Source organism: Dasypus novemcinctus, chromosome 17 (genome assembly GCF_030445035.2).
Source record: "Dasypus novemcinctus isolate mDasNov1 chromosome 17, mDasNov1.1.hap2, whole genome shotgun sequence".
Classification (NCBI taxonomy): Eukaryota; Metazoa; Chordata; class Mammalia; order Cingulata; family Dasypodidae; genus Dasypus; species Dasypus novemcinctus.
In genome coordinates, this window is record NC_080689.1 from 50,092,419 (window position 1) to 50,669,134 (window position 576,716).

At 37.9% G+C, this 576,716-nt stretch overlaps 5 protein-coding genes, 2 long non-coding RNA genes, 3 other non-coding genes and 3 pseudogenes across 34 annotated transcripts; 8 read left to right on the plus strand and 5 right to left on the minus strand.

Moving 5' to 3' along the window:
* The first annotated feature begins 14,074 nt into the window (after nucleotides 1-14,074).
* Nucleotides 14,075-107,799, plus strand: SANBR (SANT and BTB domain regulator of CSR). Of its 16 annotated transcripts, none has more exons than XM_058278617.1 (22): nucleotides 14,078-14,202; nucleotides 16,835-16,970; nucleotides 25,024-25,182; nucleotides 37,203-37,389; nucleotides 38,682-38,775; nucleotides 50,796-51,034; nucleotides 53,873-53,931; nucleotides 55,313-55,473; nucleotides 61,267-61,353; nucleotides 61,466-61,576; nucleotides 65,269-65,392; nucleotides 66,153-66,305; nucleotides 79,441-79,586; nucleotides 80,771-80,870; nucleotides 81,825-81,857; nucleotides 83,467-83,566; nucleotides 100,400-100,491; nucleotides 101,478-101,506; nucleotides 101,590-101,663; nucleotides 102,137-102,225; nucleotides 105,043-105,134; nucleotides 106,079-107,799. In XM_058278617.1, exons 3-22 carry the CDS (start codon nucleotides 25,033-25,035, stop codon nucleotides 106,113-106,115), a joined length of 2,157 nt encoding a protein of 718 aa, XP_058134600.1. In that variant the 5' UTR covers nucleotides 14,078-14,202; nucleotides 16,835-16,970; nucleotides 25,024-25,032; the 3' UTR covers nucleotides 106,116-107,799. The 16 variants fall into 16 exon arrangements, 15 of the variants coding, with proteins under 15 accessions (XP_058134599.1, XP_058134600.1, XP_058134605.1 ...); XR_011646110.1 differs by having other exon boundaries at nucleotides 14,091-14,202; nucleotides 83,467-83,804; XM_058278619.1 differs by having other exon boundaries at nucleotides 14,121-14,242.
* Nucleotides 48,047-48,151, plus strand: LOC111767061 (U2 spliceosomal RNA; annotated as a pseudogene).
* LOC101437081 (large ribosomal subunit protein eL21-like) lies at nucleotides 104,006-104,552 on the plus strand. The gene has a single exon (XM_058278634.2). The coding sequence runs from the start codon at nucleotides 104,021-104,023 to the stop codon at nucleotides 104,501-104,503; it is 483 nt and encodes a 160-aa protein (XP_058134617.1). The 5' UTR covers nucleotides 104,006-104,020; the 3' UTR covers nucleotides 104,504-104,552.
* Nucleotides 107,800-125,871: 18,072 nt separating the features above from the next.
* Nucleotides 125,872-126,001, plus strand: LOC111767063 (small nucleolar RNA U89). The gene has a single exon (XR_002798963.1). It is a non-coding gene; the product is annotated as a small nucleolar RNA U89 (small nucleolar RNA).
* A 1,591-nt stretch (nucleotides 126,002-127,592) lies between these two features.
* Nucleotides 127,593-127,699, minus strand: LOC111767066 (U6 spliceosomal RNA). The gene has a single exon (XR_002798966.1). It is a non-coding gene; the product is annotated as a U6 spliceosomal RNA (small nuclear RNA).
* A 10,299-nt stretch (nucleotides 127,700-137,998) lies between these two features.
* Nucleotides 137,999-140,928, plus strand: C17H2orf74 (chromosome 17 C2orf74 homolog). The gene is made up of 5 exons (XM_058278006.1): nucleotides 137,999-138,126; nucleotides 138,225-138,414; nucleotides 139,052-139,165; nucleotides 139,266-139,449; nucleotides 140,455-140,928. The coding sequence occupies exons 2-5, from the start codon at nucleotides 138,320-138,322 to the stop codon at nucleotides 140,617-140,619; spliced, it is 558 nt and encodes a 185-aa protein (XP_058133989.1). The 5' UTR covers nucleotides 137,999-138,126; nucleotides 138,225-138,319; the 3' UTR covers nucleotides 140,620-140,928.
* Nucleotides 140,205-145,999, minus strand: LOC131273861 (uncharacterized). 2 transcript variants are annotated; one of them, XR_009181028.2, is made up of 3 exons: nucleotides 145,728-145,999; nucleotides 144,466-144,567; nucleotides 140,205-140,463 (listed from the first exon to the last, which is right to left on the minus strand). It is a non-coding gene; the product is annotated as an uncharacterized lncRNA (long non-coding RNA). The 2 variants fall into 2 exon arrangements; XR_009181027.1 differs by lacking the exon at nucleotides 145,728-145,999 and adding an exon at nucleotides 144,776-145,168.
* Nucleotides 146,000-180,755: 34,756 nt separating this feature from the next.
* Nucleotides 180,756-466,329, minus strand: USP34 (ubiquitin specific peptidase 34). Of its 4 annotated transcripts, none has more exons than XM_058278638.2 (81): nucleotides 466,220-466,329; nucleotides 419,874-419,961; nucleotides 386,967-387,387; nucleotides 379,836-379,886; nucleotides 379,507-379,656; nucleotides 369,310-369,377; nucleotides 366,337-366,529; nucleotides 364,306-364,367; nucleotides 354,424-354,505; nucleotides 354,242-354,334; nucleotides 345,181-345,306; nucleotides 344,849-344,978; nucleotides 344,124-344,159; nucleotides 343,625-343,755; nucleotides 342,714-343,327; nucleotides 335,194-335,408; nucleotides 332,381-332,496; nucleotides 332,139-332,266; nucleotides 318,676-318,765; nucleotides 316,396-316,491; nucleotides 314,940-315,022; nucleotides 311,834-311,988; nucleotides 310,560-310,673; nucleotides 308,976-309,075; nucleotides 308,695-308,854; nucleotides 305,779-305,905; nucleotides 305,534-305,681; nucleotides 301,201-301,301; nucleotides 300,779-300,988; nucleotides 296,458-296,583; nucleotides 282,936-283,058; nucleotides 282,736-282,819; nucleotides 282,156-282,242; nucleotides 274,348-274,548; nucleotides 271,748-271,830; nucleotides 268,296-268,336; nucleotides 268,033-268,157; nucleotides 266,648-266,800; nucleotides 265,287-265,391; nucleotides 263,738-263,793; nucleotides 263,517-263,637; nucleotides 256,572-256,755; nucleotides 255,967-256,127; nucleotides 253,244-253,309; nucleotides 251,788-251,934; nucleotides 251,647-251,703; nucleotides 251,472-251,549; nucleotides 250,980-251,074; nucleotides 242,515-242,687; nucleotides 238,887-239,040; nucleotides 237,653-237,731; nucleotides 234,272-234,325; nucleotides 234,059-234,154; nucleotides 230,588-230,652; nucleotides 230,418-230,493; nucleotides 230,286-230,333; nucleotides 230,122-230,187; nucleotides 228,624-228,704; nucleotides 218,172-218,257; nucleotides 217,623-217,791; nucleotides 217,445-217,519; nucleotides 216,056-216,207; nucleotides 213,061-213,109; nucleotides 212,871-212,975; nucleotides 212,750-212,794; nucleotides 211,989-212,093; nucleotides 210,370-210,517; nucleotides 206,273-206,907; nucleotides 204,206-204,363; nucleotides 202,310-202,388; nucleotides 201,463-201,558; nucleotides 200,675-200,801; nucleotides 199,901-200,008; nucleotides 198,660-198,764; nucleotides 198,419-198,543; nucleotides 197,305-197,428; nucleotides 186,002-186,081; nucleotides 183,462-183,602; nucleotides 183,221-183,364; nucleotides 182,216-182,375; nucleotides 180,756-182,021 (listed from the first exon to the last, which is right to left on the minus strand). In XM_058278638.2, the coding sequence occupies exons 4-81, from the start codon at nucleotides 379,839-379,841 to the stop codon at nucleotides 181,390-181,392; spliced, it is 10,167 nt and encodes a 3,388-aa protein (XP_058134621.1). In that variant the 5' UTR covers nucleotides 379,842-379,886; nucleotides 386,967-387,387; nucleotides 419,874-419,961; nucleotides 466,220-466,329; the 3' UTR covers nucleotides 180,756-181,389. The 4 variants fall into 4 exon arrangements, with proteins under 4 accessions (XP_058134621.1, XP_058134618.1, XP_058134620.1 ...); XM_058278635.1 differs by having other exon boundaries at nucleotides 465,684-466,239; XM_058278637.1 differs by lacking the exon at nucleotides 201,463-201,558 and having other exon boundaries at nucleotides 465,684-466,239.
* LOC139436798 (serine/threonine-protein phosphatase 4 regulatory subunit 2 pseudogene) lies at nucleotides 249,001-249,994 on the minus strand (annotated as a pseudogene).
* Nucleotides 466,330-496,842: 30,513 nt separating the features above from the next.
* On the minus strand, nucleotides 496,843-542,917 carry XPO1 (exportin 1). Of its 6 annotated transcripts, none has more exons than XM_058278642.2 (26): nucleotides 542,097-542,895; nucleotides 538,652-538,783; nucleotides 532,519-533,574; nucleotides 532,298-532,361; nucleotides 529,895-529,967; nucleotides 513,347-513,408; nucleotides 513,066-513,110; nucleotides 511,730-511,911; nucleotides 510,812-510,860; nucleotides 510,607-510,726; nucleotides 508,811-508,939; nucleotides 507,158-507,316; nucleotides 505,743-505,940; nucleotides 505,245-505,383; nucleotides 504,874-505,055; nucleotides 504,636-504,792; nucleotides 504,390-504,553; nucleotides 503,993-504,127; nucleotides 503,506-503,689; nucleotides 503,086-503,192; nucleotides 500,982-501,176; nucleotides 499,979-500,147; nucleotides 499,155-499,289; nucleotides 498,913-499,072; nucleotides 498,729-498,825; nucleotides 496,843-497,881 (listed from the first exon to the last, which is right to left on the minus strand). In XM_058278642.2, exons 7-26 carry the CDS (start codon nucleotides 513,078-513,080, stop codon nucleotides 497,735-497,737), a joined length of 2,823 nt encoding a protein of 940 aa, XP_058134625.1. In that variant the 5' UTR covers nucleotides 513,081-513,110; nucleotides 513,347-513,408; nucleotides 529,895-529,967; nucleotides 532,298-532,361; nucleotides 532,519-533,574; nucleotides 538,652-538,783; nucleotides 542,097-542,895; the 3' UTR covers nucleotides 496,843-497,734. The 6 variants fall into 6 exon arrangements, with proteins under 6 accessions (XP_058134625.1, XP_071064959.1, XP_071064960.1 ...); XM_071208858.1 differs by having other exon boundaries at nucleotides 533,473-533,574; nucleotides 542,097-542,892; XM_071208859.1 differs by lacking the exon at nucleotides 542,097-542,895 and adding an exon at nucleotides 540,692-541,985 and having other exon boundaries at nucleotides 533,473-533,574.
* Nucleotides 542,918-543,338: 421 nt separating this feature from the next.
* On the plus strand, nucleotides 543,339-558,497 carry LOC131273967 (uncharacterized). The gene is made up of 2 exons (XR_009181152.2): nucleotides 543,339-543,525; nucleotides 557,623-558,497. It is a non-coding gene; the product is annotated as an uncharacterized lncRNA (long non-coding RNA).
* LOC101439527 (homeobox protein NANOG pseudogene) lies at nucleotides 547,844-549,432 on the plus strand (annotated as a pseudogene).
* On the plus strand, nucleotides 556,642-556,749 carry LOC131274117 (U6 spliceosomal RNA). Its single transcript, XR_009181330.1, has one exon. It is a non-coding gene; the product is annotated as a U6 spliceosomal RNA (small nuclear RNA).
* Nucleotides 558,498-576,716: the final 18,219 nt, after the last annotated feature.

Sequence of the window (576,716 nt, forward strand, 5' to 3'; positions counted from 1 at the left end):
GTTGCATCATCTTGCTGCGCCAGTTCCCCATGTTGGCCGGCACTCCTGAATGGGATGGCACTACTGTGTGAGGTGGCACTCCCATATCGGTCAGCACTCCTACATGTGCCAGGGCTCAACTTGGGCCAGCTCCCCTTTACAGGTCAGCTTGCCTTCACCAGGAGGCCCTGGGCATCGAACCCTGGACCTTCTGTATGGTAAATGGGAGCCCAACTGCTTGAGCCACATCTGTTTCTGATATTATCTTATCTGTAACAAATGTTCAACCACAGTGTGGTGTGTTAATAGGGGGTGTTGTTCAGGAATTCTGCACATGTGCATGATTGTTTTATAAGTTTACAACTTTTGTCATAAAAAGCATAGTTAAAAAATAATAATAGGTTGGGTTAGTGGGAAAATATACCAAATGCAAGATAAGGACTATAATTAGTAAGATTTTGACAACATTCTTTCATAATTTGGAACAATGTCTCATGACAATGCAAGGTGTTGGTGGAGGGTTGAAGTGTGGAACCCCTGTATGATATTATGCATGTTGGCTTTGTAAGGTCACAACTTTTACTATGCACTTAATTGTTTATGTATGTTCATATATAAATGATATAAAGATAATAATAATAGTAGGGTGAGTTGGGGGAAAATACCTTGGTTAGTAGTAATATTTTGACAATGCTCTTTAATCATTAGTTAAAAATGTTTAACAACACTGCAAGGTATTTGTGGTAGGGTGAGTTATGAGAATCCTTTATGATGTTATATATGTTTGTTTTATAAGTTCACAACTATTACTATACACTTATTGTTTATGTTTATATATATTTATGTATTAGTGATTGCGACGGTTTGCTCGGTCGGTAGAGGTGGGGTCTGGCTGCGGACGAGGGGTCGGTCCCGCTTGGGATGAGGGGTCGGTCCCCTTGGGACGAGGGGTCAGTCCGGCAGCAGACGAGGGGTCGGTCTCACAGGGGTTGCGCGGTTCGGCTGATGGGGTCGCCCGGCGAAGCCGGCGACGAAGGGGTCGCCCGGCGAAGCCAGCGACGAACTGGGGACAAGGGAGGCCAGGCCCTTGTCGGGGGCTCTCAGGACTGGAGGGCGCACGGCAGAAGAACTACCGCCGAGACAAGGTAAACACGCAAGTCCAACTTTATTGAGGGAGAGGCAACAGTTTTATGGGGGCTGGGGAAGGCTGATTGGTCGAAGCCACGCCCTGTTCTGATTGGTTGCCGGAGAAAGGTCAGTGGGAGGTACTGGATGGGGGAGGGGTGGTGATTAGGGATTGGCTGTTGCTGTTGCTGGGGGAAGTGGCAGGGTTTAGTGATTGGTGGCTGCTGTTGCTGGGGTAAAGGGCAGACTTGAGTTTCCCGCCCACGCCTGGCTGTTGCTGCTGTCGGGGGGAGGGAAAAGGGCAGACTGGATTTTTCCACCCTGCGCCTGCGCAGGGAGAAAGAAGAAGAAGGGTGCTGCCCCACAAGGCATCTTGTGGTGCCATCCGGGAGGAGGGGCGGCCGCGGAAGCATGGCTGCCGAGAAGGGGAGACCCGAGGGCACTCTGCGCCCATGCCGAGCTTCCTTCAGGGGTGGCGGTGGGCCCGACCAACCACCCTATTATGGGGGCAGCGGTTTGGAATAGGCCTACCGCGGCCGCCGCCCCTCGCCAGGCCAGCAAACCACACTTCAGCCCGAGGGGTGACCGCAAGTGATTATACTTTAAGAAATTAAAAAATACATTAGAGACATACAACAGCGGACTTGAAATGGTAGAAGAAAGAATAAATGATGCAGAAGACAAAACAGCTGAAATTGAAGAGACAAAAGAACAGAGGAAAAGAATGGAAAAATTTGAGCAGGGCCTCAAGAAGTTGAATGATAATACAAAACACAACAACATACATGTCATGGGAGGTTACAGAAGAAGAGAAGGGAAAAGGGGCAGAAAGAGTATTTGAGGAAATAATAGATGAAAATTTCCCATCTCTCATGAAAGAAATGAATTTACTTGTCCAAGAAACATAATGTACCCCAATCAGAAGACCTATTCCAAGATAGATACTTCTCAGAATGTCAAACACCAAAGATAGAAAATTCTGAGAGCAGCAAGAAAGAAGCAAACCGTCACATACAAGGGATACCCAGTGAGAGTTAGTGTGGATTTCTCATCAGGAACCGTGGAGGCAATATGGCAGTGGTATGATACAATTAGGGTGTCAGAAGAGAAAAGCTGCCAGCCCAATTTTGGCAGCAAAGTTGTCCTTCAAATATGAAGGTGAAGGAAGCAGATTTGGCTCAACTGATATAGTGTCTGGCTACCATATGAGAGGTCCAGGGTTCAAACCCAGGGCCTCCTAACTGGTGTGGTGAGCTGGCCCATGTGCAGTGCTGATGTGCACAAGGAGTGCCATGCCACGCAGGGGTGTCCCCCGCATAGGGGAGCCCCATGCTCAAGGAGTGTGCCCCACAAGGAGAGCCGCCCTGCGCAATAAAAGTGCAGCCTTCCCAGGAGTGGCAACACACACACAGAGAACAGATGCAGCAAGATGACACAACAAAAAGAGACAGATTCCTGGTGCCACTGACAAGAATGCAAGCAGACACAGAGAGCAGACAATGGGGGGCGAGGGGAAGGGGAGAGAAATAAATGAAAAATAAATCTTTAAAAAATATATATATATATAAAAAATATATGAAGGTGAGTTTATAATATTCACAAACAAACAGAAATTAAGGGAGTTGGTGAAAAAGAATCCACCTTTGCAGGAAATATTTAAGGGAGCCTTAGAATTGGAAAGAAACAGACAGGAAAGAGATGTTTAGAGGAGACTATAGAGGAAAGAATAGCAGAAATGGTAACCAAAAGAATAAAGAGACAGTTGGAAATAAAATATAACATACAAAAACCAAAGAATAAAATTGTGGAAGTAAATAATGCATTTACAGTAATATCATTGAATATGAATGAATTAAAGTCCCCAATCTAAAGATACAGACTGACAAAATGGATTAAAAAAAACAACCAAGAGCCATTCTTATGCTACCAACAAGAGACTCTTTTCAGACCCAGGGTTAAAAGCAGGCTGAAAGTGAAAGTCTGGAGTGAAATACTCCATGCAAACAGTGATCAAAAAATAGCAGGAGTCGCAATACTAATATTGGACATAATAGACTTTAAATGCAAAAAGTCATAAGAGATACAGAAGATCATAATATATTAATAAAAGGGACAATATACCAGGAGGAAATAACAGTCATAAATATATAAGCACCTAACTAGGGTGCCCCAAAATCCATGAGGCAAACTCTGGCAAAACTGAAGGCAGAAATAGACATCTCTACAATAACTATTGGAGACTTCAACACACCACTCACATTGTTAAATAGAACTAGACAGAAGATCAACAAGGAAACAGAACTTGAACAATATGATAAATGAGCTAGACCTAAAAGACATATGCAGGATGTTGCACCCAAACTCAGCAGGTTATACATTCTTCTCAAGTTCTCATGGATCTTTCTCCAAGATAGATGACATATTAGGTCACAATGCATGACTCAATAAATATTGAAATTATACAAAGCACCTTTTTAGATCGTAATAGAATGAAACTGGAAATCAGTGATAGGAATGAGATAAATTCACAAATGCATGGAGGCTGAACAGAACACTCCTAAACAATCAGTTGGTTAAAGAAGAAATTGCCAGTGAAATCAGTAAATATATTGAGATGAATGAAAATGAGAACACAACTTACCAAAACTTATGGGATAAAGGAAAAACCGTCTTGAGTGGGAAATTCAAAGCCCTACATGCCTGTATTTTTAAAAGAGAGAGCTAAAATCAAAGATCTAACTGAACTGAAGAAACTATAAAAAGAACAGTAAAACAATCCCAAAGCAAGCAGAAGAAAAGAAGTAATAAATAATAAAGATTAGAGCAGAAATAAATTAAGAAAAAAAGACGGAAAATCAACAAAACCAAAACCTGGTTCTTTGAGAAGGTAAGTGCAATTGGCCAACCCCTAGCTCGACTAACAAAGCAAAAAAGAAGATGCAAATAAAATCAGACTGAATTCAGACAAAAATAAAATGGATCATAATAGGATATAATGAGAAACTGTATGCCAACAAACTAGACAACCTAGATGAAATGGACAAATTCCTACAAAATGGACAAACAACCTACATTGATGCCACAAGAAATATAAGAATTTAAACCAATCACATTTATTTATTTATTTTTAAAAAGATTTATTTATTTAATTCCCCCGCTCCCCCGGTTGTCTGTTCTCTGTGTCTATTTGCTGCGTCTTGTTTCTTTGTCCACTTCTGTTTTCGTCAGGCTTCTGTTGTCCTCAGCAGCACGGGAAATGTGGGTGGCGCCATTCCTGGACAGGCTGCACTTTCTTTCTCGCTGGGCTGTTCTCCTTATGGGTGCACTCCTTGCGCGCGGGGCTCCCCTACACGCCCATGCGTGGGGCGGCACTCCTTGCGCACATCAGCACTGCGCATGGCCAGCTCCACACGGGTCAGGGAGGCCCGGGGTTTGAACCGCGGACCTCCCATGTGGTAGACGGATGCCCTAACCACTGGGCCAAGTCCGTTTCCCCCAATCACGTTTAAAGAGATGAATCCATCATCAAAAATCTCCCAACTAAGAAAAGTCCAGGTCTAGATGCCTTCACAGATGAAATCTACCAAGCATTTTGAGAAGAATTAAGATCAATCCTATTTAAACTGTTCCAAGAAATAAAAGAGTAGGGAAAAGTACCCAACACATTTTATGAAGCCAACATTACCCTAAGACCAAAGCCAGGTAGAGACACTACAAGAAAGGAAAATCACAGACCAATTTCTTTAATTAATCTATGTATAAAAATTCTAAGCAAAGTACTTACAAATATAATCCAACAGCATATCAAGAAACTTATTCTTCATGAGCAAGTGAGCTTTATTCCTGGTATGCAAAGCTGGTTCAATATAAGAAAATCAACTAACGTAATATACCACATTAATAAATTTAAGGAAAAAATCCTCATTATCATCACAATGGATAGAGAAAGGCATTTGAGAAAATCCAGCATCCTTTCTTGATCAAAACATTTCAAAAGCTAGGAATAGAAGGAAAATCCTCAGTATGATAAAAGCAAATATGAAAATTCCATAGCCAACATCATACTCAATGGGGAAAGGTTAAAAGCTTTCCATCTAGGACCAGGAACAAGACAAGGATGCCCACTGTCACCATTGTTATCCAACAGTATGCTAGAGGTTCCACTTAGAAGAATTAGACGAGAAAAATAAATGGCATCCAAATAGGAAAAGAAGAAGTAAAACTCACTATTTGTGGATGACATGGTCCTATGTTTAGAAAAAACTGAAATGTTTATGAGAAAGCTACTTGAGCTAATAAATGAGTTCAGCAAAGTAGCAGGAAACAAGATCAACAGGCAAAAGTCAGTAACATACCTGTACACTAGCATTGAACAACCTGAGAAGGAAATCATGGGGGAAAAATCCATTTACAATAGCAACAAAAGGACTCATACATATGAATCAATTTAACCAAAGAAGTATAGGGCCTATATACAGAAAATTACAAAGCAATGTTTAAAGAAATTTTAAAAAATAAACAAAACAAAGAATTAAACAAGTGGAAAGATGTTCATGGATTGGAAGACTAAGTATCATGAGATATCAATCCTACCCAAACTGATTTATAGATTCAATGCAATATCAATCAAAATTCCAACAGCCTACTTTACAGAAATAGAAAAGGCAATTACCAAATTCATTTGGAAGAGAAAGTGCCCCCAAATAACCAAAAGCATTCTAAAGAAGACAAACATGGGAGGAATTTCACTGCCTTACCTTGAACCATATTACAAAACTACATTGGTCAAAACAGCATGTATTGGGAAGCGGATTTGGCTCAACTGATAGAGTGTCTGCCTACCACATGGGAGGTCCAGGGTTCAAACCCATGACCTCCTGACCTGTGTGGTGAGCTGGCCCATGTGCAGTGCTGATGTGCACAAGGAGTGCTGTGTCACTCAGGGGTGTCCCCCACATAAGGGAGCTCTATGCGCAAGAAGTACACCCCATAAGGAGGGCCACCCCATGCGAAAAAAGTGCAGCCTGCCCAGGAGTGGCACTGCACACACAGAGAGCTGACACAGCAAGATGATGCAACAAAGAGACACAGATTCCGGATGCCACTGACAAGAATCCAAGCAGACAGAAGAACACACAGCGAATGGACACAGAGAGCAGACAACTGGGGGAGGGGGGGAGAGAAATAAATTTTAAAAATAAATAAATCTTTAAAAAAAATCCAACAGACTTCTGATACTTTGCATCAGCAGCCCCTTGGCTGACTGATACACTACCAAAGCTGTGTTAATGGGACAAAACAGTCTCTTCAATGACCAGGGCAGGAAGAACTGGATATCCATAGCCAAAAGAATGAAAGAGAACCCCTATCTTACTCCCTTTACAAGAAATAACTCAAAATTGATCAGAGACCTAAAAGTAAAAGCCAGAACCATAAAACTACTAGAAGAAAATGTAGGGAAATATCTTAAAGACCTTTGTGGTAGGTGGTGGTTTCTTGGACCAAAATATGAAGAATAAAAGACAAAATAGATAAGTGAGACCTCCTCAAAATTAAACACACTTGTACCTCAAAGGACTTTGTCAAAAGGGTGAAAAGGTAGCCAGCTCAGTGGGAGAAAATATTTGGAAATCACATATCTGATTAGAGTTTAATATCCATGATATATAGGGAGATGCCATGTGATAGTTTGATATTATTTATGAATTCCCAAAAAAGAGAAGGATTATGTTTGTAAACTAACCTGTTCCTCTGGGTATTGCCTCCTTTGATTGTATTAGATTCACCTGAGAAGTCTTGATTAAATTACCTGTTAAATTATGGTTCTCAGCCCAGAGTGGGCTGATACAAACAGACACTCACTCAAGAAGACACATGGGAGAAGAGATAGCTCTGTCATGTTTGATCCTGGAGCTCCAGGGATAGATGAGCCATTTGCCTGATAGTTTGCAGCTGAAGAGAACAGAGCAGCTTATAAGGCCTAGAAAGAAACGAGCCCAATGCCAGACTGATGTAGGAAGCCCTGAGAGATGAGCCATATACTAGCTTACAGCTGAGATCGGAAGACACTGGGCCCACGGAGACTTAAGAGGAAGAAGGCCGGAGAGATCAGGCAGAGATCCCCTGCCATCTTGCTTCAACGCTTGGCAACAGACTTTTGTGACAGAGTAACCTTGAGTTGTACTCTCTAAGGCCTTACTGTAAGCTTTTACCCCAAATACATACCCTTTTTAAAGCCAACAGATGTCTAGTACTTTGCATTAGTACCCCTACGGCTGACTAATACATCCTACAACTCAACAATAAAAAGACAAACGACCTGATTAAAAATTGGGCAGAAGACTTGAATAGACATTTTTCCAAAGAAGAAATAAATGATGAAAAAACAAATGAAAAAGTGTTTAACATTACTAGCGATTAGGGAAATGAAAGTCAAAACTACAATGAGATACCATTTCACACCAATTAGAATGGCCGCTATTAAAAAGAGAACTACAGGTGTTGGAAATGATGTGGAGAGATTAACAATCATTCACTGTTGGGAATGTAGAAAGGTATGGCCACAGTGGAGGACTGTTTGGCAGTTCCTATGGAAGTTGAATATAGATTTGTATTATGACCTGGCAATACCACTATTAGGTATATACCCAGAAGAACTGAGAGCAGAGATATGAACAGGCATCTGTACACTGATATTCATAGCAGCATTATTCATGATTGCCAAAAAAAAAAAAAAAAGGAAACAACCCAGGTGTCGATCAACTGATAAATGGATAAACAAATTGTGGTGTGTACACACAATGGAATATTATGCACCTGCAAGAAGATATGAAGTCGTAAAGCATATGACAACCTGGATGAACCTGAAGGACATTATGTTGAGCAAAGCAAACCAGACACAAAAGGACCAGTACTATATGATTGTGCTATGAACTAAATATATTGTGTAATCTCATGGAGTTAATAACATTGACTATGGGTCACTAGAAAATAAAATGAGGTTAGAGAATGGAAAGCTGAGGGTTAACTTGTGCAGAACTGGAAAAAAGGACGTGTGTTCATCTTTGAAAATGAATAGAAACGGTAAAAACCCAATATAATGTCTATAACTAGCAATACTATTATGTGGGTGTGAAAGTGGTTTAAAGGGAAAGTCTAAAGTCATATATATTACTAAAAGGAAAGATAAAAAATGTAACATGGAACTGTATAGCATAGTAAAACCATATGTGAAATATAAAATGGGTAAAATTTGCATATATAAGATTTTTTCTTTGTAACTGAACAAATATATGTTAATGCTACAAGATGTTAATATCAGACCAAATATATATATATATACTAAGTGAAAGAAACCAGACACAAAGTACTACATATTACATTTATATAAAATGTAAATATAAATAAATTTACAAAGATGAAGTTAGGGAAGCAGACTTGGTCCAGTGGTTAGGGAGTCCATCTACCACATGGGAGGTCTGCGGTTCAAACCCCGGGCCTCCTTGACCCGTGTGGAGCTGGCCCATGTGCAGTGCTGATGCACACAAGGAGTGCCCTGCCACGCAGGGGTGTCCCCAGCGTAGGGGAACCCCACGCACAAGGAGTGTACCCCATAAGGAGAGCTGCCCAGCATGAAAGAAAGTGCAGCCTGCCCAGAAAGGGCACCGCACACACGGAGAGCTGACACAACAAGATGACGCAACAAAAAGAAACACAAATTCCCATGCCGCTGACAACAGAAGCGGACAAAGAAGACGCAGGAAATAGACACAGAGAACAGACAACCGGGATAGGGTGTGGGGGAAGGGGAGAGAAATAAATCTAAAAAAAAAAAAAGATGAAGTTAGACTAGTGGTTGTGTAGGGTTGGGCAATGACTGCCTAGGGCTGTGGAGTTTTTCTTTTGTGAGTAATGAAATTGTTCTAAAATTTTTTGTGGTGATGAATGTGCTACATTGTGATTATACTAAAAGTCATTGATTACACTTTGGGTAGATCATATGGTATATGAATATATCATAAAACTGCTTAAGAAGTAAATAATTGTGCAAGAATAGTCAGAAATAGCAGCTATTTATATCAGGGGAAACATAGCAAGATCGAGGGGTGAAGAATTTTCTTGTTTTTTTGAGTGTATGGTATGAATGCCTGGTAAACTAATGAAGATTCTTGTGAACACCAAATTAAGGGGTCTTTGTGTATTTTCCTTATCTCTGACAGCCAACATTTTCAAAGAGACGATTTTACTTCTTATAACCTTAAATGTGGGGTCAAACCTGGGTTTGAATCTGTGTGCCACTTTTGAGCAAATTTCCTTGGGCTAAATTAACCTCTGTGCTCATTTGCCTGATCTATGAAATGGGGATAATCATACCTACTTAACTGAGTTAAGAGGAAAAAAGGATACTGCAGATTAAGCTTTTAACATAGCCCCTGGCAAGTATGGGCTCAGTATGTTAGCCCTTGTTGCTGAAGGTTATAAATGCTTGTTAACCATCTTAACAGTATGCAGTTTAGAATCAGGAGCTATCTCTAAAGATTACCTGCTAAGGGGGTCAAGTGGAACAGTAGTACCCTTTACGAATAGGGATATTCCTGAGTAGCAATCTGTATCAATCTTGGTTCACCAGAGAAATATAAATATGCTACACATTATTATTATAAGGATTACTTTATACCACTGTAGTAGCAAGTTCAAACTCTGTAGGGCCAGCCGCAGGCTCTGGTAAAGTTGATGTAAAAGTCCTGAGTCCAAATTCCACAGGGAAAGCTGCACGACTAAAACTTCTGCCAAGAGTTGATGTTGAACTCTTCTTTTTTTTAAAGATTTATTTTTTATTTTTTTTTATTTCTCTCCCCTTCCCTCCTCCCAGTTGTCTGCTCTCTGTGTCCATTCGCTGTGTGTGTTCTTCTGTGTCCGCTTGTATTCTTGTCAGCGGCACCCAGAATCGGTGTCTCTTTTTGTTGCATCATCTTGCTGTGTCAGTTCTCCATGTGTGCAGCGCCACTCCTGGCCAGGCTGTACTTTTTTCACGCAGAGTGGCTCTCCTTACGGGATGCATTCCTTGCGTGCAGAGCTCCCCTACGCAGGGGACACCCCTGCGTGGCACAGCACTCCTTGCGCGCATCAGCACTGTGCATGGACCAGCTCACCACATGGGTCAGGAGGCCCTGGGTTTGAACCCTGGACCTCCCATGTGGTAGGCAGATGCTCTATCAGTTGAGCCAAATCTGCTTCCCAATGTTGAATTCTTGAGGCAAAAAGTCTCTTGACCTCTGGAACGCTAAGTTCTTTTAAGATCTCCAACTGACTGGATGAGGCCTACCCACTTGATTGAGGGCAGTCGATTGACTGTAGATGCCAATCCTATAAAATACCTCCACTGTAACTAACTAGGCCAGTATTTGACCAAACAATGGAAATCATAATCTAGCCAAGTTGATGCATAAAATTAGTCATCACACAGTCCATTACAAGAGTGGGAAATTATCTTTGCCTATTTCTAGCATAGGTACTGAGGGACAAGAGAAGGTGATATTGTTCAGCAGTAAGCAGGTAAGATTTGACAATGTGGGTAGAGAACTGCCAGACACATTTACACATGTGATGATACCATGTAGGACTTGCATCTCAACCTGAGGGAGGATTGTAAAAAAAGCTCTCCACTGGGGCACAGTGACTATCAGAGCCACTTTAGGGAAAGAACATCGCCAACACACACATCATCTTAATGTCTACAGACCTTAAAACAGATGAAGGAAATGTACTTAGTGATACCTTTTACTTTCCTACATTAACTTCTGTACAAACCTTTGCCTTGCCATGGAGTAAAAGTTATGTTTAACTTTAAATGTCGTCCAGTAATGTTTGGTAGTACCTGAATCTCAAGAGCATTTGCATTGTAATGCCTTTTATCCATAAACATTTTTCTGTGTATATATTTTGTGGTATCAATTGGGTTCTTATATAGTCTCACGTTTCACTGTAAGTTAAAAATGTTTTGAAAATGACTTATTCTATTGAAATCAATAATAAGGTTTCATATAATCCTTGAAATTAGACTGTTGTATAGAGATAGCTAGGTGACCACCAATATTCACTCTCCTTTTCTTTCTTTATTTTTTAAAGATTTATTTATTTATTTAATTCCGCCCCTCCCCCGGTTGTCTGTTCTCGGTGTCTATTTGCTGCGTCTTGTTTCTTTGTCCGCTTCTGTGGTCGTCAGCAGCACGGGAAGTGTGGGCGGCGCCATTCCTGGGCAGGCTGCACTTTCTTTTTCACGCTGGGCGGCTCTCCTTACGGGTGCACTCCTTGCGTGTGGGGCTCCCCTACGCGGGGGACACCCCTGCGTGGCACTGCACTCCTTGCATGCATCAACACTGCGCATGGGCCAGCTCCACACGGGTCAAGGAGGCCCGGGGTTTGAACCGTGGACCTCCCATGTGGTAGACGGACGCCCTAACCACTGGGCCAAGTCCGTTTCCCCTCCTTTTCTTAATTTAAAGGCCGAACTCCCACATTTTGATTTCCTACCCTCTTCGTGGTTAAGTTTTAGTCAGTGGGATGTAAGATAGAATGATGCATTTGACTTCTGGATCATGCCCTTAAAAGTACTAAGTGTATGTTTTTCTTGCCCTGCCTCCCCTTCTTTCAATGGGGTATAGAAGTAAGAGTGAGAATTCTGCAGCCACTTCAGACACCGAGGTGGAAGTTGTGTGTTAAGGATAGCAAAGCAGTCCTACCAACCTGGACCACTCACCTCTACTATTATTTAAGAGAAAGGTAAATTGTTGTCATGTTTAAGCCACAGTGTTTTGGATCTCCTTGTTAAAACTTAGACTGTACTACAACTAATACAGGTATAGATGTGCCTATCAACACAGATGGTTAGATTTAGTGAGGAGAAGGGGGAAGTGGATTAAAGGTGAAATTCCCCATTCTGCATAAAGGGCCTTCAGAAGGAAACTTTGTACCATGCTGAAGAAAAATTCTTCCTTGAATAAAGGTTGTTGAACCTAATGAGTTGGCCATTTGATATTGAGCTACAAAATGAAAGTTTGGAGATCTCTCAATGACCCTTTCTAGCTCTGTCATTTTATAAATGTATGTTATTCTAGAAAAGACTGGTGAGTGATGAGGAAAAGCACGAGACAGTATTACTTGAACTGATCCCTCAGAGATGCAGAGCAGTGTGTGGTGCAACAGCAGGAGAGGATGTCATGGATGGGGTCTAGTAGTAGAGCTTTATTCTCTTTGAGCTGTGCTTGCAAACTGGTTAGTTCAACTGACATCTTTTTGTTGAACTTTGATAAAAGCAAGGAGTGGCAGCCAACACAAATTCTGCCTTCCAAATTAACACAGGTGACACTTACCCAAATGTTTTGCTGTTGCACAAAAAGGGTCACCAGGCTTCCAGCCTGCAGTGTTTTACCTGCCAGCCAATGACAAACATGTCTTACATCTTTCTTATTGTGGCACACCACTTTCAGGTACCAACTTTCTCTTTTAAAGAAAATATCAGCTGATGTAAGAAAGAGTAAAAAATACAGTAGCTAAAGCAAGAGAAACATTTTTCTCTCAAGTAACAGCTAAGAGTAGGCAGGCAGTTTAGGGCCTTTTAGGCAGCTCTTCTTCACGAAGTACTTCAGGGCCCAGGTTTCTTTTTTTTTTTCTCCCCTCTTCCCCCCACCCTGCTCTATATTTTTTTCTGTCTGTGTCCATTCACTGCATGATCTTCTGTGTCTATTTCTCTTTTTGTCTTCTCATTTTCTCCTCTAGGATTCACCAGGATTCGACCCTGGGGACTTCCAATGTGGAGAGAGGTTTCCTGTCCCTTGCGTCACTTCAGTTCCTGCTTTCTGCTGCGGCTCTCCCCTTCGTCTCTCTTTCTGTTGCATCATCATCTTGCTGCCCGCACGCCTTTACCAGGAGGTCCCAGGGATTGAACCTGAGTCCTCCCATATGGTAGACAGAAGCCCAGTCACTTGAGCCACATCTGCATCCCCCAGGTTTCTTATATGTTATTGCTCTGCAGTCCTGCAGCCCTTGTGGATTGTTCTCGTTCTTGAGGTTTAAACTGGCTCACCATCACCACTGAGTTCTAGTCTATATGAAAGGAGAAAGAGAGGAAGTAAAGGACAAACAGCGGCTCTTTGAGAATTTGCTTAACCATGTTTGTGGTACAAAGCTGACTAACTTTAATAGCTTTGTAGAACAAAAAATATTAAGATATGTAGAAAGCCACAAGTGATCCAACTGGGAAAAAAACTGACGTTCTATACAGTGAGCCACTTAACCCCTACTTAATCACCAGATCTCATTATAATAACTATTCGTTTGGAGTGACATTCTACTCGTTCTGTCCTTTCTGATCCTAACATTTAGTTTTGGTTCTCAAAATACTCACATCCCAAGTGGAAACTGAAACTGCTGACATGTAGCATTTATCCTTCAAGTTTGAGCCTTTATATCTTTCTAGGTTCCCAGCAATTGTATTCACAATAAAGCAAACGTACTGTACCAATTAATAAATGAAAATCAGAGCTCTGTGTTTTTATTAGTAAGGAGATGTCTCCTAGAATAGACGTTTGATGTCCCTCAAATCGTACAATTTTCCCGTCCTATCTGAGTAGTTATAGCAAAGTGAACTGCACCGCAAATCCTTTCATCCATTCTTTTTCTGTTTTTTGTTTTTTTAATCTCTCGTATATTCCGCATTCTTCCGGACCCTGGGTGGTTATCTAAGATCAGGCTCTGAGGGCCTGGTTGCTAAGCGATGAGACGTCGAGAAGGTGGAGACGCTGCACTGCGACAAGCCGGGGAGTGGATTCAAGAGCCTGGAAGGAGGTGGGCAAGGCGCGGCAGCCGCTCGTCGGGCTCCACCGGTCCGCCCGGCAGGAGCTCGTCGCTCATTGGCTCGGCCGCCGCGGCGCCGGCCTGCGATTGGCCCGGCGGCGTTGGGCTGCGCTCCCCCGCCCCTGCGCGCTGGTCCCCGGCTGAGCCGGCGGGCGGGGCGCGGGGCGCGGGCCCAGCGGCCGGGGTTGCGGTCGGGCCGCGCGCGCTTCCTGGCGCGAGTGCGGGCGGTGTCAGCCGCTGCAGGTGAGCCAGGCGCAGCGAGGCCCGCCGCGGCCCTGAGGGGGTGAGCGAGACGCCTCGGGGCTCGGGTGCCGGCCGCGGGGCGGGAAGGGCGGCGAGGGCGGTGGTACCGCTCGCAGCGCCCCGGTGCCCGCCGCGGCCCCCGCCCGCAGCGGGGTGGGCTGGGCCGGGGTCCGCCTCACCGCAGCGCCTCCCACACAGCCCCCTGCCCGGCGCGCCCAGCGCCGCCCGCTGACCCCGCTCCCGCAGCCCGCGGGCCGGCCCAGCCTACTCGGCAGCCGCGCCGCTGGTCCCGCCCGCGCCGCCGCCCGGGGAGGGGGCGGGGGCGGCCGCGCCCCGGGCCTCCGCCGGCTGCGCCCCAGCCTCGCCCGGCTGTCCGGCGCCTTTGTCCCCTCCGCGCCCCGAGAGTTTCTGCCCCTGCGCGGGGCGGGGTCCGCGAACGTCCTGGGGTGCCCGGAGACGCGCTGCGCCGTGAGCCTCTGGGCGGAAGGTCTGAGGGGTTTGGGGTCTGTCATCCAGGGTTTTGGGTGTGATTTTACTTTCTCCTTCGCGATCGAAGCCAACTGACTGTTCTCATTTGTGGCCTGGAAGCGGGGCCGCAAGGCTTCTCCCCTGGTCCAGGACTCGGGTATCTTCAAAACTGTTATGTCAAAGGCCCTTGGCCTGTGCCACTGGCCTCCCTCTCTTCCCATCTTGCCGCCCTCTGACTGGGGAAGAAGTCTCTGTTTACAAAAACCATGTTCTATTTGAAAAGAAAAAGAAAGAGAAATTATCAGATAGATGCCAGTCATAAACCTTTTTGGTGTGGATGTGACTTAGATTGGTATAATTAATAATACACACGTATAAACCAAGTTTATGGGAATGGGAGAGGGGACCTCATAAAAAGTGTCCATTAACGAATAGGACTTTTTCTGGTAAATAACATTTCATTTTAAATATTAATAAATTTGATATTTTATCATAAATGGGTGTGGATTTAGTTGTAGCATAATCTGAGTTTGGACTTTTTCTTGTCACAGTTTCTTGAAAAGTCTGTATTTTTTTTCCTCCAGAATGTGGTGCACTATGACAGCTATTTAGAGAGAACATATGTTTTATTAAGGATAATCCCATCAGTCCTCTTTCCCTTTCAGACTTACTTTGAGAATCTGAAGGATGCTTTCTTGAGTGTTCATTTAACTGGAATTCATACTGAGTAGTCTTCCCCTTTTAGTATAATTCAGTTGTGTGAAGAAAATGTTAACAAATTTTTTTTTACATGTACAGGCTCTAAATTATTCTTAAACATGTATTCATAAATGAGTATCATTTCAGATAATAAGTACTTGAATTGACCCTTCAGAAATGCATAGCAGTATGTGGAGCAGCAGCGGGAGAGGAAGACGTGAATGGGGCCCAGTATTTCAGATACACATACCAAGTTTTAAGTGTTTGATATGGGCAGTATTTTTGATTCGCTAACATGTGTCTGCAGATGCACATTTTTGGAAGTGCTGAAACAGCAACACCCAGAATCCTTGCCCCAAATTCCATTTTAGACCCTTTTCTAAAGAAATTATAATAAAATATCCAAGAAATTATAATAAAGAAACCCAAAGAAATTATAATAAAATATCCCATATTCTAACATTCATCCCAAACTGGTGTGATATGAAAAGAGATGAATGTACTAAGCAAGCAAGTCTTGAGAGAACAATTCCTTGTTCACTGATGAGAAACCAGGTCCTTCAGGAATATGACTGTTGTAGATTCAAAGCTAAATTGATTAATAACAGCAGATCATGGTCCTGTTTACCTTGCACAAAGTAGGTGTTTAATATTTAAATGCCTCATGGATCCTCTGTGTAGGGAGGATCCCAAAGAATACATCAACTCTTAAGATTTGTGGCTTTCTCATTAATTCAGCAAACATTTGTGGCATTTTCTAATATGCTGGGCACTCTTCTGGGGATTCAGAGATCGAAGTTCCAGCTCATCAGGGAGCTCCCAGTCCAGTGGATTAGAGAGAAAAATGTACAGAAATTTCTCAGAACCTTTCCAAGGTTAACCAAACCTGCTTTCCCAGGGTTTGCATCAAACTCAGTGAGGGACAGGGCATTGCTTTGGAATTTACTCCATTTACACCTGTTTTCAAAATGACCAATTCTTTAAAAAAGGAATGAAGAAAATCCATTTTCTTCTGGACTCAAGGTGGTGTTTATGGCTATTAAACTAATTCTTAGAAAATTTTCATGCCAAAAATGACCAAAGTCAAAAAGGGAAAAAATAGTAATAAATTATTTATTGAGCACCTTTTATGTGCCTGAGAGTGTGTTGGGTGCTTTATATATTTATTATTTAATCCTCATAACTACTCCATAAGGGAGGTATTATTTTCCTTATTTTATAGCTGACACCATTGAATTAGGATCTAGATCTGACTCGTTTTGTTGGCAGCATACTTCATTGGAATGCTGTTGTCTCTCTTTTTATCTGCCACATTTGTCTTTATGAATCTGTTTAGTGTGAGAATCTCTGGATGGTAACGTCACTACTAGAAACAGTGTATAAACCTCTCTGTGTTCCAGGTAGCACTTTTCTTATATCTTCAAAGTCATATGTGCTAGCTACTATTATTGTCTTTGTTTTACAGATGAGGAAATCAAGACACAGATTAAGTAACCTGAACCAAATAATACAGTGAGTTTTAGAATTGAGATTCAAGCCCGGGCAGGCTGTCTCCAGAGTCTGCACTCTTAACTGCTACACTATACTGGCCCCTCAACAAGGTATATCAGTTGTTACTAGGACACTCTGGTTTTAGAGTGCTTAAATTTTTTCTTTGTTTCTTTATATGTATGTGTATTTGTGTGTGTATGTGTGTGGTACCAGGGATTGAACCCAGGACTTCGTACATGGGAAGTAGGCACTCCACCACTGAGCTGCTTCTGCTCCTTTCTTTATTTCTTTTTAATATTCATGCAAAAACTTTAGTTTTATGGTGTCTACTATCTGATGTCCTATGCCAGTGTCTTATTTTTTTTCTTTCCTTCCCCCCACCATGCTCTTTTGCTGTCTGTGTCCATTTGCTGTGTGATCTTCTGTGTCCGTTTTTGTTTGTTTGTTTGTTTGTTTTCTTCTCGTTTTCTGCTCTAGGCTTCACTGGGATTCAATCCTGGGGACCTCCAATGTGAGAGAGAGGTTCCCTGTCAGTTGTGCCAACCCAGTTCCTGGTTTCTGTTGTGTCTCGCCTTGACTCTCCCCTGCGTCTCTCTTTTGTTGCGGTATCATCTTGCTGTGTCACTTGCCATGCAGGTCTGGCTCACTGCTCGGGCCTGGCTCACCACATGGGCACACCTTTACCAGGAGGCCCCAGGTATCGAACCTGGGTCCTCCCATATGGTAGACGGAAGCCCACTTGCTTGATCCACATCCGCTTCCCACCAGCATCTTATGTAAGCAATTATATAGTACAAATCATAGTTAACATGTTTTGAGAGCTTACTACATTCCAATACCTGTGCTAAGTGTTTGAAATCTCTCATAATCCTCAGAACAATCCTAGGTGGTAGATACTGTTATTTTATGTTGCATCACATTTGTAAAGTGCTTTTGTTGCCTTCAGAGTGCTTCCACAGAATAATTCCTTTAATCATCTCCATGCTGTCAGAGGTTACTATCACCTGATTTAGCTGTCAGAGGTTACTATCACCTGATTTAACTGATGCAGTTCTGCAAGGCTTAGATGATTTGCCTTGGCTAGCATGTGATAGAACTAAATCTCACACCTGAGCTTTAGAGTCTTGTGTGCACTGCTTTCACCAGCATGATTTGTCAATGTGTCTTTGCTTTGTACTTCATCCTAGAATAGGCTATTTATTTTTTTCCTTAGTAATAGCTTGTATTTGGAGGTTCCCAGAATTCATTGTCAGTTAAATCATAGATAAGACTAGCCATAAACCTTTGTCAGTGTTTCCATCTATAAATCTATGTTTCAACTTCATATACAGTGCCTGGCACATCTTGTGGGCTCAGTAAATGGTTGAATAAAATAAAACATGTTTCTTCTACATGGATATAAAAATATGTTCCTAACATTCTTTCAGTTTGAACTGGTAGTTTCTTTTTGTCTTTGATACCACAGCCTTCCCCCAAAACCCCCACCTCACAAAGAGAAGCTTTCAAAATTATTTCACTGAGTGATAACTAATTTCAAACCATATTAGACTCTCTCTCTATCCTGAGCCATCATTTCCAGCCTATCTCCCACATACTATGTCCATTGTATATAAAGGGAGGAACATGGATTTGGGAGTCAGTTTTACCAAGGTTTGAATCCTTGCTCTGCCGTGTTCTTGTACAAGTTCCTTAATTTCTCTGAACCTCAGTTTCCTCATCTTTTAAAATGGGAAAGAGTACCTATCTTACAGGGTTATGGTGAGAATTAAATGAACTAACTTGTGTAAAAGTCCTAGCATGGTGCCAGGCTCTTAGTAAGTACACCGTAAATAACAGGTATTATGCATTCCTTTTCTGTCCCTCCATGGCTCTTGACTGCTTTGGCTCTTGGCATATTATATTTTCTTTTGCCAGCGTCCTTCAACAAGACCATAAACTCCTCGAGGGCAGGGACCATGCCATATATATTTTTTTAGCTCTAGTGCTTGGAACAAACATGGTTGGGACTCACTAAATGTTTTCCAAATGCATTTAGAAACCCATCTAGAGCCTTTTTTCCCTTCATGATCCTATTGCCTGGACAGCCTTGATAAAGATGAGGGTCGCTGGATATGTTGCTCAACTCTAGAGTTGAACTAGAGGATGGATGGGAGGAGAGATGGATGGCGAATCAGGTCAGGAAGCACAGGGAGCCCTCACTCTGCAGGGATGAGCTTGGTGGGGAGGGGAATGGTGTGCAGGATCCAGGGTAGGTTCAATGCCTTGGCTTTGGGGATAGGGTAGAAAAGTCAATTTATTGATGTGTCATGATTCACCATTCCCAGACATATTAATCACAGAGCACGTAGGTAATTAAGAGTTTCCTTTCCAGAAATTGGAAGTAGGAATAAAAGTCACTATGACAGTACAAAACCATTGTACATTTTTTTTGGTGTTTTCCCCTTCAATATTTCAATAAACATGATTTCTTCTGGTATGTATTTAATTTTTCTTCCCTTTATTATTATAATTGCAGCCATCATAAAACCATAACCTTGTGTTTCTAAAGAAAGCACTTTTTGAAATACAAAATTCTCTCATAAATTTGGAGGTATATTTGTGACTTCAGTGCTTTAGTTGTAGGCACAACTTGCATATGTTTATTGCTGATGTGCAGCCATTGTCCTTGGATTGATTTCATTTCAAAATCAGTCTTGCAGAAGATCACCATGGAGAGTAAGACTGTAGAGAAGACTATTTGTAGTTCTTGCCTTGGCATAGACTATACAATGCCTTGACCTTAGAGTGCCACTGGGTTCAACAATTCTACCTATGAAGGATTGAATTGTGACCCCTCCAAAAGATATATTAAAGTTGTTACCCCTGCTGTCTGTGTATGTGACCTTATTTGGAAATAGGGTCTTTGTAGAGGTAATTAATTTAAGATGAGGTCTTACTGAATTAGAGTGAGCCCTAACCTAATATGACTGGTGTCCTTATAAGAAGAGGAGAAGAGAAAAAGACACAGAAGGCAGATGGCCGTGTGAAGACTGAAGCAGAGATTGGAGCTATGCCATCACAAGCCAAGGACACCTGAGGCTACCAGAAAGAAGCTCAAAAAGGGAAAGAAGTATCCTCTAGAAGTTCAGAAGGGAGCATGGCCTTCTCAACACCTTGATTTCCAACTTCTGGCCTCAAACTGTGAGACAGTAGCTTTCTGTTGTTTAAAGCCACCTGTTTGTGGTCTTTTGTTACAACAACTCCAGGAAATGAATATAGCACTCTGGTATTTTCTCCTCTAACATTCTTACATTTAAGGAGCCAAGTCTAAGATTTCCAAAACTTGATGTTTGTTAACTTTGGGTAGGTTATAACTGGTTTGCTAAAATCTCTGTAAATGAAGTATCTTGGCTTTTTTTTAAAAAGATTTATTTATTTATTTTTCTCCCCTTACCTCCCCCCTCCTGCCAGTTGTCTGCTCTCTGTGTCCACTCGCTGTGCGTTCTTCTGTGACCACCTCTGTCCTTATCAGCGGCACCAGGAATCTGTGTTTCTTTTTGTTGCATCATCTTGTTGTGTCAGCTCTCCTTGTGTGCGGCGCCATTCTTGGGCAGGCTGCACTTTCTTTTGTGCTGGGTGGCTCTCCTTACGGGGTGCACTCCTTGCGCTTGGGGCTCCCCTACACAGGGGACACCCCTGCGTGGCACGGCACTCCTTGAATGCATCAGCACTGCACATGGGCCAGCTCCACATGGGTCAAGGAGGCCCGGGGTTTGAACCGTGGACCTTCCATGTGGTAGGTGGACGCCCTATCCATTGGGCCAAGTCCGCTTCCCTGGCTTTTTTTTTTTTAATCTATTTTTTATTGAAGTATATCATTCATACATGAACATACATCCATTAAGTATATAATAAAAATTTGTGAACTTACAAAATAAATATGCATAACATCATCCAGGGGTCCATATATCACCCTTCCACCAACACCTTGCATTGTTGTGAAACATTTGTGACAAACTATGCAAGAGCATTGTCAAAATATTACTAATAACTATAGTCCATATCTTATATTTGGTGTATTTTTCCGCAACCCACCCTATTATTTTTTAAAAATATGTATTTATTACTGAGGTTGTAAACTGACAGAATCATCATGGACCTGTAGAATTCCCATGCAACACCCCTTCACCAACACACCACATCATGGTAGAATATTTGTTACGGATTATGAGATAATATCATCAGACTGTTACCACCAACCATGGTCTATAGCATACATTTGGCACACTTTTTCCATACTCCCCCTTATCAACACAGTACATCTTTGGCAGTGATGCAAGAATATTACAGTATTGCTGTTAACCACAGTCCATAGCTCACACCTATTTTATTTTTCCCACGCTTCTTCACATTCCCATCACCCTGCAATAGTGATGTACATCCGCTCTAGCTCACAGGACACTCTTGCATCTGTACCATCAACCACAATTCTCATCCAACTCTGGTTCATTGTGTTATTCAGTCCCTAGATATTCTCTAGCTTTCTTTCAATTGACATTTATATCCATAGTCTATTCTTTTCAGCCACAGTCCCATTTATAAACCAGCTACTACTCACTATAATGTGTTACCATCAACTCTATTTCCATACTTTTACAATGAAGTTAACAAAAACTTATATTAAGCATCAGTAGTTCTTCTCAACTCTCTTCTTACCTCCTAGTTACCTGTACTCTAGGTTTAACTCCATGCATTTATTCTTTATATTTAGTTCATATTAATGAGACCATGCAGTATTTGTTCTTTGGTGTCTGGCTTACCTCACTTAGCATAATGTCTTCAAGATTCATCCATGTTATCACATGTGTCCCAATTACATTTCTTCTTATTGCAGCATAGTATTCCATTGTATGTAAATACCACATTTTGTTTATCCATTCATTGGTCGATGGACACTGGGATTGTTTCCATCTTTTGGCAATAGTGAATAATGCCACTATGAACATCAGTGTGTTGATGTGTGTCCCTGTCATGGTTTTTAGTTCTTCTGGATATATTCCTGGTAGAGGGATTGCTGGATCATATGGCAGTTCTATATTTAGCTTCCTGAGGAACTGCCCAACTGTCTTCCACAGAGGCTGCACCATTTTATAATCCCACCAACAGTGAAGGAGTGTTCCTATTTCTCCACATCCTCTCCAGCACTTACTGTTTTCTGTTTTTTAAATCCTGGCCATTTTATGTGGTGTGAGATGATAACTCATTGTAAGTTCGACTTGCATTTCCCTAATAGCTGGTGATATGGAACCTTTTTCATGTACTTTTTGGTCATTTTTATTTCTTCTATGGAGAAATGGCTATTTAAATCTTTTGCCCAGTTTTTAATTGGATTGCTTGCTCTTTTATTGTTGAGTTGTATGATCTCTTTATAAAGAATGGAAATCAAGCCCTTATTGGATATGTGCCTTTTTTGCCTTCTTGACATAGTCCTTTGAATCACAAAAATGTTTAATTTTGAGGAGGTTCCATTTATCTATGTTTTCTTTAGTTGCTTGTGCTTTCATTGTAAGGTTTCAGAATGTACCAACCACCACCAGGTCTTGAAGATATTTTTCTACATTTTCTTCTAGGAGCTTTATGGTTCTAACCCTTACGTTTTGTCTTTGATCTATTTTAAGTTAGTTTTTGTGTAAGGTGTGAAATAGGGGTCCTCTTTCTTTCTTTTGGTTATGGATATCCAGTTCTCTCAGCACCATTTGTTGAATGGACTGTTCTGTCTAAGTTGGGTGGCTTTGACAGGCTTGTCAAAAATCACGTGACCATAGAATTGAGGGTCTGTTTCTGAACCATCACTTTGGTTCCATTGGTCTTTGTGTCTATCTTTATGCTAAAACCATGCTGTTTTTACCACTATAGATAGGTAATGAAGCAGGCTAGATAAGGAATCAATGGACCAATCTGGAACCTGGCAAAAAGTCCATGTGGACATCAATACCCCCAAGATGGATGCTGGAAGACCCTTGCAAGATTCTCACATTCAGAAGGAGATTTCCTCCGGAAGCCAGGAGAGACCCTGGATATTCCCAGGACCTTATCATTGGGCCCTACCTGGGGATTGATGGGTGGGGTAATCAATCAAAACAGCAAACAACTGGAACTCCTCCACTACCATTAGCAAAGGGGTGGAATAATTAATGGTTTAAAAAGCAAGTACTAAGGCCTTTTGATCTCTCTTTTCTTCACCCTGTCCTGCTGACTGTTCATGCCTTATTCTGACCCTACCTGGATCAATACACAAGTAAATCTGGGGATTTATAGTCTGTCATGGAGAACTGTATTCTGTGAATCAGCCCTCTTTATCACTCTTCAGCCCCTTCCTCTCTACTTGGGACCCATAATCTGTTATTTTCTCCCATTTCTTTCCCTCCATTCCTTAGTGAATTACTGGCCTAATCAATGTGGCTTGCTCCTGAAATTCATTTCTTGCAGTTTAGTCAAGAACCTAGACAAAATCTGGTAATAGTAATATGATTTAAAGTCCGGAGGTGAGAGTCCTCCAACTTTTTTCCTTTTTAAGATGTTTCTGGCTATTTGGGGCCCTTTACCCTTCCAAATAAATTTGGTAATTGTGTTTTCCATTTGTTTAAAAAATGTCAGTGAAATTTTTATTGGGATTGCATTGAATCTATATATCAATTTGAACAGAATTGACATCTTAATGATATTTAATTTTCCAATCCATGAGCATGGAATGTTCTTCCAATTATTTAGGTCTTTAAATTTCTTTTAGCAATTATTGTAGTTTTCTGAATACAAGTGCTTCACATCTTTGGTTAAGTTTTCTTCTAAGTATTTGGTTCTTTCAATTGTTATTGTACATGGAATTTTTCCCTGATTTCTTCCTCAGATTGCTCATTACAGTTGTATAGAAACACCACTGATTTTTGTGTATTGATCTTGTTTCCTGACACTGTACTGAAATTGTTTGTTAGCTCTAGCAGCTTTGTGGTAGATGTGCCTTGGCTTTTTATATATGAGTGTCAGTGTATGTGTAAGAATTAAAACTGGTTATCATAACACCTGCCACCTTATTTCTGAAGACATGGAAGACAAATAGAATCTTACAAAGAAAATGTATTTCAAACACCTAAAAATAACACTAATTACAGTGGTTGTTGATAGAACCTGCCTCTCCCCTGTTTATAACTAATTATCACATGGCACAATAGCAATTATTGTATTTATCCTAAAATGTCAAATTAACTTAATTTTACATTTCGTTTGATTACATCAGTAAAAATTCAGTATGATCAGCTTTCATTGTTTGTAGCATGGACATTCACAGAAAAGCAAAAGGAACATTGCTTAAATTTGAAAGAAGTTAGAATTCTTTTTAATATTCCATGATGTTTACCTATTGAGAAATAGGAGAGCAGGACCTTGCAAGAGACTATCTAATGGACCACACCTGCCATCTGCTTCTGTAATTCCCTTGCAAAAAACTATCTAATTGAAAACTCTTGCTTTTTGCTTCTGTAACCCCACTCATATATTACAGTAGAAAATTTGCCTCCCAGCGCAGCAATGCATTAGCCAATAAGTGAGAGCCATGCTAATTCTACATAAAACCCTATGTAAACCTGTAAAAACTGTAAGACAGGGCTCAGAATTCAGAGATTGATTCTCCTCAGGGCCCATGTGTAATCAAATTGTTCCTCCACCTCTCTGAGTGCTGTTTGGGTTTATCTGCCGCTCATCTGGGTTTGCTGCAACATCTCTTTTAACAGATTAATGCCACTATCCATGAATTGCTGGCTTCTTTTTTTTCTAAGTTTTTTTCAATGTTTTATTATGAAAATTTTTGAACATGTAGAAAAATTGAAAGAATTTTATAGTGAATACACATTTATCCACCACCTAGATTCTACTACATGTATTTTATTGTATTTTATCACATATTTACCATTTGATCATCCTTGTATTCATCTATCCATCAATCCATAATATTCAAGTGTTTTTATATTTGAAGAGATTTGGAATATATTTTCTGTGTTCATTTTTGGTCAAATTTATTTTTCCTTTATGTAGAATCAAATAATTCTTAGTGTGTAGTTGATCTGTAATGTTCTGGAAAACATTTGGATTTCACATATAAATAAGGCTCTTTGTCTTTCTTATCTCTAGCTCCAAAAGATGAGTGGTGGATATTCAGAAAACAACAATTTCCTGAACAATAACAACCAAATGGTACTGGACATGATCCTTTATCCACTGATCGGAATCCCTCAGACCATCAACTGGGAATCTGTGGCAAGGCTAATGCCTGGATTAACACCCAAAGAGGTAAATAACAGTCACCCTGATATTACCTGAAAAAAAATCAAGAAAAATGATTAAAGAAACAACTAAGAGAGAGAAAAATATTTCTTTTACATATTCATATATAAACATTCATATTTGTACATACCTATACGATTTGACTAGCTGTAAATGATAGGTTTTACACACACATACACATTATGTAATTTATAGATTAACCTACTTGTTTGTTTTAAATTCAACTTCATCTTATATATGTATAACTGAAAATGCACTTATAATTTAAGCAGTAGAAGAATTCCTGTCTTGCCATTTTTCTGTCCTTAACTCTTGTGAAATCTGAAATTTCACCAGGATATCACTTGCATTCAGTTGCATCTCTCCTGTACCAAGTCCCTTCCCTACCTTTGTCCTTTTTTTATTAACTTTGAACAATTAAAATAATATTTCTTGGTACCCATTTAATTGTAAAAGCAAATGGGCACTGAAACATTCTGTCATCCAGATGTTCTAAATGATTTTATTAATCTTATTGTAGAATCAAAACTTTTTTTAAAGATTTATTTATTTCTTTCTCCCTGTCCCCACTCATTATTTGCACTTGCTCTCTGCTCTTTGTATCCATTCACTGTGTGTTTTCTGTGTCTGCTCGTGTTCTCATTATGAGGCACTGGGAACTGAACCTGGGACCTCCCATGTGGGAGAGAAGTGCTTAATCACTTGAATCATCTCTGCTCCCTGTTTCTTGTGTCTCTCATTGTGTTTCCTCTTTGTGCCTCTTTGTTGTGTCATCTTGTTGCATCAGTTTGCCATGCCAACCCTTGATCTAAACAATTTTTTCTCTGTTTCAGCCTCTAAAGTTATTAAAGACAATCTGTTGTGCAAAAATAAAAAAATTTGTGTTAAAATCTTGGGATCTTTTACTTTGATGTTTGCCTTTGTTGTCATGTTTAGAAAATCCTTCTAATCTCAAGCTGATGTATATAACACATATTAACTTATATTTTCCTGATTACTTTTATTTTTTGCATTTAAATCAAGAATTTATTTTGTCACTTTTTTCCTAATGACTAATTACCCAACATTAATTAAATATTTAATTTTTTGTTACTGATTTCAGGCTCTACCTTTAGATCTATTTCTTATTCTTCTTGCCCAGTAAAAGTAAAAGAATAAAAAAATCAGGGAAAATTTTATCTTTATTCAATTCTATTGACAGTTTCATACTGACTTACTTATTTCAATAGTTGTATTGAATTGAACCCTTTGTTTTTTTTTTCATTTGTTTCTTGGCTGTTCTCATATTTAATTTCCTGGATTACATACATTTTTTCCATTTCAAAGATACCCTGTTGATATTTTGATATGGAGAAAGACAGAATTATTTAAATTTTTAAAGATAAATCATTAATGTAACTGAAACAATGTATCTCATTTCTCCAAAGTGGCCATACCATTTTACATTCTTACCAGCAGTGAATGAAAGTTCCAATTTCTCCACATGTTTCTCAGCACTTGTTATCTGTCATTTTTATTGTAGCCATTCTGGTGAGTGGAAGTGACATCTCATTGTGGTTTTAATTTCTATTTCCCTGATAGACAATAATGTTGAGCATCTTTTCATGTGCTTATTTGAAATGGAAAAATATCTGTTCAGACCCTTTGCTCATTTAAAATAATTAACAGACCTTACTTTTTAGAGAAGTTTTAGGTTTACAGAAAAATTGAGCAGAAATTAAAATTCCCATATACCTGCCACACACACACACACAATTTCCCGTTATTAACATCTTGCATTAGTGTGGTACATTTGATGAACCAATATTGATATATTATTAACTAAAGTCCATAGTTTGTTAGGTGTCGCTCTTTGCGTTGAACCCTTTATGAGGTTTGACAAATGCACAATGCCATGTATCCACCATTACAGTGTCATGCAAAATGGTTTCACTGCCCTAAAAATCCCGTCCTCCACCAGTTCATTCCTACCTCTCCTCCCCCAAACCCCTAGTAACCTCTGATCTTTTTGATGTCTCTCTAGTTTTGTTTTTTCCAGGCTGTTTATATAGTTGGATATATACAGTATGTAGCCTTTTCAGAATGGCTTCTTTCACTTAGTAATCTGGATTTCAGATTCTTCCATGTCTTTTTGTGGCTTTATAGGTCATTTCCTTTTATCATTGAATAATATTCCATTGAAGGGTGGACCACAGTTTATCTAGTTACCTATTGAGGGGCATACTTGTCGCTTCCAATTTTAATATTTCTGAGTAAAGTTGTTATTAACAGTTATATGCAGGTTTTTCTGTGGACATAAGTTTTCAGTGCATTTGGGTAAATACCTAGGAGCATGATTACTAGATCACGTGGTAAGACTGTGTAACTTTGCAAGAAACTGCCAACTGTCTTCCAAAGTAGCTGTACCATTTTGTATTCCCATCAACAGTCCATGAGAGTTCTTGTTGGGTGTTAATCATTGTTTTGGATTTTAGCCAGTCTAATAGATATATAGTCGTATCCCCTTTTTTAAAAATTTGCAATACCTAGTGACATGTTGAGTATCTTTTCATATGCATATTTGCCATCTGCATATCTCTTCCTTGGTGAGGTATCTGTTGAGATTTTTTTTTTTGCCCAATTTTAACTTGAGTTGTTTATTTTTTTATTGTTGAGTTTTAAGAGTGCTTTGTAGTTTTTGGATACAAATCCTTTATCAGGTATGTGGATATATCTTTAAACATGAGAAAATTTCTAACAATAATTAAAAGTATTTACATTTAATATGTTTATTTTTTAGGCAATCATTAATTCCACATATTCATAAATTCCCTTTATTATTTATTAAAATGGCTCTAAATCCAAAATATAACTAATCTGTTGACTCAGAAGTAGTTTTAGATTTCTACCTATTTCATTTATAGTTTTTTGAGTTACCTTCCTTAAAGAAGATATATCTACATTAAGTTTCCAATATAGCTATAAACTTTACCCAAAAGATGTTAAAAAGAAACCAATATTTTAAAAGCCTATCTGCCACTTTCTCTGTGTTGCAAGGAGTATTCATTTTGTAGGAAAAATGGATTCAGTAAACCATTTATATTCTTCATCCTGTATATGTATGTGTGAACCTCTACATTTTTCTAATTATGCTATAGCATTTTTTCCTTTCTTTACCCAGAATGTCATTACTACCTCTTTTAGTCCTCATACAAAAAGGGGTTTCTTTCATCATTTTAAGTATTTTAATTTAGTTTTTTTTAATACTTTTTGGTTAAAAAATTTTTTTATTAGAGAAGTTGTAGGCTTATAGACAATAGTGCATAAAATATAGGATTCCCATATACCACCGTATTATTAACACCTTGCATTAGTATGGTACATTTTTTACAATTGATGAAGCACATTTTTATAGTTGTACTATTATCTGTAGTCCATGTCTTAACTTAGGGTTCACTCTTCGTGTTGTGCAGTTCCATGGATTTTTTAAAAGAAGTTTTATTCTATTACCGTATGTACAACCTAACGTTTCCCCTTTTAAACACTTTGAGATATGTATTTCAGTTGTTGTTAATTATGTTCACAATATTGTGACCATTTATTACCAAAATGTTTTCATTATTCCAGATAAAAATCCTATACATTTTAAGCCTGAGCTTCACATTCCCTATCCCCACTCCACCTCTTGGTAACCTATATTCTATATTCTGATTCTTTGAGTTTGCTTATTCTAATTGCTCCAAACAAGTGAGATCGTACAATATTTGTCCTTTTGTGCCTGACTTTTTTCATTCAGCATGATGTCGTCAAGGTTCACCATGTTGTTGGATGTATTAGGATTTCATTCCTTTTTACGACTGAGTAACATTTCATTGTGTGTACATACCACCTTTTGTTTATGCATTCATTGATTGTTGACACAGGTTGCTTCCATATTTTGGCATTTGGGAATAATGTTACTATGAACATCAGTGTGAAAATAGCTGTTTGAATCTCTGCTTTCAGTTCTTTTGGGTATATACCTAGTAGGGATTTCCAGGTTGTATGATAATGCAGTTCTGAGGAACTGCCAAAGTGTCTTCCACAGTGACTATACATCTTGTATTCCCATGAGCAATGAATGAATGTTCCTATTTCTCCACATCCTCTCCAATACTTGTACATTTTGCAGTTTTAAAATATCAGCCATTTGAATGCGTGTGAAATGGTATCTCTTTTTACTTTTTTTCCCAAAGATTTAATTTATTTCTGCCTGCCCCCCTTCATTGTTTGCGCTCGCTGTCTGCTTTGTATCCATTCGTTTTGTGCTCTCCGTGCCTGCTTGTGCTCTCTTTAGGAGGCACTGGGAACCAAACCTGGGACCTCCCATGTGGGAGAGAGGCGCTCAATTGCTTGAGCCACCACTACTCCCTGCTTCGTTGTGTCTCATTGTGTTTTCTCTTTGTGTCTCCTCTTTACATCATCTTGTTGCATCATCTTGTTGTGTCAGGTTGCCATGCCAGCCTGTCGTGCCATCTCATTGTGTCAGCTTTTTGTTTTGCTTATCTTCTCTAGGAGGCACTGGGAACCAAACCCAGGACCTCCCATGTGGTAGGTGGGCGCCCAAATACTTGAGCCACATCCACTTTCCAAATGGTATCTCATTGTGATTTTGATTTGCATTTCCCTAATAGCTAAAGATGCTGAGCATCTTTTCATATGTTTTTTGGCTGTTTGTATATCTTCTTTCTGAGAAATGTCTAGTCAAGTCTTTTGCCCATTTTTTAATTGGGTTGTCTTTTTGTTGCGGAGTTGAGGGATTTCTTGATATATTCTGGATATTAATCCTTAATCGGATATGTGGTTTCCAAATAGTTTCTCCCCATGTGTAGGTTGTCATTTTACTTTCATGATAAAGTCCTTTGAGGAACAAAAGTTTTTCACTTTGATGAGGTTTCATTTATTTTTTCTTTTGTTGCTTGTGTTTTGGGTATAAAGTCCTAAAACAAGATCCTAAAGATGTTTCCCTACATTTTATTCTAGGATTTTGATAGTTCTGGCTCCTTTATTTGAGTATTTGATCCATTTTGAGTTGATTTTTGTATATGGTGTTTTGTGACCTAAGAAATGGTCTTTCTTATAGAATGATCTATGTGCCCTCCAGAAGAATGTGTATTCTATTGTTGCTGAATGAAATTTTCTGTTTATGTCTGTTAGGTCTTGTTGGTTTAGAATATTGTTCAAGTCTTATATTCCTTATTGATCCTCTGTCTAACTGTTCTAGCCATTATTGAAAGTGGTGTATTAAAGTACCCTACTATTCACGTAGAACTGTCCATTTCTCCCTTCAAATCTCAGTATTTGCATCATATATTTTTGGGCTCTGCTCTTAGGTGCATATGTATTTATAATTGTTACATTTTCTTGTTGAAATGGCCCCTTTATCAGTATGTAGTTATAATCTTTGTCCCTCATAACTTTTTTTTTTTTTAAGGTACTGGGGGCTGGGGATTGAACCTGAGAGCTTGTATGTGGGAAGCTGGCACTCAACCACTGAGCTACATTGGCTTCCCTGAGTTGGCCTTTTTTTTGTTTTGTTTTGTTTTTTGTTTTTTAGGAGGCATCTGGAACCAAACCAGGGACCTCCTATGTGGGAAGTGGGCACTCAACTGCTTCAGCCACATCTGTGCCCAACTTTCATATTACCCCAGATGTCTTTTGGTTACTACTTGCATGGTATATGCAATACAAGTGCATATTTTCATCATTGGTTAAGTTTATTCCTATTTGAGTTTTATCTGTCATATTTTCTTTTCACCACTCTTTCAACACTTTCAGTTACTTTTATTGATATAATCTTCATTTCTAGACTCTCTTCCAGACCTCTCTCCTGTCTTTTCTTTTCAGGCTCTAGCACACCCTTTAGTATTTCCTGAAAATGTGGTCTCTTGCTTAGAAATTCTCTCAGTTTCTGTTTATCTGTGGATATTTTAATTTCGCCCTCATTTTTGAAAGACAGTCTTCTTGGATATAAGATTCTTGCCTGGAAGTTTTTCTCTTGTAGTATCTTAAATATATCAGACCACTGTCTTCTTGCCTCCATGGTTTCTGGTGAGAAATCAGCACTTAATCTTATTGGATATCCGTTATATGTTATGCATTGCTTTTCTCTTGCTGCTCTCAGAATTCTTTGTCTTTGGTCTCTGACATTCTGATGAGTAAGTATGTGTCTTGGAGTTGGTCTATTTGGATTTTTTTGGATGGAAGTGTGTTGTGCTTCTTTTTTTAAAAAATTAATTAATTAATTAATTAATTTTAAAAATTGATTTTGTAAAAATATTACATTAAAAAAAATATATGAGGTCCCATTCAACCCCACCACCCCCACCCCACCACTCCCCACCCATCAACATTCACTCCCATCATCATGACACATCCATTGCATTTGGTAAGTACATCTCTGGGCATCTCTGCACCTCATGGTCAGTGGTCCACATCACGGCCCATACTCTCCCCCATTCCATCCAGTGGGCCCTGGGAGGATTTACAATGTCCGGTGATTGCCCCTGAAGCACCGTCCAGGGCAACTCCAAGTCCCAAAGGCACCTCCACATCTCATCTCTTCCTGCCATTTCCCCATACCCATCAGCCACCATGTCCACTTTTCCCACTCCAATGCCACCTTTTCTCTGTGGACCTTGGATTGTGTGTTGTGCTTCTTGGACAGGGATATATCTATGTCCTTCAATAGGGTTGGGAAATTTTCTACCATTATGTCTTTAAATATTCCTTCTGCCTCTTTTCCCTTCTCTTCTCCTTCTGGGACACCCATAATATGTATGTTTCCACGCCTTTTGCTGTCATTTAGTTCCCTGAGACCTTGTTCAATTTTTTCCATTCTTTATCTGTTCTTTTTTATGTTCACTTTCAGAGGCCATTTCTTCAAGCTCACCAATCCTTTCTTCTGCCTCCTCAAATCTGCTATTATAGGATTCTAATGTTTTTTTAATTTCATTGATTGCACCTCTTATTCCCATAAGATCTGCTATTTTTCTATGTATGCTTTCACATTCTTCTTTGTGCTCATCCAATATATACTTAATATCCTTAATCTCTTTAGCCATCTCATTGAATTTATTAAGGAGATTTGTGTAAACATCTATAATTAGTTGTCCCAGCTCCTTTATGTCATCTGGAGGCTTATCTTGTTCCTTTAACTGGGCCATCGCTTCCTGTTTCTTGGTGTGGATTGTAATTTTTTTAGTGTCTTGGCATCTGGCTTACTAGAGTATTTATTCTGGGTGCGGTTTTTCTCTTTAGTTTAGGGCTTCTTGCCCTTTCTCTCTTGCTGGTTAAGCAGTGGGAGCCAAGCATGTAGTTGGTGCTATAAGCTGTGGAGGCTCAAGCTTCCCTCATTGCACCAGGGACCAATGAAGCTTCTTCCAACTTTCTCCTTTGCCAGGGGTAGGGACAGAGTCACAGCTATGTGAAATAATCCATGTGAAGGCCTAGATTGTAGTTGCCCAGAGAGACAACTACATGGGGTGAAGCTTCACATCCCTTTCTCCCCTACCTGGGGTGGGGATGGAGCTGCAGGTATGGGCAGCAATCTATGCAGTGTGGGCCCAAGATGACCACAGTTGCCCTGGTAGACTTCTGATTTTCAGTCTATGCCAGCCGTAGTTCCCTGCAATTACCTATACAGGCTGATGCAGGGCTCCTCAGCCTCCTCCCCACCAGAGGCGGGGCTGAAGCCTAGGCTAGGACTGCAGGCCGATCTGCGTGAAGAAACTGGTTCCTGCCGACACTGAGCGTTTCAGTCAGCCTGGCATCCCCTCAGGCTGGGGGCGGAGTCAGAATGGCAGCTACTGGCCTCTTTCTGACTTGGGCTGGTTCTGACCTCAGCTATTCCCAGGATTATCTCTTAGCCAAGTCTCCCATTCAGTAGCTGAAATTGGCAGCCAACCATCTCCTCCTCCCCTGTTTCTGGGAAATGGAGTTTCCAATTCCCGTCACAGAACAGCTTCTGGGGCGGCTTGTGCCGCCAGAGTATGATGATCACCGGCCTCCACGGCTTGGCCGGTAATTTCCCAGAGAGGTTGACGCAGGTCCCTGCAGCTTCTTCCCTGCTGGAGGTGGCTCTGGGGCCCAGGCTAGACCTGCAATATGATCTAGATGGGAAAAAGCCAGTTCCCACCAGCACTGGGATTTTCAGTCTGCCCCACTTCCCCTTGTGCCAGATGCGCAGTTAAGATGGCGGCTCCCAGCCTCTTTCTGACTTGAATAGGCTCAAACCTTAGCTGTTCTCAGGATCATATGTAGCCCACTGAATTTCCTCATCATAGCTGTAATTGGTACCCAACCATCTCTTCCTTCCCCATTTTGGAAAGTGGAGTTTTCAATTCCAGCTGCGGAACAGCTCCCGAGGCGACTTGTGCCTCCAGTGGAGGATGGGCACCGGCTTCCACGGAGTGGCATGCTCTGCTTACAAGTTTTCTCTGCAAATGGGCAGTCTTCTCCTTCCACTCCTTCAAGGGCGTTCCAGGATGCTCTTCTGGTCTCCTGGAGCCCCCAAACAGGTGCTTCAGCTAGTTCAGGAAGCTCTGGGTGTGTGCTAACTGCCCTGTAGCAGGAGCTGACTCTAGGAGCTCCTTACTCTGCCGCCATTTTGCTGGTTCTTGTTTGGTTCTTTTTTAAGAAGTTCTGTCTCTTCGTTGAGATTCTCATGTTCATTCGTTTGTTTTCCTTAACTCCTTTAGTTTCTTCACTTTATTTTCCTTCATCTACATGCACATATTGAAGATCCTTTTTTAAGTCTTTGTCTGTATGCCCATAGTCTTGTCTTCGTTGATGTTTCCTTTTTTTTTTTAAAGATTTATTTATTTCTCTTCCCTTCCCCCTCTCCCCGCCCCAGTTGTCTGTTGTCTGTGTCTATTTGCTGTGTCGTCTTCTTTGTCTGCTTCTGTTGTCAGCAGCACGGGAATCTGTGTCTCTTTTTGTTGCGTCATCTTGTTGTGTCAGCTCTCTGTGTGGGTGGTGCCATTCTTAGGCAGGCTGCACTTTCTTTTGCGCTGGACGACTCTCCTTATGGGGCGCACTCCTTGCGTGTGGGCTACCCTACTTGGGGGACACCTTTGTGTGACACAGCACTACTTGAGCGCATCAGCACTGCACATGGGCCAGCTCCACACGGGACCTCCCATGTGGTAGACAGACGCCCTAACCACTGGGCCAAGTCCGCTTTCCCGTTGATGTTTGCTTGATTATAATCCTCTTCCTTTGGATGGGTTGTCATTTCCTGTTTCTCTCTTTGTCTTGTAATCTTTTGTTGCACACTGTACATTTTAATATTTTAAAATGTTAACAGTGGGATTTATTCCCTGAGATGTAAATCTCTTGAGTTTGTAACCAGCTAGTAATATGACAGAAATTTTCTTGAGTGTCAGCCTTCCCATCAGGAAGGACCACCCAGGGAGAATGAAAAGTGTAGGACTCTCCCTGTCTTTTATGTCATATCCTGGTTTTACTTTTGGTAGTAGTTCCCTTTTATAGGAGTTTGCTCCCTCTACTTCCCAGGAGACTCACCTTCTCCCTCTTCTGGGTGTGTTGCTTTGTTTTTTACACTACTTTCATTGTCTTAAGTTGCTTTTGCCTGTAGGGCAAATCCTGGGACTTTCCCAAGTCATTGTTTCCTAGCCAGATCTAGGCCAGGGGCCCACAAAAGGAACACTGGCTGGCTCCAAACAATTCTAGGGCCCTGGACTCTAGAAGTTCCCCAGAGCTTTGCTTTCATAACCTTCCTAGCAAATGCAACCCTTAAATCTGTTCTCTGCAACTCTGAGGAAGCACAGTGTCTTTAAGTCTTCTCTGCCACCCCTGTCTGGACCTGATTGGGACAAAGGCTGCCCAGCAATTCAAAGTTGTTAATCAAAAGCTGTGATAGCCATTGGTTCCTGTCTACCCCAAGATCTTGGGGAAGTAGATTTTTATCTTTACCATAATTTACCAGCCTCTTCTTTTCCTTGATGCTGTACAGTGTTCTGATGAACTCCAGAGTTTCAAAATAGTTGATTCAGACCGTTCTTGCCTGTTCAGTAGTTGTTCTGGTGAAGATACTGATCCTGGAACTTCCTACTCTACCATATTCCCACAATCCTCACTCATTTTATTTTATTTTTATTTTATTTTGCTGTTATGTATATATTGTTGAAGTGAATCATTCATGCATGAACAAACATAAACAGTAAGTGTGTAATAAAGGTTGTGAACTTACAAAATAAACATGTATAATCATACAGGGGTCCCATACATCACTCCTCTGTTGCTAGCTTTTCTTTAGGTTCTTGACTATGTTACAAAAAAGAATTTAAGTACATGTCAGTTTAGTTAGGCCAGTAGTTTATTAAGAAAATGAGAGAAGAGAAAGAAAATAACAGATTATGGGTCCCAGATATATCTGTGGGCTGGTCCAGGCAGAGAGGAAAAAGGGCAAAGATAAAAGGCCAGAAAGGGTCAATTTAGTCTCTGTGCTGGCTTTTTAAACCATTCATTATTCCTCGCACTTGCTGATTTCCGGAAGAGGTCCCAGTTGTTTGTGGTTTTGTGGTTTTGCGGTTTTGATTGATTGCCCCACCTGTCAATCCCCTGGGGGGGGGGCAATGTTAAAGCCTCTTGGGAATATCCTGGGCTTTTCCTTGATTCAGGACTTCAAGAAAAATTCTCACGGGTTCTTCCAGCCACTTTTCTGGTGTGTGTGGGGGGAGACTTTCTCTCAGAGGATTTCCAGGTGGGACTCCATAGCCACATTTTTCACAGACATGGTTTTCTGCCAGGTCCCAGATTCTCCTTTTTATTTTCTAAACTAGCCTGTCTCACCCTCACCTACACCTTGCATTGTTGTGAAACACTTGTAACCAATTATGCAAGAGATTGTCAAAATATTACTACTAACTATAGTCCATACCTTACATTTGGTGTATTTTCTCCCCAACCCATTCTGTTATTTTTTAATATATATTTTTATTAGAGAGGTTGTGAATTTACAAAACAATCGTGCACATATTTAGAATTCCCATACAACACCCCTTCACCAACATACCACACACACACCCTGGTAGAATATTTATTACAGATTACAGGATAATATCATCAGGCTATTACCATCAATCTAGTCTATAGCATATGCCACTTATTCTGTTGCCAAATGCATGGCCCTGAAATGTTATTTTAACAAGCTTTGTGCTTATTTGCTATTACTGAAAACAAAACTCTCATAATTTTAATAAAGAGAGTCTAGTGTCACAAACCAGAAGCTATTTAGATTGCTTTCCATAGAAAGTTAGAATTTGGTCTTATTCCTGATGGAAACTCTGTTAATCTTAGAATAAATGCCAATTTTTAAACTGACTTATTAAAACTGTTAACATGTAGTATGTGCTGACCATAAGAAAATATGGTTGATGATGATTCTTTTCATTTTTCTACAAGAGCATAAATACATTATGCCTTTGGATTAAAGAGAATAAGAAAAATTCTACTCTGTATTATTGAAAGAATCAGGGGATTCTTTGTTTTGAAGTATGTGTTAATTTGCTAAATGCTACCCAAACAGAATAATGTTCATTTACAAATGATTATTAAGAAGTATATCCAAATAGAAAGCAGGAAAGTGTCTTCTAATTTTTTCTTTAAAATGCCCACCATGGGGAGCAGATGGGGCTCAGTGATTGAGTGCCTGCTTCGCATGTATGAGGTCCCAGGTTCAATCCCAGGTGCCTCCTTAAAAGAAACAAAAAAGGGGAGCAAATGTGGCTCAAGCGGTTAAGCACCTGCTTCCCACATGGGAGGTCCCAGGTTTGGTTCCTGGTGCCTCCTAAAACCAAAACAAACAAATGAAAAAACCAAGTCAGGGGAGCCAGTGTGGCTCAGTGGTTGAGTGCTGGCTTCCTACAGATACACTCCTGGGTTCAATCCCTGGCCCCAGTACCTCAAAATAAAATAAAAATGAAAAAAATTCTTTTAAAAAGCCCAACAAAGACGTCCATTTCTTTTTTTATATACCATGATAGTGTGCAAAAAGGTTTGAAGAACTGAAAAGCAGTGGAACCTCACCTGTTGACAACCAGTATAATCCCATCATGGCTACTGGAGAGAGTCATGTTGAAACTTTAGCCACGTATATCAAATCCTCACTACTTGACACTCAGGGAGAATTTCAGGAGGCTTCAGTTGGTCAAGATGCAGTTTCCAAAACAGGTAAGGCTTTAAACAGAATTCATTCCTTGCTCTTAACGATAATTCTGCAAAATAGCACACATTCGAATCAACTTTTCTTACTGTGTTTAGACTAATAAAAAACAGTAATAAAATAAATCTATTTGTATTTATATCTTCCTGAGGCTTAAAAATTATAATCCGTGTTTGCTGTATTTTTTAATTTTAGTTTTAATATATAGGTCAAATAGTGTTTCCAAAAAAAAACTATTGTAGCGAAATTTCACACTCTAGTCTCTTCGCCTAGTTATTTCAAATATTATTTACTATGAGTATTTTTTTACTTTATTTTAAAGGAGTTTGTCTTATACCATTTGCTTTTTTTAGTGGGAGTTATCTTGTTTCTCTGTTCTATAATCTTTTTTACAGCTACTCTTTACTGCTGTCAACAATAGCTTCAAATGACACAGTGGCAAGGGTAGAAGAGACATTTTCTGCAGTTACACTAGAAATAATAACTGGTTTTAGGAATCTTCAGAGCATAGTGGGTTATTTTAATCTCAGCAGCAATTAGAGTATTGATAAAAATTTTGCATCAGGAAGAGAGAATTATGCTGGCTTTTGAACATTTGGACCTTCCTTGTACACAGATTTTGAAATCTTCAGTTTGTAACATTAGCAGTTTTTGATCCTTTTTCTGACTTTCTTATATATACCGTTAGAAATATTTAGGGAGAGAAGTGGACTTGGCCCAGTGGATAGGGCGTCCGTCTACCACATGGGAGGTCCGTGGTTCAAACCCCGGGCCTCCTTGACCCATGTGGAGCTGGCTCACGCACAGTGCTGATGCGCGCAAGGAGTGCTGTGCCAAGTAGGGGTGTCCCCCGCATAGGGGAGCCCCATGAGCAAGGAGTACACCCCGTAAGGAGAGCTGCCCAGCGTGAAAGAAAGTGCAGCCTGCCCAGGAATGGCACCGCACACACAGAGAGCTGACACACAAGATGACGCAACAAAAAGAAGCACAGATTCCCGTGCCGCTGTCAACAATAGAAGGGGACAAAGAAGAACACACAGCAAATGGGCACAGAGAGCAGACAACGGGGGGGGGGGGGGTTAGGGAGGAAGGGGAGAGAAATAAATAAAAATAAATAAATCTTTTTTTAAAAAAAGAAATATTTAGGGAAAATGCCACACGACAAGTACTTTAGTCTTGGAAATCATGAATTTACAGTGTTACCAATCAAAAAATGAAAATTCACTCTTAGCTAGAAATGCTAACTCCTCTTCTTCTTTTTTTTTCTTTTTTTTCGTATGTGTTTGTTTCTGCATTTAAGGAAGACATAGTATAGCTTCCACAAGGAATTGTTCTTCAGAAAGTGAAAATTGTACTACTCGTAATGGTGGAGAAAAGACTGAAGAATCTGAAGGGTAGGAGGCTGGTTGTTTGCTAGATAAAATTAAATATTGATATCAACTTTAAATTATAAAATATATTTTTGGTAGTTATATACATAATTTATCATAATTCAGGAATTTTACATTACATAATTGCTGAATCAGTTGGAATCAACTTAGTTCATGTGTTGAGCTATAAACAATTGCTTGATACCTAACATATGGCTTATTCATGTTGCTATAAATTTGACTTTGTTTTCCATTTTAAAAAATTCATTTTCATATTTGTAAATTCTAGAAATAACATCTATTAATATAAAACTTTGAAAGTAAGTTTTAAAACCCCAAGATAATCTATGCTATTGGTTCTCCTACTTTATTCAAAAAACTGGATATTTATTTTAGAACTACTTGATAAACATATATACCATGTAACTATCATCCAAATCAAGATATCGGACATTTTCATTCATCATCCCTGAAAGTTTCTTTGTATACCTTTAATTTTGATGGATTTCTTTAACAGCTTTATTAAGATATAATTCACATGCCACAAAATCACCTCTTTACAGTCTATAGTTCAATGGTTTTTCGCATAGGATTTTTTTAACAAATCAATTTTATTGATACATATTAATAAAGCATAAATCCATCCAAAGTGTACAATCAGTGGTATTCAATGTAATCACATATTTGTGCATTCATTACATCAGTCATTCTTAGAGCACATTTGTTATTCCAATAATAATAATAATAAAAATCAAATCTCATTACCTCTCAATCGCTCTATGCTTCCCGTCGTACCTAGCTGCTATTCTTTTTCCTTCTCTCTAGTATATTTTTATTTATAATTTTTAAAAACAGTCTTATATGTGCAGTATCACCCAAATTCATATTTTACGTGAGGTTTTGCTACCTTATTCAGTCCCATGTTACAGTTTTTAGCTTTCCTTCTAGTAATATACATGACCTTAGACTTTCCCTTTCAACCACTGTCACAGCGATACAATAGCACTGCTATTTACAAACACCATGATATACTTTAACCATTTCTAGTCATTTCCAAAGATATACAACCAACCTTTTTACCAATTTTGCATAGTAATGGTCAACTTTCCATTCTCTACCCTCCTTCTGTTTCCTTGTGACCTGTATTCTAATTATTAACCTCATGAGTTTATGCAATATATTTAGTTCATAATAGTGCTATCATACAGTATTTGTCCTTTTATATCTGGCTTGCTTCACTCAACATAATGCCCTCCAGGTTCATCCATGTTGTTATATGCTTCACGACTTCATTTCTTCTTACTGCTGCATGATATTCCATTATGTATTTACACCATTATTTGTTCATTCATCAGTTGATGGAAACCTGGGTTGTTTCCAGCTTTTGGCAATCATGAATAATGTCGCCATGAATATCAGTGTGCAGATGTCTGTTCGCGTTTCTGTTCTCAGTTCATCTGGGCATATACCTAGTAAAGATATTTCTGAGTGACATGGCAGGTCTATATTCAACTTCTTAGGAAATGCCAAACAGTCCTCCATGGTGGCTGTGCCATTCTACATTCCCATCAACGGTGAATAAGCATTCCTCTCTCTCTACATCTTCTCCAACATTTATAGTTTTCTGACTTTTTAATAGCGATCAGTCTAATAGGTGTGAAATGATATCTCATTGTAGTTTTGATTTGCATTTCTCTAATCACTAGTGATGTTGAAAATTTTTTCGTGTGTTTCTTCACCATTTGTGTTCCTTCTTTGGACAATTGTCTTTTCAAGTCTTTTACCCATTTTTAATTGAGTAGTTTGTCCTTTTATTGTTGAGTTATATGATCTCTTTGTATATCTTGGATATTAAACCCCTATTGGATATGTGATTGCTAAATTTTTCTGCCGTTGAGTTGGCTGACTTTTTACCCTTTTGACACAGTCCTGTGAGGTGCAGAAGTGTTTAATTTTGAGGTGTTCCCATTTACCTATTTTTCCTTTTGTTTCTTGTGCTTTGGGTGTAAGGTTTAAGAAACTACTGCCTACCACAAGATCTTGAAGATGTTTTCCTACCTTTTCTTCTAGGAGTTTTATGGTTATTGCTTTTATATTTAGGTCCTTGATCCATTTGCAGTTAATTTTTACATAAGGTGTAAGATAGGGGTCTTCTTTCTTTCTTTTGGATATGGCACTCCAGCCTCCCAGCACTGTTTGTTGAATAGACTGTTCTGGCCCTGCTGGGAGAGCTTGACTACATTGTCAAAAATCACTCGACTGTAGATGTGAGGTCTATTTTCTGAGTTCTTGATTTGGTTCCATTGGCAATGTGTCTGTCTTTATGCCAGTACCATGCTGTTTTTACCACTGTAGCTAAGTAATACAATTTAAAGTCTGGAAGTGAGAGTCCTCCAACTTTGTTCTCCTTTTTAAGATCCTTTTGGCTATTTGGGACCCCTTACCCTTCCAAATAAACTTGATAATTGGTTTTTCTACTTTGCAAAAAAGGCTGTTCTGATATTTATTGGGGTTGTGTTGAATCTGTAAATCAGTTAGAGTAGAATTGACTTTTTTTTTTTTTTTTTTTGAGGTACCTGAGCTGGGATTGAACCCAGGACCTATGTGGGAAACTGGCTCTCAATCACTGAGCCACATTTGTTTTCCTGGGTTGGTTTTTTTTTTGATTGTTTGTTTGCTTGTTGTTTGCTTTTTGTTTTTAGGAGGCACTAGGGATCAAACCTGGGATTTCCCAGGTAGGAAGCAGGCACTCAACTGCTTGAGCCATGTTTGCTCCCATAGAATTGACACCTGGATTTAGTCTTCCAATCCATGAACAAGGAATGTCCTTCTGTTTAAGTCTTCAGTTTCTTTTAGTAATGTTTTGTAGTTTTCTGAATTCAGGTCCTTTTAGTCCCTGGTTAACTTTATTCCTAAATACTTAATTGTTTTAGTTGCTATTATAATTAGAATTTTTTTTTCCTGATTTCCTCCTTAGATTGCACATCAGTAGGGTATAGAAACATTGATTTCTGTGTATTAATATTGTATCCCACCTCTTTGCTAAACTTGTCTCTTAGTTCTGGTAGTTTTCTTGTGGATTTTTCAGAAGATTCTAGATACAGGATCATATCATCAGCAAATAGTGAAAGTTTTATTTCTTCCTTTCTTACTCGGGTGTCTTTTATTTCTTTATCTAGCCTGGTTGCTCTAGCTAGAACCTCTAGCGCAATACTGAATAACAGTGGTGACTGTGGGCATCCTTGTCTTGTTCCTGACAAGGAATTTTTCCTGCTTTCTGAAAGCAGGAAAGCTTTCAGTCTTTAGTCACTGAATACAATGCTAGCTATAGATTTTTCATATTTGCACTTTACCTTATTGAGAAAGCTTCCTTTTATTCCTATCTTTTGGAAATTTTTTTTTTTTCATCAAGAAAGGATAGGGAAATGGATGTGGCTCAAGCATTTGGACTCCTTTCTGCCATATGGGAGGCCCTGGGTTCAATTCTTGGGGACTCCTTGGCTCAAGCTGGCCTGTGCTGTGGAGAGCTGGCACAGCAAGATGATGCAACAAAGGGAGATGCAGAGAAGAGACAGTGAGAGACGCAGCAGACCAGGGAGAAGAGATGGCTCGAGCAACTGAGTGCCTCTCCCCTGCATCGTAGGTCCCAGTGCCTCCTAAAGAGAAAGATGAAAAGAAAAAGAACAAGCAGACACAGAAAAACACACAGTGAATGGACACAGAGAAAAGACAGCGAGTGCAAACAATAACAAGGGTGGGAGGAATAAAATATTTTTTTTAAAAAAGAAAGGTTGCTGTATTTTGTCAAATGCCATTTCTGTGTCAGTTGAAAGGATCATGTGATTTTTCTTTTTCAATTTATCAATGTGGTTTATTACACTAATTGATTTTCTTGTGTTGAATCACCCTTGAATACCTGGAATAAAACCCACCTGATTATGGTGTTTAATTCTTTTAATGTGCTTTTGGATTTGGTATGCAAGTATTTTCTTGAGGATTTCTGCATCTATATTCATTAGAGATATTGGTATGTAATTTTGTTTTTTCATGGTATCTTTATCTGGTTTTGGTATTGGGGGATATTAGCTTCATAGAATGAGTTTGGTAGCATTCTTTCCTATTCAGTGTTTTGGAAGAGCTTAAGGAAGATTGATATTAGATCATATTTGAATGATTGGTAAAATTCCCCTGTGAAGCCATTTGGGAGGTTTTTCATGACTGTTTCAGTGCCTTTGCTTGTGATTGGTTCATTGGAGTCATCTGTTTCTTCTAGGGTCAGTGTAGGTAGTCTGTGTGTTTCTAGGAATTTTTCCATCTCATCTATATTGTCTAGTTTTTTGGCAAACAGTTGTTCATAGTATCCTCTTATGATGTCTCCTTTTTCTGTGGCATCAGTGGTAATGTCTTCCGTCTCTTTTCTGATTTTATTTGCATCTTCTCTCTTTTTTTGTCAGTCTAGCTAAGGGTTTGTCAAAGAACCAACTTTTGTTTTTTTTTGTTTTCATTTATTTCTGCTCTGATCTTTACTATTTCCTTCTGCTTCCTTTGGGATTAGTTGGCTCTTCTTTTTCTAGTTCTTCCAGGTGTGCAGTTAATTTTAGCTCTTTCTTCTTTTTTACTGTAAGCGTTGAGGACTGTAAAACCCTCTCAGCACTGCCTTTGAGGTATCCCAAAGGTTTTGGTAGGTTGTGTTCTCATTTTCATTTGTCTCAAGATATTTGCTGAATCCTCTTGCAATTTCTTCTTTTGACCCACTGGTTATTTAAGAGAATGCTGTTTACTCTCCATATATTTCTGAATTTTCCCTTTTGTCATCCATTATTGATTTCCAGCTTCATTCTGTTATGATCAGAGAAAGTGTTTTTTTATAATTTCAATCTTTTTAAATTTATCAAGGCTTGTCTTGTGACCCAACATATGGTCTGTCTTGGAGAAGAATCCATGAGCTCTTGAAAAAGAAAGTATATCCTGCTGTTTTGGGGTACAGTGCTCCATAGATGTCTGTTAGGTCTAGGTCACTTATTATATCATTCCAGTTCTGTTTCTTTCTTTATCCTCTGTACAGATGTTCTTTCCAATACTGAGAGTGGTATATTAAAGACTCCAACTATTATTGTAGAGAGACATCTATTTCTCCCTTCAGTTTTGCCATTCTATCAGTCTGTGTCTTTTGGTTGGGAAGTTTAACCCATTAACATTCCATGTTATTACTGTAAAGGAATTACTTACTTTATCCATTTTGTCCATCAGTTCTCTGTTGTCTTATTCTACCATCTGTCTTCTTTTCCTTTAGTTTACCCTTCCTAATCATCTTCATTTCTAAACTCTTCTCCAAATAGCTCATCTTTGTTTTTTCCTTTCAGGCTGCAGCACTTCCTTTAGCATCTCTTGTAATTCTAGTCTTTTGGTAACATAATATCAGTTTTTATTTGTCTGTGAAGACTTCGAACTGACCCTCATTTTTGAAGGACAGTTTTGCTAGATAAAGAATTCTTGGTTGGCAGTTTTTTTTCTTTCAGTACCTTAAATACATCATATCACTGTCTTCTCTTCTCCATGGTTTCTCATGAGAGATCGGCACTTAATCTTGAGTTTCCCTTGTATGTGATGGTTCGCTTTTCTCTTGTTGCTTTCAGAATCCTCTCTTTATCTCTGATATTTGTCATTCTGAATAGTAGGTGTCTTTGGGTAGGTCTGTTTGGATTTATTCTGTTTGGGGTGCATTGTCCTTCTTGAATATTGATATTTATGTCTTTAATAAATGTTGGGAAGTTTTTGGTCATTATTTCCTCAGATATTTTTTCTGCCCCTTTTTCATTCTCTTCTCCTTCTGGGACACCAATAACGTGAATGTTTGTCTGTTTTGCATTGTCATTCAATTCCCTGAGACTCTGTTCCACTTTTCTTTCTTTTCTGTCTTTTCCAGTTCAGATATTCTGTCTTCAAAATCACTAATTCTGTCTTCAAGCAATTCAGATCTACCTCTAATGGTTTTTTAATTGTTGTTTGTTTGGGGTTTTTTGAGGTACCAAGGCTGGGAATTAAATCTAGGATCTCACATGGGGTAAGCTGGCATTCAACCACTGAGTCACATCAGCTTCCCTTAGCTGATTTTTTCATTTATTTTGTTTGTTGTTTGTTTTTGTTTCTTCAGGATGCACTGGGAACCGAACATGGGACCTTCTGTGTGGGAGGTGGGAGCTCAACAGCTTGAGCCACATATGCTTCTCTAATGTATTTTTAAATTTCATCCATCACGCCTTTCATTGCCATAAGTTCTGTTACTTTTCATTGCAGTCTTTCAAACTGTTTTTTATGCTTACCCAGTGTCTTCTTAATATCCCTTATTTCTTTAGTCATATTTTCTTTAAATTCTTTGAGGTGATTTAGGAGAGTTGTGTGATTATTACTGATTAATTGTCTTAAATCCTGTATCTCTCCAGGATATTTTGTTAGTTCCTCTGGCTGAACCATTTCTTTCTGTGTCCTAGTATGGCTTGCTATTTTTTGCTGATGTCTACACATTTAAATTGGTGAATTTACTCTGAAGGCCAATTTCTCTCTCTCGCCTATTATTATTCTTTTTCCACAGCTCTCCTTTGATATTTGGTTCAACTTATTCTAACTCTTTAAAACTGCTTGGCTTAAGTTATCAAAATATGGCCAGAGACTCACTAGCGAGGTGCAGATTTTCTCCCAGAGGTAAGGATGCAGAGATAACCAAGAACAGTTTTTGTCCATGCAATTTCCAGACCCTCCAGCAGATGGCGCTTGTCAGCACACCTTTCCAGGAAGATGTTTCAGTCTTGGCTTTCCTGTGTTCCAGAGCAGAGATTCAAAGCAGACTCCACTGGCCGAATTTACTGAGAAAAAGCCCTCCTGTCCCCGCAACTCCTTCTCCCTTTTCCCTTGAAACAGGTTACAGGGAGGAAGATGTCTCTTCCCCTCTCAGTCAGCTACAGTGAGCCAGGGGCTTTACTCAAGCTTAATATCTTGGGGGTGGGGGAGTGGACCCTTTCCAGGCCACTTTTGGGGCTTGGTATTCACGTTTGTTGTTTCCACTTCTTCATCTCTCTGTCCCTCACTCTCCTGGGAGTTGTATAGCACTGTCGCAGTCTGCTGACCCCAAGCCAGTCCCTCGGACAGCTTTTGGCACTTTGTTGTTTCTGTGAGCGCATTAAGTTCTGTCTGTTAGTCCGACACCATCTTCCTGTCCCCTTCTCTCACTGATTTATTTATTTATTTATTTTTAAATTATTTATTTTTTTCTCTCCCCTTCCCTCCATACCTCCCCCGCCCCCCCCCCACAGTTGTCTGCTCTCTGTGTCCTTTCACTGTGTGTTCTTCTGTGTCCACTTGTATTCTTGTCAGCTGCACTGGGAATCTGTGTCTCTTTTGGTTGCATCATCTTGCTGCATCAGTTCTCCATGTGTGCGGCACCACTCCTAGGCAGGCTGCACTTTTTTTTTTCCCACAGGGCGGCTCTCCTTAGGGGGTGCACTCCTTGTGCATGGGGCTTCCCTACATGGGGACACCCCTGCATGGCACGACACTCTTTGCACACATCAGCACTGCACGTGGTCCAGCTCATCACACGGGTCAGGAGGCCCTGGGTTTGAAACCTGGACATCTCATGTGGTAGGTGGATGCCCTATCAGTTGAGCCAAATCCGCTTCCCTCTTATTGGTTTTTAAATGATAGATTTCTTAGTGTGACACAAAAATTTGACAGATGGTTTTTTACTGGAATAAATTAATATCTCATGCTGTAGTCCAAACAGCCACAGAAACTTGTACGTTTTATTATGTCTATTACCTGTTTATATTTTACTATAATTTCTTTAGAAGAACAATTTGTTAACAGTTCTTTAAATTCCTTTGATTTGGACAGGGTATTGATTATAAACCTTTTTCTGATAGTCCAATTTTATTTCAAATGTAAATTTTTTATATTAGAATTTTATGAATTTCAATTAAGCACAGTAAGTTCATATTGTAAGACAGTATATCTCTTCCTGTTTATTCTTTTCTTTTTGTAATGACATGAAGGCAGACCTGGATCATACTGATGTATCTTTTTGAAGTGATATAATCTCAAAGGATGGTTAATTTAAGGGGTATATAATTTTTTTTTTTAAGATTTATTTTTATTTATTTCTCTCCTGTTCCCCCGTCCCCTCCCCAGTTGTCTGTTGTCTGTGTCCATTTGTATTCTTGTCAGCAGTACTGGGAACGTGTGTCTCTTTTTGTTGCATCATCTTGCTGTGTCAGCTCTCTGTGTGTGTGGTACCACTCCTGGCCAAGCTGAACTTTCTTTCGCTCTGGGTGGTTCTCCTTATGGGGTGCACTCCTTGCGCGTGGGGCTCCCCTATGCGGGGGACACCCCTGCGTGGCACGACACTGCTTGCATGCATCAGCACTGCACGTGGGCCAACTCCACATGGGACAAGGAGGCCCTGGGTTTGAATCATGGACCTCCCATGTGGTAGACAGACACTCTATCCATTGAGCCAAGTCCGCTTCCCATTGAAGTATTTTTTCTGACTTATCACTAAATGTGTTCTTTTACTTTTTGGATTTAAAAAAATATATTTTATAATACTTTCAAATTTATTTACAAAATTAATACAAACTCCATGCAGAAAACTCCAACATACCCATAATTTCTTCCCCCAGTACCCACATCCTCCAATTTTAACATTTTGTCACATTTCCCAAATCATTCTATCAACTGATTTCTGAACACTTGATTGTAGGTTGCATACATCATGCTCCTTGAACATTTAATACGGCCATGTACATTTCCCAAGGGCAAGGATATTCGCTTAAGAACAGTTATCAAGTTCAAGAAATTGAACATTTATATAAAAACTTGCAGTCTATATTCCAATTTTTTCATATGTCCCAGCAATGTCCTTTTGAGCCTTTTCTTCTCCCTTGCTAAATCTCATCCAGGATTATGTATTGCATTTAATTGTCATTGTCTTTTTATTTAATTGCTTTTTTTTTAAATTGTGGGAACATATATACAATATAAACTTTCCCATCTCACCCACTCCCAAGCATACCACTCATTGGGATTAATCACATTCACAATATTGTGGTACCCTCACCCCCTTCCATTACTAAAACTTTACCCTCTCCCCAAACAGAAACCATACACCAGTTATGCATTAGCTCCTCATTCCATCTGCTCTGTGCCCCTAGTAACCTGTATTTTGAGATCTATCTCTATGAACTTGCATATGCTCCAGTATTTTCTTTGTAGTTACCGTGGGCTTAAATTTAACATCTTAATTGCTTCTCGGCCTTTTGGCAAAGATCAAGTGTAGTATCTGTTCTTATTAGCTTAAATCTAACATCCTAAATCTATAGCAATCTTGGTTAGTTTGTTACCAGCTTAGCTTCAATAGTATATACAAACTATGTTCCCATACTCTTCTGTCTCCCTGCCTTTATGTAGTTCTTATCATATATTACATCTTTATATACAATGAGTCCCAAATCATGCATTTATCATTATACTTTATACATTTGCCTTTTAGATCTTGTAGAAAGTAAAAAGTGGAGTCACAAACCAAAAATGCAACAGTATTGGCATTTATATTTATCTATGCCATTACTCTCACCAGAGATCTTTATTTCTTCATGAGGCTTCAATCTATTGTCTATTCTCCTTTCTTGTCAACCTTCAGAACTCTCTTTAGTATCTCCTGTAGGGCCAGTCTAGTGATGATAAACTCCCTCAGCTTTTGTTTATCTGAGAGTGTCTTAATCTCTTCCTCATTTTTAGAATACAGTTTTGCTAGCTGTAGAACTCTTGATTGGCAAATTTTTTTTTTTCTTTTAGCAAAACATCATACCACAGCCTTCTTGCCTCCATTTCCTATGAAAAATCAGCACTTAACTTTACTGAAGCTCCCTTGTACATGACATGTTTCTCTCTTGTGGCTTTCAGAATTCTCTATCATTGATATTTGACAATTTGATTACTGTATGTCTCAGTGTGAGTGTATTTGGACCTATCCTTTTAGAGTTCGTTTCGTGTCTTTGATGAGTACATTCATGTCTTTGTTTACATTTGGCAAGTTTTCAGGCATTATTTATTTGAATATATTTTCTGCCTCTTTCTATTTTCTTCTCTTCCTGGGACTTCCACAATGTGTACACTTGATGGTGTCACACAGTTTTTTCAGGCTCTGTTCACTTTTCTTTGTTCTTTTCTTCTGCTTCTCAAACTGGATGATTTCAATTGTCTTATCTTTAAGTTCTCTAATTCTTTCTTCTGCTGACTCTGACTCTAACATGCTATTGAACCCCTCTGGGGAATTTTAAATTTCTGTTACTGACATCTTCAGCTTTTGATTCCTTTTCATAATCTCTCTATTGAAAGTCTCTCTGTTTATCTGTCTTTTTCCTGATTTTGTTTAGTTCTTTGTCCATATTTTCCTTTAGCTCTTTAAGCATATTTTAAAGTTTTTGTCTGGTATGTCTTGGGTCTGGTCCTCCTCATTGATGATTTCTAATGCTTTAATCTTCTCCTTTGCCTGGGCCATCACTTCCTATTTCTTTTTTTTTAAACCTGGACATCTTGATATTTAATGTGTTATCACTGTAATTTAGACTCTGAAACATCTGCTTCTTCATCTTGTATCCAGCTAGTACTATGACAGAACTTTCCTTGAATGCTAGGAGGTTTAAAAAAAATTGAAAGGAAAGGCAAAAAAGAAAACTCTTTCCCCAATCTTTGCAGATTGACCTATGCCAGCATTCTCCTTTAGAGCTTATCTGTACAATGAGTTTAGAGAATAGCTCCAGACCAAAGCATAGCGGCTTCCCTGATCCATTCTCCTTATCTTAGTCTTGTTCATTTGGCCCTAGGAATTCCCTCCTTAACACGGCTTCTAATGTCCCATCTTCCCTTGCAAACAGTTTCCTCTGATCCTGGGTACTATCCTGTGTGTCCTACAGGCAGCAATCCTTTGCCCAAGGCAGCACAGCTAGACCGATTTCCCATAGCATTCTGTAGGAGAACTATGTGAGCTGCTGTCTACACACAGGTCAAGTTAGGAGGAGGGAGTTCCTCAGGCCACCACCAGACAGATTGGGTCAGACATACCTGCTCACAGTGTGTGCACAAGGGTTACTTTGCATCCTTTAGAACTGGGACTACGGATTCACACTGGGAGTTCAGGCCATCTTCACTCTGAGCTGAGAAGGGATGAGGGAGGGACAGGTCAGTGTGCCAGGATATCCTTCTCCTTTTAAGTGCTTTTTTTTCTTGATTTGGCACTCTCACTGTTACTGTAGTCTTTTAACTGTTTTCTGGAACCTTGAGAAAGATGTACCTGTCAACTCTTGTGGGTTGTTCAAAGCTTTTGTGAAGGATGGAGCCCTTAAGCATCTCACTCTACCATGTTGATTGGGGTGGGGTCTACCAAATTTAAATGATTTTTTAAATATATGAATAAGCACAGTATAGTCTTAATAATCCATTTAACTCATTTACTAATTTATATTTAATGAATGCCTAGGAGCAGCCTAACTTGTTAAAAATAGCTAAGTAACCCACGCTAGTTTTTATGTATATTCTTTAATGAATAATTTTAGCTGTTTTTCCATTTTTTAACAATAAGAAAAATTAATATTTAATATTTTTTTCTTCTCACACCCATAATCATATAAGGAAGCTGTTTTATGTTTCTCATAAGAATTAGGATGCATTACTTAGTTTTTCTTTTTGAATTGGTATTATTTTTATAAACCTTGTAATTTATAACTTTAAAAATTGAATTTTAATCCATGTAAATTATTAGTCCTTTATAAAAAGATACTTTGTTTTATTCAATCAATAATGTACTAAAATTAGTCATTATATAAAATACCATTAGGTTAGCATGACACTTGAATAATTCACAAAATCCTATAAACTGATCAATGATCAAAACCTTCAAAAACTTCTCCTACTTCCAATGAATGTCAATATTCTTGACTCTTCTTCTAAAACTCTAATGATTTCATTTCTGTGTAACATTTTTTATGAAGGCCAAATATGGTGATCCATGTATGTGATGAAGCAAAAAACTTGAAAGAAGATTTTATTTGCCCACGAGATCTTTTGATATCAGAAATGAAGTACTTTGCTGAATATTTATCTATGGATGCCCAGCGCTGGGAAGAGGTGGACATTTCAGTTCATTGTGACGTTCACATCTTCAACTGGTTGATAAAATATGTTAAAAGGAACACTAAGGAGAATAAAGATTGTGAGATCCCCACTTTAGGTAAAAGACAATCTATTCCTTATTTTGTAGTGGAATTTGTGTGTCACCTCATAGTTGCTTCCAGCCAAAAGTGAAAATTATTCTGACATTAGTATTTATGCTCAAATTGGAGAAACAATAGCTCATCCTTTTCTAGTAAATTATAATGAATTATGGCAAATGCACAGGTCTCTAGATGAGGCATTCTCAAAATGTGGTACATGGACCCCAAGGGCCCTGGAGACCCTTTAAAAAGGGAGTCCACGAGGTCATAACAATTTTCATAATAATGCTAAGATATTGTCTTTTTCACTGGTTGACATGTACTCAGATAATGTGAAAGCAATGGAGCAATAGTATGACTCAAGGCAGGATATCAAACTGTACTAGAAGTCATTATATTCTTCAACACTGTGGACTTGGTTAAGAAGGAAAAAAAAAACCAGTTTCACTTAAGAATGTCTTTGATAAAACTGTAAAAATTACTAATTTTATTAAGTCATAACCCTTGAGTGTACATCTTTTTTAATAGTTTATGTGAGGAAATGGGAAATACGCTTCTGGTCTACACCAAGGTATGATAATTGTCCTGAGGCAAAACACTTGTGTGGTTGTTTGAGTTGTAAACTAAAATAGCTGCTTTTTTAAAAATAGAAAATCATTTTACTTGAAAGAACAACTGACAGGCAAACTGTGGTTATTTGGCAGACGTTTTCTTGAAAATGAACAAAGTGACGTGGAAAACAACTGATGATATTTGTTGCCAGTGATAAAATTCAAGCATTCAAGAGATAATTTGAATTTTGGAACACTCTATCTACTTCCTGAGCTTGATAGCTGCTTGACAGTTAAAGATTTTTCTGATAAGATTAAGGGTCAAATTATAGAATGTGATTTTTGTTTATTGTAGCATGAAATGTTTCAACATATTTGGAATATCTGCATAACTTGATAAACTAATATTTTCCAAATGACCAAGGCATGTTGTTAAAAAAATCTTATATAGGTCAAAGAGACATTCAAAGTTGAAGATAAACCAGTGGATTTTGATGTAACAGAGTAGGAGAAGTCCATTGGTACAGTATCAGATTTTATGTTTCTACTAACTTTTAAGAAACTACTTTTTGTAATATTTTAGTGAATTATAAAAGTAGGCTACCCACAAACTGACTTATTAAGAAGGCAGTTGGATTCTCAGACACTGTAGAGATTTGCAAAAAAATGTAAAACAGTGTTATTCTTCTCACTAAATGTTCTTTTTGCTTTGGAAAATATAGTTATTTTTTATAAGATTATGTTATTTGTTTATGTTAACATGTAATGGTTTGTTTTTTTAATGAATTAATAAATATTTTTAAATATTTAAATATTTCTGTTTTAACTGCTAAAATGGTACATGCTGGTAGCTATAAGCCAGGTAAGGAAAAGCTTTTTATGATTCTCAACTTACTAAATTTTAAGGGGGTCCCGAGACCAAATATTTGAGAATCAATGCTCTAGATGATAAGAAGAATTTACTAAGTAATCTTTCAGTGTGCATAGATCTGTATAGGAAATAACACTTGTGGTTTAATAAAAGTCTTTCCTTGCACTAGAATTGCTATTTACAGCAGTACCAACATATTTTTAAACTTTTATTAGTAAATAAATCTATACTGACTGTATAAAAATCTTCTGAGGAAGTTTGTAATTTATTATATTTTAGTGATTAGATTCATGGGTAAGTTTTCCAGTAGTCCTTAAATAAAAATTATAAGATTGCTGAATCAAATTTTAACCAGTCAGAATCCAGAGATTCCAGACCAGCTGGATATGAGTGTAGGAAATAAAAATCAAAACGTGAAGAGAGAAAAAATTATTTTTGTTTGATCCAACATATTTCTGTGTGTAGTAAAGGTAAAAGAAGTAGAGCAAAACTTGTTACTCTGTTACCTTTGACTTTAAATCAGTAACTACAAATGTAAAGTGTTACAAAAGTAATTTTTAAACTAACCAGGAAAACCTCCAAATGCTTAATTAAATTTCTTGTAATCCCAGATACTGGTTCATAACTTGGACAGGGTATATTATAGTTACCTGAGTTTTTGTTTTTTAACCAACTCTTTCCTCCCTTCACCTGTAATCTAGAATTTAAAAGTTGATAACTGCTCATCTAGAAATATTATTTAGAGACATATTGGGATTACTTATTTTAATAATTATCTGCTTGGTTCTTTATTTAGAAGAATTATCTTAGTACTGTAATGGTGAGAAATCACAGGTTTTTCTTCTTAAATATGCTGTGTGGGAGATAATTTAGGTTTTCTAAAAATGATAGTACCAGCTGGCATCCACCTTTTCCCTCTCTCTACACCTCTGCAGGATCATGTAATCTGCCTTTGGAAGTAGCCTCAGCACCTCTGCAGTAGTAAATGTTTTATTGCCTTTCAGAATCTTTTATAATTATTTGTTCTTAGTAAGCATGGACTCCTTTTGAAATAACATCTTTAATAACAAGTGCTTTCATTAATGATTTAAAATTTTTCTCAGTATTTTTTTATATGATGAATTATATTCTTTTATTTGATTTTCTTCTTTCCCTCCCTTAAGATGATGTTTTCATATGCCATATCTTTAGCTGGAGGCTTTTTGCTTGATATGAAACTAATTCCAGGACAAATTTTACTGCACATATCCTCTGTACCCTAAGTTTTAATGCTTCATTTTCTTTCTTTGATGTATCTAAGCCGTATGATAGAGTAAGATTATATTAAATTGTTCTGGTTAAAGTAACATCCTCTTTTAAAGTGAGAAGGAGCCTATTCTCAGGAGATATGTTACAAATCATAACAAAAAATTAAATTTTTTCTTCCCTTTTAGAGCCAGGAAATGTCATTTCGATTCTTATATCTTCAGAGTTCTTGAAGATGGATTCATTGGTAAGTCTTAATAAAAGATTCCAGTTATTTTATTCACCTATGCTTATTTAACAGGTATGCTTTGGTTTTTCCTTCACATGCCTGGAAAACTGTAAGATCTCTTACTAAAATAGTTGTTAATTCAAGAGTATGCTTCCATTAGAATAAACTGTTTGTTTGGAGGGGTTCTGTTGGGGAGGGGTTAGGCCTCCCGATGTCATTTGCACTTGATGTCTAGAAAGCACACAGCGTATCCCCAAGGAGGAGCCCACTGTTGTGTTAGATGAAGCACAAGAGAATTTACTTTATCCCAAATGGGATTTTACTCTAAAACCAAATTAAATGAAAATCAATTAGAAAATATTTGTAATTTCTTTAAGCATTTTTTGCTTATTTATATTTTTCATTTATAGTTCAGGGACTAAAGAACAAATACTCAACTATTAATATCATTTCATTAGTGTTTATCACATATGCTCACATCTATTGCTTAAGAGTAGCTGATGAAAAATAAGAGCATAATACAAACATAATTTCAAGCTCTAACATTAAATATATATGTATTTTTTTATTAGATTTATCATTCAAATTTTAAAAAATTTTGTTGTTCCTTTAAATAAATATTTGTTTTTAGTCCCTGGTAAAACTATAAAGGAGAGGCTATGCCTTTGTTATATTAAGAGATGTGTAGTTTGTTTATTTGATTGTTTGGGGTTTTTTATTAGTTCCGTGGATTTTTTCTACTCCTTATCCCTTTTTCTTTGTCAGCTGGTATTGTTTCAAAAAAGGATTACAGAAAAAAAAGCAAAGACTGAAAGAGTCCTTAACTTTTGTGTTTTGAAATCTAAGCCCAAAGGATCATTTTTATTTCATAAATAGCACATTTAGAAGAATGCACAGTTAGTCAGAGCTAATTTCTCAGTTTCCCCCTAAACCCACAGCCACCTCAAAAAGTCTCTCAAGTTGGAGAGAGGGGAAGAAAACCTTATACAACTGAGGAAACCCTGAATTGATGGAACTTTTGTCTCTGCTACCCAGAGAAAGGGAGTCTTAAAATTGCAACCATTTAGTTGTAGGAAATCATATATTTTGTACACTTGAGTTTGTGCACTAAAATTTATACCTGCCACATCTATGATGGGTGTACAGTGCATTGATGTTTGCAATATTCTAAAGTGTTGCAAATGAATTTTCTAGGCATATGCATCTGTTTTTACAAATTTTATCTGCTGGATCACTTTGAAACAGTATAGATTAACCGAAATGGAGAAAACCCACTTTGTGCCTAGCAATGCATGGATTAGGCTTTTAATGATTTTTTTCCTTTGATAAAGCTATTGATATGACATCATCCTTCATGCTACTATCTTGAACATTTGTTTTCTCTTCTATACTTTTTTAGGTTGAACAGTGTATTCAGTATTGCCACAAGAATATGAATGCCATTGTAGCTACTCCATGCAACATGAACTGTATTAACGCAAATCTTCTTACACGTATAACTGATCTGTTTACACATGGTGAAGTTGATGATTTAAAGGACAAGAAAGATAAGTTTAGGAGGTAATTTTTTAATTTGAATTTTATACCTAATGTTCCTGTTAGAATAAATTGATTTCTATTGCATTTCAGTGTATTTTAAATGAAGTGGAATTTATCCAGAGCCAATGGCTTAAGGGAAAAAATTAGGAATTAAATTAATTATTTTATGTAATATACATATGATTACATTCTGGTAATGAATTATGTTTAAAAATTATTAAGACATGCCTCGGTATAATGGGGAGGATTGGTTTGAAAGGAGGTAAGCAGTAACCATCTCATTTAGGGTCTGTTTAGGCCATGGCAAGGAGGATATACTTTATTCTAAGTGCGTTTGGAAACAGAGTAGTTACATGATCTGATTTTTTTTACCCCCACATTGTGTGCGGGGTGACCTCTTAAAGCTTTTTCCTTCCCCACGGTGTGTAGCCATAAGGTATTACATTAGTGGACAAATGTTGGATCTTCCTCCTCAAGTGACCTGTGGGGTTGGCTAGTATAGGAGATGAGCCTCCTGCCCTCTCTACATTCTAGGACCCCTGCCTTGAAGAATGGTTCTTTCTTATTACTTTTGATAATTTCACAGGGCTCTCTCTTTTCTCTCACTTGTACTTTTCTCTCCTTTCCTAAGGGTTAAGCCCTAGGACCACAGCCCTCAGAAAGGAAAAACCCTGAAAATGATTTATCTCTATAAATCACATACCACAGAAACCATAGACTGCAGAAAGCCATAAACATGGTTGGGGGTAAGGGGAGTCAAAGAGCACTGGGTTCATAACCTTCCACATTGTCTGAGCCTTGGTTTCTTCATCTGTAAAATGGGAAAATGGGTGCCTCAGTCTCAGGATTGCCATGAGAATTAGAAAAGATAATATAAATCAAGAACCCAGCATGGTGTCTGGTAACTAATATTAGTCTCTATAAATCATTGCTATTCTCGTCATAACAGTTATCATTCTTATGGAATGATAATTGCTCAGTTCTAATGCTGACTGACACTTGGGTAATTAAGAAAACATTAAATACTCCTTTAATTTAGAGTCGGTTAAATCAAATTAGGCAGTTAAATTATTTCAGTTAAATAAAGGAATGTTGTTTTAAGTGTAAGAAACACAGGTAGAAAATCGATGCCCTGTTTTCAAGAGAGCAGGGAACAAACATGAGGTGAATGCAAATTATACCCCAGACAAAAGACACCTCAGGTCTTTTCCTCATTGACACACAACTTTGTGAGGTCCATGTCTCATGTCCTCTTGATTTTTGTTTTTTACCATCCCCCTCCCCCGAGATGGCTCCCTCATCTGTATGCATGTTGTTTGTGCTCGTTGTCTGCTTGTTGATAGTGCTTGCTGTCTGCTCATTGTTTGTTTGTCTTCTTTTTTTTTTTTTTTTTTTTTTTTTTTTTTTTTTTAAAGATTTATTTATTTATTTAATCCCCCCCCCCTCCCCTGGTTGTCTGTTCTTGGTGTCTATTTTCTGCGTCTTGTTTCTTTGTCCGCTTCTGTTGTCAGCGGCACGGGAAGTGTGGGCGGCGCCATTCCTGGGCAGGCTGCTCTTTCTTTTCACGCTGGGCGGCTCTCCTCACGGGCGCACTCCTTGCGCGTGGGGCTCCCCCACGCGGGGGACACCCTTGCGTGGCACAGCACTCCTTGCGCGCATGAGCACTGCGCATGGCCAGCTCCACACGGATCAAGGAGGCCCGGGGTTTGAACCGCGGACCTCCCATATGGTAGACGGACGCCCTAACCACTGGGCCAAAGTCCGTTTCCCGTGTTTGTCTTCTTTATGAGGCACCATGACCTCCCGTGTGGGAGGCAGGCACTCTACTACTTGAGCCACATTTGCTCCCCCTCTGATTTTTTTTGTTAAGGTTTATTTTTATTTCTTTCTCTGCCCACCCCCCTCGTTGTTTTGTGCTTGCTGTCTGCTCTCTGTATCTGTTCATTGTGTGCTTGTCTTCTTTTTAGTAACCACCAGGAACCAAACCCGGGACTCCCATTTGAGAGGGAAGCAACCAATGCCTTGAGCCAACTCTGATCCCTCTGATTTGTTTTAAAAGATGATTCTGGTTGCTATGTGGAGAATAGATTGTGGGGTATTAGAGTAGAAGCAAGAAGAACAGTTAGGAGTCTGGTAAGAGATGACCAAGTTTAGACAGTGGTAGAAGGAATGGAGCTGGAAGGAAATAAGATGGATTCAGGGCAGATTTGTGAATGGAATGATGCGGGAAGAGAGACAAAAAGTGGATCTAAAGATAATTATTAGGTTCAGAGCTTGAGCATCTAAATGGATCATGATGCCGTTAATGAAGAGGGGAACTTGGGGTGAGGGGAACCAAGAGATGAATTTGGGTCTTGTTTAGATTATTTCATATACTTATTGGGCATCCAGGTGAGGGGGGAAGGTAGACAGTTTGAGATGCAAATCTAGAGTTTAGGTCAGAGGTCAGGACTTAAAATAGAAATTTAAAAATAGGTGAAGTTTGAAGCCATGGAACTGGATGAGATTTCCTAGCAAGAGTCCATTATTAATAATTTTTTGTGTGTCATGTTCAAGAATTCTTGAACTGTCTAAAGGTGGTAATATATTCTCCTGTGGTTTTCCTATTACTCATCTTGAATTAATTTTTGTGTATGGATGAAGTAGGGGTCAAGGTTCATTTTTTCCCAAATAGGTATCTAGTTGACATAGCATCATGTATTGATCATTCTTTCCCCATCAAATCACAGCAGCACCTTTACTCTGTAAATCAGGTGACTACATGTGAAGTCTGTTTCTGAATTCTCCATTTTGCTCTGTTGATTTTTTTGTCTGTTCTCGTGGCAGTATCACACTGTCTTAATTATAGTAGCTTAGAATAATTTTTGGTGTCTAGTTATCTAAATTCCCCAGCATTTCCTGTCAAGATTGTTCCTTGGTTATTTTAGGTTATTTACTTTTATGTATAAATTTTATAATCTGCTTGCTAATTTTTTCTTTCTCACACACACATGCATTCCCACATGCATGCAACACATACAGATCTGCTGGAATTTGGGGATGATTGAATCTGTAGATGAATATGGAAGATCTGACATCTCAACAATGTTGAGTCTTCCAGTCCATAAACAGAGTATCCCATTTACTTAGGTCTTCTTTAATTCATTTCAGAAAGGTGTTAGAGATTTTGGTGTAGAGATGTTTTCCTTTTTCATTAGATTTACTCCTAGGTATTTGATTTTTTTGGTGCTCTTGTAAATATTATTTTTATTTCATTTTCTAATTGTTAGCAAGAGAGTATCAACAGTAACAACCCAATATTTAGGGGTTCAACAGAGGAGGTATAGCCAGTGAGGGGCCTAAGGAGGAGGAACCAGTGAACTAGCAGGGATGACAGCAGAAAAGAGGGTTTCAAGAAGGAAGTGATTAAGTGACCAACTGTGTGGAAAGCTGCTACAGTGTAAAGCAAGATAAGGACAAAATGAGATAAATTGGATTTAGCCAACGTTTTTCCAAAAATTTGCTCTGATTGGGAGCTAAAAAATTTAGCAGAACCTATAGGAATAGGCTCAAGGGAGGATATTTTAAAGAAGGGAGATAAAAGAGTATGTTTATATGCTTATCAGTATGATCCATTAGACAGTGAGAAATTGATAATATAGGGGATTATCCAAGAGTTAAGTCCTTGTGGGGAATTATCCAAGAGGTAAATACTTGAAAAAGGAAATGGAGTTAGCTTTTAACAACAGGCATTCCATGAGAGAAAATGGAGAAGTAGGGTCCTGACAGCCAGGATGTACTTTGGGAATTAATGACGCACTTAGAAGACTATGCATATTCATATTATGCATAATAATGAGTAGTTAATATTTAGTGAATGCTTCACAATGCTGGCACTATGCTCAACTCTTTAAAAACATTGTGTATCATAGAAATGTGTTAAAGTGTTCATAGGCATTGTCACAGTGGGTGGAGATTCACACAAAAGCTGAAAGAATATCCAATTTCCATCCTGGGGAACTCTGCCACATTCTCTAATGGGGCAGCAAGAATCCCCCAAGTACAGGGACAGTGACTAGAAGATGAATGGACCGTTTATGGGCCCTTGATATTGATGACTGTACTTATAAACCTTTTCTTTTGAAATTGAAACTTAGCCTAGTATTATAGTTGCCAAAGAGTTACCTTGAGAGCCTCCTGTTGCTCAAATGTGGCCTCTCTCTAAGGTAAACTCATCATATAAATGCATTACCTTCTCAGTGGTATGGGTCATGACTCCTGGGGATGAGCCTCCCTGGCACTGAGAGATTACTACCAAGCAATGCAACTGGAAAACGACCTGGACCAAAAGGGGAAAGGAGAAACACAAATGAGTTTATATGGCTAAGAGACTTCAAAGTGAGTCGGAAGGTCATTCCAGAGATTACGTTTATGCACATCTCAGCAGAATCTCATTGACTGCCAAAGTAAATATCACCTTAAATAGCAGCGCTCCTGAGGACTCTGGAGACATCCAGACACTATGGGCAGGGCAGACAGCTCAAGAATTTGATGCCTTGCCAGAGGGCCCTACTTTGGAATTTATGCTCCCCAGTATGACAAAGTTGGATGCAGTTATGGTTTCCCTACACATGGCTCTTCTGCCCCTTCTATTCATACCTATAGTAAGTACTAGAGTTGATAGGTGTACATCCAAGAGACTTAAATCCTTGGGCTGTCCATGTGCCAGTTGGGCCCTGAATCTCAACAGAGTTGCAATACTTACTGTTCAATTCATTGGACTTACCCAGGACAACTAACAAGGTGGTGTGATGATGATGAACAACATCCATCCCAAGGAACAGAGAGAGTCTACAACTGCAAGCAAGATAGTCCCATCCATCTGCCCAATGGGATCTAAGCCCCATCTTAGTTAGAGGTGGAGTGGGCATCACCATCCCAGAATCCTCAGGATTGAGAATGAATAATGGACTAGAATAGACTTACTGTTATTCTACTATAGGCTTATTGTGATTCTATCAATGAAAGAACTTTTATCATTGATGTGGAAGCAGTGGCCACTGGAGGTTCTGAGGGGAGGGAGAGGGAAAAAATAGGTGTAATATAGGGACATTTTCGGGACTTGGGGATTGTACTGAATGACATTGCAATAACAGATACAGGACATTATATATCTTGTCATAACTTACAAAATTGTGCGGGAGAGAGTGTAAACTACAATATAAACTGTAATCCACACTTAGTGGCAATGCTCCACAATGTGTTCATCAATTATAACAAATGTACCACACTAATGAAGGATGTGTTAATGTGGGAAAATATGGGAAGTGTGGGGATGAGGGCATATGGGAACCCCCTATATTTTTAATGTAACATTTATGTAATCTAAGTATCTTTTTTAAAAAATGTGTATTTTAAAATCAATAACAAAAACATTGTATCATTTTACTCTTATAAAACCTTGTGAGTTTGGATGATTAATCTCATTTTATAGATGAAAAAACAAGAGGTTCAGAGAGACTGAGTTGCCAGAGAACACATATCTAGTTATTGGTAAACCCAGGATTGTTTAATTCCCAAAAAGAGAGGTAGATATCTATCAGTTTTGTTTTTCTTGAGAAAACAGATCCTTGATCACAAACAGTTCTCATTAATAGGTCAGTTTACTTAGTAGAAGACCAAAGAGTACTATAGACTCTCAAAGAGGGGCTAAGAATTTATTCATCTTATTTCCTACACGTACAAATAGATATAGTGCTTATTTTCATGACTATCAAGTAACTTTAGTAAAGTACAGTACAGAAAATTAATTTGTTGGTCATTTGTTGTTAATAGTAAACTGTTTTGTAAGAAGATTGAGCGACTGTTTGATCCTGAGTACGTGAATCCAGATTCTCGGAGTAGTGCAGCAACATTATATAGGTATGCTAGTATGTTATTGATTAGGTGCCATATATTACAGCTAAATTCTTTTTCCTTTTACTTCATTTAAAATAGTCTTCTTGGATGTTCTTATGTCATCTTTGTATTTTAGGTGCTATTTGTGTAAGAAACTTTTAACAAAAGAAACAGAAAGAAGAATTCCTTGCATTCCTGGAAAAATCAATGTGGATCAACATGGAAATATTATTTATATTCACATAAGGTGTAGTGAAAATAAATATAACTTTTTACATGTTTTTATGTTCTTTTGAATTTTACAATAGATCCAGATATGTTTTCATGTGAGTTTTGGCATATGAGGAAGATTGTCTTTAAAATTCAATTTTCCGGGAAACGGACTTTGGCCCAGTGGTAAGGGCGTCCGTCTACCACATAGGAGGTCCGCGGTTCAAGCCCCGGGCTCCTTGACCCGTGTGGAGCTGGCCCATGCGCAGTGCTGATGCGCGCAAGGAGTGCCGTGCCACACAGGGGTGTCCCCCGCGTAGGGGAGCCCCACGCGCAAGGAGTACACCCATAAGGAGAGCCGCCCAGCGCGAAGGAGGGAGCAGCCTGCAGAGGAATAGCGCCGCCCACACTTCCCGTGCCGCTGACGACAACAGAAGCGGACAAAGAAACAAGACGCAGCAAAAAGACACAGAAAACAGACAACCGGGGGAGGGGAGGGGAATTAAATAAAATAAATCTTTAAAAAAAAAAAAAGAGTATGCAGATGAAAATCCAGGCAAATATATATGTTAGAGGTGTTGTCAGGCAACTAATAAATTAAAAAAAAAAAAAAAAGTAAAATTAAAAAAAAATAAAATAAAATAAAATTCAATTTTCCATCATCCATTTATTTGTTCATCATACTTTTTTTGTATTCCTTTAATGCATAGCTCTTTTTTCCCTTTAAGTTCAAAATAAGCCCTCATTCTGAGTTTTGGGGGGAGCTGTTATAACATCTCAAGAAAGGAGAAACATTACCATGTTTGTGTTCTTTAACAACATCCTACTGCTTGCAGTTTATCCAAAGAGGTAACATTGTGTTTAAAAAGCATTTTAACCAGAAGGGCATTTATTGCTATTCCCCTGTATCCCCAAGATGGCCTCCTCATCTGTTTGCTCATTGTTTTTGCTCATTTGTGCTCGTTATCTGTTCATCGTTGTTGTTGTTTTTTTTTCTTTTTGTCTGCTTGTTATCTGTTTTTTGTTTTTTTTCTTTAGGAGGCACTGGGAACCTCAATTGGGACCTCCCAGGTGGGAGACAGGCACTCATCTGCTTTAGCCACATCTGCTCCCTGCTAACTTGTTTTTGCTCATGGTTTCCTCATTGTCTTGCTTGTTGTTTTTGTTCCATGTGTGCTTATTGTCTGCTCATTGTTTGTTTGTCTTCTTTAGGAGGCACTGGGAACCAAACCCAGGACCTCTAATTGTGGGCGGACACTCATTGCTTGATGCACATCCACTCCCCATATTGCTATTTTTTAAGGAGCAAAAAAATATGGAACACCCAAAAGATTAAACAAACTAAAATGTATCTGTGTCATAGTATAGCTTTATAAAGCACATCTAATCAGTTATTAATATGCAGCTTTTAAGAATAATCTAAATGAATATATACTTATATATTAAGTTGTTAGTGGTAAATTATGGGCAAAAAAAAAAAAGTTTAAAGAAAACTGGAAACATGTTCACTAAAATGTTAAAACTGTAGTTTTACCTTTAATACTTTTATGAATGGTTTTAATTTTCTTTTTGCTCATTTTCTTTTCTACAGTAACAATGCACTTTTATTAAATAAAAAACCTATACGTGTTAAATTTTATGTTTTAAAAATTAAAATAGAAATACGGGGAAACATGTAACATTCGACCCTAGTATTTTTTTTTTTTTTTAAAGATTTATTTATTTATTTTAATTTCCCCCCCTCCCCTGGTTGTCTGTTCTCGGTGTCTATTTGCTGCGTCTTGTTTCTTTGTCCGCTTCTGTTGTCGTCAGCGGCATGGGAAGTGTGGGCGGCGCCATTCCTGGGCAGGCTGCTCTTTCTTTTCACGCTGGGCGGGCGGCTTTCCTCACGGGCGCACTCCTTGCACGTGGGGCTCCCCCCACGCGGGGGACACCCTTGCGTGGCAGGGCACTCCTTGCGCGCATCAGCGCTGCGCATGGCCAGCTCCACACGGGTCAAGGAGGCCCGGGGTTTGAACCGCGGACCTCCCATATGGTAGACGGACGCCCTAACCACTGGGCCAAAGTCTGTTTCCCGTCGACCCTAGTATTAATAGCACAGTCAACTTTTTTTTTTTAAGATTTATTTTATTTATTTATTCACCCTCACCTCATTGTTTATGTTTGCTGTCTACTCCTTGTATCCATTCACTGTGTGCATTCATCTCTTTAGGAAGCACCGGGAACTGAACCTGGGACTTCCCATGTGGGAGAGAGGTGCTCAGTTATTTAAGCTACCTCGGCTCCCTGCTTTGTCATGTCTCTCATTGTCTTTCCTCTTTGTGTCGCCTTGTTGCATCATATTGTTGCATCAGCTTGCCACACCTGCCTGTCATGCCAACTCGCTGGCTTGCTCATCTTTTCCAGGAGACACCAGGAATTGAACCTGGGACTTTCCGTGTGGTAGGCGGGAGCCCAATCACTTGAGCCACATCCACTTCCCCGCAGTCAATTTAAATGTTTTGTTTTCTCTCAGTACAGGGAATCTTCAGTAATTTTATCAAGCCCCTGAAATATTTTAGTGTTTCGGTCTTGAGATTTGATTCACCTTTTGAAAATGACTTCCCTTCTGACAGCAGTACTTATTAATTGTGAAAAAAGTAATTGATAATACCTAAGAATTGTCTTTAAATAACCTTTTAAAACAAATTGCGCCTATGTAATTTGTAACAGCATGATGGCATTGTGGTATTTCTTGGGCTAAGGACAAAAATAGCAAAAACTAGTAAAGATTAAAATAGGGACTTGGATAAAAATAGGAATTTGAGTTACACATAACCATAGCAAATGTGGTTTTAAGTCTTTGCCTTTTTTTTTTTTAAGATTTATTTTATTTATTTCTCTTTCCTCCCCCAACCCGTTGTCTGCTCTCTGTGTCCAGTCACTGCGTGTTCTGTGTCTGCTTATACCCTCAGCGACACTGGGCAACTACGTCTCTTTTTTGTTGTGCCATCTTGCTGCATCAGCTCTCCGTGTGTGTGGCACCACTCCTGAGTGGGCTCCGCTTTTTTTTTTCATGCAGGGTGGCTCTCCTTGCAGGAAGTACTCCTTGTGCATTGGGCACCCCCACATAGGGGCGCCCCTGCATGGCACGGCACTCCTTGCATGCAGCAGCTCTGTGCATGGGCCAGCTCATCACATGGGTCAGGAGGCCCTGGGTATTGAATCCTGGACCCTCCCATATAGTAGGTGGACACTATCACTTGAGCCACGTCCGCTTCCCTTTGCTATTCTTTAACTTCATATTATTTAATTACAAAATGGAAATTGCCTAGATGTGATTGTATGTAACGAACTATAATGCTCATTTATTAGAAATGGCTTTTGAAATTAATATACAGAACGAATACATTGATGAAATGTTGAGAATCACAATGTCTTGTTTTACAACATGTGCAATTACATTAAAGGTTCCACTTAACAACATATACCTAAGTCCCAGGTTTTGGCCTGCTTCAAACTGTATTTAATTTGTAACTCTTTGTACAGCTTAGCAAAATAATTTGGCAGTGAACCTTTCATACATTTTTTTAGTTCTCTACAGAATAAATAAACTTCCTCATGAAATATCTGCCTTTCACTGTGGCCCACATCACACCGATTACTTAGGCATGTAAAGCCAAAAATTTTAAAAATCTGTTTAAAATAAATTGTTTGTTTGTAAAATAATATAACAATTATTTTCCCCAGAGAAAAGACTTGGGATGTTCATGAGTATTTGAACAGTCTTTTTGAAGAATTAAAGTCTTGGAGAGATGTATATTGGCGATTATGGGGAACAGTCAACTGGCTAACTTGTTCTAGATGTTATCAGGTGAGAAATTTTTTTTCTTATATATCCTGCTCTGTAAACATTGAGAACAAGCCTCTTTTAATATATGCTATTTAATAAGTATGCTTGAGTGTATTTAGACAATATCTGATATATTTAAAGAAACTCTTGGTAAAAATAATAGTGCTATTAAACCTTGCTTGCAGGTAGCTTCATTTCTCTTGGCATATTTCTTCTTCCTCTTTTTTATTTTCATTGCTGAAACAATCAATGACTTGCTGAATTCTTAGAAAGCCAACAGGTTTTAAATGAGCAAACCCAGATAACTCAATAGACATAAAATACAGTATCTTCATTGCCTTTATTTCCAGTCAGTCAAAACAGTTTCTTCATTGGCCCATAAGTTTCTTTAGAGATTCACAAGCACCTTTGCAGTCAGGTACATTGATATGTGTCCTTTTTATTCTAATAATTGTGTTCCCCAAAAGTTTTGTCCTTTTTTAAATAAATGAAGTCATATGATAGAAGCACAAGCAAGCTTGCTATTTGAAAGAACCTGTAGTGAATCCACTTCTAAAATAAAGAAGTCATAGTCATTCCTAATTCCTAATTAATCTTATACATAAATTCAGAGTTTTCTGCATAAAACTTTACATGAGAAGTAAATCCCTAAAGTCTCCCTCCTTGTGTTGCTTTTCCTCTCTCACTTGGGTTATGATTTTCAACAGAGGGCAGAAGAGCAACTTTAAAAAAGATGTATAATTTCACTGTGAGAATAATTGATTTTATATTTTTTATTCAGGCTTTTCTCTGTATTGAATTTTCACATTGTCAGTATCATTCAGAAGCAGTGGTTTATCCTACTGCAGCAGATGCATTGAATACTGTTGGCACTGGAATTTATCCTTGCTGTAATCAAAAGGTTCTTCGATTTGATCCCACTCAGCTTACAAAGGTAAATCTTGAATGTTGCCCTTTTGTAGTTATACTAACACTTTTTATTTAAACCCTTTTATTGTTTGTAAAGTATAAAAGTAACACAATTGTGTAGAAAGGACTTCAATCAATACGATATGTATAGCAAAATGTAGAATTGCCTCTCCATACCATTCCATTATTCTGCACCTCTTATTAGGGGTAATCACTGTTAAAAAGTTTCCTTTTAGACTTTGTTTTCTATATTTCAGACACAAATTGTATGTAATTTGTTTGTGTTAGAAATGGGGCCATACTCATATTATTCTGTTATTTGCTTTTTATTTACTTATTTTTTTAAAAAAGATTTATTTATTTATTTATTTCTCTCCCCTTTTCCCCCCACCCCAGTTGTCTGTTCTCTGTGTCTATTTGCTGCATCTTCTTTGTCCATTCTTTTGTCGTCAGCGGCACGGGAATCTGTGTTTCTTCTTGTTGCGTCATCTTGTTGTGTCACCTCTCCGTGTGTGCGGTGCCATTCCTGGGCAGGCTGCACTTTGTTTTGCGCTGGGCGGCTCTCCTTACAGGGCGCACTCCTTGTGCGCGGGGCTCCCCTACGAGGGGTGACACCCCTATGCGGGGGGCACACCCCTGCGTGGCAGGGCACTCCTTGTGCGCATCAGCACTGCGCATGGGCCAGCTCCACACGAATCAAGGAGGCCCAGGGTTTGAACCGCGGACCTCCCATGTTGTAGACAGATGCCCTAACCACTGGGCCAAGTCCGCCACCTCTGTTTACTTATTGATATACCAAGGTCATCCTTCTATGTCATTTTATTTATCTGCAGTGTAGTAATCCAAGCTGTGCATATATCACCATTTATTTAACCATTCTCCTACTGATGAACATTTAGGTTGTTTCCAGGTTGATGGTATTACAGTATTGCAATGAACATCCTTACACCTATATGTTGGTGTAATATGTGAGCATTGCTATAGGTTAGATTTGTTGATCACTCACACTTGAAAATATTAGGTAATTAAATTTCATGAGAGGATGAAAAGAACTTAAAGCTCTTCTGTGTCATGTCATCTGGACAACAAATATTTATAAAGCACCAAAGATGTGCCACACACTGGACAAGGCAGAGAATAGTGCTTAAAATTAGACAAGTTTCTGCTTTCATGAAGCTTACAGTTCAGGCATTAATACCAAAAAGGAAAAAAAAAACTGACAAGGAAATGTAAAATCGCACCTGTGACAAGTTTGAAGAAGTACGAAGGGCCATAAATTTTTGTAATTCCTATAGTGACCTGCCCACTGAATTCAAGGAAGGTCTCCTTACAGAGTTGTAATTTAGTTGAGAGCTGAAGGATGGGTAAGAGTATACGAGGCGAAGAGGAAAGTAAAGAGCATTTTGGTCAAAACAGCAAGGCCAAAAGGAACATAGTCAAGTAGAAGAGACTGAAAGAAGGCTGCTGTAGCTATTATAGAAAGTATGCATAGCTCTAGACAAGTTTGGAAAGATAGGCAGGGGTCATGCCATGCAGAGCAGGGCACTGTGGGCCATGTTAGAGTTTTTTTTTCTCCCAAATTTTGAAAATATCACTTTTATTGAGGAATATGGTTTGGGTGTGATCAGTGGGTTCAGCTGTAAGAAGATATTATCATAGTAATCTTAGAGTTGATGGAACCTTGGACTAGGGTTGTGGAAATTAAAAGAAGTAGATAAATTTCATATTTAGGAGGTAAAACTGAATTGACTTAAATGGACTGTGTCATAGGGAGAGGGAGGAGTCAAGGATAACTTGCTTTTTTGCTTGTGCCTCCAGTTGGATGTTGGTGCTATTCACTAAGAAATAAACAGCAGAGGAGAATCAGGTTTGGAGAATAGGTCATGAATTCCATTTTGGACATTTAGAGTTTGAAGTGCTTTATGTGATAAACAGGTAGAGGCATACATACAAAGATAACCGGGCATAGATGGCAACAAGTTACCATGAATGGGAACAGCAGAAACAGACCACAGGAACTACGTATACTGGAATTAGTGATACAGACTATAAATAAATAGTTAGTAGTTTAAGTTAATAAAAGCTAAGCTTGTAGGAAGTGGATGTGGCTCAAGCAGTTGCGTGCCTGCTGCCCACATGGGAGGTCCTGGGTTTGGTCCCTGGTGCCTTCTAAAAACAAAAACAAAAGCTGATGTGACTCAGTGGTTGAGCTCTGGCTTCCCACATACAAGGTTTTGGCCTCATTCTCCTGCCCCAGTACCATTTAAAAAAAAAAAGCCAAGCTTGTAAAATAATCACAAATGGCTAGTTCACCAAGAATTGATTGTACCTAATAACTTGGCTTTAAAATATATAAAGCAAAAATATTGATGATTTGCAAAAAGTAGAAAAATTTACAATGATAGCATATTTTAACACACTTCTCTTAGCATAATTGATAGATCAAACAAATAAAAAAATCAGTAAGGATGTTGAAGATCGAACAATGAGTTGTATTTATCTATTAGACCAAGTTTGTCTAGTAAACAAACAGCTGCAGAATATGTTTTTAAAAAACATATATATATATTTTTAAGCATATATTGAACAGTTACAAAAATTAATCATATGTTGGACCATAAAAAAGTTTCAACAACTTTCAAAATATTGGGCCATGATGAATATATATTATGTTCACATGATGGAAATGGTAGAGAAATAACTAGAAAATACCTATATTTATTAAACTTAAGAAATAACACTTTTTAAAAACAGATTTTAAAAAAATTATTTCTCCCTCTCCACCACCACTCATTGTTTGTGCTTGCTGTCTGCTCTCTGTGTCTGTTTGTCTTCTTTTTAGGAGGTGCTGGGAACCAAACTTGGGCCCTCCCATGTTGGAGGGAGGCACTCAATCACTTGAGCCACCTCTGCTCCCTGCTTGTTTTGTGTCTCTCATTGTTTCCTGTTTTGTCTCTTTGTTGTGTCATCTCGTTGCATCATCTCTTTGCATCATCTCATTGCATCAACTCACTGTACCACCTTGTCACAACAGCTCACTGTCTGTTCATCTTCTTTAGAAGGCACCAGGAACCGAACCTGGAACCTCCCATGTGGTAGGTGGGTGCCCAACTGCTTGAACCACATCTGCATCCCAAGAAAAACACTTTTAAAAACCTGATCAGGAAAGAAATCACAAGAGAAATTAGAAAATATTTTTAACTAAATGAGTTTTAAGAAGACATACATTGGAGGATTGTGGGAAGATGGAATTGGTCCCTCTGCGCAAACAACTATTGAACTGGCTAACTCTACTATTTTGGAATTCTGAAGTCTAGCAAGACATTTGTAGCACTGAGAGACAAGGCGAATACAGAGGCTGGTAAATTTTGGTGAATTTCACTTTCCATGTAGTGGCTACCACTCCAACCTACCAGCTGTGTGACAGGCAGCTGGGGACTGCAACCCACATCTCTGGTACAGTTTACTGGTGTCAGGGTGGACAGTAAGGATCTTTGTTCTCCAAAAACTGTGTGGGGTGTGGTCTGATTGCTGGGGGAATAGCCTGGAAAGTGGACATTATTTCAGCCCCCACAGACTGAAGCAGCAGAAGACACTTAAAGAAACAGCACTTCTTTTTTCTTTCCTTTCTCCATTTGGGAGGAAAAATAATTTGGACAAGTTACAAACATAGCTCTAGACTTCAACAAGTGAAAAAAACAGCAATCCCAGAAAAATGGGAGTATTTCCAGAATTATCACATCCTAATATTCAAAATGTCCAGTTCTTACAAAAAATTACAAAACATTTTGAAAAATAAAAATGCAAGGATTATTCATAGGGAAAAAGAATTTGACAGAAACCATCACTAAGAAAGCACATACATTGCTACTGTTAGTCAAAGATGTTAAATCAGCTGTCTTAAATATGTTCCTTGAGCTAAAGGAAACCATGGATAAAAAACTAAAGGAAAATAGGAAACTATCTGAACAAAATAAAGTTAGAAATTATAAAAAGGAACTAAAGAAATGCCAGTGCAGAAAAGTACAATAATTGAAATGAAAAAGTGCCTAGAAGCATTCAGTGGCAACAGCAAATCTGAGTAGGCAGAGAGAAAGGACCAGGGAAATAGAAGATCAGACAGTTGAAACCCATTCTGAAAAGCAGAAAGGAAAAATAATGAGGAAAACTGAGCAAAGTCTGAACTATCTGTAGGATACCATGAAGTATACCAACATATGCATCACAGGAGTCCCAAAGGACAAGAGAGAGAAAAGGGGGCAGAAGTAGTATTTGAAGAAATAGTGGCTGGAACTTCCCCAATCTCATGAAAGATGAAGCTCAGTGAACTTCAAGCAGGATAAACTCAGAGTTCCTTCCACATTGAAACACATTCCAGTCAAATTAACAAAACCCAAAGACAGGGGGAATTTTGGAAACAATGAAAAACAACTCATCAAGTACAAGGAATCCTCAAAAAGCTGTTTAACATTATCAGCAGAAATCATGGAGACTAGAGGCAATGGAATGACATTTAAAGTCCTTAAAGGGAAAAAACTGTTTACCAATAAATCTATATTTGGCAAAATTATCCTCCAAGAATGAAAGGAGAATTAAGACACTTATAGATAAACAGAAGCTGAAGGAGTTAATTTCCAGGAGGTCTGACCTACATGAAATGCTAAAGGGAGTCCTTCAGGCTAAAATAAAATAAAATACTGTCATTAGACAGTAAGTCAGAGCCACAAGGAGAAATAAAGAGCACTGATAGAGGTAACTATATGTGAATATAAAAGCCTGTGTTACTGTGCTTTTGATTTTTAACTGCTTTTTTTCATACACCTTAAAAGGCAAATGTGTAAAACCATTAATGGATACGCAATGTATGAAGACATAATCTGAAACAGTTACATTATAAAGAGGGAAGGACAGAGAGGTATGCAGTATAATTTGTGTATGAGTGAAACTAAGTTTGTATTATTCAAACTAGATTGTTATAAGTTTAAGATACTAATTGTAATCATAAAGATAACCAATAAAAATGACAGAAAATACAGAAAAGGCAAGAATGGGGAATCAAAATGATACATTACAAAAAATTAACAAAATACAAAAGGTGGTAATGTAGTGCTTGAGGAACAAAAAAATAGTTAAATGGCAGAAGTAAATTCTCTTTTATTAGTACTTAAATATAAGTGGATTAAACTATTGAAAGAGATTTGCAGGTTGGGTTTTTAAAATAATCCATCTATCTGCTGTCTGTATGAAACTCATTTTAGACATAGGTCAAAGAAGTTGAAAGTAAAAGGTTGGAAAAAGATGTTCCATGCAAATTGTAACCAAAAGAGAGTCAGGGTGACTATACTAATGTCAGACAAAATATACTTTAAGTCAGAAGAGATTATAAGAGATAAAGAGAGCATTACGTATTGACGAAGGGTTCAATCCTATAAGAAGTTTTAATAGTCTATTTTTTGTTTCATATATTCACACCTAACACAAAATATATGAGCAAAAAATAGAATTGAAGGGAGAAATATACAGTTTTAAATTATAAGTAGGAGAAATCGATACACCGTATTCAATAATAGATAGAATACGCAGAAGAGGATCATTAAAGATATAGAAGACGTGAACGCTATAAACCAACTAGATTCAACAGACATCTATAGAACACTCCACCCAAAAACAGAATACAATTTCTTTTCAAGTGTACATGGATCATTCTCTAGGATAAACTGTATGTTGGGACACGAATCAAATCTTAATAAATTTATGAAAGTGGAAATAATCTCTCACCACAAAGGAATAGAACTAAAAAACAATAACATAAGTAAAACTGGCAATTTTACAAATATGTGGAAATTAAACAACACTCTCAACACTCAGTGAGTCTAAGAAGAAATCACAAGAGAAATTAGAAAATGCTTAGAAGGAAGCAGATTTGGCTCAGCAGATAGAGCATCCGCCTACCACATGGAAGGTCCAGGGTTCAAACCCAGGGCCTCCTGACAGTGCTGATGCACGCATGGAGTGCCGTGCCGTGCAGAGGTGTCCCCTGCGTAGGGGAGCCCCACGCGCAAGGAGTGCATCCTGTAAGGAGAGCTGTCCAATGCGAAAAGAGTGCAACCTGCCCAGGAGTGGTGCTGCACACACGGAGAGCTGATGCAGCAAGATGACGCAACAAAAGGAGGCACAGATTCCCGGTGCTGCTGACAGGAATACAAGTGGACACAGAAGAACATACAGCGAATGGACACAGAGAGCAGACAGCTGGGGAGGGAGCGGGGAAGGGGAGAGAAATAAATGAATCTTTAAAAAAAGAAAAAAAAAGGGAAACGGACTTTGGCCCAGTGGTTAGGGCGTCCGTCTACCACATGGGAGGTCCGCGGTTCAAACCCCGGGCCTCCTTGACCCGTGTGGAGCTGGCCCATGCGCAGTGCTGATGCACGCAAGGAGTGCTGCACCACGCAGGGGTGTCCCCCGCGTAGGGGAGCCCCACGCGCAAGAAGTGTACCCATAAGGAGAGCCGCCCAGTGCGAAGGAGGGAGCAGCCTGCCCAGGAATGGCACCGCCCACACTTCCCGTGCCGCTGACAACAACAGAAGCGGACAAAGAAACAAGATGCAGCAAAAAGACACAGAAAACAGACAACCGGGGGAGGGGAGGGAAATTAAATAAATAAAAATAAATCTTAAAAAAAAAAAAAGAAAAAAAATACTTAGAGATGAATGAAAATGAGACACAACAAACCAAAGCTTATGGGATACAGCAAAGGCAGTTCTCAGAGGGAAATTTTTATCTGTAATATTCCTACATTAAAAAAGAAACAAGATAACAAATCAATAATCTAACTTCACACCTAGAGGAATTAGGAAAAGAAGAGCAAACTAAACCTAAAATTAGCAGAAGAAAGGAAATAAATATTAGAGCAGAGATAAATGAAATAGTGAATAGAAAAAAAATAGAATCATTGAATCCAAAAGTTCGATGCTAAGTGAAATAAGACACAAAAGGATAAATACTTTATGAATCTACTTATTTGAGAATATGTAGAATATGCAAAATCATAGAGCCAGGAAGCATAATAGTGGTTATTAGGGGTTGGAGGGAGGGTAAAAGGGGAAGTTATTCCTTAACGGATACAGAGTTTCTGTTTGGGATGGTAAAAATATTCTGGAACTAGATACTGGTTGAAGTTCTACAAATTGTCAGTGTACTTAATATCACTGATTCGTACACTTGGAAATGGTTAAAATGGGGAAACAGATGTGGCTCAAGCAATTGGACTCCTGTTTACCAGATGGGAGGTCCCAAGTTCAGTTCCCTGGGCCTCCTGGTGAAGGCAAGCTGGCTTGCTTGAAGAACAGGCCTGTACGGAGAGCTGGTCTGTGAGGAGAGCTGGCCTGCACAGCAAACTGATGCAACAAGATGACATAACAAATAAGAGATACAGAGGAAAGACAGTGAGAGACACAACAAACCAGGGAGCTGAAGTGGCTCAAGCAGTTGAGTACATCTCCCACATTGGAAGGCCCTGGAATCAGTTCCCTGGGCCTCCTAAAGAGAAGACAAGCAGACACAGAAGAGATGCAGTGAATGGACCCAAAGAGTAGACAGCAAGCGCAAGCAGCGGGGTGGGGTATTGGAATAAACAACTAAAAAATAAATAAATGGTTAAATGGGTTTATGTTATGTGTGTTTTGTAATAAATAAGTGTGTAAATAAATAATAAATAAAACAAATAGTTAAATGTTTAAAAAACCACACATCAGTATATATGGGATATAGCTAAAGCTTATGGCATATTTCAGGAAAAGAAAGTTTGAAAATTAGTGAGTTCAGGATCCATCCCTAGAAGCAAGAGAAAAAGTTTTAGTTTGCTAAGTGGCTGAAAACAAATACTATAAAATGCGATGGTGATAATTATGGGCGTTTATTAGCTTACAATAAACTGAAGCCATGAAAATGTCCAAATCCAAATCAAGTCATCATTGAGACAATACTTTCTTGTTGAAGACTGGCAGCCAGCGATCCTGGATTCCTCTGTCACATGGCAAGGCACATGGCAGCATCTGCTGGTCTCTTCCTTCCCTTCCGGGTTCATTGCTTTCAGCCTCTTGCTTCTGTGGCTTTCTCTGTCTAAGATTCATTCTCTTACAAAAGATTACAAAAGAAGGATTAAGACCCACCTGAATGAGGTGGGTCACATCTTAGGTTAAGATCCTACTTGCCAAAAGATCCTACTTACAGTGGGTCCACACCCACAAGAATGGATTAACTTTAAGAACATACTTTCCTAGGGTATATATATATACTTCAAAACCCTGCAAAAAGCAATAAAAGAAAATAGAAGGAAATAAATAAAGAGATATAAATTAAACTAACTAAATTCATGAACCTCCTTTATTTGTTTGACCAGTTAAGAAAAAAGAGAGGGAAGACATAACCAACATCAAGATTATGAACAGGAAAATTTCTACAGATCATATAAACATTAAAAGAGGAGAATAAGATATTGTGAACAACAGTATGCCAATATGTTTGAAAATATAGGTGATTTGGACAATTCCTGGATAAATAACATCTTACCAAAACTGATACAAGAAGAAATAAAAAGTCTAAGTGGCCCTCTAACTCTTAAAGAAATTGAAACAGTAAAAAATATTTTTTGAACTTTTAAAAAAATTTTTTATTTTTATTTTTTAGATTTATTTATTTATGTCTCTCCCCTTGCCCCCCACCCCGGTTGTCTGTTCTCTGTGTCTATTTTGCTGCATCTTCTTTGTCTGCTTCTGTTGTTGTCAGTGGCACTGGAATCTGTGTTTCTTTTTGTTGCGTCATCTTGTTGTGTCAGCTCTCCGTGTGTGTGGTGCCATTCCTGGGCAGGCTGCACTTTCTTTCACTCTGGGCAGCTCTCCTTACGGGGCGCACTCCTTGCGCGTGGGGACACCCTACACGGCACTCCTTGTGCGTATCAGCACTTCGCATGGGCCAGCTCCACATGGATCAAGGAGGCCCGGGATTTGAACCGCGGGCCTCCCATGTGGTAGACGGACCCCCTAACCACTGGGCCAAGTCAGCTTCCCTAAAAAATATTTTAAACAAAGAAAACTCCAGGTCCAGATTCCTGAACCAGCATATTCTGTCAACTGTTTTACAGAAGCAATAATGCCAATCTTAGACACACTTTTCCAGGGAATAAAAAAGTACACTTCCCAAATTATTCTGAGACAAGTGTAAGTTTGATATGAAAACCTGGTGAGAATATGGATCAGGAAAATTATAGGACATGTTCATTCACAAATATAAATGCAAAAACTGTAAACAAAATAGGCATCTAAATCTAGCAGTACATAAAAATGGTACTTATGACCAAGTTGAGTTCATTTCTAGGGATGTAATGTTAGTTTAACATGAGACAATCCTTCCATGTAATTTGCTGCAATAACAGATTAAAGGAGAAAATCATCCCCAAAGATGAAAAAAAAAAATGTGTACTTTAAAATATCACCATCTTTTTACTGGTTAAAAACCACAAAAAACTTCTTTCCTAATTCAGGAATAAAAGGAAAATAATTTAATCCAATAAAGGGTAGCTAATAAAAAAATCCAAAAAACAAAATACACACATAGTAGTGAAACATCCTAAGATCAGGAACACAGTAGGGATGCCATTGTCACCACACTTCTATGCAAATTGAACTGGAGTTCCTGGAAAGTATATTAATATAATAAGAAATTAAAGATATAAGGATTAAAAAAGAAGAAACAAAACTCATAATTTGCAGATAGTACTATATACATAGAAAACCATAAAGTATCTACAGATAAATTATTAGAATTAAGAATTTAGGCAAGTTGCTTTATTAAAAATCAATTTACAAAAATCAGTTGTATTTCTTTATACCAACAGGGTTAGAAATTTAAATTTATAAAAAGAAGCCATTTATAATATCAAGTACTTAAGAATAAACCTAACAAAATGTGTGCAAGATCTCTATATAGATCATATTAAACATTTGAGAGAAAATAAAGATGACTAGATAATGGAGTATTGCACCGTTTTCACAGATTTAGATCTAGACAAACTGATTTGTCTAGATTGATGCAATCTCAATAAAAAATCCAAACAGTTAAGTTAGGCTGATTGTAAAATTTATATGGAAACACAGAGAACCAAGAATAGCCAAGAGGGAAGCGGACTTGGACCAGTGGATAGGGCGTCCGTCTACCATATGGGAGGTCCGCGGTTCAAACCCCGGGCCTCCTTGACCCGTGTGGAGCTGGCCATGCGCAGTGCTGATGCACGCAAGGAGTGCCCTGCCACGCAGGGGTGTCCCCCACATAGGGGAGCCCCACACACAAGGATTGTGCCCCATAAGGAGAGCCACCGAGCACGAAAGAAAGTGCAGCCTGCCCAGGAATGGCGCCACACACACGGAGAGCTGACACAAGATGACACAACAAAAAGAAACACAGATTCCCAATCCACTGACAACAACAGAAGTGGACAAGAACACGCAGCAAATGGACACAGAGAACAGACAACTGGGGGAGTAAGGGGAGAGAAATAAAATAAATCTTTAAAAAAAAAAAAAAAAGAATAGCCAAGATACTTTCAAAGAAGACAAAGGTAGATATGTTTGCTTCCTGATACTGAGATTTATTATAAAATGTGGTTATTAAGATAGGATAATAATAACAAAGAGTAGATATAAGTAGAAAAAGTGATACTGGACTTCTTTACTATTCACACACAAAGGCTGTGTGTAAAAGGAAAACTAATAAGCAATTAAAAGGTAATGCCACAGGGAAGCGGATTTGGCTCAATGGATAGAGCATCCACCTACCACATGGGAGGTCCAGGGTTCAAACTCAGGGCCTCTTGACCTGCGTGGTGGGCTGGTCCACCACATAGGGGAGGGAGTTGCATCCCGCAAGGAAAGCCGCCCAGCACGGAAAAAGCATGGCCTGCCCAGGAGTGGCGCTGCACGCGCGGAGAGCTGATGCAGCAAGATGATGCAACAAAGAGAGACACAGATTCCCGGTGCTGCTGACAAAAATACAAGTGGACACAGAAGAACACATAGTGAATGGACATAGAGAGCAGACAACTGGGGGGTGGGGGGGCAGAGAAGGGGCAAGAAATAAAAAATAAATCTTAAAAAAAAAAGATGCCACAAAAGAAGAGGGTAGTAACTTCAAGTACATTAATTACATAAATAAATTGAGGCTGAGAAGATAAACGCACATGTTGAAAGGGTTATTAGAAACACATATCCATAAAAGGTTCATATTAAGAATATATTTGTACAGCTCCAAGCAGGAGAATCGTGTCCATCAACCATGTGGGTTTAAGCCCTCGATATAGAGGTGGAGTGGACATCACCATCCCAGGGTCCACAGGATGGAGGAATAAAATATGAATTAGAGTGGACTTTTTTTTTTAAGATTTATTTTTTATTTATTTCTCTCCCCTTTCCCCCTGCCCCCATTGTCTGCTCTCTCTGTCCATTCACTGTGTGTTATTCTGTGTCTGCTCGCATTCTTGTCAGCAGCATCAGGGAGCTGTGTCTCTTTGTGTTGCGTCATTTTGCTGCATCAGCTCTCTGTGTGTACAGTGCCACTCCTGGGCAGGCTGTGCTTTTTTTGGACAGGGCAGCTCTCCTTATGGGGTGCCCTCCTTGCACATGGGACTCCCCTATGCGGGGGACACCCTGCGTGCCACAGCACTCCTTGCGTGCATCAGCACTGGGTGTTGGGCCAGCTCACCACACGGGTCAGGAGGACCTGGGTTTGAACCCTGGACCTCCTATATGGTAGGCAGATGCTCTGTCAATTGAGCCAAATCCACTTATTGAAAGTGGACTTAATTTTATTCTACTATAGAACTATTGTGACTAGTAATAGAAGAAACTGTAGTGTTGATTATGGAGAAAGTGGCCACGGAGGTTGCTGGGGGCAGGGAAAGGGAAGAAGAGATGTAATGTGGAGGCATTTTTGGAACTTGGAGTTGTCTTAAATGATATTGCAGGTACAGATGCTGGACATTATATATCCTGCCATAACCCACTGAATGGACTGAGGAGAATGTAAACTACAATGTAAACTATAATCCATGTGGTGTAGCAGTGCTCCAAAATGTGTTCACGAAATGCAATGAATGTGCTACAATGATGAAAGAGTTTGTTGATGTGGGAGGTGGAGTGTGGGATATGCGGGAACATTTTATATTTTTTAATGTAACATTTTCGTGATCTATGTATCTTCCAAAAAATACAATAAAAAAATAAAGACACTGAAAATTTTAAAAAATTTTAAAAATAAAAAACATCCAAATTGGAAAGGAAAAAAAAAAGAACATATTTGTTAAAAACTGCGGCTCAATAAGAAAAAGACAAACAATAGGCACTTGGCATATGAAAATATAAAATTGTTGTTAAATATGAAAAGGAGCTCAATCTCATTTATAATTGGGGGAATGCAAATTAAAGCCACAATGAGATGCTGCTGCGCACTCACCTTAATGGCTAAAGTTAAAATGTCTGACCATGTGTTAGCGAGGACGGGGAGTAAGAAGGAACCCCGCTGTGCGCTGGTGGCAGTGTGATTTGGAACAATGTATACTTGTGCACCAGGGAACATGTGAAAGAATGTTCACAGGAATAGTATTTGTAATAGCCCCAAACTGGAAACAACCCACCCATCAACAGCAGAATAGATCAACAAATTGTGTGTCTTCCTTCATTGGAATACTATCCATGAAAGCAAATGTTATTGCTAACATGGAATACCATGATTGGATTATAATAATTTGAACAAAGTAAGTGTTTAGGGATACTCCTGAGGTGATAAAAGTATAAAGAAAAGGAAGGAACTGAGATCTCCATAAAAGCTGGAATAAAGGGAGGAAGTTATGATTGGGAATTTGCACCTGAGCCTCCCCAAGTGTTGGCGATGTTCTGTCTCTTAATGGGTAGAGCGATGGGTATTCTTGGGATTTGTTAAGCTGTACATTTATTGTCTTGTTCTTTTCTGTATGAACATGATTTTTCCCCAACAAAAATTTGTAAGATTGTTTATATGGCTAAGCATTAAAGAACAAAAACATGCAGTGATCTTCAAAGGTATGTTTCACTAATGAACCAACCTCTCTAATATAGTGTCTTACCTGACAGGGGTGTAAAGTGAGGGAACATCTGGTTGCTCTTTGTGATCAAGGTGAAGGTGGGAATTTGCTGTCCTGTCCAACTACTAGAATCCTGGATGATCTCCTCAAGCACAGAGATGTCATTATCGTGCCTTTTTCTAAAGACACAGTTAGGTGAGAAACAAAAACAAAACCACCGTACCGCAGCTTTATTTAGTGGCTCCTATTTTAGAATCTCCTGTCTCCTATTTGAATGTCAATCCTCAGATATTTTGCATTATTTCTGAAAGCTTAAATGAAGCTGTATGTTAACTCACAATAAGAGAAAACAGGTGTTTTTGCTAGGCAAAACACTTTAAAGTATTGAAGGTACAAGGGGAGGAAAAATTAATGAAAGTGGTCCTTGGTTATTAAAAGGGTTGGGACTTTCAATCCAACTCTTTTTTTTTCATAAAGTACTTTTTAATTTTTCTAATTTATTTTTTGTTTTTTAAAGATTTATTTATTTCTCTCCCCTCACTCCCCTCCCCCAGTTGTCTGCTCCCTGTGTCCATTCGCTGTATGTTCTTCTGTGTCTGCTTGCATTTTTGTCAGTGGCACCAGGAATCTGTTGCTTTTTGTTGCATCATCTTGCTCCTTCAGCTCTCCATGTGTGCCGCGCCATTCCTGGGCAAGCTGCGCTTTTTTCACTCGGGGTGGCTCCTTATGGGGTGCACTCCTTGCACGTGGGGCTCCCCTACATGGGGGGACAACCCCTACGTGGCAGGACACTCCTTGTGCACATCAGCACTGTGCATGGGCCGGCTCACTACACGGGTCAGGAGGCCCTAGGTTTGAACCCTGGACCTCCCATGTGGTAGGTGGATGACCTATCAGTTGAGCCACATCCGCTTCCCTTAATCCAACTTTGTTTTTTTTCCTCCAAGTGACTTCAGCTCTTCTTAAGAACTTGATTGATACAGGCAGAAGGGAAAAAAAGTTGGTGGTTGAGATTTTTTCATAACTTTGAAGCCTTTGAATTCATTAATTTCTGAAGTCACTTCCATAGCTTTGTCATTGTAGCAGGCTGTTGTGTTGGGGGTTGGCAGGACCCTTTAATAGAGGCTGTTCCCGGAGCAGTACAGTTACGACAACCCGTTTCATCAGCTGACAAGTGTGGTCCTTGTGCTGTGGCACTCTCCCGTATGGAGTGACTTCTGTTAGATGAATCGTCAGATGAATTAAGAAATGTAAATGTTGCAGTGGCATGCCCAGTACTTAGGAACTATGTTTCTTTCCAAGAAGCAATTTATAAAATATTAACAATAAAAGAGATATCATTCATGTTTAAATTTTTAAGAATGTCTTTTTCTTTCAAGTGAGTCTGGGGTTGGCCCCTGTGATGAAAAGAGTTTAGACTGTGATGTTTTACTGGAGCCAAACACACCTTGGGGCCCGAAAACTGGGGAGCTCAATGCTGTGAGTAAACTGTTTCATTTATTCTTTATTGATATAAACAATGATGACATTTAATACTTTGAGAGGAACCTGATCAGTTTAAATTAAAATTGAAAATTTAATCAAGAATTTACTCACTATCTAGTCTAGTATTAGTATCTAAATACTAAGGTACGCTGAGTTAATAGAACTGTAAGGGTAATCGAACATTCCTTACTCTCAATTAATATATTTAAGTTTTGGAAAAAATAATATGCTCTTCAGGAATTTTATTATGGACAAGTAATGTTTGAGGAATGAAGATAGTATAAATAGGATATTTTGGCCCCTGCTAGTTCTAGAAATGATTTCCTATATGAAATTCCATTTTAAAAATTGTAACCAAGACTGCATTTAATTTTTTCAAAGTCTTCAAAACTGAATTTATATTTTTATGTGGCTGGAAAGCTTTGATTCCTTTGACTCCTATTACTAAAGATCAGGGAATCTCTATCTGTGAACTTCCTGCCCTTGTGTTGGTTGGAGTAGCTTGACATGAGAAAGTGAAATATTCCACGAAAAGTGCTTTATACATTCCAGAGGACAGTCATTAATATGTATTAATTATATATAGAATAACAAATTAGAGTTCTTGAATGTCCGTCTATAATCTGGTTCCTTAATTTGTGAAAAACATAAATATTAAAATATGATTGAAAATTGTATTATCTCTACATGTGATTTACTTGTCCTTTGAACGTGGCACTGGAAAACATTGTTTTTTCTTTTTTTTAACATCCGCATATTCCTTTAGACGGGGATTTTAAATACTATATTAATACATCAGTTATAGCCTGAGTTTTAAATTATGTTTCAATCTTGAAAATTTGTCACTGTTTTCAACTCTTCTACAATATCCATATGAAAATAATAAAAGAATCACAATCTGGATAAATGCAGATTTATTAATCTCTTATTCTTCTGTCTTTTTTATAGTTCTTGTCATTGAAAAACTGGACTCTGCAACTGGTAAATGAATAATTCAGCTTTCATCTCTTTTTTCCTAAATTAAACATTTGAAAGAATGGTTTTAGTATTTTAATTTATAAAAGTTCAGCTTTCATAATTTTGCTCTTACAAAACATACCATTAAGTTGTTTAAGACAGATAGTTGTCGTCTGGCTGTATAATCCATATGTCAAGCTAAGTGACATGTTTTTAGTCACTTTAAATTTTTAGTCACTTTAAATCACACTTGGGGCATTGAACAAACCAACACTCTATTAAGTTCCAGTTGTTCAATTTGATTGATTGGTTGATTAATCAATTAAAACTTAAAAAAAAATTTTAATATACTTAGATTACATAAATGTTACATAAAAAATATAGGGATTCCATATGCCCCATTCCCTACCCCTCCCACACTTTCCCACATTAACAACATCTTTCATTAGTGTGGTACATTTGTTATAATTGATGAACACATTTTGGAACATTGCCACTAAGTATGGATTGTAGTTTACATTGTAGTTTATACTCTCTCCTGCACAGTTTTGTAAGTTATGACAAGATATATAATGGCCTTTATCTGTCACTGTGATATCATTCAGGACAATTCCCAAGTCCCAAAAATGTCCCCATATTACACCTATTTTCCTTCTCCCTTCCCTCACAACCTCCAGTGGCCATTGTCTCTACATCAATGATAAAAGTTTTTCCATTACTAGAATCACAATAAGTGTACAGTAGAATGACAATAAGTCTATTCTAGTCCATCGCTCATTTCCCGATCCTGAGGATTCTGGGGTGGTGGTGCCCACTCCACCTCTAATTGAGAGGGGGCTTGGATCCCATTGGGCAGAAGGATGGAACTATTTTGCTTGCAGTTGCAGACTCCCTCTGTTCCATGGGATGGTTGTTGTCTGTCATCATCTCCTTGTTTGTTGTCCTGGGTGAACAACAAACAGTTGTTCCAATGAACTGGAAAGCTGGTGTTGCAACTCTGTTGAGCTTCAGGGCCCAACTAGCACATGGACAGCCCAAAGATTTAAGACTCTTTGACATAACACCTATCAACTCTAGTACTAACTATAGCTTCGAATAAGGGGCAGAAGAGTCATATGTAGGGAAACCACAACTGAGTCCAAATCTGTCACATTGGGGAGTGATTTTTTTTTTCACCTGTTTTCCGTTGCTATGCCACATGAATCCAGTACCATCAGAATGAAATACGAATTTGGGTCAGTGATGACAGAGAGGAGAGAGGATAAGTGCAGGAATCTATTGTGGATATGGTTGAGTGATTAGATTTAATTTTAATATCAACAGATATACATTCTGTTGAGTGATAGCACTGCAATTCCACAAATATTATCTAAGTAGCTATTATGTACCTATCACTCTGCTCAGTTGTGTGAAGAAAATACAACAAAAGTATCTGATGTGATATGATCGTATTCTAAATGTAGATTTTCTTTTATCCATTTTTTGTCGGTTGTGCTAGACCAGTGGTCATTTTATCAGCTCTTGTTTGGTTTATACATTTAAAATAAATTTAGATAAGTGTTTTTGAAAGAAAGAGAAATGTGGTAATACTCCATTTGTAATAGCATGTGTTTTGTTTTTTTTTTCAATTCAGAAACAACAGTCATTATTTTCAGAAGAAGAAGAATATACCACTGGATCTGAGGTCACTGAAGATGAAGTTGGAGATGAAGAAGAAGTATCCAAGAAACAAAGTATTAATTTCTAAATTAAAATCAGGTCTCACAATTTATGTAGGGATTGGATTCTGAATGCTTTAATGCAAGGAATGAAGAGTTGGCTTTAAAAGTCTACTTGGTGGGTTACAACATGGAAAAAAGAAAGAAAGGTTCCATCCAGATTCTCTCCCCCTGCCACCAACACAGACTATGCAGAAAGTTATAAAGAAAAGTGCAGTGAACTGAGAAACAGTCCTCCAAATTTTCACTTCAGGTATAACCTAATTTGGGGTTATTAAAATATGCGACTCACCTCAGTATACATGAGATAATTTGGAGTGGCACTGAAATGAGGCATTACATAATATCAAAGTTTTTAAAAATATTAAAAACATGACTATTATACAAATATAGAATGAATTTGTGTCAAAAATTTATTCAATTCCTTAAAGAAGGAAATAGCAAGTAAGTTAGTTCAAAGAGCATTAAAGACGTGGGTATTTATAGGCATTTGGAAACAGTGTTAAAATAAGATTGGAAGTTAGAGAACTGATTAATGTCTACAAGGCAATAAGCCCATAACATTTGGGGTTCTCTTTTCTACTAGATAGAAATCATTTGCAGCTCAATTAGATATAAAAATCTGCTGGTTACCCTGTAACTTCTCAGTGTTTAGGCCTTCAGACAATAGTAGAGAGCAAAGTCAAACATGGGGATATTCTCTTAGTGGATTAATTCTTAGGCAGCTCTTTTAAATAGTGCTCTATTGTGGCACTGAAAGGACATACTTCCTTTGTTTTATCTTCTTTCCAAGTTTTGCATATTTTTCCTAACACATTGACTCCCAAGGTGAAAAAAACTATTTATTTCATAATTATTTTTCATTCACAATTAGTCAAGGATAAAGTGTTATGATATTTTTAAAAATTTGATTGAGATATAATTTATATGTAATTAAACTTGCCAATTTTAAATGTACAGTCTGATGAATTTTGGAACACAGATGTGAAACCACCACTAAATCAAGTTATAAAAAATCACCTCAAAAAGTTCCTTCCTGGCCCTTTACACTCAATTCCCTTTCTTTATCCTCACCTCAAGGCATCCATTAATCTTCTTTTTGTCCCTGTAGTTTGCCTTTCTAGCATTTCATATAAATGGAATCATTAGAGATTTTTTGTATCTGGCTTCTTTTACTTAGTATGATGTTTTGAGATTCATCCATATTGGTACATGTATCAGTAGTTTGTTCCTCTTTATTGCTGCTACTATTTTTTATGGATATACCATAATTTCCTTATCCATTCACCATTTCATGGGTGTTTTGGTTGTTTTCCATTCATGGGTATGAACAATGCTGCTATGATCATTTGTATACAAGTCTTGTGTGGACATATGTTTTCATTTTTCTTGGGTAGATACCTAGTAGTGGAATTTCTGGATCATTTTTTTATTGTTTGCTTATTATTGAATTTTAAAGATTCTTTATGTATTTTAAATACAAGTCCTTTGTAACTTTTCTCCTAGTCTGTGGTTTGCTTTTCAATTTCTTAATGATGTCTTTTGAAGAACAAATTTTCATTGACTCCAGTTTTTTTAAACTTTATTTTGTACATTTAGTAATTGAAAATATAAACAAAAAGAAAAAGAAAACACTGTTGAATAAAAACATGCATTTCTCAATTAAATGTACTAGGTATCTATAATTTTTTTTTAATCATACAATATGTTACACAATATATTTGGTTCATAGTAATGCAGTCATATAGTATTTTTCCTTTGTGTCTGGCTTTGCTCAGCATAATGTCCTCCAGGTTCATCCATGCTGTCATATGCTTTACAACTTCATTTCTTCTTACAGCTGCGTTATTCCATTGTGTGAATAGACCACAGTTTGTTTATCCATTCATCTGTTGATGGACACCTGGGTTGTTTCCAGCTTCTGGCAGTCATGAATAATGTTGCTATGAACATCAGTGTGCAGATATCTGTTTGTGTCACTGCTCTCAGTTCTTCTGGGTATAACCCAGTAGTCGTATTCAGGGTCATGTGGCAACTCTATATTCAACTTCTTTAGTAACTGCCAAAGAGTCCTCCACAGTGGCTGTACCATTCTACATTCCCATGAACAGTAAATAAGTGTTACTATCTCTCCACATCCTCTCCAACAGTTGTAGATCTCTGTCTTTTTAATAGTGGCCATTCTTATAAGTGTGAAATGATATCTCATTGTAGTTTTGATTTGCATTTCCATAATCATTAGTGATGCTAAGCATTTCATGTGCTTTTTTGCCATTTGTGTTTCTTTATTGGACATCTGTCTATTCAAATCTTTTGTCCATTTTTCAGTTGGGTCCTTTGTCTTTTTATTTTTGACTTGTAACTTCTCTTTGTATATCCTGGATATTAAACCCTTACTGGATATGTGAATTCCAAAAATTTTTTCCCATTGATTTGGCTGCCTTTCCACCCTTTTGACAAAGTCCTGTGAGGTGCAAAAGTGTTTAATTTTGAGGAGGTCTCGTTTATCTAGTTTTTCTTCTGTTGCATGTGCTTTGGGTATAAGGTCCAAGAAACCACCACCTACTACAGTGTATTAAAAATATTTCCCTACATTTCCTTCTAGTAATTTTATGGTCCTGGCTTTTATATTTAGGTCTTTGATCCATTTTGAGTTGATTATTTTATAAGGAGTGATATAGGGGTCCTGTTTCATTCTTTTGGTTATAGATATCCAGTTGTCCCAGCGTCATTCATTAAAAAGACTGTTTTGTCCTGTTAACATTAACTTGGCAGTTTCGTCAAAAACCAGTTGACTGTATAGGTGAGGGTTTATTTCTGGGTTCTCAATTCTCTTCCACTGATTGATGTGTCTATCTTTATGCCAGTACCATGCTGTTTAGACCATTATAGCTTTGTAATATGTTTCAAGGTCAGGGAGTGAAATTCCTCCCACATTGCTCTTATTTTTTAGAATGCTTTTGGCTATTCGGGTGCTCTTTCACTTCCAGATGAAAACTGGTAATTGCTGTTTCTCATTCTGTAAAGTAAGCTGTTGGGATTTGGATTGGTATTGCACTGAATCTATAAATCAGTTTGGGTAAGATTGACATCTTCACAATATTTTTCCATTCCCTGAACACTGAATGTCTTTCCATTTGTTCAGGTCTTTTAAAATTTCTTTTAGCATTGTTTTGTAGTTTTCTGCATATAGGTCCTGTACTTCTTTGGTTAAATTTATCCCTAGGTATTTGAGTCTTTTTGTTGCTATTGAAAATGGAATTTCCCCCCCTGATATTGTCCTCAGATTGCTCAGTACTAGTGTCCAAAAACATTCCTGATTTTTGCGTGTTGATCTTGTATCCTGTCACTTTGATGAACTCATTTATTAGCTCAAGTAGCTTTGTCATGGATACATCAGGATTTTCTAAGAACAGGTTTATATCATCAGTGAGAGTTTTACTTCCTCTTTTCCTATTTGGATGTCTTTAATTTTTTTTTTCCTTGTCTAATTGCTCCGCTAGAACTTCTAGTACAATATTCAATAACAGTGGTGACAGTGGGCACCCTTGTCTTGTTCCCAATCTTAGAGGGAAAGCTTTCAACCTTTCCTCATTGAGTATGATGTTGGCTATGGGTTTTTCATATATACCTTTTATCATATTGAGGAATTTTCCTTCTATTCCTATCTTTCGGAGTGTTTTATTTTTAAAAAGGATGCTGGAATTTGTTGAATGCCTTTTCTGCATCAAATGAGATGAAAGTGGGTTTTTTTCCTTCAATTTGTTAATATGGTGTGTTATGTTGATTGATTTTCTTAGGTTGACCCAGCCTTGCATACCAGGAATAAATCCCACTTGGTCGTGATGGATAAGTCTTTTGATATGCTGTTGGATTTGATTTGCATGTATTTTGTTGAGAATTTTTGCATCTATGTTCATTAGAGAGTGATCTGTAGTTTTCTTTTCTTGTAGTATTTTTATCTGGCTTTGGTATTATATTGATGTTGACTTCATAAAATGTGTTGAGTAATTTTCCCTCCTCTTCAATTTTTTGGAAGACTTTAAACAGGATTGGTGTTAATTTTTTTCAAAATGCTTGGTAGAATTCACCTGTGAAGCTATCTGGTCCTGGACATTTCTTTGTTGGGAGATTTTTGATGACGGATTCATTCTCCTTAAATGTGTTTGGTTTGTTAAGTTCTTGTATTTCTTATATTGTCAGTGTAGGTTGGTTGTGCATTTCTAGAAATTTGCCGATTTCATCTAGGTTGTCTAGTTTGTTGGCACACAGTTTCTCATAATATCCTTTTATGATTATTTTTATTTCTGTGAGATCAGTTGTAATTTCCCCCCTTATGTTGATATTCTCTTTTTTTTTCATTCTCAATTTCATTTATTTCTGCTCTAATCTTTATTATTTCTTTCCTCCTGCTTGCTTCAGGATTGGTTTGCTGTTCTTTTTCTAGTTTTTCTTGTTGTTCAGTTAAATCTTTGAGTTTAGTTCTTTTTTCTTTTTTAATGTAGGCATTTAGGGCTATAAATTTCTCTCTCAAGACTGCCTTTGCTGTGTCCCATAAGTTTTGATACATTGTGTTCTCATTTTCATTTGCAATTTCTTCTTTGACTCAGTGATTATTTAGTAGTGTGTTCAGCCTCCACGTATTTTGCGAATTTACTTTTTTCTCGGCTATTACTGATTTCTAGTTTCATTCCATTGTGATCTGAGAAGGTGCTATATGTAATTTCAGTCCTTTTATATTTATAAAGAGCTGTATTGTGCCCTAACATGTTGTCCATCCTGGAGAAAGATCCATGGGCACTTGAGAAGAATGCATAACCCGCTGCAGTTGGATGCAGTGTTCTGAATATGTCTGTTAGGTCTAACTTGTTTATCATATTGTTCAGGTTCTCTGTTTCCTTGTTGATCTTCTTTCTAGTTGTTCTGTCTAATGATGTGAGTGGGGTGTTAAAATCTCCAACAATTATTGTAAAGATGTCTTTTTCTCCCTTCAGTTTTGCCAGAGTTTGTCTCATATATTTTGGGGCACCCTGGTTAGGTGCAAAGATATTTATGACTGTTATATCTTCCTGGTGGATTGTTCCTTTTATTAATATATAATGGCCTTCTGTATCTCTTATAAATTTTTTGCATTTAAAGTCTGTTTTGTCTATTAGTGTAGCTACTGCTACTCTTTTCTGGTTAATATTTGCATAGAGTATCTTTTCCCAACCTTTTATTTTCAGCTGGTTTGTATCCCTGAGTCTAAGGTGAGTTTCTTGTAAGCAGCATAGGGATGCCTCATGTTTTTTTAATCCATTCTGTCTCAGCCTGTATCTTTTGATTAGGGAGTTTAATCCATTCATATTCAGTGATATTACTGTAAATGCACTATTTACTTCCTCCATTTTATTCTTTGGTTTTCATACGTCATATCTTATTTTTGTCTGCTTTTTATTTTTTTGGGAATCCTTACTGCTGTTCTTTCTTCTATATTCTCCTCCAAACCTGTCTTCCCTGTCTTTTTCTTTCAGTTCTAAGGCTTCCTTTACTATTCCCTGCAAAGGTGGATTAATTTTTGCAAACTCTCTTTGTTTCTGTTTGTTTGTGAATATTTTATACTCATCTTCATATTTGAAGGACAGTTTTGCTGGATAAAGAATTCTCGGCTGGCAGTTTTTTTCTTTCTTTCAGTATCCTAATTCTATCATATCACTGTCATATTGCCTCCATGGTTTCTAAAGAGAAAGCTGCACTAAGTCTTACTGGATGTCCCTTGTATGCAATGGTTTACTTCTCCCTTGCTGCTCTGAGAATTTTCTCTTTCTCTTTGACATTTGACATTCTGAGAGGTATGTGTCTTGGAGTAGGTCTGTTTGGATTTATTCTGATTGGGGTACAGTGTGCTTCTTGGACATGTAAGTTATTTCTTTCATGAGAATTGGGAAATTTTCAGCTTTGATTTCCTCAAATACTCTTTCTGCCCCTTTTCCTTCTCTTCTTCTTCTGGAACTCCCATGACACCTATGTTGTTGCATTTTGTGTTATCATTCAACTCTCTGAGCCCCTGCTTAATTTTTTCCATTCATTTCTCCCTCGGTTCTTTTTCCTCTTCAATTTTAGCTATTCTGTCTTTGATATCACTTATTCTTTCTTCTATAATTTTGAGTTTACCTGTTGTATGTGTCAAATGTGTTTTTGATCTCACCTATTATATCTTTCATTCCCATGAGCTCTGTTACTTGTCTTTTCAGTATTTCAAATTCTTCTTTGTGCTCACTCGATGTCTTCTTGATGTCATTTATCTCTTTAACCATATTGTCTTTCAACTCATTAATTTGATTTTGGAAATTTGTGTGCATCTCACCAATTAGTTCTCTCAAATTCTGCATGTCTGCTTTGATATATTCCTTTCCTTGGGCCATGTCTTCTATTTTCTTAGTATGGCTCATAATTTTTTGCTGATATCTAGGCATCTGATTAGGATGTAGTTTACTCAGATCTTCAATTTCTTTTTCTATTGTAGGGATTTAGTGGCAGGAGGCTGTGTGTTACCACTGCTCTTTGATTCTTGGCGCATCTTGGATTGTTAGGATTGTCCTGCTGGTTGCTCAAAACTGAGCACTGAACCCAGTAATTGCATGTAGCCTTGCTTCCTAGGGCCTTGGGGAGGGAGGCAATAGAGGCCAGAAAAAAGCCTCTCACTTATTTTTAATTTTCTTGCATTCACTTTCTTGGACTGCCAGCAGATGGTGCTCTTCGGTAGCTCTCAGGTTAATGCCTGGTCAGAGTGTATTTGTGATAGAGCTTCCTGTCTTGAGGCTATGAGCCTTGTAATTCAAACTTTCTCTCAGACAGTTCTCCAGCCTTCTCTAGCAGGCCCCTCCCTTTTCCCAGGTTGGAAATATTTCCACTTCTCTTGGAGTCCTCAATCATCAGTCCCCATTAGTAGAGGAGGAGGTGGGAGGTTGTACATCTTTAGCCTCTCGCCTACTCCAAGACAGATGAGGGTGCAGCCCCACCCAGCCCGGAAGATCTCCTGGACTGCAGCAGACCATATTTGTGAGTCAAAAGCGAGTCAGCCTAGGCTGTGTCCCTCTCTCTCCCCTTTCTTGGGGCATCATCAACAATTAGTCCCACCTGGAAGAGAGGGAGGTTGCAAGGTTCACATTTCTCCAGTCCTTCCCTGGTTCCCAGGGCAAACCAGTGTGTGGTCCCACCTGGCCTAGAAAGGCTTGTAGGACACTGCAGACCAAATTTGTGGGTCAGCCTTAGGCTGTGTCCCTCTCTCTCCCCTTTCCTGGGGTGGTAGATCCCTGGAGCCCTCTTTGTCTGTAGTCACAGGCCCAGAAGCCAAGAAATCTAAAGTGTCTTTAGTGAGAGGGATGGTGCCAGCAGCAGGAGCTGCTGGTTTCAACTCTCAGTTCTGTTGTCGTGATTTCCCTCCTTTGTTCCTCTCTCCTCTGGGCAGTGTCCAGCCTTCGCCTGGTGTCCTAAATGGTAGAAGATCTTTTTCTAGGCTGTTTCAGCCTGTCCTCTAGCTATTTTTCTGGAGGAGAAGAGAGCCCTGTGTCATTCTAGTTCGCCATCTTCCTGGAAATCTCACAAATCTCTAATTTTTTAGTTTTTCCTTACAGTTCATGCTTTAATAGCTATGAACTCTAGCCCCCAGGTCACAAAGTTTTTGCATATTTTCTAGAAGTTGTCTGATTTCAGATTTTTTATTTAAATCTTTGATCCCTTCTAGGTTTATTTTTGAGTATGGTATGAGTTAAAGTTTAAGGTTCCTTCTTTTTTCTGTGGGGATAGCCAATTGTTCCAGCACAATTTATTTTTATCAAAAAGATGGGTCTTTCCCTATTGAATTATCTTGGCACATTTGTTTAAAATCAATTCACCATTTACATGTTGGGGCTATTTTTGGACTTTCCAGGTTGAGAATCTTTTTAAAAATTTGTTCCCAAGTATTTTTAAGCTCTTATAAATGGATTTTTTGCATTTTCCGGTTGTCATTGCTGGTATATTTAAATACACTTTGATCTTTGTATTTTGACTTTGTATCCTATGACCTTGCTAAATTCACTTATTAGTTCTTCACATATTAGATTCTTTTCCAATCTGTATGCCTTTTGTTTCTTTGACTTGCCTTTTTGCTCTTGCTAGGACCTCATGTTGAATAGTAGTGGTGAGAACAGACATCTTTGCCTTTTTCCTGAACTTAGGGGTTAAACATTCAGTCTTTCAACATTAAGCAAGTAATATTATTGTTGGTTTCTCATAAGTACCCTTCATAAGGTTGAGGAAGTTCCTATCTATTTCTAGTTTGCTGAGTTTTTATAGTAAAAGAGTGTTGAATTTTGTCAAATGCTTTTTCTCCATCTATTGAGATAATCATATCTCAATATGGTTTTCTCCTTGATCTTTTATTATATCAACATGATAAAGTACATTGTTGTTTTTTTTTTTTAAAGATTTATTTATTTATTTAATCCCCCCCCCCCCCCCCCCCCCCGGTTATCTGTTCTCTGTGTCTATTTGCTGCGTCATTTCTTTTGTCCGCTTCTGTTGTCATCAGTGGCACAGGAAGTGTGGGCAGCGCCATTCCTGGCAGGCTGCACTTTCTTTCGCGCTGGGCAGCTCTCCTTACGGGGCGCACTCCTTGCGCGTGGGGCTCCCCTACGCGGGGGACACCCCTGCGTGGCAGGGCACTCCTTGGGTGCAACAGCACTGAGCATGGGCTAGCACCACATGGGTCAAGGAGGTCCAGGGTTTGAACCGCGGACCTCCCATGTGGTAGACGGACGCCCTAACCACTGGGCCGAGTCCGTTTCCCTGTTTTTGAATATTATACCAGTCTTCTGGAATAAACTCCACTTGGTTCTGATATATTATTCTTTTTATATCTTGGTGGCTCTAACTTGCTCATATTTTATTAAGGGGTTTTTGTGTTTTTGTTTATGATCATGAGGGATATTTTTCAGTAGTTTCCTTGCGATGTCTTTTTCAAGTTTTGCTATCAGTGTAATACTGATCTCATAAAATTAGCTTGAAAGTATTCCTTTCCTTTATTTTTCCTGAAAGAATTTGTTTAGAATTCATATGATTTCTCCCTTAAATGTATGATAAAATACAGCAGTGAAGCTATGTAGGTCTGAAGTTTTCTTTATGAAAGGAATTTAAATTAAAAATTCAATTCCTTTAATATCGGGCTATTTAAGTTTTCTATTTCTTCTTGAATCTGTTTTGATGATGTATCTTTCAAGGAATTTTCCCATTTAATATAAATTGTCAAATTTATTGGCATAAAATTGCTCATATTATTTTCTTATTATCCTTTTCTGTCTGAAGGATCTGGAGTGATGTCCCCTTTTTCATTCCTTACATTGATAATATTCGTCTTATCTTTTTCTTCTTTTTTTAAAAAAAAGATTTATTTTTTTCTCTCCCCCTTCCCTGCCCCTCCCACCCTCCAGTTGTCTGCTCTCTATGTCCATTCGCTTTGTGTTCTTCTGTGTCTGCATCTGTGTCTCTTTTTGTTGCATCATCTTGCTGTGCCAGCTCTCGGCGTGTGCCGCGCCATTCCTGGGCAGGCTGTACTTTTTCACACTGGGCAGCTCTCCTTATGGGGCACACTCCTTGCGCATGGGGCTCCCCTGCACAGGGGACACCCCTGCATGGCATGGCACTCCTTGTGTGCATCAGCACTGCGCATGGGCCAGCTCATCACACTGGTCAGGAAGCCCTGGGTTTGAACCCTGGACCTCCCATGTGGTAGGTGAATGCTCTATCTGTTGAGCCAAATCCGCTTCCCTCTTTTTCTTCTTGATCAGCCTGGTTAGAGGTCTATCAGTTTTTTTGCTCTTTTCAAATAAGTAGCTTTCAGTTTCATTGATTTCCGCCCCCACAGTTTATTAGTTTTCTATTTCATTTACTTTCATTCTTAAACTGTTTTCTTCCTTGTACTTACATTAGGCTTAATTTCTTATTCTAGCTTCTTAAAGGTAAAAGCATAGATAATTGATTTTTTAATCTTCTTTTCTAATATAAGGATTTAAATTTATAAATTTCCCTCTAAGCACTGCTTTAATTATTTCCTGCAGATTTTGACTTACCTTCTTTTAATTTATATTCAATGCAAAATATTTTCTAATTCCCCTTATGAATTCTTCTTTAATCCATATGTTGTTTAGATGTGTTCTTTAATTTTCAAAAATTTGCAAATCTTCCTGATGCCTCTCAGTTATAGATTTCTAATTTAATTATGATCAGAAAAGTGCTGTATATTGTTTCATCCATTAAAAATTAAGACATGTTTTAAGACCCAGCATATGGTTTGTCTTGGTGAATGTTCCATATACTCTTTTTTTTTTTAATAGAATTTTAAAAATATTTTTATTGTACATATGAACTTACAAAATAATCGTGAACATGTATGGAATTCCCATGCAACACCCCGACACCAACATGCTACATTGTTTTGGAACATTTCATACAGATTATGAGATAATATCCATATACTCTTAAAAGGAATGTGAATTTGGCTGTTGGTGGAGTGGTCTATCAGATCAGGTTAGTTTCATCATCTGGTAGAAACCTTCTATAACCTTGCTTATTTTCTGACTACTTGTTCTATCAATTACTTAAAGAGGAATATTGATATGTCCCACTGTAATTGTTTAATTTATCTATTTTTTTCTTTCATGTCTGTCAGTTTTGCTTTGTGTATGTTGGAGCTTTGTGACCAGGCATATAGACATATATGTAGTCCATTGACTTTTATCATTATAAAATATCTTTTCTGTAGTAAAACTTCTTTTCTTGAAGTTGTTTTTGTCTGATATTAATTAAGCCACTCTAGATTTATTTTGTTTACTATTTGGACGGCATATCTTTTTCTGTCATTTTGTTTTAAATCTTTATGTGTTTTCTAATTTAAAGTGCATATCTCATAGAGAGTATAATGTTGGGAATTGCTGTTTTATCCAGTTTTGACAATCTGTGCCTTTTGATAGGAGCACTTAATTCATTATATTTCATGCATTTTTATATGGTTGTATTAGGTCTACCAATTTGCTATTTGTTTTCTATTTGTCTCTAGTGTTTTTGATTCTCCATATCTCCTTTTCTGCTTTTTTTGTATAAAGAAAATATTTTTTGTATACCATTTTAATTATTGTATTGGCTTATAAGTTATATTTCTTTATATTTTTAAGTGGCTGTTCTAAAGATTACAATATGCATCTAAAGCTAATATAAATCACTTAAGGTAAAATAGAATCTTGAAATAGTATGGTTCCATTTGCCCACTCCCTTCTTGTGTGCTATTGTTATCATATGTGTTATATCTATATACATTATAAACCCAAGTGTTATAATTTTTTTGCTTTAAAGAGTTGTATGTCATTTATAGAAAGTGAGAAAACAAAAGAAAAATACATGAATTTAGTCTTTTATATTTACTGTTTTCCCTTTCTCAATTAACATCTTTTGTTTTTCTTTTGTTCTGAAAAACTTCCTCCATTATTTTTTGTAGTGCAGACCTGCTTATGATGAATTTTCTCCTTTTTATTTATCTAAATATGTCTTTGTTTCACTTTTGATTTTGAAATATATTTTGTTCTATATAAAATTCTTGGTTTGCCCTTTTTTTTTCTTTCAACACTTTGAATATGTCATTCCAATGTCTTCTGACCTGCATTGTTTTTGATGAGAGTCAGCCATAAGTCATACCATTTTTCCTATATGTAATGTGCCCCTTTTATCTTGCTGCTTTCAAGATTTTTTTTCATCTTTGACTTTCAGGGCTTGACTTTGATGGTCTAGGTGTGGTTTTCTTTGTGTTTAGCTTACTTGGGGTTCATTGAACATCTTGGATCTGTAAGTTGTTTTTCACCAAATATGAGACTTTACAGTCATTATTTTTTCAAGTATTTTTTTCTGCCATTTTTCTCTCATCTTTTGGCACTCAGTTACACATTTGTTAGACCTTTTGGTTTTGTCCCATAGGTCTCTGAGGTTTTGTTTCTTTTTATTCAATCTTTTGTTCTCTTTGTTCTATGGATTGGATAATTTTTTTGCACTATCTGCACCTACAAGGATTATTTCTTCTGCTGTTTCAGATTTTCTCTTGATCCCATTTAGCAAATTTGTTAATTCAATTATTGTGTTGTATAACTCATTCTATTCCGTTTGATTCTTCTATAGTTTCTATTACTCTGTTGAGATTCCCTAAGTATTTACTTAATAATAATATTTTCCCTTTTTACATATTTACAATAGTTGCTTTTTAAACATGTCTGCTAAATCCAACATGAAGGTTTTCTCAGAATTAATTCTACTACCTGCTTATTTTCTAAGTGTGTCGCACTTTTTACTCTTTTTCTCATAACCTTTGGTTGAAAACTGGACATTGCAGATTATCCTTGTGACACCTCTGAAATCTGTCTTGTTCTTCTGAGCATTGTTGATTTTTTTGTTCCAATATTCAGTGAACTTGCTTGCACTCAAACTGCAAAACCTGTTTCTCCCATGGTGTGAAATAGGTGATGTCTCTACGTGAGTTATTTTGCTGTTTACTGCTTCCACCTTAGCATGGCCCCTGGTAATCACTGCAAGTCAGTGTAGTTTAGTGGCCACCCAAAGATTTAGACAAAATTTTTATTCAGATTTTGAAGCTTACCCACTTAGTTGTTTCCCCTAGATTTCGAGTTGCTTTTCTGGTTCTAAATTCTGTCCTCCAACACCTTAAGCCAGTAAGGTTTCTGCTGTCTACAGGACAGGCTGTGTACAAGTTGAGGAAAGCATTCAATCAAGGCACAAGAAACTATCAAATCTAACCAGGATTAGTTGTCTAGCAGAGGTAGACACCTTGCCCTGGTTTCTGCCGGCCTTATCGCTGAGCTCCTCGGGGTCTTCATTGCACTTGCATAGATTAACACTCACCTAGAATTGGGGCAGTTTATACTCAGATTTTAGATCAGGCCCTCAGTAGCTTCCAAAATTTCCTCTTTAAATTTCAAGTTTCTCTGGTGCTTTGAATTCTATTATACTCCTATAGCTCACAAGGTTGCAATTTTCCTCCCTTAGGTGAGGAGGTTGAGAAGTACTTTCACACAAGATAGCCACAAATTTCACAGTTCTAATGTCGTACATCTTTCAAATGTAAATTCTCAAGTTTGTGCCTGCCTTGGATCATTTGCTAGTACATCCAGATAGTTTTAATATTTTTGTTCTTTTTTATATTGTTGTTATCTTGGAAGGAATTGACCAACCTCTTTGCATTGCCATATCAGACATCCCTCCCTAATATGTCTTTTAGCAATTACTTCTTAATCTCCCAGTTTAACAGGTTAGGGTCTCAGAGCTTCCCAGCAACTAACTATACTATCTAGGTTATTAATATTGTTTTGTTTTTATTATAGTCAAAGTTATCTCCTATGCAACACAAACACAAATTTTTCACTCACAAAAGTAATATAAAGTTCCTTTTTAAATTATACAACAAAAATTATGTAGGTGGTATACAGACAATTGATGTTCAGAAAAGTTACCCAGTATATTATCCTTACCCTAATACCCTAATATGCTGGTTTTTTGTTTTGTTTTGTTTTGTTTATTTTTCTGTGGTACCAGGGCCAGGGAATGAGCCCAGGGGAAACTGGCACCCAACCACTGAGACACATTGGCTCCCCTGAGTTAGTTTCTTCATTTGTTTGCTTTTTGTCTGTTTCTTTGTTTTTGGAGGCACCAGTAACCGAACCTGGACCTCCCATGTGGGAAGCAGGCGCTCAGTTGCTTGAGTCACATCCGCTCCCTATCTAATATGCTAATTTTAGAGGAATACCGCTTTCTCCTTCTCCTTTTCTGCCCCTCTACTTTCTCTCCTAAGCTGTCGGCCTGAATAGTTTCAGAATATTAACTCTAACTTGATCCGAAATCAAGTTCTTTCCAAAATCATTCTTATCCTACCTCCATTATTACCATTACATCCCCATACCTCTTACCTGAACAAAAGTCTTTGAAAATGTTTTTATGAATTCCTCTTTCCAACCATTCTTAAATTGTGTTTTTCTAAGTTAAAGTTATATTTTATATAAAAATTTGATGTGACTCCACTGTTTAATTAAAATCAGAGAAATGTACATGTATATGTATATATATTAATATTTTATTGTGACATGTATACAACATAAAATTTGCCATTTTACCCACTTTAAAGTGTATAATTCAGTGGCATTAATTACAATGTTGTGTTACTTACCATTACCACCTTTCATTACTGAAAGTTTTCCATCACCCAAAACAGAAACTCTTTACCCATTAAGCAGTAACTCTCCATTTCACCACCTCCCTTAGCCCGTGGAAACCTCTTACCTATTTTCTATCTCTATGATTTTGCTTATTCTGCCTATTTCACATAAGTGGAACAATATTTGTACTTTTGTGTTTGGCCTATTTCACTTAGCATAATGTTTTAAAATTTAATGTAGCATGTATCAGAACTTCATTTCTTTTTATGGCAGAATAATATTCCATTATATGGATATATCATTTTTTCATACTTTCATTTATCAATGGATATTTGGGTTGTTTCTGTCTTTTGGCTATTGCGAGTAATAATGCTATGAAGATTGATGAACAAGTATCTTATTCAGTTCTTGCTTTCAGTTCTTTGGGGTATATGTCTGAGAGTGGAATTGCTGGGTCACATGGTAATTCTATGTTTAATTTTTTGAGGAACCTCCAAACTCTTCCACATCTACTGCCCCATTTTACGTTACCACCAGCAATGCATAAGAGTATTTTGCCACATCCGCACCAATACTTTTTATTGTCTTTTCACTTTTTAAATAATAGCCATCCTAGTGGGTGTGAAGTGGTATCTTATTGTGGTTTTGTTTTGCATTTCCCAATAGCTAATGGCAGCTTTTCATGTGCTGATGGTCCATTTATATATCTTCGTTGGAGGAATGTCTATTCAAATCCTTTGCCTATCTTTAAATTTTTTATTATTTTTTGACGTTTTGATGTTGAGTTGTAGGAGTTCTTTATATATTATGTATATTACAACCTTATCAGATAAATTATTTCATACTTTTTCCCATTTGAAGGTTGGCTTTACAGTTTCTTGATAATGTCCTGTGATACACAAAAGTTTTAAATTTTGAAGTCCGATTTATCTATTTTTTCTTGTTGCTTGTGCTTTTGGTGTCATATTTAAGAATCCGTTGCCCAATGCAATGTCCTGAAAATTCTTCCCCGTGTTTTCTTCTAAGAGTTTTATGGTTTTTGGCTCTTACATTTAGGCTTTTGATCCATTTGAGTTACTTTTTTTAATGTGGTATGTGGTAGGAGTCCAATTTCATTCTTTTTTAGTAGATTTCCAGTTTCCCAGCACGAGACTATTCTTTCCCCATTGAGTGGATTTGGCACTCTTGTCAAAAATCATTTGGGAGAACGGATGTAGCTCAGTGGTTGAGTACCTGCTTCCATGTACAAGGTCCTAGGTTCAATCCCTGGTAATGCCAAAAAAAAAAAAATCAGGGAAACAGATGTGGCTCAAGTGATTGGCTCCCATATACCATAAAAGAGGACCAGGGTTTGATTCCTGGAACCTCCTGGTAAAAGGCATGCTGGCCCATGCAGCTAGCCTGCCTGAGTGAAGTGCAAGCCCATGTGGAGTGGTGGTACACGCAGGAGTGCTGGCCCTCACAGAGAGCCTGTGCAGCAAGATGATGCAACAAAAAGAGACACAGAGGAGAGACAATAAGAGACATAGCAGACTAGGGAACTGAGGTGGCACAAAAGATTAAGCCCATCTGTCCTACTCCAAAAGGCCCCCGAATCGGTTCCCGGTGCTACCTAAAAGAGAAGACAGGGAACTGGACTTGGCCCAGTGGTTAGGGCGTCCGTCTACCACATGGGAGGTCCACGGTTCAAACCCCGGGCCTCCTTGACCCATATGGAGCTGGCTCATGCGCAGTGCTGATGCATGCAAGGAGTGCTGTGCCACGCAGGGGTGTCCCTGCATAGGGGAGCCCCACACGCAAGGAGTGCGCCCCATAAGGAGAGCCGCCCAGGGCTAAAGAAAGTGCAGCCTGCCCAGGAATGGCACTGCACACATGGAGAGCTGACACAACAAGATGATGCAACAAAAAGAAACACAGATTCCCGTGCCGCTGACAACAACAGGAGTGGACAAAGAAGAACACGCAGCAAATAGACACAGAGGCCAGACAACTGGGCTGGGGGAGCGGGGGACAGAAATAAATAAATAAATAAATCTTTAAAAAAATAAAATAGAAGACAAGCAGACACAGAAGAACACACAGAAAGCAGACAGCACAAAATGAGGAGGGGAGGGAGAAATAAATAAAATAAATCTTTTTAAAAAATCATTTGACCATGGATGTGCCAATTTATTTCTGAACTCTCACTTATCTTCTATTGGTCTATTTTTTTACCTTATGCCAATCTCATACTATTTGATTACTGTAATTTTGTAGTAAGCTTTGAAACTGAGAGGTGTAAGTATTCCAACTTTGTACTTCTTTAATACATGTAATTTTCCCCAATAATTTCCTATATTTTACTACATTGAGACTTTGAATCCATTGCTCTCACTGTTTCCCCAAAGGTTTTTACCAAATAGAAGAAAGTTAATCAAAATGAACTCCTGAAAGGCAATTGTAGTTTGGCCTCTCCATATATTTACTTTTTATCCAGTGCTAGTTTATTAGTTTTAAAAACCAATCATGTTTTTTTTTTTCAATTATTTAAAAACAACAACAGTAGTTTTGTTTGGAAGTATCAAGTACATTGGTGAACTATATGAGAATTGTATTTATAAAATTGACCCTCCATTATCAGGGAAAAAGGAGAAGCCAAAGAAGTTCACTAAGCAACCAAAGAAGCAGATGTCTTCACCCTGTGCTCAGAAGAAAGAAAAGGCATTGGAGAAGGTAACTCTAAATTATCTATTATTATGCTAAAGTTCATATCTGAAATAAGCAAGAAAGTATAGCCAGGAAAAATCCTAAAAAGAAAAAAAACAAATACCACAGTGGAATGCTCCATATAAAAATGAGGAGTTTCCCTAGAGACTAAGATCAGTGATCTCTAAGATATATTGACAGGTGAAAAAAGAGGATGTAGAACATTATATATGGTGGCATAGTATGCTGCTGTTTGTGTGAAATAGATTGTGGAATGTAGATGTAGATTTCCTTGTATATGCATAAAATATGTCTGGAAAGTGACACAAGAAATTAATCAAATTGGTTGCATTCAGGGAAAGCAGTTGGATGTCTGGGAAGAGGCTTTTGGCTATATAAGCTGTTTGTACCTTTTGAATTTCAAACCAGTATTACTTATTCAAAAAATAAATAGATTTTAATATTTAAATTTTAAAATAAATTATATTTTATGACCTTTAAAAGTAATTCTTATTTCCCATGCCATTTGAAGGAAAGGGTAAAAAGTCAAATAGGAATAAGAGAACAGTAGTAACCACAGTTGCTAAAAGAAAAACCATGGGTTCCCAAAATGTGTAAAAGGCTGGGGCTGAAAAACAAGATCCATACAATTACATTGGACAGGTTGCATATTCATCTTAGAGTTAAGTACCACAGGCACATGAATGAGTGGCCTCTAAGAGATTGTATAAGCTGGGGCTATGTGCTCAGAAAAATAAAGGTGGGTTCAAATTCTAGCTCTGTATCTCTTTGAATAAGTTTCTTAACCTCACTAAACCTGTTTTATTATGGAGATAATAATCATGTCTATCCCACACATTTGTTGTTAGGCTAAGTGAAATAATGTATATAATCCTCTTAGTACAGTGCCTTGCACAAAGGCAGTGATCAATTAGTATAAACTTTTTATTAGCAATAATAATAACAAGTAAATATGTCCTGATCAGGCCTTACTATTGTCTACTTTTTTTTAGTCAACTTCTAGAGATGCGTCTCCTTTCATGTGAGTATTACTTTTTAATTCAGTCTGATGTCCACGCTTAAAGAAGCAGAGACACTGATTTTTGTTTGATTTTTTTTTAATAGTGTAAGTATGCAGAAGAATAAGTGGGATGCCACAAGATCCTTGCGATTCAATCAGGATGCGCAAAGAGAAGATGGTAATTTTCATTATTTGAGTAACATGCAATTTGGGTAGAAATAACAATGATAGAAATACTTTCCATTTTATGAAATTTTGCTGAATGGAAGTAAAGGTTCCAGCCTGCAGTGGGACCCAGAATTTGCACTTTCCTTTGGGTATCAAACAGATTTTCATTACTAGACAATCCCAGTAGATAAGGTATTGCTTTATGGTTTAAGGTCTCTCTCAGACTGACTCTTTCCCATGACTTTCAGTCTAAAGATGACTGAATATGTTTTTGGCTGGTTTACAGTAATCTAAAAAGCAGCACAATTATCCATGTACAAATCATTTTGCCACTTGCTACCTTATATATTTCAAAGCTACAAAGATAAGTATCTATATAATAATATCAAAAGACATTTTTATAAACCCTTGATTATAGTCTTCAACAAATATAAGTTATAATCATCCTCATGAGAAGTAAGATTTACTATTTTTCACCTTCAGATCAGCGGCGGATGTCTGAAATTACAGGACACCTAATAAAAATGAGGTTGGGTGATCTGGACCGAGTCAAGTCAAAGGAAGCAAAAGAAGTGAGAATTGTTGCTGGTATTTCTTTTTTAGATATGCCTTCCCACTCTTATTTTCATCATGAGAGAGTATAAAGGTGTTTTAGGCAGAATTTTAACAGTAATTTAGATATTTTAATATTCTATAGCAGTTTAACCATTTCATTCACATAAAAGTTTTCTGCTATCTCTTATTATCCATGGTCTGTAGATCCTCTGTAACACATGTAATAAAGTACATCATCCCTGAAAGTGTTAACACCTCACTAAGAGTAGGTTAATTGTGCATTATTACCAAACTCTGGCTATCCAAAGGATGGCTTCCTGGATGTTGTTGACTTTGATCAACTCTGCATATAGTGCTTCCATGTTAACTCCATTATCAGTCAGACTTGACCAGAAAAATCTGTATTCTTGCTAAAATTATATATTGGTCATGACATTATGTATTAGTGTTAGTATTGGTATTATGTATTTGTAGTGACTCTTGCTCTTAATTCTTTTATTTAAAATTTATTTCCCTATAACACATCTAAAAGAAAATACAAGAGAAAGTTTTTGTGACCTTGGATTAGGCAAATATTTCTTATATATGACACAGAGAGCATAACCCATAAAAGAAAAAATTGACAAATTGTATTTCATCAAAATTTAAAAGTTCTCCTTTTTGAAAGGCACTATTAAGAGAATGAAAAGACAAGATAGAAACTATGAGAACATCTGTATAAAATACTAATAAAGGATTTGTATCTACAATATATGAAGAACCCTCAATTCAATAATAAATACGTCACCACAATAAAACAATTTAATCTTACAAAAACAAAGTTCAGTGAAATAAACTACCCAAATTAAAGAATGGGGGGTACAGATGTAGTTCAGTGGTTGAATGCCTGCCTCCCATGTATGAGGTCCTGGGTTCAATCCCATGTACCTCTTAAAAAAAAAATAGGGCAAAAAGATTAATCAGAAACTTCATCAAAGAATGGCAGATGGCAAATAAACACATGAAAAGATGCACGATCAGTAGTCATTATGGAAATGTAAATTAAAACCACAATGGCATACCACTATGTACCAACTATTAAAAAATAACTAAGATTTTTTAAAAAGTGACAGTGCCAAGTGTAGATGAGGCTACAGAGAAACTAGAACCTCATACGTAGCTAGTAGGCATGCAAAATGGTCACTTTGGAAAGCAGTCTGGCAGTTTCTCAAAAGTTAAACATATACTCACTATATGCAAATCAGTACACATGTTTATAGTGACTTCATTCAAAATCACCAAAAACTGGAAAAAAAAACAAATGTCCTTTATCTGGTAGATGGATAAACAAGCTATGGTGGGAAGTGGACTTGGCCCAAAGGTTAGGGCGTCTGTCTACCACATGGGAGGTCTGCGGTTCAAACCCCGAGCCTCCTTGACCCGTGTGGAGCTGGCCCATGCGCAGTGCTGATGCGCACAAGGAGTGCCCTGCCACGCAGGGGTGTCCCCGCGTAGGGGAGCCCCACGTGTAAGGAGTGCGCCCTATAAGGAGAGCTGCCCAGCATGAAAGAAAGTTCAGCCTGCCCAGGAATGGTGCCTCCCACATGGAGAGCTGACACAACAAGATGACACAACAAAGAGAAACACAGATTCCTGTGCCGCTGACAACAACAGAAGCCGACAAAGAAGAAGATGCAGCAAATAGACACAAAGAACAGACACCTGGGGCGGGGAGGGGTAGGTGAGAGAAATAAAATAAATAAATAAATCTTCAAAAAAAAAACCACAGCCTTCCTTTCGGCTGGAACCGCCATCTTGCAGTAATTTGCCAAAATGACAAACACAAAGGGAAAGAGGAGAGGGACCCGCTGTATGTTTTCTAGGCCTTTTAGAAAACATGGAGTTGTTCCTTTGGCCACATATATGCGAATATACAAGAAAGGTGATATCGTAGACATAAAGGGAATGGGCACTGTTCAAAAAGGAATGCCCCACAAATGTTACCATGGCAAAAGGGGAAGAGTCTACAATGTTACCCAGCATGCTGTTGGTATAGTGGTAAACAAACAGGTTAAGGGCAAGATTCTTGCCAAGAGAATTAATGTACACATTGAGCATATTAAGCACTCTAAGAGCCGAGATAGCTTCCTAAAACGTGTGAAGGAAAATGATCAAAAAAAGAAGGAAGCTAAAGAGAAAGGTACCTGGGTCCAACTGAAATGCCAGCCTGCTCCACCCAGGGAAGCACACTTTGTGAGAACTAATGGAAAAGAGCCTGAGCTACTGGAACCTATTCCCTATGAATTCATGGCATAAGTGATGTTAAAAAAATAAATAATAAAATATTTGTGGATTGTAAAAAAAAAAACAAACACACAAGCTATGATACGTATAAAAAGGGAAAACTGATACATGCAACAACATAGGTGACTTTCCTATGCATTATATTAAGTGAAAGAAGCCAGACTCAAAAGGCCACATACTGTATGGTTCTGTTAATATTCTGGGAAATGAAAAACTTTAGGAACAGAAAACAGATCAGTAGTTGCCAGGGATTGGTAGTGGGAGGTGGATTGATGTAAAATGCGCACAAGGAGACTTACTTGGGGTGATGGCACTTCTCTGTCTTCATTGCGGCAGTAGCTCCACCATTGTGTGCACTTGTCAAAACTTCAAACTATATACTAGAAGGGGTAAATTTTACTGTATGTAAATTATACCTCAATAAATCTGAATAATAGAAATCAAAATAAAATTACTTCTTAGCTTAAAAAGTAATTCTATTCTGGTAAAACAGAGCTTCTATTGATTCCGTAAAGGTAATAACTAAACAGGTTTGCTTCTTTACTCTGCAGTTTGCCGGGGGTATTTATTCCAGGCTTGAAGCACAAATCAAGGCCTCAGTGCCAGTCAGTGCTCGGCAAAGCAGCACAGAGAAAAACACAAGGTAAATCAACGTGAACTAATTCATAATTTGAGCTTGGTTTTATGTTTTGTTTCAGGGATTAGTTTGAAAACAAGCTAGTTACTTATTGATGAATAATTTGATTGTTGATTGATTACTTATTTTAAACTTTGAAAGAATTCTGGCCAAAGAATTTTTTTAGAAGTATAAGATCCGGGCTTATATGGAAAATGAAAACCTGCCTTTACCTGAGTTCAACAATATAAGGTCATGAGCACAAAATTTAAATGAAAGGGTAGTTTTTATTTAGAATTTTCTGTTTATTTGAGTCAGCTCACTCTGAGCCAACTGCTTATGATAAAAATATAAGCCACTGTGAATCAGCAGAATTTTTGTAGTTTGTAGATTCTATATTATTACTTTATATAAATCACTGAAGTCTTTTTTGTTCTTTCTTTTCTTATTTCATTGCTGCTACTAAAATGTACCTTGTGGGTCCTGTGTCATTTTACATCACAAATTTTCTGTTAGAGATAAATGGTTGTTGCAGTTTGAACGTTAATACTGCAGATCCAGATGCCTTATCTGCAATTCTGAAATCTGAGAAAGCTCAGGAGCCATGGGTTTTTTTCATGCATTGTGACAATTCAAACTTGAACTGAACTATTATAATGTTATTTATAGTTTTTATTTATTCCATTTAATGTAAATGTTTCTTTATTTCTCTGAGACAATGTTAATGTTTGCTTATAGGGCTCTGCTCCAGATATGAAATACCTTTTGTATACCATATCATCTCTCAAAAATCTAAGAATATCTGAATTCCAAAATACATCCTATTGTAGGGGTTTTAGAAAATGGATTTTGGAACTACATAAAGTTTCATTAAACTTCGATACTATTAAGCAAACATAATCTAAATCAACAGCATTTTCCTGTTCTTATAAAAGTAGCTCTAACCTTCTTTTCTGTTTAAAAAAATCTAGGTCTAAAAGTCGTTTTGGTCAAGGGCGTCCTGCATAAAGCACCTTATGTATAAAAAGACAGAAGATATACTCCTGGACATCTGAAATTGTTCACTTCTTGAGGATCTTGAGAACAAGGACTTCTAAAAGTTTTAAGTTATTAATTATTGTTGCAAGCCACATATGTCATAATACAAAGAGAAATAGATAGTTAGATCTTGTGGAAATCTAACTGTAAACATGAAAGTTCTTAAATCTAATTTTCTTTTGGATGCTAGTCATTGTAGAAAACAATTATTTATAAATTTGCCTAGTTAAAACTTCTAATAGTTAAGACTCCTTTATTTATTTATTTGAAAGAGAAGAGATCTAAACTCTTAAGTAGTTAAGATTTTCTTGAGACCTTAAAATGTTGGAACACAGCTGGTAGCATAAGCATGCGTGGCACTGATTGTAGTATGTCTTTTGGGCTGTAAATCTTGGGACAGCATTGAGAATGACAATTTGGATGATGAAATTTGCATGAATATAAAGGAGTGAGAGATCTCAAGATTGCATTAAATAAAATTTGAAGGTGGGGTAGTTCCCATGTCATGTACAAAAGTTAGTTAAACGGCATCATTCCTGTGGAAAACGCAAATTTAATGCAACAATTTTTCTTTTTTGATGCTTGTCAGTCATCTGAGCTAGAGTTATAGATTATTTCCTTTTTCCTCTGTGAAGCTGGTGTCATTTTGAATTTGTTAAAATAATCATTGACAGTTTTAGGATATTAAGTTATTCCACTTGTATGAGACACCCATCATACAGTTCTCAGGGCTCTAAAACTCAACCATATTTCTATAGCCATTCAGATAACCCCCTAAAACACCTAAAATTACTATTTACTTTAGAGGTGTATAGAAGGAGTGATTCCCAAGTACATTTGATGGGTGAAAAGTTGCATATGCTCAAGGAGAATCACAAATTGTATTTTATAAATCATGTTTTAATTTTTCTAACCAGACAGAAGAGTGCTCAGGGAAATTTTGTTCCAAACCATAAGCATATAATAAATTATGTGTTTGGAAATTACTTATATGTGTAGATCTCTGAAAAACTCTTAAGATGCTCTGTTTTTATTTTTTAGTCTACATTAGTCTTATAGTTGAAAGTGTCAAAATTATTTAAATTAGAGAACAGGTTTTGATAATGGCTGACAGAACAGCAGTTGCTATTGAAATGTTGAAATGTTACACTCAGTTTACATGTACAGTATTTTAAGTTTTTAAGTTAATAAATGAAACTAGATGTTATTTGATGTTATATGTTTAACTTTTTCAAGGTCTTTGACTTCTGTTTGGAAATTTTGTTCTAGTTTAAATATATTTCACTTGTTTAATGCTTTTGATATAGATTTCAACATCTTTATTTTCGAAAGAAAATGGTTTGGTAGTACATTGTATATAAGTACCTGTTAAATACCAGAGTCTTGCTGTAGTTTATCATATTCTCTGGTAAAAAGATTTGGGTTTGTACATGTAAATAGTGCTGTGACGGTCACAACTAGGTGAAAAAATATGTTCTTTTGATTTTTAACTTATGTTTAAAAAGGCAGGTTCTTCTCCCCTGCAGGGACTGTGCCCTAAATTAATTTTTGCAAAGCAGAATTTGATTCTCCTCAGAATGTGCTTTTTATTTTGTTAATGTCTACCTGTAAATACATAGCACAGGTACCATAAACATTTTAATCAAATTGTTAATAGTATTTATTTTGCCAAATACTTTGAGTTTTACCTTACATTAATTCTGAATTCACATCTCTTTTAATTGAAATAAACATTAATGACAAAAAATTATTTGAAATGCCCCTTAATTGGTATTATTCTACCATCTCAGAAAAAAATTGGATGGGCTCTAGATCTAGGGTTTTTCACAGAAAATTAATTCTGTTACAAGATGAACTTTTTAATTTTAAGATTTGTTTTAAATGATGTTATTCTGGTAATGATGCAGCAAAACATTTAAGGGATAAAATACCTCAGGAAAGATTATCCCACACATGTACAGTATTTTAAGAATTCCACCCAAGAGGATTCCACACAAGTACATCATTATATGTATTTTCCTTCTTCAGAATGGTCAGGCAGGTGTTGTGGGATATTCTAATTGCTTTGGAACTTCAAGCTGAAACTCCCCTCTAATCTGTTAATGACAAATTTTAATATAAAAACAAAAATGTAGCTTTAATCTCCAATACTTGGGATTAATTCCTCAGTATTCAATGAGTAACTATTATGAATTCCTCCTTTTCACACTTCCCAAGAAAAAGGTACTAGAATTCCTAACCTGTCCAGTTCTAATAAGCTAATTCTTCCACTCTCATCTAAAGCTGATATTGGGGAAAATAATGTGGGGATAATATTCCCTACCTATAGTGGGGGATTAAATGAGCTAATAGATCTAAAACAATTAGCACAGTAATATAGTCAGCTTATAGGAAGCTTTCAGTAGTGTTAAAAGAAATAAAATAGTGTTACTATGGCTAAGCAGGTCTCAGCCAGATACCACAAACTGCCAAAGCATGCAATGCTTCAAGCAACAATACTCCTCAAAGCCCCAAAGATATCCAGACAATAAACCAAAATACAAGATAGAGAACTCAGTTAACTATCTAAACTGAAAGGCAATTAGAGTACCCCAAGTATCCACCAAACACAAACAACTTATCTAATCATCTTCCTTTAAAAACCCTTGCCTTGGGGAGCAGATGTGGCTCAAGCGGTTGAGTGCCTGCTGCCTACATGGGAGGTCCTGGGTTCAGTTCCTGGTGCTTCCTAAAAACAAAAAAACAAGCAAACAAATGATAAAACCAACACAGGGCAGCTGATGTGGCTTAGTGGTTGAGTGCTGGCTTCCCACATTCGAGGTCCTGGGTTCAATCTCTAGCCCTAGTATCTCAAAAAAATAAAAAAATGAAAGCCTTGCCCAGAAATGCCAAGATGTGACACATTTTGCCTGCTTTCTGTCCTCCCCAAGTTGCAATTCTAAGATCCTGAATAAAAGCCTTTGTTGCCTTGCAGCTTAATTTGTTATTTCTCAGTTGATAGTAAATAAATATTATTGCTGCATTATTATTTATATTTGGAAGATAGCCTTAACTTCTCTAAGGTAAGAGTTTAATATCCTTCTTTCTATAGTTTGAGTTGTTAAAAGTGATTGTGGGAAGCGGCTGTGGCTCAATCAGTTGGGCTCCCATCTACCATATGGGAGGCCCTGGGTTCGTGTCCTGGGAACTCCTTATGAAGGCAGCCTCGCCCACACGCTGCAGAGCGCCCCCTGACCCACAGACACCGTGGAGAGCTGACTCAGCAAGGTGACACAACAAAAAAAAAGGGAGACAAGCAAAAAAAAAAACCCAACAATAACAACAGAGAGCAGACAGCAAGCAAGCTGCAAGGGGGGAAATTAAATAAATACAGGCACAGAAGATCGCACAGCAAATGGACACAGAGAGCAGACAGCATGCGGAAAGCCACAAGAGGGGGGATATAAAAAAGAGTGATTACGTGTATGTGCGCACACATGCAGGTATTTAGTGCAAGAAAGAAAAGAGGTACCTAACAGTTTTATGGCATCATTCGTGACTTTTAAAAAATCATAATAAATTCTTTACCCTATTTAGGCAGAGTAAACAGCACTTGTAGGTAAAACTAAGTTGAGAAAGCTATTTCCTGGTTAATGGTAGTTACTTAAGCTGTTTTTCCAAGAGCCTGACTGTGGTGGTAACAGGTGTCTTTCCCCTGACACATACTGAAGGAGAGAGAGTGAAGGTCTTACAGCAGCTCTTCTTCCAAGATGTCTCTTTTCTTGAAAAAGTGTAGCAAACTTGGCTCTCACTATTTGTCTGTGGTAAGACATTAGAGATGATGCCGGTCCTAGTAGCTGCTATTTGTTTTCCCTTGGATTTGCTTGAACGCTCTCCTAACGTGCCTTCTGCCTCTCGTGTCAACCTCAAGTTTATCCTCTCAGTTTTCTTCTGTCCTGGACCTTCGTAGACCCCAGGATTGTCTTGGGCCTCTTCTATCTATTTTTTCTCCTCAGGTCAGCTCATCTAGTCCCATGGCTTCAAATAATTATTTACCCTGATGATACCTAAAATCTTCATCTCCAGCCCAGCCCACTTCCTCTAGTCCCAGACTTGTTTATCTAACTGCCTACTTGACATTTATTCTTGGAATACTAGTAGGTATTTCTAACTTAACATAATCGAAACAGAACTTGTGCTGTATCTCCTCATCCACACTACAAACACCCTGCTTGTTCAAGCCCAATAGTTCCCAGTTCAGTAAATGGCATAACTTCCCACCCAGCTGCACAAGCCAAATGTCTAGGAGCTATCCCTATTCCTCTCTTTCCTTCACTCCCTACATCACTTCATCAGCAAGTCCTATACATACCCCACATCCATCCACTTCTCCATCTCCATTATCATTATCCCAGGCATTGACATCTTTTACCTGAAGTGCTGCAAATCCCTCCTAAGTGATACCCTGGCTTCAACCCCAACCTCTGTACAATTCATTATCCACAAATAAACCATAGAGATTTTTAAAATGTGAATAAGATCACATCACTCCCTTAACAATTCAATAGCACCCCACCAAACCTAGAATAAAGAGGAGTGGACTTGGCCCAATGGATAGGGCATCTGCCTACCACATGGGAGGTCCGTGGTTCAAGCCCCGGGCCTCCTTGAACCCTGTGGAGCTGGCCCATGCGCAGTGCTGATGCGTGCATGGAGTGCCCTGCCACGCAGGGGTGTCCCCCGTGTAGGGGAGCCCCACACACAAGGAGTGCGCCCCATAAGGAGAGCCGCCCAGCGTGAAAGAAAGTGCAGCCTGCCCAGGAATGGCGCCGCCCACATGGAGAGCTGATGCAGCAAGATGACGCAACAAAAAGAAACACAGATTCCTGGTGCCGCTGATAAGGATAGAAGCAGTCACAGAAGAACACACAGAGACACAGCGGACAACTGGGGGGGCGGGGTGGGGGAAGGGGAGAGAAAAAAAAAAAGAACAAATCTAGAATAAAGTCCAACCTTTTTAACTCTGGCTTTTAAAGTCCTACGTGGCCTGACCCCCCTGCCTGCCTCTCAGACCTACCTTCCCTCTTGCTTACTGCCTTCCAGTCACAGTGGCCTGTTTCTCCCATAAGTAAGCTTATTCCCATCTTTCACTTCTTTCACATTGGCTGTTCCCCCCATCTAAAGGCCCTTTCTTATAACTCATTTAGTTCTAGTTGTCAATTCCTCAAAAGAGGTCCTTCCTGCCTGTCCAATCTAAAGTAGCAATGCACGTCACTCTCATCACATCATCATAGTTTATTTCTGAGCATATCTAGCATTTTTACTCTGATATTTGTCTTTTTTTGGGTTGGTTTGCAATTTGTCTCCCATACTATAATATGAGCTCTATGAGAGCAGGGATCTGGCCTTCTTGACCACTGTTAGGTCCCCAGGGATAATGATTGGAACAGTCAGCACCAAGAAATGTTCCTCTGTAAGTTCATACCTGTGGGTAGCACTCCTGACGTCTGGACTGTCCCCAGCCTGGCATCGTTTTACTCTGCTCCGGGGAGAGCTCAGCAGATAGAGACCTCAGCACAAACCCCCTATTATTGGGTTCTAAAGGGCAGTCTGTCACCCTGAAGAAAGAATACCAGTTAACTTGATGTAGACATGAACCCTGGTGATTTCTGCTGAAATCGGAGCAGATTCAGGGTCTGAGTAGCTAAACTGCTCTCAATGTTCATCTCTCAACAAAGAAATAATGGCTGAAAACTTCTCAACTTTACATATCCAAGAAGCTCAACAAGTTCCAAGAGAATAAATTCAAAGAGACCTACAGAGCATCCTAGTAAATTGCTGAAATTCAGAGACAAGGAGAAAATAATGAAAACATCAAGAGAAAAATGAATTGTAACAAGCCCCAATAAGATGACTTAGCAGAAACAATGGAGGCCAGAAGGCAGTGGGATAACATATGCAAGGTGCTCAAAGAGAAAAACAAAAAGCCTGTCAACCAAGACTTGTATATCCAAAAAATTATTTTTCAAAAATGAAGACAAAGTAGAGAAATTCCCAGAAAAACAAAAATCTAAATAATTTGTTGCTAAAGACCTGCTTTATAAGAAATACTAAAGGAAGTTCTTCAGACTGAAAGCAAGTGATCCTAGACATTAATTAGACTCCACTGTCCCCCTACCCCCCCAAAAAAAACACAGAGTACCAGTAAAGGTAATTATGTAATTATAAAAGACAATATAAATGCGTATTTCTTTTCCTTAACTGATTTTAAAAGCAACTGAAGGAAGCGGATTTGGCTCAACTGATAGAACATGGGAGGTCCAGGGTTCAAACCCAGGGCTTCCTGACCCATGGTGAGCTGGCCCATGTGCAGTGCTGATGTGCACAAGGAGTGCTGTGCCACGCAGGGGTGTCCCTGCATAGGGGAGCCCCACGTGCAAGGAGTGCGCCCCGTAAGGAGAGCCACCCCGCACAAAAAAAGTGCAGCCTGCCCAGGAGTGGTACCACACACATGGAGAGCTGGTGTAGCAAGATGACACAGCAAAGAGACACAGATTCCCAGTCCCACTATAAGAATCCAAGCGAACACAGAAGAACACACAGCGAAGGGACACAGAGAGCAGACAATTGGGGGGGGGGGGGGGGCGGGGAGGGGAGAGAAAGAAAATAAAAATCTTTTTAAAAAAAAGCAACTGAATGAAACTATGTATTTTGGGGCCTGTAATTTAAAGAAATGTAATACATTCACCAATAACAGCACAAAGGAGGTAGGTAGGAGCAAAGCTGTATTGGCCAATAAAATGACTCCAGATGGTAACTCTAATCTATAGGAACAAATGAAGAGAGCCAGGAATGGGAATTAAGAAGGCCAATGTAACAAAAGCTATGTGTGGTACATACATACAATGGAATATTATCCAGCCATAAACAGGAAGTTCTCAGATATGTTGCAATATGGATGAACCTTGAAAACACTATGCTTAGTGAAATAAGGAAGGCACATAGGGACAAATGTTGTGTTGTGTCACTTATATATCTAAAATTAGCAAATTCACAGAGACAAAAAGTAGGTAAGAGGTTACAGGGAGATGTGGAGAAGGGAGCTTTTGCTTGGTGGGTATAGAGTGTTTATGATTTAAAATCAATTTTTTTTAAAAGTCTCCCTTTCTATGGGAAGTGGATTCGGCCCAACAGATAGAGTGTCTGCCTACCACATGGGAGGTCCAGGGTTCAAACCTAAGGCCTCCTGACCTGTGTGGTGAGCTAGCCCATGCACAGTGCTGATGCGCACAAGGAGTGCCCTGCCGTGTCATGCAGGGGTGTCCCCCGCGTAGGGGAGCCCCATGCACAAGGAGTGTGCCCCATAAGGAGAGCCGCCCTGCACAAAAAAAGTGCAGCCTGCCCGGGAGTGGTGCCTCACACATGGAGAGCTGATGCAGCAAAATTGCGCAACAAAAAGAGACACAGATTCCCAGTGCTGCTGAGAAGAATACAAGTGGACACAGAAGAACACACAGCAAATGGATGCAGAGAGCAGACAACTGGGGGGGGGGGAAGGGAAGAGAAAAATAAATAAATCTTTTTTTTAAACAGTCTCCCTTTCTTCCTTATTTCCCATCTCCCAAGTTCCCAAACCAACCCTACCTTACCCACTGTTCTTTTTTTCTTAAGTATCCCTTCTAGCACTTAATTTTTGCATAAACAGTGAAATGTAAATATCAATTTTTAGTCTTTAACATAAAAGTTAATGTATTATATAAACTTCTTTGCAACTTGCTTTTTAGCCTAATGTATCTTGGAAATCTTTCCATAAGAATATATGATACCTCCTGAGAGCTGCCTTGTTGCTCCAATGTGGCCTCTCTCTAAGCTGAACTCAGCATATAAACGCATTATCTTCCCCCCAGCATAGGACATGACTCCCAGGGATGAGACTCCCTGGTACCAAGGGATTACTACTAAGTACCAACTAGCAAAGCAACCAGACAAAGACCTTGACCAAAAGGGGTAAAGGTAAAGCAAATAAGTTATATGGCTAAGAAACTTCAGAGTGAGTCAGGAGGTCATTCCAGAGGTTACACTTATGCACATCTCAGGAGGATCTCATTGACTATCAAAATAAATATACCTCAAATAGCAGGGCTCTGGAGGACTCTGGAGACATCCAGAAACTATAGGCAGGGCAGACAGCTTAGGAGTTTGGTGCCCTGCCCATGGGCCCTACTTTGGAATTTATGCTCCCCAGTGTGACAGAGTTGGACTCAGTTGTGGTTTCCCTACACGTTACATGGTCCTTCTGCCCCTTCTATTCAAACTTATAGTTAGTACTAGAGTTGATAGGTATATATCCAAGAGGCTTAAATCTTTGGGCTGTCCATGTGCCAACTGGGCTCTGAATCTCAAGAGTTGCAACACCTACTCTCCAGTTCATTGGACTCACCCAGGACAACTAACAAGGAGATGATGATGGACAACACCCATCCCAAGGGACAGAGAGAGTCTGCAATTGCAAGAAAGATAGTGCCATCCATCTGCTTCATGGGACCAAAGCCCCCTCTTAATTAGAGGTGGAGTGGGCATCATCATCCCAAAATCCCCAAGATTGGGGAATGAACTGTGGACTAAAGTAGACTTACTGTTTTCTACTATAGACTTATCATGATTCTAGTAATGGAAGAACTTTTATCAGCTCTCCAGTGGCCACTGGAGGTTCTGAGGGGAGAGAGAAGGAAAAACAAGTATAATATGAGGGTCTTTTCAGGACTTGGAACCCGGGAGTGGTGCCTCACACATGGACATCATTGCAACCAAAGATACAGGTCATTTTATATCTTGCCATAACCTACAAAATTGTGCAGGAGAGAATGTAAACTATAATCCATGCTGTGTGGCAATACTCCAAAATGTGTTCATCAATTGTAACAAATGTACTACAATAATGAAGGATGTTGTTATTGTAGGAAAATATGGGAAGGGTAAGGATTGAGGCATATGGGAATCCCTATATTTGTTATGTAATCTAAGTATCTTTAAAAATATATATATATATTTATTTATTTTAAAGAATATAGAGAAGGGAGTGGATGTGGCTCAAGTGGTTGAGCACCTGCTTCCCACATGGGAGGTCCCAGGTTTGATCCCCAGTGCCTGCTAAGAACAAAAAACAATAGGAAACAAATGAAAAACCCTACTTAAGAGCCAGTGTGGTTCTGTGGTTGAGCACTGGCTTCCCACATACAAGGTCCAGGGGTCAATCCCCAGCCTGGGTACCTAAAAAAGAAGAAGAAGAAGTTCTTGTCTCTCCTGTAGTCTCTTCTCTCTCTCTCTCTTTTTTTTTTTTTTTTGAGATACTGGGGCCAGGGATTGAACCCTGGACCGTGTATTTGGAAACTGAGACCTGTACCTCGTATGTGAGAAGCCGGCACTCAACCACTGAGCTACATTGTGTCCTACTCATCTTTTTAAAAATTATAATACATGTAATGTTCCATGGAATGGATGTACCATAATTTATTTAACCAGTCTCCCATTGATGTACATTTGAATGGTTTCCAAACTTATGTCACAAATAAAATGCAATGAATAATTACAATATATACATCATTTTGTTCATATACAAGTATGTTTATAGGATAAATTCCTCAAAGTGAAATTGCTTGGTTAAAGGGTTGCACCTTTGATATTGTCAAATTATTCTTTGTATGTAATTCTTGTAATTTCACCAGTAATGCATTTGAGTACCTCTTTCCTCACAGCCTCATACACTTTTGGACTTTTGACAATCAAATAGGTGACAATGGTTGTGGTGGTTTGCAATTGTATATACCCAGGAAAATATGTTCTTAAATCTAATCCATTCTTGTGAAGAGCCTTTTTTTAGGAGGTACCGGGGATTGAACCCAAGACCTAGCACATGGGAAGCAGGTGCTCAACCACTGAGTTACATCTGCTCCCCCAAGAGCCTTTTGATGAGGCTACTTCAGTTAAGGGTGATCCATCTCATTTGGGATGGCTCTAAATCTTCTTAATGGAGTCCTTTATAAACGGAATGAATGCACAGAGAAAGAGAAAGCCTTGGAAGCAAAAAGTTTAACTCAAGAAAACCTGGAAGAGAAGGGATACCAGCAGATACCACCATGTGCCTTGCCATGTGACAGAGGAATCAAGGATCGGTGACAGCCAGTCTTTGGGAAGAAAGCATCACCTTGATGATGCCTTGATCTGGATATTTTTCCCAGCTTTAAAACTGTGAACTAATAAATTCCCATGTTTAAACCTGACCCATTTCATGGTATTTGCTTTAAGCAGCCTAGCAAACTAAAACAATAGTAATTCAGTATAATTTTAATTTGCATTTATTTTATTTTAAATAAGATTCAGCATCTTACATGTATTTAAGAGATATTTTTCTTTTTTTAATGAACCATCTGTCCATATCTTTTGCCTCTTTTTATATTGGATTATTGGTGTTTTCTTATCAGTTTTTAAGAACTTTTTACAAATAAGAATGCTAGCTTTTTGCCTAATATGAGTAGCAAATAATTTTCCAGTTTATCATTTGTATTTTGACTTGGTGACTGAAATTTTTGACCATCCAAAGTTTTATTTTACCCAGTCAGATTTACCAGGGATTATATTTTAGCCCACAAATTAGCTGAAGTTGGTGCCCAATTCTCTCTTCTTCCTTCATTTTTTGGGGCCACCAAAGTCTGTTTTCACGTGTTGGAGCAAGATGGCTGTTGACGTCTGTGAGGGTTCAGGCTTCCTGAGTTCCTCTGGGCTCAGCTTATCTGTTTTCTCTACAAGGTCAGCTGCAGACTATCAGGCAAATGGCTCTGTCTCTGTCCCCGGGACGCCAGCTTAAGACCAGCATCAGACTCCAACGTCAAAACTCCAACATTGAAAACCCTTAACTCTGTCCTTTGCCATGCCTTTTATCTGTGATTATTTAATCAATTATTTAATCAGGTAAACCTCTGAATCCAATATAATCTAGTATGCCCAGAGAAAAAGATCATTTTACAAACATAATCCAATATTTCTTTTTGGAATTCATCAATAATATCAAACTGCTACAACCTAGCCTCTACTCTGCTTCCCAGTATTATTTCCTTGACAAAAAATCATGATATCTCCAGCTCTGAACCCTTTGCTGTCTCCCTAGTCTATGAGATATAGTATAAACATCTTAGCATGGATAAACTGGGCCAAAACCCACACCCTACTTTCCCAGTTTGGCCACAACCCATTTCTCCAACCTTGTTTCTTGACACTCCTCACCTGTCTGTGGTGGTTTGAAGCTGTGTGCACACCAGAAGACATGTTCTTAAATCTAATCCACTCCTGTGGGTGTAAACCCATTGTAAGAAGGACTTATAACGAAGCTACATTCAGGATGGGGCTTAATCCTATTATTGGAGTCCTCTGTAGGACAGAATGCATGGATGGAGGGAGTGAGGGAAGGAGAGAAAGCCATGGAAGCAAGGAGCTGAAATCGACAAAACATGGAAGAGAAGGGAGAGACCAGCAGATGGTGCCACACGCCTTGCCCTGTGGCAGATGAGCCAAAGATTGCCAGCAGCCAGTCTTCAGGAAGAAAGCATCACCTTGATTAGGACCTCTACCCAGCCTCAAACTGCAAGCTAATAAATTCCCATTGTTTATGCCAACCCATTTCATCATATCCGCTTTCAGCCTCCCAGAAAACTAAAACATGTCCCCATCTCCCTCCTTCAATCTGGGCACATTTGCTTCTTGTCCTTCTTTCTATGCACTAGAAATTTTCAGGACTTCTCAACTTGGTGTGTGCTTTTCTTTTGCCTTGAACATCTACCCCTTCGCTTGACTTGGTAAACTCCTACTTCAGGAGGCAACTCACTTGGTACCTTTACCCTGAAGACTTTCCTGAACCCCAGGCAATGCTGACGACTCTGGCCTTTGTGTTGCATCATAACTTGTTCATTACCCTAACGTAGCACTAATCATGGTATATATGGCCGTTAGCGATGTAGTACATGTCTGTCTTCCCAATGCACTGTGAGCTCAAAGATAAGGTGTAACTACTAGCAAACATTGTCTCAGATACAAAATTTAACCACAGAAACTGTTTTATTGCACACTTCTGTGTAGAACAAGTGTATCTTCCCTCCTTTTTCGAACATGGCATCTGGATCTGAATTAAGCAAGAACAGGGTGCTTGGAGGTGGGGGGTTTGAGTGGGGGGAGTGAGTGCCATTATCTCAGGGAGGGAAGTAACTTAACCAATATATAGGAGGGTGGGTGCCTCAGGTACATTGTGTCATCGGTTCCATAGTCCTGGATGCTGTAAAAATGTTTCCACAGACCATTGGGTAGGACAGAGCTCCACTCCACAGCTGCCTTGGGTGTGTATGAAAGTACAGCTCTGGGGGCTCCAGAACAAAAACAGAACAAAAACGTCAACTTCGATTCTCCCATGTATCTCAAAACCTGTGAGGCTGCCCATCATCCTAGGTAGAGGCTATGCAACTGATTCCTGGAAATAAGGGGACTGTTTCTCTACCTGGGTGGGGCTTTCTGATGAAGAAACCCAGAAGAGGGATCCGATCTCAAGGGTAATTTTCATGGAGGGGGATTGAGGTCAGTGGGTGAAGTGGCTTAGAGGCTAGTTCCCCTCAGCCACAGATGGAGATTTCCTTCCCTGGGACTAGGCAGGCAAAAGGGTAAGGGTTCACAGTGCTGGGTCCTACCAAGGATCCCAGGATGTTTGGTGGAAAAACACTACAGCAAGTTGTGGATATTCTCACTTTATTTTCTTTTCTTTTTTTGTTTTTTTAAAAATTTATTTATTTATTTAATTTCCCCCCCTCCCCTGGTTGTCTGTTCTTGGTGTCTGTTTGCTGCGTCTTGTTTCTTTGTCCGCTTCTGTTGTCGTCAGCGGCACGGGAAGTGTGGGCGGCGCCATTCCTGGGCAGGCTGCTCTTTCTTTTCACGCTGGGCGGCTTTCCTCACGGGCGCACTCCTTGCGCGTGGGGCTCCGCCACGCGGGGGGCACCCCTGCGTGGCAGGGCACTCCTTGCGCGCATCAGCACTGTGCATGGCCAGCTCCACACGGGTCAAGGAGGCCCGGGGTTTGAACCGCGGACCTCCCATGTGGTAGACGGACGCCCTAACCACTGGGCCAAAGTCCGTTTCCCGATATTCTCACTTTAGATTCTAGACAAGTCTTGGTTATCCAACATGGCTCCTAATACATTAAAAGCACTTAAGTCATGCCTGAGAGGATGTAAAAAAAATAGATAAACTAAAACTTGGCTTCTTTCCTCTGCCCCAGGAAATCCAGTACCCTTGAGGTGGATGGAGTTACACGGTGGCTTCCTTTTTTCATTCAAATTCTAGAGGTGTCTACATTATCCAGTATTTCTCCTACTGTATTAAGAATGCCTCTAGAAAGAGCATAGTTTTTAAAAAACATATATAAATATTCCTGTCTAAAGTTTAGACAGTGGTAAAGTGAAATCCTCCTAGTGGGCAGAACTTCGAGCAGTGCACCTGGTTGTTCATTTTGCTTGGAAAGAGAAATGGCTGGAGTGCCTTTGTACACTGATCCTCGGGCTACGGCCAGTGGTTTGGCTGGATGGTCAGGAATGGGACCCTGTTTATGGAACATATCGTACCATGTTCCCCATCATCCCAAAGAAGCTTGATGGATAGAATGATGGAATGGCCTTTTGAAGACTCAATTAGGGCACCAACTGGGGGTCAATACCTGGCAAGCCTGGGGCAGTGTTCTCCAGGAGGCTGTATATGTTCTAAACCAATGTTCAATCTACAGTGCTGTTTCCCCCATAGCCAGGATTTGTGGGTTCAGAAATCAAGGTGTGGACACGGTAGTGGCACCAATCATTATTACCTCTTGTGATCACTGAAAGGTTTTTTTTGTTTGTTTGTTTCTTGTCCCTGTATCCTTAAGCTCGGGTCTCAGTTCCAAAAGGATGAGTGCTTCCATCAGGGGACACGATGCCATTGAATTGGAAGTTAAGACTGCCACCCAGCCACTTTGCCTCTGAATCAACAGGCAGAGAAGGGAGTTACTATGCCGACTTGGGAGACTGATCCTGATATGCAAGGGGAAATAAGACTGCTACTACACAGTGAAGATGAAGAGTGTGCCTAGCATACAGGAGATCCTGTAAGGCATCTCTTAATCTACCATTCCCTGTGTTAAAGTTTATCGGAAACTACAACAACCCAATTCAGGCAGGATGACTAATGGCCCAGACCCTTCAGCAATAAAGGTTTGGGTCACCCCACCAAAGAACCACAGTCAGCCAAGGTGCTTGCTGAGGGTAAAGGGAATAGGGAATGGCTAGTGGAAGAAGGTAGGTGTAAATATGAACTATGACCTTGTGACCAGTTACAGAAATGAGGATTGTAATGGGTATGAGTGTTTCTTCCTTGTTTTTTTATAAATATGTTTGTGTATATACACTAAAAAGTGTATTTGGGAGAGTGGATGTAGCTCAGTGGTTGAGCACCTGCTTCCCATGTACAAGGTTCTGGGTTCAATCCCTGGTACCTTCTTAAAAAAATACATACATACATACATACACACACACACATTATCTCCTGTGTTATTGCTTTATTTTTTTTAATCCAAGGAAAGATCATGTTCTTGAAACTAATCCATTCCTGTGGCTGTGGGACCCTTTGATTAGATTGGATTCGGTTGGGGGGCCTTTGAGTGGATTACTTAAGTGAGGCATGACCCAGGGTGGGTCTTGCTCCTCTTGCTCAAGTCCTTTATAAACAGAGGACTGAAAGCAGAGGCACATGGGGAAGAGCCACTGAGACAGAGAGAAGCCAGGAGAGACAAGTCAATGTTGCCATTATGCCCTGCCATGTGCCTGATCACCCACAGCTAAGTTTGGAGAGAATGCACCTTTAGATGACACTGCCATGTGCCTGATCACCCACAGCTAAGCTTGGAGAGAAAGCACCTTTAGATGACACTGCCATGTGCCTGATTACCCACAGCTACAACCTGATACAGCATCTCTTGATGATGCCTTGATTTGGACATAATGTAAGTTTTTAACCTAATAAATCCCTATTGTGAAAGCCAACCCATTTCTCATATATTTTGTTGGCAGCCTTTCACAAACTCAAATATTCCTTTATCATATAGCATATATTGTATTACCTTTATGTCATAGTATATAAGCTATATACTATCAAGGGTAAGTGTGAATATCATCCAAGAATTTGCATCATCTTCTGGAGATTAGTGCATTTTTGGTTGTAGGCAGGATAGTTGTATTATGTTAGGTGAAAGTATGACTATGTTATTGTTTTTATTTGGAGACTAAGTATGGTTTAAGGAGATATGTAGGGGTGCCAAGTTGTTAAAAGATACACTGTGATGATTAATTTCATGTATCAACTTGGCTAGGTTTGGCCAAGTAAGCTCTGGCCTGATTGTTAATATGAGGGTGTTTCACTGATGGATATTCATCTATAGTCCAACCTGTGGCTTCTCCTCATCAGAATTTCCAACTTGTCTCCTGCCCTATGGAATTCAGACATGCCAATTCTTATGGTTGTGTGAGCCAATATGGAAATATTAAGTGATTCAATAATGAATCATTCATCATTATGAATATTGAATTCATAATATTGAATCACTTAATATTTGCATATATATCTCATATCCTGTTGAGTCTGTTTCTCGGAGAACCCTGACTAATACAATTCCCATTCCTGAGAAACGCAAGCTCTCAAATGTGCCTTCTTAACCTTTATAATCAGAGGAGTCAGAGCCATGGAAGTCACACAGCAAGAGAATCATTCTGTTTGATGTGGAGAGGGAAAAATGGGCCAGCTGGATAAAATACTTTGTGGCAGATCAGTATCTGCTATAGACCCCTGACCGTTCTCCCCTCAACATGTTTCCTTCTTAATGTCTGTGTTAGTTTTTCTGCTTAACAAATCACCCCCAAACTTAGAAGCTTAGAGCAAACATTATCTCACAGTTTCTGTGAGTCAGGATTTTAGGAGCAGCTTAGCTGGGGGTAGCACTTCTGGCTCAGGGTCTCTCTAGAAGTTGCCATCAAGATGGCTATGGTAATCTGAAGGCTTGGTTGGGGAGGATCCACTTCCAAGCTTACTCACATGGTTATTGGCAAGAGGCCTTATTTCCTCAGGGGCTGTTGGAAGTAGGCCTCAGTTTCTCACCATGTGAGCTTCTCAGTAGGCTGCTTGAGTGTCCTCACTACATGACAAATGACTTCCTCCAGAACTGGTAATTTGAGAGTAAATGCAATGAGGAAGTCAGCATATTTTTTATGACCTAGTTTCAGAACTGACAGTCCCTCGCTTCTATTACATTCTTTGTGTTAGAAGAGATTCACAATGTCCAGTCCATGCTCAAGGGACAGGGCTCAGTATCTAAGAAAAGAACTCATTGTCAAGTTCAACATCAACTTGATCTTTACCAAGTCAGCCTAGGGACATTGTAGAAAGGCCACTCTGGCCTGGTATGCATCAGATCCAATGTCCTTTGGGGACCATGGATTTTAAACCATGAAACTTCTGTCTTAGTCAGCCAAAGGGGTACTAATGCAAAGTACCAGAACTCTGTTGACTTTTATAAAGGGTATTATTTATTTGGGGTAGAAACTTACAGTCACAAGGCCCTAAAAAGTCCAACTCTAGGTACCATAAGAGGTACCTTCTCGCCCAAAGTCTGTTGACACAAAATGGCGGGCAAAGTCTGCAAGGGTTCAGCCTTCTTTCTTCCTCTTAAGGCTCCATGGTCCCAGCTTCTTCCAATCTCTGCTGTAGGCTGGCATAAAGCTCATCCCTCTCCCTGGGGCTCATTTTTTTCTGGGCTCAGCTGCTCTGGTCTCTTCCCTGTGTATCTTCTCTGTGTGTCCACTTGTGTGCGAGAGTCTGTTTTACCAGCCCAAGGGGGCTAGAACCCAAGGCTGAGTTGAATCAAAGCCCTAGTCTTAACATAATTTAATCAGATGTCTCAGCTGAATCTAATGCAATCAAAGGGTATTACACCCAGAGAACCAGACCAGTTACACAAACATAATCAATATCTTTTTTGAAATTCATAAATAATATCAAACTGTTACAGCTTCTCTCATTTATGGATTACAGGCGTGACATGTTAAATTTAGCATTTCAGGGTTGATCAGGTTTGGAGTCTATAGAAACAGAAGTGGAGGCTGTCAAGTCTCCTGGGATGAGGTTTCCAGAATGCTGCACATTTAAGGTTAAGAGTCGGACAGGGATGGCAGGTGGGTGAGGATGTACGGGATGGGGGATGCTGCCAACTCCATGTTTGTTGAGCAGGCTCTCTCCTTGAAGCTACCCCTGTAGCCTGCCTATGCTTTTTACCAAACAAAGTTATAAAGGAAAATGTGAGTAGAAAGATAGTTTTAAATGTTTGAGTAAATCAATAATGGAATGTTAGGAGGCAAGGAAATAAAAATATATTTTCCTTTTCTTCAGAGAAAAATTGGAATAAGAAATATATGTCAGGAAACGGACTTGGCCCAGCAGTTAGGGCATCCGTCTACCACATGGGAGGTCCGCGGTTCAAGCCCCGGGCCTCCTTGACCCGTGTGGAGCTGGCCCATGCGCAGTGCTGATGCGCGCAAGGAGCGCCCTGCCACGCAGGGGTGTCCCCCGCGTAGGGGAGCCCCACGCGCAAGGAGTGCGCCCTGTAAGGAGAGCCGCCCAGCGCGAAGGAAAGTGCAGCCTGCCCAGGAATGGCGCCGCCCACACTTCCCGTGCCGCTGGGGACAACAGAAGCGGACAAAGAAACAAGACGCAGCAAATAGACACCAAGAACAGACAACCGGGGGAGGGGGGGGGGAATTAAATAAATAAATAAACCTTTAAAAAAAAAGAAATACATGTCTGTTCAAATTCGAATAGTGGGACATTCTATGAAATATCTCATCAGTACTCTTCAAATCTGTTTAGGTCGTCAAAAACAAGGGACATCTGAGAAACTGTCACAGCCAAGAGGAGCTACGGAGACGTGATGGCTAAATGTAATGCAGTGTCCTGGATGGGGCCCTGGAACAGAATAAGAATATTAGGTAAAAAAAATAATATAAATAAGGTATGGACGTTAGTTATTAATAACATATTGGCTCACTGTAACAAATGTACTACACTAATGTAAAATGTTAATAGTGGAAACTGGGTGTGGGGTATTTGGGAACTTTCTGTACTATCTTCTCAATTTTTCTGTAAATCTAAAACTGTTCTAAAAGTTAAAGTCTCTTACAATATGTATGTATGTTTTGCCCAACACCAAAACCTTATATGGAGAGGAAAACATCTCCCCAAGTGTAAGATTACTAAAGGTATACTGTGACCATTTTGGCCTTAAGCTTCAAAAGATAACAAAAATTTTAAAGCGCTTTGCCTAATCAAGTTTAGACAAGTTCCCAAGTTTAAGCAATAAAACTAAGTTGCTCAAATGGCAGATTTCTGAGATTTCTTTTAATTCAACATATTGTAATACTCTTGGGACCAAGAAAGATTTTGAAATCTGCAAGAGAAATTCCAGGCTTGAGAAAATTGCTTGGAGCCAGAAAACTTGCTTTTTTTGGAAATAGTGTTTGCTTATGAAATATATTTGTTACTATTTCACATTGCCAATGCATTTTTTTCTTTTCTGATTATTTTCTCCTTCTAAAAGAAAAAAAAAAAGCATAATAGTTGTTGGGTTCTTCAGATGACTTCTTTGGTTTACTAATTCTCTTTTGCAAGTTAATGGGGCAAATTATAAAGATATCAAAGTGTTTTTTTAAAGATCTATTAATTTTTTTTACCCCTCCTCATTGTTTGCACTCACTGTGTGATCTCTGTGTGTTTGTTGTGTGCTTTCTATGTCTGCTGGTCTTTTTTTTTTTTTTTTTCTTTTGAGGCACTGGGACCTCCCATGTGGGAAGGAGATATCCAATCGCATGAGCCACATCTGCTCCCTGCTTGTTGTGTCTCTTGTATCTCCTCATTGCAACATCTCATGTCAACTCACAGCACCAGCCCTTTGTGTCACCTTGCTATCTTGCTTGTCTTTTTTTTTTATCCCCTCCCCCCCACCCCACTGTCTGCTCTCTGTGTCCATTTGCTGTGTGTTCTTGGGTCTGCTTGCATTCTTGTCAGTGGCACTGGGAATCTGTGTCTCTTTTTGTTGCATCATCTTGCTGCATCAGCTCTCTGTGTGTGCAGCACCACTCCTGGGCAGGCTGTGCTTTTTCTGCATGGGGCAACTCTCCATGTAGGGCACACTCCTTGCACGCAGGGCTCCCCTTCATGGGGGACACCCCTGTGTGGCATGGCACTCCTTGTGCACATCAGCACCGCATGTGGGCCAGCTCACCACATGGGTCAGAAGACCCTGGGTTTGAACCCTGGACCTCCCATGTGGTAGGTGGATGCCCTATCAATTGAGTCAAATCTGCTTCCCTTGCTCGTCTTCTTTAGGAGGCACAGGGAACCAAACCTGGGACCTCCCATGTGGGAGGCAGGAGCTCAATTGCTTGCGTCACATCGACTCCCCTCAAAGTGTTTTTTTTTGTTTCTAAGTCTAAGGCATAACATTGCCTTTGCCTTAACAAAGGTTAAGAGAAGACTGAATGTAAGGAATTAGAAATTGGGTAAAAAAACATATTGAAAAAAGAGAACAAATATATGCCAAAAATAATAGATCAAAACTGGAAGCCAATCAGCTTTTTCTTAATTATAAAGGTTTTAGTTTTTACATGGGGGTACCTGAGACCTGGCTCCCCACTCTAAGGCCAGATCATAGCACTGCTGGCCTTGCCTCCATTGCTGGCTCCTGGCAGCTGCCTGCAGGGGCCCACAGGTGGGGACCAAAGTCGGGAAGGCATACGTTGAACCTTAACTCGGCCCTCGTCACCTTGGAGAAGCCCCGCAAGAACCCAGGCTACATCAAGCTGCACAGGATCCGGGCAGCCCAGAACTCCTCTAAGACAATCGCCTCATCCCAGAACCACATCTTTCTCCCTGTCACCAACCTTGTGCCAACCTTCAGGATGAAAGTTGCACCTGGGGAAGCAACAGCCTCATCAAGGGTAAGAAATATGAGCCTGGTGACCCAGAATCCACTGCCAGAGAGGACCTGGATGTGCTTCTCCCCTGGCTTCAAGAGGCCAGCTAGGGGTCCAGGGCACCCTGCCCATCTCCAGCAGCATGTGACAGCCCCTGTGCACCGGGCCTCCCACCCTCTCAGATTAATGAAGACTGACCCTTTTTCGGGGAATGACTTTCTCCCTCCCTGTGTTGGCCAGGGGTGTTGGGACAGTGTGTGATTTGTCAGTGGTTTCCTCCCTCAAGGTTGGGAGACGATAACCATCATCCTAGGAATTCTCCATACCTTTTTATTACTAAAACCTTAAAAAAAAAAAAAGCTATAGTTTTAAAGAAAAATCATACAGAAAATGCAGAGTTCACATATAACTTCCCTCACACACACAGTTTTCCCTATTATCGACACTTTGTATTACAGTGGTACTTTTGTTACAGTTGGTGAAAGAATGTTATTACAATTGTACTATTAGCTATCTATAGTTTACATTAGGGTTCACTGCTTATTTGTACAGTTGTATGTTTTGTTTTGTTTTTATTCTAGTAACATATTGTGGTGGTTTGGAGCTATGTACCCCAGAAAAGATGCTATTTTTATTTTTTAAAGATTATTTTATTTGTTTATTTCTCTCATTTGCACTTGCTGTGTCTGTTCATCGTCCTTGTTTCTTTAGGAGGCACTGAGAACAGAACCAGGGAACTTCCATGTGGGAGGGAGGTGCTAATCACTTGAGCCACCTCCGTTCCCTGCTTTGTTGTGTCTCTCATTATGTTTTTCTTCTTGTGTCTTGTTACATCAGCTTGCTGCACATGTCCATCATGCCAGCTCACTGTCTTCTTTAGGAGGCACTGGGAACTGAACCAGGGACCTCTCATGTGGTAGGTGGGAGTCCAATCACTTAAGCCACATCTGCTTCCCAGAAAACATGTTCTTAAATTTAATCCATGCCTGTGGGTGAGAACCCACTGTGGGGCCATTTGATAAGGTTATTTCAGTTAAGGGGTGGCCCAACTCAATCAGGATGTATCATAACCTATTACTGGAATACTTTATAAGCAGAATGAATTTCAGGCAGATAGAAAGCCATGAGAAGAAAGAAGCTGAGGCCAGGAGAGGCCACCATGTTCACTGCTACGTAACAGAGAACCAGGAACCAAGGATCCCCAGCCAGCCCCAGAACGCCAGTCTTTGGAAGGAAGCATCACCTGGATGATGCCTTGATTTGGACTTCTCCTAGCCTCAAAATTGTGAGCCAACAAATTTCCGTTGTTTAAGCCAACTTATTGCATGGTATCTCCTTTTGCAACAAGGAAACTAAAACATGTATAGACAACCTAAAATTTTCCGTTTTAAAAAACATGGACTGCTCCATGAATTTGCATGTCATCCTTGCACAGGGGCCATGCTAATCTTCTCTATATCATTCCCATTTTAGGATACGTGCTTTTGAAGCAATCACAGCCAATAAACTTTTGAAAATAAAAGTAAAGATTAATGTTATCATTTGTACTCACATACTGATATATAAATATATCAGTATTATTTATACAAGCAGTAAGTTACCCAACAGTAAGAAAATAATTATAGTGCTCCCAGAAAATGGAAAAATGCTTTGCTATTAAAAATCATCTTTTTGAAAATTATTGAAAGACATGGGGAAAATTGTTAAGTTTAGCAAAAAATATTGCCAGTCAGAAGAGAGACACCTACTACCATCTTCAGGAGAGAAGTCTCACTGCATGGAGGGTAGCAAAGAGCACAAGGATGTGTGCCATCAGGAACAGCAGTCCTCGGGTCCCCATCCACTTCATGACTTGCAAGTGTTGAGGTCACCAGTGAAAGCACAACTCAAGAAGGCACTGATGGAATGTTTACTCCCACAGAGAAGAGACGAGCAAGGTGAGCCTCACTAGTGAGCCTCGATCGATCCCCCTGGCTAGTGGGTCTCAAACTGTGGCCGACACAGAGAGTGGGTCTCCGTACACCGTGTGCTTGCTCGCAGTGGAGGGAACAGAGAGAGCAGTGGGGGTGAACCATGGGCACAAAATTTAAATACTTTACAGCCATCCTGTCTCCAGTGGATGTTCACAATTGCTGGGGCAGGAGGAGACCCCCTGTGCCTGAGGCTCCCATCTGCTAGGAGATGGTGTTAAGGGACCTCAAGGCACTCCCAAAACGGGTCACCCATGTTCATCATTCCATGCAGAGCTGGCTAACATACTGGTCCTGAGCGCAGGGTTTATTTGTGGGCTGCACCGGGACCATCCCCTACCACAAATATAAATAATGGTTCCAGGATTTTTTTTTTCAGTTATGATATAAAAATCTGTGTTTCTTCAAAATGATAAACATAGAGTTATCATATGACCCAGACATTCCACTTTTAGGTATATGCTCAAGAAAAATGAAAATGTACATCCACCCAAAAATGCGTTCACAAATATTCAGAGCAGCATTATTCATAATAGCCGATAGTGGTTGCAGGGGGTAGGGGAAGGGGAAATGGGAAGTTGCTGCTAATAGGTACAGGTTTCTTTTGAGGGTGATAAAAATGTTCTACAATTTGGCTGTGGTGATGGCCGCACAACTATGTCAACATACAAAAAGCATTTGAATCGTACTTTAAATGGATGAATTGTGCGATGTATGAATTATTTGTTATTAAAGCCAATAAAATACATGTGTGTATAGAAGAGAGACTTAAAAGGAAATATACTGAATTTTAATAGCTTTTATCTCTAGATAAAATTACATGAGATTTAATTTTTTCCTTTTTCTGGACTGCCCAAAGGTTTTCCATTAAAAATAAATATTATTTAAAACAAATAAATCAAAGGAGGGAGTTAATCAATCAGTGCTACTCTGAATAGGAAGTGGTCTGGTGCTGGACCCTAAATAGCCACTAAAATATAGAAATTGAGAGTAAGCATTTAGCAACTTAGTTAACAATAGTATATTGTTGTGATATGTAAGTATTTGATCACTGTTATTGTATTTTACTAAAGTATTAGTCCACAGTGGATTGGGAGAAAAAATAAAAACTGAATCCTTCATCACAATAGATAGAGAAGCCCTGCCCTAGATAATCCCTATTATCTTTTCCAGAAAATATTCAGAACAAATGTTATGAGTAGAGGGAACTGAAGAAAAGGAATGAAAACTAAAACAGATCAAAATAAGATATTTGAAAACCGTAACAGTACAAATGATTAGAAGAAATTATGTTTAGAAGGAAAATCAAAATGCTTATAGATCGAACAAAATTATTAAAATGAAAAAATAAAAATCATCTTTGCTACAAGTGTAACAAATGCTGCAAAATGTAATATATTTTCCTTAATTACCTTTCTAGCGCACTTTTGTCTGTCTTATCAAAACTCTTAAGCCCCTTGCTCATTTATTCCATGAGCATCTACTCAAGTCAACACTGATATTTTTCTCTTTGCCTAAACCCAAGCCGAGGAGTGCTGCAGATAATACAAATGAATAAATAACATAATTAGCTACAGTTATTTTATAATTTAATAGTTTATATTTATATATAATTTTATAATCTATAATTTATAATAGTTATGATTTTATCATCAACTTCAGCCAGTTCAACAATAATGACCAACGATTATACTTTGTCTTTTTAATTATTTTTCTCTCTCCATCTCTGAAAATACTTCAAGCCTTTCCCAATCTTTTCTAGCTTCAGACCATGCTATGTTCCTCCTCTTTCTTAACAGGCTCAGTTCACGCTTCCTTCGTAGGGAAAACAGAAGTCAGTAAAAAGATGCCAACTCCTTAAAACTGAGCAGGTCAAGTCACCTTTTTTAGATGTACTTCCTAAACCTCGTCTCTGCTGGTGAGGGCAGTACCCCTTCTCTCCGAACTTAACTCCTCTGTGACCTGAACTCCTTCCTCTCCAGTCTCTTTAGATCATTAGCTGGTCAATTGCCTCTTCTATCAAGAATTCAGGTTTGTCTTCCCTCCTGGTTTCCTCCCAGAAGCCTATAATCACATTCTCATCCCTCACATAAAAGACAAACAAGAAAACAAAACTACGAACTTAGGGAATCCCACCACCACCGTGAGGCCAAAAAGGGTGGCCCATAGTTTAATGCTTCATTTCATATTTGTTTTTCCCACTTTTCTCAAACCACTTACCCCTCCCCACCCCCCAAATTAATAAAAGCACGGCCTCCAACTTATTCAATTTGGGTAGACAGACCGCTCAGTGTTCCTGGGTGGGCCTGGTTTCCCCTCCCTGCTGGGCTGAGTTGGGTACCCCCGTTTGGGCATGCTCTTGGTCACGGTCTGCATTCTGGTGGAGGTGGGCCCATGGACACAGGACCTGGGGAAGTTTAGCTAAGGTGTGGCCCAACCGAATCAGGTTGGGCTTTAATCCAGATTAGTAGTGTCCCTTACAAGCAGAACAAAATTCAGACATGGAGAAAAAAGCCTTGGGAAGAAGCCAGAAGTCAATAGAAGAAAGAAGACACCACCATGTGCATTGCCAAGTGAGGGAAAAGCCAAGGACTGGAAACCGCCGGCAGTCAGCCCCTGAAAGCCGAAAGCATCGCCTGGCTGATGCCGTGATTTTGGACTTCTCCCAGCCTCAAAACCATGAGCCAATAAATTCCCATTGGTTAAGTCAACCCATTGTATAGTATTTGTCTTAGCAGCTAAAAACTAAAACACCCTCTAATAGCAGTATCCCCAGATAGAGACAACGACCCCAACCTCTAAGGCTTAATCTTCTCTCTCTTTTTTTTTAAGATTTATTTATTTTTATTATTTTTTATTTGTTTCTCTCCCCTTCTTTTATTTATTTCGCCCCACCCCACCCCCAGTTGTCTGTTCTCTGTGTCCATTTGCTGTGTGTTCTTCTGTGTCTGCTTGTATTCTTGTCAGCAGCACCCAGAATCTTTTATTTATTTCGCCCCACCCCACCCCCAGTTGTCTGTTCTCTGTGTCCATTTGCTGTGTGTTCTTCTGTGTCTGCCTGTATTCTTGTCAGCAGCACCCAGAATCTGTGTCTCTTTTTGTTGCGTCATTTTGCTATGTCAGATCTCCGTGTGTATGGCGCCACTCCTGGGCAGGCTGCACTTTTTTCACACTGGGCAGCTCTCCTTATGGGGCGCACTCCTTGCACATGGGGCTCTCCTATGCAGGGGACACCCCTGCGGGGCACAGCACTCCTTGCACGCATCAGCACTGCACGTGGCCCAGCTCACCACACGGGTCAGGAGGCCCTGGGTTTGAACCTTGGACCTCCCATGTGGTAGGTGGACACCCTAGCCATTGAGCCAAATCCGCTTCCCTAAGGCTTGATCTTCTGAAATGAAACACCAAAAGAAGTCTCCATTTGCCTCTTATTAATGGTTCCCACTGCTCGTATGGAATGTGGGTTGTTATGAGGTTAGGGAAGGATGTAATGTGCAGAAGCTCAGTCTGTGCAAATTCTGGAAGAATCTTGCTCCTTTGAGGAGGGCTGGAATGGTGCATTGCCTCTTTCCTGGGTTGGAATCATGAGGTGGGGCCACCTCCAAGGAACGGGCAACCTAGATCAGCTTTCAGATATTTTCCACATTTCAGAAAAGTGTGGACCAATCTGTTTCAATGTCCTTGGAATTTGATGCTCACCCACCACAGAGCATGAGGTGAAGACAGACAATTCCCAAAATGCATGGCAAAAGCATTCTCCCCTGCCCGCCATCCAGGTATGTGTTCCCTTCTGTGTTAGTCTGCCAAAGGGGTGCTTATCCAAAGTACCAGAAATCTGTTGGCTTTCTTTGTTTTCAATTTTCTGGTTAACTTTTAAAAAGGGTATTTATTTGGGGTAGAAGCTTACAGTTACAAGGCCATAAAGTGTAAGTTATTTCCCTCACCAAAGTCTGCTGCCACATATTGGAGCAAGATGGCTGCTGGTCTCTGCGAGGATTCAACCTTCCGCTTCCTCCTAAGGCTCAGTGTTCCCAGCTCTTTCCAATCTCAGCTGTGAGCTAGCATAAGGCTTGTCTCTCTCCCCAGGGCTTGTATCTTTCCAGGCTTTCTCAGAAGTTCAGGGCTCTGGTCTCTTCAGCTGCAAACTATCAGGCAAGGGGCTCAGCTCTCTCCCTGGGGCTCTAGCGTCCAAAACTAAACTCTGTTCTCCTTCTCTGTGTATTTACTTCTCTGCCTTTTATTGCGCATCCATTTATATAGCCCACATCTGTAGGCTAGCTGTAGGTGGGGACTCAAACCAAGTCGCCCTAATGATGTGGTCAAATAAAAGCTCTAATCTTGAGTTAATAAGAGTAAAAGTGAAACCTCTGAATCTAATACAATCTAATACATCCAGAGGAACAGACCAGTCCACAAACACAACCCAATATCTATTTTTCGAATTCTTTAACAGATCCTACTGCCACACCTACATAAGCCAGAGGGTGGAATGGACTGGAGCCGCTGCAATGAAGTGACATTGACTGGACAGTGGCTGAACCCTCAGCTTGACTATTCTTCCATCCTTGCAAAGCCTGCTTGGGACAAATGGGCTTTGAAACGTGCTGTGGGCTGGGGTGTCTGTACGAGTGTTGTGGCTATCAGTATTGAAACCAGGAATGTAGTCACCTAATTCTGGGTGGTTGTCATGTAATATTAATAGTACTTCTGTTTCTGATACTTTCTCAAAGACATTTCAATCCCAGATGAATAGATGTCAGGCATAAGGGCTTACTAAATCTTTAGCAGTGAATTTGCAGGCTTTTATTCTAAACTGTGCCCTTTGTGGATTATAGTCCATCTCCTTACTGGGAGAAGGGCTCTCTTGGTGTCACTACCCCTGCCCAAGGCAGTATTTCCTATTCTACAGCTCGGTGAAATTTGTTCCAGGAGAAACGCGAGAGTTATGTATGAATTGCCTAAAAAACCTTGTCAAGATATAATGACTTCCTGAGGTTTTTATGTGCCTGCTACATGAAAAGGTTAAGTGTGAATCATAAAACAAAGACTTTTCAGTAGAATAACCTTTCTCTTATGTGGAAATTCTACTGAAATATTAGCCATTTATCTTGGTATTTGCTATAATATATATTTTTGAAATCTTTCATCTTCTAGTAATAACTGACAGGCTTTGGCCATTAATGCAGAAGAAAAAAAAACTGAATCCAAGTGCCCTGTTAAATATCACAGCTCAGCGTTGATGAGTTTCGGTAACTTTCATTTACCTGTCTGAAACCTGAAATGAAACCCGCAAGCAGCCCTGTGGTTGTGGTAGGGAGAAGGGATGACATTGTTCGATGAGAGCGCAAAGGAACCTCTGTCATTTCACCTGCCACCGAGGGCAGCAGTCAACTATTTAATGCCCAACAGTAAGTTCAGGGCATGGTCGATGGGCCTGGTGGCTCTCGTGTGAGTGGCGTGGATTGGGAATTGAGGGCACAGAAAGGGAGGCCACAGAACCCGGGTTTGGGTTACAAGAGATAAACTCCACTCAAATCAGCTAAACCAAAAAGGAAATGTCCTGGCTCACATGTCTGAAAGTTCAGCATCCAGTCTACAAGTTCCATTGGTAATTTCTCTCTCTCTTAGCCCTGCTCCACGTATGTACTACACATGGAACTACATATGTCGTTCCAGCACATGTCTTGGGACATGGAGACCAACTGAGCTGATCTGGGTCGCTTGTAGATGCCTTAACTGTGGACTGTTCTGACCGTCCAGGCCTGAGTAGCGAGTCCACCCCTGCTTTCCAGATCCAGACAGCTGTGGCCTGTGAGTCCTCTGAATGCTTCACCTTGATCCTGTAATTCAGGGATCATGTTTCCATCAGGGGATCTCACCAGGTTTCAGGGATCAAGGCCTCAGGGAGGTGGGGGGAGCACACATACCACGGACCTTTTAGAGCAGAAGTTGCTACAGACTCAGGCACTGGGAAAGTACACCTCTTGCCACCGAAGCAGAGGTGGGAGGTAGGGCAGGACTGCTCACCCCTTGAAGAGCTGAGGTGTGATGTCACGATCTCCAGAAAAGTGCCCTTGCCAAAGAGAATTCCCCATCTGCTGGCTGATGCCAGACATGCTACTTTGATTATCTTGTTTTAACTTTAAGCCCATGTTGGGAAACGGACTTGGCGCAGTGGTTAGGGCATCTGTCTACCACATGGGAGGTCCACGGTTCAAACCCCAGACGTCCTTGACCCGTGTGGAGCTGGCCATGCGCAGTGCTGATGCGCGCAAGGAGTGCCCTGCCATGCAGGGGTGTCCCCCGCGTAAGGGAACCCCACGCGCAAGGAGTGCCCCCGTAAGGAGAGCCGCCCAGCGCGAAAGAAAGTGCAGCCTGCCCAGGGATGGCGCCGCCCACACTTCCCGTGCAGCTGACGACAACAGAAGCGGACAAAGAAAGAAGACACAGCAAACAGACACAGAGAACAGACAACCGGGGGAGGGGGGAATTAAATAAATAAATCTTTTTTAAAAAAAGCCCATGTTACGATACAAATTTCCCTGAGAGTGGAAACACTAAGTTTTATCAGGTGTTCTTGGTGTGAAGGATTAGAGAGCAGGTTTTGATCACAGGAGGGAATTAAAACTTTGGGGTTCTGGGAGTGTGAGGTCAAGGAATATGTGGGGAGGGAGGTAAGAAAGACAGATTATGGAAGGCTCTGCCACCCCCCATCATGCCGGGGCCTCAGGGCCAGGCGATGGTGTCCAGTTGTTTGGTCAAGCAAGCACTTGCCTGATTGTTACTGGGGGGGACATTCTGTAAACTTAAATCATCAGTGAGTTGATTGCTCCTGTGGCTGATTAGATATTCAATCAACTGAGGAGAATGCCATTAAAGGCTTTTAAAGAAGTGGTGATTTCAGCAGTCAGAAGAATTTCCATCCCTGCTTCATGCAGCCAGCTTTTCTTGGGGAACTTTATGGGAGTTCCCAGCTTGCAGCCTGCCCTATGGAATTTGGACTTACCCATTCCTACAGTTATATGAGACAATTCTTACAAAAATCTCATAATATTTACAAATATCTCCTGTCAGTTCTGTTTCCCTAGAGAACCCTGACTAATATAATGTCAGTAATGAGGAGGAAACAGATGTAGCTCAAGTGGTTGAGCTCCTGCTTCCCATATACAAGGTCCTGGGTTTGATCCCTGGTACCGCCTAAAAAGAAAAAACAAATGAAAAAAACAACTCTTCTTGGGGAGCAGATGTAGCTCAGTGGTTGGGCACCTGCTTCCCATGCGTGAGGTCCTGGGTTCAATTCCCGGTACCTCCTAAAAAAATAATAAAATAAAATAAGAAGAAGGAAAGGAGAGTGGTCACATCAGAAGGCAGAGTCAGGGTCCAAATACCTATCTTTTGACTGAAGAAAAGGGCCCAGTCCAACAAGTCAGAAACTGAGCAGGATAAATGATCTGTCCAGAAAACCATCACATGAATGTCTGTCATTACTGTGACATAGCCGCCAAAAACCAACATAATAGAGGAACTCTTAAAAACTGTACTAATTTTTAAGAAGCACTTCTCTCTCGTGCTTCTTTGAATGTGCTTTTACCACCCCCACATTCTGTCAGAGACACACATATGCTTCTGGGAGAATTATTATTGTTATAGCATAAAATAAAAAAGAAAGTCAGTGCTCAATTTTTAATAACCAAAATAGAATTTCTGAGTTCACTGTAATGCAACAGTCTTGGAAACACAACTTGGTCAGAAAGAAAAAAGTGCTTCATATTCATAAAATTCTAAACCCTTTCTCATTTCACATCAAGGAGTAAGCCTGGTGGACTCAGACAACAGGGTTTAACTCTAAGCTATCACATAGAGAGGATGGGGTATGACATAAGGGAGCTTCAGCCAGATGAAGGAGAAGGAGAAAGAGTCCTGCAAGTACTAAGAGCAGAGAAGTCAGATAAGAGATCTCCTCCTAAGATCAAAACCCAGGAATGGAAGGGGCAGAGCCACCGAGACACCCAAAAATGGTCTGGAGGAGACCACAAGCTCAGAGGATTCCTGAAGGTGACAGGGAAAGACAACCAGCTTTGAGGTCTGACAGCATGTGGCGAGCTGCTGAGCAGAGTCCTGGGGGTGGGAACAAGTTGTCAAAGGTAGGGCTGTTAACCAGAGGTGATGGCAGCAACCAAAGTCAGCCTGTGGAAGAGGAGATGAAGGGAGGCACCACAGAGGGCGGCAAAGACTGTGGTGTGAGGCAGCATGAGACATCCGAGAGCTGGGTGGGCATTGGGGAGCAGAGAGTGGCACTGGGCAAGTGGGCTGGGGCCAGATACCAGGGCCCGGGGGGCCAAGCTAAGCCACTGTAGATGGGAGCATGTTTGGACTTTTAAAGTCTTGGTCTGACAGCAATGTGGAGTTAAGACAGGTGAGACAGACTCTGAATCTTCACCTGTCAGCCGTGGCTGGATGCTTCCAGGAATTGTGCTGACTCTGTCAGTGGCTCAGACATTCACATATACTATGAAATCAGCCTGAGCCTGAGCCCTCCAACACTCCAACAAACTCCAATGTTGCTCCCTCTCTCTCTCTCACTTACACACACACACACACTCATGCAACATTTATGGAATTGTGCAATCATGGAATTGTCCTGGGTCAGTGGAGCATCCAAAGATAAAGATGGCACATGGTGGCGGACTTGGCCCAGTGGTTAGGGCGTCCGTCTACCACATGGGAGGTCCACGGTTCAAACCCCGGGCCTCCTTGACCCATGTGGAGCTGGCCCATGGGCAGTGCTGATGCGCGCAAGGAGTGCCCTGCCATGCAGGGCTGTCCCCCATGTAAGGGAGCCCCACGTGCAGGGAGTGTGCCCCGTAAGGAGAGCTGCCCAGCGTGAAAGAAAGTGCAGCCTGCCCAGGAATGGTGCCGCCCACACCGAGAGCTGACGCAGCAAGATGATGCAAAAAAAGGGACACAGATTCCCATGCCACCGACAACAACAGAAGCAGACAAAGAAGACGCAGCAAATAGACACAGAGAACAGACAACGGGGGGGTTGGGAAGGTTAGGGGGGAGGGGAGATAAATAAATAAATCTTTAAAAAAAAAAGATGTCACAGTCCCTGCCCTTCCGAAGGCAAGCCAGTGTCCCAGCCCAAAGACCCCCAGGCTCTTCTAAAGTCTTCAGATGTGGCTGCCAGCAGGTGCCATACTCACGTTTCTTCCCTTTCTTCATAGAACACCGCAGCCCCACACACGCCTCCCAGTTCAGAGCACCCCACTCCTTGTCGTGGGCATCACTCACTCTTCTGAAGTTAGGTTGGGGTCAGGGGTTATCTTTACTCTGATCATCTTGCCCAGCTCCTGCCTCCTCAGCCATGGGCTTTAGAGCTACCAGTTTACTTCTGTGTCCAGCAAGTAGAGCCAGGGAGGTGAGGTTAGAAGGATTTAGGCTCTTTAGCCTGGAGAGGATGCGATTTGGAGATGAGCTGGTTATTGACCTTAGAACCAGAGAGGGATTTTATAGGAAAGACGTGGACCAATTGAAAGGAGCAGTAAGAGAAAGAGGCTCAGAATAAGAAAAGAAAGATGGTGTTTGGAGAAAAGGAAGATAATCCTTGTCCAAAGAATGGCCAAGATGGTGCCATACACCCCTACCCTGGACCTCTCAGAGGAGAGGACAGCAAGCAACAGAGCAGAGGAGAGTTTGGCAGTTCTCTTCCCTCCAGCTGGTGGGCTGAGCTGGTGTGCTTGCCAGCTCAACGGTTCCATGATTCTGTGATGTCACCGAAGAGAGAAGAATGGGGAGTTGGGCTCAGCTCCAGCTGCTCGATTCCTCTCTCCTCTGGATTCGGATAGTTTTTGGGGTGAGGGGAGGTGAGCTGAGTGATCACACGTATCCCAGCTCAGTCTCCCCTCTGGCCACCTCAGCCCCCACCATATATATGGAGAGAAAGTAGCCAGTGTGAGTCAACTGCACCCACACAAGCAGAGCATCTTTTATGAAACTGACCTGATCAAAGGGACAACAATGAAAACAGCCTTTTATTCTTCTGTTTCTAGAAAACTTAAAGAACAAGAGAACCACATTCAAACTGAGTTGGCAAAGACTGGACAATCTGTGATTGTGAGAGTGGACGCGTCTTCTAGCTAACCCTATGAGCACTGAAACCACAGCATTCATTTTCTTCATCCTTCTTCTATTTTGCTTCAGTTGCATCTTCCTTTTATTGGTGGCTTTTATATATAAATGGTATAAATCCATGCTGACAACTTGGGATCAGATTTCAACTCACACTAGCAAATGTGTCTAGAAATAATGCAAAGCAATTTAAAATAGCAGAACAAATAGTCATGCTGTAGCTATCTACTTTTTCTATTTCAGGGTTTTAGAAATGCTAATTTCTTGTTCAGAAGTGAAGTTCCCTCGCTAGGTCTTAAAATTAGGACCATTGTGGTGCTGCAGGGACAGTTACCGGACATCGTATGTCCTCCCATGGCCGACTGGGTGGACTGTGGGAGAGTGTGGGCTATGGTGTGGACCATTGTGGTGCTGCAGGGACAGTTACCGGACATTGTATGTCCTCCCATGGCCCACTGGGTGGACTGTGGGAGAGTGTGGGCTATGGTGTGGACCATTGACCATGAGGTGCAGCGGTGCTCAGAGATGTATTCACCAAATGCAATGAATGTGTCATGATGATGGAGGAGGTTGTTGTTACGGGGGGGGGGGGGGGGGGGGGGGGGCGGGGAGCGGGGTGAGGAGGGTGGGAGGTATATGGGGACCTCACATTTTTTTAAATGTAATATTAAAAAAATAGACAAAATAAAATAAAATAGTCACAGGAAAAAAAATTAGGACCATTCTTCCTTTTCTGCATTTTTTTCAGTTTCAATACCAAGACAGAGAGTGAGGGCGAAAAAATTTCTTATACAGATGCTAACAAAGGTGAAGAGGATCCTCCAGCTAATGGGCAGACAGACAATTCAAAAGACCAAGAAAAGTAAGGCCGTATCTTAAGACGTGAGAGAAAACCATTTTTGTGTATGAGAATGGTGACTAAGATGCATGAATTTTTTGAGCCCCGCCGATTTATTTTCCAGGGCTATCGTAGTGGAAATAATGGACGTGAATACGCCAGTGAGACCTGGCATTCTTGTCCAGAGACGGAGTAAGGAAGCACTGACCATTTCCTTCGAAAACACGGGGGGCTTGGAGGCAGAGGCAGAGGCAGAAGAGGAAGACAAAGCAGAAGTGACGCATGATGCCGAGGATGCTGGTCAAGAGGTGATGTGCTTTCCTTACGGGGCAGTTCAGGCAGAATTTAGATAAAAAAAGAAGTGACTCATTCTACTAGGTATAATGATAAGGGACGGCATTGCCTATAACTCAAGTTCATACCTGGGATGCGTCCAACGTCCACAGTCACTAAACCGTGCTCTGTGGCCTATCGGTTCATGGTATCAAATCACATGCATGTTGCAAGCCCAGAAACTTGTTCACTCTTCATTCCTTTTTTTTTTTCAGGAGGTACTGGGGATTGAACCCAGGACCCTGTACACGGGAAGCAGGTGGTCAATCACTGAACCACATCTGCTCCCCATGAGTCAGCTTTTGTTCGTTCGTTTGTTTTGTTTTTTAGGAGGCACTGGGGATGGAACCTGGGATCCCGTACGTGGGAAGCTGGTGCTCAACCACTAAGCTACATCCACTCCCCTCATCCTTCATGCTTTCATTTGTGCGTGTTTCAGATAATTCCCCTTCATTTTGCTTTTCTCGGAATCCTAGTATTTTAGAGCTGGAGAGGCATTTTAAAGCTAGGGATCCAACACTCTCAGGTGACAGGCAAGAAAATGAGTTGAATTATTAAAGGTCACTCAGTTCCATCGTGGCCTGCTCTAGTTCAAGGCTCCTTCCGAGCACTATATGGCCACCTGGCCAGGGCCTTCCTGGGCTCCCGAGGAACAACAGCTCAGGTGCCCTTCCACTGCCCGACCCGTGCTCCCTGACTGAGACACAAAAATGACCCAGGTGGCTCGCGATTTGACCAAGATGCCTTTATAATGACAGCTTTATAGAGAAATACATGCCACCAAATGTGATTGGAATATGGCCATGTGTGCTTTTATAACTGCAGGAAGAAGGACCTGTGAGTATGACAGATTAGCACTGCTTCCCTGTAGCATTCAGAGATATTTTTTCTGTTTCTCACCAACGTAATCTGCACATGACTTAGGTTTTTAACATCAGGACTTGTTGGTGATTTCTGTTGTTCATCCCATTCTCTTGCAGGGTGATGACCTGCCAAAAATAGTAAAAGATGCTCCTTTAGCTGGTGAAAACCAAAAACGACCCCTAAAAGGAGTGACATTTTCTAGAGAGGTAATTGTTGTGGATCTTGGAAAGGAATACCCTACACCTCAAAGCTATACTCGAGAACATAAAGAGAGAAAATGAAGCTCGGAAAAGGCTGAGAGTGAAAGAAACACAACCATGATCTAACAATAAAATGACTGGGGGTTCAAAATCATGTTGAAACCACAAACTAATGGGGAATTAAGCAAATGCAAAGAGTATTATACTTTTGCGCTGACAGAAGTGGGCCAGGCCTAAATTTCTGTAAGTAGAATACTCAGAGTTTAAATATGGATTTTTTTTAAAACCTCAAATCTGAGTTCAATAAATTGATTGTATTAAATATCCTTAAAACTCGTGTCTATTTAAACACTGTCATAACATGTGAATAAAGTTATTTGTGTTTGTGCAGATGTCTGTAAGGTAAATCACATTCAAGAGGGGACTTTTCAAACAGTATGTGTCCTTGATACTCGGGTCACACACATTCATGACCAAATAGTTTTTTCTATCATCATGGAAATTTTCTCAATAGCTAGATCTAGGGTCTTCTCCTATATAATCCACTTTGAGCTCAGTCTCCAAACCTTTCTTGTACTGACAACTGCTTTTTTAAAGATTGATATAAACAAACACACAAACAAATAAAAACTACCTCCACCAACAAAAACAACCTGTTTCTTTAGGCAGTCCTGGGATTATATTTGACTTTTGATTTCAGTAAAGTTTGCTCTCAGCAGGTAGAATGTGACAATAGACCAGCAGGATATCAACCAAACCACTGCATAAACACAGGTCAAATGGACATTTCTTTGGGAGGGGCTATGAGAGATATAAAAAGCAGAAAGCACAGCATTTGATTCAGGGACCCAGGCACAGTGTCATAGATATAGTATATGATCAACAAACACTTGTTGAATGAGTGGAAAGAAGTGGTAAGGTAATATAGAATGTGTAATTAAAGCTAAAGGACAGCCTTTGAGGGGAGAAGTCCCTGTGGGCAGGGACCATCCCACTGTGAGGAGGAGGAAGGATTTAATCAAAGGGAGGGATTAGATGACAAAGGCAGGGGAAGGAATGTATTGCAGCTGGGGAAAGGCAGGTGCCAAGGCAAAGAGGTGAGGTGTGTGGAGTCTGGCGGGAGGTACAGTGAAGGGCAGTGAGGAGTCTGAGGAAGGCCACTCTTGGGATACCAGGCCAGGTGTGTGGGGTGGGGAATGGATCAGACCGTTGGGACCATGGGGGCAAATAAAAGTAGATACAACCCCACGTATTGGTTCTTTTGAGGGCTAAAGAGACCCACAGGTTCTATGGTCATGGCAGATGGGGTTCACTGCCATGTCAGTTGGCCCTTCTTTGGAGCTGGTGTTTCTGCGTGATGGAGCTGGACTCAGATGGGATCTCTTTTCATAAGACTTTCATGCTACTTTACTGGAATTGTAGTTGGTGCTGGGGCTTAAGATATATCTAGAGGATTTGAATCTCTGGACTGACAATATGATAGCCAGGCCCTGAGCCTCAACAGACTTCAGCTCCTACACTCTGATTTATTGGACTTACCCCACTCAGCTAACATGGAGTTGAAGAATGTCAACCACCACACCACGGAGCCTAGAGTGCCTACAACTGAAAGCAGGAGGATTGCATCCAGTATCCATGTGGAATCTAAACCCCCTCTTGACATAGATGTGGAATGGACACAAACAAGCCAAGGTCCACAGGAAGCAGGAACACAGTAAGGATTAGAATGGACTTAATGATATTCTATTCATGAACTATTTTGGTTAATAATCGAGAAAATGTGGCATTGCTGTGGAAAAAGTGGCCATGGTGGCTGCTGGGTGCGGGGAATGGGAGGAAGAGATGAGATGTGGAGGCATTTTTGGGACTTGGAGATGTCCTGAGTGGTGCTGCAGGGACAACTGCCGGACATTGTATATCCTCCCATGGCCCACTGGATGGAACGTGGGAGAGTGTGGGCTATGGTGTGGACCACAGGCCATGGGGTGCAGTGATGCCCAGAGATGTACTCACCACATGCAATGGATGTGTCATGATGATGGGGGAGAGTGTTACTGTGGGGGGAATGGTGGGGTGGGGGCAGTGGGGGTGAATGTGGACCCTCATATTTTTTTAATGTAATATTTTTTAAAAAATGAATAAATAAATAAAAAAAGGAGTTAAGGGTGCGAGCCTACAGAAATATTCTTTTGGGGTTCATGAGGTCTCCATGAACATTTAAAATCTTGGCCTTTTATATTTAAAAACTTAACCTAATAAAGTTCACACATGTCTAAATGAACCATAGTGGGCTGTGTATTTCCATATAATCTATGGCTTCACTGCCCATATCTGCACATGTATACAGAGAACCAAGCATTGCTTCATCACAAGCTGATGAGAAAAGACAGAGGAAGAAGAAACATAGAAACGACACATCTAAGTCAAAGTGAAGGCCAATTTTCTCGTGACTGGCTATGCTAACTAAGTTCCAGCAGAAACTGGGGAAAAATGGAAAAATTGGCCATAATGGTATAGGCAAGTGGAATTCCAGAAAACCAACTGCACCACGACTGGCATGTGAGCAACAGGGCAGTCAACAGAATGGCACTTGCCACTAAATGCTCATTTGCACTTCATTGGTTGTGTGGTTTTCTCTGTCTTTGATTTGAGAATTTGTTTTGGTTTTAGAGCTGGATGAAAGCTTTAAGGATAAGGAGTTAAAATTCAGTTTTACGTCTCTACGTATTTTAAATAACACTATGACAAACAATTCCGGCCAGTAGTTGGGGAGACTCCTTCCAGAGTGTGGTCTCTGAGTGGGCACTCCCGCTCCACCTTTAGAAGGCTGTCGTGGCATTCCCAGAGGCCAGCTGCACGGCGTGTTACACACTAGGATCAGGGCGTCCCTTGGTCACAGGCCCACCCCTGCCTTCCTGTATCATGAAGCAGGTCCCCTGGTCAAATGCTCTGCTGTGTAGGAGTCCACACGGCCTGTGGACCCGGCCTTCTGTAAGGCCCTGGACAGGGGACTAACTGAGGCTTTGCAGCCAGAAAGGCAAACTCACACATGGAATGGGGTACCGAACAGCGGGAACAAACCGCCGGCTCTGCCGGGATGGAAGGGGCTCGTCGGATTTGCCACTAAGTGGCCAGTTGGTGTCCCCAAGAGCTTGTGCCACATTCAGGGCTCAGCACTGTCTCTGTCACTGACAGGGTGGACTTTTCGAAGCAGCAGGAGGTGGGTTGGCCTTGGCGAGTGGGAGTTGATGCCATGAGGGGCACGTGTCACCTTCACCTCTGCAACAGTTGCCACTCCATTCATGTGCCCATCCTGTCAGTTCCAGGGAACTTCCCCTCCAGGATTAGGTCACTGATCCTGGAAAGAAATCGAGGCGATATTGGAGACATGGTGACTGCATTTGGATGTGAAGGGTGAAGAGCTGGTGCAGGGAAGTGGCAGTTAGGAAGCAGTAAGGACATGAAAACAGAGTAGAGAACATCAATTCCTGGCTAGATATAGGAGGAATGAGAGGAGGGACACAAGGATGGGTTTGGATAACTGAAAATTTTCAGAAACAGGAAAGTCCAGAGAAGTTACTAATTTGAGGGAAAAGATTAGATTAGGTGGGTTTTAGCTCTGCTGAACTTGAAGTATTGGCCAGAAATTAACCTGAAGGTACTCAGGGAACAGGAGAAACTGCAGGACTCCCTGTTTCCATCTCCTAAGCGGTGGTTCCAGAAAAAAGTTGAGCATTTCTTTCTCAATGCCCCTTGGCATCTTTGATTAGCTGTTGACCCAGAGACTTTTTTCAAATGCCTACCCCAAACAAGACACACTACCCAAAAGCCAAAAGGGAAAAGTCTGATAAAGTGGACTCTTTTTATAAACTTCTATTTAGCATAAAATAACGTAAGTCTATACAACTGTTGCTTTTTGTAAAATACCTTGGAATGTTGTCCTCCAATAAGCAAAAGGAGTAAAATGTTCTCCATCAGTTTGTTTCTTTCCTTGATGGGCAAAGACCACAGGCAAAATCCAGGGCACCACTGTGGGTTAGAAGGGGGAAACTGGTTAAAGGAAGCGCTAATATCCATTTAATTAGCATAAAATTGCATCAAGCTGCAATGATATGCGCTCACAACACACTATGCTGTCATCTACAAACATTACTTGGATAAAATGTAAACATTTGTTACTTGGTGTTGGAAAGGTGAGAGACTTACTACGTCAAGCGGAGAACCACAGGGCACTTACCTTGCACAAACTTTCAGAAAAGACACCAAGGCGGTGTAGGGAGCGCACGTACAGCGGCGACCACGTCACAGTCAGTCACGCGCTCAGACCTCAAAAACTGGTCGCGCAAATCGCTTCTCTGCCTTTTGGCTAAGAAAAGCTGATCGCACAGCAAAACAGAGTGTTCCTATCCCTGGGCCACATCCTCAAGGGTCACATTCGCGGAATATAGTTAGCACAGCCTCAGTCAACTGCCACAGGCCCTCGTCTGCCTCCCCAGTACCACCCGCGCGCACCCCTTTACTCACTGCCCTGTTTGCTGGCAATGAAAACAGTGATTGCAACAAAAATAATAATGAATCCTTGGAAGGTGTCTCGGTCTTTCGGAGGAGGCTGACCCTCCCCATTCCCGGCCCCCGCACGGGGGATCCCCGCAGCCGGGCCTGGGTCTCACGACCCGCGCCCCGCTGCCCCGGCCCGCGCCCCTCGGCTCCCCGGCGCCGCCAGGCCTCCCGACGTGGCGGGACCTGGGCAGCTGCCCCGGCGCCCCGCAGCTGGCCGGCCGCGGCCGCACCGGGGGCGGGGGTTCCCGGCCGGTTCTGGGCGCCGCGAGCGCGCGGACCCCGAGCTCCGAGCCTGGATCGCGGGCGCGCACCGCCCGGGCCCTCGCGGGCTCCGCGCCGAGGCCGAGGCCCGGGCGGCCCGGGGCCCCGCGCGGCTGGTGGGGGAGCGCGGGGACAGGACGGACGGGAACGGCTCGCGCTGCGCGCCCCGCGGGCCCCCTCGCTCCTCCTCCCTCATCTTCCCTCCGCGACCGCCCGGGCGGGAGGGCGGAGGCCCCTCACGAGCTCCCGGCGCCCGGCGCCCGGGGACCTTGGGGCGCCTCCCGGGCCGCAGTCCTTGCGCGAGAGCCGAGGACCCGCCCAGGTGCACGCGATCCCGCCGCCGCCGCCGCAGCTGCTTAAATGCTTACGGATGCAGGGCTCTTCCTTGGCCTCGGGGCCTGGGAGCGCGTGGAGTTGGAGAGCCGGGTCTCGTCCCTTGGCCCTGCACTTCAGCTTCCTCTTGGAGAGTTGGTTTGGGCCAGAAGAATGCCTTCCGACCTACCTTTACAGCTTCGACAATGTCTGATCTTAAGGGTCTTGCCCCCGCCCCCTTGATGTGTCTGGGACGTAGAGAGGAGCTAGAAAGTGTAAGTGTGCGTGCGCCTTGGTGTGCGGTGGACAGAACGCAGGCATGCGGATCTCAACTCCGCGTCTTACTAGATGGGCTTTTAAGAGCGCTCTGCCTTCTCTGAGTTTGAACAAGTTATTCAACCCTGTTAAACCTCATCCGGAATTTGAGCAAAGCCTGTGAAGACGATGAGTGCTTGAGAAGGACTTAAGCTCTAATTCCCTAGCCATGACGCGGGCTTTTCTTTCAGCTTGTTTCCACGCCTGTAAAATGGAAATGTTACTTGGGAAGACTGCATGAGATAATATACGTGTGAAAACCCTTGATAATTTGAATTATCGTGATTAAAATCAGTTCAATTATTGTTACCTTTTCCTATGGTTTTGCTCTTCCATTTCCAACAGGTGAGATTGCTAGGTCTCCCCTCTCCCAAATCAAGCCAGTGTTTTTGTAGTGGATAGTGATATCTTCAAGAACTGAGGAGGTTTGTGGAGTGTGTTTGTAAGTCTGAGGATGGCAGTCTCTTGAGGCTGGGGAACCGGGATGACGTGGGCTGGACAGGTGGACACCAGCTGGGGCTTGTGGTCACGAGCGTGTCTGTGTGGTCCCTGGCAGGACAGAGCAGAATGCCACCAGATGGTCCAAAAGGGGGCTCCGGGAACCTCTGGTAGGCATTGTTGTGGAGGATGAGTCCAGCTCCTGGGAGATCAGTGAGCCGAGGTAGGTGAGGCAAGGCTTCCTGCAGCAGCTGCAAGGGAAAGCTGGTTTTCTTTTAAGAGTGGCACATCAGATTGGGCTGGAAAGGCAGCAGGGGCCTGGGCGAACCGCTGGTAGGGCTGGAGGCACTTGGGTTTGGAGTGGGTTCATTCATTTGGCATATATTACAGAACTCCTGGGTCTTGAGTTGGTTCGTAGTTCCAGAAATTCTTACCACTCTTCCACACTTACAGTTACTTGGCCGGAGAAACTGGGAGCATTTCCCTGGTTCCAGAAGCAGGGACTCTCCCTTTCTCTTAGCACATTTGGAGCTGCTCAGAGAGCCCCCTGCTCTCAGCTGGACCCTTTTCTGCCAGGAATTTGCAAGTACTAGAGCCTTCCTGGAGTTGCTTCCTAGAACATATACCATATAATTCACCCATTTAAATTGTTTTTAGTTTATTAAATTAAAAAGTATTTAGCATATTCACAGAGTTGTGTAATCATCACCACAGTTGATTTTAGAACATATTCACCATCTCAAAAAGAAACCCCATCCCCATTAGTGGTCTCTCCCCATCCGCCCAACCTTTCCCCCAACTCCTGGCAACCACTAATCTACTTTTTGTAGATTTACCTATCCTGGGCAGTTCGTGTAAACTGATTCCAATATGTGGCCATTGTGACTGATTTCTTTCACTTGGCATAATGTTTTCAAGGTTCATCTGTGTTGTGACATAATCAGTACTTCCTTTTCTTTTTATGGCTGAATATATTAGTCAGGGTTCTTTAGGGAAACAGAATTAACAAGGGATATCTGTCAATAGTAAGAGATTTATCACAGACTCTCACACAGCCGTGGGGATGCACAAGTCCAGGTTCTGCAGGCAAGCTGCAACCAGGAGCTCTGATGAAAGTCCAATGAAGAGTCTTGATGAGTTCTGGGAGATGCTGGCTGTCCAAAGATGAGCTGGGAAATTCTCTCTAAATGCTGGAATCACTTCCCCTTTTAAGGGATTCAACTGATTGGATTAAGCATCACTCTTGCTGATGGCAATCTCCCTGATGTAATTATAACCAGCTATCTATGATTTGCCACTGCAGTATAGTCAATGGTGACTGAAGTCCATAAATGCCCTTGTATTACAATTAGCCCAGTGCTTGCTTGACCAAACAACTGGGCACAATTACCTGGCTGAGTTGACACAATAGCCTAACCATCACACTGAATAATCTTCCATTGTATACCATGTTTTGTTTAACCATTTACCAGTTGATGGACATTTGAGTTTTTCCACTTTTTGGCTACTTAGGATGAGAATTTTTGTTGGTTTTGTTTAAAGGCTATCCAAAAAACTGCTACTGCATGAATGCTTAACCATGTGATGATACCAAATACCATTGATGTACATTATGGATGGACTTATGCTTTATTTTTCCCCTTCCCCCTCCCTCTCCCCACCTTGCTGTTTTTTGCTGTCTATGTCCATTTGCTGTGTGATCTTCTCCATCTATTTCTCTTTTTGTCTTCTCTTCCTGTTTTTCTCTTTTAGTATTCACCGGGATTTGGTCTTGGGGACCTCTGATGTGGAGAGAGATTCCCTGTCACTTGTGCCACCTCAGTTGCTGGTTTCTGTTACACATCACCTTGACTCTCCCCTTCGTCTCTCTTTTGTTGCGTTATCATCTTGCTTCATGACTCACTTGAGTGGGCACTCAGCTCGCTGTGCGGACACTCGGTTCACTGTGCAGTCACTCGGCTCACTGCACAGGCATGCTTTTTTTTTTTTACTGGGAGGACCCAGGGATCAAACCCAGGTCCTTCCATGTGGTAGGCGGAAGCCCAATCACTTGAGCCACATCCGTTTCCCTATGCTTTATTAACATGTATCTTTCTGGAGTAATGATGAATGCAAAACACTGTGATTATACTAAAAGCCATTGATTATATACTTTTGATGGATCATAGGTATGTGAATATATCTTAATAAAACTGCAATTGCAAGTAGAAAGAAGAAAGCTTCCTTAATAGTGTAATAATTGGGCAATACCAAGAAAAAGGTGGTGTTCCAAACTGTTCAGAGGGCATTAGGAATTTATAGTCCAAAAATGAAGGGAAAATTGCGGTTGTCAGGCTCTGTTCTATTGGAAACTTAAGGCAATCAGAAACTTGGTTGAAGCTGATTGGTCAGAACTTGGGTTTCTTTTCTCATCCTGTTTTGTGTAAGCTCTCAGTCTCCTTCTCCAAGCTGTGCATGCTTGAAGTTTGATTGTGTCAGCACAGGGCTTCCGCCTTGCGTACCTCCTCTGCCAGGAGCCATTTTGTAACCCAGGGCCTGAAAGTCAAATTAGAGTTCCTTTCACAAAGCCCAGATCATTTTCTGGAATGTTATGTGTTTATTGAGTGAATAAATTTCTTTCATGGTGTCTAGCTACAAGCTAGGTAGACAGTATATGCTTAATAAATAATAGCTGGGAAGTGGATGTGGCTCAACTGATAGAGCATTCGCCTACAACATGGGAGGTCCAGGGTTCAAACCCAGGGCCTCCTGACCTATGTGGGGAGCTGGCCCACGCGCAGTGCTGCCGTGCGCAAGGAGTGCCATGCCATGCAGGAGCCCCACGTGCAAGGAGTGCACCCTGCAAGGAGAGCCACCCCGTGCAAAAAAAAGCGCAGCCTTCCCAGTAGTGGCCCCGCACACACAGAGAGCTGATGCAGCATGATGCAACAAAAAGAAACACAGAGTCCTGGTAACACCGAGCATGCAAGGGGACACAGAAGAACATACAGTGAATGGACACAAGAGAGCAGACAATGGGGGGAGGGTAAGGGAAGAGAAATAAAATAAATCTTTAAAAATAAATAAATAAATATTGCTGAAATAACCAGGGATGTGGAGAGAAAAGGAGAAGAGGAGGAAGAGTGAGTGAGAGATGTGGTTCGAGAGGATTGTGTTGTGTTGAAGTTTGGGTCTCAGCCTAGGAGTTTCTCCTTTCTCAAGGGTTTATGTTGGAGAGCAGCTCAGTGAGCTGGCCTTGGGCCTCTGCCCTGGTGGCGTCTTGCCAGCTCGAGCCAGGCAGAGGCCAGGGAGGTGTTCACCCAACAACAAAAGCAGTTGATGGGGCAGCAGATGTGGCTCAAGTGATTGGGCTCCTGTCTACCACATGGGAAGTCCAGGGTTCAATTCTGGTGAAGACAAGCTGACCTGTGTGGTGACCTGGCCTGAAGGGAGAGGTGACACATGCAGAGCGCTGGCCCGGGTGGTGAGCTGGCCCGAGCTGATTGCTGGCCCATGCAGGACTGCTGGCCTGCATGATAACCTGGTCCAAGTGGAGAGCTGACATAGCAGGATTATGCAACAAAAAGAGACGTAGAGGAGACACAATAAGAGATACAGCAGACCAGGGAGCTGAGGTGGTGCAAGAGACTGAGCACCTCTCTCCCACTCTGGAAAGTCCCAGGATCAGTTCCCAGTGCTGCCTAAAAGAGAATACAAACAGATCCTGAAGAACGCTCAACGAATGTACATAGAGAGCAGACAATGGAGGGGAGAGGGATAAATGAATAAATCTTAAAAAAAACAGTTGATGGGGAAACGGATGTGGCTCAAGCAGTTGGGCGCCTGCCTACCATATGGAAGGTCCCGGGTTCAGTTCCTGGTGGTTCCAGGATGAGCAAGACACTGAGCTGGTGCAGTGAGCTGATGCAACAAGATGATGCGACAAAGAGACACTATAAGGAAACACAATGAGAGACCCAACAAGGAGGGAATGGATGTGGCTCAAGCGCCTCTCTCCCACATGGGAGGCCCTGGGTTCAGTTCTTGGTGTCTTCTGAAAAAAAAAAAAAGACAAGCAGACACAGAGAGTACACAATGAACAGACACAGAGAGCAGACAGTGTGCACAAACAACGAGGCAGGTGGGAAATAAAATAAATCTTTAAAAAGAGGCAGTTGATGTTGCAAGGACGTGCCGGTTGGGAGTTTGCCTTCAGTTGCTCTCAAAGTGGCTACCGCTGGCTGGATCAGAGCAGGGCCTGTCTCCTCACCACCCCAGACTAGTCTCTGAGGCCCTTGAGGAACCTGTGGCTTTGTGTGCCTTCCACCTCACTTGACTCACGGCAACACCCCGCCCTTCTGCAAGACAGGATCTAGCCTCTGCCAGGCGGCAGCCCTCGCACTGGTCAGCTCTAGCCGGCGGCGGGGGGTGGACAGCAGGCCGGGGAGGAGCCAGCACTCCAGTCCTAAAAGAAATCTAGCTGCGGGGAGCCTGCCTAGAACTTGCCCAAGTGCCAACCTCCCTCCCCTCACTTATTCCATTATCAGAACTCATTGTCCGCTTTCTGTCCTCCCATCCCATTTGTCACTTCTTGCATTAAAGATAACCTTTTATCTTGATTTCACCTGGCAAAGAATACGGGAGGACAAAAAAAGAAACCTATTACAGACCGACCTCCTCAGGCACATGCATCCCTAAGGACCGGCCGTGGTGTTCCGCGTCCACTTTCGCTGGGCCAGGTTCTGCCCCCCTGGCTTGCGGCTTCCCTTGATAGGGCAGGAGAGCAGGGTCAGCTTCTGTGCCTGTTTAGGGCGAAGCTTTGAGCCTGGCCTGGCGGAACGTGGAGGGAGGGTGGGCTGTTCAGCTTTGCAGGAGAGTTTTGCAGAAACCAGTTACTTTTGTGTGTGGTGTATGCGAAAAAGTCTTCATTTAAAAAAAAAAAAATGAGTTAAGTTTTGTTTACCAAAATATACCTAAAAGGAAATCACAGTATAATGTAAGGTCTAAGGCCTCACCAATTCCTACAATGTTAGTATTGCCTCAATTTTCAAAAAATTAACTTTTTTTAAGGGTTTAAACTTAATGCAGAATATTTAAAATGAAAATAAACTAAAACAAGCAAACATGAGAAATGTTTCTTTTTGAATTGGGGATCTAGTGGCATTGAGTTTTCAAAAAAAAGCGTGTCTCCCGAATGTGTTAACTATAACGTGATATAAGAGAACAACGTTTAATGAATTTGAAACTACTTTTAACTCAGACTTCGCTCTAAGTATACTACCAAAATGTTAACTGAGAAAAGCTGGAAATAAGGTACTGTTCACTCAACAGGACATGTTAAAAGAAAGTTAGCATGAGAATACACTGAAGAGGTAACTTTTAATCCAGTTTTACAAAGTCTAGAGTAATAGCTGCTCCTCACGGCTTGCTGGCTGCCTGTGAACATTTGATGGCAATAACTCAAAATATTCCTAGAAAACTAGCTGTTTCCTGCCCCTGCTGTTCTGGCCACCATCGCTGCTTCTGTAGCAGCCGCTCAGGACAGCTTCTCGAGGCCGCTGTAGGTGGACTGGCTGGACAGCCTCCGCCCTGCGTCATCCGGCCACTGGAAGCACCACTGCTGACCCTGGCCGTGGAATTCAAGAAGAATTCCAGGTATCCATGCTCAGTGTTGGCTCGGTCTTTTTGCCATCGCCACCAAAACCGCTTTGTTGGTGGCAAGTTTGACATCGGCTTTGCTGGTCACTCTCCCATCGGGGCTGATCTCGATGTGCACTCTCACGGGGGGAGTGGAGAGAAGTTGTCAATGTCATTCTCAGTGGCTTTGTTGGGCAGCCTTCTTGTGGACGCAGTGCCCAGTGGGTCTCTGGATGGCAAACTTGCTGTCCCTACACCTGTGTTCCTATATTCCCAATAAGCAAAAGGTGAGCTCTTGTCCAGTTGTTAGTTCTTAAGTGAAGAACCTGTTTTGTACATTTTAGATACAATAGTGCAAAGCACAAGGGATTGCTTGAAATCCAAACTTCTCTGAAGAAAATGGAATGGATGACACTGAGGTATCTGCTGGAGTTTTTTTTTTTTTAAACCAGGTTATGCTGTAGATGGGCATTTGAAAAACTTTAACAGATTGCATGATTTCACTGCAGTAGTTCTAGTGAGTTTTGGAGGGCTCGTTTTGCCAGTGAGTGCTTCCCTGTGGGGGTAGCACAGTGTGGTAGCCAGAGTATTGTAAAAAGAGTCAGTCCAGGGAGCCCTGGATTCCCCCTGAGCCACGTGTGGGGCCTTCACAGGTAATTTTATCTTCCAGGGTTTTATCAGATCAAACATGAAAACGGATGTGGTGTAAAATGTTCATCAGTATGCATGACTTGGTGAATGCTATTTTGTCTCCTCCCCTGCATCTTTTCTGTTTTCCTTAATAGTGAAAATTCTCAGTTTAGCTGCATTCTCCCTTGATTATGTCTCATGGTTTTTCTTAAATTTAACTCAGACTTCCAGGAAGATGACAGGGCTCAACTCTCTCACAAAAACAGTGGAGAAAGGATGAAAAGCTGCTTTGGGGGTCAGCAGATCAGGCTAGTGCTATGCAATCCCCAGGAGGGTGAGGGACGGAGAGATGAAGAACCTGAAATGAAAACCCTGAGTTCCTAATGCCCTACAGCAGCCGGGAAAAACACCCAGCCCCTACCCTCCAGCACGCAGCCTGGATAAAACCTGAGGCTCACTGCAGCCAACTGAGGGGCAAGCAGACAACTTCCTCCCTGGGAAGAGGGAGAGTGCACCAGAGAGCAGAGAGTGGTTTCTTTTCAGTGAATTTGGCTAGCAGGTACTGCTTTAAATCTTGGCTTTGGCCAGACCAGCATCATGGGTAAACCGGGATTGAAAGAGAAACTTTTGTGAAAAGGTTCACGGATGAGTGCCATCTGCTGGCCATCTGTAAACTGCAAGGAGAAAAAACTACTTTTATGTTTCTCTTAGCCCAACCCCCTGGGGAGAAAATCAGCCCTCTATCAGTGAGTCCCTGGCCCAATTTTGATGACTTAAGTTGGGCAATTTTAAAGATTCCGAAGAAGTTGAAACAAAAATCAAAGAAGAATTGTGAAAAAGAAACACACTAGGCAAGAGAGAGATTGACTGTCAGAGTAAATTCACCAACATACTCAGATACCTAGACACCAGCAAAAAATTACAAATTATGCTAAGAAACAGAGATGGCCTAGCCAAAGGGACAAACCAAGTAACTTGATGAGATACAGGTTTTAAGACAACTAATCAACAATAAAAATCTCCTAAAGCAATTCAAAGAGTTGAAGGAAAATATGACTAAAGAGATAAAGGATATTAAGAAGACACTAGTTGAGCATAAAGAACAACTTTAAAGCCTGCAAAGAAAAGTAACAGAGCTTATGGGAATGAAAGACAAAAGAGTGAGGTTAAAAAGACATTAGACCCAGTGCCTCTTAAAAAACAAAAGCAAACAACAAATGAAAAAACCACCTCAGGGGAGCCAGTGTGGCCCAGAGGTTGAGCGCTAGCTTCTTGCATACAAGGTTCTGGGTTCAATCCCTTCCCCAGTACCTCAAAACAAAACAAAACATTAGAGGTATATATAACAGCAGATTTGAATTGATCAAAGACAGAATTAGTGATACCAAGGACAGACCATCTGAACTTGAAAAGACAGGAGAACAAAGAGAGAAGAATGGAAAAAATGAACAATGTCTCAGGGAAATGAATGACATTGTAAAACACACAAACATACAAGTTATTGGTGCTCTCAGAGAAGAAGAGAACAGAAAAGGGGCAGAAAGAATATTTGAGGAAATAATGACTGAAAACTTCCCAGCCTTTATGAAAGACATATTATCAGTATCCAAGAAGGACAGTGGGCCCCAAACAGAATAAATATGAATAAACCTACTCCAAGACACCTACTATTCAGAATGACAAATATGAGAGATAAAGAGATGATTCTGAAGCAGCAAGAGAAAAGCAATGCATCACATACAAGGGAACCTCAATAAAATTAAGTGCTAACCTCTCATCAGAAACTATGGAGGTGAGAAGAAAGTAGTATGGTGCATTTAAAGCACTGAGAGAAAAACTGCCAGCCAAGAATTCTGTATCTGGCAAAAACTGTCCTTCAAAAATAAGGGTGAGTCCAAAGACTTCACAGACAAAAAAAGTGAGAGAATATATTACCAAAAGACTAGAACTATAAGAGATACTGAAGGGAGTGCTGTAGCCTGAAAGGAACGATGAGGCTGAAAGACTTGGAGAAGAATAGAAATATGATTAGGAAATTAATGAAGAGTGGAAAGAGACACAGTAGTAAGATCTGACACCAGAAAGCCAAAGGATAAAATGGTTGAAGTAAGTAACGCCTTCACAGTCATAAGAATGAATGTTAATGGCTTGAAGACATAGAATGATAGAACGGATGAAAAAAATATGAGCCATCTATATGCAGTTTACAAGAGACTCACCTCAGGCACAAGAACCTAACTGGGTTGAAGTGAAAGGTTGGAAAAGATATTATATGCAGTGGTAATCAAAAAAGATCTGGAGTAGCGATACTAATATTGGACAAAATAGATTTTAAATGCAAAACTGTTAGATGAAGAAGGTTAGATATTGCATATTAATAAAGGGGGCAGTTCATGAAGAAGAAATAACTATACTAAATATTTATGTGCCTAAGCTGGGTGACCCAGGATATGTGAGGCACACACTGGTAAAACTGAGGGAGAAATAGATGTCTCTACAATAATAGTTGGAGACTTCAATATACCACTGTCAGCATTGGATAGAACATCTGGACAGAAGATAAAGAACGGAGAACTTGAATAAATGATAAATGAATAGACCTAATAGACATTTATAGGGCATTATATCCCCCAAAACAGTAAGATATACATTCTTTTGAAGCACTCATTGAGATTGAAATTATACAAAACACTCTGATCATGATGGAATGAAGCTGGAAATCAATAACGGATGGAGAAAGGGAAAATTCACTAATATATAATGATTAAACCACATACTCTAATATCAGTGAGTTAAAGAAGAAATTGCAAGGAAATTCAGTAAATATCTTGAATGAAAATGAGAACACAACATATCAAAACCTATGGGAGGGAAGCGGATATGGTTCAACTGATAGAGTGTCCACCTACAATATAGGAGGTCCAGGGTTCAAACCCAGGATCTCCTGTCCCATGTGATGAGCTGGCCCACACACAGTGCTGCCACATGCAAGGAGTGCCATGCCACACAGGGGTGTTCCCCATGTAGGGGAGCCCCACACTCAAGGAGTGCACCCCGCAAAGAGAGCCGCCCCATGTGACAAAAGTGCAGCCTGCCCTGGAGTGGTGCCACACACACAGAAAGCTGATGCAGCAAGATGATGCAACAAAAAAAGACACAGATTCCTGGTGCCACTGAGAATGCAAGCGGACACAGAAGAACACATAGCGAATGGACACAAGAGAGCAGACAATGGATGGGGGGGCGGGGAAGGGAAGAGAATAAATAAAATACATCTTTAAAAAAACAAAAACAAAAGCTATGGGATACCTCAAAGGCAATGCTGAGAGGGAAATTTATAGCGCTCAGTGCTAACATTAAAAAAGAAGAAAGAGCTAAAATTGAAGATCTAAGTGCACATCTGGAGGAACTAGGAAAAGAACAGCAAACTAATCCCAAAGGAAGGAGTAGGAAAAAAGTAGCAAAGATCAGACCAGAAATAAATGAAATCAAGTACCAAAAAACAATAGAGATGATGCAGCAAGATGATGCAACAAAAAAGAGATGCAGATTCCCAGTGCTGCCAGATAATGCAAGCGGACACAGAGAACACACAGTGAATGGACACAGAAAGCAGACAACAGGGGAGAAAGGGAGAGAATAAATAAAAATAAATCTTAAAAAAAATCAACAATAGAGAGATCAACAAAACCAAAAGTTGTTTCTTTGAGATCACCAAAATCAACAAACTCTTAACTAGACCAAAAGAAAAAAGAGAGAAAAGGTAAATAAAATCTGAAATGGGGGGGGGGGAGTGGAATATTACCACTGTCCCCACAGAAATAAGAGATCATAAGATGATGCTATGAATAACTGTACACCAAAAACTAGACAGTGAAGATGAAATGGACAAGTTCCTAGAAACACATGAACAACCTATACTCACCTTATAAGAAATAGAAGACCTCAACAAACCAATCACAAGAAAAGAGATTGAAGCAGTCGTCACAAACCTTCCAAAGATGAAAAGCCCAGAATCAGATGGCTTCACCTGGTAGATGAATTCTACCAATCATTCAAGGATGATCTAATACCAGTCTTGTTCAAGCTCTTCCAAAAAATTGAACATGAAAGAATGTTACCAAATTCATTCTGTGAAGCCAGCATCCCCATAATACCAAAACCAGATAAAGATACTATGTAGAAAGAAAATTACAGACCAATATCTATAATGAATATAGATGCAAAAGTCCTCAACAAAATACTTGCACACCAAATCCAAAAGCATATTAAAAGAATTAATCGCCACAATCAAGTGGACTTTATCTCAAGTGTGTAAGCATTTTTCTGCACCGGATAATCAATTAGTTTAATAAACCACATTAATAAACTGAAGAAAAATCACATGATCCTCTTGATGGATGCAAAAAAGGCATTTGATAAAAACACTCCAAAAGATAGGAATAGAAGGAAGCTTTCTCATCATGGTAAAATACATATATGAAAAACCTACAGCTAGCATTGTACTAATGGTGAAAGACTGAAAGCTTTCCTACTGAAATCAGGAGCAACACAAGAATGCCAGCTGTCACCACTGTTATTAAATACTGTGCTAAAAGTTCTAGCTAGAGCAATTAGGCTAGAAAAAATAAAATGCACTCAAAAAGAAAAGGAAGAAGTGAAACTTTTGCTATTCACTGATTATGATCCTATATCTAGAAAATCCTGAAAAATCCACAACAAAGATACTAGAACTAATAGATGAGGTCAGCAAACTGGCAGAATACAAGATTAATATGCAGTAATTAGTATTTCTATGCACCACTGATGTGCAATCTGAGGAGGAAATCAGAAAAAATTCCATGTATAATAGAGAATAAAATAATCAAATATTTAGGAATAAACTTAACCAAGGACATAAAAAACCTGTATTCAGAAAACCACAAAACATTGCTAAAAGAAACTGAAGACTTAAATAAATGAAAGGACATTCCTTGTTCATGGACTGGAAGAGTCAATTATCCTTAAGATGTCAATTCTACCCAGACTGATTTACAGATTCAATAAAATCTCAATAAAATCTCAACAGCTTTTTTTGCAGAAAGGAGAAGTCAATTATCAAATTTATTTGGAAGGGTAAGGGGCCCCGAATACCAAAAATGACTTTAAAAAGTACACTGAAGTTAGAGGACTCTCACTTCCTGACTTTAAAACATTTTACCTAGCTACAGTGGTAAAAACAGCATGATACTGACATAAAGATAGATTGACAAATGGAACTGAATTAAGGACTCAGAAATAAACCCTTACATCTATGATCAAGTGATTTTTGACAAGGCTGTCAAGCCCAACCACCTGGTCCAGAACAGTCTATTCAACAGTTTCTGGGAGAACTGGAAATCCATATCCAAAAGAAAAAAAGAGGACCCGTATCTCACACCTTATAAAAAATTAACTCAGAATGGATCAAGGACTTAAATATAAAAGCTAGAACCATAAAACTCCTAGAAGAAAATGTAGGAAAACGTCTTCAACATCTTGTGGTAGGTGGTAGTTTCTTAAACCGTACATCCAAAGCACAAGCAACAAAAGAAAAAAATAGATAAATGGGACATCCTCAAAATTTAACACATTGTTCTTTAAAAGACTTTGTCAAGAAAGTAAAAAGGCAGCCTACTCAATGGGAGAAAATATTTGCAAACTACATATCCAATAAGTGTTTGGTATTCATGTTAAATAAAGAGATCATACAACTCAGTCATAAAAAGACAAGCAGCCAACTAAAAAATGGGCAAAAAACTTGAACAGACATTTCTCCAAAGAGGAAATACAAATGGCCGAAAAGCACATCAAAAAATGCTCAACATCACTAGTTATTAAGGAAATGCAGATCAAAATTACAATGAGATGCCTTTTCACACCTTATAGAATGACCAGTATTAAAACAAACAAACAAAACTACAAGTGCTGAAGAGGATGTGGAGAAACAGGAACACACCTTTACTGTTGGTGAGATTGTAGAATGTTGCAGCCTCTGTGGAAGAGAGTTCGCAGATCCTCAGGAAGCTGAGTATAGGACTGCCATATGATCCAGCAATCCCGTTACTAAGAACTGAAAACAAGCATGTGAACTGACGTTCGCACACTGGTTTCATAGCATTAGTCACAATTGCTAAAATGTGGAACCAGCCCAAGTGCCCATCAACTGATGCATGGATAAACAAAATGTGATATATACGTACAATAGAATACTGTTCAACTGTAAGAAGAAATGCAACCGGGATACATATGACAACATGGATGAACCTAGAGGATACTATGATGAGTGAAGTAGCCAGACACAAAAAGACAAATATTGTATGGCCTCACTAATATGAGCTAAATAAATCAGTAAACTTTAGAGTATAGGTTACTGGGAGATAAAATGTGGGTTGAGAATGGGAACTGATGCTTAAGATTAATTGTGAAAGTGTAGGAATGAATAGAGTTGAGAGTAACACATTATATTGAGCATAACTAACACTGCTGACTTATAAATGTGATTATGGCTGAAAAGGGTAGTTTGTGAACATAAAGGTCAATTGAAAGGAAACTAGAGAATAATCTAGGGAGTGTATAACTGGTTTTGCAGGTGGATGAAGATTGTAGTTATTAGTATAAATACAAGAATGCTTTTTTTTTTTGCAAAGTGCTAAGAATATGGTGATACACAGGAAAATTGTAAGTAATGTAACATGGACAATAGTTAACAGTGATATTTTGACAGCATTGGCAAGAAGATATTTCAACATTAAGGGACAACGGTAGGGGGCATAAGTGGGTTGGGTTTTTCCTTTTAGAGTAACGAAAACGTTCTAAAGTTGACTGAGTGATGACAGCACAACTGTGATGTCGATGAGAGCCCCTGAGTGTACGCTTTGAAAGGACTAGAGCATGGAACTGTGTAACACAGGGAGTCCAGTGGTGGGTGATGGACTGTGGTTAACAGGACAAAGATGAGAACATTTTCTCATGGAAGATAATAAATATATAATACTAAAATAAGGTGTTAATAATTGGGTGGGTTTGGGGGAAAATACACCAAACATAAGATATGGGCTATAGTTAGTAGTAATATTTTGATGATGCTCTTTCATAGTTTGTAAAAAATGTTTCACAATAATGCAAGTTGGTGGTGGGGAGAGGTATGGGAGCCTTGTGTGATGATATGCATGTTTGTTTTATAAATTCACAAATTTTAATATACATGTATTATTTATGTATGTTCATGTATGAAATATATATTTCAATAAAATTTTATTTAAAAAACCAACTAGTTCATAGGTGTTGCTCATGACTGGCTCTCCAAGTTGCCTTGGGAAATAGAGCCTTCTGTAACTTCCATGCTTCGTGTGCACTTAGCATCCTCTTTAAGCTGGAAACTCTCAGGGCAAGGCTATTTGTAGAGCAGCTGTATTTCCAAAACCAAGTTAGTCTGACAAAGGGTCTTTTTTGATTTGTGAGTGTATGTATGGCACAGCTTTCAGAGATACAAAAAATCAGTCATACTGAGCAACATGTCTTCTGAACTGCTTTTACTGACGGTTATAAAGCGCTGTGAAAGTGGGGCTGCGTTCGAAATCCTATCTTCAGGCATGTGGTTGCTGTACTCAGGGACTGTCATTTTACTTTGCTGTAGTCAGATTCATATGATCTTTGAGATTTAACTCAGCATTTCCAAACAAACTCTTTAGAGTTTATCACCAGGATACTAAATAGTCTCAAAACAACATCTCTTTTCATTCTGAGAGTCCACAGAGGCCTCTCCCGAGCACCCTGATGCTTTCCCCCCGTCACCCCACTCTGTGCTCCCCCTCTCAGTGTTCTCTTCCCCTCTTGTTTCCCAAGTCTATTTCCTGCCAAAAAAGTAGAACCCAAGGCTAGGTATCTGGGAATTTGATTTTCCTACTTATAGTAGTTTTGGGGTTCTAGACCAGTGCTGCTCAATAGAAATATAATGCAAACCACACGTGTAATTTAAATTTTTCTAGTAGCCATGTTAAAAAGGAAAAAGAAACAGGTGAAATTAATTTTTAATAATATAGTTTATGTAACCCAAATATATAAAAATACTTTAACATGCAATTAATATAAAATTATATAGTAATATTTATAATTTAGACATGTGATTAATTTAAAATTTATATTTAGCTTTAATAATTTAGAAATAAGGTACATTCTTTTGTACTAAGTCTTTGAAGCCTAATATGTATTTTATACTCAGAACATCTCAATTTGAATTAGCCTCAGGTGCTCAATCGTTGCATGTGATTGGTGGCTACCATATTGGACAGCATCTTTTTAGACCCTGATAGAGCCATGGACTACATCATCAAAATAATACATACATATAGGCACAAATTTTAAACATTTTGTAAAGCCCATTTAAGATTTGGTTCTCATCCTGGCCAGTGGACCCTCGTTTTATAAGCCCATTGTTCATCTCAAACTATATTAAGAAGCATATTGCATCTCTCTTTCATCCAAGTCTTCCCTTCTCTCCACCATCACAGTTCTGTCTCATCCATATGTCCCAATGTTGTAAGAATACAACAAATCCAATTTTTCTAAGGTTTGTATTTTTCTGATTAGTAGGTGAACATGAATAAAAAGATCAGAGATGGGGGTGTATTGAAGGATCTTTTGAAAACCACAGACACTACCAAAGTCATGGAGGCCTTTGGAGATTACCTGAAGGCACTTAAGATGGGCAAAGAAGGCAACCCTTGGGAACCAGAGGGTCCTTTTTCTATTTACCCGGGTTATCTCTGCACTGTGGTCTGGAATCCCATATTAGGCTGATATCTCAAGCTCCAGAAACAGCTCTTTATCTGCAGGATAAGTCATAGTTTGGAAGTAGAGAACTAGTCATTGTTAAGACCATAATTAATGAATGGTTTGCCTACAGAATTGTTAATAGCAATTTTCTGGAATGATCTTTATTTAAAAAGTTGTTTCTGCAATTGTTTAATGTCTGTCTTCCCCACTTATCTGTAAGCGCCGTGAAGCATGGAAGGTGTCTGTCTGCTTCACTATTGTATATCCAGTATTTAGCAAAATACTTCGTACATCGTTGGTGCTTAATAAATCTCTGCTGCATGAATGAATGAATGAACAACGTGATGCAGTTATTACAGGTGTAGTTGATATATATTCAGATAATCCCTGCATTGCATTTAAGTGAGGTTATTGCCTTCTTCCCTAAATTAGAGAAGTTACCTGCCAGGCAAGATCGCCAAACTGGCCATCAGGGCCTGCAACTTTGCTCCTAATCCTTGGACCTTACTACCTGTATCTAGGTGTTGGCATAGACGGTCTCTTCCCATGAGGCCATGCATGTGGCTTACCCATAGGCTGAAGGCTTTGAGGACAAATTTTGTGAGGTGATGGTAAAGCAATGAGAAACTTTGACAACAGGTGAACGCAGCAAAGCCATTAGTAGTGAGTCATATAAAACTTAGTATTTGGAAGAGGACATTTGAAAAAATTGCTATTTTATTGAGAACTTTGTAGAAGTGAGTCGTTTGAAATGAGAAAATAAAAGGTGTTTGTTGCTGTGGAACTCATGTTAATTATTAGGAATTTTATACATAAAAACATGAAATAGTCTTGAAATTCTCAAAATGCTATGGGAATTTTTATAAATATCAGTTCTTTTTATTTTCTTATATGCTATGTTGGGTTTTCTACTTTACTATTTATATTGAAAAGGAAAAAAGGTCTTTACTAAAACCATTTCCCACATATTCTTTGTAGCTTTTACAGTGGGAATGATTTTTTTGCCAATGAAAGCTGTGGTAATACAGCAATTAACTGTTAAAAGGAAATCGAGAATAACTTGAAGGTATAACCTTTGGTGGCCAATGTGCAAGGAGTGTGAAAAGAAAGTGCTTAGAATGCTGCAAAGCTCTGAACAGATGTCTTCTAAAACAAAACAATTTTATTGATACATATGCATAAAGGATACAGTTTATCCAAAATGTACAATCAGTATTTGGTATAATCACATAGTTGTGCATTCATCACTTCATTCATTATTCAATAATAATAATGAAAAACAAACAAGGAAATTCTTCACCTCTCAATCTCTCTGTTTCCCCTGCTGTATATAGCTGCTATTTCTGGCTATTATTGTACAATTTATTTATTAAGCAGTTTTTTTGAGATATATTCACATATCACACAATCCATCCAAAGTGTATCATCAATGGCTTTTAGTCTAATCACAATGTTGTGCATTCATCACCACAAAAAATTTTAGAACAATTTCATTTCGAAAAAGAAAAACTCCACACCCCTTAGCAGTCCTTCCACAGCCCTACATAACCACTAAACTAATTTCATCTTTATAAATGGATTTATATTTACATTTTATATAAATGGACTCATAAAATATGTAGTACTTTGTGGTTTCTTTCACTTAGCATAATGATTTTTTTTGTCTGATAATAACATCTTGTAGTAATAACATACGTTTGTTCAGTGTCAAAGAAAAATGATTTTATATATGCAATTTTACTGTAGCATATTTCACATGCAGTTTTACTGTGCTATACAGTCTCATTTTTTAGCTTTCCTTTTAGTGATATACATGACCTTAGACTTTCCCTTTAACCACTTTCAGATCCACAGTAGTACTGCTAGTTACAGACATTACGTTGGGCTCTCACCTTTTCTATTCATTTCCAAAGATTAGCACACATCCTTTTTATCAATTCTGCACATGTTAACTAACCCTAGCTTTCCATTCACTAACCTTATTCTATTTTTTAGTGACCCATATTCAATGTTATTAACTCCATGAGATTATACAGTATATTTAGTTCATAGTAATGTAATCATACAGTATTTGTCCTTTTCTGTCTGACTTGCTTCACTCAACATAATGTCCTCCAGGTTCATCCATGTTGTCATATGCTTCACGACTTCATTTCTTCTTACAGGTGTATAATGTTCCATTGTGTGCATACATTACATTTGTTTATCCATTCATTGGTTGATAGATACCTGGGTTGGCTCTAATTTTTGTCAATTGTAAATAATGCCACTGTGAACATCAGGGCGCAGATGTCTGTTTATGTCACTGCTCTCAGTTCTCCTGGTATATACCCAGTAGGGGTATTTGCTGGATCACGTGGCAAATCTATATTCAGCTTCTTTAGGAACTGCCAAACAGGCCTCACAGTGGCTGTTCCATTCTGCATTCCCACCAACAGTGAGTAAGTTTTCCTGTCTCTCTACATCCTCTTCAACACTTATAATTCTCTGTCTTTTTAATAGTGGCCGTTCTGACAGGTGTGAAATGATATCACATTGTAGTTTTGATTTGTATTTCTCTAATTGCCAGTGACATTTACTTCCTTTCATGTGCTTTTTTGCCATTTGTACTTCTTCTTTGGGCAAATGTTTATTTGTCTATTTGAGTCTTTTGCCCCTTTTGTTATTTTTTTTGAGATACTGGGGCATCTCAGATTGAACCCAGGACCTCTATATGTGGGAAGCCAGTGCTCAACCACTGAGCGACATTGGCTTCCTGGAGTTGGTTTTTCATTGTTTGCTTATTGCTTTTTTTTTTTTTTTTTTGGTTTTTGTTTTTAGGAGGCACTGGGAATCAAACCTGGGACGTCCCATGTGGGAAGCAGGTGCTCAAGTGCTTGAGCCACACTCACTCCCTTTTGCCCATTTTTTAATTGGGCCATTTGTCCTTTTATTGTTGACTTGTAGCATTTCTATATGTATCATGGATATTAAACCATTATTGGATATGTGATTTCCAGATATTTTCTCCCATTGAGTCATCTGCCTTGTCACCCTTTTGACAAAGTCTTGTAAGGTGCAAGTGTTTAATTTTGAGGAAGTGCCATTTATCTATTTTTTTTCCTTTGCTCATGCTTTCAGTGAAAGGTCCAAGAAACCACCACCTACTACAAGGTCTTTAAGATTTTCCCTACATTTTCTTCTGGTAGTTTTATGGTCCTGACTTTTAAATTTAGATCCTTAAACCACCTTGAGTTGATTTTTGTATAGGGAGTGAGGTATGAGTCTTCCTTCATTCCTTTGGTTATGGATAGCCAGTTCTCCCAGCACCATTTGATGAAGTGACTGTTTTGTCCTGTAAACATGGACTTGGTAGGTTTGTCAAAAACCAGTTGGCTGTAGAGGTGATGATTTATTTTTGGACTCTCAATTCTGTTCCTCTGATCAATGAGTCTATTGTTATGTCAATACCATGCAGTTTTGATCACTGTAGTTTTGTAATATGTTTTGAGGTCAGGCAGTGAAATTCCTCCACCACTTTTCTCTTGTAGAATGCTTTTAACTATTAGGGTGCACTTTCCCTTCCAAATGAATATGATAATTGCCTTTTCTATTTCTGTAAGTAGGCTGTTGGAATTTTAATTGGTATTGCTTTGAATCTATAAATCAGTTTGGGTAGTATTGACATCACAATATTTAGTCTTCTAATCCATGAACGTGGTATGTCTTCCCATTTCTTTAGGTTGTCCTTGATTTTCTTTTTATCATTGTTTTGTAGTTTTCTGCATGTAGGTTCTGTACTTCTTTTATTAAATTCTTAAGTCTTTTAATCTTTTTGCTGCTATTGTAAAGGAATTTTGCTGATTTGCTTTTTAATTTAAAAATTTATTTATTCCTCGCCCCTCCCCACCATGGTCTGCTCTCTGTGTCCATTTGCTGTATGTTCTTCTGTGTCCACTTGTATTCTCATCAGGTGGCACTGGGGATCTGTGTCTCTTTTTGTTGCTCTTTTTGTGTGCAGCACCACTCCTGGGCAGGCTGCAGTTTTGTGCGGGGTGGTTCTCCTTGCACAGGGGCCATTCCTTGCTCGGGGGGCACCCCTGCAAGGGCCAGCACTCCTTGCCTGCAGCAGCACTGAGCGTGGGCCAGCTCATCACACAAGCCAGGAGGCCCTGGACATCGAACCCTTGGACCTCCTATATGGTAGGTGGACTGGTAGGTGGACACTCTATCTGTTGAGCCATATCTGCTTCCCACTGATTTGCTTTTCAGATTGATCAATACTAGTGTTCAGAAATATTACTGATTTTTGCATTTTGATCTTGTATATTGACATTTTGCTTTTAGCTTAAGTAGCTTTTTTGTAGATATTTCAGAATTTTTTGAATATTGGGTCATGTCATCTGCAAATAGTGAGAGTTTTACTTCCTTTTTTCCTATTTGGATATCTTTTATTTATTTTTTGTTTCCTAATTGCTCTACCTAGAACTTCTAGTACATTGTTGAATAGCAGTGGTGACAGTAGCATCCTTGTCTCATTCATGATCTTAGAGGGACAGTTTTCAACCTTTCCCCCATTGAGTATGATGTTGGCTGTGGATTTTTTTTATATATACCCTTTATCATATTGAGGAATTTTCTAATCTTACAAGTGTTTTTATCAAGAAAGAATGCTGGATTTTGTTGAATGCCTTTTCTGCATCGATTGAGATGATCATGTAGGTTTTTTCTTTCAATTTGTTTATGTGTTTATGTTAATTAATTTTCTTATATTGAACCACCCTTGCATACCAGTAATAAATCCCACTAGTCTCTTGATATACTTTGGATTATATTTGCAAGTATTTTGTTGAGCATTTTTGAATCTATGCTCATTAGAGAGACTTGGTCTGTAATTTTCTTTCTTGTGTCTTTATCTGACTTTGGTATTAGGGTGATGTTGGCTTCATAAAATGTGTTGGGTAATTTTCTCTTCTCTTCTATTTTTTGGAAGAACTTAAACAGGATTGGTGTTAATTCTTTTCAAAATGCTTGGTAGAATTCGCCTGTGAAGCTATCTGGTCCTGGACTTTCCTAAGTTGAGAAATGTTTGATGACTGGTTCAAGCTTTTTAGATGTGATTGGTTTGTTAAGTTCTTGTATTTCTTGTAGCATCAGTGTAGCTCATTTGTGCATTTCTAGGAATTTGTCCATTTCCTCTAGGTTGTCTAGTTTGTTAGCATACAGTTTCTCATAATCTCCCCTTATGATCCTTTCTATTTCTGTGGGGTCAGTCATAACTTTGCCCCTTTCATTTCTGATTGTATTTATTTGTATTTTTTGTCTTTTTTTCCTTTGTTAGTCTAGCTAGGGGTTTGTCAATTTTACTGATCTTCTCAAAGAAACAGCTTTTGTTTTTTGTTAATTTTCTTTCTTTCTTTATTTTTGTTTTCAATTTCATTTATTTCTGCTCTAATCCTCATTATTTCTTTCCTTCTGCTTGGCTTTGGAATGGTTTGCCACTCCTTATCTAGTTTCTCTAGTTGTTCAGTTAGATCTATGATTTTAGCTTCTTCACCCTTAATAAAAGCATTGAGGGCTCTAAATTTCTCTCTCAAGACTGGCTTTGCTGTATCCCATAAGTTTTGATAAGTTGTGCTCTCATTTTTATTCGTCTCAGTATATTTACTAATTTCACTTGCAATTTCTTCTTTGACCCACTGGTTGTTTAGAAGTGTGTTGTACACTCGATGAACTTGAGAATTTACCTCTTTCTTGTCTATATTGATTTCCAGTTTCATTCCATTGTAATCTGAAAAGGTACTTTGTATAATTTCAGTCTTTTTATATTTATTGAGACCTAACATGTAGTCTATTCTGGAGAAAGATCCATGGGCACTTGAGAAGAATATGTAACTTGCTGAGTTTGGGTGCAATGTTCTGTATATGTCTGCTAGGTCTAACTCATTTATCATATTATTCAAGTGCTATGTTTCCTGTTGTGATGGTTAGGCTAATATGTCACCTCTGCCAGGTAATTGTGACCAGTTGTTTGGTCAAGCAAGCACTGGGCTAATTGTAATACAAGGACAATTATGAGCTTTAGTCATCAGTGAGTTTACTGCATAGATGACTGATTACATTTACATCGACCAGGGAAATTGTACTAAGTGATGCTTTATCCAATCAGTTGAATGCCTTAAAAAGGGAAGTAATTTCAGCATTCAGAAGAGAATTTCCTAGTTTGTCCCTCGACAGTCAACATCTCATGGAAACTCATCAAGGACCTTTATTGGACTTTTATCAGAACCCCTGGTTTGCAGCCTGCCTGCAGAACCTGGACTTGTGCATCCCCATGGTCACGTGAGAGAATCTTATAAATTTTATACTCTTTACAGATATCTCCTCTTGATTGTTTCTCTAGAGAACCCTGACTAATACAGCTTGGTACCAGGAGTGGTTCTTGAGTAACAGAATCATAAACATGGGATGTCTGAGGTGGTTCTAGGAGTTTTGCAGTTGGCTCTCTACTCTAATTGAACTCAAGAGTACTAATGACTCTTTCCAATAATGAAGAGGTTACTAACAGTCCATGGTGTGAGTTGGCAATGGAGATACCCAAAATATCATTTATTTAAAATTTTAAAAAAAAGCAAGGATCTGGGTGAAAGTGTTTTCAACACCATAACAGAGTTTTGTGGAGTCAAAAGGTCAAAAGGTAATGATGTTGGCTGGCTCCACTCTGGATACAGTTAAAAATGAAAGAGATGAGTTAAAGGCTTCAAATGTGAATGCAGCATGAATGATGTGAAAGTTTTTATGTATACTCTAAAAGAAAATCTTGTCTCCTGCAGCCACAGGCTTGAGATATCTGAGAACCAAATTCAGGCTTTCATTGTGTGAGTAGCAGAGTTCAAAGGAAACTAAAATCTCAACCCCACAGAGTATCTGCGGTTAAAGTGAAGGCATTGATTGAAAAGGAGTAGAACCCAGAGGATTTGGATGGAGACATATGGGATGATGAAAATATTGATGGGGACATTGGAACCTTAAATTCTGAGACTTTACCAGATAAGCCTGCGATGGCCTGCCCTGTGGAGACCACACTTTGTTAACCTTGTATCACCCAGTCTCCAGTCTGTCCCCAGGAGTCTGGACCTCTTTCCTGCTCTGAAGTGGGTACCAGCCAAACTGGAGCCTGTACTACCCAGCCTCTGGCCTGTCCCAGGGAATCTGGACCTCCTCCCAGCACTGAGGCAGGTACCAGACAAGCTCCAGCATGTACTGCCCAGCCTCTAGCCTGCTCTGAGGAATCTGCCTTCCAATCCCTGCCTGAACAGATGAATCCTGTCTCACCAGAAGAAAATGCAAAAGAATGCCCCAAGTTCAGTAGCTTGCAAGAAATTTCTAATCCTTCTCCTTATGCACCCACACCACCCCTTTTCTCTTTGAGACCTTTTACTAGACTAAAATCACAACAAGCCCCCAAAGGTGAAATACAAAGTATGACCCATGAGGAATTACGCTATATTCTCAAAGAAATGCATGAGTTTTCCAACTTATATTGACAGAAATCAGGGGAATATGTGGAAATGGATACTAAAGATATGGGATAATGGTGGAAGGAATATAAAGCAGAAGTTCTGGATTCAACACTAGTATGAGTGGTAGAAAGGCTTCTAAGTTTGTTTGGGTGGCTGACTGAAACATGGGCCAAAAGATGGCCTTACATGTCTGAGGTTGAGATGCCCTGATTTACCCTGGTACACAGTACAAGAGGGAATTCAAAGCCTTAGAGAGATTGGAATTCAGGAATGGATTTACCATTTAAGACCTGCCCACTCACCCCAGGAATGTCGAGAGGGCACACCTTTAGCCAGGACTGTGAAGAATAAATTTGTAAGAGTAACTCCATCTTCCCTGAAGAGCTCTGTGGTTGCTTTTCTCTACAGTCCAGATATTACTGTAGGAAGGGCTGTAATGGAATGAGAATCCTTAAACATTATGGAGATGATCTGATCTTGGTCCTGTTAATGTCAAGTATCAGCAGTTAATCACCAAAGACAAGGTGGATGTGGCTACGGCAATGAAAGGCAAATTCAAAGGAGCACTCAAAACAGTTTGAGTTGCAGAGTTATGGCATTGGCTGATAGATCATGGGGTACCTAGAAGTGAAATAGATGGGCAGTCTATTAAATTTCTTCTGGATCTGTATAAGCAGAAGAGTTCTAGGTTGAGTGAACAAAACCCTAACTGAAATTACAAATGCAGAGAATCACGGCCCTTTAATCAATTCCCAGACTTGAGAGAGTTTACAGACCCAGAGCCCCTTGAATGAGGAGAAGGCCAGGTCCCCTTGGGAAAGGATCTTGTTAAACTGCCCAAAATTTATACTGTTAATCTTCCTCCCAATTTCCCCAAGGAGACATATGGTCTTTTACCAGAGTAACTGTGCATTAGGGAAAAGGAAATGACCAGACACTTCGGGGATTATTAGACACTGGCTCAGAAATGACATTAATTCCAGGAGACCCAAAACATCACTTGGTCCACCAGTCAGAGTAAGGGCTTATGTAGATCAGGTGATTGATGGAGTTTTAGCTCAGGTCCATCTCACAGTGGGTCCAGTGGGTCCCTGGAACCATTCTGTGGTTATTTCTCCAGTTCCAGAATGCATGATTGGAATAAGGCATACTCACTAACTGGCAGAATCCCCACATTGGATCCCTGACTTGTTGAGTGAGGGCTATCATGGTTGGAAAGGCCAAATGGAAGCCACTAGAACTGCCTTTACCTAGCAAAATAGTAAATCAAAAGCAATACTGGATTCCTGGAGGATTTGCAGAGATTAGTGCCACCATCAAGGATATGAAGAATACAGAGTGGTGATTCCCACCATATCCCCATTTATGTCTCCTATTTGCCTGTGCAGAAAACAAATGGATCTTGGAGGATAACAGTAGATAATCATAAACTTAACCAGGTGGTGACTCCAATTGTAGCTACTGTGGCAGATGTGGCATCATTGCTTGAGCAAATCAACACATCCCCTGGTACCTGATATGCAGCTGTTGATCTGGCAAATGCTTTTTTTCTCAATTGCCATATTAGGGACCACCAGAAACAGTTTGCTTTCAGCTGGTAAGGCCAGCAGTATACCTTCACTGTCTTGACTCAGGGGTATATCAACTCTCCAGGCCTATGCCATAGTATTGTCTGCAGGGATCTTGATCACCTCTCCCTCCCACAAGACATCACACTGGTTCATTATATTGATGATATAATTTTGATAGGACCTAGTGGGCAAAAAGTAGCACAGACTCTAGACTTATTGGTAAGGCATTTGTGTGAGAGAGGTTGGGAGATAAATCCAACAAAAATACAGTGGCCTTTCACCTCAGTGAAATTTCTAGGTGTCCAGGGGTGTGGGGCATGTAGAGATATCCTTTCTAAAGTGAAGGATAAACTATTGTATCTGGCCCCTTCTGTAACCAAAAATGAGGTGCAACACTTAATTGGTCTCTTTGGAATTTGGTTGTGCTATTCTGGCCCATTTACTGAGTGACCAGAAAAGCTGCTGGTTTTGATTGGAGACCAGAACAAGAGGAGGCTCTGTGAGAGGTCCAGGCTGCTGTGCAAGCTTCATTACCACTTGGGCTATATGATCCAGCAGATCATATGAGATGCTGTCTGGAGACTTTGGCAGGCCTGTATAAGAGAATCACAACACAGACCCTTAGGATTTTGAAGCAATGCCCTGCCATCCTCTGCAGTTAACTACTCCCCTTCGGAGAAAGAGCTTTTGGTCTGCTACTGGGCCTTAGTGGAGACTGAATGCTTAACCATGTGCCATCAAGTTACCATGAGACCTGAGTTGCCTATCATGAACTGGTGTTGTCTGACCCACCAACCATAAAGTTGGGCATGCACAGCACACTCCATCATAAAGTAGAAGTGGTACATATGAGATAGGGCTTGAGTGGGTCTGAAGGCACAAGTAAGTTACATGAGGAAGTAGACTAAATACCCATGGTCACCACCCCTGCCATGTTACTTCTTTCCCAGCCCATAGCTTTGGACTCTTTGGAAGTCCCTTACAATCAATTGACAGAGGAAGAGAAAACTTGTGTCTGGTGTACAGATGGTTCTGCACGATATGCAGGTACCACCTGAAAGTGGACAGCTACAGCACTGCAGCCCCTTTCTGACATTCCTGAAGGATAGTGGTGATGGCAAATCCTCCCAGTGGGCAGAACTTTGAGCGGTGCATGTGGTTGTTCATTTTACTTGGAAGAAGAAATGGCCAGAGATGCTTTTGTACACTATCATGGGCTGTTGTCAATGGTTTGGCTAGATGGTTGGGGACTTGGAAGGAACATGATTGGAAAATTGGTGACAAAGAGGTCTGGGGAAGAGGTATATAGATAGATCTTTTTCTGAGTGATTAGAAAAACATGAAAATATTCGTGTCCTACATGAATGTTCACCAGAGTGTGACTTCAGCAGAGGAAGATTTTAATAATCAAGTGGATAAGATGACCCTCTCTGTGGTTAACCCCTAGCCTCTTTCCCCAATCACACCTATCATTGCCCAATGGCTAATGAACAAAGGGGTCATGGAGGTAGGGATGGAGGTTATGCATGGGCTTAGCAACATGGACTTCCCCTCACCAAGGCTGACTTGGCTGCAGCCACTGCTGAGTGCCCAATCTGCCAGTGACAGAGACCCATACTCAGCCCCTGATATGGCACCATTCCCTGGGGTGGCCAGCCTGCTATGTGGTGGCAGGTTGACTACATTCAACCACTTCCAGCATGGAAGGGGCATCTATTTGTTTTAACTGGAATAGACACATTCTCTAGATAAGGGTTTGCATTTCCTGCGTGCAATGCTTCTTCCAAAACTACCCATCTGTGGACTTACTGAATGTCTTATCTACCACCATGGCATTCCACACAGCATTGCTTCTGATCAAGGAGCCCATTTCATTGCAAGCAATGTGCGGGAATGAAACACATGCCCATGGAATTCTTACCATCTTCCCACCACCCTGAAAAGCAGCTTGATTGATAGAACAGTAGAATGTTCTTTTGAAGACTCATTACAGTGCCAACTATGTGGCAATACCTTGAAGGGCTGGAGCAATGTTCTCCAGGAGGTCATGTAAACTTTAAATCAGCATCCTCTCTATGGTGCTGTTTATCACATGGCCAGGATTCATGGGTCCAGGAATCAAGGGGTGGAAATGGGAGTGGCACACTCAGTATTTCCCCTAATGACCCACTAAGAAAATTTTTGCTTCCTGTTGCTGTAACCTTAAACGCTGCTGGTCTACAGGTCTTAGTTCCAAAAAGGGGGAATAATGCCATCAGGGAACACAACAATGAATTCTATTGAACTAGAAGTTAAAACTGCCACCTTGCCACTTTGGGCTTCTCTTACCTCTGAAACAACAGCCTAAGAAGGAACCTACTTTGGCTGAGGTGATTGGTCATGATTATCATGGGGAAATAGGACTGCATCTACATAATTGAGGGTAAAGAAGAGTTTGCCTGGAATATAGGATATCCTCTACGTTATCTCCCAGTACTGCCATGCCTTGTGATTAAAGCCAATGGAAAACTGTAAAAACCCAATCCAAGCAGCACTAACCATGGCTCAGAATCTTCAGGAATGGAAGTAATAGTCATGAATCTTTCTTCCGTGTTTCATTATGAGTATGATTGTATATGCACACAAAACGAATTTATCTTCCCCAACCCTTTCCCTTATTATATGACAAGTTGTATTAGTTTCATGTCATGATGTTTAAGGATGTCAAGTTTGAAAGTGAATATTACCCAAGGACTTGCACCCTTATTCTGTAAGGGATTCATGTATTTCCAGTTGTACACAGGAGAGTTGAACATTTTTAGTCAGAAATACACATTTGCATGTCTGTTATTATTTTTACTTAGAGACTAAGTATGGTTTAAGGTAATGTGTACGGTTTCCAAGTTGACAAGGGGTGGACTGTGATAGGCTACTGTGTCATCTCTGCCAGGTAATTGTGCCCAGTTGTTTGGTGAAGTAAGCACTGGGCTAATTGTAATATAAGAACAATTATGGGGTTTAGTCATCAGCGAGTTTACTGCATTGATGGCTGATTCCATCTGCATCCACCAGGAAGATTGCCATCGGCAATAGTGATGCTTTATCCAATCAGTTGAATGCCTTAATAGGGGAAATTATTTCAACATTCAGAGAGATTTTCCAGTTCATCTTTGGACAGCCACTGTCTCCTGGAAATTCATCTAGAATCTTCATTGGACTTTCATGGAGCCCCTAGTTTGCAGCCTTCTCAGAACCTGGACTTGTGTATCCCCACGGTCACCTGAGATAATCTTATCAACCTCATACTATTTAAAGATATCTCCTGTTGATTCTGTTTCCCTAAAGAACCCTAATACACTTGTTTATCTTTTGCCTAATTGTTCTAATGATGTGAGCGGTGTGTTGAATGATTATTATAGAGATGTCTACTTCTCCCTCAGTTTTGCCAGAGTTTGCCTCATGTATTTTGGGGACCCTGATTAAGTGCATAGATATTTATTAGTCATTTTTATTAATATATAATGGCCTTCTGTATTTTTTATAACTTTTTTGCATTTAAAATCTGTTTTGTGTGTTATTAGTATAGCTACCTCTGCCCTTTTTGGGTTACTATTTGCATGGAGTATCTTTTTCCAACTTTTAACTTTCAGGTGGTTTGTATCCCTCAGTTTAAGGTGAATCTCTTACAGGGAATATATGGATGGTTCATGGTTTATCCATTCTCTCAGCTTGTGTCTTTTAATTGGGAGTTTAATCCATCCACATCCAATGATACTACTGTAAATGAATTATATTACTTCCACCATTTTATTCTTTGGTTTTTGTATTAGTCAACCACAAGAGGTGCTGATGCAAAGTACCAGAAATCTGTTGGTTTTTATGAAGGGTATTTATTTGGGGTAGAAGCTTACAGTTACAAGACCCTGAAGAGTCGAACGCAAGGTTATGTTCTTACCAAATTCTGTTGCCACATGCTGAAGCAAGATGGTGAGCAATGTCTAAGGGTTCAATCCTCCTCTTCCCCTCTTAAGGCTCCATGGGTCCAGCTTCTTCTGATCTCAGCTGTAAGCTGGCATAGTGCTCATCTTTCTTCCCAGGGCTCATTTCTTTCCAGCCTTATCTGCTCTGGTCTTTTTACAAGTCAGCTGTAAAACTATCAGGTGACTGACTCTCTCTCTTCCTGGGGTCTCTCCGATGTCTATGGGGCTGTCTCCCTCTGTGTATCGTCTCTGAGTGTCTGCTTCTGTGTGAGTCTGTTTTATCAGCCCACCAAAGGGGCAGGGACTCAACTCTGCACACCCTAATGATGTGGTCAAATCAAAGCCCTAATCTTGATTTAATCAAGTAAATGTAAAGCCTTCGAATTTAAATCAAAGGGTATCATGCCCAGAGAAGCAGGCCAGTTTACAAACATATCTCTTTTTGGAATTCATAAATAGTATCAACTGCCACACTTTTCATATGTCATATCTTATTTTCATCTGTTCTTTTACTCATTTGGTTATTCTTTCTTCTACACTTTCTTCCAAGCCTCTCTCTCCTGTATTTTTCTTTCAGGCCGCAAGGCTCCTTTTAATATTTTCTGCAAAGATGGTTTCTTTTTTATGAACTCTCTTAATTTCTGTTTGCGAATATTTTAAACTCACCTTCATATTTGAAGGACAGTTTTGCTGGATAAAGATTTCTCTGCTGGCAGTTTCTCTCTTTCAGTATCCTAGTTGTTTCATACCACTGTCTTCTAACCTCCATGCTTCCTAATGAGAAATCCGCACTGAGTCTTACTGGGCTTTCCTTGTATGTGATGGTTTGCGTCCCCCTTGCTGCTCTCAGAATTTTCTCTTTAATGTTTGACATCCATAGTAGTATGTGGCTTGGAGTAGGTTTCTTCACATTTATTCTGGTTGGGCTATCCTGTACTTTTTGGACATGTAAGTTCATTTCTTTCATGAGAGTTGGGAAATTTTCAGCTATTATTTCCTCAAATGTTGTTTCTGCCCCTTTTCCATTCTCCTTTTCTTCTGGAACTCCCATAACACATATATTGTTGTGTTTCATGTTATCATTCAATTCCCTAAGTTCCTGCTCAATTTTTTCCATTTCTTTGTTTTTTTCTCTCTTCAATTTCAGCTGTTCTGTCCCCTGTATTACTTATTTTTTCTTCTATTATTGCAAGTCTGCTATTGTATGCCTCTGGTTTTTATTTTTTGAGGTACTGAGGCCAGGGATTGAACATGGGACCTCATATGTAGGAAGCTGGAGCTCAAACCCTGACGCTCCTGAGTTGGTTTTTCTTTCCTTCTTTTTTTTTTTTTTAAGGATTCACGAGGAACCAAACCCAGGACCTCCCATGTGGGAAGCAGGCATTCAACCACTTGAACCACATTGCACCCCTTTTCTAAAGTGTTTTTGATATCATCTATACTGCCTTTCCAATCAGATTTTGGAAATTTGTGGGCATCTCATTGATTAGTTATCTCAAATCCTTTGTCTCTTCTGGGGCTTTGATATATTCCTTTTCTTAGGACATTTGTTCCATTTTCTTTTATGGGTTGCAATTTTTTGCTGATGTCTAGGCATCTGATTAGGGTGGTGAGTTTACTGAGATGCTCGATTGCTGTCTTTTGTAGGGTTTTAGTAGCAGTTTGTTATTGCTGTTCTTTGATTCTTTTTTTTAAATATTTTTTTTAAAAAAGATTTATTTTTATTTCTCCCCTTCCCCGCCCCCCAGCCCTCCTGTTGTCTGCTCTCTGTGTCCATTTGCTGCGTGTTATTCTTTGTCCACTTCTGTTGTTGTCAGTGGCATGGGAATCTGTGTTTCTTTTTGTTGCATCATCTTGCTTTGTCAGCTCTCCGTGTGTGCACGGGCAGGCTGCACTTTCTTTCGCACTCTCCTTGCGCGTGGGGCTCCCCTATGTGGGGAACACCCCTGCGTGGCAGGGTACTCCTTGCACGCATCAGCACTGCACATGGGCCAGCTGCACATGGGTCAAGGAGGCCCGGGGTTTGAACTGTGGACCTCCCATGTGGTAGACAGACACCCTAACCACTGGGCCAAGTCCGCTTCCCTGTTCTTTGATTCTTAGTTCAACCTGTTCTGGGTCTTTAGGATTGTTCGATAGTGCTTAAACCTGGGCCCTGGGCCCAATTATGAGCTGCAGCCCTGCTTCTTAGGGCCTTGGGGAGGGAGCTGTAAAAGGCTGGAAAAGCCTCTTTTACTTTTACTTTCTTTACATGCACGTCCTTAGTCTGCCAGTAGATGGCACTCTTTGGCAGCCCTCTCAGTTCAGAGCCTGACTTGCTGCAACACAGAAGGGATTAGTGTGACGGATGTTCCTTCCTGGAGGCTAAGAGCCTTGTAATTCAAACTTTCTCAGAGGCTGTTCTTCAACCTTTGCTGGCAGTCTCCTCCTTTTTCCCAGGTAGGGAATAATCCCACTCTCCTCTGCTTCCTCAACAACCAGTGCTGGTCAGTAAAGAGGGAGACTGAGCTGGCCGGATCTCCTGAGTTCCTTGCCAGCTCCCAAGGCAAACAATGGTGCTGCCCCGCCCTGCCTGGAAGGGCTCGTGGGACACAGCAGACCAAAATGTGGGTCCAAAGCTGAGTCAGCCTTAGGCTGTGTCCCTCTTTCTCCCCTTTCCTGGGGAGTTATATCCCTGGGGTCCCCTTTGTCTGTAGGCCTGAGAATTAAAAAGTATCTATATGGTGGAGGATGGTGCTGGCATTTGCAGCTGCGACTTTCAACTCAGTTTTGCTGTTGCAATTCTTTTCCCTTGCCCCGATCTCTTCTGGGCAGTGTCCAGCCTTCCCCTGGTGTCCTAAACCTTAAAAATCCTTTTTTTCCAGGCTGTTTCCAGCCTATCCTGTAGCTATTTTTCTGGGAGAGAAGAGAATCCTGTCTCAAACAACCTTTTGATGATGGGGAACTGTGAAAGGTGAGTAGGGTCAGATAATCTACACTTGCATCCCCTTTAAGCATTTACAAGCTGCCATTCTTGATGGAAGGGGATGTATGAACAAGACTTTTTGTGGGACAAATTATGAATTTATTTCAAAACAATGTTTGCAAGACAGTGTTTTTTGGTAGGCCACAGATTAAAAACCAGGTTACTTTTGAGGTTCACTTACCACAGTGGAAGAAACTTCTCTCCTCTTCTCACTTTGGATTGGGAAGTCTTAGATCCAGCCAGATCTTGGAACCTGGGGTGTAGGGCCATTGACATCCTTTGGTCTTAAGTGCTCATGTGCTTCTCTTTGTGTCCTCCAAATTAGATTTGCAAAGTGTCCAACAAGGATAGGGGTGCTCACCCATAGCCAGTGAGTGAACATAGCTAAATAGCTTATGGGAACAAAGAGTTCTCTTTCTAAAGCATGAAGCAGGACAGTGGCGGAAAAAAAAGTCTGGAAGGGGCAGTGTGGGATTTGGGGACAGTTTGGTATTTATTAGGAGGAAGACTTAATTTTTAAATGTAAGCAGTTTTATTTCTAGGTGTGCTAATTATTCTCTGGAGTTTCTGTGCTTCAGGGCTCCTCACCCCCAGTAGCACTGGGTGTAAGGATCCCCACTGTGGCACTGCACATGACAGAGCTGCTCGACACAGCTATAGCACACCTGTACAGCATCTTCACTGAGAAAGATGTAACTTTCCAAGTTAGGATATTAAATGTTGACATTAGGGGGAAAATATGTCTAAAACAAGTGGAGTTGGTTTGCTTTTTCCCAAGGCCAGGTTTTTGTAATCGAAGGGATGGTGGTGATGTAAGTCTTGAGGGTAGCTTCTGAATAGTTTGGGGGAGGTGGAGGGGTGGGTGGACATTTTTATTGAATGTACCAATGGCAGCATTTAAGGGATATGGTGTGGGCAGCAGCGGGCCTCCGGGAAGGTCGACGCGGATGGCCCGGCGGGCTCTCCGGACGGGGGCTGCCTCACGGTCGAAGGAGAGGAGGGGGGTCGGCACGAAGCCGTTGGGCCCTCGCTCTCTCCGCTCAGGCACGGGGGACGCGCGGTGCAAGCAAGAACACCATGGAGACAAGGTCTGGGCACAAGTCTGCTTTATTGTAGAAGGGGACATGGTTTTATAGGGTCTAGGGATACGTAAAGGGACTTGATTGGTGCTGGCGGGTGCTGTTGCTTGCGTAAACGGTTACTGGACAGTAGGCGGTTACTGGACAGTAAGCTGGCTAAGGAGTTAGGAGCAAGGGAGGGGAAGGGGAAAGTGTGGGCTGTCTAGATAACGGCTAGGCGGAAGAAGGAGAAGGGGAGAAGGAGGGGCAGCGCCGGCTGCCAATACTGGGCGGGAAGGAAACGGGGACAATATGTCAATTCACTGAGATTTCTCCCCATGGAGAAAGTTTAAAAAAATTTTTATAAGTAAAAGTTATGTAGGCAAGATAGAAAACGGTAGTAATTGTTAATTTCCATTTAGATTAAAAAGGTGATAGTACACGCTCGAATAACATGTCTACTGTTTCATTAGTTGGTGGAAAAATTTTCTAAATCTTCTGCAATATTAGAAGATGAAAAGGGAGGGAAATTCTAAATGTTTGACAGGAACATCACTGCTAAATGTATAGAATTGGCAAGTAATCTCAGGAGTAAAAAGGTAAATTGGGGCTCTTTGATTACTTTCTGCTTTAACTTGCTTTGGGTTTTTAATCTGAGTTCATAGAAACTTGAGAACTTGATAATGTTGGTCATGTATCCAAGCAAAGACCTTAGTTTTTTACATTAGTCCTGTAAAATGGTTATGATTTCAGAAGAAATAATTATTACCCCATCCTCCTGCCCCTGCTGATCTCCCTTGGTCTGGAAATTTCAGGTTTTGCATACATGAAAGCTCCTTTAGTTCTGCCACCTAAATCATTAGGGTCTATGCTAGCAAATATCAGTTGCCTCATCCTTGACATCAGTTCTCTGTTCTGGTTACCATTACTATATTTCTGTCCTTGATGCTACTGCTACTGAAATGTTTTGACAATAGAGATGATGCATTATCAATGGTGGTTCCTGAAGTAGAAGATAGGGTTTTAATGAAAGGATTTGGGAAGTTTTATTTTTTTTCAAGATTTATTTCTTCCCCTCTTCATTGTTTGTACTCGCTGTCGGCACTCTGTGCCTGCTAGTTTTCATCCTGCGTAGTAGGCAGGCACCCAACTGGTTGAGCCACATCCACTTCCTGGATTTGGGAAGTTATAAAAAAATGTCTTGTGTTAATTTTCCTTTGTTTTCAGTTAATAAATAAAAAGATCATCATGAAACAGAGCTGTAGGAGCTGGCCAGAAAGTATGTTACTAGTATCCTTTGTGTTTAAAAGTCCCAAATCATTCTAAGTGTTTTTTTTGTACTACCATGAAAAGGAAGTAAATAGTATTGCATGGATAATTTTCCTTTTCAACATGCAGCAATAAGCTTTCTATTTTTATTACAGAACACTATGCAAGAGTTGACTAAATTTTGTTCCTACTCTAGCACAAACAAAATTACAGTTGGACTGTAAAGGAGTTCCAGTCTGTAAAGAAGAGAACATGAGATTGTGTTGGCAGAAGCAGCATTTTGAAGAATTAAAATGTTTACTGCAGCTGATCACTCTAAATAGATGAATTATAGTTATGTGGTTTTAGAAGAGGTATTTTTGTCAGTAGGAAAAAGTCAAGTTTATCTCTACATTTTATATTGAATGAAATTCCATTAACTAACAGAATTTAAAGCATTGTTTGCATTTTACTGTGACTAGACTCTGTATTGAGGTAAAAGCAACAAGCAGGCTGAAATTAGTTATTAATCTCATCTCCCACAGCGTTTCCCTTGAAACAAATCCAATCCCTGAACACAGATATTTTAAGTTTCCCAAGCTCAAGCTTGCCCTAGGAAGCTTACTTTCAGCTGTGGCTGTAATTCAGGAAAATAAAAAACAAATGTGATATTGATATAGATACCATTCCTTTATTTTACTTTAGGGTTTTTTAAGGCATGTATCTCTTAGGTAGTAGATCAGTGGCATGTTGCATTCAAAAGCATGTTGAAGTGAGAGCCAGTTAGCTGTTTCCTATCACCCTTGGTGGGCCCTGCAGTAGTAATGCACTTTGCGTGGAGAGGACTGCTTAGCCTGTGGAGATAAATTACTATTTGGACTGTCACCAATATCTCTATTTAAATAGAGTATAATGGGTAAGTGCTTCATTTATCATTTTCTCATTATTTTTCTTATGAGAAGACTGAAGCAAGGTATGTAAACAAATGAAAAGTCATCACAATCAGTTTAATTAAGTGCACAGAATAGCAATCAGTCATATCAATAAAAATAAAACAATTATTTTTACATCAAGTGTGCTTTATTTCCTCCACAGGTATTCTGTTAAATAAAGCACCATTTATATACTGCCAGGCCACAGCTAAAGAGGATTCTTTACAGAATCAAATTTCTTGTGGTTGTTCCGTATACAAGTAAACTTAATTTTGATAAGAACCACAGCGATCGGAGGCAATCTGCCTCTATTATAAGGTACAAAACTGGCACAGAGGACACCATATTATTTATACACAGTAAAAATGCTGTAAGTTTAAATTACATTGTACAGGGTAGGGAACCCTGCCTGTTCCTCCCACACAGCCATATTAAATGAAAGCCACTACAGTGAACTCTTAATTACATAAAACATATCCATTATCTGATTGCCCTTTAGAAAGTATACTTAAGATGCAAATTTTTTCATCTGGAGTTCTGCCTGACCAAGAAGTAAGCCTATAAATCTATCTTGCCATTCAAGCAGAGAGCACTGGACAAACTGAAGCACAAAACAGAAAATAAGCAAAACTTATACAAACAGCATTGGGGGAAGGGGGACTTAAAAGTAGACATGCTACATCTAATGTCAAGAAGCTGCTTGGTTTCCTTTGCCAGATATCCTTGTGACCACATGGATCGTAGATTCAATGGTCCTACACAGGGTATCTAAAATGTCGTGTTGCTGCATGTGACTAAAGAGTCCTCTGGAATGGCCACAACTGAGTGATAAAGCAGCCTCAGGGTCCTGGGAGGACAAAACTTGACCATCACAACTTCTCAAGTCAGCTAAGTCAGACAAAACTGCCGAGAGAGAAGTAGAAGGAAACTCGGATTCTTCCTCAGCTATGTTAGAATCCTTGGAACAGTGGAGGTTAGAATCCTTGGAACAATGGAGGTCTTTAAATTCTTTACAATCTTCAAATCTACCACTGTTTGACTGTTCACTTACATGCTGTGACCTGATATTTGACATGTCTTCTGAAAACGAAGATGGAACTTCCATTCGATATTCTTTAACAGAACTATTTTCAGGGGAAGGAAGATCTTGCTCAGTTCCTGGATCAATGATTGAGGAGTCTCTGGTCTCATTGTCTGACGTGCTAGTCGGGGTCAGGACCTCCCTTGTTTCTGTTTTCACATCGCTGATGCAGCTGTCTACAGTGTGCTCCTCATCACTACTAACACGCCTTCTTTTAACAGGAGTTGCCCCTTCATCATCTGTGAAAACAAACATTCAAACTGAAATGTCTCTAAAAGGGGTCATTAAGACTGGATTGGGGTGGTTATGTGAAATTAACTTCATCTGTTGCCAGTTTATACTGTATTTAGGAGGTAAAACTGAATAAAGTTTAGTTTCATTCAGTGAGTTCACCCCCATCCCAAAGGTAATGATATTAGTCTATAAAGCTTACCTTTAGTTTTTCTTTCTTTGGCTTCTTGCTCTTGGAGTGAGTTTCTCTGTTGCAGACAAGTCCTGCATTTGCTTAAAAGCTCTTGCAAAGTTGGAATTAGAGCTGGGTTTAATTGTTTGGGAGTGTGCACTGATAGGAGCAAAGCAAGTGCCCGCAGGTCCTATAAATATAAAAACCCAGATATGAACATTTCAAATTCTAAAGCCAACATTTTGACACAGATTGTTTATAGTTAAGTGCAGAGGTTTAATTTTCCATCCTGGTTTCTCTGGCATTTTTAGAAGTGAGCCAGGCTGTTTGTGATACTACTGTATTTCAACAATCCTAAGACACTACCACCATTATTTTATCACCACATCTCTAAGTAAGTCAGACTGATGATGTAGATAGTGCTTTCTGAAAATAGAAAAAAAAAGATCAATAATAGAACTTAGGTAAGCTTCCATAGGAATTTCAAAACATACCCTAAATGATCCATGAGAAATTTAGCTTTTGGCTTTATAATCTGGAAATCCATTTTTAAAATAAGATGATTTCTCATCAATGTCCCAAAACACTTAGTTTTGTAATCTGTTCTGGCATCTAGACATCTCATTATTTGGGAGGCTGCTGCCAAATGATGACAGAATAATGGAATGATCTGGAAACGTGCTATTACACAACTATCATGGGAGAGTCTACACAGGCAACTAATTTCCTTTTTTAAAATAGTTTCATAATCATATAATCAAATCTATTGCCTATAATTCATTATAGGCAATAATGGGAATATCACAAATAATGTTTCAAAAAATGTAAACAAGTAGAGATTAAACCGTATTTTCTAAGGTAAGAGAAAATGTATGCAAGGCACTGTGAACACTTAAAAGTTCAGTCAGGTTTTTCATCATACTTGACTTTTATTAAAGTATGACTAGTGAGTTAAAAGTTATAACGATAATAAAATCATACTATAGGCCAAATAGAGTTTTGAAGCATGCAGTTATTCCCTTGTATAGTTCTTACCCCATTTAAAGAAGCACTTGCTTTGGAAATTTCAACTCGGTTGGTGAAATCAGATTGTAGGTTCTGATACTGATTTATCAAGTTTGTAATAAGGGTGCTGATCAAATTGGCACAGTTGGCTTCAGAAAACACTTGACCTTGAACCTGAAAAAGATTGGAAAAAAAAAAAAAATTCCAGAAGACTGACATAATGAATACAAATTATAACTAATTTTAAGTGAATTTCCAAAATATTACATACCTTTAGGAGAAAATGTGTCATGAATGTGTAGACAATATTGTTGTTTAGAAATGTTCTTTCATCCATTAGGATACATTTAATGTATTCTGCAAAAACAGGATCTTCACACAAAAGCTTGATGCAATTTTTTGACATAGCTGACTAAAGTGGGGGAGAAGAAGCATTGATGGTTGAGCACTGAAATAATTGGAAACTTGAAACACGTTGTTATTTTAAATCCTATTCAAAGAGCCACTTTTAAGTCAGTCTACTATGTATGTTTAACCACACCAAGTGTCTTTCCCATACATTGAAACATTATTGATTTGGACTTTGTGGGTGAGTGTTGGGGGAAGAGACTTCTAAAAAGTCTGAATGGTAAATCTGAATAAAAATGTTTTAAAAGAAGCTGCTTTAATATCTTGCACTGAGACAGTTAACAAGGACTTATTGACAAATAAGGCTAACAAAGAGTAGGATAAGAATGTTTACAGAGGATTGATTAATGGATAATTAATAGATTACCAACCCACACTTGGAGGAAAAAGATAAACCTTAAGAATTAAAATCAATTCATTCTCTAAAATGGGGTTATAAACATTTATTGAATAATTTCACTGACAATAATAATTTGTCTGGTAAACACTTATTTTTCCCCATAAATAGTGCAAAGGTAAACAGCACATCTATCTCTTCTCCCACAGAGAATCTCACAGAGAATTAGTGGGTCCCAATATATAAAACTTTCACTGAAATTTGGTTTTCCTGTTTTCAAATGGTCATGGCTCTTAAAACACAAGTAGTATGTCTTTAAACAGATCTCCTCCTTAGATTATTTATATCTGTGCTCTAACAAAATGGACTGTGAAAAAAACCTTTTAGATATGTCCACATGTGTATATGTACATATTTTATTGAAGTAGGCAACTGTGGTAGGTAAAGTATTCAAGGTTACCCAAGAAATTAGGAGTCAAATGAGATTTGGACTGACCCAGGTCTTCAGATTCCTGTGCTAGGAAAATGTCTTACTCTACCAGACACAGCCTCTGCCTGCTGCCTACGTTTCTTGCATAGGATGATTAATCCTCTAGGATTGGTGAGGGCTTTGGAAGTCTTTCTTCAGCATTATTTTAGGGGACAGTTTTGGGGAGGGGAATCCTGGGAAAAAGGGAAAGCTATGGGAATAGTAGAGCGCGGAAGTAGACCAAGAAAAAGCAAAAAGCAACTAGTTAAATCAGGAATAATGAAAAGAGCAACAGCTGGGGTTAGGGACTGAGGGAGTAATGAACTCCAATTTACTCAAAGACCACTTGGTTAAAAAAACAACCTGTAGGGAAGTGGATGTGGCTCAAGTGGTTGAGCACCTGCTTCCTGCATGGGAGGTCTCGGGTTTGGTTCCCGGTGCCTCCTAAAAAAAAAAAAGCAAATCAAACAACAACAAAAAACAACTCAAGGGGAGCCAATGTAGCTCAATGGTTGAGTGCTGGCTTCCCACATATGACGGTCCTGGGTTCGATTCACTACACCTGGTACCTTAAAAAAAAAATCAACCTGAAAGTTGTTTTCTCAATGCCTATTACAAACAAAGTCAAAGATCCATATTATAAAAAAACAACAACATTTCTTCATGACAGAGGTTAACTAAAAGAAGATCCCTGCACTAAGAAGCTCAGTTTCAGAAAAGGAGAGAAACAACCATTACAGAAAAATGTGACAAACCTCTATCAGAAGAATGTATCACAGAAGAATGTATCAGAGGACTACTGCCTGAGAGGCTGGACCAGGCTCATTTACAGTCTTTCAGATATTATAATATGGGATTACAGGTTTATGACAAAAGAAGGTGAACAGATTTCTCTCTTCTCTGCAGTTGGAGATATGCTGCACCTATCCAACTGCGAAAATCCAAAAAGGACGCAGATCCTTTATGCCTGATCTAAGGAATGAGTCATACCTTTTAGGACTAATCTGGTTTCTCCTTCCCTGCCCTTCCCCCACCACAATTTAACAAGCGTTACAGAGGTGTCCACTTTATTGAGAGGATGTTTCTTAGAGACTTAAGGTAGAAAGTGTATAATCTTTCCTGTTCTCAATGAGTTTACACAAGAAAACAAGCCCATGGGGCTCAGGAAAAACTACTCCCAGATAACAAATAAGCAAGAGTTAAAGGACAGCTGAAATGGTTTCTGCTGGAGCTTTTGGAATAGTGGAGGAGAGGGAGGCCGAGAAGAATGTGGATGTGCCTTCTTTCGCTAATATCTTCTAAAGTTTTGTATTTTTCCCACAATCATGGATAACTGACCTATAAACGAGACCTTCAATTATAAAGCGCTTATTTGAAATATCTGCTGTGATACAAATCTACAAAAAGTCAAAGGGAAACTGAATGCCCAATGTTTAATTAATAGCTAATGTTTCCATTAATCTTACTTTACCTACCCAGATTCTAAAACTTTCCCCAACTTCCAGCCAGTTTAGTATTCAATTCATTGTTTCTAAAGTTATAGACCACCTGGTCAGATGAGATAAAAGACCAAATCATCTAAAACTATTTTTTTTACCTGAGTCTGGCATAGCTCAGTCCAAAGTTTAGGGAACAGTGCAAGATGAAGTGGCAAACCTTCATAGGCAACTAGGACACCTAATATTTGAAAAGAAATTAGAATAGGTTATAATTATAAATTACACTATTGAGGTACTATACTCTGCAGGTACAATAATAGTTATTTCTGGTCAAAACTACGCATATTTTATCTTTTAGAAATATATAAAGTACTTGAAGAACTGATTCCAATGTTTAATCAGTGATATAATTTACAATGCGGTATCATGACTGAATTTATTTATATCCACACCTTAGCTCCAAAAGATCTGTGGTAGCTTAAGCTAATTCTGCTTGAGTATTAGAACTTTATCTGGGGTAATTTAAGATACTGCCGTGGTTCCAAACCTTTCTTGGTTTAAGGTATCACTCTCTATATTAGATAATTTTCATTGAATATTTAGACTGGGGATCTAAATAGGATGTAGAGAATAATAAAACATACTATTCTTTCCTATTTTACCTTGTTTCTCCGAAGATAAAAAAGAATTATTTTTGTGGCAGATATAAGTAAGCATACTGCTCTGAGTCTTTAGCAGTTTTTAGTCTTGTCCCCAAGATTTCCTGAGTGGGCCATACTTCCTGGCTTTATGTCAGAGAGTCCTACCTGGAACCTCTATGGTTTCATCTCCTCTTGACTATTCCAGATGTCATATACGTTTCTAAGAGATGTGATCCCCTATCCTCACACTCTCATACCCCTCAAGGCACAAAAAAATAAACTATCACAATCCTAAATAAATTTGCCATCCTCTACCTCCTCAAGAAAAGTAAAATCTTGGAGAAGGGAAAAATATAACACAAGCCACCTCCCTCCAGTTAAGAAAAAAACTTTTTTTTTATAAAGGAAAACTTTTCCTGTTAAGGACCATATAGTAAATATTTTAGCCTTTATAGCCATACGATCTCTGCTGCAACTAAACTCTTGTTATGGTCAAGGCAGCAGCAGACAAAAATGAATGGGAAGAGCTTTGCTTCATAAAGCTTTATTTATGAATGCTGAAATTTGAATCTTGTATTTTTACAAAGCCATGAAATATTATTCTACTTTGGTATTTTTTTTTTCCTTCAACCATTTAAAAATGTAAAAACCATTCTTAGCTATGGGTAGCTTACTGATCATACAAAAACAGGCAATGTACAGGTTGCAGCTTACCAAACACTGGGCTGAATAAAGATTTGAGAAAATCTTAGAAAGGCAAGTCAGATCAGTCACCTAACTTATGAAGGATGCCTAGGATCTCGTTTGTGGGAAAGGCTACTTACTTTCCTGTTGAGGTTGGAGGCATTTATCTACCATATCACAATACATATAAGCATATAAGGACATGCCATATAAACCAATGGCTAAAAGGAAGAGTCCCTATGTTCTGCAAGCCAAATCTAGCCCACAGTCTGTTTTCAAATAGCTTTGTGAGTTAAGAATGGCTTTTGCATTTATAAACGGCTTAAACAAACAAAATGTGACAGAAGCCATATGTGGCCCGCAAAATCTAAAATACGTACTGTCTGGCGCTTTAAAGAAGTTTGCCAACCCCTGAACTTGAGGCTGTCCTGACTATATAAACCTTCTCATGGGAAAGCAGACTTTATACTATAATTTTAAGTTTCTGTAGTCTTTATTATTTTTTCTCCAATTATTACCCAAAGTAAACAATCCTTATTCCTACTTTCCACAATCACCAAAAAAGCCCAGACCACCATGTCAACCAAAAAAAGAGAAGCATTATGTGACCAAAGATCATTTCCAAACTGTCTTCTGATATGAATATTTCCACTTTACAGAGGGCGGGGGGGGAAGACACTGGCCACCAACTATGCTAGGTATTGTCAGATAATCATTTAATTTTCTCATCAATCTTGGGAAGTATTATTTCATATATTTTTCCTCTTTTGGATGACAAAATTTGATTCAAAGAGATTATATAATCTGTTCAGGGTCATCCCCAAACCAGTAAGTAATATAGCTAAAAGCCAACCTCAGACTTATCTGATTTAAAGCTCATAATCTTCAGTAATCAGTGTTTTCCCAAACTTCAGTCATTCATGTATCATTTTCATGACTTCTTTCTCATATATGCCAACACCTGTACTATTATATACCTAATCCTTTTCTTTACAGTCTCTTAGAGAATTATAGAAGCCTTATCATAGCCAATATAACATCCAGGAAATCATGGGTTTGATGTACTAGTTACGTATTTTTGAAATAGAGTAAGATAAATATATTTACTAACATAAAAATTACTTTCCCTGGACCATCTTGTGTACTATCTCTGGAAAACATTTAACCACTCTTGCTGAGCTAGACACCTCCTTGGCAGTCCCACCTATTGCCATTCCAGAGCCACACCTTCTTTGGAAGGAAGGCAGTTTCTTCACAGCAGCAGAATACCAGCCTCTCCCTATCATTTTCACAAAGCAGCAGGATGCTCAGGAGCCCCTGGATCCCACCACTCAAGGGACAGGCCCAAGAACGGTGCCACCCTCCAACTGCACACTCCTTCTCCAATACCTTCTGGCTCCAAAGAATAGGGAAACACCATCACCAAAATTCTCAGGCACAAGTTCAAGCCTTGCCTCAACAAATAGGATGGGCAGTGTACCAAAACATCTTGGCTTCCACATCACTTTCCTCATCCTATGACTTAATGTGTCCTCAAAAAAGGTCCACACTCTGCGCAAGAGGGAACTAATATACAAAAAAAATAAAAGAACTGTTCCAAACATATTCTTTCCTCATTAGTAACACCTCATACTGCAAAAGCTGTTGGGTGTGTTATTAAAAGAAAAATCTTTTAAAAACTATTTTTGTAGTAGAATGGTATTTCAGATATTTATACTTTCATGATTGCTGTGAGGATAAAATATTCCATATGTATTCTTACTAGTTACAATTTCTCTTAACTGTTATGATTCTTTGTCTAGTTCTCCACAGGTTTATCCCATCTAAGCAATTATTATCCATGAAGAAGGGTGGCTTTAGTCAAATGGGCTTATGACTTATATTCCATTATGAGATTGAATCATCAAGACATATTAGCCTAATAGTATCACACAGCTGATTGTTATAATTCCCCTTCTTCTGACTTCATACTCACTAAGCAACCTACTACTGAATATCTGGCTCTCCATGTAAGTTCCTGTAAAAAATATGCTGGTTTTACTATAGAATATTCTGATTTCTGCACCGGTTCTTCCTATTTATAAATTATCAAACTGGAATTATAAGCAAGTCTCTTAAATGTGATTACTATGCATTCATCCAGGATAAATGGATTTGCTCTTGGTGAGATGATGCTAGCTAATGTCTGAGTTTGCAGTAAAAGTCTCCTACTGGTGTGAAATACACTCACCATATGAAGTATTTTAGGAGAGAGCCAATCAGCTGTATCCCTATTCAGTATACTACTACTATGACATCACCAAGAGTTCATGAAACATGAATCAGAGCTGTCCTTTTTATAATTTGAATTTTTGTTTTTATCAACTATCCATTTTTAATTCTAGAGATTTTATATTTAGATTGTCTACATGTTACTTGCAAAAAAATCTACTCCTTTTACTTTATTAATACATTAAGAGAACTCTCGAAAACATTAATAAAAGTGATGAGATTTTGTTTTGTCCCTGAAAATGAAAATTAATTAAATAGTGATGGAATCTAGAGATTTGTTATTTAGTTTAATTTTACTGTAGCACTGCATTATTAATTTCACATATGAAGCATGGCATCTAAAAGGATAGGATTACAGTTGTAGTACTTTCATATTACATTTAATTTTTTCCTAATTACAAAATGAATACATGATCATTACAATTAATTTAAATCTTACAGATATATATATAACACCTAAAAAAAGGAAAGCATCCCATAATTTCTTATAGTTAAGCATCATCTTCTATTTTTTTTTTTCGGGGCTTCTATGGAGTGGTTCTTTCCCCCATTTATAAAAATGGTGTTATAGTCTATACACTGGATTCTAACTTGCCTTTCCTGTGTAATCCAAGGTCAATTCCTATTTTGTTTGTTTTGAAGTCTATATCACAGAGATGAACCTAGGGATTATTTAACTAAGCTCCTATTGGAGGATTTGGGTTGTTTCCAGTTTTTACCCATTACAAATGAAGTGAAAATAAACATCTTATGATTAGAGTAGGGTGGATTCCTAGATCTGGATTGATTGGGTCAAAGGGCATGAACATTCCAAATTAATACTACCAATTACTTCCCCAAATAGACTCTGACTGACACTCTGTTATAAGACCTCTTCTTTCCCCAACCTGTAGGAAGTATGGGTATCACCTGAACTTTATATACCCATGTTTCATTTTTTTTTTTTTTTAAGAGAGATAAATCATTGTTATTTACTTTGCTTTTTATTAGGGAGACTGGGCAACTTCTCACATAGGTATCAAACATTTACTTTTTAAAGTGTATGAATTTCCTGTTCATGTCTTTTGCTCATTTTGCTTAATGTTCTTTTTTTTAAAAAGATTTATTTATTTCTCTCCCATTCCCGCCTCCCCCCCACGGTTGTCTGTTCTCTGTGTCTATTTGCTGCGTATTCTTCTTTGTCCACTTCTGTTGTTGTCAGCGGCACAGGAATCTGTTTCTTTTTGTTGCGTCATCTTGTTGTGTCAGCTCTCCATGTGTGTGGCACCATTCTTGGGCAGGCTGCACTTTCTTTCGCGCTGGGCGGCTCTCCTTATGGGGCACACTCCTTGTGCGTGGGGCTCCCCTATGCGGGGGACGCCCCTGCGTGGCACGGCACTCTTTGCGTGCATCAGCACTGCACATGTGCCAGCTCCACATGGGTCAAGGAGGCCTGGGATTTGAACTGCTTATTAATGTTCTTTACCACCTTATTCAATCTAAAAACTCTTTATACACAGGTGATGTTAGTAATTTTCCCCATTAGTCACTTGTGACATTATTTCACCATGCAGTATTTTCTATTTTAAGTGGCAGTCAAATCTCCCATTTTCTTATTTTATGGTTTCAGGCTTTGTGTCTTAAGGTAGTCTTTCATATTTCAAGGTAGTATCCATACGATTACAGGTTTTCCTTTAATATTTTCTATGATTTTATTATTCACAATTAAAGTTTTAATACTCCTGGAACTTATTTTGGCTTAAGGAGTAAAGTGGTGTTAAGACTTGTTTTCCTTCCCAGGTAGCTAGCCAATTACCTCAATGCTACCCATTCTCCAAATAATCTGATAGGTCATCTTTATTACCTACCAATTTTTTGTGTATCCTTGGTTTCTGAGTCTTTCCACTGTTTTCCTTATGTATTTCTGCACTGTACCATATGGTTTTAATCACCACGGTTTACTTTTGTGAAGATGGGGGGAGAAAAGAGAAAATATACCCACAACTTGCTGTTTTTATGGGGAAAAAAAGGATAAAAAATGGATAAAGTAGTGGATGATAGGGTTGGGTGTGATCTCTCTCTCTCTTGCTCTTTTTTTCACAGTATAGTATAGCTGATAGGACATATGCTCTAATACTTTTAAAACAAGAGCATATGATGGTACCATGAAAGAATCTCATGAGATGTGGAGGCATTTTCGGGACTTGGAGTTGTCCTGAGTGGTGCTGCAGGGACAATTGCCGGACATTGTATGTCCTCCCATGGCCCACTGGATGGAACGTGGGAGAGTGTGGGCTATGGTGTGGACCACAGGCCATGGGGTGCAGCGATGCCCAGAGATGTATTCACCACATGCAATGGATGTGTCATGATGATGGGGGAGAGTGTTACTGTGGGGGGAGTGGTGTTGTGGGGGCGGTGGGGGTGAATGGGGACCTCATATTTTTTCAATGTAATATTTTTAAAAAAATGAATAAAATAAAAAATAAATAAATAAAACTAATTGATCCTGAAAAAAAAAAAAGAATCTCAAAGCTAAAGGAGTTCAGAAGAAGGAATGATTAAAGGGAATTAGGAAGGCTTCCTGGAAATTTTATCATCAGTGATGGGTAAGTTATATTAAGTAAAGAGGATAAGAAGCATGTAACGAATAAAGGAATGAGGATGGGAAAGCACAAGAGAGTGAATCTTACAATGTACCTTTTTTTTCGATGTGTGAACTGTAAATTTATGTATGTGTTAAACAGTAAAAAAAGAGTAAATAAAAACAAACTTTAAGAAAGTATTTTAGAAATCAGTAGTGCCAGTTTCTTTTACTCCAACAATTTTTCAGAATTTTTCTAGCTAACCTCTGCTACTTTTAAATATAAAAATCGTGGTTTTTACATCATGCCCACTAGAATAACTGGTATTTTTTAAAAAGGAAAAGAAATGTTGGTGAAGATGTGGAAAAATAGGAACCTTTAAAGGTAACCACTGTGGAAACAGTTTGGTGGCTCAATAGAAAATTAAGTATAGAATTACCATTATGACCTGGCAATCCTACTTTTAGGAATATACCCAAAATAAATGAAAACAGGGACTTGAACACATGTATTTGCACTGATGTTCAGAGCAGTATAATTTACAATAGCTAAAAGGTGAAAACAAAAGACTTGAATCTCTGGGCTGTCCATGTACCACCTAGGCCCTAAACCTCAGCAGAATTGCAACACCTACTCTCCAGTTCATTGAACTCACCCAGCACAACTAACAAGGAAGTGAGGATGGTCAACCACCACATCAAGGAACCGAGAGAGTCTATAACTGCAAGTAAGAGAGTCCCATCCATTAGCTGTATGGAATTGAAGCCCCTCTCAATTAGAGGTGGAGTGGGCATCACCATCTCAGAATCCTCAGGATTGGGGAATAAAATATGGACTACAGCAGATTTACTGGTATTCTATTTTAGATTTATTATGATTCTAGCAATGGAAGAAATTATATCATTTATGTGGAGACAGTGGCCACTGGAGTTGCTGAAGGCAGGCAGAGGGAAAAATGGTATAATATGAGGGCATTTTTGGGACCTGGAATTGTCCTGAAAGACACTGCAAACACAGATATGGATATTATATATCCTGCCATAACCTACAGAATGGACTTGAAATTGTCCTGAAAGACATTGCAAAGACAGATACAGGACATTATATATCCTGCCATAACCTACAGAATGGATTGTTAACTACAATGTAAACTATAGTCCATGCTGGGTGGCAATGCTCCAAAATGTGTTCATCAATTGCAATCAATGTACCACACTAATGAAAGAACTTGTTAATATGGGAAAAGTGGGAGTTGTGGGGAGTGGGGCATATGGGAATCCCCTATATTTTTTTATGTAACATTTAATGTAATCTATGTATCTTTTAAAAATAAATATTTTAATGTTCATTGACAGATAAATGGATAAACAAAATACAGTATATATGGTGCAGTGGAATATTATACAGCCATAAAAAAGAATGAAGCTCTGAAACATGCTACAACATGGATGAACCTTAAAGACCTCATGTTGTGTTAAGTAAGTCAGATACAAAGGGATAGATATCGTTTGATTCCACTTATATGAAAAATATGCAATTCAGAGACAGAAAGTAGAGTAGAGGTTACTAGGGGCAGGTAGAAAGTGGATGGGGAGCTAATGCATAATGGGTACAGGGCTTCTGTTCAGGGTGTTGGGAAAGTTCTAGTAATGGATGGTGGTGAGAGTTGCACAACACACTGTGAATGTAGGTGGTGGACTTGGCCCAGTGGTTAGGGTGTCCGTCTACCATATGAGAGGTCTGCGGTTCAAACCCCGGGCCTCCTTGACCCGTGTGGAGCTGGCCCATGAGCAGTGCTGATGCGCGCAAGGAGTGCCCTGCCACGCAGGGGTGTCCCCTGCGTAGGGGAGCCCCACGCGCAAGGAGTGCGCCCCGTAAGGAGAGCCGCCCAGCGTGAAAGAGAGTGCAGCCTGCTCAGGAGTGGCACCACACACATGGAGAGCTGACACAACAAGATGACACAGCAAAAAGAAACACAGATTCCCGTGCCACTGACAACAGCAGAAGCGGACAAAGAGAGTGCAGTGAGTGGACACAGAGAACAGATAACCGGGGTGGGGGGGAAGGGGAGAGAAATAAATAAATACATCTTTTTAAAAAACCCAAAAAACAAACACTGTGAATGTGACTAATCCCACTGAATTGCATGCTTAAGGGTGGCTGAAATGCACAATTTTATATTTTATTTACGTTTCCACAATTGAAAGAAAAGATTAAAGAGACAATGATAAAGGCAATACATGATCCTGGTCTAGATTTAAAAATAGAGGAAAAAAGGCCCAAAAGGACATTACTTTATTACAAAATTGGAATAAAGACAATAAGCTTTACATCAGTGTTGTACTTAAGATGTTTACTTAAGTGACTATACTTGTTCTAAGGAAACATACATGGAAGTATTAAGTGTTTGAGGAACATGATATATACAACCTAATCTCACATGTTTAGAAAACAGAATGGAACAAAAAAAGTGGCAAAATGTTAAAAGTTAGTAACTATCTAGATATCTAGGTAGTGATTACACTGAAGTACTCTGTATAGATTTTGTAATATTTTTGCAACTTTCCTGATTAGGTCTAAAATTACCTAAAAATAAAAAGCAAAAGTGAAAAAAAAAAGAAATGGATAGGATAGGATAGAAAGTACTAGAATGCCTCACACCTAATAAGCCTAAGAATTTTTTTTGTGAAACACACAGACTTATCTGTGTAGCTGGTCCCACTGTAATGTGTATTTCTTACTTTGGATTTTGGTCAAAAAGTTTGAACCAGAACTCTGAAAGGTTTGAATCTAGTGTGTGAATTTGGTGGAAGATGTGATAGTTAAACCTAGACCCAAAGGAGGGTATAACCAAAAAATTTAATAATCCTGCTGAAAAATACACACACACACATATATACTGTGGTTTAAGACATCAGTAAACATCTTTGCTCATCCTACTTGAATTCTCTCTCTCCCCATTTCTTCAAGCACTCTAAGCCTCCATTTGTTTACTATTAGGTACCTATACCTCTACTCTTCTCTGCAACTCTAATCTACAATTATTACATAATTCCTTCTTATCCCCTAACAAATTTTAAAATCTTCTTTGTTACCCATACCTCGGAACTGGAAGAGACTTGCAATCCAATATAGGTCCTTGAGACAATCCCACTTATGATCATAATATTTTTGGTATTCTGACCCTTGGTCATCTAATCCTTAAGGCTCAAATGATTAAAATATAACCAATTTAAGTTTATCCTCTTCTTATTGACAAAATTTCTTAAAGAAATTAAACAAATTAAAACCTTCTATTAACTCCTTTGCTCACCACTAAGGTTATTAATGTGGGCTTTGTTTTGTCAAATCCTTTCTGGGGTGCCTCTCCCTAGAAGTAGTCATTTCAGCTATAAGAAGGAATTAACTTCAAATTCTAGTACATAATAGCCTTGGCTTTTAGCTCTTTGTCCAACATCATATTCAAGATAATGTCCAATTTTCTGCATTAACTAAGATATAACCAAGAACAATTTCTTTTTGCTAAATTTGTTAAGGTTTTAATTTATACCTAGAAATGTGCTGTTCAGTACAATAGGCACCAGCCACACTGGGATAAATTTAAATTGGTTGAAATTAAAGACTCACATTTCAAGTTTTCAATTCTGACATGTGCTTTAGTGGTGACCATACTGGATGGTGGTATAGTTTGAGAATATTTTATATCATTACAGAAAATTCTAGAGAACAGTGCTAATCTAGAGAACTAAACACTATGAGGAAACATCAGCAGTGCTTCAAGTGATGTGAGTGTGGGATTTCGTTGCCAAAGTTGATTCAGCCAGGTGGATATCCTTTCTCTTCCTCCTTCCTCTCCCCTCAATGTTTAAATTTTCTGAAAGTCTGCATTTGTGTTGATGGGACAGGCAGTCCCAAACAGGGTAGAAGATTCATTATTTGGTAAAAGCTATTCAAGTGCCCATAATGGCTCTTCACATAACTGGTGGTATAAATCATATGCACACAAATACCAAGAACTTTCCAGAAGGTTGGCATCTTACAAGTTTCCCTCCTTATCCAGGAAGGAAGGCTATGCTCCTGGATATTTTCTCATACCTTGTCATTGCCACTGCTAAGTTTAGCTTTTACCAGGTACTGTGATCCAGCTATGTAACATGGAAATGGGACACTTTGACCCTATCCTCACCCCCACAATCTTGGCACTTCATCTACAAAGAAAATCAGCAAGTGGTAATAGGTGAAAGGAACAACACCTCCAATTTGAGGATGCTCCAATAGCTTACCAATAAGATGGCTTTCCTGGAGAGGAATTAATCCCTGACAACTGTTACCTCTTCCTTCTTCTTAATCCAACTTAAAGCAGATGGACATCTTTTGCCCTACCTTGAATGGATCAAAGCCTTTTCCATAGAAGGAGGGATTGTGCTTGTAAGGGGCACAAACGGGACATACAGGGTGATGGTAATCTATTTCTTGATCTGTATGGTGGTTACATGAGCATTTCACTTCTTGCTCTCTAAAACAGAATTACTAGAGAATAAAGTGCGCCAGGCCATCCTTAATGAAGTCTGGAGAAAGGACACATGCCTGGGAACTCTGGTGGTCCTGAGAGGGGCTATCTGATGGCAGATCATATGTCTTCTAAAGACTCATCAGCTAGAAGTTGTAGCAATTTTCCTACTGCTCTTAGGCGCATCCTTAAAGATATGTAACTATTAATTTGAGCTTTTCTCCCCCTATATAATTCACTGATGGTTTTCTGTTTTCTTCTCACATCTCCCCTTCAAAATTTCCCTTCTCACTCACTTCTCTATTTTATGAGACTTACCTCCTAATTATTCATCTATGCACCTCTACTTTACCCTGGCAAGCCCACCCAGATTGCTTTTGATATTGTCATTTCCAAAGCACAGTTGGCACAACAGATTTCATCTCATCCTCAAGACCAGGGCTGGGAAAGTCCATCTCTAAGCCTGCCTCCCTAAGCAGAGCAGTTTGTTGGTTTGTTTTATAAATTCTGCTGGGCAGATGTTGGAGAACTTAGGCTTCTATGTACGAAAGTGATCAACTCTACTCCACACTCCTTTATAGACCAGCTGAAACTCTGGGCAGAACTATTCAATGGAAACCAGTAAGTTGGTGTTTTCTTAATAAAAATAAAAATGTTCCCAAGAATAATTAGTATTTTTAAACATTTACTTTATAAAAAAAGGATTGTATCTTTTTTTTTTCTTCCCCTTTCTGAATGGCTAGGGTGTTAAAATAATTAAGTGGAATTTACTGCTCATCTTTTATACTTACTCAGCTTAACTAATGTTTCAGTAAATTTTTCACAGTTGATTGCAACTCGGCATAATAGATGGATGAATTGATGATAAGAAAAGAAGTAGTCTAGCAGCATACGATCATAAACGTCATCTTTGCCCTGAAGGTTAAAGATGATAAAATGGTTGCACTTAAATTGTATAATAAATTAAAGAGCATATTTTGTGCAAATGTAATAAGTTTAACTAAAAAGCTGATTAAATATTTAAATTCTTTATAAGAACCTAGTTTTAAACGCCAAATTTCTAGTAATGTTAAGATATTAACTGTCACAGTTTATTCTCCATGTGCTCTCAGTTAGAATTACCCATTTTTTTCTATATACTTTAATAAAACAAAATTATTGTAGGATTTTTAAAATGTGACACTTTAGCTCTATAGACACATATCAAGAAGAGTGAATTAAATTTGTTTTTTTGAGATAAATTCTGAATTATTTGTGTGACTGCGACTACAGTGTTAATTATTTTAAATATTTTATAAGAACTTGTCAAGTATACTTAAGATCCAAAGATGGTGGCAGGGCAAGTATGAATGATGTGAGTGAAGAATAAGGGCAGAAACTGTTTAAAAGAAAATTAATGTTGAGACTAAGATAAATTATCCTGTGTCAAGGTACCTTTTCTCTACAATTTAAAATTAGTATTATTTTAGAATAGCCATTAGAGGACAGGAATCCAGCTACTAATGTTGATAAATCTATCTAACCATGATATTAGCCTTAGGTCAAAGGAATGTATTTTTAAGGGCAGTAACAAAGGTAAATGGTTATATGGCCAAATTGAAACAAAAAGTACCTAGCTTGACTTTTCAGATTTAGAAATATGACCCAATTATAATTTAACTCTAGTGACAAACACTAAGACTACTTTTTGAGGGGAAAAAAAAAAACTTACTACTTGTGCTTATTGTTGATTTTGCAAATATTCAACCAACATTTCAGAGCACTAAAAGGAAAAAGTCCAAATGAGTCTAATCTTAGGATCCACAAAATGGTCATTTATGTCTCATAACTTAATAACTGCCAGAGGGGAAAATTTTAAATTACTTTGTAATACATAAACATGGTTTTCCTGGCATCCCAACATACCTTACTGGTTTCCACCATTGTGGGCAAGAGGCACATATTGAGTTCAGGGCGCGGAGGCCGAATATTGCTTTTCCCTCCTATTAGCTTGATATTTTCTCGACAAGGGAAATAAGGTCCAAGAGACACTAAGACATTAAAAGTGTACAATAAGAATAAATGGAAAAAATAAATTTCCATGCTTCAGTGTGCAGAAAGATTAAATGCCAGCCATATTCAAGTATTGTGCTAGATGAATACATACTTGGTATATTACTGTGATGGTAAGTACAATGGTTGTGCTGTAGAAATGGAACCAGAGTATGAAGAAAGTCATGGGGACTCAAAAGCACAAGTTCCTTGAGGACATCTGAAAATGAAAACACAACCTGGGTATTAAAAAATTGGAGTTATGTCTACCTGCTACTTTTAAACTCACAAATCCTGTTGGGATGACTTATTGCAGTTTGGCAGCAGGGAGAAATTCTGCCTGTTTGCTCAATCAAGTCTAGATCAGCAGAACAACTAACGAAAACAGGACTGTAATTTAAGAAAAAGAAAAACACTATTTGTATTTTATTTAATAAAGAGATGCAGCATGGAGAAGGACAGTGAGGGAAATATTTAGTACATAATGATAATCTCTCCTATAGAAAATCAACCATAGCAACTCAGACAGAAACTTAAGGTTCCAAGTCCTTTGGATCTGAGGGACAATCCTACTTGTTATGCTTTATAATACCATTAATAGCTAGACTGATTCTTGTCTTGTAACCACAAAGGAATACAAGTTCATGATGAAAAGTTATTGTCAGGGTTTCTGGCAATCACAGGTGATTGCCATGCCCTCCTCTCCCCTTCTTGGAGAAGTATAAACATGAAAGCCAGTAATTACACAGGACATCAGACCAATGCTATCCAGGACTGTCTGCTCACCCATGGCAATCAGTTATTTATATCCTTTTGAGATACCCACAAACTGTTACAGTCTCTAAAGATCATAACTTTAAATGGTTTCTAAGGTAATAAAAAAGTCAGTAAAACCCTAAAATGGGTGGGTGGGTGGGTGGGTGCTTGAACAGACACAAGTGATCATTATAAAAATGCAATTAAGAAAAAGGTGAACTGTTCAGAGCATAAGGACAGCTACTGCAAAGTATTTTTAGGCAAAAGAACTCGCAGTAAAATAATCACCCAAATGTCAGTTCTATCTTTTAAAAGTTTATAGGATTATACCGTGCTTATACAGGATCACAAGACTTTAGAGCTGTAAGGGACAGAGGTAACCCAAGGACAAAGAGCCCAGATATATTAAGTCATCTACTGAAGATCACATAGGTAATTATTAGCACTGTTCTCTTAGGACCTGCTGCCAGTATGAGTTATGCATAATAAGTACAAATGTCTTCTAAACCTTACAGACCCAACCTAACATTTTACAAAAATATTCCACTAAAATTTTCTTCCCCTAGGTTTTAACACATGTATATTTTCTAAGAAACTTACCTATACAGGCATTTCTGAGTTCTGGAGGGCTATAGGAATTAAGAAGAGTTAACAGTTTATGAGCAAATTCAATTCGCTCCTGCCACTGGATTAATGCTTGTTTCACATCTGCAAATATAAAAACACACATAAATATGCCATTTGAGATCTAACTACTGCATTGTTATTTTATAAACCAAAGAATGCTAATGCTAAGAAGTTCAAATTAATTATATAAATATTTCTGGTGAAAGTGAAAAGATTCTTTTTATGAGATAGTTACTGCTGTTAAACTTGCTAAATTTCTTATAGTATATATTTTATTGATGAATATGTTCCATGCTTTAGGAATTTATCTAGAATTAATTTCTAGGAATGAATTCCACTGTCTAGAAATTGATATGAAGTTCAGAGTTTACACTATGTTACAGGGACAAGAGAGATATTTTACAGTTATTTTTTTTAAAAACTAAGCCATGGAGGTTTCCAGCTGGAGAACCTTTACAAAATACCTAAGCTGTTAGTGTGCTTGGGAATGTTTTCTAATTTCTTTAATCTTGCACTTACAGCATGCTTGCCTATTCTTTAGGCAAACATAAAGTAAATATACAAAAGCATTCTAGAGTTACAGCAGGAGGTCATGATGAACATTTCCTGATGGTTAGCTAATTTGGGCCCCATCTTCTGTGAATGAACTAGAGGTAAAGACAATTTCCCTGTGGCTTGTGGTTTTAAGGCCTTATTTTTCTTTTTTATAGTAGCACTAACAAAAATAAGAAGTAGGAATAACCAAACCTTTTCTCTGAAGATATGGGCGTGTAGACTTCAAAACCGAAAGGAATATTGACAGAAGTTCTACTAAGTCTCCAGTTACATGGCAAGCTGTAGCTTCATGATACATCATATGCAGTGTGTTGAAAGACTACAAATGATTTAAAAAAATTGAAAACTTACTTTTATATTTAATTTATGGAGACATAAAATGGTAGTGCTTATCTCTATGATAAATATTTTTAGATGAGACTGTGTGTGCACACATGTTCACAAAGTAAATGTATCCATTCATTTTATCAAAAAGCCATATTCTCCCATTCAGCTTTTTAAAAATTAAAACAGTCCTCACTTTAAGAGTTCTGATATTCTATATAAATTCTAGTTTGAAGGAAGAGTTTGTTTCATCAACTTTTTTTAGGGATGGGAAGGTGGGTACTGCTTGTTCTAAAAGCCTTAGGGATTACAAAATAGCAGGCAACAACAGGAAGAGCAGGGAGAAGAGGTTAACTGCTTTAACTTTACAGGGCCTTTGAAGAAAGATAATGATGAAATAGCTATCACCCATACTCAAAACAGCAGGTGTAAAAGAGGTAAAAGAGCCCCCAAAGGCAAGCAGGAAATTAATCCCTTTCATTGTATTGGCTTTTTAAAACTTTAGCTTTTTTTTTTTCTATTTCATTTACACTGAAACATCCTTCTCCTAATAATCTCAAATCAGTTCCCCATATTCACAATTCAAAGTTCAAAATTCTTAGCCTAGAATCTGTGGCAGTACATAATCTGAACAATGTACTTGTGCAGTATTTAACCTGTAAGCTGTGAGGACAGGAACCATGTCTGTCTTGTTCACTGCCGTATCCCCAGTGCCTAGCACAGTGCCTGGCACATAGCAGACATTCAAACATCTGTTGAATGAAAGAATGAAATTCTCACTACTCTTCTTCACAAACCTTTTGTTTTAGCCAAACAGAAATATTTGGTATTTCTCAAACATACCCAACACTTTCTTGCCTCTGTGTTCATGAAGGCCTTTATCTAAATGCTCTCCCACTTACCTTTGCAAATGCAAATTTTTCAGTGAGCAGTTTGAAACATATTCTACTCCTATTCTATATCATTAAATGAAAAATTATCCTACTCCTTAATTCTTAAGGTACTCCAGGCATGTACTCTTTTGTCTTATCTCTATTAAAGAGTACAACGCACATGTATAGTCTTAAAATCATCTTGTACTTGTGGATGTTCAATAAGCATGGGTAGAATAAATGAATGATTTTATCCACCTGTAATAGCCTCACTGGTTTCCTCTGAAAATGCTAATCTCGGCTTCTATATTCTGTCAAATTGGTCTGCTGGGGAAACCGAGTGCTTGGTTAAAGAATATGAATTTTGCCTGTTTCTATCTGTATAAATGAACAAAATTGGTCTCTCTCAATGATGGTTCAAAATTTAAAATGAAGGGAAAAGTATGGAATTATTATGAAAAAAGAAACAGCACTCTAAATATTATGATCTAAATTAGCATTTACTCTAGTCTTATATAATTAAAATCTTGCTACTGGTAGAACTGTTACCCATATATTCTAAATATCTATAAAACAAGAAGTCTTAGTGAGAGAACATTTAACTTTCAGTAAAATTTAATGAAATATTTACCTCAGTCATCAGGATCAACCCTCGATTGAAAACAACAAGAAGTCTGTCTTCATCAGATTCTAATAGTATTCTGAAGGCACTGGAGGAATACATAAAATTCAGTTTGACAACTCTGAGTCAGAACAGAACACTTAGATGATGACAAAAGTAAATAGTTATAAATTGTCACTCAAGTTCTCTATTTTCTTATAGAGAAAAAACTACTGTATCTGTTTCTTAGTAATATACTAAACAGAAATAATAAATAAGTTATGTTTTTAATATGTAGTCAAAATTCAATTATCCACAACAGTGGAAGAGAGGTGTGACGGGATTTTTAAAGTTTCAGTACAAATAATGTTTATTTTCATAAAAGGTTAATCATCTGAATTATGTTAAGTTTTAGATAATAGTAAAATAAGCTTGTATTATCAAAACGTTTATACCCTGCTGGTTATTTGGGAAAAAAATGACATGAGGGGAAGAAAGGTTAAAAATATATGGCCCTGAAAATAATTTATAATAATAAACATCAAAAGTAGTTGTATTATTGTTATTAATAGAATTTCATTATTAGGTGCTGGAAATATGCCTACTTCAATGAGATGTTCCCTTTCTTTTCAAAAAAGAACTAAGAAAGATCCACATTTTTTTTTTTTTTTTTGTGAGGAAGATAATTTGAAATGACCCAATCTTGGTTTGATTACCTTAAGATACTTCAGGGAAGTGGACTTGGCCCAATGGATAGGGTGTCCGCCTTCCACATAGGAGGTCCGCAGTTCAAACCCCGGGCCTCCTTGACCCATGTGAAGCTGGCCCATGTGCAGTGCTGATGCGTGCAAGGAGTGCCCTGCCACTCAAGGGTGTTCCCGTGTAGGGGAGCCCCACGCGCAAGGAATGCGCCCCATAAGAAGAGCCACCCAGCGTGAAAGAAAGTGCAGCCTGCCCAGGCATGGTGCCACACACACGGAGAGCTGACACAAGATGATGCAACAAAAAGAAACACAGATTCCCAGCGCTGCTGATAAGGATAGAAGTGGTCACAGAAGAACACACAGCAAATAGACACAGAGAGCAAACAACAGGGGCAGGGAGAAGGGGAGAGAAATAAATAAAAAATAAATCTTAAAAAAAAAAAAAAAGATACTTTAGTGAAGCCTCATGAAAGCACTGCAAAAAATTTTGTGCATAATAAAGGACATCATCTCCAAGTCTTAGATGTAATATATAGAAACATTTTAAGAAATTAGCCTGAAACCTGTTTTTACAAGTAAAGAGAAAAAAGCGTAAAGATTCTTTTAAAGCAGTTCATTGACCTCTGTAGCTCTGAACCATTAATTGCAAAGGTTATGTTTGGTTATTTTGGCCAAGTCCCGTAGATAAAAAAAGCCAGTCACATAGACCTGGGCTAACACAGAATGTAAAATATATAAACAGTCAGATTTATTCAAAGATGGAAAAGGCTGCTTTTAGGGGCCTATGAAACTAGGCCCCTATCCTAGTGTTAAGTCAGGATGATATGCCATAAAGTGCAAGATTCAAACTTTGAATGGAAGAATGCTTATTAAGGTTCTTCCAACTCTAAAAGTTTATGACCCTGATAAAACACACATACACAAACTAAAAAAGCAACAACAAAATACACATACAAAAAAATTCCAAATGAATGACAAAAGCAAAAAAAAAAAAAAAAAAAGGAAGCAAAACAACAGTTTATTTGCTCAACAAAAGTAGCTCGTTAACTTTAAAAAATAAATTTTTCCAACATGGCTAACTGCATAAATGCAGCCCCCAAAACCTTGAAGAAATAGAAATTTTAAGTTCTAAATCATTACATTATTCCTCTCTCAGTGTCAATGGGATTATCCCCAATCAGTCACCTGGGGGAAAAAAACAATAAAACAAACATCTTTTTACCTTATTAAAGTAGTCCAGCAGGAGCGGCCATCTAAACAACGTAAGTAACAACTAATGGTTGTTTTCTTAAACTGTTTAATATCTTCTAATTCCTCTTCTCTCATATCTGGCCTCTGAGCTATAAACAGTTGCATCAGGTTAAATAGCTCTTCAACCGCCTAAAAAAGGCAAACAAGCATTAAGGTAATTTTTTAATTCTATAAAATTTTAGAATGCTGTTTCTTATTTTTGAATGTTACGCTCATTAACCAAGACTTAAAATTACATAAATAAGTGAAACTACACTACCATTCAGGAATACTTATAAAATTTTTATAGTATTAAAAATGAATTCTATTTTTAACATTATATACTAAAAGTAATCAAAATAAACTTAAAATAGTTAAGTTCAGAAAAATAGAAAATTACAAGTAAATACAGTTTGTCTTAATATTGTTTTTTAAAGCAGTAATTTTGCAACTTCAAATGTGGGTCCCAATATGTTATCTCAACCCCCTTTAATAAATGAAGATCATTTCCTTTGTCACAAAGGTTTTAAACCCCAAAATTACACTTGAATTAATACTACTGCTTCTGAGAAAACCCTTTGTGCCAACATTTGAAGAATCTTTCTAGATTTATGGTTGGTTCAAGTTACCTGGGTAGATGAAATGTGGAAACTAATATTTTAGTAAAATCACTAGCTGTGATTTTATAAACTCATTTACTCATTGTATGTCAATGTACTCTTTAGCTGAGATTTTCAGTTTCATATTTTCATGGCAAAATTGATTTAAGCACCATTTTCATGAAAACACCAATAGATCAGTTTTCTACAATAGAGGATATTGTATTTCACTAGTGTCAAGGATAAGAAACATTATTATGAGAGGATAAACATTCCAACTCACCCAGGACTCTTTTTGTCAAAGGTTTATTTAACTATGGGTATCATATTTAGTAAATGAATCAATTGTTATTATGTGACTGTGATAAATACAAATCTACTAAGACTTAAAAAATCTTATTCCAACTCCATCTAAGTTAATCTCATTCTTTTCCTCTTGTATTCTTACAGCCTTGGCTTTGAACTTCTTTTGATATTTAATACCTTCACTTTCTTCCCTACATTTTAGTCATTTTAACACTCAACTGAAATTAGGTTTTTCTTTCTGGCTGAGAGATTCTTAACAGCTCACTATATATCATCCGTAAGGGACAGTTAAAGTAGGGTCCTGCTTTCAACAGGAAAGAGTATAGTATACACAGCTCAAGGATACCAATACTTACTTAAGCCACTCTTAATTGTACTCATTTGATTGTACTCTTAAGTTAATGTCATTGCTATGAAAAAGCATTATCCCTGTCTCCTACCACCATTTAGTAAACATATTCCCATATTAACAAGCTGTGGCCTCTGAACTGATAATAGCTTGAAAAAGAGTTCTGTACTCCCTCCTCCCCTCCCCCTGCAAGGATTTAAACTTCTGGTACAATCTAAGTTTGCTACAGAGAATAAGAGGCAACAATGAAAAGAAAATATCCAGAAATGGCAACCTTACAAGGAGGGCAAAAAGATTTTAAATGAAACCTGCAAAGAATCTGCAGCGAAAAATAAAACAGATTTAGACTGCATATATTTGTATTCTGATAGACCTCTCAAATATGTCATCACCTGAAGAGAGCTTGAGGAAAAAACTAGCTTAAGTAAAATACTGTGTAGTGCACTGCTTAGCATAACATGTAGTTCCTGATAATAAATATTTAATTTTTAAGTAGTAAAATACTTCCCTAAGACTGTACCACAAAACTGACTTTTTCATTAGGTATACATATAAGATACATTTTTATTTTATCAGATATACAATTTTAAGTTTAACCTAAGAAAAATTATCCATGCCCTCATCTATTTTATAATATAGCATTTTATGTGCATATTCAAGAAAAAGAAATAAACATCTAGTTCTGAAGAGAGAATGGTTAAAGTGAGACAATACTGTTACATTTTGTCATACACCTAACAAGGGGAAAAACAGGTATTTCCAATCAATTTGAGGATAAAGATATAAGAGTATCAATTTTACTCACTCCAGGGTATTGGCTGGCATGTGGTGTAAGATTCTTAAAGGCCCACTGGATATTCTGGTGAGAAGCCAGTTGTCGTGTGAACGCAGGAGACTGCTCACAGCAGAGCCTCAGGATGCCATAGTAGGCAGGCAGCATCCCACGGTTAAAAAGCACCACATCCTGATCATCATGGTCAGCAAGGATGTAATTGAAGGCAATGTTCTTGGTTACCACTGGGTTCTGAACAATAAGGCGGATATTCTCTGGACAGTCAGCACACACATTGTACCAAAATGAAAGCAAAGCCTGTTTATTGTGATTTGTAGCTATTGCTGGCTCAGAAAGTTTAGGCTGGAAAAGGTTCCACAAATCCATGAAATATGTGGAAAACATCAGCTTCTCAGTTTTGGAAATTAAACAGTAAGTCATAAAGCTAAAATAGGGCACTAGCTTTGTAGTGCCGTGAACAGCAGCATCAACATAAAGTTTGGCTCTTGAGAGCAAACCAAGGAGCACGTTGTAGACCTGATGTAGGACTACTGTTGTGTCTGGACTGAGTGGAAGGTCACGGGTTGGGATGTGCAAAGACCTTGTTGACCGGAACATCTGGCGGAATGAATTGCTTGGTATAAGGGACACCAGAAGATAAGCTGCAGCTATAAAACGTAAAACAAAACCGTCAGATCCTTATAAGATATAAAACAGACTGAAGAGCAGTCATAAAACACAAAGCCACTCTTTCCTTTAAAAATTAAAACGAATAAAAATTAGGGGACACGGAATACCTTTCTTAATATCATTGTTTTACCACTGACCCCACAGAAAGATCCCAAAGAGTGATGGAAACAGACACCTTCCATTCTGCCACTGTTATTTTTAGATGGCAACAATGGCATTAGCAGAAATAGTTTTTAAATCTCTTTTGTTTAACATTTCCAAGATATAGGATTTTCCCACTTATTTTATCATTTCATTCCTTTTGGAAAGCAATATGTTTAGTAGGAGGAAAACAGCAGTTGGAGTCAGAGGACCTACCAAAATGGTATTGCTATTTAATGTTTTTGGTTCTTAGTTTTCTTTCTCACTTACATAATACAGAAATATACTTAAAATAAGGTTATCAAATAGAATAAAATCTATCTAAAAGACCTTTGTCACATGTAAGATTATATATACATGCTAATTATAGAACATTAAACCTGGAAAATCTTAAGTCTTCTAGGCTAACAACCTTGTACCCAAAGACAGACTCCCCCCTTCAATATACCTGAAAAATGTTACTGACTACGCTATAATTCTGAGAAGTTAATGATGGATTAGTTGATTCTATGTGTAAAAGCAGTTATCATGTAAAAGGCACTGTGCTAGGTGCTTTATTAATATCACCTCATTGAATCCTCATGATCATTCTGGAGATAAGTGATGTTATACTGAGAAATCTAAACCTTGCAGAAGCAAAGACCAAGGTCACACAGCAAAGACAACATTAACCAGAACTGCTAATATTTATTGAAAGTTTACTACTTCACGTAATAACTACATGGAAGGCACTACACTTCAATTATATCCCTACTTGCACACAGGCAGACTATTCCCCCCCCCCCCCCCGCCCCACCCAGGTAGCACAGTAAGTAGAAGAGCTTCATTCAAAGCAGATGGTCAGACTCATAAGCCAATGCTCATGACTTCTACCATGGTGCTATTTGCTATTTTTCTTTTCTCTAAATACTCTTGGCCATTCCTTAAAATTATTTTTAGTATTTTAAAGTACTTTTTATAGCTTTTCTTCTAAACACACTATTTTCAATCTTATTCTAAGTTATATTCATTATATTCCAAAGTTTGGGCCACTTTTTCAAGCTACATTATATCAAAAACATATTATTCATATTTCTACACAGTCTTCACTACTATAATTTTAAAATGGTACTCTATAACTATTTATTTTTGACTGTTCAACATTTAGTATTTAATTTTCACTTATAAAGAATGCTGTTAGGCATCCATATACTTGATGACTTATTTATATTAGAATCCCAGAATGGTATAACTGAGTCAAAAAGGGCCTAAGGTTTTTAAGGATCTCAGTATATAATGCTTAAATGCCTTACACAGGGTTACATTAACTTACAACATCATTACTATGTACAAGAATGTCAATTTTCAACACTGTCTTGATTGTCAGGTATAACACCTCACTGAAAAACATTTTTTAAATTTTGGTGTGGTAAATTTTTATTTATTGTTTTATGGTCTGGGACAGGACATGAATGCCAACCAGCATGTGTGTTAGCTCTAACAAATATCCCATTGCTGTGGGGTCAACTAAAATTGGCAGGATAAATAAGCCTAGGAATATATTGCTGATGCCAAAGCCAATTTGTGTCTCCTCCACTCAAAGGTGTTTTCTCAAATATTTTATTTTATTTTAGAATAGACAGTGCGGAGAGTCCCCATATACTCTCACTTAGTTTCCACTATTGTTCCCTTTTATATCATTGTATTATATTACTACAGTACATTTCTCAAGCCACGAAAGCAACACTGCCACATTAATATAAACTAAACAACACTTTCAGTTTTCACTAGTTATACCCTATTGTGCTTTTTTGTTCCAGGATTCCATCTAAGATACCACATTACGTTTAGTTATGTCTCCTTAGACTTACTGTGGCTGAGACAGTTTTTCAGACTTTGTTTTTTATGAACTTGACAGTTTCGAGGAGTGCTGACTAGACACTTTGTAGAATGTCCCTCACTGTAGGCTTGTCTGTTCTCTCCTCGCCCCCCACCCCCATGATGAGACTGGGGCTATGGGAGGAAGATTATGAGGTAAACTGACCTCATAACATCATATCAAGGGTATATGCTATCAACATGATTTATCAGTGATGATGCTCCTCTCCTCAGTCACCTGGCTGAGGAAATGTTTATCAGTTTTTCCACTCTAAAGTTAATATTCTTCCCTCCCTGGCTTTAGAAGCAAGTCACTAAGTTCACTCAAGTGTTGGCGAGTTAAATGCCACATCCTTGGGTAAGGGTAGAGGGGTAGTATCTATGTAAATTATTTGGAATTCTTATATATGGGAGATTTGGCTCTTCTTTCCATATTTATTCATTCAGTTATTTATTTATATCAAAATAGACCTCATGGATATTTATTATATACTCGGGGTTATAATTCAATGACATTTTATTTTCTTGTCAATTGGTTTCAGCTTTGGCCACTGGGAATTCTTTCAGGTTGGCTTTGTAATCCTTTGATATATCCTCATTGTTTTGGGGGCTTTTTTTTTTTGCTTTTGTTTTTGAGTTCTTGTTACCTTCTGACATGTCAAGAGGCTCATCTTGTATACTCCCTGACCCAGCCTATGAATCAGCCATTTCTCCAAGGAGCTGTGATTCCTTCAATTGAAGAATAATGTGTACAAATCAAGATCCAGGAACTGGTTGTTCACTACTACTGGGGTGTCAGCGTTTCTAGGTTTTCTCAGCAAAGTTAGGAAATACATTTTTAATGAGTAAATTCACTCATTTACGAAATTTTAAAAATTACCTTTGATTCACTTTTTTGAATGCTATCAGAGCGAACATTTCCTATGTTAATTATAAGCAATTTTCTATTCTGTGAAATAGCTATTTGTAGTATTTGTCGATGTGTCTTCCAAGATCTTTGTTTTACTCTTTACCAGCCTGTATATGATAAAGGTGTTTATCTTTTACCTACAACTTTGTTATATGTTTTTATTACTCCTTTATTCTTAGCCTTTACACGAATTACCTTTAAGATAGGATTTCATCACCTTTCACTCTCTTCACTAATGCTGATCATACCTAGTCACTCTATCATGCAAGAAAATAAACAAAATGGTAGTGGTGTCACTCAAGAAATAACATTATTTTTTATAACCACAAATAACCTATATGTGGATATTTGTAAAACACTGTCACATGTTTCCACATATTATGGTCTTTAAGAACAACACCTCCAAGGGCCTTCGTGTTTTATAAAAATGGGCATGTTGTGGTCACCTTAAAATACAAACAAGCAAGCAAGCAAACAAAAAACCCTTGGAACAACAATAAATGGTGTGTTAAATTCTGAATTTTTGACTTACAAGTCCTGACTCTAGGATAATTGTGAGCCAAAAGAAACCGCTCAACCCAGTTTTCCATATTCTGTAGGACCCAGCTGTGTGCCAGTTTATTTCGGGGTGTCTGTACTGCCAACCAATCCAGACACTGAGAAGGATTGTATTCAATCACCTACAAATAAAATGAGAAGAACAGACTGTAAGGTCAATTGAATAAGTACTTTTTAGCTTACTTTTGTTAAATGCCATTAAACATTTAAAGTGAAAATGTTAAATAATTTTTGAGAATTAGAGACTAAAAGTTTAATCCATTTCCTCCACTCCCCCCACCTCCCCATTTTTAAAGCTACATTTATCAATGGAAAATGTTCAGGAGAATTCATCATTAGATTAGTTTACAAAATAAATTTAAAATAATGATTCTAACATAGGACAAATATAAGAAGCATGACTTTTATGTCTTAAGTTTATAAATTTATTTAAAAGAACTTTTAATTCTCTAGAATTTTCTTTTTTCATGCCCAATCTAATACTTATAAGAGAGAATGAAAAGTGGTCAAATGGACTGCTGTTGAAATTTTTTTCATGGGAAAGGGGAACAAGGAATCTAGAACATGGGTCAGCATATTATGGCCTATGGGCCAAATTTTGTGGCTACTTGTTTTTGTTAAGTATTACTGGAACACAGCCATATCCATTCTTCACATATTGTCTATAACTGCTTTTGTGATAAAATGGAAGAACTGATTAGCTGTAATAGAGACTGTGTGGCCTACAAAGTCTAAAATATTTATATCTGGTCCTTTACAGAAAAAGTTTTCAGACCCCTGGTTTATAGGCTGGGCTTTTCCAACACTCACTAAGGAAAAATTTTCTGACCTAAGGAGTAATTGTAGAAGAAGAATAGTATTGGTGCATCCTCAATCATTTCTGTCAACTGCAGAGGATAGTATTTGAATATCTATTTGCTATTTCCAGAGCTCCCAAACCTTAGACTGGTTAAAGGTTGTTTATAAATCCACAACAAAGTCTTTAAAATATTTGGGAGAACTCTTTACCCCACTAATCTTCAGAGCCAAAGTTCTACTTCCCTGGGACCTGTGACTTAATGAAACCATTTTCGGGTACTCAAGTAAGAAGAATGTGGCACTTGAAATGGTAGTAACTGTATTATAAAAATAAAATTCTCACAAAAATAAGTACTGAGGGAAGCCGACTTGGCCCAGTGGTTAGGGAGTCCGTCTACCACATGGGAGGTCTGCGGTTCAAACCCCAGGCTTCCTTGACCCGTGTGGAGCTGGCCCATGTGCAGTGCTGATGCGCACAAGGAGTGCCCTGCCACACGGGTGTCCCCCACATAGGGGAGCCCCACGCATAAGGAGTGCACGCCGTAAGGAGAGCCGCCCAGCGCAAAAGAAAGTGCAGCCTGCCCAAGAATGGTGCTGCACACATGGAGAGCTGACAAAGGAAGATGACACAACAAAAAGAAACAGATTCCCGTGCTGCTGACAACAGAAGAGGACAAAGAAGAACACACAGCAAATAGACAAAGAGAATAGACAACTGGGGGGTGAAGGGGAGAGAAATAAAAATAAATAAATCTTTAAAAAAAAATTACTGAAAACATCTTTTGCAAGATTTACCTCCCATATCCTCTGCAGAATGTAAGATGCAAAGGGAGGCATTCCTGGAGGCCCACCAGCAAACTCCATTAGCATAGTCAACAATTTAAAGAAAGGATTGGCTGCCTGTAAGACACATACATGACTGTGCATTTACATCATCGATTTGATCCATCTCTTTTATGGGAAAACAAACATGTACAGTCTTCTACACATATTTAAATCTCTTGTGTTAAGTTAGCAGAGACTGATACTCCTGTATATGAACCCAAAATATAATGCACAGGATCAGCTAGGGGATACAGAGTCAACTGTGTGGGAGCCACATGTGACAGAAAATACATCTTTTTCAGGATGTCAAATATATTTTTTGGGGGGGAAAAACCCCCTTGTTATGGAACAATATAAAAAAGTTTACATTAAAAGTTTCCTTTAGTGACTTTTATCCTCTGAGGGATAATTTAAATTAATATTTGACAAATTAACTCTAACATTTCTATGAAAAAAACCCCACTTCTGTACAATATTATATTTTATTTGCCACATATTTTCTCCACCTATGCAGAGTTCTGGTTAGTCTACTTTTGCTCTTGGACACAATTATGAGAAATGCTTCAAACTAACTAGTTTAAAGCTTAGCATTAGGCAACACTCTGATATATTCAACTTACATGTAAATTTATATTTAAATGAGAAAATTACATTAGTGATAAGCCACGAAGAGTTAATAAAGTTTATTTAGTTTTATGCGTTATACATTTAATTAACAAATGTCTACTTACCTCAGGAGTCAACTTTGCTATTGATGTGAAAAGCATAGATACAATCTAAAACAAAAAAGATATTTTAGAATTTTCTTTTTAAAATTACAAAATAAGGTTTAGACTGTTTCTCAGCACTTACATGTTCTGCAAGTCTATTATTGTATCGACAGAGACTGAAAATCAGATTACAAGTTTGTCTTATATTGATGCCATCACGAATATGTTGAAACAAGAAGGGAAAGCCCTGTTAAAAGCAAAGGTTGTTCATATAAGAATTGCAATATTATTTTTGTGAAGATCAAATTGTTTAATATAGGAAAAGTTACTACCTTTCCTCCTGTTAATGCTGCCATGTCAGTCTGTGATAATGTCAAATGTCTGAAAGAAAACATTGGTTGAAATAAGTTTTTCTTTCCTCTATACTACTTTCTTATTGTTTGCATCATGACATGTAACAAACTGATGCCACCATCATTAAATGACTTTTGAACCTCCTGCTTAGCTAGACTTGCCCGCTAAATGTCTTTTATGAAATTTTTCAAGATTCCAGGATATATGGAATCTCAAGTCTATTTTCTTCTAATTGACTCAGTATTTTAGTATATTAAGGTAATACTATGATAGGTCTAGCTTTTCTTAAAGAACTTTCGGTAATATGACAATCATTGAAACCAAATGGATCTATAAGAAATACTAGAGAGAATTTCACTTCACAGTTTAAAATTACTGCAACTTTTTATTATAGAAAATTTCAGACACACACAGGAAAAGAGAACAGAGGAAATATCTCATCATTCAGCTACAAATGTACTAACTGATGGCCAATCTTGTTTCATCTGTACCCCCTCTACCCACTTAATATACTCCAGGACTATTCTGAAGCAAATTCCAGACATTTTATCATTTCATCCATAAATATCTCAATATAGATCTCTAACAGATACTTTTTAAAAAATATAACCCAGCACCATTATCACAAGTGAAATAAAACAACAATTACTTACTACCATACAATAACCAATCATTGTACAAATTTCCCCTAGTTTCTTAAAAATTCCTTTTAGTTCATTTTTCTAAATCAGGATCCAAATAAGGTCCATGTGTTGCTACTGGTTATATGTTACTTAAATCTGATATATTTTTGTGTCCTCTCCCACTTTTTTTTTACTTTGTAATTTATCTATTGAAGAAAGCATACTTTTTGTCCCATATAGTTTCTCTCAATCTATATTTTGCTGACCACATCCTCGTGGTACTGTTTTAACATGTTCCTGTGGACTGTATTTCCTATAACTGGTAGTAAGTACAGAGTTACCAGATTTAAGGTCTAACTTTACTGTTTGTTTGTTCTATTAGGTTTGACTTTTTAACAAGAATAGTTTATAGGTAGTGATGTATACTTTAATCACGAGGCACACAATGAAAGGTTGTTTCTCTTTTGTAACGATATCAGCACGATATCAGCCATTGATGATCACTGCCTAGATTCGAAATTTCAGTTGTGGTTACAAAATAGTGATATTCTGATTCCAGCATTCCTTACTCATTTATTAGCTCAAATATCTCTGTGAAGAACTTCCTTGCATCCACCATTTAGTTGCCATGAGGTATAATTTTTACAGATAATATAAATGCTTTATAACATCCCTTTATCAGTTTTCAAAATGATTTGGTTCTCCAGTACCCTCCAAAGACTGCCAAAAAGTTTTTAAAATTTTTGATTTTGGACATCATGATGAATTCATGGATTTAAATATCCTTGATGTGTTTCAGCCCACTGCAATTATTTTATTATTGATGTTCAAGTTGTCTAGTCCATGATAGTGGAATCCTCCTTCAGTTGGCTCCTGAGTCCTTTTAACATGACCTCAATAGCCTTTGACAGCCTCTCCTTGCTTTCCAGAATGACAACATATTCCAGGTTTCCCTAATTCTTTTCCTTCTGCAGACCTGGAATTGGCTATTTCTCCAGAAAACCTTGAATCGTTTAGTTGGAAATGTATCCAGGGACCCATAATCAAGGGGCCATAGGAACTTCCTGATTTGGAGCTGGACAGGGTTTCTAGGTCTTCCCAGGAATCAGAGGTAGGAAATACACTTTTTTTGTTTGTTTGTTTAAGACAAAACACATGCACTTATACTGAGAGTTCCAATTCAAATTTATTTTTAAAGAAGTTACGTAAAACCCCTAAAAGTTTTATATTTATATATCTTCTAATGCCAAAACCTTCGATTCTAATGACAATATTTGTTTTTTCTATACTATACATCTAATAGTTTTAGAGTAAATATTCCAATTATATTATTAACAATGTAATTACTGAAACTGCTTAAGATAAAAGTTTACAGTTCCTTTTTGTCCTTCATGTGTATTCCACTAGGAATTCATACTTAATGTATTTTAAAGTCATTTCAAATAATACTTCCCTGGTGGCAATGCCAGTTTAATATATAATTAGATTCATTTATTTGATTCTGCTTTTGATTTTTAGGGACTGCTTTCTATTCATTTACTTGTAATTATATAAAACACATGTATCCAAAGTTAAATCCACAAAACAAAACAATATATAATACTCTAAGAAGTCAAGCTTCAGCTTCCATTCACACCTTCTCCACCCTATTCCTCTTCCTCCTCCATCCACAGGAACCATTAAAAAATAGCTTTTATTAGCCTTCTGAGTGAAAAACAACGACAACAAAAAACATAACCACATAACCAAACAACTACACACACATGTTCATAGCTTGGCTTTTCTTAAACAGATGCATAGTATGTACACTTCTCTCTACCTTGCTTTTATCATTTAGTAATATATCCTAACAATTTCTACATGGCAGTACAGATATATTACTTCCTTTTTTGAGGGGCTGGGGAAGGGGACTGTAGAGTACTCTATTGAGCACACGTCCTATTCTTTCAGTCATTTCTTTTTCAATGGGCATTTGGGCTGTGTATGTAGTCTTTTGCTATTGCAAATACTGCTTGAATGAATAGCCTTGAACTTGCATTTTTCTGTATTTATCAGTGTGTTTTTGAGATAGATGCCTAGACATGGGATTGCTATGTTAAAAGATAAATACACATATAATTTTGCTAGATATTTTACTGTGTATTTCTGCAAACTTCTAACATGACTCAGAGGCAAAGGAGAGTTTGATACAAAGAACTGAAATATTTATGCAACAAGGTGATGAAAGCAATGTTATTATTGAAAAGGAATTACATAATAAAAACTGCTGAATTAATAGTGGTAGAACAATTATGTAATAGGAACAAAAATCAAACATGCTTTAAGCATTTTGAATGTTGAAACATTTCACCTTTCTGAGCGAGACTGTTCAACCAAAAGAGCAACTAAAGCTATCATCTTTTCAAGGGCAGCTGGCCTGTATTTTTCTTCTGCTAGAGAGAGGATATCTTCTTCCTCTTCCTCTTCTTCCCCTTCTTCTTCTGACAACACTTCAACTTGTGGCTAGAGTGGAACAAAATTCAATTTCAACATAGTATTGGTTTTAACTTTAACTTCAGAGCAAATAATTAGGTTTTTTATGTTATCTATCCAGGTAGATGGTGAAAGGAGAATATATCATGAAAAAAAATACCACTGAAAGGCCTCAGCCTAATTTAAAACAGTCTAAACCACATTCAGGACAATTTTAGACTTAATGGGTAGGACTATAAAGAACAATGATTCTCAATATCGTAACTATTTAACCTTACCTAGAAGGGAAAATGTCTTAAATAATTTCTTTTATTTTTAAATAATCAAGTTTCTTAGAAAACAAATCAGGGTAAAAAATTGCATATGATAAAATATTTCCTATTTAATAAAAATGCCACTATACATGAGAAATAATTCTTATTTGCAGTTTCCATATAATCCAGATAGTAGATACTTAGGTGAGATTTGAAACTCAAGAGACTGAAATATTTTATAATCTAACAAAGCAAAAGAAAAGCAGTCTAAACTGGTAGCCATGTAGGCTGGAATTAGATAATGCCAGTCCATATTCTGAGAATCATTAGAGCCTAGTGGTTAAGAGTTTAACTCAGCTGGCTCAACTCACTATTCTCTAAAACAAGTTAACATCTTTAAGACTCAAATTCTTCAGATGTAAAATGGAGATAAAAATACCTTTTCCGAGTTATAGTAAGGATTAAATAAGATAGTGCAAACAGATCTGCAATCCAATGCTGGTTATTACAGAAAAAGCAAAAAATCATGCAATTCAATACTCTAATACTATGATTGGACCAGCTATTTCAGTTTTTGGGCAGACTCTCACAAACTTAATAGCAAAGGGTTGGAAGTGGGTACAGCTCAGTGGTTGAGGGCCTGCTTTCCCTATAGGAGGTCCCAGGTTCAATCACTGGTAACTCCTTAAAAAACAAACAAACAAAACAAAGGGCTTAAAATATTTGATGACCAAAAATGTTCAGCAAAACAACTTGCTGTTGCTTGAACTCTGAAGTAGGTAACCATTTTACCTAAGTTTATTTGCTTTGTTCCAAAGCCTACCAGTGAAATTTATTACTTTATGATTTCTATCTCCATTAAAATTACATTAAAAACATTAACCATCTTAGACCCTGAACATTATCTAATTTCAGGGTGCAGGAAGTGACCTTAAACGGTTCTAATATCTAATGACAAAAAACACTGAAAATATGGCCTACAAATCCCTGATGTGAGACTGGATTGTACTTACATTTTCAGGCCCTTTGGTTCCCATGTAAAAATGTACCATTGTAGATATGGCTTGCAGTGAAAGCAAAAACTGGCTCTAAAAATAAAAACATTGATAAAAAATATAAAATGAAAATAACTGAGTTCTAGAGATAGAATATAAGTACATATTTCAAAAAATGAATGAGATAAGGCCTTACCTCTTCTTCACCCATTTTGGCAAATTCGTAAAGAAAGGCAAAATACTCTGTAAGATGTTTACTGTGAGGTTTTACACCATGTTCCATAATTAATAACAGAGTTCTCACAAATCGAGTGACACATGAACGACCGCCAATATCTTCTACTGAGGCATCCATATCATCTGACCTTAAAACACAATTTAACATAATCTTAGGATGATATCTGGGGATAGATATTGGATGGGAGGAGAAATTTTTGAAACAGGAATTTCTCTTTTATGTTTGTAATAATGAATTCCAATTGTAATAATACAGTAGTATGTTGAATTCTAATAATTGTGACTGACTAAATCAATACAAACAAAAAGATGAAGTCATGAAGTTATGTGTAGAGGATTCTGAAGATGAACTTAATGAAAAATAAAACAAAGGCTTTCCTTTCTCACTCCTATTATTATGATTATATTTATACAAAAGAACCGTCAAAAGAATATTTCAGTGGGGATATTTAAATATAAATGTGGAAAGATCATCAGAAAGCTTAAACATTTAAAAGATAATTCTTACCCATCTTCCATTCCTGGCTGTAGATAGAGGTGTGCATGTACAGGTCTAAGTCTCTGAATCACATGGATGCACAAACGCTGAAACATCTGTAAAGGGAAAAGTATAGCAATCTAAGAACCAACTGACATCAAGTAATACAGATAATGAAAAATTAACATGACTCAAAATTCTCTGCCAACTACATATATTCTGTCCATAGATTATCTTTTGACATTCTAGAACTTTCCTGGAGCTTCATCTACAGACTGATGACATGAGGAAAAGTTAACTCAAAAACAATATTCAATTTTATAACAGGAGACAAAAACAAAAACAAACCATGGTTTCAGTAATAGGAGTTACCAAAATAAAACTTGACAAGAAATCCTGTTAACTAGGTGTGGCTGTCTGAGATTATTTTATGAACCCCCAAAAGAGAAAGTCTATGTTTGTAAACTTATCTAGTCCTCTGGACGTGATATCCTTTGACTGTATTAAATTCAAAGGATCTAAGTTTACTTGATAAAATCAATGTAGGGCTTTTGATTGGCTGATTCCCCATCCCCTTGGTGGGCTGATATAAATGGTCACTCATTCAAGAAGACAAATGGAAGAGGAGAGAACTTTGTCAGTTTTGATCCTGCAGTCCCGGGGAGAGATGAGCTTAGAGATTGTTGGGAAGAGAGCTGAGACTGATACAGAAAACCCTATGCCAGGAGAGAGAGGAAACCCTGAGAGACAAGCCTTATGCTAGCCTGCAGGTGAGATACAGGAAGCCCTGAGAAATGAGCCCTAACCAGTAGAGAGTGGACTGAAAGCCCAGAAGGAAAGCCCAGACCAAGACCATCTTGCTTCAACACGTGGCAACTAACTTTGGTGAGAAAGCAACCTTGAGCTGCATCGTCTCTTTACAGCCGCCTTGGAACAGTAAGCTTTTACTCCAAATGAACACCCTTTATAAAACCCAATAGATTCTTTTTTTTTTTTAAAAAGATTTATTTATTTATTTAATCCCCCCCCCCCCCCCCGCCCCGGTTGTCTCTTTTCTGTGTCTTTTTGCTGTGTCTTGTTTCTTTGTCCGCTTCTGTTGTCGTCAGCGGCACGGGAAGTGTGGGCGGCGCCATTCCTCGGCAGGCTGCTCCCTCCTTCGCGCTGGGCGGCTCTCCTTATGGGTGCACTCCTTGCGTGTGGGGCTCCCCTACGCGGGGGACACCCCTGCGTGGCACGGCACTCCTTGCGTGCATCAGCACTGCGCATGGGCCAGCTCCACACGGGTCAAGGAGGCGCGGGGCTTGAACCGCGGACCTCCCATGTGGTAGACGGACGCCCTAACCACTGGGCCAAAGTCCGTTTCCCGCAATAGATTCTTGATACTTTGCATCAGCACCCCTTTGGGAGACTAATACATTACGAGTCATAGAGGAAAGATTTATCTTACATCTTCATCAAAAGAGTATAGTGGGGGAAGTGGATGTGGCTCAACTGATAGAGGGTCTATCATATGGAGGGTCTAGCGTTCGATACCCAGGGCCTCCTGACCCATGTGGTAAGCTGGCCCACATGCAGTGCTGTTGCACACAAGGAGTGCTGTGCCATGGAGGGGCGCCCCCACGTAGGCAGGCCCCACGCGCAAGGAGTGCACCCCATGTGAAAAAAATGCAGCCTGCCCAGGAGTGATGCTGCACACATGGAGAGCTGACACAGCAAGACGATGCAATAAAAGAGACAGTTTCCACTGCAGTCGAGAATGCAAGCAGAAGAACACACAGAGAAGCAGGCAATGGTGGGGGAAGGGGAGAGAAATAAAATAAAAATCTATCAAAAAAAAAAAAAAGTGTGGTGGGAATGGGATTGGGCTTTAGGCATGGCAGTGGGACAGCTGTGGCTGGCATCCAGGACTGGCATGGTGGATGCATTGGTTTAGAAAGTGGCTATATCTGAAGCAAGGAGTTCCAGGACCTTATGAGTATGCACTTCTAGGAGCCAGTAGCCAACTGGGGTCTTCCCACTGTGCCATCAATGACATGAAAAAGTCTCCTGAGATTATCAGTGGTCAGAAGACACTTGCCCTCTTATTCTTTTTTTTTCCCCTAGAGATTTATTTTTTATTTCTCTCCCCTTCCCCTCCTTCTACCTCCCCCATTTGTCTGCTCTGTGTGTCCATTCTCTGTGTGCTCTTCTGTGCCCACTTGTATTCTTGTCAGTGGCACTGGCAATCTGTCTCTTTGTTGCATCATCTTGCTGTGTCAGATCTGTGTGTGTGCGGTGCTACTCCTGGGCAGGCTGCATGTTTTTTTCTCATGGGGCGGCTCTTCATAGAGGGCGCACTCCTTGCACGTGGGGCTCCTCTATGTGGGAGACACCCCTGCGTGGCACGGCACTCCTTGTGCACATCAGCACTGCGTGCGGGCCAACTCACCACACGCGCCAGGAGGCCCTGGGTTTGAATCCTGAACCTCCCATGTGGTAGGTGGACGCCCTATCAGTTGAGCCAAATCTGCTCCCCCCTCTTGTTATTTTTTGACATTCATGAGATTTGCCTATGAGGTACAACCTTGAAATTGGCTATTTGCATGCCATACAATAAATGAGGTAACCCAGCTTATTCAGGGAGGACAGCTTATCAAATACAAGATGACTAAAAAGGCATGTGCCTAACAATGGAAAATAATGATCATGCTTTTTGAAGGGACAGCATTATCACCTACTGCTACTGAGTCACAGATTCCACCATCACAAATAGTCTTGTTAAGGAAAAATATGCTGTATGCTGTTTTTACTAATCAAACTATTTTTATAGAAATAGCTGAGTGTATCTAAATCAACTCTGCTACCTTACAAAAATACTGGGTATTTTCTCTTCATAAAGAAAAGCTTAAAATATGCAATTAGTCTAATAATTTCCAATGATGGTTTTATCTGCAATAATATGCATATTATCTATCAGAATTTACTTGAAAAACTGAAGAGAACAAAATTTATGACTACTTAGCACTTAAGTACTCAGAATTTGTGACCTTTTCTTTAATGACCGCAAGACAACCAACCCTGGCCTCATGCCTAAAATCTTATTTCAAGTGTTTGAAAATTTTTATCTGTGTATTTCCATTCAGTGTGTATACTGAAATGCTGTAATTTAATGGCAATAAATTATTTTCAGTATTTGCTATAAGAGTGTAATGGGCAGAAGAGCTGTTTATCAGAGGGTCAATGTCTAGGAGAAAGAAGTATGTCAGGTTTATCCAAAAGAAATATGGATTAAAAATGGCCAGGGAATTCTCTAAAAAAGATACACAAATTAACAATAAACACATGGGAAAAAAAAAGCTCAACATCATTAGCCATTAGGAAAATGTAAATGAAAACCATGGTGAAACATCTTAGATTACTGCCCATACCCTTGGCCCTATCCCCACCCCTAGCAAGAAAGGTGGGCAAAACTCCATCAGTTTAGTTTCAGCCTTCACAGCTTAAATGACTGCCCATACCCTCTGCACCAAACCTGCCCCTGGCAGGGGAGAGAGGTGGATAGAGCTTCATCAGGTTCTGGGGCAATGCAGGCAATTTCATCCTGCATGGCTCAGATAACTGCCCATGGGAGAATAGGCAGTAATGATGAGGAAGAACTGAACAAATCTGACCGGTTAAACACTATTATAAAGTTCCAAAATAAATTGAACTTATTGTCAAAGAGGTGCTTTAGCATAAAAAAGCCAAACAACAAGAAAGCCCTAGGCTAAAGAAAGAAGTTGAGCCTGGAGTAAATATATCAAGAAAATCAGAGGCTGAGACATAAGCAAAAACTTAGAAGCCATAATTAGAAACAAGAAGACATTGCTCAGGCAAAGGGACATAATAAACCTCCAAATGACACACAGGACTTGAGATAACTAATCACAGATGTTCACACAAATCCCCTTACAAATTCAATGAGAGTACTAAAGAAGTTATGATATCATGAAGACACTCAGTAAATTTAAAGAAGAATTTGAAAGCAGGCAAAGAAATAATAATAGATCTCATGAGAATAAAAAGCACAATAAATGAAATTGAAAATACACTGGAAGCAAGATTTGAATTGGCAGAAGATAGGATCAGTGAGTTAGAAGACAGGGCCTCCAAAATTGAACCCAAGAAAAACAAGAGAAAAGAATGGAAAAAATTGAGCAGGATCTGAAGGAACTGAATGAAAACAGGAGACACTCAAACATATGTGTCATGGATGTCCCAGAAGAAGAAGTGAAGGGAAAAGGGGCAGAAGGAATATATGAGGAAATAATGGTAGAAAATTTCCCAACTCTTTTGAAGGACTTAGATATCTGTGTCCAAGAAGCACAATATACTCCAACCTGAATACACCTACTCCAAGATACACACTAACTGGAATGTCAAATGCCAAAGAGAATTCTGAAAGCATCAAGAAAAAAATGATACATCACATACAGTGGTAGCCCAATAAAATTATCAGAAAGTAAGGAGTGGTATGATACATTTAAGATACTGAAAGAGAAGAACTGCCAACCAATTCTATATCTGGCAAAAAAGTCCTTAAAAAATGAGGGTGAGTTTATTCACATATAAACAGAAGCTAAAAGGGGTTGTCACCAAGAAACTGGTCTTACAAGAAGTACTAAAGGGGGTGCTGCAGCCTGAAAAGAAAAGAGGTGAAAGAGGTTTGTTGGAGAGTTCAGAAATGAAGATTATCAGTAAAAGTATAAAAAGAGTGGTGAAAATAAGATAAGACATATTTATCAGTTTGATATGGTTATGAATTCCAAAAACATATTGGATTTTGTTTGTAATCTGATTTGTACCTGGGCCTGACTGAGTTATGATTAGGGCTTTAACTGGGCCACGCCATTAGGGCATTGAGTCCCCACCCCTTGGTGGGTGGGGATTCAAAGATAAAAGGCATGGCAAAGGACAGAGTTGTGGGTTTTCTGATGTTGGGAGTTTTGATGTAGGAATTTGATGCTGAAGACTTAAACTGGAGCCCCGGGAAGTCAGCACACAAAGGAAAGAGAAGCTAGCCCCTCCTGGGGCTGGAAGGAAACTTGAACCCAGAGAAAAGCAAGCCCCAGGAACATAGGAACCCAGGAAACCTGAACCCTTGCAGATGTTGGCAGCCATCTTGCTCCAAATAGATTTTGGTGAGGTAAGTAACTTATGCTTTATGGTCTGGTATCTGTAAGCTCCTACCCCAAATAAATACCCTTTATAAAAACCAACCAATTTCTGGTATTTTGCATCAGGACCCTTCTGGCTGAGTAATACAACATATAAAAGCCAAAGGACAAAATGGGTGAAGTACTGCCTTTATAAATGACAAAATGGGTGAAAGCATAATGTAATGGAAAGTATTATACTTACAGTAATAATGTTAATGGATTAAATTCCCCATAAGACAGACTAGAAAAATGGATAAAAAATAAAATAAAAATGAATGATTTATATGCTGTCTACAAGAGACTCATTTTAGATCCATGGATACAAAAAGGTTGAAAGTGAAAGGCTAGAAAAAGATCTTCCATGCATACAGTAAAAAAAAAATCTCTGGTAGAGATATTAATATTGGACAAAATAGACTTTAAAAGCAAAGCTGTTGTAAGAGACAAAGAAGGACATTATAGATTAATAAGAGCAGGCCAGTCAACAAGAAGAAATAACAATCAGAAATATCTATGTACCTAACCAGGGAGCCCTAAAATACATGGAGCAAATGCTGGCAAAACTGAAGGGAGAAACAGATGTCTCTAAAATACTCCACTCGCATACACAGATAGAACATGTAGGCAGAAGATGAATAAGGAAAAGAGAAATTGAAAACCTTGATAAACGGACTACACGTAACAGACATCTAGAGAATGATGCACCCCAAAACAGCTAGAGGCACATTCTTCTCAAGTACTCATGAATCATCCTCCAGGACTGATCACATGTTGGGTCACAAAACAGGTCTGAATAAATTTAAAGAGACTGAAATGATATGAAGCATTTTTTCTGATCATCATGAAATGAAGCTGGAAATTAATAGACAGAAGACTGGAAAATGCATATATGTATGGAAGTTAAACAGCACAACCAGTGAGTCAAAACTGGAAGAGAAATCAGTAAGTATAAAGAGATGAATGAAAATGAGAACACAATGCATCAAACTTGTGGGAAGTAGCAAAGGCAGTAGTAATGAGATGAAAATTTATAGCCTAACATTAAAAAGGAAGAGTTACTACTGAAGACTTTACACACCTGGAAGAGCTTGAAAAAGAACAAACTAATCCCAAAACAAGCAGAAGGAAAGAAATAATAGATATTAGAGCAAAAGAAATAAAACTGAGAACAAAAATAGAATCAACAAAACCAAAGTTGGTTCTTTGAGAACATTAACAAAATTGACAAAGTCTTAGCTAGATTGACAAAGAAAAAAAGAGACAACAGAAATAGTCAGAAATGAAAAGAGGGACATTACTACTGACCCCACAGAAGAGATCATAAGAAGATACTACGAACAACTGTACGCCAACAAACTAGACAACATAGATGAAATGGACAAATTTCTAGAAACACAACATATACCAACCTTAGAAGAAACAAAAGCCCTCAACAAACCAATCGCAAGAAACTGAAACAGTCATTAAAAACTTCCTCAGGGCAAGAAGATATGGCTCAAGTGATGGAGCTTCTGCCTACCATATGGGAGGACCTGGGTTTGATCCCTGGGGCCTCCTGGTGAAAAAGGAGAAGAGAAAGTGTGCCTGCGTGGCAAGCCAGTGCCTGTGTGAGTTAGTCATACAGCAAGATGATGACACATCAAAAGAGACGCAAGGGGAGAGTCAAGGTGAAGAGCAGCAGAAACCAGGAATGGAGGTGGCACATTGACAGGAAACCTCTCTCCACATTAGAGGTCCCCAGGATCGAATCCTGGTGAATCCTAGAGGAAAGAAAAAGAGAAAACAACACCGACAGCAAAAAACAAACAAACAAACAAACAAACAAAAAACAAAAAACAGGGTGGGAGGAGGGAAGGGGGGAAAACAAGTAAATAAATAAATCTAAAAAAAAAACCCAAAACTTCTTTAAAACCAAAAATCCCCAAAATGAAAAGCTCCCAGGACAAAGAGCTTCACGTAAGAATTCTATTTTTCAAAGAAGATTTAATACTAACTATGCTCAAACTCTTCCAAAAAACTGAACAGGAGGGAACTTTACCAAATGCATTCCATGAAGCCTACATCCCACTAATACCAAAGTCAGATAAGGATACTGTGAAAAAACAGAGCCATTTCCCTAATGAGTACAAACATAAAAATCCTCAAGAAAATACTTGCTAATTTACTTCAACAGCTTATTAAAAGGATTATACATCATGATTAAGTGCATTTTATCCCAGGCATGCCAAGATAGTCCAAACACAAGAAAATCAGTGTAGTACACCATGTTTGTAGAATTTTTAATAAGGTCGATTGCAAATGTTTAAAAATGGATAGGAGTTAGTGGTAACATGTATATAGTGAGTATAACTAACACTGCTGATTTATAAATGTGATCTTGGTTGAAAGAGATAGTCTACATAAGCAGATTTCAATAGAAAGAAAGCTAGACGAGAATACTGAGATTATATAACATAGTGATCTTGGTGGTGGATTAGGATTGTGAGTAAAAGTACAAATACAAAAATGCCCTTCTATGAACTATAACAAATACATCACTATTACAAGGAGTTAAGAGGATGGTGATACATGGGAAAAATACAAGTAATGTAACTTATAGACTATAGTTAATAGCAATTAAGTTGCATCAAGAGGCAAGGAAGGTACTGTATCAATGACAACGATCCACATCAGGGAGTATAAGAAGTATGGAATTTGTCTTTTGGAGGTAATGAAAATGTTCTTAAACTGAAGGGACAGCAGCACAATTCTGTGATGAAACTGAGAGCCACTTTGGAAGGACTATGCAAGGCATGGGGCTATATAACAGTGAACCTGAGGTGGATGACTGACTATGGTTAATAATCATGAAAATGAGAACATTCTTTCCAGAACTATAACAAATGTACAATCCTAATACATGGTGTTAACAATATGCTGGATTACACGAAAATACACCTGGAAGTGGTTGTGGCTCACCTGATAGAGCGTTTGCCTACCATATGGAGGGTCCAGGGTTCAAACCCAGGGCCTCCTGACCCGTGTGGTGAACGGCCCACACACAGTGCTGCCACGCACAAGGACTGCCATGCCATGCAGGGGTGTCCTGCACATAGGTGTGCCCCACGTGCAAGGAGTGCACCCCATAAGGAGAGCTGCCTTGTGCGAAAAAAGCACAGCCTGCCCAGGAGTGGCGCTGCACATGGAGAGCTGATGCAGCAAGATGATGCAACAAAAAAAGCAACAGTTTCCCAGTGCTGCATGCCAAGAATACAAGCGGACACAGAAGAACACACAGTGAATGGACACAGAGAGCATTCAATGGGGGAGGGGGAGGGGAAGAGAGGAGAGAAATAATCTTAAAAAAACAAAAAGAAAGAGAAAATACACCTAATATAATTTATGAACTATAGTTCATACAGTACAAGGTATGGGTGGTGGGGAAGTGTATGGGAATCCTATATGTTATGCATGATTGCTTTGCAAATTCACAATTTCTATTATAAAAACAATTACATAAGATTGTGCAACACAGTGAACCCTAATGTAAACTATATACATTGTTAATAGCACAATTATAACAATTCTTTCATTAATCGTAACAAAGGTACCATACTAATGGTTAAAAATGGGGGCAGATATATGAGAACTCTATATTTTCTGCATAATTTTTCTGTAAACCTAAAACTTCTCTAATAAAAATAAATTAAAAATGAAAAACAAAAACAAAACACATTGAGACACCACTTCACAATTAGGATGGCCACAATAAAAAAGACAGACAATAACAAGTACTGATGAGGGTGTGGAGAAATTGGAATCCTCATACATTGCTGGTGGAATGTAAAATGGTAGAGTCACTACAGAAAACAGTTTGGTAGTTTCTCAAATGTTAAACATATAGTTATCATATTAATATAACCCAGTAATTCCATCCATAGATATGAAAACATTTATCTACACAATTGGCATGTGAATGTTCATAGCAGCATAATGCATAATAACCAAAAAGTGGAAACATCCCAAATGTTCATCAACTGATGAACAGATAAACAGAATGTGGTATACAATGGAATATTATTCAGCAAATAAAAAAGAAATGAAATACCAGTCATGCTACAACATGGAAGTGGACTTGGCCCAGTGGTTAGGGCGTCCGTCTACCACATGGGAGGTCCGCGGTTCAAACCCCGGGCCTCCTTGACCCGTGTGGAGCTGGCCCATGCGCAGTGCTGATGCGCGCAAGGAGTGCCATGCCACGCAGGGGTGTTCCCCACGTAGGGGAGCCCCACGTGCAAGGAGTGCGCCCCATAAGGAGAGCCGCCCAGTGCGAAAGAAAGTTCAGCCTGCCCAGGAATGGCGCTGCACACACAGAGAGCTGATGCAACAAAAAGAAACACAGATTCCTGTGCTGCTGACAACAACAGAAGCAGATGAAGAAGAACACGCAGCAAACAGAAATAGAGAATAGACAATTGGGGCGGGGGGGAAGGGGAAGGGGAAATAAATAAAATAAATAAATCTTTAAAAAAAAAAAAAGAAAGAAAAGAAAGACCACATACTGTGTGATTCTATTTAAATGAAATGTCCAGAACAGGCAAATCCACAGAGATAGAAAGTCAATTCGTGGTTGCCAGGGGATGGAGAATAGACAAGAAAAGGGGGAATGACTGCTAATGGGTATTGGGTTTCTTTCTGGGGTGGTGAAAATGTTCTAAATTAGTGGTGATAGCTGCATAACTCCATGAATACACTAAAAACCATTAAATTTTATACTTTATAAAGGTGAATTTTAAAGTATAAGAATTATATCTTAAAATAACTGAAAAGTGGCATTATTAAGATTATGTCTTTGGTTTTGTGTCATAAGTGAATATAAAGTAATAATTAAAGTTTTCTTGTCTAATCTTTCTAATGATTTAAGGACAATAAACTGATTCCTGTGACAGTACAGATCCTGTCATAGAAATGAATTACAGTCTATTTTTCTAACTCTCAAGGCCATTTTATTATAACCTATGGTTGTTAGAATATTTAAGATTCTGGGATAAAAATTCAGTTTTAACTAATAAAGTAGACAGAGTGGTTCTGAAAGAAAAGGCTGTTTTATCACATCTTCATATAATCAGGAAACATGTTTGATTTTAATCCCTTGATTAGAGTGATAGATTTGCTAAAAGAGGCTAGTGGAAACAAAAGCACAGCCTGGATGACAGCAAGCAGATCTTTTCCAACTATTCTCAATACTGAATTAAGATATATTCACAGGCAACTTTAGAACAAATAACACAGAAGCCTTTTCTTTTTCAAACACATTTTTCCTTACCTGTCTCACAATTTGATTAGGGCACTTAATTAGTATCTGCATTGGCCACCAGTCATCATCAGCCATGCGGTCTAAAAACCACTATAAGAAAATAGAGTCTGATTTTAACATTCAATATTCAACCAATACTTGGTAGTAAAGAGAATAAAAATCACATAAGGATTTTCCTTCTAGTTGATGTTTCAAATATTTTAAGTTCTTACCAAAACTGATTCTTTAATTGTTAGAGAATCCAAATCTAAAATGTCGAGAATCATAACCAGGATCACCTCATTACACAACTCTATGGATGCTGTTTATAATCAAGGTATACAACCTGCATAGCTATTATCGTAATAAAATGGAATACCATTTTCCTCTTAGTCCTCGTAAGTGTCACATTGTGGAATTTTTTGTTCCTATTAATATATGATCTAAGTATGAGTCATTTTCTGTTTAATAAACAAATTGTGATCTAAATAATCACATATGGATCTAACAACCAGCTTTAAAAGCAAACTCTTGGGGCGTCTGAGGAACATGTTAAAATAACCCCACAAGGATGCAATCAGCCCAAGCCAGCATATGGAAAACTCTGTAGAAAAATGACACAAAAGAGCATGTAGAAAAAAATTAAAAGTAACTGTAACAGCTGAATGGAAATTTAAAACATAAATGCAAAAATATGGACCTTGCTGGAACACTAATTCAAATAATACACTGAAAATATTTTTGACACACATTGAGAAATTAGAACACAGTAGGTTTTAGATGACATTAAGGAGTTACTTCTAATTTTACTGGGAGCAAACAGAATTGCAGCTATATTTTTTTCAAGTTCTCATTTGTTAGAGACACATACTATTTAGGGATGGATGATATACTATCTGGGTATGTTTTAAAATACTTCAGCTAAAAAAAGCATGGAGGATAGGAATAGATAAAATAAGACAATATTATTTGTTGGAGCTAAATGATATGGGTACATAAGAGTTCATTTTATCTTTCGACTTTTGTGTATTTCATAGTGTTCATGATAAAATTTTAAAATGTTATGCCTTTATGTTTGAAATTTATGATCAGATAATCGTATTCCATTGCTACAAGATATAATTAGATACCTTTCCAAATAAGAAAACAAATAAAAAACAAAAATCTTCAACTACTTTCATGTATTGCACACTATGTAGCTTGCTTCCACCTCTGGAAATTATAAAAATTGAACGAACACCTAGGGAAGTTTACACTATTTTGAGAGCTATAAAAAATGATGGTATTAAAATGGTAATGTGGTTACATTGTAATTATTGTGAGTATATTATTCTCAGTGTCATGTGTCTTAAAAATGGGAGAAGATAAAATTGTAAATAAAATGATCAACTGGGGTACATCTTTTAAAATATTTTCTGGTTTACAACAGATAAAACAATCTTGCTATGACATCTGTTCAAGAATAAAAGAAAAGCAAAAAAAAGTGACTTCCAAAGCATATAATTATTTGTTGAATTATTCACCTCACCTCACAAGCAGCTTGACTATTATTAAATTGTTTGGTTAACAGTTCAATCCACTGAAGCATCGTGGGCTAAAAAAGGAAAAGAAGTCAATCAAGGCTTCTGAGCTAAAGATAGAAAACAAAAGATAAATAATATGATGCAAAAATCTACAACACAAAATACATACCTTTTCTTTTGAATGAATAAATGTCTCTAGGACAAAGGAAGTACTTAACTGTAAGAAAAGATAAATGTAAGCGAAAAGCATTTATTTTAAAACAGGCAATTTTGATAAAATTATCAGAGGTCTATAGATTACCTTTGCCGTCATTAGGGACACAGCTTTAGGATCTGGTAATGTGCTGGGAATACAACTACACAACTGCCACATAAACCTAGAATTTCAAAAAGGAACTTAAAATTCTTGCAGAATAAAATTTTTAAAAGATGTGTAGCAAAAAAGTCCATTACTAAATTTACCAAACTTACCCAAAATATGTATGTTCAAAAATGTTCTTGTCTTGAAGAAACTGCATGTTATCATGCCAAATCCACTGAAGAAAAAAAATGCTAACATCAGGTAACAGAAAACAATTTCATATTTTTTATTAGAGAGAAAAAAAGACTTGCTCTAAAAAAAACAAAAGACAAAAACTATATGCACTTAAAATTCATGTCAATTTGCTTTTAGGTATATGGAGTTAGTAGACCTACTCTGTATTCACTAAACCTTACTTGGCTAGCTCAAGCAATAGAGGTTTTTAATGTAATTATAAAGATTTTGAAAGTAAGAACTCTGAAATTCCATCTGTCAGAGAAAGAACAAATACATAAAAAAAACTAAGTCATGCTGCATTTTGATAAATGGTCATAAAAGAAAGGTTTATTTTAAAATCTGGCAAAAAAAAAAAAAAATTCAAGCTGTCTGGCCTGAATGAGAAACTATTTCTTTGTTTACTTTATAAACTCATGAAAAGTGATTATTTCCAACATTAGGCCTGCAAAGTCACCCTGATGACGTTAGTTTTTCTATTCCTTTCTCTCTCTGCAAATCATAAGCATGCTTTAACTTTTTGATAGATAGTTCAGTAAAATTATTTTCATCTGGAATCAATGTATGTTCTGATTACTGACATTACTAGCTATCTTTCTTAGCATTAGATGCTAAAGGTTACCTCCACTTGTCTCCCCAGTCTACCAGTCTAGAACCAGATCTTATAAATGCGTATTTGGGCAACTGCTCCACAATGGTATTTGTTAAATCACAGACCTAGTCACTAAATGGCCAGCTTGTGTTGTTAGTATTCTAGCCTTTCCAGGCACACCATTTTCTATAAAGCTGCTGCCCTAGGTAGAGTTGACAACTCTGTCCATCTATTTAGTGCGGTTTCAAGCCAAGACAGTTCAATTCCCAGCATCCTGCTTCCAGTCATAAGCCTGGTTCTAGACCCTATGACATAATTTTTGTTCCCTTTAGCCCAAAGAGCCCAACTCTTGACCACCTCTATTTACTTCCGGACCTAAAGCCTAGTAGAGTTCTGTGGTTTCACCATACTCAGTGCTTTTAGTTCTGTTTCATTTCTGTTCTACAGAAATGTTCATAATGTTTTCTGTGTCTTTTTGCATTTTATCTATTAATAAAATGTATTTGAAGCCAGCTGGGTGTGTTTAAGTGTGAATTTATTGTACTATGTTTGACCAGAATTGGCCCATTTTCTATATACCTGTCCAACCTCATCTTGGATCGTACTTATTTCAACTTAAATCATAGCGACAAAGGTCATCTTACAGCTCCTAAAAGATGCCAAACAAGCCCTATCCTTTCTCAAAGATTTATGCATGATGGTCTCTTTGCCTGGAACACTCTTCACATGATCAACTCCTAACTTTCAAATCTCAGATTAAGATTAATGTCAATGAAGCATTTTCTGACCACCTTCCCCCCATATCTCTACGAATTATTTTCTGAGAACTCTACTTGTTTTATTCATGACAATCTTCATAATTTGCTATCAATTTGTTTACTTGTTTAATCTATTTTCTGGTTCTACAAGTTCTTGTGTTACCTTTTGGGAAAGTCTGCTAATAGCTATGTTTTAACTGTGAAAAGTGTAAGGGACCAGATTCCAGTTTCTGGCTAAAATCTATAATAATGTTAATTTACATTTTATTTTTTATTTTAAATTTTCAGTAAAATACATATGCAGGTAATTATTTTAAATTAATACAAGTATAAAACTATGAGGAAAAAATGGATACTGTGATATAGTTCAATCTTGTTTGTTTCAGTAGAATAAAGGTCTGGGATTCCTATTTGTCATGATGTAAATCAGTGGGTCTCAGAGTGGTTCAGTGAGCTCTGGGATCCCTTGTGACCTTTCTGGGGACTCTGCAAGGTCAGAACTATTTTCTTAGCAACACTTATTGTGTCTTGTGTCTTTTGTACTCTCATTCTTTCATGACTGTGCAATAGAGTTTTCCAGGGCTACATAAAAGAGTGATATCACAGCAGACCAAATAAAGAATTTAAGCCAGACATTAGAGAGCTGCAAAACTAGGAAAACAGGGTCACTTTTATCACTGAATTGTTCTGAAAACAATTAATTTTTCATATATGTTATTTATTGTTAGCATGAACTGGATTTTTTCTTTTAAATGAATTATTTTAAATTTTGTTTTAATATCTAATATGATAAATAGGTAACCCACATTAAATAAAAAGCTGATTTTGGTAATGGATAGTGATCATGGTAACATAGTATTGTGAATATAATTAACATCAAACTGTACACACGAAAGTGGTTAAAATGAGAAACTGTGTTGTATCTATGTGACCACAATAAAAATAACTTAAAAATTAAATAATTTTTAGGAATGTATAGGAGTTCTGAGACCAGAAAGTTTGAGAATCACTAATGTAAATGAACAATGGACATCATTGGAAGGCTGTATTTAGAATTTCATTTATTTCACAAGTGGCCTAGCTGTCATTTAACAGTTGGAACCTTATGAAGAACAAGATCTGTATTTGTCTGAATATATCAGGGCATGAAGTCTTGTAGACAGGGATGATTAAATAAAGTCTATGCTGTTATGATGGTGGTTGAAATAAATTTTTGTATAAGAAGACAAGTTTAATAGATTTAAATCTAGTGAAGTCATCTATTATCAGCATCTAATTGTACTATAAATCCAATTTAAGGGGATGAGAGAAAATATGATTCTTAGCTTTGCATTGGGAAAAGGAACACATGTATAGGCAAGATACTAGTAGAAAGTATTTGTTCGGGGAATAAAACTCACTCAGTTTTAAGACTAAATCCCAAGAGCACATAAGGAAAAATCATAGGGTAAAGCTAAACGGTCTAAATGGGAGAATACATTTCTACCAGGTTTCCATCTCTGAAGATGATTTGCTTTTTATGCTTTTGTTTACTGACTCTTATAACATTGATAACACATATCTAGTTATGAGTAATTTTTAAAAAGTCTTAAGACAATGTTACATTATACCACTTACTACAGTATAACAAAAATGCCTTATCACAATAAGACATCTTTTAAAAAATATATAATACATATTTTAAATACATTTCCAATATACTGTACATTTATGTGCATTTATATCATGAAGCATAACCAAAAACCATGCAAACCCATCACCCAATCCAAGCAGAATATTACCAGTAACATTGAAGTTACTTGTGTACTTGCCCTGATTCCATCAACATTTTCACCTTTCTTATTTTACTTCATTATTTTCTAATAATTAAATTCCACTTTCTTTAATCTGATTCATTTTACTTACTCTATATTATCTCATTATTGCCAAGACTATTCGTAAATAGTCTTAAGGCCTCTTCTGGATTATAGATCGTAATTTTGTAATAGCCTTATTTTACTATAAATACTATTCCTTGAAAAACATTTTTAAACTGGTGAAGTCAGATTAACTTATACCTCTAGTAACTCTGATGAAACATCAAATTTGTAGTCTCTGCCATTTTCTTCTTCTGGTTCCATTCGTTTGTAAAACAGCATATATGCACTGTGTGTCTTTAAGAGGCCAAAAAAAAAAAGCATATTTTCATTTTGACAAGGTATAACTACAAAAATTGACAACGTAGAGGAAGAAAATAATATAAAAATATTATATATGAAATAAATGGTTACCTTTTCAAAGGAGAAATCCATAAATTTATCTGTAACAGAATCATACGTCTTGGTCTGTTTGGAAAAAAAAGTTTTCTTCTTGAAAAATAGGTGTACTCTCCTATATTTACATATAAATTACTTTATAAACAGTTACTTTCATACATTTTAGCATCTTTGTAAATAGTTTCTGAAGAGTATTGCAATCATTAAATGCCATATACTTCATAAATTTGGTCAATGTATTCTGACATTATTCTTAGTACATTTTATTCAAGTGAAAATGCAATACTCTAAAATTGAGATTGAGAAAATTTTACCATAACAAAGAAAACAGAATTAAGAAAGGTGTTGCAAGGAAATTGTCTGGGCTTAATTTTTGCAAATGTGATCAATGAAATAGAAATAAAAGCTGTATTTAAAACTATACTTTCCCAGCAACATTTTAAGTAAGGAAAGTAGATTACTGAAATAGTTCATAGGTATGAAAGTATAATTTATTGAGTCCCCAAATATTCTCTAGGAGAATCAATGCCTAGACATATACCATGTCCATATGTACCTCTATCTGCCTCCACCAAACCTCCAAAAATGATCAAATTTTGAACCGAAGAACTATAAATAACTTTTTACAGACGAAATGGATTTGTCAGTATGCATATTAAGCAACACAACTGATGGATCATGGGAAGAAGTATCAGAAGAGCTAACCATAGACCAGCACAAAAGAAATGATGGAAAACGATGAATAAAACAATGATGGGAAAGAGTGAAAAAGGGAAAAGAGACTAAGAGGGAATGGTAATCAGTAGAGATCTGAGATTAGAATAACAGAAGTAAAAATACCCATAGGACAAAGGGAAATTGTGGAAAGGATAATACAGGCACAAATGGACATGTGGAGTATGAAGTGGCTCATGTGGTGGGACTTCTGAAAACTTAAGGGCTACTTCCTAATGAGTGGGAAGATAAAAATTACTATAGGTAATTCTAGGGAACTTCAGATTATGTTGCCATAGAAGATATTAAAAAAAACAATTAAAAATAAAAGACAATTTAAAAAAAATGAGGGAAGTAGACAAGCAGTATTATAAATGATGTAGTGATAATAGGAGACAGGCTAAGAGTACTGGAAAACAAAGATGCAAAACCATTTTTTTCAGGTACTTTACCACATAATATATAAAAGTATAAAGAAAGAAAATGGGTTAGCAATTCTGGGGAAAAAAAGGTAGTGTTGTACTTCCTTTTTTTTTTTTTTTAAATATAGATTTATTTATTTAGTTATTTCTCTCCCCCACCCCCACCCCGGTTGTCTGTTCTCTGTGTCTATTTGCTGCGTCTCCTTTGTCCGCTTCTGTCATTGTCAGTGGCATGGGAATCTGTGTCTTTTTGTTGTGTCATCTTGCTGTGTCAGCTCTCCGTGTGGGCGGCACCATTCCTGGGTGGCTCTCCTTATGGAGCGCACTCCTTACACGTGGGGCTCCCGTGGGGCTCCCCTATGCGAGGACACCCCTGCGTGGCAGGGCACTCCTTGCGCGCATCAGCACTGTGCATGGGCCAGCTCCACATGGGTCAAGGAGGCCCAGGGTTTGAACCGCGGACCTCCCATGTGGTAGACGGACGCCCTAACCACTGGGCCAAGTCCGCCGCCTGTACTACTTTTGAAGAGAAGAGCTTTCTTTGCAAGGCTTATATTCTTCTTTTCTGTCTTTTGTTGTTTTTTTTTTACAGGAATACTCTAGAAAAAATATCTAGAGATGCAATCATTTGGTGATGGTTTGAACAGCAAATAATAAGTTATCTCCTTTGTAACTGCATTTCCAAATTGTTAACAATTGGTTTATTTTCCCTTTTTCATTAAGAATAGTAGGCAAGAGCACCAAGAAGCAATAAGAAAACTCTTCATTAAAACTCAGAATTTGAACATTTATTTAACAAATATGGCTATTAATGAAAAATATCTGGGCTTATCTGTGAAATGGAAATGACTAGTTACTACTTGACATGTAAGGACCAACATTTTCAAACACAATGAAGTTTTCAGAAAACTGGTACTAGGATAAACTGCCATATTATAATTCTACAACACAATTGTCTCCTCGTAGATCTCACTCCAAAGATGTTCTCTGTTTTTTTTTTAAAGATTTATTTATTTAATTTCCCCCCCTCCCCTGGTTGTCTGTTCTTGGTGTCTATTTGCTGCGTCTTGTTTCTTTGTCCGCTTCTGCGTCTTGTTTCTTTGTCCGCTTCTGTTGTCGTCAGCGGCACGGGAAGTGTGGGTGGCGCCATTCCTGGGCAGGCTGCTCTCTCTTTTCACGCTGGGCGGCTTTCCGGGAGCACTCCTTGCGCGTGGGGCTCCCCCACGTGGGGGACACCCTTGCGTGGCACGGCACTCCTTGCGCGCATCAGCGCTGCGCGTGGGCCAGCTCCACACGGGTCAAGGAGGCCCGGGGTTTGAACCACGGACCTCCCATATGGTAGACGGACGCCCTAACCACTGGGCCAAAGTCCGTTTCCCTCTCTGTCTGTCTTATAACTAGTAAATAACCAGGTTGCTGCTCCAGTTACAAAAGCACTAAAGGAGCAATTCTTTAAAGTTAGTGCAATCCAATTTCCCTATCAAAGATTTTTCAGATTAAGCTAATAAAGTGATTTCTTTTTGAGCTAATCCCACAGCATTCATAGAGTAAACCACCCATTCAATCAAAATGTCTCACAGTAGCATAACTTAATTCTTGTACTATTTAGTTTTTCCATTTGTATTAGTATTTCTTTTATTTTTCTTTTAGAAGGTTCTAGGGATTGAACCCAAGACCTTGTAAATGGGAACAGGTATTCAACCATTGAGCTACATCTGCTCCCCTCCATTTTAAAAAATATTTATCTTTTCTTTTAAAAAATATTTCTTTTAAAAAATATTTATCTCCCTGCCCCTACTCCACAAGTCTCCCTCATCTGTCTGCTCATCTTCTTTAAGAGGCACCAGGAACCAAATCCAGGACTTCCTATGTAGGAGACCAGTGCCCAACCACTTCAGCCACTTCTCCCCAATGGTTGCAGAGTCTGCTAGTCTTCTTTAAGAGGCACTGGAAACTGAACCCGGAACCTCCCATGTGAGAGGCAGGAGTCCAATCGCTTCAACATCTGCTCTCCCATTTATATTTCTAAGTCTTGTTTTCATAATCATATAGAGCTTGTTGAAGGCTGAAATAGTACTTATTTCTATTTCCCAATATCCACCAGTATACTCTGAACTTTCTAAGCTTCCAATAAATAAAAGCTGAATAAGTTTTAGATTTAATCATAGCCATTAAAGTTAAGTGACTGCTATTGGATTTATGAATGTTGCAAAGCCCTAGGAAAATTACAAATCATTAACAATTTCTGAGTAAAAATTACCGTCATTTCTCCACCAAAACATTCAGAGGCAAGTTGAGCAGAATCAAAAGGTTTCACCTCAGCATCATTAAAAAGATACCTAAAACAGAGCATATAGTATAGATCAAACACTATAATACTGAATCTCTTTATATAATGCCTGTTATATTTTTTAGTACTTGGCTTATATACCGATAGATTTGAAATATCAATAAAATAATTATTTCATGAGGTAAATTCTAACCACACTCTTGTTTGAACAACATGAACCTACTAGCAATTGGGAATATAATTTTACAACATAGTCATAACCATCTTAAAATCTGATAGGTCCATTTTCATCTAGGATTAATGAAAGAATTCATAAAAACAAGAAATGCAGGTGTAGTAGTGGTTGGGTGCCTGCTTCCCACGTACGAGGTCCTGGGTTCAATCCCGGGCACCTCAAAAAAAAGAAAAAGGACTAGAAAGATATCTTAAATATAACATATGAAACTATTGAACAAAAAGATTAAGAGAAGGAGGACTTTCAAAAATAAAGATACAATTTCAAAATTTATGATAAAAAGATTCAAAGAATACTTATAGAGAAACATTCAAATGGATATTTTAAAAAAATTAAAAGATACCACCTTGTATAGCTGAAGGAGAAACAGGTAAACAAAATCATTTGGCTACCTGTATATCAATTTAGCAAAACAGCTGTTCAAAGCTATTTTCCTAACAGTTAGAACAATGCCACACACACATATAGTGCCTATGCATGAGACTCTAACAACATACGAAGACCAAAAAAACTGCTATTAGGGACTGATTTTATGATTTCCAATCATTAACTTAACAAAAGGTGGCAAAAACAATGGGAGTGGAAAGAAGAGGAGCATGCAAGTAACTTCTACGTGGCATATTGAAGGATTTTGCGGCCATCCTACAGAAGGCATTCAGTAAATAGCTCTTGAATGAGTGAACAAATAAGTAAGATTTTGGTGGTCCAATGATGTCTATGAATCTCTTAAACTTGTATGCAAAACATTTTGTGTATTCATTTTTCTGGGGAAAACATTCATCAAATTCTCAAGCATCCAGAGATCCATAAAGAACAACTGATTCACATTGAACACTTGGTTCATATTACCTTTTGAAGGTTGCCTTCATTTAAATTTTTTTTCTTAATTTCAATGGAAAATGTTTTAAGAAAACTAAAAATAGAAAAAAATAATTTAAAAATCCAAAGACTAAAATATTTTAAACTCACCATTTATTGTTTTTATAAGCATGTGGATTGACTATATCTCTGATGAAGCTATAATAATGCCCACCATCTGCTGTTCCTGTGTGAACAGTAACTCCTATCAAGTCGTACTCATAGCTCTCTGTATCTTTTGAAAGATCACCGACTTCCTTAAAACCTGAAATGATTTACATGAAACAATGGCAATAATTTTGAAAACTGCAGCAGTATCTTAGGAATCACTTTATGTAATTAACATACTGTATATATAGAAACAGGCAAAAATACTTTATATACTACCTGGAGGACATTATGCTGAGCGAAGCAAGACAGATATAAATGGACAAATATGTATGATTGCCCCATTATGAACTAAACATATTATGTGAAATATGAACATGGGTAAAATTGCATATATAAGACTATTTTTTCTCTGAAGCTGAACAAAGGTAAGTTAATACTACAAAATGTTAATATCAGACAAAAACCAAAATATACCAAGTGAAGAACAGATACAGAGTACTAAATATTGTATGATTTCATTTATATAAAATGTAAATAGAAATCAATTTATAAAGATGAAATTAGATTAGTGGTTATGAGGAAGGAATGCTAAGGGGTATGAGTCTTTCTTTTTGGAGTAATGAAATTGTTCTAAAATTTTTTGAGATGATGAATGTACAACATTGTGATTATTCTAAAAGTCACTGAATATACACTTTGGATAGATCATATGGTATGTGAATATATTTCAATAAAACTGCTTAATAAACAAACAAATAATTGTGCAAGAATAGCCAGAAACAACAGCTATGTACAGCAGGGGAAAGAGATCAAAAGGTGAGGAATTTTCTTCTGTTTTTTTGTTTATTAGTACTGCAACAATGAAAATGCTTTAATAATGATTGAAGTGATGAATGTACAACTATGATTATACCAAATACCACTAATTGTACACTTTGGATAAACTGTATGCTTTATTAATATATATTGATAAAATGGATTTGTTTTAAAAAATACTTTAATATTAGAACAGGTACAAAACAACTCTATTTGCTAGTTATTCACCATCCATATCCTACTACTTTAAGGAACATATAATAAAAATTATTTTAAAAACAAGCATGTGGTAGAGCATAATTGTCAACATCAATATAATATATAGATATAAAACATGTTCCCTGTTTAATCTACTGAGTCCTTTTGATAAATAGTATAAAATACTTCATTCTATTTTATCTGTATTAGGATCAGGCACACAAGACATGGAAAGTCATTAACAAATTTATGCCTTTGAAAGTTTAGGAAAATCGTGTATTGTACAAATAGTAAGCTTGTACATCAATAGAAAACACTATGGATTAGGAGTTTTTTGTAGATAAAAACAAATGATACACTTCTTGTCTCAAATGATTTAAAATTTAAAGGTAACAAAAGATGCTAAGGAAAAAACTATAGAATAGTATAACTAGAAGTTCAAAGATGATGGATGATTTATGATCTGTATACCCAGTACCACATAGACAGGAAAAAAGCAGAATCAGGTCGATGAAGTGAGAGCTGATTTGGTTAATGTCAGCACACAGTCTTAAACTGGAAAGTGAAGGAACTATTTGGGTGGAGAGGAAGAAATGGCTCACAGTTTCAAAGCAGTGACTGAGGAATTTGGATGTGCTTATGTAGTAAATGCTAGGATATGATTCTGACCCAGAATCTGGGCCAACAAATTATTTTGTCTTGGTATAAATTTCTGCTACCTGCATACATGCAAGTATTAAGGAAAATATGATCAAGCGCAGCACTGAATTTTAATGGCAGTCCTATTACAGTTTTCCAAATGATCTGACAGGGGGTTAAAAACTAAGACTCATTTATACAATGCCCACTACTTCACGTATATTTTCAAACCTATAATTTCTACTGGCTCATTTCTTGCAATTTAAAAACATAATCGAATCCTAATTGAAAAAATTCCTTCCCTTATTTCTGTCCCTTATTTACAGCTGTAGTTATCCAGATTCTCTATTTTCTTCAAAAAGTATGCTCCTATCTTGAAAGAACAGCTTACACTCATTGTTTACATCTCTCAACTCTCATTTAGTGAAGTAAAACATTTCCTGGATATAGATTAAGTCCAGGCACTGGAGTATAAAGATTAAAACATACTTCTCTTTCCTGAAGCCTAGAATATGAAGCATAGTGGCTTTCAAATTTAACTTTTTATAAAAATAAAACATTACCAGGACCCTTACTGCATAAAACATAACTTCTTGACTAAAGGAGAATGGAAGAAACAAGAATTGGGCCCTATTTTCTTCTTTAACCAATTTCCATTTACTAAATATTATGGTCCTTGAAGTACTTATACATAAGTTTGAAAACCACTGGATTTATGGAAATAAACAGTAACAATTTATAAACCAAGTGCCCTCTTTAACTTGCTGCAATCTGCCTTCCTTTCACAACACCCAAATGAAATTGCTCTTATAAACAATAACCAAGACCTCCTACACACTAGGCTATTTTCAGTCCTATTCTTCAAGGAACTGCTGCTTCTCTTATTCAACACTGCTGACCACAGAAAGTTTCTTAAAGCTTTCTTGAAACAATGGCCCTGCTATTCACCCAGTTGCTCAAGCCAGGAACCTGAGTCAAGAAAGAGTCCTCCTACTAGACCTGGCCACAGACCAACTTAAATATAATCTCTGTGCAAGCAGGAACTTTATTTGTTCTTTGTTGTCACTGTATTCCCATTACTTTAAGAGTAGCAGAATATTAAACAGATTTCAATAAATTTTTATTGGATTCATTCAGTCAAGTCCTATTAACACTTCTCTCCATCCCTACTGGGGTTTACCAGAATGGTCTCCCATTGAACTTTCATGTTCTTCTAACCCGTTTCTAAAATTGCAGTCAAAAGTACGACTTCCAAATTCCCATATGGTCATGTGACTTCTCTGAATAAACCCTTCCAATGATTTCACACTGAATACAAATCACGATTATTAATACGGCCTATAAAGCAGTAAGTGATCTGGCCAATGATTTCTGCCCTTTACCTCACTCACCCTCTCTTCCCCCAGAGCTCATCTTTCCCTCTCACTTTTGCTCTTACTTGAGTATCATATCTCTACTTAAATGTCACCTTCAAATGAAAGTGCTCCCTAATTTCCCCAGATCCATGATACATTAACTGTCCTGTTAGACAACATCATGCTTGTAATTGCTTATTTAATATAAGATTGTCCCACTAGAGTTAAACTCCATAAGAGTAGTGACCATGTTTATTTTAATCACCCCTCTGTTTCAAATGTCCAGCACAGTGCCTGGAACATAGTACTAATAGATACTAAATAATTTATTGCCTAGCTGACTGAATGTGCCTTACTGTCTTTAGGAACATTCTCCTTTCTAGGATTTGATGTATTTTTGTTAAACGTTTAGTTGATATAATTCTATAACTATATCTTAAGTTTTAACTTTTTAAAATTGAAGTTTATCATTCATACATGAACATCCGTAAACAATAAGTGTACATAGAGTAAATCATAAAATTAAAGGGCTCCCATACATTATCCTACCACCAACACTTACATATGACTACCTTATTACGGAAACTTACAATAAACATAGATGAGGGAGAGAAAATTACCTTCTTTCCTATCACTCTTTCCCATAAGAAAGTCTTCTGTATAGGGTGTCATATCCAAACGTAACGGGAAGGAAAAGTGTGTGTTCACTTTCTCTTTCATCATAGTAACCATATTAAATGTATACCGCATAGTATTGAAACTCAGAATGCGAGGCAATTTCTTAAAACATGCCCTAGGGGACAAAAATACAGAAAACATTTGCTTAAAATAGTCTTAACTATACCTATTTCCATATTTAACTTACAGTAAATGAAACAGTCGCAATCTAAATCACACCCATATAAATAAATACTATATATTCCCCTTCTTAGGTGACTTTTTCCATTCTGAAAGCTTGCTAGCATTTAGGTAAGAAAAAAATGTTAATAGTAGACTGTGGTAAATCCGATGATGAAAATACATGCAGGGAGCAGGTGTAGCTCAGTGGTTGAGAGCCTACTTCAAACATACAAGGTTCTGGGTTCAATTCCCGGTACCTCCTAAAAAAAATAATAAAAAAGAAAACATATGCAAAGAGTCCCATGGAAACATGAAAAGGAGCCATATCATACTCTAAAACTAAGGAGGTCTTTGGTTCAAGGTTGTCTCCCTGCCCCCCCAAATAAATAACAGGAATTGAACTACTTACTTTTGTTAGCCAGATTGCTAGGTCTGGCTCTATTGCTCACTAGATGTATGACCCTAGGCAAGTTATTTCCTCTCTGAGCTTAATTAATGGTTTGTAAAATGGAGATTATAGTGCCTATCTCATACTAAGAACACTGCTTGACAAACAGCATTTAGTAAGTAATTCCTACTATTGCCACTATCACCACCACCACAACAAAACAAATGCTTACCCAAATCTTATGGCATAGTATATTCTTAGTTCATGTTTTTAAAAAAGCAAACTAAAAGCTTAGATTTAGAAAAACATATGAATTTCAGGGAACAATTTTTCATCGTTTATACAGATTCAAAAGGGTATTTGTTTAAATAGCTCAGTTTTATTTTTTTTTAAAGTAGGACTTTAGGGAGACAAGGAAGGGAGAAGAATGTTTGCTTTTTTTAAAAAATGTTTTTATTTATTTTTAAAGCATCCAAGAACCCCAAATTGCTTAAAGGGGTAAACCTTTTTTTAAAAAAATTAATTCCCCCCCCCCCCAGTTGTCTGTTCTATTTGCTGCGTCTTGTTTCTTTGTCCGCTTCTGTTGCTGTCTACAGCACGGGAATCTGTGTCTCTTTTTGTTGTGTCATCTTGTTGTGTCAGCTCTCCGTGTGAATGGCACCATTCCTGGGCAGGCTGAATTTTCTTTCGTGCTGGGTGGCTCTCCTTATGGGGCGTACTCCTTGCGCATGGGGCTCCCCTACGTGGGGGACACCCTTGCGTGGCATGGCACTCCTTGCACGCATCAGCATTGCGCATGGGCCAGCTCCACATGGGTCAAAGAAGCCCGGGATTTGAACCGCGGACCTCCCATGTGGTAGACAGACGCCCTAACCTCTGAGCCAAGTCCATTTCCCAAGGGAAGAATGTTATGAACAGAGGAAATAAGTTTAAAAATTCAAAATTACAGGTTATTTGGGAAACTGACAAATAATGAAGTTATAGAAATAGATAGGAGTCAAGAAATTAAAAAGGACTCTGTATGTGAAGTTAAGAATATGAACTTTATCTTGAGAGCTTTCAAGAGTCTCAAAAGGACTTGTGGTGGACAGTGGAACTACTGCCAGGGAATATAAGAGCTAAAGATATGGAGACACTGAAGTTTACGATAAAGGCCTATTCAGTCTATGACACACAAGTAAGATAGTAGGCAGAGCACAGCAAAGCATTTTGACCTAGGTAAGAAGATATGTGAATCATTGGCCTGGCAACAGGAATTTGTTATGGTGGCAGAATATATCACCCAGGAAGAATGGACAGACTGAGAAAAAGAGGTTTGCGGATAGAGGGGAATATGATCCTGTTGAGGCTTATGAATATTTTTATTTGCTTCTCCAATCCACCAATTTCTGCTGAACACTTACTATGTTATTACAGATATTTGAAAGTATGGTAAGAGCACAAAGGATTGAATAGCTACTTGGCCTGGGAGAGATAACACAGGTATCTCAGGAAAACAAGAGAATCAAATTAGCCAAAAGAAGGAAATAGTTTACAAAGTAGGGGATTATCAAGAATGACATATCTATGCACTAAATTTATTGATTCCAACTAGAAATTCTCCAAAGATCTTGACTCATCCATCTCAATTATCTTTTAACGACTCTCATTACATTCCTCCAGAGTTGCTCTATGTAAGCCCTAACTCCTATTTTAACCCAGTTCTCTTCAGATGAATCTGTCTTCTCCCAATAACTACATTTACAGCTATCCTTTCATGTGATAATGTCCACCTACAACTTTTTTCTCTTGCAGCCTACTACCCGACTGTTCCTTAAGACTGAGAAAAAGAATACCATTCCTTAAGCATTGTATGTGGCTTTTAAATCTCCGTCTTCAAAGATGCTGAGATCTCCTTCACCTAGAAAAAGCCGCTGTTTGGTTCCAAAGTACTTTCATCTTCCATCTTCCTTGCTATTTTTTTTTTTATTGCTGAATTTCTAGAATAAATGGTCTACACTTGATGCCACATCCCTAGACAATCCTACTTCTGTTCTTACAACCTAACAAATCACTAAACTACAGTCTTGAAAAACCCAGTGCTTTTACTCAGCTGCCATTCTCTTTCATCTCTGTGGTCTATTACGAATGAATACCTTTTTTTAAAATTTCTTCTCTCCAGTTTCTGGGATCACCATCTTACCCTGATTTTCTTTGCTTCTCTTCTATTTCTTTTCTTGTGGCACCTTTAGGATAGCTCAGGTTTTGATCGCTTGCAAAAGCTACGTTCTTTATCAAACAGACATTCTGATGGCTTCAATCAATTATGCAGATAACCCACCTCCAAATGTGATGCCACTGTAGGTAACCAATCTTATTTTCCATTACTGTTCAATGCAAACCCTCTACTTCAAGCAGACTGGGCTAATCCCTGGTTTCTTACACATATAAGTTTATTTCTATTTCTATGCCTTTGCTTCTAGTAACTACAAGCATAAGCTGCTCTTTAAATCCAATTTCTACTTGTCATGTAAGGTTTCACCTATGGAAGTGAAACATTTTTACCCAACTACTGTCCTAAACCTGCCACCTTATGACTTTTAAGAAAAAAGAACTTTTCACTTTAGAGATTCAGAATGTTTTCAATTCACAAGTAGATGCTTTATCATACTTCAGGAAGCACAGCAAAGGGTTGAGCAATCAGAAAGATCTTGATAAATGTTGGACGAATTAAAATGCCCTCCCCCCAAAAATCTGAAAAAATTTAGTAGTGCTTGGAAAGTATACTGGAAAACTTTTAAATAAACTTATAATTCTTTTTATATCCATAAGAATATTCTTTGAAAAAAGGACAAGTACTTCAGAATTTAGAGGAAAAAACCCAAATGAATGTGAATGTGAATCACACACAAAAAAATAAGTGATTAAAAAAAAAAGGACTGTAAAATGTATGGCATGTTAGTAAAACAAGTGAAGATAGCAAACTATTTTCTTCCAGAAATCCAACCAAAAAATCTTCGAAAGACTGAAGAAAATTTTTATAACATTAATAGTTACTGCTTTGAATGAATACTGTACTGAAAGCCCAAGCAGTTTATACATAGGAATAATACAATTATCTACTGCTTCACAAAGGCACTGAACATACTACATTCTAAAAAATCTACTTTACAGAAATTTAAACATTCTAAATATCAGAAGGTACAGCTGAAGAACATTTGGCAATCAGTAATTTTCACAGAGAAGTTTTGCAGCTTGCATTAGAATACGTGAATTTGAAAAATTGAATTTAATCAATGAGTTTTATGTGGATCTGAAAAATATAACACTGGCTGTCCAAGAAGCATGTTTAAATATATTTAATTCACTTCAAAAGGTCATACAAATTGTGCTGGTTTCTACGAACCCCTAAGGCTTCATTCATTTAGTTCAGGTACATTACTAAAACAATATATTAATTCTTGCAGTACAGTGGTGTTTCACACCATTGAGATTAAGAATAATTTAGAAAAAATATGTAATATTCACAATGTTCAGAAAAGTAAGCAAAAAGTCAAGTTGTTCTGAGATGGTCTTATGTCAGCTTCTTAAACATTCATTCTGGAAAATATTAAGCTAACGTTTGAATACAATTTCCAAGATAAAGCACATTTTTTCAAATAATGAAGTCTTTTTCTCAGGCACTTCAGAAGTATACAAAAGAATTTTAGTTTGAACATATCTCTTGGAATGTGTTCAACTTGATATTTCAATAGACTTAAGATTTCTAGGGTTTTACAAGGGTGAGATTTTATTTGATTTACTCAGAACATAAGGTAACTGTCTTCTGAAAGAAGTATATTCAAATTAGCAATAAAAAACCCCCACTGTATTCACCTCTTACAGAAACAGAAAAACATTTATTACACATATGCATATATGGCTTAAAGTTACATTATACATAGTCTAATTCCCATGTTAAAATGTTGACGCTATGACCAAAATTTGAGACTATGAGAGCTGTCAGAAAGAGACAAAACAAAATTTTGAATATGTATAAACTAAATGCAATAATTTCCAAAAGGTTTTCCAGTTTAAAAACTTAGATTCTAAAAAAAAAAAAAAAAAAAAATTCTAACAAAAAACCGTTGTTCTGACCAGACCAAAAAAAAGTACGCGGTAGGCATGACCCAGAGGAGCTGATGATATTAACAGTTCTTACATGTATAACTCTTTGAGGATTTATCCCATAAAGTACTTGGGGCAGTTTGAGATTATTTTCTGAATGCAAAAAGGGAAAGAATTGTTTGTAAACTAATCTACTCCTCTGGGTGTGAAATCTTTCGATTGCATAAAAATTCAGTTGAGGGGCCTTTGATTAGATTACTTAGTAAAATCACTTTAGGGCTTTGGATTGTGACTCAGATTGGGTTCTTGCCCACTTGCTGGGTCTGATATGAATGGACTCACAGCAACAGAGGAAAAAGAGAGCCAGGATATTTGATTCTGCAGTGGGACAGAGAGGGGACTGCTTAAGCACGAAGACACCAAGAGGCTGGGTCAGTGGAACAGCTCAAGAGGAGATCAGCCCTGCTATATGCCTAACAGCTTAAACCTGAAGTTTGGAAGAGAACAGAACAGCTGAGACTGGTATAGGAGGCCCAGAAAGAAATAAGTCCTATGCCTACTTGCTCAAAGTTGAGCTTCAAGAGAGAGTAGATTCTGGAATGGTAGGCAGAGACTGCTGCAGAGATGGGCAACCATCACCATGTGGCAGTAACTCCAGGATCCACAATAGCTGACTTTGGTGGGAAAGCACCTTTTAATGGTGCCTTGTGTTGGACTTTACATGGCCTCCGAATTGTGAGCTTTTACCCAAATAAAAGAGCTTTTACCCTTTAAAAAATCCAACACATTTTTAGTACTTTGCATTGGCAGCCCTTTGGCAAACTGAAATAGTACTTTATTTTGCAACCTGCTTCTCTTGTGAAACTAAAGGTCCACTTTAGAACGTAAGTTTTACACAGTGTAAAACCAGAACTATATGTGAAATACTGTATCTTAATGTTTCTAAGTAATCTTTTTTTTTTTAAAGATTTATTTATTTATTTGTCTCCCCTTCCCCCCCACCCCCTCACCCTGGTTGTCTATTCTCTGTCTATTTGCTGCGTTGTCTTCTTTGTCCGCTTCTGTTGTTGTTAGCGGCACGGGAATTTGTTTCTTTTTTGTTGTGTCATCTTGTGCCAGCTCTCTGTGTGGGTGGCCTCATTCTTAGGCAGGCTGCACTTTCTTTCGTGCTGGGTGGCCTTCCTTACGGGGCGCACTCCTTGCTTATGGGGCTCCCCTACACGGGGGACACCCCTGCATGGCAGGGCACTCCTTGCGCGCATCACTGCTGCGCATGGGCCAGCTCCACACAGGTCAAGGAGGCCCGGGGTTTGAACTGCGGACCTCCTATGTGGTAGATGGACACCCTAACCACTGTGCCAAGTCCGCTTCTCTCTAAGTAATCTTGTTCCATCAGTTCACCTGTGGCTTCTGTGGCCTGTCATTTTCCATGAATGATTCTGAGAATCTCTGTTTTACTGGAATTGAATCCTACTAATTCTTCTGTTTAAGGGCAGTCAGAACCACTACTTACAGGGCCTGTATTTTCACTACCTTCAGAATGTAAATCTCAACTTGAGACAGAACAGATTCCTCCATTTGAGTATTTTCCTTAAAAGTATTTTCATTCACACAGTTAAGGCATCACCAGATTCTTTTTGATCTTTTCTTTCTGGGATCATTTCTCTCTCTCTCTCTCTTTTTGAGTTAGGCCAGTAATTTATTCAGGTAGGGAAGGAAGATAAATGAGAGAAAATAAGATAGCAGGGGGCCCAGGTAGAGAGGAAGGGGCTGAAAAGTGATAAAGCGGGTTATTTACAGACTACAATTCCTCATTATAGGTTATAAATGCACAAGTTTTACTTGTGTGGCCATGTGGCAGAGGAAGAACAGCAAGAGTAGTGCACAGAGGGCAGGGTGGGTTCACAGGCAAGAGAGTGCACAAGAGAAGGGGACCATTTCTCTTGATGTCATAAAAGACTCTTCTTCTCTTCCTCTTCTGTCTGGAACAACTACTTTGTCTTTATCTAAGATGATGATGCTTCTGTTTCTTCTACTCTAACTGGAGAAATTTCACTGTAAGTTGTTTGACTGGCTGTCTCTTTTACTTCACCTTCTTTGTCAAATCTGTCTTTTTACCTCATAGCCCTCAACCTTCCACTGAATCTTCATGTGGATGTTCATTTTTCATGGGCCTCACTGAGGAACTTTATGATTGAGATGTCAGGGAGTCACTGTGATTTCTTCTCATTTTGCAATAAGTTGGACTACTGCTATCTGTGTGCTCAGGCAAAAAACATTTGTTGTCATAGGGGCAGACAAAGAAACCTTGGGTCAATTAAGCGGCCTGGGTATTCCAGGCCCATTTATATTACACCTCTCAGTATAACCTAGTCAATTTCCAGGAAACCTAACACCATTCATTTGATTCAAACCTACTGGAATTGTTTTTCTCTAAAGAGAAGAAGGATAAACACAACTAATAACCATTACATTCTTTTCTTCTCCTCTGAGAAATTTGTCTATTCCTATATAGTTTTTCCTTGGATCTATTAGCAATTCACTATTTGCTGAATAGTAAAAGGGATACCATTAAATCTAGTGACAATTTTCAGTACTTCTGCCTTCATTTCATCAAAAGGAATATATTCAACATTAGGGTTGGTAGGACCTCTTGGTTCAGGAGCTGAAGTTCTGAAAGGATCCATTACTTTCTCCAATTTGAAAATAAATTTCAATTGGGACCACTGAATCACTGTTTCTCCAGTCTTGGCTAAACGACAAAGAAACGAATCCAGGGCAGCCTCTCACTGTCCATGGCTTCCCAGAGTCCTCTGCGGCCTCCACCTCCCTCTGCGGGTCTCCTGGGGAACAGAATGCCTCCCCACACCCACCCCTCGCACTTTGGCACTCAGGTGATGGGGTGGGGGGTGTGGAAGAATACTGAAGGGAGCCGGGGAGCTCAATGAGAGAGTGACCCTGAGTCACTACCACCAGCCCTCACAAGATTTTTTCTTTATCAATATACCAAAATATAATCAATCAAAAATAAGTAACAAAAATACACAGAGTAGAAGGTAGAGAAGAAGCTTGAACTACAAAGTTTAAAGAACTCACACAAAACTTTTTATCTCAATAGCCCACTAATATCCAAATCAGACCCTGCCCCAGGGATCTTTCCACGGTCCAGATAAAACAGCCAACCGCCTGCAGGAGCTCTCCACTGGAGATGGCCCAGAGCTTACTTGAATTCAGCTGTATTATCTGTCTCCTAGAAATTTTCTTGTTTGTACTGCTTATCTCAAGAACCAACACTGGGAATGTTTCTTATTCTTCCTGTGTCTCCATTTCCTTACTCGTAAAATGAGAATAATATCCACTGCAAAGGGCAGTTATGAGAATTAATGGAATTAAATCACATAAAGCTGAGAGTACTGTTTGCCAAACAGGAAACAACAGAATGTTAGCTATTATTATTACCTAACAAATTAATGAAGCTTGACATCTGAGAGTCAATATAGATAATGATGTCAACAATCTTCACTTCTATGCTTCACCTCTAAAAATCTAGACTTTGCAATCAAGTTAAGTGATTTCCACTTCCCTTCTAGTTCCAAATATATGTTAAAATCAATTATATTTCAGTGAATAACTCAATAAAAAGCTGTTGTAGGAGACTGAGCTGATCTTGACTTAAAAACACAATTTTCATAAATCTTGAATTTATCCTTAGTTTATCTTCCTCTTCCTTTTAAGGATTTAGCAAAGGGACATTATTTTCAAATCGCATACCTTTTTTCAGCTCGTACTTTCTTTCCACAATGAGAACAAGTATACATGTTGTCACCTTCTAAAGTGTCTTTAATAGTAACTTCATCAAGAGATTCCTGTGTATAAAAACCACATGTAAAAGTTTCATATTATTCACAGCATTTACACATACAAAAGGCAGTAATTACAATTTGGACACAATGCTCAGAGGAAAAACAATTTTTAAAAAAGAAGCGAATTCTTAATTTTAGCAAAAATTGTTTTTCCTCATATTCATATGATGCTCTAACCAATCTAACTGAATTTTTTGAAAGGCCGAATATTTACATTTTTACCAAGTCATTTTTTAAAAAAAATTTTGATTAGGCAAAAATTAAATTTGTTGGACAATTCAATATTAATTCTTACTTGACGAGCAGAGCAAAATGAAAAATGGGGAGAGTTAACTCTCAAGGTCATAAAGTTGCTATACAGAAAGTTAAAAAAACATTAAAAATTATGTACATTACTCACATAAATATTCTTCATATCTGCCACTTGGCATCTCACAGTATAAAACTCTTCAGCAGTCTGACTAACATGTTCACAATCCTGATTAATCAACCAACAGTCAAAAATCAGTAATTTAATAATAAGTTAAAACAAATATTAAGAGCTCCAAAAATCAAAGAACAGGCAGAATACTTACCAAGGACACAACATTGTTTGTAATTACACCTCCAAACAAACTTTTGACTGTGTTTTTCTTTAAAATAAAACAAAATAGGTAATTAAAACATGGGAAATCTATACAAATTTCAAAGAAACCTTTGAGGATTCAGGTACTAACCAGTTCTGGAGACATCTCCTCAATTTTAGTTATCAGATCAGTAAAAAATTCTGTCATATCCTTCTGCTCCCCAGTATTCAAAGGCTGCTTATCCATGGTGTAAGTTTTACAGAAAGGTCTAGGATTATATGCTTTACATTCACTCTCCTATAAAGGAAAATAAATAAAACAATCAAATTAAAAATCTCAGTCTCAAAAATAAGAAAATTATCATAGAATTTTAAATAAAGGCAGGAACAACAACCATAAAACCAGGTAGGATTTATACAGGGAAAATTTTTAAATGCTCCCCTTCTATTTAATTTTTTGCTTGGTTTTCATGGCATTTTCAGTTGAAAGGTCTTGATGCCAGTAGCTTAAATCATATTAAGTAAAGGAATTTATATTCTTTAAGAACTTCTAGGAAGGAATTTGGAATTCAAAGGACCCATATTTGCATTGTGAAGCATAACATATAAAACTTTAAAGGCTGAATATATTTTTCTATAGTATAAACTTTCTTAAAAAAGAAAAAGAAAAAAACTACTGATTTGTCAGTTCAAATGGCATGTTCTCACTCATTTAAAAGATTAAAAATAGAATAAAGGGATAACTAGCAAATGCTTTAATTTAGTTAAAAATTCACTTATAGAATGTTTAATGATTATTAGAAGGTGAAAAAATACAGGAATAAATATGACATTCTCTATCTTTAAGATTCTAATAGGTGAAACTAGTAACTTCAATACAAGTAGTAAGAAGAACAGAGAGAGAGGGTAACTTAGAAACACCTGCTGAGTCTATAAAACTCAAGTTTTGTAAGAGGAGGTAAAACAGGTGACTCAAGTATAAAAGTAAGAAGAAAATGGAGAAGAGTACTGAGGGAAGAATGCTTCAGGCAGAAGGCACAGCATAAGAAACTGCACAAGCTATGAAGCAACAGGGTGACAGGTTTCAAAAGGCTTCTAATTACCTTAAGGCAGAGCCATGTACAGGAAGGAATAAGAGAAGAGTTGTTGAAGGGTAGGACAAGATCACAGAGAATGTGTGCTATGCTGATCATGACTACTATTCTGTTCATAATGAAAAGCCACTGAACAGTTCTATGTAGAGGCTCAATATTCTAAGATTTGCTTTCTATCATTTTAAGATTGGCCATTTTTATAGTTTTGTGGGTGGAAGTCAAGAGGGAGAAAGAGAAATTGGTCAGAAACTCTTGACATAAGGGTGGGTAACCCTGAAATAGGAAAATGATCATATTATAAGGGACTCTTTGAAAGACAAATTAAAAGAATGTAGATGACTGAGATATGATGGAAGTCTCTATGATAAAGAATACTGGTAACTGATAAAGTCAGTTGGAAAAATAAGAGTATATAGACAGGAAAAAGCTACTGCAAATGAATTCCACTTAATCACTTTAGCTTTTATCCTATGGCATATCTAATTAGTTTTCCATACATAATTTTAAACATACCATTAAATATGTGAACATTTTCTGAAGTTCAAGAAGTGTGGTCTTGTGCTTCATATCTTCTGAATACTGGAAATCAGGAAAAACATTAAATCATACTGACAGTAGCAAATTAGACATTTTAGCACAGAAATGACCAAAATATGTGTAATACTGTATCTGTTTTCATTCTTCTAGCAACACGCAGGAGAAACACGGACACATTCTATTCTTTCTTTAGATAGTAGAGCATTAAAAAATTGGAATATGTTTTTCATTATATAAACATATCTGTCATTATGTCAGGAAACAGATGGATTGTTGAAAGCAAACACTTAGGTGTACAACCCTGTATTCCCCCCCCCCCAAGTAAATCCACAGAAATAAAATATACATTTGAGATATTAATAAATATTTCAGAACCATATTCCTATCGTTACATTTTCTAAAACACCAGACCATGAACATGGAAGAGGAAAACTGGCCAAGGTTTTCTAAGACCTTTCCTAATATTCAAACACCAATAACTGAGATTTAGGATCTGGCTATACTCACCTAGAGACCTAGTGCTGAACACCAGCCTTACAGGAGACCCCCTATTTATGCTAGGCTCTTACTAGATGTATGCTCTTATTTCAGTGGTAAAATAAATCCATGAAGTAAGCATTATCCCTGCTACAAATTACTACTTGTTAGGAAGTTGTTTTTGTTTTTTGTTTTTAAAAGATTTATTTATTTATTTCTCCTCCACCCCCACTGTCGCTCTCTGTGTCCATTTGCTCTGTGTTTTTCTGTGTCTGCTTTTATTCTCATTGGGCGGCTCCAAGAACTGATCCTGGGACCTTCCAGAGTGGGAGAAAGGCGATTACTCTCTTGTGTCACCTCAGCTCCCAGTTCTGCTGGGTCTTTTTTTTTTTTTTTTTTTAAGATTTATTTATTTATTTAACTCCCCCCTCCCCCGGTTGTCTGTTCTCTGTGTCTATTTGCTGCGTCTTGTTTCTTTGTCGCTTCTGTTGTCGTGGGCGGTCCGGGAAGTGTGGGCAGCGCCATTCCTGGGCAGGCTGCACTTTCTTTCGCGCTGGGCAGCTGTCCTTACGGGGCGCAGCACTCCTTGCTGGGTCTTCTTATTTTCTTTCCTCTGTTGTCTCTTGTGGTGTCATCTTGTTGCGCCAGCTCTCTGCATCAGCTGGCACTCCTGTGCAGGTGGCATTCCCACCCAGGGCAGCACTCCCATGCAGTGCAGCGCTCCTGCACAGGGCCGCATTCCCGCATGGGCCAGCTTGCCCTTACCAGGAGGCCCTGGGCACTGAGCCCTGGACCTCCTATATAGTAGACGGGAGCCCAATTGGTTAAGGCTCACCGTTCCCTTGTTAGGAAGTTTTAAGAAACTCTGCTATCCTCGTGGAATATTAAGCCTCACATATGAACATATGAGTAGAGTACACTGTAGTTATGTCTGCCAATTTTGTTGCTATGGTAGATAATTTAGGGAGTGCAAGTAATATGGCTCTTCTGCCTAGGAGCTTATAATCAAAACTGGGAACATAAGAGCTAACATAGAGATCTGTTCAAGACAGCAAAAATAGCTACAGAATACTCCTGGCATATGGTAGGCTTAATATTCCATGAGACTTTGAGAATATTCATGAAAAATAATATTTTCCAACACAGAACTGATAGATTCAAATTATTAATTCAGAATACAAAAACACAGTACTTTCTTCATGTTTTCCTGTAAACCTACAACTTCTCATATATATATATATAGTTAGAAAAAAAGAATACTTGGAATTACAGTTTCATTATTAGAGAATAAAGCATTAATTGCCTAAAGAAGAGAAGTTAAAATTAAGCAAAATCAATGACATTTTACTTAAAGGAAGACTGAAATATTGAACAAGTGAGCAAAAATAACATGAAGCAAAGTTTATCCAACTCCAAACAAAGTCTACAATCTTATTTACTTTGTGATAAATATAAAGAAACATGCTCAGTGATTCTGGTAATATTTCCCTACTTTTTTTTAGGCACTGCTTATTTTTCTACATAATCTGTACTTATTTTTATTGAAAATACAAGAGACCTCTAAGTGTGTATATTCAACAACTGTGCTTTCCTTTGGGAAATAAATTATACTAGAGCAGTACGTGTTAAAGTTATATAATCAAATTTTATCATTTTCTATTCATACTGTTCTCAAATACTTTATGAAATAATCAAGATTAATTTTTTAAAAATAATTTGGGTTTTACAGTTTTTATGTTTTTTTTTTTTTTTAAAGTTCTGGGGCCAGGGACTGAACCTGGGGCCTCGTACCTTCTATGTGGGAAGCCGGTGTTCAACCAGTGAGCTATACTGGCTTTCCCAAGTCGGTTTTTTCATTTGTTTTTGTTTTTAGGAGGTACTGGGGATCAAATCTGGGGCCTTATACATGGGAAGCAGGTGCTCAACCACTTGAGCTACATCTGTTTCCCCACAGCTTTTTTTTTTTTTTTTTTTTTTTTTTTAGGTCCTGGGTCCAGGGACTGAACCTAGGACCTCCCAAGTGGGAAGCTGGCACTTAATAACTGAGACAAATTGGCTCCCAAATTGGTTTGTTTGTTTGCTTGTTGTTTTTTGTTCTTGTTTCTAGGAGGCACTGGGAACCAAACCTGGGACCTCCCATGTGGCAAGCAGGTGCTGAATCACTTAAAAGCCACATCTGCTCCCTCCCCTACAGTTTTAATTTTTAAAGTGAGGAAAACTACCTTAGCAGTGAAGACAGCCTGTCTTGCCTCAGGTATCATATAAAGTTGCTGAATAGTGGAAGCCAAGTAACAAGTGGCTCCAAGATTAGTCAGGCCAACAAATCTACACTCAGCGCGGACATCCTCATGAGGCCAGTAGTCCCATTTATAAGGTGCGTGAGCTGCTGAAAAAAAGAGGGAGGAAAAGACACCCCCAATCCAAAGAAACTATTAAATATATTTTGCATTTATCAATGGACAATACCTTTCTTAGTTATCTACTCAATATACATAAAAACATTTCATGATAATTTTTAATATTATGTAAGAATACATACTAAAACTAAATTGTTCCCTAAATATTCAAATGACTGTCAAAACTTGATTTTATTTGGCATTTAATTATATATCAAAGAATGCCCAAGTATTTCAAATACATATAAAAGGTACTTCCCACCTTTTTAAATAAACCAATGATCAGTTCTTAACTTCAATAACATCTTAGCAACAATATACTTTATAATGTTGAAGCGTGTGAAAATGAGTATTTTCTTTAATCAGTGCCCTCCAAAATCCCATTTCTTTGTACAAAATTATAAAGAATAAAGAAAAAGAAGCATGCTTACATTGCATATGTTGTGCCATAACCCAGTTGTGGATTAGCCTATAGTTCTCAACAGATCCCTTTACCATCTCGACTAATAAATCATAAGCAGCAGCTCTTGAAGAATGTGATTTGCACTTCGGTTGCTGTCGGTCTTTTAAACTAGGCAACAAAAACAGCAGATTGAAGATATCTCTCAAAAACTCCTGGGGGGTGGGGAGGAAAGAGACCAAGAATGTTACCTAAACTTGGATACTAATTATATCCCAAATACAATAAATAGCTTATTTAGAGAGTAAGCTGGATTCTATAACAACCAATCTACAACTTACTAAAAGAATGTTTAAAAATTTAAAGCAGTAACAAATACCATCATCTGAAAGTCTTCACAATCTTCATTTCTCTAAGGGAAAATGGAGTGGGAGGAGATCTTTTTTGTCTTTTCCCACCTCCATATCCTTACAGATTCTGCATCCACAATGTTATTTTCTACTCCATAAAGTAACCAAAATTTTTGTTAAGGCCTCATTACTCCCTACTGTCAACAAAGCCTAACTGGTACCTCTGTATTTAAGTTTCTCCTTATTTCACTCTAATAAACAGCAGTAGCAGCTGCAACTTTACTCATACTGAGCACTTACTAAGGGCCAGGAAGTGTTAAAGGCCCCAAAAGAAAAAATCAGGAAGGTTAAAAAACTTGTCCAGAATCATACAACCAGCAGCTGCCAACCAGAGCCAGGATTTAAGACACCAAGCTCTTTAGCTATATACTAGTGAAGTTCAAATTGAGGTACAAAGTTTACAATTGAGACTTTAATTGTAGGCCTCCCCATTCTAGATGTACTTTTTCCTAAATTTGATCTGCCTAAGAAAATGGTTTCTGGGTCACCTTTCCCACTTGCTCTTTCTTAACTGGTCCTTTGCAATTTCACAGGAAAAAAAAAAGTTACCTCCCTTCCTCACCCCAAATAATACTATGATATGTTGATCTAGGGTATAAAACCTCTTGAGATACTGTGAAGAACAGACAACATAGCAGGATTGAGACTATCCTTAGAAAGGCCTGCTTGCAAAGTTGGCTCTTGCCTGTCATCAGAGCTCCTGGCTGGTAAACTATTCCATACAGTGGTATAAAGCTTTCCTTAAATGATGAGAGCTCACAGTGCCTGTTTCTACAAACAATTTGGTTTATGCTCAACTCCTGCTTTCCTCTGGGATTCTGTAATTTCACTAACTATGGTGAGTTAGGAAGACACAATGTGCCTATATGACTGACCCCTATAAAAACCCTGAACCCCTATACTCAAGAGAGCTTCCTTGATAGGCAACACTTCTCACGTGCTGCTGCCACACTCACTGCTAGGGGAATTAAGTGTATCCCATGAAACTTTTGGGAGAAGATTCTTGGAAGCATGCACCTGGTTTCCTCTATATCGTAGCCCACGCGCTTTTCTATTTGTTGATTTTGCTTCAATTTTTATGCTATAATAAATCTTAGCAGAGAATATAACTATATGTGTAGCCTGGTGATTTCTGGAGGTGTTTTTGGGAACCCTTGACATAGGTACCAAAATAAAGGTCAATTTTCCATTAAAAACCTCAAATCTTATATCCACTATTGTCAAAGAAAGCATAATACATAGCTTCTGACATTGTAGAAGAACAAAGAATTTGGTTAATAAAAATGGAAAGTGAATAGGGCCTTATATCATTCACGTGAAAAACTGTTAAGACTGTATCTTACCTATCTTAAAATTCAGAGATGAAATGATTGCATGTAGAAAATAACACATTTACTTGAAATGGAAAATAAAGTCAAACTAAAAAAGAAAGTCTGAATTGGCTAATAACTAGCCTAACATTGATGAACTATATTTCCCCATTTAGAAGCATGAAATGAAAAAGCTCAATTATTCTCATTCCAAGACTGTGATAAAAATACAAAAGCCTGAGATGATAATCAATTAATCCTCATGAATAAATATACAACTAGATGGTCAATTCTTAAGAAATCAGGTCTGAACTTTAATCATCCATCTGTTCAGCAAATACTTGTTAAGATACTAGGGAAGGTACCAGAAATAAGAATGGTGATTGTATTTTTAAAGGTGGAAAAAAAGAAAAGGAAGAGGTTGAAGAGACGTACATGGAGTAAGAAATTGAGGAGACAGAGATCAGATGTCTGCAAAGCCAAAAATATTTACTATATCACCTTTGCTGAAAGTTTGCTGACCCCTGCACTGACATAAATTCTAAATGAACTTTTAAAAATCCTCAATAAAGTAAAATCAAAGAAGTATTTTTAACGCCTTAGAGATAATGAATACTTTGATTAATATTCCATAAAAATGTCAACACCACCACTTAGATATCTAATTGACATTTCAAATTTAACATGTCCAAAATACAACTCCTGATTTTGACTCTCATCACTCTCCTAATTTACTCTATCCTGAACTTTCCTTTCACTTCCTTAGTAAATGGAATTATCATCCACTTAGTTGCTCAGGCTTAAAACCTAGGTATCACTCTTGATTAATCTCTCACTTGCAAGCCACAATCAAATTCAAATATAAGTTATATGGGCTCAATCTTCAATAAAGATACCAAATCTAACCACTTTGCCCCATATAGCATGAGTTCACATTGATACAAGTAAATGAATACATTAATGTGGGAGAAGAGACAAATACCCCATACAGAAGAAGTCCAAATAATTTATGTAGATATCTAAATTAGTGCTTTGGTAAACCAAACACAAATGGAAAACTGAAGCCAATACTGAAAATAAAATGCAAGACACCTAGAAAAAAAATACTACAAAGAATAAGTGAACTTAAGATGACTGGCAACAACACTCAAAAATCCTTCTAATATATAAAACGGTGGTTAGAAAACAATTAGAGAAAAGATCTAACTTATGATATTATCAAAAAATGATAAAATTCCTAGGAATAAATTTAAGAAATGTTTAAAATTTAAATTGTTTACAAAGAAAACTTAAAATTGAAGAACACAAAAGACATCCTTGTGGAAATAAGGCATAGTCTCTTATTCCCATAAAATTCAATATTAAAGATATCAATTCTCCCACATCAATCTATAAATTTAACAATCCAATAAAAAACAACATGATAAAGAATTAGACAAGCTAGCTCTAAAGTTTATGTGGAAAAATAAACTGCCAGGAAATATCTGAAAAGGAATAATAATATCTGTAAGATAATAACAATTGTGAATCAACATCAATTAAAGTATGACAATGGTGTATGAATAGACCAATCAATGGAAAGATGCATAATGTCCTGAAAGAAATCAAACTACATATGGCAGTTTGAAATATAATAAAGGAGGCATTTCTGATCAGTTGATAAAAAATAAATTAACCAAATGAATGGCTATGTAAAAAAAAATTATCTCCTTATTTCATTCTTTTCACTTAAGTTCTTTATTATCAAACGTAAAGGCAAAAAATTAAATTATGGAAGTGTGAGAGGAAAATAAAGTTTATAAAGTATAACATAAAACCCAGAAGCTGTGAAAGATGTGTAAATCTGACTACATGGAAATGAAAAAAGAATTTTTCTGCTTTAAAATAAAGTAGCAAAACAAAAGCAAAAACTAAGGTCGAAAGATAAACAGAGGGGGGACTTCTGAGAAAATGGGAGACCAGAAAGACACGGGACTCTTTCTCCTCTCCCAGAAAAATAGCTAAAGGACAGGCAGAAATGACCTGGAATAAAATGTTCTGGGGTTTAGGGCAATAAGGAAATGGTGGACACTTCTGAGAAGAGAAAGGCACAAAAGAAAGAATGACAGCAAAACTGTTGAATTAAAGCTGCAGCTGTAGCTGCAGCCCCTCACCTTATAAACAATTTTGAATTCTCTGGCTTCAGGCCAGTAGCTACAGACAAAGTGACAACAAGGATCCACCTCCCCAGGAAACGGGACAGGAACACAGTCTTTCGGGAGAGGATGATTCAGCTTTTGGTCAACAAATTTGGTTTGCTCTGTCCCAGGAGCCCTTCCAGGTGTGTGTGTGGGTGGGCGGGGAGAGGGGCAGAGCCACTGTTTGTTTGCCTTGGAAGCCAGCACAGGACTTAAGAGAGCTGATCCTTTCAATCACCCTCACTACTGACTAGGACTGGTTGTTGAGGATGCAAAGGGAAGTGGAATTATTTCCTACTCAGGGAAAGAGAGGGGCTGCCAGCAAAAGTTGGAGAACCACCTCTGAAAAACTCTGAACCAGGAGGCTCTCGGCCTTAAGGCAGGATCCTCTATCATACTAAGTCCATGTTGCAGTGAACACACTCCAAACAGGCTTTGAATTGGGATACTTGCCAAAGAATGCCATCTGCTGGCTGGCTAAGGAAGTGCATGTGAGGGAATTATTTAAAGTAATTGAGAGGCTTTTTCCAGTCTTTACAACTTCCCTCCCAAAGGCTCATGGAAGTGGAGCTGCAACTCATTACTGTGTCCAGGGCCCAGTAACGAGCAACTAACAGGAAAATCCTAAGGACCCAGAAAAGGATGAACCAAGAATCAAAGAAAAGCTGTTTAACATTCAGCCTATCGCCATGAAATCCCTACAAAAGAGAGAAACTGAACATCAATGACCATCATAATCAGATGCCTAGACGAGCAAAAAAATTACAAGCCATATTAAGAAAATGGAAGAAATGGCCCAAGAAAAGGAATATATCAAAAACCAAAATAAGACACAGAATTTGAGACAAATAATCAATGAAATTCATACAAATTTCCAGAATCAAATCAATGAGTTGAAAGACAATATGGCTAAAGAGAGGACATCAAGAGGACACTGGGCAAACACAATGAAGAATTTGAAAACCTGAATAGAAAAATAACAAATCTCATGGGAACAAAAGATATTACAGGTGAGATAAAAAATACATTAGCGGGTGAAAAATAAATAAAAGACAAAAATAGAAACAAAAACAAAATACATTAGAGGCTAGCGGATATAGTTCAAGTGGTTGACCACCTGCTTCCCCAGTAACTCCAAAAAACAAAACAAACAAAAAACCAACTCTCATTGGGGAGTGGCTATAGCTCGAGTGACTGAGCACCTGCTTCCCATGTATGAGGTCCTGGATTCAATCCCTGGTACCTTCTAAACACACACACACACACACACACACACACACACACACACACGAGACATACAATAGCAGACTTGAAATGAAAGAAGAAAAAAAAAGTAATAAAGTAATACAAAACACAGAACAGAAAGAGAAAAGAATGAAATTGATCAGAGGCTCAGGGAGTTGAATAGTAACATGAAAAGTAACAATATATGTATCATGGAAGCTCCAGGAAGAGAAGAGAAGAGAAAAGGGGCAGAAAGAGTATTTGAGGAAATAATGGCTGAAAATTTCCCAAATTTCATGAAAGAACTGAATTTACATGTCCAAGAAGCACAGCATACTCCAGTCAGAATAAATGCAAACAGACTTACTCCAAGGCACATACTACCAGGAATGACAAATGTCAAAGACAAAGAGAAAATTCTGAGAGTAGCAAGGTCGAAGCAAGCCAACACATACAGGGGACACCCAAAAAGACCTGGTGTGGATTTCTCATTAGAAACCATGGAGGTAAGGGGACTTGGCCCAGTGGATAGAGCGCCCATCTACCACATAGGAGGTCCGCGGTTCAAACCCCGGGCTTCCATGACAAATGTGGAGCTGGCCCATGCGCAGCACTGATGCACGCAAGGAGTGCTGTGCCACGCTGGGGTGTCCCCTGCATAGAGGAGCCCCACGTGCAAGGAGTGTGCCCTGTGAGGAGAGCCGCCCAGCGTGAAAGAAAGTGCAGCCTGCCCAGGAATGGTGCCGCCCACATGGAGAGCTGACACAGCAAGATGACGCAACAAAAAGAGACACAGATTCCCATGCCGCTGACAACAACAGAAGCGGACAAAGAAGACACAGCAAATAGACACAGAGAACAGACAACCGGGGAGGGGGGTGGGAGGGGAATGGGAGGGAAATAAATAAATAAATAAATCTTTTAAAAATAAATAAATAAAAAGAAGCCATGGAGGTGAGAAGACAGTGGTATGATAATCCTCCAAAAGCAAAACTAACTTTATAGATAAAAACAATGACACAAATGTCAATATCAAGGTAAATAACAATCTAAAGTAATAGATATTTATTGGTATAGGGTAAATAAGGTATTTCAAATATTCAGATAATTTTATGTCAAATGGGCCTTTAAAACTACATTAAAATGAAGTAGATGTGACTCAAGCAATTAGCTCCTCACTACCACATAAGAGGTCTTTGTTCGGTTTGCACTGACTACTACAGAAGACGAATAAGACAGCGAGCTGATGCGATGGGCTGGTGTAGCAAGCTGATGCAACAAGATGACGCAACAAGAGACTCATGGAAGAAAACATAATGAGAGACACAACAAAGCAGGGAGCAGAGTTGGCTCAAGTGATTAGGCGCCTCCTTCCCACATGGGAGGTCCCAGGGTTGGTTCTCTGGGCCTCCTAAAAAATAAGATCAGCACACAACAGACAGACAGAGCAAGTGTAAAAACAATGGGGGTGGGGTGGGGAGAAATAAAATAAATCTTTAAAACAAAACTAAACACATTAAAAATTTTAAAAAAATATGAAACCAATAGGTACTTTATGATGACTACTAATTCCATTGCATAAATTAAGATATTAATTTTAAGTATTTAATCCTATAGAAACAGCACCATAAAAGTTACATTTCTGTATACAAAGTAATTAAATCTTTTTTTTGCATTCTAAAAATAAACACAAATTTATATTTCCAAAGATTTATTCAAAGTTCAGTTTTTCTGCAATAAAGTTCTCAAGCTTTATTTGTAAGTGTAAGAAAAGTTAACATATCCACATACCACACAAAACCAAAAAGAAGATACAATTGTATTTCATATAGATGTGGGTATTTTTAATATCTACCTGTCCTTCTCTTGAAAATTTAAAGGGTGGTTTGTGTTTAATAACACTTGTTGCAAGCCTAAGGAGTCCTGTAAGTCCATCATCTTCTATATTACCATCTTGATGATCAAGGATCTCTCTGCTACAAAATAGCAAAAACAAAAGCAAAACAAAATAGTTCACATAATTACGTCCTTTATCTCTGCTCAACAATATAACTGTCAATTTCACATCAAATTTACCTTCGAATGCAATCAGCCAAATGTCTTGCCAACGCATCTAAGTCAAGGAGCGTTGTCTTAACACAAAAGAGAAAATACAAAATTCAAATAAAGACCTTTACGTTTAGTAGTTTTTCTTTAATGACAAGCAACAAACATATCCTCTTTTAGTAGGTAATAAGAATTTGGTTCTCATAAACTCATTAATATACTAAGTAAGTTATAAACTTAATACAGCTACTCTTTACTTATTAATGACTTCAATTAATAAACTAAAGTTTTAAACATCATTGAGATTCTTACAAGGAAAAAAATCAATGGAAATTAGTATCAATGAGTTTTACTGAGAAGACACTAAGGTTGTTTTTGTTTTCATTTTCTTCTTTAACAACTTTGAGATGTAATTCACATACTGTATAATTCACTAATTAAGGCAGTTTTTAATATCACCACTAAACTAAGCTTTAAAAATAAAATTAACTCTAAAGTTAAACAATTTCAGAAAGATTTAAATTCTCATTACAATCCAGTAATCTAAAAGAACTCTCAAAGAAACAGATCTATAAGAAGCAAAGTTTGTTTAGCAAACAAGAAAGAACAGATTCCTTCATTTTAGCTTAAATGGGCAAACTTGGTTTTTAAAAAAAATTCTATTTTATCTGGCATCAATATTTTAATTAAATTTAAATGTGTTCAATAAAAGTTTTTACCATGATATCCCAAATGAAAAGTAGAGTATTTTAAGAACTCAGGTATAAGCTATTACTTAAAGGTAGAAAATACAAACACTAAAGGCAGTTTAAATGTAAAGTATATATATTACACTTTCATTGAAATACATGAAAAAAGTAACAGAAAATGTTTTCTGAATATTTAAATACAAATAATTTTCATGTGTCTTATTTCTTCTGAGATCATGCAGATGCATTTTAACCTCCTAAATTTAAGGAGGAGGAGTAACAGAAGTCTTTAATATGTGGCAAGTTTGTCTCTGAAATCTACCTGTTTTAAATATTTCTCTTTGTTTGGATGGAAATATCATTTTGGTCTAAAATAAGAAATAAGTAGATAAGCAAAAACTAGAAGTGTTTCTTCAGTTTAAAAATATTCTATTTGAATTTCAATTTTATTTTACATATTCAGAACACCAAATCCACGTACTATTACAGATAATAATACATACAGAAAGTATATTTAAATTTAAATTCTAATTTAAAATCTAAATTTTACTCTAATTTGAAATGTCAATTTCACTTTCCAAATAAGACTTTGCATCCACAAATTTTACTCAGAAGATACAAGAAATCACTTATACCAGATGATGATGACATTTCAACTAAGGTCAAAGTCACAATAAGAAAGGAATTATATAGAGCAGGAGAGAGAGACACATTTTTCTATTATAAAGAGAAAAAAATTAAGATAGTGCCAACTAACAGATTGATAAAAGTGCCCCACAGAAGGACATATTCAGTTATAAACATAAGTATGGGGGGAAATCACGTAAATTTTATAACATATACATAATTTATCTCTATTAACAAATTAATGTATAATTTTCTGAACATACCTGACTAGCATCTTTTATATGTATGTTGTCAACTAATTTGCATAACAACCAAAAATACTCTTTGCATCCAGGTTTTAACATTGGTTCTTCCTCATAATCATCTATCTATTAAAAAAAAATTTCATTTGTGAAAACATTTTTAAAAATGGAAATAACTTAAAATTACAATACATTTAAGAAACTAGACCTTTAAAATTAAATCCCTATACAAATGAAAAAGAATTCAAAATTTAACAAAAAAATGTGAACATTCCTAGTTTCTGAAAAATTAGAGTAACTATGTACATAAGTGGGCTGATATGAGAACTCTTAGAAAAACATATCTAAATTGCTTATAACCTACTTAGGAAAGATATAGCTAACAAATAATGCTTGTGGGATGATATGAATTAAGAATGCAATAAAAATGTGGAAACAGGAATGGATATAGCTTTCAAGCAGTTGACCATCCTCCTCCCACATGGGAGGTACTGGGTTCAACTTCCAGTGCCTCCTAAAGAAGATAAAACAAACCACAGCAGACATCAAGCAAAAACAAATAGCATACAATGATCAAAAACAACAAGCAGGGCATGGATGTGACTCAAGAAGCTGAGTGCCCGCCTCCCACATGGGAGGTCCTGGGTTCAGTTCCTGATGCCTCCTAAACAAAACAAAACAAAATACAACGAGGAGACAGACAATGAGCAGATGAGAGTCATCTTCAGGGGGCGGGGAGTGAAATGCGGAAATAAAAGAAACCTACATGAGTGTACGTAATTCTACCCACATGCAATGGTTTATTATAGTTTTGATATTTGAAAATCAAGATGACACACATTTCTTACATAGTAGATGGAAGATAGTTAAGTATGGGGGAAAATGATGTAAATTTTATAACATCACATTACTGGTTGAACACAAATGATTAAAGTCTCTGGATTTATTATGTGGTAGAAGGCTTTTACAAAACCTAGTATATATACTGGGGCAGGGCAGAAAATTGAAAATTTAGAATATCATTAAGATTTTAAAAACCACTGTGTGACTGAGAAGAGATCTACATTTACAATGTTTCTGTCATTCACCTCATTAACACTAAGCCCAGAACCCAGTAAAAATAAATGCTATTTATGAGACTGAATATCCATCAGAGATCCCACAGATTAAATCAAAGCACATAGATTCTTGTTCATCTGTACCATGGACATAAAGTCTCACAATGCTGTCACTTTAGAAACTATGAAACTATTTTCCTCTTAATAAACACTATATACAGTAAAAAAAATGCTCACAAATCACTGCCATGATAGAGTACTATGATAAATAAGGCAAAGGAAATTAGAGAAACAGATACCATCCCTGAGCACAGTGAATCTTACCCTGATAGGTTTGAGCGCCTGAGCATCAGGAAGAAATTTCAATAATGTTGAGGCAGCCAATAGCAGAAAAGATCGATTGATTGAGTCTCCGCCATCCAGCCCTGACAGAGATAACTTATAGAGGCCACTGCAGGATTCATGACGAACAGCAGTCTATACAAAAAAGCAAGTTCCAAAGGCAATCTAAGTTTGTATAAAAAGTTAATCCACATGTTTATGTGTTAGAAGAAATAGCAGGTGATGTTTTTAGTTAATATATTTTCAAATGCCATAATCTGATCATGTATGTGCATGTAAATAATGTCTGATCAAATAAAGTACCCCAAAGAACACAGAAATGTGTAAATATAGTATATTAGAAATTTCTAAGTATGGCTATAGAAAGAGAATCAAAACCAAATAAATATAATAACAACATACTGGCAAATACAAAAGGGACTGGGGAGAGGATAAAGAATATTTAATATATCATTTAAGTCATTTACAAGATAAGTAACAGAATAAAATATTTTCAGAACTAGAAGCAACTTATTATTACTTATATCACAACATTTTGCAGATTCTAAGAAAACTGTCTGAATGACACAATAGTTATCGGAACAGAGTCAGAACCAGAACACATATGGCAATTAATATGTAGACAGTGCTTTCTAAAAAAGGATGAAACAAACCAAAAAAGTACAACCAATTCTATCAGTAAAAGTTATGCTTCTACTATATCATTAAGATTATGATGAGTAATATCAAGATACGGCTAGTGAAAATTGATCCAATATCAACAATGGAAGCAAAAGAAAATATAATTGACCTCCTATTTTTAGTCTCTCTTGTGCCAAATGATACATTCTAAATAGAATAAGCAGAAGAAACTTCTCTAAAACATAAAATACCAAATTAAATGCTTGAGCCTTCGCACCCAATAGGGAAAAAAATATAATAAAAGATGACTCTAAACAAACATTTCAGAAAAAGACAAATCTGATTGCTAAAGACTATATACATCATTCGTATCTCCTAAGTGTCACACACTTTTCAAAACACTCTAGAGCAGGAGTTCTTAACAAGGGGTCCTTAAGCTTGAATTGATATTCAAAGAAGCATTATTCTGGTGGGGACATGTTGGTGTGGGTGTGATATAAATAACACACAGCATAGTGTGGGCTTAGTAAGGGGTCCATGGCTTTCATTTGACTGGCAAAGGGACCTGTGGAACAAAAAAGGTTAAGAACCCCTGTTCTAGACTTTTAAAGATTAAACGGTCACTTTCCAGATACTGCAACGTACTTTAGGAATTGTCCATTTATTTCCATTAGCTTTTTAAAATTATCAACACTAATAATAAAAAACATAAGCAGTAAAGTACTAATCTTCAAGCTTTATCTTACCTCAGGAATAAGGAGAGTCAGCTTCTTTAACCAATCTTGTAAATGATCACTATCAGCAAGGCTAGATTTCACTAAAGAACAGCAGTGAGCCCAGCTCACCAAGAGCCACATGGAATAATGTGAAACTAAAGAAAAATCAGAAAAGAGTACAAATATAAAGGCTGTGCTATAAACTAAGCACAATGTTCATTACTTTAGGAAAAAATATGTATCTATTTATCCAAATATTTATCTATTAAAAATTAATCTTATAAAAGACTTGCCTTCATGTCGAGACCTGTGATCAGACTGAGCTTTCAAAACTCTGTAAAGTTAAAACACACCACCACTTATTAAATTGGCAATGAATTTAAAAACATAATTCAGTTTATTACTGTATATCCTTAGAAGTTCATGTGACTTCAAAGAATAAAAAAAGATTGTATTTTAAGAAAGCTATGTATTTATTTGTTCTGTGTCTTCATCATTTATTTACAGAATCACTGGTAAAATCATATTACAGCAAAAGCCAAATGACTGTTCAGATTTAATAAACAAAATATGACTGTATACAAAATTGGATGAAATAAGTGAACCCACAAAAGGGGTTCATGATTTAGTCACTAAAGAGATGTGTCTAAGGAAGACATAGGTAATAATGGTTTAAGCATTAGATTTCTATAAAAAGTGCATACTTTGATGTAAATGTTCTTCCTTCTATTTTTATAATGCCAATTTCTATCAGGCATGGTCTAAAGCATTTAAAAAAAACAACAACAACAGAAGAAGCTAATTTAATTCTGTATTATTTCATCCTTTTTACCCCATGATACTCTCAGTAATTTCAGTGGAAAACTTACTTCATTTTGAAGAAAACTAAATATTAAATGTTTTCATTTTAACAAAATCAGTATAAATAGGAAGTAAATATGTAACAAAAGATATTTCAAAATCTCAAAAAAAACAAGATTCATTCATACTACTTATTGATAAGGTACCAAGATGTTAAAAAAACTTACCAGCTAACTATTTGGCCATGTTTAATTTTTATCACACTGGTATCATGTATTTAACTTTACCAAGAGCAATGCACCCATCTACCTTTTAAATCTGTAGCATTATTATATAACATTTTTAATGACACTGGCAAAATGTTCATTCTAGCTACATTAATTGACACTGACCTCCCAGCACTGCATGAACTGAAGGTGGAGCCCTATGAAAGATTATAGAGCAAGAACAAGATCTGAGAAATCACCAGGGAAACCTGTAGGGGCAAAGTCTTACTGCAAAGATGTGAGAGAGCTCTGTAAGAAAAGAACTTAACTGGTAGAATGAAAACAAGAATTGCTGCAGAGTAAACCAGTTTATACTGCAGTAGTTAGTCACTGCCTATTCATTTTTCATTGTGAGGGATTAACAGCCAAATGAATGTTCACTAATTCTGAAGAAATAAAGGCAGAATAAGGCAGTCCCTGAATTGCCTTACTAATTCAACATTTTGTGGTATATAGGATAGAGTGGCAGAGACACTGTGTGCTAACGGACAAAGAAGAATACTTAAGAATCACTTAACTAGAGAGTATTTGGTGGTTGGGGATAAAAAGTATTATATTGGAACAGTCAGGGCATGTTATAGTACCTTCTTCAATTTCCCAAATTACCCATTTGTAAGTTCAATAGACAATAAGATAAAGTGCATGGCACTGTAATTATTATACTCATGAGTAAAAACAGATACAATTCTTACAAAGCTTAGAGTCTAAATAGGTTAAAAAAAAATTAATCAAATATCAAATGACTATAAATTCAACTGAGAGACAGTAAAAAGATGCATTAAATGAAAATATATAATCTTAAAATAATTTTTTTAAAGATTTATTTATTTATTTAATTCCCCCCCCCCCCCCGCTCCCCGGTTGTCTGTTCTCTGTGTCCATTTGCTGCGTCTTGTTTCTTTGTCCGCTTCTGTTGTCGTCAGCGGCACGGGAACTTTGGGCGGCGCCATTCCTGGGCAGGCTGCACTCTCCCTCGTGCTGGGCGTCTCTCCCTACGGGTACACTCCTCGCGCGTGGGGCTCCCCTATGCGGGGCACACCCCTGCATGGCACAGCCCTCCCTGCGCGCATCAGCACCGTGCATGGGCCAGCTCCACACGGGTCAAGGAGGCCTGGGGTTTGAACCGTGGACCTCCCATGTGGTAGACGGATGCCCTAACCACTGGGCCAAGTCCGTTTCCCTTAAAATAATTTTGTAATCATGCTTCACTCATTGGGAAGTGTAAGCAACTAAAAACAGCTAATTAGCTGCCAGTCATAATTAAATTCAAGCTCTTTTAAAGATTTTTATATTATTATACTTTATAATTCATTTTGAGTACAACAGAAAACTAAAGCCCGACAGAACTCCAGGGAATCTTCGGAAATTAATTTCACATGAAACAAAATTTTGGTCATTATTTAATGCATATAGTCAGATCTCTAAGCATTAGTCAGTAATGACCTTACTTGAACTTCTATATTACTAAATAATCTCCAAAGTAATCCAAATAAAGAGGATCATATCACATGCTTAATCTATCCTTTCATATATATATTTTCCAGCTCTGTCCAAGGAGAGCCTAAAAGCAATGACACACAAGTAGCAGCAATGAGTACACCAAGCAGTCACATTTTGGAGGTATACCACCAAGAGGAACTAGGGCTTCTTAAAGAAATGGCTGAATCCAGGATTAAGGCAGGTAAACTACAAGGTAAACTCAGAAGATCTTGTAGTGAAAGGGAAACAAAAGGACTTTCATCCTCATAATGGGAATATGAACAAGCTTTGGCTTCTATTAATTTAATATGCTGTAAATTGAACAAAATAAATGTAAGAGTAAAGAATTATAACCTACTGAATGAAAAAAAAGTCAAGAATCCAAATTGATATTAATTACCTAAATAAACAAAAGGGAGGAAAACAAAATCTCTTCCTCATAATAAAATATCAACTAGTAAACAGAATCATTAGTGAATGCTAAAATTAATAAATGAAAGTTTGATGGAGAGCAGAAGATTTATGCAGTTGCATATATCTTCCACAGGCTACTTTATTAATTACAAAGGGAAAATCAGAGGCTGTACAGCAAAGAAACCTAGAGGAAACCAAATTAAGAAACTATCAAAATTAACATCACCAATAATAGGACAAATTAACATAACCAGGGTGTACTGGGAAAGACAGACACATTACTTATGGAATATTCCTGCTAAAAATGAATAATCTGAATCTAATAATGTGGAACAATTGGAATAACCAAAATTGAAAGATGTTCTATAAAAGAAGTGGCTTATACTTCTAAAAAAGAGTCAATATCATATAAGAAAGGCTGATAAAGTGATCCAGATGAAAGGAAACTGAAGAAATAGGACAACTAAATGCAATGCATAGTTCTGGACCAGGAAAAAAAAAGGTTATGTTATAGAGAATATTAATGGGACAATTTGGACTATATTAGATATTATTATATCATATGTGTGCATGCACACACACATACACACCCAGATTGCTTCATAGTGTGCAACAAAATATATATGACAAAATGTCAACAATTTGCGATTCTAGGTGCACAGTATATGGGAGTTCATTGTAATATTCCATTTTTCCGTAAAGTTTTAATTTTTTCAAAAAAAAATTTTAAAACTATATTCTTACTCCAAAAACATGCATAAATAAAATATATATAAAGTTCATACCTCGGAGCTAGATTATCATATGTATAAGCAACAGACATAAGTCGCTGAATCAAACTGGTTCCTTGGACAAGAACAAGAAATACCTTTAAAACAAGAACATAAAAAAAAAATCCCTTAGTTATACAGTGAAACACAAAAACTATATTTTAACCAGATTTTTATCCATAACAAGGAAAGAATGGTTACTTAAAAACACTGCAAAAATATCAAATGTTAGAAAACTGGAATTTTATAACCACATGAAGAGCAAAGATTTTTAAAAGAAAAAATTGAAAACAGAATTAGAGGCAAAACTATCTTTATATTTTACCCATTGATTCTCTGTATGTTGACCAATCAGATGAGAAAAAATATATATTACAATTATCAGTGGTTTGTTGGGGGTGGGTAAGGAATTAAACATTTTTTACTCTTGAAATAAGAAAATATAAAAAAATTAAGTGGTGGCAGACATCTCAACCAACCTGAACCATTAAAAAAAAAAAAAAAGTAATATTATATACCATGGGTACAGAGCATGTATTCTAGATTGAAAATTTTGAGGTTCAACATTTTTATATGCTAACTTTCAAGCTGCATGATCCTGATCAGACCTTAATTTCTAAGCCCTAATTCATCATCCATACAAATGAGACAGAAATAATGAACTAAGTTAATAAAGAACTATTAAATCCTTTTGATGATAGGTCAGCATTCATTCTGGGCACTTATTTCATAAAGCAATGTTCCTGCCCTAGATGTGCTGGTCCAACAACTAACAACAATTAACACCAGACATTGTTTTAAAAAACACTGTAACTCAAGTATTTACAATGTGCCAAATAAACAAAACGAAGGAACAGCTACTAAATCTGTGTTTGACAGAACTGGAAAAGATTCCAGAAAACCTATGCTTCAGCTGGAATTTGAAAGCTATTTTAAAAGGTTAAGGAGACCAAAATAAATACTGCATGATGGTAAATTCTTAATAATAAGTAGTGTTCTTACTTTACAATATACCAAAATTAGGTAACTGTCTTCAGAATTAATGAGACAAAAATTTCAATCCCCAAAGAGGTTCAATTTTCAAACTAAGTTGTAGTGTTTTTTTTGAAAATAAACTAATACAAAGGATACATAGTGTGCACCTTTCCTAAACTACAAAAATTTAGCACTGACATCTACTTGGAAAAAGCTCCAAAAAGATAACACATAATTGATGGCTATAACTTATAATAGGGTGACAGTTCACTTGTATATTGTGAATTATCTCCCAATAAGCATGTATTTGTATATATTTTAAAACGATCAAATTATTTTTAAAACTCAAGATATGTATTTATACTAATACATATCTATATTAAAGAATCTATTTATATTAAAGCAAACCATAAATAACCATAAATGTCATTGAAATTATAATTATTTAGTGAGTTGACAGAAACAAAATCAATTTGAAAAATTACCTGAAAAGTTTATTCTAGAAACAAAATAATTAAAACATTACAGCAATACAAGATTAAAGTCATTCTTCACAATATCCACATTTGCAATCTAAATATGTTCATTTAGGTTACATTCTTCTCCCAATATAATTTTAATTTTATTAGAGGTAAATGATGTAGAATACTGGCAGAGATCATTTTACCCATTTAACCCCCAAAATTCTAAAAAGGAAATATGCTTCTGGTTTCCATTTATACCAGTAGTTTCCAACCTTATATTCACCACAGTATTCCTCTGTCAGTAATAACTAATTACTCTGATGCTTCTTGGGCAGGTGAGGTGTCGTTCTTAAAAGGTTAGAGAATAAGGAAGAAATTTCACTAAAAACTCATCTTGTTCCCACCGTGCTAGCCAGTTCACTGATATACAGCACTGGAATGGTCAATGTTTGAATACAAGAACAGAATCCACTAAATTATGGTAAATAAGAATTTTATTTTATTGTTCAATGTGCTGGTTAAGCTAAACTCACCCCTCCATACCCTTGGTCTGGGACACTAGACAGAAGATTGCTTCTTTGCTTTTTCTGTCAGAATTGTACAAGAAGTACTTTACAAAGAAGAGGGAGTTGGTTTTATTCATCAGTTTCTATATAGACACTGAGCAGAATCCCTTCTACAGAGGCCTATAATTCAGTTTCAATGGGATCCCTCCAGGAAGCCTTCTAACTTTTGAAAATCCCAACTATTCCCCAAGTTCTTCAAGCCCTAAGGGTGGAGGATGGCTTCTGCATTTATTATCTCTGGTTTATCTCAGGATTCCCTTTTTGCTATTTGGTCCTTCCACTTTTACATGTAAAACCAACTCCCTATTTTAAATTCCCTCTGTTGAAATACTTAATATGCATGGTTTCTATTTTCCTGAAAGCATCATGAAATTCTCAGTACATAAACTACCAGAGTTAATTTGGAATGAATTGAAGAGCATTATTGCTTCACACTTATTACTGCTTTAAAATGATGACATCTCTTCAGCTGTTAAATTGGATCATGGCAATCTAGGATAGCATTTCTTATATGTTAGTCTATTTCTTCACTTTGCAATGCAATTTTCAAGATCTCTTAAAATGTAAATGAGATTCATTACTATAATTAATGGTAATTTCTGTATTTTACCTCTGTTAATCGTGGTATGTGAAGACCCTTGGCATGATCTCCAGCAGCTTTCCTTGATTTACCAGGCCAGGTTCTTTTCCTATGGCTTTCTGCTATACCAGACCAGGCAAAGACATCATGATAAGCTAAATCCAAATCAGATGGATCTACTGCAAACTGGCATATTAACTTCAGCAAGCAAGCAAGACAGTCTAGCTGCCACTGTGGATAAGAAGAAAATGTCATTTCCCTATTTCCATTAATTTAATATGGCTCCTCTACAATTTGAAATTAAAAGACCAGAAAATAAAATAACTAGAATGTAATCCATGTGATACAGAAATTTTCATACTCAAATATTATGTTTACTAAGGATCTAATCATATAAAAATGAAGGAAAAATAACTAGACACTGAGGGTGTATTAAAGAAATAGATGTGACACTCATTTTCTATTAAGAAAGCATCAAAAGGATGCATATAATAGAGTATTACAGGATTTTTGAAAAAATTTAAGAACATGCAATTTTTAAAAACTTCTTAAAATGCTAACAAAAATATAATTTACTCACCACTAAAAAATCTGATACAGTATATTAAGTAGCATATACTCTAATATTTGGGAGCCAAAGCAATCCTCGATAATTCTAGAAAATATTTCAACTGTAAATTTTGCACTTTACAGATAGATGCAGATTTTAAAGAAATACTTGTTTAGTAAACTCACTGAGCATTTGATATAAAAAGCAAAATTCCCAACTTTAAATTGTGCTTTAAAAAATTCAAAAATAAAACACTCTTCTTAGAGTCTCACTTATATACAAGATAAAAATTTCACAACTTTGTCTTTACCAGTTCTTGTCTTCCTGCTCTCCTGACAGGGTACCAATATACCAAACAGTATTCTTTCATCAAAAGTAATAGTATAACTGAAATATTCTCTGACAAAAGTGGCATTGAGGAAACATTATGCAGAAATCAAATTAAAACTTTCCATACATGTGTGGCCAATATCTTTTATTTCAAAAGAATGAATGAAAAGCGAAGAAAAATGGTAGGAAACAAGAATAGACAATACATGGATGCCATTTTTACCACATAGATTCACACTATACTGCAAGTCCTAATTAGAGCAAGAAAACAAAACAAAACAAAATTAAGAGGCCTACTGATTGGAAGAGAAAGAAGTAAAACTTTCATTCTCTAGTAACATTGTAACGTACATAAAATAAATTGTATGAAATTTACAAAAAAAGGTACTATGCCAATAGGTGAATTTATTAGCAAGGTTATTGGATACAAGATTGATATACCAAAAAAATTACTATATTGGCATATGCTAGCAACAAACTGGGAAATGCACTAAAAAAACAATACAATTTAAAACAGAGCTAAAAATACAAAATTTTTAGGGATAAATTTAACAGAGTATGTACAAAGCTGGTACACTGAAAACTATAAACATTAATAACAGAAAATTTAAATGACGCCAAAATAAATGGAGAGAAATACCATGTTCATGGATTGGAAGGCTCAATATCATTACCATGTTAGTTTGCATCAAATTCACCTACACTATTTGGGGTAGTATCTACTTCGGCTATCAATGTGATCCTGTCGAGATATGCGTAAGTGCTAACTCTGGGATGGCCTTCCGACTCAGTCTGAAATCTCTCAGCCATACAGACTCATTTGTCTTTAGCTTGTCCTCCTTTTAGTCAAGGTTCCCGCCCCCCTCACAGCTGCATTGTTTGTTAGTACTTAGCAGCAATCCCTCGGTGCCAAGGAGGATCATCCCTAGAAGTCATGTCCCATGCTGGGGAGAATTTCCTCAGGGATATAGAGACATCTAGGCACTATAGTCAGGGCAAATAGGTCAGGAATTTGGCCCCCTGCCAGCGGGTCCTAATCTAGTATGTATGCTCCCCAGTGTGACAGAGTTAAGACTCACTAGTGGTTTCCCTATGCATTGACTCTTTAGTTCTATTTGTATAATTAATACTAGAGTTGGTAGGTGTACATACAAGAGACGTCAATCTTTGGGCTGCCCAAATGCCAACTGAGCCCTGAATCTCAAAAGAGTTGCAACACCTACTCTAGAATTCAATGGACTCACCTAGTACAACTAACAGGGATGAGATTATGGACAAACAATATAAATAACATACCAAGGAATCAAGAGTGCCTACAACTGCAAGCAAGAGAGTTCCATCCATCGGATATATGGGATCAAAGCCCCCCTCAATGGTGGAGTGGGCATCACCATCCCAGAGTCCATAGGATTGGGAAACGATCTATGAACTAAAATAACTTATTAGGGAAGCAGATTTGGCTTAACTGTATATATATATAGCATCCGCCTACCATATGGGAGGTCCAGGGTTCAAATCCAGGGCCTCCTGACCTGTGAGGTGAACTGGCCCACTCACAGTGCTGATGTGCGCAAGAAGTGCCATGCCACACAGGGGTGGCCCCTGCATAGGGAAGCCCCACGCGCAAGGAGTACACCCTGTAAGAAGAGCCGCCCTGTGCGAAAAAAGTGCAGCCTGCCCAGGAGTGGTGCCGCACACGTCTGATGCAGAAACATGACTCAACAAACAGACACAGATTCCTGGTGTCACTGACAAGAATGCAGACACAGAAGAACACACAGCGAATGGACACAGAGAGCAGATGACGAGGGGGTGGGGGGAGGGAAATAAATAATTAAATCTTTAAAAAAAAAACTTACTAGTATTCTACTATACACTTATTGTGATTCTAGCAATGGAAGAAATACCATTGCTGTGGAGGCAGTGACCCACGGATGTTCTGGGGTTAGGGAGAGGGAAAAACAGGTTTTAATGGGGCATTTTCAGGACTTGGGAATCATCCTGAATGACATTACAATGACAGATACAGGCCACTATATATCCATAACCTACAGAGTCAAATGGGAGAGTGTGTAAACTACAGTGTAAACTGTTATTCATGCCTAGTGGCAATGCTCCAAAATGTGTTTATCAATTGCAATGAATATACCACACTGATGAAAAATGCTGCTAATGAGGGAAAATGTGGGAGGTGTCGGGCATATCGGAATCCCCTACACATTCTCTGTAACATTTATGTAATCGAAGTATCTTTTAAAAAATAAAAAAGTGAAAAAAAAATTCACCTCCAGATTTAATGCAATCCTAATAAAACCCCTGTTGACCTTTCTATATAAAATTCGAAAAGCATAAAGGGACACAGAATAGTCAAAATAATTTTGAAAGAGAAGAACAAGCTTATAAACCTTACATTATCAAGCTACAATTATCAAGACAACATGTTAATGGCCGAAAAATAGAAAAGCAAATCAATGGTTCTCTATATAGACCACTGATTTGGAAAACAGGTATCAAGATACTTCACTGACAAAAGCATAATCTTTTCAATAAATGATGCTAGAACAATACAACATGTAAAAAAATAAACCTCAACCTTACTTTACATGTACAAAAGTTAACTCAAAATGGATCATAGACCTAAACATAAAAAATAACGATAAAAGTTACAGAAGATACAGAAGAAAATCTTTGTGACCTTGGAGAAAACATTCTTATTTAGGATATAAAAAGCAAGAACCATGACCCTACTCCAAGCAAAATAGAAGAATGAGAAGCTTCAGGACTCTGTCTACCCATAGAAGCTTTGAATGACCAGTAAGAACTGGGAGAAACATTGTTCCCAACTAAAAATGCTTCGCAAAAGAAAACATATGCAAGCCCAGTAAGTAAGTACATGAAAAGCTACTCAACATCATTACTCCTCAGGTAAGGGCAAATCAAAACCACCACGAGGGGAATGGGTATATCTCTGTGGCTGAGCACCTGCTTCATTTCTATGAGGTCCTGGGTTCAATCCTAGGTACCCTCTTTAAATAAAACAAACAAAACAAAACAAAACAAAACCCCACCATGAGACAACACTACACAGCCAATTGAATGGCAGAAATTACAAGACTGACCATACGAAGTGTTGCTGAAGATGTAGAACAAATGGAACTCTTATAAGATGCATTATATACAGTGAGGCAGCTTTTTCACAAAGTTAATCTTACACCTATACTACTCAGCAATTCAATTTCCAATTCAATTAGTCAAGAGATATGAAAACATGCACATAAAAAAAGACTTGTATGTGAATGTTTCTAGCAGAATAATCCTAACAGTCCAAAAGTGAAAACAATTCAAATGTCCAAAGCATGAATGAAAAAAAAATGGTGGTATATCAAACCGATGGATATACTTAACAGCAAAAAAAAGAAACAAGTTACCTTTTAGCATTTTCAAAATTGTGTTGAATGAAAGAAGGCAGACACAAGAGAGCAGACTTTATTATTCCAACTACATGAATTCTAGAAAATTCACATCTAATTTTTGCAATAGAAAGCATATCAGAAGTTGCCAATAGCTTGTTAAGGGTGGGGATAATGACGATAAAAGGGCAAGATGGAACAAAATGGTAATGAAAATGGACCTAATGGAAATGTTCTAATCTGAGCACATTGGTGGATTACACAAGTATATGTATGTATGTATGTATATGTGTGTGTGTGTGTGTATATTCCTCCCCCCCCCCCACATCTGAAATAAGGAAGCGGATGTGGCTCAAGTGACTGGACTCCTGTCTTACCATATGGAGGGTCCCAGGTTTGATTCCTAGGGCCTCTTGGTTAAAGAGAACTGGCGTGTGCAACAAGGAGAGCTGGAGCAACAAGATGATGCAACAAAAAAGAGACACAGAGGAGAGACGCAACAAACTGGGAGACTAGGGTGGCTTGTGATTGAGTGCCCCTTTCCCATGTCAGAAGGTCCCGGGACCAGTTTCCAGTGCCTCCTGAAGAGAATATGAGAAGACAAGCAGACACAGAAGAACGTGCAGAGAATGGACACAGAGAGCAAATACAAGTGGTAGCGAGAGATGGGGAGTGGTAAATCAATCTATCTTTAAAAAAAAAAAAAAAAAAGATGCCAACAAGAAAAGAGATTTTTTTTCAAAATCTTGACCTATATATATGTGTGTTTGTATATGCATTATTTACTGCATGAAAAGTACACCTCAATCTCACAATATACAAAAATGAACTTATATGGACCAGAGACACTGTGAAAACTAAAACTATGAAACTCTTTAAAGAAAACATAGATGTACAATTTTCTGGTCTTGGATTAAACAATAGTTTCTTAGACATGACACCAAAAGCACAAGCAACAAAGAGAAAAAAAAAATTGGACTTCATCAAAATTAAAAATATTTCTCCTTCCAAGGACATTATCAAGAAAGTGAAAAGACAACCTAAAGAATGGGAGATAATATTTGAAAATCATATAATTAGTAAGAGATAAGTATCCAAAATTCATGAAGAACTCTTATTAACTCAGTATTGAAGAGACACTCCAATTAAAAATGGACAATGGGTTTTAGCTGATATTTCTCCAAATAAGATATACAAATGGCCAATAAGCACATGAAAAGATACTCAGCATCATTAGTCATAGAAAACTGCAAATCAAATGGCCAATAAGCACATGAAAAGATACTCAACATTATTAGTCATTAGGGAACCGCAAATCAAAACCAAAATGAGATACTATTTCATACCCATGAGGATAGGTATAATAAAAACTAGATAATAACAAGTCTTGGGGAGGATGTGGAGAAACTGGAACCATCACACACTACTGATGAAAATGTTTAATGGTGCAGCTGCTTTGGAAAACAGTTTGGCAGTTCCTCAAAAAGTTTAACATAGAGTTACTGTATGACCCATCAATTCCAAAACAGAAATATTCATAGCAGCGTTAAGTGGAGAGAACTCAAATTTCCAACAACTAATAAGTCTTCCCACCCTCAATTTTTCAAAGACACAACTGAATACACATTTCACCAAAAAAGATTTATAAAAGAATAACAACAATATGAACTGGTCAAGATGATGAGCATTTAGGTAAATGCAAATCAAAAACAGATTGTGATATCACTTCCTATCACCACTAGGATATAATAAAAAAGACAGACAATAAACAAGTGTTTGTAAAACAACCACTTGTAGGTATATACGGAAAAACACTGAAGGCTTATGTGTTTACAAAAACTTGGTACACAATGTTCATATAGCCAAAAAGCAGAAGTAACAAAATGTCCATCCAATGCTAAATGGATAAACAAAACAGATACTAATACAATGGAATATTATTCAGCCATTAAAAGGTTTCAATATATGTGAATTATTACGTCTCAGACCTGGTTTGCATCACATGCATCCTTCAGGCACTCTAAGGCTATGTATGTCACAAATGGCAGTAAAACTAAATTACACACACAAAGGCATCCATAAATCCAAAGAAAAAAAAGGACAGAAACACTTCCATGTACACTTTATTCACAACTAAACTCAAAGAAGTTTGTAAACAAAATTCCTATAGATGACACATGGCTACTAACTTAAAATTTTAAATTCCCCAACTTTAAGAACTAAAAGGCACCTCAGCATTCAGAGAGTTTAAAAGAACAACAAAGACATAACAAAACACAACCAACAGAAATTTTAAAAATGACACAGAGGACTACAATAATTAATGATTATATTAGAGGCAAGTATTCAAAGGGAAGTATCTGAAGAAAGATTTTTAAAATAAAACACTGAAAAAGAAATAATGAAACTATTAGTAAGATTAACAAAAACTTGGTAGATAGTAGTATGCTTTCTAAATGAAGATTCTCTCATTAACATTTTGTTTATAGTAACATGTGATATCAAATCAAGAACACCTGACTCCTAGGTTCCAAGGGAATTCTAAAGTATAGGTACTAAGAAATTCATATTTGAACAATTTCTGATAATGCTAATCTGCTTTGATGGCCAGGAAATAGCGTCCTTTCCATTTGTTGGAAGACAAAATTCTTCAGAGCTTTGTGTAGTATTATGAAATAATTTTTTTTTTTTTTTTTTAGTTAGGCCAGTAATTTATTCAGGTAGGGAGGGAAGAGAAATGGGAGAAAATAACAGATCAGGAGTTCCAGGCAGAAAGGAAGGGGTTGAAAAGTGATAAAGAGGGCTGATTTACAGGCTACAATTTCCCATTATAGGTTGTAAATGCCCAGGTTTACTTGCATAGTGATCCAAGCCGGGGAGAAGGCAGCCAGAACGGGTCCAGAGGAAAAAGAGTGCAGGGCTGAAATAATTTTTAATACCCTATTTTTGTAAGAGTACTTCTTCAAATTAAGTGTTTGAGCACCACTGTTAAAATTTCCATTTTGTTGAGGACCAAGACTTTTGTAAAATACTACAAAATATATTGCAGAAATGTCCAATTGCTATAAAGATTTCTAAAAGCTCACTTGTTTTCTATACCTATCTCCCAGCAAGACTGTTCACAAGTGATTTGGAGACACCTTTTCCAGTAGTACTGCTCGAAAGGAAGAAATAAAGCAAAATGAAACAATGAGAAAAGAATGCTTCAAAAAATTTAAGATCAAACCAAATCTTACAAAAGAAACCAAGGTTTTTTAAGACTATAGAATTATCATAAAATTTTATTAACCTAAAGGAAAAAAGGATATGAATTATTCATAAATTAGTCATTATTTCTAGTACTTAAGTAAATCTTTTATAACACAGTTGAGATGAGGAACTCTTAATCCACAATTAGTTTACAAACACTATACATTTTTTATTACTACTATACTTTGCATTCTCCTTTATTATAATGATGTAGCAAAAGTTACACAAGATTGTTAGAATTGAAACCACTTTAAAAGGATAATTATTGATACTGACTGAAAGCATGTATTTTCGCTTACCACAGTCCATGATTCCTGTTCTTTTGGCTCTAGAATTCCAGAATTAAAAATTTCTAATAACTGTTGAAGCCCTCCAGCAGTAACAAACTGAAAGCAATTTTGAGAATAATGTATGAGAAAGGCAGATATTTAATGTAATCTGCTTATCGATTAAACAACTATATACATGTAAGTAAAATACCCTGTATTTTTCATTTACTAATACTCTGATTTAAATCACTGAAATAACTACTGTATAAGATAGCTAAAACTTGCTTTTGAGTTCTTTAAAAAAGATTTTCCAAAATCTATAAACATATATCTTCATATTCTATTAATCATTTAATCCCAGACACTGGAATGTCCTTTACAGTGTTTCAATGGAGGGAAAATCATTAGTGCTAAAAACAGGAGAAATCTGGGGATTAAATGATCTCAGTTTATATTACTATAACAAAGTACTACAAGATAAAAGATTTTTAATCTATGCTTTATTTTAAAAGAAAATTAATTTTAAAACAATTTATGGTACATTTTAGAAAATTACAGATAAATTCTTTTTATTACCAGTATTCTGAAAAACGCTTAAATGTGGTCAAACCTTGCAACTCCAGGAATTTTTACTATTTTCCACTTGATCTTCACTTGAATCATCTGAATCTGGATAAAGATCACTATAACTTCCCTGTGGGAAAGGCAAAAAATAATAATAGTGGAGGGATGTGGGAACAAAACTTATTCCAGAAAGGAAATATACCCTGTAATTTTGATAGAATAAATATTTAATCAAAATGCAATTACCGTTGACTCTCTCCTTATTCTTCTGTTAGGTTTTCCCAGTGCTTCAATAATTTCCAGGGCATATAGTAACTTGTGGGCACTCTTAATTTTGAGAAGTTCTTTCCAATTAAGTCCATCATTACTCTTAAATTAAGAAAAAAGAAAAATTAAAAAGTGAGTTTTGTGAGTCAACTTATAAGACAAAGCTAAAAAGTAAAACTTAAACTGATAACATAAAAAGTCAAATACAATATACACAAATTTATTCAAACCTGTGAAGATCAATTTTATAATTAGTACCAAGAATGTGCTTAACTACCAATTACTATTCATTAAATTGCCTTAAAAGCAGTAAAATATAAAAATGGAGAAACACTGTAATTTGTTAATTTTCACAACAGGTAAGTCAATCTACCTTCTTTCCAGTTTTTAAAAAACTGCACCCTAGTTCTAGGAATATATGAACTTTTAAGATTGTAAATGAACTAGTTAAATTTAATACTTATTTACACCTACACATTTTAAAAGTCATATACACACATGAATTTAGAAATATTCTTCCCTACTCTCCATTTATGAAATGGTACTATTTGCACGTAACATTCATCTTTGACAACATTTATTACTAGAGCTACTCTTGGGTAATCCAACACCATTTTCCAGAGTCCACCTTCTTCCATTCTAAATTGTTTGAGTTACTAGGCCTACTGAAATCATATGATAGCATCCTAAATAATATACAACCTTTAGCATAACCTTAGGATATTTGCTTTTTCATTCATTCTATAAATGTTTTAATGATCTTCACAAATTAACCCCTTATTATACAGCTTTTAAAAAACTATTACTGGTGGCTCAAGTGATTAGGCACCTCCTTCCCACATTGGAGGTCCCGGGTTCAGTTTCTGGTGCCTCCTAAAGAAACAAAGAAAACAAGTAGACACAACAAGTGCAAATAATGAGGGGGTGGGGAATATTTTAAAAAAGAAAAATGAAACAAACTATTACTTGGGAGCAGATGGGGACTCAAGCAGTTGTGGGCCTGCCTCCCAAATGGGAGGTCCTGGGTTTCATTCCTGATGTCTCCTAAAGACAACAAGCTGACACAAAGTGAAGGGGGCAGATGTGGCCCAAGGGGTTGGGCACCCGCCTCTCACACGGGGGGGGAGGGGGGGAGGATGGGGTGGGGGAGTCGGGAGTGGATGGGTGGACAGGGAGTTCCTGGGTTTGGTTGCCAGTGCCTCCTAAAGATGAAGATAAGCAGCCACCATGAGCAGACAGCTAATGGAAACAGCAAGTAGACAGATGAGGGCGCCATCTTGGGGCGGGGTGTGGAATATTATTTTAGAATAATATACAACCCTTTCACAAAGAGTCATATCCCTAGGAGAGGATTACCAGATACATAATTAAATTTCTTCTCCCCATTTCCCCTACAAAGAAGTCATATCCCTAGGAGAGGACTACCAGATACATAATTAAATTTCTTCTCCCCATTTCCCCTAATTCTATCAGCTGACTTGTATAAGCATCCAAAACACATGATGAAAGTAATTTCATATTACAATGTTTTTCTCTAAACATTACTATTTTTGTTATTGAAAATAATGTTCGGAGCATAAAGTAATATGAAAGGAAAAAATAAAAAGGCAAATCGTGATTTCCTAAAGATAATTTTAGAATAATGGGTCAAAATACAGTATCAAACACAGTAATATAAACTGGTATCATCCACCGAAAGTGTAAAAAAGCCTTGAAATATGAAAGTCTTTTGAGTGAGCAATAACACAAATTTTCCCAAGGAAATAAATGGATAGAAGTAAGCAAAACTCAATGTACCAAAATTTCAGCACTGTCTTACGGAAGCAAATACTGCCAACAGTACCTCATCATAACAAAATAGGGGGCTGCTAAAATCAATTATGATTTATAATAGGATATGATATACTATAAAAAGTACAGGTACCTATTTTAGGACATAGAAATATGTTCATGAGATATTATTTCATGTATATTATTGTCACCCAATTGGAAAGTATTCATCATTATGTACAAAACAAGTTTCAATAAATTAAAAAAGATAAAAATAATACAGACTATGGTTTCTGACAACAATGGCATGAACTTAGAAATAAGTAATGTATAAAAATGGGAAACTCACATATATGAAAAATTAAACAATACATTCTTAAATAACCACTGGGTACTGGAAGAAATCAAAAGACAGAAAAAAACTTTGAGGTGAATGAAAATGAACATACCAAAACGCATGAGACAAAACTTTATGAGACAAGGTGCTTAGAAGGAAATTTATAGCTATAAACATAGACTGTAGTATACAAGAAGAAAGCTGTTAAATCAATAAATGTCCACCTTAAGACAATGGAAAAAGAAAAGCAAACTAAACCCAAAGCAAGCAGAAGGAAGGAAGTAATAAAGATTAGAGCAGAAATTAATGAAATAGATTAAAGAAAATCAATGGCACCAAAAGCCAATTATTTGATGAGATAAACAAAACTGGCCTATATCATTAGCTAGTTTGACCAAAAATTAAAATTATTAGAATCAGAAATGAAAGAAGGAAGGTTAATACCAACTTTATAGACATAAAAAAGATGTTAAAGGAATACTAGGAACAATTGCATGCCAAAAAACTAGATGACTTTGATGAAATGGCCAAATTACTAGAAAGACACTACCAAAGCCGATTCAAAAAAATAATGTGAGTAGACTGATACCAAGTAAGACGATTAAATCAGTAATAAAAAAAAAAAAAAGACTACCCAGAGAAGTGATATCAGCAAGATGGGGTTGTTAGGATCCCTAGGATTCCAGCAAAAATCAGCAGAACCACTTTCTTAAGCTCTGCAAAATAGTTAATGGTAAGAGTAGCTAGCCGAAACCCACATCAAGAAATGAGTGACTTTAAAACAGTAGGGAGGGAAGTGGTTATGGCTGACAGAGTGTCCGCCTACCATATGAAGGGTCTGGGGTTCTACACCAAGGGCCTCCTGACCCATGTGGTGAGCTGGCCCACACACAGTGCTGCCATGCACAAGGAGTACTGTGCCACGCGGCAGTGTGCCCCGTGTAGGGGAGTCCCATGCGCAAGAAGTGCGCCCCACAAGGAGAGCCACCTCACATGAAAAAAGCACAGCCTGCCCAGGAGTGGCGCTGTACATAGGGAGAGCTGATGCAGCAAGATGACACAACAAAAAAAAGGGGACATATTTTCCTAGTGCTGCGTGAGAAGAATGCAAGTGGACACAGAAGACCACACAAAGAATGGACACAGAGAGCAGACAATGGGGGGGAGGGGAGAAGGAGAGTAATAATTAAATATAAATCTTTAAAACAAAACAGTAGGGAAACCTCATGGTGCCTTTACTAGCACATCCCATAGGTATATGCTTTATGAGCACATACCTAGCTTAGTAGCTCAGTGGTGTCAAACCATACTCTAAACTTACAGTACAGATCTCTGGTCCCAAGTTTAGAAGGAAGCAGAGTCACACATATGTGATACAAAGGTACATGGAAGCATGTGACAGGCCACTAAAATGTCATTAAGAAAACAATCAAAATAAAGCTTCCTGGGGCAAAGAAAGGATTACCAGTGAAGATATACAGCACCCTGAGCCAGGAAGAAAAGCTGGAAATTTTCTGGGGATATCTGGAGCATTCCTGTATACAATGAATTGATAAGGTCGTACTCACCAGGATTAGGACATGACCACAACAAGGCAGTTACTCAGAAAATATCCAAAAAGGACTCTACGCTTTTACCCTGTACTAGAACAGTACTGAAAAGTTGGCTAAACAATGAAGCAGAGCAAGAGCACAAAGTCAAGCTGCAAAGTCTGGGAAAGGGGTTTTCTTTCATTTTTTTGTTTTGTCAGCAACTGACATTTAAGGAAATCTATGCACTCATAAAAGGCTTTCTAACTTAGTAACAATGTAATAACACAGGCGTAGGAAAGGAAACTCCAATGAATATATTTATCAAGGGATATAGTCTATATGTAGTTTGGAAAACTCACTAAACAAATAGACTTGTATAACTTTCAACAATAAGAAGGGGAAAAAAGAAACAGCAAAACCTCAAGGAGGAAGAGAATATAATTTCCAGAGTTACATTAAAATACGCAAATGTCCAGTTAAAAAGAAAAACAATAAAACATAAAGAGAGAAAAAGATGCCCCAAACAAAGGAACAAAATAAAGCTATAGACACCATCGATGGGGAATATAAAACAATGGTCATAAAAGACACAGAAAAGCTAAAATCTGCCTTAAATATGCTCAAAAATCTAAAGGAAATCATGGACAAAGAACTAAAGAAAATGAGAAAAATGACATATGGTCAAAATAAGAACTTCAATAATAGAGATACAAATTATTAAAAGTAACCAACAGAAATATTGGAGCAAAGTACAAACCCTGAAATTAAACTGAAATTCACCCTTTGTCAAAAGGGTAAAAGGCAGACAACTCAAGAGGAGAAAATATTTGGAAATCCCTTCTCTGATAAGGGCTTAATAACCATGATATAGAAGGAGATCATATAATTCAACAGTAAAAAGACAAAGTATCCAATTGAAAAATGGGCAAAAGACTTGAAAAGACAACTGTCCAAAGAAGAAATACAAATGGTGAAGAAACATAAGAAAAAATTTGCAACATCACTAGCGATTAGGGAAATGCAAATCAAAACTACAAGATATCATTTCACACCCATTAGACTGGCCACTATTAAAAAGTCAGAAAACTGTAAATGTTGGAGAGGATGTTGAGAGATAGGAACGTTTATTCACTGTTGGTGGGAAAGTAGAATGGTACAGCCACTGTGGAGGACTGTTTGTCAGTTCCTAAATAAGTTGAATATAGACTCACTACAGGACCTGGCAATACCATTGCTAGGTATATACCCAGAAGAACTGAGAGCAATGACACAAATAGGTATCTACAAACTGATGTTCATAGCAGCATTTTTCATAATAGCCAAAAGTTGAAAAAGTAAATAAATTGTGGAATATACACACAATGGCATATTATGCAGCATTAAGAAGAAATGAAGTCATGAAACATATGACAACATGGATGAACCCTGAGGATATTATGTTGAGTGAAGCAAGCAAGCCAGACACAAAAGGACAAATACTACATGACTGCTCTGTTATAAACTAAATATTTTAGGCAAAATATAAATATGAGAAATACGAATATGGGTAGAACTGCATATAAGACCATTTTTCTTTGAAGCAGAACAAATGTAAGTTAGTAGTACAAAATGTTAATACCAGACCAAAAAACCATTATACTAAGTGAAGGAGGCTAGACACAGAGTACTACATATTGTATTATTCCATTTATATAAAATATAAGTATAAATCAATTTATAAAGATGAAAGGAGATTAGTGTTTACATAGGCTGAGGAAGGAATGCTAAGGGGTATGGGGTCTTTCTTTTTGGAGTAATGAAATTATTCTAAAATTTTTGAGATGATGTATGTACAACATACATCATAGCTTCTGTTTCTGGCTGTTCTATCCTAAGTGTATAATCAGTGATTATACTAAAAGCCACTGATTATACACTTAGGATAGAACAGCCAGAAACAGAAGCTATATATAGTGGGAGAAGCATGGAGAGATGGAGAGATTGAGAGGTGAGGAATTTTCTTGTTTGTTGTTTTTTTTGTTTATTATTATTGAAATAATGATAAAGTTCTAATGATTGAAGTGGTGATACACAACTACGTGATTATAGCAAATACCACTGATAGTACATTTTGGATGAATTGTATGTTTATTAATATGTATCAATAAAATTGATTTATTAAAAAAAAAATTCCCTAGAGGAGTGGGGTATAGCTCAGTGGCTGCTTTCCATGTACGAGGTCCTGGGTTCAATCTCCAGTACTTTCTAAAAAAAAATAAAAAAAATCAATATGACAACAATATCAAGGAAACAAAACAAAAGACGCATACAAAAAAACTCCCTAGCGATTCAACAGGAGATTGAAGCTGGGAGAAGATTCAGGAAAACTGAAGACAAGTGAAATGATCCAGTCTGAGGAGCAGAAAGAAAAAAGAATGTAAAATCAGCATAGCCTAAAAGAATGGAGAAATTATCAGAGAACCAGAGGAAGAAAAAAAGGGGAGCAGAAAAAATATCCAAAAAAATAATGGGTGAAAAACTTTCAAAATTTAATGAAACACATGAATATACACACCCAGAAACTCAATGAATCTTAAAAGAATAAACTCCATACCAAAATGCATTATAATCAAACTGTCAAATGCCAAATAAAAAGAACACTGAAAGAAGCAAGAGAGAAGGAACATGCCATGTATACGGGATTGTAAAATTACTAAAGATTCAGAGTTAAATTTAAGCACCATGTAACAACAAAGAAAGTATTTTTTAAAAATGCACAAGAAAATGAAACACAATTTAAATGGTTCACAATGAAATATCAACCAAATGCAAAACTAGGCAACAATTCAAAAAATGAGGAATAAAAGATATATAATTTAAAAAAACTAAAGGAGCAAAAAAGCCCTGCATTAGCAGTAATTAATTTCAATTAAAGACTCCTAATACAAGGCTGTGAATGTCAGAATAGATTGAAAAGCACGTACCTAATGATTAAAAGAGATTGACCTTAAATTAAAAGACAAAAATAAGTTGAAAGAGAAAGGATGTAAAAATATATATATTTTCTACGTTAATGGTAACCAAAAAAGAGGAGTAACTATAACACCAGACAAAATAGACTTTTAAGTGAAAACCTGTTACAGTGGCAAAGTACATTATACATTAATAGAAGGATCAATAAAAAATGAAGACATATCAATTATAAACATATGCATCAAACAAGAACCTCAAAATATATGAAACACTGACAGATTTGAAGGTAGAAATAGTCATTTTACGTTAACAGTAGGAGACGTGAACACACGACTTTCAAAAATGGATAACACTTAGTCAGAAGATCAATAATGAAAGAGTATTTCAAAAATACTATACACCAACTATATGTTACAGACATTTAGAGAATATTTCTTCCAACAGCAACAGAACACAAAGTCTTTTTTCTTAATTTTTTGACTAATAATTTTTAAAATTGTGATCACATATACAACATAAAACTTCCCATTTCAACCACTCCAAAACATATAAATCAGTATTCCCAGAGGTGCTATTCACAATGTTATGCTACTATCCCCACCATCCATTACCAAAGCTTTTCCATTACACCAAACTTCTGCTCAGTTTGGTTCCTTTTTATGATTTCTGTCCCTCTTTTTGTTTTTGTTTTTTTCATTTTAAAAATTTATTGAAGCATATCACTCATACATAATCATACATCAACAATAAGTGTACAGTAATAGTTGTGAACTTATAAAACAAACATACAGAACATCATTCAGGACTCCCATACCTCACCCTACCACTAATACCTTGCATTGTTGTTAAACCTTTTAAACTAATGATTAAAGAGCATTGTCAAAATATTACTAATAACCGAAGTATTTTCCCCAACTCACACAATTATCATCTTTATATCATTTATATATGAACATACACAAACAATAAATGTATAGTAAAAGTTGTGAGCTTATAAAACAAACATGCATATCATACAGGGATCCCATAAACAACCCTCTACCAACACCTTGCATTGTTGTGAGATGTTTTTAACAAATTATGAAAGATTATCATCAAAATCTTACTACTAATTATAGTTTTTATCTTATATTTGGTGTGTTTTACCCCCAACTCACCCTATTATTATTTTTAAAATATATTTTTTATGACAGAAGCTGTAAACTTATGAAACAATCATGCACATGTGCAGAATTCCCAAACAACACTCCTCTACCAATACACCGGACTGTGGTGGAACATTTGTTACAAATAATATAATATCATCTGAATGCTACCACATCCATAGTGTACATTTGGCACACATTTTCCATACTGCCCCATTATCGACACAGTATATCTCTGGCATAGATGCAAGAATATTATATTATTCTGCTAACCACAGTCCATAGGTCAGTCCAGCTGTATCTTTCCTATGCTTCTCCACATTCCCACCACCCTGCAATAGTAATGTGTATTTGGTCTAACAAAGGATACTCTTGCATCTGTACCATCAACCACAATGTGCATTCACCTCTTGGTTTACTGTGCTATTCTGTTTCTACAATATTCTCTAGTATTCTGTTAACTGGCATTTACATACCTAGACTACCATTTTCAGGCACATTCCCATTTATAAACTGGCTGTTACTATGTGTTGCCATTTACTCAATACATTTCCATACTCTCACAGTAAAGCTAATTAAAACTTCTACATATGTTACACATCAGCAGTCCATCTCAATCCTTCTCTTATCTCCTTTAAGAACCCACCACCTACTACGAGGTCTTGAAGCTATTTTCCTACAATTTCTTCTAGAAGCCTTATGGTTAGTGCTTTTATTTTAGGTTTTTGATCCATTCTGAGTTAATTTTTGTATACAGTGTGACACAGGGGTCCTTTTTCCTTCTTTCGGCTATGGATATCCAGTTCTTTCAGCACCATTAGTTGAATGGACTAGTCTGCCTGAGCTGTGTGGGTTTGACAGACTAGTAAAAAATCACTTGACCATACATGTGAGGGTCTGTTTCTGAGCCATCAAGTTGGTTCCATTGATGTTATCTGTCTTTATGCCAGTACCATGCTTTTTTAATCACTATACAGCTAGGTAATACACTTTAAAGTCTAGAGAGAGAAGAATTCGCTTTTCCTTTTTAAGATGTTTTCTGGCTAATCAGGACCATTCACCCTTCCAAATAAATTTGATAATAGTGTTTTCAATTTAAAAAACAAAACAAAATGCTGGTGGGCTTTTTATTGGGACTGCACTGAATCTGTATATCAATATGAGTAGAACTGACATCTTAATGATATCTGGGTGTTTACTAACTGCCCTACAGCAGGAGCTGACTCTAGGAGCTCCTTACTCCGCCGCCATCTTGCTGGTTGTCCCCTCACAGTCTTCTTAAGTGCACATGGAACATTCTTCAGGATAGACCATGTGTTAAGTCATAAAAGAAGTCTCAATAAATTAAAAAAGAATGAAATCATGCTAAATAGCTTCTCTGACAATACAGTGAAGCTAGAAATAAAAAACAGAAGGAAAATTGAATAATTCACAAGTACATGGAAATTTAAAAATTGACTCAATGCATCAAAAAAGAAATTAAAAGAGTTAAACCACTCTGAGACAAATGAAAATACAATGTACTAATAAAATCTATGGGACAATCGAAACCAGTGTGCAGGGGGAATTTATTCCTATGAAGACTTATATTAAAATAGAAATATCTCAAGTCAGTAACCTAAGTACACATTTGGATGAATTAGAGACAAAGAGAGAGGACACAAATGACCAAAATCAGAAAAGAAATATTGGGAAATTACAGAAATAAAAAGGAAATATATGGAATCAATGAACAACTGTGCACCAACAAATTAGATAACCTAGATGAAATGGACAAATTCCAAAAAAACACAGAAATTAAACTGACTCAAGAAGAAATAGAAAATCTAAATAGACCTACAACAAGTAAAATTAGCAACTAGCTAGATGCCACCCCAGCCACAAATGAGCTATACACCACCCCCACCACAACAAGCAGATGCCACAAGCCAGCAGACACTGTGACCCACAAGGACTGGATGTGGCCCAGGCTGTTGGGCATTTGCCTCTCATGTGGGAGATTCTGCGTTCGGTTCCCAGTACCTCCTGGAGAAGGAGAGCTAACAATGAACAGATGAGAGAACTGTCTGGGAGAGGGGGTGGTAAACAAAGAAAAATAAAGTGAATCAATCTTTTTTTTTTTTTTTTTTTAAAGATCAAAACATTAAACTAAACCTCCCAACAAAGAAAAGTACAGGACCAGAAGGTTTCACTGGGGGATTTTACCAATCATCCAAAAGAAGTAATACCAATGCTGCTCAAACCCTTCCAAAAAATTGAACACTGACCACTTTCTGATTCATTCAATGAGGCCAGCATAACCCTAATTTCAAAGCTAGACAAAGACATCACAAAGAAAGAAAATTACAGATCAATATTCCTTGAGAATATAGATGCAAAAATCCTAACAATATTCTAGGAAAACCAATCCAATAGCATATTCAAAGAATCAAACATCATGACCAAGCAGGATTTATCCCATGAACACAAGGGTGGTTCAACATAGGAAAAATCAATGTAATATGCCACATTAACAGAATGAAGACAAAAACCACATGATTATGTAAAATGACAGAGAAAAAGCATTTGGCCAAATACAACACCCTTTCCTGATCAAAACACCCAGAAAATTAGGAAGAGAAGGAAACTTCAACATGATAAAGGGCATATATGAAAAATCCATAGCTAACACCATACTTGATGGTGAAAACTAAAGCTATCTCCTAAAATCAGGAAAAGGACAAGGATGCCCATTTTCACCATGGCTGTGCAGCACTATATTGGGTGTTCTACCCAGAGTAATTAGGCAAGAACAAGAAATAAAATGTGCCCCAAATGGAAAGGAAGAATTACAACTATCTCCGTTGCAGATGACATGGTCCTATATATAGAATATACTGAAAAAGCCATAACAAAGTCACTAGAGCTAATTAATTCAGCAAAGTGACAGGGCACAAGATCAACATGCAAATATCAATAATGTTTCTATACACTAGTAAAAAACAACCTGAAGGGGAAATCCAGAAAAAAATTCCATTTACAATAGCAACAAAAATAATCAAATGTCCAGTAATAAATTTAATGAAGGATGCGGTTTTAGTTTGCTAAAGGCTGCTGGGAGCAATGTATCAGAAATGTGTCGGCTTTTATAATGTAAATGTCTGTGAAAATGTCCAAATGAAGGCATCATCAAAGACGATGTTTAACTGAAGGTCGGCTGCCAGTGATCCTGGACTCCTTCCACATGGCAAGGCACATAGAATTAACTGCTTCTCTTCCAAGTCTAGTTGTTTCAGCTTCTGGCTGCTCTGTCTGTGGCTTCATCTCTCCCAGGTTCCTTTCTGAGTTCCTGGGTTCCTTCTCTCCATCTCTGCCCCTCTTCCTGTGTGTTTTAAAGTAGAAGAGAAGTAGATGCCTCCACTTGCCTTGCCACGTGAAAGAGGACTCCAAAATCCCTGGTGACCAGTCTCCTGATGATGCACTTTCACAGCCTCAGAAATGTCAACTTTTAATATAACAGACTCCCATTTAAAAAGCCAACCCATTTCTGGTATAGTGCTTCCAGTAGCTTTTAACATATCAGATGTAGAGGATCTGTACATAGAAATCTACAAAACAATGCTGTAAGAAAATAACACCTAAATAATGGAAAGACATTCTGTGTTCATGGATTGAAAGGCTAAATATTAAGATGTTCAAAACAGTTTCAATTAAAATTCCAACAGACTGCTTTGTAGAAATGGAAAAACCAATCAACAAATTTAAAAGAGAAAGGTAAGGGACACTGAATAACCAAAACCATTGTATTAGTCAGCCAAAGAAATGCTGATGCAAAATATCAGAAACCTGTTGGCTTTTATAAAGGGTATTTATTTGGGGTAGAAGCTTACAGTTACAGGGTCATAAAGCATAAATTACTTTCCTCACCAAAGTCTATTGCCTTGTGTTGGGGCGAGATGGCCAACATCTGCCAAGAGTTCAGGCTTCTTGGGTTCCCCTCTTACAGGGGCTTCATTTCTCTGTAGGCTCAGCTGTTGTCCTCTCTCCACAAGGCCAGCTTCTGCCATGTCTCAGGAGTTGTCTCTATTCCTCTGTGTTCTTCTCCTGTGTGTTTGTTCACTTCCCAGGCTCCAGCTCAAAAACTCCCAACTCTTTCCTCTGTCATGCCTTTTCTCTGTGAGTCCCTGCCCACCAAGGGGGTAGGGATGCAATGTCCTACTGATGTGGCCCAGTCAAAGCCTTAATCGTTATTTAATTAAGTAAACCTCTGAATCCAATACAATCTAATATGCCCAGAGGAAAAACCAGTTCACAAATATAATCCAGTATCTATTTTTGGAATTCATAAACAATGCCAAACTGCTACAACCATCTTGAAAAGAACAAAGTTGGAGTATTTACACTTGTTAATTTTAAAATTTGGTACAATGCTACATTAATCAAAACAGCATGAGTAGCACAAGGACAAACATAAAGACCAATGGAACTGAAATGAGAGTTCAGAAATAAACTAATATATTTATAGTCAGTTGATTTTCAACCAAAGTGGCAAGTCCATTCAACAGGGAAAGAACAGTCTCTTCGAGAAATGGTGCTGGGAAAATAGGGTTATCTAAGTGTACTAGACTGAAGTTGGACCCCTATATCACGACATATGCAAAACAATAACAAAATCTATCATCAACTTAAATATGACACGTAAAACCAAAAAACTTAGAAGAAAACACAGGGAAAATCTTTAGGTCCTTATATTTAATAAGTGTCAGTAAGAACATAGAAAAATCAGATCCCTCATATACTGCTGCTGGGAATATAAAACGGTATTTATTGCTGCTTTGGAAAACAGTCTGGTAGTTCCTCCAACAGTGAGACATGAGTCACCATATGACCCAGCCATTCTAGCCTAGGTAGTACCTAAGAGAAACAAAAACATATGTCCACACAAAACCTTGTATACAAATCTTTATAGGAGCATTATTTATAATAGCCAAAAAGTAGGAACAACTCAAATTTCCTTCAATGAACAGATGGATAAACAAAATGTGTTAAATTCACACAATGGAGTATTATTCAGCCATAAAAAGAAATGAAATATGGACTTGTGCTACAACATGGAAACCCCTGATCTTTCATTTGAGAAGAGTTCACTTCCTTTGGTAATACATACTGTATTTCCCAAGTCATGCTAAGCTAATGAAGGCAATCTCTCTCTCTCTCTCTCACACACACACACACACACACACACACACACACACACACACACACACACAATCATCACATCATCACATAACCTATTCATATAAAAAGTCCAGAATAGGGAAATATAGAGAGACAGAAAGTAGACTAGCAGTTGTTCATAGAAGGGGTGTGTCTGGTATGGGGGAAGGTAAATAATATGAGGTTTCTTTTTGAGGTGATGAATATGCTCTAATATTCACTGTGGTTATGACAGCACATTTATGCAAATATACTAAAAACAAGTGAATTGTACACTTTGAATGCATGAATACATGTTATATAAAATATATCTCAATAAAGGTATTAATGTAACAAAAATAGCTTTCATATCACAATAATTTCTTTACAGAAAATTTTTTTAATGCAACAATTTCAGAATAATCATTTTAAAAAACTGAATACAAGTAGCTACATGAGAACGTCAGTGCTTTGTCTGTATGTCAATTCTCTGTGGACTAGAAGAACTTTAGTGTCTGAGAAACACTGGTTTAGAAAACAGTAAAATATTAAATGATGTCACTAAATATAATGTAGATTTTTGGATTCACCTGTTCATCTGAGATATTCTGGAAAGCTGTCAACATGTTAGGACATGTAGGAAGAAGCATCAGGAGCTCCCAAACACGCCTTGACAGATTTTCTGCATGAAGATGAAGTTCTTCACATCTTAAGCTCTAAAAAATTAAGAACAAATTTTATCAAGACAGAACAGTAAATAACCTTAAATCTCAAGTTGAACTTTTCCATAAAATCATTAATTATCAAGAGTGCTTATGTATTTTTGTTTTGCTTTTTGTAAGTGAGAAATAAAATATTACATTGGTAAATACAACTTATTCAATAAGTTAATAGTAATAAATTAATAGCATCTTACTTGATAAATTAAGTAGCAGCTTTTCACCTACTTTTACAACACTCTTCTGGAATAGCTTGCCTCTAATATGGCTAGGCACATTTCTCAGGAAACTTTTTGAATACAAGTAAAAATATCTATTTTTTAAGGCCATACCAGTAAATTTCAATAAGACTATCATCTACTTCACTGTTGCAGGTAAGTATTTTAAGCATAGAAAAAGACATGGAGAATTCTTGTTCTTGATTTTCCATTTGGGAAGATGACACTTCTTTTGGTAATCCATACTGTATTTCCCAATATTGCAGAAGCAGAGATTAAGAGGAACGTAAACAATTTTAAAGAATAACCTAATTAAAAAATTATCAATTGCTAAATCTGAATTCAGTAAGGTGCTAATAAATTTTATATTTATGAAACATAAATTAATGAATGTTTAAGAGTATATAAGAAATAAATTTCCATTTTTTATTAAAGGACAACACCCCCACCCTTGATAAACAAACAGGATTAAATTTATAGTTTTGGAATTTTTTAAAGTATGAATTTGAATATTGAACTACTACTACTGCTGCTGTTGCTGCCATAATGATTCTTTGGTACAATATAGTCTAAGAGATGCTACAGGAATCTTCCATAAGTCTATAAAAATAACAGTTCTTTCTCGGTAATGGTTTAGAACAAGTACTCTCTGAAGGTAAGGAACCTTAGAGATTGTCTTTCAAGGTAAACTTGGCCTTTCATAAACCTTATGAAAAAAAGGAAACCACCTCTGAGAAACACTTCTGGATTTGTGGGGGAAATGGCATTAATAGCTTTCAGTAAAATGAATTCATTTCCTCATGAATCCATTTTTTTTTTAACTGTACAAGAAAGGATCTGAAGGAAAAACTTCTACTGTGCTATGTTTTGACTGAAAAACCCTGCAACATGAGCCATATACAGTTGAAATCCCTTTATTTTTACTTTTTTGTAAACTTCATTAGGGCTGAACCAGCTTAATCAACAAAGAATCCCCAAGTGAAGTATAGTATATATGCCACAAAGCAAGGATTCAATAAATTGTCTTCTTTTTCTTTAGGATTTAAATATTTATTTCTCCTTGTTGTTTGCACTCCCTGTCTGCTGTCTCTGCTCATTGTGTACTCATTTTCTTTTAGAAGGCACCAGGAACAGAACCTGGGACCTCCCATGTGGGAGTGAGATGCCTAATCACATGAGCCACCTCTGCTCTCATTTCTTTTGTCTCTTATTGTATTTCATCATTGTGTCTCTTCGTTTCATCATCTTGTTGTGCCAGCTCCTGTCTTGCTTGTCTTCTGTAGGAGGCACCAGGGACTGAACCCAGGACCCTCCCATGTGGTAGGCGGGTGTGTGAGCTACATTCGCTCCTCTAAATTTTTTTTTTTTTAAAAAAGATTTATTTATTTATTTCTCTCCCATCCTCCCCCCACCCCGGTTGTCTGTTCTCTATGTCTATTTGCTGGGTCTTCTTTGTTTGCTTCTGTTGTCGTCAGCGGCGCGGGAATCTGTGTTTCTTTTCATTGGGTCATCTTGTTGTGTCAGCTCTCCATGTGGGCAGCGCCATTCTTGGGCAGGCTGCACTTTCTTTCCCACTGGGCAGCTCTCCTTATGGGGTGCACTCCTTGCACGTGGGGCTCCCCTACGTGGGGACAGCACTGCACATGGGCCAGCTGCACAGGGGTCAAGGAGGCCCGGGATTTGAACCGCAGACCTCCCATGTGGTAGACAGACGCCCTAACCCTGGGCCAAGTCCGCCGCCTAAATTATCTTTTAATAGTATGAATCCTTCCCTCTTGATTAGGCCTCACAAGGACTATGACAATGGCATAGTGACTGCCCTGCTACCTCTGCTCTTTGCTTTCTCTAATAAATCTCTGTGCTAATACTTCAGATATTTTTTTTTCTAAAAGCCACAGGAAAGATCTTATTTTGTTGTTTAAAACCTTCCAGATGATAGTAATCCATTTTACAAAGAATAACAGGTCATGTAAAGTCTTTCTGTAGTAAAGGTTACAATATCGCTTTCTGTTCTTATATTTGAATTACATTATGCTCACGTTCCCAGTTTTATTAAACATACCATTCTTTTTCTTTATTAGAGAAGTTGTGGGTTTACAGAACGATCATGCGTAATACAGGATTCCCATATACCACACTATTAACAACTTGCACTGGTGTAGAATCGTTAAAAATGATAAAACATTTTTATAATTGTACTATTACCTATAGCCCATGTTTTAATTTAGGGTTGGGTTCACTGTGTAGTATAGTTCCATGAATTCTTAAAAAATTTTTATTCTGTTCTCTATCCATTTTTCCCTCCTAAATCTGTAATGCTTCCCTGTACTCCCAACAGAAGCAGGAACCATTTGGAGAAACCTTCCCGAACAGTCTTTGTTTCTAACCCTGTGCACCTTTAACATACTACAAAGAACACCAACACCCTCCTTGAACACTAGGGAATAGTGTTAATTATCTTTCTGTCTTATAATGTGCCAACACAAGGCTGACATGAAGTGAAAGGCTATTTGTTGGAATGAAGTAAATAAGGGGAGGAAATAGAGGTTCAGATGGAGCTACTGAGCATTCTGTTTAAATAAAAGGGAGACTAGTTAGGAATTAAATAATGTACTACCACAACAGAAAAGAGGCTATGAGGAAGAGAGGTCTTACTAGCAGCAACCCCTGCAGCATCCATGATCAAACATGTTGGAAACATGGGAAGAATTCCCTTGGGGAAGAAGAAAAAGAACCACAGTCTGATGTAAGAGAAGCAATCAAAGTATGACTATTTTATTTTCTACTGAATCTCAAAATACATTCACTGGATGAAGTACATGAATGAACAAGATCTTAGGATAAGTCATCTTAAAGGCATTTAAAAAAAGCTGAAAGACTGAGAATGACTCCTTTAGATGATCTTGTACAAACTCTTGAATTTCAAGATTGTCTTTATGGTAATGACCCATATACTTATTTCTCCAGATCAAACCTTTTCTTTGAACTCCAAACTCATATATCCAACTGCTTAATTGACATCTCCATTTGATGGGCCACAGATACCCATTCCTCATCATCTCAAATCTAATCAACCCAATTGCTCAAGTCAGAAACCTATATGGCATCTTTATGTCTTCCTTCTTCCTTAACCCTCTTCACTACCAACTCCTAATCCAATCCACGTTGTTTTTTTCTACCTACTGTCTACTTAATTTATCTCCATTGCCATTATTCCATTCAATGGCACCATGAACTCTTCTCTGAACTAATGCATTAGAGGTGTCTTACTGCTTATTCTATTTTGCCAATCTATTACCTATAAGACCATAACATGTTTTGCCCCCTCTGTTTAAAAATTTTAAGGGGATTTGAAAAGTGGAAACTTTTTTTCATTGAATAAAAATGAAACACATTATAATGGTCCACATAGCTTTGCCTGTCTTTCCAATCTCATTTTTTATATTCTACTCCACACTCCACATTCTACTCACTAGGTTCACTGGCAGTTACCAGACCTGCTTAATTCTTTCCTATCAAGGGATTCAGGGATCAGGCTAAAGCCTATCCAGATAACTCATCCTTTTCATTTAGTTGGCCCCTGTTCATCCTTCCAGATTATACATAGTCTCTTTAAAGAAACCTTTCCAGACCACCTAATATATAAACGAATCTCTGTTTACCTCCTCTCCTAATATCGGCACAGTTTATTTCAGTGTTAGCACCTATCTCTATATCAAACTATGGGCATGCTGATTATATGTTTCCCCAACTGCATTCAACAAAAGCTGCAACTGTGCCTATGCTGAATTCTCCTATAAAACAATATTTAAAACAGCATATCTGGATCATATCAGGCATATAAATACCTAAAGAATGAATAAATGGGCTCATAGTTTAATCACTTTTAAGTGATTCCTGAGAAAATTATTTTCCTCTCAAGATAAAGACAAAAGAACACTTTGCAAAAATAAAATCTGCTATAGTCACCTCACCTCACTATCTTCCACTGTGACTTTTCCTGAGGGTGGTTTAAATGATGCAAGCATCTCTAATAAATCGAACAGAGTAGTTAGGTGAGGTTCTTGTAAAAGCAAAAGCATTGGAATGTTGTCCTTCTGAGGGGGTGGGAGACAAGATGCCGGCAGCTGAACACCTTCTCCTTTCCTTTCTCTCCTTGGTGCCCCCAAAGATACAAATACCATCTATAAAAATAGGAGAAATAGGGGGAAACAAGCAACAATTGTACATATCAAGTTATTCTTTTTAGAAAATATTAAATAGGTATAATTTCATTTACATATGTTAATATAACAAAAGCAATAAAAGCTGTATTTAAATTTTATTTTCAGCTATTCAATTAATGCCATAACAGTCAACAGAGGATTAAAAGTCAAAGCACATTTTATATGTATACCTGCATATCCTTAAAACCAAGCTCATGAAGTGCTTTTTCATCATAATCTGTTGTTAACTCATGTCCAGATGAAATCATCCTGACAGGTCCCATGAGGCCTCCTTAAAAACAGCAGAAAATTAAAGTGAACTTTTGTATTACAAGAACTTTCTGTAATATACACTTCCCTCAGCAATATAGGCAGAGGAATCATATTCTTTAATGCCTTAGTTGCATAAGAAACTAACATGTATTTATAACTGAATTCTCTCTCCTGTTGTTATTCACCAACCTTTCCCTGACCCAAACAAACCTATAAAGTAGAAAACAAAACTGATAAGAAGACAGTCAGATGCAACCTTCTAGACCTATGCTAAATTCCAATAAATTCAATAAACTGAGGCAATTTCTTTCTAGAATGCTCAAAAGCCCTTTTGTTGCTTACTTCTTCAACCTCATTTCCCACCATAATCCCCATGTCACTAACTATGCTTTAGTCACCCTGACTCCTTACTCCTTCTGGAAAACACCAAGCATGTTCCCCTCACAACTTAAGAAGCTCCACCCCCAGAATTCACATGGCTCGTTTCCTCACTTCATTCAAATCTGCCCAACTGTGGGCTTAAAAAGAGCTTGCCCCTAAACATTTAACTCAATCTAAAGAGCCTTTTTCACCATTTCACCATTAATCCCTCACTCTGCTTTTTTTTTTAAAGCACCTTCATATCATGGACATATATTTAGCTGTATCCTCTCAAAAGAAAAGTCTCAGTAACACAACAGTAGAGATTTTATGTTCACAGGTATTTATTTTCAGTAGTAGAAATACTGAACATTCAAATTAATTATTGTTCAGTGCAAGCAGTTTTTTTTTAACAAAATGCTTAAGAGAGTAGAAAAATTAAGTAAAATTATTAAAGGGATGAATAATTTAATTAAACTTATGAAAACATATTGTCAAGTTTTACTTAAATGTAGAAAAATCCCACTGGAGGGGAACCGAATGTTATTTTAAAGAGCAGTAAATAAGGTAGGGCTTCTGTTTTCCATAACGACACACAATATTTTTAAACTACCTTTTCCATCACACAAATAAGAAAATTATATGAGAGACTATTTCAAAGCCAGAGAAGGAAAATGTTTACCCCAGTGAGATTCACCTGGTAGTTTTACTGAAATACAAAGCTGCAAATTGTTGTATAGTTAAATCTGATTCTTTTCCTTCTCATTATTTCTAGGTCTAGAAATCTTGCCCCTCCCAAAGCTTCGATAAAAACTCAACTCTATTTTCTTTGAATTTTTTAATACTTTATTTTGTTTATACACATACCTTTAAATCCATCCTGAATGTTAAATTTAAAGAACTGGGACTTTCTTTCTCCAACCAAACAAGTCAAATATTAATATATTACTCTTGAGTTGATTCTCTGATTTAACTAAAAATTCCTTCACCACTATCATAATATTATGGCAGTTATGTAATGTTATAATAGCTAGGACAGAAGTCTGTCTATTATCCTTTTAGACTTTTCCCTCAGAAAAGAAGTTCTGATATCCATAGTTCATACAGGTAACTTCCAAGTAATTTTGACAAATATAAAATAAAAATTTTACTTTGGGTAGAATATAGTCAAATATAAATTAATGTGGCATTATTTTTAGTAGAGACATGCTAGGAATCTCCACATATTCAAGTATTCACATTTTATGTCAGATTCTTTTTTCATATATTTCACAAACATCTCACATTAATTAACTTTTTATAATTAATTATAAATTCTTTAATTATAATTAGTTTATTACAATCACTTTAATTTAAATTATTTACAATTAATTGTAAAGAACTGCAATTCTGGAAAGAATTTCTGCCTTTCAAAAAATTTAGATCTTTTTTTAAAAACAAAATCAATTTTAAAAATTAAAATCTTGACACATTAAATTTTTCAAGACAAAAAAGGAAATAAGAAATCTTAAAAACTTCTGGACTATGATGGCATTTTGAACACCACATCTAATTTTTACTCACAGTGACTCCAATAAAGTAAGGCAAAATAGTTTTAAAGACATAAATAGGGGAAAAACGGGAAGAGGCACACTAGTAAAGTTTGCAAGCTAGAAGTCATATGAACTTGGGGGATTGGCAAGCCATGCCCAAAAAACAAAAATCCCATGCCAGAGGTAAAGGAAGTTTATAATCTATAACCTAATTTACACTTATCTGGCAAAGGAACAGTATCAGTGCCCTCCCCAGCCCCGCCCCCAACACACACGAACAACAGTTTAGATATTAACACTCTAAGATACTTGTAATCAGAAACACAGAAAATCAAAAGTTGGGTTCAAGGGTAAATACATGAAAATAAATAAAATTGCTGAACGTTCCCCCAGATTATAAACTCATGATACAACAAGCTAAATGAAATCACATTAACACCTTTTTAGTATTTTTAGCTACAAGGCATATCCATAATCAAACTGTTGAAAATCAGCGTTAAAGAAAAATCCTAAAATACCAACCAAAGTAAAAAAAAGACACTGGTTACGAAGGAAGATCTGAAACAGAAACTTTGCAAGCCAAGAGATAACAGAAAAACTATCCATAAAATCTTGAGGAAAAAAAGACTACTGACTTAGAATTCTCACCTTCAACAATGTAGGCAAAATAAAAATTTTCTCAAATTCATCACCAGAAGACTTGTACTAAAAAGGTATTAAAGGAATTTCAATATAAGGGTGGTGGTGGTGGGAATGAAACCAGGTAGAAACTCAGATATATAAAAGAAATGAGTGCCAGGAAAAAAAAAAGTTCTGACACATGCTATGACATGGATGAACCTTGAAGCTATCATGTTGAGTGAAGTAAGACACAAAAGGACAAATATTGTACAAACTCATTATATAGGAAATAACTAGAATATGCAACAGAGACAAAGTATGTTAATATGTGGGGTAGAGGTGAGGGATGGGGAGATAATGCTTAATGGCTATAAAGTTACAGTTAGGGTGATGAAAAAGTTTTGGTAATGGATGGTGGGTAATGGTAATATAACACTGTGAATGTAATTAGCACCACTGAATCACATACTTGAAAATGTTTTTTAAATGGTTGTTATTTTGTATATATCTTATCACAATAAAAAAAAAAGAGCGAGGCATCACGGGTATTTAGAGAGAGCAATTTTTAGAATAAGAACATGTCTATTCAGGACCTGATTTTCCTACTTAATAACTGTAATACTTTTCACTGATTAATTCACTGAATGTGCATTTAATTGATATTACATATTTTAAGGGAGCACAGAAAAAAAGACAATACTTTAGAAGGTACATATAGTTTCACTTTTAGCAGGCTATAAGCATATCTTTGGCTCCTCACTCAAAGTTGCCGAAGATAGAACTTAAGAAATTTCTTTCTAAATACATATTCTGCCTATTACTTATAATTTCAGAACTTTAAATTATAAGTAAAAACTAACCGCTTTGCATGTTTTTTTCATTGCTGTTTCTCTGATTAGCTCATATTTTATGTGCTATAGAAAGATACTAAAAACGTGTCAGTGGTAATAGTAATAAATCAAATACACGTTTCAGGTCCACACGAAAAGTTTCTTAATATGGTATTTTTATGGAGGAAGGGGAGAGGTACAGGTAGTGTCTGAAGATGTATTATTTTCATATACTCATTAAAAAAACTACAATGAAATATATCAAAATGGCAAAAACAAAACAAAATTAAAAAAACATTTGGGTAAAATCAGATTATGAGGGCAGCAGATGTAGCTCAGTGGTTGAGTTCTTGCTTCCCATGTACAAGGCCCTGGGTTCGATTCCTGGTACCTCCTAAACAAAACAAAGAAAGAAACAAAAAAACCAACTCTCATGGGGAGTGGATATAGCTCAGTGGTTGAGTGCCTGCCTCCTGCCTCCCACATATGAGTCCTAGGTTCAATCCCCAGTACCTCCTTAAAAAAAAAAAAATTAAATCATGAATGGTATTTGGAAACTTCAATTTATCAATACTTCTAACATGGCTTGTCAATTAAATAAGCTCAAAAAATTTGACAGTCACATCAAAAGCTTACAACAGAGATTTTTTTTTTGGTGGGGGGTGGGGAAGGCAGTGTGTAGGGACAAATGGGGTAAAATATCTGCAAATAGTATCTGTATTAGTTTTAACCTCTTGCCTAAGAATGTAATCAAACCAAAGTGCAGCAAGGGCAGATCTACCAACCATGCAGTTCATACATAAACATGGTTGGTAGACCTTTAAAGAAGTAAAGGTTCAAAACTGGTATGTAAAACAACAAGATGGGGGGGAGGGGGAAGGGATGAAAATTTAAACTGTTGGACTTACCAGGAAATTCTCCCTTTCGGCTGCTTTGACCAAACTCCTGAAGCTGAGCTTGTTGGTTTATTTGTTCTTTCTGTAAATTTTCATACCAATGAGTTACTTCAGCCCTAAGATCAGCTACCTGGTCACTAGGATACATTTCAATAGTCATCTGAAATATGAGATGCAACCAATTTTAAAAACATAAAAAAGAACAGATATTTGGATGGGGAAATATTATCAACTTGGAAATCAAAACATGTAACTACCTTGTCTGGAAGTCCAGCTGGCTGGCATACAACCCTTAGTGGCAGGGACTGTTTGTCACTCAGTGCTTTCAAATGACTACTAATACCAGTGCCTTCAATTTGCCACTGTCGGAGATGATATGCAAACCTAAAACACGACCAAAAATCACGTGTAAAAAGTATTTAATTTTAAGCCATTTTAATGTTACAGAAGTTTTTTAATGTTTTGCAAACCGAAAAAAGTCCACAAAAGGTTCTAGCACATTCCACTTTGATATGTAGCACCAAGTTAACATCTAGATTCTTCATATTGTATCAAACTTAAATGTATAAATATAGCCAAGCATTCCTAACTAAGTACTGTCAAAGAAAAAATACCTGGAGGAAAACTCCCATTAAAAACAGTATTGTTTCAAAGAGGATTAGGGTACAGGGGCAGTGCTGGTAGGAGAGGCAGGAGGAATGAAAATAAACAAAGTAATCCAGTAAATAAAATGGAAAAATAACACTATAATATTCAGAAGAGGAAAAAAAAGATATTAGGAAATATTTCATAGATATATATTCTAGTAAATATAATTCCATATGTTATTCAGCCCAACAATTCAAGCCAATTTCTGGAATGCTGAAATTATAAAATAAATTACAAAAACTCGTATTTCAAAGGAGATGGTTATCTAGCATGACACTCACTAAATATTTATCAATCTTCTAACTAATTTTCAGTTGAAGACAGGATCCAGGATACCTGAATTTAGTTAAGGAAAAAATGATCAATGTCTAAAACTAATCAACAATTCTGGAAGAGAATGATAGCAAGTGAGGGAATGAATGAACTTGCTTTATTTCCTAGAAGGAATCCAATGGCCAGCTTCTGGGGTTGTTACTGCCAAGTCTGGATAAGAGTAGAAACAGATCTTTTACTGAGTAAAAGAGTAATTTGAAAATAATTTTTCCTGTTGCATATTTTAAGACCAGGGTTGCTCACACCCTCAATACTAATGACATTCTGGGCCAGATTTTCCTTGTGGGGATCTGCCTTGTGTACCGTAAAATGTGTAACAGGATCCCCAGCCTCCTACCCCAGTAGATGTTAGTAGTATTCTCCCTACCTCCAGACATTATCTAATGTTCCCTAGGGAACAAAATTGCCTCCAGTTGAGAAACACTATTTAAGATTACCACTTCATTTCTTTTTAAAAAGGAAACCCTTTGTAAAAAGATATTTTTATTTAATCTCAATATAAGAGTTACACAAACATACAATACTTTCATATTTTCAATCTATAAATGTGAGGCAATTTTAAGTCAGTAGTAGCACTAAGCACATTAATCATTTGACATTATGCAATGATATTAGACAAGGAGTTTAAATACTGCTTTCAGTTTTCTGAATGTTCAATTTCATTTTTCCTAGTTTCTACACTAATCACCCACAGAAAAAGCGTTTATATAATTTTTTAATGCAAACATTAAACCCTGAGTTTAAAAGATGGCTGTTCACAAAGATTTATATAAAAGATAAATTTTTTTCATGAGTTAGAAAAAAAATTTGTACAGCTCAGAAATGATTTTTGGACTCAAATTCATTAAATTATAAAAAGTACTATTGAATTCTAGTAAAGGTCATACACTTTTAAAGGCTTTTTAAAAAATAAAGAATTTTTTAAAAAGAGTGTTTTTAAAACACTTTTAACTTTGGGCAAGGATTAAAAGTTTTAACCAACAGGTCCTTTAGGTTTGTTGCCATGTAGACACTGCACCACTGAGAAAATTTTGTAAGATTATCATAGCATTAATAATAATTAACTCTGATAGGGAGAAGTACATTACAGGGGTATTTTATTTTCTATATTATAGCTTAATGGAAATGTCTTAATTTTATAATAAATGTGTATTAATTTTTTATTAATTTAAATAAACTGCATCACTACATTTGCTTATTTTTATTTTTAAAGTGGGAAAAGTTTCAAGACAGTGTGTAGTTTCTGTGCAAAAAAACTCAGGAGCGCCCTTACACATTCTTTAAAAAAACAAGGAATTATTTAAGTAGAAATTTCACAAATTTAAATCAGAAAAGTAATTTTGCAGCAGCCAAATGTTTAAATCATAGAACCATGTTATTTATAAGGAATGTGTAGAATATCTTTATTATTCAATATTCCCTGATATTTTAAATAAAATGTCAGTAAATACCCATTATATGACTTTTTCAATCTCAAACTCAGATCTGAAGTTGAAAGAAATTATTAATTTTAACATTTTTCCAACATAGTTATTTGTACTTTTACATTTAGCCATAGTTAATGATTTTTAACAAACAATTTCTTAATTAAAACTATCTACTCACCTTTCATTTCAGTCGATATATTCATAAATGTTAATTTGCTTTATTTCTGTATTACACAGGGTATGTCTAAATTAATAATACAGATATTCATTAACAGAATTTTTTGGTCATGTTTCCATGGTAAATGGAAATTCAAAATTAAAATACTGTCTCCTAGTCCAGGAAGAAAAAAAAACAGTAAATGAAACAAATGACTCAACTTGATTCAACTATGAGAGATTACTTGATGTTCTTGGTGAGAGTTTTAGTGAAACTTTTGTGGTTGTGTTCAGCCTTTTCAAGCACAGTAATTCTTCCTAGAATGGTCTAGATACTGATTGATATTCATGCACATCTGTTCAGAGTCTAAAGATATTTTAAGCTCTGGAATATTTATTGGGAACCTATATTACAAACTCCACAGCAATATGGTAAATATTCTGAACAAGAATTACTTCTATTTCTGACCCTTTGGTTTTGGCAAATTATGCTTTCTACCTGTTCCCACAAAAAAAATTTTTTTTTTAAGTTTTATGAATACTATCAGACAGGTCAGCCATTTTGAAATATTGAAATTAACTCTAAAAATGTGGTATAAAAACATTTACCTTCTTCTAAATGCTTCCAGATGTGTCTTCAGCATAAGGAGCCCTCTTTCTATAACCATGAGACTTGAGTGTGATTCCTGTTCAAGACTGCTAGAAGCTATCATAAGACTCTCCATACACTTACTAATAAATTCTTGTTCCTTCTCCAAACCTGTTTTACCTGAAAGCCAGATGTTTAAACACCTAGATTAACCTTATATTCTTGTTTAGCTAAATTATATGCATTTTAACAAAAACTCACATAAAAAATTACTTATTTAAGACTATTTCAAATCACTCACCATTAATATAATAGGAGTTAATATACTGGATAGCTGCTCGACTGACATCACCAGACTGTGCTCTTAAAGCTATCCCCCAAAATTGGTCCATACCACAGAGCTAAGGAAGAAAAGTATGGTCATCTGTAAATTTTATTATTTATCAAAATAATGTAACTAATCAGAAGACTGAAGTATCAAATTTAAAATTCATAAAAAACAAAACTTTAGTATTTTATAAAGTATTGAAAAGGTAATTCCTGTTATTTATTAATAATTTTTAAAAGTGACGGGTATTGTAAATGTCCTCAGTTATTGCTATACACCTGTTATAAAAAATACTTATTTGTAAAGCTACTAATTACATATGTGATGTTTAAATCAGAACTGTGACTATGCAGTGGGGAAAAACTCATCCCCCAAAACATGCTAAAAAAGGAACCAACACAACCAAAATGCATGCCATTAGTATGACAATGTGTCAACACTTTTCTCCACTTTACACTGCCAAAGTCACTGCTTCCAGACCATCACAGAAAATTAAAGTGATACGCTTCACCCAAGTTCTCACTTAAATTTATAACAGTAAGATGACATAATGTTTTCAGCAAAAACTACAAAAAAGTAGAATGTGAAAGCTCTCATAAGTTAGGCAGAGTGAATAAAGATATCATCTGGTAGGTGACTGAACAGCTATAGTATTATTAACACCTTTGTAAAAAACAGTATCACCTCAAAATTAAGAGCATGACTACTTTTTAGGTAAACCCAAACTGGTATCTGCAATTCCGAAATTCAAACTTAACACTGTGAGAAACAAAGTAGGAGAAAGGTAGCAAGATAACAGGGGAAGTATTATAGGTAGAAATCACATTATCTATTACTGTACAGATTAAAATAAATTTCTCTACCTTTTTCCTCTTAATACAGCAGGAGAATGTGTATTAGGAGGAAAACTAATGAGAAATATGAATGCATAAAAAGCATTTATATATCAATGGACTTTTTAATAAGGAAAACTTCTAAACAGCAGTCTATGCAAGCAGAGTTCAAACATAATGCATTCAACAAAACTAGGGACTACCTAACTAGGAAATATACTCTAAATCAGAGATAAGACTAGCAATTTTTGAGTATTCAAAGTCAATGAATTAATTACCATGTTGCCTGCTCAGAGATGATTTACACAGACTGATCATGAATAAAGGCTACCAATAGGTAACTGGTGTACAAGTGCCCAAGAACAACTAAAAACATGGGTATAATAAATAGCCAAAAATCCAGATGAGACAAATAAACCTACTATCTGGCATAAAATACTTGATTAAATATCTAGAAGCTTTCAGGAGACTGAAAAAAATCTCTCAGATGACTCCTTCTCTAAAAGTCAAGAAATGTTTTCTTTAAGCAAAACCAAGGTTATATTTTCAAAACAAATTTACTTTTTAAAACCAAAAGTTAAAGCTTGTAAAACATAATAATAAAAGTCTTCACAGTAAATTCGATGCTTGGTAGACTGCATAAAATAATTAGGTAATCCAATTTGAGGAATAACAGGAAAATTCCACAAATTGACCTAATAAAACGACAAGTCTAAATTCATACCTCAGAGTTTGAACCACCATCATAAGCACTGGTAGCCAAGCGAGCCAAGTTACAGAGATGCTGAAACAGGTTTAAGCCAGTCATGCTAATTGTTTCAGGTTTTAGCTGTGGCATCTTTAATATATAAAAAAAAAAGTTTAACTAGTTTAGTGTAATACAGTAACATTTTATTTTATTGAATTTACCATAGCAGATTTTAATTTTTATTGAAAACACTGCAAAAGGAAATGCAACAGCTCTGTGATTTTTAGTGATAATTTTAAGAATTAAGGTGATAATTTACTGGAAAAAAATTTTCAGGTCATAATTAAAACCTATCTGATAAGTATTTCAATTTTAGAGATGTACATAGACTCAATCGGAGGATATGAATAAAAACATTTTATCATTTATTGTATACTTACCCATATACTTAAAATTTTTTAAATTGTCTTTTTTTAAAGATACATAGATAACAAAAAATGTTACATTAAAAAATATAAGAGGTTCCCATATACCCCACCGCCCTGCTCCCCCACTCCTACCCCATCAACAACCTCTTTCATCATTGGGTATTCATTGCATTTGGTGAATATATTTTGGAGCCATACATTTTTGTTGAGATGGGTCACTACATGTACAATTTACACATAATAAATTAGGACCAGAGATTAAGATACCTGAAATTTTATTTAGCTTTATCTTAGATTTATGAAATGAGAATGGGGAAAGAAACATAAATTATCAAGAAAAATGGGATATTTCTAAATGGGATATTTCTAAAATAAGGAAAGCTAACAACTTTCTAATTGTGGTATCTGGTAATAAAAGAACAAAAATTAGAAGGACATCCTTCCTTTCTTAATAGTGCTTCCTTAAATGCCTTCCCAGGGATCTACAAATCTGGATATTGGCTTTTTGAAACCAAAGTCATTTAATGGCAAAGAACCACAGAAAACAGCTCGGACACTAACAGATGGGGAAACATACCTGAAAATTGAAAAATATTGATTTTAAAACCCTCCACATTTCTAATTAGTGTTGACCTGAAGAGTTATTCTAATTATGTTAGTTCAAACATTTTTGTAATTATAAATTAAGTATCTGTTTGGATAGAGAAACTATAAAGGACAAAATTATAGCAAAATTAAGAACTGCTGAAAACAGGACATTTGTCTATTTTTTCAATATCATGTCAAAATAGAAAAAAATGAACATTACAGAGTTCACATTTCAAGAGACAGAAAGGGAATATGAAAAAACACACAAATAATAAAACTATCAAATAAAATTACCTTCTCCAGGAAAAGATGTTTGTAGGTTTCCATTCCCATGGCATGTTGATCTTTACTTCGAACTTGATTTAAAAACCAATGGAGTGCATCATCATAGCACTCAGAATCTTCTACTAAACAATGCCATAAAATATCAACTTGCTCTAAACTTAATCCTAGATTTTAAAAAAATAACACATTTTATATTTTAACTATATAAAAAACCAATTACATATCTACTCTTAGGTGTGTATATGTAAATTTATATATTTCTATTTATATGAAATATGTATAATCAATTTATTATCACAATTACTCAATTCCTTATATTTGGAAAATTGTGTCATGGTACATAAAAGGTTTTGTCATAATTTAATATACTAGAGCATCAATATAGCTAGAAATAAAAGAAAATATAGCATTTTATGAAAAATATTTTGTAAGAAATTTTAAAACGTAGTAAAACATAACTATAGATAAATCAGCTAAAAAGTAAATTATATAAAGTATCCTTGAAGCTATTTGGTATGGAAAATCACTCTCCCTAAAATATGAAATGTCATTTATCATAATAAACATGATTATGGAGGTGGAGAGTAGATTACAAAAATTAAAGTGTCAGTCCTGAGGTTTGAGGATTAAGAATAGAGTATATACCATGTTCAAAACTTATTCTCTACAAAAACAAGGGATAACCAGTAAGCATTTTTTTGTAAACCATGAAAAGGAGGGTCCTTATGGTAAACAAAAGCAAAAGGGAATTGACTGCCTAAAAGGACTAAAAGAACCCAGTAATACTTATCCTGGGAGTCAATGCTATAAGATGAAACCTCTAGGGTACTTGGACTCAAGTATTAAAAGATTCCACTATAACAGAAGGAAGAGAGACTAACGCTTCAGATCAAAAGAGAAAGCATTATAGGTAATCACGAGCCTGAAAATGGCTAAATAAGATCACACAAAAGGTTAGAATAAAAGGATTACAGGGATTTCTAAAGGATATCATAGGAAGTTCCAAAGCCTGGTGTGGTTTCCTACAATCAGAAGGACCACAATGGATTGGCAGTATCGTAAGAAACTTCTGTTACTTGCCTTAGAAAATATTTAGGTAAAAACAAAATCAGACTAAGGAGTTTGATCAGGAAAAAATATTCTACCAGTTTTTCATAGAAACAGTTATGAGGTAGTTCGTTTGTTCTAAAAAGAACTTGTGCCCTTGTGATTCATCATTAATACACAAGAAACCATTTTTAGTGTATAACTTAAACACATTACGTAATTAAGACAAGAGAAAAGGAACCATGTTAATGACAGTGAGTTATATAATAAAATAGAACTGTTTTGTAACTGGCAAAATCACCAATCTACATTCAATAGACAATGTAAATGCTTTTGCTATTGTTATATGTTTTTAAATTACTGTAAGTTAATGGTATACTGAAAATCAGTATTAATATATCAGATGGAGTTACATGTAACTTTGGAGTGAGTACATCACAGAAACTGAGCCAATAAGATTAAGTACAACTATGATGTGAAAGAAGTGAAGTTTTCAATTTTATTCCATCTTGACAGTAGCCATTGTAAGCCCATACAGAGAATATATACTGTATAATATAAAGATATGAAACTTAATGAATAATGAAATTATTTAAAGCTGATAATATTTCCTTTGGTTTGACTTCTCCCTGTATAAGATCAGTATTGTTATATTTCATATTATTTATTTGTGGTATGTTCCCTATGATAATGGCTATGGTAAATGGTCTCATAACATGAAGAGGAAGTTTCCTATCAAAAACAGGTAGCTGAAAATGTTCTAAAATCATGGTGATGAATGCATAATTCTGTGATTATACTGGGAGCCACTGACTGTATACTTTGGATGGACTGTATAGTGTGTGAATAAAATATTTTAAAAAGTAACAGCTGGCTTACCTTTTTTTTTTTTTTAAGGAGGTACCAGGGATTGAACTCAGGACCTCATGCACGGGAAAAAGCACTCTCACCACTGGGCTACAACAGCTCCCCTAAGTGCCTTACTTTTGATATCAGTTGTTATAACAATCTCAGTGGCATTTTTTATAGATAGAACTTGAAGAAATAAATGCATGATTTATTTATTCCAAATATAGATAAGTACTATCAAGAGACATGATGACAATTCTCAGGTTAGCAAGACACTTCACTAGTTTGACTATATTAATCATAAAGAAAGAGAACATTCTTTTAATAAGGGGAGTTTGTTTAACATGGACACACAAACAAAGAGTGTGGAGAATGAAAGATGACATAGATAACACAGCAAGAGAAAAGGAGCTTTGCCAACAGAAATCACAACAGAATCTTTGTGAGAGAAGATTCAAACATGAAGATATGGATATAATCCAGACTCTGAATATATCAGATTAACCCCTGCCTCTTTTTTTTTTTTCAGGATGAATTGTTAGTTTCAGACTAAACAAAACTGGGGTCTCTATCTGGGGTCTCTATATGTCTCTACCATCTATAAAACCAAGCAATTCTGGAAAAGATGAGCCCTGATAACTCTGGCTGTTTTCAACCAAAGTAGCAAGATTCTTTAATCAAAGTTCTATAGATAGCAAAATTCTATAACCAAAGACAACAAAGATATAGTCTCCCTAAACTCACATGTTCTCCTACCTCATTGTATTCCTAAAATGAGCCCTTTATCAAAACACTAGCATTTTCAGAGATTGACACAAGAAAGAGAATGAGTCAGGGTCATGATCATATTTGCTATACCATACTGGGAAAATATTCAGTAACTAGAACATTAGGCATCAGGATGCTTTAAAATAGAGAAAATACGTTCACTATTGTAATGATAATTATAAGCTTGCAAGAAAATTCCAAGGGTAATGAGATTTTTTCAGTGCTATCAGGCCAAAGATTTGTAAACTAGTTTTTTAGAAATGAAACAATGGAAGGATTTATTTGAAAATACACAAAGGGATGTCAAATTATTTTTAATGTGTTTAATTACTGATATAATATATAAGTGTACTAAGACTAAATCACCAAAGGAATCTAAAGGCACAAGTAGATCTCTGGAATTTTCTAGGAGTTACTACAAATTTAAAAACATACTAAGAAAAAGTCTTACTGAAATGATCAGGTGATCCCAGAGTTGAAAACACACAAGTCAAGAACTGAAGTCGAACTTGAACTTCGGCACTATGGCTGTACCTATATTTTGAAAGTCATTAAAATAATTAATTTTAAGACCCTACTTCATTATTTTAAAGATTTAATGGACCTAATCTTAACTTATAGTAAAGAAACGAAATTTCATTTCAATAACTAAATACTTGAATAATATAACTTCAGTTACATGAAAATGTATTCATTAAGCCAAGTACTATGTTTCAGATTTATATTATTCAATAAATTACCAAAACCTCCAGTTATAAAATTTACTTTAAAATTAGATAATCCAAAAGTACACAGGAGCTCAACACGGGAGACAGAGAAATATGTCATTTGAAATTATGTAATAGCAAATAAAGTAGAACAGTTAGGTTAAACTACATCTCTATCTAAAAATTACATGTTTTATATCACTGCCCCTAAAGTGGTAATACTATATTCCTTAAGCAAGAAACACTAATAAAATACCATTTCCAAAAACCTAGTGTATAAAGAATATAACTACTACAAAACTGGCATTTTGAACATTATTTCAAATCTAAATAACTATAATTGATGTGTGTAAAATTCAGTGGTTAATATTAGAGATGCTTTGGAGGTTTATTAAGTGGGTGACCTCACATGGTTTCCTGTACTTGCATGTGAAAACCTATAAGAAGTTTTAAATAAAGATATACCACTATTATTAAGTTTCCACCAATTCTTACCCAGTTACTTAAATAAATGCAGAGAATATTTTCAATCATAAAATATAAGCCAGTTAACCATCATAAACTGATGATACTGATATACCAGTTTTTTAAAAAAGATTTATTTATTCCCCCCACCTTCCACCCCCGTTGTTTTACGTTGTCTGCTCTCTGTGTTCATCTTCTTTCTAGAAGGCACCGGAAACCAAAACCAGGACCTATCATGTGGGAGGGAGGAACCCAATCACTTGAGCCAGCTCCGCTCCCTATACCAGTTTTCAAATCTACTACACATGTCCAAAGCTTTCTAATACTAGTATTCAATTATATTAAAATGTTTTGAATCAACTGTGCTAAGTATATTTGGAAGCAAACACATAAAACACTTAGAATCAATGCTCAATACATAACAAAAGACAAAGATTTCTGGGAGGGAGGGTGGGGGAAATCCAGAAAACAATGACTTTGAACAGAACTCGAGAATGAAAGTTAACCACATCCAAAATGTTACATAGCCTATATTTAATAAAGAATAAAAAATAAAAGTAATCTCATAAAATCTATGAATTAAAATAAAAATTCAACCAGCTTTTCTCCCAACTAAAATTTTGTTGCATTTATTTACTATATGAAACAAAAAAGAGTAGGAACACTGAAAATTTATCTTTCAGAAGAAAGATAATTCATGCCAAAAGGTATTCAACCTACTTGAGAGGTACTTACAGTGCTAGTTTTTGTCTTCCTTCTCTTACAGCTTGAATGTAGTATACCAAATTATCAAAAAAAAGCTTCATCATGTTCAGTTCTTTTTCTGCCCACCTGGACCAATTAAAAGGAAAATTAATTTTAAAGGGGGTGGGGTGAGAGAATAAATTTCTGCTAGGACAGGGAAAATATTTTAAAATCTTCCAATGTGAAACTTTAAATTATCAAAAGTTAACAAATTCTACTAACCTGACCTCTTGAAGTCCATATACTGGTTACCTGAAGTAAATTTGAGAGGATGAGGGGTAACATTTTCCAATTTTAAACTATGGGTCATAAGAGTGAGTTTTAAGACATTTGTCAATTGTGAGTGCTTCTGTCTAGCACATAAACAATTCACAATAAATAAAAGTTTTGTTATTATCAAAAGTTTGTTATATATCAAAAGAGGAGCTCAAAACTCTTTTAAAAAATCTGTTTCATGAGATTTAGGACACGAGTTCTCATGCTGTAGTGGAAACCCTGGGAGTGTCCTTAAGTTAGCTTAATGACATTTAAGAAACAAGCTAAAAAAAAAAAAAAGAAAAAGAAACAAGCATAAAGTATTTCAACTCAATATACTTAGGCTCACGTATTAATAAGTACCTAAATATTCAGAGATTGCACTTTTTTAAGAAATGTTTCCCTTTGCTACCTCTAAAATAATCAGCCATTTATTCCTTAATATGAACTAGCTACAATGACACCAAGTTATTAGCTCACAGTGAATCCCTCTAGTACATTAGAATTCTGAAATTCAGCTGTTGAAAAACCATGGGAAAAGCCAATGAAAAAGGATTCACCTCACTGTACTTATGGGATGCTAAATATTTGCCCCCATCCTTCTCTTTAACATCTAATGTGGGAAGCAGATTTGGCCCAAGGGATAGGGCATCCGACTACCACATGGGAGGTCCAGGGTTCAAACCCAGGGCCTCCTGACCCGTGTGGAGCTGGCCCATGCGCAGTGCTGATGCGCACAAGGAGTGCCGTGCCACGCAGGGTGTCCCCCGTGTAGGGGAGCCCCACGTGCAAGGAGTGCATCCTGTAAGGAGCACTGCTGCCCTGTGCAAAAAAAGTGCAGCCTGCCCAGGAATGGCACCATACACACAGAGATGACGCAACCAAAAGAGACACAGATTCCAGGTGCTGCTGACAAGAATACAAGCGGACACAGAAGAACACACAGAGAGCAGACAACTGGGGGGGGGGGGATGGGAGAGAAATAAAAAAATACATCTTTTTAAAAACATCTAATGTACCCTTCTTATACTCAGAAATAGAAGTCACTAGCTTCATACTCTAATCTTAACCAACCAAAGAAAAGAGACTTTGTAAGATACTCTTAAAAAAAATAATAAAGGTTCAGGTTAAGCATACTCCTTTAAAATAATAATAAACTCACCAGGGTAAAATATGACTTAGAAGAATTAACTTCATCATATTTGGAACCATAGTGAGACATCACAAAATTTTTAAATGGTAGTCATTCTGGTCAAGCAAGTGTTTGTATCACCTAATCTTAGATTTGAGAAGGAAGCAGGTAAAAGAACCCCACCTTGACCTCACAAAGGAATCCATCAACAGGTCTAATTTTTACTTAAAAGGTGACTGTTTCTGACATCTCTCCAAAATGTCTATTTAGAATGAAGCAAATATCACATTTTCTTAGATTAATAAATTATTGTGGTAGCCAAATTTCTCCTAAAGACTACAAGAAAATCAGACCAATTTAATCAATTTCATATCAAGGTAGCACTTAGAAAGAATTTTTAACTTTTATTAATAGTAAGTTCTCTCAATTAAAGGGCTAAAGTGATGTCAAGATTATCCCCAACATGAACCAATTTAAGATAAGATGATCTCTGACTAGAATCAATTCCTAGTAATAGGACAATTTAAAGCATCCTAGAATATTTATGCTTTAATTTAATTTAGTGTGGCAATTCTACAGGAATGTTTTGCTGTGATAAGACATATTAAAAATTTTCTCCCTAAAATTGGAGCCATAACTGCTACAGTATACAAAGACTACAAAAGTCAGATTTTCCACTGTATTAATAAGGATATCATCTCCGTGGGGCTTTGTGACAAAGACAGCACTCTTAGAAATCCAAGAAAAGATTTAAATAACATGAAATTCAAAATTTCCGGGTGCAGCATGAAACCTGGTAAAAAATAATTTATTCAAAACCTTGACTGCTATTAACTATAATTTGCAAAAATTGTTAAACAATCTTATTTATTTTATTTACTTACATTGTAATCCAGTGTGTATCATAACTGCTCCCAAACTGCTGAAAGGTACCGAACAGTTTTGGAAGAAGACGAAGTGAAATTACCACTGATCTGAAACAGCAAAAAGATATTTAAAGAAAAAATAATTTTGACAATCTTCAGATTCTTTTTACAGAAACATAGCTATTTATAATCATTAAAATGCAAAAGAATTTAATGAGTTTTACTCATAAATATTTAAATTTTTAAAAATTTATTTTATACTTTGGGGCAAACATCTCAATTATTAAAATTCAAACCCAAGACTTTTAAAATGAAATACAATATAAACATCTGTGTATAAATGTCAACACCCCGAAGCTCACAGAGGTATTAAACTATTGGAAGCAAACCAAGTATTCATCAAAAGATGAATAAACAAAATGTGCATAAACATAGAATGGAATATTATTCAGTCATAAAAAGGAATGGAGTTCTGATACATTCTATAATAAGAACCTTAGAACATCAAAATTAGGGAAATAAGGCAGGCACAAAAGGACAAATGTTGTATGATTTCATCAATATGAAATATTTGGAATGCAAATTCATAAAGTCAGAAACTAGAACACAGGTTACGAGGCGCCAGAGTAGGGGTAGGAAATAGGGAGTGAATGCTTAATTGAGACAGTTTATTTTGGATGATGGAATAGTTTTGATAATGTGTGGTAGTGATGGTAACACAACATTGTGAATAAAATTACCACCACTGGACTGTAGATCTGCAAGAGGGTGAAAGGGAATAAAAACTTTAAAAAACCATAGGACTGAACACAACACAAAGAGTTAACCCTAATGTAAACTATGGACTATGGTTCATAGTAAAATTATAATGATATTGTTTCATCAGTAGTAACAAGGACACAACACTGGTGGAAAATGTTGATGATTGTAAAAACTGTGTGTGAAGGGTTGTATTATGAGAGTTCTGTATTTTCTGAAAAACTGAAATTTCCCTAATTTGCAAAAAATCAAATTGAAAAAAAAGAAGGGAAAGGCATTAAAAGGTACTTCTGTTCTTGAAAGTATTATTTAACAAATCAAGAGTGCTTCTAGGGGTTAATCAAGGGAAATGGAGAGCAACAGCTTAGGTAAGCTATCTACAACAGGGCATTCCAAACATTAATGTGCATTTGATTCATCTAGGGGAGTTTTATTAAAACGCAAATTTAAAAATCAGAGGCAGGGCCAAAGATCCTGCATTCCTAACAACCTCATAAGTGATATTCAAACTACTGGTTGTGGATATCTTTAGCAAAAAGAATCTAAAGGGCTTTTTTCATCACCATTACCCATATCATCATCATCTTTCCAATTTTCACTTGATATGATTTGCATTCAAGTTGAGAACCACTGCCTGAGAAGCAACATTAATAATGGAAGCATGCTACATCCCTCAAGTATGAAGGTGCAGGAAAGGAAAGGAAATCACTCTAAAACCTCAAGTTGATCTGAGCATGCTTATTCTCCAACAAGACCAAGTTTAAGAAAATATTTAAATATAATTCCCAAAAGTTTTGGTAGGAAACTAAAGCTGTAGAAGCCTCATAAAAGAAACAAGAAATATACTAATGACAAATTGAATTTCTTTTATCTCTAAAGCCAATATTGTTTTATGAAACAACGTACCAGAATCTTTTTAAAGGAGAGAAAAGTTGGCACCTTACCCACAGTGTTGTGTTTAAGTAATAACCAACACCACTTAATCTTTTTGAAAAAAGTACCAAGGACAGAAGTATGGAAAGATGGCAGAGTAGGATGCTCCAGGATTCAGTCCTTACACAAGAAAAACTACTAAACAGGCAGGAATTTTTGGGACTCACTATTTTGAGATTCCAGAGGCCAGTAGAACACTATACAACATCCAGGGAAGAGTGAGAAGCTGGTAAATTATGGTAAAGAACTATAAAATGCTTTCTCCTCCAGAATTACCAGTGCCTATCCCTTACATCCAGGGCAGCTCACCAAAGGGTCTAGTATGTGGTGACAGAAAAGGAGGCAAAAGTCTTCTTTGCTAAGAACAGAGGTTAGTAACTATAGATGGCTGCTCACTAATTTGGACTAGTAACTTCTGATCATGGGGGGGCTGGCTCTGAGAGCAGATATTGTCCCAACCCAACCCGGATAAATGCCCAGGAGAGGAGACTTAAAGACCCTATGCTCCTCAGGGCTGTGGGGGACAAGTTCAAGAGCTGCATTTCCTAGACCAGTGAACAAAGCACAGCTATGGAAGAAACTTCTCACATCCTACTAATCCCCTACCCAAGGTAGTTTGGAGGCTCTTTGTACCCCTTTTGTGGGTCCCAGGCCCTGTTTCAACTGAAAAACACCTCACTTGCATGACCATCTACCCCAACCCCCAGAATTTGCCCTCCTAGTGAAATCAGCTTGAGATAATATGAGGAGATTAAGAAGCCATAGGGGCCTAGAGTTTGAAACAAAAGCCTACAGGTTTAAAACACCCTAGAAAGAGAGGTCTGTCTCCTGGGAAAAGAGGGGGTGGGGGTATTCAACTCCCATAAACAGGGGAATTCTAAAACAAACAGCAAGCAAAAGCCCAGAACAGGGAGGAGCCTGAACACTACATTCATCTTGGGCAGACCTTCCTGATGGGGGGGGGGGGGCGCTAAAGGTCAAGAAAATTTGTCTTATTGCCAGCTGGTTAAAAAATTAACATCTGAGGGAATAAACAGCAGAATTAACATTTTAAAATATTTAAAAATCCAGGAAACGCCAATGGGGAACACTAGAATGTGGACACACTGAACGAAGGCAAAAAAAAGCTTAAAAATGCTAAAGGAGATGAAAAAAAAAATACAAAGAACTAAAGGATACCAGGAGAACAATGAATAAGCAATGAGAATCTTAGTAAAGAGAAGGAAATTTTTAAAAGGAACCAAACAGAACAACTGGAGTTGAAGACCATGATAAAAAAGGAAAAATTCCCAGAAATGTTTCTATAGCAGATTAGAGCTGAAAGAATGAATCACCAAACAAAAAGACAATGGAGGGAAACGGACTTTGGCCCAGTGGTTAGGGCGTCCGTCTACCATATGGGAGGTCCGCGGTTCAAACCCTGGGCCTCCTTGACCCATGTGGAGCTGGCCATGCGCAGTGCTGATGCGCACAAGGAGTGCCGTGCCACGCAAGGGTGTCCCCCGCGTGCGGGAGCCCCACGCGCAAGGAGCGCGCCCGTGAGGAAAGCCGCCCAGCATGAAAAGAAAGTGCAGCCTGCCCAGGAATGGCGCCGCCCACACTTCCCGTGCCGCTGACGACAACAGAAGCGGACAAAGAAACAAGACGCAGCAAATAGACACCAAGAACAGACAACCAGGGGAGGGGGGGAAATTAAATAAATAAATAAATCTTTAAAAAAAAAAAAAAAAAAAAAAAAGACAATGGAAATCAGTCAGGTTGAGCAGAAAGAAAAAAAATACATCAGAAAAAGCAAAAGTAGCCTTAGATTCCTCCAGGACACTATCAACTATACCAATATAGACAGCATTACAGGAGTCCCAGAAGAAGAGAAGAGGCAGAAGAAATATTCAAAGAAATAATGAGAGAACACTCCCAAACATAGCAAAAGATTTATGTACATCCAAAAAACCAGAGAACACCAAACAGGTAAGTATAAAGAAAAATATGCCCCATCATATACTCATCACACTATAAAACTCCAAGGACAAGGAGAGTTTCTGAAAGTTGCAAGAGAAAAGCAACATATTATGTACAAAGGGGCCCAATTAGAAAGTATACTGATTTCTCATCAGAAACCATGAAGGCAATAAGGCAGTGGACTGAAATACTTAAAGTGCTAAAAGAAAAAAGTGAAAACAAGAATTTTATATCTGGTGAGACATTCTTTCAAAAATGACGGATTAAGACATTCCCAGATAAAGAAAGGCTGAGCAAGTAGATCACCTCTAGACCTGCCCTACAAGCAATACTAAAGGGAGCTCTTCACATTGAAAGGACACTGGACAGTCACTCAAAGTGGCATAAAGAAATAAAGATCTGTGGTAAAGGTAACCATTTGGGTAATTATAAATGACAATACTATCATACATTTTCATATGTAACTCTACTTCATACTTCCTAAAGGTGCTAAAATGCAAATTCATAAAAAGTGTAACGATAAACCTATGGTTTTGAACTTTCAGTGTATGAAGATGTAAATGGAAACAAGTATGAAAAAAGGTGGGAGGATGGAGGGATAAAGGAAAAGTGTATATATATGCTGTTGGAGTCAAGTTGGTATCAAACCAAATATGACTGTTATATATTTAGGATGTGAAATTTTGACACCATGGTAAACACAAGTAAAATATATGAAAAATATACCCAGACAGAAATGAGAAGGCACTCTGTATGGTATGTATAACACAAAAATTCAAATAAATATAAACACAGACATTAACAGAAGAATTGAGAAACAAAAACTTAAAAGGCTTACAAAGGCTAAACAGCAAATTAGCAGAAGTATTGTATTATCAGCAGTGACTTTAAATGTAATGGATTAAACTCTCCAGTCAAAAGACAGAGACTGGCAGAATGGATAAAAAGCATGACCCAACTATTATATGCTCTAACATATGCTCTCTTTAGGAGACTCACCTTAAATTCAAAGACACAAATAAGTTGAAAGTCAAAGGAGGGAAGAGAGCTGGGGAAGCTATACTAATAGGAGATAACTTTAAGTCAAAAATAGTTACAAGGGATAAAGTTGTTCATTATATACTAATAAATGGTCAATTCAACAAGATGATGTAACAATTATAATGTATGTACTAACAGCCTTTGTAAAAGAAAGGAGGAACTATACATCTCACCTTATATATAAATCAACTCAAAATGGATAAAAGGGAAGCGGATTTGGCTCAACTGATAAGAGCGTCTGCCTACCATATGGGATGTCCAGGGTTCAAACCCAGGGCCTCCTGACCCATGTGGTAAGCTGGCCCACGCACAGTGCTGATGTGCATAAGGAGTGCCATGCCATGCAGGGGTGTACCCCACATAAGGGAGCGCCAAGCATAAGGGGCATGCCGTCGCAAGGAGAGCCGCCCCACGCAAAAAAAGCACAGCCTGCCCAGAAGTGGTGCCGCACACATGCAGAGCTGACGCAGCAAGATGATGCAACAAAAGAGACACAGATTCCTGGTACCTCTGACAAGAATTCAAGAGGACACAGAAGAACACACAGCGAAAGGACACAGAGAGCAGACAATGGGAGGGGGAGGGGAGAGAAATAAATAAAAAAAATATTTTTTAAAAAATGGATGAAGATCTACATATAAGAGCCAGAAATAACAAACTCCTAGAAAAAAATGGGTAAGCATCTTCAGGACCTTATGTTAGGCAATGGTTTTTTAGACTTTACACCCAAAACATAAGCAACAAAAAGGAAAATAAATGGGATTTCATCGAAATTAAAATCTTTGGTGCCTCAAGGGACTTTGTCATGAAAGTATAACAAGAACCTACACAATGGGAGAACGTATTTGGAAACCACATATCCAATAAAGATTTATGAGCCAGATTATATAAAGAAATCCTTCAACTTAATGACAAACAATTCAATACAAAAATGAGCAAAAGACTTGAATAGACATCTCTCCAAAGAAAGTATACAAATGGCCAAAAACCACATGAAAAGATGCTCAACATCATTACCTATCAGGGAAATGCAAATTAAAGCCACACTGAGATAACATTTCACATGTATTAGCATGTCTACTATTAAAAAAATGGAAAATTACAAGTGTTGGACAGGATGTGGAGAAATAAGAACACTCATTCATTGCTGGTGGCAGTGGAAAATGGCTGCACCTAAGTAATAATCCGCTGTAAAAAGGAATGAGGTTCTGATACAAGTGACAACATGGATGAACCCTGAGGACATCATGTTGAGGGAAATAAGCCAGACATAAAAGGACAAATATAGTACGATCTACCTAATATGAAAAACTCAGACTAAGCAAACTGTTAGAGCCAGAATCCAGAGTACAGGTTACAAGGGAACAAGGTAGGGATAGGGAATGGGAAGTTAGGCTTAAAATGTACAGAGTTTTTATTCAGGACAATGGATAAGTTTTGGTAATGGATTGTGAACATAATTAACAGCACTGAAAAATATAACTGAATGTGGTTAAAAGGGGAAATGTAGAATGTATACAAGGTAAGAGAATAAAACTCAGAGTCAGATCTAGAATAAAGGTTAGCAGGGGATAGGGTGTTGGTAGGGAATAAGTGAGTTAATGCTTAAAATGTACAGAATTTCTATTTGGGAAGATGGAAAAGTTTTGGTAATGGATGGTGATGGTAATACAACATTGTGAATGTTAATTAACAGCACTGATTATTTATTTGATTGTGGTTAAAAGAGTAAATTTTAGGTTACATACATGTTACTAGAATAAATTTTTCAAAATAATCCATGGAACAATATGACACAAACAATGAACCCTAAGTTAAATCATGGAATACAGTTAATACTACAATTATAAAACTGTGCTTTTATCAACTATAATAAATGTGCTACACCAAGGCAAAATGTTAATAGGGTGCTTTATGGGAATCCTGTATTTCATGCATGATTAGGAGAAATTATAGAGAAAAGAGAATTTTCTTTTCCTTAATAACTTCCACATTAAGTTGGACTATAAAGCCCTATGTGATCTCCCTCCATTCTTCCCAAAGGTCTAATTTCCTTCCAACTTTCTTCTTTGCTGTCCCTTTGATATACATCGTAAGCATTTCCTGTCCCAGGACCTTTGCTGTTGCCTCTACCTGGTAGGCTCTCCTCATTCTCCCCCCAACAGCTGCCCTCCCCAATTTGGATTCCGCACCTGCTCATTGTTGTTGTTGTGAATTTTTCTTGCACTCACTATCTGCTTTTTTTTTTCTTTAGGAGGTACCAGGAATCAAACACAGAAACTTCCAGGTGGGAGGTGGGTGCTCAAAGGCTTGAGCCACATCTGCTCCCTATCTGGTATGTTCATTACGTAAATATCTGTATGCATGACTACTTCCCTCCTTTTCTTCAAGTTTTCACAATTATTAACAGAGAGGCTATCGTGGTCAACACTATATTAAATAGCACCTTTCCATCACCCCTGGAATCTCTTTCTTACTCTTACCCTGATTAATTTTTCTTCATTCATCTTTACCTAATGAATATTTATTTAGTGTATCATAGTCATTAAAAATCCCTGGGATTTTGTGCATGTTGAATATTTATTTGCTTAAATAACGAACCAGCAAAAGAAGTTAAAGGCAATATTTTTAAGGGGGGAAGAAGTCAACAGTGTAATATGTTATGTAACATTTATGAAGGATGAGCACAGGAAAAAAAAGTATTTCCAGATGATGAAAGAAATAAAATGTTAGTAGAAAGAGGACCAACACCACATTAGTATATATTAAGGAATATACAGTTAGTATAGAGTTGGAGGCAGTAAGTGCCTGGTATCCACCAAGTGCAAAGAAGTGTTTTTTCAAATAAATGAACAAATACTGTTTTTTCAACAAATTGCACACTGATGGTGTTGGAGAAACAGACCATGGGGGACCAAGAGAAAACAATTTTAGGTTCTTACCAAAACTCTTTATCAAAACTTGAGAAAGATTAGTAACCATTTTTTTTCTAAAACTTGAGATAAAAATTGAATAGATGAGTATTTATTCATCTAGGTCTTTACAAACACAAAATCAATATAAGAAATCACAATGTAAAATGTTATCTTAAATTACAAAAACAAATCAGTTTTAAAATACAGGTAAAGACTGGAAAGAGGTATCGTATCTTATTTCCTTTAAGAAGAAACGATGGGTACAATGGAAAGAAATGTAACCTTCTAAGACATAATGACTTCAAATGAACCATTGATGCACATGTGTCTAGAGGTGTCCGCCATAGATCTTGAGGCTGGAAGTGATGTCAATTTTTGAATCCTGCACCTTGTTTTTGTTTCCTTCTCTCCAAGCCACAGCCCCCCCAAAACTGAAGCTAGAGCAAAGGCTTGGAAATTCAAGGCAGCAGTACTGAAAGGGACACACAGCCACACACACACACACACACAAAAACTGCATGTCACCCATCCTCTGGTGGCCAAAGAAGCTGCACCTCAGAAGCCAGAACAAATATCCTTGGAAGGGTGCCCCCAGGACAAACAAGCAGGACCACTATGCCATTATCAAGTTCCCCCTGACCAATGAGTCAGCCATGAAGAAGACCGAAGACAATAACACACTAGTGTATACTGTGGATGTCGAGGCCAAGAAGGACCAACCAGATCAGACTGTGAAGAAGCTCTATGACACTGATGTGAAAAAGGTCAACACCCTAATCAGGCCTGATGGAGAAAAGAAAGCATATGTTCACTTGGCTCCTCACTATGATGCTCTGTATGTTGCCAACAAAATTAGGGTCATTCGAACTAAGGCCAACTGGCTAATCCTAAATAAAAGTTTTTTGATCATTAGAAAAAATGAAACTGTGGCAATTCTTATAGTTTTCTATTTCCTGAAAACCTTATTAAACTGATCTTTCTTGCAGTCAATGGTACTAAGGTTCTACACGTTGTTTAAATTTTATTAGTTCCCAAGCTGTCTACAATGAATATGTCTCAATTTTATAACGTAATATAGAAATAGGCATATGATGACTGTCATTAGAAAACAGAAGCTAGATATCCAGCTGAGTTTATCATGGTGCCGTTCACATGAAAAACTAGAATGTAGCTTAACGGTTACACCCACACATATCCTGACGGAGAAATGGGAATACTTCACAATTTACAGCATAAATACTGAATTATCAAGGAGGGATCTCATATTACATGACTAAAGAATGATGTTTTAAGCATTTTTCCTAAGATTATCAGAAAAACGTCAACTTTTCCAATTTTTCCCCACTAAAAAAAATCAAATCTCAAATAACATAGAAGACACAAATTTTTAAAGTGCTATAAATTTAATACTTTATAAGAAATGGCCAAATCCAGGTATAAAGAGGTTCAACATTAAAACATTTTGTTTAAACTGGTAAATAAAATTTAAAAAGAAAAATATAAAGCATTGCTTTAAGACCGAAAATCAATGATACATATAAAAAATGGAAAAGATCATTTTACTTACTTCATGACAGTATCAATTTTTATCTCAATGGTAAAGGAAAACTTATGAGATCAAATCTACCAACTTGCTTCAATTCAGAGTATATTGTAGAATTTCTCTTATAACTACTATGAGATGGTACAATGACAACTTTTTTGCCCCATGTTATGTTGAAACTCACAATTGACAAATTCTTCAAGAGCGAAAATTTCCATTACCCAAACACACAACTCAGGGTAACAATATGTTTAGGATAAAATATTTAATTATCAATAGCAGCAAGATTCAACAAAAAAGATTTTACCCAAACTACCCTAGTTCTTGGCTTGATTCTAAGAGTTTCTATTGTAGCCAAAACCTTATTACTAGGCAACAAAACGTGGTTTTCCTGTATGAATTACTGAAGCGACTTTAAATTACATAGGTAGAAGGGAGACCTTTACTGGCAATCTGTAAGATATATGTCATCTGGATGATTTTTTCTAATCCTGGATGACATATTTTAAGAACACTGATGTGTTATACAGAATTCATTCAATCATTATAAATTAATGTATCTATCAAAAGTTGCCATAAAAATCATATATAATATAGTTTTCACAGAGGGAAAACAAAGCAAACTATTATTTCTTAAATATATAAATGTTTAACTATCTGACCATTTATTAATTACATGGGAATATATTTATGTAAATAGGACCCCTGTTACAGGCACTTTTTTTTTTTAAAGTGCACATGCTCTCCTGATAATCTAACACGTTGAAAACATTATTATTATTTTACAAGGTAACATAAGAACTCTACCAAACCTGATGAAAAACATTCCTTTGTGTTCCTTCTTCTTTTGCTGTATTTGTAGTTTGTTTTTTTTTAACAAGCGTGGCTCTGGGATTCTCACATTTAAAAAACTTTTAAATTTATTTTTAAAGACGATTTCAATTACCATGCAATCATTTTACTCAAGAAATGTTTGGTACATGTAGTCAAATAATTTTAACACATGGGTTAAAGTTCCTACAGTGCTCAAGAAAGGCCAAAAACAGCAGATGGGACAGGTTCCCAGACACAATCTCAATTCAGTTCTTGGGAGGCCAGCAAATTTCAGGCACAGGCCAAGGCACAGGAAGATGTTGACCTGACCTCTAGTAAACAAAGGTTATCCAAAGGGTGATAACCTAGACTCCACCACCCTACTCACTAGGGCAGCAGTCTCATTTCATGTGTCTTTGTTAACAAATACCAAAAGCTGAAAAGTAATGGGAGCTGCAGTCTCATGCTTTCACTTTATACCAACTTTCTGCAAACCAGTCGACTATGTGTTTCTGTATGTATGTAACCTTTAACCTTTCTGAAAGTTTATTTTGTACTTTATAAAATTATCTGCCTTAAGCTAAATGTGCACATGGCATACGTTCTGTATCACAAGGAAATACTACATGCATAAAAACAATATATTTTTTTTACATCTACACTGATTCTGTAGATGGAATTAGAAGTGATTTATGGGAGACAAACTTTCTTTTTCATATTTCTGTGCTCCCTAAGAAGTAATAAACTTATATTACTTTGCAAAAAAAAGTTAAGTTCATTTTATAAAATAAATTGGAATGTGACCATAGATAAACATAAAACTGCTGACAAGTCTATAAACCACAGCAAGGAAGGGACTGGGGAGATAACCAAAAGATTTACATAGAGAAGACATGAAAGAGAAAAACACAAAACCTCCTTAAGGACATAAAAACTTGCCATCATAACAAAGTAGACCTATGGTATTTTTTCTGTCACATCAGGACTATGGTAAATGAGTTATGGTTTCAGTGGTGCATTGGTTTCAATGTAAGGAAGAATTTTCCTATTACTATCAGCATCCTGGTACAACATTCCTCTCTTTCTGTAATGGTAAATTCAAGGGGAATTGGTTTAGAGAAAGGATTCTTGAGGAGGTTTCTCAACCCTGGCACACTGACATTTTGGGCCAAATAATTCTTTGCTGTTGAGGGCTGCCTGTGCATTGTAGAATTTTTAGCATCGTTCCTGGCCTCTACCCACTAGGTATCAGTAGCATCATCACCTCTACTCCCTCCCCCAACCCTTAGTTGTATCAACCAAAATTATCTCTAGACATTGTCAGATGAGAACTGGTTTATTGTGAAAACCAGACCAATGATGCTTAAAATATGTTCAATATTATTTTTTTTCAATTTGTAAAAAAACTTCACTTAAGTTCAGCTGTGATATAATCCAGGTGTTTCATACTTCACAAGCCAAAAAATACCACTACTCTCCGAGTATTGTGACATATGACTAATGCCATTAACAGGAAGACTAGTACGATATAGCAATCCTTTGAAAAAAACTGAGGGCAAAATAACTTCAACAGTAACAGTGATGTAAACTAGATGTCAATAAACCATTAAATAACCATCATTAGGGTACAGGGATTGCCTTAAACAAATAAAAAATGTTTCATCTGCAAGTAATTTGGGGGTGGACAAACTAAAGTTCAATTAAAAATTACAGTTTGACAATTTTCCATCTTATCCAGATATCTCCTTTTTTTCCCTTTAAATTTTCCTTAAAAGAAATATTATGTTAATTGAGGGAAAGGAAAAGGAAAATAAAAAAGAACAAAAAGTAAAATACAACTCCTTCCAGAAATGTAATTTCTTGCTTGCAATCTTTTTCTTTTTAATACACAAGCCTATGACTATATGCCCGTATCATTAAAGAATCTTTGAAATCAGGATTCTTAGTGGCAGCCTACTTCATCTTTCATATCTTCTATAAAGAAACAAGCAAAAGTACACAAATCTAAATGCACAGCTCAAGTTTTTATAAGGTGAACATATCTGAACAACCAATACCCAGATCAAGAAATAAATCATTACTTTTAGCATCCCAGATGCAGTCACTGTGCTCCCTTACAGTCAGGAACAACCCAAGGCTAACGATTATTCTGACTACTAAATATTATAGATTGACTGTTTATAAACTTTATATAAATGCAATTACGGCTTTTATCACTTAACATTATGTTTGGGAGATTCATCTACATTGTTTTGTGTAGCTGTAGTTAATTCACTGTCATTACCACATAGTATTTCATTCTAGAAACATTCCATGATTTAGTTATACATGCTACCTTTTTTTTGGCATTTGGATAGGTGTACCAAGGACATTTACCTATTTTGAAGACTGCTGCTATGAGCATTATGGAATGTATCTTTTGGTGACCACCTTGATGTATTTTGTTAGGCACATACTTAGGACTGGAACTGCTGGGTCACAGGGTATGCAAATGCACATATGGTGTTTATAAGTTGGTACAACCACTTTAAAAACTGCTTAGTGGTTTCATCAAGATTTTAAAAGAAAATAAACATTTCACAATTAACTGCTATAAACACTGTGTAAATGATGAAGTATCATCCAGCCATAGGAGCATTTTTTCCAAAGAATATATGCCAAGTGAGGCAACTGACCCACTAACAGATCTATTAATAGTTTCTTATACCTGTATGAATAAGGAATATTTCCATTGGGTGGGGTTTTTCAAATAATAAACCCCTTTAAAGAACCTAATAGAAAAGATAAAATATTTTATGTACTTTTTTAGAACTTCATAGGGAAAAAAGTATTTTGAACCACTTAAATATTCAATAAAATCACACATTTATAGCAGGACTGGCTAGATGTAAGCTGGAAACCATATATTACATCAATAACCTAAATGTCAATACCAGAATTGTGTATTCACTATGTCAGAGAATGGGACATTATCAAAGTGGAGTAACTCAAGGAAAACCAAAATTGTGTTGAAGGAACAGCACTGAAAATCAAGAAATAAGTACATAAGTATGAGTCAGAATTTAAATAATTAGTACATAATTCTTTATGTAGTAGGAAGTCAAGACACAAAAAACTCACCCATATGTAAGAATACCATTACATCAAAATGTTAGTAATATTCCAGCTTAAGTTTAATTTACCTTATTTATCTTCTTTTATATATAATGACAATTCAAGAACATTTAACTGTAATTTTTAAAGACAGTAACCCCTACTGTGTTCCCAGACTGGAGAGGAGAATAATTATTGTTACTGTTCTTTTGTTTCTTATTGAAGAGTGATGACCTATTAAGAAAACTACAAATTCTAAAAATTTGATTGCTAATGGTACATTATATGCTATGAAACTACCACAATCAAGTTATTTAGGATACACACAGTCTACAGTGATACCACCTGAACGCACCCAATCTCATCTGAGGAATACACACACAGAACTTTGACTACCACATGAGAAATTTAAAATTCCTATTTACCTGTTGTTTCCTAAATTCTCAAGGCAACCTTCAATGAATCTCATTCGAATCTGTCTATCCGTAAACCAACATACTAAGGAACAGAGAAGTTTCTCTGCTTCATTTATTAATCCTTCAGAAAGATTAACCTAAAAAAACATATAAAGGCATAAAAAAGTTAATGTTTGCATTAACATTATGCATGTTAATGATTGTATTTTGCTGTAATTATGTAGACTTTTGGTTCTTATTTAACAACTTACTGCATCATCATCTTGGACTATATCCCACAACAAAGTGTTTCCTTTCTTGCAAACGTTATCCAAATTAATGTCTGTCACAGCATTACTGTTGAATTGATGTTTATGAACAGCAGGTCCTGAAGGGGCAAAACATAACACACTATAGAGGAATGCAACTGACTAAAAATGTGAAGTCTATTTTAACATTCATAAAGTTAACAAATCCAAAGAAAAGTAATACTCTTCTTAAGAGAGATCACAAAATGAAAACAATCCAGCATTAGCAAAATACTTTTAAGGATGGCAAAAGACAGTATTATATAGAGTTAGGGAAGATTATTAAGTTTTTCACAGTCTCTTTATAATTCACCAAATATAATTAATACATATTTTTCACAGGTTGAGAGAACTGTACATAAAAACTTGGAACCTAAATTAAGCATGAAGACAATTTGTTTTAAATAATTCTGTAGTCAAGGGGCATTGCTCTAAATGACTTTCTGTACAGTCTCTTTAAGTCCCTACATTTAAAAAAATACCTATTTTTATTGGAGATGAATTACATAAAACATTTATTTCAAATATTCTATTACAATAGGTCAGACTTTAAGTGTCAAGCTAAATAAATTCTAACTAATTCCATTATAGTGAACAAAAATGCTTTTCTTTTTATTTTATATTCTAACAGCTTTACCATAAAATTTACCCAGTGATTTCGGTAAATTTAAAAATGTGCATGTCTCACCACAATCCAGTTTCAGAATATTTTCACCATCCAAATAAATTTCCTCATGCCTATTTTAGTAATTCCCTTACCCCATTTCCCAGGCCCATTCTGTTTTTCTGACTAAATTTGCCTTTTCTAAAAATTTCATATACAAATAATCATACAAAATGTAGTCTTTTATGTCTTGCTCCTCTTAGCAAATTTTATGACATTCATTCATGTTAAAGCATATCTGAATAGCATGTTCCTTTTAATTACTGAATAACATTCCATTATATGGAAACAGTACATTTTATTTATATATTTACCAGTTGAAGGACATTTGGATTATTTCTAGTTTCTGGCTATTATGAATAATGCTACTATAAGTTTCTGTGTAACAAGTGTTTATATGGAAATATGTTTTCCTTTCCCTAAAATAAATACCTTACTTAAGGAACTGCTGGGTCATATATGGTAAATGTATATTTAACATTTTAAGAAACTGCCAAAACTGTTTTGCAAAGTGGTAGTACCATTTAATATGCCCAGCAGCAGTGTAGGAGAGTACCAGTTCCTTTATATCCTAGCCGACACCGGGGATAGTCATTTTTTTTTATTTGCACCATTCCCATAAGTATATAGCAGAATTTAATGGTGGTTTCCATCTGCATTTTCCTAATGACTAATGACTAGTGACTGTTTAGTTTCTTAGGTGAAATCAATCATTTGCCTGTTTTTAATCAGATTGTCTGTCTTACTTTTGAGTTGTAAAAGTTCTTTATACATTCTGTAAACAAGCCCTTTATTTGATATATGATTTGCAAATATTTTCTCCCAATATGTGGCCTGTCTTTTGTGTTTTGGAGTTTACATTTTAAAAATAATTTTATTGAAGGTTAATATATACATACATATTTTGATTATGTTCTCTCATGACCCCTAACAATCAATCTCCACTCTCAAACCCTAAGCAATCATTAATCAGGTTTCTACCATGATAAATTAATTTTGATGCGTTGAGATATAATACACACAGCATACAATTTATGAATTTACAGTGTACAGTTCAGTGGTTTATATTAATTTGAAGAGCTGTGTAACCACCATCGCAATCAACTTAATTTTTTAAAAACATTTTATTTATTTATCTTTCCCCACTCCCTCGCTGTCTGTATTTGCTGTGTCTGTTCATCTTGTTTCTTTAAGAGGCACCAGGAACCAAACCCAGAACCTCCAATGTGAGAGGGAGGCAACTAATTAAGCCACCTTCATTCCCTCCTTGTGTCTCCTACGTTTTTCCTCGTGTCTCTTATTGCATCATCTTGTCACCACAGCTTGCCACGCCAGCTCACTGTCCTGCTTATCCTCTTTAGGAGGCATTGGGAACCTCTGCTCCCCGCTTTGTTGTGTTTCCCATGATGCTTTTTTCTTCTTTTGTTTCTTGTTGCATCATCTTGTTGTGTCACCATGCTGCACTGGCTCATTGCACCAGCTTGCTGTCTTCTTTATGAGGCACCAAGAACTGAACCATGGGCTTCCTGTGTGGTAGGCGGGAGCCCAATTGCTTGAGCCACAACCACTTCCCCACAATCAATCTTAGTACATTTTCATCACCCTGCAAAGAAACTCTCTTATCTTTTAGCAGTCACTCCCCATTTCTCCATTCTTCCTTGCTAGTCTTGGGCATCACTAATCCACTTTTTGTCTCTATATAGATTTCCTATTGTAGACATTTCATATAAATGGAATCAAGTAATATATGGTTTTCATGATGTCCTATTACTTTTAGGTATTAAGATTTCTGAATATAATGTCTAATACAGGCATACGATTTCTAAAATATAAACCTGTAATTTTCCTACATGTTATTGTTATTACATATTTTCTTTTCCAGATGAACATTTTTTTCTGGATGGAGCAGCAGCCCTTATTTACACTCACGAGGAATGTAATTATGAATTACATTCATAATTGCAATCTCTTAGAGAAAACTACCATACGAAAATTGTTTGGGCAAAAACATTTAAGTATCTTAAATATTAACTTTTGAATCTTTTTAACAACAGAATATAAACTACTCCTGATTTTAAGAAAATACTGTATTTTACTTACTACAAAATCTTACCTTGACTAAGATGTTCATGGTAAATAGATGCTAAGTTGGGAAGGTGTTGCTGAAGATGAGATGTTAGCTCTGCATGTGAATTAATCTGAACTAGCTCTTCTTCACATCCAGATTCTTCACCATCAAAATCAGCCATATTTTTTTCTGATTTTGCACTGACCTGGGAGCTACTGCAACTGACATCATCTGCACTTAGCATATCATCAACCATATGTCTGTAACAGATGAGCATGAAATTAGTAATCTGAAGTTTAAACACACTTTGTGAATCACAGAAAATTCCTCTCCTAAAATAATGGGCACAAGTACTTATTAACAAAGCTTCATCTGTTTTGAAAATATGGAATATTCATAAAGGACTCCCATGATTTTATGCATATTTGTTTTTTAAGTTCACAACTTTTACTATACATTTATTGTTGATGTATATTCATATATGAATGCCATATTTCAATAAATTATTTTTAAAATGAAAAAAAGAAGGGGAATATTTAGAGCTTTACACAAACTAAAAAACCCACAATAGCAGAACTATTAATTTTACAATACGTACATTATTATCGGACCATAAGATACTTTACTATTACAACTTCAAAGAATAATTTTAGGCAAGAGTAGTAATACTTTTTACATAATAATTTCATAAACTCAAATGCATAATATATGAAACCATAATATTTGCATTTATTTATACAACTACAGAATCAAATACGATCATTACTAGGAAAAGATTTCAATTTAAGGGTGCAATTCAAATGTAGTTACATTAATTGGAGATCTTTTAACTCAAACATGTATTAAAAAATTACTTCAAAAAGATAATTTGGGGAAGTGGTTGTGGCGCAATTGAACGGGCTCCTGTCTACCATATGGGAGGTCCTGGGTTCGCGTCCCAGGGCCTCCTTGTGAAGGCAAGCTGCCCCTCACACGCGGAGAGCTGATGCAGCAAGATGATGCAACAAAGGGAGACAAGCAGAAGAACGCACAGCAAATGGACAGAAAACAGCAAGCAAGCCACAAGGGGGGGAGGGAATAAATAAAAACAAATCTTAAAAAAAAAAAAAAAAGATACTGTGCAGGGTGTTATGAAGGATATAAGATGAAAAGATGAACAATAATATGGAGAACGAAAGTTCAGGGTTGATTTAGGGACTCACAAGGAGTACCATAATACCTGAGCACTCAGGTTATATAGAAGGGGCTAAAATAAAAAATTAAATCATTAGGTCTTAAGGGGTAAGGAGTGGGTGTGGGGCGTTAGAACTAAGAGAGATAAGCGGGGGTGGGGAGACAGGGAGAGAAATAAATAAATAAATCTAAAAAAAAGAGAGAGAGAGAGATAAGCAATATACCAAGTGGAATATACTCCACTTGTTATGTAAACTAATTGTTTTGTCTTTGGTACTAGCCATGCTGGGGAGAACTTTGAACGTATATATCTATGAGGTCAGAGCTTAAACCAGTGGTTATCAGGCAACTGTGGTCCCCAGGGAACATGTGGCAATTTTTGGTTGTTACAACTATGGGGGTGCTACTGATGTCTAGGATGCTGCTAAACATCTTACAATTCACAGAGCAGCACTCATATTGTTGCAAATTCACAACAAAGAGTTATCTGGCACAAACTGTCAATAATATTAAGGTTGCAAAACCCTGCTTTAAACTCTTATTATGGGGAACTGATAAAAATAAAGTAAAAGCAAAGAAAACAAACAGGGAATATATATCGAAATGTAGTTCCCCTAAACAATCAAAATGACTTTTGGAAGCTCTGGCAAATTGTCAAGACTAAGAATCATCACCCTGATGAAGCACATAATCATACTTTATGGGCAACTTAAGTAACAGTACTTATAAAAACAGTAATAATAAATAGCAGCTAACATTTACTGAGTACCTATGAGATGCAAAATCATATGAACCCATGAAATTCTCACAATAAACCCATGAGATAGGTACTACTGTTCCCATTTTACTGATGGGAAAGTTGAAGAAAAGATCATTTAAGTACTTTGCCTAATTACATACCACCAGAAAGTGACAGAATCACTTACTGCTGAATAACACAAATTTCACCGATAATGAAAAAGCTTTATACTGGGTGTTGGGGAATGAATCATGTTTCCCACCAAAAGAATGTTCAGGTCCCAAAACCTGGTTGAGTGAAACCATTTGTAAACAGAACCTCTGAAGATGTTATTAGTCAATGTGTGTTCAAACTGAATGAGAGTGGGCCTTGACCCAATATGGCTGAAGTCCTTAAAAGCAAACAAAATTGGACACAAAGAGAAGCCACGGGAAGCAGCTAGAAACCATAAGTAAATAGAACCCAGAAGAAAAAGGAGAAGATGCCATCACATGCATGGCCATGTAACGAAAAAGCCAAAGAAGCCCAAAGACTGATAGCTAGGCAAAAGATACAGATGCTGGGAGGAAGTAAGCCTTGTAGCCTTGAAAACTGTTTATGTCAATAAATTACTGTTGCTAAGTCAAGCCATTGCATGGTATTTGTTTTAGCAACTGGAAAACTAAAACACTGGGGTATATTTTCATCAATAACCTAAAATTAGAACATGTACAAAATTCCTTTTTCATGATTACATTTTAATGAACACTTCCATGAGCAATCTGATATCTGCCTTTAGGAAATTACTATTAGGTGATGAAGAACTAGATCTGTGCAATCCAATATGAAAACTACTACCACGTGTAATCACTGCACACATGGCTGGTCCAAACTGAGATGTAGTTAAGTTTAAAATATATAGGGAGCAGGTGTAGCTCAGTGGTTGAGTATCTGCTTCGCATGTATGAGGTCCCGGGTTCAATCACCGGAACCTCCTAAAACAAAACAAAACAAAACAAAATGAAAATCATAAAAATATACACTGGACATTGAAGACTTATTACAAAAAAAATAAATACATGATATGTCATTAAAATTGTTATAATGGAGAAGAGCAGCAAGATGATGACGGAATAAGGAGCTTCAAAAGTCAGCTCGTCCTATAGGGCAGTTAGTAATCACCCAGAGCTATTAAAATCACATCACTCTTTAGGGGGCCCAGGAGACCAGAAGAGCACATGGCAACATCCTTGGAAGAATGGAAGGAGGAGACTGCCCATCTGCAGTGAAGATTTCTTGAGTAGAGCACTCCATGATGTGGTGGCCAGTGCCCATCCTCCACTGGCAGTGCAAGCCGCCTTCGGAGTTATTCTATAGCTGGAGTTGGAAGCTCCATTTCCAAAACGGGGTAGCAAGAGATGGTTGGGCATGACTTCAGCTACCTATCAGTAAATTCAGCTGGCTAAAGTATAATCCTAAGAACAGCTAAATTCTGAACCTGTCCAAGTTGGAAAGAGGCCAGCATATACCATTTTAACTCCACCCCCGGCATGAGTATAAACAGGGCTGACTGAAAATAACAGTGATGGTAAAGACAAGCTTCTTTCCATCCACCTAGCCTAGGCTCCAGTACTACCTCCGGAAGGGAGGAAGCTTGGGGAACCTGCACTAGCCTCTTCAGGCAACTGCAAGCGTTTCTGGCTGGCAAAAACAGGATAGTTGGACACTTGGAGCACCATCCCCGCACGGACTGGTCTGTTGAGAGCCTGAGGCCCCATTCCTACCCCACCCCAAAAGGACAGAAGGGGTTTGAGTTTCCTCAGGCTCTCTGGGCAAATGGCAGGCTCTTTTGACCTGCATGGACTAAACTGTTAGGCCCTAAGACTCTACCTCTAGCCCCCAATAGGACAGGAAGGCAGTGGTGTTTCCTTAGCCTCTCTGGTCAATTGCAGATGCTTTCAGCCTACACAGACTGGATAGCCAGATATCTGTGGTCCCACCTCCATCTCCCAATAGGATAGAAGGGGGCTGATGTTTCCTCAGCCACACCAGGCAACTGCAGGAACTTTCGGCCTGCACAGATTGGTGTGTTGGGCACCTGTGAGTTCATCCCCAACTCTTAAAGAGCAGAAGGGACAGTACTCTCTCAGCCTCTAAAGGCAACTGCAGGTGCTTTTGGCCCACACGAATTAGATTGTTTGGGCACTCTGGAGGGTCCATTCCCACCTCTGGAGGGAAGGAGGGGGGCTGGCATGACATTAGTTTACCTGGGCAAGTACGGTCAGTTTTGACCTGCATGGCTTAGTCTGCTGGCCATAACTGCAGCTCCATTTCTGCCCCAAGTAGGGGAATAAGGGACGTGAAGCTTCATTAGTCTCTCTGTACAACTACAGACGGTCTTGGCCTGCACAGCCTGGATTCCTGCATATGGTTGCCGGCCGCCCAGACCCACAACAGAGGAGAAGGGTGGGAGAATGCTTCATCAATCTCTGGGGCAACACAGGCAACTTCAGCCTCCACAGCTTACAGTACCAACTATATCCTCAGCTCCTACTACACAACCGGCAAGGCAGAAAGAACGAGAAAGCCCTAAACTGAAGAGAGAAACTGCACCCAGAATAAATACATCTCATACACCAACAAAAAAATTACAACCCATACCAAGAAACAGGAAGATATGGCCTGGTCAGAGGAACAAGATAAGCTTCCAGAGGACATAAAGGAGTTGAGACAACTAATTATAGATGTTCAAACAAATCTCCTTAATAAATTCAATGAGGTGGCTAAAGAGATTAAGGATATTAAGAAAATACTGGTCAAACACAAAGAGCAATTTGAAAGCACACATAGAAAAACAGCAGATGTTATGGGAATGAAAGGCACAATAAATGAAATTAAAAACTTTATTTAGGAATAAACTTAACCAAGAATCTAAAGCACTTGAATTCAGAAAATTACAATGCATTGTTAAAAGAAATTTTTAAAAGCCTAACTAATTGGAAGAACATCCCATGCTCATGGACTGGAAGACTAAATATCATTAAGATGTCAATTCTACCCAAATTGATATACAGATTCAATGCAATCTTGATAAAAATTCCACCAGCACAATTATCAAATATATTTGGAAGGGTAAGGGGCCCAAAATAGCCAAAAACACCTTCAAAGGGAAAAGCAAAGATGGCGGACTCTCACTTCTGGACTTTAAATCATGTTACTTTGCTACAGTGGTAAAAACAGTACAGTACTGGCATAAAGATAGACACACAGACCAATGTAACTGAACTGATAGTTCAGAACAGACCCTCACATCTATGAAGGGACTTTTGACAAGGCTGTTTGTCAAACCCATCCAGCTGGGGAAAAACAACCTATTCAACAAATGTTGCTGGGAGAACTAGATATCCATCGCGAAAGAAATAAGAGGACCCATATCTCACACCTTATACAAAAATTATCACAAAATGGAGCAAAGATACAAATAAAAAACTAGAGGGAAAAAGATGTGGCTCAAGAAATTGGGCTTCCACCTACCACATGGGAGGTCCCGGGTTTGGTTCCCGGTGCCTCTTGGAGAAGGAGCGCTGGAAACAGTGGGCAGGTGCAGAAAGCTGATGCAACAAAAGAAACACAAAGAGGAAAGACAACAAGGGACACAACAAACCAGGGAGCTGTGGTGGCTCAGGTGACTGAGCGCCTCTCTTCCACATGGGAGGTCCCAGGTTCAGTTCCTGGTACCTCCTAAAGAGAAGATAAGCAGACACAGAGAGTACACAAACCGCAGAAGGGGTGGGGGTGGGGAGGGTGTATAGATAAATAAAAGAATCTTAAAAAAAAAAACAACAACTAGAATCATGAAGATCCTGGAAGAAAACATAAGGAAATATCTTCAAGATCTGGTGGAAGGTGGTACATTCTTAAACCTTACCATGAAAGCATAAGCAACAAAAGAAAACATGGATACATAGGACCTCTTCAAACTTAAACACATTTTTGATTCAAAGGATTTCATTAAGAAGGTGAATCAGCAGCCCACTCAATGGGAGAAAATACTGGGAAACCACATATCTAATAAGGGTTTGATTTCCTTTCTAAATAAAGAGATCTTACAAATGAATAATGGGCTAATGACTCAAATAGACATTTCTCCAAATAAGAAACACAAATGGTCAAAAAGCAAATGAAAAAATGCTCAATAGCACTAGCTATTAGGAAAATGCAAATCAAACTGACAATGAGATACCATCTCACACCTCACAGAACGGCCATTTTTAAAAAGACAGGAAACGTAAGTGCTGGAGAGGATGTGGAGAAATAGAGCACACTTCTTCACTGTTGGTGGGACTGTAAAATGGTGCAGCCTTTGTGGAAGACAGCCTGGCGTTTCCTCAGGAAGCTACATAAACAACTGACATATGATCCAGCACTTCCTCTACTGGGAATATATTCAGAAGAACTGTGAACTTGTGACACATACAGACATTTGCACACTGATGTTCACAGCGGCATTATTCACAATTGCCAAAAGAAGGAAACAAACTAATTGTTCATCTATCAACGAATGGATAAACAACACGTGGTATATACATATGACAGAATACTATGCTGCAGCAAGAAGAAATGAAATTGGGACACATGTTAACATGGATTAATCTTGAAGACATTATGCTAAGTGAAATAAGACACTAAAGGACAATATTGCGTGTTCTCACTAATATGAATTAAATACAAAGAATAAACCCATGGAGTTAAAACCTAGAGCACAGGTTATTAGGAGATAAGAGAAGGGCTGTGAAGGGGTACTGATATTTAATGTATGCAGAAGTTTTAATTAACTTGACTGTAAAAGTGCGGAAATGGAAGGAGTTGATGGTAACACATCATAGAGAACAGAACTAACAGAGCTGGTTTATAAATGTGATTGTGGCTGGAAAGGGTAGTCTAAGGATGTAAATGTCAACTGAAAGAAAGCTGTAAGAGAAAATAATCCAGGGACAGGAACACTGAGGTGGATGAAAACTGTGGTTAAAGGAACAAATACAAATATGTCCTTCTATGAACTGGAAAAATGTACATCACTATTGCAAGGTGGTAAGAATGTGGAGAAGCACTGAAAAAATACAATTAATGTAACCTATGGACTATAGTTAATAGTAACACTGTAATATTCTTGCACCAATGCCAAAGATCTACTATGTTAGTAACGGGAGTATGGAAAAAATACATCAAATGTATGCTGTAGACCACAGTAATTGGTAATAGTCTAAAGATGTTAACTCATAATCTTTAACAAATGTTCCACAGCAATGCAGTGTAGTAGTGGAGGGGTGTTGTATGGGCATTTTGCACATGTACAGGATTATTTTGTAAGTTCACAACTTCTCTAATAAAAAAATATTTTAAAAATTGTTATATTACATATGGAAATGATATTTTAGATCACTGGTTTAAACAAAATACATTAATAAAATTAATATCATATATTTCATTTTGCTTTATAAATATGGCCATTAGAAAATTTAAAAATGATATATTTGTAGATTAAAATTATAATCTGCATTATATTGCTATTTGACAGCATTGATATGAATAAGATATCATTGAATAAACACAGGCAGTAATTACTTTCCTAACAGAAATATAAGCTGGATATTTACTTTCAAGAAGGGCTTACCCATCGTGGTGGTGGTGGTGGTGATGGTGGTGGTGGTGATGATGCTGTGGCCCAATAAACTGCCGACAATTAAATAATTCATTTCCAATAGCCTCACCAAGAAAGTCCCCAGTTCGTGTGATACAAGAATCCTGAGACCCTTGTGCTATATGAGCAGCATTTATTTCCCCTGAAACATCATGTTCTGGGTCTTCAGCATGTGAACAGGCATCCAGCATCCGGATTCGATTATCTACTGATGGCAACGAGTCAGTATTAAAAACCAGGTCTTTTCCTGTTCCATTGCTTGTCCCACTTCTTTCTGATTGGCCTTGGGAATTTCCCAAGCAAATGCCTGCTTGACTTTCTATCTTTCTGTTCCGAAGATCTGTACCACAACTGCCTTTAGTAGGATTATGGCCATTATCATCATCATCATCATCTTCTTTAAGGGCTTCAATATCTGCAATGTCTTCTGACTGTACCTCACTGCCAGGGCTCCCAGCTGACTGGCTTGCATGGCTAGAATTCACCTCATTGCTAGATCCATCACTATGGCCACTACTGCTACCGGGACCACTGCTTCCATCTTCACCACTGTTGGCAGTTTCGTCAGAACTTCCCTGCATGGATTCCTGTTTTAGAAACAAATATATATTCAAATAAATATTTGAAACAGTAAGAACAATTAAAACATTAAAACACTGTACTTTTTAGAAAAGTTTCTATGATCATGTCATATTCCTTTGAACAACACAAAATGGAATTAGAAACTCAAAGGAAAGTAAAGAAACTCAAAAATACTTAATGGTACTGTTACGAAGAGTAGGGAGATATAAGAGCATAGGTTATGTTACATCGCCAGTTCAAATTACAAACATGGCAGAAAATCACAAATCCCTTTTAAAAAGTGGGAAAAACTATTGCCATACCTCTGTGTCTGAAAGTCGCTGTTGTACATGTTTGGTTCTATTGATAAGCTGCTCATCCATTTCAATGTCACTACCTCCACTCTGATGGGTATCACTGTTATCACTGCTTTGAGGACTAGCTGCAGGAGACCCTACATAAAACAATTTAATGATTTTACTTATAATTTTTATAAACATTTATCTAACAGAATGACATTTTCCTAGATTCCTTGAAAAATTTGCCATGGATTTAAGCAAGTAACCAAAGATATAATCTGGAAATATAACATTTGCCAATTAATTCTAAAGAGGATCTACATGATTTCAATAAAAAGTCAAGAAAACGAATGGTTTTATGGAAAATGGGTAAGATGTATAATGAGCTAAGGGTTTACATCTTCTGAAAACTAACTTTATGGCTCTAATACAAGTATAGTAATATATAATACCAATTAAATTAGAAGATCACCAAAACAAAACTGTAAGTCATAATGCCATGCATTTCTAAGATTTAACTTACAAGGTGATGGAGCTGCTCTTCTGAGCTCTTCTTCCTCTGAAGGAAAAGAAAAAAAGAGGAGGAAAACATTCTAAGTGACTGAGCTACTTTTCCATGGCATATCATTTGTTGATATTACATAATCAACAGAGATACAGGTATGGAAACCTCCAATAATGTAGTCTCCACCATATGTTGTAGCTCTTGTGGGTGCCTACATAGAAAAGTCTAAGAAAAAGAGTAGTGTATGTCAGGGGAGAAATACTGGGGTAAATGTAGATAATGTTTTAGAAATCCCTTGAAACCTATATATACATATATCAAAGATATCCATGAAAGCAGCTGACATGGTAGAAAACTATGAAGCAAAAAGCACACATATAGAGAAAACTGTATTACTTATGTTCTGCTCTTACAATTATTTCTGAAACGAAGCTTTTGTTCTGCTCTGTTTTCTAAATGAAAGCTCCAAAGCGTTTATGAAACAATGTTTTTTTTAAAAAGGAAAGAACACTAAAGATGAGAATATACAATAACTACTCAAACTTTATCACTGCTCTCTATTTTAAGAAAAAAACGAAAACCTTAACTAACCTCTGTATTAACACTTTCATATACTCTACGGCTCCCACACCAAACTTATGTTAAAATTAAAACTGAACTGAAAATACTTGCAGAAAATATTTCAAATTTAAGATTAATAAACTGTGGACAACTTACTTCAAAATGCATTCTGCTGTACTAACCTTTCTTATTTCCAATGGGAAGATTCGTATTTAATAAAGATGCAAAAGAACTCTGTTTGGACAGCTGAGCCTTAGCTGCTAGTGCGTTATTCCATAATGCTTTAATTAGCATGGATGCTAAATACAATGTCTTGGGGGAAAAAAAAAAGGAAAACGTGAAGTTAGAGGCTTGTAAGCAACATCGTAATTCTAATTTAATATTCTTTTTGCTCAATTGAAATGCTAACAGTAACAACAAACAGTAACCAACGACAATTTAAAATGATCTGAATCAAAAATAAATTTTCAAAACAAAACTTACAAAACCCACCATTATGTTTTAAATGTTTTACCTGTTCAGTATGAACACTTGGCTCAAGAGCTGAGACCAGATTAAGGAGATGTCTAAGTGGTACTGGATCCAAATTCTTGATGAGTGAAGGAAATAAATCATGTATGTATCGACTACAATGTTTCAGCTAGAAAATAAAAGCAGATACAAGGGTGAAAAGAACTGTTCTCCCTAAATAATTGACAAGCAAAAAGCTATATATTTAAAACCTAAGAAATTGACCAATGCACTAATACCTTTCAGCATATTGGAAAAATGCTGATTACTAAGTACTACAGAGGGCAGTGCATAAAATATAGTAGAAATTCATGTGACTCTACCAATAGGTTCCAAGACCCTTTCCATTAATTGAATAACATAGATAATAACAAAACCCATTATGTAATAAGTATTTCTTATATGAACATACCTACCACACATTTTGTATAAATAAGACACTCTAGTAACAAGACACAAAATGATAGAAATTTTAATTCTCTCAGCCTATTTTTTTGATTTCCAATTGCATATATCTGAAATCACCTGTAATGAGTTCATGTAAAACAAGATCCTGCTATAGTGAAAATAAAATTTCATATATATATATAACAACTTTATCTTTAATATTTAAGTTAACTTAAACAAATCACAAGTTTTATTTTCTAACAAAAAGGGAAGCCTGCCATGAATATAGTTTCTAGAATTCCAGTACAGAAAAGGATTAAGGAGGTATGGCATTCTTCCTATTGGAATAATGAAAACAAATATTCTAAAATTGACTGAGGTGTTGACAGCACAAGTCTGATGACGATGAGAGCCAAAGAGTATACAGACTGAATGGCCTATACAAAACATGGGACTGTAAACATAATGAATCCTGTAATGGAAGATGGGCAGTGGTTAACAGAATATGAAACTGTTCTCTTTGAACTATAAACAAATATATAGGGCGGCGGACTTGGCCCAGTGGTGACGGCGTCCGTCTACTACATGGGAGGTCTGCGGTTCAAACCCCGGGCCGCCTCGACCCGTGTGCAGCTGGCCCATGCGCAATGCTGATGTGCGCAAGGAGTGCCCTGCCACACACAGGTGTCCCCCATGTAGGGGAGCCCCATGTGCAAGGAGTGTGCCCCATAAGGAGAGCCATCCAGCGCGAAAGAAAGTGCAACCTGTCCAGGAATGGTGCCGCACACAAAGAGAGGTGACACAACAAGATGATGCAACAAAAAGTAATACCGATTCCCGTGCCGCTGACGACAATAGAAGTGGACAAAGAAGACGCAGCAAATAGACACAGAGAACAGACAACCAGGGTGGGGGGGGAGGGGAGAGAAATAAATAAATAAATCTTTAAAAAAAAAAACAGAAAAAAAAAGTATATAATACTAATACAGGGTGTCATTATATGGATGGCTGGGAGAAAAAACACACCAAATTTAAGATATGCGCTATAGTTAGTGTTAATGTTTTGACCATGCTTTTTCATAGTTTGTAACAATTGTTTCACAAAAATTCAAGGTGTTGGAGGTGGGGTAATGCATGTCTGATGATATGCATGTTTGTTTTATAAGTTCCCAACTTATATTATACACATATTGTCTACAGATGTACAAACCTGAATAAAAAAACTTAAATAAAAAAAGTTAAAAAAAAAATTCCACTTAAAGTACAATCAATTTAAAAAGAGGTTAAATAATACATAAAAAAGCAAGCAATTACAACTTAAAATAATTGGGAGAAAACTAAATATTTTAAGCGTATTATATTATGCATATTAAATATTTATAAAGTATATTATGGCACTTTTATTTTACTAGAATACACAATAGATTTTTATCACAAAGGGCTACATAATAATAAACCAGGACACAAAAAGGATTCTTTTGATATAATAACCAGAAATATATATGTACACAATGGGAAACAATACTTGTGCTGGTATGACTACTAAATATACAATTTCATGTAGAATAAATGTATTTTATTCATAAAACTGCTAACTGCTAAATCAAGGTAAAAATAACAAATAAAATATCAAAGGACAGGTAAGTAATTCCCAATTTGGGAGCTCTCAAAAGTAAAAGCTGTGATGCCCTGATTATTTTGAATAGTTCAATAAGTCTGTAAGAAAACGCAGATTTTTGTTCTTTGAAACACTGATTTTTATATTTTTCATGCCAAAACCATACAAACTTCCTTCTGCTCCCTTCCCAATTAAGGAAAATATGCATTACCTAGTTCTGAAACAGAGGGTGGACTAAAGGTAATAACACTGAAGGAATTCTATGTGGGTATGATTTCTTATAAATTATTATTTACTTCAAGTTCAAGTCTACAATTTAACTCAGTGCTGCTATATGACCTTTTTTTTTTAAAATTACAACTGCTCTGGCTAGAATTTATAGCACAATGTTGAATAAAAGTGGTGACCATGGGCATCCTTCTCTTGTTCCAGATCATAGAGGGAAAGCTTTCGGTCTTTCACCACAGATGTTAGCTGTGGGATTTTCATACATGCCCTTTATCATGCTGAGGAAGTTTGTTTCTTTCTTCTGAAGAGTCATCAAGAAAGGATGATACATTTTATCAAGTGACTTTTTTGCATCAATTGAGATTATCATATGGTTTTCTCCCCTTTAATATGTTAATGTGGCACATTACATTTAGTGATTTTCTTATGTTCTGGCATGCTTAGTATAAATGACACTATATCACAGTGTATAATTCTTTTAATGCACCGTTAAATTTGATTTGCAAGTATTTTGTTGAGGATTTATACATCATATTCATTAGAAAAATTGACCTCTAATTTTCTTTTCTTTCGGTATCTTTAACAGGCTTTGGTATTAGGGGAATGTTGGCTTCAGAATGAGTTAGGTAATGTTTCCTTCTCTTAAATTTTAATGGCTGTTCTAATATATAATATATATATTAATAAAAGGGTTAAACCACTAGGAAGAATTAACAAAGTGCAGTTAAATCAAAGATCTAACTGTACACCTGAAAGAACTAGAAAAACAGCAGCAAACTAATCCCAAACAAAGCAGAAGGAAAGAAAGAAATAAGATTAGAGAATAAATGAAGCTGAGATTAGAGAATCAACAAAACCAAAAGCTGAATGTTTGAGAATATTAGTAACATTGATGACATTTAGACAGACTGACAAAAAAAATTTTAAAGAGAGAGAAAAAGCAAATAGATAAATTCAGAAATGAAAGGGAGAAGGTTACAACTGACCCTATGGAATCCTAAGAAGATATTATGAGAAACTGCATGCCAACATATTAGACAACCTAGATAAAATGGTCAAATTACTAGAAATGCACAGCCTACAATGACTCTAAGAATATAAGAACTGAACAAACCAGTCACGTTTAAAAAGAATAAATCAGTCACCAAAAATCAACAAAGTCTAAGACCAGATGGCTTTACAGGTGAACTCTACCAAGCATTTCAAGAATTGAAACCAATCCTGTTTAAACTCATCTAAAAATTTGAAACGGAGGGAAAATTACCAACACGTTTTCTGAAGCTAACATCTACCAAACCTAGATAAAGATACAAGAAAACTCTACAATGTCTGTATAATTCTATTAATACATTCCCAACAATGAACAACCATTCCTATTTCTCATATCCTCTCCAAAACTTGTAGTTTTGTTTTTGTAATAGTAGCCGTTCTAACAGGTGTGAAATGCCATCACAATGTACTTTAAAAAAAAAAAAAAAGATTTGTTTGTGCTCGCTGTGTGCTTTCTCTGTCCAGTTGCTCTGTGCCATCTGTGTCTGCTCATCTTCTCTTTAGGAAGCAATGGGAACAGAACCTGAGACTTCCCAAGTGGGAGAGAGGCACTCGATCACTTGAACCACCTCAGTTCCCTGCTTTGTTCTCTCTCATTGTCTTTCCCTTCTGTGTCTCCTTGTTGCATGATCTTTTTGAGTCAGCTCGGTGCACCAATTTGCTGTCTTGCTCGTCTTCTCCAGGAAGCACCGGGAACCAAACCCGGGACCTCCCATGTGTAGGCAGAAGCTCAATCGCTTCAGACAAATCTGCTTCCCCACATTATACTTTTTATTTGAATTTCCCCAATAGTGAAGGTGAATATCTTTTCATGCATTTTTTTCACCACTGGTATTTCCTCTTTGGAAAATGCCTTTTTCAGACATTTTCTTGAGGTACCAGGGCCGGGAATTAAACCAAGGACCTCATATGTGGGAAGCTGGCACTCAATCACTGAGCCACATCGTCTCCCCTGAGTTGGTTTTTTCGTTTGTTTGCCTATTGTTTGTGGGGTTATTTTGCTTTTTAAGTAGACACCAGGAACCAAACCCAGGACTTCCCATGTGGGAGGTACGTGCTCAATCGCTTGAGTCACTTCTGCTCCCATTTTGCATTTTTTTAAAAACATTTTTTTCTCCCCATTGTTTGCACTTGCTGTCTGCTGTGTGCTGTCTGTACCTGCTTGTCTTCTTTTTATTAGGAGGTACCAGGAACCAAACCTGGAACCTCCCATGTGGTAGGCGGGCACCCAACTCCTTGAGCCACATTCATTCCCTTTTGTCCACTTCTTAATCAAGCAGTTTTTTTTAAAGATTTTATTTTTTATTTCTCTTCCCTTCCCTTCCCAGCCCCTGCCCCCCATGTTGTCTGCTGTGTCCATTTACTGTGTGTTCTTCTGTGTCCACTTGCATTCTTGTCAGCAGCACCAGGAATCTGTCTCTCTTTTCATTGCGTCATCTTGCTATGTCAGCTCTGTGTGTGTGCAGCGCCACCCCTGGGCAAGCTGCACTTTTTTTGTGCTGGGCGGCTCTCCTTATGGGGTGCACTCCTTGTGTGTGGGGCTCCCCTACGCAGGGGACACCCCTGCGTGACATGGCACTCCTTGTGCACATCAGTACTGCACGTGGGCCAGCTCATCACATGGGTCAGGAGGCCCTTGGTTTGAACCCTGGACCTCCCATGTGGTAGGCAGACGCTCCATCTATTGAGCCAAATCTGCTTCCCCAAGTAGTTTTGTTATAAAGTTACAGCATCTCTTTATATATCATGTATATTATACTCTTATCGAATGCATTGCAAATATTTTCTCCCATTGAGTATGCTGCCTTTTCACCTTATTGACAAAATCCTTTGCACTGTAAAAGTGTTTAATTTTGAGGAAGTCCCATTTATCTATTTTTTCTTTCATTATTCATATTCTTGATATGATATCCAAAACCCTTCCCACCACCAAATCTTGAAGATGTTTTCCTACATTATCTTCTAGGAGTTTTATGATCCTGGCTTTTATGTTTAGGTCTTTGATCCATTTTGAGTTGATTCTTACATAGAGGTATGGATATCTAGTTCTCCCAGCACCATTTGCTGAAGACACTGTTGTATCCCAGTAAAGTGGATTAGGCTTCTCAACAATCAGCTGAGTCTTTAGATAAGACTACAAGGCATGGGATTGTATAAAACAGTGAAACATAAGGTGGAATAATGGTTAACAATACAAATATGAGTGTTCTCTCTTGAACTATAACAAACATATAATACTAATACATTATGTTAATAATAAAGAGTGTATGGAAAAATGTACCAAATGTGCGCTATAGACCACAATTAGTAGCAATAGTCTAATGTTTTTTCATAATCTGTAACAAACGTTCCACAAGCATGTAAATTTAAGGTGTTGGCTGAGGGGTGATGTGTGGGAATTCTGTTTTCTATGCTCACAACTTCTCAAATAAATAAATACATATTTCAAAAAATTTCAGTTGACAAAAGCGATGAGGGTCTATTTCTGAGCTCTCACTTCTATTCCATCGATCACTATGTCTATCTTTATGCCAAGACCATATTGTTTTGACCACTTTAAGCTTTGTAATTTAAGGTGAAGAAGCGTGAGTACTCCAACTTCATCCTTTTTAGGATGTTTTTGAATATTCAAGGGCCCTGCCAAATAAATTTGGTAATTGGCTTTTCTATTTCTGTAAAATAGGCTGTTGGAATTTTGATTGGGGTGGCACTCAATCTATAAATCAATTTGGGTAGACTTGACATCTTAATAATATTTACTCTTCCAATCCATGAATAAGTACTGTCCTTCCCTTTGTTTAGGTTTTCTTTGATTCTTTCAGCACTTTTATAATTTTCTGGGAACAGGTACTTTCCATTCCTGGTTAAATAAATTTCTGGGTATTTGATTTTTTTGTTATTATAAATCGCAGTTTTTCCTTCATTTCTTCCTCAGACTCTTCTTTAATCGAGTATAAAAACACTATATTGATTTCTGCATTCTGATCTTGTATCATGCCACCATGCTGAACTCATTAGTTCTAGTAATTCTGTCACAGGTATTTCAGAATTCTTAAATTCTAGAACCATGTCATCTACAAAGAGTTTTGCTTGTTCTTTTCTGTACCTTTTATTTCTTTTTCTTGCCTAATTACTCTAGCTAGGATTTCTAGCACGATGTTTATTAATAGCGGTGAGAGTTGATAGTCTTGTCTTATTCCCAATCTTAAGAGGGAAAACGTTCAACCTTTCCCCATTGAGTAAGATGCTGGCTGTGAGTTTTCACACTGAGGAATTTTCTTTCTGTTCCTATCTTTTGAAATGTTTTTTTATCAAGAAAGGATGCTGGATTTTGTTGAATGCCTTTTTTTTGCATTGATCAAGATGATCATGTGGGTTTTTGCATTCAATTTGTTAATGTGGCATATTACATTAATTTTCTTGAGTTGACCCATTCTTTCATACCAAGAATAAAACCCACTTGACCAAGGTGTATATTTTAAATATGGTGTTGGATTCAATTTGCAAGTATTTTGTTGAGAATTATTACATATATATTCATTAGATTGTTCTACAATTTTTTTGTATTTGTAGTTATTTTTATCTGGTTTTGGTATTAGGGTGAGGCTGGTTTCATCAAATGAGCTGGGTAACTTTCCCCTCCTCTTCAATATTTTGGAAGAGTTTAAACAGAATTGGTGTTAATTCTTCTCAGAACACTTGGTAGAATTCACCTGAAAAGCAATCTGGCTCTGGACTTTTCTTTGTTAGAAGATTTTTGGTGAATGATTCAATCTCTTTACTTAAGATTGGTTTGTTGAGTTCCTGTATTTCTTCTATGGTCAATGTAAGTTGTACATTTCTGTAATTTGTCCATTTCATTGAAGCTGTCTAATTTGTAAGCATAGTTTTTCATATTCTCGATCATTTACTTCTGTCGGGTCAGTAGTAAGTCTCATTGCTGATTTATTTGCCCTTTTTTTTTTTTGTCAGTCTAGGCAAGGATTTCTCAACTTTGTTGATCTCAAAGAACCATCTTCTGGTTTTGTTGATTCCTATTGTTATTCTGTTCTCCATTTTATTTCTGCTGAAATCTTTCTCATTTCTTTCTTTCTACTTTATTTGCCATTCTTTTTATAGGTCCTCAAGGTTTTCAGTTTAGATTTTAGTTCTTTCTTCTTTTTTAAATATAGGCATTTAGGCTATTTATTTCCCTCTCAGCACTGCCTTCGCTGCATCCTATAAGTTTTGATAAACTGTGTTCTCGTTTTCATTTCACTTGAGATAATTACTCATAGTTGTACACTATAGAGGGACTGTATGGTTTATGAATACATTTCAGTAAAACTGATTTTTAAAAAAAGAGAGATGAATCAAGTTTCCTCAAATTAATCATTATCACAAAAATAAAAATGTTTTGAAAGAACAAGCCAGTGCCAAAATTCATAAAGGAAAATAAATATATTTTTAAAAATTGAAATAAATAAGGAGAAAGGAACAGCCCTGACATATTTTTAAATATTTCAGAGATAAAAGGAAAAAAATTTTAGGATAGACTCAGTCAACAGAGAACCAAAAAGTATTTTAGGAGTATAAGCCATAAGTCTTCTGTTAAAATTACTAAACTCTGCCACTGTAACTGTGAAAACAGCCATAGACAATATGTAAACAGAGCTGTGTTCCAATAAAACTTTATTTACAAAAACAATGGCTGGCCCATAGGCCACAATTCACCAAATCCTAGTATAAATCATGACTAAACATAACAATGAGTCAGAATAGAAAGTTCAGAAATTGTCCATATCAAGATAAAGTGGTATTTCAAACCAGTGAGGAAAAGGAGGTACTAAACAAATGGCAATGGGAAAGTTATTTAGCAAAAAAAAATGGGGGACAGGGTGGGTAGTTGTATCTACATGCAATACCTTAGGCCAAGTTAATTCCAATTGGATCAAGATTAAAATATAAAAGTGCAAGAGAAAAGTACAAGAAAAACTATAGGAGAATTCTTAATTGTGGGAGTGGAGAAGGCATTTTAAACCTAGACAAAAAAGCCACAGGCCACAAAAAAATCTAATTTCCTTCATTTCAACCAGTAACATAGCAAGACACATCCAAAGCTCCATTCGAAACTATGCTATGCCATGGTCTAACACATCCCTACAATGTGAATAACATAATTTACCTCATTGGGAAACAAAGCAATTAGAGTATATGGTGTAGCAATTCGATATTACACATGAATTCCAAAAAGAAATATTGGGTTATGTTTGTAAACCGGTCTTTTCCTCTGGGCATGTATCAGTGTACTGGATTCAGGTTTTACTTTTACTTGATTAAATAATGATCAAGGCTTTAACTGGGCCATGTCAGTAGGAAGCTGACTCACAGAGAAACTGCACCACAGAGAAGGGAAGTTGGAGTTTTGATGCTGATGTCTTGAGCTGCAGTCCCAGGAAGTAGAGGAGCTTGGTTGTGAGGAAAGAGAAGAAAGCCCCTAAGCCTAGAGAGACACAAGACCTGGGAAGAGAGGAACCCTAAGCCTGGAGAGAAGCAAGTCCCAGGAAGAGAGAAATCCAGAAAGTCTGAACCCTGGCAGATGTCAGCAGGCATCTTGCTCCTATATTTAACAAAAGACTTTGGTGAGGGAAGTAACTTATGCTTTATGGCCTGGTAACTTTAAGCTTCTACCCCAAATAAACACCCTCTTTAAAAACCAACCAATTTTGGGGATTTTGCATCAGCACCCCTTTGGCTGACTAACACACATGGAAACATTCAATAAATGTGACGTTAATATTACCTGTGCTGCAGCCCAAATACAGTCAATATGTTGAGTACTCAGTCGCCCTTCTGCTGCCAAAAAATTCAAAATCACTTGGCACTGTTTGATAATCTGGAAAAGAAAAACTTATCACAGTTAATTTTTTAAAATAACATTCTCTCTCAATGAAGCAGAGAGAAATCATGTGATTTTCAACAAACCTCAATATGTAGATTTGGTCCAAAAATATGCTCTACCACATTGTTGCTAATAAGCCAGTCTGCAAGTTCTTTTGCAATGGACCTAAGTCAAATAATAAAAAGTTAGTACATTAAAAAAGTATAGGTGCATCTACCTTCCAAATATTACCATTATCCTTTCCCATGTGTAAAAGGGACTCAGTTGTAAAGTTAAATTTGTGCAAAAAACAAATTATGAAGAGGTGATTACATACAATTAATGTTCAGAGTACTGCAAAGCATAACTAAGATGCAATAAAAGAAATGCAAATATGCCCTAATTTAAAAACAAGTTACAAATAACTGAAAATTTAGGATTAACAACTTCTATTAAGCAAACAGGTGATAATACCAAGGGAAACACCTAATTAGCAATGTATTTTCCTATTCAAGGACTCTGTTTTCCTACTTTTTACTTTCCAAAGTGGGAACTGAAGCATTCAGGAAAAGTTTCTCACTATGCTGTCTACGTTAGGATAGCATCAGGAAGGTAGGTTACCAAAGGGTGAATAATGGAATAATCACCCCCAAACCAAACTGCAAGTCTCCTGCCTGATACAAACAAATATTTGACTAAGTTTGTCCCTAAAGAGATCAACTGGTTGTGCAGAGGAACTTAGTTACCAACGTATCATCCTTCATTTTATTAAAAATAAACTTCAAATTTTAGAAAAGATTTAATTATCCATTTTTTAATAATAGCTATTGTCTTCTAAATTAATAACATATTAGCCTAAAAATTAAGCTATTTAATGAATCTAAGTTAGTTTGGTTTCGTCAGTTATGTATTTGCTTTGCTTTTAACAGCATTCTGATATATGTGACATACAATAAACTGAGTATACTTAAAGTGTACAATTTGATGAGTTTAAATGTAAGTAAACATTCATGAATCCATCACCACCATCAACCATCAAGATAATGAACATATTCATCACTCCTAAAAGTTTCATTGTACCCCTTTGTACTCCATCCTTTTTCTAGCTCCCTTCCATTTCCTAGGCATCCACTAAGCTTTCTATCACTACAGAACCATTGGCTTTTTCAAGAATTTTATATAAGTAGAATCAAAAGATAGGTACTTTAAAAAAGAAAATCTGGGGAAAGCTGACATGGCTCAATGATAAGGCCTCTGCCTAACCATATGGGAGGATCTGGGTTAGATCTCAGGGGCCTCCTGGTAAAAAAGAAGAGGAAAGTGTGTCCACAAGGCAAGTCAAGTGCCTGTGTGGGTGCCCACACAGAGAGGCGAGTGCCCATGTGGCGAGCCAAGTGCCTGTATGAATGCCTGCATGGCGAAGAGTGCCGGCGTGATGAGCCAGTGCCCGTGCAACAGCCTGTGTGGTGAGCCGAGTGTCCATGTGAGAGCCTACACAGTGAGTGAGTGGCCACGTGGCGAACCAAGTGCCCACAAAGCAAGCTGAGTGCCTGCGTGGTGAGCCAAATGCCTGTGTGGTGAGCCAAGTGCCCACGTAGAGAACCAAGTGCCCATGCAAATACCCACATGGTGAGCATTCGCAGTGCCTACATGGCAAGCCAGTGCCCGCGCAAGTGAGTTATGCAACAAGATGACGACACAACAAAAGAGACACGAAGGGGAGAGTCAAGGTGAAGAGCAGCGGAGACCAGGAACTAAGGTAGCTCAATTGACAGGGAACCTCTCTCCAGTGTAGAGGGCCCCAGGACCAAATTCCAGTGACTCCTAGAGGAGAAAGATGAGAAGGCAAAAAGAGAAATATGGAAGATCACACAGCAATGGACTCAGCAAAAACAGCAGGGGAGGGGAGGGGGAAGGGGAGGAAAAATTTTAAAACATTAAAAAAAAAAAAAGAAAAAGAAAGGTGTATTAAAAAAAAAAAAAAAGGGCGGCAGACTTGGCCCAGTGGTTAGGGCATCTGTCTACCACATGGGAGGTCCGCGGTTCAAACCCCAGGCCTCCTTGACCCGTGTGGAGCTGGCCCATGCACAGTGCTGACGCACGCAAGGAGTGCCCTGCCACGCAGGGGTGCCCCCCACATAGGGGAGCCCCTCGCGCAAGGAGTGCGCCCCATAAGGAGAGACGCCCAGTGCGAAAGAAAGTGCAGCCTGCCCAGGAATGGTGCTGCACACATGGAGAACTGACACAACAAGATGACGCAACAAAAAGAAACACAGATTCCCATGCCGCTGACAACAGAAGCAGACAAAGAGGACGCAGCAAACAGACACAGAGAACAGACAACTGGGGTAGGGGGGAAAGGGGAGAAAAATGAATAAATAAATAAATCTTTGAGAGAAAAAAAAAAGAAAAAGAAAATCCGGCTTCTTTCACTCAGCCTAAGATTCATTCAGGCTGTTACCATGTATCAATAGCCCATTCCTTTTTACTGTTGAACAGGACTCCATTGTATGGCTATACCACAAGCCACTGAAAAGGTCATTTACATTTGATATTATCTAATATAGTTAAGTCAATTTATTGACAATAAAACAGAGTATAATATTACCATAGCTAGCCCCAGACCACTAAAAGTAATGGGCAGAAAATGGTATAAAAGGCAACGGTTGTAGCTCAACCAATTGGGCTCCCATCTACCATACAGGAGGTCCAAGATTCAATGTTGTAGTGTCAGCCCATGCTGGAATGTGGCCCAGCGCAGGAGAGCCACCCTGTGTGGGAATGCCACCTTGCGCAGGAAAAGCCGCTCGCTGCAGGAATGCCAGCTGATGCAGAGAGCTGACGCAGCAAGATGACACAACAAGAGACGCAGAGGAGAGAAAAGAAGATGTAGCAGAACAGGGGAGCTGAGGTGGCGCAAGAGTGTAATTGCCCCTCTCCCAGTCAGGAAAGTCCTGGGATTGGTTCCTGGAGCCACCTAACGAGAACACAAGCAGACACAGAACAACACACAGCGAAAGGCCACAGAGAGCAGACAATGACGGAGGGTGGGGCGGGGGAATAAATTAAAAAAGAAATTTAAAAAGAAAAAAAGAAAATGGTATACAGAACCTAAAAACGCATGCACAAATAAATGCACATATGAGATTTACCCAAATACATATGTACACCTTTAACTAGACGTGTATATATATTTATATATATATTTCCATCTGAGTAAAAATCCTTCATGCAAAATACAAGGTCAAATATAAACTAGACTATAATACTTGGTTTGTGTGAGATGTAAATGAAGTATAATTATAAACCATATTACATGCAATAAATTCTAAAAGTAGGAGGACTCAGTAACAAAATGTAAACAGTCCACACTAAAGTTCTTTAATTACAATGATTCAACATATGCATTATGAACATTTCAATTAGGTCACAACATTATAAGGTGTTAGTGGTGGGGCAGTGTACGGGAATCCTGTATAGTATGCAAGATTGGTTTATTAACTCACACCTCCCCCCCACCCCCCTAAAAAATGCTATTACAGTAGAAAACAAAAACAATCTTCCATTACCCAGAATGCTCTAGAAAATGGAGTTTTTGGTTTGTATTAGATTTTCTAGTTGCACCTGATAGGCTTCTAAGAACATTTCCAGTCATTTTATTGAAAAGAGCAATTGAAATTAAAACAAAATACTAACTGAACTATATATAACTGTATTTCAGAAATTAAACTTTTTAAAGCATTAATATATACATCTGAACGGACTTTGGCCCAGTGGTTAGGGCGTCCGTCTACCACATGGGAGGTCCGCGGTTCAAGCCCCGGGCCTCCTTGACCGTGTGGAGCTGGCCCATCCGCAGTGCTGATGCGCGCAAGGAGTGCCGTGCCACACAGGGGTGTCCCCCGCGTAGGGAAGCCCCATGCGCAAGGAGTGCACCCCGTAATGAGAGCTGCCCAGCGCGAAGGAGGGAGCAGCCTGCCGAGGAATGGCACCGCCCACACTTCTGTGCCGCTGATGACAACAGAAGCGGACAAAGAAACAAGACGCAGCAAAAAAAAAAAAGACACAGAAAAACAGACAACCGGGGGAGGGGAGGGGAATTAAATAAATAAAAATATATACATCTGAGAATGAGAAAGATTCTAGAAAAATAAACATTACTACTACTACTTGATGAAAAAGCTTTTTAATAAAGATTTAATTAAAAGATTTAAACAGTATTTGCAGCAAAAGATTTGCAGAACATCCTTTTGTGATATATTCATAAACACTAACAAAATAAAACACTAAAACTTCCATTAATATATGCGCAAAAAAACCAAAATCACAAAGGAATATAAACCTAGAAAATAAACTGTGGCAGGAACTTTTGGCTGCCAACCCGCTAACAACCATCACCCTCCTCCCTGTTGAAAGAACTCTGATTTTATTCAGGTATTGGGCCAGTTGCTTCAGGAGAGACTGGGTACTTCAAGACAATCACAGTAACCCCACTCCACTTGCTGGTGAATGTTTTGTATCAAGAAAGTAACCCAATTCTGTCCTACTTAGGGAGCTGCTGTGTAATGTTTGATCTTCACACATACACCAAAAATGGTACACAAGTTCGTTATCACATTCAATTAATTTTTTGTAGATTTGAAATTACTCAAAGATCTCAGGTGAAAAGGAGAAAAGATCAGTGAAAACAATACTTTTCTGTCTCTGTGTGAGATAGTTACATGTGGTGCTTCAAAAGCCAACACAGTCATGGAAGGTAACAAAAGGACAAAGGCAAAATGGAGGAATGGTTAAGTGGAAAGACAGAAATAAGCAGTCTTTGAGGGTTCTGTTCATCTGCTAAATTAACCAATTCTGAAATCAACCTCTATCCAGACTTCTTATGTGAAGAGATGGAGTTTTCTAATTGTTTAAGCCATCTTTAGTTCAAACTGAAAGCATCCTGAAACACAATATAAAGAGGATGTCCACCTTGCCGGTAATAAAAGTAAATAATAATGAGCAAAAGAATCCAGACGTGAACAAATACACACGCTATATAATAAACTTTATGTAAAGGTAAAATATGACAGGAAAACATTATCTATAGTGATAAAAGTTAAAATAGTGGTTACCTCTGAAGAATTAGAGATTGAGCTAGACAATGATTAGGAAAGGGAAAAGTGAGGGGACTTTATGGTCATAATATTCTATTTCTAGATATTGGTGGCAGTTATACATTAATTCATTTTATAAAAAGTTAAGCCACTCATTTACTATGACCTATACATTTTTCTACTTGTGCATTGTATCTCAGTAAGTTTTAAAGAAATATATACAGAATTCATTCAAACAGGTATTTACTGAGCACCATTTTGTACCAGGCCTGCTCTTGGATACTGGCATAAATCAGAAAATAAACCAGTAAAAATTCCCTGCCTTTAAGGAGTTGAGCATTTTTCTTTTAATATAAAAAACATACAATCACATGAAAGGAAAAATAACTATAAAATGTCATCAAATGAATGTAGTGATGGTTTAATGTGGAGTAAATTATTTTAAAATATAATAAAAATTAAAAAAAAAAACATATTCAGTTTCAACTAGACTAACAGGAGAGAGGATTGGAAGAGAGTTCAGAAACGAAGATTATATCGGCAAAAGTAACTAAAAGTGTCAAAAGTGTTGAAAATAAAATGACAGACAAAACCCAAATATTTAGGAATAAACTTAACCAACATTGTAGAGCATTTGTATTCAGAAAACTACAACTCACTGTTGAAAGAAATAAAAAAGATCTAAAAAATTGGAAGAACATTCCATATTCATGGATAGGAAGACTAATATCATTAAGATGTCAATTCTACTCAAATTTATACACAGATTCAGAGTAATTTTTATAAAAATTGCACCATTTTTTTATATAAATGGAAAACATGATTATCAAATTTTTTGGAAGGGTAAGGGGTCCTGAATAGTTAAAAACATTTTAAAAAGGAAAAGCCAAGTTGGAGAACTCTCACTTTAGTTCTTTAAATCGTATTACCTAGTTATAATGGTAAAAACAGCATAGTACTGACATAAAGACAGACACACAGACCAATGGAACCAAAATGATGGTTCAAAATCAGGCCCTCATCACATCTAGGGTCAAGAGAGTTTTGACAAGTCTGTCAAACCCACCCCAGCTCAGACAGAACAGTCCACTCAACAAAAGGTGCTGGTAGAACTAGGTATCCATTGCCAAAAGAAGGAAAGAGGACTTCTATCTCACGCCTTATACAGAAACTAACTCAAAATAGACAAAATCTAAATATAAAAGCAAGAACCAGAAAGCTTCTAAAAGAAAATGCAGGAAAATATCTTCAAATCCAGGTGGTAGTTGGTAGACTTTTAAAGGAGATAAGAAGACTAAGATGGACTACTGATGCTTAATGCATATGAAAGTTTTAATTTACTGTAAAAGTGTGGAAATGTGTAATTTTGATGGAACACATTATAGAGAATAACAGCTGGTTTACACTTGGGAATGTGGCGGAGAAGGGTCGTCTAGGGATGTAAATGCCAATTGACAGGAAGCTAGAGAATAATCTAGGAACTGAATAACACAGTAAACCCAGAGGTGGTTGAGAACTATGGTTGATGGTATGATACAAGAGTGTCCTTTGTGAGCTAGAGCAGATATACATCACTATTGCAGGGTGGTGGGAATGTGGAGAAGCAGAGAAAATTACAACTGGAATGACCAATGGACTGTGATTAATAGCAATAATGTAATATTCATATATCTATGCCAAAGATACATTGTGTTGATAATGCAAAAAGTATTCCAAATATACACTATGGACCTGGTAATAATCTGATGATACTAACTCATAATCTGTAACAAATGTGCTACGATGGCGTGGTGTGTTGATAGAGGAATATTGTATGGGAATTCTGTACTTGGGCATGATAGTTTTCTAAGTTTACAACTTCTGTCATAAAAATACATTTAAAAAATAATGATTAGGTGGGTTGGGGGGAAAATACACCAAATGGAAGATAAGGACTACAGTTAGTAGTCAAGATTTTAACAATATTCTTTCATAATTTGTAACAATTGTCTCAGAACAATGGAAGGTGTTGGTGGTAGGCTGATGGGACCCCTGTATGACACCATGCATGTTTGTTTTGGAAATTCACAACTTTTACTATACACTTATTGTTTATGTATGTTCATGTGTAAATGATATAAAAAATAATAGGTTGGGCTGGGGGAAAATACACCAAATATAAGATCCTTTGGTTAGTAGTAATATTTTGAGGATACTCTCTAATCATTAAAAATGTTTCATAAGAATGCAAAGTATTGGTGGCAGGGTGAGGTATGAAAGCCCTGTATGATGTTATGTATGTTTTATAAGCTCACAACTATTACTATACACTTATTGTTTATGTATGTTTATGAATGATATAATTCAACAAAAGAAAAATGAAAAATAAATAAATAAAATGGGGGACCCAGAGATTTCCATAATGTCTGAGTTAACTAAACCTATAAACTGAGCAACTACAAAATTGGAGAATGTTGTCATGAACAACCACTTCAGGGGTCTGGAAACAAAAAAGGCATAAAACCAAATTCAAAAGTGTTTATTCAAGAAAAACTACTGAACTTCAAAAGAACACAATGTGAATCTGTGACATTTTAACATGAGGCTGCTTCCACTTCTGCTCCTTTTCACATTGCCATCCCCTTGCCAGCTCTTTGGAGATACTTTTAACCAAGGTGGTCTGTTGCTAGAAAGGGCTAACTTCATTTGAAGCATAGTATGGAAAATCCTATACCTAGAGCCACTGCCAAAAATCATAGTGACTTTAGTAGCAAACAATTAGGTACAGTCAACATCGCTGCTAGTGAGGTCACAATACTGAATGGGGCAAGCAACAGATTAGCAGACCAACAGAATTTCAATGGGGCAATCCAGGAAAACAATACAGTCATAAAAGGCCTTGGTCAGTAGCCCCTATTTCTGGGGGGTCTTAGAGACTGTGCATACTCATAATCCAGAGTTGTTACTCTATATCAAATGTCCAGTTTTCCACAAAAAATTATGAGACATGTATAGAAGCAGGAAACTGTGACTCATACTCAGAAGGCCTGGATACTAGACTTGTCAAAGACATCAAAGCATTTATAAATATGTCCAGAGAAAACTAAAGGCAACTATGTCTAAAGATTAAAGGAAGCAAAAAATAAAAATAAAAACTAAAGAAAAAAGATTAAAGGAAGCAATGACAAAAATGACTCTGAATATTGATTAAAAATAGTTATAAAAAAAGCAAATGAAAATTCTGGAGTTGAAAAATACAATAACTAAAATGAAAAAGTTCGCTAGAGTCCAACAGCAAATTTCAGAAGGCAGATGTAATACTCTGTAATAAAAGGAATGAAGTACTGATAAATGTTACAACATAAATGAACCTCAAAAGCAGTAAATTAAGTAAAAGTAGACAGATGAAAAAGAACAAACAATGTTAATATTCTATTTAAATGAAATGTCCAGGATAGGCTAATCTAGAGGCAGGAAGTAGATTAGTGAGGCTGTGAATAAGACTGGGGATTGATTACAAATGGGCAAAAGGATCTTTTTGAAATAATGGAAATTTAATTTTGGGTTGTAATGATAGCTGCACAAATCTGTAATTTTTCTAAAAATCATTGTATATTTAAAACAGTAAGTTATACCTTAATAAAACTGTTTTAAAAGACAAGACAGACTCAATTCATAGCTCCAAATATACTTATCACATACTGTTTCTCTTCTTTGCTCCAATTTTCTCATACTGTACACATCCTCTCTCTCCCAACCTAAACTCTGTCCATAACCCAGTATTCTTCAAAACTTTTCCTCTACTCCCTGTTCTCGCAACCATATCTTTAGGATGTATATTCCTTGTACTTTTTTTTAGTGGAATTCCTTCTTATTCTCTTTCCCCTCTATCAGCAACCTAAAGACTTAAGCATATTATGTGTGGGGTTACTGCACTGACGATTCCAGGACTTTCTGCATGTGTGAGCAGGGAAGTACTGCACTGTTACAGGGTTCTCTAAAGCACTTCTGCAGGAGGATGCTGAGGGGTCAAACAGAAATTCAGGATTGTAGCTTGTCATGTATTAGGTATAGTCTATGTAATTTCCTGATGGTATGAAAAAACACAATATAATCCAGAATTTATAAAGCTTTGACCAATTCTGGGCAACACATTTTAAGAGGAACACTGACAAAGAATGTTGCCAGAGATGAATAACTGGTCTGGTAAGAAATCTAAAAACCATACTAAATAGGGAACTATTGGAGGAATGAGAACTCTTTAATCTGGAGGAAAAAAAAAAAAGAGTAAAGAGATATAGTCTCTAGTTTTCAAATGAAGGATTGGGCTCATCTAAGAGATTGGTTCCAGAGGGCAGAACTAAGATCAATGCATAAAAGTAATAGTAAAGTGCAAACATGACTCAGTCATATAATTAGGAATATTCTAATACCATAAAGCTACTCTAAGTCTGATCAAGCAGAAGATAAAATATTCATGTTTGAGATTTAAAACACTGATGTCTACACTGCATGTAAAACTAAATAAACACATTTCTAAGAACTTGAAAAATACTAAGCTATTTTTCATATGAGTTTCATTAACTTGTTTTTTTCCCTCCTGTATTAAATGTACCTTCTGAAAACTATCAGTAACATATTCTTTAGTACTGAATTCTCCTGTATAAATAGTATGCTTTCAGATTTTGTGACAAATATCAATAATACCTGGTTTAAACTGCTTTAAAAAAAAAAAAGAGAAAAATGTTTTAGAATATTGTTCTAAAAGTATTAACAGATACACAAATGAAACCATTAGGAAAAGTACTTCTAGTCAGTATTTCAAATCTAATAAAGTCACAATTATATTCACCATATAAACAGATGCAAATTTAAATGTTATACTATGTATAAATCAATGCTTCTACTTACGTTTCTGTGTCTGAAACCAAGGACTCATTATTGCACACATCATTGAAGGTATGAAGTTGATTCTATGATTTAAAAAAATTTTTTTCCAAAATTATTCTTGTACAGGTATAAAGAAACATGGTAAACTGACTGATACATGTAGATCATTATCAATAACCAGAACAAATTAAAACCAAAAAAAGATAATCAAAACACACACGTGTGCAGAAACACAAAATTCCCAATTAGTATGACTATTTGTCACATTTAAGAACTAAATAAATTCATTCCACAAGTAATATATGTGCTTTACTACACTCTACAAGCACATTAGAGAATACAAAGCTGAATAAGGGGAAAAAAAAAAATCTAATGCAAGGTAGCATTAAAGACAAAATTTCAGGAAAAGCTGCTTAGATAAACACATTTAAGATTTAATGTACCTGGGTAATTGTCAACGAGTATTATTTTTATTTACAAAGTCTAGTACATGGGTAAAAATCTAACTATTGATACTTCATAAATACCAAGAATTTTTAAAAAAAGTTACCTTTCTTAAAAGTTCAGAGCCTGGTAAATTCAAACATCATTTAACGCAGAATAAGTTGATTTAAAAATTAGCACTCCTGTCCCACCCCCCCACAGCAGTTTGATATTACTGATGAATTCCAAAAAGAAATACTGAATTATGTTTGTAAACTGATTTTCCCCTCTGGGCATATTAGATTATATTGGATTCATAGGTTTACTTGATTAAGTAATTACATAAACCTTTTGAGCCAGTAGAGCATTAAGTCCCCAAACTTTGGTGGGTGGGGACTCACAGATAAAAGGTGCAAAGGAAAGAGTTGGGTCTTTTAATGTTGGGAGTTTTGATGTTGGAGTTTGATGCTGAAGCTGGAGCCCCAGGGAGAGAGACAGAGCCATTCGCCTAATAGTCTACAGCTGACCTTGTGGAGAGAGGCAAAGCCTAGAGAGCCTCATAGTCTACAACTCACCCTGTGGAGAAAACAGAGGAGATGCGCCCAGAGGAACCCAGGAAGCCTGAACTCTCACAGATGTCGGCAGCCATCTTGCTCCAACACGTGGAAATAGATTTTGGTGAGGGAAGTAACTTATACATGGCCTGGTATCTGTAAGCTCCTACCCCAAATAAATACTTTAAAAAACCAACCAATTTCTGGTATTTTGCATCAGCACCCCTTTGACTGACTAATACACGCTCCCTCCCAAAAAGGTACATTCCAAGGTCTCCAAAAATATACATTCCGATGAGCATGTACAATAGTGGAAAGTAATATGTAAGTCTAATATTTTGGGGATTAGTTCACCAGTACCATTTTACACATGCCATCTCTGATTAAAAGACATAATACAATTAAGACAGCCTAATCTGGATAAGTTTTGCTCACGTGTAGCAAACTCAGATAACTATACTACAAAGCAAAGCAGGAAACAAAGAAGTAAAACTAACAGGGACTGTGCAAATCAGAGAAATCCTATCTGTACTTCTATTAAATTATCATTATGCTGGAATATAGACCCAAGGATGTATGAGGCCTTCTGTTTTTTTACAAGTGAAGATTTTATTTATGTGAATTCTCCCTATTTAAAGCAATACTTAATACTGTACAACACTAACAAAAAATTTCTGTCAAATCTGGTCTGCAGTCTAATCTGTGGTCTCTGCTTGTGGAAAATCAGTTAACTGTTTACGATACCCTCCATTTGTCTCTGAAAATACTGCTTTGTAAATGTAGAAAAACAAAACAGAATAGTTAAAAAAAATTAAAAATTAAAAAAAAAAATTAGTGAACGAACTGGATGGACCATGACATCAAACAGATCTAAGGTACAATCCTTACAAACCTAGGCTCAGTTTCCTCACTTTTAAAATAAAGTAACAAATTACTTGCAAGAACCATACAAAGTTATGCTTGTAAACTGCTTAACACAAAGGCCTCCCAATAATAAATATTCAGTAAATAGTAGGTATTATAATAATCTGGAAGGTAAATAAAAACGACCAAAAAGAAAGCAAATACAGCTTACTGTTATCTGACTCAGTCCAGCCAACCTCATAGTTAAAGTAGGTGACATAAAGTATTTAAATGCAAGATCAAGGCTTTCTTTATCAAAACATAACGTGGTATCCAATGGTTCTTTCACTGTGCTCCACATCAAATCAGCCATGTTGCGAGCTGCACTCTGGCGTAACTCCTGATCAGAGAGCTTGCATAAATACCTGAGTGATTCAGAAATAAAAAAGAAGACCACTCAGTAACTCAACAATATTCCTTTGCTCCATACCTCCAAAATGTTGGGTAGAATAGAACCTGGGATCCTTAGACTTAACATTCCCATTTTAAACTACTACTAAGTGATGCCAAAAGGATTATAACTTAGAACAATGTGTCCTTTTCTGAGAGTCCAACTTGAATCAGAAACTGCAAGCAACCAAGTTATTTAAAATAGGATTTTGCACTTCAGTAATGCTTTATTATTCTCTAGTACCCATCATGCATACAATTCCAAGAATGTTGATGCCTGACTTTATCCTGTTTGAGTAAAATTTCAGCTGACTTCATATAAACAGTAAAACGCCTCTTCACAGCCAAACTTCTCTAAAATGAATACATTTTTTTTTTTAAAGATTTATTTATTTAATTAATTTCGCCCCCTCCCCTGGTTGTCTGTTCTTGGTGTCTATTTGCTGCGTCTTGTTTCTTTGTCCGCTTCTGTTGTCATCAGCAGCAGGGAAGTGTGGGCGGCGCCATTCCTAGGCAGGCTGCTCTTTCTTTTCACGCTGGGCGGCTTTCCTCACGGGCGCACTCCTTGCACGTGGGGCTCTCACGCAGGGGACACCCTTGCGTGGCACGGCACTCCTTGCGCGCATCAGCACTGCGCATGGCCAGCTCCACACGGGTCAAGGAGGCCCGGGGTTTGAACCGCGGACCTCCCATGTGGTAGACGGACGCCCTAACCACTGGGCCAAAGTCCGTTTCCCTAAAATGAATACATTTTAAACATGATCCCTTTTTGGCTTCCAAAAAACACAAACCTCTGGTTCTCCTCTTACCTCTCAGGCCCTGCCTAATTTCTTTCGCTGGCTCCTCCTCATCTACCCAACTTTCATTACAGTCCCTCAAGATATAATGGATTGCAAAATGGACACAAATTCCTCCCTTTACCATATGCAGAAGCCTATACAATGTGACATTGCTACTTTTCCCATCAAGAGGGGGGCGTCTATTTCTCTCTTCCCTTGAATCTAGGCTTCGCTAAGTAACTTGCTTTGGTCAATGGCACATTATTTTAAGCCATTAGGTTTCACATAGCGAAAGCAAACTGATACAGGGCTCCATCCAAGACTCTTTTCTATCCCCTTTCTACATTCTCTATCCAGGTGACCTCATTTCTTCCCATGCTTTTAAAATGTTTTCTTTATGCTGACAACTCCTGAATTATTGATGTTCTAAACTACAGGCTCGTCCTCACAACTTGTCAGTACTACTGAGATGTCCCACAGGTATCTCAAACTATACCCTTTAAGTTCTCCCAGTCTTAAACAAAGTGAAAAATTGAAATGAGGGAGGAATTGTCAACCAAAATGCTCCCTTTTCCTCATTTCACGTAATCACCAGTTTTGTCAATTTTATTTTTGCTTATCGATCCAATTTTCAAAATCACCATAAACAACCTAATACAAATAACTGTAATTTCCTTCAAAGACCAATTCAAGTCTCCCAGCTTCTATGCCAGCCCCCTATAATTTATAACCCACTTAAAAGACGAAAGTGATCTTTTAAAAAGCATGACTCATCAGCTTAAAACTCTTCAAAAGATTCCCACTAATAAAATTAAATCCCAAGCCCTTGCAATGGCCAAATAATCCAACCCTACTTATCACTCCAACCTCATATCACAATTATATCCTTTTACACATTATGCTCCACTCCACCCATACCAGTCTGCTTTTAGTTTAACATGTAATACTGCTTCCAACTTCAACATGTGCCATATGCTCCTTCTACCTAGGATCATCCTAAGTCCTTCTGATCATCACTTGATGAGCTGATTGATGTCCTTCAAACATCACATTTGAGAAAGGCCTCATATGCTCTATCATAAACCAACTTTGCACAACATTCATATTTTCCTGACACTTTTCCCAATAATCAGAACAGTTTCTGGAAAATAGGCACTCAAATATTTGTGAACAAATGAGAAAAAAAGTATAAAAACTCATATGTTATCAAGAAATATAATTCTTAGAACTCAGTTCACAATCTGAGAAGGTTAATCAGTACAATCCTTTTCCTCACCCCATTTACTTCTTAGGTGGAGACTTAGAAAACTCAAATGTGACCACCTCCTCCTCAGTGAGATCTTTCCTATCCTCCTATTCAAAACTGTAATCCACCCACCTCAATCCAACCTTTGCTGTGCTTTTTCTATAGAACACTTATCACTTTCTGATGTGCTACTCATTAACTTATTTGGTTTGTTTTCCCCTACTAGACTACACAAGAGAGCAGAGATTTTTTAAATCCATTTTTTTCTCTGTTACATTGCCAGTGCCTAGAACATAATGGATAATATATTTTCATTGAATCAATAAATAGTGTGGAATGCCATGCAACCATTAAGTTCTGATTCTTTTCATATACAGTGCTTTGAAAAAAAAAACCTGTAGCATAAATTGCTTAAAAATAATCATTAAATATAAATTCATATATGTGCATTTAAAAAATACTAATTTTACAACAAACGGTTAATTGAAATTTTCTCTAGAAAATGGGACTACAAGAGACTTTGATAGAATATAGTTCTATACTATGTTATAGATTGCTTCAACATGCATTATATGTGGGTGGTTCTGGGTTTGATTTCTGGTGCCTCCTAAAGAAGACAAACAAATAATGAGCAGACATCAAGCAAAAACAAAAAAAAAACAGAACAATGAGCAAACAGACAAGGGAGCCCTGGGGTGGGGGGGAGGGGGAAAGCGGAGGAGGCACTTACCTGATAACATAGGTCCTAAAAGGTATAATGTGCTGCATGACAGCAGGGATATGTAGCCATATTCTAATCTATAAGGAAACATAAAGACACATTAATGCATAATGAATATATGAAATGCCTACATCTACACTTTAATAAAAACAAGGATTTAGCATTTTGCCACCTCTGAAATGACATGTATTTTATTATCTATTTTGGAAAGGATAAATTTATTAGAAATAGAATCACACACATCTGGTAAGTAATTTAAGCTAATACATTTTGACATCATTTTTATGTAATTTTACAAGCAAACAAATATGAGAATATGCTTTCATAAACTATAACAAGTATATACTAATACAGGGTCATCAAAAAGGGGTGGGTTGGGTAAGGTATTGGTGATAATAGTAATGTTCTGATAATGCTCTTCCATAGTTTGTAACAACTGTTTCACAAGGCAAGGTGTTGCTGGTGGGGTTATGTATGGGGGCCCCCTATGATGATACACATGTTTGTTCTTTAAGTTCACAACTTTTACTATACACTTATTGTTTAAGATGGTAACGTATGAACGAAAAACTTCAATATAAAACAGTACCCAGAAAAAAATATTAGCTTCTGAGCTATCCAAATAATATCTACTTAAAACATGTTACTCTATACCTCTTTTGTATGGCAGCAATCCAAATACTACAGAACTAAATCAGTTTTTTAATAAACCATCTCATTCTTCTTTTAAAAATATCAAATTACCTATGGTTTCTAGTCATTTCAATGTCCATGTAAGGCAAATTTTTCAGTCATGAATTATTACAATGAAACAACTATATAGTGAAATAAGCTCTTATGATAAAAATCCTTCTCATCTATAATTTTAAATGTTATAATAAATCCATTTCTACACCTTTTTCTACATGATGTTCTCATGCATTTTGAAATCTAAAATGCTTATATTATAGTAGCTTTATTCTCCTGAAAATTCTAACCAAATCAAATGTAATATCATACTAAACCTTGACAGGTAAGATACAAATTAAAACAAGTTCAGAATAGAGAATATAGGACTTCACTCTAACAAAAAATATCTAGGGAAGCAACTAGGCTCCTGTATACCATATGGAAGGTCCAGGGTTCGATTCCTGGGACCTCCTGGTGAAGGCAAGCTGGCCCGAGCAGAGCGCTGGCCCACATGGAGTGCTAGCCCTCGCAAGAGTGCTGGCCTGAGTAGAGAGCTGGCGCAGCAAGATGACATAACAGAAAAGAGACACAGATGAGAGACAGTAAGAGATGCAGCAGACCAGGGAGCTGAGGTGATGCAAGAGATCAATCGAGCACCTCTCTCCCACTCCAGAAAGTCCCAGGATCTGTTTCTGATGCCACCTAAAGAGAAGACAAGTACACAGAGAAGAATGGATAGCAAATGGACAAAGAGAATAGAAAATATGTATGTGTGTTTGGGGCGGGGGGGGGGGGGGGGGGCCTAAATAAATCTTTTTAAAAAATCTACAAAAGTCCTATAGCAGATGTCATCCTAATGGTGAAATATTGATCCTTTCCTGCTGAGAGAAGGAACAAGACAAGGATGTCTTTTATTATTACTTCTATTCAACTTGAATTGAAGGGCTCAGACAGTGTAATAGGGCAAGAAACTAAATAAAAGGGACAGGACTGGATATGAAGCATTAAAATTAACATTACTCTGAGATTATATGATCATGTAAACAGAAAAACCAAAGTAATTTTCAGATAAACTTTTGTGGAATTAAATGAGTTTAGCAAAATTGCTGGCTCAAAAGTCAATACAGGGGAAGCGGATGTGGCTCAACTGATAGGGCTCCCGCCTACCGTATGGGAGGACCTGGGTTTCATCCCTGGGGCCTCCTGGTGAAAAAGAACAGGAGAAAGCATGCCTGCGCGGTGAGCCAGTGCACATGCGGGGAGCCAAGTGCCCGCCTGAGAGCCCACGCAGGGAGCTGAATGCCCATGTGGTGATCCAAGTGCCCATGCAAATGAGTCACACAGCAAGGTGATGATGCAACAAGAGAGAAAAAGGGGAGAGTCAAAGCAAAGCGTAGCAGAAACCAGGAACTGAGGTGGCACAATTAACAGGGAACCTCTTCCACATCAGCGGTCCCCAGGATCAAATCTCAGTGAATCCTAAAGGAGAAAAAACAGGAAGAGAAGACAAAAAGAGACAAATAGATACAGAATATCACACAGCGAATGGACGTAGACAGAAAAACAGCAGGGTGGGGGGAAGAGGAGGGGGGAAAAAAGAAATATATTTAAAAAGAAGTCAATATAAATGAATAAACATACACAAAACACTGTGTATTTATTTTCTACATACTAGGAAAAAACAGTAAACAAACCTTTTTAAAAGACACCATTTACAACTACATCAAAAATATCAACTACCCAGGAATGATCTAACAACGATGTATAAGATCTCAATATAGAAACAAAGAAAACGATAAAATTATATGAGAGAAATTAAAGTGTAAATAGACATTTACTGAATTTATAAATTAAAAGACTCTATACTGTAAAGATCACAGTTCTCCCCAAATGTATTTACAGATTCAACACAACCTAAAAAGGTTTTTGTGTGCAACTCTGAGCTTGAGAAATTAAGAGTGTGTGGAAACAGTACAAAATTAAGCAAATAGAATAATGCAATATGCTAGAGCCCAGATCCAAGCACATAAGGACACCCAGAATTATGACAAAAGCTGTAAATCAGAGAAAGGAAGAAAGGACTGTCTTTGTGATGTTAGAATCAGAGGGTATCTAAACTGGAAAGAAAATGAATCCTGATCTCTCATATATACCATACGAAAAAATAATTCCAGTTGAATGACAGACCAAAATGTAAAAAGAAAAACAATAAAATTTCATTGTGGTTTTATGTTTTTTAATGTTTTATGAGACTGAGTACCTTTTCATAAGCATATTAGCCATTTCGATATTTTTTGTGATATGCCTGTTCAAGTCTTTAGATTGTCTGCTTTTATCTTTCTGATTTATGGAGATTCCTTAGATATTTTAGATGCAAATCTTCTGTCTGACATATGTATTGTAAATATAACCTATCATTCTGTGGTTTTTCATTCTCATATTTTAAGAACCATAGTTCATCAAGCAATGTGTAATTTATTAAACTTTTTCTTTATAGTTGATCACTTTATTTCTGGCTATAAACAGTTTTCCCTTCTCTAAGGTCATCCTTCTGAATATGTAATTTACTATAGTAAATCAGGTACTACCTAAGGCTAGTCCTTATCTATCTTACCCTTAAAGTGTTTTTTAGTTCATGGGCTTTTTCTTTTCAAAGAAAGGGTTGTCTTATATTCAGTTTTTTTCACAGTTACAACCTAGGAGTTTTCATTCCTATGTAAAAGCCTGTTTAATCAGAGATTACCAAATGGGGATTCCAGCCTTACTGATGCTGAAATTGTATGGCTAAACAAACTGCCTATTTTTAGAGAAAAGAAAAGGACATATAAAAATAACAGGATTGTACTTTACATAAGAAGAAAATATGTTCTAGATCAATTTTTACGTGGCTAGAAAAGGCTGACATTTTAAAGCCCCTGAAGTTTCTAAAAATAAAAAGGGAGATCTATTTTTAATTTTTTACAAGAAACCACTAAGTGTTTATATAAGCCCCAGGCAGGGTGATACAAACTCCCCAAAAAGTCAGAAACAATGCTGTAAGTCGAAATGCTTTAAATGGCACTAACCCTTTAAGAAAAACTCTAAATACTGTAAAAACTGTGAAGAAAGTAAAGTACAGGTTCATATTAACCCTGATTACAAAAGAACTTTATTTTAAGCTCTTAATTGCACGAAAGTATTAACAATATTAGAGAAACTAATATGCAGAAAGACAAATCAAAAAATGGCTTCTGGGGAAGCGGACTTGGCCCAGTGGTTAGGGTGTCCGTTTACCACATGGGAGGTCCGCAGTTCAAACCCCAGGCCTCCTTGACCTGTGTGGAGCTGGCCCATGCACAGTGCTGATGCGCGCAAGGAATGCCCTGCCATGCAGGGGTGTCCCCCGCGTAGGGGAGCCCCACGTGCAAGGAGTGTGCCCCATAAGGAGAGCCACCCAGCGCGAAAGAAAGTGCAGCCTGCCTAAGAATGGTGCCGCCCACACAGAGAGCTGACACAAGATGGAAGCAACATGAAGAAACACAGATTCCCATGCCACTGACAACAACAGAAGTGGACAAAGAAGAAGACACAGCAAATAGACACAGAGAACAGACAACAAGGGTGGGGGGGAAGGGCAGAGAAATAAATAAATAAATAAATAAATAAATCTTAAAAAAAAAAGAAAAATGGCTTGTTGTAAGGAAAAAATGCCATGTGAGTAATTGCCTCCTGAAAAGAAGACAAGTACACAACAGACAGACACAGAGAGCAGACAGCAGGCACAAACAAAAAGGGGTGGGGGGTTGGGGAAAATAAATAAATAAATAATAAATCTTTAAAAAAAAGAAAGTACATGTTGGGGAGCAGATGCAGCTCAACTGGTTGAGCGTCAGCTTCCCAAATACGAGGTCCTGGGTTCAATCTCTGACCCTAGTACCTCAAAAAAAAAAAAAAAAAAGACAAAGGTTATATTCTCAGGAAAGAACAGAGATTACAGTACAGTACTCAACTATATTGTTAATTAAAACAGTATTACTAATTTAACATCTAAAATGTGTTTAATGGCCTCCAAGTCTACTTCTGGAATACAACAAAAAGAAAGAATGTGGATTGACACCAGTCCAGCAATTAATAGTCATAAAAAGGCTGAAGAGAAAGATGAGAGATTCTAAACCTAACCTTTTATTTTTGGTGATGGATAAATTGTAAAGATACCGTAATAACTAATCTTTCACAAACATTTCATAATAAGACTTTTAACCAAGAAATACCAAAATTAATTCAAGAAATACTTTTACTTAACATTCCTAATTAAAGTAAACTCTTTATAAACTTATTGAAGTATAACACTCATACATGAACAGATATAAACAATAAGTGTATAGTGATAGTTGGGAACTTACAAAACAAGCATATAACATCATATGGGATTCTCATACATCACTGTACCACCAATACCTTGCAGTGTTGTTAAATATTTTTAACTGATGATTAAAGAGCATCCTCCAAATATTACTAACCAAAGTATTTTCCCTAACCCACCCTATTATTTTTAAATCATTTATAGATGAATATACATAAAAGTAAATATATACTAAAAGATGTGAACTTACAAAGCAAACATGCATAATGTCATACAGGAATCCCATACATCAACCCTCCACCAACACCTTGCCTTGTCCTGAGATATTTGTTACAAATTATGGAAGAATATTGTTAAAATCTTGCTACTTATTATAGACATTATCGTACATTTGGTGTATTTTCCCCCAACCCACCCTAATATTTTTTTTTAAATATATTTTTATGATAGAAGCTGTAAACTTACAAGACAATTATGCACATGTGCAGAACTCCCATACAATACCTCTCTATCAACACAACACACTGTGGTGGAAAATTTGTTATAGATTATGAGATAATATCATCCAATTATTATCAGGTCCATAGCATACATCTGGTACACATTTTACATACTCCCCCCATTATCAACAGTGTACATTTTTGGCATAGATGCAAGAATATTACATTATTACTGTTAACGACAGTCCATAGGTCACTCCAGTTATATTTTTCCCACGCTTCTCCACATTCCTGCCACCCTATAATAATGATGTACATTTGCTCTAGCTCACAAAGGACATTCTTGTATCGTACCATCAACCACAATTCTCAACCACCTCTGGGTTTACTGTGTTATTCAGTCCCTAGATTATTCTCTAGCTTTCTGTCAATTGGCATTTACATCCCCAGACTACTATTTTCAGTCACATGCCCATTTATAAACCAGTTGTTACTCATTATAATGTGTTAACATTAATACTGTACATTTCCACACTTTTAGAGTAAAACTAATTAAAACTTCTACATATATTAAACATCAGTAGCCCATCTCAGTCCTCCTATCTACTTTAAGAATCCACCAACTACTACCAGGGCTTGAAAATATTTTCCTACATTTTCTTCTAGAAGCTTTATGATTCTTGCTTTTCTATTTAGGTTTTTTAATCATTTTGAGTTTGGCTTTGTAGAACAGGTCAGATAGGGGTCCTCTTTCCTTCTTTTGGCTATGGATACCCAGTTCTCCCAGCACCATTTGTTAAATTGATTATTCTGCCAGAGCTGGGTGGGTTTGACAGACTAGTCAAAAATCACTTGACTATATATGTGAGGTTGTTTCTAAACCATCAATTCACTTCCATTGGTCTGTGTGTCTGCCTTTATGCCAGTTATCACACTGTTCTTACCACTATAGCAAGGAAATATGATTTAAAGTCCAGAAATGAGAGTCCTCCAAATTTGCTTTTTCTTTTTTAGGTGTTTCTGGCTATTGAGGACCCCTTACCAAGTAGAACTGACATCTTAAAGATATTTTGTCTTCCAATCCGTGAGCATGGAATATTCTTCCAATTTTTAAGGCCTTTTTAAAATGAGTATTAATTTTCTGAATACAAGTGCTTTATATAGTTAAGTTTATTCCTGAATATTTAGGTTTTATCTGCCATATTTTATTTTCAACACTCTTTTGACAATCTCTTTTACTGATGAAATCTTCATTTCTAGATGCTCTTCCAGGTCTCTCTCTCATGTCTTTTCAGGCTATAGCACACCCTTTGCATTTCCTGAAAAGCCGGTCTCTTGGTTATAAACTCCCTCAGTTTCTGTTTATCTGTGAATATTCTAAACTCACCCTCATTTTTGAGAGACAATTTTGCAGGATCTAAGATTTTTGGCTGGAAGTTTTTCTCTTGCAGTTATCTTAAATATACCATACTACTGTGTTCTTGCCTCCATGGATTCTGGTGAGAAATCGGCACTTAATCTTATTGGGTATCCCTTATATGTTATGCAGTGCTTTTTTCTTGCTGCTCTTAGAATTCTGTCTTTGGCATTTGACTTCTGATTCGTATGTGTCTTGGAGTTAGTCTATTCAGATTTATTTGGATGGGAGTGCACTGTCCTTCTTGGACATGGATATCCATGTCCTTCAAGAGGGCTGGGAAATTTTCTACCATTATTTCTTCAAATATGCCTTCTGCCCCTTTTCCCTTCTCTTCTCACTGAGGGACACTCATGACACAAATGTTCGCACGTCTCTTGCTGTCATTTAGTTCCCTGAGACCCTGTTCAAATTTTTCCATTCTTTTCTTCATCTGTTCTTCTGTATGTCCACTTTCAGAGGCCATTTCTTCAAGCTCAGCAGTTCTTTCTTCTGCCTCCTCAAATCTGCTATTACATGATTCCAGTATATTTTTAATCTCATTTATTGTGCCTTTCATTCCCATAAGATCTGCTATTTCTCTATGTATAGCTTTCAAATTCTTCTCTGTGCTCATCCAATGTTTTCTTTATATCCTTAATCTCTTTAGCCATCTCATTGAATTTATTAAGATTTCTTTGAACATCTGATTAGTTGTCTCCTTTATGTTCTCTGGAGGCTTATCTTGTTCCTTTAACTGGGCCTTATCTTCCTGTTTCTTGGTGTGGACTGTAATTTTTTTGTAGGTATCTTGGCATCTAGCTTACTAGACATAATTATTTTGGATGCAGTTTTTCTCTTTAATTAAGGGCTTCCTGCCATTTCTTCCTTGCTGGTTGTGTGGTAGGAGCCAAGGATATAGTTGGTGCTTTAAGATGTGGAGGCTTAAGCTGCCCTTATTGCTCCAGGACTGATGAAGCTCTTCCCAACTTTCTCATTTGCCAGGGAGTAGGAACAGAGTTACAGCTGTGTGGAATAATCCAAGTCATGCTGGTGTAGACTAGTTAACCAGAGAAACTGATGAAATTTCATGCCCCTTTCTCCTCCGCCTGGGGTGGGGATATATCTACAGATCTGGGTAGCAATCTATGCAGTGTGGGTCCAAGATGACCACAGTTGCCTCAGTAGACTTCTGATTATTCAGTCTCTGCCAGTCAAATATACCTGCATTTATCTGGAGAGGCTGGGGCAGGGTCTGCCAGCTTCCTTCCTACCAGGGGTGGGGCTGAAGCCTAGGCTAGGGCTGTAGGCCCATCTGAGTGAAAGAAACCGGTCTCTACCATCACTGTGATTTTCATTCAGCCTGGCTTCCCCTCATGCTGGGGTCGGAGTCAAAATGCCAGCTACCTGCCTCTTTCCAACTTGGACAGGTTCAAACTTTATTCTTAGGGCTATATTTTAGTCAGACGAGTTTCCTAATCAGTAGCTGAAGTCGGTGGCCAACCATCTCTTCCTCCCATTTTTGGGAAACGACGTTTCCAACTCCAGCCAGAATAGCTCCTGAAGCAGCTTACACCTCCAGGGTAGGATGATCACCAACCTCCACAGCATGGCCTGTATTTTCCCGGAGAGGCTGATGGAGGTTCTGCAGATTCCTCCCTGCCAGAGGCAGGGCTGGGACTTAGGCTAGAGCTGCAATCTGATCTGGATGGAAAGAAGCCAGCCTGTTCCTCCAGTGGAGGATGGACACCAGCCTCCAGGGCATGGCGTGCTCTACTTATGAATCTTCTCTGTAGATGGGCAATCTCCTGCTTCCATTCTTTTAAGGATGTTGCAGGATGTTCTTCTGGTCTCCTGGAGCTCCCAACAAGTGCTTTAGTTAGCTCTGGGTGATTACTAACTGCTCTTAGCAGGAGCTTGTTCTAAGAGCTCCTTACTCTGTCACCATCTTGCTTGTTGTCCCCTCTGATAAACTTTTATGATTTTGCCTTCTACAAAATTACTACAGTGTAAAATATACAAGTCAAAACAAAAGTTTAGATTTTTTTCACCAAAGAAAGCCAAAATTAATAGAAGTTCGTATCAAACAAGTAAGTTAATCAGAATAACAGAATCAAGGACTTAATAACATCTAAAATAAATAATAGCTACCAGCCTCTAATTACCTACTATATATCAGGTACTACAACCTCTCAATAATCTTCTGATATCATCATCATTTCTATTTTACAGATAAAGAAACTGCGTTTTGAAGTTTTATGTACCCCAGTAAAATATGTTCTTAAATCTAATATATTCCTGTGTGTGAACCCATTTTAAGCAGGACCTTTTAATGAGTTTACTTCAGTTAAGGTGTGTGTGGCCCAGCTCAATCAGGGCAGGTCTTAATTTTATTACTGGAGTCCTTTAGTTAGTAGAATAGATTTAGACATGAGAGAATCACAGAAGCAAGTAGCTGAAATCAATGAAAACTGGAAGAGAAGAGAGAGACTATGCACCTTGCCATGTGACAGAAGAGCCAAGGATCACCAGCAGCCAGTTCTACAAAGCCGGTCTTTGGTAAGATAGCATCACTTTGATGATGCCTTTGATTTGGATTTTGAGTCTCAAAATTAATAAACCCCCATTGTTTAAGCCAATTCATTTCATGCTATTTGCCTGAATAGCCTAGAAAACTAACATACCTAGGCTCAGATTCAGGACTTGAAGGCAAGTACAAATCCGAAACTTACATTCTGAATCCATATGGTATACTGCCACTTTATGTACTATTTTCAATCTATCAGAATCCATGGAATTTTGGACCTAAAAGTGGCCTTGATGCAATTCACTTATTTCAAAAATAGAAAACTTGAGGTCAAGAGATACTCAACTACTTTGCCTAACACTAGTTCTCTTTCCAGGGTACTACTTCCTTGCAAAGCAAGTATCAATGGAAATAATGTAACAAAGTATTGAGCTAAGTCCTTTCTCACCCAATATTTAAATTTTATATGCATATCTAAATTAAATAACCCATACTAGTTACTACATAAGGGAGTTCAGCTTCATAGGAATTCAGGCTTTGGTAAAGTTATTTTTTGCTGAACCAATTTTTAAAATGATGAGCGAAACAGGTTAAAGACTGTATTTTAAAATACAAACAGTTGAAATTACCTCTTCTTCCCATACTTACCATGTTCCAGAGTAAATGATATTCATAATATTTTCACAGTATTTCCAAAATATAATCCAGAAAAAAGATCTAAATTGTACATTCAAATCACTCAATCAAAACTTGACTATTTCTGGAAATAAAATTCTTGCTATTGAAATATTAGACTTTGTTCCAAAGATTAAAATCAATACTAAATACTTACATTAGACACAACTGTAATAAATGCATGTGCTATCAGAAATGGCAAAGTTTCAGGAGTTCCATATTCAAAGCAATCCTTCATAAGAGAAAGCCCATTTTTCCCACAAAACAAACATACATAACGAAGTAAATGCAATGGTACTTCTACATCCTGTGAAAATAGGAAGAATATATCATTATTTTAAACTTACAAGGAATAATTCTCATTTTATTATCAATACTAGAAAGATACTGATCAGGCATAAAAATAAATTCAAAGCCACATATGAATAACAAAACCAAACATGAAATACTCCATACAACTTAAAGTGAAGATAGATAAGCACTTACATTCATATCACAAAATGCCCCTAATATGTTGCTTTCTTGGGTTGATATATCCTAAGTTAAAAAAAAAAAAAAAAAAAAGTAAATACAATTAGGTCACAAGCACTAAATGATAATCTAATATGTGCTACATATTATTTTCCTTTTTTAAACAAAACTATTTACCCTTTTCTTTAAGAATTGGGGTAACTTTTATAAAAATAAATTATAATTTAGTTGCTGTTTTTGAAACTGTGCTCTGGAATTCCCTACAAGTATACTCAAAAATTTCACAAACCATGATGTGTTTCTCACACAAAATATTTAAACTATCTGAAAGCACACTCATTCACTGCTGCAGAGCATAAACTGGTTCAACCTTTTTCCAAGGGCAATTTTGGCAGTTATCTATCAACATTTAAAATACATGTTCCTTTTGACTTAGCCATTCATCTTCTGGATATTTACCCTAAGAAAATGATCAGAGAAATGCTGGAAAATTTATGTACAATGGTGCTCACTGTAATTATTTTAACGTTCCCAAACTGTAAACAACTGAAGTATCCATTTATGGAAGTTTTGTTAAATAGTATCATAGCCAATTAAACTCTTTAGCATCATTAAAACTAGTAAGGTATACGGGCAAGAAAAACCTTTTAGGAATGATGGAAATGTTTGAAATTGGAATGTGCTGATAGTCAAGCAACTCTGTAAATTTACTAAAAATAATTATACTTGAAGCAAGTAATTTTTACAATGTGTAATAATACCTTAAAAAATAAGTGGATTCTTATGCACAGGCATGAAAAGATATATTACATTTAAAATAAAACTCAAGAACATAATCTGATTTTCTTGATATAAATATATGAAAATACGTGAACAATTTGGTAATTTTTCGTGACAGGATGATGTAGAAAGAAGGAAGTTCAAGAGTTTTTAAAGTCTATACTTTATATACATTTTGTTACTCTAAAAATGCTGTATTCATATCAGAATGCTTTATACTTCCATCCAAAAAGTTAGTTGCCAAAGCAACCATTACTTGCTGTAACCTGTTTTATATATTTAAGTTCCACTGCTGAAATAAAACTTGAAAACCACTGATAGAGAGCAATCACGCATAACTCTTCAGAACATTTCAAAGAACCCAAAAAGTGTCCTTAGAAAAGCCAAAACACTTGTCAAAATGTACGAAAGCTCCTATGTCTGTTCCTAAGCTTCTATCACGAAAGCCACACTTGGAAGTTGAAGTTATTCCAAACAGATCCCTTGTCTTCAAAGTCTTGAACGAAGAACCCCAGTGGGCTATCTCACCCTGTAGCACAGCCCACAATCCATTTCTTTTTTAAAAAAGATTTATTTCCCCCTTCCCCCAGTTGTCTGCTCTCTCTGTGTCCATTCGCTGTGTGTTCTTCTGTGACCACTTCTACCATTATCAGCGGCACTGGGAATCTGTGTTTCTTTTTGTTGTTATCATCTTGTTGTGTCAGCTCTCGTTGTGTGCGGCACCATTCCTGGGCAGGCTGCACTTTCTTTCGTGCTGGGCAGCTCTCCTTACGGGGCACACTCCTTGCGCGTTGGGCTCCCCTATGCCGGGGATACCCCGGCGTGGCAGGGCACTCCCTGCATGCATCAGCACTGTGTATGGGCCAGCTCCAAACAGGTCAAGGAGGCCCGGGGTTTGAACTGCGGACCTCCCATGTGGTATGTGGACACCCTATCCATTGGGCCAAGTCCGCTTCCCGTGCAATCCATTTCTTGGATTGTGTACTTACCTCTTTTCTTGTTTCTTAATAAACTCCTTACTCCCTTGCCTATTCCTATGGCATCTCCTTGAATTCTTTTAGGCAACATAGCCAAGAACCTAGAAGCCCAGAACCCAGAGAGTTTTGCTAACATATTTGGCAAGCCAGGTCAGGCACCATTGGCCCCAAGAGCTAACAGGTAGGGCCCCTCCCCAACATTAGGAATCGTGAGGAGGAAAGTTCTTAAAAGGCCTAATACCCAGGGCCCTATGTGTACATCTCACCTTGTAAAAGGGCCGACAATCTGTATCTCAGATTGGACACTTATCTCTATTCTTGTTTCTTAGTAAACTCTTTACTCCCTTGGGGTAAAAAAAAAAAAGAGCCCCTATGGTATTGTTAAATACAGATTCATGGGCCAGGTGAACCATGTCTGAATATTAAAACCAGAAAAACTCCCAAGAAAATTTTATCCTTTGCATATAATATATTACTCATGGACTTGGCAGCATTTATTCCAGCTACTCAGAGGAACCGTTTGCCGAGTCACTAGTTCTTATTTCTACTCTGGACATATGAACCTATTCTAAGACTGTTGCTACAATCTTACTTCAACTAGTATTTAAATAGAGCTCATATAGATCAGTAGATAAGTACACTAGGAATATGAGAAGTCTCACTAAAAGCTGCATCAAGAACATTATTTTTCTTTCAAATATTCTAATTTTAGAACATTCCTGAAAACGCTTTTAAAGAAACCTATTAGGAACTTTAAAAGTTTTTCTTCAAAACTTCACACTTACTAAATAATGAGATGATGTCACCCTATTTCTAAAAGTATGTAGAAGAATTTGCCTATTATTTGAAAAGATAAAACAAGAAATAATTGAGTATATATTAAAATAATTCTCTATATAATTAAGGAAATGTTCCATGACCACACTTTGAAGAACTGATGGCCAATGGAAAAAGAGATAAAATTTTTGCTTTAAGGCATTGGTTTTGGAATAAAGATAGTAGTGATGGCTGCACAACTTTCAGAATATAATAAAAACCCCTACACTGTACACTTTAAAAAGTGAATTTTATGATATGTGAATTACCTCAAAAAGACAAAAGAGTCAGTGGAAAGATGGCAAGAAGAAACCCGTCTAAGTTTAAATTTGTATTTTATTTTACAAATCACTAATCTATCTGATATCATACATACCTTGAACAGAAGAGCTGCAGATTCTCTCCTTTCTACAATTTTTACACTCATTCTTACTCTATTTAGAAAAAACTCAAAACACTAGCGCAAAATCCATTTCAAGATAATTCAACCCATCAAAAAAAATTTTTAGTCTGGATTAATATTAACCTACTTCCAGTTACCTGATCTTTAATGTTATCAACTTTGATATGGAAGAAAGGAAGACATAAGGAATATTATTCAGTATTGGCAGTGGATGAAGTTACTGTTTTAAATGACTGAGAAGCAGTGTAAAAACAAAGACAACCATCAGCAACATGACATGCAAACCTGAACAAAACCTTTAAATCAGCTGCCTCTTCTATAAAAAGGATGTTGGCTAGGTTTTAAAGTCACAGTGATTTAAATACCAACATCACTTTTCTTATAGAGTTTCTACAAAGTTGTGCCTCTAATAAAAAAATAAAAATTAATGGATTTTTACAAAAGCTCACTTTATGTAAGAATTGATTTTATTTTCCTAAGTCTAGACATTTGAAGTCAAATGTTCTTTATACAAATACTAAGGTTTCAGAGCTAAAAGTCAGGATTCTTCTCATTTAAATAATATGAAAAAGATGGCTAAGTACCAAGGAAAGAATGGATAGACTATATACTCATAGAAAGGTGGAAGAATCTCTCTAGTAGGCCCTACAGCTCTGCATAATATTAATTTGCTTTGAGATGTCTGTTTATGTGTACAAATACACACATTTATATATGCACTATATAATGTATATGTATCAGCCCAGGCTTAGATATGAGATCCTTTGAAAGAGCTGACTCTTAATATATTTAATTAGATGGCCAATAGGGCAAAGTAGAAATCTTAGTGTATTTATAACAGATCAGTGCTAAGATATTAGAAACTTGAGAAACAACTATCATGAACAGAAAATTAAGGAAGCCATATACATGCATAATATAAAATTCTATATAAGGATGTTCTTCCTTTATTGTATCCAAGAGTGTTTTTATTAGAATTTAACCTCAAAGACCTCATGAAACCACTGCTTTCAATCAGTCACATGGATTGCACCTCAAGAAGTCAGTTATAATGAGGTACATTGTTCCAAAAGAAAAACAAGCCAGACACAAAAGGGCAAATATTTTATGATCTCACTAATAGAAATTAAATATAATAAGCAAAGTCATAGAGTTAACAGCTAGAAGACTGGTCACCAGAAGATAGAATGAGAACAGAAAATGGAGAACAGTGTTTTAATTTGTGCAGAATTGGTAATAAGGTTGACTGTAAATGCTTGGAATTGGCTAAAAGGTGATGATAGCACATTAGAGTGCATGTAATTAGCAGTGCCAATATGGGGGTATGATGTGGCTGAAAGGGAAAGTTGAGGGTTGTATGTTTCACTAGAAGAAAAGCTAAAGGTCAAAACATGGAACAGTATAGCATAGTGAACGCTGTTGCAGATGATGAGTGTGATTAATAGTACAAATATAAAAATATTATTCAAGGAAGCAGAACAAGTGTAATATTACAATATTTACAAAGATGTTAATAGAGTGGTATCTGAGCTAAAATGCAACTAAAGCAAACTATGGACTGTAGTTTTTCATCAATTGTAAAAAAGAGAATTATCATAAGTGACAAAAACCAAAGTATTGCTTACTGTTTGACTCAAGTTACATAAAATGAGAATATAAATAAATTTAGAAATGAAATTAGATTAATGGATATGTATGTAGATAATGGATAGCTAGGTGATTGAAAGGTAATGGTTAAAGACTGGAGGGGGTCTCTTTGGAGTAATGAAAATGCTCTAATATTGGTTGTGATGATGAATGCACAACTCTGTGATTATATCAGAACTCGCTGAATGTACTCTTTGGATGGACTGAATAGCATTTAAATATTTATTAATTAAAAAAAGAGTTGGTAAGATGAGGCATGTTATTGCAAAAGGAACAGTATAAGGGAATGTGATTAACAATATCTAGAGGCCACCATTTTTGAAAATCAGTATTTAAAAAACACAACTGACAAGCAAATTGATTTCAGGAACAATATAATAGATTTAGTACTATTACAGCTATATTGTTAAGAGATTTTTGTTGTTCTTAAGAGATGTTTACCTAGAGCATACAAAAAGATGCTGGACACATTAGCCATTAGGTAAATGCAAATCAAAATCAAAATAAGAAACACTTCACACCTAGAATGGCTAAGAAAATGGAAAAGCTGGAATTCTCATGCATTACGCTGGGAGCAACCCCTGTGGAAAACAAGTTTGTCAGTTCCTCAAAAAGTTAAACAGAATTGCCATGTGACCTGGCAAGTCCAATGCAAAGTATATAACCAAAAGAAGTGAAAATAACTCAAAACAGGTACTTGTATACCAATGTTCATAGCAGCAGCATTTCTTATAATAGCCAAAAAGTGGAAACCCAAGTGTCCATCAACAAATGAAAGGTAAACAAAGAAAGGTATACACATAACAATGGAATATCATTTAGCTAAAAAAAGGAATGAAGCTCTGATACATGCCTACAACATGGATGAACTTGAAAACATTACACTGAGTAAAATAAGGCGGATATAAAGGGGCAAATATTATATGATTCTATTTATATGAAATATCTATAATGGAGAGATTCATAGAGGCAGAAAGTAGATTAGAGGTTACCAGCAGTGGGGGAGGGGATAGTGTTAAGTTAGTACTTAATGGGTACAGAGTTTCTGTTTGGGATGATGGAAAACATTAGGCAATGGATGGTGGTGATGACTGCACGGCATTGTAAAAGTAATGCTTCTGAATTGTACACTTAAAAATGGTAAAAATGGCAAATTATACATACAGACACACAATAATTTTTTTAAAAGATTTTAAAGTCATAGAAATTTTTCTGAGAAACTGTGTATGAATTCCACACATCTAGGTCCCTAACCAAACTATTTTCAGCATCTTTCAATTCCCAATTTATGACATTGAAACATTATTCATATGATGTTCTTAATAAATTTTGTAAAAGTCACACGAATCAACCCTTTTCTTTTGCTGAAAAAGGATTCTGAGATGACATTTTTTAGAATGTTTAGTAAGTATCTCATGTGATGTAAGAGATTCTTTAAACGTTTCTATATGGGAAGATAACAGACTAAGAATGCTAAAAGATGGAGCACAAGCTGATTTAAAGTATTCCTATGGGAATTTCTAACAAGAAAAATATCTTCCTTCTGGACTATATTTTTCTATATTCTCAATTCAGTGTGAAAATATCCTCACTAAAGGGAAATTATTTTCTAGATGAAGAAACAGAGGTCTAGAGAGGTCAGGTATGAATGTCACAAAACAAACAGGAGAATACAGCCAGACTTTTTTAAAAAATCATATGGTATATTCTTTATTGGCCACAACTGTTCCCATTCCAGGATGCATATATTCTGCAATTAAACTGTGCTTCTCCTCCTCTCTAGAGATAGAGTCTACTTCCTCTTCCCTTTGAATCTGGGCTGCCCTTACAAAGAGCCTCAGTCAATAAATGTGGTGGAAGTGATACTGCATAATTTCATAGGCTGGACTTTAAGAAGACTTACCAGCTTCCACTTTTACCCTCCTGGAGCACCAAAGACTGTCATGTAAGGAAGCCAGCCTAACTTAGTGGAGAAAAACAGGAGGCTCGGGCACCAGCACCAACTGACAGCACCATCTTGGACCTTTCAATTCATCTGGCCCTCCAAATAAATGCAGCTGTGTGAGCCCAGGCAAAATCAGCAAAGGAATGTGCCCAACCAATTAAGAGTTCATGGAAACAATAAATCACTGTTGTCTTAAGCCACTAATATAACATATCACCACATAACTGTCTCAATTCTCACTCTATTTAGAAAGAAATCCCATTATCTAAATAAGTCTAAAGTGGGTTACTAAACTCCTGGAAAGTCTTGTAAAAATATCACTAATGGAAATAGTAAAGCATCTTGACTTACAAAAGTATAGTTTACCAAGTTTGCCTTAATAGGACTGCACTGAGCAAATGTTCAACACAAATTGTTACAGAAATGTTCTGAAGAAAACTGGATTTTGTTAACAGTGATTTTCATAAAAATTTCCATAAACAATAACTCTTGATTTCATATTTATGCATATGTGAGAAATAGAGTGCCAAGGTATCACGTGGTATTACCTAAAATGCACAGTATCAATTTTTACATACCTCTATTGTAGGATGAGTGTTATGTTTGTAAGCAGTATATAAGGGAAACTGAATTTGAAAAATTTTTGCCACACATAGTAAGAGTTTTTCCTTTTCATCTGTACTCCAAAAACTAAAAGGGTCAGAACTCTTTGAAGATTCCTCCTCAGTCAGATTACAAATTCTTGTAGGGTTTGATTTTTTTTCTACTGGTTTTTGTCTTTCTGCACTTCCTTCATTACACTCTCTTTCTATATTCAGTGGTTCTTCAGCTTGATTACTCTCGTCTTGCCACGTGGAATCTATGTTAATAGTAGTACAATGCTTACAAAGCTGGTCCCGGAGCACTTGAACTTGGGCAATTACTAAATTAATAAGTGCACACACTACTTGGTTAAAAATTTCCAAATGCTTATATTCCTTGAAGCAGCAGAGACATTGCCTGTAAGAGAAAAAAATAAATAAATAAAAGCTTTCTAGAGAGGCAACAATTATATTTTTCTAATAAGTGATATAAAAAAGCCAATAAGCAGTATTAAATACTTTTTTTTCTCCTAGACTTGAGTTATTTCCTCCTTTCCTGCTAGGAAAGCATCACGACAACCTATAAAAAATAGCATCACACCAACTATTTGTATATATTAATAATACATTAATATATCAATAAAATAACTGGTATTTTAGTTAGTATAAGGTCACCATATGAGATTTACAGCTGCTATCCTCAGTTTTATGTAGCTCCTATCTATATAAGGAGCTATTTCAGAACAAGAATTGTGGCGTATTCTTTGCTTCTCTAAGCATCGAGTATTCAACAAATGTTTAGAAAATATTAGGAAATTGGTTATAATAAAATATCTTACTAGTAAAGCTAGCTGGTTACTGAACTGGGGTTTTGCTGTCAACTAATAAAACTGCTACACCTTAAAGCCTCTTGGAAGGGCATTCCTATCCTATTCAATAAGATAGTATTTGCGAACACCACACAAACACACAAATTAGCTCTAGTAAAAAATAAAAATAAAAATAGTAAGAGTAAGTATTACACATAAATCCAGTTTTCTTAGACAGCTCACTGAGTAGTACAATGCCTAGCACATAATCAAAAGGGTCTGGTAAATAAAAAATAAATCATGCAAATACGCAAAACACACATGTATTTGGTTCCAATATCTGTATACAACGGCAGATGAGAGTTAAACAACTATTACTTACAGTCTACACCTAGTAATATTATCAAAACAGCTAAATAGTAGGCTAGATATAGCACCAGCTCCCTGTATGACCACATAGAAATAATTTCATCTTTCCTGGTATGATGGATTTGAAGTATGGCCACAAATTCTATGGTAGTCGTCTCTCCAAAAGGTGAAGCCCAATTCTCCCTGAATGTGGACCAGGCTTACTGACTCACTTCTAATGAATAGAATGTGGCAGAAATGACAATGTGTGACATCTAGGACTAGGTCATAGAAGACATTGCCACTTCTGCCTTGCTATCATTTGGATCACTCGCTCTAGGAGAAGCCAGCTGTTATGTTATAGGGACACTCAAAAGCCTGTGGAGAGACTCATGCAGGACGGAACGGAGGCATCCCATTAACAATCAGCACCAACTTGTGAACAATGCAAGTGAGCCAATTTAATAGCAGATCATCCATACAAAGATAAACCCTTTAGATGACTGTCACCCAACACCTTGACTACAAGATTTTGAGAGACCTAAGCCAGAACTAACCAGCAAAACCACTCCCAATTACTCAGTTCTGATAAGAAGCTTCTTACTTTAGGTTTAGAAAAAAACCTGAAAGTGAGAGATTATGCATTTTAATATTTTTCTTCAGTAAAAATGGAATTTGAATTCCCAGAAAGACCTAGAGTCAGATGTGAATTAGGAAAGTCAAAGGTTCAGTGACCTTTACATTAAAAGTTCACTGTGAGGGAAGTGACCGTGGCTCAATCAGTTGGGCTCCCATCTACCACAAGGGAGGCCCTGGATTCCTGTCCCAGGGCCTCCTTGTGAAGGCAGGCTCACCCGCACACCACGGAGAACCACCAGCCTACAAGTGCCGCAGAGTGCCGCCCAGCCCGCAAGCACCTCAGAGTGCCGACTCAGCAAGGTGACGCAACAAAAAAGGGAGACAAGTAAAAACACAGAACAGCAGGCAGCGAAAGGACAGAGAGAGCAGACAACAAGCAAGCTGTGTGTGTGTGGGGGGGGGGATTAAAAAAAGGTTAACTGTGAGATAACTTACCAGAGGGGGAGTGAGCGTAGGGAATGGGAAGTTGAAATTTAAAATGCATAGGGTTCCTATTTGTAATGACGGAAATGCTTTAGTAATGGATGATGTCATGGTAGCACACTGTGAATGCAATGCACTGAAATACATATCTAAATATGATTAAAAGGGGAAATGTCAGACTGTATACATGGTAACAATGAAATTTTTTTTGTAAATCCATAGAACTACACTACACAGTGAAGTCTAAGTTAAACACAGGCTTTAATTAACAGTACAATTATAAAAATGTAGTATCATTAATTGTAACAAATGTTCTACACCAATGCAAGTTGTTGATCATGGAGTGGTGGTACAGGAATTCTGTGCTGTATGCAAGATTATTTTATGAACTCACAACTTCTCTAATAAAGGAAAAAAAGGTCACTGTTAGGAAATGGGAATTAAACTGCATGGTAACTGGCTAAGAATCTTCAAAAATAAAAATGATCTGTGTATTAAGAGAAAGCTGGGTTGGTGTTCTTACAGACCCAAAATATACAGATTCAAGAAGACAGGAGACTTTAATTGGAAATGGAGATATCTATATATTTAAATATACTTTTTAATACATTATGCTCACTTCTGAATGTCCAGATATATGAATTGTCAATACAGCATTTCAGCCTACAAACCATAACTACAATGCCGGGGGGGAAGGGTTTTTAAAAAAATAATTAAAAACTAAAAATATCACACCTTCAGTTACGCCAGCTTGACTCTGTTCCAAACCCATACACCAATACATTAAAGGAAAAACAGACATAATTCCATAAAGACAAAACAAAAAAGGTACCATGTCAACTAACTTCAGATGATTATAAAAGAAGGGAAAAGTGAATTAAAAGTGGAAGAAATATACTTGGAAGTGGTTACAGACGGATTGTGATAGTTTGAAGTTATTTTACAAATCTTAAAAAGAAAAAGATTATGTTCTTGAACTAATCCATTCCTGTGGGTGTGGGACATTCCCACTCCCCACCCCACCCCCGGTACTAGGGGCTACATTGGCTTCTCTGAGTTAGTTTTTCCATTTGTTTTGCTTGCTGCTTTTTTGTTAAGACTTATTTTATTTATTTCTCCCCACACCCTTATTTGCATTTTGCTGTGTCTGGTTTTTTTTGTTGTTGTACGCTGTTCTTTTTTAGGAGGCACTGGGAACCGAACCTGGGACCACTTCCCATGTGAGAGGGATGCGCCTAATCACTTGAACCACCTCCACTCCCTGTTTTGTTGGGTCTCTAATTATGTTTTCCTTTGTATGTCTCTTGTTGCATCAGTTCGCTGTCTTGCTCATCTTCTTTAGGAGGTACTGGGAACCAAGCCAGGACCTCCCATGTAGGAGGTAGGCAGCCAACTGCTTGAGCCACATCAGCTCCCCCGTGGGACCCTTTTCATTAGACTATATCAGTAAAGCATGACTCAAGTTAGGTGTCTGTCCTCTTATTGGAGCTTTATTTAAATAGAGAGAGAGAGTATATAAAGAAATCCTACAATTGTAGGATTATTGCTACCATGCTGCTCACCTCCATTCCTTAGATGTAAGTATCCTGTGAGTTTCATTTGGATGTTCCTCCAAATGAAGATTGAATGTTAAACAAAACTACCATATGACCTAGCAACCCCACTTCTAGGTATATACCCAAAAGAACTGAAAGCAAGGATTCAACATGTGTCTGTGACGCAGACCTTATGAGCATGTTCTAATTTCTGCTGCAGATCCAAAATCTTGAATGATAAAAGTTTACAAGAAAAATGTTAAAAAGACTGTGACAAATTTCCAATTAGGGAACAACCATATAAACATCAACCTAGTGGTGTTAACATACAAATTTGATCTTTGAGGTAAACTGTGTGACTTGATTTTAATTTTAAAATAAATTACTTAATTTAAAAATATGTAATACATTCACATGTGTGTGTATGTATGAATGTATGTATGTGTATATGAATAAAAGAAACTACATAGTGGAAAAAAAAAAAAAAAAAAAAGCAAGGATTCAAACAAAATTTGCACACCAATATTCATAGCAGCATTGTTCACAATAGCCAAAAGGTGGAAGTAATCCAAGCATCCATCAACAGATGAATGGATAAACAAAATGTTGTATAAACATACAGTAAAATATTATTCAGCCATGTTTTAGTTTCATAGGTTGCGCAAAGCATATACTATGAAATAGGTTGGCTTCAACAATGGGAATTTACTAGCTTAGAGTGTGAGGCCAAGAAAATGTCCAAATCAGGTCATCATTAAGGCAATGCTTTCTTCCTGAAGACTGGTCACACTGGTGATCCTTGGCTCCTCTGCCAAGGTGTTTCTACTGGTTACTGCCTTCTCTTCCAGATTTCATTGATTTCAGTTTCCTGTTTTTGTGCCATTTTTTCTATATATATACAGAAATATATATATATTCAAATACATATATGAATTCATTCTGAATATGTATATATATTCATTCTTTCTAAACAACTCCAGTAATAGGATTACGACCCATCCTGAACGAGGTGGGTCATAACTTAACTGAAGTAGCTTCATCAAAAGTTCCTATTTACAATGGGCTTGCACCCACAGGAACGAATTAACTTTAAGAGCATGTTTTTCTAGAGTGCATTTAGCTTCAAACCACTACAAGCCATAAAAAGTAATGAAGTTATGATACATGTGACAATATGAATTAACCTTGAAGACATCATGCTGAGTGAAAGAAGCCAGACACAAAAGGAAATATATTGTATGATCTCACTGACAATGAAATAATTACAATAAGCAAACTCATAGTCAAAAACTAGAATACAAGTTACCAGGGGCCAGGGTGGGAATAAGGAATGGGGAATTAATGCCTAAATTGTACAGAATTTCTATTTGGGGTGATGGAAACATTTTGGTAATGGAGGGTAGTGATGATAATTGTGATGGTAATTAACAGAACTGAATTACATATTTGAATGTGGTTAAAGGGGGAAATTGTAGGGTGTATAAATGTATAAATGTTGAATAAAAAATTATTTTAAAAACTTAGGACTGTACAACACAAACAGTGAACATTACTGTAAACTATGGACTACAGTTAATAGTACAATTATAATAATATTCTTTCCTCAATTGTAACAACTACGCCACACTAATGCAAGGTGTTAATAATGGGGAGGAGGTACTAGAGGAATTCTGTATTTTCTGTATGATTTCTTTTGTAAACCTACAGTTTCTTTAATTGAAAAAATTATATTTAAAAAAATTACATGGGGGAGTGGATGTGGCTCAAGCAGTTAAGTGCCGCTTCCCACATAGGATTCTCCAGTTTCAGTTCCCAGTGACTCCTAGAAGTAAAAAACAAACAAGCAAACAAACAATAAAACCAACTGAGGGGAGCCGATGTGGCTCAGTGGTTGAGTACCAGCTTCCCACTGATGAGGTTCTTGGTTCAATCCCCAGCCCTCGTACATTAAAAAAAAAAAATTTATATGGAGAAAGAAATATGTGGAATGGACTCACGTGGAGTTGTACATATGCTCAGAAACAGCCAAATAAGATTCTTTGCCAAATCTGGCAGTATCCCTTGCTCTTGGTGGAAAGAGAGCAAGCCTGGAAGAGGATTCTCCAAGGCTTACAACTGCAGCTTCTCCCCAAAAGGCTTAATATGTTGCTGTGAAAAGAACTGACCTTTATTATAAATTAGAGAATATTCAAGTTTTCTCCATAGAGAAAGCCTTCTTACTCCCACTCCAGTATACTGTTTTGAGTTGGAGAGAAAGGCCCAGGGAAGGGCCAGCAACCTAGAGTTGAAGAGAACTTAGGGAGTACATATGGTGTGAACTTGTCTACCCAATGGCTTACTGATTAAAAAAAAAACTGTTGCCTGCAACTGGTCCAAGGGAGGCCTGCTTGATACTGGCAGGACCACACAGTGGGCTCTTCACATATTAAATGGCCTCAGAGACTCATTCAGGTGATTATCAGGACTAACAGATAAGCACCAGAATGAAATGCATCAAATTACAAAGAGAAGTTCACAGTCTTTACTATACACTTATTGTTCATGCATGTTCACGTATGAATGACAAACCTCAATAAAAAATAAATTTTTTAAAAAAATTACAAAGAGAAACCTAACTCCACAGAGGCCAAAATCACTGGTGTCAACATGAACTGCATTTTTCGCTCTCTAGATGCCAGCTAACTTGGGAAGCCAAATCACAGCTTGCCATTACTTTATTTATTATCCACAAGCCATCCACATCAGAAAGACCAGAGATTATCAAAATCTATCACTTTAATTAAGAGAGATCCAGGTGTCAAACCAAATTGTAGCCAAAGATGGCTTGGTGTACAGAGCATCTGAACAAAGAAGATTCAATGACTCAAAAGTTTGATGCCCTTATCCTGAGAAAAGCCCAACTCAGCAAGCTCACACAGACTTGTCTAGCCAAGGAGATCAGCAATCCCTTCCCTTCCACTCCCTACAGAAACCCTCAGAGTTTGGTGAAGGATTCCTCTCCCCTGCACAAAGCAAGGACAACACCACTGGCCTTTCTCATTTTCTTTGGCTGGCCAATCCTGCCTTGATGACTAGTCTTTCTTAGAGGCATCAGTTCATTTCATCAGGCGACAGTGCAGTCCTGCTGGCCTGGGAACCTTCTTGTCTCTTTCAAGTAGCTTCATTTGTTCTACTCTTACCCAATACCCACAAAACTAGTTTACTTTCCTAACTTCAGAGTCAGGGGATGGAATTCACTTTGGACCCCTATGTATTGATAAGAATATCCACACACGGGGGAGTGGATGTGACTCAGGTAGTTGGGCACCTGTCTCTCACATGGGAGGTCGGGGGTTTGGTTCCCAGTGCCTCCTAAAGAAGACACACAATGAGCAGACAATGAGCAGACATTGAACAAAAACAACAAGCAGACAATGAGAAAAAACAACCAGCAGATGAGAAAAAAACGAGCAGACAATGAGCAAACAACAAGCAGACAGAGTAAAAATGAACAAAAATAACAACAATGAACAAACAGACAAGGGAGCCACCTGGGGGGGGGGGAGGGAATAATAATTAAAAAAAAAAAAAAAAAAGAATATCCACACACAGAATAAGAACCTGAGGCAACTTTTGAAAAAAACACACTTTGGACTTGATCTGTCCAGATCACCAAAGTTCGACTGTTTACCACCATGGCAAAGGAAGTTTTTCCCTAGCGTATTAACTAAGATACAGGTTAGGCTGCTCCAAAAGATACCCAAAGCATCTGTGGTTTAAACAAGATACACACAGTCTAAGTATAAACAATCTAGGGCTGACACATTTTGTTGCTCTGCCATCATAGGTATACTCCTTCTCTGTGTGGGCTAGGAAGTCGTAGGACAATGTCCACAAGTCTGTTGCTAGCAGCAGGATGGAGGATGAGGGAAGTTCAGTGTAAGACACTCCCTTTAAGAGCATAACCTGGAAGGTGCACAGGTCACTTATGCGCATCCCACTGGCCAGAACTCAGTCCACATCCTAGCTACAAGGCAGATTGGTCTTGCAGTAGTCTTTGGCAGGATAGCAAAATCCTCAGCTGAAAATTCTATTTCTATGTAAACATGGGAGAACGGATAGCATCTCAACCCATGACCATTCTTTCTCCTCTCTCTACAGGCTGGTATGCACAATTAGATTAAAAATATGCTGACTTAGAGTAAAGAGGCCACATGGATTCAAACATCAAATGAATAAATCAAAATGCCACATTCACACAATAACATTCTAAAGTTCAGGACTAGGAGTGTGCACTGATCAGCACACGGGTGTGGGGGGCAGGTCTGCTTGAGAAATGGCTTCCTGTGGGAGAAAAGTGGTAAAATATGACTGGAAAAGGAGTTTGGGGTTCCCTGAATGGACAGACTGAGGAGAAGCCCTCCTTGGGGAGAGGATCCCCTTTCTCCGTGTTGATTTTAAATTTTGTTTACATGCACAAGTTTACATAAATTGTCTTTCTCCATATACAACTAGCAGATCCACAATATTGGGTTTTCATAGACAAAACCGTGAGATGGTATCCATTCCTGAATGAGGATCAGCTCTATATTCAGAGGTCATGGACCAAATCCTATATCCTGATTGCCTCTAAAAGCAACTCATTTGATTATCATACTTCCTTCCACCTTCCTCCAATTATCAGCGAAATGCCCTGTACTATTTTTAGCTGAAAAGAGAAATCTCTGAGCTACTGAAAAGAAATGAAATGAAAATGAGATATAATTACGTTTAATTGCAACCAAAACCATAGGGTTGGTTGGTAAGAAATGTTGCAATACTTTATTGGTCTGCTTCTGATCTACCACATTAAACATTTTTTATTTCAAATCCTTTTCCACACCCCCCTTTGACTACATAGTCATCCCAACCATTATTCCCAATGGACAAGAGGGCATTTCTTAGCAGCATCCAGAGAGAAGGGAGAGCTTTCATTAACATACCGTTCCCTTTCGGCAGTGGAGAGGGGAAATTTATAGTCCACTGCTTTACCTTTAGTTCTAAGTCAATTTTCTTACCTAGGACGCCTCACTTAATAATTAGCTCAACTCTCTCTGTGGCTTCATAGAGGAACATGCCACCTTTCAAAGTACAGGAAACAGTTCTAACTCAATTTTCTTACCTAGGACACCTCACTTAATAATTAGCTCAACTCTCTCTGTGGCTTCATAGAGGAACATGCCACCTTTCAAAGTACAGGAAACAGAGGTAGTAAAGTGTCTATTCAGTTTGAGAAAACTGAATTCCCCAAACTTTATTCCCTGGGCCCAAATGGATTCCATTAGCCTGAGATGTTCTTTCAACAACAAAAAAGGAGCCTTTCCCATTGTAAAGTCTATCTAATAAAAATGTTGAATCAAAGAACAGAAGAAACTAGCTCCAGCGGGGGGGGAGGGGGAAACTGTCATTTTGACCCAGCCATTTGAGAGAGGACTTGAGGATTGCTAGCATACAAAGCTTAAGCATGAAGACCCCAAGAGAATGGGCCCATGGAGCAGCTCAAGGCTGAAGACACACACAATATGCCTGATCAAAGAGCGAGAACCTTAAGAGCTCTGTCCCCAAAAGAAGATTTGAACAACCAGCAAGAACTGACAGAAATATCTTTTGCAAAGCTCCAGTGCACAGAGGATCGCAGTTAACAGGGCAAGCACTGAATTAAGAAAAAGGCCTTTTAAAGGCAATAGGATTTCACAGTACCCTGGCTGGCCCCTCACTTATCCCTTCACTGATTCTGCACAGAGGAAGCCTCTGTCTCCTGTTCGCCTGAAGAACTCACTGTCTCAAACCTGGCATGTAGAAGGCAGATTACCTTGCTCTCCTTGCAGAACACTGTAGGAGACCAGTCAAGATGTGCTGCTGCCTGGGGCAAGTGAATGTTGGCTGTATGACATACAGTGAAATGCCCAGAACTGTGAGGAAACTGCTTTATGAAGAAAAAGGGGTCATAATTATCCATGCAAATAGGGGATTTCCATGGGCCACATGCCCATGTCCCAAAAAGATGCATGCACAGCAAGGACAAGAAGGGTTCCTACCATTTATCCTAGAGCTATACTCTAAAACCATCACACTAGTAAGCTCTGCAGGAGAAATACTCTGGCAGATCAATCTGTGAAAACTAGGAAAGATATTTTCTTCTTTTTTTTTTTGGTAGTTCCTGGCATTCAAGGAAAGCTCTGTCTTATAAGCTTAAGAAAACAAACAATTGTGAGTCTAAATTCCAGCAAAAACATATTAACATATCAAAATTTCCAAGTCACAACAAATACTTACAAAACGTACAAAGAAACTGGAAGCAATGGCCCATGCTAAGGAGAGGATTAAAGCAGTAGAGAAACCATAAATGAGGATAATCAGGCCTGAAACATTCCAGACAAAGCCTTGTAAAAAATGGTCCTAAATATGCTCAAAGAGTTAAAGGAAACATGGGTGAAGAACTAAAAGATATTGGGGGAAGGGAGTTCTCCAGGGCATGTATATGGGGTATATACAAATGTTCAGATATTTGTTGAGTATTGTCATAGTAAGTAGAATTACACCTGACAACTGAGGCAGTGTGAGCTCTGTCATATTCCCCAATGGAACAGCAACAATACCCCAAGTGCAAGGGCAAACAGAGGTGAAGAAGGATGGTCCAATGATGAGCCCTTGATACTGATGGCTCCGAATATGAGCCTGTGTGCCTGAAATATGAACTAGGCCTAGAGGGGAGGGGTGCCTAAGAGTTACCTCCTCAGAGCCTCCATGTTGCTCAAATGTGGCCACTCTCTAAGCCAAACTCAGCATGTATATGCATTACCTTACCCCCAGCATGGGACATGACTCCTGGGGATGAGACTCCCGGGTGCCAAGGAATTGCTACCAATTCCAGCCAGTGAGGCAACTAGAAAAAGACCTTGAATAAAAGGGGGAAATGGTAAAGACAAATGAGGTTATATAATTAAGACACTTCAAAATTAGTCAGGAGGTCGTCAGAGGGGTCATGCTTATGCACGTTTCAGCAGGATCCCAGAAACTGGTGCTCCTGAGGGCTATAGAGACACACAAGTTCTATGGTCATGGCAGGTAGCTCTGGAGTTCAGTGCCTTGCCAGTGGGCCCTACTTCAGAATTTGTGCTCCTGAGTTTGATGGAATTGGACTCAGATATGGCCTTTCTATACATGCGTCTTCTGTCACTTTCACTGAACCTGTGGTTGGCGATGGGGTGTATACCCAGGAGACTCCAATCTCTAGAATGACCATGTGCAAGCTGGGCCCTGAGCCTCAGTACACTTGCAACACCTACTCTCTGGTTCACTGGACTTCCCCATTTCAGCTAACAGGGAGGTGAAGATGGTCAACCACCACACCAGGGAATCGAGTGTGTCTACAACTGCAAGCAGGAGAATCGCATCTCGATTTAGAGGTGGAATGGACATCACCATCCCAGGGTCCACAGGATGGAGGAATAAAATGAAGATTAGAGTGGACATACTGGTTTTCTACTAATGAACTACTATGACTCTAGCAATGGAAGAAACTATCATTGATATGGAGACAGTGGCCACAGAAGTTGCTGAGGGCAGGGAGAAGGAAGAAGTGTGATGTGGGGGCATTTTCAGAACTTGGGAGTTGTCCTGAAAGATACTGCAGGAACAGATGCAGGACATTATATATCCTGCCATAACCTAATGAATGGACTGGGGGAGAGGTAAACTACAATGTAAACTATAATCCATGCAATGTAGCATGGATTATATTCACCAAATGCAATAAATGTACCACAATGATGAAAGAGGCTGTTGATGTGGGAGGGATGGGGTATATGGGAGCCTCTTATATTTTTTAATGTAACATTTTTTGTGATCTATGTATCTTTAAAAAGAAAAAGAATTAAATAAAAATTTAAAAATTAAAATAAAAGTATAAAAGTTATCAGAAAAAGATGAAAACAAAGAGAACATTAATATAGAGATGGAAATTTATTAAAATGAACAAGAGAAGTGGATGTGGCTCAAGTGACTGTGCTCCCGTCAATAATATGGAAGGTCCCAGGTTCAATTCCCGGGGCCTCATGGTGAAGGCAAGTTGGCCCACACCATGGAGAGCTGACACAGCAAGACGACACAAAGGCAGACACAGAGGAGAGACACTGAGAGACACAGAAGACCAGGGTGCTGAGGTGGCTCAAGCAATTGAGTGCCTCTCTCCTACACCTGATGTCCTGGATTGGTTCCCGGTGTCTCCTAAAAGAAAAAGACGAGAAGACAAGCAGACATGGAAAGAACATGCGGCAAACTGATACAGAGAGCAGACAGCAAGCACAAACAACAATGTGGAGGGCCAGTGCGCTAGTGACGTCACTGCCATCCGACCTCTTTCCAGTAGACTGGGAGTGGAAGGCTAGTGAGTTGGTCGTAATGGCAGGTGAAGAAATTAATGAAGACTACCCAGCAGAAATTCATGAGTATTTATCAACATTTGAGAATTCCATTGGTGCTGTGGATGAGATGCTCAAGACGATGTCTGTTTCTAGAAATGAGTTGTTGCAGAAGTTGGACCCACTTGAACAAGCAAAAGTGGATTTAGTTTCTGCGTACACATTAAATTCAATGTTTTGGGTTTATTTGGCAACTCAGGGAGTTAATTCTAAAGAACACACAGTAAAGCAGGAACTGGAAAGAATCAGAATATACATGAACAGAGTCAAAGAAATAACAGACAAGAAAAAAAGCTGGCAAGCTGGACAGAGGTGCAGCTTCAAGATTTGTAAAAAATGCCCTCTGGGAACCAAAACCTAAAAATGCATCAAAAAGTTGCCAATAAAGGGAAAAGTAAAAATTAATTTTTTGGTTCAAAAAGTACATAATTTTTATTGTTTTCCACAAAATAGGTGATGACTATGTGCCAATGCAAGGTGTAAATGGATTCCTTTTTAAATTCATGTATAAATTTTATACTTTAGATTTCTAAAGCTATACACTTTTTCCAGAAAGATTAAGTTATCTTCATTGATTTCCCTATAGAGAGCGATGAGGTTTTTAACATTGTGGTATATTTTATATTCATAGTTTACCATCTTTTTTTGATGAGACTCTTATTTTCTTATATAGGTCATTATTTCATGTATCATATAAAAACAACTGTGAAATTTAAGTCTAATGTTCTTTGCAAATATTTTGTACTATTTAAATGAATAATGATCTTATGAAATATGCCCTCTGAAGACTGAAGTTATAACTCCATGTGTTTTCTCTATATAGTATTAAGAAGGAATGAAATAACTTAAATGTCTTTTTTTTTTTCTGTGTAGGTATTTCATCATGCTTTCATGATTTTGGGAATTACTGCTTTTTTATATTCAAAGTATGAAATTAAAACTTTAAGATTATACTTTAATTCTCAGAACTTTGCCTCTATGTCTCATTTAAAATAAAATGCATTCTATTTTTATTTTCTTTTAGATGGAAATGAGGTTGTATGTAGATGGCTGAAAATTGGCATGATTATTATACCCTCTTAATAAAAGCTGTAAATGTTGTATATCTAAGCTGTTTATTTTTCTCTGTTGTGTAAATTTGCCCTTCAACTTAGGAAGATAGATTATGGGAACCATCACAAATAGAGAAATTCTTGAGTTTTTGTTCTTTTTTTTTTTTTTAAGATTTATTTATTTATTTCTCTCCCCCCTACCACCCCAATTGTCTGTTCTCTGTTTGCTGCGTCTTCTTTGTCTGCTTCTGTTGTTGTCGGTGGCACGGAATCTGTGTTTCTTTTGGTTGCATCATCTTGTTGTGTCAGCTCTCCGTGTGGGCGGTGCCATTCTTAGGCAGGCTGCACCTTCTGTCGTGCTGGGCAGCTCTCCTTATGGGGTGCACTCCTTGCGGGTGGGGCTCCCCTACACAGGGGCCACCCCTGCATGGCAACGGCACTCCTTGCGCACATCAGCACTGCGCATGGCCAGATCCACACAGGTCAAGGAGGCCCGGGGTTTGAACCGCAGAACTCCCATGTGGTAGACGGATGCCCTAACCACTGGGCCAAGTCTGCCGCCCGAGTTTTTGTTCTTGATGCACATTGTTTTAGGTAACTACCCACAGTTCTGTTGCTCTCATGTTTTTAGATTTTTTTGATTATATGTCTTTGAGGCTAGCTAAATCAAGTACATATAAGTGTTTTGGAACGCTTATATGATTTTACTTAAGTGAGGGAGAAATCCAAAGGAGACTGCATTATGTTTATATTTTGATTTATCTTTTGGGAATATTTGTAATAGAGAATTCTACATATCAAAATTTTTTTAATGTCTAAGCCCATGAATTTTAATTATATGCCCTTAATGCTTTCAGTCTTTGAATACACACGATCATGTGTAGGGAATGCCAAGTACAGTAAAGTACTTTAACTTCTGAAAAAGGAGTTGTTAAAATTTTCTGTGTGATTAATTCTCCATAAGTAACCTTGAATAAATGGATTTCTTGATTAATGGTAGCAGATACTGGAAATGGTCTTAAAATGTAATGGATTTTGTAAAGCATGTTGAACTCTTTCTATGACATATGAAGAGGAAGTCACTGATAGAGACAAAGTCTCTTCTGGCTTTTATGTCAGACAAGTTTTGAGGTGGAAGAACATTTATAGTTATTTCACTCCTTTTTTCACCTTCATCCTCTCAAACTTCTAGTTTTTTTCTTTAAAGTAATTTCATCAGAGAAATATTATAAAGATCAAGTGCCTTTGTGTTATTTCTTCTAAAGACGCTTGTAACTTACGTCTCTATATTTTTTAATTTCATGAAGAAAAGATTCAATGAGAAATGTCATACAGTTGCAGAAAATCATTAGTCAAATTAGAGGCTTGTGAAGGTCCAATTCTACATTCTGTTAAATTGGGGATTGTTAAATGAATACTTCATTCAATGTTTATTATTAAAATAGTTGAGTTTTTAAAAAAATGTGTGGGAGGGGATTTAAAAATAAAACTTTAAAAAAAAGGAACCTAACAAAGCAGAAGACCACAGTAATAGAAATTGAAAATTTTCTAGAGGGGTTCAACAGCAGATTGGAGCTGGCACACAAGAATCTGCCATAAGACAAACAACATTATTCCGGCTAAAGAGCAGAAAGATGAAGAAAAGTGAACAGATGAGAAGCCTGTCAAACATATCAATATATGAATTCTGGGAATCCGAGGACAGGAAAAGGATAGAAAGGGGCAAAGAATATTCACAGAAATATTGCCTGAAAATTTATGAAATATAATGAGACATGAAGATATATATCCAAAATGCTCAATGAACTTCAAAAACCATTAATCCAATAGAAACACACCATGCCATGGTTATAATCAAAGTGTCAAATGTCCAAAGATAAAGAAAGAATTCTGAAAGTCACCTAAAAGAAGCAACATGTCACATACAACAGAACCTCAAAAAGACTAAGTGTGGATTTCACATTAGAAACCATGGAGGAAAGGAAACAGTGGGGTGTTAATGCCAAAAAACTGTCAACCAAGAATTTCATATCCAGCAAAACTGTCTCTCCTACATAGACCAAAGCTGAGGGAATTAGTCACCACTAGACCAGACCTACAGAAAGTGCTAAAGGGAGTTCTGCAGTCCAAAAGGAAAGGACGCTAGACAACTGACTGAAGCTACATGAAGAAATAAAGGTAATCACACAGGTGAATAGAAACACCAGCAGTATTATATTTTTTTGTTTGTAACTCCACTTTCTACTTCCTATGGGATCTAAAAGGCAAATACATAAAATATAATGAAAAAGCAGTGATTTGGCACTGAAAGTATAAACATGTCATTTGTGACAAGAACTACTTAAAAGTGAGATGCCAGACGAATATAAGAACACAGTTTGGGTACACAATTGAAGTTAAGTTAGTATCAATGCAAAAGAGTGTTATAAATAAGATTTTAAATTTAAGTCCAATGGTAGCCACCAAGAAAATATCCGATAATATGCAAACTTAGAGACAGAAAGTACAGGTTACTGCAAGTGGGAGAAAGGTACAAGAGAAATGAATGCAAAATGAGTTTAGAATTTCTGTATGGAATGAAGAGAAAGTTCTAGGAATGGAAAACAGTGGTAGTTAAGTGTATTGCAACACTGTATATGTGAATAATCCAACTGAATTGTATTCTTGGAAGGGAATGGGATGGGAAAGTTCACATTGTATATATGCTTCCACAATCATAAAAGAAAGAAGAAACTGTGATAATGACAAATTCAATTCATGATAGTGGAAGGAATTTAATAATGGAGGAGAAAATGCTCAAAAGGGCATTACTGGAATAGAAAGGGGAAAAAGGAATGTAGAATGTTATCTTTTTATCAATGCTGAATTTTCTTAACCTTCGAAACTACACCTAAGGTGATTATATAAGTGAATATTCTTGTTCTTAGGAAATGTATGCATATGTATTATGTGTTCAAAGGATATGATGTGCGATCTGCTCTCACACATTCAGGAGATAGGTAGGTAGATATATAGGTAGATGATAAATAGAATGATATGGCAAAGATGGCAAAATGCTAAAATTGGTGGATCTTATTATCTGGGTGGTGAGGGTATGCTGCAGTACTCTGTATGAGATTTGTATTATTTTTGCAACTCCCCTGCCAATTTCAAATTACATACAAATAAAATGGTAAAAAAAAAAACAACCCAAAATTTTAACATGGAGATTTTCATCATACACAAAAGTAGAATGAACAGAATAATAATGGCCCTCATGTACTACATATTTGGCCACAACAAATACAAAAGAAAATCCAGTCCTACTCCCTCTTTACCCTCCCTTCAATTCCATCTCATATTCTGTTGAAGCAAGCTCCAGGCATATTATTACACCCAATAATATTATGCCCCCCATAAAAATAAGAAATAATTATAACCATACTACTATCATCACACCAAAAATCATTAATTCCTTAATACAACCAAATGTCTAGTATGCATGTTTCCAATGGTCTTATGTCATAAATGTGCTTTGTTCTATTTAGGACACTAATGAAGTACGAATATTTAGATATTTAGGGGAAAAATGCTTTACTTGTGAGCTAATTTCAGAAAGGCAATGCTTTAAATAGTGGTGAACGTCACTATCTCACTGGTCTAATTTCTTGAATCCAAAATAAAAAACAGCCTTAAAGAGTGGACCATATACATGAATCTATTAAAAAGCAGGAGCTTCTGGAGGACTTCTGGGAAGATGGAGGATTAGAGAGACAAACACTTCTCTAGCAGAAAAAGAGCTACAAAACTGGCAGAAATGGCCTGGAAAAGAAACCAGGGGAAGGGTGCATACAACTCAGCAAAGAGAGGGGAAAAGAAAAAGAACTGATGGGAAAATTCTCCTCCCTCCTCAAGTTCCTTAGAAGCAGGTCTGGAACCCTTTACTGGATCCTGGCCTGGATTTGAGCAACTGAACAGGGAAAACTCTAAACAGCTAGAAAAGATTGAACCAGCAATCAAAGAACAGCATTGACACACAGCCTCCTAACACTGAATCCCTATGCAAGAGAGCAAAACTGGGCATCATAATAAACTCATTAACATATTCAGATGCCAATGTATCAGCATAAAAAATTAGAAATCATATTAAGAAAATAGAAGATACAGTTCAAGGAAAGGAATATATCACAGGATTTGGATAACTAATCAACAAGGTTCATACAAATCTGCTAAATCAAATCAATGACTTACAAGACAATATGGTTAAAGAATAGCAGAAAGGATAACCAATAGAGTAAAAACTCAGACAAAAATAAGATATGACATATGAAAACCAAAGAATTAAATGGTGGAAGTAAATAATGCATTTACAATAATATTGTTGAATGTGAATGGATTAAACTCCCCAATCAAAACATACAGGTTGACAGAATGTATAAAAAAAAAAAAAATGAGCCATCCAGATGCTGCCTACAAGAGATTCACCTTAGACCCTAAGATACAAATTGGCTGAAAATGAAAGGTTGGAAAAAGATACTCCACACAAAACAATAACCAGAAAGAGCAGGAGTAGCTACACTAATATCAGACAAAACAGACTTTTAATGCAAAGGAGTTATAAGAGATACAGAAGGCCACTATATATTTTAAAAAGGGATAATCCACCAGGAAGAAGTAACAGCCATAAATATCTTTGCACCTAACTAGGGTGCCCCAAAATACATGAGGCAAACTGAGGCAAAACTAAAGGGAGAAACAGACACCTCTACAATAATTGCTGGACACTTCAACACACCACTCACATCATTAGACAGAACTAGACAGAAGATCAACAAAGAAACAGAGAACTTGAACAACATGATAAATGAACCAGACCTAAGAGACATATACAGAATGCTGCACCCAAACTCACATTATATATTCTTCTCAAGTGCTCATGGGTCTTTCTCCAGGATAGACCACATGTTAGGTCACAAAGCAGATCCCAATAAATACAAAAAAAACTGAGGAGGGGATGTGGCTCAAGCAGTTGAGCACTTGCCTCCCACACAGGAGGTCCTGGGTTCAGTTCCCAGTGACTCCTAAAGAAAAAAGGAAAAATAAGCAGACCACAAGCAAAAAAAAAAAGGCAAACAACAAGCAAACAGACGGGGGAGCCAAAAAAAAAAAAAAAAAGATTAAAATTATATAAAAGACCTTCTCAGATCACAATGGAATGAAAATGGAAATCAATGACAGATGGAAAGAGGGATATATGCAAATGTGTGGAAGCTGAACAACATAATCCAAAATATTCAGTGAGTCAAAGAAGAAATTGGAAGTGAAATTAGTAAATATATTGAGACAAATAAAAATGAGAACACAATTTATCAAACATATGGGATACAGTGAAGTAGTCCTGAGAGGGAAATTTACAGCCCTAAATGCCTCTATTAAAAAAGAAGATGCTAAAAATAAAAATTTTACCTCATCTGAAATATGAGTATAGATAATATTACATGTATAGTACTGTTTTTCTTTGAAAGGGAACAAATGCTGTTAATGATATACAATGTCAATATCAGGCAAAAATACAACCAAAGCAAACGTTATATACAATAGTGTATAGTCATATATTAACAATATTCCATTAAAGGTAAAAAAAGGAAAGATTCTTAATGAAAGAAACTAGACAAAAGGTACTACATATGGTTTGACTATCTATACAAAATACGAATTAGAGAGAGAGAAACAGAATAGCAGCTATATATGGCAGGGGATGGAGAGAATGAGAGATGATTATTAAGGTGTAGTGGTTTTGTACTTTTTTACAATTACTATTATTATTATTGGAGTAATGAAAACACTAATATTAATTGAAGTGATGAACGTACAACTCTGTGATTATACCAAAAACTACTGACTATACACTCTGGATAGACTGTATGCTTTATGAAAATATATCAATAAAATTGATTTTAAAAAGTATCACCTTTTGACTGGTTTTACAGCAATTAAAAATGATAAAACATAATATTTGGTAACACTGGTCACAACTAACTATGAAAAAAGCAGATTATAAAACATATAGTAAAATCAAACTTTTGTAAAATTTTAAACTGTACCGCTTACAACCTCAAATCAAGGATACAAACCAGGTTTTTAGTCATTATTCTGAGTGTCCTGAGTGGTGATATGTTTCTTTATTTTGAACTTTGATTATATGAATTGTCCCATATTCAGTTATAATAAATATTTGATTTAAATAAGAAAAAATATATAAAATATTAAAAAATCACTGCAACGCTTACCAATATTAAATTTTTATCCTCATTTTATTTAAGTGAACATTCTCTTTTACCTATATTCCAGTCAATATACTAGAAAAATGTCAATATACTTGACCACTGATAATCTTCCCATAATCTTATGAAAGGTATTAAATACTTTTATCCCATTTTATATGCATTGCCATGAGTTCATTAGCTCTTAAAGGTCCATTTATGGACTACCATGACTTAACCCCAAGTCAAGAAATACTTTTGTAGATTAACTATACCTAGGCTCATACTGGAGTATCTATATGTCAGTGTCTATTTATCAGGTAGCAGCCCAAAATCTAAACCTGGAAACTTGTCTCTGACTTACCCTCTCCTAAAATGTGCCCTGTAGGCAGAACCAACTTGTGAAGAAAGTCTATTTCATTGAGAATAGAAAAAGCATACAGGGAAGCGGATTTGGCCCATTGGATAGGGTGTCTGCCTACCGCATGGGAGGTCCAAGGTTCAAACCCAGGACCTCCAGACCCATGTGATGAGCTGGCCCACACGCAGCGCTGATGCATGCAAGGAGTGTCGTGCCACGCAAGGATATCCCCCGCAGAGGGGGAGCCCCATGTGCAAGGAGTATGCCCCGTAAGCAGAGCCACCCAGCACGAAAAAAGTGCAGCCTACCTAGGAATGGTGCCACACTCATGGAGAGCTGATGCAGCAAGATGACGCAACAAAAAACGGGACAGAGATTCTGGGTGCTGCTGACAAAAGAATACAGGCAGGCACAGAAGAACACACAGCGAATGGACACAGAGAGCAGCAACGGGGGTGAAGAGTGGGGGGGAAGGGGAAAGAGAAAAAGAAAGAGCACACAAATTCCTATAAACCAGAGAAACTCCTAAAACCAGGAGTAAGCAAAAATTGAGTATAAGATGCAGGCTCAGAAAAGACTGAGAGGACTATGAACTTCCCACTAACCTTGGGCTGATCTTGACTAGAGGGTTAAAGTATGAAGGAGACCACTGGCCAAATCAGAGTCACATAGCAAAGAACGTAAAAGGTGTTTTTTGCATTGGGTGGTTTCTATTTGTTAGCACCTGGCACTCACCGGATACAAACTTAAGGAAGAGACAACATAGGAATCAATACCAGAATTAACACTTCAAAATATTAACATATACTTGTGTAACAAAACATTACAAGATAAACAAAGAAACAGGAAATGATGACCCATTCACAGGAACAAGATAAAAATCCAGAAACCATAATGAAGATGACCAGACTTTGGAAATATGGGAAAAAATCTTTTTTAAAATGATGTTCAGGGAGCAGTTTAGCTCAGTGGCTGAGGCCCTGCTTCTGTTGTACAAGGTCCCCAGGTTCAAGTCCTGATATCTCTTAAAAAAAAAAAAAAGTGCTCAATGTGTGCAAGGGATAAAACAAAGCACAGAGAAAGAAAGAACTAAGACCTTAAATCAGAGACCTAACCTCACCACTGGAGGATCTAGAAAATGAACTAGCTAAACACAAAGGGAACATAAGGAAGGAAATAAAGATTAGAGGAGATTTAAATGAAATAGGAATCATTAGGGAGAATGAAAAAAACTAAAAATGGGTTCTTTGAAAGATCAATATAACCAACAAACCTTTAGCTAGACTGACAGAGGGCACAAATAACTAAAATTAGAAAATAAAAGGAAGACATTACTACAAACCCTGCTGAAATAAAAAGGACTGTTTAAACAGCTGAACACCAACAAATTAGATAACCTAGATAAAATGAACAAATATCCAGTAATATACAAACCACTTACACCAAATCAAGAAGAAACAGAAGATCTCAACACACCAATAAGTGGTAAAGAAAATGACTCAGTAATCAAAAACCTCCCAACAAAAAAAAAAAACCAGGACCAGGTGGCTACCCAGGTGACTTTACCAAACATTCCAAGAAGAATTAACACCTATCTTGATCAAACTTTTCCCAAAAATAGAAGAGGCAGGAAAACTACCTAATTCATTCAATGAGGCCATCATCCTCATACAAAAGCCAGACAAAGACATTACAAGAAAACCACAGACCAATATTCCTTACGAAGATATAAAAATCCTTAACAAATAGGGAGGCGGTTTTGGCTCAACTGAGGGTGTGTCCGCCTACCACACAGGAGGACCAGGGTTCAAACCCAGGGCCTCCTGACCCATGTGGTGAACTGGCCCACACACAGTGCTGATGCGCACAAGGAGTGCCATGCCACGCAGGGGTGTCCGCCGCGTAGGAGAACACTATGCGCGAGAAGCGCGCTCCGCAAGGAGAGCCGCCCAGTGCGAAAAAAGCGCAGCCTGCCCAGGAGTGGTGCCACACACATGGAGAACTGACACAGCAAGATGATGCAACAAAAAGAAACACAGATTCCTGGTGCCGCTGATAAGAATAGAAGCGGTCACAGAAGAACACACAGCGAATGGACATAGAGAGCAGACAACTGGGGAAGGGGGAGAAAGAGGAGAGAAATAAATTTTTAAAAATCCTCAACAAATATTTGCAAACCCAACTACACATTAAAAGAATTTCATCAGCAAGTGGGATTTATCACAGGTATGCAAAGGGAGTTCAGCAAGAAAATAAATTAATGTAATATACCACATTAAAAGAATGAAGGGGGGAAAATCCACATGATCATTCTAATTGATTCAGGAAAGACTTGACAAAAATTTAGCACCCTTCTTGGTTAAAAACACTTGGGTAACTAGGAATAGAAGAAAACATTCTCAACATAGTAAAGAGAAGATATGGAAAACTCACTGCTAGTATCATACTTGATGGTGAAAGATTGAAAGCTTTTCCTCCACAATCAGAAAGAAGACAAAGACTCCCACGGTCATCACTGTTATTCAAACTGTACTGGATATTCTAGTCAGAGCAACTACATTAGAATAAAAAGTTAAAGGCATCAAAATCAGAAAGGAAGAAGTAAAACTCCTTGGGATTTTTGAAGATGACATGGTTCTATATTTAAGAAATAAATAAATGAGATTTCATCAAAATTTAAAACTTGTGCAAGGATCTCCTCATGAAAGTCAAAAGACAACCTACAGAATGGGAGAAAATACTTGGAAACTGCCTATCTGATAATCCTCCTTCTAGGCATATACCCAAAATAACCGAAAACCGGACAAACTGATATTTACACGCTTATGTTCATAGTGACATTATTCATAAATATTCATCTATAGAAGCAACCCAAGTGCCCATAAACAGACAAACAAAAAAACCAACTGTGGTATATACCTACAATGGAGTATTATTCAGCCATAAAACGGAATGAAATTCTGATACATGCAACAATATGGATCACCCTTGAAGACTTCACGGTGAGTAAAACAGCCAGACTCAAGAGGACAAAGATTGTATCATCTCACTGATACGAAAATTAGAATACCCAAATTTGTAGAGTCAGAGAGTAGAATACAGGTTACTAGGGGTGGGAGTAGGAGTAAGGAATGGGAAGTTAATGCTTAAGTGGTACAGAATTTCTGTTTAGGTTGATGAAAAGTTTTGGTAATGGATGGTGGTGATGGTAGCACAACACTGTGAATGTAACACTACTGAAATATATATGTGAATGTAGTTAAAGGGGAAAATTTTAGTCTTGAATTTTAATGTTTTAGTGTTTAGTGTTTTTAGTGTTTTAGTCTGTTCTGTTACCAGAATAAAAACTTTTAAAATAAAAAATAAGAAAAACAGGTACAGTGAACCCTAAGATGAAGTATGGACTATAGTCAATATTATAATTTTAATAATATTGTTTAATCAATTGTAACAAAGGTACCATACTAATGTGATATATTACTAATGGGGGGAAACATATATGGGAACTCTATTTTCTGCATGATTTTTCTGTAAAGCTATTTTTCTAATAAAAGAGAAAAGTATTTAAAAATTCATGAAGTAGTGATTAAGAGTATGTATCTATGATAAGAGTAACTTGCAATGAGAAAATTTAACACTGACCCCAGCTCTACCAATAACTAGTGGTGAAACTTTAGGAAATAACTGTATTTCTTTGGATTTAATTTTATTCAGCAGCACACCCATACATCCTGAAATTAGAAGCATCTACTTTTTTCTAGTATAGCATGTTTCCACCTAGCTATAGTTAAAATGAATTCTGAATTATGGCTCACATCTGACATTTCTCAGTAAATCACTTTACTACTGTGATGATTAGGCTAATGTGTCAACTTGGCCAGGTAACTGGCCCAGTTGTTTGGTCAAGCAAGTACTGGGCATTTATTATAATGCAAGGACATTTATGGACTTTAAACATCAGTGAGTTGATTGCACAGATGGCTGATTACATCGACAATCAACAAGGAGATTGCTGTAGGAATAAAAGACATTTTATCCAATCAGTTGAATGCCTTAGAAGGAAAGTGATTCCACCATTCAGAGAAGATTTTCCAGACTCTGGACAGCCAACATCTCCTGGGAACACATCAAGGACCTTCATCGGAGCCCCTGGTTTGCAGCCTGCCTGTGGAATTTGGCCTCGTATATCCCCACAGTGACGTGAGAGAATTTATAAAACCTCATACTATTTATAGATATCTCCTGTCAATTCTATTTCCCTAGAGAACCCTGACTAATACAGCTTGGTACCAGGAGTAGATCTTCAGGAACAGAATCTTAAACATGGGACTTAGGAACTGGTTCTGGGAGTTTTACAATCGGCTCTCTACTCTATTTGGACTCAAAGGTACCAATGATTACCTTTCCAATAATCAAGAGGACATTTACAGTCCATAGCGTAGGTTGGCAATGGAAACAGGCAAAATATCACCACTGGATTCCCCTACTTTCATACTTATTAAGAGACAGACTGAGTGAGTGTGTTCTCAACACATTAACAGAGTATTGTGGAATCAAAAGGTACAAAAATAATGGCTGGCTCCTCTGAGATACTCTGGATACAGTTACAAAAGAAAGTGACGCACTAAAGGCTTCAAATTTGCAACTTGAAATGCTGCATAAATGATGTGAAAGTTTTGATGTTTATCTGAAAGAAAATCTTGTTTCATGTGGCCACAAACTTAAAAACTCTGAAAACCAGACTCAGACTCATTGTACGAGTAGCAGAGTTACAAAGGAATAAAAAAAATCTCAATCTGGGTTATCTGCTATTAAAGTGAAGGCATTGATTGGGATGGTGATATATGGGTTGATGGTGATAATGGTGGAGACACTGGCACCCTAAATAATGCTGAGATTTTGCCAGATTAACCTGTGATGGCCTGCTCCAAGGAGTCCAGACCTCCTTCCAGCCATGAGGCAGGTACCAGTCAACTAAAGCCTATACTGCCCAACCTCCTGCCTGCCCCAAGGAGTCTGGAAGTCTTCCCAGTTCTGAGGAAGGTACCAGGCAAACTCCAACACCCACAGCCCAACCACCACCCTGCCTTGAGGAATGTGCCTTCCAACCCCTGCCTGAAGCCATTAATTCTGTCTCAGCAGATGAAAATGCAAAGGAACGCCCCGAGGTCAGGAGCTTGCAAGGCATTTCTAATCCTTCTCCTTACTCATCCCCAACACCCCTCTTCCCTAACTAGACTGAACTCACAACAAGCCCCCAAATGTGAAGTACAAAGTGCGAATCCATAAGGAGGTACACTATATTCTAAAAGAACTACATGAGTTTTTCAACTTACATGAACAGAAATCGGGGGAGTATGTGTAGGAATAGATATGTTTGGAAATGGAATGTGTGTTGGCATGGGATAATGGTGGAAGGAATATAAAGTTGGATCAGGCTGCATTTATTGATATAGGCACACTAAGCATAAATTCTGGATTCGATGCTGAAGCTCCAGGGATTAGAAAAGGTATTAACAGTTTGTTTGGGTGGCTAATTGAAACATGGATCAAAAGATGGCCTAGAATGTCTGAGGTTAAGATGCTCCAATTTATCCTGGTATACAGCAAAAGAAGGAAGTCAAAGGCTTAGAGAGACTGGAAATGCTAGAATGGATTTATCACTTAAGACCTGCCCAACAAACCCAGGAATATCCAGAGGACACACCTTTAACCAGGACTATGAGGAATAAAATTGTAGGATTAACTAACTCCATCTTCCCTGAAGAGCACTGTGGTCGCTCTTCTTCTCTGCAGTCCAGATTACTGTATGAACTTCTGTAACGGAAAAAGAATCCTTAAAAATTATGGGGATGGGGAAGTGGATGTGGCTTAAGCAAGTGGGCACCAGTCCACCATATGGGAGGTCCTGAGTTTGATTCCCAGGGCCTCCTGGTGAAGGAAAGCTGGTCTGCACAGAGTGCTGGCCCAAGGAGCGAGCTGGCCCGCATAGAAGTGTTGGCCCCAGCAGAGAGCTGGCACAGCAAGATGACACAACAAAAAGAGACACAGAGGAGAGACAGTAAGAGATACAGCATGCCAAGGAGCTGAGGTGACACAAGAGATTGAGCACCTCTCCCACTCTGGAAGGTCCCAGGATCAGTTCCTGATGCCAGCTAAAGAGAAAGACAAGCAGATACAGGACACACAGCGAACCGACAGAGAGCAGACACTGGGAGGTGGGGGGCGGGGCTGTTAATTGCTGTCAAATCAACAGTATCTATCTTCTAGAGTTTCTAGAATAAGCAAATCAAAATGACCAAAATGTAACATAAAGGGCATTTAAAGCAAATCCTGTTGTTTTTCCATGCAGATACATATATATTTTTCTGTATGCCGTGATTTAATGTGTCAAATAACTATATTTCCCCCACTGATGACTGAAACCCTACTCTTTTATTTCTTTGTTTTCAAGAACTCCTTCTTTGGCTTTTTAATTTCCGTTATTCATTCTATAAAGGCAACCAATATTTATAGAATAGTGATGGTTCCAGACAATGTATAGGTTACTAAGGTTAGAAAGATGAATAAGATCCTTTCCCCATCCTAAGGTGGTAAAAATACTCCTCAAAAGAGTATCATTAGGACGTGGATGTGGCTCAAGCAACTGGGCTCCTGTCTACCATATAGGAGGTCCAGGGTTCAATAACCAGGGCCTCCTGGTAAAGGCAAGCTGGCCCACGCAGAGTGCCACCTTGCTCAGGAGTGCTGCCCTGTGCAGGAGTGCCAGCCAATGCAGAGAGCTGATGGAGCAAGATGATGCAACAAAAAGAGGCACAAAGGAGAGACAATAGGAGACTTAGCAGACCAGGGAGCTGAGGTGGCACAAGAGGATGACTGCCTCTCTCCCACTCTGAAGGTCCCAGGATCAGTTCCCAGAGCCACCTAATGAGCATACAAGCAGACACAGAAGAACACACAGCAAATGGACACAGAGAGCAGACAATGGAGGAGGGGGGAGAAATAAATAAATCTTAAAAAAAAAAAAGTATCATTAAATTCCTAACGCCTGAGAAAGAATTAGTTTTATCCATTCCTTCTTGCAAAAGAAACAGAGGAATAAAAAAAGGAGGAAAGTACTTGCACTCTGGATAAACAAAAAAATCTTAAAAAAAAAAAATTATGGGATGATCAGTTCTCAGGCCAGTAAAAGTCAAGGATCAGCAGCTAATCACCAAAAACAAGACGGGCATGACTACCCCAATGAAAGGCAGACTCAAAATAGCAATCAAGAGTCTTGAGTCCCACAGAGCTATGGCATTAGCTAAAAGATCATGGGGTACCTAGAAGTGAAATACATTGTCAGTCTACTAAACTCCTACTTGATCTGTACAAGCAGAAGGGTTCTAAGTTGAGTAACAAAACCCTAACTCAAATTACAGACACAGAGAATCACAGCTCCTTAATCAATTTCCAGACTTGAGACAGTTTATAGTCCCAGAGTCCCCTGAATGAGAAGAAGGCCAGGTCCCCTTGGAGAAGGATCCTGTTACACTGTCAAAAATTTATACTGTTACTCTTCCTCCCAGTTTTCCCGAAAGAGACCTATGGCCTTTTACCAGAGTAGCTGTGCACTGGGGAAAAGGAAATGATCAAACATTTTGGTGGTCCACGAAACAGAGCAAGGCCTTATGGAGGTCAGGTGATTGATGGAGTTTTAGCTCACATCTATTTCACAGTGGGTCCAGTGGATCCCCAGATCCATTCTGTGGTTATTTCCCCAGTTTCAGAATGCATAATTGGAACAGACATAACTCAATAAGTGGCAGAATCCCCACCCTGGGTCCCTGACTTATGGAATGAGGGTTATTACGGTAGGGAAGGCCAAATGGAAGCCACAATTGCCACTACCTAGCAAAATACTGGACTCCTGGAGGGACTGCAGAGATTAGCGCCACCATCAAGGATCTGAAGGATGCAGAGATGGTGATCCCCACCACATCTTCATTCAACTCTCCTACTTGGCCTGTGCAGAAAACAGATGGATCTTGGAGGATGACAATAAATTATTGTAAACTCAACCAGGTGGTGATTTCAATCGCAGCTGCTGTCCCAGATGTGGTATCACTGCTTGAGCAAATCAACACATCCCCCGGTATCTAGTATGCCGCTATTGAACTGGCAAGTGTTTTTTTCACAAATGCCATTCGTAAGGACCACCAGAAACAGTCTGCTTTCAGCTGGCAAGGCCTGCAATATACATTCACTGTCCTGTCTTGGATATATCAATTCTCTAGCCCTATGTCATAATATTGTCCACAGGAAACTTGATCGTCTCTCCCTCCCATAAGACATCACACTGGTCCATTATATTGATGATACATGTTGATAGTATCTAGTAAGCAAGAAGGAGCGATGACTCTAGACATCTGTGTGAGAGAGGGTGGGAAATAAATTCAACAAAAATACAGGGGTCTTCCATCTTGGTCTAATTTCTAGGTGGCCGGTGGTATGGGGCATGTCAAGATATCCCTTCTAAAGTGAAGGATAAGCTCTTGCATCTGGTCCTTCCTACGACTAAAAAAGAGGCACTACACTTAGCTGGTCTCTTCAGATTTTGGAGACAACACATTGCTTATTTATGTGTGCTACTCCAGCCCATCTACCAAGTGACCAGAAAAGCTGCTACTTTTGATTAGAGGCCAGAAAAAGAGGAGGCTCTACAAGAGGTCCAGGCTGCTGTGCAAGCTGTACTACCACTTGGGCCATATGATCCAGCACATTCAATGGTGCTGGAAGTGTCAATGGCAAATAGAGATGCTGACTGGAGCCTTTGGCAAGCCCCTACAGGAGAATCATAATGCAGACCCTTAGGATTTTGGGGCAAAGCCCTGCCATCCTCTGCAGATAGAACTACTCTCCTTTTGAGAAACAGCTTTTGGCCTGTTAATGGGCCTTAGTAGAGACTGAACCCTTAACCATGGGCCATCAAGTTACCATGAGACCTGAGTTGCCTATCATGGGCTGGGTATTGTCTAACCCATCAAACTTTGAAGCTGGGTATGCACAGCAGCATTCCATAATAAAGTGGAAGTGGTATATACAAGATAGGGCTTGAGTGGGTCTTGAAGGTACAAGTAAGTTACATGAGGAAGTAGTCCAAATGTGCATGGTCACCCACCTCGTGCCATGTTACTTTCTCTTTCCCAGCTCACAGCTCTGGCCTCTTGGGGAGTTCTTTGCAATCAGGTGATGAGGAAGAGTAAACTTGGGCCTGTTTTACAGATGGTTTTGCACGATATACAGATACTGCCCAAAAGTGAACAGCTGCAGCACTACAGTCCCTTTCAGGGACATCCCTGAAGGGCAGTGATGAGGGCAAATCCTCCCAGTGGGCAGAATGTTGAGCAGTGCACTTGGTTGTTCATTTTGCTTGAAAGTAGAAATGGCCAGAGGTGCGTTTCTACACTGATTCATAGGCTGCTGCCAATGGTTTGGCGGGATGGTCAGAGACTTGGAAGGAAAATGATTGGAAAATTGATGACAAAAAGGTCTGGGGAAGAGGTATGTGGAAAGACCTTTCTGAGTCAGCAAAAAACATGAAAATATTGGTGTCCCACATGAATGCTTACCAGAGGATGACTTCAGTATGGAAGGTTTTAATAATCAAATGGATAAGATGACCCACTCTGTGGCTAATGCTCAGCCTTTTCCCCCAGCCACTCCTGTCACTACCCAATGGCTCATGAACAAAGTGGCAAAGGAGGTTGGGATGGAGGTTATGCATGGGCTCAGCAACACAGACTTCCCCTCACGAAGGATGACTCGGCTATAGCCACTACTGAGTGCCCCAATTGCCAGCAGCAGAGATCCACACTCAGCCCCTGATATGGCACCACTGCCCAAGGTGATCAGCCTGCTTACTGGTGGCAGGTTGATTACACTGGACTTCTATCATGAAAGGGGCAGCAATTTGTTTTAACTGGAATAGACACATACTTCAGATATGGGTTTGCATTCCCTGCATGCAACGCTTCTTCCAAAACTACTATCCATGGATTTACCAAATATCTTTCTTTTTTAAAGATTTATTTCTCTCCCCAATCCCCGTTGTTTGCTCTCTCTGTCAATTCGCTGTGTGTTCTTCTGCGTCAGCTTACATTAGCAGGTGGCATGGGGAAACTGCGTCTCTTTTTTGTTGCATCATCTTGCTGCATCAGCTATGTGTGTGCAGAGCCACTCCTGGGAGGGCTGCGCTTTTCTCATACTGGGCACACTCCTTGTGCGTGGGGCAGCCCTACACAGGGGCGTCCCTGCACGGCACAGCACTCCTTGTGTGCGGCAGCACTGCGCATGGGCCAGCTTACCACATGGGTCAGGAGGTCCTGGGGATCGAATCCTGGACCCTCCATATGGTAGGCAGTTGCTCTATCAGTTGAGCCATGTCTACTTCCTCCAAATAACTTATTCACCACCATGGTATTCCACACAGCATTGCTTCTGGCCAAGGAACCCATTTCACAACAAATGATGTGTGGGAATGGGCACATGCCCATGGAATACACTGATCTTCCCATGTTCCCCATCACCCTGAAGCAGCTGGATTGACAGAACAGTGGAATAGCCTCTTGAGGACTATTATAGCACCAACTAAGTGGCAATACCTTGCAGGGCTCGGGCAATGCTCTCCAGGAGGCTGTGTATTGTCTAAATCAGCATCCTCTCCATGGTGCTGTTTATCACATGGCCAGGATTCATGGGTCCAGGAATCAAGGGGTGGAGGTAGGAGTGGCACCATTCACTATTACCCCTACTGATCCACTAGGAAAATTTTTGCTTCCTGTCCCTGTACCCTGAAGCTCTGCTGGTCTACAGGTTTTAGTTTCAAAAGGAGGAGTGCTTCCACCAGGGAACACAACAGTGATTCCACTGAACTGGAAGGGAAGACTGCCACCTGGACACTTCGGGCTCCTCATGCCTCTGAATCAGCAGGCAGAGAAGGGAATACTATACTGGCTGGGGTGATTGATTATGACTATCAGGAGGAAATAGGATCATACCTATATAATCAAGAGTAAAGAAGAGTTTGCCTGGAATACAGGAGATCCTCTAGGGCAATTCTTAGTACTGACATGCCCTGTGATTAATGTCAATGGAAAATGCAACAATCCAATCCAAGGAGGACTAACAATGGCACAGAATCTTCAGGAATGAAAGTCTGGGTCACCCCATCAGGCAAAGAACCACAGCCAGGTGAGGTGCTTGCTGAGGGTGATGGAAACATGGAATGAGTAGTGTAAGAAAGTGGTGATAAATATGAACTTTGACCACATGACCAGCTACAGAAACAAGGACTGTAACGGTCACAAATATGTCTTCCTTGTCTTGTTATGCGTATGACTGTATATGTAAATAAAACAAGTATCTTTGTTTTCTTCCCTTATTTTTGCCTCATCATATGACATGTTGTATTAAGTTCATGTCATAATATTTAAGGGATGCCAATATTATCCAAGGACTTGCACCCTATTCTGTAAGGAATTAATGCGTTTCCAGCTGCATACAGGACAGCTGAATATTGTTAGGCAGAAATATATATAGATGTATGTCTGTTACTGTTTTCTTTTTAGAGACTAAGTATGATTAAAGGTGACATGTGTGGCTGCCAAGATGACAAGGAGTGGACTGTGATGGTTAGGCTAATGTGTCAACTTAGCCAGGTAACTGTGCCCAGTTATTCGATCAAGCAAGTACTGGGCTAATTATAATACAAGGACATTTATGGACTTTAATCATTAGTGAGCAGACTGCATAGACAGCTGATTGTATCTACAATCAAACAAGGAGATTGCTGTCAGCAATGAGTGATATTTTATCCAATCAGTTGAATGCCTTAAAATTGGAAGTGATTTCAGCATTCAGAGAGAGTTTTCCAGTTTCAGACAGCCAACACTCCTGAGAACTCATCAAGGATCTTCATCAGAGGCCCTGGTTTGCAGCCTGCTTGTGGAATATGGACTTGTGCATCCCCACGGTCACATGAGAGAATTTTATAAAATCTAATACTATTTACAGATTATCTCCTGCTAATTTTGTTTCCCTAGAGAACCCTGACTAATACAACTACTAATATTAATTTTAAAACATTAGCATATAAGTATTATTAAGCATGCATTTATCAGTGTCGCCTAAAATGAAAGGAATTAGTCACCACTGCTAAAATTCAGATAGTTGATACTTGAGAAAGAAATGCAATGATGATAGTACCTGCTTTTAGTAACTAAAACCTACAAACCTTTTAGGAACAAATATACCTACCATTTTTATTGACAGAAAGAAAATGAAAAAGGATACCATTGTACAGTAAATGATATCTGAAATTAAATTATTCTGGTAAACCCTTTATGATCAGCTGGATTATGTGCCTCAGGACATTAATTTATGTATCACCATATTTAGTAAGCTAATTAATCATTGTTTACAGTGCTTCAAACATTCTTTATTTTAGAAGGAGTGAAAAGTTTCAAATTAAGAGGCACAAGGGTGAAAAGAATATTTTCCACAAGATGAAATCACTTCAAGGACCAGGAATATGTAGGTCCTTGTTATAAACTTTGTTTATATATGAAGTTCAACTATTGTGTTTCCTAAAACTTTATTTTCTATGTTCTCATTTTATGTATTATTTAAAAGTCAATCTAATACACATAATTATTTTTGCAAATGAACAAAGAGCAAGTGGCTTCCAGAAGGATCAGAGGGTCTCTTAGGTTCCCTATCAAAACAGCTTATCCTTTAATTCCTCAAAATAATTGTCCTTCAGAATTTCAAACATTCCTACATTCCTAGATAATGAAGGCAGGATGAAATAAAGAAATTGGCTTTATTCTGTTTCAAAAACAGAACCATGATTGGACTCATGAACATGGAGATGGGGAAATTTAATAGATATGGATAAACTGTCATTCAATGATTGAAAGTACCCAACATACTAAAAGGAAAATTTTATTACAAATAATGACAATTTAAAATATAAATCACAAAGTTAAACTTTAAAATACTTAAAAATGCATACCTTTGTGTCCAGGAATTAATATAAGCAAATATTTTGAGAGTATGTTCCTTTCTGAGCTGCAGTCCATCACCACCTTCTAGATCTGATACTGAAATAAAGTAAAAAAAGAATTTTTAAAAATATGAAGATAAAATAATTTGAAAATACTACTTCAAAATATAGCCTAGATTTACAAATGCAAATATTTCAGGTAATTTCTCTTTTGGTTTCAAAAATAACTGTTAGTTTATACAATTAATGACCAATTTGAGAAGAGACTTTTAACAGGTATCTTTATCAGAGGGGAAAAAAGCCACATTTCTGGTTATTCTGGCTATTTTCTTCTCAATCCCAAATCTACTCTTCTTTTCTGTGCTTTGCAATGCTTGAACTAGACTCTGCAAGCTACAGGTTTTCATTTTCCAAGCTGGCTTCCTGGGAAGATCTTCTCAAAGTCAAAAAGGCACTAGAGTAAGACTGTTAAGCAGAAGGAATGGCCAAAGCCCAAAGACTCATAAGCCTACTATGTCTGAAACCAGTTTCATGGCATCTCTCTTAAAGGTACCAGTAGTAGCCAGACAGAATCACTTCCTTGAAGTCTGTACACTATCTTCATTCACTGGGCTCTACTATAAGCTACTAGATTCTGACAACTCCAACCTCTTTCTCCTTTGTTTCCCCACCAAGAGGGGAGATTAGCTGCTTCCTGCAGTTAACACTACCATCTGAGTTTTCTAAAGGCTCCCTTTATGACCTTTCAAACCTCTAACATCTGTGTAATTATTTCCCTTAATTAAATCCCCTCTTCAAATCCCTTTCTGGACCCTAACTGACATTCTGGGATTTCATAAAATAGTATGTACTACTACGAAAGGAACCTAAAGTTAAATACAGAAGGATGTTTTATTTTAGGCTTTGCAGGCCATACAATTCATCACAGCTATGCAACTCTGCTATATTGCCATGAAAGCAGTCATATACAATACATAAAGAGGACTGCCATGTTACAAAACAAGATGGCTGTACCAATTTGGCCCAAGGCCATAGTTTGCCCATTCCATTTTAGATAAATAGAAGTCAATGAGATAACATAACCCATAGCATTATAAATCTTCACTAAGAGTCATCATTTATTCATTTAGTATTTGTTGAGCACTGTACGTTCTAGGTACTGGACATAAAACAGGTGAATGAAACAGAGATAGCACCTGCCTCACGGGCTTCAGTCAAGTGAGAGAGGAAGGACAAGAGGTAAATGAATAAAAATATTATGATAAATGTCAAGAAGAAACCAAGTAAATAGTATAGATAACCCATCTTAGAATAGGGAGTAAAAAGGAACTCACACTACAAGGGATACCAAGAACACTAGTTCAGGGAAGAGGATTTGGCTCAACTGATAGAGCATCTGCCTACCACATAGGAGGTCCAGGGTTCAAACCCAGGGCCTCCTGACCCATGTGGTGAACTGGCCCACACGCAGTGCTGATGCACGCAAGGAGTACTATGCCATGCAAAGGTGGCCCCCACGTAGGGGAGCCCCACGTCCAAGAAGTGCATACCACAAGAAGAGCAGCCCTGTGCGAAAAAAGCACCACCTGCCCAGGAGTGGCTCCGTACACACAGAGAGCTGACACAGTAAAAGGACACAACAAAAAGAGACACAGATTCCTGGTGGTGCTGACAAAGAACACAAGCAGACAAAGAAGAACACACAGCAAATCGACGCAGCAAGCAGGCAAGTGGGGAGGGGTGGGGAGGGGTGGGGCGGGGTGGGAGAAGGGAAAATAAATAAAAACTTTAAAAATCTTAAAAAAAAAAAAGGAACACTAGTTCAGAGAGCATCAAGAGAATAAAGAGCTCAAAGCAAGATGATTCTGAGGATGGAAGAGGAAAACGGAATTTAAAGAGTAGTTTCTATTTGATTTAAAAGAAGAATTTTTCAATGTTTCAAGCTTGCAGAGGAATTATAATAGAGAAAGACAGAAAGCAAACTCACAAACTTGAAAACTAATTATAGGAATGGAAAAAATATGCAAGTTAGGAAATGTAATGAAAGTATACTACCTAGCTCAGCAGTAAACAATATTTATATAGTCCTAATAACAAACACACAATATTGATTCAAAAGAAAAGGGGGAAAAAAAGGCATGGCAAGGAGGAAGTCAACAGACCAGTACAAAAAATAAATATCAATAAATAACAATATAATTTTGTTATTTAGACACAAAGAGGTAATAGCTGGGTTAGAAAACCAAACAAAATACAAAGTGATTACCTCTAGGAGAGAAAAGAGGGCCTGCAGCAAAACTGAGTTTAAGTCTTGCAAAACTTTTTTAAAACAATGCATATATACTACTAAATATTAATAAAAGTTAAAACAGAAAAGGAATTGGTCCCATTACCCAAAAGTTACTTCTTATGAACAAAATTCATACTATACCTATTTGGAGCCTGGCATTAAAGATTTGAAACATCAAATTATTTGTATCCCTTATTCGTAGGTATAATTTGTGAGAATACACTGTAGGGAAGCGGATGTGGCTCAAGCGACTGAGCTCCCGCCTACCATATGGGAAGTCCAGGTTCGGTTCCCAGTGCCTCCTAAAGAAGATGAACAAGACAGCAAGCTGACTTGACAGGCTGGCAGGGTGAGCTGATGCAACAAGACGACATGACAAGAGATACACGGAGGAAAACTTAATGAGAGATACAACAAAGCAGGGAACATAAGTGGCTCATGTGATTAAGCACCTTCCTCCCACATGAGAGGTCTTGGGTTCAGTTCCCGGAACCTCCTAAAAAAAGAAGACAAGCACACAACAAACAGATTCAGCGAATGCAAACAATGAGAGGTTGGGGAGAAATAAATACATCTTTTTAAAGAAAGAACACACTAGCTCAAAAAAAGTAAACTCGATGGAGAGGACACTTAAGAAAAAATAATAATAATATTAGCAGGGAAGTGGACTTGGCTCAATGGATAGAGTGTCTGTCTACCACATGGGAGGTCCGTGGTTCAAACCCAGGACCTCCTTGATCTGTGTGGAGCTGGCCCACGTGCAGTGCTGATGTGCACAAGGAGTGCTGTGCCACGCAGGGGAATCCCCTGCATAGGGGAGCCCAACACGCAAGGAGTGTTCCCCATAAGGAGAGTCACCCAGTACAAAAGAAGTCCAGCCTGCCCAGGAGTTGCACCACACACAGAGAGAGCGACGCAGCAAGATGATGCAACAAAAAGAGACACAGATTCCCATGCTGCTGACAAGAACAGAAGCAGACACAAAAGAACACACAGTGAATGGACACAGAGAGCAGCCAACTGAGGGTGGGGGTGGGGGAGAAATAAATACAAAATAAATGTATCTTTTAAAAAAAGAATATTAGCAGAATGACTGAAGAAGTCATAGATGGAGGTGAGTAAGATGAAAAGTACTGTCCATTAGAAAGTAAATGGATAATTAGGCTAGTAAATGGAATCTCCATTCATCGAAAGGTCTAATAATCAAATTGAAAACACTGGGGAAAAAGGCAAGTTACAAAAGGACACACAGTATGGTATCATTTGTTATCTTTTAACATAAAAACATTATGTGTTGTTATGAACTCATATACAACCATATTACAAATACATATAATGCAATGGCACAGCAACATCAGGACAGTGGTTACCTGTAGGGGAAAAAGATAAAGAAACAGGATAAAGGGGTGTGTTCTCAGCAACATCAATTTTTATTTCTTGAAAAAAGTTAGTATAAAATATTACATCTATAATATTTCAATTACATATGTACCTTATTTTTAGGATTTTTCTACAAACATTTCATAATTAAATTTTCTATTATGCCAGATTTAACATACCCTTTTAAGCTCCTCTCGCTCCCAAAACTCCACTAAAATGACATGAGAAAATAAAATATAAACACGTAAGGGCAGAAATAACAGAAGACAGAAGTGAATTTGTGGAGAAAACAATACCTAAGTAAACCAGAGCAAACTAAAAAATCAGGCCGATAATGGAGAAGAATAGAAACAGGCTGGTTTTGTACCATCAAAACCTCAGAAAGGCTCAGGAATTGGAAACACTCTAAATACAGGAGTGCAAGTAGAGATTAAAAAATAAAAAATTAAAGTCTTACTAAAAAGCACCCCCAATCCACACAAGCAAGATCCCTAAAAGACGAAGTTTCCTCTCTAGAGATGTTGAACCAGAGATCAGGTCTTGGGTAAACCAGGCAGCTAAAAACTAAGGGTATCATATTGGTAACTGTGAAAGTCTCTGTATAGGCATTTCCTATTATACACTCATATAAAGCATTCCTGAGAAACCATCAAATGCAAAATCTGGCACTAAAAAAAGAATAAGACTAACAATAAAACAAGATTAGACACAAACTACTCAAGACCTATGAAACTTTATAACCAGAGCACTGGACAAAAACCAGTAACCTGATTTGAAAAATATATATATAAGCAGAGTTGAATCTTTACGGGAATTTTTTGCACTTACTAGTATCAATCAACTCTTTTCAGCTTTAAACCATGAGGTCCACACTTCCTTCTTCAATATGAAAATGCTTGAAGACATTCAGTTTCAATAAAAACAATTTTCAAAAAAATTAGACAGGAAATACTTCAGCAATTTCTTCACTTTCACCAAATAGCTTTATATAATAGAAAGCATAGTTCTTGAAGCCACTAACCAACTAATACATATAACAAGAGACCTTTTTTTTTTTACTTTAGTAGGTACTGGGATTTGAACCTGGATCCTCCTTGTATACAGGAAGCAGGTGCTGAACCATTGAGCCACTCCCACTCCCTGCAAGAAAGCATTTTTTAGGCTCATACAAAAAGATTAGGGAAAAAAAGCAGTACTGAAGAGGAAAATGGGCAAAGGATATGAAAAGAAAATGATACACACAGCTCAAACATACTGATGAAATGCTATTTTTTTCTTACAAGAGTGACAAAAAGTTTGATAACATCTACTTTGCTGGCAAAATTGTAGGGAAATAGACACTTCAACGTATCAGTGAAGACAAATTGGTAATATCTATAAAATTACAAATGCACTGAACTTCTGAGTCAATAACTGCACTTTTAAGCTCCTTTTACCTATAGATATGAGGACACACATGATTGACATTCATCACAGCGTTTTTTGAAGACTGGCAATAACCTACTATCTATCAATAAAAGACAAATACCTATGACAATGGAAAACTGCACTGGGAGCAAAAGAAAAAAACAACATGCTCTTTATAAACTGGTTTGAAGTAATCCCTAAATCTTAGGTGGGAAAAAAAGGGAAAAAACTATTTTTAACTTCATGAGTTTATGATAAAAAAATTTTTTTAAAAAGAAATCAGCTATTTATCACCTGTAGAAAATGTTGGGAAGCGGACGTGGCCCAGTGGTTAGGGCATCCATCTACCACATGGGAGGTCCACGGTTCAAACCCCAGGCCTCCTTGACCTGTGTGGAGCTGGCCCATGCTCAGTGCTAATGCACACAAGGAGTGCCGTGCCACACAGGGGTGTCACCCGCATAGGGGAGCCCCACGCGCAAGGAGTGTGCCCCATAAGGAGAGCTGCCCAGTGCAAAAGAAAGTGCAGCCTGCCTAAGAATGGCACCACCCACACGGAGAGCTGACACAACAAGATGACGCAACAAAAAGAAACACAGATTCCCGAGCCGCTGACAACAACAGCAGCGGACAGAGAAGACGCAGCAAAATAGACAGAGAGAACAACCCAGGTGAGGGAGGGGGGATAGCTGGGAAGGGGAGAGAAATAAATAAATAAATAAATCTTTAAAAAAAAAAAAAAGAAAATGTTAAAGAATTCACTATTTTTGAAAACTGATAAAAGGGAAAAACAGACATTTATCCTGCCCCTTCCTGTGTAAACAGTACTACAAAGTAACTAAACACATAACAAAAGGAAGCTTCTCTCAGTAGACAGTCAAGCTAATAAAGAAAGAATGATGAGATTAGAATATTACTATTTTGCAACTCCTAATGACATAATAATCCATGCAACTGCCATTGGTATCACCAAAAAAGGGGATGGGGGACACAATGTGACATTATGTGGAAAAAAATCAGACCTAATCTTATCAAGCCTCTAGATCGAATCAAATTTCAGGAATATAGGAGACACACAAACATGTTAAATAACTCCACAGTGATAAAATCAACAAAACCCAACTGGGAAGCTACCGACTAAATGACCTACAAAATCAGAAGTTTCTTCAATAAAACAAGAGGAAGAAGAAAGCGAGAAAAGAGGAGTGGGAGTATATGGGAAGTTCATATTTTTTAACATAACATTTTGTGTGATCTATGTATCGTTAAAAAAAAAAAGAACTTACAGAGTAAAAGTCTTAAACAAAATAGCAATTGAAATAGACTGACTTTTGATTCAAATGTTGGAAAAAAACTTTTTTAAGTTTTTAAGAGAAATTTGAACTCTAAAATTTTATATTACTCTTAATTGTTCATGGCAATAACATTGTGGTTATGCATTTTTAAGTGCAGTTGGTTATTTGTTGTACATCATTCTATAAAATCATTACAAATACTGAATCACTGCCCACATGAGAAATATAAGGGTAGGTGTCCTGCAAGCCTATAGTCACATTTTAAACCTTATGTTCACACTGTTTCATCAACTGATCAATACATAACCTTATTTTATGTATGTTTTCTGTTTAAAGACACCTTACATCTTTGGCTTCCTCTTTAAATTTGTATGCAACAATTCCCTAGAAGTTCTGTTTCACCAGGCTATTAGAGACTACCTCTATTTAGCTCAATCTACAAACAGCATATTTGCCTTCTGAACATTTTAAGGCACCTGAAAAAAGCTTTTCAAATACAGGTATTTTCTCTTTATAAAGCAACCAGTCTTCTTGTGCTTAGGAAAACCTGACAGCACTTCAGCACTACACTGGAAGCCATTTTAAAAAGCAAAATCACCAAGAGAAAACACAAGAATATGAAAAATATGGACATTAATACACCATGAAAAGGACACTTGTTTACAGCATACAAACTGAAACAAGAAGGCACAATGTCACATTGTTCAGCCTCAACTGGTAACATACACCTCCAGTAACAAGTTTTTCACTGCTCTGCACATGTCCATGAATGACCAGATAGACACCACAAATAGTGATTTGAGGTTACAAATAAATTTTAGCAAGTAGGTGAATTCGTAAATACGAAACACATGGAAAATGAGGATCAACTATATTTGTCTTTTAGAGAATTCTGCTGAAATACAGATACAATGTAGTATCTGAACTTGCTTCAAAATAATCCAGTGGAGTGGAAGAAAAGGATGGGTTGTGTACAGATGGAACTAAATTTTCCATGAGCTGAAAACTGTTCATCAGGTGACAAGCCCATATTTCTACACCAACTCTGTTTAAAACTCTGATAAAATGAAAAAAGTACCAGACACACCAAACAAGACCACACACTGGGTAACCAGGAGGAAAAAAGACAGAAGATCAGATATTAACAATCCTTGACATTATAGTATCTAACTACTATGTTCAGGACATTAGATGATAAGGTAGACAATTTTAGTTATCAGACCTGTATATTATAGTAAGTTATTACTATGTTTAAGACATTGGTTGAGTAGGTAGAGAATTTCAGCACAGTTCTGAAGACTTTAAAGTGAATCAGGGTGAAAAAAAAAGGGAGAGAATCAGGGGTAAGCAGATATGGCTCAACCCCTTCGGCACCCGCCTACCACACGGGAGATCCCAGATTCAGGTCCCAGTGCCTCCTAAAAGACGAGTAGACACTGCCTCCTGCCACAAGGAGCTTAGATGCCACCTCCCACCACAACAAGCACATGCCACAGGCCAGCAGATGCCACACAGCTGATGTGGTTCAGACTGATGGGCAGTTGCCTCTCATGTGGGAAGTCCCGGGTTCAGTTCCAGGTGCCTCCTGGGGAAAGCGAGCAAACAATGAACAGACAGATGAGAAAACCATGTGGGCAACAGAGGAGATAAAAATAAATAAAATAAATCTTAAAAAAAAAAAAAAAGATTCAGAGAACAGATATGGCTCAAGAGGTTGAGTGCCTGCTTTCCACATGGGAGGTCCTGAGGTTTTGTACCCAGTGCCTCCTAAAAACAAAAACAAACAACAAGGAAATAGAGGTAGCGCAAGCAATTAGGAGCCTCCCTCCCACATGGGAGGCCCAGAGTTTGGTTCCCAGTGTCTCCTAAAAAAAAAAAAACATGAAGAGACAGTGAGAGCAAACAATGGGGGGAGGTGAATAAAGAAATAAAATCAAACAAAAAGAACAACTCAGGGGAGCCGAAGTGGCTCAGTGTTTGAGCTCTAGCTTCCCACATAGAAGATCCCAGGTTCAATCCCCCGCCCTGGTACCTCAAAAAAAGAAAAAAAGAGAGAGAGAATCAACAGGGAGCAGATGTACTTCAGTGGCTGAGCATCTGGCTTTGCATTAATAAGGTCCTGGGTTCAATCCTCAGTATCTCCTAAAAAAAGGAAAGAGAATCAAAAGTTTTAGAACTGGAATATACAATAACTAAAATTAAGATCTCGATACATGGTTTTAACAGTAGATAAGACACAGCTGAAGAGTGAATTAGAGAAATGGAAAAGAGATCAGGAAATATATTCAGAAGCGAAGTATTGAGATACAAAAGAATGGAAAACACAAAAGACATGGAAGAGTATGAAAAGGTCTAAAATATATCTAATTGAAGTCTCAACAGGAGATGAAATAATGAGGCAGGAGGAAAAATTGAAGAGATAATGACTTAAAAAAAAAAAATACACAACTCAAGCCAGATTCCTAAGCAAGATGAAATATGAACATATACTAAAACTGATGAAGACCGAAGACAAAGAGGGAATCTTAAAAGGAAAGAGATGAAGAAAAGTGTATCTATAAAGACGCAATATAGGAAGCAGATGTGGCTCAAGCAATTGGGCTCCCATCTCCCATATGGGAGGTCCAGGGTTCAATTTCCAGGGCCTCCTGGGGAAGGCAAGCTGGCCCGCACAGTAAGCTGGTCCATGCAGAATGCTGGTCCATGCAGGAGTGCTGTCCCATGCAGAGTGCTGGTACAGCAAGATGATGCAACAAAAAGAGACACAGAGGAGAGACAATAAGAGACACAGCAGACCAGGGAGTTGAGGGGTGCAAGAGACTAAGCCTCTCTTCCATCCTGGAAGGTCCCAGGATCAGTTTCCAGTACTGCCTAAAGAGAAGACAGACACAGAAGAACACAAGCAAATGGACACAGATAGCAGACAGCAAGCAGAAAAAACCGAGGGGAGGGGAATGGATAGATAGATAGATAGATAGATAGATAGATAGATAGATAGATAGATAGATACTTTTTTTTTTTTCAAAAAAAAAAGAAGCAATAGTAAAACTTATGAACAGACTTATCAGTAGAACCTAGGCAGGCCAGAAGACAAAGGCATCACTTGCTGAAACAAGCAAAGTAACTACTAACCTGCAATAAAATACTGTATTTTAGGGTTTACTTCTCTAAAATGTAATTTTCATTTTAGAAACCAACCAAACTTAGGAATAAAGTCAAGAACAGGCAACACTAAAGAAAATGACCCCAGATAAAACCTAATGCAAAAAAGAATGGGGAGCAACAGAAAGAGTATATTTAGGAAAATCCAAATGAATATTAACTGTATAAAACAATAACAGCATATGTTCAAAAGGTATAAAGAACTGATACAGAAAAAAATCAAAGAATAATAAAAGAGAAAAAAAACAACAAAAAAAGAATTGATATATACCACAATAGTACAAAAACTATGAGAAGTTAATGGAATTAAAATGTTCCAAGGCCAAGCTAATCAAAGTATGTTCCAAGGAACGCCAGCATGAACATCACCATCACCTGGTAACTGTTTAGAATGCAGAAACACCAGGGAATATGCACTTTTAACAAGATGACCAAGTAATTTATAAGTATATAAAGTTCCAGAGACACTGGTTCAAGATCTGGAAAGCAGTAAAAGAGACTGAGATGTGTGAAATTCTGATAAGCAGGAAAATAAGTATGAGTTTAAGATGAATGATTCAGTTTGAGTTTTGTTGAATCTGAGAATGAAACCAAACATGCAAATGTCTACTACTTTAACAGTAAGTTATTAGACTGAAGCTCAGCAAACTGGTCAGAAAGGGGAAATATACTTTGAAAGTCATCTGGAATGTGATGAAATCATGTGAGCAAATGGAATCTTCACTCCTACTACACTATTTCATAAAATACAAAGCAAAGGACTTCCCATACTTAAAGGATTGGAGGAATAACAAATCCCTAGGTAAGAAAGTGAAAAAATTTAAGATTAAGCAGGCCCAGCGATACACAAACTTTTTGGACTTAGGAACCCTTTGCACGTTTAACAATTGAGGAGACTCAAAAGAGCTTATGTTTAGGTGATTTATATTTATCAATATTTACTAGTATATTTATCAATATCTACTAACATTTAAAAACTCACTACATGCATGTTTTCCTTTTATTAAAAAAGTAATAAGACAAATACAACTGTTTCACTTTTTTTTTTTTAAGGTAATAGGGCCAGGGATTTAATCCAGGACCTCATATGTGGGAAGCCAGTGCTCAACTGCTGAGCCACATAGGCTCCCTGTTTTACCCTTCCAAATCTCCTTAGGCAGGGTCTGGCTTAATAGAAGATAGCTGGATTCTCATTGACTGCTTCTTCACTCTGTCTGTAGCCATTTATTATTTTGGTTGAAGAATTTGAAGAAAATTCATCCTTAAAAGATCTGAAGTTAGAAGAGAGGTGTATTTTAATAGCATTTTCAGGTAATTTTGGATAGCCTTTTTTAATATAAAAGTAAAAGAATGATAATTTCTTAAATATTAGTTTCAATGTGGAATTTGTACCATTAATGTATCAGTACCCTGATACATTAAAATCCATCTCTCTATCTTGCCTTTTGAAACCATCTTTTTCACATGCATGATTTTGTAACATCATACACTGATCACCTATCTGGAATATAAGTTTACTAGGCTATGCAGATCTTTCTGTTGTTAAAACATTTCATTACACAATATCAAATATCGACTTTCATTAATATCCCCAACAATCTCATGAGAAAAATCTTTTAAGTATTGGGCACCTGTGAAGGTAATAGCTCCAGATACAAGTTTTACCAAATTAAATTTCTAACCAAAGCTCAAATGTTACCTTGGCAATTAACATTGTCACTTTTTCTTAAAGAGACAGGTTCATTTCATTCAATCAAGAAAATGCCTGCCAAATACTCACATCTGGAAAACCTTGTGAGTCATTCTTACCAATAAATATGAACACAGTGTTCTATGAAAAAAGCAGTTTGTTCAGCCCACAAACCATTCATATGAGTGCTCTTCTTCAAGAAAATCATCTAACTGCAGAAATGCTTTCTGTATACTTCTCACTTCATCACATGGAATATGAAAAACACAAGTACACAAGATTTGGGAATAATAAAACTAGTAATCTAATCTATCAGTAACATTAAGCGAATTTATTTTTTAAACAGCAAGTCATCCGTGTTAAAGAATACAAAAACCAGAACAGGAAAAGTAGATTTGGCTTAACTGATAGAGCGTTCGCCTACCATATGGGAGGTCCAGGGTTCAAACCCAGGGCCTCCTGTCCCATGTGGTGAGGTAGCCCATGCACAGTGCTGATGCGCACAAGGAGGGCCGTGCCACGCAGGGGTGTCCCCCCGCGTAGGGGCGCCATGCACAAAGACTGCACCCTGCAAGGAGAGCAATCTTTCTTGATAAAAATACTTCAAAAAATAGTAAAAAATGGAAAATTCCTCAATATTATAAAAGGCATATATAAAAAACCCACAGCCAACAATGCATTCAATGTGAAAAGGTTGAAAGCTTACCCTCTAAGATTGGGAATAAGACAAGGATGCCCACTGTCACCACTGGTTATTCAACACTGTGCTAGAAATTCTAGCTAAAGCAGTTAGACAAGGAAAATAAATAAAAGGCATCCAAACAGAAAAAGACATACTCCTATATTTGGAAAACTGTGAAATATCTGCAACAAAGCTACAGAGCTAAACGAGTTCAGCGAAGTGGTATGATACAAGATCAATATGCGAAAATCAGTAATGTTTCTTTACACTAGCATTGAACAATCTGAGGAAATCAGTGGGGAAATTCCATTTACAATAGCAACAAAAAGACTCATATCTAGGAATCAATTTAACCAAAGAAGTATAAGACCTATAAACAGAAAATGACAAAACAATGTGTTAGAGGTTCCCCCTCACTAGGTTGGCAATAGTTTACAAACTGTGACTCAGTTCCTCCTGACATGCATTGAGGGAAGACAAGCCCCCTCCCCCATAGCCTACGTGTCTGAAAGCATGGCACTTCCCCAAAGGCTGAACAAGGAAACCACATGGAGATAGGAGTAAAGTGAGATAGAGAACTTCACCCCCTCCAGATCAAAGCACCACCTGCCCCTCCAGCATTCCAAGAAAACATAACTCCCTACTCTCTAGCTATACAAGGGAAAATTTTCACCTCTAGGGCTTTCTATTGGCCCCTATACCTCACTCGGACCCTTGACTGCCTCCCACCAACTATTATTTCCCCACCTAGGAAGGTACTGTATAAATACATATTCCCCCTGGCTAAAGTCTGTATTCATCAGATCCCCACCATAGGGAGAGTTTCCAATAAACTTTCTGCCTGCGATCATCAGTCTCCATATCCAAGTAAGAGCCACTTTCCTCCAACACAATGCTAAATTAATTAATTTATTTTTAAAAAATCAATGAAGACCTAAACACATGGAAAGACATGACAAGTTAATGAATTGGATGGCTAAATATTGTGAAGATGTCAATCCTATCAAAACTGATTTATAGATTCAATGCAATACCAATCAAAATTCCAACAATCTACTTATCAATTACAGAAATAGAAAAGGCAATTTGCCAAATTCATTTGGAAGGGAAAGTTCACCTAAATAGACAAAAACATTCTAAAAAGAAGAGCAATATGGGAGAAATTTCACTGCCTGACACAGAAACACACTACAAAGTTACAGAGGTCAAAACAGCACGGTGAGGGAAGAGGATGTGGCTCAACTGATAGAGCATCCACCTACCACATGGGAGGTCCAGGGTTCAAACCCAGGGCCTCCTAGTCCATGTGGTGAGCTGGTCCGCGCGCAGGGAATGCCGTGCCATGCAGGGGTGTCCCCTGCATAAGGGAGGCCCATGTGCGAGAAGTGCACCCCACAAGTGCACCCTGCCCAGGAGTGGCACCGCACACACGGAGAGCTGATGCAGCAAGATGATGCAACAACAACAAAAAAGAGACATAGATTCCCGGTGCCAACAAGAATGCAAGCAGACACAGAAAGAACACACAGCAAATGGACACGAGAGAGCAGACAATGCAGGGGGGAGGGGACAGGGAGAGAAATAAGTAAAAACACACAACAAAAAGAACAGCATGGTGGGAAGTGGCTGTGGCTTAATCAGTTGGGCTCCCTTCTACCATATGGGAGACCCTGGATTCGTGTCCCAGGGCCTCCATGTGAAGGCAAGCTGGCCTGCACTGTGGAGAGCTGGTGCAGCAAGATGATGCAACAAAGGGAGACAAGCAGATACAGAAAAAACGCAGTGAATGGACACAGAGAAGAAACAGCAAAGAATGGAACAAGCTGCAAGGCGGGGAATAAATAAATCTTTAAAAATAAATAAATAAATAAATTGGGGTATTAAAAAACGAAAAAATATAAAAATTAAAAAAAAAAAACAAAAAAACACAGCATGGTAATGAATGAATAAGGCAAACCTGCAGTGAGAGGAAAATCTGAGGGCATGATGATACAGACAGACCCCTGTAGGGCAAAAGAACCTCAACTCTCTCCAAGGGAGCTAAGAGCTACCAAAGCCTTCAAATACCCTCTCTTCTGCTACCTCTGACCTCCAAAAAGTAATGCTACTTCTAGCCTTCACAGGGGGCCAAAGCAGCTTTTTTTCTCTTTATGTGGTTGGGATATGTGATTTTACTGTCAGCATGGTATTCCGACGAAAGGTAAATGGTGTCCAACATTACTGGAAAAACTTTAAAAAACAACATGGTATTGGATTAAAGATAGACCCATCAGGGAAGCAGATGTAGCTCAGGCAACTTCATTCCCACCTACCACATAGGAGGTCACTGGTTCAGATCCCATCACCTCCTAAAGAAGACAGCAAGCTGACGTGATGGGCCAGCTAGGAGAGCTGAAGCAACAAGATGATGCAACAAGAGACATGGGGAGGAAAAACAGGATGAGAGACAGACTAAAGCAGGGAGCAGAGGTGGCTCAAGCAATTAGGCACCTCCCTCCCACATCGGAGGTCCCAGGTTCAGCTCCCAGTGCCTCCCAAAGAAGCAAGGAAGACAGACAGACAAAGCAAGTGAAAAACAAAAGGGGGGAAGGGATAAATAAATAAAATAAATCTTTAAATTAGAAAAAAAAAACCCACAACCACAAGAATCAAACAAAAAAGACACATTGAATTATGAAATAGAATTGAGACTCCGGAAATAAACCCTCACCTCTTTGGCCAACATGGTTCCGACAAACTTACCAAATCTATATTAACAGGACAAAACAGTCTCTTCAAAAAATGGTGCTGGGAGAACTGGAAATGCAAAACCAAAAGAATGTAAAAGGATGCCTATCTCTCTTCCAATTAAAAATCAACTCAAAAATGGATTTAAAAAAATAATCAAAGACCTAAATATAAAAGTCACAATCATAAAACCTCTAGAAGAAAATGTAGGGGAAAATCTTAAAGACCTTCTGGCAGGTATTGATTTCTTGAACCTTACACCCAAAGCACACACACACACACAAAAAAAATAGATAAATGAGCCCTCCACAAAATTAAATACTTCCACAACTCAGAGACTTTGTCAAAAGAATGAAAAGAAGTTCATGCAGAGACTTCCAGGAAAATAATGGACTATCAGGTTGATGCAAAAGGAAATGTAGTTTCGGACCAGGAATTTTAAATCATTATAACTAGGTTCAGAGACATCTTTATTAATCAAAATAGGAACCATTACAATCAACACATTTTGCCAGTGAGAAATAAGTTTGTTTATTCCTGTAGTGTAAAAATCTGTACTTCAGGATTCAATGAACTCTTGGAAACCATTTTCTGCATCCTGCTGGTTGTGAAAAACATTTTCCCTGCAAACAGTTATTATGATGCTTGAAGAAGTGGTAGTCAGTTGGTGAAAGGTCAGGTGAACATGGCACATGATGCAAAACTTTGTAGTCCAATTTGTTCAACTTTTGAAGTGTTGGTTGTACAACATGCAGTCGGGCACTGTCATGGAGTAGAACTGGGTCCTTTCTGTTGACCAATGCTGGCTGCAGGCACTGCAGTTTTCGGTTGTCTCATCGATTAGCTGAGCATACTTCTCAGATGTAATGGTTTCACTGGGATTCAGAGAGCTGTAGTGGATCACATCAGCAGCATACCACTAAACAGTGACCATGACGTTTTTTTGGTGCAAGTTTGGCTTTGGGAAGTGCTTTAGAGCTTCTTCTCAGTCCAACCACTGAGCTGGTCATCACCGGTTGTCAGATAAAATACACTTTTCATTGAGTGTCACAATCCAATTGAGAAATGGTTCACTGTCATCGCAAAGAACAAGAGAAGACAAGGATTTTTAAAAATTTTCGGTCAGCTAATGAGGCACCCACTTATCAAGCTTTTTCATCTTTCCAATTTGCCTGAAATGCCAAATGACTGTGGAATGGTCATTGCTGAATTCTTGGGCAAACTTCTCGTGTAGTTTAAGAGGATCAGCTTCGATGACTGCTCTCAATTGGTCATTGTGAACTTCCAATGGCCAGCCACTATGATCCTCATCTTCAAAGCTCTCGTCTTCTTCTTGAATAACCACAGGACTATATGTTCATTAGCACTTCCGGGGCCAAATATGCTGCTGATATAGAGAATTGTCTCTGTTGTTTTACGACCCATTTTGAACTCAAATAAGAAAATCACTCGAATTTGCTTTTTGTCTAACATCATTTCCATAGTCTAAAATAAATACAAAATAAACAGCAAATAATAAGTCATTAGCAAAAAAACATAAAGTAAGAAATGCACAATAAAATGATGTATAACATAACCACATTTAAGAAAGTATGCCAATATTAAACGGCAAATTTCAACAATGCAAAGTCACAATTACTTTTGCACCAACCTAACAGAAAGACCGAAGACTCGGGATTCTCTTTTCTTCTGAAAAAATAGCTAGAGGACAGGCTGAAAAGGCCTGGAAAAGGATCTTCTAGGGTTTAGGACACCAGGCAAAGCCTGCACAACATCCAAAAGAGAGAGACAAAGTAGGGGAATCGCAACAGCAAAACTGAGTTGAAATCAGCGCCTGCTAATGCTGGTCCCCTCTCCAACACTGAAAGACACTTTAGAATTCTCAGGCCTCAGAACTAGAACTGGCTAGCTGCAGACAAAGGAGGTGGGGGCGGGGGGGGGGGTTTGCCCAGGGATCCATTGCCCCAGGAAAGGGGAGAGAGAGGGACATAAGCTAAGGCTGACTCAGCTTTTGACCCACAAGTTTGGACTACTGTGCCCCATCAGCCCTTCAAGATTGGGTGGGACCACGCTACTGTTTGCCTTGGGAGCAGGCATGGGACTGGAGAGATCTGACCTCTCTCACCATCTCCCTCTCTCTTCTAGCCGGGACTGACTGCTAAGGATGCACCTCGCCATGAAAGGAGAGAAAGGGACAAAGCCTAAGGCTAACTCAGCTTCTGACCCATAAATTAGGTCTGCAGTGTCCCACAAGCCCTTCTAGGTCAGGTGGGGCAGCACAATTATTTGCCTTGGGGGCAAGGAATAAACTAGAGAGATCCGGGACTAAACAGCTCTGAACCTGTATACTAACCCAGGCTGTTTTTGAGGATGCAGAGGGGAGTGAAATTATTTCCTACCTGAGACAAGGGAGAAGGCTAGCAGCAAAGGCTAGAGAACTGCCTCTGGTATAGTTTGAATTACGATGCTCTTAACCTCCAGGCAGAATCCTCTATCACATTTAATCAGTCATGTTGCAACAAACACAGGTCAACCAAGCACTGAAATGAGAGGGCTGTCAAAGAGTGCCATCTGCTGGCAGACCAAGGAAGTGCATGTGAGGAAATTAAAAATAAGACAGGCATTTTCTGGCCTTTACAGTCTCCCTCCCCAAGGCCCTAGGAAGCAGGTCTGCAACCCACTACTGGGTCCAGAGACCAGTTTTGAGCAACTAACAGAGACAATCCAAACGATTCAGGTCAAACCAAAAATCAAATAGCAGCAGTAACACTCCCACCACTAAACTCCTATGAGAGAGAGAGAAATTGTGCATCTGAGTAAACTACCACCCTAATCAGATGCCTAGACATCAGCAAAAAATTATAAGCCAAACTAAGAAAATGAAAGACATGGCCAAAGAAAAGACATATATCAAAGCCCCAGAAGAAACGCAGAATTTGAGACAACTAATTAATGAGATGCACAAAAATTTCCAAAATCAAATTAATGAACTGAAGGGCAATATGGCTAAAGAGATAAAAAAAACATCAAGAAGACACTGAGAAGGGGATGTGGCTCAAAGGACTGGGCTTCTGTCTACCATATGGGAGGCCCTGGGTTCGCTTCCCAGGGTCTCCTTGTGAAGGGAAGGTGGCCCTCGCCTGCGGAGAGCTGACAGGCTGCGCCTGCAGAGAACTGACGGCCTGCACCCCCCCTGAGAGCTGGTGCAGCAAGATGACACAACAAAGGGAGACAAGGAAACGCAGAAGAACGCGCAGCGAATGGACACAGAGAGCAAACAGCAAACAAGTGGCAAGGGGGGGATAAATAAAAATTTTTTAAATAAAAATTTAAAAAAGAAGACATTGAACAAGCACAAAGAAGAATTTGAAATCCTAAATCGAAAACTAACAGAACTCACAGGAATGAAAGACATAAGAGGTGATGTCAAAAACATCTCAGGCATACAAAGCAGATGCAAAATGACAGAAGAAAGAATATGTGAAACCAAAGATGGAGGAGCTGAAATTGAAGAGAGAAAATAATGGGAAAAAAATGAGCAGGGGCCCTGGGAGATGAATGACAACACGAAACGCAACAACATACAAGTCATGGGAGTTCCAGAAGGAGAAGAAAAGGCAAAAGGGGCAGAAAGAGTATTTGAGGAAATCATAGCTGAAAATTTCCCAACTCTCACAAAAGAAATGAACTTAATGTCCAAGAAGCACACTGCACCCCAATCTGAATAAATTCTAACAAACCTACTCTAAGACACATACTACTCAGAATGTCAAATGTTGAAGATAAAGAGAAAATTCTGAGACCTGCAAAGGAGAAGCGAACCATGACATACAAGGGACACTCAGTAAGACTCACTGCAGATTTCTTACCAGAAACCATGGAGGCAAGAACACATTGGTATGATGCACTTAGGATACTGAAAGAGAAAAACTGCCAGCCAAGAATTCATTATCCAGCAAAACTGTCCTTCAAACATGAAGCTGAGTTTGAAATATTCACGAACAAAGAGAAACTAAGAGAATCAGTAAAAAAGATTCCATCTTTGCAGGAAATTTTAAAGGAAGCCTTACAGCCTGAAAGAAAAAGACAGGACAGAGGGGCTTAGAGCAAAGTATAGAAGAAAGAATGACCAAAAGAGTAAAATAACAAACAAAAATATGATAAGACAAACAAAAATATGATATGAAAACCAAAGAAAAAAATGTGGAAGTAATACATTTATGTAACCAGTAAATGTGAGTGGATTAAATTTCTCAATCAAAAGATATAGGCTGGCAGAATGGATTAAAAAAAATAAGCCACCCACATGCTGCTTACAAGAGACTCACCATGCACCTAGGGACATGAGAGGTGATTCAAGCATCCCTCTCACATGGGAGGCCCAGGGCTCAGTTACCAGTACCTACTAAAAGGGAAAACGAGCACACAATGAATAGACAGTGGGCTCAAAAACAATGAAGGGGTGGGAAGAAATAAATAAAAATAAATATTTTTTAAACAGAGGATATTATGAGAAACTGTATACCAACAAATTAGACAACCTAGATGAAATGGACAAATTACTAGAAATGCACAAACAACCTAAAACAGACACTACAAGAAATACAAGAACTTAACAAACCCAATCACATTTAATGAAATTAAATCCATCATCAAAAATTTCCCTTGGAGCTGATGTGGCTCAGTGGTTGAGTGCCAGCTTCCCACACACAAGGTCCAGGGTTCAATCCCTGGCCCCAATACCTCAAAACAAACAAAGAAACAAGAAAAACAGAAGTCTTCATTTCCTTTGGGAAGGAGATGTGGCTCAAGCGATTGGACTCTGGCCTACAACATGGGAGGTCCCAGGTTCAGTTCCTGGTGCCTCCTGGAGAAGATGAGCAAGATAGCAAGCTGGCACAACAGCGAGCTGATGCAAGATGATACAACAAGGAGAAACAAAGAGGAAAGGCAATGAGAGACACAACAAACCAGGGAGCTAAGGTTGCTGTGGCTCCAGCAATTGAGTATCTTTCCCACATGGGAGGTCACAGGTCCAAATTCTGGTGCCTCCTAAAGAGAAGATAAGCACACAGTGAATGGAGACAGAGAGCAGATAGTGAGTGCAAACAAGGAGGGGGGTAGTAAGAATGAATAAATAAAATAAATCTTTAAAAAAAAAACAATCTCCCAACAAAGAAAAGTTCAGGACCAGATGGTTTCACAGGTGGATTTTACTAAGCATTTCAAAAAGAATGAGTACCAATCCTGTTTAAACTCTTCCAAAAAATTAAAGCAGAGATAAAATTACCCAGCACATTTTATGAAGCCTTTATCACCCTAATACCAAAGCCAGATAAAGACACTATAAGAAAAGAAAACTACAGACCAATCTCTCTAATGAACACAGATGCAAAAATTCTCAACAAAATACTTGCAAATCCAATCCAACAGTATATCAAAAGACTTATCCATCACAACCAAGTGGAATTTATTCCTGATATGCACAGCTGGGTCAACCTAAGAAAATCAATCAACATAACACATCACATTAACAAATCGAAGGGAAAAAACCATACTGACCATCTCAATCAACACAAATACAGCACTCGACAAAACCCAGCATCCTTTTCGATAAAAACAATTCAAAATATAGGAGAAGGAAAATTGCTCAGTATGATGAAAGGTATATATGATAATCTCATAGCCAACACCATAGTCAATGAGGAAAAGTTGAAGCTTTCCCTCCAGGATCAAGAATAAAGGAAACGGATTTGGCTCAACGGAGCGTCCACCTAAAACATGGGAGGTCCAGGGTTCAAACTCAGGGCCTCCTGACCCATGTGGTGAGCTGGCCCACGCACAGTGCTGATGCGCACAAGGACTGCTGTGCCATGCAGGGGTGTCCCCTGCGTAGGAGAGCCCCACGCATAAGGAGTGTGCCCCGTAAGGAGAGCCGCCCCACATGAAAAAAGTGCAGCCTGCCCAGAAGTGGGGCTGCACACACGGAGAGCTGATGTAGCAAGATGACGCAACAAAAAGAGACAAAGATTCCCAGTGCCACTGACAAGAATACAAGTAGACACAGAAGAACACACTGCGAATGGACATGGAGAGCAGACAACTGGAGGGGGGAGGAAGGGGAGAGAAATAAATTTTAAAACCTTTAAAATATATAATATATATATATAAAAACTTCACCACTGAAAGTCAAGTCAATTAAAAAAAAAAAGAAGACAAGGATGCCTACTGTCACAACTGATATTCAACATTGTGCTGGAAGTTCTAGCTAGAACAATTAGACAAGAAAAACAAAGGCATCCACGTAAGAAAAGAGGACATAAAACTGACTATTAACAGGTAACATGAGCCTATATTTTAAAATTCTGAAATGTCTACAGCAAAGCTACTGGGCTAATAAATGAGTTCAGCAAAGTGGTAGAATACAAGATCAATATGCAAAAATAAGTCATGTTTTTATACACTAGTACTGAACAATCTGAGGAAGAAATCAGGGGGAAAATTCCATTTACAATAGTAACAAAAATACTCAAATACCGAGAAATCAATTTAAGCAAGGAAGTACTGGACCTACATGGAGAAAACTACAAAACACTGCTAAAAGACATCAATGAAGACCTAAACAAACAGAAAGACAATTCATGTTCATGGATTGGAAAACTAAATACCATGAAGATGTCAATCCTACACAAACTGATTTACAGCTTCAATGTAACACTAATTAATATTTCAACTGTCTCCTTTTTCATTACAAAAATAGAAAAGGCAATACTAAATTCATGCGTAAGGGAAAGCACACCTAAATATCCAAAAACACTCTTAAAAAAAAAAAAAGTGCAATGTGGGAGGAATTTTACTGCCTACCTTCACACATATTACAAAGCTACAGTGGTCAGAACAGCATGGTATTGGCACATCGATCAGTGGAATAGAATTCACAGTCCAGGGAAGCGGACTTGGCCCAATGGATAGGGCGTCCGCCTACCACATGGGAGGTCCGCAGTTCAAACCACGGGTTTCCTTGACCCATGTGGAGCTGGCCCACACACAGTGCTGATGAGCGCAAAGAGTGCTGTGCCACGCAGGGGTGCCCCCCCCGTGGGGGAGCCCCACACGCAAGGAGTGCGCCCCGTAAGGAGAGCCGCCCAGTGCGAAAGAAAGTACAGCCTGCCCAGGAATGGCGCCGCACACACGGAGAGCTGACACAACAAAAAGAAACACAGATTCCTGTGCCGCTGACAACAACAGAAGCAAAAAGAACACACAGCAAATGGACACAGAGAACAGACAACTGGGGTAGAGGGCGGGGGGGAAGGGGAGATAAATAAATAAAATAAATCTTTAAAAAAATAATAAAAAGAATTCACAGTCCAGAAATAAACCCTCACTTCTATGGTCAACTGGTTTTTGACAAACCTACTGGTACAAAACAGTCTCTTCAACAAATGGTGCTGGGAGAACTGGATATCTATAACCAAAGGAATGAAAGAGGACCCCTATCTCACTCCCTATACAAGAATCAACTCATATGGATCAAAGACCTAAATATAAAAGCCAGGGCCATAAAACCACAAGAAGAAAATGTAGGTAAACATCTTAAAGAACTTGTAGTAGGTGATGGTTTCTTGGACCTTAACCCCAGAGCATGTGCAACAAAAATAGTGACACATGGGACCGCCTCAAAATTAAACACTTTGAACCTCACAGAACTGTCAACACGGTAAAAAGGCAGCCAACTCAATGGGAGAAAATATGTGGAAATCACGTGTGATAAGGGTTTAGTATCCATGATACATAAAGAGATGTTACAACTCAACGATAAAAAACCAAATGGCCCAATTATAAAAAGGGTAAAAGACTTGAATAGACATTTGTCCAAAGAAATACAAATAGCAAAAAAAAAAAAAAACATGAAAAATGTTCCACGTCATCAATGATTAGGGAAATGCAAGCCAAAGCTACAACATACCATTTCACACCTATGAAAATGGCCATTATTAAAAAGACAGAGAGAGAAGCAAATGTAGCTCAAGTATTTGAGTACCCACCTATCACAAAGGAAGTCCCAGATTCGGTTCCCAAGTGCTTCCTAAAGATAAGCAAGACTGAGTGCTGCTGCTGAGGGGAGGAGACACAACACAGAAATGCAATGTGGAGACAAAACAAGCAGTGAGCAGATGTGGCTCAAGCAATTGGGCGCCTCCCTCTCAGATGGGAGGTCTCAGCTTCAGTTTCCATTGCCTCCTTAAAAAAAGAAGACGAGTAGACACAGAGAGCAGAGACCAAGTGTGAACAACAAGGTGGGGGGAGATTAATCTTTTTAAAAAAAGAAATACAAGTGTTGGAAAGGATGGGGAGAGATAGCAACATTTCTTCACTCTTGGTGGGAATGCAGAACTGGTACATCTACTGTGGAGAACTGTTTGGCAGTTCCTAAAGAAGTTAAATATAGATGTCCCATGTGACCCTGCAATATCACTACTGAAGAACTGAAAGCAGTGTCACAAACAGGTATCTGCACACTGATGTTCACAGCGGCGTTATTCACAACTGCCAAAAACTGGAGACAACCCAGGTGTCCATCAGACTGATGAATGGTAAACAAACTGTGGTGTTTTCACACAATGGAATATTATGCAGTTGTAAGAAAAAATGAAGTTCATAAAGCCCTTGACAACATGGATGAACGTGTAGGACATTATGTTGAGTGAAGCAAGCCAGACACAAAAGGACAAACATTTTATGGCTGTGCTACTATGAATTAAATATATTACATAATGGCACAAAGTTACTAAGTTAAATATGGGTCATCAGAAAATAGAATGAGGTTAGAGATTGGGAAACTGAGGGTTAACTTGTGCAGAATTGATAAAAAGGATGTGTGTTAATCTTTGGTAATGAATAAAAAAGGTGAAAGCCCAATATAATGGTGATAATCAGGAGTACTATTACGTGGGTCCGAAAGTGGTTTAAAGGTAAAGTCTAAGATCATGTATATGTTACCAAAAGGAAAACTAAAAAAATGTAATATGGAATGTATACATAATAAAACTGCATATGAAATATGAATATAGATAAAATTGTGTATTTAAGACCATCTTTCTTTGAAACTGAACTAATATATGTTAACATTACAAGATGTTAGTAATAGAATAAAAAACACATTATGCTAAGTGAAAGAAACCAAGTACTACATATTACATGATTTCATTTATATAAAATGTAAATAATTCAATTTATAAAGATGAAATGAGATTAGTGGTTATACAGGGCTGCGGAAGGACTAGTAAGGGGTGTTGAGTGTTTCTTTTTGGAGTAATTAAATTGTTCTAAAATTTTTCACAGTGATGAATGTACAACATTGTGATTATAATCAAAGCCATTGACTATACACTTTGGACGGATCGTACGGTAATGAATATATTTCAACAAAACTGCTTAATACATAAATAAATAATTGTGCGAGAACAGCCGGAAAGAGCAGCTATATACAGGAGGGGCAGTATAGACAGACTGAGTTGAAGAACTTTCTTGTTTGTTTCCTTATTATTATTGAAATAATGAAAACATGCTAATAATGATTGAAGTGATGAATGCACAACTATGTGATTATTGCAAATACCAATGATTGCACACTTTGGATGAACTGTATGCTTTATTAATATATATCAATAAAATTGATTTTTAAAAAATACATTATGCTTCTTTAAAGGGATCAATCAGTTAATGCCCCTATATATATACCTAATGCAATTTCAATAAAAACTGCAATAGAGTTGGGGGAGAGGTGTGGGTATAGGGAAGGACAGAAGAGTTGTGGCAAACCAAAGGATTCTAAAGCTTTAATTCAAGGCATTTAAAGTTTTCACTAGCTATTTGGATCCACACTAACAAGTACGAAGATATATTGTAAAGGTACTAAATTAAAACCACAAAATTAAGCAATGAGAAACTTGAAAATAGACCTCCAAGAACATCACTAAGATGGCAGAGTAAAACTCCAGGGCTCTATTCCCCCACACCCCCCCGATGCTTTAAGCAACAAACAAAAAAACCAGAACCATCTTTCTCAGAGCGCCAGAAAACAGTTTTGGCTGGTCTTAAGTACACTGTTAAGACATGCTCAGCTCTGGAGAAGAGGACTAACATTCCAATATGCAAAGACTAGGAAAGGTGCTTTGTTTGGATGGTTAGCTCCTGGTAACAACAGCTCAACAGAAGCTTAAGGAATAGAAACCTCAGAGGCTATCCAGTAATAAGAGATTAAATTATTTAAATATCCGCTGTGCATGTAAAAGATTACTAAGCATACAAAGAATGAGGGAAAAAAATGCCCCATGGAAATAAGCAAGAGAAAACATTCAAAACCATCAACAATGATTTTGAACACAGTAGATAAACTCTTTTTTTCTTTTTAAGGTCTTAAATATACTGAAAGAGGTGAAGAAAAACCAGAACAAAATTAAAGGAAATCAAGACAATGACAGACAAACACAAGAAAAAATTTTAAAGAAATTAAATAATAAAAAGGAGCAAACAAATACTGGCGATGAAGACCCCAGTAACAAATTCCTGGGGAGCAGATGAAGCTCAAGTGATTGAGTGCCTGCTTCCCATGTACAAGGTCCTGGGGTCGATCCCCAGGACCTCCTAAAAACAAACAAATTAAGAAAGCAACTATCATTGGGTAACAGGCATAGCTCAGTGGTTGAGTGCCTGCTTCCAAAGTACAAGGTCTCAGGTTTAATCCCTGGTACCTCCTGAAAACAAACGAAGAGACAAATGAAAAAAAAACTCTCAATGGGATCAGATGTAGTTAAGTGGTTAAGAGCCTGTTTCCCATACATGATGTCCTCCTAAAAAAAAAAATTCCCTTGCAGGCTTCAACACCAGAATGTAGATGGCAGAATAAAAAATTTACAAACTTAAAGATAACACAAAAGTATGCAGTCTGAGGAGCAGAAAGAAAAATGATTCAAGAAAAGTAAACAGAGCCTAAGAAAACTGTAGACTATCATCAAGCTTACCAATATACACATTATGGGAGTTCCAGAAGGAAACAAAACAGAAAAGCGGGAATAAAGAATATTTGATGAACTAATGGCTAAAAACCTTCCAAATTTAACAAAGGACATAAATAAGCACATCCAGGGAAGTGCACTTGGCCCAATGGATAGGGCGTCCATCTACCACATGGGAGTCCTCAGTTCAAACCCTGGGCCTCCTTGACCCGTGTGGAGCTGGCCCATGTGCAGTGCTGATGTGCGCAAAGAATGCCCTGCCACGCAGGGGTGTCCCCCACATAGGGGAGCCCCACGCGCAAGGAGTGCGCCCCATAAGGAGAGCCACCCAACGTGAAAGAAAAGTGCAGCCTGCCCAAGAATGGCGCCGCACACACAGGAGAGCTGACACAACAAAAAGAAACAGATTCCTGGTGCCACTGATAAGGATAGAAGCAGTCACAGAAGAATACACAGCGAATGGACACAGAGAACGACAACTGGCCGGGGGGAAGGGGAGAGAAATAAATAAATAAATAAATCTTTAAAAAAATAAGCACATCCAGAAAGCTCAGTGAACTGCAAAGTGGGTAAACTAAATGCACCCACACTGAGACACATTATAATCATACTGTCAAATGCCAAAATAAAATTAACAATCCTGAAAGCCACAAGAAAGAAGCAAAACAGGCAAGTCTCAATTCAGTTAATTTCTCATCAGAAACCAGAGAAGAAAGAAAGCAGTGGAACAACATATTTAAAGTGCTGAAAGGAAAAAATCTGTGAACCAAGAATTCTATATCCGGCAAAACTGTCTCTCAAAAATGAAGAAGCAGAAGCAGATGTGGCTCAAGTGATTGGGCTCCCACCTATCACATGGGAGGTCCATGGTTCAGTTCCCAGTACCTCCTAAAGAAGACAGTGAGCTGGCTTGACAGACAGGCACAGGAAAGCTGACACAACAAGATGATACAACAAGAAATACAAGGAAAACATAATGAGAGCTACAATAAAGCAGGAAACAGAAGTGGCTTAACCCATAAGGCACCTCCCTCCCACAACAGAGGTCCCAGGTTCTGTTCCCGGTACCTCCTAAAAAAAACAAGACAAACAGACACCACAAGTGCTAACAAAGAGGGGGTGGGGAGAGATACATAAATAAAATAAGTCTTTAAAAAAAGATGAAAATAAAAACAAAAAACAAAAACAAGGGAGAGAAGTCTCAATATGAACTAAATATGCAGAATAAACACATGGAGTTAAAACCTAGAGTATAGGTTACTAGGAGATAAGAGGAGTGCTGAGGATGACTACTGATGATTAATATATGTAGAAATTTTAATTAACTTGACTGTAGAAGTATAGACATGTATAGAGTTGATGGTAAGACATTATAGTGAGTAGCTGCTGATTTATAACTGGGAATGTGGCTGGAAAGGGTAGTCTAGGGATGTAAATGTCAACTGAAAGAAAACTAGAGAATAATCTAGGGACTGAATAACACAGTGATCCCAGAGGTGAATGAGAATGGTGATTGACGGTCCAGATGCAAGAGTGTCCTTCTGTGTTCTAGAGCAGATGTATATCACTATTGCAGGATGGTGGGAATGTGGAGAAGGATGGGAAAATACAAATGGTGTGACCCATGAACTGTGGTTAACTAATACTCATGCATCTATGCCAAAGACATACTGTGTTGATAATGGGAGAGCATGGAAAAAGTGTGCTAAATGTGAGGGAGCAGATGTGGTTCAAGCAATTAGGCACCTACCTTCCACATGGAGGTCCCGGGTTTGGTTCCCAGTGCCTCCTAAAGAAGACAAACAAGCAGACATTGCGCGCAGACATCATGCACAGACATCAAGCAAAAAAACAATACAAGAAGGGAGGAGATGTGACTCAAGCAGTTGAGCGCCTACCTCCCATATGGGAGGTCCCAGATTTGGTTCCAAATGCCTCCTAAAAAGAAACAAGTAAAAAAAACAACAAACAGACGAGCACAAACAACAAGCAAAATCAACAAGAAACAGTGAGCAAACAGACGCGAAAGCCATCTCAAGGGGGGGAAAAAGTGTGCCAAATGTATGCTACGGATTATGGTTGGTGGTAACAGTCTGATGATATTATCTCATAATTTATAACAAATGTTCCACCATAGTGTGGTGTGATGACAGAGGGGTATTGTATGGGAATTCTACACACGTGCATGATTGTTTTATAAGTTCACAACTTCTGTAAGTAAAAATATGTTTTGAAAAATAATAATGGGGTGGACTGGGGGGAAAATACACCAAATATAAGATATGGACTATAGTTAGTAGTAAGATTTTGACAATAGTCTTTCATAATTTGTAACAAATGTCTCAACAATGCAAGGAGTTGGTGGTGAATTGACATATGGGACCCTGTATGATGTTATGCATGTTTGTTTTGTAAATTCACAACTTTTACTACACACTTATTGTTTATGTATGTTCATGCATGAATGATATACTTCAATAAATTTTTTTTTAAATAAGGGAGAGAGAAAAATAAAGGCGATATTAAGACACTGCCAGACAAAAGCTGAGAGATTTAATCATTAGAATGGACCTAAAAAATAATAATAAATGGAGTTCTTGAGGCTGAAATGAAGGATGCTAGACAATAGATCGAACCTGCATGAATACAGATCTCCAGTAAAGGTAAACTACATAGACAAACATAAATGCCAGTGCTATTGTATTTTTAGATTGTAACTCCACTTTTTATTTATATGAGACCTAAAATACAAAAACATAAAAATTGAAGATTTATGGGTCAGACCCCACCACGATCAAAATGGTAGAGTAAGATGTTTCAGGAATCCCCACAGAAGCTATCAGCAAGAAATAGCAGAAACATCTTTCTCAAAGCTCCAAAAAAGTTAAAGGACTGCAGTAACAGGGAGAGTATCAAATCAAGAAAAAAACTATTTAAAAATAGTAGAACCGCGAGGCACCCTGTCAGGCACCAACTCCCAACCCTCACTGGCTTCCAGCAGAGACAGACTGAAAGCCCATTGAGGATCCCTGGTCCTGGTTCCAGGGGGACCAGAGATACTCTTGTGCACATACTAAGACCTTATATGTCTGGTCCCAAATGCCGGCTGTTGGCCTAAGGGATCTGCCAACTCAGAACTTGCCCTGTGTGTGGAAAAGAGTTCACAGAGCTCTCCTACAGAATACTATGGGACATCAGTCATGTCTCACTACATGGGGTAAGGGATTGCTAAATCAAGGGATTGCTGTCTATAGGGCTTACAGTACCTGTGAAGGCGAGCCCCAAAAAGGAATGGAATTCTTATATATGCTACAAGGATTAACCTTGAAGATATGTTGAGGGAAGTAAGTCAGTCAGATATTGTATGACTCTTACTTATTTTCTAGAATACGCAAAGTCTCAAAGACAGAAAGTAGAGTTAATACTAGGAGTTGGGAAGAAGGGGAGTGGGGAGTTAAAGCATAAAGAGAGCAGGGTTCTGTTTGGGGCGGAGAAAAAGTTTTAATAGTGGTACCACATTGTGAATGTGATTAATGCCACTGAATTGTATGCCTGGAGTGGTGGTAATGGGAAATTTTAAAATTTTAAGTTATATATTTAATACACACATATTACCACAGTTTTTGAAAAGAGAGAAAGATTAAAGAGACATTAACAATTAAATGTGATACATTATTCTGGACTGGCTATAACAACTAATAATGGACAAGAAAAGGCCCAAAAGGACCCTACTGAGAAAATGAAAACACTGGAAGAAATAGATGCAATGCTTTCTATTAATGTTAAGCTTCTTGAATCTGACAGCTGTCCTTAAGGTGGTTACATAAGGAAGTGTCCTTGTTCTCAGGAAACGTAGAGAGAGAAATGGTAAAAGAGGCACATGATACATGTAACTTATGCTCATATGTTTGGAAAACAGGGAGGGTAGGAGAAAGTTTTAACATATGAGGCAGCATGTTAATAGCTGGTAAATCTGGGTATCTGAGTGTAAAGAACATCTAAGTTTTTTGTATTGTTTCAGTATTATTTTTGTACCTTTCCTGTAAATTTGAAATTATTTCAAAATAAAATGTTTAAAAAAAATAGACCTCCATGAATTTGATATACGCAGAGGTAGAATTTCAAAGCAGTGGGAAGAAGATAAATTATTCAAATATGCTAAGCCCACTAAAAATACTTTGGAAAAACTGTTAGATCCTACTTCCTATCCTACACCAAAATAAATTACAGATAGATTAAACAAATCCATACTATTAAAAATCTTAAGTGAATATCTGAGGGTGTAAATGGCCTAAATAAACCAACAGCTTGCTGATCTTTTGTACTCACTATCAAAACTGAGGAATCAAATACGTTGATACAAATAATGCACTAAGTCTCACTATCTATACTGACAGGAACCGAATTATTTAGGAATGACTGTATCTGTTTTTACATAATATACGGATTTTTAAAATAAAATACCTAATTTGAATTAACATGCACTCATATGCCGCTGTTGGTGATAGTAATTATTATAGACATTTTGGAAGGCAATCTGGCAATTGGAAGCTTTAAAAACCTTTATAGGAGGTTGGGGGGGTATAGGGGACCTCATATATTTTTTAATGTAACATTTTAAAAAAAAAAGAAAAAAAACAAAAACAAAAACCTTTCTATATGTTGACCCAGAACATGACCAGTTTTTTTTTCTCAAGGATTTTTCATGCTTTTTACAACCATAAAACAATAGATAAATATTACATATTCAAAAGACTGAAAAAAAATGGCTGTCATTAAATTTTGGTCTCAGATATATAAGGATAAAATGTAAACAGTAAGTATAAACTCAATTTTTATACATATATACAATAAATAACTAAAAGGATATACACCAAAATTTTAAGTGGAATTACAAATGTTTCTTTTTATTCATTCATGTCATTGATTCCAACTGTTTCTAAAATGATCACAAATATTAAATGTATAAGAGCAAAAAAAATTTTTTAGGCAAAACAGGGGAAAGCACAGCAGGATTAATGGTCAACAAGATGGCAGAGCAAGCTGCTCCAGGACTCAGTTCTCCCACTGAGGATTTAAACAGCAAATAAGAGCTAGGAGAACCATCTTTCTCAAAGCTCCAAAAATAGTTAAAGGGTTACAGTAACAGGGCAAGCACCAAATCAACAAAACAGTAGGATTTCATGCACCCTCTCTGGCCCTCTCCCATCCCTTCACTCCCTCAGGGCATTGGCCCATGCTCCCAATGCAGGTCTCTTGTCCCAGTATGGAAAGGAAGAGAGTAACCCTCATGCACATACTATACTGGGCCCAAGCATGCTGTCTTTGCCATTCTGTCTGGTGGCAGACAGAATGTCTGAACCAGGACACTCATCACAGGCTCACTTGCCCTGCTTGTAGAGGCAACTCAAAGAGCTCTCCTATTGGCCAAAGCACGAGAACACTAAAATCACAACTGACTGAGACAAGTTTGCTGGCGATGGGATACAGAGCACAGAGCCCAGGGATGTACAGAGCCCAGAGCCCACTGTCCTAGGAAAAGCGGGACATTCAGATTCGTATAAATGGGAATTTCTATGGCCACATACACAGGACAAGATGCATGCACAGTAAAAACCAAACAGGACTCTGTGCTTTTGTCTCAGACTATTCTCTTAAACTTACTTGTAGGACAAACTAAACTCTGGTGGTCATTCTGGGGAGATAGAGAAATACAAAGCTCCAGGATTTAGTCCTTCCACAAGAAAAACTATTAAACAGACAGGAACTGAACTGTCTAAGACAACTATTTTTGAAAATCCGGGGTCCAGTAAAACACTATACAGTATCCAGGGTAGAGCAGGAGGAAGAGGCTGATAAATTATAGTAAAGAGGAATAAACTGTTCTCTTCCTACAGCAGTTAACAACACCCATTCCCCAGTTTGCCATGGGTCTAGCCCTTGGCTAGCTCACTGGTGAAGGAAACTGACACAAAAATCCATTTCCTCAAGATCAGGGGTGGACTCCGTCAACCACTAATCATGACTTTTAATTATAAGTGGCTTAGGACTGCTGAAGGTCCAGCTCTGAAGGCCTAGGTCTGAGGGAAGCCAATGTTACACCCCACCAGGCAAAGGCAGCTGTAAGTACTTAAAGATGTTATACTTCCTCAGTGCTACTGGGACAGTTAGTGGAAGGATTGCATTTGCTGGGCTGGTCAAGAAAGTGCAGTCTTAGGGAACTGTGGACTGTGGAAGAAGCTTCTGGCAGCCTTCCCATCTTTGCCAGTTTGGAGCCACTCTGTGCCCCTTTTGTAGGTGCCTTGTTCTAGCTCTATAAGATTAACCTGGCAGAAGCAAATGTGGCTCAAGCAGTTGGGTGCCTGCCTATCACATGGGAGGTCCTGGATTTGGTTCCCATCGCCTCCCAAAGACGAGCGAGACAGCAAGCTGATGCAACAGGCTGACAAAACTAGACAACGCACCTAGACAAAGCACCTAGATGACACAACAAGCAGGGAGCGGATGTCACTCAAGCAACTGGGTGCCTTCCTCCCACACAGGAGGTCCCAGGTTTAGTTCCTAGTGCCTCCTAAAAAGAGAAGAGCAGACACAGAGAGAACACATAGCCAGTGAACAGAGAGCAGAGAGCAAGCATAAACAACAGGGTGGGGGGCAGCGGACTTGGCCCAGTGGTTAGGGTGTCCGCCTACCACATGGGAGGTCCACGGTTCAAACCCCGGGCCTCCTTGACCCGTGTGGAGCTGGCCCAAGCAAAGTGCTGATGTGCGCAAAGAGTGCCCTGCAGGGGTGTCCCCGCATAGGGGAGCCCCACACGCAAGGAGTGTACCCTGCCCCATAAGGAGAGCTGCCCAGCGTGAAAGAAAGTGCAGCCTGCCCAGGAATGGCGCCACCCACATGGAGAGCTGACACAACAAGATGACGAAACATAAAGAAACACAGATTTCCATGCTGCTGACAACAACAGAAGCAGACAAAGAAGGCGCAGCAAATAGATACAGAGAACAGACAACCAGGGTGGGGGCGGGGGAGATAGATAAATAAATAAATAAATCTTTTTAAAAAAACAGGGTGGGGAGTAGAAATAAATAAAATAATCTTAAAAAAAAAAAGGCCCAATGTCAGCAAAGAATAACACTGAAAAAAGGCCAATCTAACAAGGTGATACCTTAAGCATATACCTACTGGTTCATGTCATGCAAAGCCTCACAGGTCAATGTAAGCCATTCTACTCCCAGTAACTATTCAATCCAGTTAAAGGCACAGTTCAATCTTCTATCTACCTTGAAGCCCAATGTAAGCCATTCTACTCCCAGTAACTAGTCAATCCAGTTAAAGGCACAGTTCAATCTTCTATCTACCTTGAAGCCTTGTCTAATTTACTTTGGCCAGAATTCATTTCTCCACAGTTCCTTTAACAGTTTTCTCATGAGTTTCCCAACTCCAAAGCCAGGCTAATCTTTAAAAAAATTATTATTATTTAAAAATACATTGAATAAAAAATAAAAAGACCTAAAAGGGGCAGAGATGTGGCTCCAGTGGTTGAACACTGACTTCCCACATAAAAGGTCCTGGGTTTGGTTCCCAGTGCCTCCTAAAAACAAGCAAGCAAGCAAAATCAAATGAAAAAACCAACTCAGGGGAGCTGATATGCGTCAGTAGTTGAGCACTGGCTTCCCACATATGAGGTCCTGGGTTCAGTCTCCAGACCCTGGTACCTCAAAAAAAAGAATTTATTCTAATCCTAACCTTCCTATTTATTAGCTAAATAACAATGATGAGACTTGAAATTATTATCACTGTGTTATACATAATCCTAAACAGAACTCTAATTGCACTAGCATGGCACTATTATCTCCTGTAATTTGGGCAAACACTTGAAGAAGTTTATGTTGTCTTAGTTTTTTGAGCATTACATAATAACATTAATGGTTTTCAAGCTTATTTAAAAAGCAGCTATACCCTTTTCTCCCCAAAAGAAATCTTACATGAAAACCCCATTTATAAAAGAAGTGAGCTATTAATTTTGAAACAAGGACAGAGGTTCCAAAAACCCCCTCACTCCCTTGAAATAGGGCCAATTCCATCCCAAGAACAGTTTAAAACCCAATGAGCATTACTGAAAATCTTCAAGAGGAAAGATCCTGTGGCTTGCCACAACAGTGTCCATCCAGGTTGAATTAAACAAAAATGCTCATCTTTTCCACTAGGATATCATCAGATTCTGTTCAGTGCTTGATATAATCAAAGAAATATCATATCTATAGTGGCATCTCCATGGTTTACCATAATGGTTTCAAGATTAATAAGATTAATAAGAACAAATTGGAAGCTTGGTCTCTTATTAGTGCCATGCCAATTCTATTACCCTTTTACTCTTTCCTAAGTAATTATTAATAGTGGCAAACTCCTCTTACTGTTTTCAAAACGAAGAAAAAGCCACCTGTTATGGGTTGAATAGTGGTCCCCACCCCCCAAATAAAGACAAGTTCAAGACCCAAACCCTAGTCCTGTGAATGTGAACTTATTGGAAAATAAGATCTTTGGGGAAGATGTGATTAAGATGAAGCCAAACAAGATTAGGGTGGGTCCTAATTCATTATGACTGGTGTCCTTATAATGAATGAACTGAGCACAGACAAATCCAAAGGGGAACACCTTGTGACAAATGAGAAAAAGGCTTAAGTCTAAGTATTGCTGGCCACTGCCAGAAGTCAGGAAACAGCACCGAAGAGAATCTTCCCTACAAATTTCAGAGGAAGCATTGCCCCTTATTTCTGGATTTCAGACTTCTAGCCTCCAGAATTATGAGGTAATAAATTTCCATTGTTTTATGGCACACAATCTATGGTACTTTGTTACAGCAGCTCTAGGAAACTAAGACACAACCTAAGACAATATTTGCAGATATCTGCTCTTTAGAAATTTAACACCTAAAGCTCCTTTTCCTATACTGAATGTAATCTGCCCCAACTAGATTTTAACTCTTAAAACCACTAACAAAGCTCTCATTATTTCCTCAATCTTTAGATTACAGTCTCTCTTAATAAATGATTTATCCTGCCAGTTTCTCTTCTCATAAGAGAAGATGAAAACAAAGTAGTACTAGAGGAGAACAATGATCCACTGACTATGTCATATTATACCACTCTACCAACCAGTGGGTCCACTGTCACCCTATTTATCTTCTCAATCTGAACATAACTTCAAAAGTCCTACTGACAGGGAAACGGACTTTGGCCCAGTGGTTAGGGCGTCCGTCTACCATATGGGAGGTCCGCGGTTCAAACCCCGGGCCTCCTTGACCCGTGTGGAGCTGGCCATGCGCAGTGCTGATGCGCGCAAGGAGTGCCGTGCCACGCAAGGGTGTCCCCCGCGTGGGGGAGCCCCACCCGCAAGGAGTGCACCCGTGAGGAAAGCCGCCCAGCGTGAAAAGAAAGAGCAGCCTGCCCAGGAATGGTGCCGCCCACACTTCCCGTGCCGCTGACGACAACAGAAGCGGACAAAGAAACAAGACGCAGCAAATAGACACCAAGAACAGACAACCAGGGGAGGGGGGGAAATTAAATAAATAAATAAATCTTTAAAAAAAATAAAAATAAAAATAAAAAAACTAGTAAGTTGTAAGGAGAGCTGCCCAGCACAAGAAAAGTGTAGCCCACTCAGGAGTGGTGGCGCACACAAAAAAAAAAAAAAAAAAAAAGTCCTACTGACAAGCACTCTTCTCAAGATTCAGTTTATCCTGTACTCTTACACCTGAACATTCATTGTAGGTTACTGTGCCTCTCTCAATAATCAGAATATGGTTCATGAATCTACTAGCAAAGTTACACAGTATAAAAAGTACCTCTCTATTTTGTCTTATGATGGTTTATAACCTACACATTAAACACTTATATTTTTTAAAACAGCCCACAGACCTAGGACTATTGAAACTTTAAGGTTAAAATGAACATTTTAAGACTATAAAGCCATTACACTGAGGCTCTGATGTTGAAAGGATGTTTATTTTTAAACTTTATCATACTGCCAGATTTCCTTTCAGATACACTGTATGAGCTACATGAGCTACCCAGTAATCTGTCTTCAGAGACTTTATCTAAGGAGATAATCAGACAACTACAGAAAGACTCTTAACCCAAATATCTATCAACAGAGGCCTGATTAAATTAAATCATGACCAAATAATAGAACACTAACTAAAATGAAGCTGTTAAAAATTACTGTCTTAACATAAAGATGCCTACATCTTATGAATAAAAATACTATAAAACAAATTGAGTTTATTGATACAGAAAATACTGGCAGTGGTCTTGGCCCAGTGGTTAGGGCGTCCGTCTACCACATGGGAGGTCTGAGGTTCCAACCCGGGGCCTCCTTGACCCGTGTGGAGCTGGCCCATGCGCAGTGTTGATGCGCACAAGGAGTGCCCTGCCACGCGGGGGTGTCCCCCACATAGGGGAGCCCCATGCACAAGGAGTGCGCCCCGTAAGAACTGCCTAGCGCGAAAGGAAGTGCAGCCTGCCCAGGAATGGTGCAGCTGACACAACAAGATGACGCAACAAAAAGAAACACAGGTTCCCATGCCGCTGACAACCAACAGAAGCAGACAAAGAAGACACAGCAAATAAACACAGAGAACAGACAACTGGGGTGGGGGGAAAGGGGAGAGAAATAAATAAATAAATGAATCTTAAAAAAAGAAAATACTGTGTGTGAAGAGATGTCTACTAAAACATGAAGCGTAATCTTTGGTAAATAATGTTTGAGATACTTCTAATTTTCTAATTATTTTCTGTACTATTTGCTTTTCTCTAAACAAACAGGTATCCTTTTTAGAATGAGAAAAAAACAAAGCTCCCTTTATTCTTTTGAAAGAGACTAAGCAATCTGGTAGACAAATAAGTAGTCAGTGATAAGTATTCTTAAGTTTTCTCTTGCCAGGCAACATTACAGATGTTCACATACTCAACTGTTGCACGAATCTAATGTAGATTATACTAAAGCATTCACAGAATGCTAGGGATTAAGGTATTCTAGCGGATATAAGCAACACAGGTTCCTAAAACAGGCTATGGGCAGAACAGGAAGGGAAACCTGTCTTCTAGATTATACCAAATCTCCAACACAGGAGAATTCATTAAGGTGCAATATTGGAATCAAAACTCTTGGTTGCATGCTAACTCAAATGGCCGTATGAGAGGAACAGCCAGCTCTACAAGAGCACTACCTAGCTCAGGAACCTGAAAGGCACCAGGGTACTCTGTTCTGTTTTGGAGCGCGCTTCGATGTCAATCATTTCTGAAAATTTGCTCCAATTCTGTCTGCAAACAGCTTCCTACACTTGTTCAATGTTTCTGCCACTTCCCTTCACCCCCCCATTACCATGCCAAAGTACTCACTTTAAAAATTTGCTGCAAAAAGCTTTATTGTTTACACTTGATCCACTGCCAAAGCACTCACTCCTGTTTAGCTGCTCACAGCTAATGGCTCTTTACTTAAAATAATCTGACTGGAAAAAATGTGATTGACTAACAGCAGCCCACCAATCAATTGAATGAAGACTCTATCTCTAATCCAAATCACCAATGGCTAGGGATTAAGGTATTCTAGCAGATATAAGCAACATAGGTTCCTAAAACAGGCTATGGGCAGAACAAGAAGGGAAACCTATCTTCTAACAAAGGCAGGAAAGTGCAATAGAAGGCCAGGTTTATAAAACATCAATTTACAATTAACTAAATAAATTACATTTGGTAATTGTTTTCAATTTCTATGGAATTGCAGAGAAAAATAACATTAACACCTGCTAAACATTAAAAGGCATTAAAAGTTACTTTCCTTAAATAAATAACTTATTTAAATAAAAGTAAACCAAATCTCACCCCCCATGTGGACACAGTACTAATTTTTGCTCTTTTGCATTGCCTACTAATTGACTAGGATGGAAATCTTTTATCAGTATATACCTACTGGTTCTTGAATAAAGGAGATGAAAAGCATTATATATGATAGAATCTGCAGCTGTAACATACTTCATCAAGAAACTTGCATTTCTAAATTACTACTGACTACAGGCCCAAAAACAATGATTTACATAGGCAAGCACATTTTCTGGTAACATAGCTTTCCATTAATTAAAATGCTTACTAAGCACCTATTCTGTACAAGATATATCAGGACTGCTAAAAGAATAAAACAAGGCCTCCAACTTTAATGAGTTCACCCTCCAACAAGAGAAGCTGATGTTAATTTTTTAAAGAGGGGCTATAAGCATTTATTCTAAACTAAAGGTTCTAAGTCATCTTTTAAAAGATTATGGAAGAAATTCAGAAAAGCCACACAAAAACAAGGAGAAATGCAGCTAGAAAGATAAGTTAGGGACTGAATGTTGCTCAAGCAGTTGAGCACCTGCATCCCACATGGAAGGTCCCAGGTTTGTTTCCCCACTCCTCCTAAATCAGTAGTTGATCACAGCTTCCCATGTAAGAGGTTCGCAGTTCAATCCCCAGCCCTTAGTACCTAAAAAAAAAAAAAGTTAAGTTAGGGCCCAACTTGGCTATGATATATATATGCCCAGCTAAGGAGTTACGATTTATCCTTCAAGCAATGAGGAGCTATGATGGTTGAAGAAGGTAACATGATAATCATATTATATATTGTATTTGACAGGCAACTCTGGAAAAAAACTGAAAAATATTTTAAAAATAAAACCTATAATTAAAAACTTCAAAAATAAAAGACATACAAAACAAGGAAAAACAAAAGTGTATAGCAAATATAACCAAGGATTGATATACTTAAAAAGTGAATAGCTCTTACAAGCTATTAAGACAAAACATTAAAATCTGAAAAGTGGGAAATGAACAAAATCATTGAAAAATAAAAATGGCAAAATATTAACGTGTATAAACTTGATAGTAATATATCATTAAATTTTTACCAAAATGCTTTTTAAAGTATAAAAATTCAGTAAAGATGAGAGTACCCAAGTTGCAGAGACACTGGTAAAGAATGGAAATCAGCATCATTACCTTTTCTGAAAGTAAATGAACAATGTGAAAAGACTTAAAAATGTTTACACTGAGACCTGCCCCAATCAAGATGGCAGCCTAAGATATTTCAGGGCTCCATCTCTCCACAGAAGCTTTGAACAACCAGCAAGAATGGACAGAAATATCTTTCTCGATGCGCCAGAAAACAGTTAAAGGATTGCAGTTAGAAGATGAGCACCAATCAAGAAAAGACCACTTAAAAGCAACTGGATTTTTTGGTCCTCTAGTTGGCCTCTCCCCACCCTTTATCAACTTGGAGGGAAGCAAAGTAACCCTCGTGCACATAATAAGAGCCTGTATATCTGGCCCAATTTGCCTAGTGGTGGCCTAAGACTATAGCCATCCCAGAACTTGCCTGCCAGAATAAGGCATTTCAGAGAACTCTCCTACAGAAAGCTGTAGGAATGCAGTCAAGCCGTGCTGCTTGGGGCGAGGGATTGCTGGCTGCAGGACAAACTTTGCAGTGCCCAGGAAAGTGAGGGATCTCTTTCCTAGGGAAGAAGTGACATTTGTATCCATGTAAAAGGGGTAATTCCTAGGGCCACCCAAACGTGCCTGAGACAAGACACATGCCCAAAAAGGACCAGAGAGGTCCCTAAATTTTGGCCTACAGCTATTACCTAATCTTACTGTATGGCTGAGCCCTGAAGGAGAGCACTCCCATAGGTCAATCTGCAAAGACTAGGAAAGTAGTTTTCTTTTTTTCTTAGCTCCTGGCATACAAGGAAAGCTCCATCAATAGCAAGGTACAAGTTTAAGAAGAGACCTCAGATTTTAAACTCCAGCAACTGCACATTAACATCTCAAAATGCCAAGGTTTCAACAATAGATTACAAACACCACAAAGAAACTGGAAGCAATGGCCCAGGCAAAAGAGAAGATTAACGTTTTTAGAAACTATTAATGATGAGGTCCAGACCTGGAACATATCAAAGGTTTTTTTTTTTAAAAAAAATGGTCTCATATATATTCAAAGAAGTAAAGGTAAACTGAACAAAGAACTAAAGGAAACTAGGAAAACAGGTAAGCACAAAGAGAATATCAAGAGAGTTGGAAATTATAAAAGGAACCAAATAGAGTCTAAGACCATAGTAACACATTTAAAATCCCCTTGAGGGTTTTAAAAGTAGATTGGAGCTGGCAGAAATTAGAACCAGTGAACGTGAAGATAAGACAAGTGAAATCACTGAACTTGAAGTTAAGGTAATTGGAATCTGAGGAACAGAAAGAAGAATGAATAAAGAAAAGTGAACAGAATCTGACGAACACCATCAAAGCACACCAATACATGCATTGTAGGAGTCCCAGAAGAAGGAAGCAAAAAGAATATTCAAAGAAAACTTCTCAAATTTAATGGAAGACATGAATATACACATTTGAAGATGCTCAATGAACTCCAAACAGGATAACCCAAACAGACCAAGATCGTGCCATGTATAATCAAACTGTCTAATGCCAAAGATAGAGAAGTCTGAAAAAGCCACAACAGAGAACCAAGTGTTACATTAAAGGGAGCCTCAATAAGACTGTCAATTTCTCATTGACAACCAGGGAGGCAAGAAGGCAGTGGGATGACATATTTAAAGTGCTAAAAGCAAAAAAAAAAAAAAAAAACATCAAAAAGAAAGGTATATATGGCAAAACTGTATTTAAAAATTGAGGGAAAGACTAACACTTCCCAAATAACAAAAGCTGAGGGAGTTTGTCACCACTAAACTAGCCCTAAAGAGATGCTAGTGAATTCTGAGAAAGTAGCCTACCCCATTTTGCTACCGTCTGTCACTTATTAATCAAGTCATTATTGTAAAGTTTAGGTCTTTATCTTTCTAAAAACCAAAAAATTCTTACAACAGCAGCAATTTGCACAACATAAATACCTGAAAAGTAACTGTACAGATACTATCAAGGATACTATCACTAATAAATATACAAGAGATACTGACATGTTTCATCAATGTGCTAAGGCTAGTTATCAATAGTAACTGTTAAGGGAAAATGTAGATAGCTTGTAAGTTATTTATTCTCAACTATATATACACACACGTATGGTGCCTCACAGTTTGTTACTTTATAAAGATATTTGAATTGAAATTGTGAACACTATTATCTTTGAAAGCCAGTATTTTAAACATTTAAAAGGATATATACTTCGCAAGATTTATTTGATGAATAAAAACTCATACTTCGGGACCTGTATATTGGCAGTAAAATCAAACCTTCCAATTTTAAGAATCAATTCAAATTTTAGAGTTAAATGTCTACTAAAAAACTGTTATGGCTATAATTTCTTCATACATTTATTACCTATGTACTTATCCTACCTAAAGAACCCTAGCAATGTGCAGTTGATCAAAGGGTTCTTTCCAACAAACAATATTAACATTGATTCTCACTCAACTACACTAATCACCACTGTTAAACTGCTACTACAATTACCATGGAAATATGCCCGTATTTTTTAAGATACAAAAAATACAGTAAATATTTTACTTTGCCTACCAGTGTATTCATAATAACGTCTTCCATCTAAACACATTTCATAAATTTTATACAATATAGCATAACTGGGAAGTGGATTTGGCTCAGCAGATAGAGCATCCGCCTACCACATGGAAGGTCCAGGGTTCAAACCCAAGGCCTCCTGACCTGCGTGGTTAGCAGGCCCACGCGCAGTGCTGATGTGCACAAGGAGTGCAGTGCCACACAGGGATGTCCCCCGCATAGGGGAGCTGCACCCACAAGGAGGGCGCCCTGTAAGGAGAGCCACCCCGCACAAAAAAAGTGCAGCCTGCCCAAGAGTGGCGCCACACACATGGAGAGCTGACGCAGCAAGATGACACAACAAAGAAAGACATAGATTCCTGGTGCCGGTGACAAGAATAAAAGTGGACAAAGAAGAACATACAACGAATGGACACAGAGAGCAAACAACTGGGTGAGGGGGGAAGGGAGAGAAATTTTAAAATAATATAAATCTTAAAAAAAATATATATATATATATATATATATATATATATATATCGCATAACTATTAAGAGCATGGACTTTTGGCCTGATCTGGGATTAAGTACTGTTCAAATCCTGGCTCCACCAAATAACAGTCATATGACCTGATACAAATTACATAAAGTCAAATCCTCAATTCTGTCATCTCATAAGGGAGATAAAATACCTACCTCACGAAGTTTATTAAATAAGATACACATGAAGGAAAGTACCTGGCATTAATTGCTCAAAATAGCATTCTGCTTTAAAAATGAAATGGAAATAGAATCAATCTGAAAATACAGGTAGCAGAGTACCTCAATCCTAGCTCAGATTTGACTATTTGCTTACTAACAGACAAGATTTCTGGCAAGGCACTTAACCTTTTTGAGGTTCAATTTCTTCAACTTTAAAATTTGGGTACCAATCATTTCCCCTGCCTATCTGGAGGGATAATTAAGAGAAACAAATAAACTGTTTTAAATATCTGATAAACTGTAGTTCACTAAAGAAACACACCAAACACCAATTTCTTTATGCTCTCAAAGAAATTTACCTTAGAGCAATAATGACCTCAATTTTCTAGTCATTTAGCTAGGGTAGTAGCTGAGAATATAACAACCACAGGCCTTTAACTTCTCACAACATACAGAAATGTTTCAGGGGAAATGGACTTGACCCAGTGGTTAGGGCGTCCGCCTACCACATGGGAGGTCTGTGGTTCAAACCCCGGGCCTCCTTGACCCGTGTGGAGCTGGCCTATGCGCAGTGCTGATGCGCGCAAGGGGTGCCACGCCACGCAGGGGTGTCCCCCACGTGGGGGAGCCCCACGCGCAAGGAGTGCACCCGTAAGGAGAGCCGCCCAGCACAAAAGAAAAGTGCAGCCTGCCCAGGAATGGCGCCGCCCACACTTCCCGTGCAGCTGAGGACAACAGAAGCGGACAGAGAAACAAGACGCAGCAAATAAACACAGAGAACAGACAACCGGGGGAGGGGGGAAATAAAATAAATAAATAAATCTTAAAAAAAAAAAAAATGTTTCAGACTTACCTAGGAACTGGTTCATATAAGTAACTTATAAATACAGCGAATATCCAAATTCGATAGAACAAGCGTAAGAATTTACATTTAAAATTATTTCCTAAACTGAATGCAACCCCACTAACTGACAATAACAAAATTCACTCAATATATTTCGAGCTCTTTAAATTCATTCCTTTCCTAACTAAACACAAAAGCATTTGAAAGAAAAATGGAATTATATTGTTGAGATTGGTTATTTTAACACTACAGCCAAATGCTACTTTGAAATGTAATGTCAAGTTTCAGGATATCTGTCAAGACCCTAAAAACAAAGCGGGTCATGGACAGGCTCTTAACCTGGAGGCAAAACTGTATGTCTGTATATGTGCGTATGTTTCCATGGTGAGAGTTCACAGCTTTGGGTTCTCAACAGGACTAGAAGTATATATAACTGGTAATACTAATACCCTCACCAAAAGCAAAACAAAGGAAAACTCTTTACAATCTTGTTTTAATTCTTCCAAATTTAAAAAATATATTCCAAATGAATCCTAACCATCAAAAACTCAGAGCTTATCCGACATATCATACTATTCATGATGTCATATTCATATTCATATCTTTTATTTCAAATGTGAAATTCTGAGATTATACACTTATAGTGTGTTCAAGCAGACTTCTTTAAGCGTGCTGCTCATTGTAAAGGTGACAATAGCTTTGGTGGGGTTTTTTTTTTGGCTCTGAAAATCTAATTTTGTCTTAACAAATTGAAATATACCACCCAAAAATACACAGAACTTTATTTCTTCTCTTAGTTGGTTAAAATATCCTGGGGAATTAAATAGAGAGATAAATACGGACACATTATTTTGAAACTTTAACTCTGTCTTAATGTTGAACTGATACCTCTGCACACTCTATACAGAAAAAAAGAACTTACTGGATAATTATTATGAGCAAGATTACAAGCCATATAACCTACTTCAACAAGTGTTATCACACCTCAACCAATATTCCATCTAGTCAAGGATAAATGTAACTACGATGAAATATAGTTAATACCACCTGACCTCAAAGACTTAGGTTGAGGAAAAATGAAAACAATTTTAATACAACTAAAAAAAAAGAAAAAAAGAGTTGTAATAGCTTGGTATAAACTACATATAAAATTGATGAAGTAATTTTTAAGAAATGAAAGGATCACTATGAGATTAGTGCGTAGGAGACAAATTTTTTTAACTGGGCATTAAAGAAAATATTAAGAATCTGCCTAATTTAAGGACAATCATCTGCTACTTATTCACAAATAGAAAATCCTTATCTCTTCATTAAAAAGTTTTCTTAGAGGGTGTGCATGGCATGGCCAGATTTTGTCACTCTAGTTCAACTAACTGTATTTACTTAACGGTAATAAAAATGAAATTCTTTTTCAATACTCCATATTTCTAACTTTCCCATAAATCCACTACATTTTTTGGTGCTTCCAAACAAAGTTCTAAGGGTTTCCCAAGATACTAATCTTCCATAGGATTTTTCACTATGATCATGATGCCAGGTCTTTTCAAGATAATAAAGATTAATAAACTTTAGACTATACCTTCAGGTATTATGATGTTTTGGAATTCTAAGCTTAAACTTAGTTAAGTTTAAAATAATTTTAAGATTACCAACACATCTATTTAAAATTAAGTCATTTTTCCTAACATATATTAGAAAGCAAAGCTATTTGCTTTCCAATTTGAGAATCATACAACTTAAAGTTGAGAAATAAATTATCGTTTACTGAAATAAGTACTGAGGACTTAAGTTTATTGCCCTATCATAAATCACCTTCACCAAAAATAAAAGCCTCTTAAAATACATATAAATGTAGGTAACCTTCAAATTCTAAGAAAATTTAGGACGACACAAATATTGAAAAGTATAGATTGAATAAGTGTAAAAGCCTACTTTTACCTGTCAGGAGGTAAACGCACAGCTCAAGGTACATGAGAACCCTTCCACTTTTATTAGCCTTTGGTCATTAAAGTGAAATTCAAACACAAGGCAGCTTTTCATAAATCAATCATTTTAAAGAGGTCTTTGGAAGACTTTCCTATATTACAGGCACAACACAAATCCAAAGTCCACATAAACTGTTTGGAAATGAGCGTTTTTTTTTTCAATCAAATTTTTGAAAATTAATCTTTTCATTTTATTCACCTCCTTCCAACTAGGTAGGCCTTTGGGCCCAGAAGTAGTTGACTCGCATTATACTTCGTTTCTTTAAGCTAAAATGCCATCTTACAAGCATTTGGGATAAAATACTAAAAGAATTTGGCTAGGAAGGCAAATGTATACTCTTCAACAATCAAAAATATTAAGGAATAAGGCCTTTCATTCCAGGAGATAGGCGCTGAGACCATGACTATTCCAGGAAGGTATCGTAGTTCCGTGTCTCCTTAATACAGTAAAATATAATTCACCACTAAAACGACAAATGATACACTCAGGAGGAAAAAAACATAATTTTTTTTAAAAAAGCTATTAAGGTTCCAATCATTATCAATCACTACCACAGCTCATTTTCAGCTATTTAAGGGCTGGTAGAAGGGTTTAATTCACCTACACACAACCCCAAGTCGGGGGGGGAAGAGGTGGATCACCGCCCTCCTCCCAGGGAGTTTAATGAAAATAGGTAAGAGAGGCCTCGGCAGCACGCTGAAAACCACAGAGGGCGGCCGGAGGGTCGGGTTGCGGAGGACAGGCTGATCCTCGGGCCCCACCTCCCCACACCTTCCCGGCAAGACGAGGGAGGCGAGGAGCTCATTACAGCCTTCGTTAATTGACACCTGTAATGAAGAAACTTTCCGAAAGCCGAAGCCGCTCGGGCCCGGCCGGGCCGGACCTCGGCCGCAGCCGCCTCCCCGGCGTCCAGGTAACCCGGCCGAGCTGGGCCCGAGGCGCCGCGGCAGGCGCGCCACCGCGCACCTTCCCAGGCCGCTAGGCCCACACGCCGCCCCGCCCGCGCCTCCCGCAGGCGGCGGCGTCCGGAGTAGGCCGGGGAGCGGCGCGGGGATCCCAAACCGTGCACCCCGACAGGCCGCCGCCGCGGCTACTTACTTTCATTTAACACCTCCACCAGGTCTGCGCAGTTCTCGCACATCGTTCGGCCGCCGCCCCCCCCCTCCCCCGCTACGGATCACACAGCCAGATCCCTACCGGCGAGGGGGAGGGGAGAGAGGCGGAGGAGGGGGCCGGCCGGCCGGGCGGGCGGGGAGGCGACTAGGGCTGGCGGCGGCGGGGACGGGGCGGGGAGCAGGAGAATGGGGGGAGGGGGCCGGCGGTCCCCGGAGCGGGCGGGGGAGAGAAGGGGGGCGAGGGGAGGTGCGCAGGCCGGAGGGGCGCGGAGGCGCCGACGGCGGGGAAGGGGGGGAAGGACAAGGGGAGGGGAAAGGGAGGGAGGGGGCGGGTGGGGAGAGAAGCAGCAGAGTCACTTCACCGACCAGACGCCGCGGCCACCGCTGACGCCGCCGCCATTTTAATAGGGCGCTCGGGCTGCGCTCGGCTCTTTCCGCTTGTGCGAGGGAGCCGACGAGAAGCGCCTCGCGCTCTCATTCCTCCTCCTCCCGCCCTCTCCTCCCCTCGCGTCCTCCCACCTCTGCTTCTGAACACACGCTGCACGCTCCACACCCAGCGGCGGCCGCCTCACCGCCCTCCCTTTCCTCTTCCGTCCGGCCTCCCCGCCCTCGGTCCACCCCCTCGGCGTGCTCGCCCACTCCGCCCAGCCCGGATCTCTGTCAGCGGCCGGAAGGGAAACGCGAAGCCAGCGCGGGCGCGGGGGGAGTCCGGGTGAGTAGAAGAAGATGGCGGAGTCGCCGAGCGGGTCGCGGTTGCGCGGCGTCGCTCACTGCGGCCCACTCCCCAGGATCGGAGGCCGGGCCAGCACCCGGTCACTCGCGCCGCCCTGTGTCCCTCCCCTGCGCGTCGCCATTTTTCCTCCCGGCGCACGGTGGGAATCGGTGCTCGTTTCTCCTTGACCCCTTCCCCCGCGCTCAGACTTTAGGGGTGGGGATGCCGGGGGTCAACGAGGGTTCCCGGCCGGGTGCCGCCGCAGCCCAGGTTCAGGCGCGGGTCCTCTTCCCACCCGGCTCTGAGAATTGAGCGGCTCACGGTCCCGCTTCACCTGCATCTGTGCTTCTCGGTATCCTGCAGCTCTCGGGCTCGTCCTTCCAGCAGCAGTAAGGTACCTTGATGTGACTGGAAATGAAGGGGTAGAGAGCGCTCCTAGGGCACCTCCTCGCTTTTACTCAAGAGGGCCACTCAGGAATTGCCGGTCTGCAACTCTCCGCCTGAAGTAGCATTTTAAGCTTCGCGACAAAGAACAAATAACAAGAACATTAAAATGGGGGCGGGGAATAAAGAAGAGGTGAAGGGAAAGAGACATTCAGCTGAAGTTTGGTATTAACTTTAATAACTGTGAGGGAAACTTTCGTCACACCTTCCCTTGTCCCTTCATCATTGGTTTCTGTATCCAACATGTTGATATAAAAGTATGACTGGAAAGCCGCAAGGTGAACTAGTGTGCATGATACTCGTAGAACTGTAACAGAGTAACTAATGAGGCCCTGTAGTAATTCTTTTGTAGGTATTGTGGAGGATGTGCCTGTGCCTCAGGAGCCTTTGCTAAAAGCCACAGCCATCTCTCCAATCCTAACGACCTGCTGGGAATGATTTGCTTTTCTGCTCGTTGATGCTATGAAGTTTCTGCCCAGCCCCTCTGGGCCATTTGTTTCATATGAGCAGATACTTGAGGGCTGTAGAGCTATTCTGCCATCATTTTTCCACAGAACTTGGGTGTCTGCAGACTTAATTTTGGTTCCTGTAGCAGCCATTGTTCATCCGACATCCAATCCAACTAACCCCCTTTTTTCCCTGCCAACAGAACCTCAGTTTTTTCAGGTGACATCTGAGAGGCCTTGATTTCATGAAGGAAAGCTCCAAGGAATATTTGTGATTGCTTTAAAACCAAAAACAGAAAAAGGCAGCTCAACAAGTTATGGAAGCATTACTCCAAAAAGTTCTGTCCAGTCATTTTTATCTCATCTAATTCCAACTACTAACTCAGTTTTTCCTCTAGTGTTCAGAAAGATACACAGATGAACACAGATTAGTTAAATGACATTGTCAAGGTTTCCTTATTAATGAAAGTAAGTGGGAAAAAATGCTTAATCATGTTCATATCTGACAAAACCAAACCGTATATCCCTATTTTTTTTTACCTTTAGCATTAATATAGTACCAACTTTGCTCTTTTTCTGTTATTTTTTATTTGAAATAGTTATTTTTTAAAAATCATAGCAATCTCATTCCCCTTGGCCAAGTGGCTTTGATAGGGGTAGCCATATGATTGTGTTCTTTACAATTAAATGTAAGCAGCAATCTGCAGAGTGGGTCTCCTGAGAGGAGTTGCCCTTTCCTAATAAAGGTACAAATTCAACTGTCATGCTCCTTAACCCTTACTCCTTCCTGAAACATGAACTGGATGCACATGTAGTACAACATCCATTTTGTGATTTTTTTTAACAGTAAAACCACAATGAGGATAAAAGCCAACCATAAAATTGATAATACAGTAAAATAAAGAGTATGGGTCACTGAGCAGCTGTCTAGCCCCAAACTGCTTATGTGAGAAAAATACCCCCCCTTATTCCATAAGCCACTCTTAAATTTCCATTACTGAGGCAGAACACATTCCTAACCGGTAGTGGTTTTGTTTTTTTTTTTAATTTCTTTTCCCTTGCTCACCACCCCTTCCCCCCATTTGTCTGCTTTCTGTGTCCATTCGCTGTGTGTTCTTCTGAGACTGCTTCTATCCTTATCAGCGGCACTGAGAATCTGTGTCTCTTTTTGTTGCATCATCTTGCTGCATCAGCTCTCCGCATGTGCAGCACCACTCCTGGGCAGTCTGCATTCTTTTCACACTGGGCATCTGTCCTTACGGGGCGCATTCCTTGCACGTGGGTCTCCCCTACACGGGGGACACCTCTGTGTGGCACGGCACTTCTTGCATGCATCAGCGCTGTGCGTGGGCCAGCTCATCACATGGGTCAGGAGGCCCTGGGTTTTAACCCTGGACCTCCCATGTGGTAGGCGGACACTCTATCTGTTGAGCCAAATCCACTTCCCAGTAGTGTTTCTTTTGAAAATTATTTGTAAGCATCTGTCTACCATGCTTCTAAAATTATGGAGGACCCATAACAGCACTCGAAAATGAAGGAAACTACCACTTTATATATGTAGAGTACTAATATGTTTTGAGGACATACACTAATCTCCTTTAAAGACAATATTTTTTGCAATCACTTCCTAGTTTTTTCTTTTCCCTTTTAAAATTGTATGTGATATGATACTTAGTTTAAAATGTGTTTAGGATCTAAAGAATTAATGCCTAAATGATCATTGCTCTTCCGTCATCTACTTCAGGGCTCAAAAAACTTTTTCTGTAGAGGGCCAGTTAGTAAATATTGTAGGCTTTGTAGGCCATATGGTCTTTCATCATACATAATCAACTCTGTTGTATCACAAAGAAGACATAGATACTATATAAAGGAATGAGCATGATTATCTTCAGTAAAACTTTATGGACACTAAACTTTGAGATTCATGTAATTTTCATGTATCACAAAACATTTTTCTTTTAATTTTTTTTTCACTCATTTCAATATGTAAAAATCATTATTGGGCCACAAACCATACAAATACATGTAGCAGGCCAGATTTAGCCAGAGGGGCTATAGTTTACCAATTCCTTAACTGCTTGTTAAAAGATGAAGGCTTGGAAGCCAGTAGAAACAATGTTGCCTGCCTCCTAACTCTTAAATTCTTCACAGTTCTCTACCAACTTGAAATATGTATCAACAGGGACCTTTCAATCTCCTTGAAAGGTATGCATTCTAAAAGAAAGATGTATGCAGAATCTGGTAAGGTATCCCATAAATTCTTGTAAATGAGAATTTTCAAACTAGTAATCATCAATCACCAGTTGATATAACCATTTGATCACTTTGATTGTTAGAAGATAGATGCGATTGACTTCTCAATATTTTGTTTTCATGTCACCATCTAGTGGTAAAATTATGCTTTGAGTAAAATCGTACGATCTATTCTGAAATTTCTAATTCTCTAATTTGTAGTATGTTAATAGTATATTATTAAGTACTTGCCTGAAAACCACCACCACATAAAATTCACCATAGAAATTATTTGCCCTTCTTAGTATTCTAGTTGATACTATGGGATGTAAGGTTTTAACTCTATCATTTCATTGTCTCTGGGGTTTGGGGTTAGAGCCTGGTATTAATATTGGAGGCCAGAGTTACTGCAGAATTTACTCTTCTTCATACCCATACTCCAATCACTGTTTTGTGAAATTGGGGCCATTGTTAAAAGGCATTTTGCTATTTCATTTCTCCATAGCACCAAGCCCAATGCTTTGTGCATAAGCTCAGAAAATTACTGTTTGATTCTCAAGTTGCTAGTGGTGGTTTTTAATCATGAATTAGATTATATCACTTCCATGAGTTTCTGAGTTTCTCCTTAAAACTCTTCAGTGATTTCCTGTTGTATTTGGAATAAAGTCGTTACTTGGGCCTTCCCCAACTTGTCTCTCTGCTTCTTAATGTCATTCTTGTTACATTCCAGCTACACTGGTCCTTTCTCTAACATAAAAACTTTTCCTGTTCTGGGTCTTGGACACACTCTCATTTTCAAATGGTAGTCTTTTTTCCTCAGGTTTCAACTTAATTCATCTCAAAAAAATAAATCTTAAATATTCTATCTATGTTAACTTGTATCAGAGAAACATTAGACTGCAAGTTAAATTAAAAAATCTATTATAATGGCTTAAGATGACATGATCCTGTATTTAGAAAATTCTGAAGTATCCATGACAAAGCTACTTGAGCTAATAAATGAGTTCAGCAAAGTGGCAGGATACAAGATCAAAACACAAAAATCAGTAATGTTTTTAGTACAGTTGTACTGAACAATGAGGAGGAAATTGGGGAAATTTAATTTACAATAGCAACAAAAGGACTCAAATACCTAGGAATTAATAGAACCAAAGAAGTACAGGACCCAGGAAACAGATATGGCTCAAGCAATTGACCTCCTGTCTACCATATGGGTAGATGAACCTGAGGCCTCCTGGTGAAGGCAAGCTGGCCCATGTGGTAGAGAGCTGATACAGCAAGATGATACAACAAAGGGAGATGCAGTGAACCTGGGGCCTCCTGGTGAAGGCAAGCTGGCTCGCACAGTGGCGAGCTGTATACCAGCAAGATGACACAACAACGGGATATGCAGAGGAGAGACAGTGAGAGACACAGCAGACCAGGGAGCTGAGGTGGCTCAAGCAACTGAGTGCTTCTCTCCCATACCACAGTTCTCACAATCAGTTTCCAGTGCCTCCTAAAGAGAAGACGAGAAGAAAAAAGACAAGCATACACGGAAGAACACAATGAATGTACACAGAGCAAACAGTACAAAACAACAATGGAGGAGGGGGAATCAAAAATTGTTTTTAAAGTTCTTTTAAAAAAAAAAGTACAGGACCTATATTAAGAAAACTACAACCTAAACAAATGGAAAGACATTCCATGTTCATGGATTGGAAAAATAAATATCATGAAGATGTCAATCTTACCAAACTGATTTGTAGATTCAATGCAATACCAACCAAAATTCCAACAGCCTACTTTACAGAATTAGAAAAGGTAATTACCATATTCATTTGGAAGGGAAAGTGAATCCATGTAGCCAAAAGTATCCCAAGGGAAGCTGACTTGGCTCAATGCATAGAGCGTCCACCTACCACATGGGAGGTCCAAGGTTCAAGCCTCTGGACCCGTGTGATGAGCTGGCCCACACACAGTGCTGATGTGCGCAAGGACTGCTGTGCCACGCAGGGGTGTCCCCTGCGTAGGGGAGCCCCACACACAAGGAGTATGCCCCGTAAGGAGAACCGCCCCATGCGAAAGGAAGTCCAGCCTGCCCAGGAGTGGCACCACACACAGAGAGCTGACACAGCAAGATATTGCAGCAAAGAGAGACACAGATTCCCGGTGCCACTGACAAGAATACAAGTGGACACAGAAGAACACACGGCAAATGGACACAGAGAGCAGACAACTTGGGGGGGGGGGTGGAAGGGAAGAGAAATATTTAGTCTTTAAAAAAAAAAGTCCTAACAAATAAGAGTGACATGGGAGGGATTTCACTGCCTGATCTTGAGACATATTACAAAGCTACAGTGGTCAAAAGAGCATGGTACTAGCATAAAGATAGACACATCAGTCAATGGAATAGAATTGAGAATCCAGAAATAAACCCCCACCTACATGGTCAACTGGTTTTTGACAAACCTCCCAAGTCCATGTTAACAGGACAAAACAATCTCTTCAACAAATGGTGCTGGGAGAACTGGATACCTATAACCAAAAGAATGAAAGAAGACCCCTATCTCACTCCCTATACAAGAATAAACTCAAAATAGATCAAAGACCTAAATATAAGAGCCAGAACCATAAAACTACTAGATGAAAACATACAAAAACATCTTCAAGACCCTATAGGAGGTAGTGAATTCTTGGACCTTACTGCCAAAGCATGTGCAACAACAAAAAAATTGACACTGCCATGTGCCAGCTCAGCCCTGAGCCTCAACAGTGTTGCAACACCTACTCTCCAGTTCATTGCACTCACCCAGGACAACTAACTAGGAGGTGATGATGGACAACCACCATACCAAGGAACCAAGAGAGTCTACAGCTGCAAGTAAGAGAGTCCCATCTATCAATCATATGGGACTGAAGCCCTCTCTCAATTAAAAGTGGAATGGGCATCACCAACCCAGAATCCTCAGGATTTGGGAATAAACTATGGACTAGAGTGGACTTACTGGTATTCTACTATAGACTTATTGTAATTCTAGTGATGGAAGAACTTATATCATTGATGTGGAAATGGTGGCCACTGGAGGTTCTAAGATTGGGGAGAGGGAAAACAGGTGTAGTTTGGGGGCATTTTTGAGACTTGGGAATTTCCTGAATGATATTGCAACAACAGATACAGGCCGTTATATATCTTGCCATAAGAGAGTATAAACTACAATCTAATCTAGAATCCATGCTTAGTGGCAGTGCTTCAGAATGTGTTCTTCAATTACAATGAATGTACCAGACTAATGAAGGATGTTGTTAACTGTGGGTAAATGTGGGCGGTATGAGGAGCAGGGCATATGGGAATCCCCTATGTTTTTTATGTAACATTTATGTAATCTAAATATCTTTAAAAATAAAAATTTACAAAAGGAAAAAAATAGGTAAATGGGACCTCCTCAAAATTAAACACTTTTGCACCTCACAAGACTGTCAAAAGGGTGAACAGGCAGCCAATTCAATGGGAGAAAATAATCGGAAATCACATGTCACATATATCCAGGATATATAAAGAGATGTTACAACTCAATAATAAAAAGACAACCCAATTTAAAAATGGGCAAAAAATTTGAATAGACATTTGTCCAAAGAAGAAATATGAATGGCCAAAAAACACATTTAAAAAAATACTCAACATCACTAACGATTAGGGAAATCCAAATCAAAACTAAAATGAGATATCATTTTACACCTATCAGTTTGGCCACTATTAAAAAAGAGAGAATACAAGTGTTGGAGAGGATGTGGAGAGATAGGAACACTTATTCACTATTGGTAGGAATGCAGAATCGTACAGCCATTGTGGAGGACTGTTTGGCAATTCCTAAAGAAGTTGAATATAGGCTTGCCACATGACCCGGCAATACTACTATTGGGTATATACCCAGAAGAACTGAGAGCAGTAATACGAACAGAGATCTGCACACTGATGTTCATAGCAGCATTATTCACAATTGCCGAAAGTTGGAAACAGCCCAGGTGTCCATCAACCGATGAATGGATAGACAAACTGTGGTGTATTCACACAATGAAATATTATGCAGCTGTAAGAAGAAATGAAGTTGTAAAGCATGTGACAACATGGATGAACTTGGAAGACTTTATGTTGAGTGAAGCAAGGCAGACACAAAAGGAACAAATACTGTATGATTGGGTTACTGTGAACCAATTATATTGTGCAACATATTGTATGATTCAAAAAAATTTTTTTATGTATCCAGTACATTAGAGAAAGGTATGCTTTTATTCAACTTTTTATTTAATTATTGCTTATATTTTTTATTAGTAAATGTACAAAATAAAGAAAAATTAAAAATAAAGAATGGCTTAAACAGTTTATTTTTCTCATGTAACAACTGGCATTAGGCAGTCCAGGCCTAATGTGGTTGCTCAAGGATATGGACTCAAATTGTTTTTTTCATCCTCCTAATTGTAAGATAGTCACTGCAACACCAACATCATGTCTACTTTAAAGACATGAAAAAGGGTGATGTTGGCTTGTCTTCGTTTAGATTCCCCTGGAAGTAGACCCTGATACAAGAATATACAAGTGGAAATACTTTATTTTTAGATCATACAAAGAAATACTGGTAGGATAGTGGGGAAGTGAGATAGGAAAGGGAGAGTACCCCTTTAGTCCTGAGGCTAACTGGAGCCAAATCTCACTCTCCACGGTGCTTGCGGGCTGGGCAGCACTCCTAAGCACCTGGGCTGGTGGCTCTCCGCAGCGTGCAGGCAAGCCTGCCTTCACAAGGATGCCCCCGGACGTGAACCCAGGGCCTCCCACATGGTAGGCGGGAGCCCAACTGATTCAGCCACAGCTGCTTCCCTTGACACTTTCTTTGCTTTGTTTACAAGGGTTACTCTCTCAGACTGTGCATTATTTGACAGTTATTTGGAATGGAAGAGGTAAGTCACTTTGACTAACACAATCTATATAATTTCTGATTATAAGTCAATGCTTGCCTTTTTATAAAAAATATGTATAACACTGGGAAACTATCCTAGAAAAGTGTGTGGTTATTTAATCCTTAAAGATTTTCCAAAACCAATAACTTGAATTGTCCCTTTTTTCTCCACTCACCCAACCAGGTTTTTACAGTAACATTGGGGTAGTGTCTTATGGTAATGAACATGGAAGTTGAAGATCTAGAAATTGATGCCCTTGAATCTATCCATGCTTGTGATCCTTTGAAAATTGTCCACATGCCCAAATATGTGTACCCTACTTTCAAGAGTACTGCTCTGGTGTCTCTGGATTGTTGTGTATTTGGGGCATACAGGCTTTCCAGACATTCGTGAGATTTGGTACTAAAGTTTATAGACCACAGGAGATTCATTCCATTTGAAGAATTTTTTTTTGTTTCCCAGTTCTACCGCTATATGACCTTGAGCAAACTGCAAATTACTTAACCTTTCTGTGCCTCAGTTCCCCTCACGATAAAAGGGGATTCATGATAGCACCTACATCAGGGTTGTTCTAAGGATTAAATGAATTAATATAAAGTGCTTAGAACAGTGTCTCGTGCATAATAAGCACAGATTTAAATGTGAGCTAGTATTATGTGAGAGAGAAAATTTGCCTCTTAGAATTTCTCATGTCTCTCAAATTACAGTAATTCTTAAACTGGTTCTCATTAGAATAGTTTGGAGTGCCTTGTGTTATTTGGGGGGTGGGGAGGTTTGAATCATTCCTTGCCTATCTCTCAGATTCCATAGGCTGGGTTGGAACCGAAAATCAACTATTTTAACACACACTTCAAGTAATTCAGTTGCAGGTAGTCCTTGTGTACCCTTATGAGAAATGCTGTAGTCAAATTTAATTCCATTCCCTTAAGATACTCCTTCCTACATTTGAAAGCAGAAAGACTGATTTCCCTTAGGAACAGGTTCTTAACCAGGGGTCGACAGACCCAAAGATTTCAGGGGATCCATGAGCTTGAATTGAAAAAAATCAACTTATCTTTATTTTCTCTGACCTCTAACTAAAATCTAGCATTTCCTTCCCTTATGAATATATGCAATAAATTACAGCAGTATTCATTTCATATCACATTACAGTTGCATATCTCAAAAAATCGCTTATAATCATCCATACTTAGAAATTATGGTGGTGGTTCCACTGGCACTACATCACATGTGATCACAGTCCTGCTGTGTACAAACTATTGTGCAGCATAGTTGGCCAACTATCTGGCAACACAGAATAGGTAGCAAATGGTAGGAGATCTCCCAGGCAGTGCCTTTGATCTTTTGACGTCTAGGGGCGCCATTTTGTGAGGATAAATCACAGGGTCAGCACAAGTTATAAGTGTCAAAAATTTCACTCCACACAGTTATAATCAGTGTAACTATACTGAAAAATAAAAAAAAATACAAAGTGCAAAATATAACCTCAAGAAATAAACCACACCTGAAATACATAACATATTCAACCCATGCTGTGTGATTATTGGTGATTTCAACCAAGCCATTTGTGTTAAAAATTTGTTAAGTTGTGTTTTTAGGTAACCAATCATTGAATTTTTGTTTGTTTGCTTGTTTTTTTTAAGACATACCAGGGATGAACCCAGGACCTCGTACATGGGAAGCAGGCGCTCAACTGCTTGAGCTACATCCACTCCTCTGTAACCAGTCATATTGAAGGAACAGTTATGATGTTATAATTAATAGCCAAAACATGAAAAATGACAGGTCAAAATTGCCTTATGTGACAAACACAAAGACGCACACTTTACTCAGACAACATAGCCGCCTTTTTTGCACAGAGAAAATGCCCATACTTTTCCCAACCAGCTCAAGAAATCTGTTTGTTATCTAATCTGTGCTGGCAACTCAACACGTAGTAGTCGTTCAGCTACCAAAAGGTGAAGTCAAGCATTCTCACTTTGGTTGCTCAGTGATTGCATTACATTCAAGTATTTCTCTGTCTTCGATTGTTTGTTAACAGATAAGTGAAAGTAGATCAGTTGTTGTTTTCATTGACTGTTAAAAGTTTTACAAAACTGGTCAGTTTAAATGAGAATTCATAACTCCTTGTAAGCAGGTTACCTTTAACATGAATAGACACACTGGCTATGTGTATAAATCAGGCACGCCCACTGTGAGTTTGTCAATCCACGCAATCGACATATCTTTCAGTTGCTAATATAGCATGTATTACTGTCTGTGATCCTAGCGATATCTGCATATGCCCACACACATTATACATTTTTCTTTCACTGCTGAGTTTTTAGAAAGGTTCTGAGATCTGTGCGACTTTACACACAATTCCAGGAAAGACCCTAAATTCCGTAAATGACACACAAATCACTATCTACTGCTGCAATCCGTGTGTCTATCCAAGAGTTAGAAATTACTTATTTATATGCAAGTTTATCAGATTACTTAAAAACTTAACAAAATACTGAATGTTAAAAACTGCCAATTAAATTATATATTTTATTTTACAGACCCAATTTAAGTTGAACTGTCAAAGAAAAGGAAGTATGATGAGTTATTTATTTCTTGGTTTTACTTGTATTAATGAACATGATGGAAGTAAAAAACTGCAGTGTTTTTTGTGCAGAAAAATTCTTGCGAACGGAAGTATAAAGCCAGAAAAACCGAAAAACCGAAAGACTATCTCCTGTCTGCCCCATGCCAAGAATGTATCTAAAGATGCAAGTTTTTTTAATGCAAAAAAAGTTCAATTTGAAAAAGCAAGTTTGCTTCTAAAATTTGGATTTGCCATTTCACAAAAGCCTATGCTTGAAGGGTCCTATAAAATTGCTTACTGGATTGCCTAGCAAAAGAAGCCCCATACTATTGGAGAGATTTTAGTAAAGTCATCCTTGTGCACTAAAAATGGTCGAACTGGTGTGTGGACTAGAACAGAGGAAGAAACTGGAAGCGGTTCTCTTATCAGATGATGTAATACATTCTAGAATGGCTGATATGTCTTTTAATATTTTATTTTGTGTGTGTGTGTTTTTGGGGTTTTTTAGTTGGTGCAGGCAACTCAACACACAGTAGTCGTTCAGCTACTTCTTCCCACTCCTTTGTTGTTTGCACTTTCTGTGTCTGTTCATCTTGTTTCTTTAGGAGGCACTGAGTACTGAACCCAAGACCTCTGACGTGGGAGGGAGAATCTCCTAATCACTTAAGCTACCTCTCTTCCCTGCTTTGTTGTGTGTCTCTATGTTTTTTCTTCTTTTGTGTTTTGTTGTGTCATCTCATTGTGCCAGCTTGTCGTGCCTACCCGTTGCATTCAGTTTACTGTCTTGCTTGTCTTCCTTTTAGGAGGGAGGCAAAGGGAACTGCTACTTGCTTTATTGAGTCTCTCGTGATTTTTTTTGCTTCTTGTGTCTCTTGTTGCATCATTTTGTTGTGTCAGCTTGCTGCACCTGCCCTTTGTGCCAGCTCACTGTCTTCTCTAGGGGGCACTGGGAACCGAACCACAGACCTCCCATGTGGTAGGTGGGAGCTCAATCGCTTGTGCCACATCTGCTTCCCAGTCTTTAAATATTTTAAAACAGGTCATCCAGGAATTGGCAGCCTCACCATTCCCCTTCATTATGCAATTGTGTGAAACTACAGGCATCTCAATATAGCCAGTTCCTTATTTTTGTTCGCTCTGTGCATTCTCTGCCATCAAAGAATTCTTATTCTGTGAGTCTCTTTGGAAACTATGAAGGCCGTCAACGTTTTCTAAATAGTAAAAAGTTTTTTTCACAAACAGAACTTAGATTGGAAAGAAAAACTTGATTCTCTTTGCCCTGATGGAACTCCTGTGATGCTTGGTAATACCTCTGGTTTTGCTACTTTAGTCAACAAAGAAGCTCCTCAATTCGTCCTCACTCATTGCTTTTTACACAGATATGCATTGGCAGCAGAGACTTCCAACAACCCTGAAAGAAGTTTTGTCAACAGCCATAAAAGTTATCAAACTTTATCAAAAAAAAGTTATCTGAATCATATTTTTAAAAGATTTTGTCAAGAAATGGGAGTAGAATATGAAGTCCTTCTCTACCACACAGAGGACAAGTTTTGAAGCGTGTGGCAGTTTGAGATTATTTATGAATTCCAAAGAGATTGTTTGTAAACTGTTCTCTTCCTCTGGGTGTGATACCCTTTGATTGTATTAGATTCAGCTGAGATACTTTTAATTAAATTATGTTAAAATTATTAAGGCTACTCAGTATGAGTCTCCGCCCCCTTTGTGGGCTATATAAATGGACAATCAAGGAGACACACAGAATAAGATATATGAAGAGAGGGCTCCACAAACATGGAGGAGGAGAGAGCTTTGATCCTGCAACCCCAGGAAGAGAGATGAGCCATTCGCCTGATAGTTTACAGTTGACCTTGTAAAGAGAACAGAGCAGTTAAGCGGGAAAGAAATGAGCCCTCCAGCCACAGTTAAGATCAGAAGGAGTTGGGACAACAGAGCCTTAAGAGGTAAGAGAAAGGCTGAACTCTCGCAGACATTGCCCGCCATCTTGTTTCAACACTTGGCAACAGATTTTGGTGAGGAAGTAACCTTGAGTTGGACTCTTTAGAGCCTTATAACTGTAAGCTGCTACCCCAAATAAATACCCTTTATAAAAACCAACAGATTTCTGGTACTTTGCATCAGCTCTCTCTGGCTAACTAATACAAAGTGCTTATTTGAACTAAGGGCAGAAGTTTCATTTTTTTCTGAAAGAAAAAGAAAATTCTCTTGGAACATTTTGAAAGAAAGGATTTTGTCCATGGGTTGGCTTACCTGGCAGATATTTCTCACCATATGAATGTGATAAATTTTTCTATTTAAGGTCATGAAGTCACCATTATGGATGCAACTGAAATATTACAATCTTTCTTGGCTAAGTTATAAATATGGAAGAAGAGCATAGAAGCCAACATTCTTGAAAACGTTCCCGTGTTGGAGGAAGTACTTTACCAAGAGTTGAAGTGCAAAATTCTCTGCCATTTTTTTTTTTTAATAAGACATATCAACAAACACTTGAAAACATTACTGGACTCTTTTAGAAGTTATTTCTATTTTGATGGCATGAAAATTTTAACAATGGATCTGCAGTCCTTTATCATATAAACTATGTTGAAAATGATAACCAAAGATGAACTCATTGATCTTAGGACAAAAAACATGCTACAACTGGAGAATTCTGGTGTTCTCTGCGAGAAGCCTATCCTAGTCTTTGTAAAGCAAGGTATGGAAGGTTTGATTCCATTTGCAGCAATATATTTTTGTGAATCTGGATTTTCAACACTTGTAATAATGAAAAAAGTCAAACTCTATTACATGTCTAACATGATATGCGTGTTGCCTTGTCAAATACTACAACACAGTTTAATCTTATTCAAGATAAACAACAACAGTTCTGCACATTGATGTCTTTTAAAAAATAAAATTTAACTTTAACTTTCCTATATTTTTGATGGATTATTATTTAATGTGTTAAGAAAAAGCATATGTATAGTATTTTATCATGATTTTTATTTTAGTAACTATTTCAATATATTAACTAATTCCCTTTGTGATTTTATGCATTTAAAAACATTCTTGTGGGGACATGTTAGTGCAGGTGTGATATATTTATTAAATAATACACAGTATAGTGTGGACTTAGTATGATATTTATTTTAATGTAGTGTGTTCTGACTGCAGTGGATAACTGCCTGCAAAAAGTTGGTAAGGATGGCAGAGATGGTTTTATGACGCCATGGGAAAATTCGAATTTCTAAGCATTTGCCGAAAATGACCATTTGAGCAAATGTTGAATCATGTTAGATTATCAGGTATCGGAATTATGGGAACTTTTTGTAAAATGTAATTTTGAATAATCCTAAAATTTAATTTCAAGACATGCTGATGTCAAGTGTCATAAAACTACCTACCTCTACATTCTGAGAAGGGGTCCATGGTTTTCACCTGACTGGCAAAGTTAAGAACCCCTGCCTTAGGACTTTTCTTTGGCCCAGAATACCCAGAGCTCTTTTACCTTTCCTCATGTAAATATGGTTTCAGGTCTATATATGATCCTGATTGAGAAATTAAACGTCGTCTAGACAATAGCGATGTTTTAATAAAATATGGTATCTAGAAATATAGTCTGACAGCACAGAGTAGCATAGAATTATGATCTCTTGTTCTAGACAACATACTTCAATTGATATAACCAGATCGTAATAGTCAGCCACTCTAAACTATAGTTAATTAAAATATTTAGGTCTTGTTCACATGTACTGCTATTAAGCCAAATTTCTCCATGTACTTGTACAATTGTTAACCTACATGGCAATATTTTGCAATTATTTCTTACTGTAACCTCTTTTCTGTTTTTAAAAGTAAAATGTGCTCATTATAAAACTACAGAAGAATATGAAGAAAGTAAATATTCACCATTATCCCATATCCAATAATCACTATTGACATCTTAATACATGTCCTTTGATTCTTTCCTAGGCATGTAAATCTTTTTCACTACAGTGGGACAAAAATACATAAAAAGAATTAAAGTATTTAAAAATTACTTTTCCTGTTAACTTGTACATATCACTTATAGTACATTGTATAGCATTTCAATGTATGAATGCACAAGAATTTCTTTAAAATGGACCCAGTTGATGGGCATTTTTAAGCAGTTTTATTGAGATATATTTACATACCATACAATCTATCTTGATGAACATTTAAATTGTTTCCAAGTGTACCCCCTTAGGCAACACCACATTAAACTTTTTAATATATACATCTCTGTGTATTGTTCCATTTATTCTCTTAGGATAAACTCTTAGAAGTAGAATTGCTGCATGTGACCACCTTCAAATGAACCCTTTATGTCCTGGATGTTTGTTCTCTATCTCCTTCATTTGTTTCTTTTTGTCTCACTGACTTGTGAACACTGCAGTGCCCATACCTCAATGTTTGACCTCTCTTCATTTACTCCATAGGTGAAATGCATCCAGTCCTGAGGATTTAAATACTGCCTAAAAACTACCTAATTCATATATAACGCAGCTTCTCCTCTGAGCCTAATTTTTTACCTGAAATCTCCACTTGCCTAGTGACTATCTCAAATTTAACAGGTCCAATATTAAAGTTTTGATTATTTCTGCCAAATTTACTCCATTCTTAGTCTCCCTCATTTTCTTAAAGAGCAACTTCACAAAGCAGGAGTCATAAGCTTGTAGTTGGCAACTTCCTTACAGAGTTTGTCATTAAGTGACTTTGTCAGACAAGACTAAGTTATTGAGCTTGTCCCTAACTTTTCCTTTGGACTGTTTCTTTTTGACCTTGCCTCTAGATTTGTTCACTGGATCTTTGTCTTTCTTGACCAGTTTTTGGGCATCTTTCTTCTTGTCATCCTTGGACTACACGGCAAAACTCAGCAGTTGCAGCCTCTACAGCCTTGAGGAGGTGATGTTTTACATATTATGGCCAGAGAAGGCTTCTCTGATAAGGATGAAATTTGAGCAAGAATTTAGGAAGCCTTGGGACTATCTGGGGAAAAGATATTCAAGAATAATAAATGTAAAGGCCCCAAGATTAATGTTCTTGGGTAGTAGAGTTGGGTTTAAAAACAGTCTAAGCACTATTGGCATTTTGGGTCAGATAATTCTTTGCTGGAGAGTGGGGTTGGGGACTGTCCTGCACATTGTAAGATGTTTAGCAGCATCCCTGACCTCTCCCCCTAGAAGGAAACAACAACCTCCTCCCTGCCTATTACCCAGTTGTGACAACCAACATGTCTATAGACATTGACAAATATCGCATGGGGAGAAAATGCTTCTTCTGGCTAAAAACCACTGTGTTAGAAGAACAAGGGGGTTAATTGGACTAGGGTGGAATGAGTGAGGAGGAAGCTCTAAGAGATGGATGTTTGTTTTATTCATTGCTGTATCCTGAGCACATAATAAGCACTTATTAAATATGTGTTGAATTAATGAATGCATTAAGGTTGGGTCATCTTATACTTCTCTCAGCAGCAGATAAGATATCCCATTTCCTTAAATCTTGACTATATTGGCTCTATTTTTTATTTTTTTTAACCAAGTTGATGGGTGAAAAAATGGAGTTCTGTTTACACAAGTTAAATGTAATCTTATTCATGCTATCCCTGTAAGAATTTTGTTTTGATCCTCAGTCTGTCATCAAACTATTGTCCTTACAGCTTCCTTTCATATACTTTTGATCATCTAATGATGGAGTAATAATTGGGATTACTATGAAATATAAAATTATAATCCAAATTTCTAACTGGGAAAAATAAACCTGAAATTATAAATCAAGTAAGTTATAACAAGTGGTTTAAAAATCAAAGTATTGCCAAAAAATAACAGTGCTATTGGTAGAAATAGCTATTTGCCTTCTGTTGTTTAGTTTCCACAGCAGAGATTGTTAAGATCCACAAATCTTTGGGCTATCTTAAAATTTCCATTTTTCTCACAATAATTATTCCACAATGCTAAAGCAGCAAATTGAATTATAAACTACAGCCCTGCAAGACAAAAATATAACCTAAAGGGAGGACCTAATAAGAATGGACCTCTAAATACCTTTAGAACCATCAAACAAAGTATAACTCTTGAAAACTATGCAACTTTTATTTCATCCAAAGGCATAGTAGGATCTTAGAAATGTTTGTCCCAGAAATCTTATCAGTTTGAAGTACTCCAGTGATTCAAGATCATATCTGCCTCTGTGTTACACAGTTCCAACAGGCATTGTGTAGGTACACATGGCAGTATGGTGTCAAGATGGCCATTTGGTTGGGATCTCCCAAAAGGAATATTGGGGTAGATGCCTACTCAGGTGCTTTCCTTAAAGTCTATGATTCAAAATTATGAAGAATTTTCCAATATAAATATGTCCAAAACTAATTGCTTTATTTTACCTATTTCCTACAATTGCTGTCTTCATATGTCATAAAGCAGAGCTGTTTTTGGTAACTTAAATAAGACATGATATAAAATGTGCTTTTTTTTTTAACAGATGAAATTCACTAATTTAAAATTAAATATTTTTAAGTGAACAACTGAATGGGATTTATTGTCTTCACAATGTTGTGCAACCACCACTTGTATCGAGCTCCAAAACATTGTCATCACCCTAAAAGAAAACCCACATCACTAAAGTTGTTCCGCATTACCCTCTACAACCTATTCTAAATATTTCATATACGGGGTGGGGGGTGGGGTTTATGGGAACCACTTAATTTTTTAATGTAACATTTTTTGTGATCTACGTATCTTTAAAAAAAAAAAAAGAATTTAAAATAAAAATGCCTATGGAGCTAAAACTCAAAAAAAAGTTTTATATGTGTATTTCACAATATGTAATCTTTTATGTCTGAATTCTTTCACCTAGCATAATGTTCTTGAGGGTTATCTACATTGTACCATGTGTCATTACTTCATTGCTTTTTTAAAAAATTATTTAGTGCTTTTCAATTTTCAGTTTTCCCTCCCTGAGATTGCTCATTGTTTTTTGCTGTCTTTTCTTTAGGAGGCACTGGCAACCGAACCCAGGATCTCCCATGTGGGAAGCAGGCACTCAACTGTTGGAGCCACATCCACTCCTCCACTTCATTCCTTTTTATGACTGAATATCCTGTTGTATGGATATTCCACATTGTTTATCCATTCATCTCTTTATGGACATTTGGGCTGTTTCCTATTGACTATTGTGGTGGTACCCTTTGATATTAAGATGGAGTACCTAGCTGCAATTTTGCCTCTTAATCTATGCCAGAAGACTAAGTTAAAATGTCAGGTACTTCCAAAATTTATTCATTTTAGTTGGGAGCAAAGGCAAACTGATAAATGTTCAATTTCATGCTGTAATTAAGGTAACAAGTCTTCAGTTTTATTTCATCTGGTCTTATTAGGCTATCTTGTGTGGGCATTGGCCACTATAAGATAAAAAATAAATGGATCTTTCATTATAGGAATCATACAACTGAAATTTTAATAAATTTATCTAACTGCTAATCAATATTTTGAGGACCATTTATGATAGTTGTTATTTACCACAATGTAAGTGAACAGCAGACCAATTTACCACCAATTAAAATTAACCCTAGAATTTGCAGGTACAAATGCAAATCAACCCCATTCCCTCTCATCTCTTCATTCCTGCACTTTTTGTCATAATTTTTATTTTACCCTTCATTCTCCCATTCTATACCTTCTCCCGACCTGCTCTTTTCTTTTCCTTAACCAAAGCCTAAATTAACATTTTCTTCATTTGAGCATAACCATGTTTTTTTTTATCATTCACATGCATGACTCTGTTTCTTCCTTTAATTTAGTTAGGAGCTTAATATAGACTCCATCAGGCTGCTGCTTTCATAAGAATCAATAGCCAAAACTGTTTCTCAGATGCCATCACTGGTTGTGTTTTTTGTTGCATGAGGTTAGATGGATGAATGGAAGCAGGGAATCCTGTTTTACTTTTTTTATTTAATTAGACAAGTTGTAGGGTTACAGAAAAATCATGCAAAAAATACAGAATTCCCTTATTACCCACTCCTATTAGTAATACCTTGCATTAATGTGGTAACATTTTTACAATTGATGAAAGAGGGAAGCGGACCTGGCCCAGTGGTTAGGGCATCCGTCTACCACATGGGAGGTCCTCGGTTCAAACCCTGGGCCTCCTTAACCCGTGTGGAGCTGGCCCACGTGCAGCGCTGATGTGCGCAAGGAGTGCCCTGCCACACGGGTGTCACTCGCACAGGGGAGCTCCAAGAGCAAGGAGTGCACCCCATAAGGAGAGCCGCCCAGCGTGAAAGAGTGCAGCCTGCCCAAGAATGGCGCCACACACACGGAGAACTGACACAGCAAGATGACGCAACAAAAAGAGACACAGATTCCTGTGCCGCTGACAACAACAGAAGCGGACAAAGAAAAACACGCAGCAAATAGACACACAGAACAGACAACTGGAGTGGGGAGAGGGAAGGGGAGAGAAATTAAATAAATAAAAACAATTAATCAAAGAATACTATTATAATTGTACTACTCACTGTAGTCCATGGTTTGCATTAGGGCTTATTGTTTGTGGTGTACATTCCTATGTTTGTTTTTTTAATTTTTATTCTAGTAACAAATATGCAACCTAAAATTTCCACTATTAACCACATTCAGAAATATTCAGTGCTGTTAATTACAGTCACAATTTTGTGCTGCCATCACTACCATCCATTATCAAAACTTTTCCATCACCCCAAATAGAAATGCAGGCAGGGGATTTTCATTACTAAACTCAGCAAGACCACACTTGAGGATGTTTGATTTCCTTTTCCTTTAGGATGAGAAGCCAAGGCAGGTTAAAGAGAGGCAGAGCATCAGGAAAGTTCAAAACCAAAGAATAAGATCCATATAAAGATAAAACCAAGGCTTTATACCAAAAGCACATGCAACAAAAGAAAAAATAGATAAATGGAACCTTATCAAAATGTAAAACTTTTGTATATCAAAGGACATTCTCAAGCAAGTGAAAAGACAAACTACAGAATAGGAAAAAATATTTGGAAACCATATATCCACTAAGGGTTTAATATCCAGAATACATAAAGAACATCTACAACTCAATAACAAAAAGACAATCCAATTTTTAAAAATGGACAAAGGACTTTAGTAGTTCTCTAAAGAAGATATACAAATGGCCAATGAGCACATGGAAAGATGGTCAACATCATTAGCTATTACAGAAATGGAAATGCAAATCAAACCCAAAATAAAATACCATTTATTGCCCACTAGAATAGCTATTATTAAAAAATACATATATATATAATGGAAACTCACAAGTGTTGGAGAGAATGTAAAGAAATAAGACCACTCATTCATTGTTGGTGAGAATGTAAAATGGTGCAGCTGCTGTGGAAGACAATTTGGCAGGTCCTCAGCAAGTTCAACATAGAATTACTGTATGACCTGATAATCATGCTTCTATGTATATACCCCAAAGAATTGAAAGCAGGAACTCAAAACAGATACATACCAATGTTCATGGCAGCATTTTCCACAATTGCCAAAAGATGAAAGCAATTCAAGTGTCCTTCAACTGATGAGTGGATAAACAAAATGTTTATCGGAATATTCAGCTGTGAAAAGAAATCAACCTCTGATACATGTGACAACATGGATGAACCTTGAAAACATGTTGAATGAAGTAAGCCAGATGCAAAGGGACAAATTGTATGATCTAACTGATAGGAAATGATTAGAATGAGCAAATTCACAGAGAATAGAATATAGGTTACAAGTGGCAGGAGTGGGGGTGGGAAATGGGAAATTAATGCTTCATTGGTACAGAATTCCATTTGAGTGATGGAAAAGTTCTGGTAATGGATAGTGGAGATGGCAGCACAGCATTGTGCATGTAATAAACATCATGGAATTATATATTAATACTTGAAAGTGGTTAAAATGGGAAATTTTAGGCTGTATATATATACTGCCAGAATAAAAATTTAAAACCCATAGAACTGTAGACACAAACTGTGAACCCTAACGCAAGTTATATAGTAAGTTAATATTATATTGTTTCATCAATTGTAAAAAAAAATGTACCACACTGACGAAAAATGTTCAGATTCAATTCTTAGTGCCTCCTAAAGAAAAAACAGACAATGAGCAAAACAGATGAGGGAGCCGTCTGGTTTGGGGGTTGGAGGTGAGGTGGGAGGGGTGGAGTACAAATTGATTTCACAACCCACTAGTGGGTTGCAAACTAGTGTTTGAGAACACTGATAAGCTAACACCCTCACTTTACAGATAATTAAACTGCCAATTTCAAAATTTTAAAAAAATGTTTTCAAACATATAGAAAAATAGAGAATAACACAAATACCTTGTATTATTCAACCAAAGGGATGCTGATACAAAGTGCCAGAAATCTGTGGTTTTTATAAAGGGTATTTGGGGTAAAGGTTTACAATGCCCTGAAGAGTCAACCTCAATATTGGTTTCTCACACAAAGTCATTTGCTATGTGTTTAAACAAGATGGCGGGCAATGCCTGCGAAGGTTCCGCCTTCCTCTTTTCATGGTCCCAGCTCCTTCCATCCAATCTCACCTGTAGGCTGGAGGACTCATTTCTTTCCCAGCTCAACTGCTCTGTTCTCTTCACAAGGTCAGCTGTAAAATAATAGACAACTGCCACACACCCTTTTATCAACCACTCTATTCAAGTCTTTATCCATATTTGCTTTATTTTTCTTAAATAAAACCTGTTTACCTCCCTTTTCCATCCACCCTCCCATTCCCACCTTCAAATCATCATAATCTCTTACCTAAATTTGGCATTTTTCCACACCCACACATCTTTATATTATTAATATATAAGATTGTATTAATAAAAAACATCACATAACCACATATTTTTCAGACTTTATGTGGATGGTATACTACATGTATAAAAATTCAGTGTTTTTAAAATGTATCCTTACTGATTGATGTAACAGCCTATTTACTTTTAGTTAGAGCAGTTGTAGGTTTATAGAGAAATCATGCAGAAAGTAAAAGCTTCCCACATACCACCCCCATTAACACATTCATTCTAATTCCTGTGTGGTATCCCAATATATAAATTAACAATTTGTCCATTGTCCTGTTGGACATTTTATTTCCAGTTTTTGCTATTAGAAACAATGGTGCAATAAACATTCATGCTCATGTCTCCTTGGGTATATGTGCAAAAGAATCACTGGATGAATAAAGACCAAAAAAAAAAAAAGTTATAGGCAGTTTCTCTTAAAAAAATCATTGGATTATTTCCTAGAATTAGAATTGCTGGGGTAGAATGCCCCTCTTCATTTTTTCTAATTACTGTTGCTCTCCAAGGTAGATGTGCCTGTTTATACCCTTAGCACGGATAAATTTCCTGTTTCTTCACATCCTCACCAAATTTGATGTTATCAGATTTTTAATCTTTGTGTGAAATACTGTGTTTTAAATTGCATTTCCAAGATTACTACTGAAGTTGAGCAAGATATTCTTGAAAGACCTAATGCCAGTACTTCTAGACAGAATCATCCCTATTCCTCAGCCATCAAAGCACTGTTGCTAACAGGGTACTTATATTCTTGTTAGAGATTCACACATCTCTCTTCCTCCATTGGACTGCGTTGTGACTACCTAACGATAGTAGGACACATGGGATAAAAAGGAGTGGCTCTTTATCCTAGCTGCCCTGTTACTCATTAATTCTGTGACCATGGGCAAGTAAAACAGGGATAACAGCATCTCACCAGGTTCTTTTTTTCCCAAATTTCAAGATATTAATCGGTATAAACCTCAACCACAATAACCAAAATAATTCTGTGCATTGAGGGTATTTCTGGGTTAAGTGAAAAACTGTACAGATGGCTTTTGGAAGACATTCATTTTAAGCAGTTTTAAAGGGAAACATTTCATTTAAAAGGCTGGGCCTTCTTCAGTGTGGTGTAATCCACATTCAAAGTAGAACTTGCGTTGCTTATTGGGACCCTGGTTTTTTTTTTCAGAGTTCTGGGTTATTCTTTGTCCCAACTGACATCTGAATTTAACAGTGCCAGGCACAAGACATACAATGTTCTCCAATACCTCCAGCAACAATATGAAGGGGATTCTGGGCCTGAAGATCTGATGGAACACTTTGTGACAGAAACCTCAGGTCCAGGAGTCAAAAATAAAGTTGCAAGACTTAGCAGTTTATGTACTGAGCCTGTGTGGGCATTCAAAGTCCACATGGTTTCTGAGAACTAAATGTAAGTTACTATTAGTCATCTTTACATCCCCAAACTGCCCACCTCAATCTCTTTACATTTGTGTAACTATGGACAAATCATGCCAGTCTGTGCTTTGGGCATATTTACTTTTCCTGTTTCCTATGCCTTGTTTACCACCTTCCTGCCTTCTTCACTTGGCTACTTGATCTTTAATGCTGTCCAAAAATTGTGTTACCAGCCTTCTCCAATACCCAGTCAATTCTGGGCGCTCTTCTTCCATACCCCATCACAACTTAGGTACACCCTGTCCTTACACTCAGCACTTTTTCCTAAGCTTTACCTCATCAGAAATTCCAGGGGCTCACAAAGCTGTTCTGGCAATCTGGCTACAAGTATATGGAGTGACAGCAATTTGCAGTCCTTTCAAGAGACGTTTGGGGAAACGGACTTGGCCCAGTGGTTAGGGCGTCCGTCTACCACATGGGAGGTCCGCGGTTCAAACCCCGGGCCTCCTTGACCAGTGTGGAGCTGGCCCATGTGCAGTGCTGATGCGCGCAAGGAGTGCCCTGCCATGCAGGGGTGTCCCTCGCGTAGGGGAGCCCTACGCTCAAGGAGTGCACCCCATAAGGAGAGCCGCCCAGCACAAAAGAAAGTGCAGCCTGCCCAGGAATGGCGCCACCCACACTTCCCGTGCCACTGAAGACAACAGAAGCGGACAAAGTAACAAGATGCAGCAAATAGACACAGAGAACAGACCAGACAACCGGCGGAGGGGGAGGGAATTAAATAAATAAATAAATCTTTAAAAAAAAAAAAAAAAAAAAAGACGTTTGGAAGATAACATGGCACTTTTTTTTTTTTTTAGGGGGAACCAGAGATTGAATCTAGAACCTCATACATGGGAAGCAGACACTCAGTCACTGAGCTACATCTGCTCCCCAATAAGAACTGGTTCTTTCATTCATTTTTAGGAGGTACCAGAGTTTGAACCCAGGACCTCATATATGGGAAGCAGGTGCTCAACCACTTGAGCAACATCCTGTCTCTGTAAGTTTACTTTTGATGTGTGCTCACTATTAAATACTCTGACTGGAAAGATCCCAAACTTGGAAAATAACAAAAGCTTAAGTTGAAAATGCACTATGTGGGGAAAAAAAAAATCTTTGCAGAAGAGTCAAATACCTGCATGAAACACTCAAAGGTAATCTGCATTATTTTATCAGTCATTTTGCTTGACTCCATCTTTCAAAAGATTTTCAAACATTACAGTCAACAAAACCCCTTTTTAAAAATATAAAACAAGCAGTCATAAATTTCTAGTGAGGGGAAAAAATAGCTACGTATTTATGAAAGCCAGGGATGATATTCAAAATCAACAAACTTAATTGAAATATTCTTATTCCCTAAATAAACTGAATATATTATAAATATTGCCTAGCTAGTATACAAATTGTTCATCAATTTATTCTTATAAGATCAAGCCTTGGTATTATCTTCTTTGATAAACTGTCACTAGTTAAAGACCTGCAGTGACTGAACAAAGGTAATCAATCGTCACATTTACTGAGCTATTAGCTGTAGTTTCAATAACTAGAGAATTTATATTTAGCTTTTGCTCAACTATATTAAAAGTTACTTTGAGTAAAGCAAGCCAGGAACAAAAGGACAAACTTTGATTACACTATTATGAATTAAATACATGGTATAACATATTGTATGATTCCATCTATATAAAATGTAAATATTAAACTATAAGGATGTAAAAAAAGTGATTCTAAGGTGCTAGAGAATATGTATACTTTGCTACCTTATTCTGTAAAATAAAATGGGAGTGGGGAAAAATTACTTTGGAAGTTTTCTAACATATGATACAGAAATTTTTATTATTTAAAAATATCTCTGTCTCTGAGAAGCGGACTTCGCCCAGCGGTTAGGGCATCCGTCTACCACATGGGAGGTCCTCAGTTCAAACCCTGGGCCTCCTAGACCCGTGTGGAGCTGGCCCATGCGCAGTGCTGATGCGCGCAAGGAGTGCCCTGCCACACAATGGTGTCCCCCATGTAGGGTAGCCCTACGCACAAGTAGTGCGCCCCATAAGGAGAGCCGCCCACCGCGAAAGAAAATGCAGCCTGCCCAGGAATGGCGCCGCCCACATGGAGAGCGGACACAAGATGACGCAACAAAAAGAAACAGATTCCCACGCCTGTGCCGCTGGCAACAACAGAAGGGGACAAAGACGACACAGCAAATACAGAGAATAGACAAAAAGGACCGGGGAGAGGGGTACGGGGGAGGGGAGGGGAAATAAATCTTTTTAAAAAATCTCTTGCTCAGTCATAAGCTCATTTATTAGAATACCCTAGTTACTAGGCTTTATATTAACTTTTTTCACCTTTAATTCACAGAACTTCATAATTACAATCTGACCAAGATCTAGGACTCAATAAATTAAAAGAATTTTAAAGTTTGTATTTTTCATTTCCTTCAATGACCAACAGAGACGTTCAGAGTTTACTGGATAATTTTTCCCTTAAAACTGAATCTTTAGAGGACTTTCAGAGAAGATGGTGGAGTAGGGCGCTCCGTAACTCAGTACTTCCACCAAAACAACTATTAAACATGCAGGAACTATCTGAAACTCTGTATACCAGAGGAACACTGCACAGCATCCACAGAATGAGCAGATAAGACTATGGTAAAGAACAGTAAATTGCTCTCTAGGCAAGTGGCTACCAGGACCCATCCCCTCCTCTCTCAGGTCAGGTGGCCTTGGGGTCCAGTACCTGGCTAGCAACTTGGTAACAGGAACAGGAAAATCCTCTTCCCTAAGAGCAGGGCTGGGCACTGCTTATCACTGATCACAGGTTTTGATAGGGAATTCAGATTGTTGGGGGCCTGGCTCTAAGGGCAGCTATTGTTCCAAACCCCTCACCTCAGACAAAGTTGGCAGCAGCCATTGCCTTAATCCTCCCAGGACAAGGGTAAAATGGTGACTTAAGATGTAGCACTTCTTCAGGGCTGCGGGGAACACTGGCTTAAGGGCTCAATTTCCTGGGCAGGCCAGGAAAGCTCACCTTTGGGGAGCCATTGGAGAAACATTTGGTGCCCATCCTGATCCCCAGCACTTTGGAGCCAATCTCTGCCCCCTTCATGGGTCGTTTGTCCTGTTTTAGCTGGGAAAGACTGACTTGGCAAAGTCCTCCCTGGGTAATTCTCCTCCCAGAATTTGCCCTCCAGGCAAAACCGAGTAGAGACAACGAAAGGAGTGCCTATAGAGGCAAAACAGACTGGAACAAAGCCCTAAGGGCTTCAAACACCCAGGAGACGGAGGTCTGTTTTCCGGGAACCAGAGGAACAGGGGAACTCCAAAACAACTAACAAGCAAAAGCCCAGGACAAGAAAAAGGCCCTGACAGACAGGGAAAACCCAGCACTAAGCATTCAGACAATGTCTTATCTCCTACTGGTTACAAAACCAAGAAAGACATGTCAATGACTAAATCAGAGTTAACATATTAAAATATTAAAATGTAGTGTGCAAAAAAAAAAAAAGCCAGAGAAACAGGAAATGACTGCCCATTCATATGAAGAGGAAACACCAATGAAGAGGAGAATATCGGTATATGAATAAAGCCTTTTAAAAAAGTGATCTTAAAAATAGTCAAGGGGATAAAAGCAAAACAGAGAAAGAACTAAAGGATATAGGGAAAACAATGAATGAGCAATGACAGGAACCAAACAAGAACTGGAGGTGAAAACCACAATAAATGAAATAAAAAATACCCAGGAGAGTTTTCAACAGCAGACTGAAGCTAGCAGAAAAAATAATCAAGTATACCAATATACACATTATGGGGGTCCCAGAAGAAAGAGCAGAAAGAAAAACCAAAGAAATGACAGAGAACTTCCCAAACATGATAAAAGTTATTATGCAAATCTTTTTTGAGAAAACATCAAACAGGATAAACATGAAGAAAAGTATACTCGATATATTGATTTCACTATCAAAAGAAAGAAAAGCAGAGAGTTCTGAAAGCTTCAAGAGAAAAGCATGTCGTATGTACAAAGGAGGCCCAGTGAGATTGAGCTGATTCCTCACGAGAAACTGTGATGGCAAGAAGGCAGTGGGTTGAAATAAAGTGCTGACAGAAAACAACTACCAACCAAGAATTTTATATGTAGCAAGACTCTTTCAAAATTAAGGGAAAGATGAAGGCATTTGCAGATAAGCAAAAGCTGAGAGAGTTCATTACCACTAGACCTGCCCTACAAGCAATGCTAACGGGAGTTTTTCAGACTGAAAGCAAAGGACACTAGACAGTGAGTGGCTCAAAGCAGCATAAAAAACCTGAAGGTAACCATTTGGGTAATTATAAATGCCAGTATTACTGCATTGTTTGTACATGATTCCACTTCCTCCTACAGATGGTAAATTGCAAATGCATAAAAATTGATAGGGGATAAGGAGCAGATGTGGCTCAAGCAGGTGAGCGCCCACCTCCCACATGGGAGGCCCTAAGTTCAGTTTCCCGTGCCCCTGAAAAGACGAAAACAAACTAAACAAACCAAAAAATCAACTCAGAGAAGCAGATGTGGCTCACTGGTTGAGTGTCAACTTCCCATGAGGTCCGTGCCCTCCCCCACCAGTTCCTTAAAAAAAAAAAAAAATTGATACGGAAGTGGACATAGTTCAGTGATTGAGCACCTGCTTCCTTGTACAAGTTAGGAGGTCCTGGGTTCAATCCCTGGTACCTCCTGGAAAAAAAAATAACATTTTTGTATCAGTGGCAACGAAGGTACTATCAATGTTAAGGGCCAAAAAATAAGGGGATGTAAGGGCTTTAGTACTTTTCTTTTTGGAGTAATGAAAATGCTCTAAAATAGTGGACTCTCATGATACTGAGAACTGAGTATAAATTTGGATGGATTGTACAAGGCATGGGATTGTGTAGCAGTGAACACTGCAGTGGATGGACTAGTTAACAGTACAAATATGGAAACATCCTTCCATGAACTATAACAAATGTATATAGTACAATTATATGGTGTTAATAATAGGGTGGTTCATGGGTAAAATACACCTAACATAGGCTATGGAATATAATTAGTAGTAAGATTTTGATGTTCTTTCATCAATTTAAAGATGTTCCACACCAATGCAAGGTGCAAGGTGTTGGTGGTGGAGTGATGTATGGGAATCCTCTATGTTATGTAAAAACTCACAGTATTTCTCTCAACAAGAGAATACATTCTTCTCAAGGACACATGGGTCTTTCGACAAGACAGACCGTATATTAGGTCATGAAACAAGTCTTAATAAATTCAAAAATATTGAAATCATTCACTATATATTCTTTGGCCACAAAAAACTAGGAGAAATGGGAAATTCACAAATAGATGGAAATAAACAATGTAATCTTAAACCACCAATGGATCAAAGATGAAATCACAAGGGAAAATAAGTACTATTTTGGGGCAAATGAAAGTGAATTCACAACACCAAAACTTAGGGGATTCAGGGAAGGCAGTGCTGAGAGGGAAATTTATAGCTTTAAATGTTTATATTAAAAAAGAGACTTCAGGGAACATTTGTGGCTCACGCAGTTGAGTGCCTGCTTCCCACATGGAAGGTTACCAGTACCTCCTAAAAACAAAATAACTGGAAGAAAAAGAAAAAAAAAAACTCAGGGGAGCCAATGTGGCTCAATGGGTGAGCCTTGAAAACTGGAAAATGAGCAAACTAACCCCAAAGCAAGCAGAAGGAAATAACAATGACTAGTGTACAGATAAACAGGAAACAAAAAAAGCATTAAAGAATCAACAAAACCAAAAGTTGGTTCTTTAAGAAGATAAAAAATCAGAATCATTTAGACTGAAAGAAAAAATGAAAACCAGAAATGCAAGTAAGAACACTACTACTGATGCCAGTGAAATAAAAAGGACTATAAGAGGATATTATGAACACATGGGTAACATATCAGGTAATTAGATGAAAGGGACAAATTCTTAGAAGCACACCATCTACCTGCATCTAGTCAAAAAGATCTCAACAAACCAACTAGTAAAGAGACTGAATCAGCAATAAAAAACCTCCCCTTAAAGAAAAGCCCAGGGACAAATGAATTCACTGGAAATACAACCAACCAATCAATACTTAACTCCAATTCTGCTCAAACCATCCCTCACTCATTCTACCAGGCCAACTTCATCCTCATACCAGAACTGAATATATATACCAGAAAACCTACCTGGTATGTTTATAATGGTCCAAATGTGATTGATTTCCACAAATTCCCACCCTAGACTTTCTCTAGTTTTAGTCAAATCTCTTCTTTGCTCAAAATATCCCAGAACAATCTTTAGAGGGATTAAACATGGAAATAGTTTACCTCTCATGTTTCTTGTTAATCAATTTTTTCTTCTTATGTACTAACTCGTTTCAGGAATGACTCTTTTGGCTATAGCAATAATTACCCTAAGTAATATAAAGATGTAAATTTACTTTTCATAGTTTTTCAGTCCCAAATTGCCAGCACTTCTAATTCACTGTGAACTATCCTGGGTCCCAAACCAAAACTTGGCTTCATGAAACATTAACATTTCAAGAGCCTTGAGCAGGTATACTATATACTACTACTATACATAGCCCTTGCTGGAAATTGTGACAGCTATTCTTAGCCAACAACTTGGACTTTATAGCTATTCAAACAGAGCTAAGAATCTGGACCTAAACTCTTGGTTAAATTCATTATGGGAAAAAGCCAAGAAAATCTCTCTAAAAGATTCTGTTGGGCAGAAACCAGTTATAATCTAATCAGCTCAAATACAATCTGAAATTGTGAAAAGAGTTGTTTAGGCAAGGTCTCTGAAAAGCAAACATCAGATTTCCAATATTTCTCTTTGAATGTATTTCAATTCTCAGCATTTGTTGTTCTAGAAAAAAATCATTTGGGGAGGGGATGTAGCTCAGTGGTTGAATACTTCCCAAGTATGAGGTCCTCAGTTCAATCCCCAGTACCTCCTTAATAAAACTTCAAAAAATCATTTTAGGTGCGACTACATTCTATTTACAATGACGGCATTTCTGCTAAAGACCTAAAAAGCCAGGAACATGACTAATTCTACAATGTTACTGATTCACCATAAATTTAAGGCTTTTCATTATGGTTGTATTTTATGCTAAATCAATCATTCTGATTTTCTTTTCCCCTTCCCCCACTCCCTCAGTTCTACCTTCATGTACCATAACTCCACATACTCCCCCGCCCCATTCTACTCTTAAAAAGAGTTCAAGAATTTTAAGGATTACTACCATTTTATAAGAATACAATTAACAAAGAGTATCTGCTGGGAGTTCTTGTATCTCATCTCATTATAAGACTAATCTTTGTAAAACGTACTCTTAGACAAAGTGATCTCCAATCTGAAAAAAGGGTACAATGAGTTAAACTGTCACAGAAGGCATTTGTTTCTTGGTAGCAGAAGATATCTCAGGAATATATTCATTTTACACAACTGCTGTCTTTAAACAAATAACCATGTTTAATAATGTAGGAATAATTTTGAGCCAAAAGGGAAAATAAATGTAAACCAAGTTTATTTTGCTTAAGTAGTGTTCTTAAAGCACTACAGCTTGGTAAACAATGTAAATTAGTATAAGTCATCTCAAAAGCCAGAGTTTTGTTTTGTTTTGTTTTTTTAATGAGTTGTTAAAAAGATGCAGCCTATTCTAACAGGATAAATATTTTTAACCATTTCACTTCGAGTTAATGAAGGCTCACAAATGAGCAACACTCCTCATTGAGGAAAACAAAAAGCTGTTGTCGACAAGCGACAGCACACACACACAAAAACAAAAAGAACTGTGTAAAAATAACTGTTCCCATATTTTTTGAAGTTGCTTTACAATGGGATGATATGCACATGATCTTGCTGCAAACCTGCCATACAGACTTGTAATACATGTAGTCTAGACAAACAATTCAGTCCAAGAGGTGCTCTAACTTCAGACGATGCAGCACTATAATCCTTTTAACCACGCAATTTGTTTTACTCATTACCTTTTCTTCTAGACTGAAATACAGGCTAGAAAGAAAATGCTCCCTCATTAAAAATTAGTATCGTTTACACGAAAAATTGTATAATTTTGCAATAGAATTTACAAGTATTATGTTCAAATTGAATTTGCCTCCACCCCCCATCCCAGCCACAAAATGGGCATGAAGTAAAATTTTTAAAAATGCCTTAATTTTCAACTTCATGCAAACTAAATAAAGATGACCAAAACAAAAGCTTAAACAATGGAAGGATATTTCACAGAAAATTTCTTATACAAAAAACACATAAGAAAAAGGGCCACTAGGTGACATTTTAATTTACAAATTGGCATCATTTTGGTCGACAAATATCCATATGCTGTTTTCTTCTTGCCACAAGAATTGTACAGAGAAAAAAACAGCATGACTTCTGATTTTAATCACACATTTCTTCTGGAATTTCATGTGGATTAAGGATGCCAGGTACAGACATTTGAAGTTTATGTTTCTCTTCCTGAGCCTGTCGAAGGGCTGTTTCTCTTTCTTCCAAAAACAAATCAGATGTATCTTCACCTGCAAACTCCTGTGAAAATAAATGGTTGAATTATCAAAATAATCAACTTCAACCTGAGAAAAGGACTTGCCTTGGAAAAAAAATGGAGATAACTCTATTACAAGAATACACATTTCAATCAATTGGTTGGGTTTCAAATTATAGTGTATTTACAATGTAGTTGAATTGAACACCAAAGTTGCTGGTTTAAAGATAAAACAGGTTTAAAAAAAAAAAAGGCATAGGAAAAGTGTTAACTCATTTAAAATATACATAGGAGTAGATGTGGTTCAAGCAGTTGAGCTTCCCACATAGGAGGTCCTGAGTTCCCCCAAATGGATTCTCCCTTTAAAGAAATAAAATGGGTATAAAATCCTAAGAGAAACTACCCATTTGCCACCCCCCGTTACATTTCTTAAAAACATCTGTGGGGGAAGCAGATGTGGCTCAAGAGCCTGAGCTCCTGCCTACCACATGGGAGGTCCCGGGTTCAATTCCCAGTGCCTCCTAAAAGAGAAGACAAGCAGACACAGAGAACAGATATCAAGTGCAAACAATGAGGTTGGAGAATGAATTTTTTAAATCTTAAAAAAAAAAAAGTCTGTGGGATTCAACCACCAATTTGACAATAGACATTTAGATGATTTTAAGTGAATACATTTCCAGAAACATTCTAAAATGTTGTTCAATGTTCTTGGCCCTGATTTGGTTTTTTCATTCTGTACTCATTCTCAGATTCTTTTAGTAAGACTGTTACATTATAATGGTACATTATAAAAATTCCACTCATTCTGAATTACAACTCAAGTGATTAATTCAATGACACAACAAGAGACACCTTATTAAGTTTACAATTTCTCTATTTATAAATACATACCTTTATTTGTACTAAGAAATCCCTAAGATGTTCCTTGAAAGCAGGAATATCCTGATTTAGGCTGAAAAGCCCTGTCACAAAGAGCTTAACTTGAGCACTGCAAATCAAAATACAATGATTTAATAATCACTTATTGGGGGTGAGGTGGGGGAATGAAGATAACTTTATTAGAAAGTATATTTACTCTTGTAGATGAGGGAATGCAGACTTAAGGAGATTAGCCACATATTCCTGAATAAACATTTGGTTGTTAACTGGATTTCCAGGATTTAACGGTGTACTTATTTTTCCTTCTTCTACCAAATTAAACATATATGCAAGAATTGATGCATGCATTGTTAAACCTGTTGATAACAGAAAAATTATTAACTACAAGATGTAATAACAACTGGAACACTTAACATTTTTATGGTTTAAAATTCTAACCAGCAGTGTGTGAGGTGTCTGTCACAACTGAAAAGATGTGCTGAAGAATATCACAGAAATACGTTTGATAGAAACTCTGAGCTGCAGCTTCTTCTTGGGCAACATTTTGTAAGAGTGTAAAAAGTATCTGTAACCCTGAAAGACACAGAACACCAATATAGGTATTATGGATTAACATTCATATAGTAGTTTAGCTTCTAAAGTATTCTAATTAAAATCCTGTTCTCCCTCTTTTTTGATCATGAGATACAATTACTTGCCTAAATTACCTTAAATTAGCAAAATGGAGTTAAATTAGAAACAATGCCTGCTTAAGTGGAGACTTACAATCTAGTTAATGACCATTACCCTTTCCACTATTTCTGAAGGTATAGTTGAGTCACTCTCAAAATAGGATAGCACAACTAAGTAGACATTTCTATTATAATAAATTATTCAAAAATTAAACAAAAATCCCTCTGTCTTAACCTTCTTTCCCTTGGTTGGGCCTTACTGTTACAAAGGAAAAGCATATGGAAAGAGGGAACACTTTTAATTATTGGTACAGATTCAGAGCTAACTAAATTTCTGAAATGATAACATCCCTATCTTAAATTTTGGCTCTATTCCCGTAAGTCAATCCTGTCAGAAGAGTTGATTTTTAAGTGGTCTAGACACTTACTCAGGTACCTGTTCATGCTATTTAGGCATCCAAAATTCTGAAAACAAGTGAAGTAAATAACCTAGCGATCTACAACTATATACCTACCTATATTTGTTTGTATATGCAGGTTTTAGATTGGCAGGCATATAAATAAAAGTACATTTCCATGTATCCACATTACCTGTATCTGCAACATTCCTCATAGTATGTTTGAAAGCCCAAATAATGGAATCCAAAACAAGCTTGAATTGCGCAGGTGGAATAGCCAAAAATGCTGGGAAACAGTGAGAATTGACAGCCTGAAGTAGTAAGAAGAAGTTTGTTCTGTGTTCAGGATATTCTTCAAAGTCCTGGAAATAAGTGGTGGAAAGAAGTTTTCAATGCCTTAACTGTCAAATAGGAGAAAAATATTTGGGGATGTTAACTGAACTTCTATTGAAGGGCCAACTCAAAGAAAATATAACTGACCTCTCACTGGAGGTGAAACACCTCTAGTTTTCATTATGAGTTATCAAATTAGAAGGTAAGGAAAGTCACCTAACACTAAAGAATATGATTTGGCATGTATACATTAAATTTGAGAATAAACCAAAGATAAAGACCTATTTTTATTCATGGCAAAATTAACCCAATCTTTTTAGTGAAGAATAAAAACTCACCCAAAAAATACTTGAAGAATGAAATGAAACTATTACTACCAATCTTTGTATTGTGAGATTAGAACAGATTGGCAAAAAATTAGCTGAATAGTCAACCATTGTGTAAATTTTTACACTTCCCATCTACATTTTTCTTCTTGGTTTCTTATGTCCATACACTATGCAGATACAGCCCTTGGTTTCTTATGTCCATACACTATATACAAATATAACCTAAGGTTGTGGACCAAACTTTTCATTTATTTAAATAATACAGCCAAGTTCTTAGAATGCCTAACAAACACCAGTTTTCAATAAATGCTAGCTTTTCTCTGAATAAATGTTACAATCCTCCTCCTAATAAACTTTTTGCTTTGAGGATTTTTACATAGTTAAATTATTTAAAAATCAAGTAAGAATTCCCTGATCTAAAAGTTCAAATATTTAACATTAAAGAAATAAAGCTATGCTACATTCATAAATATTATCATATCATAAAGATACACTGCAGTTTCTCATTACATAATTGAAATATAAACAACAAACCTTATTTATCATATTTAATGTGCATTCAAACACAGCATCAAATATTTGAGGTATTTCAGCTGTTATATGTCCTCCTAACTTGTTGACAATAATAGCCATGGTACTAAGCACTTCTGGTTCTCTAGCAGCTGGGACATTTCTCTGATAATCAATGAGAACTGCATCCAACAGAGGAGGAACAAAATTTTCAGCTACCTGTTAGGGGAAAAAAAATACAATTTCAAGTTTTAAGCTAATTAACTTGTTAACAATTATAAATACCTACGTTACTGTTGCCTGTGTGATTTTGGTTGATTATCTGCAGAAGAGGGGGAAATCCTATGCTTTTTTCAGGTTTTCCTATATTAATCATGTTGTATGATTTCCTGTATGATCAGGAAATCATACAACAGGTTGGAAAGGACCATGTAAGTTCAATAAATGCTAGCTGCTCTCTGACAAAATGTTACAACCTCCCCTCCAAATAAACTCTTTCTGCTGAGGATTTTCACACAGTAAACTATTTTAAAAAACAACTAGGAATTTCTCTGGTCTAAAAGTTCAAATATCTAACTCTAAGGGAATAAAGCTATGCCATATTCATAAGCATTATTGATTTAGTTCAAATATAGAAAAAGGAACCTGAGGCCCAAAATTATATACCTAAACGCAGGGAAGCGGACTTGGCCCAATGGATAGGGCATCCACCTACCACATGGGAGGTCCACGCTTCAAACGCCAGGCCTCCTTGACCCGTGTGGAGCTGGCCCATGCACAGTGCTAATGTGCGCAAGGAGTGTCGTGCCATGCAGGGGTGTCCCCTGCATAGGGGAGCCCCACGCGCAAGGAGTGTGCCCCATAAGGAGACCTGCCCAGCGCGAAAGAAAGTGCAGCCTGCCCAAGGATGGCACCAGAGAGCTGACACAAGATGACTCAACAAAAAACAAACACAGATTCCCAGTGCCGCTGATAAGGACAGAAGCGGTCACAGAAGAACACGCAGGAAATGGACACAGAGAGCAGACAACGGGAGGGGGGGAGGGGAGATAAATAAAAAAGAACTCCTAAAAAAAAGCCTAACCCCAGGTTACACTTCATGACAGGAGAATGATTCTAGAAATACAGTAAATGTAGGTGCGTAATGTAAAAGCAAAGAAAAGCCTTTCTAACCGTGATCTGCATCATCATCTTAAATGGGCAACATCAAGAGGAACCAACAAATACAAAATCCCTTTTATGGAGCAGGTGATCAGTTATTATTTGTCCATTAATGTTTTTACCAATAACTATCACCTACTCCAGAAGAGTTGTGTTAGAAAGACTGTGCAGGTTTCCACGGGCCCCAAAATAAGCAGTCATACTAAGGTAATAACCTGTATATTTTTAATAGGACTCAGGATATTTAGGTTTTCCCTTAAGACTTGAAAACATGATACCCTCCTTCTTATGATTCCCACCTATATTACTGATACTTGCCCAAGCTACCGTAAATCAATACAGCTCTACAATTCTTTTAATCCATTCTACTTTCTACTTTCAAATATTAAATATAGACCTGAACAAATGATACATGAATTCAAAATGCTTCAATTTGGGGGACAAGTTATAAGAATTGTACTCGTTTCCTCAAAACTATTCCCTTAACTAGAGATTATTTATAAAGTAAATGGCATACTTGTCAACCACTATTCAAAACAAAACAAAAAAAAGTTAACAGGACATTTTTTTATAGCATCAAAGTATCAAGTGAATAAAACAGATCAAGAATATATAATATCAATACCAAAAACAAATTCACATCTTTCCAAGTTCAGTCATGAGGCTGGTTTTAATTTTTGAAATGTCTCTTTTCTGGAAATCACTTAAGACTCAGAAATCATTAAGACTTTTATTAAGGAATAAAAGATGAAAACAGACTTTCAAACCTTCAATCTGGAAAGTACTAGTTCTTACTGGAGTTAAACGAAGTACAGCTTAAACTCTGATTTCCATAAAATGCTGTAAAATAATCTCAAATGTAAACATATTATCTGTAAATTAGCTACAGAGAAAAGCATATTCCAGAGAATTCAGTATCACCTTTAAAAAAAAAAAGAACCAAAAACGTTAGAAATCTCTTACTTACCATCTGTGGATCATTGGACCGGCTAACCCAACCAGATATTAACTTTAAAGTTTCCCTTTTTACTGTTCGCATACTTCTAATCAGTGGTTGCTTTGTAACCATCTCACCTGAAAAACAGAATCAAGTGGAATCTAACTTGTCATCTAAAATTATACAGTGTTAGGTATGTGTCCTTCAGATGCTGCTAGCTCCCTTTTATCATAGAAATCTTGAAGCCAAGGGTACACAGATTAATTTATTTGGAAAACTGACACTAATTTTAAAAGGGAAAGGGACATGAAATTTGCTTTTAAAATGTTTATGGTCACCTGGGATAGGGGAGAGTAGAAATACTTGAGAATTACGGAATGCTTTAACTTAGGCAGAAGGTAGAAATGATTTGCTATCTGAATCAATGGACAAGAATTCAGAACAACCTACCATTAGCTTGGATAGCTGCAGAAATATTTTCACTGAGGCACTTGTATACATTAAGCATATCTAAATAAATTCTTCCAAGCTGAATTACAAAGGGGTGTCCAACAGCTTTGCAAGCTCTCACATTTGTTTTCAATATGCTACCAAGTTGTTTGACTGTTTCAGGATCTTTAAGTATATCCACATTCTACGAAGAAAACACATTCCCATAAAAAAAAATTGTCCATGTAATTGTTACAGCAAAACACACCACACCTCCTTTGCACTAAACATCTATCACAATTACCTATACCTACACTTAAGGAAGGAATGATTTATTTTCAACTTGCCATTTAAAGAGAGTATAAATACACTACATGCAATTTTTTGTGCAAGGCCATACAACAAAAGCACTTGTTGATGAAGTGTATATATATTGAATACTGAATTCACTCCCAGTAAATAACAAAGTCTTCTTCAATCCCATTAGAAAAGTTTAATAAAATCTTACTTTGGTAGCTTGCTGGATTATGCTGTCCCACACTTGATTAGGAAGTAGCATGTATTTTTCTATCAAATGTTCTTGTACAGTTTGGTCTGTCTGTGCACCAATCATGTACCCCACAGCTTCATAAAATGTATGAACCTATTTTAAAAAGTAGATATCTTACTCAAACATTTATCCATCTTAAACAAAAAAAACCAAAAAAACAAAAAGACCCAAAACATTATGATCTGAAACTGAATTTTACTCAGTAGAACAGCAGCCTAAAACATTTTAAATTAAGCCTAAAAAATTGGAGATTAAGTTTCTACAACTGAATCTCGTAGTGCCATTCTTTTTATTCCCATCAAGAATTGTGATTAATTCAGTTAATTTCAAAGAAGAGGCTTAGTACTTTACATACCTGTTGAGGCTGAAGATCACAAATAATAGTGTTAATGTTGTTCAAAATCTCATCAATAAAAGGCATTACTTCTCCAACCTGAACTTGAACAAAATGTCTGCGGCATTTTTGCGCTATTTTAATGAAAGTATCACAAGCCATATCCTGGACTCCATCATGGGTCTCTAGCAAAACAACAAAAAAATTCATCTATTTTGTTCAACAAAAACATTATCAAAATAAAATACATTAAATAAAAAGATTTACCATGCATGAATTCAAATAGCTTGTTAACTACAGTCTTCAAAAATTTCCAGTGAGCTCTCAAAAATCTTGGATATTGACCTACTATGTACATGATATTTGATGCAATAATAGCTTTATTATCTTTGCCTCTTTTCTGTTCACATAATCCTAACAGATCCTGAAAGACAGAAAATTTAGGTGATTTACAGTAACACAGTAATTATTAAAAGGTTCTAGTTTAGACATGTATCTTGCATACCTTTATAACAGTAACAAGAAATCTTTTTTCATCCTCTTCATGCATTGCTCCACTAATGGAACCTATTGCCCAACACAATGTATTCAAATTTTTCCAAGACCATTCTGTACCATTCACTTGATTGTGAAGCTTTTCAGTCATTATTCTTTCTGTATCTGCATAATCCAGATGAGTAAGATAAACTAAAAGAAGGGGGAAAAAGTCCCAGATATTTCAATTACAAAACTTGATACACAAAAAGATTCGCGGCAAGGTGTAACAGTGCGTTAATAAAGATGGCTGTTCAGACTCAGAAACTAAATTTATGTCACATTTCCTAAGAATTATTTACCACCCTAGAGAGATAAAAGTTAATATTATTTATTACTTACCTAATGTTTCTCTCATATTCTTATATAAATTTATGGAATCTGTATCCTTCATGAATTCTCTCACAACTTCTCCCTGATCATTTTCTACAACCAATACTTCCTCTGGTTTAGCCATTCGACTAACCATCAATAAACGGACCTATTCAACAATAAATCAAATATACTTTAAAAAGTAACTCTACACAAATGGTTTTCCAAATTTATTTAACATGAATAATAATAATGTAGATAGCTTATTAAAACAATTTCCAGAAATTCTGTCTCAGTAGACTGAAGTTTGGCCCATAATTTTTATTTCGAACTGCTGCCAGCACAAGGACCACAGTATTTGAACTGCACAGCTCATAAAACAACCCCTTTCATGTTTTAGTTTTCAATCTTCACATTGAAGTTCTTGGATTCTCTTTTTTAACTCACAAATTCAAATTTTTTAAGAAAGCATAAAAGTACACTGTAAAAGCAACAGAAAGAGCACTCAACCATCCACTACAATGTTACCTTGGATAATACAGGCAAATAGAGCTGTCTCCTGGGAGGAACATCAAAATGTTGACTTCCAGACAGCAATGGAGAGGCAGATGTAGAGAATGGGCTCTCTCTATAGAGTTCAGCTGCCAAATGATTCCAGTACTCAAGACAAATTTTAAAGATTTCAGTTTCTTCCACTTCTGATACCAATAACATGTAGTGAAGAGCCTATATATGCAAGACCAAAAGTATTAAGATAACCCTCAGACATTAACCAGCTCAAAGCCCCCATTCAACTTTTGTTTTAATGGGAAACAAGAATTCATATTTTATTTTTTAGACATCTTAGATTTCATTATTTATCCAATAAGACTGTAAATTCTCTGGGTATAAACTGCACATTCTTTTAACACAGACACCTAAAAATCCTATTTCATAGTTGCTGATCAACACATGTTTTTAATCAAGTATCTTATAAAGGTGTGGAGTTCTAAAAGACCTTTTGTTACAGTAGCAAAAGGATGAAATCCCCAAAGGGTCCTCTGACAGATAAATGGATAAACCAGATGTGGTATATCTTATTCAGCCACATGGGATCTTATTCAGCCAGAAAAAGGAATGGAGTTCTAATACATGCTAAAATGGGATGAAACTTGAAAACACTATGCTAAAGGAATTAAGCCCAACACAAAAGGTCACACTATGATTCCAGTTAAACAAAACATCCACAATAGGTAAATCCATAGAGGCTTAAAGCAGATTTAGTGGTTGCCAGGGGTTGTGGGGGTCTGAATGGTAGGTGACTGTTTAATGGGTACAGGGTCATCTTTTCATATAATGAAATATTTTCGGAACTAGACAGAGTATATACTGAGTGTTGTTGAATTATATACTTAAAATGGGTAATTTTGTTATATAAAAAAACCTAAATTTTCAAAAAGGCCTTTGGTTTTCCCATATTGGTGATGACAGTGTGTCATCTGGAATGGGGGAAAATCACATCATTTTGGAGTCACATGGTATTTTAGATAACTTATTACTATAATCACATAATGGCACTAGGTAAAACAACTCTTCATTTAGCCAAGTGGTATCCAGAAGTTCTGAAATAAAATTTTCTCCAATGTGCCATTCCCACCTTAGCCAAAAATGTATCATATCACAACATACATTAAGATACAAGACCAATATTGGAATATATGTGGGCTGCTTTGGATTTCTGTAAATACCTCTTAGAAAATTGCAAATTTGATTATGAATTTTTGGCCCTCGAATTAGGTAGAACACAAAATCTGGGAACCCTTCTTGTGGCTGTTATTTCACAATTAACATATATTTATAATGCACAAAAGGTGAGAAATCTCAAAAGATAAAGTCATGTGAGAAGAAATCATTTTAAGAATTTTTAATATGTAGAAAAGCATTTCAGTTTGCACAAAGCCTACCTCCATCAGTGTTTCCCTGAGATTTAATCTTTTTTCTATAAGTTGACCATGTTCCTTAAGAAATGTGCAGAGAAACAAACTGAGATTCTGAATAAAGTTCTGTTCATCATCTTTTCCATTTGAATATGCAAGTCGAATATTGGTATTTAAAGGAAGCATCTACAAGTTTAAAAGTAGAACTATTAGCCTGCCATTATATAAAAATAACAAAATACTATTAAGTCCTAAAATTCTATCATCCTTTTATGAATATTAACCATCTACAGTCCAACAGCTTACTCTTCACTATAATTCTTTGCTCTGCTAAACATACAACCTTTTCTTGAAACTTAGTGACCTAGATTTTAATTTCAAAATGATGGAAAGCGTATTGCAACACTCTGAATTTAATTAATCCCACTAAATGGTATGCTTGCGTGGGATTGGGAAGATGTATGTTGTATAAATGTTTCCACAATTAAAGAAAGAAAAAAAACTAAAGAGATAATTACAATTAAATTCATATGCAATCCTACATAGTATCTAAGAATGGAGAAGATTCAAAAGGACATTAGGACATTAAAAAAGCTGGAAAACAATGTAAAATTTTTATCGATGTTAGATTTCTTCAACTTGCTAATAACTGCATTTAAGACTTGTACAGAGAAACGGACTTGGCCCAGTGGTTAGGGCGCCCGTCTACCACATGGGAGGTCTGCGGTTCTAATCCCGGGCCTCCTTGACCCGTGTGGAGCTGGCCCACACGCAGTGCTGATGCGCACAAGGAGTGCCGTGCCATGCAGAGGTTTCCCCGCGTAGGGGAGCCCCACACGCAAGGAGTGCCCCGTAAGGAGAGCTGCCCAGCGTGAAAGAAAGTGCAGCCTGCCCAGGAATGGCACCACCCACACTTCCCGCGCCGCTGACTACAACAGAAGCACACAAAGAAACAAGACGCAGCAAATAGACAGAGAGAACAGACAACCAGGGGAGGGGGGGAATTAAATAAATAAATAAATCTTAAAAAAAAAAAGACTTGTACAAAATGTACAAGGAAGTATATTATGTGTTTGAGGAGTACGATTTTTGCAACCTGCTCCCAAATGTTCATAAGATAGATAGGGAAAGGAGGGACAGATACGGCAAAGGTGGCAAAATGTTAAAATTGGATATGGGTATCTAGGTGGGGTGGGGAGGGACATTCTCTATATGGGTTTGTATTATTTTTGCAACATATCCTGTAAACTTAAATTATTTCAACCTAAATTTAAAAAGAAAAAAAAAAGTTGCATATGATAAAGTTAACTTTCTGCCTCTATTACATCCTGTGAACTTTACCCTGTATCAGACTTTCCCTTTCCTTGTGTCATTAAAAACCAAATATTTAATCAATTCACTCAGACCACAATCATATACAGTAAGATAGTACTGTGAGATTACTTTCTGGATCACTGCATATAACCCTAATCAAACTATTTCAGATAGAAAGTAGTTTGGTTTAATTTAGACATGTCACTAAAATCTGGGCCTCAATTTTTCAGTTTCCTCAAAGTAAACTAAAGATGTCCCTAAAATATCTCCCTTTCTGAAATTACTATGGTTCTCCAAACAGTTCAAATGTAATCCAACACTTTCTAAGGCACTAAATTATTAATTTTTAAGACAGTATTATATTACCTGTTTTAGCTGCATCATTGTCAGTGTAAATAGCGTTACAAATTGTTCTTCATATTGGCTTACGCTCACACCAGCAATCTCAGTGAGGCACTTCAGTGAGACATTTCGAAACATTGGAACATTCAGGAACTATTTACAAAAAGAAGAAAAAAAAGCAGTTTATAATTCAATGGCTTGAAACAGTTTGTTAAAAATTATTAGGAAAAAAAAGAATGGATTCAGCAATTGGGAAATAGGAATATGAGATAAGAGCAAATAAATGGGTACATATATTTTATTTTGTAGATCTCTTCTGAGGAAACCATTAGACAGTAAACGCTTTAAGGGCAAATTATGTTTTCTTCCTCACACACCTAAAAAGAGGAAGTTATTTAGTAACTTCCAAGGATGTTTAGGGATATCATGTTTCCGTGTGGTCTAAAAAGAAGACCCAAAATTCATGACCGCTTAGAATTTTCAAAAATACACCTTGGATTAATAAGGGTGGGGAAAAAATGGGCACTTTCATATTCTGTTCTTAGAAGGTATAAAAAAAAATGGCATAAACCTCTGTGGAAAGCAATTTGGACACTTCTATTTATTGACCTGATTTTGCATGTATAAAAATTTCTTCAAAAGTAAATGTCTAGGTAATAACCTATATATAAGAAATATCCTATATATAAGAAATTCCTGGCAATATTGTCAATAATAGCAAAAAATGATGGTAATTTAGCTGTCTATTAATAAAATGATGGCTCTAATATTGTAAATCCCTTGTAAAAAGTTAAGAACCTTCAACTACAATGCCTAATAAAGGTATTTATAATATAGTCTACAATTCACTATATAATGTATCCATTGAATCTGCCAAAAAAAATCTAGAAAAATAATTTAGCCAATCAGTAATAGTGGTTATCTCTCAAGAACAACTGTAGGGTATTTTAAGGCATTACAAGTTGCTGCTTTAAAACTATCAGGAAAAAAGAGACTTCTCATTTTGTAGAAACATCATTTACTTACTTTACCTATGACCTATATGTCTAAACAAGTTGCTGCTTTAAAACTATCAGGAAAAAAGAGACTTCTCATTTTGTAGAAACATCATTTACTTACTTTACCTATGACCTATATGTCTAAAATGTGTCAATATAAACCAAATCCATTACAGATCTTCACTGAATTTGTGAAATCACATAAGATGGCAAAAGCACAGGAATGAGAACCATTCCGTGCATTACTAGCTGAAACCATGGAAAAGTGCTCAATGCTTCTGAGCAGTTTTCCTCATTTTAGAAACAACATTGGTTATGATTATGAAAAAGGAAAGGTCTTATATAAGAGATTCACAAATGAGGGAAACAGACATGGCTCAAGCAACTGCGCTCCCATCTACCAAACAAGCGGTACAGAGTCCCGGGGTCCAAGTCCCAGGGTCCCCTGGTGAAGGAAAGCTGGCCTCAGCAGGAGTGGGAGCCTCAGTGGAAAGCTGGTGCTGCAAGATGATGCAATAAAAAGAGACACAGAGGAGAGACAAAAAAGAGATGCAGCAGACCAGGGAGCTGAGGTGGGGCAAGAAATTGAGTACCTCTCCCCCACTCTGGAAGGTCCCAGGATGAGTTCCCGGTACCGCCTAAAGAGAAGAAAAGCAAACACAGAAGAATGCACAGCAAATGGACACAGAGACCAGACAACTGGTGGTGTGTGTGTGTGTGTGGGGGGGTGCTATTTAAATAAATCTTGAAAAGAAAAAGGAGACTAATAAAAAGAATATGGGACTACCAAGTACAAATAAAACTGAAATGTATTCACTTTACCTTATAAATTAATGTGCTGATTAACTTGGTCTCAAAAATATATCCCAGTGGAATCCAGTTAAGAAATCTGAGCAATGTTTCCAAGGTTGCATGTACAAGTGGAGCATTTTGGGAATTTTCCTGCAACAAAAGCATAACTGCACGTATTCATCTTCCTATAAATTGTTATTTTTTTTAAAGTGAAATTAAAAAAAAAATTACTTACCATCACAAACTGACAGAGTTGAAATATCTGTGAAAACTCATTGCACATGCTATAAAAAAAAGTAATCAGATTTAGAAGACAAAAATACTTAAATACAAACAAAAAGACATAAATACTAACAAAAAGGATTAAAAATTTTAGCAATCTTGTTTTTAAAGACTTGAATGACCTCTCATTAAAGCTATAATTAATTCCATCAAAAGCTACAGAGCTACTAAAATTACACTTATTACTACTTTAAAACTCAATAGTAAACACTGCAGTACAGCATAAAATTTCCTTTCTTGGGGATTTGGGTTTTGTCATCCTTATTCTACTTCAGTAATTGAAACAAACTCCAAAGTTAAGTAAAATGACAATAAATATGATATACCCCAAATCCTAAAATGTGCTCATATAGCAAACCAGAAGAAAAACTGAACTCTGAAGCTGGTTTTAATACATCAAGGTACAATTTTACTTTGTTCCTAATGAACAGGACAAACTCTTGTTATGAAGTGTAAGAAAAGCCTATTTTTAGAGAGAATTACAGGGGCACTAAGAAGCAGCAGGGCTAGTAAGAATTTGGTATACATTTGGATACAAGTACTTTTCTTTGAAACTACAGTCATCATATCATAAGACAGATCCCAAGGTTTTTGGGAACTTTTCAATGTATTCCTTTTGCCTGAGATGTATGACATATATTTACTATGACTATGGAAGAAATATAGCAACTTCTCCCTAAATCCCCACATACCATTCCGCTCCAGATTTACAGTACTAAGGCCCATTTGGAGACTATTTCTTAATTTGTATTCTAAAACCATTACAAGAAATTTACTGGTCATCGCTCCTAAAATATTCATTCACCTCCAAATTAAGTAAAATTGTTTGAGAAGTGACTTTAAAAAAATGAAAGAAACAAAAGTTACTTGCCTGTCCTTCAAGTGTTTGGCTTTCACTTGGGTTATCTGTCCACTAGAGAAATCAAATACTTCTTCGCTTAAGAGTTTAAGAATCACCATGTTATTCTGACAGAGGCTTTCACTGGTCCTACTTGCTCCTACAATGTCACTAATAAAAGTTGGCCAGTGTTTGGGCCATTCTTGTTTCAGTATCTAAAGACATGAAAAGTTAATTTTACTTTGTTGTTAAAGGCAAAACAACATTCAAACAAACTAATTAATTTTCTCCCCTTAATTTTAACAGGAAATGTACCACCCTTCATACCATACACTGGGTAGAAAATACAATACAGATAAAAGTCATCAACCTCCAATACCCATAACTTCTCTTAATTACTCTAACTAATCATCCAATCTGGCTCTAATGCATATGCCTATCATTATTTCACCAAATAGATAAATGTACATTATTCTGAGACTCAAATATCTACCTCTTTAAAAAGCTAGAAATTTGGGTTTCTTGATGGTGGGAGGAGGAGACTATTCAGTGTGTGTGTAGTGTTGTTTTTTTTTTAGGCAGTAAAGGGAAAGAAGACAAAGATTTCCTTTGGCTGGAGGTCTGGGCCTTGAAATATAGCAGAGTTTAGATATATAAATTTGGACGAAAGGGGACACTGTAATTGGGATGGAATTATCCTTGAAAAAGGACCTAATGGATTGGGGGATTTATTATGCAATAGATTTATACTCTTGGTCTATTTTGTAAGCTAGGGAATTCCCAAACAGATATACTTTAATAAGACCTATTAATAAGAGTTAAGTTTCTACGTTCTTTATACTCCTTCCCCATTCACAGATAGGCTAAAAGAAGTTCTCAAATACAAAAGCCAGTTTAACTTGGTGAAAACCCAACAGTTTCGGGAATGTTTCCAAATCTTAAATAAAAAAAGCAGTTTTCCCCCTCAAACACCTATTAATGCTCTCTAAAAAATTCTTCTGGCACACTACTACAGAAAAAGATAAATATAGAAATTCTAATGCTGGAATATACAAAGTGTGAAAGAGAGACTAAGTATAGAGGTCAGTTAGAAGAAAACATAACTCAATAGGTAAAATCGATTAAGGACCAAGAAACACTACATGGAAAGGACATATGAATCCAACACAAAATTTAAATGATGGGCTAACAGTTAATTTCCCATATACAGCAAGTAAATAATTTCAAATGCTACACAGGTAAACTATTATAATTATTACTAGTCTAGTTATTCAACAATAATATAGGGTTGGACATTGTGCTTAAGTACTAAGCCTGCACAAAGCATGTAATTCTTCTGGGGAAAACAGTGGGTCAAAATGTTACTTACCTGAACAAGAATCATATTTAATTTTCCGATATACACCTTCTCCTTCTAAGGAAAGAAAGATGTTTAGATTAAAGGAAAGCCTAAAAGAGGTATGATAAAATTAGCATACAAACATAGGCCTAAGCAATCACCATAAGAGAAAAACTGCAGCTCTCTTGCAAAAGACTGTGCATGTATTTATGTTTGCCTATATTTCTGTAATAGAAAAGATGGATCCAGCTAAAGACTCAACATTCAAATACCCTTACATTCTCCCAATAATCTCCAGAGAAACCTCTTACCTCTACACAAGTTGGATCAGAGGATGTCTTGATAATGAGGCCAACAACGTATTTTTTTATTCCTAGTAAAAAGAAAAAAAATTGCACATAAATAATAAGAAAAAATTTGCTCAGCACTTTACAGCACACTAAATCTTCAGGACCAATTAATTAGAGGGGGTACAGAGTAAAGTCAGAGCAGGTGCCCCATGCCTATCACCAATGTAATACTCCTCCTTTTTTAACTTTTTAATTAACTGTATTATTTTCCCTGTTTAATTAACTTTTTAACAGAATACAGGTTAAAAGTTAGGAGAAAAAACACACAAAACTTTATTAAACAGTTATCTTTTAAGATATTCTTTAATTCTATACCACTCAAATGTATCAAACAATTTACTGAATGGCTTGTCTGAGTACCTGCAATTTTTAAATAAAAAAACACTAGAAGCAAATGTACTGTTCACTTAAACAGACTTCAATTATTTTATGGCTTAAAACATCAAATGACATGAAGCATTGAAATTTAGATGTTTACATAAGATACTTTTAACTAATATCAGATATTATATTTTTCCAATATATTTTTTATTACATTAGACTAATACAACAAATATAACTTTAACTTGAAGGGCAAAATTTATGTTTCCAGTGTCCTTTGCTTACTACTTTAATAGTACCAACCTATTCTTTAAACACTTTGTCTTAGTGAAAACAAATTTTAAAAACTAATTATGGAAATCGTTTTCCAATTGTGGAAAATTTTATTAATGTGATACAGCCATAAAATGAGGTTTATTACTGAGAATCTATTGATAAAATATTGTCGATATGCAGTTAAGAAAAATTTAAAGAACTGCCTGCCAGATGCCAAAATTTCTTGACTATTACACACAAATGCATATAATCTGATGAAAATTCTGTGATCATATAAATTTTAAAAAGTCTGTCTACATCAGGCAAAGACTACACACTGTAATAGCTATCACAGACAAGATTCACCAATGAATGCTAAACTCAATGAGCAAAAGTTTAAGAAAATATACAGTATCAACATAGTCTCAAATCATCTCCCCAAGATACTTACAAGAGTAAAATAATAATTTTGTAAAGAGAAAACCAGCAGTCACCACAATAACCAACAAAACAAAGATAATAATAAATGAGTATTAAAAAAAAATTAACAGGGAAGCGGACTTGGCCCAATGGATAGGGCGTCTGCCTACCACATGGGCGGTCCAAGGTTCAAACCCCAGGCCTCCTTGATCCATGTGGAGCTGGCCCACGCGCAGTGCTGATGCGCACAAGGCGTGCCCTGCCATGCAGGGGTGTCCCACGAGTAGGGGAGCCCCATGTGCAAGGAGCTTGCCCCGTAAAGAGAGCCACCCAGCACGAAACAAAGTGTAGCCTGCCCAAGAAAGGCGCCGCACACGGAGTGCTGACACAACAAGATGATGCAACAAAAAGAAACACAGATTCCCAGTGCCGCTGATAAGGATAGAAGCGGTGTCAGAAGAACACACAGCGAATGGACACAGAGAGTGGACAACTGGGGGAGGGGGTAATATAAATAAATAATAAATCTTTAAAAAACAACAACAACCTATTAACATCATGAACCCCTTACTATGATGAACTGAGGACAAAATATATCACTTCTGTGGGTTTTTTTTTTTTTTTTTGAGGTACCAGGACCCCGGTATTAAACGAGGACCTTGTATGTGGGAATTTGTGCCCAACCACTGAGCCACATGGGCTCCCGAGTTGGGTTTCTCCTTTGTTTCCTTATAGTATGCTTTTTTAGGAGGCACCAGAAACCGAACCTGGGACCTCCCATGTGGGAAGCAGCACTCAACTTCTTGAGCCACACCTGCTCCCCTACTTCTGTGGTATTCTTCACATTAACTGTGGAATAGCAATGTAATCACAAGAAACAACAAAACAACCCAAACTGAAACATATTCTCCAAAATAATTGGACAGAATGCATCAAAAATGTCAAAGACAATAAGAGTTAAGAATTGTCACATATTAGAGGAGAATAAGGAGACGACTAACTACGCCAAAAGGATGATTCTGAAACAAAAAAAGGACATTAGGGGGAAAAAATGTAGTTCATAGTATTGAACCAATGTTAATTTCCTGGTTTTGATAACCGCACTATGGCTATGTTAACTAGTTAATATTAGGAGAGGCTGTATGAACTTCTGTATACTTATTCTGCAACTTCTTTGTTAAGTCAAAGAAATTATTTCAAAATAACAGTTTTTGACTAAGAACTAGTTTTAATATGGAGATTAAAATTAAACAATTAGGGAAATTAAGTTTATAAAGAAAAGAAAGCAAAAGGATAGATCCTTTAACTCTTGTTACCAATTTAATCAATTTAAAAATCTTCTCCCTTCATCAAATGCTTTTGAAATTTAAATGTAGATGGGGACAAAGGACAAAAGATGAAAACAGCAAGAAAAATGAAACAGATGGTCAAAAAACTGGAAGGTTCCTACAGGCAAAAAGCAAAATAACAAAAAACCCAGACAATTTAATGCCACTTTACAATGATCACTACATCTACCTCAGTACTAATACGCTTTCTCAAAACACTGGAACTATATATAAACCACAGCACTTTTTGGATCAAGTACTGCTCCACACAAAAGCTGTCTGTTTAGAAACCCCTATAGCTTACTATACGGCTTATATAATCAAGTATCATAATTTCTTCCCCAAATCCTTTCCTTGTGCTCTGCCCAAAATTAAAAAGATCAAAGCAGTCAAGAATAGCTTAACAGATTGTAAACTGTACCTTTTTCAGTATCTCTTATTCTTACATTACCAGAATCTAAATATTCTCTGTGCCAAATGAATTATTATCTGTTACTTTCAAAATTGGCATTTATGTAAAACAAAGTTTCTTAAAGTTAGTTACTGGGAGTGGAGTGGGCACCTCCCATTGGGAGGTTCCAGGTTTGATTCCCATTGCTCCTAAAAAGCACACAACCAACAGACACAAAAAGCAGACAACAGGGAAGTGCATTTGGCCCAAGAGATAGGGCGTCCGCCTACCACATGGGAGGTCCAATCAAGGTTCAAACCCCGGACCTCCTGATCAGTGTGATGAGCTGGCCCACGCGCAGTGCTGATGTGCACAAGAAGTGCTGTACCACACAGGGGTGTCCCCCGCGTAGCGTAGGGGAGCCCCCACGTATAAGAAGTGCGCCCCATAAGGAGAGCTGCCTAGCACGAAAAAAAAGTATAGCCTGCCCAGGAATGGTGCCGCACACACGGAGAGATGACGCAGCAAGATGATGCAATGAAGAGAGAGACAGATTACCGGTGCAGCTGATAAGAATACAAGCAGACACAGAAGATCATACAGAAAGCAGACAACTGGGGGGGTGAGAGGTGGGAGAGAAATAAATAAAAATAAATCTTAAAAAAAAAAAAAGCAGACAGCAAAGGCAAAACAACGGGGAGGGGGGATAAAATAAATCTTTAAAAAATTTTAAAAAATAATTAAAAAGTCGGTTACTACTGCTACCTTTGGAGAATTCATATTGCAACATTAATGTGAAAAACCTGTATGTGAAGCTGGGCTATTTCTTTCAGTGGCTTTCAAGGCTCTTCCTTGTGAATCAGGGCAACTTGATGTAAAAATCAAGAGCATTTCCAAGAGGTCTCATTAGAAAACTGCAATTATCTTCTCATGGTTATATGCCAACAAGTTTTTTCAATGGATTTCCACACTCTGCATTCTTATTATCATATGCCCCCGAAACCATTTTCTTTTCCATCTTAACAGAAATGTTTGACTTAATTTATTGAAGCATTATTTTTAAAAGAAAAGCCATATATAATCTTTTCAAAACAAGATATCCTAGTGTAAAAATGCCTAACCTATCACTAGAAGGCAGCTTATGACACATAGAAGACTATTCCAATTCAAGTTTATGCATACATAATTAAATCAATGTTCTAGATGTCCTTAACTTTAGCTAGCCAAAAGATGAGATTTAAATAAATCCATGTTGAGTTAGAATGTACAAATCATCTTCCAAGTTATTTACACAGCAATATTAATCATCTTTCCCCCCCCACGCATGCCTTTGAATACTGGATAATGATAAGCTAAAAGACATGAATTAACTGAACCTGATCTTTATATAAAGAGGATTCATAAAAACATGAGAAAAAATTAACACTGCCTAACACATACTGATGGTGCCATATTCCCATAGAGGCAAAAGACCTACTTTCAAAACTATACGTCATTTAAGTTGCACATTAGTATCTTATCTAGTCAGTGACAGTCACACATAAGTTTTCAGCCAGACAAGGATTTGCCTATTTTTTTAAAAAATGTGTTCCCAGAGAAACCTAAAGTATAAGAGTATAAAACTTGCATATTTTGAAGTATCTGCTTCTCACTCCTGATTTCATATATCACAGAATATGGAAAGCAAAAGTACAAACAAATTAGTTTATAATCCAGTTCCAATCACTGTGCAATACCTCAATTTCAATTGCTAACAATGATCTTTGGAAAGATGGCCACTAATACAGCTATTTGTCTTCTTTACCTTGATTTACAAGAGAATGTAGAATATTCCTATTCCTCACTCACTGAAATACTCGTGAAAGAAATAGTCAATGAGACTCAAATAGCAAAAAATGATTCTGAAACAGGGGTTCTTAATCTAGGGTTCTCATAGATCAGTCACTTTTAATAAAGTCCAGGTCAACTATTGCTACATGAATGCTAGCATCAAGTACTGCCATGTTAAGTATAGTCCTCTTTTGGGAGTTTCACATAATCAGGGTACATGGGAAGAAACAAATTGTTACCTTAACCACAAGTGGTAAGAAAATAATTTCTATGTATAGTAAGAAAGTCTCTGCCAATTATACATGACGCTGAAAAGAGAATCCTGAAAATACCTTCTTTAGATATAAAATGTGTATTTATGGCTATTCTTTGCATATTATTGATTTATTTAAAAATGTGTATTTAGTAAATATTAACTTTTGTATGTTTATTATCCAATCACAATATACATAGGCAAAAACATATGAATAGGAGCACTGTCAAATCATATACAGATATGTTTACTTTTCAAACACTTTAATTCTGTGGAATTTCTTATAGAGTCACTTTAGACACAAGGGCTGAAGTGCCCCAAAGCTTAAATTTTCCTTTCAAAATCCCCAACAAAGGAAACGACTGCCTCTAGTTTAATATAGTAGCACATCAAAATACTGTCACTGAAATAATCAGCCACTAAAGAGAATTTACAGATCACCTAGTCTGGAGAGTTTCTTAAAGGAAGCTATAAAGCAGGGTTTCTGCTGTTAACTAAACACTCAAAGAGTTATGAAAAGGTGGAATACCACTTGCAATGGAAGAAATAAAGGAAAATCAAAATAAGCAAACTAACAGGTATTTACCATGTGAGATAACTTCGAACTAGAGACAGGAAAGAAATGTGAAGTCAGCTTTGAATAGCTGGAGCAAACTGCCATGTTCAGGGCAAATTGAACAGAGGGATTTCTATATACTAGCAATGACCAATTCGAAACTGAAATTAATACAAATTAGCCTAAAAAATGCATGGGAAAAAAGCCTGAAAGTGGTCAAAACGCAGAAAACAAGGTTGTAGGATACTGATTTAGAATATTCAGCTACAGTGCCCCTCTCAATAGGAAGTAGAGTGGTCATCACTATCCCCAAATCCTCAAGATTGAGGAATGAACACACAGTAGGAATGCAACTATGGACCAAAGCAAACATTATTCTAGTAATGGAAGAACTTGTAACATAGATATAAAGACAGTGTACCTGCTTTTACAAAACAGAAATACAAATATACTAGAAGCAAAAACAACAACAGATAATGTATGGCAGGTGAGGCACAGAGATTGAGAGGTGGTAAGTTTTACTTGTTTTTTGTTCATTATTATTACTGGAATAATGAAAGTGCTTGGGAATGACTGAGTGCTTGGAAATACACAACTATGTGATCATACCAAATACCACTGATTGTACACTTTGGATGTATGCTTAACTAATATGTATCAATAAAATTGATTTGTAAAAAAAAACCCCACACTATTCCATTATTATGCACAAAAATGGCTACAATTAAAAACACAACACCACGTGTTAGTGAGGATATGAAGCATCTACATACACTGCTGATGAGAATGTAAATGATACAACCATCTTGGAAAATGGACATTTTTTTTTAATAGTTAAAAATACACCTACCACATTAGCCAGCCATTCCACTACTAGATATTTACTCTAATAGAAAACTAATCTAATGAGTGACAAAGCACAAGAGGCTGAGGGTAGACAAGGGGCAGAGCTTGATTACAGTGACAGATTCATAGGTGTATGTATAAAGCAAAACATATCAACTAATATGCAATTTATTATACATATCAGTAATATCTCAAAGTTTTTTTAGAAAAACAAATGTAAAAAATAAAACTGGTATTATTTATAAGCATCAGATTAATGTCTGACCTTATGTTTAATAGATCTTAGTAGGGCAGTAAAGTAGATTCTGTGTTTTAAGAATATTACAGGGGAAACAGACTTGGCCCAGTGGTTAGGGCGCCCGTCTACCACATGGGAGGTCCGCGGTTCAAACCCCGGGCCTCCTTGACCCGTGTGGAGCTGGCCCATGCACAGTGCTGATGCCCACAAGGAGTGCCCTGCCACGCAGGGGTGTCCCCCGCGTAGGGGAGCCCCATGCACAAGGAGTGCGCCCGTAAGGAGAGCCCCCCAGCGCGAAAGAAAAGTGCAGCCTGCCCAGGAATGGCGCCGCCCACACTTCCCGTGCCGCTGACGACAACAGAAGCGGACAAAGAAACAAGACGCAGCAAACAGACACAGAGAACAGACAACCCCGGGGGGGGGGGATTAAATTAAAAAATCTTAAAAAAAAAAAAAGAATATTACAGGACAAAAGTGGGTGCCAGAAAGCCCAGTAAAGAAGCTATGGCTGAAGTTTTAGGAGAGGATAACTTGGGACCAAGATATGGTTAGCAGGTGAAATAGAGAGAAATAGAGCTATTAGATGGAAGAAGGCTAGCGTCACACATGCTGCTTATTCATACTCAGCACCTAGAAGCACAGGGCTTTATATACATTAACTCTAATCCCAGTAATCACACAAGACATTCAAAATTCAGAGTAAACAAACTCACCTTAGATCACACAGCTAATAAATGTACACGTGTCTCACTCAAAAGAAAAGCACTGTTAAAATCTTAAGGGTAAATGCAAATCAAAACCACAATGAGATACCATCTTACACCCACTAGAATGACTTTTTTTTTTTTTTAAAGGAAACCAGTTAAGTGTTGGAGAGAATGTAGAGAAACAGGAACATTTGTACATTGTTGATGGGAATATAATGGTGCAACACTGTAGAAAACCTCAGAAAGTTAAGTACAGAATCACCACAAGCCCCAGCAAGAGGGACTAGACCAGATACTGTAGAGTTTATAGCAGCATTATTCAAAATTAGCTAAAGGTGGAACCAATGCAAGTGTGCTTCAATGCATTAAGAATTAAAAAATGTGGAATATACATACAGTAGACTATTATTCAGCCATAGAAAGGAATGAAGTTCTAATAACATGCGACAACATGGATGAACCTTGAAGACTTCATGTGCGTTGAAATAAGCCAGACACAAAAGAACAAATGACATAAAATCTCACTTACATCAAAAAAACAGAATACACACATTTATAAAGTCAGAAACCAGAATACAAGTCACCAGATCTGGTGATGGGAAGGGAATGGGGAGTTAAATGTTTAACTGGTATGAAACTCGTTTAGGGATGGTGGCAACGGACAGGGATGGAGGCACAACACTGCTAATGTAATTAACACCTCTGAATTGTATATTCCAAGAGAAATTTTAGGCTGTACAGAAATTATCTCACACCCACACACACTCACAGAACTATACAACACAAAGACTAAAAAAGCCTTATGTAAAAAGTGGGTTGACGCTAAAAGCCTAATTATAAGAATTCTGTTTCATGAATTATAACAGATACCACACTAATGCAAAATGTTAATAGGAAGAGCTGCATATGAGAAGTATATGGAAACTCTGTACCTTCTGAGTGTTACTTTGTAAAACTACATCTGCTCTAATAAAAATTAAAATTAAAAAAACCTTATGGGTGATCAGTTTTGATTTATCAACTTCCTAAATTAAGGCAGATATCTGGGAAGTAGATGTGGGCTCCTGCCTACCACAAGGGAAGTCCACGGTTTGGTTCCTGGTGCCTCCTCAAGACAGTGAGCTGGTGCCACAGGCAGGCACATCAAGCTGACACAAAAGACACAAGAAGAAAAAAAAACATAATGAAAGACACAACAAATCAGGGAATAGAGGTTCCCTCCTAAAGAGGAGGAACAGGATGGCAAGCTGGCACATCAAGATGATGCAACAAGAGACACGAGGAAAAACTTAACAGGAGACACAACAAAGCAGGGAATGGAGGTGGCTTAAGTCATCAGGTGCCTCCCTCCCAAATCGGAGGGTCCTGAGTTTGGTTCCTGGTGCCTCCTAAAGAAATAAAGACGACAAACAGACACGGCAAGTACAAACAATGAGGAGGTGAGGAGGGATAAACAAAAAAAATCTTTAAAAAAAAATTTTTTAAAGACACAGACCTACACAGCTCTGAAATTTTTATGGCCTAATTACTGTTAAGTAACCAAACCTCCAAAATACCCAATTTGGACTTTGTCACCTTGAACTAGTCCCTTCATAAATTCTCTACTCCTCATCAAGTTTATAGCTAGCTCATGAAATGAAATGATCTATAAGCCAGATGTTTAGCAGTGACCCATGATACTTTGGTTTAAATTTAAAAATATAGGAATACCTTTATACTGATCGATGCATCAATTTTTTTGAGGGGGATTTTTACTTTTTTTCTTCTTTAAGGTTTGAATTATTCCAAGTACATATTACTTTAAAAAAAGGAGGGGGGGTTACTCTGATAGTGACAACAGACGTGGAACCAAGAAAGAGAATCAATGCCATTGATAGTCCTTATAAGACCTCAGAGACTCTCTAAGCCAAAATTCTTCTACTTCATGTATGAAAATTTCTCCTTCAACCTTTCTTAACTCAAAATATTTAGAGCCTTTGGCCTACAATAACTCCAATCCCTAAAAAATTTTTTTTTAAAGATTTATTTATTTATTTAATTCCCCCCCCCCCCTGGTTGTCTGTTCTTGGTGTCTATTTGCTGCGTCTTGTTTCTTTGTCCGCTTCTGTTGTCGTCAGCGGCACGGGAAGTGTGGGCGGCGCCATTCCTGGGCAGGCTGCACTTTCTTTTCACGCTGGGCGGCTTTCCTCATGGGCGCACTCCTTGCGCGTGGGGCTCCCCCACGCGGGGGACACCCTTGCGTGGCACGGCACTCCTTGCGTGCATCAGCACTGCACGTGGCCAGTTCCACACGGTCAAGGAGGCCCGGGGTTTGAACCGCGGACCTCCCATATGGTAGACGGACGCCCTAACCACTGGGCCAAAGTCCGTTTCCCAATCCCTAAAATTTTAATCTAAGAAAATATTTTTTCAAAACTCAGCCTCAGTGGGAACATGAAACATTGCAACTGCTGTGAAAAGCAATTTGGCAGTTTCTCAGAAAATTCTAGAATTGACTGCTACTCCTAGGTATACACCCTATGAATTGAAAATAGGGACCCATGAAGATACTAAGTACACCAAAGTTCAGTGCAATATTCAAAGTAGCCAAATAGTGGGAACAATCCAAGTGTCCTTAAACAGATGAATAAACAAAATGTGGTATATATACATACAAAAAGAATATTATTTATCCATAGAAAAGAATGAAGTTCTGAAACATGCCACAACATGGATGAACCTTGAAAACATTAGGTTGCATAAAATAAGGCAGACAACAAAAGGACAAATGTTATATGATTCCATTTATATCATATCTAGAAGGTGCAGATTCAGAGGTAGAAAGTAGATTAGAGGTTACCAGGGTCTGGAAGGGGGGGGCGGAATAGGGACTTAATACTTTATAGGTGCAGTTTTTATTTGGAATAATGGAAAGGATTGGGTAATGAATGGTGGTAATGGTAAGTACATTGTAAATGTCATGAACACCACTGAACTATACATCCAAAATGGCTAAAATGGAAATTTTTATGCTGCATATTTCTAACCAAAATATAAAATACTTAACCTTCAAAGACATTAAGCATTCTGTTTACATATGTCTTAATAGCAAAATTACTGAGGAAGCTGTAAGGGCCATAATGTAGAGGAATAAAGTAAACTGGAGAACACTACCTCACACTACCCTCAACATTAATAGTAACTTAGACAAAGATGGCGCCAAAAGAGAAGAAATAAGAGCCTACCCCTCCCAAAACTGAAGCCAAAGCAAAAGCTTTGAAAGCCAAGAAGGCAGCACTGAAAGGCGTCCGCAGCCACAAAAAAAAGGTCCGCTTGTCACCCACCTTCCGGCAACCTAAGACACTGCGTTCTCAGGAGACAGTCCAAATATCCTCAGAAAAGCGCCCCCAGGAGAAACAAGCTTGACCACTCTATGCCATTTTCAAGTGCCCCCTGACCACTGAGTCAGCCATGAAGATTAAGACAACACACTTGTGTTCACTGTGGATGTCAAGGCCAACAAACACCAGATCAAGCAAGCTGTGAAGAAGCTCTATGGCACTGATGTGGCCAAGGTCAACACCCTGATCAGGCCTGATGGAGAGAAGGCATGTTCGACTGGCTCGACTATGCTGCTTTGGACGTTGCCAACAAAATTGGGATCATCTAAACTGAGTCCAGCCAGCTGGCTAATTCTAAACATATAAGCTTTCTGGCCATTAAAAAAAAAAGTAACTTAATGGGGCATATGGGAATCCCCTATATTTTGCTATATTTTGTATGTAATATATATGTAATCTAAGGCTTCTTAAAAAAATTTTTTAAAGCAAAATAAAAGGAACAACAACAAAAAACAAAGTTACCTACATTGAACACCTCTATACCAAGCACTAAGACTATTAATAAAGACACTTTCTGATTACTGGCATCAGGGCGCTATAGTTTAGGAGGGAGGTAAAAGGAGTGGGAAAAACAGTGACAGCTAAGTGTGATAAATATAGTGGGGAGGCAAAAATATTAAACTCAATAGACATATTTTTCTGTTCTAAAGCAAAATGAGAAAAATCAAAACAATGTAAGTTTTTTACACAAACATAATTATATTAAAATCTATTATTAAGTTCTATCTCCCTTGCTTATTTGTTATTCAAGTTTCTTTCTTTAAATTAATGTTTTTAAAAATGTCTTTACTTCCATAGTTGAATCTATGTACAATATTTGCTCTTTGAAATTTTATTTATCTGTGATCTACTGTTACCAGGTGGTACTAAAGGAACATATAGCAAGAGACCCAGTTTAGCTTGGTCAGGGAAGATTTTCCTGACAAACTGCTTTAGACTGAAGGTAAATAATCAAAAATGCTATTATTCTAAAAGAACGTATATGTATTAATATATGCTATGGTCAAGAACCTCAAAGCAGATGAAAGAAATGCTAAATTGGAAAATATGCAGGTAACTTACTTTGGCATGCTGCTTGTAAAGCCAAACCTAGCCTTCCTTCAAAATACATGAAATATTGCTATTTGTGAACGAAACTAGCCAAAAGACATACAATGGAATACTAGTCAGCTATAAAACAAGAAATAAAATTGAGACACATATAACAATATGGACGAACGTTGAGGATATCATATTGATTAAAATATAACAGAAACAAAAGGACAAATATCGTATGGTCTCACTAATATGAACAAAATAAGATGAAAACTAAATATAGGGAAATGGATGTGGCTCAACCAACTGGGCTCCCATCGACCATATAGGACGTCCAGGGTTCGATGCCCAGGGCCTCCTGGTGAGGGCAAGCTGGCCCTCGCAAAGTGTCGCCCAACACAGAGAGCTGGTGCAGCAAGATGACACAAGAGACACAGAGGAGAGAAAACAAGATGTAGCAGACACAGGGAGATGAGGTAGCACAAGAGAGTAATTGCCTCTCCCACTCCAGAAGGTCCTAGGATCAGTTCCCAGGAAATGCCTAATGAGAATACATGAGCACACAAGCACAGAAGAACACACAGGGAATGGACACAGAGAGCAGACAATGGAGGGGTGGGGGGAGTGGATGAGAGAGAAATAAATAATAAATCTTAAAAGAAAAAAAAACAAATACAGAAGCAAACTATAGAGTACAGGTTACCAGGAAATAGAATGTGGATTGAGAACGGGAGCTGATCCTCAATTTATGCAGAATTTTAAATAAGATTATAAAAGTGTGGAAATGAATAGTTAAAAGTAACACATTATAATGAGTATAACTAACACTGCTGATATTTATTATAAATGAGACTGTGGCTGCAAAGGACAGTCTGTGGACATAAATGTCAACTGAAAGGAAACTAGAGAATAATCTAGGGTATGTATAATAGTGATTTCAGTGGTGGATGAAGACTGTGATTAATACCATAAAAATGATGTTCTTTTACAAAGTGTTAAGGATATAGTGATACACAGGAAAATTACAACTAATGTAACTTATGGATGACATTTAACAGTAATATTGTAGTATTTTTGCAGCAATGACAAAGAAGATATTATATCAATTCTAAGACAACTTTAGGAGAGTATAAAATCCCAACTTTAGCGATTTTTCCTTTTGGAGTAAAGAAAACATTCTAAAATTGACACTTTGAATGGATTGTACAATACATGGGGCTGTGTAATACAGGAAATTCAATAGACAAATATAAGAGCATTCTCTCATCAACTTTAAGAAATATATAATACTAATACAGCATGTGTTAATTCAGTGGGCTGGGGGAAGTACATCAAATTTACGATACAGGCTACAATCAGTAATATTTTGAAGTTGCTATTTCACAGCTTCTAACAAATGTTTCACAACAATGCAAGGTATTTGTGGTGGGGTGATGTATGGGTGCCCCTGTAAAGTTCACAACTTTTACTACAAACTTATTTACATATGTTCATGTAACTAATGATATACGTCATTTTATTTTTTTGGTTTGAATGATATGGAGTCTTTTAGTCACTTGCTGAGAGGTTGGCATTTAAATCTGCAGGCACCTGGACAAGTGATGTTTTGATCTTTTTCCCCCCCCATTTAACTGTTTCATTCCCTTTGTTATTTTAAATATACTTTTTTTAAAAAGATACTTAGATTACATAAATGTTACATAAAAAATATAGGAGATTTCCATATGCCATGCTCCCAACCCACATTTTCCCACATTAACATCATCCTTCATTAGTGTGGTACATTTGTTACAAATGATGAGCATATTTTGGAGCCACTAAGGTGGATTATAGTTTACACTGTACCTTATATTCTCTTCCACACAATTTTTATAAGTCATGACAAGATGTGTAATGGCTTGTATCTGTCATTGCAATGTCATTCAGGACTATTCCCAAGTCCTGAAAATGTCCCCATATTACACCTCTCCCTCCCCTAAACAAACACACAAAAAAACCCTGCCCAAACAGCCCAGCCTGCTCATCTTTCCCTTCATTTAGCACCTGCATAATTCATTATACACATTTCAATTAATGGCCATACAATCTTCCTTTTTTAACATCCATTTTACCTTCCCAACTGTAACACTCTGAAGCAGAGGTACATTTATATATCATTAATACCTAACAGTATAAAGCAGAGAGGCAACTTATGTCCCAGGTAAATATACATATGTTAAGAAAGCCGGAAAAGAGTAGCAAGTAGAGAAGGAAGCTTATATAATCTTTTTTGGGATTAAATTAATTTAATACCAAAGTTATGTGAAGATGAAGGGACACTATTGTAAGATATTATTAATAGGGGAACATGTGGGAGAGGGAGGGAGCACAGTATATGGGAATCTCTTATACTTTCAATTAACTTTTCTGTAACCTAAAACCTCTTTAAAAATAAGATTATATATAAAAAAGATAAAGAGAAATTTAAAGTTCAGACTTATTAGTATATTTTTTAAGGTACAAAATCCTAAGATTGGAGAAGTTAATAAAATACTGCATTGATTTTCTTATATTTCATTATATTCCAATGTTTTACAAATGAGACCAGTGCCTTAACCCAAAATATGAATCATTAAATGCAATTTGGTAGTTGCATATCTAAACTTAGAATTCACTAAAATACTCTGGAAGCCATTTATCATGCTCTTCTAAAATAATGAGCCTTTAGAAGCCCGCACAAAGTTACACCGTACTTTCTTCCAAATATGTAAGGACTTCATTAACAATGGCAACCATATGTGGGTGATATCAGAGTAACTTCAGACACTTTTAGAAAATTCAGGGAAAACGTACTTTGGCCCAGTGGTTAGGGCGTCCATCTACCACATGGGAGGTCCGCGGTTCAAGCCCCGGGCCTCCTTGACCCGTGTGGAGCTGGCCCATGTGCAGCGCTGATGCGTGCAAGGAGTGCCCTGCTACACAGGGGTGTCCCCCACGTAGGGGAGCCCCACGCGCAAGGAGTGCACCCATAAGGAGAGCCGCCCAGGAGGGAGCAGCCTGCCGAGGAATTGCGCGGCCCACACTTCCCGTGCCGCTGACGACAACAGAAGCGGACAAAGAAACAAGACGCAGCAAAAAGACACAGAAAACAGACAACCGGGGGAGGGGAGGGGAATTAAATAAAAAATAAATCTTAAAAAAAAAAAAAAAAGAAAGAAAATTCATACTGTGAGGAATCTTATCACAAGTGTGGTAGGAAATATTTGGGGGTAAAAAGGTGATTCTGACAGATATTTTTAAAATATATTGCTTGTAGAGTAATGAAGAACCAAGGCAACACAAAACAGAAACACATGAATAAAACAGTTTCCCTTAGGCCACCATGAATAATCACTACCCTCCAATTTTCAAATAAACAGACAGATTAAGTAAACAGAGAGTCTCAAAACTTACACATAAATACATGGGATGATGGTAACTTTATGAGAATAAAACAAAACACACCACTCTCGTTCATGTAGAAAGCAAAAAATGCCATATCCTCAAGAAGGCCTTTACCTCAAAACGTATTTTCAGAAACAAATACAACCAACTATACACACTTTGATAAGCTAGTACAATCATATAATTTAAAAGCAGGAAAAGATCTTGGAAGATTACCTAGTCCAAACCTTAAGTGATAAGCAGAAATCCGAGAGTTTAAAAACAAAAGGGGCACTTTTAATTATGCTACAATAAAATAGTACAGATGTAAAAAAATAACTTTTTGTTATCATGGTATACCATGGCAAAAGTTAAATCTGGGGCTTAAACCACATATACAAAACAAGAGAAGAAAATAACAAAAAATGACTGTACCAAAGATCTCTGAAGAATTAAGATGAAGATGAAGTATTGGACCATATAGTCAAACTGTACTTATTAATTTCTCAGGTCACAGAACATAATCTAAAATGGTTTCAACCCATAATAAAACATTTAAATTTTGAACCAGGAACCTCTTTTGGAGGGTACCATTCCCTCCTTTCCATTCTTTCAGAATTTATGGCATACAATATAAAGATACTCATTAAAAATTTAGTCTCACTTAATTTGTGCTAGAAAGATGTCAGGATTTTAAGTCAGATGAGCCGAGTATCCCATCAGAAAAAATGGCATGGAAAAAGCAGAAGGATAACAACTTAAAAGATTATTAAGGGAGGGAGACATACATTAATACAAAACAATGCCACCAGAAATAACATATCCTTATTATATTTACTATTATATATTACTATTTTTTTCCCTTCAAAGAACAATGATATCCAAGTGGTAATAAAGGCAGTGTGTGACAGCTGAAAGTAAATGTAAAGAATTTGACTAACCTTGCCCCAAGTTTCTCAAATTATGACATTTCCCAAGATATTAAAACAGGGAAAAGTTAGATATTAATACAAGGTTATTATCACCACACCTTCATTTTCTGATCTCTTTCCTTATTTTAGAAGTCAGCCTCTCATAAGGCATCCCCAGAACTGCAAAAGGTAAAAGCCTTGTGATTTTGTAATCCTTGGTTTTCCTTTGCCATGTTATTTACATATTATTCTATGAGCTGAAAATACTTACTACGTCTCAGTTACTATCTTGTGAACTCAAAGTACAAGAGCAGATAAATTTTATTCACTTGAAGGCACCATTCAGATTCTTTTGCCATACTGAATCTATAAATTTTAACAATGACAATCAGGAGTAAGCAAGTCATAAACTATAGGTTGATACATGTTTTTTTACTGTGAAAGGTTTGACCAGCCTGGTCTCCCTCTTTCTCCCAAATATAAATAAAACCTGCCTGGCTACATGATGAAAGCAGTCATTTCCATTAGAGCAAAATAAACTTTAAAGACTCAGCCCCACCCCCCAATACTCAACTATAATATGTGCCAGGAATAATAAAAATTCTCCATTAACAGTTTTTAAAAACATTTTCTTACCTTCACATTGGTTCCTTGGAAGAATCTTCCACCTTGTTTTTATCACATTTTCCAAAATTTGTAGTCCATAGTACTGAAAATTGGAGAACAAAAGCATGTGAATATATTGCTATAGGACTGGTAACTTTCAGGATTCACAAATGGACAGACATTCACACATATACATCTAAAGTTTCAAAAACATATTACGCTACCAAGTTTAATTACATATATTAAACAAGGATCTATTAACCCATATATTGAGTTTTCATGCATTTTTCCTCATTTTATTGTTTACTACTCTATATAATGTCCTGCTGTTTGTACATGCTCACACCAGGAGAAAAACAAATAAAAAGCCCTTTAAGCAGCCAAATGGGCTTATCTGCAGAAGAAAAAAATAGCCAGATATGAATTCACAACACAAATGACTGCTCATAGGCTCATGTACTTTAACACAACCAGGCTCCTAAGAATTTAGCAGCTTGGATGCTATCAAGCTTCCTACCATCCTCTAGGAGTTGTAAGCTCTTGGCCAAGTATTAAAGTATTAATTATCACAGATACTTTCTATAGAATGTGGTTACAAGCATCACTGGTGTGTTACTTAAGGAGCAGCAAGACAACCCATGGGTTTACTTTCAATTTTAACCCCACCCTTATAGTTGCTATTTCTACTAATTTAAAGATAAACTTTTGTGCACAGTCAAAAGAATAACATAAATGTATGTTGCAATCTGTTATTTACCTTTCAGGTATTCCTTCCTGATTATAAAAGCTGTAACTAAAAATGCGAAAGTAAAAAAAAAAAAAAAGATACCACTTTACACAAACCATTTTATCCCTCCTGCTGATTACTCACTCTAAATAGTCAACAATGTTTATAAGAATTTATTATACTCCAGAAGTTACTACCCAAAATTATTACCATGACCAATTAGTGTGGATAGGCAGGAGGAAGAAAACGGACAAAGATGCCGTGGTACTTTTCAACTGGGAGAATTAGGGAAGAAGTAGCTATAATACTTGAAAGGTAAACTCATTCATATTCATTGAAATATAACCTCAGATTGCAAGGTTTTGGCTGAGAATAAGAGTTCATCTTTAAAATGGTTAGTCATTACACAATAAAATAGGAGCATTAGTATTTCAACCAAAGGGATCATGTGAATGCTCATTTTATCCAAAGCACAATATAGACTGTCCCAAACTACATTGTGCTCAAACAGTGAATGTTTTTGCTGTTTTCTTTTAATATTTCATACTTTTCAGGAAAATTCTGCTATTTCAACTCAAATCCTACATTTGCAGAACATTCCTTAAAAGATTTGCAAAATAAAAACAAGGCCAAAGCAGAATTCTGAAATTACAAATTTGATGCCATTAAATTTTTTCATAATCAGCAGTAAATAGCAAAGCTTTCTATCCTGTTCATTTTTAAGAATATGCCTCTCTATAGGTCTAGGTCTCTCAGAAAACAATAAACAGGAACAAGTTTCTAACTGACTAAAATTCTAACTTAAAAATAGTTAATTTTTAAAAAATTTTATAGGCACAAAATCCATTGTCCTAATTTTATTAAGTCAAAGCAATATACTTCTCACTGCATGGAATGTATCCTCTAGCTAATTCTCAACCTATTTACCTTAAAAAACCTAACAAAGAAAAACCACCATATAAAATATACCATATTATAAATAACCATAAAAGAAACCCTCACCTTTTAAAATCAAGTCTTTTCAGTCCACATTATTTGAAGAGTCTTCCCCCCACTCCTCTACCTATTATTGTCATATTCATTTACTTGTTTTTATTCTTTGATACTTTGTTACCTAAATTACCTATTTACTAACCTCTAGTCCTTTCTCCATCTGTAAAAAGGTAGCTTAAGGTTGCTGAAGATACAGTTCATATTTCATCTTTCTGCCAAGTAGGCTACAGCAGGCAGCCCAATAAAAGCTTTTCACAAGATAGGTCAAAGGAATACAAATTATCATCATCCTAGTATCTTAAAACCCAATTTCTACTAGACATTAAGAGTCTGAATATGAAACTGTGATAAAGAGAATTCACATTCTTTTGCAAAAGGTATTCTGGTTCAAAAATATGAAGTGACAGCCAAATCTGAAAGCCAATAATCAATGACTAATATCATAAACAATCCAATCATTCTAAATTGTTACATTTCTGCTTTACATCTCAGGACTTGTGAAATCCACTGCTGAGTTATGAAGATGAGGGACAGATAACAGCAAAGACTAAATGAAAAAAAAAAAATGCATGAAATGATCCCTATGGCAGAAATTTCTACTGAGCCCTTAGAAATACTTTTTATGCATTGAATCCCCCTTTCCCCTCCCACCGCCCATGAAACAAAAACAATTGATGAACAGAATTCAGTTAAAGGGAATCAAAAGGGTAGACCTTGTGGAGGCCTGCCGTCAAAGCCTAGCTGTGTCAGTTGCACAGGAAGACACCCCTTTTCTTCCTATTACAAGCAATCAACATAATGGAACATTATGATTAATATCAGGTAGTGTTAACATCTTTAAAGAAAAAAAATGACTGCATAAAAGCCAAATGTCATAGTGCATAAATTTAGCACCAAATCATTTGTAATTTATGTAAATTGAAGAATTCTTTACCTGTTGCTTTCTTTCTGTTCCTCTAATCATCTCATTTTTCACAAGACAAATTTGAGTTTTTAAAAATACTGTTGATAAATCAACTTAAACATTAGTAATGTCTGTCAGTATAAAAAGCAAAATTTACCAGGCAAGCAAACAGGCAAACACTGTTATGTTACTTAAGGTTAGCACTTTGAGGAAGTTCTGGACTGTATTTTTGCCCTAAAATTTACAAGATGTCAAAACTAATTAATATTTTTAAACTGTTAATTAACACAGTCTGATTTCAGAAACAGATGTGGACATGGCTATTTTCTGTTTTAACAAAATGTGTATCAAGTGAAAACCTTGGGTGTATTAAACAGAATGCCATGCATGGTATTTTATTTTATTACTTTAAGGCAGTTTAAAGAGAAGCGTGAATCATCAAGCCTAGAACAGTCAAAACATACTCTGATCAACCCTTCTGTTCAAACTTAAAGAAAAAAAAAAGGACCCAAATATAACACTTTCAATTGCAAATAAAAACTGAGTGCTGTCCCATTAAAACCATTGGTAACATGGAGTAGGGTTTTAAGCTATCCACACAACTTGGTTTTGGAGATGCCTAGCCTGTATTATATTGATTACTTGCCCCAGATAATTCCTCTGTTGTTATGTTTCACCTCTGCGTAACATTTGAATTTATGCTACTTAGACCTGTATACATATTCTAAAAAGAAAAAAAGCAAACAACAACCAAAAAAAGCCACCTTGCATACCAGTCCCAATTATAAAACTTCATTCATAATTCTTAGGACTATATGCAAGAATTACTTCTATGTCTCTTAAGACTGAATTTTGATATAAGTTAACAATATAAAAATGATTTTGAGATAACAAATGCTAATACTAAAAATGAGATACCTTCCTCAAAGTTTATGACTGGAAGAAAGGGAGAAATAATGGATTTTAAAACCACCACTTGCTTACTTTCGTGTTCATATTCTGTGAAAATTCCAAAATTGTGTCGACTCTTGTCCATGCATCAGGATGCTCCTTTAAATGTGTCAGTACTTCTTGAGCCATTCTTTGCTAAAGTATTACACAAAAAAGAATTTTAAGCTCACTTGTTCTTTTGAACCATTAAAATGAAAACTATTAAGCAAGTTACAAATTCTATTAGGGTGATTACACTAATTTTCAAAAACAGCCCTTATGGAAATAAAAATATCTATCAGTCTGAAACGTCAATAAAAGGGTGACTATTTTATTCCTTAGAAACAAAACAGCCTTTTTTGCAATCCAATTTATTAGTATTCTTAAAACTGAACTTGACCAATTCAACCAATGCTAACAAAGACGTACTCTGAAGTAAATGAGTTTTTAGCATTTACAATCAACCAAAAGCAATAGATAAGAATTCACATCTATGCAGATAAATTTTGTAGTAGTATGCTTTGCTTTAAAAAAAGTCATCAAGATATCTCTAACTCTATTTAAACACAAATAAATTTCATGGCAAGAATGATGAAAAACTAAACTTAAATAAGATAAATTTCAAATTCTGTAGCTATAAAAACTTTAGACCCAAAGACCTTTCAAAGGTCTCTTAAATTTACTGAATTTCCATTCTCTGAAATTTCACCAGTTTCATATACTAAATCTTAGCTATTTTGAAATTCCTTTTGCTTTCGTATTTTAAAAATGCAACTCCCAAAATCAATATTAAACCCTATATACCCCTGTCATCTAGAATTAACAAATGCTAATATTTTGTTGTACCTGTGTCTTTTTTTTAACATGAAGGAATGAAAACTTAGGGAAATCTTATTTCCTTTCACCAGTGCCATTTCCTTCTTCATTCCTTCTTTAGAGGTAAATCGTTTTCATGAATTTGGTTTATCTTTTCCTGTCCAGTTATTTGTATGAATTTCATAAACTAAAAAATTGCGTAGTTACAGAACTTTATATAAATAATATACACGACATCATTCTGCAATTTGCCTTTTCATTTTAAGTTTTTCAAACATGGCCATGTCAAGAGATATATTCTAGTCTCCTCATTTTAACCCTAATTTTACATGTGATTTGAACACCATATCACTGTTAATTCTACTGGTGATGTTTTTAAGAAACAATAGCTTACTCTTTTTCACTTTTAAGGCTGTATCATAGCTCCACTGCATCTTTCTTCCTATTTATCTCTTACTTATTTCTATCACAAATTGTTAAGTTTGATTGTTTTCAAATTTGTCAATTACCCTTCTCTTAGACTACTTTTTATGGTCAGAGTTTAATGATATTGGTTATAAATAAGAAATCAACAAAAAGGGGATGAGAGCACCCTTAAATTCAACCATCTCTGACATAAGACACCTCAGTCTTCTTTACCTTGGCTGTTTCTACTTAAAAATATTTATCATATGCCTCTTTCTGCTTTGATGTTAACAATGATCTTTTCCTCAGGTCACATTTATGAATATCCTAGTAATTAAACCAGCAACACACAGTAAGAAAACTTTTGAGAAACATATACTCCATAAGTTATACAGTAGTTCTCTATACCCTGAAAAAACCATCACCACCACTGTAAACTTTGAAAGAAACACCACCATTGCTGGGTTCCACCCTAAGGATCTGTAGTTATCAAATTAGGCACTCCAGCACAAGCTCTTTATATACAATTTGGATTTGATTTCATTAAGGGATTTAGCAGCTTTAAGGAGGTATAATTTCATCATATTAAGAAATGATAAAAGGCAGAATGATGATGTATGAATTATCTAAGGTCAAAGCTTGTATTTTTCAGGAGTGTTTTGATTCTTTCCTTGAGACAACCTAGATATTCTCCGTATCTTAACTAGAGATATGGACTTGCACAATTAGTAACAAATATCAAGAGGAAAAATACAGCAATGATGCATGCCTTTTGTCAAGTCTTTTAAAGTGATGGACATTCTAAACAGAAGTGAATACTTTCCACTAAATACTTCCCACACTACCACCATTCATTTCAATCTCCACATAAATCATGCTCTTTCCCGTTAGTGGCAATCCGACTCTCTGAAGGTAATGCTAGTGTTTGCATCCTTAATTTTGTACTAATCTCACCATCATTACCCTAACATTATTTTATTAATTAAAGTCTCAGGAAGAGTTTAAAAGAAAAAAGGCACAAAAGGAAACTAAAGAGGGAGAAAATCTGGCATCTCCCTGTGCTACTAACAGAATGGTGAAAGCATTTTAGTTGCTAAGCAATAGATTAAAGAGTTCAAGATACTTAATACAATATTGGAAAAAACATCCAACTTTTCCTCTTAGCTTTTTTCTTTCTGGCTGTCTACCTGGCTGAAAACAGAAAACTCCATGTAACAGAAGGTAGTTCTAATGTTATAACAATGCTAAATATCCTGCTCTAACTACCCAACTAGGCAGAAATCCTGTCCACAGATTTGAGACTTTCCCTACGTTACATGGTCTGCCCACAACTGATTTTTTAAAAAGTTTAATTAGCATAAATTCTAGTTACCATTGTCAGCACATGCCATTTCATGAGATTAGCAAAACAAGCTTTGAATTAACAAATTTATATCATATATCTTAAATCTTCATTATATATCCCAAAGTACTCTTTAAACAGCCTCTTCTTTGTAAGAGGCACCAATATAGCTGCTTTACAAACCACATCACTAATCCTCCACTTTTTTCTAAGGTAACACTTGGTAGATGGGACTCAAGAGCAAACCAGAAAGAGTAATGGAATCTAAGACTCCAGAACATCCTTACAGAGGACTGTCCACTATCTGGCTTATTTTTTTATTTTAGTTTTCAGCTTTCACATTTATTATTATGAAATATTTCAGGCAAGGTACACAGAAATATTTCATAAGGTACAGAAATTAAGATAGCAAGCACCTATGTATCTACCTATGTGTCCCACAATCCAGTTGAGGTGTAAAACTTTACAACATAAATCGAAGCCCCTTATGTAACCCTCCCCAACTGCATTCCCCTTGGTGAAATCCCAACAACCAGAGCCTGGAAATTTATATGTATCGTGCTCATAAAAAATCCTCCTAATTTTACTACATGTGTATGTAGCCTTAAAAGTTTGTACTGTATTGTTTCACGTTTTAAAACTTTATATAAAGGATATCATTCAGTACAAAAACAAAGAATCATTAAGTCTTAATACTATGAAACTTTATTAAAAGCAGGAACTACATTTTCTTCAAGATAAAAAAAATTACCATTACTTCTCAGTTACAAGCCTATAACACTGGTCTCTGAACTTTTAGACATTGTAAACTAAGTCAGAGTGAAGATTAAACAGTAGTAACTGAATGATGTGAAAAAATTAAATGGCCATCTTCCTAATGGCTACATATTTATTCTGATAATACGGTCAAGGTTGAGCCCCACCTTCTTCCCAAAAGTAGATGCTTTTTATGTATCTGTGTGAGGACAAAAATGAAGCTTGGGAAGCAGATGTGTCTCAACTGACAAACATCCGCCTACCACACATGGGAGGTCCAGGGTTCAAACCCCGGGCCTCCTGACCCATCTGGTGAGCTGGCCCACTTCACAGTGCTGATGCGTGCAAGGAGTGCCCTGCCACGCAGGGGTGTTCCCAGAGCGCACCTGTAAGGAGAGCCACCCTGTGCGAAGAAAGCGCAGCCTGCCCAGGAGTGGCGGCTGCACAAGTGGAGAGCTGATGCAGCCAAGATGACTCAACAAAAAAGAGACATAGATTCCCAGTACGGCTGACAAGAATGCAAGTGGACACAGAAGAACACACAGTGAACAGACAGAGAGCAGACAACGGGGTGGAGGAAGAGAAATACATAAAAAATAAATCTTAAAAAAAAAAAAAGGAAGCTTAATGCTCCACACTGAATGCATAGCATGAGGAAACCACTACATTGTAAGTGTAGTAATACCAATGGAAGAACTTTTACAGGAATACTTTCATAGACAAGCACATACTGACAAAAAGCCCATGCTCTAATCACCTTTATAGAATCACTGCACAATGAATGTTCCCAACTCTCAAAACGTATGTGGCCCTTTTTCCTTTTCCCTCTTCTCTTATTAGAGAAGTTGTGGGTTTCCAAAACAATCATGCCTAAGATAGAGGAATCCCTTCTATGTGTCTTGCCTTTATCTTTATTATAGTGAAAACCATTATTATTGGATTTCACAAGAGACTAGGAATATGCAAATACCTTTTACATTATGCTTTGTGGCTTATCTAGAAAAGATCTCTACCACATCTACCTTTGGGGTCTATAAAAAGTATTACAGCACTCAGGGTTTTTACATTATGCATATATAAGTAATATACTGAAAATATTTCATTTGAACTTAACATTACCTAACCAGGAATCTAATGTACTACCAGATATTTGTCACCTTAAAAGATTTTTGACCCAGCAACAGAAATTTGCTCATTCAAAACTCTTCTACATACTTAGGTCCTTGGGGTGCCAAGGACTGAATAGTTTCTTGTGATAAATACAATTAATTACAAGTTTACAAACATTCCTGTCTCATCTCTACCTTTTAACTGAGCGTTTTATATATATCCTTAAACTGATGAAAACATGATTTTAGGCTCAAGACAATTCTCTACATTAATAATACGACTTTTATAAGTGCTAAAATTCAAATACAGAATGCTCATATTGCTCCATTTTTAAAGTTTTTATCTGTGTAGTACCTTAGTAACTTAATGTTTCAAAACAGAAGAATCATAAATAATGGCACACACAATCTTCCATATCTATAAAACATTAATGCACTGGACTCATTAAATGGGGTAAAGATTTCTGAAGTTAAAAGGACAGAATAATGGAAGAGGGTGAGCATCCTGGAATTCTCTGGATGGGGTTTGTATTATTTTTGTGACTGTCCTATAAGTTTGAAATGATTTCACCATAAAAAGTTTAAAAAAAAAAAGATGGCTCAGTAACAATATCCCAAGACATCACACTCTTCCATAAAACTTAATGCAATTTCTTTCTCTAGACCAACTGTCATTAAAGTTAATACACAATTCCAAGATTAATACAAACTATGAAACGAATTTTTTAAAAAATGATAATTAAAGATTTCTAAACTCAACAACTTTGTTACAGTGTAATTATAAAGTTTGGGTCAGCTACTTTACCTGGGCTCCTTCTCCATGGTATAAGCAATTCACCACATTGTCTAACAGGTTGATATCCAGTTTTTGGCTGAAATCAAGCAGCTGACGAGCTGCATGGTCTGCTAACATTGTCATAATTGCTGGCATAGATTACTGTAAAGAAAGAAAAGAAAAGAAAATTTAAGCTGCCTATGAAGTTTTGATATCAGTTAAAAGTTCCTACTCAAAAGTTACTTTACTTCAACCATGTTCTTACAAATATTTCAATAAGTACTTTAGAGACCTTACCTAATTACAAAATAATTAAGATAATAAAAGCAAATAAAAGCTAAAATTACTTAGCTACTCCATAACCGCATAAATCATTAAGGTCCATTCAACTTTTAAACTACAGAAAACTTTACTGTTTTACTTTTTACATAAACAGCTATCCTATTTCTTGATCAGACACATCTTTAGAATTTTATGGCCCCAAAATCGGACACAGTTCAAAGTCTTGATCTCAAATTGTTACACCCAGATAAAGTTTAAATAAATGTTTCTTTTCTTCCCAGGTAGGGTCTTCTGGATAGTTCAATAAAAGTTCATTTTCCCTCATTTCACATTATCTTAATTTTTAAAGATATATCAAAAAGGCAGATATACAAGACATTCTATTGTATATAACAATGATTAGCAGGACCTACAAGTCTAAGAAATTTTGGTACCAATTCTCTCACTTCTATAAAACTTGACTGTTCTACTCTCAGTAAAATCATCCATACTTGTTACTTTCCACCCTCAATGAATGCAGGATTAAAATTACAAGTCCACCAATTCCTTCAATACATGGTCTAGGAACAAAACCTAGGGCAATATGCCAAATAGTTTTTAAAATTTCACCGGCAAAATAAAAACAACCTGACAACTATTTTCCAAACAAGAACAAATTTTATCATAACACATATAAGCTACTTATAACTTCAAATAAATATACTAACTAAAACCTACTGGTTTATATGCAATTTTATCCTTTTAAGAGGATTCTACTCCACAATGCTGGCACATACCCACATTTTGCTGCCCAACATTTATAAAAATCTTCCCTCTACTTTCTTTCATTAAAGCTAATGCCATTCAAGTCTACCTGGTTAACTTAACCTGTTTTGGGTCAAGATGCTTTAGAATAAGAGTAACACTACAGCTCTCACCCGATTAAAAACTCGCAATTTCGTGAAAAATTACCAAGGATTTAGCACACACTGAAAGTCACCCATGATAAACCTCAGGTTAAGAAACCCCAGTTTAATGTTATTTAGAACCAAGGTCAGATGGTCATTTCCACTCTTCCCTCTCTTAAAAACCTTCCAAGACCAGGAAATGGGTGTTTAATTTGAGCACACATTTTGTTTGGACAAACTAGCTTGACAGGAAAAAAGGTGTTATTTCTTGGCTATTTCACAGCAGTTTAAAAGTGGCAGCAATTTCAATTACAACAAATGAGAAATATAAAAAGTTACTCATTTAAATCATATAATGTAAAAATCAAAAGTAAGGGTTCAATGAGATTTTTACTCCTCTGAAACCTTTTTGTCCATTACTGGCAACTAAAACTGGTAAGACTTCAAAATTTTCTATAGCATGTATTAAGCACGCTGATTTTTAAGAGAATACCTGGCATATATACACAATATAAACATTAGATCTAAACAGCTAATAACAAAAAAGCGAAATAATAGATTCCACAAGTAAATGTGTAGTAAGTTTTCCCCCATAAAAAGTTAAAAGATCAGAACAATCTTAAATGAGACTGAAAAGCATATCAAAAATAAGCTTTCGATTTTTTGGGTTAAAAATGGAACGAACTTTTTTTCCCCCATGGAGTTCTGTACCTGGTTTTTGTTTTTTTTTTTTAAGCCAGGCTCAATAGACTTGCAGAAGTTTCACTTTCAAGTACATTGTCCATAGAGACAAGAGTTCTCCAAGCTACACTCATGTGAAAACTCAGGTTTAGAACAGAAGCGTTTAAATACAGTAGTTTTGCCATCCTTAGAACCAGCGGCTATCTTCAAAATGACCTACCTATTCAACTGTACGTAGTACAGAAATGGCGTCTGTGGTCAGTGCCAACCACATTTAGTCCCCCCAATCAAGCAGCTTCCAAAACATTCTTTCCACTGACAGCAGTGTCCCACACGCTCAAGATTTAAAACCGAGCAGTTAGTAAACAATTACAGCAGGAGAAACGATAAAAACTTTTTCTCCTTGGGCCCCTCAATCCTAAAATCCACTCACTGAATACACATACAAAGGATTATCATCCAGCAAAGTTGTGACTCCACAAGTGACTACACCAAAACACGTTCGCTGCCACTCAAACTGAATAGGCAGCTACATACTGCCAGGTCCCATCCAAAAATCAGAAAATCATAACCGTTGCTTAACGATTATGATTACTTCACACTACGTCAAAAAACAAGTCGCTACAAGGCAATAGACTACTACTTAGCTGTGTGGGCAATCGCCTGCTTCATTCAGTAGAAACACACCTCACTAAGGCCCGCCCTCCCCTCGCTTCCCACCCGAACCGATTTGCAGCACTTCTAACTATAGCACAGAATGGAGAACGCACTCACCCCGCCCATACTCAGAGGAGGCATTTAGACCAGGAGGCGTAAGTTCACCGCCCCATTCTCTATGCAGCATGGCCTCTGCGTGATCAGAGGTTCGAGCTGGGCAAATATTTAATGCTTTCTCTACCACACCACTTGCTCCCACCCACTCCAAACTCAGGGACACTGGGATGAAGGAGAACCAGGGCATCATCCACTGTACAATGCCAACAGTAAACGATTCGATCACTTTACTTACTCAAGCCCTCATGTCGGAAAAGAAAGTACAACACGGAACCCCATTACCAGCCCCTGAAAGATTTAACTAATCTTTCCTTCTCATCCCAGTCTGAAAATACGCCAAAAAGCTTTTGAATTTCCTTGCCGGAGAAGCAGGGACCGGGCAGCCCCTCCCTCGCCCGATCCCAAGCTCTCCATCGAAGGGGCCACGTGATGCAGGCGGACGTTTCAATGCTGCTGCACTAAATATTTCTGGAAACTTCCACTCCTGGTAATTTACAGAGATGTTCCTGAAATCGTCCCAACTTCTCCCCTGCCCCTTGGGCTGGGGAAGCCCTTCCACTCCCGCGCAAGGCCTCGCTTCACTACCACGCTCCTCGCCTTCTTCCACCGCCACCGCACACGCGAATGACCCAGCAAGCGCTCCCCTCCCGCGGCCGGCTCCCCCCCTGCATCCCCCGGCGGCAGAAGAGGCTCCATTCAATCGCAGGCTCCGCTCCGGGCCCGGCGCGCCCCCAGCCCGCGGCCGCCGCCTCCCGAGCCCGCCGCCCGCGGCCGCCGCCCGCCCCGCGCCGGCCTCCTCCCGCCCGGCCGCCGCCGCCCGCCCCTCGGCCCCGAAGACACAGTCGACTTACCCAGAGATTGAACCAACTGCTTCTTCCTTCCTCGTCGGGGAATTAGGGCGAGGGAAGGTGGGGAGGGGGAGAAGGGAGGAAATCAAGGTGGGTTTCAGTGTTTTCCCACCTTAAAAAAGGGAATTTTTTTTAAAAAGAGGAAAATGGCAAAAAAAAAAAAAAAAGCTCAACAATATTTACTATCTCAGGGCCACCTCCTCCCAACACACACACCCACCCGCCCCCCAAAAAAGAAGGGGAATTAATCTGTGGAATAAATGCTCCCGCCCTGCTGGGGAGTGAGGGAAGGGGGAGGGGAACGGGGTCAAGTCCCAAAGATTCAGCCCCAGGGGGACCCTCCAGCCACAGGCGGCAGCAGGAGCGGCAGGAGTAGGGGGTGTAGAGTCCACACGGTCGGGGGGACGCTCTGCTGCCAGTTGCAGTCCGACTCCCCCCCCCCACCAAAATACGGCTCCCTCTCTCACGCGGCTCCGGCACTGGGCCCCCCCACCCAGGCTCGCCTAAACTTTCCCCCCTTCTGTTTCTCAGCGACTGGTGGTTCCCCCCCTCCCCCTCTGGGTGGTTGCACGGACTGCAGCAGCAAAGACTGGAACAGGCACCGCCGCCCGGGCTGTAGCTACTGTTGCTCTTGCTGATGCTGTAGCTCCCGCTGCTCCTGCCGCGGCCGCTGCAGCCGCTTCTCCCCCTCCTCCTAGTGCCTCAAACTCGGAACCGGTTGAAACCGGTTCAGACTGGGAGATTCCATCTCGGTTGAGTTTTCAGCCCATGGCGCCGCGGAGCGTTTGGAACCTGGGCCTCCGCCCCCAGCCCGCCTGCTCATTGGCCGGCTCCCGCCACAGCCGCGCCATCATCCTCACTCTTATTGGTCCGGCCGTCCGTCTATCCCACCTCAAGGCTCCATACGAGCCCGCCGCTCCGGCCCCCGCCTCTTTCCAGCAGCGATTTGCCCGCAGAGTGGGGGAGGGGTAGCGGGGCGGGTGGAAAGGGAGAGAGCAGGGGGGTGGAGGAGGAGGTGGAGCGAAGAGCTGAGCCCAGCAGAGAAAAGAGCGAAGAGAAGCCGAGTGAAGGATTGGTTCGAAAGAGCTGTCAATCAAATGCAGTCCGCCTTCGACTTCCCTTCCCCCTCCCGCCTCTCCCCCCACCCAGTTCTTAGCCCGCAAACTCAGCCTTTCCGGCCCGCTCATTGGCTGGGCGCCTTTGGTGACGGAGAGGGTGGGGCGCAGCTCTGGAGCTGGTGGCGGCGCGAGTTTGAGCGCTGCGCGCGGCGGCGTTCGGTGGCCTTTTCCCAGACCTGCGCCGACCCGCCCCCTTGGCTCCCGCCAACCTGCGGGGGGCCTAGTCCCGCCGGGATCTGACTAGCCCCTCTGATGGGGCCTGCGGTCCGGAAGAGGAAGACACGGCCCCCCCTTTTTTTTAATCGGGAAAGGTGGTAAGAAGAGCAAAAAAATATATTTATAATTGGAGGCCAATTATCGGCCTCTAAACCCATTTTAGAAGTGTGGGTTTGGGCCAGAATGTTGAGGGTGGGAGTAACTAAAGAGGTTGCGGTAATGTGCGGCGCGTGTACTGCGTTTTATAATCTCATAGTCCTGGAAAAGATACCTGAATAGTTCTTGAGCACAAGTGTATTTTAAATTTTAGCGCTGTGTCTCCCTAGGCTGGAATTTGGCTGCTCCAACAGCCAACCCTGCCTGGTTAGAAATAGATCCTAAAAACTAAAATGCTAAAAAGTACCCTGTAATTGGTTTAACAGAGCGTATTTTAGCTGGGTACGTTCCATATAAACTGCCTCCCACCCTCCATTTTTCTTTTCAGTTTAGCTGTCCTTCCCAACGTCGTCATCATCAAATGATATGTTCTATAAAAGTCACACGCATGTAGCTTTACCTTTTACATGACTACTTGTTCGTCAAGTGCTCTCCAAATCAGTTTTGCTAATTGTTCTTTGCCTAAGAAACAGCAGCCCACCAAAACTTCCACCGAGCCCATTCTGCCACCAAGAGGTTGATAAATCATTTATTAAATCAACACAATTTTCTTCAGCAGTAAACAATGAACAATGGCTAATACCATAACTTGACCTCCAATAAAGAAAAAACCAATAACAACCCGTTACTTAAATTGACCAAAATGATATTGGATGACTTTCAGACCTGGGATTTTTAATCATTGCCTAACAGAATCACATCAAACCATAATATATACAATTCATGGGAGACATAACATCATATAATGTATGTGATATATACTTATCATTTGGAGTACTTATGTTCTATTACAAGAAAAACTGGGGCTGTTCTGTTTTTAAAACATGTTTTTTACCCTTTTAAGCTCCAGAACCAAAATCCTGATTTTGGGGGATTGGAAGCACAGTAGAAATAAAAACAACTGGGAGTAAGACCAGGCTTTACTCTGAATGTGACCTTGGGCAAGTGACTTTCCTCTTTCAGTCTGAGTTTCTTTCTCACCCAATTAATGAGGCTGACATCCTCCATGCCCATCTCAAATGGGATAATGTTAATGAAGGAGCAGTGTAAATCATAAAGCACTTGGTGCATTGTGAAGTTCGAATAGTCTGTTTCCTGTCCTTTTTTGACTTTTCATTCATTCCATCTTTAAATCACACCCCCTCCCCCCCCAATATCTGTCTGACCATAGCAAATCAGATATAAATATTTGGCTCATTCTTTTGCCTAGTGTTAGCCAATGAATTTGTTGCAGAAAGTGGTGCATTCAAAATAAACTTGTTGGGAAGTGGATTTGGATCAACAGGATAGAGTGTCTGCCTACTACGTGGGAGGTCCAGGGTTCAAACCCAGGGCCTCCTGACCCACATGCAGTGTGGCCCACACGCAGTGCTAATGCACGCAAGGAGTGCCGTGCCACACAGGAGTGTCCCCAGTGTAGGGGAGCCCCATGCACAAGGAGTATGCCCCATAAGGAGAGCTGCCCAGTGTGAGAAAAGTACAGCCTGACCAGGAGTGGTGCCGCACACATGGAGAGCTGATGGAGCAAGATGATGCAACAAAAAGAGACACAGATTCCCTATGCCGCTGACAAGAATATAAGTGGACACAAAAGAACACACAGGGAATGGACACAGAGAGGAGACAACTGGGGGGGGGCGCGCGGGGAGCAGGGAAGAGGAGAGAAATAAATCTTTAAAAAAATAAAAATAGACTTGTCTATGGGAAGCAGATGTGGCTCAAGCAATTGGGCTCCTGCCTACCACATGGGAGGTCCTGGGTTTGTTTCCTGGTGCCTCCTGAAGAACGTGAGCTGGTGTGATAGGCAGGCACAGTAAGCTTACACAACAAGGTGATGCAACAAAGACAAAGAGGAAGGGCACAGCAAAGCAGGGAGCTGAGATGGTTTGGGAGATTGGGTGCCTCTCTTCCACATGGATGGTCCCAGGTTTGGTTCCCAGTATCTCCTAAAGAAAAGAGCAAACACAGAGAGCACACAGCAAATGGACACAGAAAGCAGACAGCAACTGCAATCAATGAGGGTTGGGGGGCATAAATAAAATAAAATTTTAAAAATAACTTGTCTAACAATTACAAAAAGGAGTGGCTGGGGCAGATACTTGTTTGATCATATTTTCAGGAGCAAAATCAGAACACAAGGTCTGCCATATTGCCTAGTATTTTTTTCTTTTATTATTTTTTCTATTCTGTCTAGTACTTTTCATTGCCTTCATTTGCTGGAATCAAACAGATTTTGAACCTCAAAGTGGGATATGGATAGGGAAATACAAGTAAACCACATCGATCACCTATATGGTACCTAGCAGGGTGTTAGGATTTTTTGTACAATATTTGACTGAATTCTCACAGCAATCCTGTAAGAGAGTTATTACTTTGCAGATTTCTCTGTGTGTGTGTCTCTCACATATACCAACGTGGGTATACACACACACATGAATGCCCCATAGTGGTTCAGTCAATATTAGAACCATGTTTGCGGTCTTTCTGCTACTCAACATTGTCTCACAAAACAATAACATTGCCAGAAATAAGAGAAAGTGAAGTCTATAAGTACAGTAAAAATTGAAAGTCCTCCATCATATACTTCCCCCAAACCTTGTAACTGCCCAGAGGTAATCATCATTAACAGAATAGAGTGCATACTTTGAGATATTTTCTATGCATTTATAAACATATTTACTTTGTGTTTTCAACATATATGGCACATATAGTGCAATGATTTGTTTTTTACTTAACAGGTCAGAATCAGACTATGTAAATCCAGCTTATCCTTGTTATGAGCCCCATAGTCTTCCCGATTGTCTTGGTACCATAACTGATTCAACCATTCCCTTACTGAGGATTATTAGGCTATTTCTTATTTTCCCTCTTACAAATAATGCTGCAGTAAATATACTGGTACATTTAGCTTTGGGCACAAATGTGAATATGTATCTAATGTTAAAATCCTAAAAGTGGAATTATTGTTTCAAAGGGTATATTTGTTATTGTTCTAGGTACTGCCAAAGTGTCCCCTAAAAAGACGGTATCAATTTACATACCAACCAAAATACATCAACAGTGCCTGTTTATTTCCTATAAAAACCATAGGTATTTGCTATTTTCTAAATAGATGATGAAATCCTGACACCTACCTGTAAGAAAGTTCTTTGAGCTCACACCAGAATCTGATGATTCAAATGGGCAATCTTTGCATTTTAATTTGAACTTTTGGCTCTGAAGACAATATCTACTGACTATGCGCTCATCAAGGAATATACAAATAATAAGATTAAACGCTGTCTTCTCTTGCTGCATTGGACTGGTTGGCTATTGTTAGTGTGGAGGGGACCCCTTCATCCAGCCTTTTAATATTTTCGTATCTGTATGTCTTCATATTTTTCTAAGATCTTCCAGTCAAATGCTTTTTTTTTTTAAGATTTATTTTTCCCCCTTTCCCTCCTCAAATGCTGCTGTTTTTGCTGTCTGTGTTGTCTTCTCATTTTCTCTCCTCTAGGATTCACCAGGATTCATTCCTGGAGACCCTGATGTGGAGAGAGATTCCCTGTTGTGGGAAAAGTTTGCATTTAATTTTCACAAAACAAAAGCCAGAGCCAGCTCTGCTACTCGAGGAGGGTGGGAAAGAGATTCTAGTGGCTTTGGCACACCAGGAATTTGCAAAGTGGCACCGAAATGAGGGGGAACCAATGGTGTGTGCTGGAGGTGGGACCAGAGCAATAAGGGCCAATAGTGAGAAGTGGGGGCAGGGCCAATAGTGAAAATGGCCCCAAATTTGAAAAGCCACCAAGAGTGAAACTGGCCGCTGGAGTCTGTCCAGCCAGGGTGTAGGGAGCCCCCTAGCAACAACTGAGAGCTGGAACCGTGGAACTCAGATGGTTTGGATAGGCTGTAACCCCTGAAGTTCCCAATCAATGGGGAGCAGGGGAGGGACCTGCGTGTTAGGTTTAGGGTATAAATGTTAGTGTTTCTTGCTGTTTGGTGCACCAGCCATTTTCTCCAGGTCGTGTGCCTGTTCTTGCAAGATCGTTAATAAAATTCTTTTCTCCTACACAATGGGGTGATCTTTTGTTTTGTTATAACACTTTCGAACACTGTCAATTGTGCCACTTCAGTTCCTGGTTTCTGCTGTTCTTCACTTTGACTCTCCCCTTGTCTCTCTTTTGATGTATCATCATTGTGCTGCATGACTCACTTGCACAGGCACCACTTCACCATGCAGGCACTCGCATGGGCATGGCTTGCCAGATGGGTATGCTTTCTCTTCTTTTTCACCAGGATGCCCCAGGGATCGAACCTGGGCTCTCCCATATGGTAGATAGAAGCTCTATCACTTGAACCATGTCCGCTTCCCCAGCCAAATACTCTTTAAGCCTGCTTTGACCATTCTCACAGTGTAGGTCTTTGATTTTTTTCCCCACTCATTCTAGTCAATAACATGAGTATGGATCTAGCTTCTCTCCAAAACCTGCCTTGTCCTGAAGCATCTGATTCTAGGCAGACTTCACCAATGCCTGAAATTTATGATGCTGAAAAAAATTATGCATCCTTGCAAATGTCATCTCCTGAGGTGCACCAGTTAGAGATAGTCACTGCTCTTCCTTCCTCCATGGACCTGCTTGTTCAGGATAGCCCTGATTCCTCCACCAGTCCCAAGGTGAAACTATCTGCTTCTATAGAGAAGAGCACAGCAAAGAAGGAAGATGAGGGACAGGTCAAGAAATAGAAGATCAGAACTGTGTTCGCTCAGACCCAGCTGTGAATACTCAATGACAGATTTCAAAGACAGAAATACCTCAGCCTCCAACAGGTGCAAGAACTTTCCAACATTCTGAACCTCAGCTATAAACAGATTAAGACTTGGTTCCAGAACCAGAGAATAAAATATAAGAGGTGGCAGAAAAACGCCAACTGGTCAAAGAGTGGCAACAGTGTGACCTAGAATGACTCAGCACCTACAGAATACCTGGGACTCTACTCTTCCTATCCCCAGGGGTGCTCAGTGAACACTTCTAGCAGCCTTCCAGTGTGGAGCAACCAGACCTAGAACAACCAGATTTGGAGCACCCATTCCTGTAACAGCCAGACCTGGTGCACCCAAGCCTGGAATAACCACGTCTGGAAACCAGGCCTGGAACAATCAGATCCAGAACAGTGAAGAGGAATACCGGCAGCCCCAGATTCAATTCTAGCAAAATTCTTATGACAGTGATCTGGAGGCCACCTTGGGAAGTGCTGGAGAAAGCCATAATGTAATACATCAAACTGTTTAGTATTTCAGTACCCCACAAACCATGGGTTTATTCCCAAACTACTGTATGAATGGAAAGCCTGAAAATGTGTGAAGATGTGGGTGAAGATGGGTATATAATCCAATTCATTCTGGGCAGAACCTGCATTACATCCTTGCAGAATTTTCTTGAGAGCTGTGTATCTGACTTTATCCTGGTTTTCACTGTGCAATTGGGGGGGTAGGAGTGGGTGTGTTTTGAGTCTAATCAGAGGTTTCAAAAACTCAAACAGGCCAGATTACCCTGGACAACATAAAAGATAAGATGTCTATGACTATAGATAGCTAGGTAAAATACTTGGATATTTTTAGGATCTGGCCTAAAATAGGACGTAAAAGTATAAAGATGTGTGATGGAGTACTCATTTTATAGGATTGGGAGTCTTCTTCACTTACTAAAAAACTGAATTTTTAAGATGAAGGGTTAAGTTATCATGACACCTCCTTCATTGATTTCCTCCACCCCTTCTGCTCTATGTTTTACTGCCTCTAATTTGTTCATTACTTTAATATTTGTAGATAGATATTTGGTCTTTACTGCATCATGGTAATGATTTGGCTGATTTGGGTTGTTGATTTATAAATTTAAGTATAGATAAATAAAATATATCCATAAAAAAGATTAACTGATTATATCATGTAGTAAAAAAATATGGAAAAGATATGTAATATGTTATTTCATAATGGGATTGGTCTTTGCACTGTTTTTCCGAAAATTAATGACACTTTGCTTTCAGGAATACAACAGTGGCCTTTCAACATGTATTTCTTCCAACCGGTCATAAAAAATAGGCACTTGAACAAACCACACCTACTCCTACCCTCCATGAGCGACCATGAGTCTGACTAACTGCATATTAGGTATCAAGTTCAAATTCACAATTCAATGGACTTTTTCTTCCAATTAATCTTAAAGTTGGGAAGGCCTGAAAGGATGCAATGGGTGAAATGTTTCTCTGTAATATCTATGAGGAGATTGTTTTTTATTTGCTTTTAAAAATACTTCATAAAATTGTACATAACATCACATATTTAGATTTCAAAAAAATTACTGATTTAACTTGGACAAAAATATGATTATATATGGTGCAAGGAGGGAAGGAATACCCTTTTCAAGAAACAATTAACCTGGGGAACCCCTAATCCAGGTTGCAAACCTATTCTTATTGACAATGTTGAGAATGTTTAAGGAAAATTATGACTATTTTGTCTGTGGAGTTAAATGCCCTGTGGCACCAAGACCTTGGTGAACATCTTCGTGGCCTCTAAGAACTTCGAATCAATCAGGAGCAGTCTCAACAATTGTCTGAATGTGAGTGGCTGCCTTCCTGAGAATATAGTGAAAAAAAAAAGTGTGGCAAGGCTGCTAAATGTAGGGGTTGTAGTTTAACATTCTGAAAAATTCTTACTGTTCTACTAGGTGACACTTAAGAGAGTGCACAGGTTCTCTTACTCATAGAGAAATGAGAGATGAAGTACCATATACCTAGGACCATTCTCAGACAGGACAGGGGAAGCCAGAATTGTGTTCCTTAAAATAGTTCTAAGCTAGAAATAATGATAAGCTGGGGTAATAGGTCTATATATATAAGAAGTAAAATGAAGTAGAGAAGGTATAGTTGATACCTATTTGTTGGGAAGGTTTGTCATCTCTTTCACACATAAAAATAATCCATTATGTATTAGACAATGAGAAACAGAGAAGGAAGTAAAAGCAAGGAAATGAAAAGAAGTGAAACAATCTCTTCAGTCAACAAATAATCTATTGAGAGCCCACTCTTTGCTAATCACTGTTCTAGATGCTAAGGATTCAACAGGGGAAAAAATCCAACAAAAATCTCTACTTTAATTAAGGGTCTAGACTAATGGAGAATATACAAATTAAATAACATAAGCCAGAAGAAGTGGTTTGTTGTATGGTGATAAGTGCTAAGGTTAAAAATGAAGCAAGGTAGGAAAATAAGAACTGTGTGTTGGTTACAATTTTACATAGGGTGACTGGGGAAGGCATCACTTAGAAATTTGGCATTCAAGTAAAGACCTGAAGGAGATTAAGGAGAAATACCTTGAAAATATTTGAGAGAAGAGCTTTCTAGACAGGTGGAAAAACAAGTCCAAAGGCCCTGAGGCAGGAGCATGTTTGGTGTGTTATTTACAGTGGTGTGCTAGAACCAGCTTGTACTGGCTTTTGGGAGCCAATTGTTAAATTTTCAGGACTTTTGCAAGCTGGTTGTCAAATATAGCTGTTAAAAAATTAAATTATAGAAACTTAGTATTAGATAAATTACATTAAAAACAAAGGTAATGAATATTCAAAACTCATCACTCTTTAATTATGTTATTGCATTTTACTGTTATCCATCCTCTTGAAGTTATTTACATCTATTATATATGCATGATGGAAATACTATATAATGGTATGCTATTACACATCTTTTCACAACTTTGTAATGCATGACATCACTTTGATAGCTTGAAATAAGCCATGGTGGGAGTATTTACACCACGAAAGTCAGCTAAAATTCTGGCCCTTTTTTTTTTCGAGAGCTGGTAGTTAAACTTTTACCAGTGTACAGCTATGTGTTAAGGACCACCAAGGAGGCCAGAGTAGTGATCAGAATTGACTGAAGGAGAGGGAGATAGGGCAAAGCAATAAAGGGGCAAGGTAGGGGGGCAAGTGATAGGGCCTTATCATAGCCCATTGTGAATGTTGTGGTTTTTCCTTCAAGTGAGTCCTGGAGCTATCCTGGCTTCTAATTTTAGGATCATTCTGGAGGCTGTGATGAGACTAGCCTGGGGAAGCAAGGAATAGGAAGAACCATTAGAAGACCCCAAAATAATCCGGGAATTGATTATGGCTTGGACCAGGGTGGTAGCCATGAAAGTGTTGTCATTCTCAATATACTTTGAAGGTAGAATAAAAATGACTTCCTAAAGGGTTGGATTGGGATATGTGAGAGAATTCAAGAATGGATTTCAGCCTTGGTGCCTGGAAGAATGGAGTTACCATTTTCTGAGACGGGGGAAGTCTGCAAGAAGAACAGGTTGATAGGATAGGATAGAATTAGAATCTCAGTTCCCTACCAAATCATAAATTCCTTAAAGGCAAAGGCTTTGTGCCAACTTTTTAATTATACTCAATAAATATTTTTTGAATTCCTGAATTAATCTTTTTTAGCTTTTGCAGTGAAATTAAGTCCTGGAAACTAATGTTGATGAAGAGATGCTGCTAGATATGCTATTCTGTGACTCTGTGACTGTGAACAAAAGGAGAAATGCTACTATATGCCACTCCAAATTAGGCTCATTACACTTCCTTTAATTCTCACCATTCAGTAGGTCACTCTGACTTTTTGCTTGTGTTGTACTGCCTGCCTGGTGCACTTGTTTTCTGACCTCAAGAAGAGATTCAGGTATAATAACCATTAGTAGTAAACTCGAAGAGCAAAAAAGAACAGTAATATATTATTACATGTTGGTAACCTATTATAAAAATCATGTTTCAAACCCTTAGTCTCAAATAATAAACTGGTAATATATCCTAACAACAACAATAAAAATTGTTCTGGCAGGTGCTCTGGCCCTAGAAGAAATGAAAAACCTATCAGGAAAGTGGTTGTGGCTCAAGCAATTGAGCTCCTACCTATCATATGAGAGGCCCCAGGTTTGGTTTCTGGTATCTCCTGGAGAAAACAAGCAAGACAATGAACTGGTGCAACAGGCAGGTGTGGCAAGCTGCTGCAACAAAATGACACAACAAGGAGACACAAAGAGAAAAGACAACGAGAGACAAAACAAACCAGGTAGCTGAGGTGGCTCAGGTGATTGAGCACCTCTCTTCCACATGGGAGGTCCTGGGTTTGGTTCCCAGTGCCTTCTAAAGAGAAGACAAGCAGACAGCAACCGCAAATAACGGGGGGGGGGGGGGGGGGGGTAGATAAAGAAATAAAACAAATCTTTTAAACAATAAAATAAATAACAAGTGTTGGAGAGGATATAGAGCAACAGGAACACTCATTTATCATTGTTGGGAATGTAAAATGTTGCAGCCACTGTGAAAATAGTTAGGAAGTTCCTCAGGAAGTTAAGGACAGAATTACCATATGACCCAGCAACTCCACTTTTAGGTAAATTCCCCAAAGAGTGGAATGCAGGGACTTGAACACATATTTGCACCCTGATGTTAGTAGTTGGATTATTCATAATTGCCAAAAGATGGAAGCAACACCAAGTGTCCATCAACAGATGAATGAATAAACAAAAGTGTACACACACACACAATGGAGTATTATTCAATTGTTTTAACAGGAATGACATTCTGATGCATGCAACAACTTGGATGAACCTTGAAGACATCATGTTGAGTAAAATAAGCCAGACACAAAAGGACAAATATTGTATGATCTCACTTAAATGAAATGATTAGAGTATGTAAAATCACAGAGTCAGAAACTAGAATCAAAGTTATCAGGGACCTGGTGGGGATGAGTAATGGGGAGTTAATGCTCCTTTTTGTACAGAGTTGGTGCCCCAATTGGTACAGATTTTCTGTTTGGGTTAATGGAAAAGTTTTGGTAATGGTCAGTGGTGACGGTAGCATAACACTGTGAATGTAATTAACACCACTGAATTGTGTAATTGAAAGTGGATAAAAGGATATTATCAAGAAAGTGAAAACACAGCCTACAGAATGGAAGAAAATATTTGGAAACCGTATATCTGATAAGGGTACAGTATCCAGAATATATAGAGAACACCCACAACTCAACACCAAAAAGACCAAGAACCCAAAGAAGATATACAAGTGCCAATAACCACATGAAAAGATGCTCAATGTCATTAACTGTCAAGGAAATGCAAATTAAAGCAATAATCAAATACCACTTCACACCCACTAGGTTGGCCATTATTTTTTTTTTAAATAAGTGCTGGCAAGGATGGAGAGAAATAGGAACCCTCTTACATTTTTGGTAGGAATGTAAAATGAAATAGCCATTGTGTAAAACAGTTTAGTGAGTCCTCAGCAAGTTAAACCTAGCATTTTCATGTGACCCAGCAATACCACTTCTAGGTATATACTCCAAAAAATTGAATGCAGGGACTGGAACAGATATTTGCACATCTATGTTAGTAGCAGCATTATTTGGAATTTCTAAAAGATGGAAGCAACCCCAAGTGTCCATCAACAGAAGAATGGATAAACAAAATGTGGTACGTGCATGCAATGGAATATCATTCAACAGTAAAAAGGAGAGAAGTTCTGATGCATGCTACTACATGGATGAAGCCTGAAAACATGTTGAGTGAAATAAGCCAGACACCAAAGGACAAATATTGTATGATCTCACTGAAATGAAATGATTAAAATATCTAAATTTATAGAATCAGAAATTAGGTCAAGGGTAGGAGGAGAAATGGAAAGTTAATGTTTAAATTGGTATGGACTTTCTATTTGGGATGATGAAAAAGTTTTGGTAATGGAATTGGTGATGTTAGCACAAAATGATGTATGTAATTAACACCACTGGATTGTATAATTAAAAGTGGCTAAAATTGGAAATTTTAAATTGTCTATATGTTACCACAATAAGAAAAAAACACAAACACATATAACTGTACAAAATGACACATGAATCCTAATGGAAACTATGGACTATAGTTAATAATGTAATTTTTTCTTTTTCCTTTTTTTTTTTTTTTGAGGTACTGGGGCCATTGAACCTGGGACCTCGCTTGTGGGAAGCTGGCACTCAACCACTGAGCCGCATCGGCTCCCCTGAATTGTTTTTGTTTGTTTGTTTGCTTGTTGTTTGCTTTTGTTTTTTTAGGAGACTGGGGACTGCACCTGGAACCTCCCATGTGGGAAGCGGGCGTCTGCTCCCCAAGTTAATAATATGCTAATAATAATGTGTCATCAATTGTAGCAAATGTACCGCACCAATGCAAAAATGTTAATAAAAGGGGAAACTGTGTTGGGGAGGGGAGGGGGATGTGAGAATTCTATATTTTCTACATGATCTATAACTGCTCTAAAAATTAATTTCTAAAAAAATTGAAAAAATTATCAAATTGAGTAGATAGATTGTAATAGTCAGCCAAAGAGCCAGAAAACTATTGGCTTTTATAAAGGGTAGTTATTTGGGGTAAAGGCATACATTTACAAGACCTACAGAGTCCACTCAAGGCTGCTTTCTCACCAAAGTCAGTTGCCAGGTGTTGAAGCAAGATGGCGGATAATCTCTATCTGGTCACTCAGGCCTTCTCAGCTGCTCAGCTGCTCTGTTCTCTTTGGCTACAAACTATTAGGCAATGGCTCATCTCTGTTCCCGGGGTACTAGCTGCTTGAGCCTTCTCCTTTATGTCACATGGCAGGCCCAAAATGACCAAGTTTTCTTCTCTTCCATGTCTTCTTCTGTGTGTCTTTTTGAGTGAGTGTCCATTTATATATGCCAAAGGGGGCAGGGCTCAACCTGAGCTACACCTTACTGACATAGCCCAATCAGAAGCCCTGAATTGATTTTATCAAGTAAACTTGATCAGAGGCCCCTCACCAAATCTAATACAAAGGGCATCACACCTAGAGGAACAGACCAGTTTACAAATATAATCCTTCTCTTTTTTTGGATTCATAAAAATAATATCTGCCACAAAGGTCATAACTCTAAGTAGATCAGGAGGTGAAGGTAATAATAAAAACAACCATAAGTATAGTTGTGACTAACATTTATTTAGCACTTACTATATGCCAGGAACTTTTCTAAATGTTTTTTCTCATTTAATATTCACAACAACTTGATGGGATAGGAATGATTATTATTGCCACTTTAAGATGAGGAAATGAATGCAGGAGGTTAATGCAATTAAAACAAAGGGAGAAGAAATATAAGAAATTACTTGATAACCAAACTGGAAGACATTTTGTAAATTCCAGAATATTTCAGAGAAAGAAAAGCAATAGAAATACTATACCTCAGAAGGAGTGGAGCATGTAGATGTACTGGGATCTTTTCTAAAGATTTATTCTAGATTGGCTAGCCTGGTTAACATTTTGCTCAGGCATTTGAAAAAAGTCACAATTCATGAAATATTTTCTTAAGAATGTTTAGCATGATTTTCCAGTACAACTCTTTATTTCTCATGTATCTAGAATCTGAAGATTTTCACATGAATATTTAAACCTCTTTCATATGAAAAGTAAAGTAAAAAATACTACATAAATACATAACCCATTAGAGTCATAATTTCTATAATTCTAGTCCTCTGTAGATGAGGCTCTATGCCATTTATTTAAGAAATGTGAAAACAATATATATGCATTATATTGTAATATCCTTCTCTACAAGTTCTTTTTATAGTAATTGTTTAAATCCACAGGTGTGAAAAAAATTTTTTTTGTACATATATACATTCATTCCTCCTTTCCCTCTTCTCACTTTGGAAAAATTGGAAAGAGAAAGTGTGCGCTCTTGGAATTGAAGAAGTCTTCTCAACACTTAAAAAAACAAAAACAAAAAAACCCTGTAATATAGTTTGTAGGTTGTCAAATGGGCGTCTTTACCAGACTTTGGACACTTTATTTTTTTGGCTGGATAAAATAGTCTTCTGCAAATCAGTTAATAGCAGTTGTTGTTTGTAAGAAAATGGCTTGATAAATTAACCATTTACCAGTATCAACTCTTTGCAGGCACTCTATATATACAGATAGTCACAAATAAGTCAGAAATGAGACCAAGGTAAACACAAATTTCTAAATGTTTAAATGCTTGATAAAATGCTCACTTTGGCAGCACATATACTAAAAAAAGAAATGATACAAGAGAAGATTAGCATGGCCCTATTCAAGGATGATGTACAAATTTGTGAAGTGTTCCGTATTTTTCCTTCCTCTTCATTAAAAAAATCCTAAAAGGGTGGTTCAAAGTCTAAAGAGATTAAAAAAAAAAAAAAATGCTTAATAAATTAAAAAGCAGTATCTTAAAAACCCTTATATACACTGAAATTTTGGTTGTGCCATTATAACATGAACACAGGAAGTGTGACAATATAAATTCAAACTAAAATGATTTTTTCCTGTTCATATTGATGATTATTTCATGACATTTTTATTAGCCTGAAAAGATCCAATTGATTGGATATTCTCTGTAAAAAAGTATTTTAATATATATATTTACGTATTTCGAGATCAGTCTGAAATATTTTGAAAACATTTCTTAAGTCTGTCCTACATGAGTCAAATTATAACAAAGGATATAATGAAAATACTTTGTCTAATAATTTAACTATAGGTTTGTGCAGAACCTGAATATAATTTCCATTCTCATCACTAATGCTCTATGCAGTCTTTTCTTTCCAGATTGTGTTTACACTATGACAAGCAAAACTTCTTTCACTTTACTGGTTAACAATAGAATTCCCCATCAAGGGTGTTACAGTGAACTTGGGAGGAGGAGAGTGCAGAGTGAGCAAATAAAATGGGTAAGGGTGGGTGAAGCTCAGGCAGCAGAAGAGTGACTGCACCAAAACAAGTGGAAGACCGCAGCAGCTGGAGGGGTGGTGGGGATGTGCAGTCGCAGGCAGGAGGCACTGGCTTAGCTGAAACCATATGCTATCCAGGAGGCTGAGTCAAAACAGCCTACAGAAGTGCCAGACTAAGGAGAGAGAACACAGTGCTGGGTTGGCCTTTAGATCCAATGAGGTGGGAGACAGCGACATCACAGACTTAATAACCCATGTGGTATGTGCACTCTTCCAGGCAGAAGCACCATCTTTGCCATAGACCAATGGGCTGAATCCAGGGAAGCTAGGAAGAAGGAAGAAGAGGTCCTGTGAATGGAACTGGTAAAAACAGTTGAAGCATGTTGCTACTTCACCAGGTTACAAACCTCCCTATAAGAGCAAAGGTTTCAGTTTTCTGATTGGAAGGAGTGGGCCAGGGGACCAAGAAATCCATGCTATACACAGATTAGTCCAGCGGTTTAGAGAGACCCTAAGAATCTATGCCTATTCTAGTCCTTTCAAAATCCAGGGTGGGTCACTAGGGCCCCCATTTTCTGAGGAGTTCTGGTTTCCATTGCCACGGCTAGAGAAGACTGAAGGTGAGTAGATGAAGTTCTTCACCCAGTCATGTCATAAGAATTTGTCCAGTCTTGTCTTATATAGTAGTGTCAGCTCTGAAACTAGGGAGAAATGTTGTGAAGGCTTGATGCTGGATGGACCTCAGAAAATCATATCCTTAGAACTAATCTTTTCCTGTGGGTGCGAACTTGTTTAGGTGGGAACTTTTGATGAGTTGTTTTCAATAGGGTGGGTCTTAATCCTTCTACTGGAATCCTTTATAAATGGAATGAATACAGAGAGTGAGACTCCCACAGAACACAGAGGAAAAAACACAGGAGCATAGAGAGAAAGCCACGAAAGCAAGGAGCTGAAATCAATTGAACCCAGGAGAAAGGAAGACAGAAGCTGAAGCAATGAAATCCAAAACCTGGAAGAGAAGGGAGAGACTAGCAGGTGCCACCAGTCTGATTTTGGGGAGAAAGCATTTCATGACAATGCCTTGATTTGGGTACTTTCATGGCCTTACAACTGTAAACTTGCAACCTAATAAATCCCTATTGTAAAAACCAACCCATTTCTGATATATTGCTTTTGGCAGCTTTTAGCAAACTAAAACAAATGTGAAAATATAAAACCTAGTTCTTGATGTAAATGAGACTATGTTAGGCCAACAATGATCATTTTTCCATCAAAAGAGTTCATTTATTCCTAATACTTCACTGAGATTATGAGATTGCAGAATGCAGACTTTTGGGGCTCCCTGCCTCCAGATATTCCTTTCAAATTGTTCAGCCTGGCAATTATACCCTCCAGCAGAATCCCCAAGGCAGGTGTGAGTGCCTTCCAGAGTTGAGCTGAGAAGAGCAGGCCTTCCCTTCCTCTCAACCCAGGCCTTTTCATTACTCACAGCCTAGCTCTCCCTGGAGAGGACCCAAAGGACTGTAAGGCCACGGGGCAGCTCCTAGAAGTCTTGTCTTCTGGTCTTTACCTTTAGGGGAGCAACACTGGGGCAGTGTTACTTCTCCCTGCCAGTTTTTCTCATAAACGAATGTTCTGGGGAGAATGGTTTCCAGCATTTAAACTTCAGTGGGATGAAAGATCTGTGAGCATATTTCTTATAAGGTCAGGGTAAGAGTTGCATGAAAGGTTGGCAAAGGGATGGAAAGAGGACCAGTAAGGGAGGACAGACTAAAATGGGATTTCAAAGACAAACTCTGTCTGGAACCTAAGAGGGAAATAGAATGCAAATCTGAGAAGGAAATCAGTATAATGTCATAATGGGGTTCTTGGTAGGAGAGCATGAGAAAATTTGCTTTTATTGGCTCCAGTGAACATGAAATCCCCAAGGTCTTATGAACAACATAACTTCATTGGTTGTTGGAGGCTGCAGCCATACAACTTATACTGTGGAAATAACCAGCATACAGCAAAACACACAAGGCTTACTCTGGTGATAAGAGAGCCTTCATTGATGAATTCCCTGTCTGTATTTCCAAGTTCTGTTTCTCCAAAAGATATATGACCCTAAAGTAACTGCACAGTATGGAGAGATAGGTTTGAGTTACATAAAAAAATGAGCTTCACGGGACCAAACGATGTTTTTGTAAATGCTGCCACTTTTTAAAAACCTGAACAGTGAAAAACACTTGGAATCAGAAGACCTGGAAGCTGCTCCCAGGTCTGCCATTAACAGACAGACAGAGCTCTTTGCCATCTGTGAAGGGGCCGAACTACTAGAAGTTTTCTAAGGTCCCTTCTGGTTCAAAGACAAACCTTAACTTCTGCGGTTTCCTTTCTTCTTGAAGATTAGAGCAGATAAGGGGAAGTGTAGAAATGGTTTTTCATTAGGAATTTTGTAAATGTGTGTATCTTAAGAACACATTCTCTATACTTATTCAGCATTCATTCATTTAATAAATATTTTGAGTCCATGCACTGTGTTGGAGCTGGGGATACAAAGATGAGAAAAACCTTTTATTTCCACAAACAGAAAAAGATCAAATCATAACAGTATTTTCTTCAGATATGATTTTTCTATCTACAGTATTTTCTAAGTAATCATGTATAGTTTCATAAGTTTGAACATGCTATTTTTAACAAGTGGAGGGCCATTTAGTTGCATTTTTGGCTTTTTATTTTTTCTACCAGGTAATTACTCATCAGAAGATCTTGAAAGAAGTCTCTGGAGACATTTGAGTTACTTGGTTAAAAATATTTACTGATACGCTACAAGACGCCAGGCTGTCTTGTAGATGCTAAGGCTATGGTGGGGAACAAGTCAGGCAGACCTCCTGCCCTCAAAAAACTCACATTCTTGGGTCCCCTAAACCATGAAAAATTTAAACCAGTGTGTGTTTATTTTTTAAATACACTTTTTTTAAAATACACTTTTTTTTAAAGGTTTATTTTACTTATTTATTCCTACCCCCATCACTTGCCCTCACTGTCTGCTCTCTCTGTCCATTTGCTGGGCATTTTTCTATGTCTGCTTGTCTCCTTTTTCCTGGGTCATCTTGCTGCGTCAGTTCCCCATGGGCGCAGGCCAGCTTGCCCTCACCAGGAGCCCTGGGAATGGAAACCAGGGCCTCCCATATGGTAGAGCCCAAGCACTTAAGCCACATCTGCTTTCCCAATTTAAATTTCTTTAGTATGCTAGTCAATTGCCCCAGCTTCATAAGGTGACCCTGAAATTTTTCGGTGATTTTTTAAAAATTCAAGGCTATTCATTTATTTAAACAAATTTGTGACAAGTTGCCACTGTTTCTAGCAATGCTGCTGGCGTGTTCATTTTTGTTTGTTTCTTTTTGTTTTCATCTGTTTTTTCCTAATCTTCTTGTGTTTTGTTGTTGCTGTTGTTTGTTTTGAGCATTCATTTTTTTTAAAGATTTATTTATTTTTAAAATTTCTCTCCCCTTCCCCCACCCCCACCCCAATTGTCTGTTCTCTGTGTCTATTTGCTGCATCTTCTTTGTCCTCTTCTGTTGTTGTCAGCGGCACAGGAATCTGTGTTTCTTTTTGTTGCGTCATCTTGTTGTGTCAGCTCTCTGTGTGTGCGGCACCATTCCTGGGCAGGCTGCACTTTCTTTCACGCTGAGCAGCTCTCCTTAAGGGGCGCCTTGCGCGTGGGGCTCCCCTATGCAGGGACACCTCTGCGTGGCACGGCACTTCTTTCGCGCGTCAGCACTGCGCGTGGGCCAGCTGCACATGGGTCAAGGAGGCCCAGGGTTTGAACCGCGGACCTCCCATGTGGTAAGTGGACGCCCTAACCACTGGGCCAAGTCTACTTCCCTGAGCGTTCATTTTTAAAAACAAATGTAATCATTTCACTCTTTAATTTTCTTTCCGGGTCCACAGCACCCCCTCCCCCTTCTAAAAAATCCTTCAGTGGTTACCTTATAAGGAAAATAAAACAAAACAAAAAACACCCTAGTACAGCAGGAAAGGCTCTTGGTGAGTGGGCCTTGCCTTGCCCAGTTCTGCTTGTACTTTGGAGCTTGCGCATTGTCCACTCCCACCACATTGTAAGAATAATGTGCTCTCTGCTCTTGGCCTTTACATATGCTGCACCCTCCATTCAGACAGCCCTTCACAACCTTGCTCCCACCAGAGCCTTCCCTGATGTTCTGAACTTGGAGTGTGGCCCTCATCCATGACCCCCCACAGCTCCTGGGCCTAGGTCCATCCTGGGACTTGCCCACTGCAGGGTAATGACCTGTTTACATATCCGTATCCTGTGATGAGAATTCCCAGGACTGTGCACAGAACTGGATATGTAAACATCCTTAATAAAAAATGTTTGCATCAATTAATGAACACACATGCTCAGGTGACATTCCAAGCAGGGAAAACAGCCTGGGGAAAGACAAGTATGTGAATTAGAGAATCTGAAAGGAATACAAAATATCTGGAAGACTTGGTAGAAGGTGAATGGCAAGAGATGGGACAAGAAAAAGAGGCAAGGACAGATCCAGCCAGTTACAGGCATACCTTGGCAATATTGTGGGTTCGGTTCCAGGCCACTGCAATAAAGCAAATCTCACAATAAAGCATGCACATAAATTTTTTAGTTTCCCAGTTCATAGAAAAGTTATGCTTACAGTATACTATAGTTTATGAAGTATGCCATAACATTATGATTTTAAAAATAATAAACATACCTTAATTAAAAAATACTTTATTGCTGAAAAATGCTAACCATCCTCTGAGCCTCTGAGCAAGTTGTAATCTTTTTTTTTCCCCTATCTGGTTGTATCATCATCTTTTTGGTGTGTCACTTGGACGCACAGGGGCCTGCACCTCTCCGTGCCACACAGGTCTGAGATGCTTTTTTTTCTTTTTTTACCAGGAGGTCCTGGGGCTCAAACCTGGGTCCTCCCCATGGTAAACAGGAGCTCAATTGCTTGAGCAACGGCTACTTCCCAAGTTGTAATCTTTGGGTGGTAGAGGACCTTGCCTCGAAGTTGATGGCAGCTAACTTATCAGGATGGAGGTTGCCGAAGGTTAGGGTGGCTCTGACAATTTCCTAAAATAAGACAACAACAAAGTTTGCCACATCAATTTACTCTTCCTTTCATGAAAGTTTTCTCTGTAGCAAGTGATGCTATTTGATAGCATTTTACTCACAGTAGAACTTCTTTCAAAATTGGAGTGAATTCTCTCAAACCTTGCTGTTGCTTTATCAACTAAGTTTATGGCATAGTCTAAATCCTTTTTTGTCATTCCACAATATTCACAGCATCTTCATCAGGAGATTTCATCTCAAGAAAACTGCTTCCTTTGTGCAGCCATCAGAAGCAACTCCTCATCAAGTTTTGTCATGAGATTGTAGCAATTCAGTCACATCTTCAGGCTCCACTTCTAATTCTAGTTCTCTTGCTATTTCCATCACATCTTCAACTACTTCCTCCACTGAAGTCTTGAAGCCCTCAAAGTCATCCATGAGGGTTGGAATTAACTTCTTCCAAACTCCTGCTACTGTTGATATTATGACCTCCTCCCATGAATCACTCTAGTCGCCCAGCAACTAACATCGGCCCAAATCGAGTTCTTGGCCCCCCTAAGGCTCAACCTCCTTCTCCCTCCCCATTTGGCACCCCCCCTGCCAATGCCTCCCTCAGCTCCCATGCCCCTAAGCCTCGCTTGCCCCCTGTGCGGTACTCCAATCCCCTCATTAAACTAATCAATGCCTCATACACCTCTCTAAACGCGTCTCACCCCAACCTAACTCAAAACTGTTGACTCTGCCTTTCCCCCTCTCTTCCTCTCTATGAACCTATCGCCACCAATCTCTCCTTCACCGAATCCTCCAACCAGAATCCTACCGAATGCAATTGGAACGTCTCCTCTATCCCCTTAACCTTTCAATCTGTTTCCTCCACCGGACACTGTGTACATTCTCGTCAGGGTCCCCATCCCCTCCTAAATGCCTGCTCCAACTACTCCTCTCCCAACGCTCCCACCAAATTCTTAATTCCTCATAACACTTCCCAATGGCTTTGCACCTCCACCGGACTAACCCCCTGCCTCAGCGTCGCTACACTCAAAGCTACTAATGAAATCTGCCTACTCGTTTTCCTAGCCCCTCGAGTCCTTTTTCACAGTGACGACGAATTCTTCTCCACCCTTCAACGGCACGAGTTCCCCGCTCATGTCCAAAAAAGAGAGCCTATCACTGCCATCCTTACAGTAGGTTCCATCCTAGGCCTTGCAGGGGCAGGCACCGGCATCGCTGCCCTTGCCACACAGTCCTCTGCCCTCTACTCGCTCAGACAAGCCGTCGACGAAGACATCACCTACCTCCCAGACGCAGTCAAATACCTCAAAGACTCCCTCAACTCCCTCTCTGAAGTAGTCCTCCAAAACCGTCGTGGCCTTGACCTTCTCCTTATTAAAGAAGGGGGCCTGTGTGCCGCCCTTGGAGAAGAGTGCTGCATCTACGCCAATTCCACCGGCTTAGCCGAAGACAATCTAAAAAAGGTCCAAGAGGGACTTGACAAGCGCCGCCGAGAGCGAGAAAATGCAAACTACTTTCCTAATCTTTTCCACACTCTCCTCCCGTACCTTCTCCCCTTTTTAGGCCCGCTCAGTGTCCTCATTCTGGCCCCTACAGTGGGGCCTTGGGCTGTCTGAAGGATAGTCCGCCTCGCCAAAGATCAAGCAAACGCAGTCTTCAGCTCCTTCGTGCAAGTTCACTACCAACGCCTCGCCACCAGCGAAACCCTCCGCGTCGTGCATGCCGCACCCGCGCAGCCCGAACCACCCCTCTATAAACCTTTCTCCTCCCTCCCCCCCCCCGAGCTCTCCTCCTTTGTTTTTCAAAAGCCACCCAGAGCGCTTCCGGGCCCGCCTGCACCCGTCCTGGCCTTCTTCGCCCACCCCGTCTGCCGTGCGCACCGCCACCAGCGCTATCTCACCTGTCTACGCCCCAGTCGCCGCCCTCCTAGCCCCCCTGCCCTCTCCCCAACTACCCCCATGTTCCCATCGCCCCGCCGGCCACCCAGTCAGGAGTCCGTCACTAGGGATGGCAAAGACGGGCGTGCACTAGGCGCCAGTGCCGTCCGCCTGACCCACAGGCATGGGTGTACCGCCCTCTGTGCAGAGGGGATTTTGGGCTGCACCACCCGCCCCCCCTCACTGGTCACGCCTATCCTATTGCGAGGGCTCTTTTGACCTCGGCGTACAGCCAAAAGCCACCTTTTCTTCTCTCCATCCCCCCCATTAAAACAAAAAGGGAACAATTGTTCCCCACCTTAATTCCCCTGCCTGCCGGCCCTTAGTAACCTCTTTGCTCCATAGCCCCTTTTAGCAGCAGCTTATGCTGCTGCCTCCCTTCACCCCTCCTCCCAGCCGTTGTTATCTTCCCCCTCCAGCCGTTGCTATCCTTCCCGCCAGTCCCGTCCACATTGCCAACATATAATCTGCCTCCTTCCTTAGCCACTGCTTACCTCATAGCCATCCGCCCACTCCCACCTATCCACCACCACCCCGTAGCTAGCCCGCCCTCGCACTAACCCCTCCCCTACCCAGCACTATAAAACTAAGTGTACTTCCTCAATAAAGTAGACCTGCGCACAGCCCTCGTCTCCGTAGCGTTCTTCCCCACGCGCGCTGCGCGTCCCCACCACACCTTGAGCCGCCTGCTGCCGGCTCAAAGGGCCCCCGGCCCCCCGGCAGCTACCCCTGAGCCAGCTGAGCCAGCCGTCCGCAGTTGGCGCCCAACGTGGGGCCCATCTCGCCGTCCCCCCACGCCGCCGCTCAAGGTAGGGACTCTCCGGCGTCTCTCACCGCCCCCCCTGTCGCTCAAAGATGGGAGCCTCCCTCTCGTCCCGACAGGTTCCCCAAGTCCGCGCACTCGCCGCCCTCCTAGAGACTAATAACGTTCGAGTTTCGGTTCGGCAACTGCAGCGGTACTGGGACTTGCTTCTTCCTTTCAATCCGTGGCTCGCCACTTGTACTCTATGGAGCCCTAAGACTTATGAGACTCTTATTGCCCGTGTTACTTCTGCCATGGAACATGAGCGTAAGCAGTTTCCCCCCGGGCTCATCCCGGCCTTGGTCGCTATCCGCGCCTGCTTGCAAGGCGTCCCCTCTCCTGCCGAGTCACTCGTCTGTGCTCCGTCCGAAGAGCCCCCCCCTACTGGCCCTGACCCGCCCGCTGACTGTGAAACCCGCTCTCTCTCTGCTCAACTCGAAGCCGCCCTCGAGCTAGACCCCCCCGCCGTCTCTGACTCAGACGCTGAGCAAGATGGTGAACTTCCGCCTTCTTCCTCCTCCAAACAGGGAAAGTCTCCCGCCGCGCCTGATAAACATGGCGCACTTCCTCCTTCTCCTTCACCTATGCCCTCTTCCCGCCTCTACCCGCCTCTTCCTGTTCAGTCAACATCCGGTCCCGCCCCGGGAATTGTATGGCCGCCATCTTCCGCTAACCCGGAAGTGCCTTATGCGCCATTTTGTCCACCACCGGATATGGCTACACCGCCACCTTTGCCGGCGCCCGGAAGTGACGCGGCTGCCCCGCCGTCTTGGCCGGCTCCAGCCGAAAGGAGGAACCAGTTCACCGCCCCGCCCCTTCCTGCTTCTTCTCGGAACTCGCCTTACAACTGCCCTCCCTTTCCGGCCGTGCCACCATCTTACGTTCATCAGCCGCCATCTTACGCTCCTCAGCCACCATCTTACCTCTATCCGGGGACATTCTCCCTGTGGGCCGCCTCTCACCCTCCCCTTAACGATGAGGACGAGGATCCTGGCAATCACCCTAACACGCCCCAGCCAGACGCCGACGGCGCTTTTCTCCACCCTCCTACTGCCCCGCTTGCCGATATGTTCCCCCTGAACCCCGTCCGGAGCCCAGCCAACCCACAAATTTGGATCCCCTTCTCACCCAAAGATATGCAGGCCCTTAGAACGGCCATTAAGGAGGACGGGTTAGCCAGCCCTCATGCGCAAGACATTCTTGAGCGCATGGCCGTCCCCCGCTGTGTTCCCTATGATTGGATCACCCTCGCTCGGGGCACACTAACGCCCGGCCAGTTTGTTGATTGGTGCGCCCATTTTGGCTCATTCTGCGAGACACAGATCGCCGAAAACGCGCGTGCCGGCATCACCTTCCCGGCCAACGCCTTCCTCGGCCACGGCCGCTTCACCCAGCCCCAAGCCTATATAGGCCTCCCGCCCGGCTTCTTCGTCCAGCTTCGTCCGCAAATCACAAATGTTCTTAATGACATCCAGACTAGTGAATTCTTGCTAGGAGGTTTTCAATTTACTTTGTCCAGATCCATCAGAGGGATCACTATCTATGACAGTTATAGTCATATGAAATGTATTTCTTAAATAAGACTTAGAGTAAAAATTACTCCTTTACCCATGGGCTATAAAATAAATGTTGTATTAGCTGGCATGAAAACAACATTCATCTTGTTGTACATCTCCATTAGAGCTCTTGGGTGACGTGATGCATTGTCAACGAGCAGTAATATTTTAAAAGGAATCTTTTTTTCTGAGCAGTAGGTCTCAACAGTAAACCATATTGTAAACAAATACTCTGTCATCCAGGCTTTGTTGTTCCATTGATAGAGCACAGGTAGAGTAGATTTAGTGTCATTCATAATAGCTCTAGGATTTCCAGAATGATAAATGAGCATCAGCTTCAAATTTGACTTCAACAAAGTTACCAGCTACATTAGCCCCTAGCAAGAGAGTCAGCCTGTCCTTTGAAGACTTGAAGCCAGGCATTGATTTCTCTCTAACTATGAAAGTCTTCATTGACATCTTCTTCCAATAGAAGGTTGTTTCATCTACACTGAAAATCTGATCTTATCTAGATCTTCTGGATAACTTGCTATAGCCTTTGAATCAGCACTTGCTGTTTTACCTTGACTTTTATGTTATGGAGATGGCTTCTCTCCTTAAACCTCATGAACTAACCTCTGCTAGCTTCAAACTTTTCCTCTGCAGCTTCCTCACCTTTCTCAGCCTTCATAGAATTGAAGAGTTAGGTCCTTGCTCTGGATTAGACTTTGGTTTAAGAGAATCTTGTTAGTCAAAGCACTTAAGGAAATACACACTCTGACCTTCATGTGTTTGGGATAGATTCTTTTAAAAGCTGAGCACACACTGGATATATTTGAATGTATTTATTTAATTTTCTTGAAATTGCTATATTTGGCAGGCAGATACTGAGTCACCATGAGTTGCCCTCTTGTCCGAAATGGCTTAAATGTAATTAAACATTAAAATTCAGTTTCTTGGTTGGCATGAGAAGTTACCAGTGCCCATAACTACAGTATGACAGAATGAGGAAGCTGTGCACAGCATATCAGGATCTGCCATTTACTGTAAACCACCAAATTCACATTAACTGTCCTGATAAATGACTTACAGTGATTTCCATTCTGTTTTACCAATTGGGAAAGCCTTAATGTTTAATATTTAAACTATTGGTATCGTTTTTCTAATGTACAATTTGTGTTGACAATAAAGTATGTATAGTGGTCATAATCGTATTACAAGTGAAAAAAAAAAAAAGTATCTTGTGACTGGTTTGCTCTACTACCCAGACCACTAAAACTTTTTCACATTTTTATGATTCATGTGTTTACTGAAGTAGCACTTTTAATTTCCTTCAAGAACTTATCCTTTGCATTCATAACTTGGCTAACTGGCACAAAAGGCCTAGCTTTTGGCCTATTTCAACTTTCAACATGCCTTCCTCACTAAGCTTAATCATTTCTAGCTTTACATTTAAAGTGTGAGACATTTCATTTAAAGCGAGAGACTTCCACTTGAACACTTAGAGGCCAATATAGGTTTATTAATTGGCCTAATTTTAATATTATGTCTCAGAGAATAGGAAGGCCCAAGGAGAGGGAGAGAGATGTGAAGAGCTTGTAGGTAGAGCAGTCAGAACACATGCATTTATTGATTATGTTTGCTTCTTATATGGGGTGCAGTTTGTGGCAACCCAAAACAATTACAATAGTAATATCAAAGATCACTGATCACAGTGATCTAACAGATATAATAGTAATGAAAAAGTTTGAAATATATTGCGAGAATTAACAAAATGTGACACAGAGACAGGAAGTGAGCACATACTTGCTCGACCCAGGGCTGCCACAAACCTTCAATTTGCAAAAAACTTAATATCAGCAAAGCACCATAAAGGTAAGCACAATAAAATGAGGAATGCCTGTGTTGTCTTGAGGACAATCATGAGCTACTAAAGGGTTTTAGGAAAGGGAGTAATTCGGTGAGCATTTTAGAAAGATCATTGTGAAGAATAGCTTTGAAGCAAGAGGACTGGGACTAGAAGATATGTTAGCGTGAGTATTACGGAAAATTAAGTGAGAGTTGGCAACGGCCATGAGGCAGGAAGGGGGATAGAATGTTAATGGAGTAGAATTAGCAGAAGCTGGTAGTACATGGGCTGTATGTCCTCCTCCCCAACTGAATGGTAAACTTTTGAAGAGCAGGAACTCTGCAGTGTATGTCTTTGTTTTCTATTAAGTTACCTATGGTATCTACCTGTTGATGAGGTGTTCAATTCTTTTTCAGCTAATTCAGATGAATTAATAAATTAACCTTTATAGTTAGACACAAGGTAGAGCTGACAAATGTTTACTCTTAAAACCAAGACAGGGAAGCGGACTTGGCCCAATGGTTAGGGCGTCCGCATACCACATGGGAGGTCCGCGGTTCAAACCCTGGGGCCTCCTTGACCCGTGTGGAGCTGGCCCACGTGCAGTGCTGATGCGTGCAAGGAGTGTCCTGCCATGCAGGGGTGTCCCCCGTGTAGGGGTGCCCCATGCGCAGGGAGTGCACCCCGGAAGGAGAGCCACCTAGTGCGAAAGAAGGTGCAGCCTGCCCAAGAATGGCGCCGCACACATGGAGAGCTGACACTACAAGATGACGCAACAAAAAAATAAAGAAACACAGATTCCCGGTGCCGCTGATAAGGATAGAAGCGATCACAGAAGAACACAGCAAATGGACACAGAGAGCAGACAACTGGAGGGGGGGTATAAATTAAAAAAATAAATCTTTAAAAACAAACAAACAAACAAAAACCCCAAGACAAACAACAATAAAAAGCCACACAACTTAGATTTGTAAAAGATTCAAAGCAATATTTATTAGGGTAGTTGCCTTAGGCCTGAAAGAGGACAGAAAAGACTAGCCAGGTAGAGGTGTTTCCATTGCCAAAAAAGGCAACTATAATCAGTTTACATATTTTCCTATTACTTCTTGGAAGAAAGGAGGTTCTTGTTCTAAGACAAATGCTTAAAAGGACCCAATTGTATACAATTTGTGCTAAGAGAAAAGTCTGTGCAGCCAGTCACTTAGAAATGCATCACTCAAGATGCCTTGTCCAATGCGCTGTGAAAGTTTCTACTATATTATTATATACTACATCTGTTTTGAGAAATCTTGTCACTTACATATGACAAAAATGTCAGAAACGGTGTTCTGTGCTTTCCAAGCCAAAAAACCCACTCTATTTTTCAGATTCCTTCTGGAAATCTTGTAACTCACAAACTATTAAACTACGATTTCTGAAGTTATGGGACAAACTAACACACACACAAAAGATGTGTCAGATATGAGGGAAGAGGTCATTATAGTTAATCAATAACCCCTTAGTGGAAACCAGCAATAATCTTTACAATTAACATAATAAACACATTTAGCCTACATAATGGATGTTTTGATTTCTACTTCAACCTTTACTTAATTTATTTCCATAATCAAAGAAGTGATGACAAAAGTTTAAATTTCAAAGTTCAATATCCTATCAACAACATTTTCAAAGTCACAATGAATCATACACACAAATAAAAAACAAAGTCACAGGGGCTAATTTATCTCTCTTCATTTGGGTATCTTTTGGTGGTAAACTGGGAAGGGAGCATAAATTCTTTTTAAAACATGAAAAAAACAATCTATCACACTGTATCAAATGGAAAAAGTGTATTATAAAGGCTGATTGTCCCAGGTATGAACCTAACAGAATTGATTTTCTGAAAAGGGAATATATCACAGGTATTTTATTTTACCCACAAAATTAGAACTGAAAATTCATCAGTTCAACTACCCTTCCTTGAAAATATTGAGAAAAACAAAAGAACCAAAGATGGGGAAATTTGAACTACAATGTCCAAATTTTTAGTTTGAGAGATAAATGTTTTACCATGTGAGATCTTGAAGTATTAATTTTGTGGTCTTAACTTTTTGTCTAATCCAAATTCTAGGGTTTTTAGTAGACTTTTAATTGTTCAAGTTTTTTAACCAAATACAAAATTATAATGATCAATTTTTTAACAATTTAATTATTTGATACAGAGAACCTGAGACTAAGCAACTCAATTTTGTTGCTTTTGATAGTTTAAAAATATGACATCAGGGAAGTGGACGTGGTTCAAGCAATTGGGCTCCCTTCTACCATACAGGAGGTCCAGGGTTCGATACCCAGGGCCTCCTGGTGAAGGTGAGCTGGACCGAGTAAGAGCTGGCCCACACAGAGCGCTGGCCCGCATGGAGAGCTGGTGTAGCAAGATGACTCAACAGAAAGAGACACAGAAGAGAGACAATAAGAGATGCAGCAGACAAGGGAGCTGAGGTGGCGCAAGAGAATGAGCACCTCTCTCCCACTCCAGAAGGTCCCAGGATCTGTTCACAGAGCCATCTAATGAGAATACAAGTAGACACAGAAGAATAAACAGCAAATGGACACAGAGAGCAGACAACAGGGGCAGAGGGAGGAGAGAAATAAATAAAATAAATCTTTTTTAAAAATGACATCATTGGCGGCGGACTTGGCCCAGTGGTTAGGGCATCCATCTACCACTTGGGAGGTCGGCAGTTCAAACCCTGGGCCTCCTTGACCGGTGTGGAGCTGGCCCATGAGCAGTGCTGATGCGCAAGGAGTGCCGTGCCACGCAGGGGTGTCCCCCGTGTAGAGGAGCCCCACGCACAAGGAGTGCGCCCCGTAAGCAGAGCCGCCCAGCGCAAAACAAAGTGCAGCCTGCCCAGGAATGGCACCGCCCACACGGAGAGCTGACACAACAAGATGACGCAACAAAAAGAAACACAGATTCCTGTGCTGCTGACAACAGCAGAAGCGGACAAAGAAGACGCAGCAAATAGACACAGAGAACAGACAACCGGGGTGGGGGGGAAGGGGAGAGAAATAAATAAATAAATAAATCTTTTAAAAAAAAAAAAAGACATCAAACACACTTGAAGCTGGTGAGCTTGCAGAGGTTCCCCCCCCCCTTTTTTTTTATCTCAACCCACAGTAAGAAATATATTTACATAATTAATCTGTCCACATATGTATGTTTACATATAAATTATTGCTGCAGGACAGTAGTTCTATGAAACATTGCCTACCTTTTACTCTGATATTTTCTGTTCTCTTCTTTTTAATTTGTAAAAGACTCACTAAGGTGATGGGCTGTGGGCAGCTGCTTGAAAAACTCAGCTTGGTCACCCCCCCTTTTAAGAAATAGTGTAGTGCTTGGGACCATGGAAAGGTTTTGGTAATGAATGGTGGTGATGTTAGAACATCCTGAATATAATTAATATCACTGAATTGCATACTTGAAATTGGTTAAAATGGGAAGTGTTACATTGTATATGTTACCACCATATATATATACATATATATATATATATTTTTTTTTTTTCACTTACTGGGGCCAAGGATTTGAACCCAGGACCTATTATGTGGGAAGCCACCACTCAACCACTGAGCCACATCAGCTCCCCTGAGTTGATTTTTTTCATTTGTTTGCTTGTTGTTGTTGTTGTTTTCTGTTTTAATATATTTTTAATTTATTTTTAGAAGATACACAGATCACACAAAACATTGTTTGTTTTTGTTTTTAAGAGTCACTGGGTACGACCCTGGGACCTCCTATATGGGAAGCAGGCACTCAACCACTTGCCCCACATCCCCTCTCAATTTTATTTTTTAAGAAAGAAACAGCATAGTGATTAAGGACTTTGGAGGCAGCCATCTAATTTTGAATGCCAGCTCTGCAACCTCTTAGCTTTGTGACCTGGTATAGGTTACCCAGCTCTTTGTGCCCAAGTCTCATCTGTAAAATGAGGCTATGAACGGGACCTACTTCTTCCATCATTGTGAGGATTGATGTTTAATCCATGGGCTATTTGTAAAGCGTGTAACAGAGTGCTGGCCGTTTGGTAAGTACCATATTATGAGTGTTTACCAGTCACCAGGTGTTTTCTGAATGTCTATGTACAATCCATGGTACCAAGCACTCTTAGGTATTCCAAAGACACACTGCTCTCACGATTCATAATCTTTTATTACCTGATAAACAGTAACCATGTCGAATTGGTTTTCAGATATTAGTGAGATAGTAATGTTGTCACACCATCAAAATAAGTTGTTTTCCTTAGTTTAAAAACAGAAAATCCAAGTTCTATATAATTACCAAATACCTACCCCTTAGGGTCAAAGAATAATGTTGTCACAGAGGGCACTTAACAAGTTCTTTCAGTCATTCTCTGAAAGGAGATTCCAACATTTCAGATTCATTTTTCAGATGGTGTTTACTTGCTCTCCCTATGGTGAGGAAATGTGTTTTAATAAGACCTTTAAAGTCTTGATCATTGTTTGAGAATTTTACCCATTCAGATTTACATAGCTTGAAGCACCACATTTGATATCTATCGAACTAATTGTATTATGAAACAATGACTTTTCCCCTTTCTTAGAATGCCGCAAGAAGGAAAAAAAATATTCTTCAGAGATTCAAAACTTTATTACTCATCATCTGTCCTAGCAATAATGTCAATTTTTTTACAAGACGAACAGACTAAAAGCAATTCCAAGTTTTAAATTGTGTGTTAATATTGTCATTTTCATTTTGTAAGAACAGAATTTGTTTTTATATCATTTTAACTCTATTAATTTTGGCCAAGTACACTAGACTGCTACTATTGGACTAGAGTTCCTGTAAAAATCACAGCAATTAAGAGAAAAACTGGCTCTCCTCTGATATTCCAGTTTCCATATTTGCTTTTGCTCCTACACACTGGCTTATTTTTCTTATAAAGTTGAGGCTTCGTTTAAGAAGAGTGAAGGTATGGATACAGCAACAAGTGATGTGGAGGCATCTGAGGTAACATGGAAGGAAGACTGTGCGTTCCAAATATCTGGGGAAGGAAAGGTCTCTCAGAGTTTCAAGGCTTGATTATCCTCCATAGTAACATTATAGTAACAGGTGAGAGGATCTATCTGTAGAAGTAACCACTCTAAAAATGGGTAATTATTTGTGGCTGAGGAGATCTATAAATTCCTAGATCTCAAGTAAAGAGGATATAGTCTTAGTAAAATAAAAAGAATATGCAAACCAAGTAAATTTGCATTGTAGTCTATTTGAAGCTCACTGGTATATAAATAATATTTGGGGTTCATCTATTCATTCACTTAACACTTAGTCACCATCATTATCCTCAACTGTTACAATAACCTCCAACTCATTTCTCTAGAGCAGCCAGAAAGATTATTTAAATGCAAATTTAATTAATTCTTTCTCCTGCTGAAAACCCTTCAATGGAAACCGGATGTTCTTAGTATCAACTCTATCAGTGTTACCAAGTGTTACCAGTCTGACTCCAGGGACCCTCATTCCCCCTTTTCCTTTCCTGAGATTGTTCCCTTAGCCCGAACACTTTCTCCATAATCTTGGCTAAAGAGACTCTATTTATGTTCTATTGTCACCTTAAAATCCAGTTCTTGGGGAGCAAATGTGGCTCAGGCCATTGGGCACTCCCCTCCCATGTGGGAGGTCCCAGGTTCAGTTCCTGGCAACTCCTAGAGAAGGCGGGGAAACAATGAGCAGACAGGTGAGAGAACCATCTGGGGTGGAGGGATAAATAAACAAATAAATAAATAAAATAATAAAATAATAAAAATATTTTTTTTTTAATCCAGTTCTTAGTGAAAGTCCTCCCAGATTAGACCCTCCCTGTAGATCCTCATGGTGTTCTCCGATCTTCCTTCTCACTCATCCCACTACAACTAAATGTCTGTTAAAAGTCTGTCTCCTCTGCTGGTCTGTCAAACAAGGGCAACATGTCACTTCATGCTCAGAAGCAGGAGAGGACCTGGCCACATAGTAGGTGCCCAATCAATATTTGTTGGATGAATGAACTCACATTTCTTATGTGTCTACTACATGCTGGGCCATGTGCTGGGCAGTGGGGAGACAGATGAGCACAATAGGGCACCTGCCTTCATAGGAATCAGCCTTGCAAATCACCTTCCACCATAGCCTGTGACAAAGTGCTTTGACTGGAAGTGGGTGTCAGGTGCCCTGGGAGGAGGCAGGAGCAAGGGCCAATTTTCAGAAAACTAAAAAACAAGAGCTTCCACTTATGGCTGTGCCAGGCTCTGAACTAAAAAACCTGTACAACATTATCCCGGCATTCAATCCTCATGACAAGCCCAAGTTAAAAGTATTGTTTTTCTTTCCTAGGTAGTTAAAGAATTTGCCCAAGGCTGTAGCCAGTATTTAAATTCAGCTTACCCAGGTTCGTCTGGCTCCAAAGCAGAAAGCTACATATATACACAACTGCTGACCCAGTGAGGTGTCTGTGGCTATGTGTCTGGCCACTGCACCACACCTTATTAATTATTTCAAAGGGACTCACAATAGTTAATTTAAAAGTTGATTTAAATTTTAAAAATTGTGGAGTATATAATGTACTGACATGCTTTTTCCCACGTGGTTTTCTGAATAGACAATACATTCTTATGGTTCAAAACAAACAAAAAGCGAGTTCAATGAAAACTTTTCTACTCCTGTCTCCCATTAGCTCAGATCCAGGTCACCAAAAGTAATTCCTGTTATATATCTTAGTCATTATTTTAGAATTTCTTTACGAATATATAAAAAACATACATATTCACAAAAGTTAGCATACGGTATATGCTGTTCTGCACCATGTTTTTTCAGTTAGTGATCTATTTCTAAGATATTTCTGTGTTAGCACATCATTCTTTCTTAGTGGCATAGTGTTCCATTCGATGAATCTACTACAATTTATTTAACCAGTTGCCTATTGACAGGCATTTGGATTCTTTCCAATTTTTTGCTGTTACAAACAATGTTGCAATACATAACCTTGTACATAGGTCAATTAGCACGTGTGCAAGCATATCCGTAGGATGAATTCCTGGGAGTGGTTTTGCTGGGTCAAAGGGTATATGCATTTGTAATTTGGATATCTATCGCCAAATAGCTCTCTATAGGGATTAAATCAATTTACATTCCTTCTAGCAGTAGATAAGAGCACCTGTTTTCCCACAGTTTCTCTACACACAGCATTAACAAACTTCTGGTTATTTGCCAAGCTCATGGCATCACAGCATTTTTCTCATTATAAGTGAGGTTGAACATTTTTTTCCCTTATGTTTAACAGGTTTGCATTTCCTTCTGTCTGAAATGTCTATTCACATCCTTTGTCCATTTTTATTTTATTGGTCTTTTTCTCTGGCTTTGGTAGGAACTTTTTATATATAAAATCTTTGCCTACGATGTGAGTTTTAGCAACTTTCCTATATTTGTCCTAGTTTCCCAGCTGCTAGGACAAATATCACAGAGCATTTGTTTGGCTTAAAAACAGGAATTTATTGGCTCATGGTTTTAAGACTAGAAGCCTAAGTCTGAGGTGTTAGCGAGGTGCTGCTTTATCCTTGAGGACGCTGGCATTCAGGGCGGGCTGCCCAGGATCCCGGGTCCTGGGCTTTCCGCCACATGACAATGCACATGGTGCATCTTCTCTTTTCTCTTCTGGGTCCCATTGACTTGGAGCTTCTGTCCTCTTTTGTGGCTGGCTCCCTGTGGCCTTCTGCACAAAGCCTCCAGTTACAGGATTAAGACCCGTCCTGATTCACTTGCCCACATGATTCACACACATGAGAATGGATAAAGATTAAGAACATATTTTTCTGGGGAACATAATTCAACCTATACAAAATTGCTTTAGAAGTTCTAACCAATGACAAAATACATATTAGATATGATTTATACATATTCAAAAGAAGAAGACAACATATTCTGTGAACATGGTAATTTAGCTAACTTTATTTATTTTTAAAGATTTATTTATTTATTTATTTCTCTCCCTTCCCACCCTCCCAGTTGTCTGCTCTCTGTGTCCATTCGCTGTGTGTGCTTCTGTGACCGCTTCTATCCTTATCAGTGGCACAGGAATCTGTTTGTTTGTTTGTTTTTGCATCATCTTGTGTCAGCTCTC

Coding starts and splice junctions, on each gene's coding strand:
- SANBR (XM_058278616.2), top strand. CDS start 25,033: ATGAGTGGTGGATATTCAGAAAACAACAATTTCCTGAACAATAACAAC. Junction 25,183..37,202: donor CTGGATTAACACCCAAAGAG/GTAAATAACAGT, acceptor ATACCATGATAG/TGTGCAAAAAGGTTTGAAGA. Junction 51,035..53,872: donor TTGTGAGATCCCCACTTTAG/GTAAAAGACAAT, acceptor CTTCCCTTTTAG/AGCCAGGAAATGTCATTTCG.
- LOC101437081 (XM_058278634.2), top strand. CDS start 104,021: ATGACAAACACAAAGGGAAAGAGGAGAGGGACCCGCTGTATGTTTTCT.
- C17H2orf74 (XM_058278006.1), top strand. CDS start 138,320: ATGAGCACTGAAACCACAGCATTCATTTTCTTCATCCTTCTTCTATTT. Junction 139,166..139,265: donor AATTCAAAAGACCAAGAAAA/GTAAGGCCGTAT, acceptor TTTATTTTCCAG/GGCTATCGTAGTGGAAATAA. Junction 139,450..140,454: donor CCGAGGATGCTGGTCAAGAG/GTGATGTGCTTT, acceptor ATTCTCTTGCAG/GGTGATGACCTGCCAAAAAT.
- USP34 (XM_058278635.1), bottom strand. CDS start 465,726: ATGTGCGAGAACTGCGCAGACCTGGTGGAGGTGTTAAATGAAA. Junction 256,128..256,571: donor TATGGCACAACATATGCAAT/GTAAGCATGCTT, acceptor TTTTTTCAGCAG/CTCACGCACCTTATAAATGG. Junction 251,550..251,646: donor CAAACAATGTTGTGTCCTTG/GTAAGTATTCTG, acceptor TTGATTAATCAG/GATTGTGAACATGTTAGTCA.
- XPO1 (XM_058278640.2), bottom strand. CDS start 538,777: ATGCCAGCAATTATGACAATGTTAGCAGACCATGCAGCTCGTCAGCTG. Junction 503,193..503,505: donor TGCAGCTATCCAAGCTAATG/GTAGGTTGTTCT, acceptor TCTGTTTTTCAG/GTGAGATGGTTACAAAGCAA. Junction 497,882..498,728: donor ATTTCTTAGTACAAATAAAG/GTATGTATTTAT, acceptor TTATTTTCACAG/GAGTTTGCAGGTGAAGATAC.